This window comes from Hemitrygon akajei, chromosome 27 (assembly GCF_048418815.1).
Source record: "Hemitrygon akajei chromosome 27, sHemAka1.3, whole genome shotgun sequence".
Classification (NCBI taxonomy): domain Eukaryota; kingdom Metazoa; phylum Chordata; class Chondrichthyes; order Myliobatiformes; family Dasyatidae; genus Hemitrygon; species Hemitrygon akajei.
Window position 1 is genome coordinate 30,368,345 of NC_133150.1, and position 576,716 is coordinate 30,945,060.

General features: G+C 41.5%; 6 protein-coding genes across 10 annotated transcripts; 3 read left to right on the forward strand and 3 right to left on the reverse strand.

Annotated features, from left to right (window-relative positions):
* Positions 1–3,505: 3,505 nt before the first annotated feature.
* LOC140716997 (serine protease 27-like) lies at positions 3,506–4,703 on the reverse strand. The gene has a single exon (XM_073030192.1). The coding sequence runs from the start codon at positions 4,701–4,703 to the stop codon at positions 3,561–3,563; it is 1,143 nt and encodes a 380-aa protein (XP_072886293.1). The 3' UTR covers positions 3,506–3,560.
* Positions 4,704–21,176: 16,473 nt separating this feature from the next.
* LOC140717222 (tyrosine-protein phosphatase non-receptor type 22-like) lies at positions 21,177–136,121 on the forward strand. 2 transcript variants are annotated; one of them, XM_073030549.1, is made up of 21 exons: positions 21,177–21,419; positions 35,441–35,549; positions 41,696–41,772; positions 44,130–44,225; positions 51,148–51,186; positions 53,828–53,899; positions 60,995–61,054; positions 62,601–62,743; positions 69,643–69,709; positions 77,011–77,088; positions 80,054–80,146; positions 91,528–91,613; positions 106,532–107,376; positions 113,945–114,016; positions 114,749–114,861; positions 117,459–117,486; positions 118,596–118,634; positions 119,005–119,099; positions 126,459–126,489; positions 128,812–128,892; positions 135,549–136,121. In XM_073030549.1, exons 1-21 carry the CDS (start codon positions 21,330–21,332, stop codon positions 135,608–135,610), a joined length of 2,376 nt encoding a protein of 791 aa, XP_072886650.1. In that variant the 5' UTR covers positions 21,177–21,329; the 3' UTR covers positions 135,611–136,121. The 2 variants fall into 2 exon arrangements, with proteins under 2 accessions (XP_072886650.1, XP_072886651.1); XM_073030550.1 differs by lacking the exons at positions 41,696–41,772; positions 44,130–44,225.
* Positions 136,122–143,603: 7,482 nt separating this feature from the next.
* Positions 143,604–223,533, forward strand: LOC140717223 (lysine-specific demethylase 9-like). Its single transcript, XM_073030551.1, has 7 exons — positions 143,604–144,106; positions 155,816–156,486; positions 199,317–199,454; positions 207,441–207,583; positions 207,672–207,839; positions 214,347–214,455; positions 216,540–223,533. Exons 1-7 carry the CDS (start codon positions 143,662–143,664, stop codon positions 216,900–216,902), a joined length of 2,037 nt encoding a protein of 678 aa, XP_072886652.1. The 5' UTR covers positions 143,604–143,661; the 3' UTR covers positions 216,903–223,533.
* An 8,716-nt stretch (positions 223,534–232,249) lies between these two features.
* Positions 232,250–265,034, forward strand: phtf1 (putative homeodomain transcription factor 1). The gene is made up of 18 exons (XM_073030557.1): positions 232,250–232,362; positions 233,024–233,084; positions 235,342–235,398; positions 237,923–237,992; positions 238,387–238,545; positions 238,646–238,802; positions 242,056–242,128; positions 247,495–247,656; positions 247,856–247,945; positions 250,325–250,531; positions 253,233–253,361; positions 253,772–254,044; positions 255,300–255,431; positions 255,980–256,066; positions 261,648–261,803; positions 263,167–263,262; positions 264,017–264,142; positions 264,301–265,034. The coding sequence occupies exons 2-18, from the start codon at positions 233,040–233,042 to the stop codon at positions 264,316–264,318; spliced, it is 2,037 nt and encodes a 678-aa protein (XP_072886658.1). The 5' UTR covers positions 232,250–232,362; positions 233,024–233,039; the 3' UTR covers positions 264,319–265,034.
* A 472-nt stretch (positions 265,035–265,506) lies between these two features.
* magi3a (membrane associated guanylate kinase, WW and PDZ domain containing 3a) lies at positions 265,507–399,378 on the reverse strand. 4 transcript variants are annotated; one of them, XM_073030554.1, is made up of 23 exons: positions 398,870–399,378; positions 323,829–323,945; positions 322,382–322,501; positions 319,403–319,609; positions 318,786–318,921; positions 317,081–317,160; positions 315,590–315,685; positions 302,720–302,777; positions 299,995–300,107; positions 298,475–298,657; positions 296,834–297,439; positions 290,020–290,051; positions 289,026–289,188; positions 283,985–284,076; positions 283,446–283,638; positions 281,453–281,662; positions 279,493–279,675; positions 278,623–278,731; positions 277,610–277,751; positions 275,991–276,134; positions 272,991–273,129; positions 272,575–272,659; positions 267,735–267,871 (listed from the first exon to the last, which is right to left on the reverse strand). In XM_073030554.1, exons 1-22 carry the CDS (start codon positions 399,138–399,140, stop codon positions 272,610–272,612), a joined length of 3,444 nt encoding a protein of 1,147 aa, XP_072886655.1. In that variant the 5' UTR covers positions 399,141–399,378; the 3' UTR covers positions 267,735–267,871; positions 272,575–272,609. The 4 variants fall into 4 exon arrangements, with proteins under 4 accessions (XP_072886653.1, XP_072886654.1, XP_072886655.1 ...); XM_073030552.1 differs by lacking the exon at positions 272,575–272,659 and having other exon boundaries at positions 265,507–267,871; positions 398,870–399,377; XM_073030555.1 differs by lacking the exon at positions 267,735–267,871 and having other exon boundaries at positions 272,619–272,876.
* A 37,639-nt stretch (positions 399,379–437,017) lies between these two features.
* Positions 437,018–520,724, reverse strand: lrig2 (leucine-rich repeats and immunoglobulin-like domains 2). Its single transcript, XM_073030558.1, has 19 exons — positions 520,524–520,724; positions 484,989–485,060; positions 484,818–484,892; positions 480,214–480,348; positions 474,688–474,831; positions 473,224–473,367; positions 472,510–472,653; positions 467,016–467,159; positions 465,185–465,265; positions 464,305–464,376; positions 463,355–463,423; positions 461,375–461,538; positions 458,919–459,239; positions 457,460–457,741; positions 452,991–453,440; positions 451,864–452,016; positions 447,140–447,298; positions 445,618–445,902; positions 437,018–444,542 (listed from the first exon to the last, which is right to left on the reverse strand). Exons 1-19 carry the CDS (start codon positions 520,712–520,714, stop codon positions 444,301–444,303), a joined length of 3,327 nt encoding a protein of 1,108 aa, XP_072886659.1. The 5' UTR covers positions 520,715–520,724; the 3' UTR covers positions 437,018–444,300.
* Positions 520,725–576,716: the final 55,992 nt, after the last annotated feature.

The following is a 576,716-nucleotide window of genomic DNA, read 5'->3' on the forward strand; positions in this document are numbered from 1 at the left end:
TCAGGTACTCTGGTAGACTGAAAATTATATCCATGTCAATTATTTGAATATCTTTCAGAATAATTTATGTCTGTTTAATAATTTATGTTTTTGATTCATTGAGGATTAAGAAAACACATAGGCCCCATTCAGTTCACAAGATAAACTCCATGTTCAGCCATTCAGTAAGTAGTATTCAGTTTGTTAAGTAAGCTGTTGAAATAAATATTCTGCAATTATAAACAAGAATTAATGTCACAGTTTGGAGGATACAGGTTCATTTGAAATGTCTTTTATATTGACAACAAACAAGATCTCCTGCCATCTTTAGCTACTTTACTGACTGTCCACTTCACTCTCCCATCTCTTGGTTTCTTGTTATCTCTCCAGTCTTCCTAGCCCTTTGTACATAGCTCTGATCTCATATTCCTCAGAGTCAACTTGGTTCTTATCCCTTCTCTGGTGTCTCCATTCTCCTACAAATCCAACTCTCTCATTCTTCTCACACAGGACTCATCTCCAACTCTCTTGCCAAAGATGCCTGGTCACAAATCCTCTCTCCCTTTTGCTATTATCACCTTACTTCTGGCCTTTACTTCATTTTGCAATACCCTCAGACCAGGTGGTGAAGAAGAAGGAACCAAAAGACACAGTAATCACTGAATCATACTTACTACTCTCTAGAGCTGCAGAGTTTGAAGGGCTTTTGGGACTCAGATATATCTGAGTAATTTTCTTTGCATAGAATGAGAAGGGCTTTTTGTGCACACAGGTATTCATATAAATACTGCTTCATATTCACCAAACCTGACAGCATTTCAAAGAGGAAAGAGCTAAGCAATTATTCACTCGTCACAATAGTTTTCTATAGCCCAGCAAATCTTTCTTTTTCAATTACTTACCTAGATCTATTTTGTAGTCTACGAATCATATGGGTTCCATTGGCCTTTCATGGTTACATACTTCATAAAACAAATTCCTCTTCACCTGCTCCCAGGATGCATGGTAATTTTGTTAATGGAGAGATATTGATGGCAATGAATGAGGAACAGCCTTCACCCAACACCCCTCTGACTTTCCCACCAACTCCCATTTCAAAGCCCCTTAAATGATTTTCAAACTTGGGATTCAGTCCTTACTTCAAAATCAAAAATTTTAAATCACCCTAGAATCTAGCATTTCAAACGTTATAAAATCCTGGCAAACTCCTGTTTTAGAAACTGAATCATTATGGAGACCATTTTGCCCAATAAATGCCTGCCAGCATTTGCAAGCACCATCCATTTAGACCCATTTTCCTGGCTTACACCAAGCCCTCACATTACATTATCTTCAAGCACTTAATGGATTTTGAAAGCTACAGTTGAACTTGCTACCTGCACCTTCTCAATGTGATTTTGTTTTCCTGCATGTATCTTTTGGTTCTATTGATTAAAAATCTCAATCTGTGCCCACTGGTTATCAGTCCTTCCACCAGTATGGTTTCTCTTTATTTACTTTGACAAGCTGCTTTGCCAGTTAAAGATTAAAGATTAACATTACTTGATACATCTACATTAAGCATACAGTGAAATGCACCATTTGCATCAAATCAAATCAGCGAGGATTGTGCTGAGCGGCCGACAAGTACCAACTCATTTCTGCTGCCAATATACCAAGCCCACAATTTACTAAGCCTAACCATATATCTTTGGAATGTGGGAGGAAACCAGATTTCCCAGAGGAAAGCTATGTCATCATGCCATTACAGATAGCAGTGGGAATCAAATCCCAAGTTTACAGCTGGAACTGTAAAGCATTGTGGAAACCATTATGCTACTGTGCCATTTCAAATCTCCATTAAATGATTCCTGCCTGAAAGTGAGCAATCCTAGCTTCTCCATTTAACTGAATTCCTTTACCCTAAAACTATTGTGATAAATTGCTATTGAACTCTTTCAAAGGCACAGATTGTAGTGCCCAGAACTGCAGCTATAACCAAACTGTAATTTCTATTCATAGAGCCTAAGATATTTTGTATATTTTCATCCACTCTCTTAACTTGTCCTGCCACCTTCAAATCTTTATGTTCACATAATGCCAGCAGTCTCTGTTCCTGTATTCCATTTTGAACTGTACCTTTTTCATTGGATTGCCTCTCCTCATTCTTCCAAAATCATTCATTTCACAAGTCTGTGCCAAACTCCTCATGTTTGCTAATTCTACCAGCCCATGTCCTTGTGGGATTACAGTCATGCCACCTGCTACTTTATTAAGTGGCAATGCAGGCTTGAGAGGTCGTGACCTTGCCCTGATTCTAATTTATATGTTTGCATGTGAAACTATTGCTATTGTCATCACTGTCTGCTCCTCTTCCAAAGTTCAATGTCATCCGCAAATTTTCAAATTTAGAAATTGTGCCCAGTTACAAGTTGATAATATCTATCAATGACAGTCCACTGCCAGGTCAACCTTGATATTATAGAATGGTGGAGCAGGCTTGATGAGCCAGATGTCCTACCCCTGTTCCTGTTTCTTATGTTTGTAAGAAAAGGAGTGGCCATAGTATCAATCTTAGGGAACATCAATGTATACTATCACTGTGTGTTCAAAACACACACTCCCTGTTCCCTGTGCTAGATCTACACTACATGTCCACTTATGTTCTTCATTGCATAAATCCTGTTTTGCTAACAGACCTATGAAGCCATTATTAATTGTAATCTTTATATGTAATTATTAATTTTAGCCTTTATATAGCAGCATAAGATTAGCAGCTCTGGTTGGATATATCCTTAAAGATTTCATTATGTGTAAAATTAGTCAGCTCCATCTTGGGTACTAGCCTCCGGAATATCCAAGACATCTTCAAGGAGTGGTGCCTCAGAAAGGCAGCATCATTCATTAAGGACCCCCACCACCCAGGACATGCTCTTTTCTCACTGTTACCATCAGGAAGGGGGTACAGAAGCCTGAAGCCACACACTCAGTGATTCAGGAACAGCTTCTTCCCCTCTGCCATCTGATTTCAAAATGGACATTGAACCCATGAACACTACCTCACTTTTTTACTTCAATCCAGTTCAGATATGACATGGTCATAGTGTTTTCGCACTATTTTAACTATTTAATACACATATATACTTACTATAATTCATTTATTTATTTTTTCTATATTTATCATGTGTTGCATTGTACTGTTGCCACTAAGTTAACAAATTGCTGTTGATATTAAACCTGATTCTGATATGTCATTGCATCTCCCACTGGTATGTCCAGTTTCCTGCTAATGCATATTCCTGAAGGAAGCCTCTCAGTCCAACTAACTCTTCATCATTCACTGAGAAAACTTGACTGTCAATCAAATTACTTCATCTTCCTAAATGGATGCTGACTTTAACACTCCCTCAATTCTAGCTCATATTTAGCTTCAAAAAAAGAAAAAAAGAAGTCCAGTACTATGTGCAAATGTTCTTTTCCATTCCGATAAATATTTAATATTCAAATCTAATCAGAAAAAAACGAATTATTATTCATGGATCCATCAGTCAGGTTTGGATATAATCGCAAATCTATCCGGGTTGAACGCCGCCAGGAGCTGTTCAGCGTCTGTGGAGCCCTGACATCGCCAGCACAGTGAGCATGAATGAGCGGATATGGCCAATTGCCATCCCAATTACTGAAGAGCAGCGGACGCTCCCGGACGTTGCCTTGGCAAGGGTGGCTGGGGTCGCTCTATCTGTGCATGTCAAGGATGGAGGACGGCAGGGTCTGTAGACCGTTGTGCGGTTCTCCAGAGGCTGGAATATCACACCCCCTCTGTTTCTGTTTTTCCAACTCATTCTCGACTGCCGGGTAGCATTATTCGCTCTGTACTGCCTGAAGTCAAACATCTTCCCATAACGGGCAGTGACTTCTTCAATCCAGTTCAGGTATGACATGGTCATGGTGAAGACTCCGGGCCAGCGCTGGGAACAGTCATTCGCCCAGCTCACCAGCCCGATCTGGAAAAACTGCTGTCGGTTCCAGGCCTTGCAAACCACCGGACCGCCGGACTCCAGGTGACAGGCAAGCTCTCGGTCCTTCTTGAAGTCCATGCACATCATGGACGGCTGGAGCTTGCCGCTGAAGATAGTGTCGTTGCAGTCTTTGAAGGCGACGAAGGTGACAGGCACTTCCTGGAGAAAGTTTGAGGTCTCCTCCCCGGACTTCATCCACCCCGTAATGTAGCAAGCGGACCAGTTGCTGTTGAGGAAGGTGTCCCTGTCAGGGAAGCAGGCGGGCAGTACGTGTTCGCCGAACTTGATGCCCTCTCCCATCCTGACCAGAGCGATGTCGTTCTCGCCCGTCTGCTCGTTGAACTCTCCGTGCATGATGACGTCGTGCGGGTTGGTGTAGCGCGTCCACTGCTCGGGACTCATCTGGTTGTTCAGCCCGCTCACCACCACGATCTCACGCAGGTTCTGCGGCACGGGCGGGATGAAGCAGTGGGCCGCCGTGATCACCCAGTACTCGCTGATGACGGCCCCGCCGCAGAAGTGCTTGTTCTGGGTCGCCAGCTCCAGGCTGACCTGCCAGGGCCACGAACTCCCTTGAGGGGTCTGGGCCAAACCCGGCGGAGGGGCTCTTCCTCCGCTGTCCACCCGCCTGACTCCGCACTCGGTGGGGTTCTCGGCCGGTAGCCGCGGCGCCAGCAGGAACACCAGGATCACCAGCCACTGGGCAGAGGCTCGTGGCGAGGGCATTGGCCCTCAGCACATGATCCGCTGGTTCGCCTCCAGGGCTGAGGCTGGGGCTTTGGATTGAGTGCGCGGCGGGACGGGGGTGACAGGGGGCAACGCGGGAGGAGACCCCCAGACATGGTGTTTGTGATGTCACGGTTAGGGACACTAGAGAGAGTCGCACCATCTCTCCCCACTCTGTGACGTCGTTATGAGTTACGGCATCACTGGGGAGGGATCCGTGAGGTGGGCTTGCTCTACCACCATCTCACCATGGTCTGCTCTTATCCTCCATGGCTCCATTCAATAGCACCTTCAAGCCCATTGAATAGAGCAAACACTCTCCCTAAGAGGGGTGCTACACTGGCTGGGTTGGTGAGGAAATTATGAGGAAAGGTTGAACAAGCTAGGGGAGTTCTCTTTGGTGCAAAGAAGGATAAGGGGTGACAATAGAGATGTACAAGATAACAAGTGGCATAGATCCAGTAGACAACTGGAAACCTTTTTGCAGGTTGGACATAGATCGTGTGATGGGGCATAATTTTAAGGCATTGAGGAAAGCCTAGGGAGGTAAGGTTTGTTTACACAGAGAGTGGTGGGTATGCAAAACATGCTGCCAGGGGTGGTTGCAGAGGCAGATACATTGGGGATATTTAAGAGACTTTGACATAAGCACATTGGTGATAGAAAGATGGAGGGCTATGTGGGAGGGAAGGGTCAGACTGACCTTTGAGTCGTTAGAAGGTCTACACAAAAACCTGTACTGTGCTGAACTGTTCTAAGTTCAATGTTCTAACTGCGCTCGTCCTATTTGCCTGTGTTTGGCTCACGTCCTTCTAATTGCTTCTATCCAGGTGACTGTACAAATGTCATAATTGTATCTGCCTGCACCACGTCTTCAGGCAGCTCATTCCATATACTCACCACCTTTTGTTTGAAACCTTTGCCCCTCAGGTCCCTTTTAAATCTTCCCACTCTCACCTTAAACCTTTGTCCTCTACAAGGGCAAACCTCAGCCTTCCACATGCCAGAAATTGAAGCCCTAGCCTATCCAGCCTTTTCTTATAACCAAAGCCCTCCAACTTGTAAACTTTTGCCCTCTCCAAACGTAGTTGACTGGAATTGTACACAGTACTCTAAATGTAGATTTACCAATGTCATGTATAGCTGCAACATGATGTCCCAATTTATGTACTCAGCATGAAATCAATGGCATGCCAAATATCTTCTTCGCCACACTGACTACAGAATCATTACTTTCGAGCAACGATGTACCTGCACTCATTGGTCTGGAACAATTGTTGTGTACGTCTTCGTTCACCTTATTTTATTTGAAATGAGCTCCTTCCGCCATTCCTCAGCCCACTGATGCAGTTGATCAAGAACCCGTTGTGTTCTCAGATGACCTTCTTCACTCTCTGGCAAAGAGCCTCAAGCTATTCTGGGATCCCTCGTCCTGCCAGGTCTGTCTAGTCATAATGATTCCTGGAATCTCCCCTAGCATCTGGACAGCTAGTCACTAATTAGTCATACGGTAAATCAGCAGAGAATCAGGCCCGAAGCTCAACCTGTCAATGCCAGACAAGGTGCTCACCTATGCTAGTCCTATTTGCCCACGTTTGGCCCTTACCCCCCTAAACTTTTCCTATCCATGTGCTTGTCTTTTAAATATTGTTGCTTTTACCCTCAGCCACTTCCTCGGGCAGTTCATACTTACCACCCTCTATGTCAAAAAGTTGCCCCTCAGGTATATTAACTATAGCTCCAACTTCAGTACGATAATTCCACACAAACTCATCTCTAAACTCTTTGACCTTGGATTCGGCAACCCCTGACCCCACCTCCTCTGCAAATCCTTGTCTTCCAGACCAACAGACTGCAGTCAGTAAGGATAGGCAGCAACTCCTCTGTCAATATTATTCTCAACACTGATACCCCATAAGGCTGAGTCCTTACTTTACTCCTTATACACGCGCGACTCTGTTGCCAGATTCTGCTGTAAGTCCATTTGGAAGTTTTCACTGCAGTGGGCGAAATTTCAGACTGTGATGGGACAAGTCTAAGGCAGGAGGTAATGATGCTGGAATCATGGTGTCAAGACAACAACATTTCCTTAATGCCAGGAAAACAAAAGAGCTGGTCATTATCTTCTGGAAGTGGGCCAGAATACATGCCCCATCTGTATCAATGGTGCTAAGGTGGAAACATTCCTACATATAAATATCTCTGACTTAACCCGTCCAACCATATAGCCAAGAAAGCACACCAACTCTTCTACATCATCAAAAGTGTAGGAAAATTGCACGCTCCTGATGCCCTTCACTAATTTTTACAAATGCACTGTAGAAAGTATCACACGATGTATCATAGCTTGGTATGTCAACTGCTCTGAACAATGCTGCAAGAAATGGCAGAGAGCTGTGGACAGAGCCCAGTCTATCTCAAAATCTAGCTACCCCTCCTGTCTCCTCTTTTCACTGCCTCGAGAAAACAGCCGTCATAATCAAAGACCACTCTCACCTTGATCATTTTACTCTGCTCTACTAACGGACAAAAGCATGAGGATACATACCCTGAGGCACAAGGACAGATTCTATCCTGCTGTTAAAAGACTATTGAACAGACCTCTTATATGATAAAGAAGAACTCTTGCTGTCTCATGAGGTCTGTGAATTTTATTCATTTGCCTGCACTGCACTTTATCTGTAACTAACACTGTATTCTGCATTCTTTTTGTATCATTTTAGCGTACTTATGATCTGTGGATGGCATGAAAACAGAAGCTTTTCGAAGTATCTTGGTACATATGACAGTGATAAACTAACTACCAAAATGAAATATTTCATACTTATCTGAATTAAACTCCATACACCGTTTCACAGCTCACCCATTTGGTCAAGGTTACACTGTAATTCTTGATAGCCTTCTTCACTGTCTACGAATCTCCCTGTTTCAATGTAATCTGCAAACTTAGTACGTCTTTAACATTCTCATTTATATCATAGATATAAGTGACAAAAAAATAGGCCCAGAACATAATCCTTAGGCACAGCACAGGTCTTCAACCTGGAAAACATCCTTCCACCATCATACTTTCCTTCCTACCATCAAGTAAATTCTGTAGCCAGTTAGGTAGTGCTCTATGAATCCCATTCAATCACGCCCTCCAGAGCAGAATATAATACAGTACCTTATCAAAGTTTTAGCCAAAGTCCATATAGACTACATCTACCACCCAGCCCTCATCTGCCTTCTTTGTTACTTCTTCATAAAACCAAGCAATCAAAAGTGGAAAAAAATCAAACTGTACTTATGCTGCTGGCCAATCCAATATTCAACAGGACTTCCAAAAGCAGTGATTTGTTTAAGGAATAACATTGAACCTAAAAGACCGTTCCTGATTGGTTAGTTATCGGATGACCAGGTAATTTGTGTCAACCTTCAGGGTCTTCCAGAAGCTGTTTACCAAGTTGGCAGCATATGTGCAATGCAGTCCCCATCTTTGATAAGTATATATTTGTTGGAAACATCAACATATAAATATAGAATTTCTAAAATTGAGTAATTTAAAGAAAATATTTTAATAGAACAAAATCAATTACTTTCTGCCTTATGGCCCAGTTTCACTGGTTCTTGGGTGATATGTTTATGCTACTTATAGCAAAAACTTGCATTGTAATATAGATAATATCAATGGTAAGTTGACCACAGTTTCCTGATTGTGCTAAAGTCAGGATGTTACCTCCTACTGTGTCTGTCTATTAATTTCAATTTATCACCCCATTTGCAATATAAGGAATCAGCCCAAATGTTATTCCCAGAAGCATTCTCCAGAGGAAAATCATGTTATATTAAGTGTAAGAAATACAATTTGAGATTTCTGCAGAGGCATAGAACCAGAGTTTATTGTCAGTGCTGAATGAACAGTATCAAGCATTAACCTTTCGTCTGGTCATGGAACTTCTGGGTGCCTTTCACTGGAGATCGTTCACACCACCTCGCCAAAGAGCCCAGTGACCTTTATGAACACATGATACACAAATGAAGCAAGTAACAGCATAATCAGTTTTTTTAAAGCATGGTGGAGTTTCTATTTGAGATATGAATTCAGTCTGCTGAATGGACTATTTGTTACCCAGAAGGTGAAAGTACTAGATATTGTTTCCTGCTGGTCTCCCGTTTGAGCACTGACCAAGTCTGTGTTAGTGTAACTGGATACTCACAGGGAATACGGCCAGGAATGCAACTGCACTGAAGGATCTTCAATGAACAAAGCACGATCTGATCCAGGAAATGGCACATAGTTGATTCACCCCAATCTCAACTCAGGCACCGAAGGCAAAATGAAATGAAGCAAATAAATTTGGTTTGAAAGAGATCAAAGAAAGACAGAAAGTAAGGTATTTTGTAAATTCCAATTTTGTAAATTGGAAGGAATAGGACTTCACGCATATAAATGTAAATTTTCAATGCCAAAAAGGTTGTTTGACACGCGTTGTAGTGCAAACAGTCAAGTTCAGTATGATGTTCTCCCAAGAAGCTATGCCCTTAATGGAGAACACCTATTTAGCGTAGAGAGGTTGATGCACAGGCAGCCATCACGTGGTACTTGACAGATTAGGGCCCGAGTCCAGTGGCATGGAGTGCAAGATGACTTCATTGCCGCAGCCCTCATCTGCCTTCACTACTGTTGTGATGAGTCATCATCTTCCGACAGCTCATGTATGGAGGTCTTGGTTGGATCGCTCTTTTTTTGAAAACTCCACCTTGAACTTCCCGCCAGGAGCTGAGCTCCAGGCAGCATCATTCTCAGGATCTCAGGAACTCACAAGCCTCTCCAGCATGACAAGGTAACGAGCCTTGGAGAAGACACTAAGGCATATAACATTAACCAATAAACTAGAGTTTGTGTCTCTTAGTGTGTTTATATTAGCTAATAGAACAACTTCATGCTGTTACAAGTATTGACAAATCTCTCGGTGAGAAAAACATTACTCAGTTTCTGGGAGAGCAGAGCATATATGAAGAAAACTTGCAAATTTCTTCATTTGACTATGTATGTATGCAGGAACTGAAAGTTGTTCAATTCCCATGTTAGTAACAGTGAACACAGAACTCTGAAAAATTAATATGACTCTTCAGCCAGAAGATGGTGCCATTGATCAACATAACTCAGTTAGATTATTCGGTTCAAAGTTCACAAGTTCAAATTAAGTTTATTATCAAACTTGCATATGACCCTATGCAAGCGTGAGATTCACTTTCTTGCAGGTATTCATAATAAATAGAAAGAAACACAATAGAATCAATGACTGAGTTGGACAACCAGTGTGCAAAAGACAACAAACTGTGCAAAAAGAAAAAGAAAAAAATGCAATTATAAATAAGTAATAATTATCAAGAAAATGAGTGTAGAGTCCTTAAAAGTGAGTCTATTCGGTTGTGGAATCAGTTTGGTGTTGGGCTGAGTGAAGTTATCCACTCTGGTTCAAGAGCCTGATGGTAGAGGGTTATTAACTGTTCCTGGACCTGGTGGTGTGGGATTTGAGGATCCTGTACCGCCTTCCTAATGGCAGCAGTGAGAAGAGAACATGGCCTAGATGGTGGGGGTCCTTGATGATGGATGCTGTTTTCTAACAATAGCACTCCTTGTAGGTGTGTCCCACTTTCACCTCTTGAGTACTGGTAGTAAAAGGTGTGTGTTGGGGAGGGGGATTGAATGGTTGGATAGTTAAGTTAGTAAGTTATCATTTAACTCAAAAATTAAAACATGCTTAGTCAAATTATGAGTAACGCATATAAAATGCTGGGGGAGCTCAGCAGGTTCAGCAACATCAGTGGAATGGAATAAACAGTCATTTCATGCCTTCATTGGGACTGGAAGTGAAGGGAGAGGAATCTAGAATAAGAAGCTTGGGCAAGGGGAAGGTGCGGTGATAGGTGAAACCAGGAGAAAGGTACGTGGGGGGATGTGAGAAGATGCGAGGTGATAGATGGAAAAGGTAAGGGGCTGAAGAAGGGATCTGATAGGACAGGAGAGTGGACTTTGGGAGAAAGGGAAGGAGGACAGGTACCAGATGGTGATGATAAGCTGGTGAGGAGAATAGAAGTAATAAAAGCAGGGCCAGAGTAGGAATGGAAGAAGAAGGAAGGGGGAGGGAGAAATTACCAGAAGGTAGAGAATTCTATGTTTATTTTATACTAGCAACCGGAGGCTGGCCATCTGGTCTGTGCTAATTTTTAGGTTTTAATAGACCTTTCCATCCTTTCATTCTTTTCTCCATAATTTAGCTTCTCTGCAAACACCTGTATGATAATTATCTCAAATACTCTGTGTGGCAGCAAATTCCACAATCTAATCACCTTCTACATAAAGATTCTCACTCATCCCTACTGGAGGTCTTATCATACTGACATTATATTTTTAAAAGTTTTCTTTATCTTTCACATGTACATCAAAACACGGTGAAATGCCTCATTTGTGTCAAATTGAATCAGCTGGAGGCAGCCCACAAGTGTCGCTACATTTCCAACACCAACATTCCATGCCCACAATTTAACAAACCCTAACAATACATCTTTGGAAGGTCGTTATAATTCATTAGCGGAACTGTGTCCTTCATTAGCGGAAAAGAAAGAAGAATGGTGAAAGAGGAGGAAAGAAAACAAATGGCAGATTGTGTTAACTTTCTCAATCTCACCCTTTGTTACTCTGCACCTCTCAATCAGCAATGAGTGTGTGAGAAAAGCACCTAGGCAAAATGACAGTAGAGTTGTGCACAATTTCTGACACATTATCTCACCACTCTTCTTGCTGTTCTGAGACCACAGAAATCATGGTTATATGCTAATACTGAAAACTGTTTCCTTCTGTAATATAATTCAAGGGGTAAAGGAAAGACCAAAATTATATTTCATTGATTTCCCATGAGTGATACAGGTAATTAATGAATAATGAAAATACATTGTCTTTACCACGCTGTGAGTAGCGGCTGTCAGCCATGAGGATGGAGTGGAGGAGTGTTATATCACATACATACTGCACTTAACTAGTGACAGGCTGTTCTAATTTCCAAATTTTCATTTCAAAATCATGATTAAATCCCAATTACTGGACCTGTGAGGTAGCAGCTGTATAAGTGTATCACAGTGCCATCCAATCTTGGAAATAAGTATTAATTGCCCATACCTGTTTGCTATGAAGCCATTAGGGACCATGCAAATAATGCATGGTGGGAGTTAGTTATAGGTTAGGCAGCAGAAGGATAAGACCATAAGACAGAGGAGCAGAATTTGGCCATTTGGCCTATCAAGTCTGCTCTGCCTTTCCATGATGGCTGATTTATTTTCCCTCTCAACCCCATTCTCTTGCCTTCTCCCCATTCACACTCTTACTAATCAAGAATCTATCAACTTCCACTTTAAATATACCCAGTGACATGGCCTGCACATCCATATGTGGATTCCACAGATCCACTGGCTTCTGGCTGTGGATAGAAATATTACCTGTTCTGCAGGACAAAACAATCTAACCATAACCTGCCTAAGCTGTAATTCTAACCCAGGAAATGAGACAAAAGGTCAGGAGTTCAAACCAAATTTACATCCTAGCCCTAATTTATTTAAGTCTGTCAAATGGAAAATGCAAATCTGACCATAAGCATGAGATATAACATTTGTACAAGCCTGCTGACACTGCAAGTTGTTGTGATCTGGAAATCAGAATAAACAACTTAGAAAGAAGAATTGAATGAATATTTGTAAAGTAATATAATTGCCAGAAAATGCACATGAAATGAGGCTAATTAGTTTTGTTGTATCAGCACAGCTTTCTGGACCTCAGAATCTCTCAAAGTAATGTATTTTTTTACCTGAAGTTGCTGGCAATTGGGAAATATGAATTCCAAATTGCACACATTGAGATCTCACAGCTAGGCACATGGGCTGAATGTATTTCTTCTGTGTGATGTGATTCTAAGAGAAAGAAACTACAGTTGGTTTCTGGAGGGACAATCTGCTATTATTCTTTCTTACCAGTAGATGTTGCATTTTACATACATAATCCTTCTCACTCATTGTTGCCAAGTTTTTGCTGTGATTCAATGTTACTCCAATCTTAGTACTTTGAAAAATATGGAGCACAACTATAAAAGCATGATCTGAATAACCATAGGATTTAGGAGCAGAATTAGCCCATTCAACCCATCGAATTTGCTCCACCATTCCATCATGGCTGATTTATTATCCCTCTCAACCCCATTCTCCTGCCTTCTCCTCATAACATTTGACACACTTACTAATCAAGAACCAATCAGCCTCCACTTTAAATATACCCAAGGACTTGGCTTCCATAGTGTCTGTGGCAATTATTTACTGTCCTATGTCTTAAGAAATTCCTCATCATCTCTGTTCTAAAGGGAAGTCCTTCTATTCTGAGGTTGTGCCCTCTAGTCCTAGACAACCCCACTATAGCGAACATCCTCTCCATGTCCACTCTATCTAGTCCTTTCAATATTCAATAGATCTCAATGAGATCCCTCCTCATGACAATGCATAAATAATGAAAATAAAAGGATTTCAGGAACATAGCAATTGTAAGATTGCAAATGGCCCAAACCTTCACAGTTCCCCTTCATCCGCCACGATCATTGAACAAAAGAAAGAAATTGTAATTTACGTAGCACCTTTCCTGAACTCAAGATATCACAACTTCCTCACCTACTGAAGTACCTTTGAACTGTGGTCACTTTTAGAATGCAGCAAGAGGCATCAAACCATTTCCCTTTAGCACATGCTGACAAACAGAAATGAACTAAGGAGCAGAAAATCTGTTTTATATATGTAAAACAAGATTAATTAAAAGATGAAAATTGGGAGAAGTTCCTTGTCCATCCAAACTAGTGTCACAGGTCCTTTTTGTCCATCTGAAAAGATAGATGACACCTCATATGTAAATTCTGAACAATAATCCGTTGTTCTCTCACCTAATAAAGTCAACCTTTCTTCCCAGATTTTCAATATTTCTAACTAGTAAACATTCGTATTAAATACATGTGTATTTTTTCCAGAATTGGTCACAACATTGTCTTGGAAATTAATTTTGCATGCCTAGTGATACCAGAAGAATGTTGAGGTCTTTCAAGCTTAATTATTTCCCAGAACTTTTTACTTATGGGACAGCTTGTTACAATTATACAAGACATTGCTGAGACCGCACTTCAAAGTTCAAAGTAAATTTATTATCGAAGTACATACATGACACCATATACATTTCTGAGATTCGTTTTCTTGCGGGCGTTCACAGTCAATACAAAGAAACACGACAAAATCTATGATAGACCGTAGCCAACAAGACAGACAAACACTATTGTATAAAAGGCAATGAACTGTGCAAATACAAAAAGAGAAAAATAATAATGATAAAGAAATAAGCAATAAATTTTGAGAGCATGAGATGAAGAGACCTTGAAAGTGAGACCATAGGTTCAGTCATGGGGTGAGTGAAGTTGAGTAAACTTAGAACATAGAACATAGAATAGTACAGCACATTACAGGCCCTTTGGCCCACAATGTTGTGCCGACCTTCAAACCCTGCCTCCCATATAACCCCCCCCCCCCACCTTAAATTCCTCCATTTACCTGTCTAGTAGTCCCTTGAACTTCACTAGTGTATCTGCCTCCACCACTGACTCAGGCAGTGCAATCCACGCACCAACCACTCTCTGAGTGAAAAACCTTCCTCTAATATCCCCCTTGAACTTCCCTCCCCTTACCTTAAAGCCATGTCCTCTTGTACTGAGCAGTGGCGCCCTGGGGAAGAGGCACTGGCTGTCCACTCTGTCTATTCCTCTTAATATCTTGTACACCTCTATCATGTCTCCTCTCATCCTCCTTCTCTCCAAAGAGTAAAGCCCTAGCTCCCTTAATCTCTGATCATAATCCATACTCTCTAAACCAGGCAGCATCCTGGTAAATCTTCTCTGTACCCTTTCCAATGCTTCCACATCCTTCCTATAGAGAGGCGACCAGAACTGGACACAGTACTCCAGTGTGGCCTAACTAGAGTTTTATAGAGCTGCATCATTACATCGCGACTCTTAAACTCTATCCCTCGACTTATGAAAGCTAACACCCCATAAGCTTTTATTCCATTTGGTTCAAAAGGTTAATGGCTGAGGGATTACAACTGTTCCTGAATCTGGTAGTATAGGTCTTGAAGCTCCTGTATCTCATTCCTGATAGCAGCAGCGGAAGAGAGCATGGCCTGGGTGGTGAGGGTCCTTGTTAATGGATGCTGCTTTCCTGCAACAGTACTCTATGTAGATGTGCTCAATACTGGGGAGGGCTTTGCCCATAATTGACTGGGCTGTATCCACTACTTTTTTGTAGGCTTTTTCGCTCAAGGGCAATGGTGTTTCTATACCAGGCTTTGATGCAACCAGTCAATATGCTCTCCACCGCACAACTAAAGAAATTCATTAAAGAATTCCAATGTACAATTCCAGTCTCCTGGCTATAGGAAGGACATCATTAAGTTGGAAAGGCTGCAGAGGCCAGAAGGCTTCTGAGACTGGACAACTTGATTTAGGAGAAGAGATTGGTTTAGCAGGGATGATTTTCCACGGAGCATAGGAGGATGACAACTGACCTAATAGAAGGATATAAAATCATGAGAGACACATACAAGGTGAATGGTCACAGTCTTTTTCCCAGTGTATGGGGATCTAAAACCAGAGGGCATACATTTAAGGTAGGAGGCAAAAGACTTAGAGACCACCAGAGGAGCAATTTTTCTCACGCAGTGTGGTGAGTATTTGAAACAACTTGCCATAGGAAGTGATAAAGGGTTGAACAAATGCTGGAGGAGCTCAGCAGATCAGGCAGTGTCTATAGAAGGAAATGAATAGTTGAAGTTTCAGTCCGACATTTTCATCAGGATAGCCTTGATGAAAGGTCTTGGCCCCAAAGGTCAATTATTTATTTCTCGCCAAAGATGCTGCCTGATTTCTTCCAGCATTTTGTGCGCATTGCTCAGAATTTCCAGCATCTTGTGTCTCTCAGTTACAAGGTTGGACAGGGTGCACGAATAGGAAAGATTTAACGGCATATGGGCAAAACACAGACATGTTCAGATTCATCAGACATACATCAAAACATACAGTGAAATATGTTGAGCTACAAACAAGAGAAAATCTGCAGAGTGGGAAATCCAAAGCAACACACACACAAAATGCTGGAGGAACTCAGCAGGCCAGGCAGAATCTGCAAAATCAGCATCGCCAACATAGCATGCCCACCATGCTAGGCAGAACAATACCAAACACAGCAAGTGACAAAACCACAATAGGAAGATAAGGCCCATTTCCCCCTCCCATCCACCCATGTACATACACAGTCCTCCAAACCCCAGGGTAGACCACCTTTGGCCTCCAACCTCCAGTGGACTCAGACTCGCAGACCTTGGGCCTTTGACTCCGAATCTCGCAGATATTCGGAGTCTCAGGGCTTTGGCAATCAGGCCTTGAATTCTGGACTCTCTGATGACACCTAAGCCTTGAACAGTGCTCTCACCAACCCGTGTACTTAGGGTGTCACTGGCCCTCGTGCCTCTGGCCCACAGAGAACTCCAATCCTGGCACCCACTGACCTTGAAGGCATACGGGGCCAGCTCATTTAGTTGAAATTGAGGAATTGGCCTGAAGGATCTGTTTCTATGCTGTATAGTAGAAACTCATGGAGCTCTTCCTTTCTCTGCCTTCTGATCACATTGAGTCACTATTTCCAGTTGTTTGTTTGTTGTGTCCATCTCTGCCGAAGCTGGTGGCATCGTAGTGCTGAAAGTAATGGTCTTTGTCATCAGCTCAAGTGACCTAGGTTCAGTTCTAATCTCCAGCACTGTCGGAGGGTTTGCATGTTTGCTGTGTAACTTCATGGTTTCCCCAGAAGATCCTGTTTCCTCCCACTTCCCAAAAAGATCTTGGTTGTTAAGGTTATGTGCTTAATGTAAATTACCCATAAGACAGGTGGCTGTTGAGGGATTGGGAAAATACAGACATGTGTGAGAGAACAGGTGCAGAGGCATAAGTAGGGAAATATGATTGAGGAGATTGCTCCAAGAGCCAACATAGACTCAGTGGGCTGAAAGTCTTTATGTCATAATGAAATACATAATTTGACCATCTCCATGCTACTTTCTCATATTAACGTGGAAAAGGCAGGAAAAGCAGGAGGAATATCAGGCTGCAGCTGTGGAGAGAGAAGAAAAGTCATTATTTCATGGTGACTTCTTGGAAGAACTTAAGAGCTGAAATGCATTAAAAAGTGACTGAAAATAGGAAGGAACAAACCACATGCCGTCCAATTTCCAAGCTGATGCACGTACTCAAATATGTACACAGAGACAAAGGAAGACGCACGTATACAGTACAAAGCCACAGATACACCTGCATACGTAAAGATACAGAAATATATACAACAGTCCATGTTATAAAGTTAATAAATATAAATGGAATAAGCAAATGCACTGGTAGCATCCCAGTCTGCCAACGTATACATAGCCCATCAAATGCACAAATATGTATAAAATTTACATATACATATGCATTCACAAAGAAAAGGTGTGCACATATAAAGGAATGGATATACATATGCACTACAATACACACAGAGAAAAACACATAAAACACATGCCAATACATTATCCCCATCAGTGAGGAAATATGAGATAATGTTTTAGGTCAATGATTCTAATCAGTACTGAGGAAAATCAGAAATAAAACAAGTTGCAGAGGACAAATAAAGTTGCAAAGGAAGGTCAGGGTGGGGTTCAGAGAGGACCAAAAGGAAGGTCCGTGGTAGAGTGAAGATAGGAGAGGAGGCTGAGAGGCTCGTCAAATGGTGCAAGAACAACAACCTGAGTCTCAACGTGGACAAGACAAAAGAGATGATTGTGGACTTCAAGAAGGTACTCTTCATTGCATGTCAATGGCTCTGCTGTGAAGAGAGTGAAGAGGACAAATTTCCTTGGTGTGATCTAACGGATGATCTAACCTGGAACACAATCCCTCCTCGCTAGTCAAGAAGGCACATCATGCTCTAGACTTTCTGAGACATGCATGGCTCCCCGCCCCCATTCTAACAACTTTCTACAAGAGCACCATCGAGGGTGTCCTGTCTGGCTGCATCATTTTGTGATATGGAGGCTGCAAGGCATCAGACCACAAGAACCTAGAACGAATAGTGAAAACCACTGAGATTACTGGGGTCTCCCTTCCCCTGTTTGTGACATTTCAGAATAAGAATTGGGTTTAATATCACTGACATATACTGTGAAATTTTTTATCTTTGCAGCAGCAACACAATGCAATACATGCTAATTTAGGGAGGGGGTGGAACTGTGAATTACACTGTATATATATACATTTGTATATATACATTCAAATAGTTAAATTAAACAAGTAGTGCAAAAACAGAAATTAAAAAATGTAGTGAGTTGGTGTTCAAGGGTTCAATGTCCATTTAGGAATTGGAGGGCAGAGGGGAAGAAGCTGTTCCTGAATCGCTGAGTGTGGGCCTTCAGGCTTCTGTACCTCCTTCCTGATGGTAACAATGAGAAGAGGGCATGCCCTGAGTGCTGGGGGTCCTTAATGATGGACATCACCTTTCTCAAGCACTGGTCCTTGAAGATGTCTTGGATACTGTGGAGGCTAGTGCCCATGACAGAGCTGACTAACTGTACCACTCTCTGCAGCTCACATTTAGGGCCTAAAGCATTGTTATGGATCCTCACCAACCATCCCACAATCTCTTTGACTCACTACCATCTGGAAGGAGGTACGGGACTAGGACTGCCACACTCCTTCCCGTGGATTGTGAGATTAACGAATACCCTGCCACCACCGAGGTCTTGTCGCTAGGTCAGTGTGCTGTTAACTGTTTACATGCATTTTGAATTATATTTTATTAACTTATTTATGGTAATATTTCGGTTTATGTGCAATGTGTGTAATACGTCTTGTGGGATGAACATGGTTTCATTTGTTTGTATATGTACAGATAACAATAAACTTGAACTTGAATTACACAAGTGAAGATTATGTTGGCTGAGAATGATGAAGGCTTTTTTGGGGGGTGGGGTGCCATGGTGGTATAGTGATTAGCACAATGCAGCTTGGGGCGTCAGAGTTCAGAGTACAATTCCCACACCCTCTGTAAGATTGTACATCCAACTCATGTGTGTGGGTTTCCTCCCACAGTCCAAAGTCATACCACTAAATAGGTTAATTGATCCTGAGAATTAGAATCAGAATTTTTTATTTCTTACATTTATCTCACAACATGAGGGAGTAAAAATCTTTATGTTGCGTCTCCATCGCTACATACAAGCGATAAGGAAGGGAAATATGGGAGGATATTGCCCAAACACTAAGATTGTATTTGTAATAATTTTCTGTACATGTGTGTACAGTCAGATACACAATGTGTATTGATAAATCTGCTGGCCTGGTGAAAGAAGCTTTCCTGGAGCCTGTCGATTCTGGCCTTAATGCTGCGGTACCATTTGCCAGACAGTAACAGCTGAAACAGTTTGTGGTTGGGTTAGCTGGAGCCCCTGATGATCCACTGGGCCGTTTTTATGCACCTGCTGCTGTAAATGTCCTGAATAGTGGGAAGTTCACATCCACAGATGCGCTGGGCTGTCCGCACCACTCTCTGCAGAGCCCTGCGATTGAGGGTAATACAGTTCCCGTACCAAGTGGTGACACAGCCAGTCAGGATGCACTCGATAGTGCCCCTGTAGAAAGTCCTGAGGATTTGGGGACTCATGGCAAACTTCATCAGCCGTCTGAAGTGAAAGAGATGTTCTTGTGCTTTTTTTTGCCACACAGCCAGTATGTACCGCCCAGGTGAGATCGTCAGTGAAAGGAAATTGAAACTACTCACCCTCTCAATAGGGGCTGGCCTGCCCCCATTCCTCCTGTAATCCACAATCAGCTCCTTCGTTCTTTTCGACATTGAGGGAGAGTTTGTTTTCTTGGCACCACTGTGAGTCAGGGTGCTGACTTCCTCTCTGTAGGCTGCCTCGCCATTGTTGGAAATGAGACCGATCAATGTCGTGTCCTCTGCAAATCTGATCAGCAGATTGGAGCTGTGAATGGCAACACAGTTGTGGTTGTATAGGGAGTAGAGGAGGCGACTCAGGACACAGACCTGGGGGGTTCCGGTGTTGAGGGGCAGAGGTGAAGGTGCCCATCCTTACCGCTTGCAAATTGTAAATTGTCCTGTGGTTAGGCTAGTGTTAAATGAATGGGTGGTTGTTCGTTGGGCCAAAAGGACCTGCTCCATGCGTTATCTCTAAGTAAATAAAATAACTGACAGCTCAATATACTGAGATAAACACAAATACACATGAGTCAGTCGTTCAAATTCAAAATGTGCATCCTTATAACTTTCATTTATATAGCTCATTCAATATGGCAAAATAAGCAAAATCATTATTGAACAAATATCGACATAGAACTGGACAAAAAAAATAAATAAAAGGGCAAGTAAAAGGAAATGTTTTGCCCTAAAAGATGAAGAATAATTGAGGAAAACAGATTTAGAAATAATATTCTGGAGATTAAGGTAATCAAGAAAAGCATGTGAACTTGATGACTATTGGAGGAGCACAGATAGTTGATGGGGTTATCATGCTACATAAAGACGTGAAAGTATGGAGGAGTTTGAAAAGCAAGGCATTGCTTAGCCAAGGTCAGCAAGCAGATGGATGAAGGAGACTTGGTGTGGGTTCAGACAAGAGCAACAAAGTTTTAAGTTCAAGTTTAATTGTCATTCAACCATACGCATGAACACAGCTAAACGAAACATCCAGGGTCACGGTGCAAAACACAGTACATACAGTCACACTCAGCACATATAGTGACAGGGAAAAAAAATAACATTATCACAAGTCCCTGAAGTAAAGTTTGATTGTGCGTGGGATGTTGTCCTGGTGGCTGCAGTTTGTAGAAAGTTTTGAATGACCTCCAGTTTGTAGGAAATAATCCAAGGGAGGTTGACCAAGAGTGTGTTGGAAATTTCATCTAGAGTCACGGTTGGACTGCAGCAAGGATGGAGTCGGGCAGACATTAATCATTTAAGCATATATGCGGATCCGTACACAGACAAACACTTGGGTAGAGTCCCATAGGAGGAAATAATACGGTATGTAAATCACTCAAATAGAAAAAAAAACGCGGTGCAACTTTATACTGTTAGTTATCTTAGAAATCGAGTAGTCTACAATATCCTAGTTATGCTTAAATTTTATAAATAGAATATCCTAGTTATGCTTAATTTCTTTAGAATGAAGTAAAACTTCTGGGGAACAGAAAGTTAAATTGAAAAAAAAAGTTTGTAAAATTGTTTGTTAAGCCGGCTGAGCGAGAAGGAACCCCGGGGACGCTAGGACCCGGAGGGCGTGTATCTATTTTCCCCTCTCTGACCAAAGCAACAATGACTGCTGATTTCCCTTAAGACGCTTCATGCCTTCGTTAAAACCGCAGGCATGCAGCGCCGAGTCCTGCCCTTCTGGCCAGTTGAGATCACAACCTTTGTCATGTCCTGCGCCGACCAGCGAGATCTGCCGGCAGTTTCCCAGTTTTCAGCATGGACCAAAAAACTGCCTTGCTGAAATTCCTCAGAGAAGTTCAGTGCAAGAAATCCACCAAGGACGAGAATATTGCTGGGGAATTTCAGGTAAGAGCGTTGTTGAAACTAGTCTGAAACTCGTGTAACAGCCGCCGAGACGCAAGCAACAGTCGTGAAAGTTTCTAGAAGAAAACAACTTTCGAGCACTTAAAGAAAGGGGTCAACAGGTCGGGAGACTTTGAATCTCTCTCTCTGATGATCTGGACTTGGGGCTCCTGTACTTCAAGAGCCTTCATCGTCAGTAATGCGGAGGGGTATTAGGACGTAAAGTTAAATCCTTCCCCCCCCCCCCCCCCCCCATCAATAGGGCAAATGACCAAAAGTTTGGTCGGAAAGCCGGGATTATAGAGCTTTCACAAAGAAGAGAGAAACGCAGGAAGGTAGACCGCGAATTCCAGAGTTTCGGATGCCGACAGCTGAAGGCAAAACCATCAAATAAGCAGGAGTTAAATGCCGGGTTAACTTGGGGGCTCGGGGAAATTGCTCTGGATTTGAAGCCGGCATTTATCCCGCAGTCGGCGCCACTGAAGTAGTTTTTCGGAGATACTTGTATTGCCGCTGGTGTGATCTTGCTGTGTATAAATTGGCTGCATAAACTTTGTATAAACTTTGTTTGCAACTGTGCTGCTTTCCCCCTGACGAGTTATCTTGACAGGATTGGACAGGAAGGAAGTTCTACCTTCTGGACCAAAGAACTCGGGGGTCTACTAGAAATATTTCAGTAATTGAGGTAGCTGTGCCTAATTGTTTTCTGGGACACTGTCGGTAATTGTAGGGAGTCTCAGAGGCATATTGACGTTAGTAAGGAGATGCAGTGCATGTAGTAATTTCCAGCAGGTAAAACAGCAAGTTTATATTTACAGGGATTCACAGGATTTTCAGGGAACCCTGGGAGAATGTCAGTATTTTCATTGGATCTCTAGGAATGGGTATACTTGTATGTGTACTTTAAGCTTCTGAAAAATTCCACCTTTTTAAAAATGGGATAGTTTTCCAGAAAGTCCTGAAAGACCCACAACTGTAGAGAAACTTGGGAAAATGTTCCTTTTCCATTCAGCAAAAAAACCTTGCATTCAGATGAAGACTATTCTAACCCTCTTAAACAGGATATTTCGTAGGTGGTAATTTAGTATTTCCACGTACCCATAAATAAATCACATGACATTCTAAAATGACCATCCTTGGGGGAATAGTGGATATTTTTGAAAGGTACTCGTGTATTTTTGGTAAATATTTGGCACGATGTGATTGCAGGCGGGCTGCTGTCTAACTGGTTCGAACCGGATATCACGATCAATTGTAAAACTAGAGGAATAACATGGTCTGGCCAAGAATGTAGAGAATCCAACTTTGCAAAAATATCCTTCACACCCTCCCTTAAAGTATTTTGTTAAGTGCATGTCTGTCTGTATGTGTGTGTATCTTGTATCACCCATGGTCATACAGTCTTACACAAAGAAGGAGACTGTTCAGGCCATCATGCCTGTGTTGTCTCTTTGATCGAGATGTTCAATTAATTATTTTTTTCCTTTTTTGCTGGGCAGTTATCTTTACAGTTAATTTCTGTAAGAAAAACTCTGCTTGCAGCAAAGCCATTTGGCATTTTTCTGTTCACTCTGAACACGTGTAATGCAGCGCAGGAACAGGCCCTTCGGCCCATCAGGTTTGTGCCGACCAAGATGCCAGTCTAAACTAATTCTACCTGCCTGCACCTGATCCATATCATTGCCTGTCAAGATGCCTCTTAAACACCAGTGAAATTTAAGAGACTACATGACAGGTATATGGAGGAATTTAAGGTGGGGGGGATATATGGGAGGCAGGGTTTAAGGGTCGGCACAACATTGTGGGCCAAAGGGCCTGTACTGTGCTGTACTATTCTATGTTCTAAACGTTGCTAGCATGCACATGCTTCCATGCTTCCAGCACCATTTCTGGTAGTGCGTTTCCAGGCATGCTCCTCTCTCTGTCTTTTTAACATAAAAACTTATCTCACAAATCCTCTTTTACCCACCCCCCATCATTTCCTTCATCACCATATGGGGGGGGGGGGTGGAAACTACCGCATAGAATCAAAATTGGCTGCAGAGACTTGTGGGCTTAGTCAGCTCCATCGTGGCCACAGACTTCCGTAGTGTCCAGGACATCTCCAGTGAGCGATGCCTCAGGTTGGCGGTGTCTATCATTAAGGACCCCCATCTCCCAGGACGTGCCACCTTCTCATTGCTACCATCAGGAAGGAGGTGCAGAAACCTGAAGGCACACACTCAGTGATTCAGGAACGGCTTCTTTCCCTCTGCAATCCGATTTCTGAATGGACATTGAACCCAATGAACACTACCTCACTACTTTTTTAAAAATGTTATCTTTGCACTACTTATTTACATATTTGACATACATATTGTACTTCAGTTTTTTTTCCTCATTATGTGTTGCAAAGTACTGCTGCTACAAAGACAATAAATTTCATGATGTATGCCGGTGATATTAAATCTGATTCTGATTAAACTTTGCCCCTCTCACCTTAGACCTAGCCCCTCTAGTATTTGAATTTTGGGCCTGAGCTTGTGACCATTTCCCCTATCTATGCTCATAATTTTACATACTTCCATCAGGTTACCCCTCAGCTTTCCACACTCTGGACACAACAATCCTGGCCTACAGTATGGCAAGGGGACATGTTCCTGCACCGATTCTTTCTAAATGTTGTTTGATTAATCAGAGTTTCCTCTTCCAATCTAACAAAACCTTCACTCATCATTCCCCATCCCCTTTTCCCTCTCTCACCTCATCTCCTTGCCTGCCCATCGCTTCCTTCTGCTGCTCCTGGCCCCTTTTCTTTCTTCCATGGCCTTCTGTCCTCTCCTATCAGATTTCCCCTTCTCCAGCCTTGTATCTCTTTCACTAATCAACTTCTCAGCTTGTTACTTCATTCCCGTGCCCCCCAACCCCTGGTTTCACCTATTACTTTTTGTTTCTCTGTCCCCTCCCTCCAACTTTTAACTCTACTCATCTTTTTTTCTCCAGTCCTTCCGAAGGGTCTTGGCCCGAAACATCGACTGTACTTTTTTCCTTGTATACTGTTGGGCCTGTTGCGTTCCTCCAGCATTTTGTGTGTGTTGCTTGAATTTCCAGCATCTGCAGATTTTTTTCTTCATTGGCTAAGGACTATCATGTTCAGTTCTGGGCACTGCATCTCAGGAAGAATTTGTTGGCTTTTGAAGAGATTCACCAGAGGTTTTTAGATGTTTTGTTATGTCCTTGGTTTGTATTCATCTGACATACGGGAGATGGAGGTGTTTATTAAAGGATTCAATGCAGTAGATGTAGACCTCGAAACTGGAAGCCTTGAATACAATCAAATGAGCGTTGTACATTTTCAGCATGAGTGGGAGTTGAAATGAAGCCCGAGTTTGGGCCCAGATGAAGCTTCTGGTGTGATTGGGACACAGGGAGAAGAAAACTGGGACTATGACGTGGTCAGGGAAGGGTGAAAGGGGGATCAGGGATGGTGCCTTCGATGTAGGGATGAAGGCCCATAACTGCTGACTGCCTGAGGATTGATGGGCAAGAGCACGAGGTAAATGAAAGTGATAATTTGGTGATTGAAGGCAACACCAAGCGCACCAGGGGAATGTGGGATCAATTGACCAGGAGAGGCAGATGTGCAGGGGTCTGCAAGTTTGGTCAACAATGTCCTAAGAGATTTTGTTCATTGCCTCTTCATATTTTGTAAAAATTTAGTGGCTCCCTGTACTTCTTGGTCCACTTTTAAGCTTCCTTCTCTCAATTCAGTTCTGTTATTTCTGTAATTATTTCTTACAATTTTGACCTGTATCAGAATTGACATTTATGAAAAATAAATTCAATTTACCATTAGTTCTACAAGGTTATGCAACTGAGGTAACTACTTCTTTTCACTGAACCCTGTGACTTTTAGCATTAGTTTGATTTTAATCACCCATTAGTGGTTTAAGCTGCCTAGGCCACAAGCTCTGGAATTCACACCTTCAACTTTCTGCCTGTCTTTTTTAAGGATAAAATCTAAGCTTTTCAACAGTTCTCTACATCTACCCGGTGAAACTCTTTACTAACGTTAAAGATCTCTGTTTTATCCCTTCTCTGGAAAAGAATAATCACACTCTGCCCTGAGAGTTGGTTTTATTTATTTCTTATTAATCTTAACTGCAATTTTTCCAATACTTCAATGTAGTTTGTTTCTTTTTACAGTTTCTGTTATTTTATACAAAATATATGTAACATAGGCCTATTAGCTATAATAAGTTCAATGATACAAACAGTAAAAATGTTTAGTATTTTGATTTGGGATAACTTTATCATTAAGAAAGCATCGCTTTGCATATCTGCGACTCTATTAAATTCAACTAGTATCACCCAGTGATCCCTCACTTGCACTGGGGAGTTACACCAGGAGCACAACTTGGAAGGATGATAATCACATTTTGATACCAGCTGTCCAGGCCTTTGTCCTCACTAAAATTTTGTCCCCTCTGCTTTTGAAATGGGGAAAATTAACCAGTCATTATGGAATAAACTTGGGTTCTTGGATCATCTGCCTCTTATCACCTTCCAAACACCACCTTCCAGGCTCCCTATCAAATTCCCCTCACGCATTTCACCTTTCACCTCTACTTTTAGTATGACCTGTACTTCTAGTCTCACCAAACCACAGTGGAAAAAGCCTGCTTGCATTTACCCTGTCTATACCTCTCATAATTTTGTATACCTCTATCAAATCTCCCCTCACTATTCTCTGTTGCTCCAGGGAATGAAGTCCAGACTTATTCAACATTTCCCAATACTATCACTCAGGTCCTCCAATCCTAGGCACACCCTTGTAAATTTTCAATTTTATTTATTTTGTTCCTGTAGGCAAGTGCCCAAGCTGCACGTAATGCTGTAAATTCAGCCTCGCCAATACCTTATACAACTTCAACATAACGTCCCAACTCCTGTACTCAGTTCTTTGATTTATGAAGGCTAATGTCCCAAAAGCTTACTTTATGACCCCATCTACTTGTGATACCACTTTCAAGGAATTGTGGATCTGTATTCCCAGTTCCCCCCGTCCTAAAACACCCCTCAATGCCATACTGTGTAAGTCCTACCCTGTTTTGTCTTCCCAAAGTGTAACACCTCACATTTGCCTGCATTTAATTCCATCTGCCATTTTTCTGCCCATTTTCCCAGCTAGTCCAGCTCCTGCTGCAAGCTTTGATAGTCTTCCTCGCCATCCTGTATGCCCCCAATCTTGGTGTCATTTGCACCAGTGAGGTAGCAGCTGTGCAGAGCGATAAACTTAATATAACATTACATCAGAACTGCCAAGCAGGGAAGACTGATCTCTGAAAAATACAATAACAAAAATATTAGTTTGCACAATAGGTGGACACGAATGTTCTGTTTCCACATCTGATAAAGTGGTAGAGACCAATTAAACATGTCAACGAGATTATCACTCAAATAATATCACAACATCCTGTGAGAAAGGCCAACAATATAAAACTAGTTCAAAATTCAAAGTAATATTATGATCAAAGTACATACCGGCCACCATATACTAACTTGAGATTCATTTTCTTGCAGGCATTCACAGTAGAACAGAAACATATCAATGAAAAGTTACGAACAACCACATGCAAAAACAAACTGAGCAGAAATAATAAATAATAGAACATGAGTTGTAGAATTCTAGAAAGTGAGTCGATAGGTTGTAGAGTCAGTTTGGAGTTGTGAGTGGTGCAATTTGTGATACACTAGTCAAATGTATTGAAGTTAAGCTTGAACACCAAGCCTACATGGCTGTCAAAAGATAGAAAGAACATTGAAAGCAGAAACTTTAAAGTCACGGGTTGATGCTGGGGAAGGGACATGTTATGAGGATAGTCCTGTTACTGGAATTGATCCCAATGGAACTGAGAAAGCCAAAAAATGATTAACTAGAGTTTTTTAACTATTGAAGTGACTAGGGCAGCATATTTTTTTTAAAAAAATGTGATCTTTCGTTTTGATCAGCCACATTTGTGGGTACGTGTTGTGGGACAGTCTCCCTTCGCCAGCTCCCCAGGGAAGTGGAATTATAGATAAGTAATCAATGCCTGGATTGGTCTGCAGAGAGGGAATTTGCCCTGGCTGCAGGGATAAGGTTTACTTTTGTGCTATTTAATTGGATTATTGATTACTTACAATTTTCCTGGGGAATCGGTTGAAACAGATTTAATTGCTGTTCTGTGGGTAAGAAGACTCCTAGTAGAACACCAGTAGAGGGACATGGGCTAAACACCAGCGAATGGGACTACATAGTTATTTTGGTCAGCATGGATGAGTTGGGCCGAATGGCCTGGTTCCATGCTGTGTTACTTTATGATTCTAGATGTCATGGTAACTCTGGGTAAGCACTGGTTCGGCCTTCATCACTGCCTGCAATGAGAGCTTTAGCAGTGGTTGCACGAGGTCTCAGTTATGACCTGGAGCCAGAGAGCAGCAGCTTGTCAGTGAAGCCTAAAAGAGGAAGGCCAGAAGTTTTATGCCATGGAGAATATGTCCTGCTTTCTTGCAATGCCATAAAAAAGCAGCATCCATCATCAAGAACTCCCATCATCCAGCCATGCTCTTTTCTCACTACTTTCATCAGGAGGGAGGTACAGGAGCCTTGGGTCCCACAACAATAGGTTCAGGAACATCAGGTTCCCAAATCAGTGTGGATAACTTCCCTCGTCTCAATGCTGAACTGATTCCACAACCTATGGTTGTGTTCTCGGTACAATTCGTGTCCTCAGTATCATTTACAATTCGTGTCCTCAGTATCATTTACAATTCGTGTCCTCAGTATCATTTATTTACTTTTGCATTATTTGAATGGTTTGTCTTTTGTACATTGCATGCTTGTCAGTCTTTGTTAGTTATAGTGTTGCATAAATTCTGTTGCATTTCTTTATTTTCCTATAAATGCCTGGAAGAAAATTAATCTCAAGATTGTATATGGTGACATATACGTATGTCGATAATAAATTTACTTTGAAGAGTCCAAGAGTCAATCTCTTAAATAAAATTTTCCAAGGAGTGGTGCAGCTGGAGTCTGAGGCAGCACCTGACCCCGGATGCTGTCTATGTGGAGCTTACAAGTTTGTCTTGTGACCATGCGAGTTTCCCCTGGGTGTGCTCATTTCACCCCCCTCCCCCCCCCCCCAAAACACACATTCCAAAGATATGGTTTAATAAGTTAATTAACTGTGAATCATCCCTAATTTGATAAACTCTTGGGGACCAGGTGAAGGGAACTTGATGGGAAGTTCTGCAGGTCAGGGTGGGTTTAGTGTGGGAAAAAATTCGGTCCCTGATGGTTACCATGGTTATAGTAGGTCTAAAGGCCATGTTTCAGTTCTGTATCTCTCCATGATCTATGACGGTTCCAGGTTACGTGGAAGAATGGGATTCATTTTGTTTGATAACATAGCCTGAAAAGAGATTTGCATGGAGACTGAACACTATTAAGTTGAATAGTCTATTTTTGTGTTGTAAATCTTATGCAATCTGATATTGCATTGCTAAGTCTGTAAATAACTGGAGGTAACATTTCCTCAGTACCACAGTCCCAAAATGGATATCAAACTGAACTAAGAAATGGGAAATATTGAACTTCATTAACAAGCTCACAATAGCAGCATGGAGACAGAAAGGCTACAGATCAACGCTTTCCAGGAAAGCAAAGAGAGGTGCATCGAAGGTTTTGATCACATGAGGGGGACTAAATGAAGATGGGATTAAAATAAGTTGTAATACATAGGGGTAGCAACAGAAAGAAAATCCGGGGCAAATTTGGAGAATTCAGCAAAAAATGCAAAATACTAAGATGTGAAAATGAAAGAAATCTGCCAAGAAACTTCACAGATAACTAAAAGCCTCCTTTTAAAAGAGGGTTGGTTGTTTGGTGGTTAACTCATCAGACTAGTTTTCAGAGGCCTGAACCATTGATCTAGAGATAGGAGTTCAGAAACATTGTAGCTGGGAAATTTTAAGTGTATAATTAATCTGGAATGATAAAGCTAAGAATTAATATTTGACTTCAAGGTTTTCTATTGGGGAGGGTTTAAACGAGATTTTCAGGTGGGCCAGAACTGAAGTGAAGAGGCAGATGATGGGGAGGTTGGAGCACAAGTAGAGACAGCTTGAAGGGAGTTTGTGAGGAAGGATAGGCAGATGTCAGAGCAAAGATGCACTCAGCCTGATGGTTCTAGATGTGCCTATTTTAATGCAAGGAGTATCATAAACAAGGCGGATGAACTTAGAGTGTGGATCAATACGTGGAACTGTGACGTTGTAGCCATTACAGAGACTTGGCTGTCTCAGGAGCAGGAATGGCTGCTGAGTGTGCCAGGCTTTAGATGTTTCAAAAACAACAGAAAGGGAGGCAAAAAAGGTGGGGGTGTGGCATTGCTAAATAGGGATAGTGTCATGGCTGCAGAAAAGGAGGAAGTCATGGAGGGATTGTCTACTGAGTCCGTGTGGATGGCAGTCAGAAACAGGAAAGCGGCAATAACTCTACTGGGTGTTTTTACAGACCCCTCCCTAATAGTAACAGGGATATCGAGGAGCAGATAGGGAGGCAGATTCTGGAACGGTGCAATAATAATAGGGTTGGTGTGATGGGAGATTTTAACTTTCCTAATATTAATGGGCATCTCCTTAATGCAAGGGGTTCAGATGAAGTGGAGTTTGTTAGGTGTGTTCAGGAAGGTTTCCTGATGCAATATGTAGATAAGCCAGCTAGAGAAGAGTCTGTACTTGATCTGCTATTGGGAAATGAACCTGATCAGGTGGCAGATCTCTTGGTGAGGAGCATTTTGGAGGTAGTGACCACAACTCTATCTCCTTCACCAAAGCACTGGAGAGGGATAGGTGCAGACAATTTGGGAAAACATTTAGTTGGGGTAGGGGGAAATATGATGCTATTAGGCAGGAACTTGGGAGCATAAATTGGAAGCAGACGTTCTCAGGGAAATGCACGGCAGAAATGTGGCAAATGTTCAGGGAATATTTGCATGGAGTTCTGCATAGGTATGTTCCATTCCACTTCAGTAAGTATTCTGGAAGGAGAGAGCCTGGATATCTTGCAAGAAGTTTCAAAGGGGTGTCTGTTTTCTCTCCTTATAATAGGAGATGTTGATGGGCTCTTGGACTAAAATGAAAACTTGGCTTAATTCGAGGCTTAATGTCACATGATAAACATAGTCATAAATTTAAGGTTTTCACCAATAACTTTAATGTGTAGGTCAGGTGAAACTGGAAGGTGGTAATAATGTGGAACTTGCCTCAACATGAAGTAGGTGCGGTGAATGACAAGTACGTTTAAAGGGAAGTTAAACTTGTGGGTGAGTAAGGTGGGAGAAGGGTCATGTAGAGATTAACTACCAATCATGTTTAGATGAATAGTCTGGGAGCAAAAAGAAGAATTTGGGTTGATTTAGTGCTTAAAGCAATTAATAAGCAAGGCTGTCATCACAGATAATGACTAATAAATCCAATAAGGCAACAGAGAGACTGCAGATGCTGGAATTTAGAACAACAAACAAATCATTAGTTCCGTTTCTTGGCCTAGCATACTGTTGTTCCTAAATCTGGTAAGAAATTTGAAGGTAATTCCTTGACACAAATGTGCCTTGAACCTGGAACTTGTAACCACAAGGAACAATTGACACAAATGTCACAGGTGGAAGGGAAAGGAAGTGCTTTGAGTAAAGGAAATGTTTAATATTGAAGGCTGTGCTGATCCGATGAGATTAAGCACAATAGGGGAGGATTAGTTAATAGATCTGTGGGGCCATCTTGGTCTATTTCTATCCTATCAAATACAAGTAATTAATTTATTAACTATTGCTTCACGGACAAGATGGGCTGTGGATTGGCAGAGAAAGTCACAATTGCTACAATTATCCTCATTTTAATTGGGTTGTCCTTTCATTACCTGGCATTTAAGAGTGATAAAGCGAAAAGCTGAGGTAATCTTTCACAGATAATAAACATAACTCAAACCTAAGATGAAGTCACTACCATGGATATTACAATTTGTGTTTAAGGAAGAATGACTGTGATAGATGAACATAAACTGGAGTCTATAGGTCAGTTAGAATTATTTTACTTTCTGATGACGGCTGGTATATTAAGTTATCACTTTGGGAAGATTCATTAATTGAAAAGAGGTGACGTAGGTTTACCGAAATGTTATCAGAGACGTCTGATGTCCAAATATGAAGAAAGACTTGAGAAGATGAAGTTTTACTTCCATTAGTAATGAGATGGTCAGGATGAGTTGGTAAATGTCTTTGAGATTACAAAGGCTTGTGCTGGAACAGATAATGACTAACTAGTTTCCACTGGTGACTGAGAAAGGCAATCGTGTAAGGAACTAAAGAACAACTTTAGAATATAGTGGGTAGATAGAATGTAGAAATCATTGTTCAAACGAAGTCTAAACATTTGAAAAATATTTTGGTTAGCTAGTTGATCAGTTTTGTGAGAGATGACAAGTGTGGCATTGTACCAAGTGGGAGAAGTGAATTCCACCGGTGAAGTTAGGCATGAATTAGGATGGACTAAAAATAGTGATTAACTAGGTGAGATATTAATGGATATGTATTGTGAACAGAAATTGAGAGTGCAGCACAAGTAGATAGGGCAATGAAGAAAGTATATGACGGGGTGCCATGGTAGCATAGTGGTGGTACAGTAGTGTACCAGTTAGCATATCACGATCGAGGTCGAATTCCTTATGTCATCTGTAAGGAGTTTGTATGTTCTCCTCAACCATGTGGGTTTCCTCCGAGTGCTCAGTTTCCTCCTACATTTCAAAGGTGTACGGGTTAGGGCTAGTAAGTTTTTTTTTAATTTTATTTACAGATACAGGACAGCACATAACAGGCTATTTCAGACCAATGAGCCACACCGCCCAACAACCCACCTACTTAACCCTAGCCTAATCACAGGGCAACCTACAGTGACCAATTGACCTACTAACCTGTACATCTTTGGAATGTGAGAGGAAACCAAAGCACCCGGAGGACACCCACACATTCACAGAGAGGACGTACAAGCTTTACAGATGGCATTGGAAATGAACTCTGAACTCCGATGCCCCGAGCTGTAGTCACATTGCATTAACCACTACGCTACTGCGGTGCCTGTGGGCATACTATGTTGGCACCAGAAACGTGGCGACACTTGTGGGCTGCCACCAGAATATCCACAGACTGTATTGATCATTGGCACAAATAACCGACTTCACTGTTCGTTTTGGTGCGCTTCTGTCAAATAAAGTGAATCTTTTTTCCTTAAATGCTTGGTGTGCTTTCCTTAATAGGTAGGGCTTTGGAGTTAGGAAGTCATGTCTAACTTTTCAAGGCACTGGTAAGGCTGCAGTTTTGGTTGAAGCACTTTGGGAAGAATGTGCTAACACTAGAGAGGGTGTAAAAGACATTCTTTCCCCTTCCTTTTCAGTTCTGAAGAAGGGTCTTGGCCTAAAACATTGACTGTTTATTCATTTCCATAGGTGCTGCCCAACCTGTTGACTGCCTCCTGCAGAGAGTGTGTGTGTGTGTGTGTGTGTGAGAGGGAGAGACTGACTGACTGACTTTGGATTTTCAGCATCTGCAGACTTTGTCGTGTTTGCGATTCACCAGGATGTTGCCTGGTTGGAGGAATTTGGTTATAGAGAGGGATTGAATAGGCTGGGTACATTTCCCCTGAAGAGAATGAGATTGAAGACTATTCTGATAATGGTATGAAAAATTACAAAAGATGTAGATAAAGTAGTTAGAATCTAAGGTAGATCTGAAGGAGAGGTTATCAAAAACAAAGGTGCATTAGTTTCAGGAGGGAGGAAGGGGTTTTAAAGGGATCTGAAGGGGAAGTTATTTTACACAGAGAATGTTTGACATCTGGAACATTCTGCCAAAGGAAGTAGTGGGGTCAGATACAATCATTATGTTTAAGAGGCATTTGGACGTACACTTAAACAGGTAAGATGCAGAAAGAACGTAGGATTAGTGTAGGTGGGCAAAATGGTTTACATGGACATGGATGGCCCAAGGGTCTACTTCAGTACAGTACAACAAAGTTAGATGCTCAAAGTCAAGTCGTTTATTGTCATTTAATTATATACATGTATATAGTTAAATGAGACTATGTCTCTCCAAACCAGGCTGTAAAGCACAGTAGTGCACATACCACACGATAACTTGGGAAAGTAATGATAAAATCCACAGCTGAATTACGTATAAATAAACAAAGTAAAAGTGCATAATTTAAACACTGTCCGATACAGAACAGATTAACCAGTGGCACTTTGAATACGACGCAGCAAGAAGTTCAGAGCTTAGTGGTCTGGGGCAAGATACTGTTTCTCATCCAGACCGTTCTTGTTTTTGTGCATCGGAGTCTCCTGCCTGATGGTATAGAGGCAAAGAGGATGCTGGATGGATGGATGGGTGGGATCTTTGATAATACTAAGGGCCCTGTGTATGTACCGCTCCTGATAAATGTCCTCAATGGATGGTAAGGAGATCCCAATGACCCTCTCAGCCGTTCTCACGGTCATTTGTCGGGACTTCCAGTCCGATGCTCGGCTGCTCCCATAGCAGATAGATGCAGCCTGTCGGGATGCTCTCAATGTTGCTCCTGTAAAATTCAGTTAAGGTTGGGGTGAGGGTGACAGGAGGAGAGTGGATCAGAATTGCTGATTAATAGAGGGAAAAAAATCACCCAAATAGATATTCTGAATGGCAATTATCTATGCTGTCAAAATCAATATCGGAGTCACATGAATCCACAGGTGCAGAGAAAAGCTTACTTTCAGAAACACCTTAGGCACATAGCGTCAGATAGGCTGCATTCAGAAGAAAATGTAATACTCTTAATTACATACAACTTATGAGAAAGGATAATTGGAACGAAAAGAAATAAAGTTCATTGTAGATCAAAGTGGTCATAGTTTAATTATACTGAGGTAGCGAATGGGGTTGTACGGGCTGACTCAAGAACCTAATGGCTGAAGGGAAGAAGCAGTTCTTGATTCAGGTGGTGTGGGACCTTTAGGCTTCTGTACCTTTGTCGTGATGGTAGCTGTGAGAAGATGGCATTGCTTGCATGGTGGGGGGGGGGGGGTCTTTGATGATGGACGATGCCTTCTTGAGGCAGGTGGTGAGTGATGAGCCAGCAATGTACTGGGCTGAGTCCACTACCCTCTCATTCCTCTGCGGTCAACTTGCACTACCGACCGTTACAAATCCAGTCAGGATACATTCAATAGTATATTCATAGAAGAAGTATATCTGCTGAACCTCCTTAACCTACTAAGAAAGTAAAGGCACTGGCGTGCCTTCCCTGCAATTACATCTACAGTATCTGCTGGACTCAAGGCTGGTCAACCGATGCATTACTGCCCATGTGAAGTCACTGACCCTCTCCAGCACTGATCAACCAATATACATATTCAAATTCTATGATTCTAATTTTAAGTTTCTGCCTGTAAAGATAAATAATTTCTCAGATGCTATGTTGGATGTTCGAATGGGGAAATCCTGCAAGAGGGCAAGTTATTTAGGCTTTTACACAACGAGCGATAGGTACATGGAGCATATTGCCAGCAGTGGTGCTATAGGCAGATAACTTTGGGACATCGTGACTATTAAGGGTGTCAAAGGTTACGGGGAGAAGGCAGGTGAATGGGGTTGAGAGGGATTGTAACGGCCATGATGAAATGGCAGAGAAGACTTAATGGGTTGAATAGCCGAATTCTGCTCCTATGTCTTATGGTCTTGTAGGCACATGGATGAATGAGAAGTGGAGGGCTATGTAGGAGGGAAGCATCAAGTTGATCTTGGAGGAGGCTAAACGATCAAAACAATATTGTAGGCCGAAACACCTGTACTGTTCTATGTTCTAATTAGCAAGATGGCCAGGCTAGAATTTAAGATTAGCATTGCCATCAGGAAGATTTGTTGTTACATATTTATGCTATTAATTTGACTTTGTTTTTCCCATATCTCTCACAGAGACTGAAAAGGCAGTCAGTGAAAAACAAGTATGACAAAATCTTCCCATCGGGTCATGCAGAGAAGCAAGAGAATGTCAAGAAGAATCGCTACAAGGACATTATACCCTGTAAGTCAGGTTTCCACTTTCAAATTTTCCATAGGCCCACCATATCCTTGCAGGATTCCAGAGAACTTCATTCATTCTGCCTTGCCCTGGAATCATTTTCAAGGTACCTGTGTAGAAATAGAGACTACAAATTGATTGGATTGAAAGGCTGTAGCTGGATCTCAAACGGTACTGACTAGAGGAACTAAATTTATGTCTCCTTCAATGATGTGAAGCATTGCTTATATATTTAAAGCTACTCTTTCCTTATGGAGACTCATTCATGATTGAATTTGTTGGAAAAGATTTAATTTAATAACTGAAGGAAAAGAATGAGAGTGCACTAGAGATTTCTTTATTCATTCACAAAATCTAAGCATCACTAATAAGGTTGGCATTCATAGTCCATGTCTAATTATCCTTGACAACAAAATAGTGGGTTGCTGCTTGAACAGTTCCAGTTGGTAAGAGGAAGCTGTTGTCATGACATGTAGAGGTTGTAATACAATTGAGTGGTTTGCTAGAGATTACAAAGGGCAGTTTACAGTCACCAGGCACTTTCTTCATAAGTTTAATTGCTTCCCTTTAAATTGCTTTAAGTGCACAGTGTGCTTTCAGCATCATAATCCATTACATAAGACTATAAGACATAGGAGGCAAATGGCCATTCTGCTAAATGTCTTACAGTCTTGTACCATCATGGCTGATTTATCAACCCCATTCTTCTGCCTTTTCCACATAACCTTTGATGCCCTGACTAATCAAGAGCCTATCAAACTCCACTTTAAATATACTCAGTGACTTGGCCTCCACAGCCATCTGTGGAAACAAATTCCACAGAATCCCCTCCCTCTGGATAAAGAATTCCTCCTTATCTTTGTTCTAAATGAATGTCCCTCTAACCTGAGGCTGTGTCCTCTGGTTCTGCCTAGCCTCACCCACTATCGTCCTCTCCACATCTACTCTATCTAGGCCTTTCAATATTCAATAAGTTTTATTGAGATCCCCCTTCATTCTTCTGAACTGCAATACAGGGCCAGAGCAGTCAAATGCTCCTTTAATTCCCAGAATCATTCTTGTGAACCACCTCTGGACCCTCTCCGATGCTAGCACATCCTTTCTTCGAAAAGGGGCCCAAAACTGCTCACAATTCTTCAAGTGCAGCCGAACCTATAGCTTGTAAAGCCCCAATATTACATCCTTGTCCCTATATTCTGGTCCTCTTGAATGAATGCTTGCCTTATCACTCTCAACCTACAACGTAACCTTCATGGAATCTTGCACAAGGACTCCCAAATCCCTTTGTTCCTCTGATTTTTAAATTTTCTCCCCATTTCGCAAGTAGTCTATACCTTTATTCCCTCTACCAAAGTGCATGACCATACACTTTCCTACTCTATATTCCATCTGCCACTTCTTTGCTTATTCTCCCAATCTGCTTCAGTCCTTCTACAGACTCCCTGCTTCCTCAGTACTACCTGCCCCTCCACCCATCTTCATATCAGCCACAAACCTGGCACAAAACCATCAATTCCATCATCCAAATTGTTGACAAATAATGAGAAAAGATGATGTTCCAATATGGACCCTGTGGAACACCACTAGTCACTGGCAGGCAATCAGAAAAGGCTCCCTTTATTCCCACTCTTTGCCTCCTGCCAGTCAGCCAATCTTCTATCCATGCTAGTATTTTTCCCATAATACCATGGGCTCTTATCTTGTTAAGCAGCCTCACGTGCAGCACTTTATCAAAAGCCTTCTGAAAATCCAAGTAAACAATATCCACTGACTCTCCTGCCTGTTACTTCCTGAAAGAATTCCAACAGATTTGTCAGGCAAGAATCTGACTTTGGCCCTATTTTGGCATGTGCCTCCAAGTATCCCGTAGCCTCATCCTTTATAATGGGCGCTAACATATTTCCAAAAATTGAAGTCAGGCTAACTGGCCTGTAATTTCCTTTTTTCTGCCCCCCCCCCGCCCCTCCCTTTTTAAAGAGAGAAGTGACATTTGCAATTTTCCAGTCCTCTGGAACCATTCTGGAATCTAGTGATTCTTGAAAGATCATTTTGCTAATGCCTCCACAATCTCTTCAGCTACCTCTTTCAGACTAAAGGTAAATCAGTTGATTTGATGATTTTCCAACTGACCCATTAGGAGTCGAGTTCAAACACAGCATATTATTTGTGGATGATTTGCAAATTATAAACCGTTATAGATTTTCAAAAAATTCTAGGATCACTCCCCCATGCTCATGTTCCTGATTGTAAACAGAATATAAGTACAGGTCGTCTCCAGGTTACAGCTGGGTTCTATTCATTTGGACTGTTCAGAACCTGAACAGTTCACAATTCAGAAATGCAGCCATGAACAGCTTTTGCATGTGACAGAAGATGCCTACAGCAGCCAGAAAATCCATCCCACCTGTCTCCCAAATGCTTGTTCACCTACACAATCTATCCATGACAGCCATTCGTAAATGGGCAGGAACCGTGCTGACCAACTTTTGAGGACATCTTGTAGATAAATGTACCATCAGGAACCTCCTTATTAGGAGGCCCCTTTATTAGGTGTACCTCATCAGCCAATCACAAGGCAGCAACTCACTGCTTTAAAGCATGCAGACATGGTCAGGAAGTTCAATTGTTGTTCAGACCAAGCATTAAACTAGGGAAGAGATATGATCTAAGTGACTTTGACCGTGGGATGTTTGTTGATGCCAGATGGTTGGTTTGAGTATCTCCAAAGCTGCTCTCCTGGGATTTTCATGCACAACATCTCTAGAGCCTGGACTCTCAACCTTTTTTATGCCATGGATCCCTACAATTAACCGTGGACCCCAGGTTAAGAACCCCTGCTCAAGTGTTTACAGAAAATGGTGCAAAAAAAAAATCCAATGTGGCAGTTCTGTGGGTGAAAATGCCTTTTTCGTGAGGGAAGCCAGGGGAGAATGGCCAGACTGCATCAAGCTGACAGGAAAGCGACTCAGATAACCGCGTGTCACAACAGTGGCGTGTAGAAGAGCATTCTAAATGCACAGTGCATGAAACCATGGAGTTTGATGCATTGGCTACAGCAGCAGAAGACCAGGAACATACACTCATTGATATCCAAATGAACCCCTAAGTACTACATTACCCACTGCAGGCAGGCCCCTGGAAAAGCCATGCAAAAGTTAGAAAATTTCTGGGAACCTTATTGCCGAAAGATAGTCCAGGAAATGCATAGAATTATATTTTTATATCAGATTGAAATAGCAATGAGTGAATAAATCAATAAAGATGAAAAGCTGGTGTCAGAACATTATAAATTGGTGGCTCTGTGACTCTCCTGGGTCTTTAGCTTCTATCTGCAAAGCTGTGTGGTAACTGAAGCATTTCAGTTTTAGAATGAACTCAGAAGCAGAAACAATTCTTGAAATGTTGTTTGAACTCTACAGAGAAACTGTATTCTTTTCGTTATAATCGTAGATTTGAATATGGATGCGTACAAAAAAAAACATCTGCAGGGGTTTATCAGAGTTTAATCTGAACCTGCTAGGTGTGTTTTTCTTTGTTGCTTCTCTGTCACAATGGTTTTTATTGTTTATTCCTGTGACAACTTTATCTTGATTAAGTTTCCAAGAGAAATTGGCCTCCACCTGAGTTCCATCATATAGCTAAATCACCTGACCTGATAACACCTGCCTGAATGCAGTTCTATATCGTGGCGTTCACATTGTTCACATGTACATTTAAAAAAGTATTGATGAATATGTACTAAGAATGTACAATTCTAGTTGCTGCATTACAGAAAAGATTTTGATGATTACTGAAGAGAGTGACCCCATGAAGGAGAATTGGATTTTGAGAGGAGATTATGTAAATTGTCGACGTTTTCACTAGAAAAATAATATCACTGAAGTTTTAAGGATTGTAAAAGGTTTAGATAAAGTTGAGTGAGAAAGACTTGCAACCAAAAAATAATTGGAAATATTCAGAAGATCAGATAACACCTGTGGAGAGAGAAGCAGTTGTGTTTTAATTTGCATCATAACTTGGAATAGTTAGAACCCAAACAGTTGCATAGAAGGATGGAGAAAACAAGGGGAAAATCTGTAGTACGCTGAACTAGAATGTTGAATGCTAAACTGCATTCAACATGGTCTCCTGTCCCTTGAAGAAACTAAATATAGATCAGATAACTGTTATTGCTGAATAGCTCCATTCAGTCCACAAAATCAGAAGCATAGAATAAGATGTTAATATCCCTCATGCCAAAGGGTCTTGAGCACTTGCTCAAGACTGCTTTGATGTTGGGAGTGGCACAAGGTTGACACACGGGGATTTGCATGTGGGCATCCTCCTTCCTCGATGTATCATTGATTAGCCCACTACATCTCCGGAGGGCTTGACGATGACTTCTGGCCTCCCAGACTCAACCCCCGTTGTGTCCTCCCACTCTCTTGATGCTTTCTTGGAGCCCAGGAGAGGTCTATATGCTTGATGCAAAGCCAGTGACTGCTTCTTTCCACTGCCTCTGATGGTTTGCCTTAGCGTCTGACCATGGATCCGTAGGTCTGCATGGTACAGCCTCTTGCACTCATATGCTTCAGCCGCCGAATCCTCCCATGTGACTGTGACTTCTACGATGTAGGTGATCTGTAATGAATTTGAGCAGAGAACAAAGTCTGCCCCAAGGTTGGTGGTAGCAACTTCTGGTGAAAAGGTGAGTTGTTTATTGACATCCACTGGCATTTTCCAGTCACGGGCCATGTTTATCTGTCCTGTTTCTGGCTTAGGACGAAGGTTAGTTGGTCTTTTCACTCCCTCCCGGACAAATGCTGCCGGTGTTCTAGGAGGCAAGGAGGTGGTTGCTATCCTCTTGGTCTCGATTGCTGCTGCCAGACCTGATGCCACGTGTATCTGCCTTGTGTGAGGCTGGTTTTGCAGCTAGCCAGGATATGCTTGAGGGTTGCTGGAATCGGGCACGGGGAACATGTTGGGTCCTTGTCGAACCACTGTAGCGCCAATGAGAAAGCTAAGTCTGTTTGCTTCCATCTCCCACGTGTCCTTCCAGTTGATTTTCCTCCTCAGTGCTTTGTCACCGCAACCATTGCTCCTGCTTAGCCAGGGAGACATTCTTTGCACTTCTATTTGAATCTTCTTGTCACTGCACTTCCTCAACAACCATTTGCCTTCGCTCTGAAATTGTGTCCACTTGCTGCCAGACCATAGCCACCCCTGCCCTGCTGAACTTGCCCCACAATGTCTCTATGCCTAAAGATAACTGTTTTTGTCTAACAGCTCCATTCAGTCCACAGGATATTACCTTTAGCACACTTGAGAGGAGTGGAGAACTTTGAAGCTCAAGGGTTTCAACCGCTGGTGTCTCCTCACCTTTTATCTGGCTCTGTTGTATATTGATTGATTTGATGCCATTAATCAACAACTCAGTTATGGTATAATGCAAATTCCAGGGAGGCAGAAGGTGAATTTAAAAGCCTTCACTTTTAATGCCTTTTAATTCTTTGTTCTTTGGCTGAAAGTCAGTGATACGAAAAGTCATGGGAGTAGATAGCAATTCTAGAAGGACCTGGTCCTATCCCAATCTACTCACCAGGCTTCAGATACAAAATTGTTGTTGTTATCTATTTGTTGTTGTTTATTTATTTAGAAATACGATGACGTGCCCTTCTGGCCCAGTGAGCCTGCACCCTCCAATTATACCCAGTGATCAATTAGCTACTAGCTTGTATGTTTTTGGGATATGGGAAGAAACCAAAGCACTCAGAGGAAACCCACGTGGCCACAAGGAGAACATACAAACTCCTTACCGACTGCAGCGGGAACTGAAACCCGGTCACTGGCGTGCAAAGCTTTACGCTAAGCTCTATGCTACCATGCAGCCCGTCAACCATCTACTCTGGCATCCAGTTCCTGAGTTTTTTTTTAAAAAGAGTCGCTGTGCTCTTAAATGACCCTTGGTTGTTGACTAATCTATTCTGAGTGACCCGGATCTTATATTCACCGATTTTCATATTAAATTCTGAACTTGTTCATTCAATTGAAACTAAAGTGGCCACTGAGTTGAACAGATCAGTTCCTTTTAGCTAAATGGGCAGAATGAGGAAATGGAAAATGCATGTTGTGTGTGCGTGTGTGTTTTAATATTTGCATCCTGTTTTCAGTTGATCACAGCCGAGTGCAGCTGTCACTGATAATTTCCGACAATGATTCTGATTACATCAATGCAAGTTTCATCAAGGTATGCACTTTCTAAATGGAAACTTTGCCAGAAAAAAAATTGGCCAATTCATTTCACTTGAAATAATTTTGGATCAAGCCACTGCACTTTCACTGTGGGAAGGGAAATGTCTCAATGACCAGTGAAGGTAGCAGAACTCTAGAAAATAGGCAGGGACTCCTTTAATCAGGGAAACCATGGAAGGTGTTCGAGAACTTTGCACAATTTTTAATGGAATAGATCAGGAGGAATTGTTTTCAACCGTAGGAAGATGGGTAATTAGATATCACATTATTAAAGTGATTGCTGGATGAACTATTGGTAATATCTTGTACCTTATGACAATGCAGAAAAGGCCATTCAGCCCTTCATGTTTGCTGCCAGGAGAATTCCATTCCCCTCCCCCTATTTTCATATTTCCTTATTGCCCCTCAGACGTGTCCATTCAGACACACAAAAAGCTGGAGGAACCTGATGACGGGTCTCGGCCCGTTTCTGTAAATGCTGCCTGGCCTGCTGAGTTCCTCCAGCGTTTTGCGTCCGTTGCTTGGATTTCCAGCCTCGGCAGATTTTCTCCTGTTTATGTTCCTCAACACTATTTTTTGAGTCTCTTTTTTTTCTGGGGGATGTGGGAGAAAACCAGAATATTCAGATAAAACCACAGGGAACTGAAGAGAATGAGCAGACGGTGCTCAAAGAGCAAATCCTTTCCCCTGAAGTGTGAGGCAATTTCACAAACTGCTCTGGCAACGTGTTGCCCATTAAACCTCTGTACTATCTGTATGAAGGTGTATATTTTAGACATTATGTTGTGATCTAGAATACTTCACTTGAAATAGTGATGGAAGCACATTGACTCCTTTTTATAAAAAAAGGATCTGAAATAATACAGTATGTGGCCCTTCTGCCCATTATATCAGTACCAAACAAATTAAACTTAAGTCTCTTCTGTTTGCCCATGATTCATATCCCTCCAGGTCCTGAATATCTAAAAGCCCCTTAAGTGCCACTATCATATCTGCTTCCTCCATCAGCCCTGGCAGTCCTTGCAGACACCTACCACTGTCCGTGGTTTTTTTAAAAAAAACTTGCTCTACGCACCTCCTTTAAACTTTTTCTCTCTCAACTTAAATACACACCCTCCAGTAATTGACGTTTCTACCTTCCGGGTGGGGGGGGGGGGGGGGGATCGATTCGGACTGCCTATTCCATTTTTCTTTCATCCATCTTAAGAATTGGATCAATAGTTGAAAGAGAAATAATTATTGGGCCATGGGGTGGGGGGGGGAACAAGAGCCCCCACATAGCCCAATAATTATTTCACTTTCAACCATATGAAGTAACTTGAATAGCTCCATAGTTATGATGGGCTGAAAGGCCTCTTCTTTATACAGTACAATCAGCGAAACAACATACCTTAGAAAAGAAATAATCGGAAGTGAAGAAGTGTTGACAGTGCAGAGCAGATAACTATTGCAAACAATAATGTATCTAGAAATAGTAGTAGAAGAATATGGGGTGGAAGAAAGAATGGACAGAATGCTGGAAGGAGAACCTACATAAGTTGAGATGAAGGATAAAAAGTGATATAAATGAAATAACATTGCCAAATTAGTAGGAAGAGATAACGTTTAAATGCAAGGCAAAATAAAACTGGTAAAAATCACATTATAATTGTGGACTATCTCAACTAAACAAAATAAACTGGCAAAGAGATGTGATAAAGAGGGAACAGACTGACTTTTTTTCCAATTGTATTCAAATGTAAGGAACTTTCTAATACGATAGCATTGTTAAACCTGGTCATAGGAAATTAGTTTTAGAAGTTGTGTGAGGGGAGCAGGGCAAAATATTGAGGAAATAGTGATCTGAATGCAAATATCCTTTAAAATAATGCTGGAATTGGATAGTATCTTAACCAAACTATTAGACTGGGAAAATGTCAACTGAGAGAGAACAAGGATAAAGTTAACGAGGGGAAACTGGACAAAAATGTTGACAGAATAGTCACTGGCAGTGGACAATATTTGAAAATGTATAGCATTGAATGAGCCCCTGTTTTAAAATATCAAAGAAAGTGCAATTGTGTCTAATGACAAAGAACTTGCTCAATGTTACACCGAGAAAGTTCGTTATCATTGAACATAATTGAAAATAGAAACTAAAATTTACAATCACTTGATTCAGAAATAAGACTGTTAACCACTAAACCAAGCCAGCATGCACTTTCAAACTATAACACTTGTTACGAGTTGATCTTTCTCAAAATTCAACTCTTACAAAACATTTCATTTAAAAAAAAAATTGTGATTTGATATTCATATTTTGCAATAGTCAATTTACCAAAGCTGACACTTATAAATGGCTTTCTTTCCAAGGGTGTATATGGACCACAAGCCTACATTGCAACGCAGGGCCCTTTGCCGCACACAGTGATAGACTTCTGGAGAATGCTATGGGAGTACAATGTTGTAGTAAGTTTTTTAATATGTATATTTCTTTATACCAAGTTTTAACGTGTGCACCACTTGGGACTACTTCAGTCAAGTAAAATATCCTTACTGAATAATTCTCAATGGAAGCAAAATATTGCAGATGCAGGAAATCCGCAATAAAACCCAAATGCTGAAAATGGTCAGCAGGTCAGGCAGCATGTGGAGGGAGCTACAGTATTACTATTTCAGATCATTGTCTTTTCATAAGTACTGCCATAAGTAGTGTACCAGATTTTGAATGTGATCCATAATTGTTTTATATATTATTTATTTTTTATTTTTTTACTGTTTTTTTTCCAGTAAGTCCCTTACTTTTAATTCAGTACGATACCACTGACTGGTTGGAAGAGCTATGTTAATGGATGGTAATGAGCTTGGGATGAGAATCAGATGAGAGATGGGATGAGAGGCCAGGTTGGGTCAAAATGGCTGATTTCCTTCCCTAAAGGATATTAAAAGCCGTCTTTGGTTTCATAACAGTTCAACAATGTTATGGTCATTGAAAATTGGCAGATTTTCAGCTCCCAGATTCTTTTTTTAAAGAATTCACATTCCCGAATTGCCGCAATGTAATTTTAAACTCTCATTCCCTGGAGTACTGGTGCACCAGCAACTCAGATGAAGTATTCTGTGGGAAATATGAGGAAAAAGAACAAGAGCAGAATTAATCTCATGGCACTTTCAATGAACTGATGTGATAGACTGAATGACAAATTTCTATTCAGTGTGATTCTGACATTAGCTTCATTGCCTCACGTCACTGCACTTCTGCAGGACAACTTTTGAAAGTTCAGTAGACCTTTTTTAAGATTCCTGGACTGACGATGAACTCGGGACTCTATGCGAAGTGGACGATATCAGATTTTTATCTGCTGTCCACGTGATCGTTTTCAAACTTTTGTTGTTCCCAAAATAGCTCAATGACGAGGAGAGAGAGAAAAAAGTTGAAGCTGGCAGATGTGGAAAGGATGTTTCCCATGGTGGGGGAGGGCATAGCCTCAGGATAGAGGGGCGTCTATTTAAAACAGAGATCCTGGACACATTTTTTTCACCAGAGAGTGGAGAATTTGTGGAATGTATTACCACAGGCAGCTGTGGAAGCCGAGTCGTCGGGTGTATTTAAGGCAGAGCTTGAGAGGTTCTTGACTGGACATAACATCAAAGGTTACAGGGAGAAGGCCAGGAGTGGGGCTGAGGAGAAGGGGAGAAAAAGGATCATGGCCTAATTCTGCTCCTATGTCTTATGGTCTTGTAGTTTAACCCTGAATCATGGACTGCAAAAGTTAGTAAGTTAAGTTGGATCAATATAAATCACTTGTTCACATCCATACGTGTATCATGTCTGCTTCTGGACAGCACATTCGCAAGGATGTAGGAGAGTTCAGTGGCAAGGAGAGACAAGTGAAGAATGGGTTATTTTCCTTCAAACAGAGAGAACTATGAGATATAAAAGGCTGCAAAATCATGAAGGGTCTTGGCCAAATATACAAATATTAACAGCTATTTATTTATTGGGGTACGGTGCAGAGTAGGCCCTGCCCACCCTTCGAGCCTTGCTGTCCAGCTACCCCCAGTGTAACCCTAACCTAATCATGTGACAATTTACAATGACCAATTAATCTATCAACTAATACGTCTTTGGACAGTGGGAGGAAGCCCATGCAGAGACGAGGAGAACGTACAAACTCTTTATAGACAGCAGCGGGAATTGAACCCAGGTTGCTGGTACAGTAAATTGTTGTGCTGACCACTATGCTACCGTGTTCGCATTCGCAGAAGGATCAAACACTACTGGACATAGATTTAAGGTGATTGGTAAAAGAACTCCCAAAAGCATGGGTAGTTAACTTCTGGAATATACTCTCTGAAAGTAGATTCAATTATGACTTTTCAAAAGGAATTGGATAAATACTTGAAAGCAAAATAGTCACAGGGCTACGGATCAAGAGGGTGAGGAATGGGACTGATAGGATTACACATACAAAAGCTGGTGTAAGCTGGAATGCCCTTCCAAATCCTGCTCATATACCCTATATTGTGAACGAGGGCTGTGAATTGGAATGGTAAATTAAGAGTTATCCTGCTTCGTCTTACTTCTGTCCCATGCTTCTGAAACTCTTGGAATACTTGTTTTATCTGGTGGTATCCTCATCAAGATGGTTAAGAAATTATCCTGAGTGTAAATCTGGAAGTCATTGTGCTGATGAAATGGCAACATCAGTTCCAAAAAAAAACAATGTAAGAAATGTGCTGTTGCATGAAATTCAGCAAGCAATTAAAGGTCAGTCTTATCTGGCAGAGTTTCTAGCACAATTTGCTGTTTATTTACATGAGCAGCATTGCCTTTAAGATGATGTCATACATGGTTTATAAATAGTCACATTTGTTTAAAGGACAAAAAAACACAGTAAGTTTGGAGCCTGAGCCCATCAAATGATCTTTACTCATAAATGTCTGTTTATCTTACAATTATCAGGTAGCGGCTAAAACTCACTGGATCTTAAATGCATGCAACTTCCATATTTTAGTTGATATCTGAATAAAGAACTAAATATATCTTAGTATTTAATTGTTTACCAACTCATGATTGTATTGTGATTATGACACCATCATAGTAATCAAAAGAACTGCATAATGATATCAAGATGTTCAAGTCTCGCCTGACCCAATGATAATGAGGGAGCAATGGCACATTTCCAAGTTATAATGGTGAGACTACAGAATCAGTATCAGGTTTATTATCTCCGGCATGTGTCATGAAATTTGTTAACTTAGCAGCAGCAGTTCAATGCAATACATAACTATAGGAAGGATATCAGTAAGATTGAAAGAGTGCAGAGAGGATTCACTAAGATGTTGCCAGGTCTTCAGGAGTTGAGTTACAGGGAAAGAGTGAACAGATTAGGACTTTATTCCTTGAAGCATAGCAGAATGAGGGGATATCTGATAGAGGTTTACAAAATTATGAGGGGTATAGACAGAGTAAATGCGAGTAGGCTCTTTCCACTTAGATTAGGAGAGATAAATACAAGAGGACATGGCTTTAGTGTGAAAGGGGAAAGGTTTAGGGGAGCTTCTTCACTCAGAGTGGTGGGAGTGTGGAATGAGCTGCCATCTGACGTGGTAAATGTGGGCTCACTCTTAAGTTTTAATAATGAATTGGATAGATACATGGATGGGAGAGATCTGGAGGTACAGGTCAATGGGACTAGCGGAATAAAGTTTCAGCACTGACTAGAAGGGCTGAAGGGCCTGTTTTCTGTGCTGTAGTGTTCTATGGTTCTAAAAAATAATAAATAAGTAAATCAATTACAATATATGTATATTGAATAGATTAAAAATCATGAAAAAACAGAAATAATATATATTAAAAAAGTGAAGTAGTGTTCAAGGGTTCAATGTCTATTCAAATATCAGATGGCAGAGGGGAAGAAGCGTTTCCTGAATCACTGAGTGTGCGCCTTCAGGCTTCTGTACCTCCTACCTGATACTAACAGTGAGAAAAAGGCATGCCCTGGGTGCTGGAGGTCCTTAATAATGGACATTGCCTTTCTGAGACACCGCTCCTTGAAGATGTCCTGGGTACTTTGTAGGCTAGTACCCAAGATGGACCCAACTAAATTTACAACCCTTTGCAGTTTTTTCCAGTCCTCTGCAGTAGCCCCTCCATACCAGACAGCGATGCAGCCAGTAAAATGCTCTCCACCTTGTTTAACTTTTTTGTACCTTGAAGCATTGTATGATTTGATACATACAAACAAGCTTTTAGACCTGAAGTCCACAATCAGCTCTTTTGTCTTACTGATGTTGAGTGCAAGGTTGTTGCTGCAACATCACTCCACTTGTTGTCATATCTCACTCCTGTACACCATCTGAGATTCTACCAACAAAGGTTGTATCATCAGCAAGTTTATAGATGGTATTTGAGCTGTTCCTAGCCATGCAGTCGTGGGTATAGAGAAAGTAGAGCAGTGGGCTAAGCACATACCCCTGAGGTGCACCAGAGTTGACTGTCAGCGAGGAGAAGATGTTATCACCAAGCCGCACAGGTAGTGGTTTTCCAGTTAGGAAGTCGAGGATCCAATTGCAGAGGACGGTACAAAGGCCCAGGTTCTGTAACTTCTCAATCAGGATTGTGGGAATGATGGTATTGAATGCTGAGCCATAGTCGATGAACAGCATCTTGTCATGGGTGTTTGTGATGTCCAGGTGGTCTAAAACCGTGTGAAGAACCTTTGAGATTATGTCTACCATTGACCCATTGTGGCGATAGGCAAATTGCAGTGGGTCCAGGTTCTTGCTGGGGCAGGAGTTCAGTCTAGTCATGACCAACCTCTCAAAGCATTTCATCACTGTAGATGTGTGTGCTACTGGGCATAATCCTTAAGGCAGCCCACATTATTCTTCATAGGTTCTGGTATAATTGTTGCCTTTTTGAAGCAAGTGGGAACTTCTGCCCGTTGCAGTGAGAGGTTGAAAATGTCCTTGAATACTCCCGCTAGTTGGTTGGCACAGGTTTTATAGCCTTACCAGGTACTCCATCAGGAGTTTCTGCCTCTTTAAAGACAGCCTAACATTGGCCTCCGAGACAGAGATCACAGGGTCATCAGGTGCAGCAGGGATCTTCCAGCAGAATCTGTATCTGGTGGCATTCCTATCCATCTGCCATTCTTGTTCCTCTTGATGGTAGAAATCACGGGCTTGGAAGGTGCTGACAGAGAGGCCCAGGCAACTAATTGCAGTGGGTTATACAGACTGGAGCCAGGGTATGCCCTTGCCAGAGGGAGTGAATTTTTAGGGCAAAGATAGGTGCCAACAAGAGGATTGGTTTGTCCTGAATGGCTGGGATCTTACTGAGTGTTACTGAAGTTATACACAATCAGACAAGTGGACAGTGTTTCATCATGCTCCAAATCTATATTTTAGATAGTATAAGCACGTGGACAGCATGGTAAGTAGTGATTAATGCAATCAGGGGTCGATTCCCACTGTTGTCTATAGGGAGTTTGTATGTTCTCCTTCTGATTGCATGGATTTCCTTGTATGTGCATCTATTTCCTCCCACATTCAAAACACTGGTGCGTTAGTAGGTTAATCGGTCACATGGGTGTAATGGGGTGGTGCAGGCTCATTGGGCCAGAAGGGCCGGTTTCTAAATAAGACTAAATAAATAAAATTGGGAGTAAAGGGCTGAGGTATATCACTGTGGAATACCCAGTTGCTCCCATCGTATTTATGTGACCTGCCCAATTAAGTTTCTGGCCAGTGCTAACTTGTTTTCCACCAAGAGATTGATGGAGGGGGATTTGATCAGAGAAGATTTGGTCAAGCTCGCTCTTTTAGTGAATCATTGCCTGGGACTTGTGCAGTATGAATGCTATTTGATAATTATCAGTCAGCCCTGAAAATTAATATGATTATGCTGCCTGCAGAAACTGTCTGTTATCTCAGAACTGTGAATTGAATTGGACTTTGGACATCATAATCTAATCATAAACAGACAACAATCCACAAAGGACTTGTGCCCATCACTGAATTCCATATGTGACGCCCATTCTCAGTAATCTTCATCAGATTTCAACTCCCTGACTGTCGATTTCAATAACCCCAAAATCCATTCAAATTAATTCCACCTTTCGCAATCAATTTTCTTCAAACCTTTTATCTTTCTCACAACAATGGCTCCTCTGATTTGATATGCATATACTCTCTCTCTTCACTCTGCTTTAATAAAACAGGGATACTGGGTTTTCAACCACTCATCTGCCAAAGCTCAATGCTCTTAGCAGGAAAGAGAGCCAGCATATCAAAGTTCAAAGCACATTTATTATCAAAGTATGTATATATTATACAGCCCTGAGATTTGTCTCCTTACAGGCAGCTACAAAGCAAAGAAACCCAAAAGAACCCATTAAAGAAAAAAGAAGACCATCAAACGCCCACCCAATGTGCAGAGAGGAAAAAAAACAAATCATTCAAACAATAAAAGTAAGCAAATAGCATTCAGACTGAAAGTGAGTCCACAGACACGAAGCACAGAGCAGCCAGAGCAGGCCACAGCCTCAGGCTCAGTTCAGTGCAGAGCTGATTAAACGTCATGGAACAGCAAGCAGAACTGGCCCAACCGTCACCTCTGGTCCTGACACTCTGCCTTTTCAATCCACCTGGCCTGGTGTTTAAATCAACCAAACTTCAGGCCGTTCTTCAATCTAGGACATGGGCCCTGTCGCTTTGATAAGCTCTGGGCCTGTAGCCCACCTCCACATTTCAGACCGCACCTGAACCTTTCAAATTGGCCTGACGCTTAGATCGATCAAACCTTGGTTTTTTAATCCAGAGACACTCTTCTGATAAAAGGTCTTTGTCCTAAAACGTTAATTATTTTCCTCTTTTCATGGCTGCTGCTTTATCTGGTGTGTGTTTCTAGAATCAGTTCTGTGATTTTCTCTGAATAGGGAGGTTTAGTAACAGCACTTTTCCAAAACCTCATCTCTTATTACATGTGTACCCAGGAGAAGAAGTCTTCTCAAATGTATTGCTTCTCAAAATGTTTCTCCCATTTGTTAGCACCATCACATTGAAACTGGGATGACACTTTATGAAAGAAACATTTTATGAAACTCCTTTGGGTGCTTTAGTGAGATTATTTCTTCATATAATTACAAGTTACATGCAGAGTTGCCTGGGCCTTTCTGACAAAACTTCCCAAGCCATAATCTCTACCATGAAGAAGAACAAGAATGGGAACTGTATAGGAATGCCACTAGCTACAGATTCTCCTTGAAGTCTCACAATAAACAGAAATTCTTTCTTCATATACTTATAAGTTGCTGCATGAATGGTTGAAACTCAGCCTTAGAATCCATCTCCCTAACATGTTTGTGTTCCTTCGTCCTGCCAGGTAGTTGTCATGGCCTGTCGTGAGTTTGAGATGGGACGGGTAAGTATATATAAACTTTGCCCTAAACAATTTTTTTCCATCACTTGAAAGATCAAAAGAGCAGATTCTTTTCACCCAAGGAAATAGAGACAGAATCTAGAAACTGGCAGGTTATTTTGCAACCTTATGAAACACTGGTTGGACCACACTAGAAGTATTGTGTAATTCTGATCACCACACTGTGTGATTGTGCTGGGGAGAGTACAGAGAAGATACATCAAGATGCTGCTGCAGCAGTTAAACTGCTGGATGAAATCAGTGGGCCAATCAACATCTATGGAGGCCAAGGGATGGTTGACACTGCAGGTCAAGATCTTGCATTTTTACAGAGGAAAAGATATCTAAAAGAAGCTGCCAGAGGAGGTGGTGGAACCAGAAGTGTTAACAGGGATTTAGACATTTAATAGGCAAGGCATAGAAGAAAATACAAACCCTATTTCCAGAAAAGTTGGGATATTTTCCAACATGCAATAAAAACAAAAATCTGTGATATGTTAATTCACGTGAACCCTTATTTAACTGACAAAAGTACAAAGAAAAGATTTTCAATAGTTTTACTGACCAGCTTAATTGAATTTTGTAAATATACACAAATTTAGAATTTGATGGCTGCAAAACACTCAACAAAAGTTGGGACAGAGGCATGTTTACTATTGTGTTACATCACCTTTCCTTTTAATAACACTTTTTAATTGTTTTGAAACTGAGGATACTAATTTGCAAGTAGATTTGCAATTGGAAATTTTGTCCATTCTTGCTTGATATAAGACTTCAGCTGCTCAACAGTCCGTGGTCTCCGTTGTCTGATTCTCCTCTTCATGATGCACCATACATTTTCAATAGGAGATAGATCTGGACTGGCAGCAGGCCAGTCAAGCACACTCACTCTGTGTCTACAAAGCCACGCTGTTGTAGCCCGTGCAGAATGTGGTCTGGCATTGTCCTGCTGAAATAAGCACGGACGTCCCGGGAAGAGACGTCACCTTGATGGCAACATATGTCTCTCTAAAATCCTAATAAACGCCTCAGAGTCAATGGTACCTTCACATACATGCAACTCACCCATGCCGTGGGCACTGATGCACCCCCATACCATCACAGATGCTGGCTTTTGCACCTTTTGCTGATAACAATCAGGATGGTCTTTTTCAGCTTTGGCACGGAGAACTCGACGCCCGTTTTTTCCGAAAACTAGCTGAAATGTGGACTCATCTGACTACAGCACACGGTTCCACAGTCTTTCGGTCCATCTGAGATGAGCTCAGGCCCAGAGAACTCGCCGGTGTTTCTGCATAGAGTTGATGTATGGCTTCCTCCTTGCGTAATACAGTTTCAAGTTGCATTTCTGGATGCAGCGATGGACTGTGTTAAGTGACAATGGTTTTCCGAAGTACTCCTGAGCCCAGGTGGCTATAATTGTCACAGTAGCATGACGGTTTCTTAGGCAGTGCTGCCTGAGGGCTCGAAGATCACGCGCTTTCAACAGTAGTTTCTGACCTTGCCCTTTACACACTGAGATGTCTTTGAATTCTCTGAATCTTTTCACAATATTATGTACTGTAGATGTTGAAAGACCTAAATTCTCTGCAATCTTGCGTTGGGAAATGTTCCTTTTGAACTGATTTTCAATTCCCTTTTGAATTTTGACACAAAGGGGTGAGCCATGACCCATCCTTGCTTGCAAAGACTGAGCCTTTGATGGACGCTACTTTTATACCCAGTCATACCTCACCTGCTACCAATTAGCCTGCTTAATGTGGAATCTTCCAAACTGGTGTTACTTGAATATTCGATGCACTTTTCAATCTTATTTTAACTTTGTCCCAACTTCTGTTGAGTGTGTTGCAGCCATCAAATTCTAAATTTGTGTATATTTACAAAATACAATTAAGTTGGTTAGTAAAACTATTGAAAATCTTTTCTTTGTACTTTTGTCAGTTAAATAAGGGTTCACGTGAATTAACGTATCACAGATTTTTGTTTTTATTGCATTTTGGAAAATATCCCAACTTTTCTGGAAATGGGGTTTGTAGACCAAATGCAGGTAAATGGGATTAATGTAGATGGGGAAGGTGGTATGGTAAGTTGAAGGCTCACTTCCGTATTGTTCAAATCCCTGACTCTGTGAAGTTAAACTATACCTTTTATGACTTGCTGCATACTTTAGGAAGAGCATCAAGGTCTTCAAAAGAATTGCAGAGTCTTAGCACTGAGTAAGAGGTTGAGGGATCAGTCATCAGAAGATACTGGAAAATCTATTGAACCTTCCCAAAGGTAAATTTAATAAAAATCTTCAAAATTATGAAGGTATGGATAGAAAATATGGCAAGATCAGTTTCCATTGGTTGGGAAGTCAGTGACCAGAGAACAGAAATTAAGAATAAGATAAAGAGATGGTAGAGATAAGAAGAAGATTGTTATTATTTGGAATATACAGCCCAAAGGAATGGTGGAAGCAGATTCAATGGTAACTTTCCAAGAGGGTTGGATAATAACTTGTAAGTAAAATTTCGTGTTTTGGAGAAATTCCAAGAAGTGCATTTAATTGGCTAGCTTTATCAGAGTCAACAACATCATGATGGGAACAAATGAACTACTCTGGTGCACAATTCTGAGAATTGTGTCTCTTGTTACCTTTCAGAAAAAATGTGAGCGATATTGGGCCAGTAAAGGAGAAGATCCATTCTGTATTGGACCTTTCAGTATTGCTTGTGTGAGTGGACTATCTCCTTATTTGTTGTGGTCTTTGTTGCCTTCTCAATAATCCTGTCAAAATACATTTTCTACTCGTGTTTAGCTTTTAAAAGAATATGCTGTTTTAGATTTTATTGTCTATAGTAACAAAATGAAAATGACCATCACATTCTGATCACCAGCATTTAAAAACAACAAAACACAAAGAAAGCCATTTGATTTTTTTATTTATAAAGGTTAGTAATATTACAAGAGGGAATTAGAATAACTGAGGAAGAAATGGTGTGGTTACTGTGTGGAAGGTAACAGATAAAATTGGACAAAAAACAGGAAGCCCTATGGGTGGATGCCTTCTGTACTATAGGAATATTATAACCCATGAACAACTAGAACCTTTCTTCCAAGATATGGATCAGCTATTGACTGTTAATTACGAGGGATGATTAATAAGTTTGTGGCCTAAGGTAGAAGCAGTCAATTTTAGAAAACCTAGAACATTTATTTTTCAACATAGTCCCCTCCTACATTTATACACTTAGTCCAGCAGTTGTGGAGCATATGGGTCTTGGACCTCCAAAAAGTGTCCACAGCATGGGTGATTGATAAGTTCATGGCCTAAGGTAGAAGGAAATGAGTTATACAGCTCTCGTTTCATGCACATACAGTTCAACTCTGTATGATTATGCAGAAAGTTTGAAGTTAATAACTCATCTCCTTCTACCTTAGGCCACAAACTTATCAATCACCCTGATGTGTTATTAACTGATGAGTTATTAACTTCATACCATTCTTCTAAACTTTGTAGAATATAGGTCTAGTCTTTTGAATCTCTTCTAACACAGCCAACTTGCCATCTCTGGAATAAATCTGATGAATTATTGCTGCACTTCCTTGCTGTTAAATATATCACTTCTTAAGAAAGGAGAACAAAGCTGTACATAACCTGGGTGGAGATCTCATCATGCAATACTTCAATTTCAATAAGACTTGTGTAATTAATCCTCTCATAATAAGGTTAAAATATTTGCTTTTCTAATTGCCTGTTGTCCCATTTGAACATCGTCACTGTTGAAAGCTGAGAACCAGAGCTTCCACCATCTCTTTAGCCACCTCTTTCAAACCTTGGCAAGTATAGTTCATCAGTTCCTTGTGACAGTATTCCATCTCATCAACTTCTCTAGCAATATTTTCTTCAGTCTGTCATCCTCATTGGCCCCTTGAGTCTCTAATTGTCTGGCAGATATTTTGTGTTTTTTCTTCTTGAAGACCAACACCAAGTATTTGTCCAGTTCCTTTGCCAATAACTTAGTTCACTCTACTGTGCTTAACAGGGGCCTACATTCCCTTAATAGTATTTTCTATTTTACAATATCTATAAATTATTCTATTTTATCCTTAATCAAATACTTGGTGGTGCTCTGCTGAGTTCCAAAGTACCCAATTCTCAAATCCCCTGTTATTTCAGGCAATTTTATTTACTGCCAATTTACTGCGGTCCTTAATTCTTCAGATCAGGCAAGGATGAATTACCTTTCCTGTTGGGGAATTTGGACATAAAATAAGATGTTTTTGCAGTTCATTCATTATTTCTATGAAAACAAAACATTTCCTATCCACTGGAAAATCTTTCAATGTGTTCCGCCAACTAACTATATTCATTATTCTCTGTATTCCTTCATAGCTTCTTTACTGAGGTTTGAAGCCCTAGTTTTATCACTCTCAAACTCAATGCAACATTCTGTCACCCTTTCCTAAAGGTCCCTCTACTACAAGATTGTTAATGAACCCTTTCTCACAGGACAATGTGCCTTCTAAAATTGCCTTCTCCTTAGCTGGTTCCTCAACATATTGAGCTAAAAAAAGGCACACTACTTCCCTTTCTTCCATCCTTCCTAAATATCCTTAATCATTCATTTCCCCATTTCAGTCATCCACCAACTATGTTTCTGTAATGTCAATTAGGTCATACTACTTTAGTTCTATCTATGCCTTTTAACTAACCACCCCCACCTAGTTAAGAGTATTATTAAAAGATATCTCCTTTGACATTTTCTATACTTTAACCCCTTTTATTGCGTGCCTTTGTTTCTGCTATTTTTGTTGTTAATAACCTCTACTTTTAATTTGTTTTTAATAACCTCAACTTCCCACTTTGTTTCTCAGCTTCCTAAATTCTTCTAGAAGTTCCCATTCTCCCACTGTGCTTGTGTAAATGCTCCCCGACAGCACCAACAAACACCCCTACAAAGGATACTGGTCTGAGTCCTATGGAGCTGCATCCTGTCTCACCTTCTCCGGAAATAGTCCCTATGCATCACAAATCCAAAGCAGTTCCAACTGCAACATTTCTTCAAGCATCTGTTCTATGCTCGCACGCTCTGCACGTGACACTAGAAGTAATCCTGAGATTACTGCATTTGAATTTTCTTTTGTTTGTTTTGGTCGCTTTCTCAGTTCTGTAGAGTCTGCCTGCAAGTTGTGATCCTTCTTACTGTTTATACCATCAGTACTAGTATGGATCATACTCGTTGGCTTTCCAGCCTCCTGTATCAGCCTCCTGGTTCAGACCTATTCAGTGACACCTTTAACCCTGGGAGTTAGGAAACAACAAACCTGAGAAACACATATATGCCTTTATATAACCACTGAATCCCCTGGTGTTATAAGACTATAGACCTTAAGACATAGGAGCAGAATTAGGCCATTTGGCCCATCAAGTCTGCTTCGCCATTCAACCTATTCTGCCCTCCTTAGCCCCAATCCCTGGCCTTCTCCCTATTAGCTTTGATGCCATGGCCAATCAAGAACCTATCACTCTCTACCTTAAGTACACCCAACGAATTGGCCTCCACAAATGCCTGTGGTAACAAATTCCACAGATTCACCACCCACTGGCTAAAGAAATTTCTCTGCATCACAATTTTAAATGGATGCCCATCTATCCTGAGGTTCCCCCACCATGGGAAACATCCTTTCCACATCAACTCTGTCTAGGCCTTTCAACCTTCAAAAGGTTTCAATGAGATCACCCCCCTCCCCCCACACACTTCATCCTTCTAAATTCCAGAAAGTACAGGCCCAGAGCCATCAAACATTCCTCATATGATAACCCTTTCATTCCCGGAATCATTCTTGTGAACGTCCTCTGAACCGTCTCCAATGCCAGCATATCTTTTCTTAGTAAGGAATCCAAAACTGCTCACAATATTTAAGGTGAGGCCTACCCTGTGGTTTGTAAAGCCTCAGCATCAGATCCCTGCTCTTATACTCTAGACTCCTTGAAATGAATGCTAACATTACATTTAACTTCCTCAACACTGACTAAGCCCACAAGTTAACCTTTAGAGTGTTCTGCACGAGGACTCTCAAGTCCCTTTCCATCTCAGATTTTTGGATTTTCTCCCCGTTTAGAAAATAGTCTGCACATTTATTTCTACTAACAGGTGCATGAACATGCATTTTCCAATTCTGTATTTCATTTGCCGCTCTCTTGCCCATTCTCCTAATCTGTCTAAGTCCTTCTGCAGCCTACCTGTTTCCTCAACGCTACCTGCCCCCTACCAATCTTCATATCAACAGAGCCATCTATTCCATCATCTAAATCATTGATGTACAGCATAAAAAGAAATGGTCCCAATATCAGCCTCTGAAGAATACCACTAGTCACTGGCAGACAACCTGAAAAGGATCCTTTTATTCCCACTCACTGCCTCCTACCAATCAGTCAATGCTCTAACCATGCTAGTAACTTTCCTGTAATGCTTAACTTGGTAAGCAGCCTCATGTGTGACACCTTGACAAAGGCCTTCTGAAAATCCAAATGTACAACATCCATTGCATCCACTTTATCTATCCTACTTGCAATCTCCTCAAAGAATTCCAACAGGTTTGTCCCTTGAGAAAACCATGCTGACTTTCTCCTATTTTGTCCTGTCACCAAGTATTCCATAACCTCATCCTTAACCGTTGATTCCAGCATCTTCCCAACCACTGAAATCAGACTAGCTGGTCTATAATTTCCTTTCTGCTGCCTCCCTCCTTTTGAAAAAGTGGAGTTACATTTGCAAATTTCCAGACCTCCGAAATCACGCTAGAGTCCAATGATTCTTGAAAGATCATTACTAATGCCTCCACAATCTCTACTGCTGCCTCTTTCAGAACCATAGGGTGCAGTTCATCTGGTCCGGGTGACTTGTGTACCTTTACGTCTTTCAGCTTTTTGAGCACCTTCTCCCTTGTAATAGTAACTGTACTCACTTCTCTTCTCACTCCCTTCAACACCTGGCACACTGCTAATGTTTTCCATAGTGACTCTGGATTGGGGATTACCAAACGTTATGTGGTTTTTCTTGTGTGGTCTGTTTTGTGCTTTTTTGTGATATCATTCCGGAGAACATTGTCTCATTTTTTTAACTGCATCGTTTTTGTGGTTTATAAATGACAATAAACTGAATCTGAATCTGAAAATACTCATTTAGTTCATCTGCTATCTCCTTGTCCCCGTTAATATTCCTCCAATTTCATTTTCTAGCCGTCCTAAATCCACTCTAATCTCTCTTTTATTTTTAATATACTTGAAAAAGCTTTTTCTATCCACCTTAATATCGTTTGCTAGCTTGCTTTCATATTCATATTTTCCCTCATAATGATTATTCTAGTTACTTTCTTTAGGTTTTTAAAAGCTTCCCAATCCTTTATCTTCCCACTAATTTTTGCTTTGTTGTATGCCATCTCTTTTGCTTTTACATTAGCTTTGACTTCCCTTGACAGTCACCGTTGTACTATTTTGCCATTTGAGTAATCCCTTGTTTTTGGAATACATCTATCCTGCATCTTCCTCATTTCTCCCAGAAACTCAAGCCATTGCTGCCCTGCTGTCATCCCTGCCAGCATCTCCTTCCAATATACTTTGGCCAACTCCTCTCTCATACCACTGTAATTTTCTTTACTCCACTGAAATACTGCCATGTCAGACATTACTTTCTCCCTATCAAATTTCAAGTTGAGCTCAATCATATTGTGATCACTGTCTCCTAAGGGTTTCTCTATCTTAAGCTCCCTAATCATCTCCAGTTCATTACATAACACCCAATCCAGCATAGCTGATCTCCTCGTAGGCTCAATGACAAACTGCTCTAAAATGCCAAATCATAGGCATTCAACAAATTTGCTCTTTTGAGATCCATTATCAACCTGATTTCCCAATGAGCGTGTATGTTGAAATCTCCCATGACTATCATAACATTGTCCTTTTGACACGCCTTTTCTATTTCCTGTTGTAATCTGTAGTCCACATCCCAGCTACTGTTTGGAGGCCTATATATAAATGCCATTAGTGTCCTTTTACCCTTGCAGTTTCTTAACTCAACCAACAAGAATTCAACATCTTCCAATCCTATGTCACATCTTTCTAATGACTTGATGCCATTTTTACCAGCAGAATCATGCCACCCCCTCTGCCTACCATCCAATCGCTCTGATATAACATGTAACCTTGGACATTCAGCTCCCAACTACAACCATCTTCAGCCACATTCAATGATGGCCACAACATCATAGCCGACAATCTGGAAAAAGTGCAAAAAGATCATCCACCTTATTTCTTATATTCCGTGCATTGAGATATAACACTTTGAGTATTGTGTTTGCTACCCTTTTTGAGCCTGCATCCCTAACGCACTTATACTCACTGCAATTTTACCCTATCATCTGCCTGTCCTTCCAGACAGTCTGACAGCACACTATCTTTGCTTTTTTACTATCCATCCTATCCTGAGTCCCTTCACTCTGGTTCCCATCCCCCTACCAAATTAGTTTAAACCTTTCCCAACAGCTCTAGCAAACCTGCCCACGAAAATATTGGATCCCCTCGGGTTCAGGTGCAACCCGCCCCTTTTGTACAGGTCATACCTCTCCCAATGTTGTCACTCTTCTTCCTCCTCTCCTGCTCCCCTCCATCATGGGATTTGAGATTAAGATGAGATTAGTTTTATTTGCCACATGTACATCGCAGCATGCAAGCATGCAGTGAAACACTTTGTTTGCATCAAATCAAATCAGACAGGATTGTGCTGGGCAGCCCGCACATATCGCCACACTTCTGGTGCCAACATAATACGCCCAAAACTCTCTAACCCTAACTGTATGTCTTTGGAATGTGGGAGAAAACTGGAGTGCCTGGAGGAAACCTACGTGCTCATGGGGAGAAGGTACAAACTCCTTACAGACAGCAGTGGGAATTGAATCCCAATCTGTGATCATGATCGTGGTAAAGCATACGCTAACCGCTGTGCTGCTGTACTGTGCTATTGATGCCGCAATGTCAGATCAGACAGCCCAAAGAAGCACACCCCAAATGGTATTTAAAGGGCATGTAAGTTGGTGGACTTTCCAAAGGCCCTTATTGATTGGTAGAGGAGTTGGGGATTATAGGAGGAATGAATGGGTCAGAGAGTCTGAGGTGGGGGGGGGGGGGGAAGGTCAGGTGATTATGGTTGGGGAGGATTTGAGTGAAATTTTTGTGGAGTTTGTTCGGGCCCAGTGGAATTACACTACCAAAGGGGATGTACATGGGAGAGGTTCCAGACTTTCCCAGGAGAATCCTCCGCTACAAGTCAGCCCCTCTTGGTCTGCCATTCTCTCTCTGCCTCCAGAGTCCTTGGTTGCCGGGGACCAGGAAATACTCTGCCTTGTGATTGATTGTGGCCTAGTGACTCTAGTTTAATTGGGGGCATTTCCTACTGGGTCACTGGAAGTATTCAGAACTTCCCACATAGAGTCACAGATCCTGTGGTCGAGTGATCCATGCTAACTAAGATTTCCATCTAAGTGAGTCACATTTGCCTATATTAGGCCCATATCCCTCCAAGCCTTTTCTATCCAAGTACCTGACTAAGTGCCTTTTAAATGTTGTTAATGAACTTGCCTCAACTACTTCCTCTAGCAACTCATTCTCAAGCAGTGAGTGAGGGTGTCACTTGGTGTTGGACTGTGATATTTATATGGCTTTGTCACCCATTTTATTCTGCTTGAAAGAAAACAGTGACTCTACACATTGGTCAAGTACTCTCCATTTTGTAACACTTCACTTTGCAGTGTGTCTCTCCTCTTCCAGGAACAAGAGGACGTAAAACCAGAATACATTATCAGAACATTGCAAGTTCATTTCCAAGATGTGAGTAAAATAATTTAGAAGACTTGTATCTAATTGTTACCATGAAGGATGTAAATACCAATCATAGTCAAACATAATGTAATTGTCCAGAGCTGTTGGCTCCTTAGGACAACCATTTTTCTTTCACTTTTCTAAGATTTTAAGATTAGACTTATTTGTCACATTTACATGGAAACAGACAGTAAGAAGTGTCATTTTGCTCAATGACCAGTACAGTCCAAGGATTTGATGGGGGCAGCAAACAAGTGTTACCATGCTTCTGATAGCAACATAGCACACCCACAACTTACCAACCCGTACATCTTTGGAATTTGGGAAGAAACCAGAGCACCTGGAGGAAACCCACACGGTCTCAGGGAAAACATATAATCTCCTCGCAGAGAGTGGTGGGAATTGAACTTTGATTGCTGGCACTGTAAAGCATTATGAAAGTCACTATGCTACTGTGCTGCCCTATACACTTAACATTTAGATTCAATAATATAATAAGGAAGATCTTCATATCTAAATTTGTATTTTCAACAACAAAACAAATTGGAAAATATTATTCTGCATAAAACTGCAAACCACTGAATACAAACATATGAAAAGGTAGGGATTAAAGTGAGTGATACCAATTTGGAATAACTGAAGTAACCAGGATTGGATTCCTTGGATAAGACCAGGTTAGGAAATGTTTGATTGGGTATTTAAGGTCTTGAGTAGTTTTGATTAAATAAAGAGAGGGTTTTTTTCCCAAAGGCAGAATAGTTGATAATCAGTGGACACACATTTAAGTTGATTCATAGAAGAAACTGAGAGGCCATGAGATGCACTTTGAGTTATTGTCTAGAATCCGCAGTCTGGTGGTAGAAGCAAATTCCGTTGTGACATTCAAATGGCATAGGTTGTTCAGACTTTACAGGGGGTGGGTACAGAGTGGGGAAGTAGGATCAATCAGGTCGCTCTACCAAAGACTGGCTTCTTTCGATTCACCATGAATTAGCACGTGCTGCACAAAGCTACAAGCCTATTTCAGTCATTCATCTCAGACAGATGCTCAAGGTTCCCATCAGAACCAACCAAGTCCAATGAAGATTAACCTTTGGTAACTTTTATGGATGTTTTCAGTTATCTGGTTATCTTACTATTATTTCATCATAATATAGCCTTTAGCAACCAATCACCTAATGTTATTAGTAATCAACTAAATATTAATTGGGAATCCACCTGCAAATAATTTTATTTCTGATCAGAAGGTTTGAAAAAAATCCGTGATAATCGCTAACTTAGTCAAGGTATCTCTGTACTTGTTTTTATTCAGGATGTGATTGCAAATTTTAATTTTTTTTTTGTTTAGTGGTAAAATAGAGTGTTTTTGATTAAGTGTGTTATATTTCATTAGTTACCAGCTGGTGATATATACTTAAATACTGTACTGTGTAAGAGATGGTTTGACTAATATTGACGTTGGCAGGCAAAGTAGGGATGTTCCATTTCCTCACTTCAAGTCAGTCAGTAAATACTTTTTGATAAATATTGACACATATGATTTTATCTAACACAGATCAATCGGACGATTTATCAACTTCACTATGTCAATTGGCCAGATCATGACATTCCATCTTCAGTAGATCCCATCTTGGAACTGATTGTGGACATGCGCAAGATTCAGCCGCATGACGATGTCCCCATCTGTGTCCACTGCAGGTAAACCAGCAATTGCTAAGAGCTGAAAGATTAGCTGAATAGCCATAAGGATCACATGTTTACAAACACAAGTTCAGCCCTTCCTTGCTTCTTTTGGCTGAGTGCTGATTCCCAATGCCTTCTAGGTTTCAAAGGAGGAAAAACCCTGCAGTGAAAATATTCTTCTGATAGTTTTAATTTTCCATTGTTGCCAATAAACAATTCTGTCAAGCCAGTTATTTCAAGTTTTCCTGTCATACTCAGAACTGTTTTAATAGATATTCAGTACTGATGTAGTTAGAAAGAACTTCAGATTTTATCCTGTGAACTGTATTATCCTAATTTGTTGATGGTGAACCATGACGGCATTCTGCAGCCGATGTCCAATACTTCTAAATACACCTCCTTTGAATCACTTTCATTGCAATCTGTAGCATGTAATTTCCCTTTGAGCAACGTACTTCTACATCAACTTAAAGATCTACAGATTTCACAATCTTATGAGGACTTAACTCTCAAGCAAGCGAGTATAGCACCTATAAATGGATGAAGGTTCATTGCAATGGGCAGAAGTGAGACAAGGGGTAGGGTGGGGTTTTCAAGCCTGGCTGTAATTCATAGAGATAAGGCCTCTTCTATCCAGCATTTTGTTAGCTAATGTTCAGTCGCTGGAGAAGAAAATTGAGGACCTGAGTGCAAGGTTGCTGTATTGGGAGGAAATGCAAGATTGTTGTGTTTTATGTTTGAATGAGACATGGCTTATTTCCAACATGCTAGATACAGTGATCAGGCCCAAAGATGGCTTGATTAATGGAATATACGGTACTGCTGATTTGGAAATAGCAAAAGGTGGAGATGTGTGCTTCATGATAAACTCTTGGTGGTGCTCCGATGTGGCAGTTTTGTCAAACTCATGTTCCCCAAGTCTTGAACACCTAACAGTCAAATGCTGTCCATTCTATTTACCTAGGGAGTTCTCCTCCATAATCCTGACCACAGTTTACATACCATCAGCGGCTGAATATAATCAAATGCTTGAGATACTGCATTATGCTGTCTCCAAACAAGAAACAGCCCATTCTGATGCATTTCAAATCATAGTTGGGAACGTCAACCAGGTGTGTTTTAAGACAACCTTGCCCAATTATCATCAGCATATAACCTGCAGCACCAGAGGTCCCAAAGCACTAGACCACTGTTATACTAATATAAGGAATGCCTACTGTTCCAGGCCCAGACCGCATATTGGTAAATCTGATCATTTCTCCTAGGTGCTTACAGCCATGGGCTAAAGATCAGAGATCCAGAGATTAGGGCAATAAAGAGGCAGTTGCAGGAGGCAGAGAAGTAGCTATGGGATTGCTTCCTGTCCAAGGACTTATCTATGGATTTGAATGAATACACCAAGGTTGTCACAGACTTTATTGAAACAGTTGTAGATGCTTGTGTCCCCACAAAATCATTCAGTCTTCCCCAACCAGAAGCCCTGGATGAATAATGAGATCCACGATCTGCTGTGGGCCAGGTCAAAGGCATTCAAGTCTGGTGACCAAGAAAGTTATAAGAGGTCCAGGTACTATCTCTGGAAAGCTATTTCATGGGTGAAGTGCCAATTGTGGACTAAACTTGAATCAATGATGGATGCTCAACAGTTGCGTCAGGGCATGAACGCTAATACAGGTGGCCCCCGTTTTTCGAACGTTCGCTTTACGACAGCTCGCTGTTACGAAAGACCTACAACAGTACCTGTTTTTGCTAACCAAAGAGGATTTTCGCTTTTACGAAAAAAAAGACGCCCGCTTTATACGTGTGTTTACCCCGAAAAGACTACCATGACCGTGAAGCCTTGTGCGGGCAGTTGTGTGTGTATGCGTGTACGTGCAGATGCGTGTACATGCATAGGTATGTACGTGATGATTTTTTTCGATTTTTTTTGGCTGGCTGTCTTCCTGATTTTGATAAGTGAAACTACACCGTAAATACAATGTTTCTACTTTATATAGGCTGTATATTTATCATATTATTCCTGCTTTTACTATATATTAGTGTTATTTTAGGTTTTATGTGCTATTTGGTATGATTTGGTAGGTTTTTTTGGGTCTGGGAACGCTCAAAAATTTTTCCCATATAAATTAATGGTAATTGCTTCTTCGCTTTATGACATTTTGGCTTACAGACACAGGAACGCTCTACCTTCGAATAGCAGGAGAAATCTGTGCCTCTTATAAAGTTAAATAAAGCGACCTAGGTGACAACTCAGCTTCACTTGCAGTTGAGATCAATGCCTTGTATGCTCGCTTTGACTGTGAAAACATGGAGGAACCATCACAAACTCCCACAGTCTCCTATGATATTGTGACTTCAGTTTGAGGCTGACGTGTGAGCAGTCTTCAGGAGGGTGAACACACAAAAGGTGGTATCCAGCCCAGATGGGGCGCGTGGCCACGTACTAAAGACCTGAAGTGTTCATTGAGATCTTTAACCTTTCGCTTCAGTAGTCTAAGGTAGCCGCCTGCTTCAAACAGGCTTCAGTTATACCAGTGCCAAAGAAGAATGTGGTAACATGCTTCAATGACTATCATCCAGCAGCACTTATGTCCTGAAGTGTTTTGAAAGGTTAGAACCATAGAACATTACAGCACAGAAACAGGCCTTTTGGCCCTTCTTGGCTGTGCCGAACCATCTTTCTGCCTTTTCTGCTGCTGAAACCATCTCCTGCCGGAGAAGCATCTTGGATCCATTCCAATTTACCTACCAGAGCAGCAGGACCACAGCAAATGCTCTTTACTCAGCCCTGGAACATCTGGACAGCAAAGATGCATACATCAGAATGCTCTTTATCAACTATAGCTCCGCATTCAATACAATTATCCCCTCAAAGCTAATCAATAAGCTTCGAGACCTTGGCCTCAGTACTTCCTTGTGTAATTGGATCCTCAATTTTCTCACTTGCAGAACCCAACCAGTTCAGATTGACAACAATATCTCCTCCACAATCTCCATCAGCACAAGGCTGTGTGCTCTACTCACTTTATACTTGTGACTGTGTGGTTAAGCACGGCTCTAATACCATATTCAAGTTTGCTGATTTGTAGGTGGTGACATATCAGCATATAGGAGGGAGATTGAAAATCTGGCTGAGGGGTGCCACAACAACCTCTTACTCAATGTCAGCAAGACTAAGGAGCTGACTATTGACTCCAGGAGGAGGAAACCAGAGGTCCATGAGCCAGTCCTCATCGGAGGAACAGAGGTGGAGAGCTTTAAATTCCTTGGTGTTATTATTTTGAAGGACCTGTCCTGGGCTCGGCACATAAAGTCCATTACAAAAAAAGCACAACAATACCTCTATTTCCTTAGAAGTTTGTGTGGATTTGGCATGACATCTAAAACTCCAACAAATTTCATTAAATGTTTAGTGGAGAGGATACTGACTAGCTGTATCACAGCCTGGCATGGAAACTCCAATGCCCTTGAATGGAAAATGCTACAAAAAGTAGTGGATATGGCCCAGTCCATCATGGGTAAAGCTCTCCCAACAACTGAGCTCATCTACACCAAGTGTTGTTGCAGGAAAGCAGCATCCATCATTAGGGACCTCCAACACCCAAGGCATGCTCTCTTCTCACTACTGCCATCAGGAAGGTGGTACAGAAACCTCAGGACTCCTAAACCAGGCTCAGGAATGGTTACCACCCCTCAACCATCAGGCTCTTGAACTAAAGGAGATAACTTCACTTGCCCCATTAGTGAAATGTTCCCACAATCTATGGGCTCACTTTCAAGGACTCATCATCTCATGTTCTCAATATTTATTGCTTATTTATTTATTACTTTTTTTCTTTTTGTATTTGCACAGTTTGTTGCCTTTTGAACATTGGTTGAATGCCCAAGTTGATATAGTCTTTCATGGATTCTATTATGGTTATTATTCTATTATGGATGTATTGAGTATGCCCACAAGAAAATGAATCTCCGGGATGAATATAATGACATACTGAATATATCTACTTGGATAATAAATTCACTCTGAATGATTCTCCTTTGTCCACCAAATCTTTTATTGCCAATTCTTAGCTCACATCAAGTTACCGTGAACTATCTTGTTGAATGGCTATGGCTCATGGTGTAAAGATTCTGCAGAAGGGAGATCCAGGATTTTGAATGGGTTACGACGAAGGAATTTCATGATCATGTGTGAGGGGGAACCTGGACATTACTGTGCTTACATGTACATACTTTCCTTGTCTGAATGGTGGAAGGAAGCTGAATCAGAGTCGGCCATTATAGTGGCAAAGAGTTTACTACTGCATCTGTGTTGCACTAACTTGTATAGTTTCGGGATGGACAAGTAATGTATCAGATAAACAAAAGTGTTATCATGCGAAGAGCAGCACAAATGAACACCATATGTAACGTGCAGATATATGACGTGCTGAAGTTGGGACTGCAGAGAAAACAAACAGTGAGCAGGATGTGGTGTGGGTGACAGGAGGGAGGAGGTGATAGAGGATGACCACAAGTAAGCCTTTTCATATAAATTATTCTGGCCCTTGAAGGATTCTTTGCACCAGCCTTCACCAATGACTTAATAAATTGTTTCTCCTGAACTTGAATTCCTGGGCCTAGCCCAACTCTGCTGCTCCCACTTTTACAAAGTGTAATGTTGAAATACCACTTCTGTAGAGTTTTTTAAAAAAATCTTTGGCCATTAAATAATAGAAAACCAGAATATCATCCACTAGGTGTTTTTTAAGTGGCGTACACTCAGTGGCCACTTTATCAGGTACGGGAAAGGAACTTTGTGTGGTCTTCTGCTACTGTAGCCCATCCATTTCAAGTTTCAACGTGTTGAGTGTTCAGAGGTACAATTCCACTTACCACCGTTGTAGCGTGCGGGTACTTCTCGTGTGGCAACGCGTGGTTAACTGTCAACTTCCTGTCAGCTTGAACCAGTCTGGCCCTTGTCCTCTGATGTCTCTCATTAACAAGGTGTTTTTGCCCTCAGAACTGCCACTCACAGGATGTTTCCATTTTTCACACCATCCTCTCTTAACTCTAGAGGCTGTTGTGTGTGAAAATCCCAGGAGATCAGCTTCTGAGATACTCAAACCACCCCATCTGGTACCAACAATCATTCTGTGGTCAAAGTCACTTAGATCGTATTTCTTGCCTATTCTGAACAACAACTGAACCTATTGGCCATGCCTACATGCTTTTATGCATTGTGTTGCTGCCACATGATTGGCTGATTAGATATTTGCATTAACGAGCAGGTTTGCAGGTGTACCTCATAAAATGGCCACTAAATGTTTAGCTTGGATTTACAGCCTCCTATTGATGAGAGGTAGGAAATATTGAGCAGGTAACACCAGGTCCTAGGAAAGAATGGGTTAGAAAATTCCATTTCCTTATGAATAAGGCAGCTTGGATGCAAAGTGTTTGAGGATTCTCCACAATTAGCCATTGAGAGATAGAAGCCATTGCAATAGGGTTTTCATCCCACCGGGTCAATGCTGACTATCACATACCCACCTATAATAATCCACTTTTCCAACCCATTGCATTTAAATGTTCATCTGAATACTTACATGTAATGAGAGTACCTGCCTCCAACACGTCCTTGGGCAATGCACTCTATACTTTAACAAACCTCCAAATGAAAATTCTTTGCAAAATCTTCTCTTGGTTTCTGAGATATATTAAGTCTTAGAATGAAAAGGAAGGCATTCAACCAAGTGGACCCCTCTCTCTGTTCTTTTCTCATGCTGCTTCAATGTTTTGACTCTAGAATTTTTGGCTTTGCAGTTCAATTCTCTTTGATAGTTATTATTTCAGATAGAGTACATTCGTTCTATGTGAGGATACAGAGAGAAGGAAGGGGAATGTACAATTCAAAGGGAATAAGAGAAATGCTTTAGAGGTGTAGTATTGTAGTAACACCACATTACAGGCAAGGCACTTGGGGCAGAGAGGGAAGGGGGTGGGAGTCAGCAAAACTGGAAGCTGAAAGAGCTTTGTACCTGACTTATGTTGGCTTCTGACCAATAAGATTATTATCCTCGTGTTCAAATTCACCTATGGTCTCGCACATTGCCTGTCTCCACAATATCTTCTAGCCCTGCTATCTACATGTCTCCAAAGTTGGCTTTTTTCAGAAATATTTTGTCTCATAACACTGGAGTGCAGTGCTTGGCAGAGTTTTAATACACAAAACATGCTTCAAAATGCAAATTGGTGTTGCTGAGAATGAAATTGAAAGATTAGACGAGTTGTTTTGACTACATTTCTATTTTATCCACCCAGGTATGCCAGCATCTGCTCTTAGCTGGAACACTGAGCTTGGCAATGGGTTGAAATCAGACAGCGTAGCGTAAAAACTCCCGATCAAAGTTCCAGGCTCAGAACCAAACAGCCTTGAATAATTGTTTATCGCAATGAGATTAAGCTGTTTGAGGTTTTTAAATTTCAGAGAGAATATCATGTTCTCACCGAAGAGATGAACTCTCCTGCTATCTGGATAAAAAAATGTTTCATTTTCCGTTACATTCTCCTAAACCCTGCCCCCCAACTCTCAGACACACTCTTGTCCTGCACTGATTGATTTTCATGTCTTGTTGCAGTCACTTCACATATTTATATGACAGCTTGTTTTATTATAATAGTGCCAATAACTTTATAAAATCTTACACAAACATCCGCCTTGCACTTTATGTCAACCTGTCAATCCTCTGGCCATGCCACTCTGAGACGTGCACTAATATTGTCTTGTGATTGTGTGTGCGCTCTGTGTGACTATATGCATGGTCACCTTTGCACCTTGGCCCCTGAGGAACGATGTTTCATTTAGCTGTATACATGTGTATGGTTGAATGACTATTGAACTTGAACTAATGTCCAACTCTTATCTCTCCTTGCAGTGCCGGCTGTGGAAGGACAGGTGTGATATGTGCCATTGATTATACATGGAAGCTGCTGAAGGACGAGGTAATTTTCATTCTACTTGCAATCACAAAGCCCCACTTAAACCACGTTTTTGATTCACAACAGGGAACTGAGAAGTCTAAAAATGTCTTCAGCTAAAATATCTTGCTGCTATTCTAGTGGCAATAAAAATATCTGAAGTAAACAGAATAATTAAAATAGCAACTAATTATATTTCATATTTATTTCCATTATCATCCAGCCAGTCATATACTTTCTCTTGTTGTTTATTACTAATGCCGTGGGGACAGTACAACAAACAGAGTCATGGTAGCAAGTTATGGGCGCTTGATCACACCTGATTCTTAAACGCAATTCCAGTGGATTATTAGGATACTCACAGAATCACTGGTTTTGTTTCCTTCCCTTCCCTTAAAGCAGTAGGAATATTTAACCACAAACCAGAGAACATTTGCAGACGCTGGAAATCCAAGCAACACACACAAATTGCTGAAGGATCTCGGCATGCCAGGCAGCATCTATGGAAAAGAGAACAGTCGATGTTTCAGGCTGAGACCCTTTGGCAGGAATATTTAACACCTTCTAGTATTTTGGATCAATTTTGAAACAACATTTCACCTAAAGCAAGCAGTAATACATATTTCAAAGATATGAGGGGTGAGGAGGTGCAGATTGTTTTGCTAAGGTAAATACATAAAGATCTGAGCAGAGTTTTCAGACTCTGATGCACAATGCCATAATTTGCATTTAGAAACATAGAAAACCTACAGCATAATACAGACCCTTCAGCCCATGAAGTCCCTGCCTCAGAAATTACTAGGCTTACCTATAGCCCTCTATTTTCCTAAGATCCATGTACCTATCTAAAAGTCTCTTAAAAGACCCTATCGTATCCGCCTCCACCACCGTTGCTGGCAGCCCATTCCAATCACTCACCCGAGTAAAAAAACTCACTCCTGACATCTCCTCTGTACCTGCTCCCCAGCACCTTAAACCTGTGTCCTCTTGTGGCAACCATTTCAGCCCTGGGAAAAACCCTCTGACTATCCACACGATCAATGCCTCTCATCATCTTATACACCTCTATCAGGTCACCTCTCATTCTCCTTCACTCCAAGGAGAAAAGGCCGAGTTCACTCAACCTATTCTCATAAGGCATGCTGCCCAATCCAGGCAACATCCTTATAAATCTCCTCTGCACCCTTTCTATGGCTTCCACATCCTTCCTGTAGTGAGGCGACCAGAACTGAGCACAGTACTCCAAGTGGGGTCTGACCAGGGTCCTATATAGCTGCAACATTGCCTCTCAGCTCCTAAATTCAATTCCACGATTGATGAAGGCCAATACACCGTACGCCGCCTTAACCATAGAGTCAGCCTGCGTAGCTGCTTTTAGCGTCCTGTGGACTCAGACCCCAAGATCCCTCTGATCGTCTGCACTGCCAAGAGTCTTACCATTAGTTCTATACTCTGCCATCATATTTGACCTACCAAAATGTACTTCACACTTATCTGGGTTGAACTCCATCTGCCACTTCTCAGCCCAGTTTTTCATCCTATTAATGTCTCGCTGTAATCTCTGACAGCCCTCCACACTATCCACAACACCTCCAACCTTTGTGTCATCAGCAAACTTACTAACCCATTCCTCCACATCCTCATCCAAGGACCTGCCCTTGACAAAGCCATGCTGACTACTCCTAATCATATTATATCTCTCCAAATGTTCATAAATCCTGCCTCTCAGTATCTTCTCCATCAACTTACCAACCACTGAAGTAAGACTCACTGGCCTGTAATTTCCTGGGCTATCTCTACTCCCTTTCTTGAATAAAGGAACAACATCCGCAACCCTCCAATCCTCTGGAACCTCTCCCGTCCCCATTGATGATGCAAAGATCATGGCTCAGCAATCTCCTCCCTTGCCTCCCACAGTAGCCTGGGGTACATTTCGTCCATTGCCAGTGACTTATCCAACTTCACAAACACGAAGAAATCTGCAGATGCTGGAAATTCAAGCAACACACACAAAATGCTGGTGGAACGCAGCAGGCCAGGCAGCATCTATAGGAGATAGATGCTGCCTGGCCTGCTGCGTTCCACCAGAATTTGTGTGTGTTACTTATCCAACTTAATGCTTTCCAAAAGCTCCAGCACATCCTCTTTCTTAATATCTACATGTTCAAGCTTTTCAGTCTGCTGAAAGTCCTCACTACAATCACCAAGATCCTTTTCCATAGCGAATACTGAAGTAAAGTATTCATTAAGTACCTCTGCTATTTCCTCTGGTTCCATACTTACTTTCCCATCGTCACACTTGATATAGGTCCTATTGTTTCATGTCTTATCCTCTTGCTCTTCACATACTTGTAGGATGCCTTGGGGTTTTCCTTAATCCTGCCCACCAAGGCCTTCTCATGGCCCCTTCTGGCTCTCCTAATTTCCTTCTTAAGCTCCTTCCTATTAGCCTTATAATCTTCTACATCTCTAACATTACCTCGGTCTCCGAACCTTCTGTAAGCTTTTTTTTCTTCTTGACAGAACTCCACACAAATATCCCCTGAATATTTGACACATTTCTTCTGTACTTTTCCCTGAGAACATCTGTTTTCAATTTAAGCCTCCAATTTCCTGCCTGATAGCCTCATAATTCCCCTTACGCCAATTAAACGTTTTTCTCACTTGTCTGTTTCTATCTCTCTCCAATGCTATTGTAAAGGAGATAGAATTATGATCACTTTTATCACATTTGATAAAAGTTTGTTGGTGTGTTGTATGTAATATTGTTTAGGAACACTATAGGGCTTTTAGACGAGGTCTGGTCCCTGGAAGTGCAAGTGCATGCTGAACTCCTTAAGTAAACAATACATACCATAATGTCATAAGTGCATCACTATGCAATGGACTTCATTAGAGCATGAGAACACACATTATGTGGGCAAAGATGGAATTTCATTTTTGAGGATATCCAGGCCAATCATCAATTATCCACCGAGACCAGGGGTTCCCAACTTGGTTAATGGTATTGGTCCATGGCATTAAAAAAAGGTTGGGAACCCTTGACCTATACCAATTCTGGAACCAGAGTATGCTTTTCCCATAAAGGCAACCCCAAGGAATCTAAAGTGGTTTGGCTTACGGAGTCAAACTCTGTGTACTCACAGAGCATTCAAAGAAAATACCACTGTGGGTTCCTTGTCAAGGCTGGAAAGCAAATGAATCTGCAGGTGCTCGTATCCGACAGAAAAACAACAGAAATACTGGAGGAACTCAGCCAGTCAAGCAGTATCTGTAGAACGAGCAACTCGTTAACAATTCATGATGAACTGTCATCAGAACTCCTGTCAAGACTACCTGAAGAGGAAAGTCCAATAAACACAAAAAGATGGCATTTTGGTGGGGGTGGCAATGGAGGCAGATGCATTAGGGACATTTAGATTGGCACAAGGATGACAGAAAAATGGGGAATTATGTAGGAGGAAAGGATTTGATTGATCTTAGAGTAGGTTCCAAGGCCAGTACACCATTTACTTTGAACACGGTGGGTGGAAGGACCTGCCCTGTACTGTAATGTTCTATGTTTTGCACTCTATGTGCAGTATAAAATTATTTCACAGACAAAGTATTTCAACCTTCAAGTTTAACTTTATTGCTATAGGTATACCCAAGGTATACGTAAATGCCATGAAAGCTAGCGTTTTGCAGAAGCAGAACAGTACATTACAAACATGACAAATGCAAGTTAACATAGACTTAAATTAATATTATTAAGAATTATGTAAAGACACTAACTTCAGTGACAAGTAAATGAGTACACATGCGGTAATTGGCCTAAACTGGACACTGGTCAGATTGAAGACATGAAGCCACTTCATCAGATGCTACAGATTGTTGCAATAATAATTGCATAAAATGGAAACATGAAGAAGTGATTTCATAGCATGTGAAGACATTACATGCAAAGCACATGAGGGCTAAATGAACATAAAGGCAGTGTCTATGGGATTTGGCAGTTGGCCTGGCACAGATAAAGGCATAAAAGATCTAGCCAGTAGATATGCAGTTAGTGTCTCTCGGAGTTCAAAGTAAATTTATTGTCAAAGTACATGTATGTTACTGTCTACAGCCGTGAGATTCTTTTTTTTCGGGCATTCACAGTAACTACAAAGAAACAACTAAAAAAAACAAAAAAACAAGCAAAATAATAATAATGAATAAATGACAAATATCGAGAACATGAGATGAAGAGTCCTTGAAAGTGAGTCCATAGATTGTGGGAACAGTACAGTGGAATTGAGGGAAGTGAAGTTATCCCCTCTGGTTCAAGGCCTTTAATGTCTTTATCAAGGTTTAGGAATTCAGAAAAACCTGTTGAAGCACCAGCACAGCAGTGGAAGGGTATCTGCAGCATTCCTGCCGATCCATATCGATTATTGTCACAATACCCTCACAAAGGACTGGACCCAGGTACAGGGGAGTGGCAGGTTCCCCAGGAAGAGACGGGGAAACAGGAGATTAAAGATTGGAATCAGAACTTTGGAGGAGCGAATGAGTGATACCATGAGAATTAATCCTCTCTGACACAATGACCCCATTAAGGCACAAACTGCAAGTTCTGTTTAAATAATCATAGACTGCCAGCCACGATTAACTTGACCAGATTAAACTGAAAACACAAGGGCTTAACAACGCTAGTTAAGATGACGATTAGTAAATACCGGTATTCAAAAAGCCGAGAAGCTCAATGCTCTCTAGCAATCCGCAGGGATCTTGACAATTATTAAAAGGAAAAGGACAATCTTTCAATTTTAATGGGCAGCCATTTGAAGTGATGAGAAATGGAACAGGTCAGGTCAAGCACAACCACAGAATGCACGAGAAAGAAATTGAGATCCATGATTTCCCAGATATGGTTTCCCATACCAATTGTGTCAGGCAGTGGGCCACAGAGTAGATAATTTAGATTTGAACATAAAGGAATGGAGCACCAGTTCATATTTCCTTACTGACTAGCTTCAAACAGGGAAAGGGGAAAGATCAGCTCACAAAGGAGTAATCGAAGGAAAAGGCTGTGGAAGATTAAGCAGGTATCATGATGAAATGTCAACAGTGCATTTCTTCTACGCTGTAGAGCAACACCACGCTCTACGACAGAATACACCCCTGTGGAAATACTGATGCACAGGAGGCTCCAGGTCTGACTGAGCCTCATTCAGCTTAATTGGGTATCAAAGGGCAAAACAAGACTCTGAATTAGAAGTTTACTCAGCACGATAGAATTCATGTGATGAGAACTCTTCCCACCAACCCCTTGGCACGTGAGTCATAAAAAGATGGGTAGTTAGGGAAACAGAACCACCTTCTTCAACCATCCTGTAAAGATTGGTGAGAATTTCCCCAAAATCAGTACATTGCACTTGATGGTCATCATCAAATGGTTAATGTACAAGTCCACAAAAGTAACACCAAAACCACTGCACAGATCATAAAGTGAGGAAATCTGTAACTTGTATGTGCAAATATGTTAAAGTTAATTATTTTGAAATGAATGAAACATGATATTGCTGCTTTAAAACTGCCAAGTACTTTCCAGAACGAGGGGTCACAGTTTAAGGATAAACTTTTAGGTCCTTTTAGGACCGAGATGAGGAAAAACTTCTTCACACAGGAAGTGGTGAATCTGTGGAATTCGCTGCCACAGGAATCAGTTGAGACCAGTTCATTGCTATATTTAAGAGGAAGTTAGATATGGCCCTTGTGGCTAAAGGGATCGGGGGTATGGAGAGAAAGCAGGTACAGGGTTCTGAGTTGGATGATCAGCCATGATCATACTGAATGGCAGTGCAGGCTCGAAGCACTGAATGGCCTACTCCTGCACCTATTTTCTATGTTTCTATGTGACTAACTGTCCTCTGGACTGCCACAATGTTATTATTGAGGGAATCCTATCTCACCCAAGACATTCTGTCTGGTCTTGATTCACCAGATTTGTCTCAATTTGACTTGCATCAGTAACGTTATGTGTTAGTTCTTGTGGCAAAGTCATGAGATTCATTTCAGGAATGTCTCCAATCTCATTTAGACTTCACAAATCTCTCAGTGACTGTGTGCTAGGCCTGGTGTTCTATACAGATTTAACATCCACTGACCACACATACCTTATATTGTAATCTGCTCTGTTCCTCTCACCACAGATTTTACGTAACCTGGCAACAAATACAAAATGCTGGAGGATCTCAACAGCCTGGACAACATCTATGGGGAAAAAGTACAGTCAACATTTCAGACTAAGACCCCTTCATCAGGACAGTAAAAAAGATGAGAAGGCAGATTAAGAAGGCAGGGAGGAGGGCAGGAAGAAGAACAAGATGGGAGGTGATAAGTGAAACTGGGAGAGTGGGAGGGGTCAAGTAAAGAGCTGGGAAGTGGATTGGTGGAAGAGCTAAAGGGATGGAGAAGGGGAAATCTGCTAGAGGACAGAAGGCAATGGAAGAAAGGGAAAGGGGAGAAGCACCAGAGGGAGGAGATGGGCAGGTAAGGAGATGAGGTGAGAGAGGGAATGGAGGAGGGGGAGGGTGATTACCAGAAGTTTGAGAAATCAATGTTCATGCCATCATGTTGGAGGCGTTGCTCCTCAACTTGAGTGTGGCCTCCCTCATCACGGAAATAGAGGAGGACGTGGACTGACATGTCAGAATGGGAGTGGGAAGTAGAATTGAAAAGGGTGGCAACTGTGAGATCCCACTTTTCCTGCCGGATGGAGCACAGGTGCTCGCTGAAGCAGGCTCCCAATCTATGTCGGGTCTCACCAATATACAGGAGGCCTCCAACTGATGGCATGAACATCAATTTCTTGAACTTCCAGTAACTGACCCACCCCCTCTCCTTCACCATTCCCGTTTTCCCCCCTCACCTTATCCCCTTACCTGCATATCACCTCTCTTTGGTGCTCCTCCCCTTTCCCTTCCATCCATGGTCTTCTAACCTCTCTTATCAGATTTCCCCCTCCTCCAGTCCTTTATCTCTTCACCAATCAACCTCCTAGCTCCTTACTTCACCCCTTCCCCTTTCCTGGTTTCACCTATCACCTACCACCTTATACTTCTTCCTCCACTTCTTACTCAACTTCCCATCTTCTTTCCAGTCCTGATGAAGGGTCTCTGCCCAAAATGTCGACTGTTTACTGTTTTCCATAGATGCTGCTTGACTTCCACCATTTTGTGTGTACTGCTTGGATTTCCAGCATCTGCTCATTTCCTCCTGTTTGTGAGTTGACTTAACCTGGGCTTGGATTTTCCTTTTTTTTTTAATGTCATACTAAACACTTGTATTTACATTTTCAGATAATTCCAGAAAATTTCAGTATTTTTGCCTTGATTCAAGAAATGAGAACTCAGAGACCATCAGTTGTACAAACCAAGGTACGGGTAGTGCTATAAAGATTGACTAGAGGTGTAGAGAACATGTAATGTTAGCATTTTCCAAAAGAACAATAGAGGTAAAATATCCTTTGTCTTTTAATCAATAAGGCTTAAAGAAAAGAGAAAGTTGAATTAGTGTACTGTGTTTCATAGACTCTGGACTCCCTCCCATTTTAAATATTGGCGACCTCATGGGAAACTCCTAATACATATTTAGAAATCCTTAGAAGCTGCTAACAGGATCCTGGAATGCCTGTAAATACTGTAGCACTTTTTGTATTTTCTTACATCAATACTTTAGGAAGAGAACATCCGTCCCATCAAATCTATGCCTGTTCAGAATCCCATTCTCCTACAGAGTTTCCTCATGACTTATTCTGTCTCAGAGACCTCCACTGAGTACTCAAATTGCCTGAAATACCAAGTATGCCTTCCAATATTCCATGAGACAAGAGCTCTAAACAACTAATTCTTCATCAAAAAAGAAAGCTAATGATGTTAAAGTAGAGACAGAAATAAAACTCTCATGAGATGTTTGCAGAATGCATTGGAGATTGCTTCTTGGAGCAGTACAAAGCCTACCCAGGATTGGATTTTTTGTTTAATTTGGTCTTATGTAAGACACTGCCCAGAAGAAGGCAATGGCAGACCACTTCTCTCGAAATTTGCCAAGAATAGTCATGGTCATGGAAGGACCATAATCGCCCATGTCATGTTGACGTGGCGCATAATGATGATGTCATACGATAAGGCACATAACGGGCGTCACGGTAGCTTAATGGTTACCACAGCACTTTATAGTATCAATAACCTGGGTTCATTTCCCACTACTGTCTGTAAGGAGTCTGTACATTCTCTCCATGGGTGTTCTCCAGGTGCTCCAGTTTCCTCCCTCATTCCAAAAACATACCAGACAGTATGTTAATTGCTCATTGTAAATTATTCTGTGATTAAGCTCGGGTTAAATGGGTGAGTTACTAGACGGCACAGCGCAAAGGGCTGAATGGGCCTATTTTGCCCTGTAGGTCAATAAAAAAAAAATAACCAACAAACAGAACTGATGTAAAGAAGAAGGATCTTATGATTAAAGACATCCTAGGTGGGTTGTGACCACAAGATGATACAATTTCAAATACAACTTGAGAGTGAACACCACAGGTCCATAACCAGTGTCCTCAATTTAAGTAATGCAATTATAATGGTATGAGGTTTGAGTTATCCAAGGTAAGAGACGAGTTAGTGTGTGTAGGCCTCCGTTAGTCTCGATAGACCATGAATTTGCACCTTGGAAAGTTTCCAGGGCGCAAACCTGGGCAGGGATTTTTTTATGGAAGAATGGCAGTTGCCAAAGCTGCAAGTCTCCCCTCTCCACGCCACCAATGTTGTCCAAGGGAAGGGCATTAGGACCCGTACAGATTGGCACTGGTGTCGTCGCAGAGCAATGTGTGGTTAAGTGCCTTGCTCAAGGACACACACACTGCCTCAGCCAAGGCTTGAACTAGCGACCTTCAGATAACTAGACAAATGCCTTAACCACTTGGCCACGTGCCAACAAGACAAGCTAGTAAAGGAACAGTGGCAGACATTCAAAAAGCTGGTCTATAATACCCAGCATGAGTTTACTCTAATCATAAAGCAGGATCCCATGAGAAAGAGGCACCGTCAGTGGTTAATGGAAAGATAAAAGATCATGTTCAATTGAAAACCAGTGTGCACAAAGTGGCAGGGGTTAGTGGTAGACGAGAGAATGAGAATCTCTGCTCCGACAGGTGGTGGAAACTAGGCTGTTGGAAATATTTAAAGTGGTAGTAGATCAAAATTCACTAGATCAAGTAAGAAGGGTGTGTAGAAATAGCATAACAGAGATGTTGGGGCCAATTTTTTCATGTTTTATCTTCTCTCTCTCTCTCTCCCCCCCCCCCCCCCCCCCGTGTCTGTGTCTCTGTGTGTGTGTCTCTCTCTCTCTCTGTCTCTGTCTAACCCTCACTCTTGCCTCCGCACTTAATTACTTTGAGGTTGATCTTATGACTAGTGGAAAGCATTCTGTTCAATTGTATGTTGGAGGTTTATACGTGTGGTGAGAATGAAGCCTCCTGTTGACGTCTATGTTAACATTTCCCTTTTCAGCCCATAGGTGGGACGTTTATATGTTATCACAAGAGGAAAATGCACAGGCATCAATACTAGTGCTACATATTTTAATAGATCAAAATACTGTTTTAAAAAGCCTTCACACATGAAACAAAATTTCAGTTTCTTAAGTTTTAGATCATTAAACTGTTTAACTAGTGTACTTCCTGCCCTTATCTACAAATAGATCTAGTAAAACAGTGCCACCATTACAGTCAGATGACTTCAGCAGAGGAAGCTTGTCTCAGCTTGAAACAGTACAGCACTTATAGACCAGAACGATCCCCTTATCGGCCCATCCCCTTGATGAAATTTCAAGAACTTTTATTGACATTCACTGCCCGTTGAGTTGTATTGGAGGTGACCACAGGAATCTTTGGCAGAGGGAGAAGTAAGTCATACCGCTCCCTGAACCTGCACTTCCATTTGATAACATAATGACTGATGTGATATTTGATCTTCATCTAAAAATGTGTCTTTCTTGTGATGAATCAGTGTTCACATACGTGGTAGGGAATTACAAAGATTGGCAGCCCTCTGAGTGAAAGTACATCATTTCTCCTATCACCCTTAACTCTGTGTGTGTGTGTGTGTGTGTGTGTGTGTGTGTGTGTGTGTGTGTGTGTGTGTGTGTGTGTGTGTGTGTGTGTGTGTGTGTGTGTGTGTGTGTGTGTGTGTGTGTGTGTGTGTGTGTGTGTGTGTGTGTGTGTGTGTGTGTGTCCAATATTAATCAAATACTTACAACCTTAATGATGTCCCTACAGGTTTCTGTCAAACTGATGACTTGAGCCAGAGCATCTAGTGACTGACAGTCTGTTGTGTTTCCCAATTTTAGGAGCAGTATGGGTTGGTCTACAGAGCAATCAGTGATCTATTTGAGAAGCAGCTAGAACTCTTAAACACCAATCCAAGTTTCAGTATTGATGAGGTAATCTATTTTATTCTGCGCTTTCTTATGGCTGAATAGTTTTGCAAACTCTTCTCAAAATGAAACAACCCAGTTCTTGGTGGATTGAAGACATCCTTGCCCTTAATTAAATTTCTTTACATATTTGGTCTCTGAACCTTTCCTGATGTGAATATATCAATATGTATATGTGAATATATTATGATGTATGTCATTGATTCGGACTACGGTATAAATGGATTTGTAGCTAAATTTGCCAATGATACAAAGATAGGTGGAGGAGTGGGTAGAGTTGAGGAAACAGAGAGCCTGCAGACTTAGATAGTTTAGGGGACTGGAAAGAAGTGGCAAATGAAATACAATGTTGGAAAGTGTATGGTCATGCACTTTGGTGGAAGAAATAAGTGGGCAGATTATTACTTAGATGGGGAGAGAATTCAAAATGCAGAGATGCAAAGGGACTTGGGAGTCCTCGTGCAGGATACCCTGAAGGTTAACCTCCAGGTTGAGTCGGTGGTGAAGAAAGCGAATGCAATGTTGGCATTCATTTCTAGAGGTATAGAATATAAGAGCAGGGACGTGATGTTGAGGCTCTATAAGGCAATCATAAGACCACACTTGGAGTATTGTGTGCAGTTTTTGGCTCCTTGTTTTAGAAAGGATATACTGACATTGGAGAGGGTTCAGAGAAGATTCCCGAGAATGATTGCAGGAATGAAAATGAGGAATGTTTAGCAGCTCTTGGGCTATATTCCCTGGAGTTCAGGAGAATGAGGGGGATCTCATAGAAACATTCCCAATGTTAAAAGGCCTGAACAGATTAGATATGGCAAAGGTATTTCCCATGGTAGGGGATTCTAGGACAAGAGGGTATGACTTCAGGATTGAAGGATGTCCATTTAGAGCAGAGACACGGAGAAATTACTTTAGTCAGCGGGTGGTAAATCTGTGGGATTTATTGCCACAAGCGACTGTGGAGGCCAAGTCATTAGGTGTATTTAAGGCAGAGATAGATAGGCTCTTGATTAGCCAGGGCATCAAAGGGTATGGGGTGAAGGCAGGGGAGTGGGGATGACTGCAAGAATTGGATCAATCAATGATTGAATCGTGGAGCAGACTCAATGGGCCAAGTGGCCTAATTCTGCTCCTATATCTTATGGTTTTATGGTCTTGTATCTTTAAGGCATCTTTCCTTTACGTTGCCTTCAATCTTCAAAATGAAAAATGCCCCAGCACAGGAATAAAGAATCGTTCCAAATAAGATATTAATGTATAAAATTGATAGTGGTTTTCAGTGTTCAGAAACTGATGATTAACAGTTTACATTATCAATTATAAAGTTGTTATTTGTAGCATCTCAGCCACTGGTCAGTTCTCCGTCAATAAGGAACACTGAATACACAAATAAATGTAATTAAATGATGTAACAACAATCTCTATATGTGTAGCACTTTTAATGTAGAAAAAAGTCACCTAACAAGACCATAATGAAAGAAAATGTGGCTTTACTCCGTATGAGAGGATATTAAAATCAGTAGGAAATGTGGGTTTTAAGGAGGAGAAGTGAGGAGATAGGGAAATTCTAGATCTTTGGGCTTTACCGCCAAAAAGAGAACCCAAAATAGGGAAGCACTGGAGGCCACAGTTAGAGGAGTGCAAATGTGTCTTAGACACGTAGGATTGGGCTCCAGGCATGGAGGGGTTCTGAAAAAAAGGATTATGTCTTAAAGTTAAGAAGGTGCAGCACCAAGAGACAGATGGTCAGGGATATGGATGCCACAGTAGTGTGGAGGTTAGTGTGACGCTATTACAGCTCAGGGCATCCAAATTCAGAGTTCAATTCCAACATAATCTGTAATGAGTCTACGCCTTCCCCTTGGGATGCATAATCTTTCCCCAAGGGCTCTGCTTTTCTTCCACAATCCAAAGGCGTACTGATCCATAGGTTAATTGGTCATTGTAAATTGTCCCGTGATTAGGCTAGGGTTAAATTAGGGGTGCCTGAGCAGCACAGCTTGAAGGGCCTATTCCGCACTGTATCTCAATCAATCAGTAAATAAATAAGATGTTTAAACTGGAACTGGTGCCAATTAAAATATGGACAGCAAAGCTTTGGATAGCTTCTAGTTTATGGAGAGAGAAATAAGTGTGACCACCCAGTGAGACTTCAGAATAGTTCCCCTTCAATGTTTTCTGGTCTATTGTACTCTTAAGCTTTTCAAGTTCTCTCCACACTTCTTGCCTTAAATAAATGTGAGGATCTGACAGAATAACCTTCCTAGAAATTCCAGTGTCCCATTGCAATGTGCTGAATTTGCACAACAGACAACCATTTTATCCCAAGTGATCTAGCTGAAAACTTTACTTGTGACTGAGCTAAGCATGTTCTAATGACTGAAGATCTGCTACCTGATGCTTCTTTCACAATGGCACAAAGGAATAAAACCTCTAATGAGAGGTATATTTCCCAAGCATCTATAAGGATCATAGTTTTATAAATGTGATTATGAAAAATGGAAAATCAGCGTTCATAAGACTATGCTCCATATGGGCGCTTGGAGATGTATCCATCATCAAAGGTCCCTACCATAAAGACCATCAGGCTGAAGATCACACCCCACCAGGTTCAGGAATGGTTATTACCCTACAACATTCAGGCTCCACAACTGGTGTGGATAATTTCATTCACCACTACTCTGAATTGATTCTATGACCTACAGACTCATTTGCAAGGACTCTTCACATCTCTTCTTTTCCAGTATTATGTTTATTTGCACAGTTTGTCTTCTTTTGCCATTGGTATATGTCAGTCTTTGAGTTTTCATAAACTTCTTTTCTTCCTGTAAATGCCTACAAAAATGACTTTCAAGGCAGTATATAGTCATGTATATGTAGTTTGATAATAAAATTACTTTGAAATTTCCTTTGAACTTTGAAGTCAGTGGAGATGGAAACAAAAGACCACCTACACAAGAAGGAACGTTCTTATTATAAATTAGTGAGCCGTTTTATGCCAACTATTATGAAAAATGGAAAGATTGCATTCATAAAACTATGCTCCTTGTATATGTGTGGGAATATAGCTTACTGTGCAAGAATCTTGGGCACATACTGTATATACGTATAGGTAGGGTGCCTAAGACTTTTGAGCAGTAATTTTATTATTGCACTGAACTGCTGCCGCAAAAAAAAAACAAATTTCATGTCATATAAGTGATGATAAACCCGATTCTGATATGGGTCTCTGTTGTGGACTGAGAGTGGGGGAGGGGGCAGGGAGAGGGGAATCATGGTTAGGGAAGAGGGATGGGAGAGGAGAGGGAGTGGGTAGCACCAGAGAGGCATTCTGTAATGATCAATAAACCAATTGTTTGGAATCAAATGACCTTGCCTGGTGTCTCGGGCAGGGTATGTCTGCACCCATGCTACCCCCCCCCCCCCCACCCCCAATCCCTGGCCCTCATTCTCTGCACCCCTCCCACAGTGCTCCATCCTCGTCATCCTCAACATCTTTTGCACCCGCCAGATTTACAAACTTGCTCTCTGCTCCGTATTTCCAAATACAGCACTGTGCAAAAGTCATAGGCACCCCTAGCAATATATACCGCATGCTCCTAAGACTTTTGCACAGTACTGTATCTCTCATTCCTAGAATTCTTCCTTTGTGTCCTTGGGGCAGGAGCATCAGGCAGCAAATCTTCAGCCATTAAAATATGCTTAAATTGATCAATTTTAAGTATGATCACAAGTACAGTTTTCAGCAAGATAAAATGGTATAAAACGGTTGTCTGCTATGACAATTCAGTGCATCTCAAATGGGGACACTAGAATTTTCAGGAAGATAATTCTTGTCGGAAGTGGTCAATTCCCTTCTTACAATGTTCTCAGTGTGAATTTCTTGTGTATTAGTCAACTACTTAGAATCATTGAATATATGCCAGAAATAGAAGTTGTTTCTTTTCAGCAAATTATCTGTAGCTCCCCCCACAACCCAACATTTTTCTCCTAAACTCAACAATATTTTCATTTTCAAGTCCTTATACAACTCCCTTTTGAAGGCTGCAATTGGATCTGTAAAATATCCCACATGATTACAACATGCTACATAAAGAAATTTCATCTTAGATTTTTTTTTTGTTCTGCTGATTAATTCAAATTTTTTTCATTCCCTAACTGCAGTGGAAGTGGTTCCTCCCTAACTACTTAGTCCAGAACATTCATAATTATTCATAATCATAATCATTTCCTCTTAACGTCTTCTGTTCTGTGGCAAACTAATCCCATCAATTGAGTTAGAAAGCAGTGTACGTGGTAATAGCTGTCAAAGTGAATTTCAAGGCAAAAGATTGCGGGGAAATAATTGTGCTAATTAATTGGGGAAAAAATTGGAGAGCTCTTGATAGAAGATGGAGAGGACAAGGTCTACCGCTTTTCCAAGTTAGGCTCAGGTCTGCAAGCATATGACCGTCTGTCTGGACTACAGATAAAAGACTTGCACTCCATTGGTTTGTCCATTAGTGGCCAGTCAGCAGCTCTGAGAATGGGCACCATTGACACTAGGACAGTGGTTATTTATGGAATGTTTTGTACATGTTAATTTCCTTCTCTTCTGAGCTTCTGTGGAACAAGACAGAAGGGCTGTGGTTTCTGCACAGTATGAGTGTGCGATGATTGAAAGTCCCACACGCTTTTACCAGAAGTAGTAAAACAGATGACGAGCAAAAAGCCAGTTCTGCTGGAGAAGTAACTTTAAACCCAAAGTTTTAGCAAAAGGGAAAAGATGACTTTCCCATAGGGAAAATAAAACAATAATTTTCAGTTTTCTCCTACTGCTCTCCAAGATCCAGTATGTTACAAACTAGACTACTGATGAGATTGAATGGGAAGCTGACTCATTACAGTGAGACTTAGAGTAATTATTGGATGCAAATAAGGATGAGCTTTCCAGGAATTTCTAGGTGCTTAAGAATAAATTCTATGATAATGCAGACCCCACAGAAAAACCACACAGGCATTCAAACAGCTTTCTAATTTCTTGCTTCTTTGAATGGTAGAACAGGTCAATAGGGTCATTTTAAAAAAAGCTTTTGGCACAGTGGCTTTCATAAATCAAAGTATTGATTATAGGAGATGGCATCGTATGTTCAAGCTGTATGAGATGTTGATGAGACCTAATTTGGAGTAATGTGTGCAGTTTTGGTCACCTACTTACAGGAAAGATAAGGTTGAAAGCGCATGGAGAAAGTTTACAAGGATGTTAATGGGTCTGGAGGACCTGAGTCAGAAGGAAAGAAAAAGGAAAGGACTTTATTGCTTTGAATGTAGAAAATTGCGAGATTTAATAGAGCTATATAAAATTATGAAGGTATAGATATGGTAAATGCAAGTAGGCTTTTTCCACTGACTTTAAGTGGGATTACAACCAGAAGTCACAGTTTAAAGGTGAAAGGAGAAAAGTTTAAGGGGAACATGAGAGGAAACTTCTTCACTCAGAGGAGGAAACTTCTTCACTCAGAGGCTCATGGGAGTATGGAATGAGCTGCTAGCATAAGTGGTGCATGCGAACTCAATTTCAACATTTAAGAGAAATTTGAATAGCTACATGGATGGGAGGGGCATGAAGGGCTGAAGGGCTTTGGTCCTGGTGCCGGTCAATGGGAGTAGTTAGTTTAAATGGTTTTGGCCTCAACCATATAGGCCAAAGTGCTTGTTTCTGTGCTGTACTGTTCTATTACTCTATGGCTCCAGTGATTTTGGAGAAATATTGGAAATAGAGAACAAGGGAAATGTAATTGATTGAAGAATTAACCCAATCAAGCAATGAGTCTTTTTCCTTCCATCAAAACGTACGATGCAGCTGACCAATGTTTGTGGGGAGGCTGGAGGACCATATGGTTAACAATAGATCTTCCAGTGGATTTTCTGGGAATGTCTTCAAAGAAATTTGGCAGTCTGATGCAAATATTTGCTCCAAGCCAAGACACAGCTTGTGACTGAATGTATATTATGATCATCATCCTCCTGACCCAGACCCTCTGAAACTCCACCCCTACATTCCTCCTATTTCATGCCTAGATCCTTTAATATGCAACAATTTGTTTTTAAATATCTGTGAACGAGGTACCATGGGACAGCAAGGAAGTGTGCAAAAGATATAGGGTTTGAGAGACAAGAGAAGTTAAAACAGGAAATGCTGTGCAGCAGTGTAAGTAAAGAGAGAACTCGGACCATGACCTCAACAGTTTCAGGACACTAACAAAGAGTGAAGAAGTAGTTTCTATAGTTTGATGTTACAATAGACTGCCTAGACTTGCATACAGCTTCAATCTATCAGTCCCTCAGCAGAGGAATCTACAGCAGATAAAATCATGTATAATTCAAACTGCAGCAGGTTTCCTCATTTCTCACTGCACACAACAATACCATTTACATTGGTTCCTTCCGAAGTTATTACTAGTGTGTTTGACCAGCTCAGTTTCGCAATAGCCTGTTAGCAGAGTTTAGAATACCAAAGTACCGAGTGCCTGTGGTCTATCTCAGGAAGTCCTGCGTGTTCATTTTCAACCCTGTGCTAGTAACAACCTTATTTACAGAAATAGAGTGTGAAGCTACTGGCCCAGTGCAGCTCACAAGAGGATGTGTACAAACGATGTTCATTCTGTGAGCTTGTGTAAACACAGAGAGAGGTTTGCAAATCAATTTGTGCAGTTAACTGTGTATGTGGAATGCAGCTGACATTATGGCCTCAAAATTGAGTGCTGTGGTGTGCATTGTTTTGGGCGGAATGGAAGATACATTGTGAGTGCCACACCAGGCCTCGCCTAGCACCTTCTAGTTTGTACTCTTTCCCTTCCCTCCACCTTATTCTGGCTTCTTCCCCCTTCATTTCCAGTCCTGGTGAAGGGTCTTGGCCCAAAACGTTGGCTGCTTATCTCTTTCCATAGATACTGCCTGACATGTTGAGTTCCTCCAGCATCTGCAGGATCTCTTGTGTTTAAGATGAAAGCACCATATTGCTTCCACCTTGTGTTCAAATCACATGTGGAGATTTGTGGGCAATTGTGCTTGCTGCCATATTGGTGTAGTCATGAGGGCTATTTTCCATAATGTACACTATGTATGCAGGGGTAGTTGCAACATTATTGATCTCTACTGCCTGTTGCTATAATTTGCCAGTGTTTAGCAGTTCCAGACTGATTTCAAGTTGCCCAAGTCAGAATGCAGTGAGGTAGCAAGGATTAAAAGACATTTTATTGATGTCATGCCTCTTGTACGAAGCAGTTGTTCTCAGACACATTAAACAAAAGATGGATGGAGTTGCTATGAGAGGAAAGAAGAGGAGGGAGAAGAAGGCTGTCAGTATTGAGAGAACAAACTAGCTATCAGGATTGATTAGGATATGCTTTGCAATATACTGTAGATATTAGGCTTGCAATACAGTTCAGTGTGTGATGATGAGGTGCACTTATGAATCCTGATTGATAAGAATTGTGAGGTGAATGGTGGGGGTGCAGAGAAGTGTGTGATACCGATGATGGGTTTAGTGGGACATGGCATTTGAAGGTGTCTTCATTGACCTTGACCACCGCAGCACCCATGCCCTCAGGTTTTGCCTTCTGGCACTGAGCTTGACAGCCATCTGCTCTGACTGCCTTCCTGGCTTGTTCTGGAGAGCATCCAAATGCCCTGCAGATGCAGTACATCCCTCCTCCTGTCCATCTCCTCCAACGTTGCTCCACGAGCAACTCAATGACTTTGGAGCCCTCCTCTGTCCAAGAGTCAAACAATTTTCAATGTCTGCTGGGTCAAGATAAGCTCGAGAAAGACTCACATCGCCTACTGCAGATAAAAATCCACTTCCCGTGTAAGTAGTGTAGTCTAGTTTTAAGTAGTCCTTGTCCATCACTATACCAGCCTCTGTTAATGTGTGTACTCACTTATAAATGTAGTTATTGTTGGATCATGCTGAAATTAGCAGGCAGTATTGGCACATCACCGACATTTTGACTTCTCCCAATCCCCATAGAACCCAGCCGGTTATGGATTAGATTGGATGAGAGAGAAATAAAACCACAAGTAGTTGGACTTAAAGCAGCAACAGTAAGGTCATGCTACAGACGGAACCCACATCTATACATTACATTTGTTAATTCTTCATTCCAATCTCTACATGAGTTTGTGTGTCTGCATGTATTCCCTTAAAACTACAGATACTGAGGCTCAGAAATTCTGAGTGTATTAATACACTTCCTATACATATTTTTCCCTAATGAGTATGTTTTGTGCATTAAGCCCCTAATCACTAGCAGTACTGTTACACCTGAGTGTTAAAGTTGATATAAGATTATTATTGCCACATGTACCAAGATCCTGCATACTGTTCATACAGATCTAATCAGTGCATTGAGCTAGAATACAGTAAAACAACTGCAAAGTAAAATGTAAAAGCTATGAAAAAGAGTGCAGTGCAGATCATGCTCAAAGTTCAAAATAAAAATTATTTTCAGAGTACAGTACATACATATCATCACATACAACCCTGAGGTTCTTTTTCCCACGGGTGTGCTTAGCAAATCTATAGAACAGGAACTGTAAACAGGATCAATGGACTGTGCAAATGCAAATGTAATGAGAGCATGAAATAACAAGATAAAGAGTCCTTAAAGTGATGCCAGCAGAAATTGAATGAGCGTAGTTATCCCCTTTTGTTCAAGAGCCTGATGGTTGAGGGATAGTAACTGTTCGTGAACCTGGCGGTCTGAGTCCTGAGGCACCTGTACCTTCTACCTGATGGCAGCAGCAGCAAGAAAAGAGCACGGCCTGGGTGGTGAGGATCTTTGCTGATGGATGTTGCCTTTCTACAGCAACTTTTCACGTAGATGAGCTCAATGGCTGGGAGGGCTTTACCCGTGATGTACTAGGCCAAATCCACTACCTTTTGCAGGATTTTCCACTCAAAGGCATTGGTGTTCTCATACCAGGCCATAATGCAGCCAGCCAGTTTGCCTTCCACCACATATCGATATAAGTTTGTCAAGGCGGCTTTACTGAGGCAGCGAGAAGTGTCGATAGAGTCCATAGGAGGGGAGGCTGGTTCCCGTGATTTGCTGAGCTGTGTCCACAACTGTCTGTAGATTCTCAGCCACGTGCAGAGTAATTGCCATACTAAGTTATTTTACCTCCCAATTCCCTAAAGTCGCGGGCTGATAGGTTAATTGGTCACAGAACGTTGTCTGTTAGGTTTAGCTGAATGATAGAAGTTACAGGGAGGTTGTTAGTTGTTGATGGGAACATGATAGAATAAAATGGGATTAGTGCAGAATTAGTGTAAATTGATAAATCGTGGTCAATGTGGACTCAATCAGCCAAAAGGGCCTGTTTCCATGTTTCATGGCTCTCTGTAATATCAGCTGCATGGCGTTTAAAACCCTAATCCATTCTGAGAGCTTTATGCAATTTTCAAAGATGTTTCACTGGCTACACCATTTCTGGCAAATCCTTTCCATATAATCTGAAGCACTTTATTCCATCAGGCCTGGGCTGGTGTTTTCAAAGAGTTATCCAGATCATCAACAGGCCTGCTCTTTCCCCATAATCCTATCAAATTACCATTTCAAGTATCTGTTTTATTCTCTTTTACATGTTTTTAATATTGAATCTCTTTCAGACACAATAAACTCATTACTTTCAACAAAAACTTTCTCAATTCCTCCAGTGGAAGTTTGCAAATTTTCTTAAATTCATGTTCTCTGAATATCAACATTCCTGCCGGTGGAAATAATTTCTCCTGATCTACTGTTTCAAAACTAAGGTTTTGAACATCCCCCTTTCAGAATCTCCCTTAAATTTCATTAATGAAAACAAACCCAGTTCCCCCATTCTCTCCATGTAACCGAAGTCCCTTGTTCCTCGACATCAGGTTCTCTAATTCTGCTCCAAATCTTCCTTTAATTCTGGCTTTCATTCTGGAATGTTGCATAATTTGTTACGTCCAAAGAAGAGTCAGTAACAGTGTCTTTGAAATCTGGGCTCAGGCTCCGTGATGGGAACATATTTAAATCCATAAACCTTGTCGTTATATGTATTTCTCTTCCTTGCTGACCAACCCCTGTAGCAGGTTATTACTTCTAAGCACACTACTACCATTCAGTATACATTACTTATGACAGCGCCAAAATCATTATACTATTGTGTATTTAACTATATATTGTAGTATTTGTACTTTAAGTCAACTCGTATATCCACAAAATACTTTATCTATTAACATTATTATGCTAATAATATTTTATGTGCTGTTTGTGATTTATGTACTGTGTCCCTGAGGAACATTGTTTCAACTACCTGTATATATGTCTGCATGGCAATGTACTTGAACTTGGTATCACTGGGCATTTTCCTATTTGCAGCTTCAGCTGTCTGTTTTCTTTCCTATCTTCTGCAAAAGCTTTTCATGCTTCCTCAGTAATTCAATAAAGTTCAGAATCATGATTATATTATTACTGACATCGGTCTTCAGATTTGTTGTTCTGCGGCAGGAGTACGATCCTCATTGTCATTACATGCCATGTCATCTGATGTGGGCGATCATGGCCAATGAACGTGATTGTTCTTGGCAATTTTTTCTTCTGGGCAGTGTCTTTACAAGATGAGTGACTCCAGCCATTATCAATAATCTTCAGAGGTTGTCTGCCTGGTGCTAGTGGTCACACAACCAGGAGTTGTGATATGCACTGGCTGCTCATACGACCATCCACCACCTGCTCCCATGGCTTCACATGACCCTGACTGGTGGGCTAAGTAGGTGCCACACATTGCCCACATTGTACAGGCTAGCGGAGGGAAGCAGTGCCATACGCCTCCTTTGGTGGAGACATATCTCCACACAAACCACCCAAAGTACAGTACAATATATAGAAATTACTCTTAGTAATAACAATAACTAATTTAACTTGCCTTTACTTTTCATTGCATTATATGGGTTGCCCTGACAACAGCCCCTTGTATTGATACCCCTCTTGGTGATGATGTTGCCCAGGTTTAGCTCTGTCTTTAGGGAGTTACGCAGGTTGCCCTGACAACAGTCCCTTGTGTTGATACCCCTCTTGGTGATGTTGCCCAGGTTTAGCTCTGTCTTTAGGGAGTTACGCAGGTTGCCCTGACAACAGTCCCTTGTGTTGATACCCCTCTTGGTGATGTTGCTCAGGTTTTGCTTCTGTCTTTAGGGAGTTTTCATTGTTAAGTTTCAAATAGCCAATTCTTCCCATCAATAGCCAATCAAAGTTTAATCATCATGTTTTTACTTTCAGATGTCTTCAAAACTCTGTGATGTTAATAGGTCTTCCTGTTCAGTGATCAATACCTTGGGAGTCATGTTAATTAACAGTATTCTTTTGATGCCTCAGCAGGTTGATGAGCTGCCTGTGATGTTAGAGAGACCAGAGAGGCCACCAAGATCCATCAAAATGTTGACAGACTCACCTTGTCACAGGTACCATGTGCGGAAAATATCAACTTAGATTCCTAAGCCAGTAACTACTTTTGTATACAAGTCACGCTCTCCACAAGATCCTTCATTTTATTATTATGTTCCTGCTTTAGCTCCACCAATATTAGCCATGCTTCCAATTTTCCAGACCTTGAGTCTGGACTTCCTTCCTAATACTTCTCCGTCTCTTTCTTCTCCATTAAAACCTGGTTTAAAGCTTGAACTATCAAGTGAAAACCTTTCTTCACAAACACAAGAGGTTCTGCAGATGCTGGAAATCCAGAATGACGCACACAAGGTGCGGGAGGAACTCGGCAGGTCACGCAGCATTTTTCAGGCAATAAACTGACGAAGGGTCTTGGCCCAAAAAGTCGAATCTTTGTTCCTCTCCATAGATGTTGCTTGACCTGCAGAGTTTGTGTGTCTTCTTTCTCCTCTTTGACCTAGCTTATGTTCAATTCTTCTAATATCTTATCGGAATCTATGTTGAATATTGGTTAATAAACCTGCTAATGAAGAGTCTTATCCCATTTCTCGTTTAAGTAACAGATTTACAAAATGTTAAAAATATTATATAATTGCAAATTCTCGTAATTATTAACAGATGCCTTGGTATAGAAATAGCAAGGCACAGTAATAACAGTAAAAAGTAATGTAACAAATCGTATAGGAGCAAGTCCACTACTTGTTATGGAAGTTGATCAGAAACTGATGGTGCTTGACTGATTAAAGTTAGTCTTACACAATTCTTGCAATACAGGCTGCATGTGACAGCACAGAAACTTGCAATCCCTCCCTGCTGGTCCACTGGATGTATCAAGGACTCTGTGCACCTCCTGAATGAGGTGTAAGTTTCTGCAGCAAGAAAGTTCGAGTTTTACGTGGGAGCCTTGGTTTTCAACGTTCATTGCAAGTGGCCACTTTATTAGCTACACCTGGACACTTGCTCAATAATGCAAATATCTAATCAGCCAATCACGTGGCAGCAACTCAATGCATAGAACATGCAGAGATGGTCAAGATATTCAGCTGTTCACCCCAAACATCAGAATGGGGTAGAAATTTCATCAAAGAGACCTTGGCCATGGAATGCTTGTTGGTGCCAGACAGGGTGGTTTGAGTATCTCAGGACCTGCTGATCTCCCGGAATTTTTGCACACTCAGTTCTCTGAAGCATTTATAAAGAATTGTGCAAAAAATAAAATAAAAACATCCACTGAACAGCAGTTCTGTGAGTGAAAATGTCACGTTAATGAAAGAGGTCAGAGAATGACCAGACTGGTTCAAGCTGGCAGGAAGACAACAATAACTCAAATCCCCATGTGTTAGAAGAGTGGTGTGGAGAAGAGCATCCTTGAACGCACAACATGTCGAACCTTGAAGTGGATGGGCTACATCAGCAGGAGACCAGGAACATGCAGAAATACACTCGGCATCCATTTTATTAGACATCTCTTGTACCTAATAAAGTTGCCGCTGTGTGGAGATCAGGCACTTGACTGAACTTGCCCCTTTAATATTGCGGAGCATTCCAAGGCTGAAGTGTTTTGAGCTGCAGCAAGTGCTGGCAGGTATCTTGGAGCTTCTGCTGGCCTGGCAGACGATCAATCATGATGCAATACAGAAGAAAGAGGCTTGGCAAAGCTGCGCTGGAGATCTTGGCACAACATACTCGGGAGATTTTGACATGATGTGGTAACCTTGGCACATGGTAATATTTCTGCAGGAAATCCGTTCATCCCAAAATGCCGTCTGAAGGCACTGATTGTCCGTAGCATTTCTGTGCCAGAAGTCAAGCCCCAAGGATGTGTGTGTGTGCAATGCTGCAGAAATCCAGTGATGTTACGGATGTTGCCAAGAGTAGTAAACGACTCTCATCTTCAAACACTTTGCCTGCCTTTCTCTGACGATGCTCGCTTACCAACAATGTCTACTGATCAGAACCCAGGCCGAATACTTATTTTCTCCAGTACATATTTCACTCCCTCTTGTTACTGCTTTTAATGTTGACATCCACGTCCAGCAGCTCGGACGACCCCAAAACATAGTGCAATGTTCAGTATCACCATTTCCTCCCTCAAACAGGGTTCAAATGGTTCAATTTAATATCAGAGAATGGATACAGTATACAACCTGAAATTCTTACTCTTCAGAGACACCCACAAAACAGAAAAACACCCAAAGAATGAATGACAGGAACATCAGAAACCCAAAGCCCCCCTTCCCCCTCCTACGCACAAGCCGGAGAAGAAGTATTGAGCCTCCCTCCACTTGTGCCGGCAGAAGCTCTGACCCACCCACCCACCATCCACTATGCAAGCAATAGCAAAAGCCCCCAAAGAAACTTTGATCTAGAGTCCATCGAGAACTACAGTCCATAACCCAACGCATCGGTATCTCAGACAGGCTGTCTCTCGCTAGTGAGGGAGAGAGAGATTGCTCCTCCAGCAAAGAGAGCAGGAGACCAGCTACTTGCTGTTTCGATGTTACAATCTTCCACATTGCTTTTGAGTCCCAAACTCGAGGATCAACAGACTGTGTGTGTGTGTGTGAGAGAGAGATGCTCAAGTTGCTTGAGTACTGGGATCTTCTTCCGACAGCAGCACACACTGCCTGCTCTCTCGACGTTTCAGTCTCCCACAATGCTTCAGTTGGTGAGGATCTGGGTCGTCCATAGGCAAACACCTTCCAGGCCGCTGCTGGAGATAGCGAAACGCCAGGCCGAGTGGCAAGTCCGAGAACCCACCACTCGTAGAGAACTGCAGTCCAAGCTGCAGCTATAGATCATGGTCAAACTGGGACCTAAACACAGCCATCAGCAACTAACGTGAGCATCAGGAAGGAAGTATTGCTTACCACTATTGGTGTAACATTGCTAAACTTGTTGACAAGTGACAGACATGAAACCAGAGAAATTAACAATGGCTTCATGGTCCATTTCCTTACAACCATGAACCTTCTTTATCCCACAGTTGCCTCCAATTTGTAAGCTTCAGGGTTTTTACTTTTCTCCTTCCAACTTATCACAGTCACCCCCATGCACATTTCTCCTTTTTTTGCTACTAAGACTACCAAATAAGATTGAAAGAGTGCGGAGAAAATTTACGACAAAGTTGCCAGGACTTGAGGACCTGAGTTGTAGAGAAAGGTTAGGACTTTATTCCCTGGAGCGTAGGAGAATGAGAAATTTGAAAGGGATATATCAAATTATGAAGGGTATAGGTAAGGTAAGTTCAAGCAGGCTTTTTCCACTGAGGTTGGGTGGGACTAGAACTAGAGGTCTAGTTAAGAGTGAAAGGTGAAATGTTTAAAAAGAACCTCTTCACTCAGTGGGTTCTGAGAATGTGGAACAAGCAGGCAGCAGAAGTGGTGAATGTGGGTTTGATATCAACAATTTGAGAGAAATTTGGATAGGTATACATAGTTGGGAGGGGTATGGAGGGCTTATGGTTCAGGTGCAGGTCGATGGGAACAGGCAGAATAATAGTTTGGCTTGGACTAGGTGGGCCCAAGGGCCTGTTTCTGTGACTCAATTACTTGGAATCACTCTGACTTTGATTCATGTCACACATAGGTACCTTTTGCACAAATGGAAAATAACTTTCTCCAGTGTGTGGCTGTAGTCATTAGGAGTAGGCCTTAAATCGAACTCATTGCCCAAACCACAGCCGTGAAAGAGGGATCATGGTGATGCCACATCTGACGCAAGTAATCTGCTTTAAGCATACACATGCAAAATATTGCTTTTTGCTCTATAGCTTCACCAGCCATGTGAAGTCAGATTTCAAAGATGAAACAAGATTGAAAAAGCAAAGGAAGCAGAGGTGCCTCCTGCCCACAGGCGGGGTTACAAAGCTTCTCTTGTTAATCGGTGTGCAGTATTAGCAAAGCTGTCAGAGGCAATTTTCCAATTTGAAGGAGCTTGAACAGAATCAGGATCAAGTTTATTATGACTGACATAGACTCAGTGGCCATTTTATTAGGTACAGGATTGGAACCTGAAGTGGTCTTCTGCTGCTGTTGTTATTTGAGTTACTGCCACCTTCCCGACACCCTGATCCAGTCTGACCATTCTTCTCTGACCTCTCATTATCGCCCACAGAACTCCTGCTCACTGGATGTTTTTTTTTGTTTTCAACACCGTTCTCTGTAAACTCTAGAGATTGTTGTGTGTGAAAATCTCAGGAGATCAGTAGTTTCTGAGATACTCAAACCATCCTGGTCTGGCACCACCAATCATTCAAAGGTCAGAACAACTGAACCTCTTGACCATGTCGGCATGCTTTTATGCACTAAGTTGCTGCCATATGATTGGCTGATTAGATATCTGCATTATTAAGCAGGTGTACCTAATAAAGTGGCCACTGAGTGCATGATATTAAACATGTTGTTCTGTGATAACAGTACAGTGCAATACATAAAAATTACTGTAACAGTAAGAAGTATATTTAAAAATAAATAAATAGTGCAAAAAGAGATCAAAACAGTGAAGTAGTCTTCATGGGTTCATGTCCCACTCAGAAATCTGATGGCAGAAGGGAAGAAGCCATTTTTAAGACATTGAGTGTGTATCTTCTGGCTCCTGTACCCCCTCCTGATGGTGGTAATGTGAAGAAGGCATATCCTGCCACCTTCTTGAGTCTTGCATCAACCTTCTGCAGAGGGCACTTCGGAAGAGTTTGCAGATCCCATCATAGAAAAGATGGACATTTCCACTCAGGGTCAATGCAACACTCAGTGGCTGCTACCTCAGCTTTCATTATAGCTTAAAATGAAACGTCCGCATGTCTAGCTTATCATAAACACAAGAGATTCTCCAGATGCTGGAAATCCAGAGCAACACACACAAAATGCTGGAGGAACTGAGCCGGTCAGGAAGCATCTGTGGAGAGGAAGAAATAGTCAAGATTTCAGGCTGAGACCCTTCGTCAGCACTGGAAAGGAAAGGGGAATAAGCTTATTTCTTCCTCTTTTGTCTAGCTCCTGCAGTGTAGGCTCAGCTTGCTGCCGTGGAACTCAGATCCGTGTCACTGTGGCTCTGGATCTCCTTCATCATTGTTATGTGCCAGGTTGAGTGATGTAAGTGACCATGGTCTTGTGGCTATGATTGTTCTTGGCAATTTTTTCTACAGAAGTGCTTTGCCATTGCCTTCTTCTGGGCAGTGTCTTTCCAGGATGGGTGACAACGCACTTCAGAGATTGTCTGTCTGGCATCAGTGGTCGTATAACCAGGACTTGTGATACGATCATCCACCACCTGCTCCCATGGCTCACGTGACCTTGATCCGGCGGGGGTAGGGGGGGTGGTTGGTGGATAATCAGGTGCTACACCTTGCCCAAGAGTGATCTGCAGACTAGCAGAGGGACGGAGCACCTTGCACCTCCTTTGGTAGATATATAGCTCCACACCGCCACCCAGTGGCAGGGTGGAGATACTACTTTTAAAAGGCAGGTAGAGTGGCAGCACCACAGTAATCTCTTCTCCAATAAATTCAGTCCAGACTCCATGCCAGCAAATTGGCAGTAGCTGCAGAGAGCTCTAGGCAGCTGTCTCTTCACTGGAAAACAGCACTGCCATTCTGTCACAGTCTGTCACTCTGCCAACTGTCCAGATGGTGTCTGTTCATACCAGTAGGCTAAATCCAAAAGAAAATATTCTGCAGATGCTGGAAGCTTGAATAATAACAGGAATTGCTGGATATCCACAGCAAGGCAAAGAGCTCTGTAGAGACAGAAATAGTTAGCATTTCTCACTAAACTGAAATGACCCCTTGGTTCCTCCCTCTGCAGATGTCGCTTGTCCTGCTCAGCATTTCAAGTGGAATCTAAAGCTGTATCTTATGGTTCAAGATCACAAGACACTCTGTGATCTTCTAAGTCCTGATGAAATAGCTCAGCTTGAAACGTTGACTGTTTATTTCTCTCCATAGATGCTGCCCGACTTCCTGAATTCCTCCAGCACTTTATGTATTTTAATTCTGGTTCAAGTTGTTTCTCCAAGGCAAATGCTCTCCTCCACTTCAGGTCGCAGTCTTCCACCATGGCAACACTGCACAAAAACACCTTAGTTCTTAGCGGATACACAAAAGTAACAGGCACTTTCGTGTGACCTTCCTCACCTGCCTTTCCTCTGTCCAGACACTGCAGGGCTTGCACAGAAACAGAAGGTACTGAAAATACTCAGCAGGTCAGATAGCTTCTGTGGGGAGAGAATGAGCAGAGAATCATACATCGTGGAAACAGGCTCTGAAGTCCTTCAAGTCTCTGCCAACCACTGAGCACCAAACGACACTAAACCCACAGTACCGCCCCCACATTCCCTTAAACTGCTCCCAGATTCTGCCACTGACCTGCACCTCCAGTGCAGTTCACAATGGCCCTTTATGCTACTAATCCCTGGAATGTGGGAGGAAGCCTGACATCCTAAAGGAAACCAGCGTGGTCATAAAGAGAACGTGGAAACTCCACACAGGCAGCAGTCAGAATTGAACCTGGATCGCTAGTGTCTTGAGGCAATGGTTCTACAAACTGTACCATTCGATCACCATTTAGTTAGATAGTGAGACATACAGTGAGAAGTAGGTCATTCCAGCCTTTCCAGCACTACCCAACAAACACGATTTAACCCTAGCCTAATCACGGGTCAATTTACAATGACCAATTAACCTACTACGGTGCATCTTTGGACCGTGGGCGGAAACCGGAGGGCCCAGAGAAAAGCCACGTATTCCACGGTGAAGACGTACAGACCCCTTACAGATGGTGTCAGAATTGAACTTCAAACTCCGACGCCCGAGCAGTAATAGCATCGCGCTAACTGCTACGCTGCTGTGGCGTAGTCAGAAATGGAAATGAAAAATAGAAAATGTGCTTGCAGATTTTTGCTGATGATTATTTTCTAATAGTGGTGAGCACAGACCCATAAGGATGGTGATCACAAGTAGCATAGGGACAATCAATAGAGATCTTCAGACCTGCTCTGAGTCCGGTATTGCTCTTCCTGAGCAGAGCAAGTAATAGAATTATGTTTTCCAGGTCATCTCATACCACTGCGTGCCTCTCACTGCTAATCTACCTATGTGTGGGTTTTCAAACTGATCGTCAGTAAACAGTCCTTCTCGGTCTTTAGTCTTTGCAGTTATTTTACCCTTATTGCGCCTTTAGGGGGCAAATAATTGCAAATTGTTGTAGAATGGAGGCATTTTGAAAACTGCTGCAAACTATTCACTAACCTGTAGAATGTACTGTGTATGGTCACAGACCCACTGGGTATTTGGAGAGGGGATTCTCTCTCAGTTGTATATCTGCAAGTTAGCATGTACTATCCTCAAAAAATGCTTGACTTTCAGTGATGTCCCGTGTGTTCTATGTATGTGCTTCAGTAATATGTTATCTGTCACCCCCACTCTTGTGGCATAGCTTGCATTGTCAGTGACCATTAGGGGAAACCTTCAATACCACTTGCTCCATTGCTGCGTGAACATTGCCCATCAGAGGCAAAAGAAAATCTCTTGAGATATTACAAAACGAGAGATTCTGCAGATGCTGGAAATCCAGAGTAATACACGCAAGATGCCGATGAAGGGTTTTGGGCTGAAATGTCGACTGTTTAATCCCTTTCTGTAGATGCTGCCTGATCTGCTGGGTTTTTCTCCAGCATTCTGAATGTGTTACTTTGAGATATCACAAATATCTCCAGTCCATTCTGTGAGGATTTCAACCATTCAATGCAGTCACTGGCAATGCAGTCTTTGCCACAGAGTGAGGTAGCATTTGTAACTGGATCAGGGGACATATTACTGAAGTACATTCATCTAACCTGTAGTTCCTAATGTAAGTTTAAGAATGAAAATTCCCTGGAATGATACGCTGAACTCTCAACTTCTCCTATGTTCCAGTTCAATATTGCCACTAATTTGCTGTTTTTTCCCCCTCTTTTAAGTATTCCCAAAGCTGGAGCTTCCACAGTTCTCCAGGGCAGAGAATTCAAGAGATTTGCCACACTTTCAAGAAGTTCCTATGTATCTTCATTTTTACATGACAGTCCCCTAATCTTTATAGCCATTTCTGCTTGTTCAAGATTCTCCCACTAGCAGAAACTCCCACTGTTTGCTGGGTAATAAGGAACATGGGGGGAGTGGGTTACCTGAAATTGCACCTGAAGGGATCAATTTAATATTTTGTCAGAACAGTAGTAACTTTCTAGTCCTTGTTGATGTACAACATAATACACAGGAGCAGAATTGGGCCATTCAGCCCATTAAGTCTACTCCACCATTCCATCATGGCTGTTTTATCATCCCTCTCAACCCCACCCTTCTGCCTTCTCCCCGTAATCTTCAACACTCTTAATAATCAAGAACTTATCAACCTCCACTTTAAGCATAACTAATGACTTGGCCTCCACCACCGTCTGTAATAATGAATTCCACCGGTTCAGCACACTCTGGCTAAAGAAATTCTTCCTCAACTCTGTTCAAAAGGGATGTCCTTGAATTCCTCGACAGTGCCCTCTGGCCCTAGACTTCCCCACTATTGGAAACATCCTCTCCATGTCCACTCTATCTAGGCTTTTATTATTTGAGTTGAAGAGGGAATTATGTGATTGTGTCTGACAGAAAAACATATAAAAAAAAAAGAGATTGAGATGGGTTTTTGTAATAAATCCAAACAGCTGGTATCAAACAACACACACAAAATGCTGGTGGAACACAGCAGGCCAGGCAGCATCTATAAGGAGAAGCACTGTCAACGTTTCGGGCCGAGACCCTTCGTCAGGACTAACTGAAAGGAAAGATACTAAGAGATTTGAAAGTAGTGGGGGGAAGGGGAAATGCGAAATGATAGAAGACCGGAGGGGGTGGGATGAAGCTAAGAGCTAGAAAAGTGATACAGAGCTGGAGAAGGGAAAGGGTCATGGGACCAGCGGCCTCGGGAGAAAGAAAGTGGGGGGAAGCACCAGAGGGAGATGGAGAACAGGCAGAGTGATGGGCAGAGAGAGAGAGAGGAAAAAAATGAACAACTAAATATGTCAGGGATGGGGTAAGAAGGGGAGGAGGGGCATTAAAGGAAGTTAGAGAAGTCAATGTTCATGCCATCAGGTTGGAGGCTACACAGCCAGTATATAAGGTGTTGTTCCTCCAACCTGAGTGTGGCTTCATTTTGACAGTAGAGGAGGCCATGGATAGACATATCAGAATGGGAATGGGACGTGGAATTAAAATGTGTGGCCACTGAGAGATCCTGCTTTCTCTGGCAGACCGAGCGTAGGTGTTCAGAAAAACGGTCTCCCAGTCTGCGTCGGGTCTCACCAATATATAAAAGGCCACACCGGGAGCACCGGATGCAGTATACCACACCAGCCGACTCACAGGTGAAGTGTCGCCTCACCTGGAAGGACTGTCTGGGGCCCTGAATGGTGGTGAGGGAGGAAGTGTAAGGGCAGGTGTAGCACTTGTTCCGCTTACAAGGATCAGTGCCAGGAGGGAGATCGGTGGGAAGGGATGGGGGGGGGGGGGGGGGGAAACGAGTGGACAAGGGAGTCACGTAGGGAGCGATCCCTGCGGAAAGCAGAAAGAGGGGGGAGAGAAAGATGTGCTTGGTAGTGGGATCCCGTTGGAGGTGGCGGAAGTTACGGAGAATTATACATTGGACCTGGAGGCTGGTGGGGTGGTAGGTGAGGACAAGGGGAACCCTATCCTGAGAGGGGTGGCGGGCGGATGGGGTGAGGGCAGATGTGCGGGAAATGGGAGAGTTGCGTTTGAGAGCAGAGTTGATGGTGGAAGAAGGGAAGCCCCTTTGTTTAAAAAAAGGAAGACATCTCCTTCGTCCTGGAATGAAAAGCCTCATCCTGAGAGCAGATGCAGCAGAGACGGAGGAATTGTGAGAAGGGGATAGCATTTTTGCAAGAGACAGGGTGGGAAGAGGAATAGTCCAGGTAGCTGTGACAGTCTGTAAAAACACAAAATGCTGGCAGAACTCAGCAGGCCAGACAGCATCTATGGGAGGAGGTAGTGACGACGTTTCAGCCCGAAACGTTCCACCCTTGGTTTGGAGGAAGTGGGAGGAACCAAAGGAGAAATTACTGAGAGTAAGAACTAATTCCGCTAAACGGAGGAGAGTGATGGTTATTAGTTAGGTCTGGAATCCAAAAAGAAGCGAAGAGCTTTGAGACCATCTCGGTGGGGGATGGAGGTATATAGGGACTGGACGTCCATGGTGAAAATAAGGCGGTGGGGGCCAGGGAACTTAAAATCATTGAAAAAATTCAAAGCGTGAGAAGTGTCACGAACATAGGTGGGAAGAGATTGAACAAGGGGGGATAAAACAGTGTCAAGGTATGCAGAAATGAGTTCGGTGGGGTAGGAGCAAGCTGAGACAATAGGTCTACCTGGACAGGCAGATTTGTGGATCTTGGGTAGGAGGTAGAAATGGGAAGTGCGGGGTGTGGGAACTATGAGGTTGGTGGCAGTGGATGGGAGATCGCCAGAGCTGATAAGGTTGTTGATGGTATCAAACAGTGGACAAACAGCTAACAGATATTTGGTTTAGTGATTCATGAGATGTATTGGTAACAAGTATTCATTACTTTCTCCAATACCATCATATACCCACCAATGTAATGGAAAGTTTCGTTCACATTTTGAAGGAACTTTCCATGATAGTTCCGCTTTGACAATGATTCATTGATTATCTAACCTGTTTAAAAGTCTTTTAACACTATAATTTACTCTATGATTCACTCAACCAGATTAGCTAATCCATTTTAGACTTTGAACAACTTGAACTTGGTACAACCTAATTTGGAAGAGAGTGTGGAGAGGTACATTTCAAAGAAAATCATTAATCATTTGGAAGAGACAGAGAAAAACAATTCAGACAAAATGAGAACATGAGAATTGAGACCGATGATTCAGTGTGATGCTCAGAACACAGATATTGGGAGATTGGACAAATCTGCAGTCCGAAGTGTTGTTCAGTAAAAGATGGAGGGAAGGTCAGAAATCTTCTGCTCCAGTCAGAGATATTCTTGCTCCAATCATTTGGTGAACCAGAAAGGCTCACAAAGTGATTGGAGCACGAAACAAGAAAAGTGGAATCTTGGTTTATTTTTCCCAGCAGTGGATTGGGGTCAGCAAGTGATAAGGAGACGGAAGTCAATGAGTTGAATCAAGAGATCTCACACTCTTCAAATCCAGTATTAACTATTCTGCCCGAAATCCAAACAAAGTTGAAGCTTCAACATGTTAGAAACCTACTTTAACAGACTGAAAATGTATGTGTTTTATATTTGTGGAAAAAGAGGTATTTCAAAGAAAAACTATTGTGTTTAAGTCATATAGCACCCATAGTAATTTTTATTGTCTTGCACTGTACTGCTGCTGCAAACCAATAAATTTTATAACATATATCAGTGACTTAATTCTGATAATACACAAGCACGTTAGTCGCTGGCGCTACAATAAAGTACAGATGCTTGTTTTGAAGTTCCTGTAGACCAGTACAATTAGAATTTACTGCATCTACTTGACAGATAGACCTCAGTATGTGCGGTTGGGAGACTGTAGGTCTGACACGGTGGTCAGCAGCACAGGGGCGCCGCAGGGAACCGTACTCTCTCCGGTCCTGTTCACCCTGTACACATCAGACTTCCAATATAACTCGGAGTCCTGCCATGTGCAGAAGTTCGCTGATGACATGGCCATAGTGGGGTGTGTCAGGAATGGACAGGAGGAGGAGTATAGGAAACTGATACAGGACTTTGTGATATGGTGCAACTCAAACTACCTGCGTCTCAATATCACCAAGACCAAGGAGATGGTGGTGGACTTTAGGAGATCTAGGCCTCATATGGAGCCAGTGATCATTAATGGAGAACATGTGGAGCAGGTTAAGACCTACAAGTATCTGGGAGTACAGTTAGACGAGAAGCTTGACTGGACTGCCAACACAGATGCCTTGTGCAGGAAGGCACAGAGTCGAATGTACTTCCTAAGAAGGTTGGCGTCATTCAATGTCTGTAGTGAGATGCTGAAGATGTTCTATAGGTCAGTTGTGGAGAGCGCCCTCTTCTTTGTGGTGGCGTGTTGGGGAGGAAACATTAAGAAGAGGGACGCCTCACGTCTTAATAAGCTGGTAAGGAAGGCGGGCTCTGTCGTGGGCAAAGTACTGGAGAGTTTAACATCGGTAGCTGAGCGAAGGGCGCTGAGTAGGCTACGGTCAATTATGGATAACTCTGAACATCCTCTACATAGCACCATCCAGAGACAGAGAAGCAGTTTCAGTGACAGGTTACTATCGATGCAATGCTCCTCAGACAGGATGAAGAGGTCAATACTCCCCAATGCCATTAGGCTTTACAATTCTACCGCCAGGACTTAAGAACTTTTTTTAAAAGCTATTATTAATGCTTTTTGAGATAGTGATTTAGATGCATATCATATTTTTTACTGAGTTAAGTATTGTATGTAATTAGTTTTGCTACAACAAGTGTATGGGACATTGGAAAAAAAAGTTGAATTTCCCCATGGGGATGAATAAAGTATCTATCTATCTATCTATCTATCTATCTATCTATCTATCTATCTACAAAACTACATACAGCACACTTCACATTCAGCTCTGGTAAGCATAGATTGATGGGAGCTTCCTAGTGGGGATGAATCCAGACACTGAGCTGAATTCAGTTCAATTCAGGTGGTGTTGAACAGGATCTCTTACGATCTTTCCTTTCAGTTAGTCCTGACAAAGGGTCTCAGCCTGAAACGTCGACAGTGCTTCTCCTTATAGATGCTGCCTGGCCTGCTGTGTTCCACCAGCATTTTGTGTGTGTTGTTGTTTGAATTTCCAGCATCTGCAGATTTCCTCGTGTTTGCAGGATAAAAGCCTGTCGCCACCTCGAGGCATTTGTAAACTGAGTAGACACCAGTCCATAATCAGTCATTTTCAAGAACTATTAATAAACACTAGATTCTGAATGAGACAGTGTAAATTATACTGGATGAGTGCAATGTCAGATCAGATACTGAAAGGGAAGTAAGGAGCGGGAAAGGAAGATTGGAGAGAAAAGAGATTGCAAGTGCTGGTTTCTGGAGCAACACAACAGGAGCTGGAGGAACTCAGTGAGTCGGGCAGCATCTCTGGAGAGTGAATATTTTGGGTCAAGACCCTTAGTCTGGACTAAAAAGAAAGGGGAAGATGGTCAGTATTTAAAGGTGGAGGTAAGGGCTGGAACAATCTTGAGGGGTGGACATAGCCTCAAGATTTGGGGGAGTAGATTTAGGATGGAGATGAGGAGGAACTGCTTTTTCCAGAGGGTGATGAATCTAGAATTTTCTGCCCCATGAAGCAGTGGAGGCTACCTCAGTAAATATATTTAAGTTAAGGTTGGATAGATTTTTGCATAATAGAGTAATTAAGGGTTATGGGGAAAAGGCAGGTAGGTGGAGATGAGTCCATGGCCAGATCAGCCTTGATCTTATTGAATGGTGGAGCAGGCTTGATAAGCCAGATGGCCGACTCCTGCTCCTATTTCTTATGTTCTTATGTAAGAACTCACAGGTGATAGTTGGAACCAGGTTGGGGGGAGGTGATAGTTAGATGAGGGTATGGATTTTCTCCAGTTTTCCTTTTGTTTTTTCTTTTGATCTCTTTTCTCCTGATCCAAACATCCTCTATTTCCCTGCCATTCCACTCCCTCACCCTCTCTCTGTCTCTCTTCATCAGCCCATTGCCCACACACAGCTCCCATCAGCTCATCCCCCCCACCTCCCTCCCTTTATTCCACACTCCACTGTCCTCTCCTATTATATTTCATCACCATCACCACACCTTTGCTCCTACCTATTATCTCCCATCTTCTGACATCTTTCCCATCCTATCACCCCCTACCCCCTCACCTGGTTCTACTTATCACCTTGCTCCACCCCCTCCATCCACATCTTTGTATTGGACATCTACCCTTTCCTTTCCAGTTCAAATGAAGGGTTTTGGCCCAAAATGGCGACCCTCCATTTCCTTCCTTTAATGCTGTTTTGCCCACCGAGTTCTCTTGTGCCTTTTGCATTGGAATGAACAGAGTCAGAGAGACACAGTATCTAGAACAATCTTCAATAATTAAAAGCTGAAGGATAATTGACAATAAATATTCATTAACTTTATTTTCAATGAAGTTAGCGAATAACATGTCATCTTTGAAAAAGAATATTCAGGCTTGAAAAGATGGACTTTCTGCAGTGAGTTTAGTTTATATCTTCAGTGTTTTCAGAGCAACTTAAATCACTTAACCCTTTGCTAGACAAAGATATTCAATTGTCTTGAGAATAATTTCAGTGAGGTACAACTAAATAATTTGCTGGTGGGTTGGAGATGTGTCTCTACCAAAGGAGGTGTAAGGTACTCCTTCCCTCCAGCTGCCTGCAGGTCACCCTTGAGCAAGGTGTAGCACCTGCTTAGCCCCCGATCAGGGTCACGTGAAGCCATGGGAGGAGGTGATGGATGGTCATATGAGTAGTTGGTGCATGTCACAAGTTCTGGTCATGTGACCACTGACGCCAGGCAGACAATCTCTGAAGAGTATTGATAATGGCTGGGGTCACCCGTAAAGACACTGCCCCAGAAGAGGGCAATGGCAAACCACTTCTGTAGAAAAATTTGCCAGGAACGATCATGGTCAACGACACAGCACATGATGATGATGACAACTCAAGTCACTTCTGAGTTTGCAGTTTAACCATGCTTTTGAATTTATTATGCTTTTGAATTTTTTCAATTGACAGGAAAAAAAACATTAGATTTACTACAAATTTTCACAATAGTTCAGTGAAAGGATAAAAGCTCGATAAAGTAATTTAGAAGCTGCTTTGTTACAGTTGACTAAATACCCAGGATATTTACTTAACTGCATACGCTTATCTTTGCAGGTCATCAAAAGAGGAAATTTCACAATTCACGGCACTGGACTTGCTATCAGAGGATCAATCAGGATTCTTCCCTATTAGACATAGCCAATCTCATGGATTAATATCAGACTTGAACAGTAGCTCCAGTAAATGTGAAGATATTTTTCAACACATTCAGGACCCTCCTTCGTGTGTTGTAGGATGCCCTCTTGAGAGAGGGCCAGAGAGTCAGATGAGCCTGGGTTTTGACTGGACCACTGAAAGGACATCATGGGGTATATTATCCCAGAACTTGGAACAACTGCCTCATCACACAACGGAGTCTGCAAGCAAGTCATACTTAACCAGGGCCAAATCAAATCCATTTAGCATCACCAGTCAGGATCCCAATGAACCAAATGCATCACTGGAAACCAAAGAACAAAACCACTTGGGTTCTTTAGAATTGCTGAGTATCCTTTCTAATGATTCTCCCTCAACCAAATGCAATAGCTTACTGCCAGTTGGAAAAAAGAGGAGTCCCTGTCATTGGGAAGCTGCTCAAGAAGACAATACCAATGTTCTTAAAAACACCAGGAGCCAATCCTTCATGCACCTTAGTTCCCAGGACATTTTCCCTAGTACCTATTCCACCGAAGATCCTTATTTTTCACCACCTGGCTTGGCAGCGGAGGACAGCACGTTCTCCTGTCCAGATTTAATCTGCCAACACTTGGACAGTTTGGTGTCGAACAAGTACAGGTCTGAGAACGAGTATAGTGAGTTGCCATCCTGCGCAAGTTACTTTGAACCCTTTGGTGCCCAGCTCATGGAGGAAGGGTGGAATCGTCGTAGCCTTGCTGAATCACAAGTTGTGAAAGAAAATGGTAAGTACGCAAGGCAATTGCAGTATTGTAAAGTCTGATGTTGAGAATGTGACCATGAAGCCTATCAGAAATACTGTAGGAAAGGAGTCCGGAATCAGAATCAGATTTATTATTACTGACGTACAATATGTCGTGAAATTTGTTGTTCTGAGGCAGCAGTACATAAAACTATTACAGTAAGTTACAATAATAGATTGATAGATAAATTAATCAATAGTACAAAAGAGGAATAGTGAGGTAGTGTTGTCACCTAAGATGAGCAAATTTCTACAGATGCACAGTGGAGAGTATTCTGACTCTTTGCATCATTGCCTGGTATGGAGGCTCCGATGCACAGGATTGAAAAAGAAGCTGCAGAGGGTGTTAGACTCAGACAGCTCCATCATGGGCACAAACCTCCCTGCCATCGAGGACATCCTCAAAAGGTGGTGCCTCAAGAAGGCAACACCCATCATTAAAGACCCTCATGAGCCAGGACATACCCTCTTGTCATTACCACCATTGGTGAGGCAGTACAGAAGCCTGAAGACATACACTTGATGTTTTAGGGACAGCTTTTTCTCTGCCATCAGATTCCTGAATGGTCCATGAAACTGGCTCAGTGTGGTTGAGTCGTAACTTCATTCTGAAGTTACATGACAAACTAATTATTTGTACCAACTCAATGTGATAAAGTTGGAGGAACAGGGTTCTGAAATGTAGCTGAATGGAAGGAACATATCTGGTAAGGAGGGTGCTCTCCATTTTTGTGGTAATGTGGTTAATGGAATGGATGGATGGGGAATTACATCAAACTTTTTGTGTGCTGGCTTGTATAAATTAGTCTTACCCTCTCTATCCTGATAGTGCAGCAGTCAATTCTTTGTGAAGGTCCCTGTAGGTTGTATCTGCTATTTTATCATCGCTAATTTCCTCTGTGAAATTGGTGACAGAGTAGAAAATAAGTTTAGATACCTGCATTGTACTCTTTACATATTCAATCCCATCTGTTAGTCTCAAACCCACCAACCTGAACCCACTTGGACAACAAAGCAAGTTGTTCCAAGAAGATACTGTAAATGCCCAATAAGAAGTGAACTGATGATTGTCTGGAATTAAGTTTTACTACACGCTCCCCACAGAAACTACAAACATAGGATTTCATTCAATGCCTTAGCCCTATTTCAGCCTTCAGTTGGACCTCGGATTGAAGAGCGGCTAATCAGCAATCAGGATTGATTGGAAAGAACAAATAGTAAGTGGAGTGGCCATGATTGGACTGGACAGTGTTAGAGTGGTTATTTGAGACTTAAGCTCCTCAAGACTTCAGCGAGGAGTGGCTTGAGTGAGAAGATGACTTCACCTGCAAGAAGTGCATCCAGCTGGAACTTCTAACACTCCACATTAAGGAGTTGGAGATGGAATTAGATCTACACTGGATTGGTTGGGAGGCTGAGAGGGTGATAGGTGGGACATATAGAGAGGTAGTTACACCCAAGGTGTAGGACACAGGAAACTGGGTGACAGTCAGGAAGGGAAAAAGGGTTAACGTGCAGAGTACACCTGTGACCATCCCCTCAACGACAGGTATACCACTTTGGATACTGTTAGGGAGGATGACGTAGCAAAGGAAAGTCACAACGATCAAGTCTCTGGCACTGTCTAGCTCTGTGGCTCAGAAGGGAAAGGGAGAGAAGAGACGAGCTGTGGTGATAGGGGACTTGTTAGGGGAACAAAAATGAGGTATGTGGATGAGAACAACATTCCCAGATAGCATGTTGCTTCACTGGTGCCAGGGTCCAGAACATCTTGGATCAAGTCCTCAGCATTCTTCAGTGGAAGGGTGAGCAGCTAGAGATTGTGGTCCATGTAGGTACCAATGATATGGATGGGAAGAGTGATGAGGTTCTGCAAAGAGAGTTCAGGGAGTTGAGTGCTAAGTTAAAGAAAATGACTTCCAGGCTTGTGATCTTGGGATTGCTACCCATGTCACATGCTAGAGAGGCCAGAAATAGGAACATCATACAATTTAACAGATGGTGAAGGAACTGGTATCAGATTTTTGGATCGTTTGTCTCTCTTTTGGGAAGGTGGGACCTGTACAGAAGAGATGGTTTGCACTGAACTAGAGGGTGACTAATATCCTAGTGGGAAGTGAATGACAGGGTTTAAACTAGAGTCGCAGGTAGATGGGAACGAGAGTGCCAGAACAGATAGTGGAGAGGTCATGGAGACAGATGTCATTAAGCCCTCAGACAAAGTCAGGAATCAAAAAGTTCAGGATGGTCCAACTAATGTTCTGAGCTATATTCCAATGCAATAAGTATTGTAGGAAAGGCAAATGAACTCAGGGCATGGATCAACACATGGAATTATATTATAGCCATTAATGGAATGGTTTCAGGAGGGGTAGGAAAGGCAGCACAATATTCTGGGGTTGTGTTGTTTTAGACACAACAGAGTGGGAAGGATTAAAGGGGGAGGTGTGGCGTTATTAGTCAGGGAAAATTTCACAGTAGTGCTCAGTCAAGAAAGACTGGAGAACTCATCTAGTGAGACTTAATGGGTGAAACTGAGGAATAAGAAAGGTAGAACCACCTTAATGGCACTAAATTATAGACCACCCAACAGTCTGTGGGATTTAGAGGAACAAATTTGTACAGAGATCGCAAACTATTGCAAGAGATAGAAGGTTGTTATAGTAGGTGATTTTGACTTTCCACACATTGACTGGGACTCCCATACTGTAAAAGGACTAGATGGAATAGAGTTAGTCAGATTTGTTCAGGAAAGTTTCCATAATCAGTCCCAACAAGAGAGTGTGCGATACTTGATCTCCAATCAGGGAATGAGATAAAGCAGGTGACAGAAGTTTGTGTAGGGGAACCCTTTGCATTTAGTGACCATAATGCCATTAATTTCAGAGTAAATTTGGAAAAACATAGGTCTGGTCATCAGGTTGAGATTCAAAATTGGAGCAAGGCCAATATTGATGGTATTAGAAAAGATATGGAAAGTGTGGATTAGTTCAGGCTGTTTTCTGGCAAAGGTGCGCTTGGTAAGTGTGAGGCCTTCAAAAGTGAAATTTTGAGAATACAAAGCTTGTATGTGCCTGCCAGAATAAATGGTAAAGATAACAGGTTTGGGGAATCTTGGTTTTCAGGAGATTTGAGGCCCTGGTTAAGAAAAACAAAGGAAGTGCATCACAAGTATAGGCAAGTAGGAACAAATGAGGTACTTATGGAGTATAAGAAATGCAAGAGAACACTTAAAGAAATCAGGAGGACTGAAAGAAGGCATGAGGTTGCCCTGGCAGACAAGCTGAAGAAGAATCCTGAGAGTCTACAGTTATGTTAAGGGCAAAATGATAGCCAGGGATAAAATTGGACCTCTGGAAGATCAGAGTGGTCATCTATGCATGCAGCCAAAAGAGATGGGGGAGATCGTAAAATGTTATTTTTGCATCTGCATTTACTCGAGAGATAGACATAGAGTCTAGAGAAGTGAGATAAAACAGCAGTGAGGTCACAGACCCTATACAGATCACAAGAGGAGGAGTTTGCTGTTTTGGTGAAATATAGGGTGGATAAATCCCCAGGGACTGACAAGTGTTCCATTGGACCCTGTGGGAGGCAAGTGCAGAAATCGTAGGGACCCTAGCAAAGATGTTTAAAACATCCCTAGCAACAGGTCAGGTACTGGTGGATTGGAGGATAGGCAACGTTATTCCAGTTCAAGAACGGCTCTAAAAATAAACTAGGAAATTATAGGCCTGTGAGCCTGACATCAGTGCGTGTGGCCTCCGTCAGTCGTGGTCAATCATGGGTACTGTGCCTCTGGTAGTCACTGGGAGTGGCTTCTCCAGGATGCAAGCCAGGGCAGAGTTGATATGGAGATCCGTCGTCACCCATGTAGTGGGTTGCACTTTGGTTGACCAACCAAGGTAGCTCTTACACAGTGAACATAAGGCACTGAGGAGTGCAGTAGAACAAAGGGATCTGGGAATACTGGTCCATAATTCATTGAAAGTGGTATCACAGGTAGATAGGGTTGTAAAGAAAGCTTCTGGCACATTGGCCTCCATAAATCAAAGTACCGAGTACAGGAGATGGAATGTTATTTTGAAGTTGTATAAGACATTGGTGAGGTCTAAGTTGGAAAGATGTAAATAGGGTTGAAGGAGTACAGAGAAAATTTACAAGGATGTTGTTGGGACTGGAGGATCTGAATTGTAAGAAAATATTGAAATAGGACTTTGTTCCTTGAAATGTCGAAGATGAGGGATGATTTGATAGAGATCTACAAAATTATGAGGTGTATAGATGGGGTAAATGCAGGCAGGCTCTTTCCACTGAACTTGGGTGCGACTACAACTGGAGGTCATGAATTAAGTGTGAAAGGTGAAAAATTTAAGTGGAACATGAGAGGGTCGTGAGACTGTGGAATGAGCTGCCAGAGTAAGTGGTGCATGCAAGCTCAAGTTCAACGTTAAAGGGGAGTTTGGATAGGTACATGGATTGGAGGGTTATGGAGGACTATCGTCTGGCTGCAGGTCAATGGGACTAGGCAATTTAAATCATTCAGCACAGATCAGACCAAAGGACCTGTTTCTATGCTATACTTTCCTTTGACTCAGTTGAGTTAATGGACAGCTATACTATCAGAGGAGCTGGTTTATGATCTCTTCTGCCCTCTGCTAGGTTTAAATCAAAACATAACATTATTCGGTGTAAATATTGTCTAGTCAGTATTTATTCCGCAACCACGAACACAAGAAAATCAGCTGTCATGGAATGGTGGAACAGATTCAATGGGCCAAATGGTCTAATTCTGCTCCAATATCTTATGGTCGTGTGGTCTAAAATACAAGCAGAAGTAGGTCTCCTCACCCCTCTAAACTGTCATGTGTTTCCATCCAGCTTGGCTGATCTACCCCAGGCCTCAATTTGATTTTCCATATGTACACCAAAACATCAATAAGTACAGTGAAATGTGTCATTATTTGTCAACGATCAGGTCCGAGGATGGTGTTGGGGCAACCGCCAGGTGTCACCACACTACCAGCACTAATAAAGCATGCCCAAAACTCATTAACCTTAACCCAAACTGTACGGCTTGGGAATATGGGAGAAAACCGGAGCAACAGGAAGAAAACTGTGCAGGCACCGGGCAAATGGACAGCAGCAGGAATCAAACTCTGGTGACTGCTGGTACTGTACAACAATTGTGCTAACTGCTGCGCTACCATGCCCCCCTCCCCCAATCTTTCAGAAACCTCTCTACCTCTTTAAATACCTCCAGTGCTCCATATGCTGTACTCAGGGGTAGAGATTTCTGAAGATTCACCATCTCAAGCCAGAAGAGCTTTCTATGCAACTTGGCATTGTGTCACTGGTCCCTTAGCTTGTAATTATTTACCATTGTTTGGGACTCTCCCACTGGTAGAAATAACAAGTTAAAGAGATGATCCAATCATAATCACGTTACTTTATGTGGGAGTTTATTATACCCAAATTGGCTGCTACGTTGTATTACCACAGTGAGTTCACCCCACAATACTTAATTGAAATCCTTTTTCTTACAATCTCTGTATCACTGCTTCATGCACACAGCAGAATATATATTCTGTCTAAACTTACCACAGTGCCCAACTGCAGTGACAGTGACAATGTATTCGTGGGTGTGATGGGACTTGTTTGAACCGTGTTTCAAGATTCTTCTTTATTGTCACCAAGCAATTGATACTAGAGCGTACAATCATCACAGCGATATTTGATTCTGTGCTTCGCACTCCCTGAAGTACAAATCGAAGTAAATATAATAAAAATTTAAACTATAAATCATAATTAGAAAATAGAAAAGGGAAAGTACGGTAGTGCAAGTCAGGTCCAGATATTTGGAAGGTACGGCCCAGGTCCGGGTCAGGATCCGTTCAGCAGTCTTATCACAGTTGGAAAGAAGCTGTTCCCAAACCTAGCCGTACGAATCTTCAAGCTCCTGAACCTTCTCCTGGAGGGAAGAGGGACAAAAAGTGTTTTGGCTGGGTGGGTCGGTCCTTGATTATCCTGGCAGCACTGCACCGAGAGCGTGCGGTGTAAAGTGAGTCCAAGGATGGAAGACTGCTTAGTGTGATGTGCTGGGCTATGTTCACGATCTTCTGCAGCTTCTTCTGGTCTTGGACAGGATAACTTCCGTACCAGGTTGTGATGCACCCTAGAAGAATGCTTTCTACAGTGCATCTATAAAAATTAGTGAGGGTTTTAGGGGACAGGCCAAACTTCTTCAGCTTTCTCAGGAAGTAAAGGCGCTGGTGGGCCTTCTTGGCAGTGGACTCTGCTTGGTTAGACCAAGTCAGGTCATTTGTGATATTCACTATATTGCCTCTCCAAAGTAGGAAAGTTCAATACTATAACTCTTCTAAGGAGCAGGGTTACCTATCCTGGTGCTCAGCTTGCAACAGTCAACAACCTTCCTTAGTAAGATGTTAGTACAGACTTATTTGATCTGTGCAGTTTATAGACTTCAAGTTATTTTTTGAGGATGTGCTTGGGTAACAAAATAAATTCGCTGCTTTGTTTCTATTTCATAGATTCTGATGAAGAAACTCCCCCTCCTCTGCCAGAGAGAACTCCGGAATCCTACATTTTGCCAGAAACTCCTGGTAAGTGCATAGAACAATGTACATAGAAAAGTACAGCACAGTACAGGCTCTTCAGTCCATGATGTTGTGCCAAACTTTTAACCTACTCCAAGATCAATCTAAAATTTCCCTTCCACATAGCCCTCCATTTTTTCTTCTCTCCTATCTGAGTTTCGTAAATCTCCCAATGTATCTGCTTCTACCACCACTTCTGGCAGTGCTAACACTCTGTATAAATAAAACTATCTCTGACGTCCACCCTATAATTTCCTCCAGTCACCTTAAAATTATGTCCTCTCGTACTAGCCATTTCCACCCTTCGTCAATTGTCTTTTCTAATGGTGATTGTAAGGGGATCCCAAGGGTCATGTTAAGTAGATCTGTCCTGTTCCTCTCAACTAGAGTATTACTGGCCTGTATGGAGAATTCTGCTAATAGGACTTGTGATCTCTCCTGACAATCCAGGTCACAACTCTGAATGGGAAGAACTGTTTAGAATTTCTGAGCCTTACAAAACCAAATTGTGAACCAGTTAAGTTCAGAAATAATTGGACTTCTCATCTAACTGAGAAAGTACCCAGAACTTGCCCTATCCAGGAACAATAACTTCAGAAAATGTTGTCTTCTCCCACCACATCAGAAACCTACAATAAACACACACCGCCATCCAGCGATCCTCATCAATCCAATGTTGGTGTTCTACACGCAGGATACAAATTGAATCAGTTCACATTTTATTCTCCTCTGATGTAGAGCCAGCGCCCGTTCCTCCGGCCTCTTTGAAAGTTGGGACATCTTTAGAGTGGAGTGGCCACACCCAGGCAGACCACTTCACGGAATCCACTAATGTGAAGACGCGGAGTAAGGTATCAGACTAGTGGATTTATGAGGGCAAATCTGGGCCTTTTTTCATTGTTATATTGGAATTGCTGTGTCTTATACCTGTTTTTTTTTTTTGCAAGTGCAAGGGAGAATCTGACTAATTTAGTAGTGGATATCTGATAACCTGATTGAGCAATTCATTCAATTTGAAATTCATCCCATATTTCAGAAGTCTTCTGTGGTCACTTAAAACAGAAGTTGTATCACTTTTATATGTACATAAGGGGGCTGAATTTTTTTTTCTGGAATTCACTGAGAAGTGTGCTTCCAATGAACAGAGCAAGAACCAAACCTATTTGTTACTTGGATAATGTCATCACTGTCCAGCTCAAATCTTACAGTCAGATGATCGGCTGACCTGTGAGAGATCGTTTGCTGTAAGGGAGAACAGAGCTATGTTTGATGGGACAGTGAAGACAGTTTTTCTGTGCCTATTTCTAGATCTACCAATATGGGAACAGAAGCTATGATGGGAAATAAAGGCTTTGCTATATATCTAGCATGGGTTTGAAAGGGCTTTGTAAAGAAAATCTTGTTTTATTTAAACATTTGGTTTGTACTTCCACTGGGATTGATCCATATTCAACTTCCCATTCTGAAGAGCAAATTGAGTTGAGGGGAAAAATCTTATTTTATCACTACCTCTACCTCCAGCTGTTTTTAATCACCTTGTTTGACTCTGTTGTCTGTTAAGTACTCAAGCCTCAATATGGAAACTGCATAGCTTCCACCACACTTCCCTCCCACTGAAATCTAACCATGGCTTTCATTCCAGAATGTGGCCTCTCCTCTCCTGTCCACCCTAATTTCTTTCCAATTACATAACTCCCAGCAAAACACTATCCTAACTTGTTGCAGCATGCCCACGTATGGAAAACCAATGCCCAGGAATGGAAAAGTCTACAGAAAGTGATGGATACAGCCCAATAACTCCATCACAGGCAAAGCCCTCTCACCATGGGGCACATTTACAAGGAGTGCTAACTTCTCACTAGAATCATCAGGCAGGAAGTACTGGAGCTTAAGACCAATATGACCAGGTTCAGGACCAGCTATTAGCCTACAACCATCAGGCTCCTGAACCAGTGTGGATAACTTCACTCACCACAATTCTGAACTGATTCTATAATCTACAGACTTATTTTCAGGGACTCTGCAACTCATATTCTCGGTATTTTTTTTATTTGCACAGTTTGTCATAGAACATATTGTTTGTTTTTCAGTTTGTGTTTATATGTAAATAAGACATGGGAGCAGAATTATGCCATTTGGCCCATCAGGGCTGATTTATTAGCCCTCTTAATTCCATTCTCCTGCCTTCTCATTACCTTTGATACCCTAATAAAGAACTTCTTTAAATATACCCAATGACTTGGCCTCCTGAGTCACAGATTTACTGCCCTCTGGCTAAAGAAATTTCTCCTCATCTTTGTTCCAAATGGATGTCTCTCTATTCTGAGGCTGTGCCCTCTGGTCCTGGATCTCCCGACTATAAGAAACATCCTCTCGACATCCACTTGATCGAGGCCTTTCAACATTTGATAGGTTTCAATGAGATTTCCCCCCTCCCCCATTCCTCTCAACTCCAGCGAATACAGGCCCAGAGCCATCAAAAGCTCCTCGTGGGTTAACCCTTTCATTCCCAGAATCATTCTTGTGAACAACTTCTGGTCCCTCTCCAGTGGCAGCACATCTTAGATAAAGGGCCCAAGAATCGCTTTCAATACTCCGTGTGGTCTGGCCAGTGCATTATAAAGCCTCAGCATTACATCCTTGCTTTCATATTCTTGTCCTCTTGAAATGAATGCTAACGTTGAATTTGCCGCCTTCACCACCAACTCAACCTAGTTTATATATAGTTTTTCGTAAATTCTGTTATATTTCTTTATTTTTCCTGTAAATGTCTACAAGAAAATGAATCTCAAGGTAGTATATGGTAACATATACATACTTTGATAATAAATTTTACTTTAACTTTGACTGAAGCCATTTCTCTTTCATCATCAATTTCCTTGAAATTTCCAAATCTGCATGCCCTCTGAATCTCTGCATTGAAGGTCACTGGATTTTTTTTTGACTTCCTTCATTATTTCAGACCTTTGCATCCCTGAAACCCCCTGCCCCTCTATCTGCCTTTTCATCAGTCTGCCAGGCAAGATCCTTGAGCTCCAAAGAGAACAACTGTGTGTGGGAATCTGGTGTTGGGCACACAAATGATGAGGTATGGCCAAAGAGTAACCGGTGCAATTTGGAATGTCTGGCCTGGGAGATGGTTCACTGATGCTGCTACTGAATTTGGAAGACTTTTGTGGAAACAGTATCCTTCCAGAAGCTATTAGTAGTTCAGGTCTTAGAAGCATATAAATGGACAGGGATTGCTGCTTTGTGCCAGGTCTGAGGTCCACATCAATAAGTTTCCTTCTCCTTGACTGACTGAAGACTGTGCTAATATATTGAAAATTATTCTTTTCTCATCGCTGTCTGGTTCTGTCTGTGAGAAGCTAACTCTGCTCTTTCTGTCAGAACTTAATTAACTACAAACTGTGTAAGCAAAAACTGATCTACTGTTTTATTGTTACAGAGTTTGAAATTGAGAGGCTTTAGGAAGGGTGAGTTGACATGGACCTTATATTTCTACATTATTTTTGAGTGAAAGATAATTAATTTATTCGGCACTCTCCGCTGCTGTCTGAGAGGAGTTTGTGTTCTCCCTATTACTGCATCAGTTTCCTCCAGATGCTCTGGTTTCCTTCCGCATTTCAAAGACGTATATGTTTGTAGAGTAATTGGGCACTATGGGCTTGTGGCCAAAAGAGCCTGCTAAAGCGCTGTATCTCTAAACAAATACAATAATTAGAAAACTTCATCCTCCTCATCTTGTTCGCACGCTCTATGAAAAGGGTTCATGTGACCGTATTAAAGTTATTTATCATTCTTCTAACTTTATTATGTATGTACCTCAAGTGATTAATTTTATTTGTAACTGTTAGCCTGGACAGCAAAATTTTATAATATTACCCATGGCTAGAACAGCTATTAACTGCACTAGTAAATGTAGTAACTAATAACTATGCCTATAATTCTAGTAACTATTTGGCTATGTCTGTACTTCTAATATACTGTATATTAAATCTGCAGATTAATTCCAAAAAGAAATCAACCATGCCTCTATTTCTGATATTAACAACGTTGATTGCTCCTATTGACTTTGCATGCAACTTGAGTGAATTTTAATTGAGTTGGGAGTTTATGAATCTTTTAATATCAATGGTCAATACAGGCCATTAGTTTTAACATTTGTGTAGATTGAGGAAGGAAAGTGCGATGGCATCTAATGGAAGATCAATGAATAAGATTCAGAAAAAGAGATTAGCTTTATCTGTCACGTGGAAGTACAGTGAAACATGTCAACAACCAACACAGTCCCGCAAGTGTTACCGTGTCTCCAGTGCGACGTAGCCCACCCATGATTTACTAACGTTTACCAATCCATACATGTTTGTAATGTGGGAGGAACCTGATGTACCTGGAGGAAACCCTTGTGTTCACTGGGAGAACGTACAGGCAGTGGCTGGAAATGAACCCCAATCACTGATGCTGTAAAGCATTATGCTAACTGCTGCACTACTGTACCACCTAATAATGCGAAGGCATTGCATTACTTATTTATGTTGGTTTCTATTTACCTATTTACTCATAGACCTGTCCTCTCTTACAGATAGGAAGGCTGAATCGTTAGTACTTCCAAGTTCATTGAGTGAGTATGATTAATTCTTGCAATGTCTGTTTTAACCCACCGCCATACTTGTACGTGCGTGTCGGCATTAAACTAAAGGTCCAATAAGTATGCTTCAGGCTCACTGCTAGTGAATCACCCAATGTGTATCCCTGTGCCTCTCCCTCTCCCACATCCTTCTGCTTTCTGGGAATTCCATCTGTAATCCTTGTAACTTTTTGCAACATTTTCTGTGGTAAATCCCTCTGAGCCTTGCGATGAGTCTTCCCACTGATTACTGTATATGATACCAATCTACCTCTGACCCCTGGTGAAGCCTTTGCTATCTCCAGGGATTTTTAACTGTGCCCTTCTGCACCTTATTTCTTAAATGTGTCTTATCTGTGCACAGATTTGTCACAGTGTGCCTCCAACTCAGCTCCATCTCCTGAGATGTCCAGTCCCAGATCATCACCTGATGCGAATAAGCTCTTCACGAGGAGCAAGGTAAAGAAGAGTTCCTTGATTATCCTCACTGAACACAAGGCATTCCTCAATGTTCCCTGTATTTGAACTGGTTATATCTTATGTCAAATTAAACTTTTTACTTTGTATTTTTACTGTGGCTTTGCATGAAGGAAAAATAGTTGATGCCCATTTAGCGAAGTGTTCTGGGGAATTGTTTTTAAGTAGCACAGTGAGAAAGCAGAAATAACTATCACACTGAATTTGGCTTAACTGGTCAATGCTCATTTGTGACTCTAAACGGACAATGTCCTTTGACCCCATTCCTGTCAGCAGCTCCCAATGCCACATTTTTCTGTTCTTTGACTCATGTTCTGACCTAACTTCCCTTTAATCACATCCATAACTCATTTATCTCATCTGCTCAATGTGGTAGACAGTTTCAGTTTTGATGACCCAGACTGGAACATCATCAGGGCAGTTCACAATTCTAAATTAAAATTATTTGTTGAAACATCAGTGGAATGAATTGTTAACGAATTGTTGCAATCACTGAGAAATTCCTTCACTTCCCCTTTATCAGTGTGGCATCTACAGCACCAACACGATCTGTACACGGTATATCTATGATGCTTTGTCCACAATGGCCGCACCACCAAGGTTCAGTCAGGAAGTGTAGAAATGCTTGTAGAGCTGTAATCAAGAAAATGAATTTGAATCACACTACAAACACAAGATTCTGCAGATGCTGGAAATCCAGAGCAACACACCCAAAATGCTGGAAGGACTCAGCAAGTCAGACAGCACCTAAGGAGGGGAACAAGCTGTCAGCCTTTCATGCTGAGACCCTTCGTTATCTCTGATGAAGAACTGATTGATTGATTTATTTATTTATTGACACGCAGCACGAAGTAGGCCTTCCAGCTGCTCTACCCAGCATCCCCCAATTTAATCCTAACCTAATCATGAGACAATTTACAGTAACCAATTAACCTACCAACCAGTACATCTTTTGGAATGTGGGAGGCAACCGGAGCACCCTAGGAAACCCAAGCGATCACGGGGAAGACATACCAACTCCTTACAGGCAGTGGCGGGAATTGAACCCAGGTCGCTGGTACTGTAAAGCATTGTGCTACCCTGCCACCCAGAAGTAGTCTCGGCCCAAAACATCGACTTTTTGTTCCCTTCAGCAGATGTGGCCTTACTTGCTGAGTTCCTCTAGCGTTTTGTGTGTGTTTAGTCCCACTTTACAGGTTTAAAATACCCAAAAATCAAATGGCCACTAAATCTGCCTTTAGAGAAAGTAATGTCCTGCTCTTGCCCAAACTGGTCTTTGATCTGACTCCAGTTTCATATCTACATTGATAATTCTTAACAATTAATTAGTTTCAGTATATTCTCTGGTACTTACCATCAAATTTAGTCTGACTCATAAACAGAGTGATGGAGATGTCACTGTTAGTGTTGTTAACCACTAATCATGTTCATCAACCATCTCCTTGCTACAGCCCCAATTTGAGTTTTGCCAAGTCCATTGGTTCCAGACCTCAGCACAGCCTTGGCATAAACAGTTCCAGAGGAAAGGTGACATTGTCCATTTTGGCATCAAGCCAGCATTTGGCTGAGAATGACAATGAAAGGCCCTGCTAACTCTGAAGTTAATGGGCTTCAAGGAGCAACCATGCCAATGCATGGAGCCACACACCACATAAAGAAACATGGTTGTAGATACGGAAGGTCAACCTTTCAAACCTCAGGATATCAACACCAGAGTATCTGCCTCATCAATAATCTCTCTTCCAATACAAGGGGATTTTTAAGGATGATTTATCTATGCTTAGTTTTATTTGCAGCTCCTTAGAGAATGAGACAACTAAAAATCCATGCAGAAAGCCTTTGCATGTATGGGCAGATCAATGGAAGGTAATAATAAATGAGAAAATCTCCAGATGCTAAAGCAACACACACAAAATGCTGGAGGAACTCAACAGGTCAGGCAACATCTATGAAAAAGAGAAAACAGTCGACTTTTTGGGCCGAGACCCTTCTTCAGGACAGAGGAAAGGGTGGAGATGCCCGAATTTTGTTCTCTGGAAGGAGGAGTTGATATTCATACCATCGGTTCGAGGGTACCTAGACACAAGGTGTGGCTCCACCACCCTGAGGGTAGCCTCCTCTTGGCCTCATGCAGAAGGTAACAGTTGTCAAAGTAGAAGTCAAGTTTATCATCAAATGCACAAGCACATGTGCACTGGTGCTATGAAAAACTTAATAGGTACATAACATTACTGACACAACATTCACAAAGAAAAAATATAAATTAATCATAAATTATACAAGAAGGAACAAAATTAGAAAAATAAAAAATGTCCAGAGTAGTGCAAAGTGGTCACAGTGCTATACTGAGGTGGTAATAAGGGTTGTGTACGTTGGTTCCAGAACCAAATGGTTGAAGGGAAGTAGCTCTTCTTGTGGTCACTGGGACCTCCTGCCAATTGTATTCACGAGAAGATGGCGTAGCCTGGATGGTGGACATCTTGATGGTAGATGTTGCTTTCCCGAGGCAGTATCTCGTGTGTGGAGAGATTTGCCCATGATGTATTGGGCTAAGTCCACTCCTCTCTGTGGTTTCTTCCATTCCTGCACACTACACAAGCACAAAGTATAGCTCCATGCTCTATATGCCCAAATACAAATTTGATTAGACACGTAAATAATGTGCCTAAAAGAGCAGGTTACAGGTTTCCTATCTAGCAGTGAATGGCTCTGTCTTGTTGTCCCAAAGTCTTTCTGCCATTTACAAGGCATGAGTCAGGACTCTCTGCTTGTGTGGATTGGTTGAACACTTAACAAGCTACTCGGCCCCGATACATTAGAGTTTTTGTATTCCGTAGTGTTGAGAAGAATGAGAGGATCTAACTGAAATTCTCACAGGGTTAAACAGATTGGATGCAAAGAGGTTATTTCACCTGACTGTGATGTCCAGAACGAGAGTGTCACAGTCACAGATTTCGGAATGTGATGAGGAGACATTTCTTCACTGGGGTGGGGTGGGGTGGTGGCTGTGGAATTTGCTACCACAGAGGGCAGAGATATAAATACATCTCAAAATCTCAGAAAACGGTATGAGGATAGAATGGGTGTTTGGCATGGAAACCGATGATCCAATCCTGTTTATATTGAATGGCAGAGGAGTCTTGAAAGGATAATAGGCTTTGTGTTGTTCACTTGATTTAATCACTATCTCTGATATTTGTACAACTAAACATGAACATGTTCAGAGAGAATGAAAAACATTATGATTTTTCTCCCTAGGCTTTTGCTCCAACTGCATCTTGGAGATAAATCAATTCATGGAGTCTCCAAGTCAGTCTTGGAAAGTCAGCTGAGGAATTGGTAGCAACCTTTCAATTAAGCAGTTGAAAAAAAAACACAAGCGAGTGGCATAACACAGAACTGAGTCACAGAAAAGAAGGACACAATTATAAACTAGATTCTTTGAAATAAGCAGGATCTATCAAACCACATTGAAACTGGTTGTCAGGGTTTGAAACAATGGCGACTGCCAACATTTGGTTATGAAAGAAGCTGCACACTGCACTCCATTCTGAAGTCACTTCTGTTTGCTTCAGTGTATGAGCTAATTTGAAAAACAAATGAAATAGACTTATTGCAGAAAGTAGCATTATATGACACAGTGAATCAGAATCAAAATCATGTACATTATCACTGACATTTGTCCTGAAACTTGTGGTTTTGTGGCAGCAGTACAGAGTAAGATATAAAAGATACACTATAAATTGCAATAAGGAATATATATAATTAAATTAAGTAAATAGTGGTAAAAGAGAGCAAAAATAGTGAGGTGATGTTCATGGATTCATGAACCATTCAGAAATCTGATGATGGAGTGGAAGAAACTGTTTTTGAGTGTGTGCCTTCAGGTTCCTCAACCTCCCCTATGATATTAATGGCAGTGCAAGATGAATTTCACGTGCAGAGAGTGTAACATGTTTGGGGAGGAAGAGGAGTATCTTTAGACCTAAGATACTTAGAGATTTCCATCGCTGGGATTTTCCACATCTCGTGTCTAGGTTTGTTGTCCTCAAACTGATAGAAATTGATTCCAGTGATTAACTGCATCCAGCTAGCAGAATGCCAGAAATGAATCCAAATGTGTTTTGACATTTTCACCGGTAGTGGTTGCTGACAGATCAATTGGGTGACCTTTTTAACCACTCATTCTACCAGACCTATTGAAGGTACATAGAATAATGAAGTGTGGCAAGGTGACATGTTCCTGCACTGATTCTTTCTAAAGCTCTTTCGATTAGTCTCAGTCTCCTCTTTCAATCCTACAAACCTTCTCCACTTAGTGAAAGATACTGCTGGGATTGCTCCTATTATCAAAAAAGGCACCGAGCAGCAGTGTGATGGGTGGAACATAATGTGGAAAAGTGTAGAGTTATCCACATAGGTTGAGAAAAAAAAAATTAAAAGATGAGGTATTTTTTAAAGGGGGTGAAGCATTGAAAGGTGCTGGTGAAAAGAGATCCGGGTGTTTTTGTACACACCCAACAAAGTTAACATGCAGGAAGACAAGTGGTCCATTGGTTGTGTGCAGTCCTGGTCACTAATTACAGGAAGGATGATGTGGAAGCTTTGGAAAAGATACAGGTTTACCAGGATGTTGCCTGGATTAGATGGTATGAGCTGCACAAACTCGGGTTGATTTCTGAGGAGCATCAGAGGCTGAGGAGAGACCTGATGGAGGTTTATAAAATTATGCGCAACATACACAGGGTAGACAGTCAGAATCTTTTCTGCCCAGGGCAGAAATATAGAGGATATGTCTCAAGGTAAGAAGGGGAAAATTTAAAAGGGGATGTGCAGGGCGAATATTGAGAGTGGTGCATGCCTGAGGTAGTGGTGGAAGTAGATATGAAAGTGTGTTTAGGAGGCTTTTAGATCAACACATGAGCATGCAAGGATGAAGGGATGTGGGTCATGTGCAGGTGGAAGAGGCTGAGTTTGATTTGGCACAGCATTCACCACAGATCTTGTTGGCCGAAGGACCTGTTTCTGTGGTGCATTATTCCATGTGCCTCTAATAGAACAAGATCAGAGCGCACATGTAGAGAACTCTTGCTCTAGCTGGAATATTATATGCCTGGTCTCTTTAGGTAAGGATATTTGTGAAGATGAATACAGTGGGGGTTCACCAGATTTATTTCTGGTGTAGTGTGTTTGAGAGTTGAAGCAGACTGAGCCTATATTCTGAGTGGAGAAAAATGAGAAATGATTTAATGATATGTACAAAATTCTTGTGAAGCCAGACAAAGTTGATGCAGAGTCAATAATTCTCCTAGCAATGTTTCTCCTGGGGTATCAATAATCATACTCTGAAAATATGGGAAGACCCATAGAGGAGGAGTTTCTTTACCTTGAGGACAGTAAGTCTTTGAATTCTCTAGTCAAGAGAATTGTGGAGACTAAACATATTCAAGACAGATCAATAAGATTTTAGATATTAATAGGATCAAGGAATGTGCAGTTATTACAGGAAAGTAGCACTGGGATAAAAGATCAGAGAGAATCTTATTTGAAGGTGGAGCAGGCACAAGAGGCTAAACTGCCTATTTCTATTTCTAAACACAGGCTTTTTAGGTAGCTATTTCTAATATTATCGTTACCCACAGTGAAAGTGCATAAATAGATATTTTTCTAAATTCTCTTCCTTTCCTCCTTGCTTGTTCAACAACACATCTACCTGCACTAATTGTTGGCCCTTGGCAGCAGATAAGTTATATGCATCAATAATATTTTACTTTTCATTATATGATCAACAGTATACTCAGTAGCCACTTTATTAGATACAAGAGATACCTAATAAAGTAGCCATTGAGCACATGCTCATGATCTGCTGCTGCTGTAGCCCATCCACTTTAAGGTTTGACATGTTGTGCATTCTGCACACCACTGTTGTAACGTGTGGTTATTTGAGTTACTGTCACCTTCCTCTCAGCTTGAACCAGTCTGGCCCTTCTCTACTGATTTCCCTCATTAACAAGGGAATTTTGCCCACATAACTGTTGGTCACTGGATTTATTTTTTGTTTGCCACACCATCCTCTACAAAATCTGGAGACAGTTGTGCATGGAAATCCCAGGAGATCAGCAGTTTCTGAGATACTCAAACCACTGGCACCAACTATCATTCCATGGTCTAAGTTGCTTAGATCACATTTCTTCCCCATTCCGATGTATGTTCTGAACAACAACTGAACCTCTTGACCCCGTCTGCATGCTTTTGTGCATTTAGTTGCTGCCACATGATTGGTTGATTTGATATTTGTATTAACAAGCAGGTTAATACAGTATATTTTACTTATTGTATGAACTGCAGAACCTTATAATTACAGCAGGTGGCGCTAAGACACAAGGGCTAAGTTTCATTTCCGGGAGCTGTGAGAACAGTAGGTGATTCAGCCTTTGGACACTGTTCTGCTGCAACTACCCTTTCTCCACCTGCCTTGCTGTCTTTACACAGCAAACACCTATCAGCCTCCTTCTTGAATTTTGCAGTTGATTAGTTGGAGGGTGTTCCAGGTTTCTATCCTGCGTGAAATGTAGATTCCGCTTGACCTGCTGAGTTCCTCCTGCATTGTGTGCATGTTGCTTTGGATTTCCAGCGTTTGCAGAATCTCTTGTCTTTGTGAAATTCTTCTTCCTGATTGATTTCACTCCTGAATAGCTGTAGGTTTGTTCTGGATCATTTTCCCACAGCACAGCCGGAGGGGAAAGCTTCTGTTTTTCTTTTTATTTGTACACATTTCACAATTTAACAACCTTGATAAGATCAGTCCTGTGAAACTGGAGGTCAGCCAGGTTGTTTGGCACTCTGTTGTACCCAGCCCACTGTGAAACCATATATATACTCTGTGTTATCCTCGATATTGCATCACTATTATAGCTTGGGGTGTCAGAGTTCAGAGTTCAATTCCAATGCTGTCTCTAAGGAGTTTGTACATCTCTCCCAGTAAATGCATGGGTTTTCCAAGATGCTCCAGTTTCCTCCTACATTCCAAAGATGTACCAGTTTGTAGGTAATTGGCCGTTGTAAATTATTCTGTGATTGGGCAGTGCAGCTCATTGGGCCAGAATGGCCTGTTCCACACTTTATCTCAAAATAATGTATTTCAAGCACGAGCCAGCTATTGGTTCTCGCTTCAGTGAAAGAATCCCCCAGCTATCATTGTTCCTTCAGTTCGCCGGGTTTGTTTCTAAATCTACTGCTGGCAGGGACAGAAATCAAAATGGTAAAAGAGTTGTAATAACTCAAAGCATTGCACTGGTCCTAGTTGTAATTCATTTTCTCTCTCTGTGTATTTACCTGCAGAGTATGAAAATTCTACGGAGTATGAAGAAAAGTGAGTAGATTTGTTTCTGCAGTAACATTAACATTTATAGATGTTATTACATGCAAATAATAAGGTCACATTGAATCAGGAAGGAAGAGCCCCATCAGCCTTTCTCCATCTAGTAGGTATGTCACCTTTTTCAAGGCAGTAATCATTTTGTCCCACTCCCTGCTGTTTACTGTTTTTCCCTCTTTTCAAATCCTTACTAAAGAGTTGAAAGAAGATTGCAAGGACTGATGGGACTGTAGAAGTGTAGTACATTTGTGAAGAGGTTCTCTCTTCCAATTCATTACATGGAAGTTCAGCAACAGCACGGTCTATTCATGACCAACATCAGTCTTCCCACGGAAATGCCCATTTAGCATTTCCAGCACTTTGTGCTTTTATTTTAAACGTTCTCTAAAGAGGCGATCATTTGTAGTCCCATATTCATCAACAGTTGTGGTTCAGACTTCTTTCTCAAGACATTCCATTCAGTTTCAAAAGGCATGGGTTCAAACTCTGCTGTATGACTTGTATTTAAGCTAGGCTGACACTCCAAACATATTAGCTAGTAATGAATTATCATCAAGTTTGTTATGCAGCACAGGAACAGGCTTTTCAGCCCAACTTATCCATGCCAAACCATGTCAAACTAATCCCTGTATTTGATCCATATCCCTCTAAACTTTTCCCATCCAAGTACCCGTCTATAAACTTCCTCTGAAAGCTCAGTTCTATATATCCACCATCATCTGATTGGAAAAGGTTGCCCCTCAGATCCCCTTTGTTATTCTCCCCTCACCTTAAACCATGTCCTCAGACTCCCCTACCCTGGGAAAGTGGGTGACAGGATGGAGGTACATCTCTACCTACCAAAGACCGTGTAAGGCATTCCTTCCCTCCTCTAGCCTGCAGGTCACCCTTGGGCAAGGTGTAGCACCTGCATAGCCCCCCTCCACCCCCGACCATGGTCACATGAAGACATAGCAGGTGATGGATGCTCCTTTGAGCAGCTCGTGCACATCAAGGTTCACTGACGCCAGGCGGGCTGTCTCTGAAGAGTACTGATAATGGCTGGGGTCACCCATCTTGTAAAGACACTGCCCAGAAGGCAGCAATGGCAATCCACTTCTGTAGAAAATTTGCCAACAATCACGGAAAGACGACGATCACCTATGTCGTACGACACGGCACATAATGAACAAACCCTGGAATAAAGGCAATGTTCTACCATAAGTGCTGCCTTGCACATGAAGTATTAAATTGAAATCCTGCCTTCTTGTTGTAATAAGCAAAGATACCAGGATGCTGGTTGTAACACAGAACTGTCACCTGTACCCTGATCAATATTCCTTCCTCATCCTTTAATATAATAAACATGAACTGAACAGTATCTTAAATAGAAAATGCTTTCTGTTCCTAGTTTCAGTCTTTGAATTGATGGCAGTCTCATTCCTGAGTCAGAAAGTCATGGGATTAGAGCACTACACTCAAACTTAAGTTTGGTGGAGCTAGTGGAGTCATTCCTGAGATGAGTTGTCATACTCAGAGATCGCCCCCGCCTCAATTAACAGTAAAAGAGCAGGGGATTTCTTCTGGTATCCTGGCTAATTGACATTGATGAAACAGAGCAGGGCTGGCACAATGACCCACAGCTCCGGCAACCCAGGATCCACCCGAACCTCCAGTGTAGTCACATGTTCTTTCTGTAAACACAAGGGTTTCCTCTGGGTGTCTTCTTGTCCTCTCGCATCCCACACAGATTTGGAGTGGTAAGCTAACTGACCACTGAAAATTTCCCATAGTGTATGAAATGAGTGTTAGAATCCGAAAATGTGGCAAGCGTAAACCAGGATCAGTGTAAAAATGTCAGTGCAGACTCGAAGGGCCAAGGTGCCTGTTTCTGTGCTGTATCTCTCTGTGACTACACAAGTTATCAGATTGGCATTTGACTTTCTTTCTTGCTTTCCTTGCTCTGAGACTGCCTGGAAGCAAACAAAACTTAAGGTTGTATAATTTATACCTTCTCTGATCACAAATGCACTTTGAATCTTTGTATCAACTTCCTCTGCATTGAAATGTTGCTGTATTTCAATTACACTGGTGAATACAATGAAAAGTAAAATTACTATAAAATATTGCTGCCGATCACATATTGTGAAAAGCACTTTCCAAGTTGAAGCCTTCAAAATAAGAATCACTATTTATTGAGTGAAGACTATTGCTTACCTGAGCATAAATGATAGTTTCTGTATTTTAAACATAAGTTGCCAGCATTGAAGACCAGTGACTGTATGTAGGTGGCTATAGTTAATGCATCATTGCATATGTCTCTCCATGTGCCTACAGCGATAAGCAGCGTTCCTGCACTGTCTAGGACTCCTGTGGCTGAACCAAGCACAGAACACAGCCGCTCCTTTCTAAACTTTGGTGAGTTTCCTGTTGTATGCAGAACCTGATACATCACGTCCATAAAATTGGGACATCTGTTTATTAAAGCAATTGCTTCTAACAACTCTGACACACGCGGTCGAAGCTGAACAGTCCTAGAAGTTAAGAGATTAGCTTTATTTGTTGTGTGTACGTTGGAACATACAGTGAGATGTATCATTTGCGACAATGGCCAGCACAGACTGAGGGTGTGCCTACAAGTGTCGCCATGCTTCCAGCGCCAACGTAGTATGCCCACAACTCACTAACCCGTACATGGGGAAGGAAATCGGACCACCCTGGACAAAACCCACGCAGCCATGGGGAGAAGGTAGCAGCAGGAAATGAATCTCAATTGCTGGCGCTGTAAGGCATTACGCTAACTGTGATGTCCTAAGCTTAAACAAAAAGACATAGTTTTAAAATGTTTGCCATGATTACTTTTTAAACTATTTTAACTTGTACCACATTACAAGGTGCAGGGTCTGCTCATTTGTTCCCAGCTCTTCGCCCTTCGAGAAGTTGGTGGGAAGCAGTCTGTATAGTGAAGATTCTCTCCTGTTGCTGTTGGTCAGACAGTTTCAGTGTTTGACTATGTGGTAATGAGATAACATTGATACACTTCCAGCCTGGGCTAGGAAGTTGGAAGCAAAGTTCAGGATTATATGCACCTGCTGGCTGTGCAGACCTTTGATCTGCTGCCAAAGAAACTTTGATCGCTCGGTGCAGTGTGTCCTGTAGACTGGGCATGATGCAGTTATGCGGTGCAGTGGAGGAAGGTAATCGATACTGAGTCCAAGGCAAGAGTAGTGCTGGGCCCTCAATCTGCACTGAAAATAATCACAGGAAACTAAACGTGCATAAATACAGCTGGCATTCTCGCAAACCTTCAACTTGTCTTTTAACCAATAGGGTTCTTCTTCCATACACAGTCCACAGAGGCCTGGAATAATTAATTGTTCTTTCAAAAGCTGAACTTTCTCACCGAAAGCATCTATGTTATCCAGTATCAATGACAGCTGGCTTAGAGAAGTATTTTAAATTGTGAGTGGCAAAGATAAGGTGGATAATAACAGTATTTTCACCAGGGGCAGGGAGTCCAAAACTCAGGGGCATAGGTTTAGGATGAGAGCGGAAAAATTAAAAGAGACCTAAGGAGCAATTTTTTTTATGCAGAGTTTATGGAATGAGTTGCCAGAGGAGGTGGCTGAGGCAGGTACAATAGTTTCATTTAAGAAGCACTTGGATTGGTACATGAAAGGGTGGGACTTACAGGGATAATGGCTGAATGCTGGAAATTGGGACTAACTGGGTGGGCATCGTGGTTGGCATGGTCCATTGGACTGAAGCTCCTGTATCCTTGCTGTGTTGCTCATTGATTCCATCCCATTCTTGAGAACTAATTTTAAAAATATGAATGTATTCCAATCTTCTTTCTGTGCAGGAAGTTCAGTTGCCTTGGAACAAAATATGTGCTTTGTTAGAGTTTGCTAGAAAGAAGTTACCCAATACAAAGTTATTCATTGTCCTGGTTCTGATGATTGATAGAGCTTTTTCTGAAATGCAGAGGGTTGTGGGTATTTAAGCAATCATGTTAATTAATTTGGTTATCAGGCAACCACTGACAGGGGCATGGAAGTATACCTAAAGCCATTTCCAAAGACTTGCATCTTCCACCTTCACAACCAAGCTACATTGTTGTTCTTGCTTTACTCACCTTCAAGCTCCCCTCCAACATCAACCTTTAAGCCTGGCTCATGCCTCATCGTAGACGCCAGCAAACCTTCGAAAAGTGTGACTAATATTAGTCACCTGCTTGTGTGAAGCACAGTGATTCTACATGCTCTAGATAACTTGATCAACAGACAAGATGATGGCCATCAAAACAAACTGTCCCACACTCTCTGCCGCTCCTTTCCCTTTTGGAGATGTCATTTAAATTACATTCCCAACAATGTAATTCCCAACATTCCCAAGAACAATCCCAAATTGTTCTTTCTGATTAATGAACTTCACCTCTCATGCAGAAATTGTTAGGTAGTAATTGATGCTGATTGCTTTTAGAACAACCTCCCTGCAGCAAGTGCTTAAAATAAGACAGTATACCTGGCCTACCTGTATTAAAGACCTGCGCTGATTATCTGTCTGGAGTGTTTACTGATATCTTTAACCTCTTGCTTGAAGGTATCAGTACCCACCTGTTTCAAGCAGACTTTAATCATACTGGTGCCCAAGAAGAACGTGTCTATCGTCCAGTAGCACTTGCATCCATGGTGATGAAGCGCTTTGAGAGGCTCGTCATGAAACATCAACTCCTGCCTGAGGAGCGCTGTTGCCTCTGAGCTGCACAGCTGCAGAGTAACTGAAATGCGCCCATGCACAGGGCCTTGTTGCTGCACGGCTGGAATTTTCTTTTAATAGTATTTTATAAAGTGCCGTGCAGTCTTCAGGCCCTGTCAACAGCAGATGCCATTTTATTGGCTCTCCACTCAGCCCTGGAACATCTGGACAGTGAAGATACCTACATCAGGCTGTTCTGCTTTCAACACTATCATCCCCTCAAAGCTAATCAATAACTTCCAAAACTTCAGCCTCAATACCTCCTTGTGCAACGCTCACTTGCAGAACTCAGTCAGTTTGGATTGGCAACAACATCTCTCCCACTATCACCATCAGCACAAGTGCACAAGGCTATGTGCTTAGCTCCCAGTTCTACTCACTTTACACTTATGACTGTGGGGCTAGGTACAGCTCCAATGCCATATTTAAGTTTGCTGATGACACCAGTATTGTTGGCTGAATCAAAGGTGGTGATGCATATAGGAGGAAGATTGAAAATCTGGCTGAATAGTGGCACAACAACACTCACTCAACATCAGCCAAACCAAAGGGCTGAATATTGACAGCAGGAGGAGGAAACCAAAGGTCCACGAGTCAGTCTTCATCAGGGATTCAGAGATGGGAAAGGTCAATAACCTTAAATTCCTCAGCATTATCACTTTCAAGTATCTAACTTGGGTCCAGCATATAAGTGCCAATACAAAGAAGGTGTGGGAGTGCCTCTACTTTCTTCAAAGTTTGTGAAGAGTAGACATGGCATCTAAAATTTTGACAGACTTCCCTAGATGCACAGTGGAGAGTATATTGACTGGTTGCATCATGCCTGGTATGGAAACACCAATGCTCTTGAATGGAAAAGCCTACAAAAAGTAGTGGATATAGCCCAGTCCATCACAGGTAAAGCCCTCCCCACCATTGTGTACATCTATAAGGAGCACTGTCATAGGAAAGCTGCACCTATCATAAAGGGACCCCCACCTTCCAGGTCAATGCTCACTTCTCATACTGTTATCAGGAAGGAGGTACAGGAGCCTTGGGTCTCACACCACCAGGTTCAGGAAGAGTTAGTATCCCCTGAAACGTAGGCTCCTGAACAAGAGTGGATAACTTCACTGAATTGATTCCACAACCTACGGAATCACTTTCAAGGACTCTACAACTCATATTCTCAATCTTATTTATTACTTAATCATTTATTATTATTTTTATTTTTGTATTTGCACAGTTTGTTACCTTTTGCACACTGGTTGTTTGTCCATCTTTATGTGTATTTTTTTCCCCATTGATTCTATTGCATTTCTTTGTATTTAATGTGAATGCCCACAAGAAAATGAATCTCAGGGTAGTATATGGTAGCATATGTACTTTGATAATATATTTACTTTGAACTTTGAGACACGGTATCTAATTCCAATTTTATGCTGACAACAACCTCGATTCTACCATTGTTTCCTTTGATCTCCACCCTGCCCATTTGTTGTTAGACTGCCTGTCTGAATGGGTCATAATTAAACATTGGGAAGACTGGAACTATTGTCTTTGCCCTGACAACACAAAAAACATACATTCAAAAGCGAAGTCAACAAAATGTTGAACGTATTCAATAGGCTGTAACTGTGGAGAAAGAAATGGAGCCAACATGGCAGGTCAGTGACCTTTCATGAGAACGATCCTAATAAAGGATTATCGACCTGAAATGTCGACTGTTTGTCTCTCCACTCATGCTGCCTGAGCTACAAAACACTATCCCCTAGCAACCAAGTCCTTTCCCTGATCACTGTCTCAAACTGAATCTTGCTATTCACAACCTCAATATCCCATTTTACCCTAGACTAACCTTTCAGCTACATTTTCAGTTCAACACAAAGGCATGAGAAGTAAAATTCTCCCCCTGCGTTACTCATCAGCTGCTGAAACATCCATTCCTATTTTTGTTGCTTCTGGACTCAGCTATTCCAAAGTTGTCCTGACTGATATCCCATCTTCCACCATCCATAAGACAGAGTTCAAAAAAGATTAAAAGTTTAGCCTTGTTTGCCATGTGTACATCGAAACATTGAAATATAAATAAAATGCGTCTTTTCTGACAACAACCAAGATAGTCTGGGGGCAGCCTGCATGTGTCGCTATGCTTCCGGTGCCAACATTGCATGCCCACTGTTAAGGCGTATTCTGGAGTTGGGACATGTTTGCAAATATTGATTTCACCAGCAACCAATCTTCAGATATGAATGTGAATTGTAGATTGAATTTGAAATGCAGCCCTGAACAATAGTTTTCCTGGAGTTGTAGACAGGAGTTAATTGCAAACTAGACAATGTTGATTAATATTCATTTTGGGTATCTGGAGAGTGGGTGTGAAGAAGGAGTGTGAAAACTATACGTACTTCAAAGGAAGCAATGTAGATACATTTCAGCTATAGAATTGTCCTGCTGTTACCATTGATCTTCAGCATATAAGAATGGTAAGTCATAAAAATGTTGGGTCAGGATGGCCTCTTCCTCCAAGAGTGTCTCAATATGATCCTACTGTACATTTTTGTTGAATAAAACACTTCTATATCCACTAGCTTCAATGCATCTCCAGTGATTTTGTTCATGTTACAACACTAAAAGCTATGCCATTTGTATCCTTATACACAATTAATCTCTCACCCATCAATTCTCTGCTCACTGACTGACACAGCAGTACAAATGCTTGAATTTTGCAATGCTCACCCTTCTGCTTAAGTCCTTATCTGGCTTCTCCCTTACTTTCTCTGCCTTGTAACAAATTGAGAACTTTGCATTCCCCAAATTCTTCATCATTTATTCATCCACCTCTTCTTTGACCCATCATTAAGGAGTAATACAGTAAGGAAACAGCACCTTTGATCCACTACGTTGGTGCCAGTCATCATGTACTTAAAAATAAGAATACCATCTTCCAGCACGAGGCCCATAGTGGTCTATGCCATGGTGTTTCATGTGCTCTTCTATATAGAACATAAAAATAATACAAACATACTGTACTTCAGTATTGTGACAGTACTGCCTTCACCATCAGTTCAGGTAACATGTTCCAGGGTACAATCACCCTCTGGGTAGAAAAAAAAGTCTTAGAACATAGAACAGTACAGCACAGTACAGGCCCTTCAGCCCACAATGTTGTGCCAACCTTTAAACCCTGCCTCCCATATAACCCCCCCCCCCACCTTAAATTCCTCCATATACCTGTCTAGTAGTCTCTTAAATTTCACTAGTTTTTTTTTACCTCCACCACTGACTCAGGCAGTGCATTCCGTGTACCAGCCACTCTGAGTTTAAAAAAAACCTTCCTCTAATATCCCCCTTGAACTTCCCACCCCTTACCTTAAAGCCACATCCTCTTTGTCTTCCTCAAGTATTCTCTAAAGCTCATGCACCTTGCCTTAAACCCATACTCTCTGGTCACTATCTACCCTCTTCATTCCCATATACTTCAATCAGGCCACCCTTCAGCTTTCTCCACCTACCCATTCTCTCATCATAACTGAAATGTACTTTCCTAGGCAAGATGCTGGTCAATGTTCTCTGCTGCAGCCTTCACAATGCAATCACATTCTGGCCTTAGTGTGGTTACCAGAATTATACACTACTTCAGCAGTGGACTAACCGATTTCTTATATAGTAGCACTGCAGATAACTAACACTGAGTTGAACTGAATATGGCCTCTTTTTTGTGTTTTATAATTTGTTTTTCACTCATTCTTTTTTGTTTCCATTGGCATGATTTATTTTTTGTGTGTGGGAGAGGGTTATGTTTTTCTTTGCTCAGGTTCCATGGTTTTCTTTGTTTCATGACTGTGGGGAAAATCTCAGGGTTGTATACTGTATACAGTTTGATAAATGTACTTTGAATCCCTCCTTTGAACTATAATCTCCCTGCTTTTATGCACTGACTACTGAAGGCAAGTATCATGTACAGTATGTTGCCTTCAGAACCTTTTCTGCCTACACTGATGTCTTCAGTTCTTAAACTTCTACACCAAGGTCCCTCTCTACCATCCCACTTCTTAGTGTCCTACCAATCCTAGGTCCTAGCATAATTAGTCCTTCTAAATATTACACTATTCAGGATTAATTTCTAACTGCCGGTTTTATTCCCATTTTACTAACTCATTGATATTATTAATCGAATAATATAGTTGTATTTAAGATGAAATGAGGTGCAGCACAAGAGGAGCTAAAAGATAGCAGGAGATTCTGTAGGGTTTGAGTGTGGACTGCAGGTCCAATGGAGCATAAACATCAGTCGATTTCTCTGTAGTAAGACTCTATGTTTTTATTTATTGTAGGGTTCAAGAATCGCTTTGCGAAACCAAAAGGAGCAAGAAATCCTTCCCCAGACTGGGTCTGACACTACCCTCAGTGAATTCTTCGCACAGCCAGAAGCTGAAAGCAATGATGCACAAGGCTGGGGTTGTCTTCTGAATTTGCTCCTCCAGACCCCCATTTCCCATGGGACGAGAAGTTCTGTCTTGCAAGTGAAAAGCAGAATTCCTGTTCTTCCTCACAACAACAAAGCACAGCTGAAAGCAAATTCTCCGAAATCATTTACTTCATAAACAGGCCACTGAACAGAAAGAATGAATCCATGACACTTTGCTAAAAGGTTCTGACTCCGGTCTACTTGATGAAGCATAGATTCATATTTCAAGAACCACAGGGTTACAATCAATTATGAACATAATGAACTGCACACTGACACTGGCGTATCTGAGGTAGAACACAGAGTGAGAGATTTGGAGTCTTCTTCCTTTTCATCTGGCTTTGATTATTTTCCCAACACAGACATTTTTCAGTGGTTGGGAATGAATCTGCTGTGAACATGTTGTAAACTCCATCACATCAGTAAAGAATGGCTAGGATTTGTATTTTCACTGGGATTGGTCTTTTTATTTCACTTCCCACGAGAAGCAATGGGATGGTTTGAGGGGTATTGGCAGAATGAGTTCAATGTCATTGGTGAATTGTAGGGATCCAATAAGTACCATGGAATTACAACTTATGACTATGGTAATATGGTGCATGGTATTAGCTGAGGGTTCCTTGTGAGATGTGACAGAACATATCCAGTGCAGGACTCAGTGGGGGGAGGGCCCAAAGAAGATCTCTTGCAGTTTGGACAAAAGATAAGGTGTTAACAGCAGTTCGAGAATTGCGCTGAGCATCGAGATGCTGAGAAATAAATCTAATTCTTCTAATGTAAACGTACAGTGGCTAAGATTGTCTTTCAGAAAGGAAGCTATCTCTGATAACGGGAACCTTAAAGAAATCACTGGATGCAAGATGAACAAATTAATTCAAATTAATGCACCAGATTTGCGTGATTCCTGTTGGGCTTCATGATCTATTTATTGCTTGCTGTGTGCTAGGTGATCACTAGATGGAGCCAAAATGTGCTCAAGAAGAAAATAAGAACGCACATAGTTAAGTGATCCCTGCGTTGTTGAGGACAAGCTTTGAGCTCACAGGCTATTGATCTTTGTTTTCAATCTCATAATATGATCTTACTTCTTTGTACTAAATACCAGAGAAACCGCTGCCCAATGAATAATTTGTTTAAAATGAAACGTCTTTGGGGAATTTATAAGCACCCTGGTCCCATCCCTTTGAACCAGCTGCATGTTATAAAAGCACATAAATTTATTATAGGGACAGTCTGAGAATTCCACTGTAGTCGTAGAAAATAGGTAGAAGCTAGTGCCACAATAACTAATGCTAATTCTTCGTTTTTGTGCTATTCTCTAGGAATTAGACAGCTGAACAATTAAAAATAAATCATTGCAATTAATTCCAGATTTTTAATGTTAATGGAGATTTAATTATAGCTTTAATCACACTATTGCCAACAATAATAAAATACTCATATTTTTAAATAGTCTCACGGAAAATATTCTGCCTTTATAACCTCCAATGATGTAATTTATAAAATGTCTTCATGCTCAAATCCTTCCAGGAACGTAGCCTCCCAATCTCTGTAAACCACATCCCCACCAGACCAGCAACCTTCTGGTCCTGACAGTTCCCTGTTATTTATGGAAAATGAGAGGGGGGGGGAGGGGGAGAGAGAGAGAGAGAGAGAGTCCTTCCTTCCTTCCTTTCCTTCCCTCCCTAGCAACACACTTAGTCAACACTAGCCTAATCACAGGACAATTTACAATGACCAATTAATCCACTAACCAGTATGTCTTTGGGATACGGGAGGAAATTGGAGCACCTGGAGGGAACACGTGCAGTTCGTGAACAGAACATACAAACTCCTTGCAGACAGCATTGGAAGTGAACTCTGAACTCCAGAGCACCCTGAACTGGAACAGTATCATGCTACCGTGGTGCCCGGATTTCCTGTCCCCCACCAGCGGTGGCCACTCAGCTCTGTATCAAAACTTTATCAAGCTAACGTATGGAAAATTGTTCTGCTTTGGGCAAGACTCTCAAAGCAGACTGAAATCTGAGCAATAGCTTGCCACAGGGATGAGGAAAAACACTACGATTTGACGTGTAAATTGGGCTAAGCCATGTTGCCAGAAGCTTTACTGTAATTGTATGAGTGAACTTTAAAGTAGCAGTGACAGAGCAGAAAGATTGAAAACTTAACTGTGTAGTACTAAAGGTTAACTTAAGACACAGGCGCAGAGAGAGCTAAAGGGTTGGATGGTGAGTGTATGGTGGGGAAATTAAGTTATGGCATTGAGAGGGAGACTGAGTATCTCTATGAAAGCAAAGTGATAAAACGACAAAATTCACAACATACAGGACGTCCGTGATAATAAACCCAATTCTGATTCTCACAGTGAACAAGCCAAATTCAATAAGGGATGAAGAATTAGATTCCCTTTGAGACAAAGGAGTCTGTGAGCCCAAGCCATGGATGTTATCTGCTGCTTTGATCGCCTCGGTTCACGTTCTCCAACAGTCTTATACAAGGCAATCACGAGCTGCTTGTGTGTCCCGCAACTACTCGACTCAGTACTCCTATCTCACCAGGATGTAGTGGAGGATGGAAACAATATAGCTACCCAGCAAACTTACGTATTGCTTTATTCCAGGTTCATTGATCAACACTGCACAAGTCTTTATAACCTACTGCACAGTATCACGACAGGTATTCACCATGTGTGAGCACTTTAGCAGCTCTGACTGTTCCCAATATATTCGTTTTTAGAAACCCAACATTGAAGGCAGCTTGTGGAAAGTTTGCTTTTATAGATATTCTTTAAAGCTTGGGTATTAAAAAAAAATGTTAATTTGCATTTTAATTGTACATTGTTGGCAATTACTCATTAGCTGTTGAATGAATATTTAATTACTGGAACTGTTGTATTGCACTGTTTTAATACTTAGTCACCAGAACTATTGTAAGCAACTGATAGTAGTCAATCACAGAAATAGTTTTTAGAAGTTTTTTGTTACTGGCTTTGAAAGTTTTGCTATATTGAGGTACCAGAAAGCATGCCAATAAGGCAGGGGTTCCCAACCAGGGGTCTACAGACTCCCCCCCACCCCCAGTTAACAATGAGGCTCTGTGGCATAGAAGAGGTTGGGAACTCCTGCAATAAAGTAAGGAAGTGACTTTTTTTTTTACCACCTAGTTGGCTCTGCGAGGACAGTCACATACAAGAATGGATATGTTGAATGATTGACATTTGGAAAAAGATAATTGATAGTAAGATATCCTGGACTGATCCCTCTAGGAATATTTCTCGTATGAGAAAGGGATCTTCACTGGGCATCGATGAGGTACCAGCTGACTAGAGAACAGCAAATGTAGTTTCATTTTTCAAGAAAGAAAGCAGGGAAATAATTGGTAACTTTAGATCTCTTAGCCTAACACCACTGATTTTTAAAAAAGTTAACAGGAAAAAAATCTGAGGGATATAATTAATGATCAGTTGGAAAGTAAGGGACTAATCAGATGCAGCCAACATGACTTTGTTATTGGCAGATCCTCTCCGACTCATTTGATTGAATTATTTGAAGAGGTAACACCGTGCGTTGATGAGTGCAGGGCAAAAGAGTTGTTTTACGAAGACAAGGTTCTGCATGGGAGACTAGTTCAGCAAGTTAGGGGCTCATGGGATCCAAGTTGGTGAACTGGACACAAAACTGGCTTGGCAATAGGAGGCAAAGGTGATGGTAGGGAATTGTTTTTGCAGTTGGATGACTGTGATTAGTATGACCTCAAAAGGATATGTACCGGGACTCTGGCTCCTTGTAATATGTTTGAATGACTTGCATGTGGATGTGGGAGGCAAGACAGGTAAGAACAAGAATAACACAAAGATTGCAGAGTTATTGATGGTGTGGAAGGTGGTCACAGCCTTGATGGGTAGGTGAAATGGACTAGAAAATGTCAGAAGCAGTTTAAATGTGAGCTGATGCATTTTTGATGAAGCAAGGACATACACCACAAATGGTAGGGTTTTAGCAAATATTGAGGAACAGAAGGATCCTGATAAACAAGCTCATAGATCCTTGAAGGTTGCAACACAGGCAGATAATATAGTTAGGTGTTGGGATGTGCCTGTGCTGGAGAGGATGCAGAAGAGATTCACTTGGAAGCTACCTGGAATGGAATAGTTCAGTTATGAGCAGAGACTGGAGAATAAATCTGTTCTCTTTGGAGCAGAGGATGTTAAGAGTCATTAGTGAGGAATATAAAATCGCAAGGGGTAGGGATAGGATTCAGGTAAACTTTCTTCACATCAGAGGCAATAAAACTCGAGGACACAGGTTTAGGGCAGGGGTTCCCCCCGGGGTCCATGGATCCCTTAGTTAATGGTAGGGATCCATGGCATATAAAAGCTTGGTTTAGGGATAGGGAGACGAGATTTAAAGGGGATATGGGAGGATCTTCTTCATCCAGAGAGTGGTAAGTACCTGAAATGCAGTGCCAGAGAGTGTGCTTGAAGCTGAATTATTGACGGCATTTAAGAAGAGTCTAAGTGAGCACTTGAATTGCTTAGGCATAGAGGGCCAGAGAAGTGCTGGGTGCTGAAATTCATATAGAAAGGTGCCCACTAGTCAACATCAACAAATTGGGCTGAATGGCCTATGTCCATGCTGTGCAATACCATGAGAATGTCGTCCCACCCACTGACGCTATGTCTGATCTCTAACAATCCCATGAATCGCATTCCCACTCTCATTTCCCTGTGCTCTCATCTTTCACAGTGCCCATTAACACCCCCTGATTCTCCCACCATTCACTTCCACTCGGGAGTAATTTACCACGGCCAATGAACCAACTGCCAGCACGTTTTGGGATGTGGCAAAAAGAAAAACTGGCTCACCCAGTGAAACCTTTGTTGTCATGGGGAAGAATAAAAACCCTCCACAATGGTCAGACTCAAACCACGTTACCCACATGACCAACCATCGTTAGTAGTCCTATTTCTCTTGTGACAGATACTGACTTATGGAGTATTTTAAGCACTTTCAAAGATTCAAAGTGAATGTATTATCAAAGTATGTATGCAGTATACAATCCGGAAATTTGTCTTCCCCACAGAGAGTCACAAAACAGCAACAAGTTGCATGGCTTTCTTTTTTTATTTTGGAGTTCACGGTCCCCAAATCCAGCAAACTACTATGTAGAGAAGGCATTACATTTGCTGAGAGTCATAGAAAAGACCCTTCTACCCTTCATATCCTTACTCTTAAATCTATGCCCTCTTGGTTTTGATACCCCTAGACATGGAAAAGATACTAACTATATCGTTTCCATGCCCATGTAATGTAACGCATCTACTCTGCACTGTTTCCAGTGCAATCACATCCTTTTTAGTGTGGGAACAGAACTGCACACAATAGTGTAGCCTAAGTGGTGTTTTGTAAAGTTGCAACATTATGTCCCAACTGTTGGTCAGAATGAGAATTAGGTTTAATATCACTGACATACTGCATGACTATGGTAAACATCCCATATAATTCTTCATCACCTTGTCATCCTTTGTTACTCTCAGGAAACTATGGACTTGGACTCCTAGATTCTCCGTTCAACAACATTCTCTAGTTCCCGACCACTTATTGTATATGTCCTACCCCTATTAGACCCTTCAAACTGTATTACCTCGTACTTTTCAGGATTGAAGTCTATCTGCCAATGCTCTGCCCAGCTTTTGAACTGATCTAGATTCTGCCTTATGGACCCTCTTCACTATCCAACACATCTCCAATTCTCATGCAGTCTACAAATACTCTAAACATACCTCCTACATCCACATCCAGTTTGCTTATATCACAAATAACAAAGGTCCCAGCACAGATTCATGTGGGACACCACTGACCCACAGTTAGAAAAGCATTCTTCAACCACGAACCTTTGCCTCCTCTCACTTAGCCAATTTTGGACCCAATTAGCAACCTTGCCTTGGATCAGCTGAATGTGCTGGGTGGGTCATGGTAAAAGACTTTAGTAAATCCATGTAGGCATCTTCTACTACCCTGCAAGCATCAAACCTCTTAATTACCTCCTCAAGAAATTCAAAATGTTCATAAATTCTATCCCTTAGAACAGGGTTTTCTATCCTGGGGTCCATAGCATTAAAAAGGTTGGGAAACCTTGCCTCAGAATTTTCTTTAATAATTTCCCTATGACTGGGGTAAAACACATGGTCCAATAGTTAACTTGCTTATCCCAGCTGTGCTAGTTAGAAGGATATTGCTGACAAAGCCAGCATTTATTGTCCATTCCAAATGGCCCTTGAGAAGATGGTGAGCCACTTTTATGAATGCTTCTAGACTTCGTGGTGAAGGCACTCAGCAGTCTTGTCAGATATGGAATTCCAGAAATTACAGCAAACTGATGACGGTACACCATTATAGAGAACAGCTCTGATAATCCACCATCAGATTGATTAATAATCCACAATCATTAAAGCACGTCAATGTGAAAACGTACTTTCAGCGTTTAATTAAGATCTTCAGGAACCTTTCCCTCAGACAGCTCACAGGATCCTGTTCCCTGCCCATTCACCCCCTCCTTCACTTCCACTCAGGGCTCTAAACAGTCCTTCCAGGTGCGACAACACTTCACCCGCAAATCCGCTGGGGTCGTCTTTTGTGTCTGGTGGTCCCGGTGCGGCCTCCTCTACATTGGTGAGACCCGTCATAAATCAGGGGACTGCTTTGTCAAGCACCTCTGCTCCAGTCGCCAAAAGCAGAACTTCCTGGTGGTCAAACATTTTAATTCCAATTCCCATTCCTGTTCTGACATGCCAGTCCCTGGCCTCCTCTTGTGCCACGATGAAGCCACCCTCAGGGTGGAGGAGCAACACCTTATATTCCGTCTGGGTAGCCTCCACCCTGATGGCATGAGTATCAATTTCTCCTTCAGGTAAAAAAACATTCCTCCCCCCTCCCCTCTTCTCAGCTGCCTATCACCTCCCCCTGGTGCCCCTCTTTCTTCCCTTTCTCCTGTGGTCCACTTTCCTCTCCAGACCTTTACCTCTCATGCCAACCTACCTTCACCTATCACCTCCTTCCCCTCCCTCCAAGTTCTTTATTCTAGCATCTTCCCCCTTCTTCAACACTCCTGATTAAGTGTTTCGGCTTAAAATGTCAACTGTTTCTTTATTTCCAAAGAAGCTACTTGGCCTGCTGGTTCCTCCAGCATTTTTGTGTGTTCTCCTTTGGATCTCCAGAATCTGCAGATTTTCTCGAGTTTTTGTCCTGTACCCCATTAAACGCTCCTCAGCCCCGTCGTCTTTAAACCCTGTATCCTACTCTGATCGTTTTAAATTTACCTTGTTCATTGGAAATATATACTAAAAGACTACCCAGCATCGAAAAAGAAGTGTGCTGGAGTAACCTCGGAGAGAGGGGGAAAAAAAACTCGGGTCAATCCACGCGCAAAACCTGGGGTGCCGGATTATCGGAGTCTCTTTTCTTAAACGTTCCTGGATGGGGACATGTGTGACATGGGGATCGAAGTTTCCCGTTAACTGTGGATCTGATTAAAACAACCCCCCATCCCTCCAATTTAGGGAGAACAACATGTTGTAGATTTGAACTTGGAGCAACGTCTCTGGACCGAAGAAATATCTCGACCTAACTCACCCCTTCCCTCCACAGCCGCTGCTTGACCTGCTGAATTCCTCCAGCACTTTGCAAGTTACTCTCGATGGAGAATACACTGCAACACGATTTCATTCTTGGTACGAACTATTTTGAAACTATATAGTTTCAAACCAACTATTTTGGTGTAAGTTTAATTGAACTAAGTAAATACCCACAGGAAGGACCTCGACTGGCTGTATCTCATCGACGCTGCGGGGAAGGCCGGCCGGTCCTATGACGCCACCACCACTGACTTGCCCCGCTTCCGGGAGCCGTGCTGCGGTGCACGCGCCACTCTTTCCGTCGGGCCCTTCCGGCAGCTCGAGACGTCACTGCCGGTTTGCGATGGCGCAGCTCGGCCTGATCCGCCTGAAGGCGCCGAACAAGGAGTCGCGGGATCGGGAGTCCGCCGGGCTCAGACCCGACCCGGGTCCGGGCTCCGGCCCACACCCTGCCGCCAAGCGCCGTAAAACTCACCATCACGGCCTTATGCGTGGACCCGCGACCTCGGCCCCTGCGCTCCGTTACCCGCCCCCCGCTCATGTCAGCGGTGGTATACCTGCCGCCGTGTACTCGGTGTGTCCGCCGCCGCCGCCGGGATCTGGCCCTGGCCTCGGCTCTATCCCTGCCGCCGGGCCTACCCCCTGCCCGCGCCCAGCCCCCGCCCTCGCGGCCGGCGGCACCTCCCTCCCCAAGACGAGGAACCCGAAGGATAAGCACCTACACCGGGACAAGGAGAAGAAGCACCGGCCGCGTAAAGAGAATAGCGACGGCGGGCCTCCGCACAAAGGTACGAGGGTCTTCATATGTTAGGTGGAGCTGCTGAAGACACGCGGAAAATTTAAAGCCCTCGGTGGGGTCTGTGCAAACATTCGGGTGTCTCACTTTCTAAACGTAAAAGACGGGACCTCCCCGTAGTGCAGTATCCTTCATCGGTTACATGTTTCAGTAGTGGGTCTTGAGCTCACAACCATCTGAAAACTCAGCCGCTGCTGATGAGTAAGACTGGGGATTTTGTGTGTTTTTTCTCAGACCGAATCTTAAGATTGGGGATAAAGTTTTCTAAGCTAAGCTACGACACTCAGAGCTAAAATTTGATCATTTGCTTGTGTTGGTTGTGTCATCTCGGTAAGTTAAATTGACTGTCATGTTCGCTTTCATATCTACACGGGGAGATAAATTCATCAGCGACAATGCGCTTTGAGAAGTTCAAAGCACAACATAAAACGAAGTTGTTTCCTTAGTTGCATTTGGAGACTGTCCTGTATTTAACTCAGTTTGTTAGCGTTGGTCATCCAGTTTTGGGGCATGACTTTTAGTGACAAATATGGTTGAGACTATTATTTTTTTGTAAAATTGTGTCGTTTATGATAAATTATTTTGCTCCAACTACAAAATGAAATTTTGATCTTTGCTAAATTGGATCGTGGAAATACATTTAAAGTTTACTAATTTTTCAAAACAGGATTAGGCTGTGCATCTTGGAGTTGGTTGTAACTGGATTAGCTTTTAAATTTGTAAGGTTGAAGCTGTAATTTGCTGTGAGATTTTGGTGCCTCGGGAATAAACTTTTCACTGTGAAGTGTGACAGATCTGTTTTAAAAAAAAATGAGCATTGGCTGTAGAGGCAATGGCCTCTTTGGGTTGTGGTTTTATTGACTGAAGATCAGTCATGGAGAAAAAAGAAATCTTATTCAATTGTTGTTTTTCGCAGTTGCACATCCAAAAGTGTAGAATCATAAAAGTAAAGTATCTGTAATTGGGAAAATAAAGCGGTCCCACAGGAATGATTTGATATCACCAGTTATGTATTTAGGTGTTTGATTAGGGTTATCTGTTAGTCCAGTATACTGGGAAAACTCCCTTGCTCTTCAAAATGGTGATGGTGTTTTTTTCATTTTTAGTCAGGAATAGTGAAGGTTTTGGATTAACATCCAAACTGAATGATAGGGATAGTTGGTGTGAAATGGGGCATGTTGCTAAGAGTGAACATGGGTGTTTCTAATAGTAATGATATTTTGCTGATAGACAATTCCATCTGTCCTAACTCAGTACACAACAATGTCCTCTGTTGCTCGTATCTGGAGCTCCATTAGATTTGGTTTATTTACTGGATTTGAAGAGGCATAATAGTGCATCATGTGCTTGGGATGTTCAGTAACTTTTGATATGTAGTTACTGTTTATTTTGGTAAAGGGGATAAAGAGGGTTGGACTGGAAGTATGGTCTTGGTACTTTCATTAATTATCAGATGTACTGTTAATTATTTTTACTGTTAAAGGGCTGGGAAGTAGGCTAGCAAGAGAGTACAAGGTGAAAAATGCTGGATTAAGTATACCTTGTACGTAATTTATGGGCTTATAACTCAAGTGGCAATAGAAGTTTCCAGAAAGCTATAAAAATCTAAATACTTCTTAGATTTACTTAAAATAAAGCTGCTATTCAATTCAGCTTGCAATGATCCTTAAACTGGAAAAGCAGTTACTGTCTGTTACCAGTGATTGGCTTTAAAATGTCTTCCTGGGGCATTTCAGACTAGCCAATTAACATCCCCCATAGTAGAATATCCCATATACTAAGACACTTATAGAACGAACGTCGAGTCAATTTTAGGAAAGGATATCAACCTGATGGATGAACTCTTTCTCCTGGAGAGGAGAGTTTGACCTGTCAAGTATTTCCAGTGTTTACCCATTTGGGGAGTGGGGTGTGGGGGGAACGAAGCTGTAAAGGTTCTATTTGGAGCCCAGGTGATTTCTTTGCAACTTGTATGTTTGCTTCCAGCATGATTACCAGGGAAAACAGCCCTGTTCTGCAATTTACATTTTGGAATCTTTAATACTCACTTGTGAAGCCAAATAGAACCTTCATTTGAAGTCCAACTGAATCTGCTGCGTGAGCAAGACAGCCAAGTTGCATATCCATTAAATCACTCAGCTTTGAATTTAACTGTCTCATACCCTCACCCACGTCTTGAGGCTTGACGTGAATTTTACTGGCCATATCTAGCATCAAGCTCTGTTAACTAACACTATGATGTTTGCTATCCTATTGGCAGAAGTTTGTAGGCTCCTCGTTTTTTTAAAAAGTTGAAAGTTCAAGTTCAAAGTAAATTTCTTATCGAAACACAAATGTCACAATATGCTTTCGTAAGATTTATTTTCTTGCAGGCATTTACAGTCAAACAAGTTTTAGTAATCGTTGAAAGCTGCACTCAAACACAGACTGACAAACAATCAATATGCAAAAGAAGCCAAACTGCGCAAATACAGAAAAACTGATCATAATTAATAAAATTGAGAACATGAGTTGCAGAGTCCTTGAAAGTAAGTATATAGTTCTGGAATCAGTTAGGTGTTGAGTGTTATAACGTCCTGTTTCCTGTTTTCTTGCCTTTCCTTTCTATATCAGTGACATCCAATTCTACTATTCTCCAGGGTCTCTCAGCTTACCAATACTGGCCTCTTGTGCATTAAAAACTTCCATTTTTTCCAATATTAATGGTTGGTCTTTCAGCTGTACAGGTAAGTTTTGCATTTCCATATAACTGCTTCATTCTCCAAGGCTGCTCTTTGGTGATATCTCCTTTGATTACAGTTTTTTTTTGCTAATGCACCTGTGAGCTGTTGTTGGACATTCTTTGAGGTAGACCTGCTGTGTAAGTGCACGTCATTGTCTCGCCTGAAAGCTGACACCTTTGGCGTTGCAACAATCCCTTACTGCAGCTGCATAGTGCAAATTAGCCTAGATTTTGTGCTCCAGTTTCAGAAGTCAGACAAATCAAGATTGCTAAAAATTCTTCAACTATGGTTTTATATTTGGCATTTAGGCTTTCAGAATTATAATAAATTTATTTTTAAAAGGATGTAATAGAGATGGAGCAGGTGCAGAAGAGATTCACAAGGATATTTCCTGGATTGGAGGGCTTGTGTTATCAGGAGAGATTTGTTGAGCTGGGTCTTTCTTTTATAGAGTGACAGAGGCTGAGGATTGACATGATATAGCTGAATAAAAGAGAGAGGCACAACTACAGGAGCACAAGAGGGTAGGCTGTCCAACATCAAAGCCCAAATGCAATCATCACCATTTTAAAGAGCAAGGGGATTTTCTTAGTGCTGGACGAACAGATACCCTTCACCAAACACCTATCTATATAATTGGACATTATCAAAACATTCTTTGTGGGACATCATGTTATTTTCCAAGTTACACATTCCAACAGCCATGTTTATCCCAAGAAAAATTTGTTTCTTAATCTGATTGAATTGTTGTGTTTGTAGGACAATTTCAAAAGCTGAATTCATTTCACACTTAGGTACCTAAAATATAGCGGTGAGTTCCTACCTGTAGTACTGAAGGCCTTGACAAGATTTCATGGACTAGCTGTGGAGTCATTGGTAAAGGACTGCAGAAATTCATTGCCACAACTGAATGAAGAACACTTTTGCATCCAAGTCATGAACTTTAAACCCTATTTCAAATCCTCTGTGGGTGGAGAGGGGGGTGTGTTGTAGCTAATTGCAATACGAATGGAAGATGACTGTGTCAGATGCTTTTCTAAAGAGATGGTAGACCAAATCCTTATTTATCTCTGTGTATAAGCATCCAGTCCATTATTTCAAGAGCAGAATTCTTCATTGTGTCCAAGTCAAGACTGCACCTAAAAAAAATGATTTAGTTGCTCTGCTTAAATTGCCTGTCTACAATATTAAGTGTATTTAAAAATACTCCATTAGTTGCAAGGTGCTTTGAAGGTTATAAATTTATCACCTTGAATTGTATGTCTTTCTGATGCATTTTCATTCTGTAAATAGGTATCAGATGGATACCTGTCATGGGCTTGCTTAGATAATATACCTAATTCATTTATTGTTGCTCAGATATATTCTGCCCAAGTCCATTGATAGGGTAGATAGATAGAAACTTCTTTCTGCTGATGGAGTATGTAAGACAAGGAACATAAAGTTAAGATAGAAGTTAATACTTCATGCAAGAATGATATAAACATGGAATTGTTTATAAAACACAGTGAATACTACTAAATTTGCTATATTAGGGATATGGAGTGAAACTGTGTGGATGGGATTAGTAACAATTCAGTTATCACTTGGTGGAGTAAACACAAGAGGATGAATAGCCTGTTCCTGTTTGGTTTCCTGTTTCTCGTGACTCATTGAAGATTCCTAGCCTTGTATTTAATGTGGCCTTGCGCATTCCTGTATAAGACTACAAATCTCTAAGATATCTCTATAATTCCTATGACATCATCAAAGACCATGCCTCCATCTTATTTCCTCTTCCTGGAATTTTCTTCCATGAGTTAATGTGCTACTTCAATCTTCTCTCTTTACCCTTCTGCTCACCCACCGTAAAAATCCTTCAACTTGTTGCTTGCTTTTGTCTTATTATCACTGTGAAGCATAGGGTCATATAAAAGTACAGCACAGAAGCAGGCCCTTCTGCCCATCTAGTCCACGCTGAGCCATTAAACTGTTTACACCCATCAACCTATACTGGGACCACAACCCTCCAAATCCATACCATCCATGTACCTATCCAAACTTTTGAATGTTGAAATCAACCTCACATGCATTACTTGTACTGGTAGCTCATACCACACTCTCATGATTCTCTGAGTGAAGAAGTTTTCCTTCATGTAACTTTTAAACTTTTCACCTTTCACCCTTAGCCCTTGACTGCTGGTTGTAATCCCACCCCAACTTTAGTGGAAAAGCCTGCTTCCATTTACCCTTTCTGTACCCCTCGTAATTTTGTATACCTTTATCAAATCTCCCCTCAATCTTCTACATTCCAAGGAATAAAGTCCTAACTTATTGAATCTTTTCTTATAACTCAGGTCCTCCAGACTTGGCAACATCATTGTAAATGTTCTTTGTACTCTTTCAACCTTATTTGCATCTGTTTTAATGATGTCCTGTATATTCTGGTGGTTTTAGTTTGATTGCAGATGGGGGGGCTGGGGGTGGGGGATCTATATTTTTAAACCCTGCTTGTGTTACTGAGTGGAAGCAATTGTGAGAAAAGTAAAACGTGGAGCAATTTACCATGCCAAGCTTTCTTACATAGTCTAATATCAAATATGTCCTTGAACGAGAGGGGGTTGAGCAGTCTTGGAATAACCATGTGATTTTTATTTTATGGATTGTTGCGTGCACCTTGTCTGCATGCAAGTGCTGGAGTTGGGATGAGTTATACGTTAATGGTCCTTTTACTGCTTAGTAAAGAGGTAATGGCAAAATCTGCAATGCTGACACTATTTTACATGCTGCTGGTCTCAAAAATATCATTGTAATCAGATTTGTATGTTACCTGTCTAGTAATGTGTAAAGATCCAAAGCAAATTGAAAATGACTTAAAATAGCAAAAACTAAGTCAACGTTGAATGTTCTCTAGTTCTCATAACAAAATGAAGTGTTTTTTTATATATTAAAGCTATTTTGTAGTCAGGTGTTGATGAGGAAAAGAGTTGATTGATGTGCACTAAGGGCGAACTCATCCTGTGCTGACAACTCCAGGCATTCTCCACCACTGGGGCTGGCTAGTTTATTAAAAGCTTTCAGTTGTTCTGTAGTGCTGTTAGTGGATTATCACTGAATCTGTACCAAATATACTTTTTTTAAAATCACACGTTCTTGCTATTACTGCTGCTGCGCGAATCTCACTAGAATTGTTTTGCTTTTTCAAGTCAAAACTTGCCCTTCCCATATTTCCATCAAGCTGTGTTTTAATTGGACTTCAAAGTGTAACGTACTGTTTAAAGTTGGTGCCAGTTACTTCCTGGTAATGATCTCAGTAACAGTGCAGCATTCTTGTCTATGCTGGTTATCTGGTCAAAGTCTACCGCACTTGGTACCTTGGTAACGGAACGAAAAATAAACCCAAACAGTGTTGTACATTCAACTCAACTTGCTATAGCCAAAGTAGTTTCTTGACTCATAGAATGAGTTCTACTTTGATGAACTTGAGGGCTACAGTGTCAGTAGTGTACGTTGATCTTTTATGACCCAAAGATGTGCAAAAAAATTTTAGTCAATGAAATAATTCAACAATATAGTTCTGTATTGTGAGAAATGCATCAAGCCCTGCAATATGATGGTTATTTATGGTGTGTTTCTTTTTATGAAGTTGGATGAGTGGTAAGTATTGTTATGATACTGGGGAAACTTTGAACACCACACGCAATCCTGAAATAATGTGCGGGTTCTTCTGTTCATACAAGATTAGACTGTGGCTTGAACATTACTTAGATCTTTGCAGATTTCACTTTTGTGGCAATATAAGCTCTTTTTTAAGTTGCATTTTTAGGCTAGAGTGCCAATTGCAACCTGTCTTATACCTTGATGTGGAGTTCAACCAAGTGAAACATATTAGAATCTTTTGAAATTGGTAGTTAAATCTCTGGTCAGAGAAGTAGCTTTGTATGACTATCAAAATCAGGTTTAAGGTGAATGGTAGGGGAGTCCAAAATTATTGGCCTCAGGTTTCGAGTCAGAGGGCAAGATTTAAAATGGACCTGAGAGGCAACCTTTCCACCCCGACTGTATTGAGTATATAGCGTGAACTGTCACAGAATGTGATTGAGGTAGCTGTAATAATATCAATGAAGAAACACTTGGATAGGTACAGGAGGGGATGGGCTTATCAGAAACACTGGCATCATGAAATTAGTTTTGTGGTAGCGGTATGGTACAAGATATTTTAAAAATATATAAGGTACAATCTTCAGGCTCCTATACCTTCTCAATGGTGGTAAACAGGAGAGCATGTGTCCCAGATGGTGAGCGTCTTTAATGAGGGTGTTGTCTTCTTGAGGCACTACCTGTTGAAGATTTCCTTGATGGGGTTATGCCCGTGATGGAGCTGGCTGAGTGTGCAACCCTCTGCCACCTCTTTTGGTTCGGTGTTTGGAATATGTGCTGGGCACAGGAAATTAGGACAAGGTAGGTGGCCATTGTACCCAGCCTGGACTCGTCCTTCAGGATCTGTATCGTGCTGCATTGTTCTGTGATTTGATGATTACTCTCAGGTGGGGAAAAGTGGAAATGTTTAAGAAAAGAATTCTAAATCTTAAGGGCTGCATATTTGAAAAAAATGGTCACTATGTAGAATGATGAGAGTTGGATGTATTTGAGGCTGGAAATGAAGTCCAGAGATCAAGGTTTGAAGAACTTCTGTTTAGGATGATATTGGTTAGTATCTTCAATGCATGTGGGGAACCAACATTTCATTAGGTTCAAATTGTGATTGTTGCCAAGGTTCTAATGTCACAGTCCCATGGAATAGCTAGCCAAAATTAAAAGCCCCAGAAACATTCACTACCACATGTAGCAGGAAATAAGTGTGCCGATTATTTGCCTTGTGTTTAGAATTTCCAAATTAAGGATTCTTGTAGAGCTTGATGAGGGAGCCCACTTTTCCAGATTTGAATGGCAAATATTTGGCTTTGATCTCTGTTGAACATTGCAGCCAACTGGTTTCAAAATCAAGACAAATTTGGAATAAGCTTCCCTGCAACTCACTAGACCTACAGTGCTTTAGTTAAGTTTTAAGTTTATATGACTCATTTTGGAATTAACAAAAAATTGGTTATTAATTGATCAAAGGTGGGATGTCTGGGAGTTTTTCTTTGTTAGCTGAAATATGGTTGTGAATGCTTTCATCAGCTATCCCATATCAGAGAAATTTCCCACAATCTGCATTTTAATGAGGCAATTTTTAAAATTATACTTTTTTTGTTTGGTCAGGGTGGGAATTTAAATACCTCCATGATTGATGATAAGCCTTGCTGAATAACAAGGTGGAACTAAAATTGAAAGAGGTCAGTTGATCCTGTTCACCAGATCATAATATCATTGTCATTGTACACTTGATCCAGCCAAATCTAGCAATATCCATGTATCGGGTTTGTTGCTGCATGTAGCCATGCATGACAATATAACTATGTCAATCATCCACCCTTCAGTTTAGCTCCTAAAGCAGCAGCATAGTACTTTTCATTTCCTAACATCTGTGCACCACGCAGCACCAAGTGTGACAAGATCAGTTTTCAGCTTTGAGGCCAGTATAAATTGGAGCCAGTTTTGAGGACAGAGACTTGGTATGTCAGACTGGTTTCTCGTGTGTATCTCCACCTATAAAAAGATTCCTGAGCCAGCGTGGATAACTTCAGTTACCACTATTCTGAATTGATTCTGAAGAGGTAATTGACATAGCTGCATTATCACAGCAAAATGTGGGAACAAAAATGTTACAGGGTTATAGTGGAATTTGGCAAGGCAGTGAATCATGAAAACTATATTCAGATCTAGTTAAAACTGACTTCCTTTCAACTTTAGTACTGCTTTGTTATTACATTGCTAAGAAATATATTGGATGTACAAGAACATTTGTTGCAAATTTTTTCTCCATTTACCACTGGGATCTTAGCACATGCCTCTTCCCTCCCACCTTGTTGTCTGAGGAAGTTAGCTAAGTCCTGCTACCCTACACCATATCATTCTGCTGGTCAATTTGCCAGTCTTTCAGTAATAAACACTTGTTTTTGTTTAACCTTTTGAGTAGCCAGAATTGGTATTTATTGTCATATCAGTTTGTGCTTAATTATACCCTGCACAAGGCTGCCATTTAGTAATACCACTCTTCCAGACAGAGACCTTCTAAAGAATGAGGCATTAATAATATTCAGCTAATTCAGGACTGGGGATGCTGAATATAAAAGGTTAGTTGGGATATTTTAAGATGGTTGCTATTTCAAACTATTTTCCTTTACTTAAAAGATTTTTTAGTGTCTATATCATTTCAGTAGCAAATAAAGCATGTTTCTTCCTACTATTTTAGAAAGTGAGTTTCTGTCCCAAAATCACTATGAATGTAAGCAATGCAGTTGTGCTGGTGATGACTGTCCATTGGACAATCCATATAAGGCCTTGAAATGTATCCACATCTCACTGTCTCTACTCTTTTCAGAAGCAGAATACTTTGGGAAGAATGGGATGCACTCCAAGACTTGATCTCTAAGTGCCAATATCTTTTGAGGCCATTATCTTTTGGTAAATGTAATCTGGAAAGAATGTCCCACATTTTTTCAAAGAAAAAAACATGCTTGTCATTTTGCTGCGAAAACCATCGAGAGCATCGGCTTAGTAAAGACCTATTAATGGCTTTCTGCAGGATTCTGTGATCACGGTGGCTTTGCAGTATATTAGTATTCCTGCAGCCTTTGTGATTGTGGTGCACTCTATGCTCACATTGTCAGTATATCACAATATTATAACCTGAAAACCTGAGACAACATATTCGTCTTCATTTATAACTATCTTGTATTTTCTTTTTACTGGTGTCATATAATGAAACCCTTTTTCTGAAATTTTTCTTGTACCTCATTTGAGCATTGTAGCCAAATCATGTCCAGTTAAGAGAATTTTATTCTCTTTCAGGTGATCTTTTGAAGTGCCAAGCCTTTAAATAAAACTGTTAAGAATATTAGAGTAGGCCCGTCAAATAAAAACATAGGTGTGTGCATGAAGAAGAAAATATGTTTGAAATCTCTTTACTGTGTTTGCTGAGAAACTACTTAAAACCATAAGACAAGAGTAGAATTAGACCATTCAGCCCTTCACATCCATTCTATCATTACTGAGGTATTATCACTCTTAACACCATTCTCTTACCTTCTCCCTGTAACCTTTGAAGTCCTTACTAATCAAGAACCTATTAACCTCTACTTTAAATACACCCAATGACCTGGCTTCTATAGTCATCTGTGGCAATGAATACCACAGATTCACTACCCTCTGGCTAAACAAATTCCTCCTCATTTATGTTCTAAAGGGTTGTTGTAGTTTGAGGTTGTGCTCTCTGGTCCTCCACTATAGGAAATGTCTTCTCATCCACTTTTTCTAGGTCTCTCAGTATTCAGTGGGTTTCAATCAGATCCACCCTTTATTCTTCTAAGCTCCAGCAAATACAGACCCAGAGTGATCAAGTGCTTCTCATGTGTTAACTCTTTCGTTCCCAGAATAATTTTTGTAAACCAGTACATCCTTTCTTAGATAAGGGACCCAAAACTGCTCACAATACTTAACAACACACACAAAATACTGGAGGAACTCGGCAGGCCAGGCAGCATCTATGGAAAAAAAGTACAGTAGACATTTCAAGCCAAATCCCTTTGGCAGGACTGGAGGGAAAAAAAGCTGAGGAGTAGAATTGAAAGGTGGGGGGAGGGGAGAGAGCAAGAGGGGGAGGTTTTGCCTGTCACCTTGTGGTTCTCTTCCCCACCTTTTGAAACTACTACTCAGCTTTTCTTTTCTCCAATCCTGCTGAAGGGTTTCAGCCCGAAATGTTGACTGTACTTTTTTCAATAGATGCTGCCTGGCCTGCTGAGTTTCTCCAGTATTTCGTGTGTGTTGCTTGAGTTTTCAGCATCTGCAGATTTTCTTTTTGTGATTTGATCACAATACTTAAAAGTGCGGTCTCACCAATGCCTTATATAGCCTCAGTATTACATCCTTGCTTTTATATTGTCATTTTGAAATGAATGCTTTTCTTATACCAACTCAGCCTGCAAGTTAACCTTTAAGGAATCCTGTATGAGGACTTCCAAGTCCCTTTGCACCTCTGATTTCTGAATTTGCTCACCATTTAGAAAATAGTCTATGCCTTTATTCCTTCACTATAGTACATAACCATAAATCTCCCTACACTGTATTTCATCGGTCACTTTTTTGCTCATATTCCTAATCTCTCTCAATCTTTCTGCAGATTTCCTGCTTCCTCGCTGCTACCTGCCCCTTCATCTATTTTTGTATTGTCCGCAAACTTGGCCATAAACTATTAATTCCGTCATCCAAATCATTGACATATAACATGATGATAAGTAATCCTGAGGAACACCTCGAGACACTGGTAACCAAGCAGAAATGATCCTCTTTATTCCCATACTTTTCCACTTGCCAGTCGACCAGTCTTTTATCCTGTCACATCGTACAGCAAAGTTTAAAATAAGGTAAATCTAAGTAATAAGCATTAGCTAACATTAAAAAAACTCAGCTTGGACTAGGAAAATTAGTCTGAGGAATATTTAAACTAAAGTTTTGCAATATTGAATCGTCAAATGGAGAAGGGGAGGCAGTCAACTATTTTAATGACAATTCAAAGTTTATAGCAATAAAGAGCTTGGATTTATATAATTAGTTTGATCTCAAAACATTCCAAAGTGCTTAACATTTTTCACAGAAATTTCTGGCATGGGAGGAGCCCATTTAGACCTTTGTGTCCATGTACAGTTGTTGTGATACCAGAAAGTATTTCCCTCAATTCATTTAGTAAGGCCACCTATATGAAAGAGAAGGGTATTAATGTCCTGTGTGATAGAATGACAGGATAAATTTTCTTATCGTGTTTTAATGGGTTAGAATATTTTCAGTTATTGAGTTATATGTATTTGATGCACTATTAACATTTATTTCCCTCACAGGTGGCTCTGATGAAAATGGGAAAAGTCGGAGACCAGATGAATACTTGGGCAAAAAGACAAAGAAAAAGAAGAAAAAGAAACATAGAGAAGGTGAACGACCAAGGCAGTTAAAAATGTACAATAAAGAGGTGCAGACAACCTGCGCAGGGCTCACTCGTGTTGCCCTTGATACTTTGGGGCAAGGTTCTTCTGATGAATCGAGTATAATCAACCAAGCTTCGATTAAGCATGAGGAGGAGCTCAATAGGTTGGACCTGAAAATGAGCCATTGTCCCATCCCTTCGTGTGCACAGTTGCCATACTTATCACATAAAGACTACTGTGTCCGGAAAGGATTCTTGCGGACAGGTTCCTCTAAGTATGCCCACTTAATTCATGTGGAGCATCAGCCAAATGGTGGTGCGCCAGTGCTCCATGCCTACATGGACGAACTCTCTTTCTTGTCTCCTATGGAGATGGAGAGGTTTGCTGAAGAGTTCCTTGCATTGACTTTCAGTGAAAATGAGAAGAGCGCAGCGCACTACGTAATGGCCATCATACATGGAGCAGCAGCCTACCTGCCAGACTTTCTGGATTACTTTGCTTTCAACTTCCCCAACACTCCAGTAAAAATGGAAATTCTTGGGAAGAAGGATATAGAAACTACAACCATTTCAAACTTTCGGTCTCAGGTAAGGTTTAATGCTTTATGGTCTTTCTGCTTTTAATCAAATTTTGAAAAGTAAAATGAAATATAAAATGACTGTGTAGAACTAATGCCCAGCAAAGGGTCCTGTTAAAACAATTGTAAAGAAAATCCTTATCCATTTAAAAATAATTTGTTGTGTCTGCTTTAAATTTTACACCACCCTTTCAAAGCACCTCCATATTTAATTGACTTGTCTCTAGATGGTATATGTCTGTAGGGATACAAGTTGTACTGTTTTGGATGTTGTTTCTTGTACAGATGGAAACTTCCACCACTTATGTAGCATTGACTGTCAGTCAAAATGGTAATGGTGATGCCTTAGGTTCGAAGACAGTTATTACCCCATAACCATCAGGCTTCTGAACCAGAGTGCATAACTTCATATGCCTCAACTCTGAACTGATTCCACAACCTATAGAGTCTTTGAAAGTGAGTCCATAACTCATGTTCTTAATATTATTATTTTTTCTTTTTGTATTTACACAACTTGTCTTTTGTACGTTGTTTGTCCATATTTGTCTGTTGTGCTTCATTGTATATACTATGAATGCCCTCAAGAAATTGAATCTTAAGGTGGTATATGTACTTGGATAAATTTAATTTGAGCTTTGAAATATCTGTCACCTCAAGCTAAACACCTGCCAGGCATAAACTGGCAGACTGACAAATTTCCACTCAATAGCGAAGGGTGTTACCAACTACCTTATAATGGATTACTCTCACCAATTATTAAACTACTTCTCAAAAGCGCCCTTCTAAAAATAAGAAAAAATTGGAATTATGGAAGCCCAGCTGGAAACCAAGATTTGCTCCTGTTCTTGATGCAAGTTTCTCTTAGTTTTGCTAAAATCATATGACATGACTATATTTTATTACTTACAAAGGCATCTTGAGAGGAATAGCATCTTAACCAGTCTAAACTTCATATAGCGCATTCTTGCTGAATTTGATACTTCTTGCTTAAGGCAATCAGAACCATATCTTCTATGGTTTCAAAGTGTGTATACATCATTGGATGTTTTATCCTCTTACATCAAGTTAGAACACAATGTATGAAATAACTAGTACAAATAGGCTCTGAGCCCTTCATGTTGCACCATCGTTCAACAAAGTAACAGCTGAATCTTTTAACTCAGTGCCACCTTCCTGCAGTAACTGCTTGTCCTTAGATTCCCTTTAAATCTACATGCTCACAGCAAAGATAAAGGACAGTAAGGTCTGTTAATGTTATAATCTCTAAATTCTGGTCTTATCCTTGCAGCCTTTGAGTAGTAAAGTGTTAACTGGATACTAAATGCAGAATTCATCCCATGCATTTCATACTCCACTCCAGATACTTCCTGCCTTCCTCTTCGATCCCTTATCTGCAATCCCATCCATTCTTCCTCTGTATGCTTTTAACAGATTTGTTGTGCTCAGTTACTCGTGATAGCAAATTCCACATCTTTACCATTCTCTGGGCAAACAGGTTTTTAAATTCTTTACCTCCACTTGATTTCTTAATGATTATCATTCATGGGCAGTCTTTTCTCCTGCTTACTGTGCACAGGAGCATTCACCATGTCCACATTATCAACATTTTATGACATCAATTACAGGACTCCTCAATCCTATCCTTGCTTGCCAGAAAACCTAGCCTGTTCATCTTGACATGTATAACCTTGAGGTTCTGATAACATATGTTTCAAATCTTGTTTGACCAACCTTTCCAGTATCTCTATATCCTTTTCATGATCTGGCAACAGAACTGCGCAGAATACTTCAAGCTTCTGCAGCACTTTTTAAAATTTCAGATAAGATGCTGGTGCACTCCCTGACTTTAAGAACTTTGGTTACTGCAGGTCTACCTCATTAGCAAACTGCCTGTTGGCAGAAGAGCTGGACTTGATGTGGACCATGTTGCTGCCTTCTACAGGAAGGCATTGAAGGCATTTGAGTTAGTGCACGAAGGCAGTGTGCAGTATAACAGTGGGTGGTTGTCTTGGATATTTCTCTTGCAATCAAAAGACTGTTGGATATTGATAAAGTAAGATGCTGCAGTCTTGTTTCCCTTGTTTGTTAGTGCTGCAAATAGCAGGGGAGCTGTGCGGCCTCACTTGTAGCGAGGACTAGGCCTCAGGCTGTGGGCTTGCCTGCTGCTGTAGTCTAGGAGAGGAGATGCCAAAAGCAGTGTGGCGTGGTGTCCATGCTCAGCTGGAAGTTGGGTTCCAGGATTTGATCAGTGGAAGTGCAAGCTGGATTGCATGCATGTGTTCATCTGCAGAATGCTGGAACTGCACCATCAATTTGCAAGACATGTCACTCAGGAGCTTGAGCTATTTTTTTTGCGTGACTGTAGGTTTGCTATCTTAAATCTGCTGTGTGTGCCTTGTGCTGTGTCTGTTTTGCATCTTGGCCCTGGGGGAACGCTGTTTCGTTCTGCTGTATTCGTGTATGGTTGAATGATAATTAAACTTGAACTGAACTGGAATTTTATTACTCCAGAGGGAATCCAAAGGCTATAGCTTGCCTTCATTTAAATCTTAATGGAGTGTGTTGCAACTTTTTGATAATTTGTCTCTTTGTACTTCTGGCTTTCTCTGCTTCTTCACACTTAGCAATCTTTGGAAGCTGGAAGTACAGCAATGCTAAATAGGCTGACAATCACAATTGCGAGCACTGGGCAACAACAAACCAAGAGGAAGACTTGGAAGAGAAAGTATATTTCAAATTCATTCTGGAAATTGGTGATTGTGTGGGACACTATGCCCTTCAAGAAAATGTAGCAGACTGTGTGAGCAACTAGCAAGACAACTTATTGATTTTTAAAAAGTTGAATTTAATTTTCAGTACACAATACTAATGGAGTTCAATAGTTACAGAAAACTTCAAACACCTGAAAAACTGAAGGGAGGAGGTGGATAGTTGGAAACTGTTGGTTTATCTTGTGTACTAGACATGTTGGCTTTCTACCCTTTACAAGAGATTGCCTAAAACCCTGCCTGCATCTCTTATGCTAATCTATGTTCAGGGTGTCTGTTAAGAGTGTATATCCATCAGTTCTCTAAAAAGGAGCCAAGGTGTTCTACTTAAGTACAAAGCAGATCCCCATATAAAGTTTTGCAATCAACATCATACAAGATACTTTATTGATTCCAAAGGAAATTACAGTATCACAGTAGCATTACAGTTGCACAGATATACAAATATTAGAAGAGAGATAAGAAAAAATAAAAAAAATTAAGTTACCTGAAACAGTCTAACAGGAAGGCGGTCATCACTTCCCTGGTTGTAGGTTGACTCACTAAGAGCACAATGCCGAGGATAAGAATGACCTCGTATAGCGTTCTTTGGAACAGAGCAATTATATCTATTACTAAAAGTGCTCCTCTGTTCAGCCAAGGTGGCATGTAGACTAGAGTGAGAAATGTCCAGAATTGCCAGGATTCTCCACGTTCTACCACAGCCTCTAGTGTGTCCATTTGACTCCTATAACAGAGCCAGCCTTTCTAATTAGTTTATTGAGCCTGTTGGCATCACCCATGTTGATGCCATTGCCCCAGCACATCACCACATGGAAGATTGTACTGGTGACAACAGACTGGTAGAACATGTGAAGGAGAGGCCTGCATACTCCAAAGGACCTCGGTCTCCTCAAGAAGTAGAGGGGATCTGGCCCTTCTTGCACACAGCCTCTGTGTTGGTGCTCCACTCAAGTCTGTCATTGAGGTACACCTTGTAGGTCCTCACCACATCCACGTCCTCACCATCAATAGTAATGGAGCAGTGCAGGCTTAGTCTTCCTAAAGTCCATCACCATCTCCTTTGCCTTACTGATGTTGAGCTGCAAATGATTCAGCTTGCACCATTTGACGAAGTCCTCCAACAGGGCCCTGTATTCATCCTTCCATCCTCCCTTTATACACCCAACTGTTGCTGAGTCATTGGAGAATTTCTGCAGATGACATGACTCAGTGTTGTATCTAATCTAACGTAGCTTGGTCAGTAATACACAAATGTGGCTCATGGAAGAACAGAAGCTGACCTCAGTGCAGTATCTTAACTGCTGAACAATTTCTGATGGATGTCCAGTTGGCAATGGATTGGATAAACGAGTCTGGTTAGTAGCCTCCAAGATCATGCACGTAACTGCATTCCAATGTCAATTTTGGGTCAACTTCGTTTCATTCTGCAACTGGCTGGGTTAACAGATAAAAATCTTTAGCTTACACAGATTGATAGATTTTTGGATATTGGAAGAGTCAAGAGATTAGGATATTTAGATCGACCTAGAAGATCAGCGGCAGTCTTGGCGGAACACACTTGAGGATCCAAACAGCTGAATTCTTGCTATTTTTGCAATGTTGAGTATTGTTCAGTCTGCATTTTGCTTCTTAGCTCATCAAAAATTAGATATAATGAAGTTGGCAAAAACTATGCATTCTTTAACTTACGCTGGAAAAGCTTAGCTCTTGATCACCAATAGCCAAAGCTGGAAGTGGGGGTGGGAGGGTTAATCTTGTGCTTTCAGAATATTTCACTAATGAAAGCTGCAGAAGCATCAAAAAATTATCAGAAATCAAACAAATACCACCCCAAAAGTGCCAATGGAATAATTCCTGTTGTGACTTTTTTCCTTATCCAAGAGGTGATGTAATGTTTATATGAAAGGGAAGTATAGGCCATTCATCTTCTTATGCTTGCACTATCATTCAACAAGGTCATGGCTAATCTCTTTCTCAGCACCACTTTCCTATAACCCTTGATTGTTAAAACTTTATTAATCCAAACATGATAAATTCTTAAAGTGAGTGTGTACCAATTTAGTGACTTTTGTTTTTGCTGACCCAATTTTAAATTACAGCAAAAGGTGGTGACTATTTCACATATTGCTAAAATCATGAAATCCACTTTCTAGTTCTCTGGAGTCCAAATCATTAACATGAATGAAGAACAATTGGATTATCAATGACTTGCCAAAGAGAAACCTTAGAATGCTTATTGCCTTATAAATGCCCTTAAACATTCATGCACTACAGTGTTTGAGGTATTTTACTGAATAGGGGAATGTATCATCAACTTCCATTCAATTCTTTGAATGTCTAGCTGGCAAGTTGGTTGTGAATAATAATTTTGTAAGTTAATTTTGTAGCTCACAATTTTTGCAGCTTAAATAGTCAGTGAAAACAATTACTGAAACATATTGTAACTTGCAGGTAGTTTAACCGGATTTTTAAGAGAAAACAGCACAACAGTGAAATGAAAGCTGGAGGGGTGTGTAATGGCAGTCACAAAGAATACAAACCTTTGCACACAGGACCCTTTTTTTAAAAAAAGAAATGCACTAATGGCCTTGCCTAGTACAGTAGTGGCTTTTCAGAAGATTCAATAAAGCGTGTGTTCATTTTAAAATATAATCTAACCTAATGGGTTCCTTTGTAGGAGCTGCTCCCAGATTAGTGCTTGCTCTGAATAAATGAGGAAGCTGGAAGAATGCCAGAGAGACTGAGTAAGCGAGTGGTTATAAATATTTGCTGAAAGTCTCACTTAGAGACTGTAACTTAGCTGTCTGACTGTGTCCTCGGGTGACGCTGTTTCTGATTAAAGACAAGGTCTTGGCAGTATGTTTGTTGTAAAAGGAGAGCAGCTTGCATTTGCCATATAATCTACCCTTTTAAACCAGTTTGTTCCACTGTGAAACAGTAGTATGATTTGCTTTTATTACTGGCAAAACATTGTTAAACAAATTAATTAATCTTAGTGAATCTGTTGTATCTAAGTGTGTGTGGTTGATTGTTTAGAATAAATATAATAGTGGCATTATACAAAGCAAAAAAGAAAACGCTATTTCTTAAGACATACTGCACAGAAACAGGCCTATTCTACCATGGCCGCCTATCTATACGAATCCCATTTATCAGCACTTGGCTTCTGAGCCTCAGATAGTCAAGTGCTTGTCTGGACATTCTCAGATGTTGACAGTGCCTTCACTGCCACCTCAGACAATGTATACCAATCTCTGGATGAAAAATAGTCATCTCATACGTTCTCTAAACCTCTTAATCCTCATGGTATCGGCATCCCTGTTATGAGAAGTTTACTGCTGCCTACCCTATTTGTGCCCCTCATAGTATCTTTCCAACTGCCATTCCCCCACACATCCCACCCCACTATTTGAAAACATGAGGCAAATGTTATCTTTTCTTTCAGTCAAAAATAGCATGGAAAAGGGACTTTGGGTAGACAAGTCCACACTGACTATTAGCTACCTATTTGCATTAATCGTAGATGAATCCATCTTTTAAATTCTCCTGACATTCTCATCAACTCTCCCCAGATTGTGTCATGCACTGATGTACAAGAGGTAATTTACAGTACACAGTTAATCTGCCGGTTCACATTTCTTTGAGATGTCTGGGGAAACCAGAGCACCCAGAGGAAATCCCCATGGTTACAGAATGTACCAGTAACACTGGAGGGCAGGATCAAACCTAGTCGCTGAAGCTACGCGGCTTCATTTCTGTTAGCTACACCACCGTCCTGTCTTAATTGAAATTTATTTGACTCGCAGAATTTTTCATTTGACCTTTGTTTGCCTGTATCTTAGCAACTATACTCAGCTACCTTGCCCTCAAAGTAAAGTTCAAAGTAAATTTATTATCAAAGTACATCAATGTCACAATATACAGCCATGATTAATTTTCTTGCTGGCATAGTCAATAAATCCATAATAGAATAATAATCATAATATAGTCAATGGAAGACTGCAGTATGTAAAAGACACAAACTGTGTAAATACAAAAAGAAAGAAATTGAGGTTTTCATATTGTATATTGCCCACCTCCCCAATCTGTCTCATATGTAATGCATATTATAGAACTCCTAGAGTTATTTGCAGACATAGTCCTTTAGGCTGAATTGAATTGCCCTAGGGTTTATGATCTTAAGTACCAGAATGTTTTCCAAGTATGTGGCAACACTGAGCTGCCTCCTACCACCAACTCATTTGCATCATTTTAGTCTTGAAAAACACCTATAGGTAAAGCAAACAAAAGATGCTCGGAAGCTCCGCTGATCGGGCAGTGCCTGTGGAGGTAAATGGATATTCGATGTTCCAGATAAAGAGTTTCAACCTGAGACATCGAGTGTCCATTGCTCTCCATACCTGCTGCCTGAACCGCTGAGTTCCTCCAGCATCTTGCTTTTTGCTCCAAATTTCAGCATTTGCAGTCTCTTGCATTTCTACCCATAACTTTGTCTCTCATTGTATTACGTTGTCTACTGTTGAACTTCTGCATCTCATGTGACTATGTTCTTCTAGGGTATAGTTCTAGTTTATTGTAGGCAGTTTACTCAATAGCTTAAATTAAGCCTATTGTTTAACAGTAAAATAAAATCTACTGAGGGTTTCTTGCACCTTATCAGGTTTTACTGTGTCATTAGTCTATTCCAGAAGTTTATGTATTTGCACATTATTTTATTACTCTTAATTTTTTAAAAATTGTGTAAATCTGCAAAGTTTATATCCTATTTAGATTGGCAATATATTTTAGGCTTCCAAATCTGACTATGGTTGTATGTAGACTGCCTAAATCTGATTTTATTTGTATTGAGCCTATACTACATAAAATTAGCACACAGTTGCTGTCTTTGCTCAACGCTTAACTAATGCATATCACTAAACCAATATATGACCTCAATATAATATATTAAAATCCTGTGCAAGTTCACCCCTTTAATTTTGCACATACTGCAAATTAAGTTCTTTAATAGAACAATATTCTGCACATAAGAAGGGAACTCAAGATGACACTTGATTAGTGCAGCTCTTCATAGGTTGATAAGTAATCACACTTGGCAGATGATCCTCAGACCCCCAATTCTAAAGCAATTTTGATCTTTAGATGTTGATAAGTTTATTTTGTCTTCTGAATGTTTTGCTTTGTATTATGGGTCCTGGAATAATGAGCAATTCCATCCAGTTAAATCCATATCTCTATGCTTTCTGCAGAAGCAATATTTTGGAGAATTATTGATAGTTAAATAAAAGTGTCTGTTTCAACAGCTTGAAACCATGTTTTATTTAAATGGTCATGGTTTTTGTCACAAGTGAATATTTTAGAAGTTTATACAAATAAATATCTGTTCATTCTTTTAAATATTATTGACAATGTTATATTGGCAATGAACGTATCTTAATGTGTGACAAGCTGCATTGTTAGAGAATCTACCAAAAGCAAGTGTTAACCTCTGTATACAGTGCTGGATAGAATGAGGAATCAGAAGATGGCCTTGAAATCCTAGATTTTGCAAATGTCAATAAGATTCTCTATCTGTTTAGACCCTATTTTTTTTTCGGTAAAGGATTTTTGTTTCCCATATACAGTATATCAAAAATCTGCCAGTATTACTTTTGAAAATTTCAATCGTTCGCAGCCATTTGAAGGAGAGTGTTTCAGAATTGCACTTTTCTATTTTGCCGAATTCATTCCTGAATGGCACATAGTCATACGGCACTGAACGAGTCATTTAGCCCTTCTGGTCCATACTGATCAAGATGCACAACCAAGTTAATCCCATTGGGCTGATACCCTTTAAAACCATAACTTCAGTATTAGAATGTGCTTGTTCCAGAAATAACTAGGAAAATATTTCTCTGTTAACTATTTATTTCTTGCATCTATTAAAAGACTTTGATTATGCCATCCCACATTCTTTTAAACTCTCTGGAACAAAACAAAGATTGTGGACTCTATCCTCAGTTTAGCTTTCTAAATCCTACTTCACTAGAGTCTACGTAGCATTGTCCTGCAGAGTATTAATTCATTAGAGTGTCTTTGGTCCTTCAGTCTAAACATTTGCCCTTGTACTTCTAATTAGACATCTGGTCACGCAATGTGCAGCAGTGCTGTGAACATGGTGTGAGCCCCTGCAGTCCTTGTTGCTATATCCTGCTGCGCGGTGGCATTGGCCTCTACTGGCACTCTCCCAGCAATGAATATCCCCATAGTTTGCCATGGAGTGGTTGCATGAGAGAGCAAGACTGGGCAGGCTGTACCGTAGAAACTATGGTGAGTGTGGGCCGGAAATGGACATGAGCAGAGGCTGCTTGGGTCCTACAGTCTTTCTCTTTCGACTGCAGTTAAATCTGTCATCTACCCCTCTGTGTGCCACTGCACAACCCCTCTCCGGTCCAGAGATTTCTCTCTGTTGAAATCTTGCTGGGCAGAGTACACAAGCAAAGAGAAGGAGAATGGTAGCTTCTGTCATGTCTAACAGGAATTGATGGGCAGCCACAGGACTTGAGCTGATGGAAATAAATAGAACAGGTGTTGCCATAGCCCACGCTCAGTGAGCCTGCCAAAGTGCTAAGTGACCACATTGCTCATGCTGGCCCACCGAACACCAGCCCTTTAAGGCATCAAGCTGTGGGATGGATCATCCTGGATTGACACCAGGTTTCCAGCAGGGCGGCACTGTTAGTAATGCATCTCTCTATAAATAATAACACCTACTTTATTGCTTATTCCTCTTTCCTCAGAACACATCCTGCGTACCAACTGAGATACAAGGATATTATTCTCACTGTATCTTCTCCAAGGGCAATATTTCCTGCTGTCTAGAACTGGACAGTACTCCAGATGTGTGCAGCCAGAGGCTCTGTACTGAACTCAATTAGATCATCATTCATTCTTCAGAGCAGACATCAGACAGTCAGGTTTTTATCTTGTCATTGTGACAGACCATTTCTTGGAGTGTTTTTTTTCTTTAATTTCCTGTGCTGGTTGTTTGAAGGGTAGCTGCAATTTTTTTTTCCAATCCTTTCTTCCAAAGTCAGTATCCATATGCTTTGGCTGACTCCTTTCAGCTGACGTGGGGCTATACATGCTGTGATTTCCATCAGTCGTCATCAATCTTAGTTCTACAGGCCCTGAAGTTATGACTTACTGCTGGCGGACTCTGTTTGTGCTGAGTTGCAGTCAGTAATACTGTTTTGCAGATGGGACATTAATAGGCTCCTCTGCAATTTTTTGGATGGATAGGAAAACCCTTTAATGCTATCTTCTTTCAGTGGAGCAGCTCATTTATCCCTGCTACTCTGGCCAGTATTTTTTCTCAGCAAGGGTCACTAAACCAGCAAGATAGCATAAAGCTCAGGGGCTGGCTATTTGGCCTTTCATGTTTGTGTCAGCTTCTCAGAAATCAATTGGCCCTATTCCTTTCTACTTTCTTCATGGCCTATTTGGTTCCCTCTTTGAACATTCTGGCTGAATCTGCTTCCGCCACCTTTTGTAGGAAGTTTATTGCAGGTCATAGCAATTTGCAGAACAAATATAAATTATTTGTATTGTCTCTTGCTCTTATGTTCCAAAAATGTCCTCAGCCACTGGGGGGGGAAAAAGGTTTCCTTTTAGTGTATCAAAAGCTTTCATGATCTTGTATGTGTCTCCTTCCTGCTAAAAGGTCAACTGCAACTTTTCAATGACTAATATTCCTTCTCTCTAGTCCATTTTGGTAAATCTCTTCCATGGCCACTCAAGGGAGTTGAAATGTGACCATAGGCAAATCATTACATGGTGCATTGAGATAGAACGAGGTAAAACTATAACATGAAGTGTAACAACTAAAGAGAGCGCAGTGCAAGTGGACAGTAAGGTGCAAGGTCATAGTGAGGTCGATTACGAACGCAAGAGGCCATTTTATTGAACTATTCAGTAGTCTTGTAACAACACAGGAGAAGCTGTCCTTGACTCTGGTGGAAAGTGCTTTCAGGTTTTTATATCTTCTATCTGATGGGAGCAGGGAGTAGGGTTTTTTTTGAGGATGCGGGATGTTTTATTAATGGGGTCCATGGAGGGGAGGCTGGTTTCCACAATGTTCCACATGCATGAAACAACACACCATAATGCCTTCACCATTGTTTTGGGGGGATTTTAACCAGGTCAGTCTGAAAAAATCACTAAGCAGTTACTATCAACAGATCACTTGCAATCCCAGAGGAGACAACACACTGGACCACTGAATGCCTGCCATGCTATGCTGAGCCCTCACTTCAGGAAGTCTGATCACCTGGCTGTACTTCTACTCCCTGAGTTTAGACAGGGACTGGTGACTGCAGCACCAGTAGTGAGGACCAAAAAGGTATGGACAAGGGAAGCACATGAGCGCTAACAGGATTGCTTTGAATCGGCAGACTGAACTGTACTCGGGGATTCATCTTCAAATCTGGATGAGTATGTTGCATTTGTTACCGACTTCATTAAAACCTGTGCGGATGAGTGTGTGCCTACAAGGATTTACTGTACATTCCCAAATCAAACGCCGTGGATGAACCAGGAGGTATGTTATCTGCTGAAGGCTAGATCTGTGACATTCAAGTCTGGCGACCCAAGTCTGTATGGAGGGCTATTTTAAGGGCGAAGAGACAATTTTGAACGAGATTGGAGGCAACATCTGGCAGGGTTTGCAAGACATTGCTTCCTACAAAGAGAAGCCCAATACCATGAATGCAAGCGATGCTTCACTACCAGATTAACGCCTTCTATGCCTGCTTTGAAAGGGAGAATATAACTACAGCTGTGGAGATCCCTGCTGTACCCAGTGACCCTGTGATCTCTGTCTCTGAGGCTGATTTTAGGCTGTCTTTAAAGAGGGTGAACCCTCGCAAGGCAGAAGGTCCAGATGGAGTTCCTGGTAAGGCTCAGAAAACCTGTGCCAACCAACTGGCAGGAGTGTCAAGGACACTGGCTTCAAAAAGGAAACAATTATACCAGTGCCTATGAAGAATAATGTGAGCTGCCTTAATGACTATCACCCGGTAGCACTCATATCTACAGTGATGAAATGCTTTGAGAGGTTGGTCATGACTAGACTGAACTCCTGCCTCAGCAAGGACCTGGACCCATTGCAATTTGCCTTCAATGGCTCTTCATACTGCCTTGGACCACCTGCACAATACAAACACCTCTGTCAGAATGCTGTTCATCGACCATAGCTCAGCATTTAATACTGTCATTCCCATAATCCTGATTGAGAAGTTACAGAACCTGGGCCTCTACCTCCCTCTGCAATTAGATCCTCAACTTCCTAACTGGAAGACCATAATCTGTGTGGATTGGTGATAGCATCTCCTCACAGACAGTTAACACTTGTGCACCTCAGGGGTGTGTACTTAGCCCACTGCTCTCCTCTCTCTAGACCCATGACTGTGTGGCTATGCATAGTTCAAATACCTTCTATAAATTTGCTGATGATACAACCATTGTTGGTAGAATCGCAGATGGTGACAAGAGGGTGTACAGGAGTGAGATATGCCAACTAGTGGAGTGGTGTTGCAGCAACAACCTTGCACTCAACATCAGTAAGGCAAAAGAGCTGATTGTGGACTTTAGGAAGTATAAGACGAAGGAACACATACCAATCCTCATACAAGGATCAGAGCTGGAGAGAGTGAGCAGTTTCAAGTTCCTGGGTGTCAAAAAAAAGATTTGCTGTGTTAACAAATACACTCAAAAACTCCTATGGATGTGCCTTGGCAAGCATTCTTCAAAGAGCAGTGTCTCAGAAAGGCAATGTCCATTATTAAGGACCTCCAGCACCCAGGGCATGCCCTTTTCTCACAATTACCATCAGGTAGGAGGTACAGAAGCCTGAAGGCACACACTCAGCAATTCAGGAACAGCTTCTTCCCCTCTGCCATCGTACTCCTAAATGGACATTGAACGTGTGAACACTACCTCACTTTTTTAATATGTTATTTCTGTTTTAGCATGATACTTAATCTATTCAATATATGTATATTGTAATTGATTTACTTATTATTATTGTTTTTTCTTTTATAGCTGCTGCTAAGTTAACAAATATCACAACACATGCCAGTGATAATAAACCTGATTCTGATGTGTTGAACTGTAGTTTCTTGTGGTCAGTTACCATACCAAGCTGTGGTGCATCAATAGGATCCTTTCTATGGTGTGCTGATGAAAATTGATTAGAGTCAATGGGGGCATGTCAAATTTCTTTAGCCTCCTAAGGGACTAGAGGCATTGGCATCTATGTGGTTGGACCAGGACAGGCAACCTCAGCACTGTTTAACACATTTCGTCATGTATTATGCCCAGAAATTAATGCAGCCTAGGTAGTGTTTAGGAGAGTACTTTCTGCTATGCTTCTCTAAAACATTGTTTGTTAACCATGTTTATATAGATGTGTCTGTATATGTACATTATATATCATAAAAATATAAACAATCCACAGATCTTTTAACTTGCTACTCTTTGTGAGGCTTAGCTGCAACACTTCCAATGTCACAAAAGTGATAGGACTCTAGTACTCAAATGTTTGTTATGGGATTTGGGAGTTCCAGGACTTGTACAATCATGGCAAAAGCGCTTTCCCTGCTGAGGATCATTAATCAGGTGAGTGAAAATCCTTGTTCACCTTGTCAGATGCAAGAAAACTAATAACAACCTGTGCTAGCCAGAACAAGGTGAGATGCTCTTCAGAAAAATAAAACTATGCAGGAAATTCACAACAGATACTGTCTGTGAGGGTGCAGAGTGAGGAAGAGAGAGTTTGCCTGACATTTCTCACCTGTAGTTGTATGACCTGTTGGAGAAAATCGTTTGAAGCTCACGGCTCCATAGCTTCTAAGATGGTGACCTCAGCTGATAAGTGTGTGGAGTTTGCACACTGCCTGTTTTCTCCACATCACAGACACCTGCAGACTGCCTCTAGTTTCACTGAGTGTCAGGAGAATTATGGAGGAGATGACAGGCATAAGAAAGGTTTACAAAGAAATAAGTAGAAAAATTAGATTAGGGACCCACCTAAATTTGAGCCCAAAATATAGCATGAAAAATATGAATTTCTACAATACACAATCATTTTTAACATTACACTTCCTCTAATTGGGAACCTTTAGATAATGATGCAGATAACAGGGTGGACCTGAGAACAATAAACAACCTGCATATCATAGAATTTAATATAAGCTAAAGCATGCGCATAGTGATAGTTCCTAAAAACTTTGAGAACATTTGAAACCAAGTCAAAGAGCATATATTGACAAAAATAATTATTTCATGGTATACCTTCCAGAGCCTGAAGAATTCATGAAATGAATACAGCATCTGGGGACAAGGCACCATCTGCAGTTTAAATGTTGGAAATCAAGGATTTAGCAGAGGCTGGAAGTGCAAAAAGCTTGATAAAGGGGATGAGAATGTTAAATTAGAATCAATGCTTGCCTGGTAGTTATTGTGGTCAGCAGCACTGAGTTAAAGGTATAACAAAACAAAATGCTGGAGGAATTTGCTGGGTCAGGCAGAGTCTTTGGAGGGAGATAAACAGTCAATAGTTCAGGCTAAGACCCTGCATCATTATTCCATTCCATGAATGCTGCCTGACTTGCTGAGTTACTCCAGCCATTTTGTATGTTGCTCTTGATTTCCAGCATCTGCTGAATCTTTTGTGTTGACAAATAAAAGAATGTACAGAGAGATGAAGAATTGGTTTTGGATATTTGCCACCGACAATTAACAGTGGGACTTGCCGAAGTCAGGATGGACTAAATGTGAACTGCACAAACAGTTGACAGTGCAAATTCATATGATGGCATCTGAGTGCTATAAATGTGCATTGATTTGGTTCACGTTGAAAACCTCTATGATTAAATGGAAGTGAGTAGCAAATATACTGCAGCAATTTAACTAGTGTTCTGTAAATAACTTAGGTTATTTGCTGTTTTTGTCCTTGAGTTAGGTTTTCTTGTTAATTCCCTTCCATCCTGAGTGCCTTAACCACCACCTGAGGTTCAAGAAAGCTCGATTCAAAACATTAAGTATATATTTTAATTCTTTGTTTTTAAAAGGTATAACACGAGATTTTTCCTTGCCAAGACCTACATGCTGTTACTTTTTTCTTCTGTCCTGCAGTTGAAGGTTGTTCATGGGAATTTATTTCTAAGGAAATCTAGCCCTTCTGTCTCTAGCTTGGCTGTTAGAAAATCCTGAGTTGTATTGTCTTTGTCTTAGTTCAGTAAGTAAAGCAATTAATATCTGCAGTGAGGGTGGCAAATGTGATGACCATAACGAAAAAGGTGATTTCCATTTTGTTGAATTATATTTCTTAAAATGTGAATCATGCAGAATGTATAAAAATGTAGTGCCCTTTAAACAAGTTTTATCTCAAAATGAGGGCATTCAACCCATCTCTATTGAGAAGTGATACAGCACCGAAACTGCCTCTTGTCTATCAAATTTGTGCCGACCATTAAGTTGCATTTTTATACTATTCATAAATCATTTATTTCTTTCCACATTCCCATTAACTTGACCAGCCTCCATGCAATCCCAGATTCTACCATGTATCTACATAAGGGATGATTTACAGTGGTAAGTTAAATTAACAACCTGTATGTTTTTGGGACACAGAAGGAAATAACAATGCCCAGGGGAAACCTGTATGATCACGAATGTGTGAACTCCACACAGCAACCAAGGTCAAGGTTGAACCTGGGTTGATGTGCAGTGAGCTAGCTCCTTTACTCAATGTGTTCCTGTGTTGCCCTTTAAGCTCCACTTTTTTTTTTAAAATGGCCAGCTCCTGAACAATTCGGTCCCATTTTATTCCCTTTTCTCTTACCTCTCCTAAATCTACCTGCCAATTTTTAAACTAAAGGATATCTAGATAAATTTGGTCTGCCGTCCTGTCACAAATTTTATTTGCTGCTCCACACATCACCCTTCTTTGATTTGTTTTCTCTCTTTTTCAGCTCTTATGAAGGGTTATTGATCAGAAATATTCTGTTTCTCTCTCGACAGTTGCTGTCTGCCTGACCGAGTACACCCAACATCTGCAGGCTTTTTTCCCTGCACCTCCCTCCTTATTTTAAAGACCTACAACATTTGCTTCTCTTATTCATCATTTAAAAATTAGTATTTAATTGTCTGCCACCATGTGCTGAGACATCCAAATTTCTATGAATAGCCTTTTAATCTGGAGTTTGTTGTCTAGGCAAATGGGTCAGCAGGTTTGTTCATCAGGCTCCTACAGATAATAAAATAATGCTGAAGTAAATCCATGCGCTAGTTAAGGAATGAATGCTAGCAAGTACCCCCAAGAAAATTTCTGGCCTCATCAAATAATGGCCTACCAGAACAGTTGACAGGGCCTCTATTTATATCTCATAGGAAAAATGATAGTGCACTCTTAGTACTGTAGTAAAGCATGAGTTGAGATTATCCCCTTGATAATATTGATTGGGACTTGAATTTATGGCCTCTTGACTCTGGTTGAAGTTGTACCTATAAAAATATAGCCCATGTTATGAGCAAAGGATTTTTATTCTGCTGAACACATTTCAGGATTTTGCTTTGTATCAGACTATAATGATAGTGTTAAGCTATTGACTTGACAACTCTCCAGAGAATAAGCTGTACTAAAATTTTTATTATGGGAAGCTCCCATTAAAAAAAAGCTAGAAAATAGGTCATTGCAGTTTTAATCAAAATCCTTTTAAGTCCTTTTGTGTGCATTGTCAAGTTAGTCCTTTATTTTTGTAAATAAGATCAACTTCACAGACATTTCCCTGCTTTTCACTCAAAGGTTGGAGGAAAGAGAAAAATAGCTGGCCGAATTCTGTACGCATACCATTTCCTGACTTGCTAATCAACTGCAAAGTATTCCAGTGACCTACTTAGGAGCACTGTATGTGACTGTACCTGTGCGATCGCACACCAGCCCTGTGCACTTTATGTAGCTAAAAATAGTGATCAACTGCTGTAAATAGTTGACACAAAAGTATAGTTCTGCAAGATATTTATTTATTTTCACTATGCTATGAACAGCTGATTAGCATAATGACATTTAGTTTCTGGGTCAAGACTGCAGCATTCTTGCCAATATGTTATGTATAGTTTAGTTTTACCTATGGCCTGAGTAATAGATGCAATTAGTGCAAAATGAAGTGTCTATAAACTTCATGACTTACCATGATAAGCACTAAGCAATATTGTTAGCAATAACTAGAACTGAAGTAAAATGTATTTGGAGCGCTTTGAAGTCCTTGCAAAAACAAAACGGTTCCTCTTTGCAGTACACTGTTGTGTGCATTCCTGGCATTTCAGGGTTTTTTTTTAAATTTCTAATTTCATTTTAATAGTATGTATTTATCTTGTCTTATGTCAGTACAACATTGGTTCATGTACCATTCCTGAGACCTAACCACATAATCCAGTCTTATATTTCATTACAGTACTGAAGGGATACCACACTGAGGAACTGCTGATTCAAAAGAAGCCAAAAAAAAAAGTCATGGGTTGTTTTGAGGGAAGTAAGAGTATATGGTTCCCTTGACACAGATTCTGCAGACGCTAAAAATTTTGAGCAACCCACCAGAAAATCCTATGGAGGTGTTGTGATGGAAATAACTGGTTCTTTGAGTCTCAACAGTAGAGGCCTGGACACACACAGTTTTAATAATAAGGAATTTATTTACAAGGGGAAGTCGGGTCAACACAAGCAACTACGATACACAGGAAACAGTGTGGGGACAGGGTACGGTTACACAAACAAAGAACAAGGGAAAAGCACTACAACAACTATCCCCCTTGACCTTGGATAGCTGCGGCTCCCTTACCAGGACAAACGATAGACCTTCCCAAGCATAAATCAATGCACTTACCTCCAATGTGGTTGTCTGTAAGAGAGGGCTAGCCAAGCCCAAGTCTCACCTTTTAAAGCATGGGGCTGGGTGAGATAATCCAATTAAGGTGACCAATAATTTAGGTGTGCATTGATTAGTTGGGAGGGACCAAATGTTGATTGGCATGTGTTGTGTCCTCCGACCAGCCAGGTGGCAGTGCATCTGTCACGTGGCCGGTATCTCTGGATACAGGAGGGAAATGAACAACTGGCATTTTGGAACAAGACCCTTCATCGGGACTCTTGATTTTGATTAATGTGCCAATGTCTTAGCAAGTGGGTTGGAAATTGCCAAGGGCATGAGTTGTTGTGAATGGAATTTTGAATTGGGAGTGATTGCAATGATGTTTGAAAGGGGAAGTAGTCAGGGACAACAGATTTAAACAAACCATTTATAGCAAAGCAGGAAGTTAAGTTTACGTACACAACGCTGGAAGAACTCAGCAGGTCAGGCAGCATCCGTGAGAAAAGAGTAGCCAATGTTTTGGGCGGAGACCTTTCATCAGGAATGGGGGGGAAGAGAGGGCCGAAGCCCAGTAATAGAGATAGGGGAGGGGGAAGGGCTAGAGGCGCCAGGTGGAAAACCAATCAGAGGAAAGATAAAGGGGGGGAGAGGATAAGCATGAAAGAACTGTAGAGATAAAGGAGCAGAAAGTTGAAAGGGGAGAGAGGCAGAGAGGGACCTGGGATAGGGGGAGGGGGAGGGAATTACCAGAAATTGGAGAATTCAATGTTCATACCACCAGGCTGGAGGCTACCCAAACGGTAAATGAGGTGTTGCTCCTCCAACCTGAGTTTGGCCTCATCATGGCAGTAGAGGAGGCCATGTATGGACATATCTAGATGGGAATGAGAGGCAGAGTTGAAGTGGGTGGCAACCGGGAGTTTTTGTGTTTTGAGGAAGTTAAGTTTGCTATTTAATAGAAATTGGTCGAGGGTGCAGGAACAAGGTCTGATGGATGAGAAGTCGAGAGCTATGTCTGAAAAGAGTAGAGAGAGCTGGTGGGCATGTAACAAAAGGCCAAGGGGTTTGTTTATTGACTGTATATTCTACTAAGAATATATTGATAGTTGGAGTACTGATGAAGCAATCCGGAATCGGATGTCATGTTAAAACTCCTGTTGCAGATCTGAGAATGAAAATGCAGCCATTAGTGGGAAACCTATGCTTGTGCACCTTTTACATTATAAGAATATGAGCATGCGTGAACTCAGTGCCTTTAGATTTGGAGGAAGAATACTAGGTATAATTAACTATCTTGTCTATTGAAGAGAGCTGCATAACTGGAGAATGTTTTTTGTATAACTGCCTAAAAATAAGGAATTACACCCACCTGTGGCTGTCTAGGTTAGAGCATGATTGTTGTATGATTGTCTTGCATCCGTCCATCTACTCTTACCTGTGTTTGCCTCTTTCCTTCCTGGCGCCATTCATTTTCAAATGTAAAATATATCATTATTACATCAGTAGATTCATCATCCTTATGTTAAATTCTTCTCTTACCAGCACCACCTTATTCCTCTCTCCAATATTTTTACTTCTCATAAATTGCTGCCTTTTTACATCTGTCCTCTTTTGCTTTGTTCCACCTTCCCTCAAAGTATTGTGCTAGAATGGCTAATGCAATATGTCACACACTTGTGCTTATTCCACTCAACCCTCTGGTAGTCTGTTTACTTGACAGTGAAGGTGACTTTCAGTAAAAGGATGCATGAATGATTACACCCTAGAAGTTATTTTAAAATTGTCTTCAGTTTTCATTGTGTCTATTGAATTTGCCTCCCCTGGCTACATTTCCTCTGGTTTATAATGATTGATCTCGTATTAATTTGAAAATGTGTTTCCTTTGTTGCATCACTATATCTTCCTCTGTCCATTAAAAATATTTCATAGTGAAACCTTTTTTCAGGTTGTGCTGATTAAGGTTACAGTATAAAAGACTCAAAGGGACTTTCCTATGCCTTGTTGAGATACTGTAGGTAATAAATCATGAATTTTTTTCTGCTCTAGTAAATGCTTTTCATGGAAGGGAAAAGCAAATTAATTCAAAGTGCTTGCAGTTAAGTCTTAATCTAATAAGACTATAAGACATTGGAGCAGTGTTAGGCCATTTGGCCCATCGAGTCTGCTCTGCCATTTCATCATGGCTGGTTTATTATTCTTTTCAACACCATTCTCCATCACCTTTGATGCCCTTACTGATTAACAACCTATCAACCCTGTACTTTAAATTTGCCCAATGTCACCATTCTCTGGCTTATAAGACATCCCTCTATTTTCTGAGGCAGTGCCCTCTGGTCCTGGACTCCCCCACTATAGGAAACAAACTCCCTAGGCCTTTCAATATTTGACAGGTTTCAGTGAGATCGCCCTCATTCTTCTAAACTCCAGCAAGTACAAGCCCAGAGCCATCAAACACTCCTATAATGGCAGCGTATTGCTGTTTGTGTTATCTTGCCGTGGATAGCTTATCCAAATATAACGATAGTAACTGCCTTTTAAAGCTGAGCCATTGATTACTAGGTATTTTGGGATATCCCAAGGACATTGTAAGACACTATAAATGTTTTCTTAGGATGGATCTTAATAAAATAGGAAACACAATCTGATGAAGTATTTATTTATTTACCTCAGCAGCCCTTTGTGCCATTCAGGGTAATTGATGAGTGGTGAGCAGGATCTCTTGGTTCTAAAAATTGCCACCACTTGTAACTTTTTTCTTGGCAATTATGTTTAACAAGTGTTGATTTCACTGAGGAAAGCAAATTTAATATGTACTTTTACTGTTTTTAAGGTCTGTGTCTGGGAAGTAAGATTTCGTGTTTTTCAAAGATGACTGTTAATATAGAAGAGTTAAAATTGTGTGAAAGGTAGCGAATGAAACCTGGTACATTCGCAACTCAATGTGTCTGGTGGTGCTTGCTTACTATAAGCAGTTGATCCCTTTTCTAAGTTAGTCATGCACCAATAAGGTAAAAGCCCAAGAGAATTTCTCGGCATTGGGGGTAAGCAACCCCCTTTAAATTCCACTTCAGATGTTCTTTCAGATCACCCTGTTTAACATATCTGCAAGAGTATTGCAGATTCCCATTATTCTTGATTCCCATCAGTGATGCATTTTTTTAAAAAAACAAGCATGCATATTTAGTTCAAATGTTATTTAAAGTAACTCACTTTCCATCTGGGAGTATTTAAAATGTAAATTTGATTTGTATGAAGTTTAAAATAAGACATTTCAAACCCACATACTTTATCTTAATTCAGAGCGTGCCACTCATGACTCTGAAGTAGTTCTTACAAGGTATTTTGCTAGTTATTGACAGCGACTGATAATGTGGGAGTGTAGTGACATGCACAGCCTTACCATATTTACGCTACGGCCTGTTATAGTGATAAAGAAGCTTGTTTTTGTAGAGTAAACACGAAAAGCTCTCTTTTGGATACTGTTCTCCAGTGATTTGTTTATAATAGTGAGAATTAGATTTGGCCTTGGCTTGGCAGCAGTATTCTCTCGTTTGGATCAGGTATTAATGTGCAATGGTATTTAATTTAGGGAATTTATTACTGGTACTCTTGGCTTTATCTGAGAGGCTTCAAATTCCACTAGTCTCTTAAAAAATCTCAAAACTCAACTGACATTTTAGTGCAGTACTTGGGGTGCTGCCTTATTAAAGATATCATGATTCCAACCAATGTTAAACTAAGGTCAGGTCTGCCCTCTCATAAGCACAAAGCAGTTCCATGGCACAAGTGGAAGAAAAGCAGGCAAGTTCATCTAGTGACAGCCAACACAGCCAGCCAGCCAAGCAATTAGTTCTAACCTGCCCACCTCCCCCCTTTACTTTGTGCAATTCATTTACTTCATTATATTATGATCAATTTGAAGTTCTTTGCAAGACTGGGGAACATCAAATTTACTGTAGATATGCATATAAGACTTTCAAGTATGCTTCATAGTATACCACATAGTAGATGTTAAGAAAATTAAAGCCCATGGGAACAAACAGATTGTGGTAGCATAAATGTGTATTTGGCTATGAACCAGAAAGCAGAGATAAATGTTGGTTTTTCCAAACTGGAGGAAAATATTAAAGTCATGTTTATTTTTAGGGATTGCACTCAGAACCATGACCCTTTATGATGCATCCTAATATCTTGAACTCTCAAGTATAACGCAATTTCAAAGTTTTTAAGTGACAAAGTACTCCAAAGTGCACAATCATGAAGCTAGTAATGTACTTCCCGCAGGGTTAGCCTCATAGAATGATAGCTAAATGCTTGGTAAGAGAATGATTAAAAACATTCCAAACTAAGTGACACAGTCAGAATCAGGTTTAATCACTTACATACTATATGTTAAATTTGTTTTGTGGCAGCAGTACCGTGCAATACATAATAAAATAAACTAGAGTACTATTATTTTTATTTGTGTGTGTGCGTGCGCGGGCATATACACACACACACCCTATAAAAAGTATTCACGCCCTAGAAAGTTTTCATGTTTATTGTTTTACAACATTGAATCACAGTGGATTTGGTTTGACTTTTTATATTGATAAACAGAAAAGGACTCTTTCATGTCAAAGTGAAAACAGTACTCTACAAAGTGATCTAAATTAGTTATAAATATAAGCCACAAAATAATTGATTGCTTACGTATTCACCTCCTTCAAGTTGGTAGTTAGTAGATGTCCAATTACAGCCTTGACTCTTGTGGAAAGGTCCCTATCAGCTTTGTACATCTGGACACTGCAATTTTTCTCCATTCTTCTTTATAAAACTGCTCCAGCTCTGTCAGATTACATGGGGATCATGAGTGAACAGCCCTTTTCAAGTCCAGCAACAAATTCTCAATTGGATTGAGGTCTGGACTCTGAATTAGCCTCTCCAGGACGTTAATTTTGTTATTAACCCATTCCTGTGTAGCTTTGAGTTTATGCTTGGGGTCATTGTCTTGCTGGAAAACAGATCTTCTCCAAAGTCACAGTTCTCTTGCAAACTGCACCAGATTTTCCTCTGGGATTTCCCTGTATTTTGCTGCATTCATTTTACCCTTTACCTTCACAAGCCTTCCAGGGCCTGCTGAAGTGAAGCATCCCCACAGCATGATGAAGACACCACCATGCTTCATGGTAAGGATGGTGTGCTTTTGATGACTTGCACCAAACATAGCGTTTAATCTGATGGCCAAAACACTCAATTTTGGTTTCATCAGACCATGTAACCTTCTTCCAACCGACTTCAGAGTCTCTCACATTACTTCTGGTAACTCTAGCTTTCATGTGAGTCTTCAACATTGGCTTTCTCTTTGCCACTGAAGCTTGTAACTCCTCAAGAGTTGTCCTAGGTCTCTTGGTGGCCTTCCTCTCTCGTCCCCTTCTTGCACAGTTACTCAGTTTTTGAAGATGGTCTGCACTAGGCAAATTTCCAACTGTGCCATATTTTTCTGTTTCTTGATGATTGACTTAACCGTACTCCAATAGATATTAAGTGACTTGGAAATTTTCTTGTATCCATCTCCTGGCTTGTGCTTTTCAAAAACTTTTCATGGTTTTGCTTGGAGTGTTCTTTTGTCTTGGTGCAGTTTTTGCCAGAGTACTGACTCACCAGCAGTTTGACCTTTCAGATACAGGTGTATTTTTACTGTAATCAGTTGAAACACCTTGACTGCACACAGGTCTCCAAAAACATATCTCCATTTAACTAATTATGTGACTTCTAAAACTAATTGGCTGCACCAGTGATGATCTGGTGTGTCATATTAAAAGGGGTGAATACTTTTCATAGGCACTGTATGTGTGTATTTATTTTACTTGCATGGGGAGACTGAAAAAGCCTTGATGGGTCTCCCTACCTAAAGAGAAGATTTTTGATTGAGGAGTTCAAAATCATGATTTGCTTGCTTTGGCAGAGAACATAAAAGCAGACCCATCTCAGTGTGACTGAGCGGTAGCAAGAGGTTACAAATTTAAAGTAACTGAGGAAGTGCCAGAGATGGCATTCTTTTATTAACACGTGACAATCAGAAACATAGAAACTGTTTTCCTCTATTTTGAAATTCACTAGCTGTAGGACTAATGGAAACAAATTTAGTAGTAACTTTCAAAACTGAATTAAATAAATACTTCTATGGGAAGCAAAATCAGGACTGTGGTTTAAGGGCAGGGAGTGGACTAGTTGAATTCTTTCACAAATTGAATATTAGTCAACAGTTGGAATGGTTCCCTTCATGCTAAATCAAAAATGTGTACTTTTTTTAATATACTTCGCTGGTTCTTATTATCAGAATATACTTGTGTTGTGCTAGCCTGTCACTTCCTACATTGGGAGAAAGAAAAGAATGCTACTGCCTATTGTCCTTTCTTCCTTGCAGATATAGGCTCTTTGAAAAGAATTTGGAAAGACATTCTGCCTTTGTTTACAAGTCTAAGAGGCACTGTGTCACTTGCATTTAAAATCTAGCTTTCAGTGTAACTGATGTCCCACATTCCCAGTTCGATTTTAAAAGAGGCATGCTTTGGAATAAGTTTAATAAACCTGTACAAACATGGGAAGTACACCTCAACCTTGAACATCTACCGTAGATTCCGGACTACAGAGCGCACCTGATTAAAAGCCGCTGGCTCTAATTTTAGAAATAAAATCATTGTTTTAATTATACAGGCCGCATCGGATTTTAGGCCGCACCGAATTTTCGGCGGAACGGATTTTCGGCGCACTGGATTTCCGGCGGACCGGATTTTCGGCCGCTTGTAATATGAGATATTTACACAGAAAGATATTACACGTGTTGGGCTTCAAATTCTGCCCTGTGTTCGTTTTGGAAGAGAGACAACCAACACCGGATTACAGTGCAGCGTGGCTTTATTGCAGAACGCGTTTTGCCTTCCCCTTACATTCTGCTCTTATTTATACTCCTTTTTCCCCCAAACCAAACCCTCGCTACACATATTTGGTAAGGCTAAACTTTGTTATACCTACCAGTATTTGGTAACATCGGACACTTGTGTCCTTATTGGCCCGATACCATTCACACACGAGTTTTACTGTTTTTTTGTTTACTGAATCGCTAGCAGTTTCGGTGCAGCAGAATCCTCAGTTTCGCTCCCTCCCTCCCTTGTACTGCTGTCTAATATCACGTGAGCCATTCCTGACCTGAAGCGGCAGTCCCAAATTAAATCTCCACCGTCTCACCATCGATTCATGTATGCCAAGATTACGCGCAGCAGCTCGATTTCCTTGTTCAACCGCCAGATTATAAGCCGCTATGTTCAATGCTGTTCAAAGCATGGGAAAAAAGTAGCGGCTTATAATCCGACATCTACGGTAGTTAGATTTTTATTAAACTCAAATGGCCTGTTGTCTTCATTTTATCTGTTTAAATATTTGTGATTTGCTAAAGTGATGATTTATCTATTCTGCAGATAATATTCCAGATGCATTAAGTATATGAATAAAAGAAACATTGCTGATCACATCATAAGTAACTGCATTATGCTACAGTTCATTTTTATGTGGTTTAGTGGTAATGATTTTTGCCTAGAGCCAACATGTCTGCACCCAAGTCTGAAGGTTTCAGCATTACCCCAACACTAACACATCTCATCTAAAACTTAACACAAAAGTACCATGTTTTGTTAAAACAAGGCAATGTCTGTCTTTTCAGGTGATTAAAAAAGATAGCACTTGCTATTTAAAGAGCAAAGATGTTCCAACATTATTGATGTTTTTGAGAGTTGGATGTATGCAGTTGACTATCTCGTTTCTAATGCAACAGTAGTGACTAAACATTAAAACCTTATTTTGAGGAGAAGCTACCTGATACACCAAGATAATGACAGTCATCATTTATGTAAATGTTTTTCATTGAAGGCGATGTCTGCAATGTTATCCTTCCTCTTTTTAGTTCAGTTACTCAATTGAGCGTGACCTATTTTTCTTTCTCTGCATCAAAAGACCTCTTATTCCTCCTTCCATACGTGCATATATGCACACTCTTCCTTTTTCCTCCTGCAGCAGTGATTTTTCTTGAAGCTGTAATTGTCCACAGTCCTTTTTTTTTGCTATATCTAGTGCTTTAACGAAACATATATTTTCAGTTGTTAATGAGTGCAATTTGTCTTGTGAAGATAGGTTGAGCAAACTGGAGCTTTTCTCTCTGGAGCAAAAGAGGATGAAAGGGACTAGATCGAGTGGATAGCCAGGATAGAAAAGGCTAAGGGAGATGGCATAACTTCAAGCAAGGGAAAATCTGCGCCAGTGCTGGAAATCCAAGCAACATGCACAAAATGCTGGAGGAACTCAGCAGGCCAGGCCTCATCCATGGAAAAATAGGACTGGAGGAAAAAAAGCATAATTTTAAGCTGATTGGAAAAAAAGTATAGGCGGGATGTCAGGGTGTTTTTTTTTACACAGAGTGATGAGTCTGTGGGAACACCCTTCCTGAGGCAGTGGCAGAATCAGATGCATTAGGAGCATTTAAGAAACTCTGAGTTAGGCACATGGGTGATTCAATAATGGAGGGCTATGTAGAAGGGAAGGTTTAGTTTGATCTTATAGTTGGTTAAAAGGTCGGTGTGCTGTACTGTTTTATGTTCTAAGTTGAGTTCAAATGATTTAATGGATATTTTGTATCTTGCTTTGCTTTCACTGTCCAACCTTCTGCTCTTTGATCCCAAATGAAAGCCCTCAGCTTCAGCCCTGCCTCCTTATTGCTCTCTCCATTAATGTTGTGCCCAACAAAATGTTGAGCTCTTCTGCTGCACTTGTGTTTCTTGCTCTGTTTTCACACCGACCAGTGGACCATCTCCCCTGCCTTCAAAATTTCTGTACCTGGATCTCTCCTTCTAATCGCTTTTTTTTTCCTGGTGGCCCAGTCAAATTGAGAGAGTAGGCTACACATAGGTTGGGGTGAGGGATTTTAAAAGGAGCATTTGCAAGCTTTCAGCTTTTTCTGGCAACCCGATGGAATCGCAGTTCATTAGCAAGGGACAGTAAATACAAGGTAGGAACAAGCAGGATTGCCATTGTTAGAGTAGGGAGGCTTTGGCTCAACAGGCTTAAGTAAGGTAAGTTTCTGGTAGGATTCTTCATTTTTCATCTGTTAGTGCAGTGAAAGTGGCTCCAGGGGCTGTGCTGTACTCTTTGAGTGAGATGTGAGAATTCTTGGAGACCTCAAGCCTTCTGGATAATCACATCTGCACCAGGCACACCGAGCAACGGCTCCTCAGAGAACATGTTAAGGAACTAGAGTTTTGGCTCATACGGGGAAACTGAGGAGCTACAGAGAGGTAGTCACTCTTAAGTTTCAGAAGGGTACCTGGGTGACTGTCAAGAGGGGAAAGGAATTGGGCAGCCATTGCATAATGCCCTTGTGACAGTTCCCCTCAATAATAAGTATACCTCTTTGGATACTGTTGCAGAGGAAATGACTTATCGGGTGGAGCCTCAGTTACTGGATCTCTGGCACTAGCTCAGAAAGGGAAGAGGGAAAAGAGGACTGCAGTAGTGATAGGGGAAACCATAGAGGAGTAGACATGGGATTCTGTAGACATGATAGAGACACCTGGATGGTATGTTGTCTCACAGGTGCCAGGATCAAGGACATCTTGGATCGGATCCACAGCATTCTAAAGAGGGATGGTAAACAACCAGAGGCCTCAGTACATATTGGCACCAATGACATAAATAGGAAAAGGGAGGACATCCTGAAGGGAGAATTTAGGGAGTTAGGTGGAAAACTGAAAGGCGGGACTTCCAGGGTAGTAATTTCTAGATTGCTGCCTGTGCCATGAATCAGGGTTATGAGTAGGATGATTTGGCAGATGAATACATGGATGAGGAACCAGTGCAGAGGACAGGGCTTCAGATTTCTGGATCATTGGGGAAGGTATAACCTGCACAAAAGAGATGGGTTACACTTGAATCTGAGGGGGACCAATATCTTGGCAGGCAAGTTCGCTAGAGCTGTTGGGGGAAGTTTAATCTAATTTGGCAGGGGAATGGGAACAAGAATGATACGGCTAAGGATTGGACTATCGCTCGGTAGCACTCACATCTACAGTGATAGAATGCTTTGAGAGGTTGGTCATGATTAGACTGAACTCCTGCCTCAGCAAGGACCTAGACCCATTGCAATTTGTCCATTGCCACAGTAGGTCAACGGTGGATGCAGTCTCAATGGCTCTCCATGCACTTTAGACCACCTGGACAATACAATCACCTATGTTTGGATGCTGTTCATCGACTGTAGCTCAGCATTTAATACTATCATTTCCACTGCAATTGGATCCTTGACTTCCTAACCAGAAGACCACAATCTGTGTGGATTGGTGATAACATATCCTCCTTGCTGACGATCAACACTAGCGCACCTTGGGTGTGTGCTTAGCCCACTGCTCTACTCTCTATACACACATGACTGTGTGGCTAGGCATAATTCAAATACCATCTATACATTTGCTGATGATACAAACATTGTTGATAGACTCTCAGGTGGTGATGAGAGGGCATATAGGAGTGAGATATGCCAACTAGTGGAGTGGTGCTGCAGTAACAACCTGGCACTCAATGTCAGTAAGACAAAAGAGCTGATTGTGGACTTCCAGAAGGGTAAGACAAAGGAACAAATACCAATCCTCACAGAGGGATCGGAAGTGGAGCGTGTGAGCAGTTTCAAGTTCCTGGGTGTCAAGATCTCTGAGGATCTAAACTGGTCCCAACATATCAATGTAGTTATAAATAAGGCAAGACAGTGGCTGTACTTCATTAGGAGTTTGAAGAGATTTGGCATGTCAACAAATACACTCAAAAACCTCTTTAGATGCAGCATGGAGAGCATTCTGGCAGGCTGCATCACTGTCTGGTATTGGGGGGGGGGGGGGGGGGGGGAGTCTACTGCACAGGATTGAATGAAGCTGCAGAGGGTTGTAAACCTAGTCAGCTCCATCTTGAGAACTAGCCTACAAAGTACCCAGGACATCTTCAAGGAGCGGTGTCTCAAAAAGGCAGTGTCCATTATTAAGGACCTCCAGCACCCAGGGCATGCCTTTTCTCACTGTTACCAAACACACACACACACACACACACACACACTCAGCGATTCAGGAACAGTTTTTTCCCCTCTGCCATCTGATTCCTAAATGGACATTGAACCTGTGAACACTACCTCACTTTTTATAATATACAGCATTTCTGTTTTTTGCATGTTTTTAATCTTCAATATATGTATACTGTAATTGATTTACTTATTTATTTTTCTCTTCTATATTACATATTGCATTAAACTGCTGCTGCTGAGTTAACAAATTTCATGTCACATGCCGGTGATAAGAAATCTGATACTAAGTTGGTATACAACTCATACATGTAGTGTGCCGTGAGATTCTCAGGAAGGGCAGGCAGATGATAGAGCAAATTGCAGACAGTGGGATGAATTGCAGTGCAACATGGGGACAAAATCAAAAAGGGTGACGAATAGAGGGCTGAAGGTGTTATATTTGAATGCACACAGTATACAGAATAAGGTGGTCTTGGAGCACAGTTAATGATTGGTAGGTATGACATTGTGGGCATCACAATGAGTTGTGGCTGAAAGAAGATCATAGTTGGAGCTTAACATTCTAGGATACACATTGTATCAAAAGGAGAGGCAGGTACACAGAGAGGGCGGGGTAGCTCTGTTGATTTTAAAAAAATGAAATGAAATCCTTTGAAAGAGGTGACATAGGATCAGAAGATCTAGAATCCTTGTGGGTAGAGTTAAGAAACTGCGAGGGTGAAAAAGCACTGATGGGAGTTATATACAGACCTCCAAACAGTAGCCAGGATGTGGGCTGCAAGTTACAATGAGAGATAGAAAAAGCATGTCAAAACAGCAACATTACTATAGTAATGAGGTATTTCAATATGGAGATAGATTGGGAAAATCAGATTGGTGCTGGATTCCAAGAGAGAATTTGTAGAATGCCTATGAGATGGATTTTTGGAGCAGCTTGTGGTTGAACCCTTTAGGGGAATGGCTATTTTGGATTGGATGTTGTGTAATGAATTGGGATTGATTAGGGAGCTTAAGGTAAAGGTATCCTTATTGAGGCAGTGATCATAATATGATGGACTCACTTTGCAATTTGAGAGTGAGAAGCTAAAGTCACATGTATCATCATTACAGTGCAGTAAAGGGAATTACAGAGGCATGAGAGAGGAGCTGGCCGAAGTTGATTGGAAGGGGTCACGTGCAGGGATGATGGCAGAACAGCAATGGCTGGAGTTTCTGGGAGAAATTTGGAAGGCACCAGGTAGATACTGTACATCCCAAAGAAGTAATATTCTAAAGGCAAGATAACGCAACTGCGACCGACAAGGTGAAGTCAAAAACAAAAGAGAGGGCATATGATGGAGCAAGAATTAGTAATAAGTTAGAGGATCAGGAAGCTTGTAAAAACCAACAGAAGGCAACTAAAAAAGCCAAAGGAGGGGAAAGTTGAAATATGAAGGTAGGATAGCCAGCAATATTAAGGGGGATACCAAAAGTTTCTTCAGGTACATAAAAAAGAGAAGTGAGTGTAGATATCGGACGCTAGAGAGGTAGTACTGAGGGATGAGGAAATGGCAGATGATCTGAATAAGTATTTTGCATCCATCTTTACTGTGAAAATGACTAGCAGTATGTCGGAAGTTCAAGAGTGTCAGGGAGCAGAAATGAGTGCAATTGCTAGTAATAGCGAGAAGGTGCTTATGAACCTATAGTGGGGGAATTTAGGACTGGGGGCACAGTCTCAGAATAGAGCATACCATTAACTAAGGGGTCCACAGACCCATGCTGGGAGTTCCTGGAAAAGAGGGATGGCCGTTTAGAAAGGAGACGAGGAAATTTTTAGCCAGAGTGTGGTGAATCTGTGGAATTTGTTGCTGTGGAGGTTAGGCCTTTGGTGTATTTAAGGCAGAGGTTGGCGGCTTCTTGATTAATCAGTGTGTGAAAGCATACAGGGAGAAGGCAGGAGAAAGTGGATCAGTCATGATGAAATGGTAGAGTAGACTCAATGGGCTGAACAACCTAGTTATGCTCCTGTCGCTTATGGTCGTATCTTTTCTATCAACTATTCCTCACAAATTAATTCTTGGCACAACATTGATTGTGTCTATTTTTTATATGTCACCTCACCCAAACAATACAGGACCCTAAAATGTAGGAGCAGAATTAGGCCATTTGGCCCATCAATTCTGCTTTGCAATGTGCTCATGACTTGTGCACTGGCATATGAGTTTAGCAAAGGAAATGAGGTTTAGTGTTCTTATAGTCCTTAATTTCCATCCACCCACTAATGGATCATCCTTTGCAATCTCTGTTGTTTTCAATGTGATTCCATTACCAGACACATCTCCTACTCCCCTCCTTGGCTCCAAAAGTCTGTACCAAGAACTTTATTTCTGACTGTATTTCCCTATGCGGTTGCAGGCTAGCCAGTGCCCATTTTTTTTAACCTCTTACCTCAGTTTTTTGCAAATAAAGAATCAGCAAATCAATTGAGCTTGCAAATTTGTATTCTGCGTTAGGTGAGCATGATGCGGACTTCTGTACATTGGGGCATCAAACAAAACAGTAGGGTGATCGCTTAGCTAAGCACTGGCTTTTAGTTCTGTAGAGTGACTGAGCTTCTTGTCACTGTAATTCACCTTTCTCTTCTGCCCTGCGCTCATATAATAAGGCCCCACATACTCTTCTGTCTCAGGTTGTATTCTTCCTGGATCTATTTCTAATCCAGCAGTTTTGGGTAACTATTTATATCTGAATTGGCCAGTTTTGCTCTAAATCATCTATCTACATTAATGACTCATGGTAGCGTAGTGGTTAGCGCAACACAGCACCAGTAATCACCAATTGGGGTTTAATTCCCACTGCTATCTACAAGGAGTTTCTACATTCTCCCCATGAGTGTGTAGGCTTCCTCCAGGTCCCCCCATTTCCTCCCACAGTCCAAAGAGATATGGTTAGGGTTAGTACGAGAAAATCTGCAGATGCTGGAAATTCAAACAACAACACACACAAAATGCTGGTAGAACACAGCAGGCTAGGCAGCATCTATAGGGAGAAGCGATGTCGACGTTTCGGGCCGAGATCCTGACAAAGGGTCTCGGCCCAAAACGTCGACATCGCTTCTCCCTATAGATGCTGCCTAGCCTGCTGTGTTCTACCAGCATTTTGTGTGTGTTGTTGGTTAGGGTTAGGTAGTTGTGGATGTTCTATGTTGGCACTAGAAGCGTGGCAACAAATGCAGATTGCCTCATCACTATCCTCACTAGATTTTACGCAAATGATGCATTTCACTGTATATTTTGCTGTACATGTGAGAAATAAAGCTAATCTCTGTATTTCTTTCTGCTGGCAGAGCCTAACAGACTGAATGTTTCTGACTGCTCTGCATTTTCCATCTTATCACCATGACAACCCTGGCCTCACCCTATCAGAGATATTCCCTTTGTTGAATTCACCCTTGACTCACACACTTCTGCAGTTTAAAACTAACTTGTCTTTACATTTTACTGACAGGGTCTTTGACCTGAAGCAACATCTCTGTCTGTTTCCACTAAAGCTGCCTGACCTGTTGAAGTTTCCAGTGTATTTGGTTTTTGTTGGGGAAATAAGGTTGCTGAGTAACAGTCACTCAACAAAATTGGGAGTGACTGTAGGTTTTTGCCTATGTTACATGCCTAGATCTATCTTCACATCTGCAAAATTCTCTCCCTTGACTTGCTTTGTAAAGCTTTGAGCACTTGAGGAATGCAATTTCCCTGCCCTTCCAAACCTGTTTCCTGTTTTTCACCAAAGCTAAAAACATTCCTTAGATTGAAGGCTCAATTCCAAAGTCTCCAGTCAAAGGTCCAGCTCAGTCACTCTGTCCAAATTCGAATAGCATTCCAAAAATATGCTTGGAGGTGTCAGGATTTTGAATGAGCTATGTTTATCTTTTTTTTTAATGAGGCAGCCGGAATTTGTGGTGAAAATTGCATTCTGCAATTCAGTTTGTTTTCTAAGGATGGTGTAAGTTAACAGTGCTGGAAATTGAACATTTGAGAGAATATTTTACTGAGTAACATCCCACAATCTTGTGTCATGTGTGCCTTTGTAAGATTGGTTTGACTTTCTTCTGACCTGCTGCATTTAGATTAATAACATAGTTGGATCAAAAGTAAGTAACAATACCCAATACAAATTTTCTATTTGGTTCCAATTCATGAATCCCTTCAGTCCTCACCAAAATTAAAATAAGATGCCACTACTCTCCATGAGGATCTGTATGTTGATTTAGTAGGAAGTAATACCTTTTTCTGTTTCCAGGATATTGAGTCTTTGCTGATAAATTATATGTACAGCACATAACAACCAGTTTTGCATGTTGTAAAGTCCCAAAAGGACCAGTGAGATAAATAACCAGGCAGTCTGGTTATATTAATTGAGGAATGATAGTGACTAGGGACACAGAAACCATTTTCAAGTCATGAAATGAAGCCTTATTGGATCCATCTTGAGGGGAGATGGGGTTTTGTCTCATCAATGAGATGCCATGCCTGGTATCTAAGGTTCAGCACGTCTCACTCTTGCTAATCTATTAGACTAGATTTTCTGCTCAGTCTGTAGAACGAGACTTGAACTGATATGACATTCAGATTCCAAAGTGAAGTACTGTCCATCGCCTAACATCATTGTGCTACAAGTGAGAAAGCAGCAGACTGCATTTTTATGACATATTTTGCATTCTCACGATACCCAAAAGTATATTGCAGCCATGGAATATTACTTTATTACCATGGAATTTTACTTCACTGTGTTAGGTAAAAAGAATTTGTGTATAGCAGCAAGTCACTACAAAATGTATTGAGATCCAAAACTATAGCTGAAGTTCCCTGCCTCTATCTGAATCTTCCCAAGCCAAGGGAATTTTTATTTCTGATGTGGAGTTTAACGCCTTATCCGAATGTTAAGCTTCTTGCAATACAGCATCCTTAGATTAAACTGAAAAGGAATAGCAACAGAAAAGAGCTCACTGAACAAAAAAAACCTTCCTTAAGCACTCCTTCAGTGCTCCCATAAAAATTTCAGAGCTACTTGAGCCTAGTAGATATTTGATGAATCCAACCTAAATGGGACCATGAATTATAAAGGAAGTACTGTGTGTGATATATAGTGGTGAAAGCTAAACCAGGAAAAATAAGAGCAGGGAGCAAGCACTTTGGCTTTTCAAACCTGCTGTGCCATTCAGTCCATTGATAGCTGATCCTCTATCTCAATGCCATAGCTCAGCTTTCTCCCCAACACCCTAGGTGTGTTTGGTGCAATAGTATATGTAACTGAACAGTGAGATTATGGCTAATCTGTATTTCATTCATCTTGGCTCTTTTGTCAATTATATCAATTTCTCTGACGCACTGCCATCAGGCAGGATGTACTGTAGCATTAAGACGAGGACTGTTAGGGTGGGAAGCAGCTTCTTCCCCCAGGCTGTGAGACTACTGAACTTCCTGCCACCACCCAAGTCTCCTCACATATGAAATGCCAGAAGCATTATACTGTTTGCTTTTTACCTTGTGACGTAAATGCACCTTATATTTGTTAATTTATTACTTTACCTGTTTCGTGAGAGTTCTATGTGGTGCATTGTGCACCTTGGTCTGGAGGAACATTGCTTTGTTTGGCACTATACGTGCATACAGTTAAAATGCCAATGAACTTGAATTAAAATTAATTGCATATTTTGTAGGGTTTCACTGTGTTTATGTGGGCTCCTATTCTCTCTTAAATTAAACTAGGTTTAAGTTTATGACCTAGTGTTATAGACTCCTCCATCCATAGCAATTCTTCCTTTTATCAACTTGTCAGCTTCTTTAAAAATTATCATTTTGATCTTGGGAATATAAATTTTGTAATATCATTTTATAACCCTTGGAATTACAGTTACCTCTTGTTTTAACTGAATAAGTTAGCTATTACAAAATGAATCTGCAGTAAACAACTACACCTGGGCCAGCTGGCTGGTAGAGTTCAATTGTACCATGACTAGTTTTATAGTTGGCAGCTTCCCAAATATTCTAAGCCTCCCAACAGAGCTATGAGATTTGTACTGACTTGCAGGGACTGACTGCCTGTGGCTATAATTTATCTGATTCTCTGCAGTATTTGAACAGCAATATACAAATACTGTGAAATGAATTGCATTTCAGATGTTAATTTCTGGGTGTGGCTGCACATCAGTTTTCTGACGGCAGTTTGTTGAACACAGCTTGAAGCAGAACAATAACCTGTCCCGTATTCTTCCATGGCCTACTGAGTGAAAATTTTTTTCAGATGGCACTCTTTGCAGGTTACAACATCAAACGTGGCCTACTGCACGTACTGGTGGGAAAGGCAACTGTATTGCTGTCTGGCCGCAGCTTCCTGCAGGTTAAGGGTTTATTGATTATTGTTTACTGTGTGAGGTCTGTTTGTGTGTTTGCAATCAATCACCAGTTTGCAGCTTGGTTGAGCAGAGTAGATTGTTGCCAGTTCATGAACTGCTATATCTGAGATTTACACAGTGCTAGTTACTGGATACAGAAGAAAGCTTTAGTTTTTAACAAGGCTGAATCTTACTGCTAAAGTTTACAAATATGAGTGATGTCAGAGAGAGTTCCCACATGTTGTCTGAACTCTAGCAGCTACAGCTTTAGTACATTGACATACCTTGGCTGTGCTTTACTGAAAACCAGTTGTAAGATTGACACTTCTCTGAAGGTCTCCTCTCCTGAAAGATGGCTTCTTGGGATCATCTATACATGCTAAACATTCCTAGATATTCCCTATGAATACTCCCAACACTTAAGGGGAGACTTGTCTCTGTTTCAATCTAGGCACATATAAATACTAATATACTTCACAGGATTTGCAATCAATACTGGTAAGTTCTTATAGGACTGTAAATTCTAGCACTCTCCCAAACAATTTCAGAAAGGTAGGGCCAGCCATCCTAATTTAAATTATTTAACTTCTGAAACTAAACATATACCACCAAACATTCAAGCAAAATAGGTTAAAAGTAGGGCTTTGCTCTTCAGACAGTTCCTTAGGACACAAGAACCCATTACTTGGATGAGTGTAATGTAATCTTTCCTAATTAATTCATACCCTTGTAGAACATAGAACAATATAGGCCCTTCAGCCCATTTTGTTGTATCCTCCTCTAAAATCAATCTAACCCATCTCTCCCATACAGCCCTCTATCTACCTTTCTTTCATTCATGCATCATCTAAAGGTCTCTTCAATATTTCTAATGTATCTGCCTCTACCACCACCCCTGGCAGGATGCTCCATGCACCAACCACACTCTGTGTATATATTTTTTTAAAAAACAACTTCTGACATCCCCCTATACCACCTTCCAATCACCTTAAAATTATGCTGCCTTGTACTAGCCATTTCCACCCTGAGCAAAAATCACTGGTTGCCATTCCATGTCTCTTATTTTATATCTCTTTGAAGTTGCCTCTCATTCTCCTTCACTCCAAAGGTAAAAGCTCTAACTTACTCAACCTTTCCTCATTAGATATACAGTACTCTTTAATCCAGGCAGCACCTGGGTAAATCTCTTCTGCACTCTCTAAAGCTTCCTATAATGTGGTGACCAGAATTGAACACATTATATTGGAGTTTTATCTTGATGATTTGTTTTATTTCAAATAATGCAGTGGAAATGGAGCGTGGAGTTCAGACAGAAGTATAGATTATTCTTGAGTTTCAGTTGTGAGAGCAGAGCAAGCAGCAAAATGGAAGCCATTTTATCCATTGTGCTCTCCCTGATCTCCCAAGACAGTCCCATGTACCAGCATTCCCCCTCCCTGCTCTTTAATAATACACACCCTATTCTATTTTAGTTCCCTTCCTAGCTTAGGTTTATGCTATTCAGTTGCTATTTTTCAGTGGGTTTAACATGGTGTAAAAGCATCCCATGATGCCTTGCTGGAGTATTATCAAACAAATTAGTGTGTCAAAATATGGGTCAGGCAGTGAAGATCTGTGATGGGGGCTACTGGTTTACAGTGATGCAGTCAGAAATGTTAATGTTCTTTGAGGACATTTAAACTGGTGTTTCAGGATTAAATTAGAGATTCTGTTCAACTTTTTTGTTAAAACTAGTAGATTCTGTTCACAAATAATCTGCATGTGGCTACAGCACCACCTCGTGGAGAAAATGGAACACAACAGAACTGATTACTTCCTCTGGCCTATTTATCCTCCTGCTGAGGCTGAACTTGAACATGCCATCAGCCCCCTCAAGCTACCCTGCCATTCAGTATGATTATGACTGATCAATGGCCTCAACTCCTCCTCTGTGCCAGTTCCCCATAAATTCAATTCCTTAATTTTTCACATTAGGGTAGTCAATTCCAGAGGTCAATCCCTCTGAAGGAAGAAAAGAATCCAGGCACCACAGTTTTAAATGATAGACTCCTTATTTTGTGGTAGTATCCCCTTGTTCGTCACTCTCCCACTAGTGAAAGCACATTAACAACTGCCTTTAGAATTGTTATGAGAGAGGTAGATAATAGCAAATTGGAAATGCTGAAGTAGATTGCTAACATATAATTTGATAGTGGGAAGAGAGGTTTTTTATTTGTAACATTCTATGGAGGGTCAGTGGAGATTTTTTTCCCTTCATATCCTGATTTGCCAGATGATGAAAGCACCTTTCTCTATTTTTGTATGTAAAAAAAAAGTTTAAAAAATTACTTGTGAGCTGAGGCTTTCGGTAATTATGTTGATGAATAACACAGGCTGGTAATCTCTGGCAGTTCTAAAGGAACTTTATGGCTGAACAACATGAGAGGATTGAAATGCTTGTGGGTATAGTGCAGCTGTTTCTGTGATCACATCATAAGAATTAGTAACAGTGGTAGGAAACCACAGGATTGTCATTAAAAACTCATTATTTTCACTGATATCCTTTTGGGAAGGAATTATGCATTTCTTAACCAGTCTGGCCTGAACATGACTCTAGACCCACAAAATGTGATCTACCACCTCAGTTGAAGGACCATTAGGGACAAATAATGCTGACATGCCCAGCAATGTCTCCATCCAGTGTATGAATAAAAGAAAAAGCCCCACCACCCACATGTATTTGTTGTCCTCAACCTCAACTCCACTTTCCCACATGAACCTTGCACTCTGTAACCTTGAAGAAAACTGACTTCTTAAGATTCACTGGAACACAGGAAAATGAGAAGGATATCTTGCAGAGGTCTACAAAACTGAGGGGTTAAGATGAGCTGAATGCATGCAAGCTTTTTTCCCCTCAGGTTGGGTGAGACTAAAACAAGAGGTCATTGGTTTACAGACAGACATACTTTATTGATCCCGAGGGAAATTGAGTTTCATTACAGTCGCACCAACCAAGAATAGTGTAGAAATATAGCAATATAAAACCATAAATAATTAAATAATAATAAGTAAATTATGCCAAGTGGAAATAAGTCCAGGACCAGCCTATTGGCTCAGGGTATCTGACGCTCTGAAGGAGGAGTTGTAAAGTTTGATGGCCATAGGCAGGAATTACTTCCCATCATGCTCAGTGTTGCATCTCGGTGGAATGAGTCTCTGGCCGAATGAACTCCTGTGCCTAACCAGTACATTATGGAGTGGGTGGGTGACATTGTCCAAGATGGTATGCAACTTGGACAGCATCCTCTTTTCAGACACCACCATCAGAGAGTCCAGTTCCACCCCCACAACATCACTGGCCTTACGAATGAGTTTGTTGATTCTGTTGGTGTCTGCTACCCTCAGCCTGCTGCCCCAGCACACAACAGCAAACATGATAGCACTGGCCACCACGGACTCGTAGAACATCCTCAGCATCGTCCGGCAGATGTTAAAGGACCTCAGTCTCCTCAGGAAGTAGAGACGGCTCTGACCCTTCTTGTAGACAGCCTTAGTGTTCTTTGACCAGTCCAGTTTATTGTCAAATCGTATCCCCAGGTATTTGTAATCCTCCACCATGTCCACACTGACCCCTTGAATGGAAACAGGGGTCACTGGTGCCTTAGTCCTCCTCAGGTCCACCACCAGCTCCTTAATCTTTTTCACATTAAGCTGCAGATGATTCTGCTCACACCATGTGACAAAGTTTCCCATCGTAGCCCTGTATTCCGCCTCATCTCCCTTGCTGATGCATCCAACTATGGCAGAGTCATCAGAAAACTTCTGAAGATGGCAAGACTCTGTGCAGTAGTTGAAGTCCGAGGTTTAGATGGTGAAGAGAAAGGGAGACAGGACAGTCTCCTGTGGAGCCCCAGTGCTGCTGACCACTGTCTGACACAGTGTTGCAAGCACACGTACTGTGGTCTGCCAGTCAGGTAATCAATAATCGATGACACCAGGGAAGCATCCACCTGCATCACTGTCAGCTTCTCACCCAGCTGAGCAGGGCGGATGGTGTTGAACGCACTGGAGAAGTCAAAAAACATGACCCTCACAGTGATCGCCGGCTTGTCCAGGTGGGCATAGACACAGTTCAGCAGGTAGACGATGGCATCCTCAACTCCTAGTTGGGGCTGGTAGGCGAACTGGAGGGGGGTCTAAGTGTGGTCTAACCATAGGCCAGAGCTGCTCTAGAACAAGTCTCTCCAGGGTCTTCATGATGTGGGAGGTCAATGCCACTGGTCTGTAGTCATTGGAGCCATTGGGGCGCGGCGTCTTCGGTACAGGGACGAGGCAGGACATCTTCCACAGCACAGGAACCCTCTGGAGACTCGGCCTCAGGTTGAAGACATGGTGAAATACTCCATGAGCTGGGGGACACAAGCTTTGAGCACCCTGGGGCTGACACCATCCGGGCCTGCAGCCTTGCTTGGGTGGAGACGTTACAGCTGTCTTCTCACCTGTTCAGCTGTGAAGCCCACCGTGGTGGTTAGGTGGAGGAGGAGTATAGGAAACTGATACAGGACTTTGTGATATGGTGCAACTCAAACTACCTGCGTCTCAATGTCACCAAGACCAAGGAGATGGTGGTGGACTTTAGGAGATCTAGGCCTCATATGGAGCCAGTGATCATTAATGGAGAATGTGTGGAGCAGGTTAAGACCTACAAGTATCTGGGAGTACAGTTGGACGAGAAGCTAGACTGGACTGCCAACACAGATGCCTTGTGCAGGAAGGCACAGAGTCGACTGTACTTCCTTAGAAGGTTGGCGTCATTCAATGTCTGCAGTGAGATGCTGAAGATGTTCTATAGGTCAGTTGTTGAGAGCGCCCTCTTCTTTGTGGTGGCGTGTTGGGGAGGAAGCATTAAGAAGAAGGACGCCTCACGTCTTAATAAGCTGATAAGGAAGGCGGGCTCTGTCGTGGGCAAAGTACTGGAGAGTTTAACATCGGTAGCTGAGCGAAGGGCGCTGAGTAGGCTACGGTCAATTATGGAAAACCCTGAACATCCTCTACATAGCACCATCCAGAGACAGAGAAGCAGTTTCAGCGACAGGTTACTGTCGATGCAATGCTCCTCAGACAGGATGAAGAGGTCAATACTCCCCAATGCCATTAGGCTTTACAATTCAACTGCCAGGACTTAAGAACTTTTTTTAAAGCTATTATTAATGCTTTTTGAGTTAGTGATTTAGATGCATATCATATTATTACTGAGTTAAGTATTGTATGTAATGAGTTTTTGCTACAACAAGTGTATGGGACATTGGAAAAAATGTTGAATTTCCCCATGGGGATGAATAAAGTATCTATCTATCTATCTATCTATCTATCTATCATGAGAGCAGGGTGGAGGGCTGTGAGGAGGGGTAGGAGGGGAGAGTTTAGGGTGAAAGGCCAAATATTTAAGGAGAATCAAAAGGGAAATTACATTCAAAGGGTGACACGAGAGTGGAATGAGCTGCCAGAGCAACAGGTAAATGCGGGTTTAATTGTGACTTTTAAGAGAAGCTTGGTTAGGTACATGGATGGGAGGTGTTTGGAGGGAAATGGTCTGAGTGCAAGTAGATGGGACTAGGCAGAATATCAGGCTGGTGTGGACTAGATAGGACAAAGAGCCTTTTGTTGTTTTTCTGTGTGTGCGTTGAGAGAAGTTATTCATTAGACCCAAAGTGGAGAGTCAGATTGGTCCAAATTATACTCTGTAGGAAACATAGCTAGAAGAAATTGCATTAACTACCTAATTGAGGACCTTGTAGGGGATATTAACTATATTTAATATTAATCTCTGGCCTTGCAGCCTCAGATAGTTGCTCTTGTGGTTGCAGCTGCAGAGTTCAGACAGTCCTTTAAACTCTCCTGCCTTGTACTGTGTACTATAAACCATTACTGGTCAGCAGTTCTTGCTATAGAATTGATGTTCTTCAAAATAGTACTAGACCATTAGGGTGACCTTTGGTTTCCCTAATTTCAAAATGATGAAATTAAATGCGTGGCATTCCAAACAAGGTTAGGGACATGGTCAAGCCAATTTTATGGGTGGGAGTTGCTGCTGCCTCATCTGGGAGTCACTACGAGGAAATTACTTTTGCAGATCTGGAGGATAATCCCTGCATTATTCAAGCACGGGATTGGGATCTGATTTTTAAGTCAAAATTGTGGCAGCAAAATAGGCATAGATCATAATTCTATTTTCCGTAGTCACCAGCTGTTATGGTTAACAACCTGCGGTGCTGCGGTATAGTTATATAGAAGCTTGGACTTTGGTGTCCAGGAATTACCGGTAGTTCAAACTTCACAACCACAATTTAAATTCAGTTAATTAAATAATTCTGAAATAACAATTTAATTAATGATGATTATGTAATGACCCAATGGATCATTAAAAATCAATTGGGTTCACTAACAGTCTTCCATGAAGAACATTGTCCTTTGCTAGTGTTCCCAAGTCAGATCTGAAATGTGGTTGAATCTAAATTGTCCTTTAGAATGACCGATCAAGTCAGTATGCAATTAAAAATGGACCATAAATACAGTACTGGTCTCACCATTGATGCCTGGATCCTCCAAGTGAATTGAGTAAAGTGCATCTAAATTCTGTTTTTGGTGAGCAGCCAGTCATTTAAGTGGGATTGATCTGTTTCAGTTTAATTTCATTTCAAGTTTAAGGTAACTGATAAAAGAAACAGGGTGTATAAGATTGTGTGTTTCCCTGATTTATTATCAAGCTAGGCTGAAGCAAAAAATGTTAAGTTGATGAAAAATTAAATTTTATTTTACAAAACCAATGCTGTTGCGGGTATTTTAGTAAGGTGTAAAACTGCAGGATTAGTTTGTTACTTTTGCATTGTACAGATTATAATCCAACACTACACTGAAGAAAGCTTTTTGAGTTGGCAAACACAATCCCCTATCAGGACAGAAACAACTTGAGGGGATGAATTTAATGTCTCTTTAGCAATCATCACTTTGGCTTCCATTGTTTTTGTACTTTTATGCATTATTTAATGCTCCTGGTTACAAAGATTAGCTTTATTTGTCACATGTACATCGAAACCTACAGAGAAATGCTTCATTTGCGACGACGACCAACCCAATCCGAGTAGGTTCTGGGTATAGCCTGCAAGTGTCACTGCACTTATTAACCCATACCTCTTTAGAATGTGGGAGGAAACAGGAAAAGACTCACAGATCACAGAGAGAATGTACAGATGCCTTATAGACAGTGACAGGAATTGAACCCCAATTGCTAATTGTTGGCACTGTGATAGCATTATTTTAACCACGATGTTACCATGCCACCCAAAACAAGCATTACAGACCATGGGTCTTTTTAATACTGTACAGAGAAATTTGCCTAAGAGAGTGATGGAAACAGGTTTTAAAAAAATAACTTTCAGAGTTATTGGTCATATACTTAAAAAGGAAAAATCTGCAAAGCTATGGGAAAAAGGAGAGTGTGGAACTAATGGGGAAGACTTTAGAAAGCTGACATAGGCACAATGGACGAGGTAATCATTTGTACAAAATGACTGAATTAAATGTGTGAAGGGAGAAATTCCTATCGGAATTGAATGTTGGATAAATTGAATATTTTATTGAGTAGCTTTCATCTGTGGGTAATTGCACTTTATTCCAATGAACTGCTAACTGAACATCTTTCTCTCTACCAAACAGGTTTCACGGACTTACTGTTGTGGCACATACAGAGCGGGCCCAATGAGACAGATCAGCTTGGTTGGAGCAGTGGATGAAGAGGTTGGAGATTACTTCCCAGAGTTTCTTGATATGTTGGAAGAATCTCCATTTTTGAAAGTAAGTTCACAGACTAGGGATTAATTGGAAATAATGGATATATATATAGTGGTCTTATTATGCTTTAGAATTGTATACACTTCTGACATAATGCTTAACTCTGTGTCAGAAAATTGTCAATTCATGTCCCTTTTTGGAAACATGAGGCCATTGTCTAATGAGTTGCTGACTTTCAGAGGAAATCTGCTTTTTAATTGTGGCCATGATAGATCCCACTGCCTCCGTTGTAACAGAGTTGTCTTCAGCAATCCTGATAAAGGTCATTGAAACAGATATCTGGACTTTATCATGTTGTTTTAACAACTACAAAATGCTGGAGAAACTCAGCAGTTCAGGCAGGATCTATGGAAAGGAGTAAACAGTCAATGTTTCAGGCCGAGACCTATCTTCACGACAGAAAGGGAAAGGAGAAGAAGCCAGAATAAGAAGGTGGGGGCGGGAGTATTGGGAAGGAGTACAAGTTGGAAGAGTGGGGGAGCAGTGACCGAGGGTCTCACTGACCTTGTGTCAAAGGCAAGATTTAAACCTCTTCAAGGTTTGCATTCTTCAAGGGGACTTCACAGTGGAACAGCAATTCATAAATTAGAGATTCTGCAGATACTGGAAATCCACACAGACAAAATGCTGGAGGAACTCCCACCATCAGTTAGGTCTTTAACAGTGACCATATTCTCAAAGCATAGTTTAATTTCAGATCAAATCAAATCAAGTTTAATTGTCATTCAAACCATATACAGGTTTCCCCCGCTATCCGAAGGTAGAGCGTTCCCATGAAACGGTTTGTAAGCCGAAATGTCATAAAGTGAAGAAGCAATTACCATTTATTTATATAGGAAAAATTTGTGAGCGTTCGCAGATCCAAAATATAAACTACCAAATCATACCAAATAACACATAAAACCAAAAGTAACAGTAACATATAGTAAAAGCAGGAATGATATGATAAATACACAGCCTATATAAAGTAGAAATACTGTTCTGCAATCATTGCAGCACTGTCTAGCGTAGCGAAAATCTCACGCAAGTATTCTCGGCAGAAGCACTCTCTCCAGTAACCTATAAGCTATGAAGCTGCCAAATCATACCAAATAACACAAAAATACACAGCCTATATAAAGTAGAAATAATATATGTACAGTGTAGTTCCACTTACCAGAATCAGGAACACAGTGAGCACACTGATGTTGGTGTGTTAGGCTGAGTTGTAGGAGGTTGGGGTTGTGGGAGGTAGAGGAGACTGGGGTGTCATCTCATCGTCATCTGTTTCCATCAGGGCAGGCAGGTCACCTTCTTCTATGTCTGCCTGCCTCGATGTCGAAGGTCGAGGTTCGTCGTCTGCTGAGGCTGATGTGGAAGGCTTGAAAAATGACGGTATGCTTGACTGCTTAGCCTCGTGCATTTTCTATCATACAGTTCTTTGTAAGCACTCAAACCATCCTGCAAATACTTTACTTTATTGTCACCAAACAATTGATACTAGAGCGTACAATCATCACAGCAATATTTCCCTGAAGTACAAATCGAAGTAAATATAATAAAAATTTAAATTATAAATCATAATTAGAAAATAGAAAAAGGAAAGTAAGGTAGTGCAAGTCAGGTCCAGATATTTGAAAGGTACGGCCCAGATCCGAGTCAGGATCCATTCAGCAGTCTTATCACAGTTGGAAAGAAGTTGTTCCCAAATCTGGCCGTACGAATCTTCAAGCTCCTGATCCTTCTCCCGGAGGGAAGAGGGACAAAAAGTGTATTGGCTGGGTGGGTCTTGTCCTTGATTATCCTGGCAGCACTGCTCCGACAGCGTGCGGTGTAAAGTGAGTCCAAGGATGGGAGATTGGTTTGTGTGATGTGCTGGGCTATGTTCATGATCTTCTGCAGCTTCTTCCAGTCTTGGACAGGACAACTTCTGTACCAGGTTGTGATGCATCCTAGAAGAATGCTTTTTACAGTGCATCTATAAAAATATGCCCTAAACCTATGTACCCTTTCAAAATTAAAGTCATACGTTTCTGCAATCATTACAGCGTTGTCAGTCGCAGCGAAAATCTCATGCAATTGCTTCACGTTCAGTTCCTAGACAACTTCACTTTCGGGCCGTTTGCTACTGCGTTTGGTTTCGATTGTTATCCTTCCCTTTTGCAATTGTATCAGCTCTTCATTTGTCAGTTCTTAGTCATGGGATGCCAAAACCTCTTCAATATCATCTTTGTCAACTTCCACAAACCCAGCCTCCTTAGCCAAACTCACTATGCCCTTCCTTCGTTCACCACGATCGAAAGGCTTAATTATGTCTAGTTTTACACTGAGTGTAACACCCTTACGAGCTCTTTTAGGCTTTTCTGATACATTAGAACTCATCAAAATAAATCGACATAAAGCACAGATGCTCACAGACACGTGTTTAAGCAATGACGGCTAGAATGCAGTTCCGGGGGAGGAGCTTGGCTGCTCGAGGCACGCGCTGCCTTTTTTTGTAACAGTGAAAACACCTTCTGTTGCGAAAACAGGTAACTAATGTAGGTCTTTCATAACAGCGAACACTTTTCATAAAAGTGAACGTTCGAAAAATGTAGGCCACCTGAATACGAGGCGTGATTCATAAGCTCATGGCCTAAGGTAGAAGGAGTCAATTTTAGAAAACCTAGCACATTTATTTTTCAACATAGTCCCCTCCTACATTTACACACTTAGTCCAGCAGTCGTGGAGCATACAGATCTTGGACCTCTAGAAAGTGTCCACAGCAGGGGTGATTGATAAGTTAGTGGCCTAAGGTAGAAGGAGATGAGTTATACAGCTCTCGTTACACGCACATGCAATTCAACTCTGAGTGATTATGCAGAAAGTTTGAAGTTAGCTCATCAGGGGTGATTGATAAGTTCGTGGCTTAAGGTAGAAGGAGATGAGTTATTAACTTCAAACTTTCTGCAAAATCACTCAAAAGAGTTGACCTGCATGTGCATGTAACAAGAGCTGTATAGCTCATCTCCTTCTACCTTAGGCCATGAACTTATCAATCACCTCTCGTAGACACAGCTGAATGAGAGCCTTCCTCTGTGGCCAAGTTGCAAAACATTCAAAATAGCAAGTAACATAAATCAAAATATAGAACAAAGAAGCATATTCACTCAGAAAAAACATATATAGTCCTAGACCCTCAGCAACAATATCCAGCAATTGATGATAGTCTCCCGGCAGTGTACAGATGCACGCAATCCAGCCTGTCATTCCCCCTCTCGAATAAAGGAGGGCAGCAGCGACGGGCAAGGCCAGACCCCAGCTGAGCTCAACCACGCTGTAGCATTAACGTGGCTCTCACCTGGTCTGCAGCAGCAGGCAAGCCCGAGGCTTGAGGCATAGTTCTTGCTACAACTAAGGCAACACAACTCCCATGCTGACTGTCCCTTCACCCGGCAAGGGTAACAGGCCTGTGCCAACTTACATTATCACTGTCCAACAAAGTCTTGCGATCACAAGTAAAATGTCAGAGACAATTGCCCACGGTTATACTGCACCAACTCTGATGCTTTTGAGTAGTAGACATCAACATGGTCTGCAGCCAGGTCAGCTCCTCCGAACCTCTTCTGACATCCCGGCTGACTCTGCCACTGTCACCAGTCTAGCTACTCTGATCAATGAGCACCTCACTGATGGAATAGCCCTGTAGTACCCAATGTTCTTGGAGTAGAATTGTCTTTGGATCATAAAAAGCAGATCTTACAAAGAAAAAAGCACCTTTGGTTGGCCCCTGTGAGGCCGCTGCATTCACATGAGCCGTCATCTTACCAGAGATCCTGAGGCTATGAGCATAGACCTGCTGTCTCATGTTGGCAGTAAAGTTTGCCTCAGTTTGCAGGAGGGAATATAATGGCCTGAGAATATGACATGAAAACATCTGTCCCAGGACTCTGCCAACTTGGTATTTGCTATTTTAATGACCATTAATAATGTTTTGGCCATCATGTATTATTCAGCCTGACTGAAAGGCCATGTATATTTAGTGATAATCTGTTGAGTGTTAGAGTTCAAGGACCACTTCATCCAGCATTGATTAAAAGGGACTATCCATTTAACTGAAAGCAGAAGTTTAATTTGCAGAGATACCTCCATTCTGTGATCCACTGAGAAAGACTTTGTATTTATATGGAGGCTTTCGCTGTATTATAACAGTGAAAGGTACATTATAACAAAAGAAATGTGTTTTTCAGTGTCTTACTGTGATAATGTGTAAAACAAGGCAGTCACAAAGTGCATTAGATTCAAGATGTTGTACTGTTATTCTTCAGAACACGAGTATAAAGAAGCGAAATGATTTACTTCAGATCCAATACAGCATAAAAACACAATAGTCATAAGAACACAATCAAAAAACAAAATAAATGTAAAAGTAATAAAGTATAAAGCACAATGTACAAGGAACTGTTATAGACATAGTCTGATTTTATATACAGTTGCACCAAAAAATTTGTGAACCCTTTGCAATTACCTGGTTTTCTGCATTAATTACTCATAAAATGTGGTCTGATCTTCATCAAAGTCACAATAATAGACAAACACAATCTGGCTAAACTAATAACACTCAAACAATTATACCTTTCATATCTTTATTGAACTCATTGAACTCACAGTCCAGGCTGGTAAAAGTACATGAACCTTTGTATTTAGTAACTAGTAGAACATTTAGCAGCAATAACCTCCAAACGTTTCCTATAGCTGCTGATCAGATTTGCACAACGGCGGGAGGAATTTTAGACCATTCCTCCGTACAAAAGTGTTTCAGTTCATCCATATTTCAGGGATATCTTGCATGAACAGCCCTCTTCAGGTCATGGCACAGCATCTCGATTGGGTTAATGTCTGGAGTCTGACTTGGCCATTCCAAAAGACAAATTTTCTCCTTTTTAATCCATCTGTTGTTGATTTACTCTCTGTGGTTCAGTTCATTGTCTTGTTGCATCGTCCAATTTTTATTAAGCTTCAGGTGGTGGACCACTACCCTGACATTCTCCTTTAAAATGTCTTGATACAATTTTGAATTCGTTGTTCCTCTAATTGCAGGCTGTCCAGGTTCTGAGGCAGCAAAGCAGCCCAAACCCATGATGTTCCTTCCACCATGCTTCACAGTTGAGATGAGGTTTTGGTGTTGCTGTGCAGTGTCCTTTCCTCTCCAAGTATAGCAGTGGGCATTTCTGCGAAGAAGTTCAACTTAAGTCTTTTTTTCAGAATATTGTCCCAGAATGATTGTGGAACATCCAGGTGGTCTTTTGCAAACTTGAGATGTGTAGCAATGTTTTATTTTAGAGAGCAGTGGTTTCCTCTGTGGTGTCCTTCCACGAATGCCATTCTTGTTCAGTGTTTTTTTTTACTAGTGGCTCATGAACAGAGACTTCAGCAAGTTCTAGAAATTTCTGCAGGTATTGCAGGTTTTTATGTTGATGTGATCTTTGCAGGATCCCCATTCCAAGGGAGAGTAGCAACAGTACAGAATTTCCTCCATTTCTAGACAATTTCTCTTGCTGTGGACTGTTGAACACTTGGGTCTTTAGAAATGCTTTTGTAGACTTTTCCAGCTTCATGCATCTCTACAATTCTTCTAAGATCCTCTGAAAGTTGTTTTGATCGAGGCATGATGCATGTAAATAGATCTTTCTTGAGAAGAGCATGCTCTGTCAGTAACCTGACTTTATGTGTCTTTTTTATAGGGCAGAGCACTTCTACAACCCACACCTCCAATCTCATCTCACTGATTGGAACACATGACTCCAAATAGCTTTTGTGGAAGGCATTATCCCAGAGGTTCACATACTTTTTTCAACCTAAACTGCAATTATTTAAATGATATACTTGGTATTGATGAGGAGAAGTACAATTGTGTGTTATTAGTTTAGGCAGATTGTGTTTGTCTACTATTGTGATGCAGATGAAGATCAGGCCACATTTCATGAGTAATTAATGCAGAAAAACAGGTAATTGCAAAGGGTTCACAAGCTTTTTCTTGCAACTGTACATAAAGTGATGCTCGGTGATATGATTGTCAAGGTGGTGTGAGTTATTAGGTGAAGGAGTTTACCAAGGGTAACACATTTCTCAACTACATTTAGCTTTCCATGGGGACACAGCCAGTCATCACCATAGCAGAAATGAGATACACATTAGTGCTGCTTGGGGGGGGTGAATGAGATTTGAATATCATCAGAAAGTCTTCTCAGAGTTCTTTCACCAGTTTCTTTGCCACAGTCCTTGTGTGAAAAATGTAGGTTGCCATGGTAGCACAGAGATTAGCACGACGCTTTTACAGCTTGGCATGCTGGAGTTCAAAGTTTAATCGCAGTACCATCTGTAAGAAATTTGTACGTCCCTCCCGTGAGTGTGCGTTTCCTCAGTGTTCTGGTTTCCTCCCATAGTCCAATGACGTACCAGTCAGTACATTAATTGGGCATTGTAAATTGTCCTGTGCTTGAGCTAAGGTTAAATATGTGGGTTACTGGGTGGTGCAGCTTGTTGGTCCAGAAGGGCCTGTTCTGTGCTGTCTCTCTAAATAAATGAATAAATAATCAAATATCCACTACAGGGATGCATTTCCAGTAAAAACTCTACTGGGATATATTTCTCACTAGTAGGAACCTTTTGAGTCTCTGTCAGAGGTTAGAGCTAAATTTTATACACCACAGGCAGTGTCCAGGTAACAAATGGGTTCCATTTTTAAGGATTTTGTACATAAGATTCATATTATAGTAATAAATGGCATCAAAAACAAGCAAGACTGAAAAGAGAACAATCACTGAAAGTGGAGAGAGAAACAATTTATGTGCATAGGAAACAACATATGTACATACATCAGACTTCTAAATTTATTAACAGGTGCTTGTTTGGCATGTCAATCCGTAGCCACCTCTTTTGCCACAGTGAGGCCATTCTCGTGGTGGAGGAACAACTCTTCATATTCCATCTAGGTAGCCTCCAACCTGATGGCATGAAAGTGATTTCTCCTTCTGATAATTTGTTTTCCTCTCCCTCTTTGCTGTTCATCTCTTTCCCACTCTGGCCTCATGCCTATCACCTCCCCCAGTGCCCCTCCTCCTTCCCTTACTGCTTTGGTCCACTCTCCTCCCATTCTTTTCCAGATCTTTATCTTTCCCACCAACCTGGCTTCACAATCACCTTCTAGCTAGTCTTCCTTCCTTCTCCTCTGCCCCTCCCCATTTTTTTTATTCTGGCATCTTCCCCCTTCCTTTCCAATCCTGATAAAGGGTCTTGGATGTCTGTCCATTTCCATTGAAATGCCTTACCTTCTGAGTTTCTCCAGCACTTTTGTGTGTTGCTCTGGATTTCTGGCATCTGCAAAATCTCTTGTGTATATGTAGGGGATGTCCTGCCAGACAAACTTAACATTTGCAAAATAAACAATTATTTTTCCTTTCCTGAGTCAAAGTTTAAAGTTTCATCCAACTATTGTAGGAGAACATTTTTTGATATGGATTGCTTGTCAGGAAGACAGTTCACAGCAATCTTCTGGTAATGATCAAAAACACATTGCTTTGATTTTAACACTTATAGCCTGAGAAGGTTATTAAATATGAGCTTTGTAAAAACTTAGAACAGAACTCTCTTGCTGAAAGGTAGCTAGTAGTTGAACAGAAGTTTATTTTAGAGTTAGTTGTTATGCACTGCCTAATAAATGGTGGCTCAGATTTGGTAGTAACGTTCAAAAGGCTCAAAAATAGTATAAAGTAGCATTTACAAGTTAACTTGTGCTTTCAGTTCAACGGATTCATGCAACTGTTTATGGATCTTTATGTAACAATTTTGCATTACTAAGCGGAAAGTTTAAAGTATGGCAGTGAAACTAATAGGGTTAGTTTGAGAAAGCTAGCCAAAACACAATGGGTTGAATGGGTTTCTGTTCTCTAATTGGAAGGAATCTGACTGTTTGTACATGTGGGATTAAATTGTTCTCAGTCATTTTTTAATGGGTATATCTCAAATAGATGACTCTGCCATGGGGGACACTGTCCAACCTTCAGCTGCACTGCCGGTCACAGAGTGACGATGGGCCCATAATGTGGGTGAGACCCGGCGAGCAGATGATTCCAACTGCTGATATGCCAAAGTCACCCTTCAAGAGACGACGGTAGGAATACCTTGGGATGTAACACTTCAGGCAGTCTTTTACAAAACCCAGGGCAAGCTTGGTTTTGACTATTATAATTATTTTGCAGATCAATGAATGAAATCAAGAATCTCCAGTATCTACCTCGGGCCAGCGAACCTCGCGAAATCCTCTTTGAGGACAGAACGCGAGCCCACGCGGATCACGTGGGGCAAGGCTTTGATTGGAAGAGCACGGCAGCTGTAGGTGTACTGAAGGCAGTCCAGTATGGAGAGTGGTAAGAAGGTCGTAATTTGCATTTGTCTGGCCTTTCATTACAGATTTATGCAGAATGGGGTCAATATACCTACTCCAAAAATCCCCATCATCCCCTCATTGGTGCCATTTCATGTGATTTCTTGGATAAGTTCATTTCAAAGAGAGCCATCCTTTTGTTACATGGAATAATGCCATGAACATCAGGATACTAATATTGAACCTCTGCAACTAAAGACACTGGCATTTGTCCCTGACAACCCCTGTATCCAGGGTTTAAATTTTCCAATCTGCAGCTGACCACTACACAATAGGAAGAGAGGTTTCACCAGTACGTTGTCTGACATGGAGCATTTCATTTACAGAGTGATTATTGTTTTCCTTGAAGCAGAAAGGCTTAGGGAGGGCCCTGATGGAAATGTAAAAAAAAATTCAGGACACGACTAGATGATAGGAGATAAGAGGATTATCTAAAACCAATGGAAAGAGATTAAAAGGTAAGAGTAAGAAATTTCTACAGGATTTGAGGAAGCAGTTGGTTGAAACCCAACTGAGTGGATGGCAAAGGTATCAGTGCTGGGACTGCTGTCGGTGATCGATATCAATAATTTGATTGAAAATGTAGATAGGTAAAACCAAGATTGAAGGAGTTGTGGACAGTGTTAAGGACTATCAAAGAATATAGCAAGATCCTCTAGAATTAATAAAATCCACCTCCAAAAATCTAAAAAAGAGGGTGGCATGGCTTTACCTAACTTTCGCTTATATTACTGGGCAGCTAATATACATTGTGCTGCCTTCTGGTCTTTCTTCCACGGTCAAGCCGAGTGCCCTAACTGGGTGGCAATGGAGTTGAGCTCCACTAAAGAACTATCTATATCTGCACTTCTTGGCTCTGCACTCCCTAGCAGTCTGCCCAGATCAATAGCTAATCCTCTTGTTAGACACACTTTGCGTATATGGGCTCAGTTCAGGAAATGCTATGGTTTCCAGGGGTTTTCCGTTTCTAGCCCTGTCGCACATAATCACCTTTTTTTACGTACTACGTACGATTCAGCATTCCATGTTTGGTACAGGAAGGGCATTAGACATTTTGAAGATCTCTTCATTGATAATCGCTTCGCTTCTTTTCAGCAGCTCTCTGTTAAGTTCAACCTGCCTAACGCTCACTTTTTCAGATATCTCCAAATCCGACACTTTACTGCTCCTTTAATTCCTAACTTTCCTGAAATGCCTGCGAAAAATGCTATGGACCTATTTCTTTCCATTAATCCACTAGGTAAAGGTTTAATATCAATTATCCAAGATAAACTAGCAGCCTTACGACGGGCCCCTGTGGATAAAATTAAAATGGCTTGGGAGCAGGATTTAAATATCTGCAGTGAGATGCTGAAGATGTTCTATAGGTCAGTTGTTGAGAGCGCCCTCTTCTTTGTGGTGGCGTGTTGGGGAGGAAGCATTAAGAAGAAGGACGCCTCACGTCTTAATAAGCTGATAAGGAAGGCGGGCTCTGTCGTGGGCAAAGTACTGGAGAGTTTAACATCAGTAGCTGAGCGAAGGGCGCTGAGTAGGCTACGGTCAATTATGGAAAACCCTGAACATCCTCTACATAGCACCATCCAGAGACAGAGAAGCAGTTTCAGCGACAGGTTACTGTCGATGCAATGCTCCTCAGACAGGATGAAGAGGTCAATACTCCCCAATGCCATTAGGCTTTACAATTCAACTGCCAGGACTTAAGAACTTTTTTTAAAGCTATTATTAATGCTTTTTGAGTTAGTGATTTAGATGCATATCATATTATTACTGAGTTAAGTATTGTATGTAATGAGTTTTTGCTACAACAAGTGTATGGGACATTGGAAAAAATGTTGAATTTCCCCATGGGGATGAATAAAGTATCTATCTATCTATCTATCTATCTATCTATCTATCTTATCCGAGGAGAGCTGGGACTCAGTTCTCAAATCGGTTAACTCAACCTCCCTTTGTGCTCGCCATTGCCTTCTACAGTTTAAGATTGTTCATAGAGCCCATATGTCTAAATCTAAACTATCTCGATTCTACCCTGGCATTAGTCCGCTCTGTGATAAATGCAAGAGGGGCTTGGCCTCTCTCATCCATATGTACTGGTTCTGTCCTAGCTTGGAGAAATTCTGGAAAGATGCCTTCACTACATTATCAGGTATTCTGAATCAGCACCTAGAACCTAACCCCTTAATTGCTCTGTTCGGTTTTTGGGGCGAGACAGATTTATGTCTGGGTCCGACCAAATGCCGAATACTATCCTTTGCCTCTCTCCTGGCGAGACGCTTGATCCTCCTTAGATGGAGAGATGTTGCCCCGCCCACTCATGCGCAATGGCTTAACGACATTATGGCCTGCTTGGACCTCGAAAAAATTCATTATTCAGTTCTTAATTTGGATCTAAAGTTCCATAAGGTCTCGGGACCTTTTATCGAGTACTTTCATAACCTTCCTCTTGACTAGGGTTTTTTTTCTTTTTTTTCTTCTTTTCAGTCCCTTGCTTTCAGCTCCCTTTTTTTTCTGGTAGTAGGCATTATTATCCTCTGTTGCTAAGTGTATTCACAGTCTGGGAGTTTGACTGTCCTGACTTATACTCTCTATATTGTGTGGTGGTTGGTCTGGAGTTGTTGTTTTTTTCTTGTGTTGTGGGGCTTGGGGAGGACACTAAGCTCACTTGTCTTTAATTTAGGTGCTTTTTTGTTAAATTCTCTTCCTATGTAGCATATTGTTATTGTATGCTTAATTTTGCACTGTATTAATGCTCCTCATTGGGATTTGGGGTTTTTAATTTTGTAAAATGTTTCGAAAAACTAATTAAAAAAAATTAAAAAAAAAAGAATATAGCAAGATCTAATCAGTTACAGATATGGACAGAGAAGTGGCAGATAGAATTTAACCCAGGCAAGTGGGAGATGTCACACTTCGGTAGGCCTAGTGAATGGAAAAGGTTAATGTTATGGAAATACAGAAGGATCTGTGGACTCAAGGTCCATTGTTTACTGAAAGTGGGCTACACAAGTGGATAAGATAGTAAGAAGGTATATGGCATGCTTTCTTTCATTGGTAGGGGTGCTGAGGGAAAGATGAAGGAAGTCATGTCGCAGCTATATGAAACTTTATTTAGACACTTGAGCATTGAGTGCATTTCTGGTCACGTTATTATAGAAAGGATGTAGAGACTAGGGAAGGTTTACCAGGATGCTGCCTGAATTAGAAGGTATGAGCTATAGGGAAAGATTGAGCAAACTTGGGTTGTTCTTCCTAGAGCAAGGGTTCCCAACTGGAGTTAATGAACCCTTTGCTTAATGGTATTGGTCCATGCATAAAAAAGGTTAAGAACCCTTCCCTTAGAGTGTCAAAGACTGGGGAGGCCTGAATATGGCACACAGCCGGAATTTTTTCCCCAGGGTAGAACACCAAAACGCATACTTTCAAGAATTGTGGGGGGGGTTGGGGAGGAGGTTGAAAGCAAAGCATGAGCGGCAGGCAGAGAATGATAGATGGCAGGAATGGGTTACTAGAGGTGCTGGTGGAATCAGGCAGTTTGAGGCTTTTAAATAGACACATGAAAGTGGAAGGATATGGATGATGCTTAGGACATTTAGTATAAATTGGCATCAGAATTGCCACAACTCGTGAGCTGAATGGCATATCCAGTGTTGTTCTTTTTTTTAAATCTGAAATAAAAACAGAAAATGCTGAAAAAATACAATGTTAGTCAGCATCTCTACAAAAAGAAACATTGAATAGAAGGTTCCATAATCTAGTAGTTCCGTGTCTGCTTTACATGCAGAAGGTCCTGTGTTCAAGCCCCAGCGGAATTATGCATTCTTTGGGTCCCACAGTAGAGTAGTGGTTAACGGTATTATGGCTCGAGGTCTTTGGAATTCAATTCTGGCGCCGCTCTGTAAGTAGCCTCTGTATGTCCTCCCCATTGGATGTGCAGCTTTTCCCCGGGTGCTCCGGTTTCCTCATACCAGATAGGTAAAATGGTTGTTGTAAATTGTCCGGTGATTAGGTTAGGGCTAATCAGGGTTGTGGGTTTGCTGGAGTGGTGTAGCTCAAAGGGCCAGAAAGACCTACTCCACACTGTATCACTAAATAAATAAATGTTAACTGATTTTTTTCCCCACTGTTGTTGCCTGACCCACGTACTTGCAGTATTTTATTTTACTAAGACTTAGAGTAGGTAAACAAGTAGCATGTGAGAGAAGTGTGAAGTGATACCTTTTGCTAAAAAGAATGAATAGAATCAAAATAAACTATTTAAAGCAGTTTTAAATATGGTGCTGGGACAGTCTTGGTCGCTCATTTATAAGTGGCAGGATATGTTGAGAGTGCAGTTAGTAAGATGAGATATTGATCTTGAATAGAGGCGCATAGTTCAGAAATATGAGCGTTATGCTGGAATCCTACTCACCCATCTTTAAAAAGAGTGTGGAGCTCCTAGAGACGATACAAAAACAGTTTGCTAGAATTATTTCAGCTAGAAACCTAAACCAAGAATTGCAGTTATAAACTTAGACTAGCTAGTTTTCCTTTTTGGAGCCATGCAGGTTGAGAGATTTGATAGAAGTGTGCAAGATTGTGAGTGGTTAAAATGCGGCAAATAAAAGGAAGTTGTTTGTTGTTATAACTGGATGATTCATGCACCTGGAACCATAAATTTACATTCTTGGGCAAAGGATACAAGGGGACATGGTTAACCTCTTTATGCGAGAAAAAAACAGCAATCAGTAAATGGTAATCTTGACTGCTGCCTGCAAAACCAGTTTTTTTTTAAAAATCCCTCCTCTCCTATTTCCCACTCTGGGCTTTTATCTCTTCCCAGCTGCCTATAACCTCCCCCCTGCATCTCTTCCTCCTTCCCTTTCTCCTCTGGTCCACTCTCCTCTCCTACTAGATTCCTTCCTCTCCAGCCCTTTACCTTTCCCACCCACCTAGTTTCACCTGTCACCTTCTAGCTAACATCCTTCCCTTTCCCCTCCACCTTATTCTGGCACATTACACCTTTTCCAGTCCCAAAGAAAGGTCTTGGCCCGAAACGTCAACTGTTTTTTCACTTCCATTGATGCTGCCTGACTTGAGTTTCTCCAGCATTTTGGGCGTTTTGCTTTGGATTTCCAGATTCTGCAGAATTTCTCATTTTAGGAATCTGGAAGTATCTGCATTTAGTGTTTCCAGAGAGGAATAGACAAAATGAGAGCATGATTTGTATGCGGAGAAAAGTACCGTATGGGATTGCTGTACTTCAAGCTAAAGACAGTGGCCCTGATAGCTGTCACCTATGTCGTAACAATTTTGAGTCTTTTTATCAGCACTCCTTTAACCTTCCAAACACACTTCTGCATTGCCTAGGTAAAGACCTTTGTAGCAGCAAAACCAAAACTAAACAATTGCTGCTAGCCTGCAGTCACAGTGGAGTTATTATACTTGCATGACACACACCCAGCTCCAAGAATTGTTCCAAAAGTCGAATCCTTTATTCAATCCTTTATTAGCAATTAGCAAACATACTACCTTGTAGCAATCAACTTAAGTGTACTCAAGTATTATTCTGTGTTATCTCGGCGGCCAGCAATAGATACGACATCTGCCATTCCCAAGCTACAAACTTCCCCGAAATAAGCAAGGATATGTAACTTATTCTCTTCACTTTCACCACACCCCTGCTCATATGACTAGTTATCATAATAAATGCACAACGCAGAATAGAAAGCAGATAGAGAATGGATACGTGGTTCCTACAAACTTTTCAGCTCTGACACTCCTGCAGTTTTGTACTGGGACTGTCAGTATGAAATGAGACCTAAACTTGTTCTTTGCACTGAGTATAGCATTACTGTTGAGCCACGCCTAACATCTACAGTTAATGTAGCTAAGATGCCTAAGACTTTTGTATTAGCTCAGTAATATTAAGTGCAATTTGGTAAATGGAGAATAATAATCTACAGTATTGTGCAAAAATCTTGAGCACCCGAACTCTATATATGTGCCTTAGACTTTTGCACAATACTGTACTTGGATTCAAAGGCAGTTTCAGGGGTAGCAATGTGCTTTAGGTGCAATTCTATGTAGTTAAAAGCTTTGTATCTTGTGCAATCCTAACATTGGATTAAATTTGACTCCATGGTGAGTCAACTTAGAAGTGAGTTTACATATGTTCTTCGTGAGTCCTTTATTTTTTTTTTGTATTCATCGAACAACCCTGGTGCTCTGTTTAACAGATGCTCATCTGTTCGACGATTGAAGTTTTACTTGTCAAATATTAAACATCTCTCAGTGTATTTGAATTCTCGGTTGATAGATTTTTTTATTACTTGTCCTTTCCTGTATTCTTTCCAAAAATTTCTCCAGTATTAATAGCGTTTGATAAAATGTTGTAAATTCATTCTTTGTATTTCAAACTTTAAATTGCTTCAGTCATTCTAATCTGATTATTACAAAATCTGAAATTATTTTCAAATCCTACTTAATAAAACTTTTGTTCCCTTCTTGGTAGGAGTGACAAGATTCGAATAACCAAAGACGTGATATGTTTTCATGCAGAGGACTTCACAGATGTTGTACAACGATTACAGCTGGATCTGCATGAGCCACCTGTGTCACAGGTATTCCGTTCAAATCCTCCTCGAGAGTTCAGTGTGAGTTTATGTGTAGAGTTGCACATCTGCCTAGTTATCTGCTTTAACTCATTGTATCATGCTGAGGTGTGATATATAGGAAGTGGAATTTGATGGGAGGATTCTGCTTGCTATCAATTTTGTGCAGTTGGATTAGCTTCAGGATGTTTGTGTTAGTTTCAAGTAATGTAGCTGGTAATTGGAACCATTCTTGCAATATTTTGTCACCATTGCAGCCAAACCTTATTTCCTAAGCCATTAGAACTTGTGCAGAGGTTTTAGAGATGTAGTTTAAGGTGTTCCATGCAGTACTGTCCCAAAGGTATTTGACCTATGGTCTGGTCTTGAAGAAAGTGCTTCATTTTGAGATTTTGGAAATGCAATCATAGAACACTACAGCACAGAAAGGGGCCCTTTGGCCCATATAGTCTGTGCTGAACTATTAATCTCCCTAGTCCCATCGACCTGCACCTGGACCATGCCATCCATACCCCCTCCATCTGTGTATCTATCCAACTTTCTCTTTATGCATACACCTCTTCTGCTGACAGCTCATTCCACACTCTCACCACCCTCGAGTAAAGAGGTTTTCCCTCGTGTTTCCCATAAACATTTCACTTTTAATCCATGACCTCCAGTTCTAGTCTCACCCAACTTCGGTGGAAAAAGCCTACTTGCACATACCCTATCTATGACCCTTATACTTTTGTATAATCCTTATCAAATCTCCCCTCATTCTTCTATGCTCTAGGGTAGTGGTCGCCAACCCGTCGATCTAGATCAACTGGTCGATCTTTGAGACTTTCCCAGTAGATCCCGAAAAAAAAAAAAAAAATACACAAATACTGTTGAGAGATTATTTCCGGGTTGCGGGGTTTTAGTTCCGTTCTTTCTGCCCAGTACGCCTGCATGTAGCCCCCCCACACTACACAGTGTACTTCAGTGGTCCCCAACCACTGGGCCGCGAGGAAACAATATGAGCCAGTTGCACCTTTCCTCGTTCCCTGTCAGCCCACTGTTGAACTTGAACCCATGCGAGGTCATCAGTCACCTAAACACATGGCCGGCAGGAAGACCCGATGCTACTGGCCCAGAGCACGGCTGGTGGGAAGGGCCGACGCTACGGCCCGGAGCGCGGCCGGCGGGAAGGGCCGACGCTACGGCCCGGAGCGCGGACAGATGGGTGCCGCCTCTGAACCTGTTTACCACACCAAATGTTCGTGGGGAATCTGGTGCTAAAATATTCACAGATGAACTAATTCGGACTCAAGATTTTGTAAGTATCAGAGCAGCTACCTCGCTGCGATCTGCTGAAACAAACTTTTGTCAGTCGATAGATCCTACAAAATCCTACGGGTGTGGGCCTCTCGCTCTCCTCGCTCAGTTGGTCGCTCTGTCCGGACTGCAACTGCCGCCGCCCTGGCACGGGGACCTCCGGCCCTGACCTTGTCCTCTCACCCCACCCATGACTAGCCGCACCTGGCCAGGGTGTCTGGCAGCGGGTGGCCAGAGGATGGAGTTCGGGCCTGGAGGCTGTCTAATGCGGCGATGAAGCTTTCAAAACTGCTTTGGTACCTTGAGTCCAAGCACCCTGCACTTATTGCAGCTCAGGGGGTCAGAGTTCAGAGTTCAATCCTGTGCCATATTTAAATAGTTTGTATGTTCTCCCCACGACCATGTGAGTTACCACCAGTGCTCCAGTTTCCTTCCACAGGCAAAAGACATACCGGTTAGTAGGTTAATTGGTCATTATAAATTGTCCGTTGATTAGGCTAAGGATAAAAAGGTGGGTTGCTTAGCAGTGCAGTTCATTGGGCCTGTTCTGTGCTGTATCTCTAAATGAATAAAAAGATGAATACTGTGCATGCATTTCTAAATGCAAGTAAATCCTATCTATAAGGATCTTCCTGCCACTGACATGTTTACTAGGTAAAGTATAATGGTGGTTTGTTGAGGAATAGCATCGAACTATTGGAATAGGTTGTGAACTATCTTTGCTTCAGTGATTTCTGCGTCAGTGTCATTTACTGCAAGGACGGTATACCATTCTAGTTTCCCTTTTCTTTTCACAGTGCGTGCAATGGGTGGATGAAGCAAAACTCAATCAATTACGGAGGGAGGGCATCCGCTACTCCAGAATCCAGCTCTCGGACAACGACATATACTTTATTCCTCGAAATGTCATTCACCAGTTCAAAACTGTGTCTGCTGTTTGTAGCTTAGCATGGCACATACGCCTGAAGAAATACCACCAGGAGGAGACAGAAACAAAACCAAACACAGACTCTGACATCGCCACTAAAGAAATTAAGACAGAAACTGATGTAAGCTGTTCAGATGATATGGCAGTGGAACCTGAAGTCCAGGCTAAGCTGCCTGTAATACAGGAAGATCACAGTAATCAATCCCAAGATCAGCAAAGTTTTCCACAATAACGTGTGTATATACTCAACTTTTTAAATAAATATTTTTTCTTTCTTTTTAAACAGGGATGTGAAGTTTTAGTTTTATAAGTTGGCTGGGATTCAAATTTTAGTGAAGAAATCGTGCCGTTCTTAAAGTGTGTTCCTTGAATTGCGGTGACGTTAAAATGCACTCAGCAAGTGAAGGCCAGCCCTGTTTACACAGATGTTCAGGCCACTCGTGGTCAGAATTTTGACCTCTTTAATCTGATTCTGGCTAATGTCCTGAAAAGGCCTTGTCGAACCTGCACTTCATTTCCAAGTGCATAATGTAGCAGGAGTGCCACCAGCACTATAAACCAAACAAAATTAAAGTGTTCTACTCTGTATCTTCACAATAGACTGTTTTTAATGAAGACTTGCCACTATTTTGCTGTTTCATATTTTACTTGCATGATTGTAAATTTACCTATTGACAAAACACATTATGAGGATGTGCAGGAATAGATCTTTAGAATATCTGAACAATGCTCACTGTGGTCCAGTTTCTTCAGTGCTCACTTATTTCCTTGAGGATACAGTATCTTTGCCCACTCTGAGTCTCTACATTATTTCTGTTTTACAGCAGAATGATTAACCCTTTTCTGCCTCTTGAACTGACCTAGCTGGCCAGTGAGCTTATCCAGTTAAGATACGATGTTTGGTTATGACATTAGATGTCAGGCTTGTCAGAATCTCCCCACATTGAGAAAATGAATAAAATTCATTCCCCATTGGGTAGGAACAGTGCCACAAAAATGAACAGTCATCTCAACTACTGTACTTTAGACCAGTATTTAAACTCCATGTAAGACTAACCCAACCTTAATTACTTATTTTGATTCAGCTTCCATATACTAGACTCCTTTTGCATGTATTTATCAAAGTGCATGTCTACCGTCTGCCTCTAATTTTCTATTGGAGTTCATCTCTGCAAGTTTAAAGACATCCCCATGATCTTGGAATATTTTAAGGAGTTTTAAGTAATGTTTGAGGACAGCACGTACATGCTGAGGTTTCCTCCAGCCTTGAATACTGAAGTTGTTGCAATTTAACCTTGTCCCTCATCCCTATTGAAAATCATTGCTGATGTTCATGAGTGGCTTTTTCATGATTACTGAGATGCCTGTTTCACTAATGGCTTAAGTCTGGGTCAGTGTCACCCCTGGGCTGTGAAGCTGGCTGCTTCTGAGCTTCCTATTGTTAAACTGCTTATGCAGAGTTCCTTTCATCTCTGGACTGTGGAGTGGAGATTATTGCCACAACCTTTCAGCTGAAGGCATTCACTTCTGAATTACTTTGTGAAATAAACATGACAAAATATCAATAAGATTGCTTGGGAAAGAAGAAAAATGGATTTTTATTGCCCGTTTCTCTTGAACTATTACTCATTTGTCATGGTTAGGATTGCAGTAGGTCTTGATTAGACTTTTGAAAATTTGCCTCTTCCCTAAAAGTGTTCAGGAACGTATTCCATCCCTGGAAATTTCTTGTTGAAAGATTAAATGGGGAAAGAATTAAATCTGTGGTGAGGAGACCTTAAGTCATTTGGGTTAGATAACTTTAGAATGGGGTGGAAGTCCTTTCTCATTCATAAAATTATGAACTTGTACTTCATGGCAACTATCAATATATTAAGATTTCTGATACTGAAGAACTTAAGGGCATAATGTTAATGCAACCTACATCTGTCCAAGTATGTAGCCATATCTCTCATTCTGCCATTCCTGGGCAAGGTAGTTGCTCTCATTCATTAGACAACCTCAATTAATTTTATGTGTCTTTTATAATTTTGTTTTTATCAATGCTGTGATTAGAACTTCCTTAAACTTCCATCCTCTGCTCCTTTCCACATTTGTTTCCCATTGTTGCAGACCCAATGTACTTTGGAACAAGGCCATTGAAGCCTTGTAGCAGAATGTGCTTCAAACAGAGAGGAGCAACCCCAAACTCCCAAGAAAGCTGTAAAGGCTCGGAGATGTTTCTTGAATATTTTTGGTTGATAGATTTCCATGCCTAGCAAAGGTTTATGGAACCTAGGCAGATCTTAAAAAAACAATCTAAATCAATTGTAATCATATCGAACAGCAGAAAAGGCTTTAAAGATCAAATAGTCCAAATCCTTTTATTTCCTTCTCGAGCTTGCTCTTTTCCAGGCCTCGGAACAGAGGGATCATGAAATCATGACTAGTTCACATTTTACTCTGTTGCAAGTTGTGTGATGCATTGCTGAAGAAGTTGCTGGCTAATTACAGCAATAATTATTAATCTGCAGCAAGCTGCATTAAGATGCAAGAAAAGACCCTCTCATTGGTGGAAAACTTATGGAACCATATCACATTGAAATTTTAATACTGCTTACTCGATCTCAACTCAATTTTAAATTACCAGTCTGTTAGCTATTTTTACATTACAATTAGCTTACCTTTAATTCAATACCCATAACCTGGAAGATAATGACTTCCTTGAAATCAAAAATTCATTCTTGTTGCACTTTATATAGTTTCATTTTTCTTTTGAAGTAATTTGACAGCTAAATGGACTGAGTTTTACAGTGTGTTGAAACTGTCCTAAGATGCAATGACCATTTTTACGCACAGGTCAACAGTAACGTTAGGCATATGAGCACACACTGGATGTGTAAGGAAAAAGTCCTTACAGCATTTCATTCTCTGCACAGACTGCCCATCTCTTATAAGTGCAAATCTGTTCTGCAGCGAAGTTTCATTTTGGTTAATTAATAGAATTTTTTCAGGGATCTAGTTTAATATCCACTCAAAATTGGAAGAAAATCTGCAGGAAAAGTTATTTCCTGAGGTTGTTGATGGAAGCACCCAACAACAAATTGCATAAAGTTAATTTTTAATACAAAACATTGTGATTGGTATGCACTGCCAGCTGGTGATCCAGTTCAGCCATTCCTACTAATCACCCACACTTGCTTTCAAAATTAAATTGGACAATTACTTGGAAGGGAATAAAATTCCCAGACTTGTTCTTCCTGTATGCCAGGAAAGATGTAAATGGGCTAATGGTGGCCAACTATGCTATTAGGATTCTAATACAAGCTTGTCTTTTCAACCTTGTCTTAGTTTCTTCTGTTGATCTGCATGTTGTTATGTACTTTCTAGGCTCCAGGAGCAATTAGACTGGAATCGAGAAGGCAGTCAAATGCAGAATAGATTACTTGGTACAGTGAGCTTAGAAAATGCTTTGATTTCAGAAAGGTATTGCCTAAATTGAGTTTTGTTGTATCCCAAGTATAGTCTCAATATGATGGAAATTTGAGTAGTTCTGTATTTTAAAATGACCTGACAATGCCAATTTGCAGTGGCACCTTGTAGCATTTGGACTGAATTGAGGACTAGCTTGCATAATCTTCCATTTAGATGACTGAGGGATAATCTAATCAGGCTGCTTAACATTATGAATAGATTCAAAATGTCAAAGGAACTTTAAACAAATCAACAGAGCATCGACAAATCTTCCCACACCTAGCTGATGCTGCTTAACATATTGAGTTCCTCCAAAGATTGCTTTTTTTGTAGCAAAGAAGCTTTCAATTGGTTTGGAATTCAGTGCAAGGGATGTGATTTTAGAACACTTCTCCTCATAACAGGCGATAAACGTTTGCAATTTCTCTTTGCAAGCGCAGAACACACTATAGGTGTGGATGCTAAGAGGTCCAGTTAAATTCTTGGATTGAGATGGTTCACTATAAAGGAGATGATTCGGAGATCAGCTTGATATTGCAGTTATGATGGACTGAGTGACCATTGACTCGGGTATGAAAATAATTTAATATTTTCGAAAGTCCCGTTGTTCTGAAACCCATTAGCTTTTGAGAAAAATGGGAAAGATTTTGCATGTCTCATTTAACACTCTTGATGTGAATTTCTTTCAACCAATTCAAACCAATCTGCTTTCTCTTGAGACAATGCCAGTTTTTGTGCACAGCTTGAAACTGGCTACATGCCCTCTGCACTGGAAACTCAGTGGAACCACTTTGATATATGCAATGCATACCATCATATAACTCCACATGCTCTGCCTTGGTTTGCCCTTCCTGACAATCCATTGCATGATTTCTCTCTTGAAATTATAGGTACAAAATCAGGACATTCAGACTCTTGTATCTTTACCAGCCTGCAGGCTAAGGACTACCCAACTGAAGTACCTTGCACATTTTGTCCCATCTCTACATGATGGACATGTTGAATGCCAGTGAAACCGCTGCCTGGATTGTTGTCTTTCACCTATAGATTTGTCCAGTTCCTTAACTCCAAGTTGTCAATCTAAATTGGAAGCAATAAATAGCTATCTCTCCTGGATTCCCCATTCCGTTTCCATTCCAACATCAATTTTCTAAATAGCAAACATCTAGCTTTCTTCTGCCAATTCTACATCTCTTCCTGTTCCAGTAATATGACAATATGCTTAATATTGAGATATCTACAAAATCAGAATATATGTTAAAATCTGATTTTAAAAAAACTATAATGTAATGTGCAATCAAATGATGTAATCTGTGTAAACAGGGTTCTTGAGCAACAAGCACTTGCTAACATGGTGGACAACCTTTATATTAAAAATAATTTTATCCTCCAAACACTTAGATTGAAGGGGAGGGGGGTGGGGTAAGAATTCCAGAAACTCATTCTCTGCTTTTTAATGAGAGGAGCTGTATTTGTTGTCTTGTCCTGAGATTTTTAGAGCTTAAAATTTGGTTGTTCAGAGTAAAACTTGCTTCCCAGGCACTTGTATTTTTTATTCACTTTAGTGTATTTGTAATTTTTTATCCATTTATAAATGTAAGCTGTTTTCAAAAGAAATATGACTCCTTTAAGATATTGTAATATTGTACCTAGCAGGATAATTCCTTCAGGTTTATCTTACTTTACCAATAGTCAGCATTATTGAAATGCCTCAGTGTATCTAGCGGTAATTTATGAAGACATTTACTTTATTTTTGAACATTTCTATCAGTGTAGCAGAGTTAATGCCCAGAAGGGTATTGTATTTTTGTATTTCTGTTAAGTATATTTACATTAATGTAAACTTTTCAGCTGATCTGCATGCATTATTGATATCATTGGCTTACAAATCTTCAGAATACTGTAATATGGTGCCACACTGCAAGTGGGCATGTCTGTTCTTGAGATCATTACACAATCAAGCTGCAAGTATCTCCATCCATTCTTAGAGTGCATAAGATCATTTTTGAAGTTGACCCATTGACGAGCTTTGTGCCTGCCCATTCTGGGAGGTCATTGGACTGTCAGATTGAGTACATCTCTCATTTTAGACATCTGCTTCAGAGGGAGGGTGGTGTAAAATAGATCATAGTGAATTGATTGCTGGCTACACAGATCGTCATTGACTTCAAATCTGTCACCTACCATATCTTCCCACTCACCAAGTAAAATATTTTGCTTTGTGTCCTTTCTTCTGCACTACAAGAATACCGACTGCCATCCAGGGTCAGAGGTGTTAACAGAGCTGAAGGGTTGCTGTTAATCAGGCTTTGTTTGAAAATTTTCAAGACTGCAAAAATGTTGGTGTCACCCAACATTGGATATGAGATTGCAAGTCAACTGATGGGATCTTTCCATTAGTGCTGTTCCTTCAGTAGTTATGTGGCAGGGCATTCCACATTCTCACCATTTTTGTAGTTGAGGGATTTGTCCTGAATTTCATTTGGAGTTATAGTGAATAACCTGTTTGAGCCCTGTTTTTGTTTTTAAACATTCTACCCCTACCTGGAAACATCTTCAATATATCTGCATTTCTTAATCAAGGAATATTACAGCTCTGGAGTTGTACAGCTGGTCAGTGATAGTAGTCTGAATAGAGGGATGGTGACAAGAAGAGGCATCAAAAAGCTTTCTGGGGTTTTGGTGTCAAGTGCGAGTTACTGGAAAATGTGCTCTCCACAAGTCAACCTACAGTCATGAAGACATAATGGCTTTTTGGTCTAATCTTCTGGAAAGTGGAAGAGAACCAAAAGAACATTTGTGATCTCTTGGAATAAATAGAATAGAAAAGGCTTTTCTTTTGATGCAACAGTAGACTTGCATCCTCAGGAGTGCACCACTCTTAACGGATTTCCTTTCCACATGCCCGGTACAATTCAAAACTAAAGGGATAAGTGCAGTATGTGTTAGTTTGTTGATGGACACTTGACTATTTTGGACAGACAGCCAATTCCACTGTCAATGCAAAGTACTGTTCCACAGCCGTGTGTGAATCTGTAAAACCAGTGGTCCACGGAGGAAATTGTTCATGAGAACCTCACTTGCAAATAAAATTTCAGAATGGCATTTGCTTGGGAAGTAAGCTTTGCTTTGCTTGGCCTTAGTTCCATCACAACCCCTATAAATTCTTGTCTCACCAGAGGGTGTAATAACTTTTTAATGAAGCGGAGTGTGAGCAGATGGTACATTTTAAGATAAATAAATCTCTACGTGATATTAACCTTTTGCTCAGTGAATTTCTTTAGTTCACTATATGAAGCATGTTTTAACCTTTTAAAATGTTGCTTTGTAAGATTTTAAATTTGAGCGTGCAGATGGAATACATAGAAAATTTCTTTGAAGTATTTTTTTAAATAAACTGGAAAAAGTTCTGAAGTTGTCTTTTTTTATTGGTGTTATTTTAATGAAGGAAAGTGTAATTTTCTGTAACCTAAAAAATACTGCACACAAACAGGACATTTAATCCAACTAGTCTGTAAATGTTCTTAAGAGTTGAGCCAACTATACTGCTTAATTTTATCAGAATATCGTAGCATTCCTTTTTCCCTCATGCAATTATTAGCTTATTTGTAAATACAGTTGGCCCTCCTTATCCGCAAATTCCGTATGCGCAAATTCAACCAACCGCGAATTGCAAAAACCCGGAAGTGCTCTTCCAGCACTTGTTGTTCGAGCATGTACAGACTTTTTTTTCTTGTCATTATTCCTTAAACAATGCAGTATAACAACTATTTTACATAGCATTTACATTGTATTAGGTATTATAAGTAATCTAGAGATGATTTAAAGTATACGGGAGATGTGATGGATCGGGATCAGGAAAAAATCGGAAGTTCTCTTATTCAGTAAGTCGGAACAGGTACATCCAGTATTATTTAGCGTCAGTTAGTCAAATGTTTGTCTTAGTATATAGTATATATTTTACCTTTCTATGCATATAAAACACTTAAGAACGTATGTTTCAGCGCCGGGCTCGGGAACTTCTTCCCGAGTTCGATCCAGTAACAGACTGCTATCAAGTGCGCTCTCCACCATGCCGGGTTGATGTGAGGATCAAAAACCCAAAACCCAATAATTAAATCACTGTGTTGCTTAGTAATGTAACTTTCATCAGGGCACAGCCTTTCTCACCTTATCCATTAAAGTTGTTCCGATCATTGACCGACTAGCCTAACGCATTTCTAATGATCGATGGCGTTTCACCTCTTTCCAATCGCTTTATTATTTCCACTTTATTTTCAATCGCAATCGTGATTATTTTCGTGAACAGAAACACTGCGGATTCAGATCTCTGCCGCTGGGTCCTAATGTCCAACGCACTGAGACAGGTTGAATAAGGGACTTGAGCATCCGCGAATTTTGGTATCCGCGAGGGGTCCCAGAACCAATCCCTCGCAGATAAGGAGGGCCGACTGTACATCAAGTAGTGGTTCTGTGCAACAACTGCCAGAGGAGATGGTAGAGATGGATGCAATTACAATGTTTAAAGACAGTGGGACAGATATGTAGGAAAGGTTTAGAGGGATGTTGCTCGGATGCCAGCAAATAGATGGGCATCATGGTTGGCATGAAGAACCTGTTATTCTCACATCCCTCCTAATTACCCTGAGATGATGGGTTGCACATTTTCATTCTTTTAATATGACTCCTCCACCAGTGACTCAGACTACATTCCAGATCATAGAATATTGTACACAGGCTACTTACTTACTTCATCAAACCTGTTATTTCTTTAATCCAGTTAGTCCTGCTTCACACTTTTTCCAGGTAAACCCAAAAAGGGTTTCTTTAAGAATTTAACCAAGTCTCTCTTTAAGGCTCTCACTGATTTCTCTGTCCGCTACCCCTTATACCATACCTTTGAAAAGGTATTCAATCAGAACCACATTTATTATCACTGTTTTATGATGTGTTTCATGGCAGCAGTACAGACACACAATTTCTATAAACTACAAAATAAATGTATTCTGTTTTAAAGTTTTCACTTACATTGTCTGTTACTTTTGCCCATGTCCAATTTCCATGCCTTCTGGTGTCAACCTTCAGTCACTGGAAACTGAACCCACTGGGATTTGAAGTAGATGACGCAATCAATGAGCCACTTTCACATTCCGTCCAAAGCTTCTGCAATATTCCTAATATCAAGTACAGGACACCAGTTCAGTTGAACAAACTTTTTAAATATAGATTTAGCAAAGCATTATGTTCCTAATTATGAAGCCCGGGAACTGGTTTATTTAAGTTGTCTTGTGCAAAATAATAGAAACCTAGTTTCTGTTCTTGAACCCTATTTAAAATTGTATCATCTAGCATATGCTGACTTTTCTCAATGTGCCAGAAGTTATCAGGTCACACTTAATCTGCATTGAATTTCATCTGCTTTGTAATTGTCTATTTCAACAGTCTATCTATGTCTATGCTCATGTCTTTTAGTCTTGTGATATCAGCACTGTTTACTGCACTTGGGATGTTCTGTGTAAAATGTAAATTTCAAAATAGTGCCCTGCAAAATATTATCATTGCTGGATTTATACATGCTGTGCAACTGGGAGTTGGAAAAATTGTTATATAGTCTTCTTGTAGTGTGCCGTAGATGTAGTAATCCGGTAAAGTCCGTAAGTGTAGTTATTCAGTATATTGCAACTGGATATGCTGGGGAAATAAAGGGTGATAGATTTGATTTTAGATAGTGCTATCTGGCATCTCCAGTGTTTTGATGCTGTTGGCGTAAAACAAGTAACTATGGAATGGAGTGTCAAACAAGAGAAAATCTGCAGATGCTGGAAATCTGAGCAACACACACAAATGCTGGAGGAACTCAGCATCTAGGAAAAGACATTTTGAGCCAAAACCCTTTGGCAGGATGGAAGAACATGAAGTGGAATGACATTTTTGTAAGCAATTAGGGTTAGTTTCCTGGTAGACAATCTAAGCGAAAAGATAATTAATACATTTCAAAGGCATAAGGTATTAATACAGGCAAATAGCATTAGGGTAGGGCATAAAAGCTGGCATGGACTTGATAGGCCAACATCCCAATTCTGTACTATAAGACTGTTTCTGTGACAGGTTGCTGGTTTCCTGCCTTTATCTGTATGTATCCCTTCCCCTCCCACTCTCAACTTGCACTCCATTCTTTCTGCTCTTCCTTGCTATATCCCTCATCCATACACTACAGACCTCTCTGCATCTACACTCCCACTCTTCGTGTATTTTCAACTACTTCTTCCCACCCCATTTCAAACAACTTTGCTGTACTAGTAGGTGCTTAGAATCCTTCGCATCTACAGAAACCCTTAGAATCATCAAAGATCATTTACAGTTACATAACTTGCATTTAACAAAGAACAACGTGCCTTTCATATTCTTTTAGGATACATCAAATGACTTTATAGCCAAGGGAGCACTTTTGAAATGTAGTTACTCTTATAAAGTACTGAAATATACCCTATCTTAACCATTGACTATTGTCCCATACACCCTGGTGATTACCCCAGCTGCAATTTTCATAATGATGCTTAATACTAATTACCTAATTAACTTAATTTTTAAGCACCAAATTCAAGATGCAGAATTTAATTTTAATGACCTGATTTAAATTCTTACCTGTGTGTGTCTGCTTAAATTCAGTCAATGGAACCTTCTGAGTTTAGTATTATCTGCTCAGCCTATCTCATATGCCTGAGGCTTCATTGAGAACTGAACAGAGAGAAAATGAGCAATTAACTAATTGACATCAAGATGAATATAAAGCGAGATGTGACTATGTCTTCTGACTGCGATGTAATTGGATTTATGGACAATTGGTGACCATAAATCTAGATTACATTCCCAGTGTGTGCAATAGTTCAGCAGTTGATATTGAAATAAGGACACAAGTAAATGGATTGCCTGATGCAAGCACTGGAAAGCAGCAGGCATCTGCAATTGTGCACAAAACATTTCCCAAGAATTAATGATTGAAGCTGATCTCAGCACCCTGCTTCATATTGGCATCAAAATTATATTAAATGTGTATCAAATGGTTGGACCACAGTTGGAACACTCGGCACTGTTCTGTTTGCAGTTTCATTTTTTTAAAAATACAGAGACACTTGAGGATGCAAAAATTATCCTACCAGTACTGCAAGGTTACACTTAACAGGAAAGGACAAATGGCTGTGTGTCTCTCTTGCAAAACAAATGCAGAGAAGTGACTTGATGATGAGTTTTTGCATTAATCTGGAGGGGATAAAATTTCCACTTATGAGGAAGGGCATATTCAAGATGGATGCCAAGGAATTAAACATGGAATCCAAAAGAAAAATGTCCATCTCAGAACGAGAATGTGGTAGTTGTGTGCCTTGTAGGGCCCAACTGGGTGCACCAAAGAGAAAACTGGAAATCTGTAATAAAAACAGGAGCTGCTGGAAATGTTTAGCAGCATCTGTGGGAAGAGAAAGAGTTAACATATCAGGATGAAGAACCTTAATCAGATCTCAGGGATTGCTAGACTGGCATGCAAGAGGAAGATTGTCCCAATACATAAGTGATGAAGGATGAGAGGCACAAATAGAGAATAATTAATGGCTTGGGCTGGTTGGGCAGTACAATATATTCTGATTTAATTTTTCTCATTACCTAATGCGTCTTTTGGATTGCATGTAGAGTCCAAAGACATCTTGCGGCTGTTTAATAATAACCACCTATGGAAATCACACTTCACCAGAACCCCTCTTTGTCTGCCTGGAAGAGAGATTAGATCAAGCTGCTCACTGTTGTATCCTGAAATCTGAGCTGAGAGAAGCTATATAACATGGAAAAATGCCAAATGTGTCTCAATAGCTGGCATTCTCTGAGAGAGAAGGTTGTGAATACAAGTTCCATACTAGAAACTTAATCATTTAAGTTGATGCATTTTCTGTGATACTGAAGGAATGGTGTGCTGTTAGAGGTAGATCTTTCTAAAGAGAGCTTAAACCAGGGTCTCATCTTCCTTCAGGTAGACATGAAATTCTGTGGCAATAGTTCAAAGAATCAATTAGTTTTATCCAGTCTTGTGTAGACAGCACTGTCGATAGCTATGGTGTGATATTGATCAACTGGAAAGCAATGACAGATGGAATTTAATCCCGGCAAGCAAAAAGTAATGCACTTTGGAAGGTTGTGAGGGTAGGATATAAACAAGTAGTAGGGCCCCAGAGATTGTTGATGAACACAAGACCTTGGAATAAAAGCCGACAGATCCCTGAAAGCACATATTGAGAGGGTGATGAATAAGGCTTACAGTATGTTTGCTTTCATCAGTGATGCAAAGAATATCATGTTACAATTTTATTAAACATTGACTGGGTCTCACAGGGGTGTGACTATACTGGAAAAGGTGCAAGGGCAAGGATGTAGCCTGGATTGGAGCATTTCAGTTATAAGGAGAAATTGGAAAGGCCATGTCTGTAAACCCTGGAGTGGGCAAAGCTGAGGAGTGATCTGATGGAAGTGTACAAATTATGAGGCTGCTAAGGGTAGATAAGTGAGATCTGTTTCCTATGGTGGAGGCATTTAGAACCAGTGTTTGTGAGAAGTAAAACGTTTAGAAAGACGTCCTAATGGCCATTGCAGAGAGTGGCTGTGCCCTGTTCTATCTACAGAATGAACTGCAGTAATTCTCTATCAGTGCTTCCCAAACCTGTGATAGCTATCGCTTGGAAGGATAGTGTTGGTAGGTACATGTCATCATCTTTCAAGCTTCTGTTGGTTGCCAGTCCCTCATCTGTGCTGGTCAAAATCCTGGAAATCTTCCCAATGACTTTGTACAGTACCTTCGCTCTGTGGATGCAGTCAGTCCAAAAGTAACGCGCCACCGCTGCCTCAGGGCAAGGGGATGCATAATGAATGGCAACCTTACCAGAAATCCTTGGGCATGAGTAAATAAAAAAAAGAATAAATAAAAGGCTAAGTTAATCAAGGCAGATAGACTAAAATCCCCTTCTACATTATTTCATTCCTGTTTCTCGCTGTATGAACATTTGCTAATTGACAATTTCAAACAGAGGGTTAGTTTCTTTATCTAACTTCATCTCCAATTATTTTCCAAAACAACACCATCCTATTTACTCTAGCTGAACAGTGCATCACTGACTAATTGATGAGTCCACTCATTCATGTTTCATTCCTAGTATCAGTAGCATAGCTCAATTGTTATTCAGTGGTTAGTGAATGTGTTTGGTGAGTTAATACTTGGATTTTGATCTCTATCTTCCAGATAACCTTCAGATCCTGTAACATTTCTTACAGAAATGTAAGGTAAAGCCTTTCTCTGTCCTCTGTTCAGGTACCATTGTGTTGCGAAGTTTGATTCAAGCATATACACAGTGCAGAGGAGAAAATTGTACATATATAAAATCTGCTTAAGAGGAGACAATGAATATCTTGCATATGGCCATACTCTGAGAATTATGAAAACTTATGGAAACTTGGAGGGTAAAGAGAACAATTACATATCTCTAGCAGAAAATAAAAGCGAATTGGAAAAGATTCTACATGTACACTCAGTGGCCGCTTTATTAGATACCTCCTGTACCTAATAAAAGGGGCCATTGAGAGTGTGTGTTTGTGGTCTTCTGCTGCTGTAGCCCATCCACTTCAAGGTTCAATGCATTGTGCCTTCGTTGCTCTTCTGCACACCACTGTTCTGATGCACGGTTATTTGAGTTACTGGCACCTTCCTGTTGGCTTGAACCAGCCTAGCCATTCTACTCTGAGCTCCCTCATTAACAAGGCTTCTTCGTACACAGAACTGCCATTCACTGGATGTGTTTGTTTTTCACACCAATCTCTGTAAACTCAAGAGATTGTGTTGTGTGAAAATCCCAGAAAATCATCGTTTTTTTGAGATACCCAAACCACCCCATCTGGCATCAACCATCATTCCACGGTTAAAGTCACTTAGATCACATTTCTTCCCCATTTTTATATTTGATTTGAACAACAGCTGAACCACTTGACAAAGTCTGCATGCTTTTATGCATTGAGTTGCTGCCACATGATTGGCTGGCTAGATATTCACATTTAAAAACAAGAATACAGGTGTACCCAATAAAGTGGCAACTGAGTGTATCTCTGGTAGATAAAATAAAAGAATCATAAAAAGATCCTATATATTTAAAATAATAGGTCAATAGAGTAGGCTCCCCTTAAAGATCAGTGTTTTAATCTACCTTGATCAATGGGGAATGAGCAAGGTCTCAAATGTATTCTTATCTTATTTACTATAGCTTGGTAGCTTATGAATTCCGGGGAGGGAACACTGATATCCTGGAGCATATCAACATTATGAAGGAGGACTTGTGGGAGGTCCTACAAAAGAAAAGGTGGACAGATGTATCTTAGCATGTTATGGAAAGCAAGGGAAAAGAGTGTTGAGATATTGGAAGAGATTTTTCTACTAAAGGCCTGTGAGCCTTGTATCAGTGGTGGGAAGGTCATTGCAAGGATTCTGAGAGACAGGGTTTCTTTGCATATGGAAAGGACTGGTTAAGGAGGGTCAGTATGGCTTTCAGCTTGGAAAATCAAGTATCATGAATCTGAGTTATTTGAAAAGGTGATCGAGGAGATTGACATGGGTAGAGTAGAAGACATTGTCTATGTGATCTTTAACAATTTTTCACCTCATGGTTGGAGCACAGGGGATCCAGTTGGATACACAATTAGCTAGGAGGTAGGAGGCAACATATGCTCCTTGAGGGTTATTTTTCATTTTGGAGGTATATGAGCAGTGGTATGCTATAGAGAACGATGCTGGGCCCTCTACTGATTTGAATGAGAATGTACAGTAGATGGCATGATAAGTAAATTTCGGATGACACAAAACTGGCAGGTATAATGAGCAATGAAGAAAGTTTTCTAAGGTTGCAACAGAATCTGGGTCAACTGGTTAATTAGTTAAGATAATGGCAGATGGAATTTAACTTAGACAAATGTTAAGTGATACGTTTTGGGAAGTTAAACCAGGACAGGAGGTGGACAGATCATGGCTGGGCCCTGGAGTGTGTTACTGATTAGATGTAAGTATCATTAGGATACAAGTACATGGTTCCCCAAAAGATACAACATAAGTAGACATGGCTGGATGAAGACGTGCTTGCCTCTCAAGTCAAGTCACTTTTTATTGTCATTTCGACCATAACTGCTGGTACAGTACATAGTAAAAACGAGACAGCGTTTTTCAGGACCATGGTGTTACATGACACAGTACAAAAACTAGACTGAACAACGTAAAAAAACAACACAGAAAAAAACTACACTAGACTACAGACCTACCCAGGACTGCATAAAGTGCACAAGACAGTGTTGGCCACTGTTTTGGCCAAAGCATTGAGTGCTAGGATGTCATTGTCCAAAACATTGGTTGAGCCACAAATGGAGCTTAAAATGTGGTTCTAGTTGCCACACTACAGGAATGATGTGATTAAGTTACAGTGGGTACAGCAAAGATTCACATGAATTGGAAATTTTGAGTTATAAGGAGAGCTTGGATAAGTCGGGTCAACTTCCCCTGGAGCAAATAAGGCTGAAAGATGAAACAATAGTGGTATATAAAATCATGAGAGAAAAAGAAAATAGATAGCCAGTGTATTTTTCCAATGCTAGGGTGCCCAGAACTAGAGGCTATGGGTATCAGGTGACAGTTAAGGAGGTTTTTTCTCTCACAAATAATAGCTGTTATCTGGAGCAAACAGACGAGGTGGTGGAGGCAGGAAGAGTAATAATGATTGAGGCAATTGCACCGACATTTGAATAATCAGGGATATGGATTTAATGCAGACGTCTAGGATTATTATACATGGATATGGTCATCGTAGAGGCGCGGGGCTGAAGGACCTGTTTCTTTGCTACACAGCTCTATGACTATAAAATCAGTGGTTTTAGTTGCACGGCCAACTTTGCTTCATAAAGTTGATAAATCTAACGTCACGTTATGAGATTGAAATGATTAAAACAAAACTGGGACCTCAGAGGGCAAATTAATGATTTTCTGCTCCCTCGTGCAGCGAAAGGGGGCGGATGTTTTTAAATATTCGTTCATTACTATTCATGACGCTGCATAAACACTCATCAATATTCATGCCAGGCGGCTGCTTCTTCCTCTCGTGCAGCGGGCTGCATGCACATCGCAGACGTTGGCCGCGGCCCACTGCTTGGTCGTGGGCAGACGGGAGCAGGTGAGACCGGGGTCGGAGCAGGAACGGGAACAGTCTGGGCCGCGGCTCCAGTCGCTACCGGGGTGGGTGGAGGAAGCGAGGGGGAGATGGGGCGGCCCGGCCGGGCTGAAGAGGGGAGGAGGAGGAGATGGTAGAGGGATCCTAGTGAGGAGCGGGGAGGGGATGTTGGAGGGACGCGGGGGGGGGGGGGGGTGTGTGGAGGAGTGTAGGGAAGAGGAGAAGGTAGGGAAGAAGGGAGCGTCTAGAAGTGACGAGAAGGAGGAGGGAGGATCCTGGTCTGTTGGTGGGGCGGGTAGGGGAGGGAATATGGAGGGAGTGTTCAGGCAGGAGGTGGAACAAAGGGGGCTCTGGTTACTGGAATGAAGGTTCTGGTGTTGGGGGGAGGGGAGAAGGGCTCAGAGGGTCAAGCTAAGGAGGAGGGGGAGACAAGGGAGGGAAATCTCTGCTCTGGTAGGGAGATGGAGGAGTAGAATAGGATTCTGTTGAGGGGAGGGTCAGAGGTAAAGGAATGCTGTGGTGCGGAGGAGGAGCTGTTTGTTTTGCTCTTAAATCACGTATGGTTTGTAAGTTTGAGATTATGTTTGATAATTTCATGAATCCCATCAGTAACATGCTGAGACCCAAAACTGAATTCTAGTTTACTTTGTATGTTTCTGATTAGGTAAGATGAACAACAGATGGCCTGGAAAACAACAGACACCATAACTTGGTACCAGAAAAAGGTATGCACACAGTGTGTAAGGACAATGCAAGCCACAAATAGGTTACATAGAAAACCTACAGTATAATACAGGACCTTCGGCCCACAAAGTTGTGCCAAACATGTCCCTACCTTAGAAATTACTAGGCCAACCTAAAGCCCTCTATCTTACTAAGCTCCATGTACCTATTTAAAAACCTCTTAAAAGACCCTATCATATCCGCCACCACCACCACCGTTGCCAGCAGCCCATTCCACACACTCACCACTCTCTGAGTAAAAAACTTACCCCTGACATCTGTGTACCTACTCTCCAGCACCTTAAACCTGTGTCCTCTTGTGGCAACCATTTCAGCCCTGGGGAAAAAGCCTCTGACTATCCACACAATCAATGCCTCTCATCATCTTGTATACCTCTATCAGGTTACCTCTCATCCTTCGCTCCAAGGAGAAAAGGCCGAGTTCACTCATCCTATTCTCATAAGGCATGCTCCCCAATCCAGGCAACATCCTTGTAAATTTCCTCTGCACCCTTTCTATGGCTTCCACATCGTTGCTGTACTGAGGCAACCAGAACTGAGCACAGTACTCCGTGGGATCTGACCAGGGTTCTATATAGCTGCAACATTACCTCTCGGCTCCTAAATTCAATTCCATGATTGATGAAGGCCAATACACCATACGCCTTCTTAACCACAGAGTCAACCTGCTCAGCTGCTTTGAGCATCCTATGGACTCGGACCCCAAGATCCCTCTGATCATCCACACTGCCAAGAGTCTTACCATTAATACTATATTTTGCCATCATATTTGACCTACCAAACTAAACCACTTCACACTTATCTGGGTTGAACTCCATCTGCCACTTCTCAGCCCAGTTTTACATCCTATCAATGTCCTGCTGTAACCTCTGACGGTCCTCCACACTATCCACAGCACCTGCAACCTTTGTGTCATCAGCAAACTTACTAACCCATCCCTTCACTTCCTCATCCAGCTCATTTATAAAGAGCATGAAGAGTAGGGGTCTCAGAACAGATCCCTGAGGCACAGCACTAGTCACCAACCTCCATGCAGAATATGACCCCTCTAGAACCACTCTTTGCCTTCTGTGAGCAAGCCAGTTATGGATCCCTTGCCTCCTTACTTTCTCAATAAGCTTTGCATGGGGTACTTTATTAAATGCCTTGCTGAAATCCATAAACACTACATCTACTGCTCTTTCTTCATCAATGTGTTTAGTCACATCCTCAAAAAAATTCAATCAGGCTCATAAGGCACGACCTGCCCTTTACAAAGCCTTTCTGACTACTCCTAATCATATTATACCTCTCCAAATGTTCATAAATCCTACCTCTCAGGATTCTCCATCAACTTATCAACCACTGAGTTAAGACTCACTGGTCTATAATTTCCTGGGCAATCTCTACTCCCTTTCTTGAATAAACAAACAACATCTGCAACCCTCCAATCCTCGGGAACCTCTCCTGTCCCCACTGATGATGCAAAGATCATCGCCAGAGGCTGAGCAGTCTCCTCCCTTGCCTCCCACAGTAGCCTGGGGTACATTTCTGATAGAATTTACAGTGTGGTATCAACACTTTGCCCCAGCTGGACTAATCCACTCATTATGCTCCTCTTGAGCCTCCTTCATGTTATGTTTATCTTGATTAACCAATTTTTTTGTATTTCTTTGTCTCTCATGTTCTCTGCAGATTTAACTTAAATACATTTATTCTGTCAGCCACTCCATGGTAAAAGGAGCTGGATTAATTCATAACTGTTTTACATTTATTCTCGGTTTCTCCCACAATTTCTACTATTTTGAAGACCTCCATCGAGGGCTGTTTTGGTTTTCTCTATTTTTAGATAAAAGAGTTCCAATCTGCTAACCATTTCCTGATGGTAAGACCCCCTCTGACCAATTCAGTGCAAGATAAGTATAGTCAGAAATGTCTCAGACTGGTTTGTTTTGCAATAATTAATTTCATCGGGTGATGATGGCTGTGTAGCAAGCCCAAAGTGGTTGGTGGTGGTCTTCTGTTTGAATAGTTGAGCAGTATTTCACTTCAGACATAATTCTATCAATGTCACATTTTTTTATCTGAACTTTCTCACAGACTAACAAGCAGACTTGCTTACTCACGTGGACACTTGCTCTCATCTCTATATTTTGAGCTTTTCCTTTGTGAATTGTTTTAGGTGCATAGATGAATATAATGTGGCAGTGAATTGTGGGAGGTTTCCACTAATCCTTCAAGTAATTTGCTGTGTTTCAGATTGGAGCATACGATCAGCAAATCTGGGAAAAGTCCATTGAGCAAACAGAGATTAAGGTGAGAATAACATGTTCTCTTCTTCCTAATCTCTCAAAGCCCTGATGAATTGTAAGTTCAGAATAGATGGCATTCCTGATTGTGACAATGTGGTTTGGGTATTCTTCAAAATCTTTCAACAGAGTGAAGGCAGACAAGGCCAACCTTGTCTATCCATTGGGCAGTAGGAGCTAGTGCCCATTGATGGAGACAGAGGAGACTGCAGATGCTAGAATCTGGAGGGAATCTGGGTCATGCAGCATCATTGGAGGGAAATGGACAGTCAACATTTTGGGTACCCGTAGATCATATATGTCAAACTCAAGGCCCACGGGCCAAATCCAGCCCGCGGTGGAATTATCTTTGGCCCGCGAGATAATATCTAATTACTATTAAAGCTGGCCTCAGTAATCGAAGCGCCTATGGCGTATGATATGGCTAATGCTGAGTTTATTCAGGTACCAGGTTTTCAGGGTTTTTAGTGTTTATTTGGCAGTCTTGCTCGGCAGTCTTCTTCATAAGAAACGGAATTTGTAAAGTGAAACACTTTGTAGTTATAGCAGAGACTGAGACACATGAGAGCAGGCTGAAAAAACGGAGGCAACGAAAGCTGCGTTCGCACGCGTCCGACTGCTCCAGCCCGCATGAAGCTGCATTTTGCTCAATCCGGCCCGTGACCTAAAATGAGTTTGACACCCCTGCCGTAGATCCTGTCAGATCTGCTGAATTCCTCCAGTGCATTGTGTAGTTCCTAATGGTGATTGCAGTGTTCAAAGCAGAGTCAGGTTGGATAATGTTAAGAATTTAGTTGAAGCTGAATGATAATTTGTTCATGGTTGCAGAAACTGTGTCCATAGATTTAAAATAAAAGTTTGAAATAAAATGAGTTACATCAACAATTAGACTTTGATTTGCCAATGGTCATCTACTTGCACTAATTGCGACCTCTCTGGTAAGTGCACACTTGTAGTTTTGCAGATCAGCTGTTCTGATTCTGAATGCAAAGCCTTGCACAAGACTTGCTCAAGGTCTAGGACTTAAGCACTTGCATGCAAATCACAAAATTGATAGCAACTGTGTGGAGAAGTGTCAGCAGTTCTCTGCAGTATCTGGCGAGAATCCTCCTGCTTTCAGCGTATGAGTAACAGATAGCTAATGGGCTGAGAACAAATCAGTTAAGTGTATGCCGTGGACATGGTGTGTATGGTTAAAGTAAGTGTTGTCAACACAGGTTCAAGTATGACCTAATTAAAATACAACATCCTGTTTACATTTGGCCACCTCAGCCTGACCCAGATGATCAGTAAAACCTGTTAGCTTTGAGTTTGCACGTAGTCAACCTGTGTGCCTTGCTGGTTAGTGGTCCAAGATGTTTAGATGGTGGGTCATGATACACAAGTTATCATCTTCTAACCATTGATGTGTCCAGTACATGTGTGGCAGATGGAGGGAATGTCGCTGCACAAGTATAATAGCTTGAGACAAATCTCATTCTCCTTTTACCCCTGTGTACATTGATCTATGTGATGCCAAGTTTGGCAACACAATTTTAACATTCCTCATTTTCTTTTTTTATCTCCTTTAATCACTTGCAGTGCTACGGCCCTCTAAGAGAGAGGTTCCCAACCCTTTGTATGTCTTGACCAATACCATTAAACAAGAGATCAGCAGACTCCAGGTTGGGAACACTTGCTCTAGGATCTATATTGTTCACCCTGATTCCAGATAATGAACAATCCTGATTCTAGTCACTCCACCAATGGTTACTACATCTTTAGGTGTTGAGGCCATGAATTCCCTCATTGTCTCAAAATCTCTCTCCACATTGTTCCTTTAAAGTGGCATCATTGATAACATTATTTTGTCACTCCAAACTTCTCATGTTCCTTGGGTGTACTGCTTTGCATGAAATTCTGCAGCAAGCACTACAAAGAGTGTTCTCCAGTCTGAATTCCATTTGGAGCATAGTGTTTGAAAAGCAAAAGATTGCAGTTGCTGTTACTCTGAAATAAAAACAATCAGCAGGCCAGGGAGGATCTGTAGAGAGACAGCATTGAATTTAACATTTTGGGAGTCAATAACTTTGCACCTCGTGTTATTTCATTGAAGTAAAGATTTATTTGAATTGCAGTTAGTAAACTTAGTTAATCTTTAGCGGGGACTCTTTTGTACATCTGATATTTTTGTGTAATTGTCATTTCGGTTGAAATATACAAAACATATATTTACTGTAATTCTGATTTTTTTCTATTATCATTGCATTGTACTGCTGCTGCAAAATTAACAAATTTCAGGACATATGCCAGTGATAGTAAAAACTGTAAGAATTTATGTTATGGACTGACAGGTATGAGTGAATACTGCAAACAAACTTTAACTGTTGTTTCCTGATTGATTCAGTCTGAGTAGCTGGCAGTCTCCATGTTGGCACGCCAAGGGCTCAGTGTAGTTGCAACATGCAAAGCACAGCCTCCTGCAGTCCTATCGTTATCATAAAAGCAGTTAACCATCTGAAGTTGAATAGAATTGTTTGCTTAATTGCCAGGGCCTGCGAAGTAAACCTAAGAAGACTGGCCGAATAAAGTCTGATCTGATTGATGTTGACCTTGTAAGAGGTGAGACTGGCAAGAATATTTACTATTTTTAAGTCTCTGTCATGAACTAGATAGGCAAATTCAAGTACAACCATGCAGTTGGTGAATTTAAATTTAGCTAATAATATAAGACAGTGGCAATACTGTAAAACAATTGTATTTTCCAAAAAAGTTGACTCAATAATGTTGTTTAATAAAGGAATCTTATCCTCTTCATTTTCCAAACCCATAATTTAATTCTTAACTCTTAGCTGCCCTCTGAAATGGCCCAGTTGTATGCAATGATTTGTAATCCAGCATTTTGAAAGTACCTTTGAAATCAGATTGCCCTTTTGAGGTGTTCTGTTTTTCCATCTGTTGGAATGTTTTCTATTGATCTCTGTAAGAGTTGATACATTCTCTGTTCATTATTTAGGATCAACTTTTGTCAAAGCTAAGCCCGAAAGTCCATGGACTGCTTTAACACGGAAAGGCATAGTACGAGTGTTGTTCTTTCCATTTTTCTGTCATTGGTGGATCCAGGTAACCTCACTGGGCATCTTTGCATGGCTTCTGCTTCTCTACATCTTAGAAGGTAGGTTCTCTGAACATTTTTCAACACATACCCTGTGCAATTTTGTTTACATCTTTGTATAAAGCAGATCATCCATTGTCTATATTTTTTTTATTTCAAGTGCTAGCAATCGGCTTATATTTGCTGGTTCCAGTGTTGTATGTCAGTGAAATTGTCAGCCCAATGGTTCTGATGCTGCTTCTGGGGACGGTTCACTGCCAGATAGTCTCAACCCAGAGGCAGACTCCGTCACCCACAAATGGAGGGAAGCGCAAGAGGTGAGAATTTTGATGACAGTAAACAAATTTGTTTGTCATCAAACTTAATGCATTGGAAAACGAACATACACAGACTGTCCTGTAATGCTCAAATTTAATATATTTAAAACTATTAATATTTACATATTTTTGTCAGTTTCAAGTATAAACGTCAGTATAAGAATTTGGAACTACAATTCTGCATTCCACAGTGCCCAAGGAGCTGTTGGATTGTGTAGCCAGAGAGAGGGTGTTTAAAAGAAGCAAGCAGGATAGTCGGGACATTCTGTTTGCCACAGTTCCCGAGAGAGACATTGGATTGTGCATAATTAGGCATTTGACAAGGGCCAATATAAAGAAGTTAAGTTTAAGCAGAACAGCCATTGTGGGTGTGGGCCAGTATTAGAGTGACCTGTTCAGGCCTTTTCTCATAGAGGCTCTAGCAAGGAGACTTTTGCTACTAAGTAGACTTTTTACTTGTAAGTAGACTTCTCCATTTAATTTTTCTTCCTTTCGTATAGCAGAGTTAGAGCAATAAGGATGCCAGGCAGCATAGTGGAATGCTCCTCTTGCAGGATGTGGGAAGGCAGGGAGAACTCCAGTATCCTTGAGAAGTGCATCCAGCTGCAGCTTCTTTCAGACCATGTTAAGGAATTGGAGTTGGAACTGAGTAAACTCCAGGTGATTTGGGAGTCTGAGGAATTGTTTGACAGGACCTATATTCAGTATATAGAGGCCCAACTAGAGAGAGTGTGATACTAGATCTATTAGGGAATGAGATAGGGCAGATGATGGAAGTTTGTGTAGGGGAACACTTTGCATCTAGTGATCATAATGCCACTAGTTTCAAGCTAACTGTGGAGAAGGCATATCAATGGTTCGGCACAGCCAAGAAGGGCCAAAAGGCCTGTTTCTGTGCTGTAATGTTCTATGGTTCTAAGGATAGGTCTGGTCCTTGGGTTGAGATTCTAAATTGGAGAATGGCTAATTTGGATAGTATCGGAAAGGATCTGACAAGCGTGGATTGGGACGGGTTGTTTTCTGGCAATGGCAAGAAAGGCTCTAAGAATAAGCAAGGAAATTATAGGCCATTGAGCCTGACATCAGTAGTGGGTAATTTGGGAAGTATTCTAAGGGACCGGATATTTAAGTATTTGGATAGACAGTTCTAATCAGGGGTAGTCGACATGGCTTTGTGCCTGGTAGGTCATGTCTGACCAGTCTTGTAGAGTTTTTCAAAAAGATCCCAGGAAAGTTGATGAAGGCAAGGCAGTGCAGGTCTTCTACATGGACATTAGCAAGGCCTTTGACAAGGTCCTGCAAGGGAGTTTGGTCAAGAAGGTTCAGTTGGTTTGCATTCGAGGTGAGTTAGTGAATTAGATTGGATATTGGCTTTGCGGGGGAAGCTAGAGAGTAATAGAAGACGGTTGCTTCTCTGACTGGAGGCTTGTCACTAGTGGTGTGCCTCAGGGATCAATGCTGGATCCGTTGTTGTTTGTCATCTATATCAACAATCTGGATGATAATGTGTTAAACTGGATCAGCAAATATGTGGAAGACATCAAGATTGGGGGTGTAGTGGACAGTAAGGGAGATTATCAAAGCTTGCAGGGGAATCTGGACCAGCTGAAAAAATGGCTGATAGAATTCAATGCAGTCAAGTGTGAGGTGTTGCACTTTGGGAAGGCAAACAAGGGTCGGACTTAATATTGTAAATGGTAGGTCACTGAGCAGTGCAGTAGAACAGAGGAATTTGGGAATACAGATCCATAATTCCTTGAAAATTGTGTTACTGAGTAGATAAGATTGTAAAGAGAGATTTGGCATATTGGCTTTAATAAATCAAATGTATTGAGTACAGTAGATCAGATGTTATATTGAAGTTGTATAAGATATGGCAAGACCTAATTTAGAGTATTGCTTGTAGGTTTGGTTACCTACTTACAGGAAAAATGTCAATAAGATTGAAAGAATGCAGAGAAAATCTACAAGGATATTGCCAGGACCTGAGTTATAGGGAAAGGTTGAATAGAATAGGACTTTATTCGGTAGAGTGTAGAAGAATGAGGGGTATAGATAGGGTAAATGCAAACATTCTTTTCCACTAGGTTGGGTGACACTAAAACTAGAAGTCATAGGTTAAGGGTGAAATGTTTAAGGGGAACCTGAGAGAAACAGTCACTGAGAGGGTGGTGTGAATGTGGAACAAGGTGTCAACAGAAGTCGTGAATGTGGTTTCAGTTTAAACATTTAAGAAAAAATTAGGTAGGTACATAGGTGGGAAGGGTATGGAGGACTGTGGTCCCGATGTAGGTTGACGGTACCAGCCAGATTAATAGTTTGGCATCAACTAGAAGGGCTGAAGGAAAAAGTAGAAGGGATAGCTTTACGATGGAGTCAGAATTGTGATGAGTTCAGTGATCCACACTGTCTAACTTAGACTCTTGCAAAAGCATCGGGATCCTTGGTTTTACAAAACGTATAAGCTGCAAAAGGAAGGAAGTAGTACGAAAACCTTTCTAAATTGATTGCTAGGGCTCAGTGGAAGATTTGTTCAAATCTGAGTGCTAAACTTTAGGAAGCTTTAAAGAAATACCAGGTTGAGGAACTAATAATGTACAGGCCAAAATGTTATCCTTGAAACCAAATAAGTGAAGGAATATTTAATTGAGATGCTCAGATCTTTGATAGAGAAACGGGAGAAACTGTTTCCAGTGGCAGGAGATTGGAAACCAGAAGACTCAATACAGATAATTGGCAAAAGGAGGCTTTTTTTTAAATGGAGTTAAGTTTTAAATTAGTGCATGCTGTATAGAAAATGGATAGAATTTGGCAATGGGAACTTGACCAAATTGGGCTTTTCTTCTTTGCAAATTATAGGGTTGAACAGGGTGTGGGGCTAATTGGATAAGTTGAGAGCTGTAAGAGAAATGGAAGTCCAACAATCCCATTTATCAAAGTTAATGTGGAATAAATTTGACAAGAACGTTTTTCAGGACTAGGTCCAGTACTTGTGATGCATTCTGATCAAGACATCATTCACTTTGAACTCTTTTCTAATCCATTCAGTAATGCATTTCAGTATTCACTTTGCCCTTTTCTTTAAAGAGCTGATAGTTTAGTATGCCGTCTTAAAATAATTAAGACTAGATGTTCATCGTGAGCATTCCTTATCTTAGATCCTAACTATTATGTCCTTTTCCATGGACCTCTGGTACTATTTTATTCCCAAGAATTTGTGAGTTTACTGAAATGTGTTTACTTTTGTCCTCAGAACTACGCAATCAAGGCACTTATCTAGAAAGGTTGGGCGCTGCTCTACGATTCCTGTGTCCAACAATGGGAGAGTAAGTCTATGGTCCATGCCTACCAAGGTTGATCCATAAATTATGAAGACCAACAGGAGCAAGAGGATATTCAGTTAGAAACATAGAAAACCTACAGCACAATACAGGCCCCTCGGCCCACAAAGTTGTGCTGAACATGACCCTACCTTAGAAATTACTAGGCTTACCTATAGCCCTCTATTTTACTAAGCTCCATGTATCCATCTAAACGTCTCTTAAAACACCCTTTCGTATCCGCCTCCACCACCGTTACCGGCAGTCCATTCCACGCACTCACCACTCTCTGAGTAAAAAACTTATCCCTGACGTCTCCTCGGTACCTACTCCCAGAACCTGTGTCCTTTTGTGGCAACCATTTCAGCCCTGGGGAAAAAGCCTCTGACTATCCACACAATCAATGCCTCTCATCATCTTATACACCTCTATCAGGTCACCTCTCATCCTGGGTTGCTCCAAGGAGAAAAGGCCGAGTTCACTCAACCTATTCTCGTAAGGCATGCTCCCCAATCCAGACAACATCCTTGTAAATCTCCTCTGCACCCTTTCTATGACTTCCACATTGTTCCTGTAGTGATGTGACCAGAGCTGAGCACAGTACTCCAAGTGGGGTCTGACCAGGGTCCTATATAGCTGCAACATTACTTCTTGGCTCTTAAATTCAATTCCACAATTGATGAAGGCCAATACACCATATGCCTTTTACAGAGTCAACCTGCATAGCTGCTTTGAGTATCCTATGGACTCGGACCCCAAGATCTCTCTGATCCTCCACGCTGCCAAGAGCCTTACCATTAATACTATATTCTGCAATCATATTTGACCTACCAAAATTAACCACCTCATACTTATCTGGGTTGAACTCCATCTGCCACTTCTCAGCCCAGTTTTGCATCCTATCAATGTCCCGCTGTAACCTCTGACAGCCCTTCACACTATCCACAACACCTCCAACCTTTGTGTTATCAGCAAACTTACTAACCCATCCTTCCACTTCCTCATCTAGGTCATTTATAAAATTCACTAAGAGTAAGGGTTCCAGAACAGATCCCTGAGGTACCCCACTGGTGACCGACCTCCATGCAGTATATGACCCGTCTACAACCACACTTTGCCTTCTGTGGGCAAGCCAGTTCTGGATCCACAAAGCAATGTCCCCTTGGATCCCATGCCTCTTTTTCAATAAGCCTTGCATGGGGTACCTTATCAAATGCCTTGCTGAAATCCATATACACTACATCTACTGCTCTTTCTTCATCAATGTGTTTAGTCACATCCTCAAAAAAATTCGATCAGGCTCAAAAGGCACGGCCTGCCCTTGACAAAGCCACGCTGACTACTCCTAATCATATTATACCTCTTCAAATGTTCATAAAGCCTGCCTCTCAGGATCTTCTCCATCATTTTACCAACCACTGAAATAAGACTCACTGGTCTATAATTTCTTGGGCTATCTCTATTCCCTTTCTTGAATAAAGGAACAACATTCGCAACCCTCCAATCCTCCGGAACCTCTCTTGTCCCCTTTGATGATGCAAAGATCATCGCCAGAGGCTCAGCAATCTCCTCCCTCGCCTCCCACAGTAGCCTGAGGTACATTTTGTCCGGTCCCGGCACCTTATCCAACTTGATGCTTTCCAAAATCTCCAGCACATCCTCTTTCTTAATATTTACATGCTCAAGCTTTTCAGTCTGCTGAAAGTTCTCACTACAATCACCAAGATCCTTTTCCATAATGAATACTGAAGTAAAGTATTCATTAAGTACCTCTGCTATTTCCTCCAGTTCCATACTCAGTTTCCCACCGTCATGCTTGTTAGGTCCAATTCTTTCATGTCTTATCCTCTTGCTCTTCACATACTTGTAGAATGTCTTGGGGTTTTCCTTAATCCTGCCCGCCAAGGCCTTCTCATGGCCCCTTCTGGCTCTCCTAATTTCCTTCTTAAGCTCCTTCCTATTAGCCTTATAATCTTCTAGATCTCTAACATTACCTAGCTCTCTGAACCTTTTGTAAGCTTTTCTTCTTAACTAGGTTTATTACAGCCTTTGAAAACCACAGTTCCTGTACCCTACCATAACTTCCCTGTCTCATTGGAACATCCCTATACAGAACTCCACACAAATATCCCCTGAATATTTGCCGCATTTCTTCCGTACTTTTCCCTGAGAACATGTTTCCAATTTAAGCCTCCAATTTCCTGCCTGATAGCCTCAATATTACCCTTCCTCCAATTAAACGCTTTTCTAACTTGTCTGTTCCTGTATCTCCAGTGCTATTGTAAAGGAGACAATTATGATCACCATCTCCAAAATGCTCTCCCACAGAGATCTGACACCTGACCAGGATCATTTCCCAATACCAAATCAAGTACAGCCTCTCCTCTTGTAGGCTTATCTACATATTGTGTCAAGAAACCTTCCCTTGCTCTAGGGAGATGCCAATCAATATTTGGGAAATTAAAATCTCCCATTGCGACAACTCTTATTATTATACCTTTCCAAGATCTGTTCCCCTATCTGCTCCTTGATATCTCTGTTACTGTTGGGTGGCCTATAAAAAACACCCAGTAACGTTATTGACCGCTTCCTGTTCCTAACCTCCACCCACAGAAACTCTGTAGACGATCCCTCCGTGGCATCCGCCTTTTCTGCAGCCGTGACGCAATCTCTGATCAACAGTACCACGCCCCCACTTCTTTTGCCTCCTTCCCTGTCTTTTCTGAAACATCTAAAACCTGGCACTTGAAGTAACCATTCCTGTCCCTGAGCCATCCAAGTCTCTGTAATGGTGACCGCATAATATCTCCAAGTACTGATCCACGCTCTAAGCTCATCCGCTTTGTTCACAACACTCCTTGCATTAAAATAGGCACATCTCAAACCTTTGGTCTGAGCATGTCCCTTCTCTATCACCTGCCTATCCTCCCTCTCACACTGTCTACAAGCTTTCCCTATTTGTGAGCCAACCTCCTCTTCCCCAGTCTCTTCAGTTCAGTTCCCACCCCACAACAATTCTAGTTTAAACTCTCCTCGGTAGCCTTAGCAAACCTCCCCGCCACGATGTTTGTCCCTCTGGGATTCAAGTGCAACCTGTCCTTTTTGTACAGGTCACACCTGCCCCAAAAGAGGTCCCAATAATCCAGAAATCTGAATCCCTGTCCCCTGCTCCAATCCCTCAGCCACGCATTTATCCTCCACCTCATCCTATTCCTATTCTCACTAACGCGTGGCACAGGCAGTAATCCCGAGATTACTACCTTTGCAGTCCTGCTTCTCAACTTCCTTCCTAACGCCCTGTAGTAACGCCCAACCACCAATGTCAAGCTAACAGGTCTATAATTTCCTTTTTGCTTCCTTGTCCCCTTCTTAAATAGCAGAGTGACATTTGCAATCTTCTAGTCCTCCGGAACATTGCCAGAACCTATAGACTTTTGAAAGATCATTGCTAATGCCTCTGCAATCTCCACAGCTACTTCCTTCAGAACATGAAGGTGCATTCCATCTGGTCTGGGAGATTTATCAACCCTTAGACTATTCAGCTTCCTGAGTAATGGCTGCTCGCCCTCTTCCTTCAGAATATTCTGGATGCTATCTGAAACATCCTGAACCCTGGCACCTGGGAGGCAAACTACCATCCAAGTTTCTTTCCTGCGTCCACAGAATCGCCTGTCTGACCCCCTAACTATAGAGTCCCCTATCACTACTGCCTTCCTCTTCCTTTCCCTACCCTTCTGATCCACAGAGCCAGACTCTGTGCCAGAGGCACAGCCACTGCCACTTCCCCCAGGTAGGCTGTTCCCCCCGCCCCCAACAGTACTCAGACAGGAGTACTTATTGTCAAGGGGTACAGCCACAGGAGTACTCTCTAGTTCCTGACTCTTCCCTTCCCCCTCCTGACTATGACCCACTTGTCTGTCTCCCATGGCCCCAGTGTGACCACCTGCCTGCACTCCTCTCTATCACCTCCTCGCTCTCCCTGACCAGGTGAAGGTCATCAAGCTGTATCTCCAGTTCCCTAGCTCGGTCCCTCAGGAGCTGCAGCTCGACACACCTGGTGCAGATAATGGCCGTCCGGGAGACTGGAAGATTCCAGGACCCCCCACATCTGACACCAAGCACAGAAAACTGGCCTCATACACAAACTTCCTCCTTTCCGCAAATAATACAGTTAAACCTACCTCACCTTGTCCTGTTACCTCCTAAGCCCATTGAGCCAAAGCCTTATCACTCTGCTACACACTCGGACGTTGCCCGCTGGATATGGCAGTCTTTTTAAACCTTTTGCGCTCTACTGGCTGACGTCAAGCGCCTGCGCAGTCTCGCCTCTCTTTTACCCTGAGTAGTAAAAAACTCCCTTCGCTCTGAAAAATCAGCTGTTCACTCGCAGCCTTCTTGCTCCGAATCAAAAAAGTTATTTGAGCGTGTGCCTTGGCTTAGTCATGACTGACTTGTACTTCAACCCAGTTTTTACAATTTTATTCCAGCTACATTTGTTTGCAGATGAATTAATCTGTGGTTAAGACCTTAGATTTTAACTATTGTTTAATTGATGATTTAGAAACTTAGAAATCTACAGCACATTACAGGCCCTTCAGCCCACAATGGTGTGCCAACCATGTAGCCTACTCTAGCAACTGCCTAGAATTTCCCTACTGCGTAGCCCTCTATTTTTCTAAGCTCCATGTACCTATCTAAGAGTCTCTTAAAAGACCCTCTTGTATCCGCCTCTACCGCCTTCGCTGGCCGTGCATTCCATGCACCCACCACGCTCTGTATGGAAAAACTACTTCTGACTTACCCCTTGTACCTATTTCTGATCACCATAAAACTATGCCCCCTTGTGGGTTAGCCATTTCAACCCTGGGAAAAAGCCTCTGGCTAACCGCACCATCAATGCCTCTCATCACCATATACATCTCTATCAGGTCACATCTCATCCTCTGCTCCAAGGAGAAAAGGCCAAGTTCACTGAACCTATCCTCATAAGGTATGCCATCCAATCCAGGCAACATCATCGTACATCTCCTCCACATTCTCTCTATAGTATCCACATCCTTCCTGTAATGAGGTGACCAGAACTGAACACAGTACTCCAAGTGGGGTCTAACTATGGTCTTGTATAGCTGTGTATAATCCTGATAGGATTGTGAGAATGAGGCAAGTGTGCATGTGTGTAGTTAACATTTTGAAAGTAATCTGTAGATTGATAATAAGCTACCTTCTCTCATAATTACAGATAAGGATTATAAAATAAATTTCAGCTCCTGGTAGAGCTTAGCTCCTAATCTGACTTATTTACCTGGCACTGTACTCTCTAAAGTCGACACAGGGGATGTAGCTGTTTTTGAAATTCTGTGTCTGGTTCTCAGGATGCTCAACACCGAGCTGCAAATCGAGGTTCAGAGGATAACTCCAGTGAGGAAACGGAGAGCCAAGCACGGCATTTGCTAAGCCAGCAGAAAGTGAAGGGGACATTAACAATGCTACGATTCCGAAGAAGTGCACAGGTCAAAGCAGCTGCAGTTTCAGAGGTAGTTTGCAGTGTGTTCTCTCCTCTCCCCCTCCTTTTCACGTGACAGAAAATCCACATCTCCCCAAATATTTCTGTTTAATTCACACCACCCACACCCAATTTAATTACAAACTGCAAGTGCCATTAGACGAGTATTTGGAGCAACTTGCAGCAAGTTCCACCTTTGTTACTGCAATCACTTTCTGTTCTATCTACAGGGCAGAGAGAGAATCCCGAGGTGGGAGGTTCCAAAGCGAGACTCTGACAGCTTGCAGGACTCCGAGTTTGAATCGGCAGCCCCAAATCCGGTATGACACTGCATCAATGATAATCAGAATCGGGTTTATTATCACTGACACATGATGTGAAATTTGCTGCTCTGTGGTGGCAGAGTGCAAAGATTTAAAATCTATACGTTACAAAAATGAAAAAGTGCAAAAGTATAATAAAGGGAAGAAGCTGTTCCTAAGTCAGAGTATGGGTCTTCAGGATTGTGTAGGTTCTTAGTGATGGTTGCCACGTTTTTGAAGATGCCCTAGATAGTAGAAGGGTTGTGCCCAGGAAGGACTGACTGAACGTATATCCCCTGAAGTCTGTTGTGATCGCGGTGCATTGGAGGCTCCATACTAGGCTGTGATGCAACCAGTCACAATGCTGTCCATTGAACATCTATAGAGTTTTACTAAATCTCAAACTCTTAATGAAATAGAACTGCTGGCATGCCTTTTTCATGATTGCACTGATATGCTGGGTCCATAGAATATTACAGCACAGTACAGGTCCCCCTGGCCACAGTGTTGTGCCGACCTTTTAACCTACTCTAAAATCAATCTAATCCTACCCTCCTTCATAGCCCTCCATTTTTCCTAACATTTATGTGCCTAAGAGTTTCATAAATGCCAGTAATGTATCTGCCTCTACCACCACTCCTGGCATCATTCCTCCTCATACCTACAGCTCTGTGGGTTTTTTTTCAAAAGAAACGACCTCTGACATGCTCTCAATCCCCCCCCCCCCCCCCCCATACTTTCCTCTGTTCACTTTAAAATACGTCCACTCGTATGAGCCATTTCCCCTGGGGGATAAAGCCTCCAGGCTATCCACTCGATCCATGCCTCTCATCATCTTGTGCACCTCTATCTCGTCCTCCTTCAAATGAAAACGAAGAGCCCTATCTCACTCAACCTGTGCTCATAAGATAACGCCCTTTAGTTTGGGCAGCATTCTGGTAAATCTCCTCTGCACCTTCTAAAGTTTACACATTATCTAATCAGAACAAAACGGGATACTTCCAAGTGTGGTCTAACCACAGTTTTATATAGCTGCAACATTCCTTCACGGGCCTATCCAAGTGTCTGCTATTAGACCAAGACTGGGCTAGCTGACACTGTTTGAGTTTGTCTTTCTCAGTGTATACATTGAAAGAGGGTGGGAGTGAGCATTCTGGAAATTACTCCATGATGGTCTCCCAAAGTCTGGGTAAAACCAAGTGGATGGAGTTGGGTGGAGGTGTGGCTTCTGAACAAAAATTTTGATCAGAAAGGATGTGTAAGAATGATAAGTAGGTTGGAACTCTTTTGTGAGATGGTCATAATAGAGACTTGTAACATTTGATGAGATAAAATTAGTATTGGTTCCTTTACAAAGATCTGTCAAGAATACGTTGATTACTTGCTTATGTTGATAGGTGTATAAGATGATGAGAGGCATTGATCGTGTGGATAGTCAGAGGCTTTTTTCCCCAGGCTGAAATGGCTAACATGAGAGGGCACAGTTTTAAGGTGCTTGGTAGTAGGTATAGAGGAGATATCAGGGGTAAGTTTTTTTTACGCAGAGAGTGGTGAGTGCATGGAATGGGCTGCTGGCAACAGTGGTAGAGGCAGGTACGATAGGGTCTTTTAAGAGACTTTTGGATAGGTACGTGGAGCTTAGAAAAATAGAGGGCTATGGGTAACTCTACGTAATATCTAAAGTAAGTATATGTTCAGCACAACATTGTGGGCCGAAGGGCCTGTATTGTGCTGTAGGTTTTCTTTGTTTCTGCTTGCAATTCACTGAGGAATATGGAAACACAGAATAGAATATGATTGGAAATTCCCCAGGTTGTGGTTGGAATTTGAAACTCTGAGGCAAATGGCTTTATTTCACAAGGGGTAGCCTGATAATAGCCAAGTTTGATAGATGAAATTACTCTCATGTGAAGTAGAAGTATCAGAGTTGGCCATGCATATTTGATTAAATTTTAAATTTTTTTGAACTATTAGATTCCAGGCTAAGATCTTTCTCAATATTCCTTCATTTAGATGACTCTTTCAGGGAGCTATACAAAACAGAACCATTTACTTAAACCAAGTCTGCCTTGACCCACCCCAGTACTTCTCAGCATTAGTTTCCTGCTCTTCTCATGCAGAATAGAAAAGGCAGGTTCTCTTTGGCTTCTACTTATCATTAAATCAGTACTATGAAAGGCATGTTTTAATGTTGTTATTTTTAATCAAGGCAGGATTTTTTTGGACAAATTGATCATGATATTGATTCATATTCAAGAGAAAAGATCCAACAACTTGTTTAGGATTAAGTTACGGGTAACTGAAGGAGTATCTAGTTCTACTTCTGGTTATTGTGCTGAACTGACAATAAATGTGAGCAGTGTACATGTTACATTTTTCTTCTGTCTTTATTTACAGGATAATTCCTACATGAGCTTCAGCTCCTTGAGCTGCAGTAATTCCCGTCAGGACTCTGAGAGCAGTCGGCATGGGTCAGAGACTGAGGATATGCTATGGGATGATCTCCTAAATGGGCCTCGATGCCATTCCTCCTACAGTAGTGAGAGTGAGTGTGATAGTGTGCAGAGAGTGTCTCTGCAGAAGAAAGAGTCCAAAGATGAACAGGTGGGTGTGGCTGTTTTTAACGTTGTTCAAGAGCAACTATAATTTTCATTTCTGTAATTAAAATCAGAAACGTTGGGGACACTGAGAAAATCAGACAACATTTGTGGAAAGTGAAGAATTTGGGTTGAAAATTCTTCAGCAGAACTAGTAAAGTGAGAAAATAACTTGGTTTTTAAGTTGCAGAGGGTGAAGGACGGATGGATGGGACAGAGGGGATATTTGATGGGGTGAGACCAGGATTACCAGGCTGATCCAATGTTTATGAATCTGTTTGGTTAATAGATTAATGATGAAACAAAAAGAGACATGTTAAAGGAGTAAAATGTTAGAAATGCTCAGGTCAAGGTGCATCTGTGGACAGGATAAACTGAGTTGTAGTCCAAGACAGCGGAGGACAAACCATAGCACAATTAGAAAGCCAGCAATAACCAATCGAGGTTCGATTTCCACCACTGTCTGTAAGAAATGTGTACCTTCTTCCTGTGACTGCATGGATTTTATCTGGGTGCTCCAGTTTCCTCCCACATTTCAAATGTACAGTTAGGGTTAGTGAGTTGTGACTTGATGCAATCAAAGCATTTCACTGTGTTTCAGTGCACATGCGATAAATAAAGCTAAGCTTTATCTTTAGAAACCTAACATTTGATTAAAAGAACTGCCCAGATCTGATACAAACAGGAAAAAGTACCAAGATTGGTGGAGTTGTGGATAGTGTAGAAGATTGGCAAAGAATATATTTACCTGGGTTAAATTCCATCTGCCGTTTCTCAGCCCATATCTGCAAGTGATCTAAGGGGTTGCGCCTCAGTAGGGCAATTACAAGGAGACAGTACACTGTAAGGGCAAGGTCCTTAACAGTGTTGCTGAGCGAAGAGATCTTGGGAACCAAGTTCATAGCTCCTTGAAAGTGGCTACACAGGTCGATTAAGGTTGTTAAGAAGGCTTATAGAATACTTGCTTTTATTAGTCGAAGCATTGATTTCAAAAGTTAGGGCATTATATTTTAACTTTATAAAACTGTGGTTAGGCCACATCGGGAGTATTGCATACAGTTCTGGTTGCTCCGCTATAGGAAGGATGTTGAGGCTTTAGAGAGGGTGCCTGGTTTAGAGGGCACGTGCAATGATGAGAGGCTGGATAAACTTGGGTTGTTTGCTCTGGAGTGTTGGAGCTGAGGGGAGATCTGATAGAGGTTTACAAGATTATGAGAAGCATATTTGGAGTGGACAGAGTATCTGTTTCCCAGGATTTAAATGTCTAATGCCAGAGGGCATGCATTGAAGGTTAGAGGGGGTAGGTTCAAGGGGGATGTGAGGGGTAAGTTTTTGGATGCCTTGAATGTGCTCCCTGGTATTGTGGTAGAGGCAAATACATTAGAGGCTTTTAAAAGAAGTTTGGATAGACACATGGCTGTAAGGAAGATGGAGGGTTACGGACATGATGTAGGTAGGAGGGATTAATGTTTGGGTGTTTTTGATTTCCTTTTTTCCTGGTTCAGCACAATATTGTGGGCTGAATGGCCTGTTCCTGTGCTGTACTCTTCTATGTTTTTTTAAAATCTAAAATTGTTGAATTTGGCATCGAGTCGTGAAGGGTCCAATGTGCCCAGATGGTAGGTGAGCTGCTGGTCTTCCAGATTAAATTGGACCTCAGTATAACAATGCAGGAGGCTACAGACATGTTAAGAGTGGGAAGGAGGATTAAAGTGAAGGCTTGGGGTTCCCTTTGTGGACTGACTGAGGGAGCTCTACAAAGTGGTCACCCAATATATGTTTGATTTCTCCAAGGTAAAGAAAATTGTACCGCGCATACTAAATGCTATCTGCTAGATCAGGAGAAATGCAAGTGGATTACTTGAAGGACTGATTGGGTCTTTGATGGTGGGAATCAAAGTTTTAAAAAAAAAAAGATTAAGTATCTTAAAAAAAAATTCAGAAAGTACTGTGAGTAATAGAGTCATTATTGAAAATTGAAAAGCAGACCAGGAGTCATGGTGGGAATGTTCCCTTTGAAATGCTGAAAGGGGAGGAAATGTGCCTGATGGTGGAATCTTATTAAAGGTGGTGGAAGTTGTGAAGGATGATCCATTGAATGAGAAGGTTTATGGAATAGAATGTAAAGAACTCTCATCCTACAACGATATGTTCATGGGTAATCCAATCTCTTCAAAAATACTTAAAAGTAATCTCCACTAATGTGTATGAGAAAGGGATTGAGAGCTTAAACTGGAATACATAGAAACCACTGCTTTGTTCAATACTCTGGGGATGTTCAACTTAAATGCACTGTCTAGAAGACACTGGCAGAGAATTCTGAACGAGCATCCTTGTCATACGCTAGTTACCGTTAGGTGTGTGCATGAATGAGTGACCACCCAACTTTTTCACCTAAGTGTATATTCTCAGAATTGTTATGTCATCCCTGCTGAGTAATGAGTTCCTTCCAGAAAGGGAAAAAAAGCACTTCTGCTTGTAGTATCAATGGGTCTGACTCATAATAACTTCTAGTGCGGCTGCAGCATTAAATCCTCACTCTAATTTTTAAGCCTTTCCCTACCCTACCCTTTCCCCCTCCTCTCAAACATCTGCAATCCTATAGACCTGAGCTTTTGGCTTTCCTCATTTAAGGGATGATTTTGCTAGATTTCAGTCACTGTTGGTTTATAATTTGAAATTAAACTTTATTTGCTTTGTAATTTCAGAACCACCTGCACTGGTTGTACAGCAGCAGCCAGAGTTCAGACAGAGTCAGCGCCATTATATGGGAAGGAAACGAATGCAAAAAATTTGATATGTCTGTACTGGAGATCAGTGGAATGATCATGAAGCGGGTATGTTTCTGGAGAGAATATGTGGAATGTTGATTATGACTTGGGAGTCTAATTTCTCTCTGGGACTGACTCGAGACAGTGGATCATAGGGTAGTTGTGGATGGGAGATTCCCGAACAAGGTGTCTCTGTTTTAGAGTGGCATGCCAAAAATGCTGTGGAAAGTTTGGGATTAATGTGGGATTGCTGTGGTGCAAAGGGCTGTGGATAGGGTGCTGATAAAGATGGGATAGCTTAGATTAATTGGGAGTTGAGATACTTTGGCTAAACTATAGACTTTTGAGGGACCTTCACATATTATATTTACTGAATGCTATCCTTTCTCACTGTGTTGCGCACCACATTTATTATTTCTGGCTGGAGTCCAGTGATTTTTAGTATTCTATTTATATTTTATACATTCTACCAACAGGCGAATACATTTGAGCAGCATAATGGTTACCGGATCCTGGGATACGTGGTGACATCTGTCCTCACCTTGCTACCATTTGCATTTCGCCTTTTCCAGCAGAAGAACCTGGACCAGTTAGCTTCCTCCTCCCTCTCTGAGTTACTGACCATCAGTTGCGGTGGGAAGCCTGATGGGCCTCTCGTTGTCTTAGTGCTGATTAACATTTTGGAGCGGTTCTGTCTGATGTGGATGTTTTTCTTCATTCTTTGTGTGGCAGAGAGAACATACAAGCAGGTGAGCAACAGTGCGGTTTCTCTTACCTGTTGGCCAGAGCATCATACAACTCTCCCCTTACTCTAGTCATCCACTAGAATTCTCACCCATCCTGTTAATCCAGACTGCTGATTGTTCAGGCTAAACGAGTATTTTCCTGGCTGGCTTCCTGTTTTCTAATGTCTGAGAACGTTGCCCATATTTCATTCGTGTCATTCTCTCTTCCATGGTTTCACTGACCTACAGTGCTTCTCTTTAGTATTTTAATCCCCATTTTCTAATCCTTCTACCTCTGTAACCTGATTCAGACGATCATTTTGGGCAAGTTGATACCCTGTAATTTTAAGTGCTCCACCATTGTCCATTGACTGTTATCTCTGAAAGTGCCGAATAGAAGTTGTACATTTGTGATCATTTCCTCATAACCGATCTCCTTTTGTAGAGGCATGTTATTAGGTCTTCTTTGATAATACTCTAGAAAATTGTGTCCCTAAATGAATGCATGTTGTAACATCAGTATCTGTTCCTTGGTCCAAATGTCTGTTGTGTAAAATCCTTTCTAATAGATCATAACAAGATGTGTGTATATTATCAAGCATCACACTGAATGTAATTATGTTTGTCTCTTTAAAATTTGAGATTCTGGTATTTCTTACTTCACTGCCTTTCTGCCTCTCCCTCTATTGCTCCACCCAGCTTTCCAACATCTTTGTGGTTGCTATTACTACAAACAATGTTTCAATTTTTCATCAAGTAGATTTACCATTAGAATTCTAATCATTGAAATGTCTAGTTTACTGGGTTCCAGAGAATATATTCAGTGTAGGCTGGCCATTCAGCGGTAGTGGTTCTTTCTAGTAAGTGCACTCTACATGCTTCTTAGTCCATTTTGTTTCCTGTACATTTTCTTTTGAAAGTGTCTGCACTTTGTTAATAAATGCTGCCATCTGAAGAAATGTTTCCTTACTTCTGTTGTATTTATTGGTAACTTCTGTAATTACAGCCCCTTGTTTTTGGCAGAGACATCGTGGGCTTGAAGGGTCTGTCCCTGTGCTGATTTGCCCTGATATTTTCCTATCTAAATTATATCACATAGAGTAAGACAGCATCCATTCTAAGTCTTGGTTAAGTAGAATACAGCTGTATTTCCAGTATAACAGGGGTCTACTAATAACCTTTTACTTCATTGGAAAGCAAAGGTTTTGTCAAGTTAAACTCCCATTTGACAATGTACATTCTATGCAAACTGGGTAAACCTTTGTTTATTTCTGCACAGCGCTTGCTGTTCGCCAAGCTGTTCAGTCACCTGACATCAGCTAGGAAGGCTCGCAAGTCTGAGATTCCTCATTTCAGGCTGAAAAAGGTGCAGAATATTAAGATGTGGTTGTCACTTCGCTCATACCTAAAGGTAAGTGCAATGACCATGGAATAATGTAGCACAGGAAGTGAATTTAAGGAGCTGTGATCAAAGTGACTGCTTATAATGGAGGTTGGTTTATGTACTTAATGGTACATAATGGTTAATGGTCTTCTTTAAACTGCTAGCATATGAATATGGTTAGAGAACAATTTTAGCAGGCTTCCTCCAGCAAAGATCATTAAAATTCACCAAACAAGTGAAAATTCATGGTGTACAATTTATACATTCTTTTGAATCTTTGAACTTGAGAAATTATGCAATATGTATCATTATTATTCAGTTTTGCTCACTGGTCAAGGAGCAAAACTGTTTTTGTCTGAGTGAAAAGATTGAATCATCAGCACAGGGTTTAAAATTTGGTACTCATTTAGAACCCAATTCTGAAAATTATCATTTTGTAATTCATTGCCTTTCAAGTCATAAAATACTGATCCGTTCTATCTCTGTATTTTATTCACTATACAGCCTACTCTGTCTAGTGATAACTTTCTCTCGGCTCTTTTTCACTTCCTATTGTTTTTGTTTCTCATTCACAGAGGCGGGGCCCTCAGCGATCAGTTGATGTGATTGTTTCGTCAGCATTTTTACTTACTTTGTCCATTGCTTTTGTCTGCTGTGCTCAGGTAAGACTTGGAAAATGCCTTAAATGAGCTTGCGGTTGGGAGAAAGGGCACTGAATTTCTAATATGACTCATCAGTATCAGTTCTTATGTAACTTGAACCTCTCTGTCATGTATCAACAAGACAGAAAATGTTGGAGGAACTCAGCAGACCAGGCAGCATCTATGGAAAAAAGTACAGTCGACATTTCAGGCCAGAACCCATTGACAGGACTGGAGAAAAAATGCTGAGGAGTAGATTTGAAAGCTGGGGAGAGGGGGGAGAGAAACACCAGGTGATAGCTGAAACTTGGGGAGGGATGAAGCAAGGAGCTAGGAAGCTGATTGGTGAAAGAGACAGGCCATGGAAGAAAGTGCAGGGGTGGGGAGAGGAGCACTGGAGGGAGGCAATGGGCGTGCATGGAGAAAACATGAGAGAGGGACAAGAGGCTGGGGGAGGGGAGGCATTACTGGAAACTTGAGAAATCTATGTTCATGCACATTGCCTCCAACTTCCACCCTGCCATCAAATTCAGCTGGTCCATTTCCGACACTTCTTTTCCCTTTCTCAATTTCACTGTCTCTGTGCTGGAGACAGCTTATCCACCAATGTCTATTGGATTATACCTCGTCCAACCCTGCTATAGAAACACCATGGCCTTCTCTTAATTTCTCTGTCTCCACTGCATCTGCTTTCAGGATGAGGCTTTTCATTCTAGAATGAAGGTGATGACCTTTTTTAAAGGGGCTTCCCTTCCTCCACCTTCATCTCTGCCCTCAACCACATCTCTCTACTTCCACACACATCTGCTCTTACCACAATACCAGGGATAGGGTTCCTCTTGTCCTCCCCTAGCAGCCTCCACATAATTCTCCGAACCTTCTGCTACCTCCAACTGGATCCCAGCACCAAACACATCTTTCCCTCCCACCCCTCCCCCCCCCACCTTCTGCTTTCCACAGGGATCGCTCCCTAACGACTGCCCTTGTCCATTCTCCCTCCTTGCAAATGGAACTGCTGCTATACCTGCCCCTACACCTTATCCACCTCTACCATTCAGAGTCCCAGACCGTCCTTCCAAGTGAGGCGATATTTCACCTGTGAATCTGTTGGGGTTATATACAACCAACCTGTATGGTGCTCCTGGTATGGCCTCTTGTATAATCGGTGAGATTCGATGTAGATTGGGAGGCCGCTTTGTCTGCCAAAACAAGTGGGATCTCCCGGTGGCCACCCATTTTAATTCTGCTTCCCATTCCAATATATCCATCCAGTCCTTTGCAAGGGGGGACATAGGGTCAGGAGAAGTAGGGTCTGTGTGGATAGAACTGAGGAACAGTTTGTCTGCCAAACTGTCGCTTTGTCTGCCAAAACAAGTGGGATCTCCCGGTGGCCACCCATTTTAATTCTGCTTCCCATTCCAATATATCCATCCAGTCCTTTGCAAGGGGGGACATAGGGTCAGGAGAAGTAGGGTCTGTGTGGATAGAACTGAGGAACAGTAAGGGCAAAAGGACCCAAATGGGTGTTGTCTACAGGCCACCAAACAGTAGCATGGATATTGGGTGCAAGTTGAATAGGGAGTTAACATTGGCATGTGGCAAAGGTAATGTCGCAGTAGTTATGGGGGATTTCAACATGCAGGTGAACTGGGAGAATCAGGTTGGTGCTGGACCACAGTATAGGGAGTTTGTAGAGTGCCTACGGGATGCATTCTTGGAACAGCTTGTACGAGAGCCGACCAGGGACAAGACTATTCTGGATTTAGTGTTATGTTATGAACAGGATTTGATAAGCGATCTCGCAGTAAAGGAGCCATTAGGAGGTAGTGATCACAATATGATAAGCTTTTATCTGCAATTTGAGAAGGATAAGGGCAGCTCGGAGGTGTCAGTGTTGCAGATGAACAGAGGAAACTATGGAGCCATGAGGGAGGAGCTGGCCAAAGTTGACTGGACGGATAGCCTAGCAGAAAAGACAGTGGAACAGCAATGGCAGGTATTCTTGGGAATAATGCACAAGGTGCAAAATCAGACTTTAACGCCAAGTACCTATGCGCATACAAGGAATTTACTTCCGACAGATGTTGTCTCTCTGCTCATAACAATAATAATGATAAATATAAATGAAAATATAGATTATACATACAGGTAGTGCAATCCAAGTAATAGTTAGCCGACAGTTAACCGGCAGTTAACTGTTCAGCAAAGTGACCGCAGTAAGGAAAAAACTTCTCCAATGCCTATTAGTCTTAGTCTGGAGGGATCTGAAGCGCCTACCAGACGGAAGCAGATCAAACAGTCCGTGCGCAGGATGCGAGGAGTCCTTTATGATGTTCCCCGCCCTCTTCTTCAACCTGGAAGAGTACAGGTCCACAATAGAGGGCAGGGAGGCTCCAATGATGCGCTCGGCAGTCCTCACTGTGCGCTGTAGTCTGGTTCTATCCTGCTTGGTGGCGGCTCCAAACCACACAATGATGGAGGTGCACAGGACAGACTCAGTGACTGCAGTGTAGAACTGCAGCAGCAATTCCTGAGGCAGACCGTATTTCCTCAAGAGCCGCAGGAAATACATCCGCTGCTGGGCCTTCTTCAGGATGGAGCTGATGTTCTGCTCCCACATCAGATCCTGAGAGATGGTGGTTCCCAGGAACCTGAAGTTCTCCACGGTGGACACAGGGCTGCTGAGGACTGTGAGGGGAGACATAGCGGGGTGATGTCTCCTGAAATCCACTATCATCTATCAGTTCATCCCCCAGAGAAGGAAGGATTCAAAGAGGGGAAAGGGGCCTCAGTGGTTGACAAAGGAAGTCAGAAACTGCATAGCATTTAAAAAAAAAAGGAAATATGACAGAGCTAAGGTGAGTGGGAGGACAGATGATTGGGAAGTTTTTAAGAAACAACAGAACTTAACTAAAGACAATACGGGGAGAAAAAATGAGGTACGAACACAAGCTAGCCAGGAATATAAAGGAAGATAGCAAAAGCTTTTTTAGGTATGTGAAGAGAAAGAAGATAGTTAAGAACAATGTTGGGCCCTTGAAGAATGAATTGGGTGAAATTGTTATGGGAAACAGAGAAATGGCAGAAGAATTTAATGAGTACTTTAGATCTGTATTCACTAAGGAAGACACGAGCAATCTCCCAGATGATGTATGGATGGGCCAAGGACATAGGGTAACAGAGGAAATGAAACAGATTGACATTCAGAAGGAAACGGTGATGAGAAGACTGAAGGCTGACAAATCCCCAGGTCCAGATGGTCTGCATCTGGAAATTGCGGATGCATTGGTAATCATTTTCCAATGTTCCTTAGATTCAGGATCCGTTCCTGAGGATTGGAGAATGGCTAATGTTATCCCACTTTTTAAGAAAGGCGGGAGGGAGAAAACAGAGAACTATCGACCTGTCAGCCTGACATCGGTGGTGGGAAAGATGCTAGAGTCCATTATTAAGGATGAAATAGTGGCATATCTAGATATCAGTGATGGGATTGGGCCGAGCCAGCATGGATTTACCAAGGGTAAATCATGCTTGACTAATCTGTTGGAGTTTTTCGAGGATGTAACCAAGAAGTTAGACGGGGGAGATCCAGTGGATACCTCGATTTTCAGAAGGCATTTGATAAGGTCCCACATAGGAGATTGGTGGGTAAAATCAAAGCTCAGGGCATCGGGGGGAAGGCATTGACATGGATAGAAAACTGGTTGGCAGACAGAAAGCAAGGGGTAGCGGTGAATGGATGTTTCTCGGAATGGCACGTGGTGACCAGTGGGGTGCCACAGGGCTCGGTATTGGGACCACAGCTGTTTACCATTTACGTTAACGATTTGGATGAAGGCATAGAAAATAACATCAGCAAATTTGCTGATGATACTAAGCTGGGTGGCAGTGTGACATGTGATGAGGATGTTAGGAGAATTCAGGGTGAGTGGGCAGATACTTGGCAGATGACGTTTAATGTGACTAAGTGTGAGGTTATCCACTTTGGGAGTAAGAACAGGAAGGCAGATTATTATCTGAACGGTGTAGAGTTGGGTAAGGGAGAAATACAAAGAGATCTCGGAGTCCTTGTTCATCAGTCACTGAAGGTGAATGAGCAAGTGCAGCAGGCAGTGAAGAAGGCTAATGGAATGTTGGCCTTTATTACAAAGGGAATTGAGTACAAGAGCAAGGAAATCCTCTTGCATTTGTACAGAGCCCTGGTGAGACCACACCTGGAGTATTGTGTACAGTTTTGGTCTCCAGGGTTAAGGAAGGACATCCTGGCTGTAGAGGAAGTGCAGCGTAGATTCACGAGGTTAATTCCTGGGATGTCTGGACTGTCTTACGCAGAGAGGTTAGAGAGACTGGGCTTGTACACGCTGGAATTAAGGAGATTGAGAGGGGATCTGATTGAAAGATATAAGATTATTAAGGGATTGGACAAGATAGAGGCAGGAAATATGTTCCAGATGCTGGGAGAGTCCAGTACCAGAGGGCATGGTTTGAGAATAAGGGGTAGGTCATTTAGGACAGAGTTAAGGAAAAACTTCTCCCAGAGAGTTGTGGGGGTCTGGAATGCACTGCCTCGGAAGGTAGTGGAGGCCAATTCTCTGGATGCTTTCAAGAAGGAGCTAGATAGGTATCTTATGGATAGGGGAATCAAGGGATATGGGGACAAGGCAGGAACCGGGTATTGATAAGGAATTGATCAGCCATGATCTCAAAATGGCGGTGCAGGCTCGAAGGGCCGAATGGTCTACTTCTGTCTATTGTCTCTTTCTCTCTCCCCACCCCTGCTTTTTTTTCTTTCTTCCATGGCTTTCCGTCTCTTTCACCAATCAACTGCCTAGCTCTTTGCTTCATCCATCCCCTCCAAGTTTCACCTATCACCTGGCATTTCTCTCTCTTCCCCCTCCCCCACCATTCAAATCTACTCCTCAGCTTTTTGTCTCTAGTCCTTCTGAAGGGTTTCAGCCTGAAACATCGGCTGTACTTTTTATCCATAGATGCTGCCTGGCCTGCTGAGTTCCTCCAGCATTTTGTGTCTGTTGCTCAGATTTTCTCTTGTTTATCAGTAAGACACGACAGCTTTCTCTTTGCTTTTGCTTAGTGATTAAAATAATAGTGAATAGAAAGTCAAAGCTTAACATTTATAATGTTATTAGGTCTTGGTTGAAGTTCTAATCCTGCCCTGCAGCCCACAATCCAAACCAATACCATGATGTCAGTATTCCACTGGAACTAAAGTGAAATATTAAATCCTAAGCATTCTCTGCTTTAATTTCATGTGGGTATTCCCAAAATAGTATTTCAAAGAACAGGGAATTCTCTAGGAATCCAGAGGCTTGTATTTGCCCTTCAAGCAGTATCACTAAAAGTAGATTCTGGTTGTATCACATTTGTTAATTTTTAATTTCATTTCTAACATGTCTTTACTGTTTTGAGGATTTGTGTGGCTATGAAGGTTACAAATATAGAACAAATTTTTAGTAGAGGGAAAAGAGGATTTGCTATGATTATGTTGAAAGAAACTGGCTTTGTTGTGTCACTGGTTATGTGAGGATAATCCTTTCACATCGGTTCCTTTTCTCTCCCCCCCCCCCCCCCCCCAAACGCTCAGATCCTTCATGGACACAGCAGCTTCTTGGATTCTTTGTATAACTGGGAGCTCCTCATCTGGGAGGCATCACTGGCTGTTTTCCTGCTGAGGCTAGTTACGTTGGGGTCAGAAGTCAGTAGAAAATACAACAATATTTCCATCTTGCTCACAGAACAGGTGCGTGCCTACCTTTACATTACCAAAACCAATACCAAAAGTTATTGGGATGTCAGTTTCCCTGGACACTCACTTCAGAGTCAAAGAATTAGAGCACAGAAATAGGCCCGCAGCCCATCTAGTCCTTACAAAACCATTTAAACTACCTAGACCCATCGACCTGCACCCAGACCATACCCCTCTTAGCCACGTAGCTGTCCAAACTTCTCAAACATTGAAATCACACCCACCACTTGCGCTGGCAGTCCTTCCACACTCACCACCTTTTGGGTGAAGTTCCCCTTCCTGTTTCCCTTTCACGCTTAATCCGTGACCTCTAATTGTCATCCTTAATGGGGGGGGGGGAACCTGTTTACATTCACCCTATCTGTACCCTCAATTTTATATTATTCTATTAAATCTCCTCTCAATCTTCTATTCTAGGGAATAAAATTTTAACCTATTAGATATTTCCTTATAACTCAAGTCCTCCAGTCGCAGCAACATCCTTGTGAATTTTCTCTACTCTTTCCTATAGGCATGTGACAAAAACTGCACACAGTACTCCAAATTATGGAGTACATTGCCATGTGGGACCTTGGCAACCTTGCTAAAGTCTATGTAAACAACATCCACTGCCTGGCCTTCAACTTTCCTGGCAACTTCCTTGGAAAAACTGCCATCCACAAAGCCATACTGAAAATCCCTAATTGGTCCGTGGCTATCCAAATACTCATACATCTGGTCCCTTAGAATATCTACCAATAATTGTCCACTACTGATATCAGGCTCACTGGCTTATAATTTCCTGGTTTGTTTTTAGAGCTTTTTTTAAAAAAAAACAGCAGAACATTAGCTCTCTCCAATTCTCATACCTCAATCTGTCACTAAGGATGATTTAAATATCTCAGCTCGGGTCCGTGCAAGTTCTGCACTTGCCTCCTGCAGGGCCTGAGGAAACGCCTCGTCATGCCCTTGAGACTTATCTACCCTAATTTCCCTCAAGGCAGGAAACAGCTCCTCAGCCTCACTTCTATAAACCATGTCCAACTCCCGAGTAAATACAGATGCAAAAAATATATTTAAGATCTCCCCCCTCTCATTTGGCTCCTTGCATATATTACCATTCTGATCTCCCTTGCAATCCTTTTACTCTTAACATGTCTATAGAAGCCCTTAGGAGACAGTGATTGACAGGGATAATTAATCAGCCGTGCTGGAATGGCAGAGCAGACCGGATATGTAAGAAGGGCCCAATTCTGCTCCAACGTCTTATGTTCTAAGATCAATTTTACAAATTTGTTTTAATTCTTGTGCGAAATGAAAGCAGCCGATTATTAGGGCTTGTGGATTGTGACATTATTATCTGCTTTTATTTCAATAGATCAATCTATACCTTAAAATGGAAACCAAACCCAATAAAAAGGAACAGCTTACCCTTGTCAACAATGTGTTGAAACTTGCCACAAAATTACTGAAGGTGAGCAGCTTAAATATTGTCAGTCATATGTAATCTGTTCTGCTGAGCAATCTTATTACTTATGAGCCTTATTACTTATTGACACAAAGGACTTCCCTCTTTGTGCTGATTGATTTGTCAGAAACTATTTTCCCAGGATATAATTATAAAATATAATAGTCCTTCTGGTGGATTTCTAATAGACTTGCCATGCATGCATTGTGCAAAATGCTGCAGCAATTGTCAATTTTAGAGAAATCTGTTCTCTTACCCCACTGTCTTAGGTTAAAAGGGGAACAGAAGCCAGCATGATATAGGCAGCAAAAAAAAGGCATATCTTTTAACTTAAAGGCAAGTGCTTGAGAGTAGAGTCCGGTCATTTGACAACTGCAATGGACTATTGAACAATCGTAGTTCCTGTTAAGCCTAATAAATATCCTGTAAGTAATTCAGAAAAGTCACTAAAAATAAGGCATATACAGTCTTATATAATATATAAAATCTCTTACTATCTCTTTCAGTTAGTCCTGACGAAGGGTCTCAGCCCGAAACGTCGACTGTACTTCTTCCTATAGGTGCTGCCTGGCCTGCTGCGTTCCACCAGCATTTTGCGTGTGGTTGCTTAAATTTCCAGCATCTGCAGATTTCCTCGTGTTTGCATATATAGTCTTGAAGTTATGAAAAAGTAGCAGCAATACCAAAGCTTTACATAATTAAGAGTGGGGCTTGGTAACTCTACACTATAGCTAACACACCATCATGCTTTACCCTATAGGAGCTGGACTCCCCTTTCAGACTCTATGGACTGACCACAAATCCACTGCTGTATAACATTACCCGGGTTGTCATTCTGTCTGCTGTCTCTGGAGTGATCAGTGATTTGCTGGGTTTTAATCTAAGGGTGAGTAACAATGGATATGCAAATCACAAATTTTCTTTCTCACCTGATCTTTCATTATAACAGGTCAAAGTTCCACCTTTAACATTGATGAATTTAAGTGTAAGGTACTTGGAAAAAAAAATCAGACGTGTCAGTTAATATAAGCTTTTCTCTCATAGCTGTGGAAGATCAAGTAACCTGCAGGAGGTGAGGTGAAGAAAGAAGATACCCAAACTGTCCAAGATGAAGAATGTTCTGTCTACTCAACTAACCTGATTTAGTAATATGAACATCTCCCTCAAGTTACCAGATCACAGAGCAGGTTGGAGAATGTTTGTCATTTTCCTCCCTGTCAGACTTAAAGCTTACACTAGCAAATGTGGAGAATCTGGGGTGAAAGTAACTTAAAAGTTATTTGATGGTACAAGTAAATGTAGCACATTGTAATCATTTGTATTTTCATACCAGGACAAAAATGGATGTGGAGGAAGAAAGTGTATTTTACCCCTAGTCCAGGGGTCCCCAACCTGAGGTCCATAGACCCCTCAGTTAATGGTAGGGGTCCATTACCAAAAAAAGGGAACCCCTGCTGTAGGATTTCTTCTTCCACATTTATCCAGGCCCTTTGGTTTAAGCACTGGCTGAATTTCACATGACTGTTACCCCCCAAAACAAAATCCATGTGTGGTAAAATATTTAATTTAAGTTCCTGCAGAGCAGGCTAAAACTATATAGCCCAAGGCTGGTACTATAACTATTGTGTCCATGGACAGAAGGTGCCGCTAAAATCATGTTGTTTAAGTAATGGCCTAGTGGCCAATTGTCACAGTTGGTCTGTAATGTTAGAAGTGAAATCTGCCAGTTCTAATTATTGCCAGCCTAGCTTTCAAAATAAAAGAAAGCTTCTACTTCAGTTATCTTTCATTTGATCTGTTTAAGGGAATGGGCTAACACTACACAATGCAGTGGAACAGTGTGAAAGTTCAGACACAGATCAGTGCAAGATTACATTCCCAACTGAACTTTTTGCCATCTTAGCGCATCTGAACTTTTCATTTTCTGATGGTGAGAGGTTTAAGCAAAGCAATATGGATATTTTGCTGGATGCCATTGTCTTGGCTGGAAATGTCTCTAGATCATTGTCTGATCCTAGAGAGACAGCATAACACTTGAAATTGTATACTAAGACTGAATATGTAAAGGAGGATATAAATAAGATTTGCTGAAAACTATAGACAGAGAAAATAGGTAGAGGTTACTAAACCTACAAGTTAGGAAGCTCATGTACTTTGATCCTGCAATTCTCAGCAAATCAGTTACTTCAAAGGCAGCACAATTTTAAACAGCATCTAGTCAGTAAAATTTGATTTTGACCATTTGAGACATAGACTGAAAGTTAAGATTTATTTTACAGTTCAACACCATGACCAAGGATTGCATTTTTCATGTCATACATAAAAAAATAATGAGGGTTTACACATCTCTCCCTAATGACAGTATTTATAGAGACTGTACAGTATAAAAATTTACAACCAACGACTCAAGGCTTGTTCAGCTTTACTCAAAGGCCACACCCATGCCTTGAGTACTGTACAGTCTGCAAGATGTTTTGTTACTGATGGGGTGAAACAATGAGTATAGCTAGACTACCAACAAGGAAATTCAGACAACACTGTGGAGTGAAAGCTCGAGCTGATCAATGAATGAGCTGAGGAATATCAAAACATTTCTGCATGATTTCCTAAATTCAACTTTTACACATTATCGCATATGAAATATAACAGTAAAGTGGTCACAAGACACTGCCTGCACCACAGTCACAGTCCAGGGTCTTTATTTCCTACTGTTTCTTAGCTGGAAGGGTAAAAAAGGACATACAGTGCTATGGAGGGTAACAGAAATACTTCTTGGCAACACATCTCCCTGCAGGGCAATGCAAGTTATGTAGCAGAGATATCAACAGGACTAAGTCAGAGAATGCACCTTAGTGTTTGTCTAGAGGATGGAGGGGAACAGAAGAGAGAAAGAGTGTGGGCACTGGAGAGGCCATTCCATAGAAAGGCTACCCTATCACCACCATGACTAGCAGAATAACTGTTACAGATTGAAAGCAATTGCTTGCTACAGCACCGATCTCCATGGACACAGAACGTGGGTAAAACGGAGAAGCAGATGTGCACACCCATCCTCTAACATTGGGGCAGAATGAAACATTGGGAGATGCTGGTTACTCTGCATCTTCTTTAGACGGAAGTACTGAAGATGCTAATAAACTAGTGGGATTACACCACGAACAAAATAATCTCTAATCTACATGGAATGTGTTCCATGCAGATTCTCGTTGCATGGTTTTGAGCAGTCTAGGGGAGCACATAATTTCCCAGATCCTTTTCAATGACAGATTGAGAGGAGCCCACAGATACTGAAACCAGCAGCTGAGAGATCGCTGTTCAATGGTGGTCAGAATACTGCAAGTTATTTTAGCTCAAGGTGATGAAAAGAATTTCACAGTGTATTAAAGCAAACAAGGATTAAAGCACTGCACAGTTGATCCAGAATGATACAAAACAAATAACTATACTGGTTAACGTTTAAGGTCTTTGTTATTAAGCTACTGATTTCAGATCTGCAAAGCAGTGGTGAGATTCTACTCACGATGTTACAGGTGGAAACCATGTGAGTCTCACCCACTGCCACCTGAAATTGCTTACCGACAAAGCAACAGTCACATCCCAAAGTCAGAACTATCTGTGACAGGTAAATCTTAGGATGTTCTACCACTGTAGTCGGATGGGGCAACTGCTAACTTGTGGGGATACGGAAAGTAAATCACAAGTCCACACCTCAGAGTCAACTTGTAAAACAGGGAAAAATCCCAATCGATTTTACTTCGCAGCCAGTCAAGTGTCCAACAGCTGAGTACCGGAGTCATTCCTTCACTTGGGAAAAGTTTGGTTTTCCGCAGTTCCTACAGAACTTTTAAATAAGATGCAACAGGTGTTTAACAGAAATCAAAGTTTATAAAAAAATAATTTAACATATATAATTTGTTTGCTTTCTGTTACAAGGGCCTCTGAGCATCTGGCTTTTTCCAGGGCCCGGGGGTTATCAGCGTCTTTCTTGTGGTTGGTGCTGTTTTTGTCCCTGGGCTGGGGTGCAATGTTGAGCCGCTGTTCCTGGGTTGGCTCTGCCCCACTCCCTGCCCACTGCCTTTTGCTGACAGTCTCTGCTCAGTCCCCACTTCCGCCTTCCGCCGGCTGCTCTCCGGGCTGCCAGTTTGCCCCTCCGCCGCCCTGCCCTGGCGTCCATCTCGTGGCTCCTCTCCCATTCTTCCCCGTGGGCTGCGCGATCGCCCTCTCCTTCCCACCACCAGCCGCTGCTTTCCTTCGTCCTTCTCAGCCTTCCTGGGGCTGTCCGGCAGATGCTCCCTGGAGCCCAGGACTTTGCGTGGGCCTGTGGCTTCATTCTCTCTGCCACCGGTCAGCTGTGCTCTCTTCGGGCTGCTTGTAGTCTCCCTGGGCTCCACCTTTTCCTTTGCAAACTCGGCATGACCTTCCTCCCCCTCCTCCCATATGCCCACAACTTTGGTTCCAGTCTCTTGTTCTCCCTGTAGCTTCTCTTTTGATACGGTCTTTTCAGGATCAGTAAGGTTTGGGGCAGAATTTGGAAAGGATGGTGATGGCGGGTCTTCAGGAGCTGTGGGTAGTTCCTGGAGGCTGGAATATGGAGTGTCCTGGGTATCCAGATCGTCTACAAAATGCAATGCGTTTAATGAAGATCAGATAGGCAGCAAATAGCATATTTCATTTGATGAAAACCTCTCCTAGATACAAAGTCCCAAATTTTCCCTTTACCAGTGCATTCTCATACTACACCCCTCCCAGCCATGCACAATGCAGATAAAAGAGGTCAGAGGAGAATGAAGAGGGGACCAGAGACGAGAGACAGCATTCGGTAAGAGGGAAGCGGAAATAGTGGTGTCATGGTGCGCTTCTGAGTGAAAATGAATTTGTTGACTGGACTTTGTGTGACAATCAAAATTGACACCTCGTTGCAGCTTTTCACAAGAGGTTTACTACCCATACAAAGTGGAGGTTGATAGGTTCTTGATTAGTAAGAGCGTCAAAGATTATGTGGAGAAGGTAAGAGAGTGAGGTTGAGAGGGATAATAAATCAGCCATGATGGAATGGCAGAGCAGACTCAATGAGTCAAATGGCATTTTTTTTTTCCTGGTCCTATGTCTTGTATCTGATCTGGGCTCCAATCCCAGAAGCTGTCCTCCAAAAAATAAATACATGAATGGTGGTGAAGTTTGGTAGTTGGTGAACTGATATTAACATCAGCTAATTCAACCATCTTTATAATAGCAACATATCCCAAAGTGCTTCACAAGAGCTGAAGTTTAAAGGGTGGGAGGTAAGGAGAGCACAAGATTAGTCTAGGACATAAAAGCAAACAAGAGGAACAGGTGAGCTGTGGTGAGGTAGACTTACCTGGACTCTGAGGGAATGTGAGTTAATGCCGTGTCTCTTTAATGGAATAATACAGAAGTGGACCTGTAATCCAATAGTCTACACTAATGTTTATGCGCCACAAGAACTGTCAGGTAATGGTGTAAATGCCCATTACATTCTCCTCCCAACTTCTCAACAAAATATTTATGCTTTTGGGCCCTAACACTCAAATCTTGATGTAATGTCATCTATCCAAAATGTTAATTCTTTCTCTTCGACAGGTGCTACCCAATCCATGGCATTCCTTGTGGCAATAAGGTTTATGCTGACCCTCAGGGACAGGTTGAATAGGTTAGGACTTTATTCCCTGGAGTGCAGAAGAATGAGGGGAGATCTTATAGAGATGTACAAAATTGAGGGAGATAGATCAGGGGAAAGCATACAAGCTTTTTCCCCCTCAGATTGGGTGAGATTAGAACTAGAGGTCATAGATAAAGAGTTAAAGGCAAAATATTTAAAGGGGATCTTCTTTACTCAGTTTGATGCAAGTGTGGAATGAGCTGTGGTGGATGTGGGTTCAGTTGTAACATTTAAGTTTGGATAGGTACATGGATGAGGAAGGTATAAAGAGCAATGGTCTGGGTGCAGGGACCCAGGTAGAAGATTCAGAAGCAGACTACATTGGTCTGTTTCTGTGCTGTAGTGCTCTATGGATTCAGTTTAATTATTGGCTTCTGGATCTGGCTTTTTCCCCAGAGGTGGAATAATTTGTCTGTGTGCTGGAACTAGTATTGGCTCATTAACCTTAGTCACATGTTGTGCATTCAGGTCACTGACCTGAACAGAATCCTGGCCACCATTCCCACACCAATACGAAGGAAAACTGCTGTTAAAGATACCATCTTTAAGATGGGTCATTAATTATCACTCTTAAGCAAGTGCAAGAGGTTTGGTGACATTCTGAAGAAATAGTTCCAGCCATGTCCCTGGTGTCCTTGCCTAGTTTTAACCAGCATTAAAAACTAATTAAGATTTTATCACAATTTATTTGAAATGTGCTTATCCTGACCATCTAATTTCCTACAAAAACAACTACAAAAGTACTTCAATGGCTGTTAAGTGCTCTGGGACAATCTGAGCTCAGGAAAGGTGCTGTATAAACATGCTCTCAAGCAAAGTTGAAACATTAAGACCATAAAACATAGGACCACAATTAGGCTATTTGGCCCATTGAGTCTGCTCTGCCATTTCATCAGGGCTGATTTATTATCCCTCTCAACCCCATTCTCCTGCCTTCTTCCCGTAACCTTTGACACCCTGATGAATCAAGAACCTATCAATTTCCACCTTAAATATACTCAGTGACTTGGCCTGCTCAGCCATTTGTGGCAATAAATTCCACAGATTCACCACCCTATGGCTAAAGAAAATTTTCCTCTTTTCTGTTCCAAATTCAGTCTGTGCCCTCCAGTCCCACACTCCCCCTCTATAGGAAGCATCCTCTCCACATTCACACTATCTAGACCTTTCAATATTGATACATTTCAATGAGATCCCTTCTCTAACCTCCAGTGAGTACAGGTCAAGAGCCATCAAACACACCCTTTCATTACCAGGATAAGTCTCATGAACCTCCTCTGGATCCTCTCAATGCCAGCAGATCTTTTCTTAGATAAGGGGCGCAAAACTGCTTACAATACTCAAAGTGTGGTCTAACCAATGCCTTGCATCCTTGCTTTTGAACTTTAGTTCTCATGAAATCAATGCTAACATTGCACTCACCTTCCTTACTGACTCAACCTGCAAGTTAACCTTTAGGGAATCCTGCGCAAGGACTCCCAGGTGCATTTGCACCTCTGGTTTTTGAATTTTCTCCCCCTTTACAAAATAGTCAAATTACATGACCATGTGCTTCCCTACACTATATTCATTCAGCCACCTCTTTGCCCATTTCCCCGATCTGTCCAAGTCCATCTGCAGGCTCCCTGCTCCTTCAACACCATCTGCCCCTCCACCCATGTTCATATTGTCTGCTAACTTGGCCACAAAACCATCAATTCCTTTATCCAAATTATTGATACAACATGAAAAGTAGTCCCAACACTGACCCCTGCAGCAACACCACTAGTCATCAGCAGCCAGTTAGAAAAGGCCCCCTTTATTCCCACTCTTTGCTTCCTGCCAGTCAATCTTCTATTCATGCTAGCATCTTTCCTATAATACCACGGGCTCTTGTTAAGCAGCCTCATGTGCAGCACCTTGTCAAAGACTTTCTGAAAATCCACATAAACTACTGAATCTCCTTTGTCTGTCCTGCTGGTTACTTCCTCAAAGAATTCCAACAGATTTGTCAGACAAGATTTACCCTTTAGAAAACCATGCAGACTTTGACCTATTTTATCATGTGCCTCCCAGTACTCGAAATCCTCCTCCTTAATAATAGACTCCAACATCTTTCCAACCACTGAAGTCAGGCTAATTGGCCTATAATTTCCTTTTTCTGCCTCCCTCCATTCTTAAACAGTGGAGTGATATTTGCAATTTTCCAGTTCTCAAGAACCATTCTGGAATCTAATGATCCTGAAAAGATCATTATTACTTCCTCCACGATTTCATCAGCTACCTCTTTCAGAACCCTGGGGCTAGTCCTTCTGGTCCAGGTGACTCATCTATCATCAGACTTTTCAGCTTCCCAAGCACTTTCTCTTTCATAATAGGAATGACACCCACTTCTGCCCCCGACAATTTACATTTCTGGCATTCTGCTAGTGAAGACATAAAATACTTAATCAGCTCATCAGCCATTTCTTTGTCCCCATTACCATCTTTCCAGTGGTCCCATATCCACTCTATTCTCTCTTACTCTTTATATCTCTGGGGAAAAAAAAACTTTTGGTATCCTCTTTTATATTATTGGCTAGTTTTCCATAATCCTTTCTCTCCTAAAGGTTTTTTTAAAATCGCCTTCTGTTGGTTTTTAAAAGCTTTCCAATTGTCTACCTTGCCACTAATTTTTGTTATATCGTATGCGTCTTTAGCTTTTATGCTGTCTTTTGACTTCCCCGTCAGCCGTGGTTCCCCTTGTCCTCCCTTAGAATTCTTCTTCATCTTTGGGTTGTTTCTTTCCTGCGCCTTCCCCAGAAACACCCACCATTGCTGTTCTGCCATCATCCCCGCTGGTGTCCTCTTCCAATCAACCTTGGCCAACTCCCCTCTTGTGCCTCTAATTCCTATTACTCTACTGTAATAATGATATTGTAGATTTTACCTTCTGCTCAAACTACAGTGAATTCTATAATATTGTGATCACTGCCTCCTTTACCCTAATCAAATCTGGGTCATTACATAACACCCAGTCCAGAACTGCCATTCCTTTTGTGGGCTCACCCACAAAAAGCTGCTCTAACGCAGGCATTCTACAAATTTCCTCTCTTGGAATCCAGCACCAGCCTGAATTTCACAGAATCAGTTCAGATTTAAACTGACTGCAGGATTGTGTGTGTGTGGTGGTGGTGGCATCCCTCGGTCTCGAGAGACCATGGATCTGCGCCTGGAGTTTCCAGGGCACAGGCCTGGGCAGGGTTGTAAGGGAGACCGGCAGTTGCCCAAGCTGCAGGCCTTCCCCTCTCCACGCCACCAATGTTGTCCAAGGGAAGGGCACTAGGACCCATGCGGCTTGGCACCGGTGTCGTCGCAGAGCAATGTGTTGTTAAGTGCCTTGCTCAAGGACACAAACACGCTGCCTCAGCTGAGGCTCGAACCAGTGACCTTCAGGTTACTAGTCTGATGCCTTGCCCACTAGGCCACGCGCCAACACAAGGGGAGGTGAGCAAGTAGGCAGAGTGAAGATTGCCATGAGGATGCCATGAGCTTAGTGAGGAGATACAAAGGAAGACTGCAGAGGGTAAGAGTAAAAGAAAAATGCACACACCGAATCAAAATTGCAAAAAAAAAATTTGAGAGTATGAATAAAAAAAGTAAAAGACGTGCTGATTTACCAGGTCCCAGGAGAGATGAGGGGAGACGTGAAGCCTCAGCGCTGCTCATGAGTCGTACATGTCGAGAGGCTGCAAGGTGCCATTCCTAGAGAAGGGGAGGGAGAAGCCTAGGACTAAATGCAACTATGAGAATAAAAATAAAAGTTCCACAGAAGATCACATTTCTGCAAAGCCAGTGGTCAAGAGCAGGTCGAAGAAACAGATACACACAGACCAAGGGGCAAGACGGAAGGGGTCTTCAAAAGAATCTTCTAGCCATTACTGCCTCATGATGGAAGCACCATTCAGTTCTACATCATTTGCTGGATTGGGTGGTGGTGGAAGCAAAAATCACTGCTTTAATATTACTGACCACCTCCACCCTAATCATTTATTACATTACATTCTGTAAAATTAAGACTGAAAGGGAAACCCACCAAAGTCAGGCACCTGACCTATGCCTGGCTTCAAGACAAGATGCGCTTTCCTGCCTCCAGCCTGAATCAGCTCGATGGCTCTCTTGTGTGTAATCCCTTGTGTGGACTCGCCATTAATTTCAACAATCTGGTCACCAACCTGCAAGAATGGAAAGAGGGGAAGAATAAACCATGTCTGAACATAAAACAGCACAGTACAGACCCTTTGGCCCATGATTTTGTGCTGATGTTTTAACCTACTCCAAAGATCAATATAACCCCCACATAGCCCATTTTTATTTTGTCCATATGTCTTATCTAAAAGCATCTTAAATGCCCCTAATGTATCTACCACCACCCCTGGCAGTGCATTCAATGCACTTACTGCTGTGCAACAATCTACCCCTGACAAACCCCCATCACCGTAACAATATGTCCTCACGTATTAGCCATTGCTATCCTCAGAATATCTTATTCACCTCAATCAAGTCATCTCTCATCTTCCTTTAAGCAAATTAGGGCTTTTCTCTTTGGAACGATCTTTTCTCATAAGATTTCATCTTTGATCCAGGTAGCATCCTGGTAAATCTCTGCAAATTCTAAAGCTTCCCCATCCTCCCTATGAAGAGGCGACCAGAATGGAACATAATACTCTGACCTAGTCACAGTTTTATTGAGTTGCAACATTATCCCATGACTAATGAAGACCAATACACCACACTCCTTTTAAACATCCCGTCAAATTGTGTTGCAACTTTAAGGGATCTCTGGACTTGGACCCCAAGATCCCTCTGATACACTTTGGAAGATCAACTGGAAGACAGGTACAAGGTTAATAACAGTATAGAGGAACACAGTCATAGACAACTACAGCACAGAAACAGGTCCTCCATTCTATCTAGTCTGTGTCAAACCATTCAAACTGCTTAGCCCCTTGACCTTCACCTAGACCACTGCCCTCATACCCACACCCCATCCACGTACTTACTCAAACTTCTCTTAAATGTGGAAATCAAATTCACATCAACCACTGGCACTGGCAGCTCGTTCCACATTCTCACCACTCTGAACAAATTTTCCCTCATGTTCCCCTTAAACATTTCACCTTTCACACTTAATCCTGACCTTTAGTTGTAGTCTCACCCAACTTCAGTCGATAAAGCCTGTTTGCATTTACCCTCTCTATACCCCTTACAATTTGTATTCCTCTATAAAGCTCCCCTCAAGCTTCTACGTTTTAGGGAATAAAATTGTAATCTGTTGAATCTTTCCTTATAACTCAGGCCCTCCAGTCCCAACAATATCCTCGTAATTTTTCTCTGTGCTCTTTCAATCTTACTAACATCATTCCTGTAGGTAGGTAACCAAAACTGCACACAATGCCCCAAAGTAAGCTGTGTCAATGTCTTATACGACTTCAACATAATATCTCAACTCCTGGACTCAATACTTTGAATTATGAAAGCCAATGTGCCAAGATCTTTTTTTACGACCCTATCTACCCGTGACACCACTTTCAATGAATTATGGGCCTGTATTCCCAGATGCCTTTGTTATACCACACTCCTTGGTGCCCTGCCACTTACTATAAGACCTACCCAGGTTGGTCCTCCCAAAGTGCAACAGTTAAATTCCAATCCACAATTTTGGACTGAACTTCATCTACCACCTTTCAGCCCAGCTCTGCATCCTATCATTGTCTTACTATAGCCTACAGCAATCTTCCACATAATACCAACTTTGTATCAAATGCAAACTCACTTACACTTCCATTTCTTCATCTAAGTCATTTATAAAAATCACGAGGAGCAAGGGTCCCAGAACAGATTCCTGCAGAACGCCACTTGTCACAAACCTCCAAGCAGAATATGCTCCATCTACTGCTACCCTTCGCTTTCTGTGCACAAGCCAATTCCAAATCCACACAGCCAAGTTTCTCTGGACCTCATGCCTCCCAACATTCTTAATGAACCTTCCACAGGGCACCTGGTTGAATGCCTTACTGTAGATGAGTCACTGGAGGCAACTGCCTCTATATTCCTTCTTTTCTCACTATTTATTTGTAAGTTTCTCTTTGCACAGTACTGCTGCAACAAAACAACAAATTCCAGATCATACAAAACAGTGATAAACCTAATTCCAATTTAGCAAGGAGTCGTGCAACTTGGAGACATCAGTTTTAGAATGGGCATAGAGCCAGTACAGGGAAGGAAACTGCTGGAGGGCAGATCTGAATTAATAACCCAGTACACAGCTACTCCACTGGATTCTTTCAGGCTAATCAGAATATAGCATGTTCAGCACTGAAGAAATCATTTGTTCCATTATAGCTACACTCTCAGTTAAGTCCCATTCCTTACAGTAATATGTAAAGAATGCCCTGCCACACAGCCAATTTACTGCTGCAGAATTTTAAAAGGGAACAGGTATTTCTCATAGCTGTCTTAAATGCCTACTCTCACTTTGAGAGTCTCTTTGTTCCCAAACAGAAAGGGACAGGTAGTGACACCGTCTCCACTCTTCAGCTCACGCATCCAGTTCCCAGCCACCACCGACAGATGAAGTTTCCACAGTAAAGGTACACCGACTGGTGGTGGTTCGTCTCAGAGCCACTGTTCTCAATAGCGGACATCAGTACACAAAGGTGAGCGATTGGGAGATGCACAAAAGAGCATTTGGGACATTGCTGGGATGAATTTGATGGTTGCTGCAGGACCACAAGCTGGGTGGGAACGGGCATTTCCACACGCCTTCTCCCTCCACCTATCTGGCTGGGTCAAGCAAAGCAGAGCTTGGACAGCTCAGCAGACTTCCTTGCTGACTCGTCAAGTCAGTGAGGCCTTGGCCAATCACTTCACCCTTCACAGCTGTTTCCATGATCTTTCCCCATACATCGTTTATATTCATTTTTAACTTGAGTAAAATTTGTGCTACAAGGTTTGTGCGGAACAGAACTCTGAGCGGCTGCCTGTAATGACAGTACCATAAACCCACTGGCATGGATCTGCTTTAAGAACTTACTTGGATCCTGCCATCCAGCAATGCTGCACCTCCTTCAGCCAGCCGCAGAATGAAGAGCCCCATGTTGTACTCCTTGCCGCCACGAACGCTGAATCCAAACCCTCGGGGCCCCCTCTCCAATTCAACAGCAAAGCAATCAGAGTTCTGTTTGTAAAGACAGAAGCTAGGAGTGAGAAGGAAGACAACGTGCAGCCACAAGCACAGTAAACTTAAGTTTTAAGTACTAAACATTTTGTCGTGCTTTTTATTCATGCTGGTGACACTGAGAAAGCCAGTGACATTCAGATCTATCCTATATACCCTGCTTAAAATGTCCAGGTGCATTAGGGGAGACCATGTCAACCAGCCTGCTGAGCACCTGCAGTCACAAAAGCAGCAACATTTCCTCCCCATTAGAAAAACAATTGGATATAACGTCAGAATATTGTGTATATTTTGCCCTATCCAGCTAATCAGATTTTTTAAAAATGCTTCCCACGGTATGCTTTGAACGTAGTCTTAGGATTAACAGTCACCAGTCACATACACCTAGAAATATTTCTCCATGTTTATACAACTCCCTTTTAAAAGTAATTACAGCCACCTCAAGAAGCAACACACACAAAAAGCTGGAGGAACTCAGCAGGTCAGGCAGGATACATGGAAGTTAATAGACAGTCAACATTTGGGGCCGAGACCCTTCAGGACTGAGGAGGGGGGAGGAAGGTGCCAAAATAAAAAGGTAAGGGGAGGCGAAGGAGGCTAGCTGGAAGGTGATAGGTGAAGCCAGGTGTGTAGGAAAGGTCAAGGGCTAGAGAAGAAGGAATACGATAGGAGAAGAGAGTGGACCTCAGGAGAAAGGGAAGGGGTGGGGGAGAAGGAGACTTTGGGGAGAAATAATAGGCAGGTGAGAAGAGGTAAAAGATCAGAGTAGGAAATAGAGGAAGGTGGGGGGGGGGGGGTGCAGAGTAGAATTTGTTTACCAGAAGGAGAAATCTATATTCACGCCATCAGGTTGGAGGCTAGCCAGATAAGGTGTTGCTCCTCCACCCAGAGGGTGGCTCACCGTGGACCAACATAGCAGAAAGGGAATGGGATTCAGTATGGTAATGAAGCACATTCTTTGTGACCACACTGTGCAAAAAAGTGTTTATTTTTACCAAAAGGTCTGTATTCTATATGCTGATCATGCAGGCAGTTTCTCTGAATTTAACTGAATGGATTCAGTTGTGCACATCCGTTTAACCCAACTTAAGTTCTAAAGGGAAGACAACCCAGCTTCTCACTGGTATTACTGCAAATACCATTTTGGTGAATCATGACTCCCCATTCCCAAGAACTGAGAATCCTAGAATAAGGTGTTCAGAGCAGGACACAATATTCTCAGGTCAAACCAGTGATTTAATGTTCAGTCCAAGCTCCTTGCTTTTAGATCTTTTACAACTAAATTATATTCACCCAGGATTTTCAGGCTGGACAATACAAGCGAAAATTGAAATTCCTTTACATCTGAAAATTTGGAAGACAGGATTTATTTTGTCAGTTGTGAATGGGAAGTTGGGAGAATTAAGATCTTGGCATCAAATCTCTGGACCTTTTTGCAAAAAGTATCACAATAAAAGAGCTGGTATAGACCATACCTGAGGTCTGCTGCCTGCAGTCCGTGTCTCTCTGTCAGCAGCCGATTGGAGGTATTGATCAGGTGCTGGCTGCCTGTAGTTGGAAGGTGGTTTCACTAAGTCACACGACTGCCCATTGCCCCTTTCATCTGCATCTGTCTTGCTGTTGAACAGAAAACTTGTTTGAGTCCAATCATCTCACACTTCAGATCCCTCATTCCTTCCTTACCAACCCAAACCCAGTGACCGCACTGCCATGACACTGCTCCCATTGCAACTCTCCCACCAAGCACAGTGAGGAACTCACCACTTGGGAAAATCAGAGCTACAAGAGGTTACCAAACCAGTGACGGCCAAGCCTGGCCTGGCCTGCTCCACTACAACAGTCTACAGGCTCAGTGCATGTTCATAAGCACACACTCACTCTCAAGCCACAGCATGGCCAGACTGAGGCTTTATAAGACTGTGGTCAGACTACAGACACCAGTGAATATTCTGAGCAGGTTTGGGCCCCTTATCTAAGGATGGATGTGCAGGGCATTGCAGAGTCAGAAGGTTCACAACAGTGATCCCAGGAATTAAAGAATTAACAGATGGGGAGCTTTTAGTGGATCTGGGCCTGTACTCACTGGAGTTCAGAAGGAAGGGATATCTCAATGAAATCTATCGAAGATTGGAAGGTCTAGATAGGATGGGTGGAGAAGATGTTTCGTATAGTGGGGAAGTCTAGGACCAGAAGGCACAGCCTCAGAACGCAAGGACATCCCTTTAGAACAGAGATGAGGTGGAATTCCTTTAGCCAGAGGGAGGCGAATCTGTGGAATTCAATGATACAGATGGCTGTGGAGAGACCAAATCATCGAGTATGTTTAAAATGGAGATGGATAGGTCCTTCCTCAGTATGGGCATCACAACTTACATGGAAAAGGAAGGTGAATAGGGTTGAGAGGGTTAATAAATCAGCATGATGGAATGGTGGAGCATATTTGATGGGCCAAATGGCCTGATTCTGCTCCTATGGCTTATGATCTTACCTGCTGTCCTGTGCTGGGACGTGCAATGTTGGAGTTTGTCCCATGGGTTTATGTTGCAAGGCTGGACTCTGTCTGGCTGAGCTGCCTCCTGAAGGAGGGCCAGTAACATCTTGAAGGAAGGCAGAGTGAAAGTGCATTAATAGATTTACCGTTAATTTTTTCACAAAACAAATGTTCAGCAAGAATCTGCTGGCAGGTCAATGCTCTACAAGCTCAGGTACCGTCACTGTACAGCCAGATTTCTGTACACCAGCTACTGTACTTTGAAGACCAACTGAAAGGAACAATCCTGGCAGGAAACAATCCTTCCCCATTACTCAAAGGATTTGAACAACAGATATTGTTTGAGGCAGGGGGAAAGATTTCTCTCAACAGAACTGCTCCAATTCTCAGCAGTTTCACTATACCGGTTTATGAGAGGGATGCTGAATGCACAGTGGAATAAAGATGGCCAGTCTGCCAGCTTTGAGATCCAATTTAAATCTGGCCCAGACCTCTGTCTCTCCTGCCACAAAATTCCCCAGGTGAAATCTGATGCTGAAGTTCTATACAATACCTGGTGGGCACAAGTCTGCAGCATAAACAATCTCCAAAAGGACACATGGCAATGTTTCTCTCAAATCAGTCATCCACTTGATGGATGTGGTCCTTTTCTATTATCTGGGACCAAGAGGCTTGGGAGAAGGAACTACCCCTGACAAAGCTGCCTCCTTGATGGCCAAGTCCCAGGATGTGTTGGTATCTGCGGGTTACTCAGGGCCTAGGTCCTGCAGGTTTGACTTTCAAAGTTACTGGAGGTACAAGAACCATAGGAAATACACGTTCAGCCCCTATGGACCTGAATGCTGGTTGATGCTTTTGGCCACCTACCTTCTTCAGGAATGACAGTAAGAGTGACCGTCTGGCCTGCATCCTTGATTAGTTGGACGATGTCGTGATGGGGCATCTGTACGATAGACTGGCCATTGACTGCTGAGATACGGTCTGTCACTTTCAACTTCCCACAGCGATCAGCTGGGCTTCCCTCGATAATGCGACCAATTTTGTGTGGCACTGTTATGGAAAAAGCAACAGCGGGAGAGGATTAATCCTATTCGAATCAGTAAAGCGTTAAGGTTTAAATAAAGAAAATAGATTAAGTTATGGGTTGTACAATAGATTACATTCCCTAATAAATAAAAGATTGAAGGATTGATTTTATTGTGTTGTTTAAGATTATTAAAGAAATACCAAGGTTAGCAAGTGAAAGTTATTTCTTTTGGGAACTGGAAAAGGGCCATAGCCTAAGAATTAGAACTCAGACATTGAAGAGTAGCATCAAAAAAAGCCTCATTATAGAGCTTGTATGGAAGAATTAAATTTTTCAAAACTGAGATTAAAGAGTTATTATCAAGGTTATTATAGTAAATAAACTCAGACTGGAGTTAAGAAGCAATTCACAGTGATCTAATCATTTTGTGGATTAAACAGAATGGCATGAAGACCTTTTACAATTGGTTAAGAGTGTGAAAATTATCTGATTGTATTCTATCTCAACTAACCCATCTCACCCTCAAAGTTGTTTTGTCTCAATTCATACCTCCCTTCACAAATTCCATAATAGGAAAGAAGGTGGTGGTACCGCTGAGGGAGGAGAGAATGATGGCAGAAAAAATTATTTGTTGCCGCTCCCTGGAGAGGACCATGAAGTAGTGACTGAATCAGGCCATTAGGTGGCATATTACACTGAAAACTCATAGGACTTGAAAAATGTGAAACACAAAATTGATTTTTCTCATTATATTAAAGGAATATTTTATTGTAGAATGAATGCTTACATACTGAATACTTGAAATTTGCAATCAGAATGTTCCACAGAATCTAAAACTGATGCAATGTCCAACCCATATCAAATATCAGTTCATAACCTGCAAATCCAAGCATTAACAGTGATCATCCAGGTAATTCTTAAAAGTGAGAAGGGTTTCTATCTCCAGCAATCTTTCAAGCAGTGACCCCATCATTGTATGAATAAAAGAATTTTCAAACATTCTATATGTCCCCGGGAAGTTAAATAGCCCTTTCCACACGTTCAATTTAGTGGATACATCTTAGCTAAATCTTCACTAAGTCACCTGTTCAAACTAAATTGCATAACAAACTTGCCCTAGCCTGGGCAATACATGGGTAAAATAAAATTTTAAGAAACTGCAGTGGTGGAAAATCACAGCAGGTTAGGCAGCACCTGTGGAAAAATAAATAGTCAATGTTTTGGGTCTGCAATCCTTCGTCCAAACTATCTTGTAGATTTCCCATTTACAGAAGTGCTGTAATATTTTCTGTACTACTAAAAATTAAGCAAAATAGATTGAAGTTCAGGATAGTTGGTGCATTAACCCAGGACATACTGCAGCCAAAATAATTGATTTGGTAACAGAAAACAAGTCAAATCAAGTGTGTGCAAAAAGGTGCATGTGGCAAGTATTTCATGGCTTCCTATCATTTATCTGTTCTGCAGTCAGGTTAACCCCAGCCCACTTAATCTGAATTTTCTCAAAGGAGGCAAAAAGATAACATGTTGCACCAATGTTCCAACAATCCATTGGTTCCTGCTCAACCTCTTGGATATTGGAAAGGGATGTGGATTGTCTTGGCTGTGACAATTAGAGATACCAGATCAGAGGCTCAGAAGTGGTACTTGACTCAATGGCATGCATATCCAATCGACAGCAAAGGTTTCACACAAGTGATGAGATTTGTTCTGATCTGATCTGCTGATTCGTCCTAATGCATACAGAATCCATATTTCCTTCCTAGCAACACATCATGAAGAGCACCATGTTGTACTTACCAATAACAGAGGATCTGTTCTTTGAGGTGATAATGACAAAGCCAAACCCTTCAGTCTCTTTACGCTGCAGGACAATATCATAGGACTGTGCAGACTCAGCTGTGCTGGGGCCCTGGGGAGTTCTGTGGGTATGGTCTGCGTGATTCATCCGTGGAGAGCCATTCTCTGCAGGGTCCAAACTTGCATCTCGACCATCATCATGTTGATCTTCTGTTGTAAGAAAGTTATTCAGAGGGTGGATGAGTCACTCGAAGGAGGTGTAGCTAAACAGTTTTGTTTTTAGAATAGATACCACAACCAAGACTGATGGTTCACAGAACCAGAACACGGGCAATCTGGCACATCTTGCCTATGTGGGCTTGAGTTGCTCAATTCATCTGCCTCCCTTCCCTTTCCCAATTGAACATATAGAACACCTTCAACATAGGAACAGGCCTTATTTAAGCTAGTATTTATATAAGCTAACTTCTTCAGCCTACACAATGACTCCATTATCTGCACATTCATGTGCTTAAGAGCCTCTTGAACACCTTTATTGTATTTGCTTTCACCATCACTCCTGGCAGCACATTCTAGGCCCCCGTGTTTAATAAGAACTTGACACAAACATCTTTGAACTTACCCCTCCCACCTTAAGCTCATCATCTCGTATTAGACACCTCAACCCTGGGGAGAAAGATATTTGCTGTCTACTGTCCAGGCCTCTCAATCTTATAGACCTCTATCAGATCTCTCCTCAGCCTTCGTTCCTCCAGAGAAAACAATCCAGATTTATCCAAACTCTCCTGACGGCACATGCTCGCTAATCCAGGCAGTGTCCTGATAAACCTCTTCTGGCTTAAAGTGCCTTGCAAACTTAACCCTTCAAGTATAAATGTAATTTTAAAAATTGTCAAATCTGCTCCCAAACATCCTTTATTGGCCTCCCCAAGTTGTTCCTGAAATAGTGGTAATGATCTAAGTAGACAAAATGTTGAAAGATTTAAAAAAACAAGATTTTTACTTTGTGACAATGAAATTGCCAGCGTTTCAGATTGAAACTTTGCACCAGGGCCTCCTAATACAGGAAACTCCAGCATACAGCTACATATGACATTTTCTGCATATGTTGTCTTGAGTTTGTTGGTCTTTTATTATGTATTTTTGGCAACTTTTTTGTGTTAACCTCCTGATCCCATATTGCTACAAGGATCCCATCTCCTTCTGGGAAGAGGTCTCCAAGCCTACAGGCCCCATATCTCAGAAAGAAAGTTGTCATTGGAGAGAGTCTGGAGGAGGTTCACCAGGATAATTAAGGAAATGAATGGGTTAACATGAGGAGCATTTGGCAGCGTTGGGCTTGTACTCACTAGAATTTAAAAGAATGCGAAGCAATCTCATTGAAACTTACCAAGTGTTTACAGGATTGGACAGGGTGGATGTGGAGAGGACGTTTCCTCTGCTGGGAATATCCAGAACTAGAGGACGCAGCCTCAAAATTGAAGGGTGTTCTTTTAGAACAGAGGTAAGGAGGAAATCTTTTAGCCAGAGTACTGAATCTGTGGAATGCTTGGCCACAGACCGTGGTGGAGGCCAAGTCCGTGGGTTTACTCAAGGTGCAAGTTGATAACTTCCCGATCAGTCAGGACAACAAAGGATATGGCGAGAAGGCAGGTGTATGGGGTTGAAAGGGATCTGGGATCAGTCATGATGGAATGGCAGAGCAGACTCAATGGGCTGAATGGCCTAATTCTGCTATGTTTAATGGTCTAACCACTACCCACATGAATTATAAATTAAAGGACAATCAGGAATCAAACATCTGAGCCACTGGGTGTTTTATACATGTCAATTAAAGTTCTGGTCAATGTGGACTCTCCAGATATTTATAATTTTAAGCCTACTGCTGAACATGATCATGATTATTAATACTGAACAGGGTGGGCCATTGAATAAACTCAAACCTACACTTGCTAGGAATGGCATGGGTTGGAAGAGTTCCAGTCATACTCACCAGTAGGCAGGATGTTCCTCCTGACTGTCAGCAACACCTGGCCATTCCGTGTAGCATTCTGCATCAGTTCTAACACAAAGCGATGAGACTTCCCTTTGACTGAGACTCCATCAACGCACAGCAGCTCATCAGCCACACGAAGACGCCCATCTCGCTCAGCTGATCCCAGTGGGATTACGGCCCCAATCAGAACCTGATAATGGGGATGGGGTAGAGAGATCAAAATATGGGTTGAGCCCCAGATCTACTTTACATTTTAAGTATCACACCAGCCTTGGAGCAGGTTCACCACAAACTGGCCGTGAAATGGACAGATTGCGCTGGTAGATTCTGCAGCTCAGCTACACAGAAAACTTATTACCACTGCATCAGTCAACTCAGCACTTGGCCCTCTGCCTTTGAATCTGTTACTTCTCACCAGTATCATAGTCTTTAACATTTTCACACAGTGCTAACAGTTCTAGTCAACTAATTATGAGAAAGAGTCACCAAACGAGTAGCAGAGTGAACAGAGAGATTTAAAATGAGAAAATACTTACAGGGGTGTCTGGTCCATCACCACCAAGTACTCTGAATCCAAACCCACTCTCCATCTTACGCAGAAAGATGTCGATGTCTTTAGTATTTGGAGCTGAATAACAAGGAAACCCAAAAGGTGTCAAAAGTGGTGTGGAAACTATCAAAAAGATGCAGTAGCCATGGAAACAGGCAAAGGGAATACCATAGTTATGAAAGCTATCAACACTGATAGTAAGCATTACAACTGTCTGTTCCAGGCCCCTGTGTGTGCATTCAAACCAGCTCTATTTTTTAGACCCAGCATGTCAAAATCTCTCTGCCTTGTACCCAATTTGCCAAGACACCAGATGGGATGGGAGTCACTCCTACACTTAGCCTGGATTTGGACTCACTGTGAAACTACTATAATCACCAGTGTGGCCAACAATGGAGTTCAAGGTCACGCCTATCTCTAGTGGACAGGAACTTAGTACCCATCGTGATACCTGCCCATGCAGTCTAAGTGCTGGTTTTCTTCCCTGTGTTAATTTTTCCCCCAGATTTTTGGCACTGTAAGTATGGATTCCAGCTGGCAAGTGACAACTGGAGTGAGGAGCAAGAACTCCCTTCCCCACTCCAGAAGCACTTGGATAAAGTGCTTCAAGCCGCCGATGATCAACTGTGTACAATCAGATACAATCACATAAGGGACAAAATGGCAGCTCTTCCTGAGATTGCACAGCATGGAAACTGGCTCAGTTATCTCAGGCACGGGGAAAACATAACTGTGGTAATGAGAAAATTCCTCATTCTCAAAGTAAATCAACTAACACCTATTATCAATTAGCAGCCAGTATACAATGCTATATATTTAGGTTTAAATAGGATACTCAAGTTGTTACCAAGATATTTATGTCTGGAACTGGGTCAGTAACTATGAAAGCCAGCAAGTTCAAATCCCAACACTTGCCCAATGTATTTAGTATAAACATTTAAACAATATCCTACAACTAAAACTGATATTTACATTATATATATTTTTAATGCATAATGTTCAGAGAAATAATTCCTTTTTAAATCTTGTAAGTTTTTGATTTGATCGATTTTTCCACACAAGGAATTCCATCCATAGACACCCCTCCATTCGAGACCAGTTGCCTGATCTGAGCTAAAGTGGGCCAGACTTTGCTTCAATTCAGTTCAACCCACATGTATATTATGACCATTAGACACAGGAGCAGAGTTAGTCCATTTGGCCCATTGAGTCCGCTCCACCATTCAATCATGGCTGATTCCTTCCCCCCCCCCCCCCCTTCCTCAACCCCATTCCCCTGCCTTCTCCCCGTAAACTTTGATACCATGTCTAATCAAGAACCCATCAATCTGCCTTATGACCTGGCCTCCACAGCTGCCTGTGGTAACAAATTTGTCACCCTCTGGCTAAAGAAATTTCTCTGCATCTCTGTTTTAAATGGATGTCTCTCCATCCTGAAGCTGTGCCCTCTTGTCCTAGACTCCTTCACCATAGGAAACATCTTTTCCACATCCATTCTGTCTAGGCCTTTCAACATTCAAAAGGTTTCAATGAGATCTCCCCCCACCCCCCACCCTCCTAAATTTCAGGAAGTACAATAGACAATAGGTGCAGAAGTAGACCATTCAGCACTTCGAGCCTGCACCACCATTTTGAGATCATGGCTGATCAATTACTATCAATACCCGGTTCCTGCCTTGTCCCCATATCCCTTGATTCCCCTATCCATAAGATACCTATCTAGCTCCTTCTTGAAAGCATCCAGAGAATTGGCCTCCACTACCTTCCGAGGAAGTGCATTCCAGACCCCCACAACTCTCTGGGAGAAGAAGTTTTTCCTTAACTCTGTCCTAAATGACCTACCCCTTATTCTCAAACCATGCCCTCTGGTACTGGACTCTCCCAGCATCTGGAACATATTTCCTGCCTCTATCTTGTCCAATCCCTTAATAATCTTATATCTTTCAATCAGATCCCCTCTCAATCTCCTTAATTCCAGCGTGTACAAGCCCAGTCTCTCTAACCTCTCTGCGTAAGACAGTCCAGACATCCCAGGAATTAACCTCGTGAATCTACGCTGCACTTCCTCTACAGCCAGGATGTCCTTCCTTAACCCTGGAGACCAAAACTGTACACAATACTCCAGGTGTGGTCTCACCAGGGCTCTGTACAAATGCAAGAGGATTTCCTTGCTCTTGTACTCAATTCCCTTTGTAATAAAGGCCAACATTCCATTAGCCTTCTTCACTGCCTGCTGCACTTGCTCATTCACCTTCAGTGACTGATGAACAAGGACTCCGAGATCTCTTTGTATTTCTCCCTTACCCAACTCTACACCGTTCAGATAATAATCTGCCTTCCTGTTCTTACTCCCAAAGTGGATAACCTCACACTTATTCACATTAAACGCCATCTGCCAAGTATCTGCCCACTCACCCAGCCTATCCAAGTCACCTTGAATTCTCCTAACATCCTCATCACATGTCACACTGCCACCCAGCTTAGTATCATCAGCAAATTTGCTGATGTTATTTTCTATGCCTTCATCCAAATCATTAACGTAAATGGTAAACAGCTGTGGTCCCAATACCGAGCCCTGTGGCACCCCACTGGTCACCACCTGCCATTCCGAGAAACACCCATTCACCGCTACCCTTTGCTTTCTATCTGCCAACCAGTTTTCTATCTATGTCAATGCCTTCCCCCCGATGCCCTGACCTTTGATTTTACCCACCAATCTCCTATGTGGGACCTTATCAAATGCCTTCTGAAAATCGAGGTACACTACATCCACTGGATCTCCCCCGTCTAACTTCCTGGTTACATCCTCGAAAAACTCCAACAGATTAGTCAAGCATGATTTACCCTTGGTAAATCCATGCTGGCTCGGCCCAATCCCATCACTGATATCTAGATATGCCACTATTTCATCCTTAATAATGGACTCTAGCATCTTTCCCACCACCGATGTCAGGCTGACAGGTCGATAGTTCTCTGTTTTCTCCCTCCCTCCTTTCTTAAAAAGTGGGATAACATTAGCCATTCTCCAATCCTCAGGAACTGATCCTGAATCTAAGGAACATTGGAAAATGATTACCAATGCATCCGCAATTTCCAGGGCCACCTCCTTTAGTACCCTAGGGTGCAGACCATCTGGACCTGGGGATTTGTCAGCCTTCAGTCCCATCAGTCTTCTCATCACCGTTTCCTTCCGAATGTCAATCTGTTTCATTTTCTCTGTTACCCTATGTCCTTGGCCCATCCATACATCTGGGAAATTGCTTGTGTCTTCCTTAGTGAAAACAGGTCTAAAGTACTCATTAAATTCTTCTGCCATTTCTCTGTTTCCCATAACAATTTCACCCAATTCATTCTTCAAGGGCCCAACATTGTTCTTAACTATCTTCTTTCTCTTCACATACCTAAAAAAGCTTTTGTTATCTTCCTTTATATTCCTGGCTAGCTTGTGTTCGTACCTCATTTTTTCTCCCCGTATTGTCTTTTTAGTTAAGTTCTGTTGTTCCTTAAAAACTTCCCAATCATCTGTCCTCCCACTCACCTTAGCTCTGTCATATTTCCTTTTTTTACAGACCCAGAGCCACCAAAAGTTCCTCAGATGATAACCCTTTCATTCTCAAAATCATCTTTGTGAACCATGTCTGGACCGTCTCTAATGCCAGCACATCTTTTCTTACATGAGAAGCCCAAACTTCCCTGAAGGAAACCATGTTGACTTTGCCCTATCTTGTCCTGTGTCACCAAGTACTCCAACATCTTCCCAACCACGGAGGCCAGGCTAACTGCAGTATAATTTCCTTTCAGTTGCCTTGCGCCTTTCTTAAAGGGTGAAGTGCCATTTACAATTCTCCAGTCTCTGGCACCATTATTTTTGAAAGATCATTGCTAGTGCCTCCACAATGTCTATCAGAACCCTAGGGTGCAGTTCATCTGGTCCAGGTGACTTATGTACCCTTAGGTCTTTCAGCTTTTTGAGGACCTTCTCCCTTGTAATAGTAACTGTACTCACTTCTCTTCCTTCACACACTACAACATCTGACACACTGCTAGTGTCTTCCACGGTGAAGACTGATGCAAAATACTCTTAGTTCATCTGCCATTTCCTTGTTCACGTTATTTCTCCAGCCTCATTTTCTAGCAGTCCTATATCCACTCACCTCTAATATACTTGAAAAAGCTTTTACTATCCACTTTGATATTGTTTGCTAGCTTGCTTTCATACTTAATCTTTTCCTTTCAAATGATTATTTTGGCTGCTCTCTATAGGTTTTTTTTTAAATAAGCTTCCGAATCCTCTACCTTCCCGCTAATTTTTGGTTTGCTGTATACCTTTTTTTATTTTATACATTAGCTTTGACTTCCCTTGTCAGCCGTGGCCGTACTATTTTGCCATTTGAATATTTTTTCATATTTAGAATACATCTGTCCTGCACCTTCCTCATTTTTCCCAGAAAGTCATGCCATTGCTATTCTGCTGTCATCCCTGCCAGCATCTCCTTCCAATTTACTTTGGCCAACTCCTCTCTCATACCACAGTAATTTCCTTTACTCCACTGAAATACTGCGATGTCAATATTATGAAAAAGTTTAGGTCAGTTAGGGTCTTGACAACCTGGCCCTATACTTCATCCAGCAAAAGGTGACATGCTTGGAATTACCTCAATGTCTCCCTTGTTTTTGAATATTTAGCATTCCACCCACAATAGCAAGTGTCAATTTGTTATATTTATTGTGTTGATCAGGACAGGAGAAAAATTACAATTTTCCAGACTCAGGCAAGTGCATTCTAGTCTTGGTTGGGTCAAATTCAGATCAGGAATTTACTTTTATATTTAAGTTGATCTCAACCCCTAGTATTTCCTTCAAATAACATTCATTTATTAACTGCATGATCTCATTCCCCCGATGTCAAGTAGAGCTAGAACCCCAAAACACCGATGAGTGTGGATCCTAACACCGATTCTAGATAACATACAGATCACGGTATCCTGAAACGACTGACGGAGCACCACTTCACAAACGTCACTTACGCCTGTTGTCGAACATCGACTTTGATTGTATGTACACCTCAGTGGGATCACGTTTGGGAGAGGAGGGCCTCACAGCATTGGGAGGGAAAGGCATGGGCTGGGGTATAGGGAGGCCTGGGGAGGCATTTTGGGAAGTTGCTTGATTTTCTTCATGCTCTGATGTCTAGGAAAGAAAAGTCAGGAGATGTAATACAAGTTACACAGTAATACAAGGCATTCATTCTCATTCTGCATTGCTGGGGTGTCTTCACATTTCAAGGCCTCTTCCCTCAGGCTCCCTTCCTGCTGTGATCACTTACTCCTCTTCAACATCAGTGCTTAAATTCCATTTTTTTCTTTCCATAGTTTGTGTTTTAATCACCTTTTTCTTCCCACAAACCAAGGCTCATCCAACACTTCAAAGTACTAACGTGGTTTGTCCCACAACACAAGCCATTTGAACTACTGGGTTTCTTGTATTTTCATTTGATTTATCATCTGCATTACCAGAGCATTGTGGTTTTCTTCAGGCAGCTGCAGGTTTCTCGTTCATTACTGTTATAGCAGTCAGAGCTATAAATCACAGAAGCAGGCCATTCAGGCCTGCTTGTCCTACCTGAGCTAGTCCCATTTGACTGCGTTTGGGCATATCCCTCTAAATTTTTTCTAACCATGTACCTGTACAAATGTCATTTAAATCGTGTAATTGTACCCACCTCTACTACTACCACCTCTGGCAGCTCATTCCATATACCGACCAAGTCCTGTGGGGGAAAAAGTGCCCCTCGGATCCCTTTTAAATCTTTCCCCGATTGCATCCTCCAGAAACTTGGCTTGAAATCTAAACTAATATGGGAATAAATCCTCTACAAGATAGACACAGGAGATACGGATGGGCTGCAATTAGCTTGCAAGGATCTGCTCCAGCTCCTGATCACTATTCCAGAAGATACACAAGAAATATGAAGCTCCCCAAGTCCCGCCCCCATCATCATGAGAAAGTTGTCAAACTTACAGTGTTAGGGATTTTAGTTGGTGATGGAGGCCCTGTAAAAACAAATATAAAGTATTAATGCGAAGATTTGGCATGACATTTAAAACTTTGACAAACTTCTATGGATGTGTGGTGACTAACTGCCTGGTATGAAAACACCAATGCTCTTGAATGGAATGGCCGACAAAAAGTAGTGAATACAGCCCAGTCCTTCATGGGTAAAGCCCTCCCCGTCACTGAGCGCATCGACATGGAGCATTGCCACAGGAAAGCGGCATCCATCATCAGGGACCCTCATCACCCAGGTCATGCACTCTTCTCACTGCTGCCATCAGGAAAGTGGTACAGGAACCTCAGGACTCATACTGCTAGGTTCAGGAACCCCTTAATTATCATGCTCCTAAATCAGAGGGGACAACTTTACTCGCCCCCTCACTGAACTGTTCCCACAACCCATGGACTCACTTTCAAGGACTCATCTCATGTTCTCAATATTTATTGCTCATTTATTTCTCTTTTTTATTTTTTTTTTGTATTTGCACACTGATGCAGTCTTTCATTGATTCTATTATGGTTATTAGATTTAATGAGTCTGCCTTCAAGAAAATGAGTATCAGGGTTGTCTATGGTGACATACATGTACTTTGATAATAAATTTACTTTAAACTTTAATATATTGTAAGAGCAGAGAGAGAAATCAAGGTGGTGGAAGAAAAGGTGTGAGTGCAGGGCAGAAACAGGGAGGGTGAAAAGCAGAAGCAAGGTGGTAGGAGGGATGGAAGAAAGGAGAGAGAAGGTGAAGGGAGTCAATATGGTCAGAAAAGCAAGAGAACGAGAAACCAAGGTTGGAAGATTGGAGTGAAAATGCAAGACGGTGGGGAGGTGGGAAGAGTGCAAGCCAAGGCAGGATACATTTGCCTTGGAGCTTGGGAAGGAAATGAGCAAGTTAAGAGAAAAATGTTGGAGTGGAACCAAATTTGAAGGTGGACAAGGCAGGCAACTGATTGCAGCAGGATGAAATATTAAAAAAATCAGCTGATGCACAATTGGCATCATAATGTGTTGGACTTTAAATAGTACATCTTTCATCAATGAGTACATGGCAGCATTTTCCCAAGTGGGATTTGTATAGCAGTTCACAGCTGGAAGGGTTGACAACAGATCCATTAATACTATATTGTGCTTTAATTCAGTACTCCACCTCCTCAAGACATCAATGTTACTTAAACAAAATAATTTCACCAGGTTCAGGCCTTGCAACTTTTTGGATACCTCAATTGGGGAGATGAATGGAGAAAGGACAAAGCAAGGCTGAGAAACAAGCAAAGTGGAAAAACAATGTTAACTGTAAGGATCAGTCAGAATGAAGCAACAGGACTTGGGGCTTGCAATCCAGCCTATGCAATTGTACAGGTCTCCTCACAAGCCAGTATTTATTCCCAATATCCAACAGCCCTCAAGATGAAACCCTTGTCCTTTCTGATGGTCAAGGTTGGGGGCTTGGTATGTGCTCTTGGAGTAGCTTAGTCAAGCAACTCCAATTACAAGATACATCTTCGCAAAAGGAACAAAGGCTTCAGGCACATGGGAGCCCTCCAAGTCATACGCCATCTTGATTGAGAAATATATTGCCATTCTATCAATGGATCCAAATAAACAGTTCAGCACACTATTCACCCTTCGGCCTACTACGTTGTGCTGACCTTTCAACCTACTCCAAGATCAATCTAACCCTTCCTTCTTACACAGCCTTTCCCTTACGCCCATCTGTCTAACTAAGAGTCTCTTAAATGCCCTAATGTATCAGCCTCTACCACCATCACCAGTAGTGTGTCTTAGGTGCTTACCACTCTTGAGAAGAAACCTACCTCTGATATCTCCCCTAAACTTTTCCCACTCACCTTAAAATATTAACCACTGTTGCCCTGGGAAAAAGGTGCTGGTTATTCACTTTGCCGATACCTCTCTTAATATTATACAGCTCTATCAAGTCGCCTCTCATCCTCCTGTGCTCCAAAGAGAAAAACCGTAGCTCACTCAACCTTTCTCTAGAAGACACGTTCTCTAACCCAAATAGCATTCTAGTAAATTTCCTCCACATCCTCCCTAAAGCTTCCACATCCTTCCTATATTGAGGTGACCAGTATTTGATCACCAGAACAGTGTGGTCTAACCAAGTTTTATAGAGCTGCAACACTACCTCACAGCTCTTGAACTCAATCCCGTGACAAATAAAAGTCAACACAATACACCTTCTTAACCACCTTATCAACTTATGTGACAACTTTGAAGAATCTGTGGATTTGGACCCCAAGATCCTTCTGTTCCTCCACTCTAAGAATCATGCCATTAACACGTCCTGACGAAGGGCCTCGGTCTCGGATGCTGCCCAACCTGCTGAGTTCATCCAGCTTTTGTACGTGTTGATGCCATTAACATTGTACTCTGCCTTTAAGTTCGGCCTTCAAAATTGATCACTTCATACTTTTCCAGATTGTATCTGCCATTTCTCAGCCTAGCTATTAATGTCCCAGTTGTAACCCAAGACAATACCATCCACAACACCACCAACCTTAAGTGTCATCTGCAAACTTGCAAACCTTCCATTTCTTTATCCAAGTCACTTATATAATAAAAAAAAATCTCAGAGCAGGAGTCCCAGAACAGATCCTTGTAGAACACCACTAGTCACCGACCTCCAAATAGAATATGCTCCATCTACTACCATCCTCTGCCTCTTGTGGGCTAGCCAATTCTGGATCCACACAGCCAAATTTTCAAAGATCTCATGCCTTCTGACTTTCTAAATGGCCCTTCTATAGGGAACCTTGTTAAACATCGTACTAAAATTCATATACATCACATCTATTGCTTTGCCTTCTACTTCTGTAGCTACTCCTTCAAAATTGTTAACCAGACTCACGAGGCACGGCCTGCCTTTCACAAAGTCGTGATGATTATCCCTATTAAGGCTATGCCTCTCCAAATGCTCATAAATCCTGCCTCTAAGAAAACTCTCCATTAGTTTGCCCACCAATGATGTACGACTCAAGAAGCTATAATCCCCAGGATGATCATTATTACTCTCCTTGCCACCCTCCAGTCCTCTGGTACTATTCCTTCGGGCAGTGAAGACAGATCATCGATGCCCCAGCAATTGAAATCCTGGAATCCTATACCACAGCACTTCTTCAGAAGACTGGTATAAGTAACCATGTCCTCAAGGATTGTGGAGTAAAGTCCTATCTTCTTATTGAAGATTGTCTCCACAATTGTGTCAATGGACTTGCTTCATTTCAGGTCTGGTGGTTCACTAGGTATGTCGACCAATGTACCCCACAGCATGTAATCCCATGGGTCGGGCAAATGAAATCAGAGATTGTGCCTAACCATGAGATTACATATTGTGGTGGTGTTCTTTGCAGCTGCTGATAGGCCACAGTGCTTCACTGTGAGCTGCCAGATTCAATTTTCTTCTATTAAATCAAGCCAGGGATGAATACTAGCTTAATGAGTCGAGAAAACCATTGAAAGGTCAAGGACTTGAAAGACTAATTGTCTCTCCACACAACTACTGCCTAACCCACCAAGTATTTCCAGCATTTCTGCTTTTGAAATGCAGAAGTACCAAGTGAAGCTAAACAAAGGTGTTAACACGGAAAGGTCATATCATGGAATTACACACACTCTAAACACAAACCAGTATGAACCTGCAACTAATAGCACAGGGACCGTCCCTTCAGCTGTCAGACCAACTAAATTAGTGATCAACAATTAAATTAGTGTTCAATTATTAATTGTTTAGTAATTTGGTTGAAAATAAGGTTGAGAGAGAAAATAAATCAGCCATGATTGAATAGCGGAGCAGATTTGATAAGTCAAATGGACAAATTCTGTTCCTATGTCTTGTGATATTGGACAATTAAACAGCTGACAGAAAGACAGCTCCAAGAATATCCTCAGCCTCCATGATGACAGGGCCCAGCATGAGTGATGAAAGCTAGAACAGCTGCAGCCACCTCCAGCCAAAAGTGCTGAGTAATGCCCCATGATAACTTCCTCCCCGAGATTCTCCATGAATCCGCCAGTGCCAGTGTTTAATTCACTTCGTAGAACAGTACAGCACAGAATCAGACCCTTCAGCCCACAACGTTGTGCTGAACCAATTAAATTAGCAATCAGTGCATGAGATATAAAAGTCTCCAATTGCAACAGACATAACAGAAGCTATAAACCAGTTGACACCAATGCAGCTGTTCTGAGAAACCAGCTGCATCTCTAGCCCGGCTACAAAACCAACATCTAGTCCACAATGTGGAAATTCATTTATTTAAAGCCTTGTTTACATAAAGGACAAGTTAATCTGATTACCACCCAGTTTATTCTTCATTAAAGAGTGCCACACAAGGTGGTATTTGCACTCCAATAAACTGCACATCAAAGCCTAGTTTCACAAGAATTTGAGGCACACCCACGTTCCAAGCACAGACCACAGATGTAGTTTTTCCAGAGGCAGGTTAACATTCTCTGCCTTGCACATTAAGGAAAAATTTGAGAGTATGGCATCAAACAGTAAAACACTCCAGTGGTCAGTGAGAACTTGTGCAAAGTAGGAAGCTAATCACCTTGCCCCAGGATATCTCTGCACGAGCTCCTCAGGGGTTGTGAAATGGCATTAACCATCTTCAGCTGCTTTAATGACCTAACTTCTATCATGAAGATCAAAAGTGAGGATGCTAACCAATGATTGAATTTTTGCCCCAGTCTTATGCACAACTCCTTGGAAAATGAACCAGTGCAGAAAACTGGCAGAAAATGTTCAACGGGAGAAACTGCAATCAACTGCTTTTGATGTTCAAGGTCAATGACAAATACTCCTAAAGGGGGAGAGGACAGGCAGAGTTGGTGGGAACCAAACTGGACCAACTGTATAAATACTACTGTTACTAAATCAGGCTGGGGGGCTAGATATTCTGAAGGAAGTGAGTCAACACTTGTGACCTCAAGGCACAAGTCAGGAATGTTATGGGATACCCAAGTGCAGCTATCACAATACTTGAGGCTTAAAACCATCCATGACTAAGCATCACTTAATTGGTACCCCATCCACCACCCTAAATATTCATTCCCTCAACCAAGTGGCATCGACAAAATGCACTTCAGTTATTAGCCAAGGCTCTTCTAGGAATATCTTACAAACCCATGACTATCACTATCCAGAAAGAGATAGGGCAGATGCAAGGAACATCAGTGCTTGCAGCTTCCTTTCAAGGTCATACACCAACCTGAATTAGCATTACACTATTACGGCTCAGGGCGTTCCAGATTTTGGAGATCAATTCTGGCGCCATCCATAAAGACTTTGTACATTCCCCATGTGAGCATGTGGGTTTCCTCCGGGTGCTCTGGTTCCCTCCCATGGTATAAGATTTACTGATTAGTAGGTTAATTGGTCATTGTAAATCGTCCTGTGATTAGGTTAGTATTAAATAAGTGGGTTGCTGAGTGGTGCAGCTCATTGGGCCGTAAAGGCTTGTTCCATGTTGTATCTCTAAATAAAATTAGTATGATTGATAAATCTTCAGATTCTAAATCCTGGAATTCTGTACCAGAGAGTATTGAGAAAGGACCCTCACCAGAAGCACTGAATCCTTTCAAGATGTTTGCTCACCACCATCACCAAATGAAGGACAATTTAGGCCAAAATTATATGCACTCTAGACAAGGACATTGTTTCTAAATTTATCTCTTAGTTCATTCCAATGTTTAGCCCACTCTTCAACTACAGTTCCTGCCTGCACGTTAAAACAAAAGGAAATATGGAGACCAGAGAAAGAGTAGGAAGACACGCTGGGTTAAACCAGAATTCAGAGCTGAATATTTCATCTGAAATTTACTTGGTCTGACATTTTTTCTCTGGAAATTTCCTGTACATCAACACTATCCAATCATTGTGATTGCAGTTTACTTCATATCCTCTGTTCCAGTGAAGAGAATACTTAAACTTGTGCAATAAGTTTAAATTCACAACTCTGGTTTAACCCAGTAAGTCATACTACTCGTTCCCGTGGACCCACATTTCCTTTTATTTTTTAAATTGTAGGGAGGAACATCAAACTTTTGGCCCTTGCTGTTGTGCTGACATTTTAACCTACTCTAAGATCAAACTAATCCTTCCCTCCAGCATAACCTTCCATCTATGTGCCTATCTTAAATGCCCCTAATGTATCTATCTTTACCAATACCACTGGCAGGGCATTCCACAGACCCATCACTCTTGATGCACCATCAATAACTCTCAGAGACGGGAGGCAAACGATAGGCTTTTATTAGCTGCAAGAGACTACCACACAACATCCTGGAGACTGAGGGAGGAGCAGTGCCTCCAACCGCCTTTATACAGGGGTCTGTGGGAGGAGCCACAGGAGCAGTCAGCAGAGGGGCGTGTCCAGAGAGGTATATGTAGTTCACCACAACTCTCCATTCAAAAAAAATCCCCCATACTTTTCTCCAGTCACTTTAAAAATCATACCCCTCAATTTAGTCATTTGCACCATGGGGGGGAGAAGAGTCTCTAGCCATCTACTACATCTATGCCACTTAGCATCTTGTACACCTCTATCAAGTCTCCATCAAGTCCTTAGCTCCAAAAAGAACAGCTCTATCTCTCTTAACCCATCTTCATAAGACATGCTCTCTAGTCTTGGCAGCATCTTGGCATCTCCTCTGCACCACATCCATCCAATAGTAGTTAAAGACATCGTGGGCTAAGCAGGACAATTCATTGGGATGATTCAGAAGCTACTGATGCAGTGTTAATAATGCAATAACAAACCTCCTCGTTGGACCAGCAGTGATATTTCACTCCCCACAGGCCAGTCCTTCAGGATCTCCACCACCTGGGCATGGCTCAGCTGCTGCATGCTCTGATGGTTAACCTCCTTGATGACATCACCTTTCTGTAGACCTTTGCACCACTGGCTGTCCAGGATCATCTTCACTTTCTGCCCGGCTGGGCTGTCCGCTATGGCAAAACCAAAACCTTTTGGCCCCTTGAGCAGTGGGATGGTGAGAGTCTCAGGCTGCGAACCTGCCGATGAGGTCATGGACGATCGGTCTTCAGTCAGGCCCAGGTAAGGTCCGTTTAAGCGCTCGACACCACCTGCTGGGGCCTCCCTTCCACTGTGGTCCGGAAGCCCGGCTGAGGTCTGATGGCTCTGGGGGGCACTTCCCTGTTTTGCAGCTAGAGGCAGCCCATCAAGGGCGGGAGTGGCACTCACTACGTCGATGGTTGGCACCTGCGTGTCCACGGGAAGAGGGTAGCCGCGACACAGAATCAGCTTCACTGTCTGGTTGATGGGAACAGACTGGAAAAGCTGCACAACATCGGCGTGAGTCTGCCCAAGGACACAAGTACTGTTTATATACACTATTACGTCACCTGCAGATAAAAGCCCAAATGAAACAATCAGATTAACGTACACATTGGGGACTTGTTAAAGCATGTCCCATGAGGCAATGCCATAGCTTTATCGATTCTAAAATAAACACTGAAGTAAATCAATAACCAGGTGATAAAGCAGCAATGAGAAATACCGACCAGCTGCTCCGGTCTCCTGCTCCAATTCACACCGACCAGTCTGCCTCTTAAAAAGAACCTCACGAAAGGAAGCATAGCCTCCAGACAAAGATTCTACACCCCACTGCCACCACACTGGATCCCTCTCTTCCTGTGCTCCACTCATCTCCGTTCCTTCCTGCGGTCACACTCCTGATCTCTCTCCCCTCACACATTTCCACATGTTTCATTCTCCCTAGGTTCTTGTGATTTCCCATTTCCTTTTTTCAATTTCCCTTGCCTAGACTATTTCCCCCCTGGACTCATTCCTCCCACTTCCACCCCGATCCACATTTACTCTCCAACAGTTTTTGGTCCATTTGATTCCAGTCCTTTGTCTTCCACCTTCTTGCACACTGAATGCAGCGCGATAGCGCAGGGCTCAATACAGTGGTGTCGCAGTTAGTGGAACACTTCACAGCACCAGCAATCACCGCTCGGAGTCCAATTCCCGCTACTGTCTGTCAGGAATCTCTATGTTCTCCACATTACCTTATGGGTTTCCTCCAGATGTTCTTCGCACATTCCAAAAACGTACGGTTAGGGTTATTGAGTTGTGGGCATGCAATGCCAGCACAGAAGTGTGGCGACACCTGTGGGCTGCCTCTGGCACATTCCTTGGACTGTGTTGGTCACTGATGCAAGCCAACACATTCTCACTGTATGTACTAGACCTTAAATCTTTCTTTCTCTACTCCCCTTAACCTCTTATCTCCTTTCTAATCAAAGTTCTACCCCATTCCCCTCACTTATTATTTCCCAGCCTAGCACTCCACAGCACTCACCCCCTTGCCTTTTAACGTACTATTGTGGGAAAGCCCTGTTAAATTCCCAAAAGTTCCAAAACTGGGCACTTGCCTGCCATCATGTTGCCATCCTGAGCAGCTGGTCCATCTTGAATCACATTTTTCACCTGCAAGAATTCATCTGGGCTGTCTCCACCAATGATTGTGAAACCAAATCCCATAGCACTCTTCTGAAGAGTCGTCCTAATGAGCATTCCCTGAAGGTGCGAGGGATCCCGCGTAAACATTGGTCTCTCTAATGCAAGGTGGTTGTTGGAAAGAGAAGCAAACAAAGTATATTTTAAGTGGTGAGTGACTGGGAAAGGAGGGGAGCAGGGGAGAGGGGAAGAGAGCAAGCAAGAATGCAAAAGTGGAAGGGCAACCAAAAAAAAGAGGCAGTGTGGAGGTTGGCATCAATAATTAAGTAATCAATTTTCTGGCTTAGAGTCTCCTGGTTAACTTAAAGCAATGACTTGTCAGCTCTTTCTTTATAAATCTACCTTTGACCCGATACTTCATTTCTCATGTTTCATTGCTGTTTGTAGAGCTGGATGTTTCAGTGTACAGGGAGAGTTTACCTCTCCGTACATTCCAGCTGCTATTGCTTCCATATCCACGTGTTAAAGAGGGGTGCAAAACCACTGTGCTCATTTGGAAAGTGTCCGAAGCAGAAAGCTCAAGATTTCTTCAAATTATTTCCTTTCTTAATTTTGGAGCAAAGTTTACAGAAACAAGAGAGCGATTAAATGAAAGGGCGTGTGTAGCCATTTATTTCACCTGAGTCATAAAAACCTGTTCTCGTTTGGCATGTGCTATCTGATAACAAATTCCACTTTTACTGCGCAAGATATTTGAGCGGGCAGAAGAGGGAAGGACTGTGTGCAGGGCAGTGAGATATACCATGGGGCGCCATGATAGCATAGGGGTTAGCGCAATGCCATTACAGCTTGGGATGTCGGAGTTAGGGGCTCAATTCTAGCATCCTCTAAGGCGTTTGGACATCCTCCCTGTGGAATGCATGGATTTTCTCTGGGTGCTCTGGTTTCTTCCCACAGGTTATTTGGTCATTGAAAATTGTCCCATGATTGGGACAGGGAGGTAGATTGCTGGATGTGCAGCCTGAAGGGCCAGAAGAGCCTAGCCCTAATGCACTGTATCTCTAAATAAATAAAAATAAAATAAAGCAGCACGAGGCAAAGGTGGCAAGAGTAGAAAAGTGGATAAAACTAGGGAGAGGGAGAGAACAAGAAAATCTGATGCTGGAATCCCCATCATGAAATTTTATATTTAATCAATAAGAAATTAAGGAAAATAAATGTAAATTTGCCAGACATCAGATTTTAACAAATAGTTAACCGTGCATACTGTATATTAGTGAACCAAAACGTGCACTTTTTACCCTTCAACCAATACCCATGCCCTCTGACAAATCACCTCTGTGCTTATGGTGAGAGCTTGTTTTTGGAAATTCAGCTGCTTTTATTGGAATCAAGCAACCTTTTACTGATTTAAAATGATCTGGGATGTCAGGAGGTGATGGAAGGTCAGATATGGACGAAAGATTTTTTTCTTCCTAAATGCAGACTGCAGTACCTGGCCGCTGATCCCCATGCATCGCTCGCTGACTGTCCCGATGATGCATCAGCTGCTTTTTCCGCTTTGCTTCAATGACTGGATTCTCAAACTGGGTTCTCTGGTTTACATGGCTAAGAGGTTCAGATGGGGTGACGAGAAAACAAAAGCAAAGAGAACAGTCTGAGCAACAAGTTGCATCACTATCAACAAAGAGTTTCCAAGCAGATTCTGTAATACACTCATCAGTAACACAGACTGCCAACAAAGTCCTACACCATGGCTCCTGTTAATGCCCACCTTTTCTCAAAATGTAAAGAAAGCACAAGACACTTGGTCAGCTCAGTAAGTTATCAGAAGGATCACAGCATTAGAATTATCCACAGGGTGCCAAGTTGTTTCAGAACAGAATCAGGTTTATGATGTCATGAAATTTGTTTTGTGGCAGCACTACAGTGCAATAATTAAAATACTATAAATTATAGTAAGAAACATGTACAAAAGATAAATTAGTGCAAGAGAGCAAAAATAATGAATTCATTGCCTGTTCAGAAATGTGATGGTAGCAATGAGAAGGAAGCATGTACTGGGCGGTGGGGATCCTTAATGGCCTTACGAGAGCAAAAAGCTCTAGAGTAATACTGACACTGCCTCCAACTTCCACCCTGTCCTCAAATTTACCTGGCCCATTTCCGACACCTCCCTTCCCTTTCTCGATATCAGTCTCCATCTCTGGAGAGAGTTTATCTAGAGTATGCCCTTTCCATCAACCCTTGACAAACCCACTGATTCTCACAGCTAACTGGATTATTCCTCTTCCCACCCTGTCACTAGTAAAAATGCCATTCACTTCTCTGTTCTTCCAACTTTGCCTCATCTGCTCTCAGGATAAGGTTTTTCATTCCAGAACTAATGAGGTGCATTCCTTCTTCAAAGAAAGGGGCTTTCCTTCCTCTAGCGTCAACATTGCCCTCACCCCATCCTCCCACACACTCCAGCAGGGATAGGGCTCCTCTTGTCTTCACCTACCACTCCAGTAGCCCTGCATCCAGCACAATACTCTGTGACTTCTGCCATCTCCAACAGGATCCCACCAAGCATATCTGTCCCTCCCCACCACTTCCCACAAGGATCACTTCCTTGTCCATTCATCCCTCCTCACCAATCTCCCTCCTAGTAGTTATACCTGCAAGCAGAACAAGTGCCCTACACCTTCTCCTTCAGTGCCATTCAGGGCTCCAAACAGTCCTTCCAAGTGAGGCGACACTTCACCTGTGAATCTGTTGGGGTCATTTACTGTATCCAGAGCTCCCAGTGTGGCCTCCTGTTTATTGGTGAGACACGATGTAGATTGGGAGACTACCTTGCCGAGCAGTATGCTCCATCTGCCACAAAAAGCAGGACTTCCCAGTAGCCACCGATTTCAATTCTATTTCCCATTCCAACATGACAGTCAATGGCCACCACTACTGCTGCAATGAGGCCACATTCAGGTTGGAAGAGCAACACTTCATGTTCCATCAGGGTAGCTCTCAATCTGATGGCATGAACATCAATTTCTCGAACTTCTGGTAATTGTCCCCCCCCCCTCCCACCATTCTCATTTTCCTCTCTCACCTGATCTCCTTTCCTACCCATCAACCTCCTTTCTGGTGCTCCTCCCCTGTCCTTTCTTCCATGGTCTCCCACCAGATTCCCCCTTCTCCAGCCCTTTATCTCTTTCACCTATCAGCTTCCCAGCTCTTTACTTCACCCTTCCTCCTCTCCCTGTTTCACCCATCATCTACCACCCTGTACTTCCTCCTCCCCTCCCCTAACTTCTTGCTCTAACTTCTCATCTTTTTTTTCCAGTCTCAATGAAGGGTCTCAGCCCAAAACATCGACTACACTCTTTTCCATCGATGCTGACTGGCCTGCTGAATTGCACCACCATTTTATGTGTTGCAGTGGTACTGTCAAGGGTTGATGGAAAGGGCATGCTGAACTGAGACAGCACGGTTGTGGAAGGGCTGTGCTGGTGAGTAGACATAATAGGGACCCTGGTGGATGGACAAAGAAAGAATGGGTATTTTTGATTAATGACTTTCAGTACTAAAAGATGTTGAGTTACTTCATTTTTGACTACAGGACCTTGAAGAATGCACTACATGGCAATAACAAAAGGCAAGCTATTACAGAGTGAAAGGTAGGAGCAATCATTGATCAAAAGCAATGATGATATAAAGCAAAGCTTCCACAAGACCCCACAACTCAAAGTGTACATAATACAAGTTGATATTCAAGTTGATATTGATATTCAAATATAAATGAACCTCAATTAAATGACAGCCGTACAATCGTTATAGGATGTTATCAGCAAGATACTAAATTAGACAGGGAAGCTTGGCTGCATATCTAATTTGTGCACAACAGGTGTATGAACAACAAGGTCGGTAGTGAAAAGAAAATCTCCTTGAAACGGAAGGGCTTGAGTGTACAGATGATGTAACAGGCACTTGGAACTTAAAAATGGCAACAAGGCTCAACATTAATACCTTAGCAGGTAGGAATCAGCAGCCATTTACTACCTGACTAGGCTAGGTGACACTCAACACTTGATATTTGTACCACAACTGCTACTACATGCAGCTTCAACAGCAGGGAAAAACCATGTGCAAAAAGCTTTCGTACAGGCTTGTATCAAAACAGTTGGGCAAGACCAGTTCCAAACAGATAGAGTTATACTTTATATTTTGGGACAACTTACTCAATGTAGTAGAAGCCGTAAACTGGATCACTGATCTTTTCCCAGCCGTATGGAAGCTCTGCAATTTTGAAATTAAAGAACAGTTTGATCAATTCCACAAATAAAAGTCAACTCCAACTCAGTACTGATTAACAGCCACAAACCACAACATATAGCAACCAGCACCTCAGATTTCATGCCATGAGTGGGACTATTTACATTCCATTATTTACTCTTTCCATTTCCAGCCCTGGTTTATTAAATTGTGGTGCAAGCAGGTATCAAATAATTGGAATATCGGCTTTGATATTTGTGAATTATAAATCATAGGTGACTATTCTAGTAGAATTAAAGATGGCTACCAGCATAGTGGATAGAACAAGTTTCTACTGATGTTGGCAATGTGGATTCCAGACAAGAACATCAGAAAAAGCATTAAGACTGGAGGCACACTTGTCACATGATTATAGTCAGGAGGTACAAGACAACATTACAATAAAGGATGGTGTTCTGACAGATGAATGGGTCAAGTAGTATTGCTTTAGGGTATAAATAAGGCCTCAGATTTACACAAGATAGAAATAGAATGCTGCACTTGCAAGTTTGCAAATTATGCGTATAAATGGGAGCAAGATAAATTGAGTATGCAGAACTAGTAGTTGTCATCTACTTTGGATCTTTCAGCAGCAAAGGGAGCTCAGTGTTGACAGACACTAATCACTAAAAGATAGCCCACAGGTACAAAACATGATTGAATTCTGACTTTTAGCTCAAGAGGGTTGGAAAATACTGAGAGCACCAATGTACTTTTATAACATTAACCAGACAACTTGGAGCACAGAGTTTAGTATTTTGCACTAAATTTCAGTTCTATGGGGTGGGGGAGGGAAGTGGTTGGAATGTATGAACCTTGGACAAGATGGAGCAAAGATTCAACAGAAAGCAGAGAGGATTTCAAATGTTACATTGTAAACTGGCTGGATAAATGTCAATTAAGGCTGCCCGACGAACATATCAAGATTTTCAGAGGTATTAACTTCTCTACCCATTATATCTCCTTAACTGGAATAAGCTAAAACAAAGCATAATCTTTTAAGAATCAGGCAAAGGTATCTCACTTCCAAAAGCTACCTATTCCACCACTCTAGACCTGTAGCAAAGTACATAATTGTATTTTATACAAATATTGCATACAAATACAATAGTTCTGGCATAAATGGCTTAGCAGGTCATTTCCAGACAGGAAGTTTGAGGAAAATTATTAAAATATGTTCCAAAATGCAAGTGCAAACCTCGCAGATGCCCATATTTCAATATTTAGTTTTTTTAAAAAGCCATGAGATTCATCTCTGGTAATCTTGGAGTTGAGCTGACATGTTATGAAACTATGTACAATAATCTGATCTCTTACAAGCCACCAGCCCTGGTTGTCGACCACCTGAGCTCAAAGACAAATCACCGAAGGTATTCAAGGAGACTGATAGCTAGTTTTCTTGGTACAAAGGTTCCCAAGTGATACAGGAACAGGAAAATGAAACTGAGATAGGGGATCAGCGATATGACAGAGTAGGATCAAAGGGCCTAATTGCCTATTCCTGAAAATGTCAGTTCACTAATATCCTTAAAGCTGGGGAAGGAAAGGCTGATCATTGTTCATCCCCCTCTCCAATCATAGCTGTGATGTGCTCTTTGTGACGGATGTTGGAAACTAAGAGACCCAGGGAACTACATCTGCGTGAAGTGCATCCGGCTGCAGCTCCTTGAAGACCATGTTAGGGATTTGGAGCAGCAACTGGATGACCTTCGGCTTGTACAGGAGAGCGAGGATATAATTGATCAAAGTTGCAGGGAAATAGTCACCCTGAAGTTGCAGGAGGCGAGTAGCTGGGTGACCGTCAGGGGAAATGGAAATAGGCAGTTAGAGCAGAGCACCCCTGTGGCCATTCCCCTCAAAAACAAGTATACTGCTTTGGATACTTTTGTGGTGGGGGGGGGGGGGGGGAGATGACCTCCAGGGAGAATGCCACGGCGATAGGGTGACAGGCACTGAGCATGGGTCCGTAGTGCAGAAGGGATAGAGAGAGGAGAAGGGTGTGGTAGTGATGGGGGACTTGATAGTGAGGGGAACAGATACAGGATTCTGTGGACATGAACAGGACACCCAGATAGTATGTTGCCTCCCAGGTGCCAGGGATGTCTCAGATTGCATCCACAACATTTTGGAGAGGGAGGGGGAGTAGAAAGTTGTGACATAGGATCAGAAGATGTTGAATCCTTGTGGGTTGAGTTAAGAAACTGCAAGGGTAAAAGGACATTGATGGCAATTATATATAGGCCTCCCAAAAAGTGGCTGGGAGGTGGACCACAGGTTACATCAGGAAATAGAAAAAGCGAGTCAAAAAGGCAATATTATGGTAGTCACGGGAGATTTTAACATGCAGGTCGACTGGGAAAATCAGGATGGTAATGGATCTCAAGAGAGTGAGTTTGTTGAATGCCCAAGAGATAGTTTTTAGAGCAGTTTGTCGAGAGCCTACTAGATGGTCAGCTATGCTGGATTGGGTGTTATGTAATGAACCAGAGGCAATTAGAGAGCGTAAGGTAAAAGAACCCTTAGAAATCAGTGATCACAGTATGATTGTGTTCAACTTGAAATTTGATAGGGAGAAAGTCAAGTCTGAATGAATGAATGATCTTTATTGTCATTATACATAGATACAATGAAACTCTGTTTGGCTTCCTCTCAGGCAATTAAATAAAGTGGTAGATGAAAACAAGACAGTAATAGAAAAACAGTATTAAATAGATAGGTATCAGAAAATAAGTTGCAGCAGCACCAGAATATCACAGTAATGCACAAAGTGCCATTAGTGCAAGTATTTAAGTCCTTGTGTGTTGGAGGCCACAGTTCTGGGGTAGAAGCTGTTCCTCAGTCTATTTGTTCTGGCTTTTAGTGTCCTGAACCTTTTGCTGGACGGCAGCGGGTCAAACAGGGAGTGGCCGGGGTGTGTGGTGTCTCTGGTTATGCTGATTGCTTTCCTCCTGAGTCTGCTGGTATAGATGGTGTCCAGTCCGGGGAGCTCCATCCTGACAATTCGCTGGGCCGCCTTCACCACGCGATGCAGGTCTTGTCGCTCAGCAGCTGTGCAACTGGCATACCACACTGTGGCGTTGTTCGTCAGGATGGTTTCAGTTGTGCTTCTGTAGAAGTTAAGCAACAGTTTTCTGTTTCAGCTTTCTGAGGAAGAAGAGTCTTTGTTGTGCCTTTTTTTACAAGCAGCGAGGTGTTGGTGGTCCATGCCAGCTGTTTTGATGAAGCAGTACAGTATTTCAATGGAGTAAGGGAAATTGTAGTGGGATGAGACAGGAATTGGCCAAAATAAATTGGAAGGAGCTACTGGCAGGGATGTCAGCTGAGCAGCAATGGCATGCATTCCTGGGAAAAATGAGGACATGTGTATTCAAAAATGAAGAAATACTCAAATGGTAAAATAGTACAACCGTGGCTGACAAGGGAAGTCAAAACTATTGTAAAAACAAAAGAAAGGGCATACAACAAAGCAAGAATTAGTGGAAAGCGGGGGGGCAGGGGTGGGACATGGGGAAGCGGGTGGGGGGGAGACACGGGGAAGCCGGGTGGGGGAGGGGGGAGGGACAACACAAGGAAGCCGGATTTTGGGGGGGGGAGGGAGGGGGGACGACACAGCAAAGCTGGGTGGGGGGAGGGAAGGAGGAGAGGGACGACACAGGGAAGCCAGGTTGGGGGATGGGGAGGTACAACTCAGGAAGGCAAGGGGATAGCAAAAGTTTTTTCAAGTATGTTAAAAATAAAACCGAAATGGGAGTGGATATAGGACCACTAGAAAGCGAGGCAAGAGAAATAATAATGAACTAAATGAGTATTTTGCACCCATCTTCACTGTGGAATACACTAACAGTATGCCTGATGTAGTGTGTGAAGGAAGAAAAGTAGGTGCGGTTCCAGAACCGGCTACAAAGGTAAGATGGTAATGCACTTAGGATGGACAACAGCTTGCTGGCATTACTGTGCTGACAGCAAATATAAACAGTTTGCTCCACTACCAGTTTCTGATCTACTTGAAGTACAGAAAATATAACCATGCCTTTACAAACCGAATCTCACACAGCCAACAGATTGCATTGTACCTATATTGCAATCTATGCAGACAGGAAGGAATCCTGTAAACCAGAGGATAACCCCAATGGCAAACCCACCGGTACAACAGACAAATATACATTGAGGAAATCCCCACATCTCAAATATTTACTTTCCAGCTGCTGACCTAATGGCCCATAATCCAAGAATCAAGCAACGACTCTCAGTACTACATATTTCTTGGCCTTACAGATACTACCCAAAAATGTTCATTCAATTAATTACTTTTCCTCCAACCATCAGCTGCTCTTTAAGATCTGTGAATGAAAATTCCAAATGAATCTTGTCGCAAGTGGCAGATAGTGTCACATCTCACTTGGCTTCAAGCAACACAGTAGAGGCAGAAATGCCAACACAGCATTAAAGGAGAGCTGGGTCATTAGAAGTGGCAATCTTGAGGGAAGTTGTTAAGTGGGCAGTCTGCTTGCTGGATGAATATAAAAGATGCTATGGCATCCAGAAGAAATTTCAGTGGCACAAAGAAAGCTTGCTGAGCAACCACTAAAAATAGAGCTCACCATTTTTCTCATCTCTGGAATCATTGTACTCAAAATAAGTGCATAAATGACATCTGAAGTCACCAACTGAAGCATTGTTATGATAGAAAGACGTCATAAACACAAGGGCTTTAATTTACTTTGTGGTGGATAGCCTCAATGGAATGTAGTATTTTCCTTGTGCACACCCACAGCTGGTATATGAATACTTAGTTAAGTAGTTAACTAATTATATTCTGCATGAATAGTTTTCATTTCTTTAAATTTCAATGATGCCAGGTAAATGAACCTACAACTACTTGAGGGAGGTTTGCACCCACTTATATACCCAAAATCAACCAGATGAGATTCCACCCTCTCTGTACTGGATATTAACTTGTTTTCCCTCCATCCCAGATCTGATGAAATCTTCAGTCCAGAATGCTGACTCCATTTCTTTCTGCTCAGCCTCGCCTGTAGAGTGCTCCAAGTATTTCCTTGAACTTGTACTTGAAAGTGCACTTTCAAGTTCAAAGAAGTGACCTCGATGTGATGGCACCTGCTTGATGTGATGTGATACACACAGGGAATGGGATTAGTACACTACTTGCTGGATCACAAACACAAGTTGAAAACTGTCTCAAAATGCTGGAGGAACTCAGCAGGCCAGGCAGCATCTCCTCTTTGCCACAGATGCTGCCTGGCCTGCTGAGTTCCTCCAACATTTTGAGTGTGTTGCTTGGATTTCTAGCATCCTCAGATTTTCTCTTATTTGTGATTCAAAAACTGCCTTGACTGACATCTTGAAATTCAAAGTTTAAAGTAAATTTATTATCAGAGTACATACATGTCACCACATACTACCCTGAGATTTTCTTGTAGGGATTCACAAAGAAATACAATAGAATCATTGAAAAGCCACAAAGACTGACAAACAGCCAATGTGCAAAAGACAAACTGAGCAAATAGAAATAATTTTAAAAATGTGTCTGTCTGTGCACATGTCTGTCTGTGTCTTGGAAGTTTCCATGTTTTATTGTATTACAACATTGAATTTCGGTAGATTTAATTTGGCTTTTCTGACACTGATCAGCAAAAAAAGACTTTAATGTCAAAGTGAAGACATCTGTACAAACTGATCTAAATTAATTACAAATATAAAACACAAATTAATTGACTGCATTATTATTCACCACCCTTTAAAATGACGCACGAAATCATCACTAGTGCAGCCAATTAGTTTTGCATGTCACAATGAGTTAAATGGAAATTGTTTTTGGAGACCCATGTGCAGTCAAGGTGCTTCAATTTATTGTAGTAAAAATACCCTTGTATCTGAAAGGCCCAGCAGCTACAGCGAGTCAGTATCCTGGCAAGATCTACACCATAAAGACAAAAGAACACTCCACGCAACTCCACAAAAAAAGTTATTGAAAAACACAAGCCAGGAGATGGATACAAAAAAATTTGCAAGTCACTTGGAGTAGTTTTATATTTGTAATTAATTTAGGTTACTTTATAGAGATCTGTTTTCACTTTGACACAAGAGTCTTTTTCTCTTGATCAGTGTCAAAAAATAGCTTAATTAAATCCACTGAGATTCAATGTTGTAAAACATGAAAACTTCCAATGGGGTAAGTACTTTTTATAGGCCACACACACACACACACACACACACACACACACAGTAGTCCTCGAAAGTGAGTTTATAGGTTGTGGAATCAGTTCAGTGTTGAGGCGAATTAAGTCACCAACTCTGGTTCAGGGGCCCAGTGGTTGAAGGCTCCTAAACTGGTCCTAAACCTGGTGGGTGTGGGACCCAAGACAACTGTACTTCGTTTCCAATGACAGCAGCAGGAAGATCACATGGTCTGGATGGTAGAGGTTCTTGATGATGGATGCTGTGGCAGCATTCCTTGTAGATGTGCTCAATGGTGAGAAGGGCTTTTTGGCTGTATCCACCACTTTTTCCAAACATGAGAAAATCTGAATATGTTGAAAATCCAAAGCAACGCACACAAAATGCTGGAGGAACACAGCAAGTCAAGCAGCATTATTGGAAAAGAGTAATGAGCCAACAGGACAGGAAGTCCTGAACAAGGGTCTCAGTCTAAAATGTCAACCGTTTACTCGAGTTGTTCCTCCACAACCTGCTGAGTTCCTCCAGCATTCTGTGTGGGTTACTTTAGTCCACCACTTTTTGTAAGCCTTCCTTTTCTTAGGCATTGGTATTTCAATACCCGGCTGTTATGCAACCAGTCAGGATACTCTCTACTGTACATCTATAGAAGGTTGTCAAAATTTAGTAGTTTTAGGTTGTTTCTTACAAAGGCACTGACTGCCTCTGCCCTTGACAAGCTCTCCTGCCTTCGTGGTCCACAGTCTTGATGAACTCAGAAAATCAGCGTCAATCCAGGGAGATAGCAAAAAATTCTCAAATTCGGTTGCCTTTATAAATTCATGGAACATACACAGTGACGTGCAAACAACGATCATAAGTTCTCCGCAGATCAAGGATGAGTCATTGTTGCACTATTGCATTTCACCAAAAAACTTCCAGCTGGAGTGGAGATGCAACCATTAAAGTTTTCTGTCAGCCTATAAATTAACTTCACTCCATCTAGAAAGTTGTTAGAAGTGAAGTGCAGTACTGCAGTGAGGATGCCTTAAAAGGGTGTGGAGCAATGTCACAGCTTGAGTAGAGGCTAGCATTATGCTTTGCAGTGCAAGCAAGTCAGGGTTCAATTCCTACTACTGTCTGTAAAGAGATCGAATACTCTCTCCATGATCATATAGGTATCCTCCGGGTGCTCTGGTTTTCTCCCACAATCCAAAGACGTATGGGCTAGCAAGTTAAGGGTATGCTATATTGACGTGGTGACACTTGCAGACTGCCCTCAGCACATCCTTGGATTGTGTTAGTCATTGACGCAAATGATGTCTGCAATGTTTCAATGTACATGTATGTGGCAAATAAAACTAATCTTTCAAATCAAGTCATTGAACTACACTTAGCAGATGAAACTTGTGTACTCCAAGACTAAGCTCTAGGCCATCATATTCAAGTAAAGTTCAATGAATGATATGCACCAGAAGTCCAGGAAAGGCAGTTTTTTTCCTTCCCTGTCCCACCACACATTTTTCCACAGATAATCAAGATACATAATCAAGCCCTGGAAAATACAGATTAGCTTCCATATCTTGGGAGCCAACCCTCAAAAGGCAGATGTCAAAATTACCAGTACTGTATTGAAAAGACTATTCAAAAGACTAAGACTCCAAACCTTGCACTGTTCACTGTCTATGAAGGGATCGACAATGGACATTTCAAAAGCAGTGAAGAAATATCAGTAATGCAGTCTCTGCAAAATCCTCCAAAATCACAAAATAAGAGAACCAAGCACTGACGGATGGACTCATCATGTACACATGACCATCAAATTCCAAAACATGCAAGTTACTGAGCTCTGAATAGCCTCAGAATACAAGAATGTTCCTTAAACAGAGCAGAGCTGGTGGAGCAGATTCGATGAGTCAAGTGATCTATTTCTGCTCCTCAGTCTTATGATCTGTCACTGGAACCAATTCCACAAGAACAGGAAATGCTTTCATACTTTCAAAGCCCCTTTGAAAAACAAGGGCAACATCCTCACAAATCATCCAAATTCTGAAGCCATGACAGCTCAGAACAAAGGAAGATGACAGCATTAAGCACCTTGAATCTTTGGAGGAGCACACTAATACCATTTGCAAACAGTGGAAGGAGTACACAACATTCCAAACCACATAGTCCAGCATCACCTACCCCATCTCCAACCTTTGGCAGAATCTAGGATTGCTGTACAACTCTTGAGCCACCTCACAGATGTAGCAGAATCCAGATGTCCTCTGTTAGAATAGACTGCCCAAAAGAGATAATCTGAATTCCTATTAGAGATGCCCAATCAAAACCCTGTTTGGAGGTGCAAGCAGTTATCAATGACACTGGTATTGTTCAAAGAATATACGTGACCCTGGTATATGTTATATTTTTGTCAGTGTGACTGAAAGCAGAGCAAATACATATTCATTTCACTAATCGTTTTTATCTGTGGTATACCTGAATTTATATTGCAGAAGTAATTATTTCAAGCACTCTAATACCTTTCAACAAATGATTTTTGTCACTATTTCATTCTTGCTCAACTTCCTGTAGCCCTTCATAATGAATACAGTCCTGCTTGGGTGGATGATTGCAATTCGTTTAACAACTTATTATAGGATTACATGCTGTCTACATCCCCAAATTGTCTCAGACAATGCGTGCTCATCTCTTGAACCAACTCCAATAAATTATCTTAAATTATCTTAACTGTCAAAGCTTGCACTGCATTCCCAAGATGTACAATGGGGCAATCTTTGCATGAAATACAAACCAAAATCAGTCTGGGGTGATTAAAATATCAATCAAATTTATCTCTTCATGAGAAATCCCCCTGTACCCTGAACCTTGAATATCCTCAACAAAAAGTGGCTGAATTATTACATAATAAAATTAGTGTAAATTAGTTGCTATGTCCACTTAAGTTAGGAAAATTCAAATCAAAAGCAGAAAAACTGAATAACTACGCAGGTCAGGTAGCATCTGTTGAAGTTTGGATGCAGCCAGAAAAAAATTAATGGCCCTTCCCTCTTCATAGATGTTGCCAATTTACTGAATTCCTCCAGCTTGCTTTTTGCTCCGGATTCCAACACATGCCATCACTTGAATGGAAAGTCAAGGCCATTCTTCCCAGAGGCTATTGCAAATTTTTATTTGAATATCAAACAATCTGCCTGAGGAACCAGCAATCAAGCAGCACTAGCACTGTGGTGGTTGGGATGGGCATATCTATGTTCCAGATCAAAACCCTGAATGAGGGCCTACTTCCTCCAGCAGAGTGTTTGCTGCTACAGATTCCAGCATCTTAAAAAGAGATACAACCCTACGACTAGAAGACATAGCGGCAGAATTAGGCCATTCATCCCATCGAGTCTGTTCCGCCAGGTTATCATGGCTGATCCATTTTCTCATTCTCCTGCTTTCTCCCCATAACCTTTCACACCCCAATTAACCATGAACCTATCAACCTCCACCTTAAATACACCCAATGACATGGCTTCACAGCCACCTGTGGCAATGAATTCCACAGATTCAGAATCGTCTGGCTAAAGAAATTCCTCATCTTCATTCTAAATGGATGCCTCTCTATTCTGAGGTTGTGCCCTCTTTTCTTAGTCTCTTCCACCATAGGACGCATCTTCTCCACATCCACTATCTAGGTCTTTCAACATTCAATAGATTTCAATAAGATCCCCCACATTCTTCTAAATTCCAGCAAATAAAGGTTCAGAGCCATTAATCACTCCTCATACAATAAGCCTTTCATGACCAGAATCATTTACATGAAACTGCTCTGAACCTTCTCCAATGTCAGCTCTTAAATAAAGGACAAAAATCGTTCACAATACTCCATGAGGCCTCACCAGTGCCTTATAAAGCCTCAGTACTATAACCACGCTCTTATATTCTAGTCCTCTCAAAATGAATGCTAACATTGCATTTGCCTTCCTCACCACCAACTCAACCTGCAAATTAACTTTTGGGGAATCCTGTATGACAATTCCCAAGTCCCTTTGCACCTCGTTTTATTGAATTTTCTCCCCATTTAGAAAACAGTCTATCCTTTTATTCCTTCTACCAAAGTGCATGATCATAAACTTCCTGAAACTGTATTCCATCTGCCACTTGTTTGCCCATTCTCTGAATCTGTCTAGGTCCTTCTACAGCTTCCCTGCTTCCTCAACACTACCAGCCCCTCCACACATCTTCAAATTAGCCACAAACTTGGCCACAAAGCCATCAATTCCTTCATCCAAATCATTGACATATAATCTGAAAAGAAGCTGTATTAATAGCGAACCCTGTGGCAAACCACTAGTCATCAGCAGCCAATCAGAAAAGGTCCCCTTATTTCCACTCTTTGCTTCCTGCCAATCAGCCAGTGCTCTATCCATGCCAGTATGTTTCTTGTAATACCTTGGGCTTTTGTTAAGCAATCTCATGTGTGTCACCTAGTCAAAGGCCTTCTGAAAAATTCAAGTACCCAACATACATCGATTTTCCTTTGTCTATCCTGCTTGTTACTTCCTCAAAGAATTCCAACAGATTTGTCAGGCAAGATTTTCCCTTAAGGAAACAATGCTGACTTTGGCCTACTTCACTAGCTTCCAAATACCCTGAAACCACATCCTTAACAATAAACTCCAACATGCTCCCAATTATTGAAGTCAGGTTAACTGGCCTATAATTTCCTTTCTTCTGCCCCTCTGCCTTCTTTCAGAGTAAAATGACATTTGCAATTTGGTCCTCCAGAACCTTTCCAGAATCTAGTGATTCTTGAAAGACTATTACTAATGCCTTCACAATCTCTTCTGCTACCTCTTTCAGAACCTTGGATGCAGTCTGTCTGGTCCAGGTGACTTATTCACATTCAGGTCTTTTAGTTTCTCAAGCATGTTCTCCCTAGTAATAGTAACTGCACTCACTTCTGCCCTCTGATGCTCTTCAACTTCCAGCAAACTACTAGTGTCTTCCACAATAAGACTGATGCAAAACACTGATTCAGATCATCCATTATTTCATTGTTCCCCATTACTACCTCTCTCATGTCATTTTCCAGTGGTCGAATATCTATTCTCGCATCTCTTTTACTCTTTGTATATCTGAAATAACTTTTGGCATCTTCCTTGATATTGCTGGCTACCTTACCTTCCTATTTCATCCTTTTGCCCCTTATGGGTTTTTAGTTGCCTTTTGTTGCTTTCTAAGTTTTCCAATCCTCTAACTTCCTACTAACTTTTGCTCTATTACATGCCCTTTGTTGCTTTTATGTTGGCTTTGATCTTCATTGACAGCCACAGTTCCATCATCCTACCTTTAGAATACTTCTTTAGGATGTATCTATCCTCCACCTTCCAACTGCTCCTGAAAACTCCAACTATTACTGCTCTGCCATCATTCCTGCTTGTATTCCCTTCCAATCACCTTTGGCCAGCTCCTCCCTCATGCCTCAAATTCCCTTTACTCCACTATAATACTGATACGTCTGACTTTGGCTTCTCCCTCTCAAATTGCAGGGTGAATTCTATCATAGTGAATTCTATCATAATACGATTACTGTCTCCTAGGAGTTCCTTTACCTCAAGCTCCCTAATCTAATTTGGTTCATTACATAACACCCAATCCAGAATAGGTGATCCCCTAGTGGGCTCAACCACAAGTTACTCAAGAAGTCATCCTGTAGGCATTATGCAAATCTCTCTTTCTCTCTCGGGATCTCTCATGGAGATAATCTCCGTTTTGCACCTGATCTCCTCTAAATCTGATCATTTATCTTAAGGCTTCAAAAAAAAAAGGGGATTTACACTGGTGGATTAGCCAGCAAAAAGTCTAACTCCACCATGGCCAGTCCCAAACCCAGCTGCAAAAGGAGAAAGGAGGATTGGGCATGGGGCTAGAACCCCATCTCATTAAAAAAACCTAGAGCTACAGAAATGCAAACGGAAGCTCCAAAGACCTTGTCCCTGCAAGAGGAAGGATCTTCGATAATCCAGAAGACTGGTTCTGAAGGACTCTGCATGCTGCTGCCAGCAGGGGGTAATGGGCTAACTAAGATACACAATAAACACAAAAGATTCTGCAGATACCAGAAATGCAGAGTAAAACATGCAAAATGCTAGAGGAACTCAGGAGGTCAGGCAACATTTATGGAGAGGAATAAAGTCAACATTTTGGTTCTGTTAAAGGGTTTCTGTTTATTCCTCTCCATACTGAGATACAGGATTCAAATTTTTGTCATGACTCTCAGCCCAAAAATATACTTTGCTCCATAAACAGTGACCAACTTGGAAAAAAGGCTTGCCAACTCAATGAAGTTTTTTGAGAGGTCCCACGGGTTGTTTAAAAGGGTTACCGATATACATCTACAGAAGTAAAGCGATGTACATGAACAATTCTGATGCCAAATGACCAAATACTGAACAGGAAATTTCTAGGGCCAGTCCCATTCCATTTGTCAGGTGTCAGAGTTCAACCCGTCCATGATCCAAGGACTGGTAAGAGTGCAGTCAAGCACCAATGTGTGGGCAGCAGGGCAAGACAGAATTAAGAGACTCAGAAGTGAAGCCTCTACTGTTGAATAGGCTGCCAACACTCACCGTATAGGCCCACAGATGTAGAATGGCCACTTGGGCGAGATACTGGAGGGCAACTGGTGGTGCCCATGGAACCATGCCCCAGCAAGGAGTCAGTGCCTTCAGGAGAGGAAGAGAGAAAATTGGTGGAAAAGAGGAAGAAGAGATACAAGGAAGCAACTTCAGGCTGTAATGTAATCTCAGGGTTCAGCTGTAGGTCATTTGCTGCTCACACTTTACACTTGGCACAGGGGTGGAAGCTAAATTGCCTCTGTGAAAGGTTACACTCCAAACAATTAACAATTTTCTTGACACAAGTCACTTGCGCCAATGCACACTGTCCATGAGACCAATAATGAACGGCTTGTATGGTACTGTGTGAACCACAATTCTGTAGGCTAGTTTTTTAATATATATTTTGTAACAATATAGGAGAAACAGGTATCCCAGGATGACCAAAATCCTTAAGAATATGCTCTTATTTGGGATGCCACTGGAACCCCTCAATCAAATGACAGCCACTGATGCTTTTGTCCATGTAACAGAGGTTTTGTTCATGATTACAGTTCTTCCCCCAAAAGGGACTTGCACTCAGACAGTTGTAGGAAACTTCACAATTAGATAACTTCAGGAAGGACATAAACTGAATCAACAAATCCAGAGGCCTCCAGTCACTACTTAAAAGTCAAGTTGCCCTGCAAACTTTGTCTAATACTTAGATGGATTTGCAAATGGTTGGGTACAAAATCTATAGAAATTACTAACCCATCTTCATCCAGTTCAGCACAGAATGGTCCTCTCGCTCCAGAAATACATGCTCCTCACCCTCAGATCAATCTGTCCCAAAAACAGCAAACTAATCCCAGCTACATTCCATAATAGGTATTCTAAACTTTTTACCTCAGACTATGGGCATTAACTTTTTCCAATCAAAGCTACAACATCTCAGACAACATGTTTCTTCCCTTTCTCATATCAGTAACAGTGTGGAAACAAACACTTCAATCCATTTACTCATTTAACCTGCTTCCACTTTACCCACATCATCTTATTGGCATAAAGATATTGAATATCCTGTCATTCAAATTCTCTTAAAGCATCTATCCTCTGCCAGAAATATAACTCATTTTCTTTCACTTCAAACACTGCATGAACCATGTAAATACCCTACAATTAGATTTAGAAAATTCACTTAATTTTGTTTCCTGTTACATGGAGCACTTCCCGATTCAAACATCCCTGTGTGCATTATAGAATATGTTACCAAAACAGACTACATACATAGCTTATTGTCTAGGTTATAACTTCCAGCCCAAGTTAGTCTAAATCAATCCTCCCATAAAAGAGCACACATCCTATTCAAGAATATAAATGGGTTACACCAACCCAGGTTGGTGTTTAAAAAAAAAATCAATACTTTTAATCCCAAAAGACAGCCTATGTCAATAAAAATACAGAGATCCACACATTTTCACTTAAAAATACTAAGAGTAAATTTTCAAAGCTGCTACTTACCCCCTTCATTGCACTCCTCTGGGGGTTTTGCTTTCTTAGCAAGCCGAGGATCCAGCCATGTGGTAGTCTTAGTGTTGTGACTATGAAAGAAAGGAGGAATTCAGCCAGTCACTGAGCACAAAAGAGTTGGGAAGTAACAGGCAGCATTGGGGAGTAGAAGGGTCCAAGGTAACAGAAGGTGGAAGATGACCTTGTCTAATGGCCACCAAACCTCATACCTCTGTGCATTAAAGATTAAGATTGGAGACCATTCCTTTGGCCAAGGCTACTTAGGTTTTCACCTCACTTCTGAGCATAGAAAGTGTGGATGAGATAGAGACTTGGTTGCATGCAGATTTATTACAAGTATTCAGAAGTATTACATTGCCTTTAAATCATTCAGGATATTATGAAGTTAGACATAGATGCTTTGGTGAAATAGTGTGAAAAATTACTAACTTAAATTAGACAAACATCACTTGATACATTCTGGGAGTAATATTGAGACTGGGGTGTACACTTTGAATAGTACAGTATTAGGAAGCACTGAGAAATAAAGGTTCCTTTGAAGATGGCCACACAAGTGGTGTGAAAAATGGACAGGATACTGGGCTTCATCATGAATAGAGAAAGTAGAGACATTATACTCCAACTTTACAAAACTTTGGTCAGACCTCAGCTGGAATACAGTGTGCAATTCTTCACAAGAGAAAATCTACAGATGCTGGAAATCAGAGTAACACATAAAAGACTGGAGGAACTCAGGTCAGGCAGCATCTATGGAAAAGCGCAAACAGTTGATGTTTCGGGCAGAGACCCTTCATCAGGACAGGTCTCGGCCTGAAAAGTAGACTGTTTACCCTTTTCCATAGATGCTACCTGGCCTGCCAAGTTTCTCCAGCATTTTGTTTGTGCAATTCTTGTTACCAAGGTATAAAAAATGGAGTACCGCAATATTCACCAGAAGACTGAGAAGCTCAGTCTTTTCTCCCTGGAGTGGAGGAGGTTAAGAGGGGCAACATGACTAACATATACAAAATAGTACGTATAGAAAGGTTAGACAGCAGAAAACTTTACCACAAAGGAGACATAGATAAAACTAGAGCAAGTACGTTTTGAGTAAGGGGTAGAGATCCAAGGGGATATGAGGACCTTCTTTATTCAGACTGTACCCGAATACATTGCCTGAGAATGTCATAGAAGCAAGGTCATTAATAGCATTGCCTAGATGAACACTTGAATCACCTAGGCTTGGAGGACCATGGATCAATGCTCGGCAATTGTTTAAAGCGCAAGGATACACACTTGTTGGCATGGCCATTAAGCAAATGGATTGCCTCCATGTTGTACAATTCTATGATTTAAAAGCAAACAAATGCAAGGTCTCCCATTCATTCCAAGATCTGCTTGAATGTTAGACAAAAATTGAAGCAAAAAAAAAAACCCCATGAGAAGCAGGTGTAGTCATTGAAAATATCAGTGACCATTACTGGCTTACTGAATTCCACTCCCTAGATGTCTTTGTCTCCTCCTCATTGCACCTTAAAATTTAGTTCACCAATTACATTTGAACAATTTTCCCAATATTTCAAGAGGCTTGGCAAATTTGCCTAATTGTGCTCCAGCTGGAATGTTTTACAATGACATCACTATACAACTTCTCGTAAATAAATAACAAGAAAATCTGCCAACTTTTACCAGACACTGCCCAATGCATAATACTCACTCGATGAAGTAGATCATTCCGCTGTCAGTGTAGGCCATCTCCCAATTGCTCGGCAGTGGCTCCATCAACTCCTCCCTGGCAACAGGATCCAAGTACCTGAATTCTGCGACCCCATCAGTGTGGCTGGGCCCTGTCCCTGAGGAATGAATAACCCCCTCTATTACGGTGTTTAGGTTGAAATGTGAAAGCCAGGAAGGTTTGCACAAAATCTAAATATTTCTATGACTGGGACAGATACTGTGCTGAGATTAAAATCTCAAATAGATAGAAAACTCAAGATCGTTGCCTGTATACCATTTGTAAGTGTACACAACAAAATTGACAGGATGACTAGCTGGGCCTACATTAAAGATTTTACATTAGATTGCTGTTAGAGTCCATATGGTCTATGTCTGTCATTATCACTGGAGTATTTTAATTGCTCCCTCAGTTATTTTCCTATTGCAAACCTTGATAGGAAGGTGATCAGTACATTAACTATGGCAATGGATTACTGTAAAACTGACCATGCAGAAGTGGTGGGTGCCCCATGTGAGTGAATGAACAAAGCAAGAATAAGCACAATAACCAGGGTTCATCTGCCAAATTAGTCAGAGCAATATTCTGCTCTCCCTCACCTGGATAACCAGTCCCATTAGCAGTGGGTCGCTCGTCTTCTTCATCTTCATCTGGGACCAGGGTGTCAGCTCGTTGCATCATGCTTACAGATGTAGTTCGTTTTCTTTGTGCCTCATCCGAAGAGTCATCCAGAACAACCTGGTCCACTACATCTTGCTGAAAGGGACCAGGCTCTGCAGGAGGCTTTGGCGTCCCATAAAAATTACCTATCGAGTAGTGGTGTGGAAGAGGGAATAGGTACAAAGTGCAGATGAGCTTCTCAATTACATGTTTAACAGCTGAAGGCAAGAGGTTCAAGTGGAATAAGAAATTTGAAATGCACTTATCAATATACAAAGCCAAAGGTGAAAGTGCATTCTACTAATTACTACATATTTTGATTCTATAAGAGGTTATTCAGCCTGTCATTTTTATGTCCCTAATTATTTATCTATATTTCACTACACCCTTCCAAGTTATTCTTTTGCACATGACTAACAATTCCTTCAATTCTTTTTGCCATTAACCTACAAAGTAATTAACAGCAGCCAAGTACCCCATTTAAGGATGAAAATCTAGGGGCCATAAAGATGAAAAATTCAAAAAAATTCATTGCCCAATAAATAACTAGAATGTAGAAATGTCAGCCACCAAGAAACAGAAGTGCAGAATTAAAGAGGCATTAGATGACTATGCAGACTGCTATAATGAATAAACTCTTCTTGGGCTTCCAGCCGAGTACAGGTATCAATTTTAACCAACGTTTTGCTGACAAATTGCCAACTTCATCCGGGATCATACCTGGGGATGCCTAGTCCTGTGGTATATATAGCCCCGTCGTCTGCCCTCCTGATTGATTAACCCTCAACCGATCAGGTTTCCGCTGTCCCACCTTGTTTACAATTGAATTCCAGTTCTTAGAGCGAGACCTTCATCTTTATTAAAATTCTTTTCTAGTTTTATTTCAATAGCTTCCTTCACTAGGCAATCACAAAGGCCATTGGCACAGCATAGTTTTGTTCCGAAATCACGGGACAATTGTTGTGTATTTATTTGGGTTACCTGGAGGAATCAGAACATTGCATTCACAACGGCCATAGGATCGACTTCAACAGCACAAGGCTACTTGTTTCAATATAAACAAAATGGGACAGCAGAAACCTAAATGGATGAGGAATAACCAATAAGGATAGATGGACAATGGGGGTATAAATACCAACAGACTAGACATGCCCGGGCATCATCCCTGATCAAAATGGCAGAGTTTGTCAACAAAATGTTGGTTAAAATTGATTAATTGTACCCAGCTGAAAGCCCAAGAAGAATTTATTTGTCATATATACCGGGAAAGCATTGAATCCTCTTTCAGACTACTATAAAATGTTAACTGTAGCTCTCTCCCCAGATGCTGCCCGATCTGCATGGTATTTTCCAGAATTTGATTTTTACTTCAGATTTATATCATTTGCAGCTTTACTTTTCAAACAGCTGTAAAGTAAATTGAGTTATCAGTAAGATCTGAATAAAACTGTTAGCAGCTGCAGTATTTTAGTTATCAAACACTACTGGGATTCTAATGTTAGCCCATCTGGTGATACTGAAATAGAAGTCTGGCAATGAAACGGGGCTGCAGTCCAAGGGATAATTCATTTCTTTATTCCTACTCATAATAGAAAATTGGCTGTGCAAGATGCAATTCCAATATACATCCATGCAGTGAAAAGAAAAGTGCTTAACGTGGGAACAAAAAAGAATTCAAGACAGACTTGCTTACAATGAAAGGCAATGTAAAGCAAGTTTAAATGGAAGATCCCGATGGACAAACTGAAGCTATCGTTGTAATGTTCAAAAGGCATAAAGTGAGCCAGATTTGGATTATGATTAAAAAGGTCAATAAAGACCAAAAGTAGTCAAGTAATCTTGGTATATTATATACACAAGTGCAACAGCACTTTGTATAGTCTGGTCATTCCAGTGGGGGGAATAAATGCAGTTATTAATACAGGCGAAGCAACTAGAATGGTCAAGGGGAATGTGTAATTAGATTTCGAGAAGCAATTACGTTAAGTGGGGATTGGTTTACGCTTTGAATTTTAAAAGGTATTAGACAATGCTGATCATGACAAGTTATTTCCCCTTGACCAGAACTGTAGAACTGGCTTGGTAGGTTAAATTAAAAATTAATCTACAGAAAGTCTTTCACCAAGTGGTCAAATCAAGGAGCCAGAGGGAGCAGCTTGAGCGTGCCAATTTCTTACTAGAATTTACAGAACTCAGAATTTGATTAATTTGAGATCCAAAATACAGCTAAGTACAATGTATTTGAAAGGAATTGCTGTCAATCAGCTCTACATATCTTCTATATATACACACCACAGGAAAATACTCAATTTTAAGATACAAACATCTTTAAGAAAATATATGAAACCAATTCTATTATTTTACCAAAATATTACTAGTCATTAATTTAGTTTAGTCCTGTAACATTTTTCCAAATCCCCTAAGATTCCAGCACTCCAATTCTTGCCTGATTTCAACTACTATATCACTGCCAACTATCCTTTCAATTGTTCAACCTCAAACCTTTGAAGAAGTTCCCTGAAGTATTCACGTTGAAACACTCTAGCTTTGCTTTAATGACTCTACAGGATATCCCCAAGTTACAGCAGCATTTGGTTCCTGTGAACTATTTGTAACCCAAAGAGTTCACATGCAGAAATGCAGCCAAGAACCAAGTTTCCACACACCAGAAGATACATGCAGTCCCACAAAAGAATCAATCTATTGATCTCCCAAATGCATATACATTGGGTATCCGTAAGCTGGGGAGAAATTGATGTTTCTGAAAATCTGAGGCACTTCAAAAATATTTACAAAAGGACTAAATAAAAGCAAGAAGTGATCTTTGCCATTTGTGCTTATTATAAACTCTCATCTACACCTTGCACAACTGAGCTCATTAGCCCAAAACTGAAAGAGAGGAGGATTTGGTAATTCACCATCAAATGTTCCACTCTCCAAAAGAGCTCCGCTGTCTTCTAGTGCTTTAAACTCTTCCAGAGAAATGAAGTTATAATCAACTCCTGGGACTTCACCGTCCCGGGGTGGTCTTGTAGTGCCTGAAACAGGAAAGAAAACAAAGAGAGGGAATGCAGTGAAATAAGAATAGAAGTTGTTGACCCCCCCCCCATTCTACCATTCAATAAAGTTATTTCAGATGCATGACTGAATTGCCAGTCACTTTGCTCTGTATTTTTCAAACTTCTGCTCAACAAAAATAGACTATAAGCGAATAATTGATCTAGGATCAACTCCCAGTTGAAGAGCTTCTCTTTTGGGGGAAAAGGCATTTCCTGATTTTCTAATTTTTGAGACAGATATTTGGTTGTGGAATCCCAATTCTGGATTCCACAATAGCATCATAGCCTATATCTACCCTTCCGTCTAGTGATTAGCGCAATGCTTGCAGTGCCAGCTATCAGATTGAATTCCTGCCATTGTCTGCAAGTACATTTATCCACAACCCTATAGAATTCCTCAGGTGCTCTGGTTTTCATCCCATATTCCACAGACATACAGGTTAGGGTTGGTAAGTCATGGCCATGCTACGTTGGTGCTGGTAGCATAGCAACATTTGTGGACTGCCGCCAGCACATCCTCGTGTATTGGTCGTTGATGCAAATGACACATTTCACTGTATGTCTCCGTGTCTGTGACAAACAAAGTGAATCTAATCTTTTAAAATTCAGGAATCAGATTTGGTTTCTTTTGTAAAGAAAAGCAAGGTCCTTCTTTCTTCAGAATAATAAAATAGCACTGATTAGACAATGCAGATTCAGTGTGACCATAATTTGAAAAATCTTTCCATAGAAGGTTGAAAATTGCACTAGATTATAGTTCATTTACAATATAATAGATCAGTTTTTGAAATATGTTAATTTATGTGGCACCTTTTGTGGCTTCATAGTCAATGAAGTGCTTATGAATTGTAGTCACTGAAGTAACTAAGGAAACACGGCTGACAATTTGCACAAACTCCAAACACTTAATTCACAAAGCAATCCCAATGCCATCTCCCCAGTGATAGTCGGGAGAAAAAAAATGGCCCATTCATTCCTACTGCTTTCAGTTCATTTACCAAAACTCAATCCACACTAGTATGCTATATATAACCAATGCTGTGTGCTCCAATTCTCTCTAATCACTCATGTTACATCTTACTGAAGGCCTTCTGTAAGTCCAGATACACCACATCCATTGCTGGTCTTCTTATAGATTACAGGGAGAGCAGGAGAACAGTTGAGGAGGATAATAAATCAGCAATGATTTAATGGTGAGCAAACTGGATGCGCTGAATGGTCTAATTCTGATCCAATGCCTAATGGTCTATGCTGCTCAAAATCAAAAGGAATTCTAACATACCCTCTTCCCCTCGCACACACTTACATGGGATGGTTCTCAGGTACAAATTATCCCGGATGACCTGCTGAAGTTGGTGGTCCACTGACCCTTTCTGGAACTGGAGGCTGAGGTAGTGGCGAAGCTCCTTGTTTATTATCCTGCCTGTTTAAAACAAAATATAACTGCTTTAACCTTCCATGACAATATCATCCATCAGCAGAGCAGATAAAAGCCTATAGCAGACAAAGACGCCAATTATTTCCTTCAGTGCAAAATTAAACACTGCGGTTAATAGATTTCTCACCAAAAAAAAAATTATTCTGTTTAAATTAACAAGCAGATTTTTTTTAAAACTTAATATTTCCGTGAAAGTATTACAATTTAAGTTAGATTTGATTCGATCAGAGGTTGAAGCAACAATAAAATTCCTGTTATGTATTCAATCACGCAGACAGCAGACCAGTCATTCGCTAGAGCAGCTGTACACACCGACACTGAACAGTCCTTTCACAAATAAAAATGATTAACTGTGGTTGGTGGTTGGGGGGTGGGGGCGGAATTAAGAAGCCGCTTTAATATGGCACCATTACACTCCAGCCCTGAGCACGGTTTCTACTAGGAATAGGTCCACACCCAGCTGGGGTCATTGCTTAGTCACATCGCTGCACAGCATAAGAGAGCAGTACCGTTAGAACCGTGTACAACCCAGTTAAATGCAGTAGTAATACAGTCAGAAGAGTATCAGAGGAGAAAGGCAAATGACATTCCTACTTGCTTTGGCCGTACATTAAGCAGATGAACAGCCCATTCTGCATATTTTCTCTTAGTCTGCATCTTCTATGCTCCGTCAATCCCATAGAAGACTCACTCACCTCCCCGGCATAGGTCGGACGTTGACTCAAGATTAAATTTAACCTGGGTCTCTCGGACTCAATCTCAATTGAAATTAACTTCACAGCTTCCCTGAACTGTCCCGCATCCAGTCACTCACATTCCTTCAAAGCTCGGGATGTTAAACCGGGTTTGGACTTAGACATTAGCCAGCGTGCATCTTTTACAAACGCAAATACAATGGACAGCGAGAAGATAAAGTGCTCACTCAGAACCGACCATCATCCAGATAGCAAGCTCTACGAACGGAGTTCCAGGATAGAATGAAACCAGTTCCTTACTTTTCAAGAACCCTGGTTTGCACTACCCCCCTCGAAGTATCCCGGGATCTGGGATTACACAGCAGGATGCGGACGTCAAGAATGTCAGAGAAGAATTGAAATCCGTTTGGTGACAGATCTGTCTGTTGATACCAGTGAAGCGTCTGAGCATGCGCTGTCAAAAGCGTTATTAAATCTTCTTTGATACGTCTCTCATTCGATGTACCACAGATTCCACCATGCCACCCGAAATCTGGCACAAAGGATCGAGAATTTATTTTTCACCTTTGTGGTACTGAATAAGTTTTATGCTCGCCAGCACCCCCACCGAATTAAAATGATGTGCTTAAGATGCTTCACACGTACGCTGCGAACACAGGGTGATAGACAGTTAGAACGTGGTTACATCACAGCCTTTGTAACGAACAGCAATGGGGGAACCCCCCTGCGTCATGTGAAAATGTCACGTGGTGCTAAATACGTCCCCTTGATGGACTAAAGGAATGCGATAATTCTTTTCAACTGTAATAAACCAGATTGGATTTGTCCTGCTTTTGGCTAAAATTTGCAGTGGACCCTTCAAAGAGTGAGATCCCCAAGGTACAGCACTTTGGTTTGCCTGATAGGGCGTTTTCTATTGTATTCAAAAGCATATTTATTAGCAAAGAGTGTATAAATTGAGATGTGTTTGCTTACAGGTAGCCAGAAGAAAGAAACCGGAAAGAACCCAACTAAAGAAAAAATAAAAATAAAAAGACCAACACAAGAGAGAGAAAACAAAAGCATACAAATCATGAAATTAAGCAAGCAGTATTTTATCGCTGATTCCAAATGATTAGACACTGGGGCAAGATGAATGTATATGTACTATCAAGTTCCACAAAGAAGCACGACTGATTTGAAATATTTAGTCACATTTAAACGCTAATATTTTTGCAGTATTAGCCAAATCAAGTAAATTCTACTCGTTTTACAAAATTAAAGATCTGGTGCTCATAATTTCAAAACATACAAATTATTGAAACAAATTAAAATCAAACAAGTGTAATTCACTGACTGCATCCCACTGCAGAAAATCATATTTCAAGGAGACTAGGCTCAATCCACAGGGACCTGCAGGCTTATTACATGCTGCCTAATGCTAGCAATGAAGTGCTTAACTGCTCACATTAGAGGCTGGCACCATCTCAATATACATAGATTGTGTGTCAACCATACCACCGATTGGTATTGTTCTCCATTTTTCTCATATTACCAACCCCTACCCACCATTCCACACCACCCCAAACACATTCTCCATCTGGGAAGGGTTGGCAGCCAATTCTTATTGATCCAGATGTAGTCAGCACTACAACTGGGAGCAAATTAACACAAGTTGCATAGGAGGGCCAGCTGGGATGCTGTAATTCATACCAGCTTCAACCCCAGCCAGGATACAAATTGCTCAAAGATTTGCTTCTCCCATATTACCCATAGGAAGCATTTATGAGACTAATCATCTATTTACACAACTTCTACTCCAGGCTACTGGATGGGAAAACCATTTTGGCCTAGTGTAAAATGTAAGTGCTGAGGGCCATGCCTAACTTGGAAGACATCATAGAATTAGTATTGATGATGTGTGTTTTCTTCCATTGCCCTTTGAGCAAAGAGTCAGTTTAGGAGATGCTGTTGAAGTGACCTTATAGTCTTATGACCTTGCTAAGCTGCTACAGTGTGTTTTGCAAATATTGTGGTACCACAATGTAGTACTGACTGCATTCTGGGTCAACGAAAAGTTGGCTAAATACCCTATCAAATGGGAATAAGCTCTGCACCTTCAGATGAGGGGCTGTGCTCATTCTAGCCAGCCAAGGAATATTACAGTAAACTCCTGGCATGTGCCTTTCAACAATGTAAAGTTTACATTGGTCAACAGCAAACCTCTGAGTGTCCACAGGATATTTAATGGCAAGTCTTTTATTTAGAGATGCAGCATGGAACTGGTCCTTTCAGCCCAACAAACAGTGGCCTAATCACAGGACAATTTACAATGACCTATTAACCTACTAACCAGTACGTCCTTGGACTGTGTGAGGAAACTACAAGATCCGGAGGAAACCCGTATGGTTCAGGGAAGAACATACAAACTCCATCCAGACAGGACTGGAATTGAACTCTTAATGCCAAAATGCACCAAGCTGTTATAAAATGTGTAACGGTAACCACACCCTACCATGGCATCAGTTAGACAGCTTGCAGAATGCTGAGGTGAGGAACTGGAACCCCAAGAAAAACAACATGCTACGATGTTTTAGCTTTAACAGCAAATAGCAAATGCTTCTAAAGTGTCAGGATTTCATCCAAATACGGTCTTGAAACAAACTGATTTAAACTCTGGTCTAACAGCGAAGTACTCTGCCTGTGCCACAATGGAACATCAGCCTAGCCTTCTGCACTTGGGTCACTGACTAAGACTTGAGCCCTCAATATTCCGGTTCAGAAAAACTGAACCACAGCTGACATTGAATCCAGAATCATTCATCCCTTCACAACAGGGATAAACTGTGAATCATTCTCAAAGTCAGTCTGTGAAAAGCAGAGCATCTGTTCAAATTAAGCACACCAACTCATCGTGGTTCACATGCTACTACTGTGGCTTTGTGATGCTATACAAATAACTTGGTAATACACACACTTCCCTTTCAGAGTGTCATTGAGATTCACCCAAGGACTCAAACAGGAAGAATGCTCTTGATGTCACATTAAATGATTGGTAACTATGAAAATGTAGTAGTAATGCATATTGCTGGATTTATGCCAGCCATCTGAAATGTGTTAACTGCCTCAGGCAGAATTCAGGGGCATTCACCCAGTAACTATGTGCATGGGCAGAGGTGCACTTACGCCTGGGGAGGAGCTATTGAATGATCACAAGATCAGATTGTTTTAGTGAGTACTAGGCAATTTTCTGGAAATGTTTGTAAGGATTTGTTTTTGAAAACAGAAATCACATGATATGACACTCCCTCCAAATGGAACAATGCCAGAATGCAATTCATCCAGTCATATAACCAGTCCGTCTGGTAAAAAGCTACCAAATACTTGCATGTTACACAATAAATGAGCTAACAATGTGCAATATTCTTTAATCTTCAGTTTAGCACTCTCACAAGTAAACGAGTCCCCTGTCTGTGGAATGCCATTAAATAAATGCCGTAATAATCCCAGAAACCATTAGGAGCATTTTTATTTCAATTTTGCAAGGCGAAACACTCCAAGAACCATGCAAATGAGAAAAAAAACAGCACAATTCAATTTACTTATTTTAACTTCCTAAAAATGATTTGTAGCTTTCAGCTTTCAAGTCAAATGTGTATAAACGTATTACAGTAGAGGTTTCCATGACTGAATATTTCCAATTAGAACTTTCACTGGAGTAAACTAAACATTAAGCTCTCTTCAGCCCAATAGCATTTCTGGTGGAGATTTCAAATTCAAATCACAGATTCAATGTTTGTATTCTTAATACCATTACTTGTAAAACAAGATTGCAAGTGCTGGAAATCTGGGGGAAACTGAAAAGGCTAGAAATAACGTCTACCAGAATCTTGTAGAGACAAAAAACGTTAACATTCAGGCCCATCAAAATCTTCCTAACAGCTGTGGTGAACTCCCCTCTGGCCCCATTTCCATTGCTGAAAATGAAAATATGCACTGAATCTGTAGTAGATCTGATAACCTCCACTTGCTTCAGAAGACGACAGGCACCCAGAAGCATTGAGTTAATTGTTTGGGTGTTTTCTAATGCTTGGGTTTATTAAAAGCAATTTGTTAGCTATACTGAACAAGTATGAAAATATATGTGAAACGATGAATGAAAAGGTTAATGCATAAGGAACGTTTGATGGTTCTGTGCCTGTACTTGGAGTTTAGAAGAATGAGGGGGATCTCATCAAAACCTAATGAACACTGAAAGGCCTAGATAGAGTGGGGGAGTCCAGGACGATAGGGCACAGCCTCAGAAAAGGAGGATATCCCTTTAGATCAGGGATGAGGAGGAATTTCTTCAGCCAGAGGGTGCTGAATCTGTGGAATTCATTACCACAGCAGGCTTTGCAAGCCAAGTTATTATGCATATTTAAAGTGGAGGTTGATGGATTCTTGATTAGGAAGAGCATCAAAGGTTATGGGAAGAAGGCAGGAGAATGGGATTGACAGGGATTATAAATTAGCCACGACAGAATAACAAAGCAGAGTCGATGGGCCAAATGGTCTAATTCTGCTCCTTTGTCTTATGGTCTTATTACAAATTCTCTGAATGTCTGAGACATGCACAGATATTCAAATTCTTTTGCTAGTCAGAAAGTACTTTCCGTGATTCATTTACCACATGCAAATGTTCGAGGCAAAGCTTAAGCAGGTAGCTCGTTGCATGCTGAGGCAAAACAGATGGAAACATCCCACGGGGCAGGTGTTGTACACACTTGGCAATATTTAAGGGAAACTGAACGATAATTTTTATAAACTTCTGTGCACTGATGTCAGTATGTTGACTCTCAAATTAAACAGCATATGAATTGAAATCTTGCAGTTGTCTGTAATAATGTAGTTACAAGCTCCAGACAGTAAGCGGCACCATAGAGTAAATCTCCCACTCTATAGTTTCATACACACATACAGAAGATATATACACGCCGGCACATTTTGGCCCAATTAAGTGGCTGCCCTCAATGAGCCAAAGTTTTATGGAAATAGTTAAAAAGGTATTTTAAAAAAGACAAATGGAGGGATTCATGCATTGTACGGTGCTATGTATAGAATGTCCAGGGTGGTGGGGGAGGGGGGGAGGGGGTAGCTGCTCTGATGAAGAGACTTGTCATGTCCACTCTGGGGCAGCTCACTCACCTTTGGTGCCCACTGGACACTCAGCTCTCACCTGCGGCTCCAAGTAGCTGTTTGCACAGGACAGCAGCCACACCTCAGTCCCCAGAGCAGGGAGGCTATGCTACAACTGTACAGTATGCTGGTGAGGCTGCACCTAGAGTACTGTGTGCAGTTCTGGTCTCCTTACTTGAGGTAGGATATACTGGCTTTGGAGGCGGTGCAGATTGGTTCCAGAGATAAGGGGGTTAGGCTATGAGGAGAGATTGAGTCGCCTGGAACTGTACTCACTGGAATTCAGAAGAATGAGAGGAGATCTCACAGAAAAATAAAATTATGAGCGGCATAGATAAGATCAAGGCAGGAAAGTTGTTTCCACTGGTAGGTGAGACTAGAACTATGAGACATAGCCTCAATATTCAGGGGAGTGCATTTGGGATGTAGATGAGGAGGAACTGCTTTACCCAGAGAGTGGTGAATCTGTGGAATTCTCTGCCCAATGAAGCAACGGAGGCTAGCTCAGTAAATATACTTAAGACGAGGTTGGATAGATTTTTGCATAGTAGGAGAATTAAGGGTTGTGGGGGGAAAAGGCAGGTGGTGGAGATGAGTCGATGGCCAGATCAGCCATGATCTTATTAAATAGTGGAGCAGGCTCAATGAGCCAGAAGGCCTACTGCTTTTTGTATTTCTTATGTTACACCACTTTAACACGCGGGTTAAACCAAGTAAGACTAGCCAACAGGCCTCGTATCCCAGAGAAATAGGGACACCTGTCCTGGCATGTGAAGTCAGCTCCAGCAGTCTGGTCAGATGAGATCAACTGTGAATTCCAATGGCCATGACAGCAGTTCTGCAACACATCGTGGAGAGCGAAGGGCTGATGAGGCACTGAAGTTGTCATGGTTATCCACTGCAGCCAAGGAAGACCTCAGTTTGTGCTCGTACCACTGGAACCAGACTTACAACATCAAGAGAGTGAAGCTGTCTCACTGTAACGGCTTTCCACTTTAAATCCTCTCCCACACCAATTTCACTATCATCAGATACAACGGACAATCAACATGCTACTGTGTTCTTTTGATTGACTGTAAATGAACAAATTCTAAGAGGGCTAGACTAAGAGTGGTCCACTGGTTTGATGGGGGGAGGAGTGGGTAGTAGGGGCAGCTCGGGGTCATCTACTTTGACTGGTAAAACCAAATTGTTGTAACGGAAACAGCAATGAAGAATACTTCTACATCTGAGTGTGATGATATTCTTGAGTTTACCCAGGACTCACATGCCTGACAGTAGTGAAAACCAAAAGGAAGCTAATAGGATAACGAAGGAAGTCCTGAACACTGCCAGAGATGGAGGACCTTCATTGCTGCCCTAATTGCCAGAATAACAAGCAACAAAAAAGGAACAAAATCAGCGCAGACAATGGACTGCCTTCATACAATGTTTTCAACTCTAAATCTTCATTTTCATTGTAACATTCAAGATTGCATACCTCCCAACTTGAATTAGTGAAATAGTTTCATTTCACTCACAGCCACTATCGGCATCTCCAAGTATAGATGGTTGAAAGTACGGTGACCAAAACAGTTTTACTTATATTACTGCTCATTTCTTGCCAACTATCAGTGACAAAATCATGTATTTTTTTGAACAGAAATACATACAAAGGCAGCTATTTAAAAACGGTTCACTCTTAGCACAGTGTAGTGTTTAATGGCTACGCAAGCTCACAAGACAGACTCTAGTTAGAAGCTGGCCGGAACCTGTCCCAATTACGTGGCATAGGAAATCTCCGCTACTTTCTTGAATAGTTTTTGTTCTTTAAGAATTGACCCAATAAGCAGCACCCCTAATGAACCAATTAACCAGAATCTATATATACTGCGTTCTGGTTAATTGGGGCATCTGTTAACCAGGAGAGTCACTTGTTTGGGGCAACTCTTTGTGCAGTTTTGGGCCTCTTATCTAAGAAAGAATGTGCTGACATTAGAGAGGGTTCAGAGGAGATTAATAAGAACGATTCCAGAAATGAAAGGGTTATCATATGAACAGTGATTGAAGGCTCTGGGCCTGTACTTGCTGGATTGAGAAGAATGCGGGGGAGGTCTCACCGAAACCTATCGAATATTGAACGGCCTAGATTAAGTGGATTTGAAAAGGAGATTTCCTTTGGTGGGGAAGTCTATGACCAGAAGGCACAGTCTCAAAATAGAGGGACATCCATGTAAAAGGGATGAGGAGGAATTTCTTTAAATCCCTTTTAATTTAAAAGGGATGAGGTGGTGAATCTGATGAACTCATTGCCACAGGTGGCTATAGAGGCCAGTTCATTGGGTGCATTTAAGGCAGAAGTTGAAAGGTTCTTGATTACTGGGGCATGAAACGTTATGGGGAGAAGGCAGAAGAATTGGGCTGAGAGGGAAATGAATCAGTTATGATGAAATGGTGGAGCAGACTTAAAGGGCCAAATGGCCTAATTCTGCTCCTCATGGTCATTCGGGCTTGGAGATGCCAGAAATGACTGGAAGTGAAAATGAAATGAAAATGAAGATTTGGAGGATCCAATCGTCAAAAGCATCATACGAAGGCAATCCATAACCTGCACTAGGTAGGTGTCTGCGCTGATTTTGCTCATTTACAGTCAAAAGAACATGGATAAATTTATCCACAAGTATTAGGAGCTAATAGTTTTATAGTACTGTAGTAGTATTAGGTATCTAATTTGTTCTGTTTTCATTTAAATAATCTGTTCCTCTGTTAAACAGTACTTTTTTAAAACTACTTCCATGAAACTTTGCCTAATTTGAGCAGCCATTTAATTGGGTCAAACTATCCTGACCCCAATGGGTCCCAAATAACATGAATCTCCTAAATTACTTAATTCCATCAATAAGAGATGGATTGGTAACTTTAAAAAGTAAGAGACAATGCATTGGCTCAACTCCATCCTTTCAACAGCAATAAGCACTCGAAAGTAGGTATCGGGTTTAAACGGGAGGGGTGTCAGTGTGCTCCCATCAATTCAGGCTCGAGTTAACCCAATATTCACAGTCTGAAACTAATCACCACTTGCCAGGGAGATTTGCAGTGAAGAACAAATCCATTACCTTCTGACTCAGAATTACTGCTGAGCGAAAGATCAGCAGCCTTTGCAATGGGCATGATTCCAAGTGGAGAGAATGGTGCAAGGCACAGCCAATAGGGCTGCACATCCAGCTATGATATTGGTTGAGGGAAAGTATTTAAATGTCAAAAAATGTAGATGACAGCAGGCAGAGAAAATGAGAATATGTATCCATTTAAGAGTTAATAGGATGGGCGAAGATCAAATCCACTCTTCCATGTTTGGCAATACCATAGGGTTTAATAAAGCAGGGGTGGGTTTCACAAAGAACTGGAGCCGTGCCAGAAGAACTGATTCATGCGTAAAGTTCAAGAACAATACAGCCTAGTCTTCAGAAACACTTGGTAATAGAATTAAAAATACATAAAATTACAGGTTTCTGCATTCACCACTGCAAACCTTTCATTTCCATGCATCACTCATGCAGCTGTTTACAAACCAGAATTTGTTCCTTTTAAGGACTGAAAAAAATGTTTACCTTTTGGGTTTTAAACAGTTACCGATTCCAGGACTGTAACATCTAAAGACAGTCATACAGCACAGAAACAAACAGACCCTTCAGCCCAATGGGCCATGCTGATCAAGATGCTGCAAATTAGTGGATGCCACATGCTAATAAACAGCACAAGATCCATCGATACAAGTAGAAATGACAATTTAATTGACTAGTGAACAGAACCTTTGAACCATAGTGAAGGTTACAAGATAATACAGAGGAAATGGGAAAGTGAGCAAGAGAATGGCAGAAGTGAATTTAACTTAAAAGTCAAAGTCATATTTATTATAAAAGTATGTATACCTTGAGAATCAGTTTCTTGCAGGCAATCACAGGAAAATAAAGGAATACAATAGAACTTACTATACATGAACAAAGATTGTCAACCAATATGCAAAAGACAAATTGTGTGTATATATAATACTGGGAATATAAATTGTAAAGTCTTTGAAAGTGAGCCTAGGTTGAAGAGTCAGTTCAGAGTTGTGGTGAGTGAAGTTATCCATGTTAGTTCAGGAGCCTGAAGGCTGCAGGATAGTAAATGTTCCTGAACCTAAAGCTTCTGTTCCTCCTGCCCAATAGTAGTAATGAGAAGAGAGCATGGCCTGGATGGAGGGGGCTTTTGATGATGGATGCTGCTTTCTTGTGGCAGCACTCTGTGTAAATGTGCTCAGTGGTGGTGGGGAGGGCTTTGCTGTATTCACTTTCCATAAAGTCTTCTGTTCCTGGGCACTGGAGTTTCCATAGCAGGCTATGAAGTAACCAGTTAGGATACTCTCTGCTGTGCACCAACAGAAGTTTGTTGAAGAATCTGGTGACATGCCAGAGCTATGAAAACTTTAAGTAAAGGTGATGTTGTGCCTTCTTTGTGATGGCAATTATATGGCGCAAGTTCAAAGCGATGCATTTTGGAAAGTTAAACCAGGGAAGGTCAGTAAATGAAAGTGCTCTAGGGAGTATTGCGAATAGGCAACACTGCTGGGGTACAAATACATAGCTGTACTTCCCTGAACCACAGACAGAGTGGTAAAGGTGGCGTATGGCAAGTTTGCTTCATTGGCCGAGGCACTGAACACAAGAGTGGAGAAGTCATACAACCACTTCACAAAACATTTGTTAGGCCACAGTTGGAGTATTGTATGCAATTCTAGTCAGCAGATTATAGGAAAGACACATTAAGCTAGAGAGGGTGCAGAAAAGATTCACAAGGATGTTATTTGGATTGGAGCTCGAGGTTTCAGAGAGATTGGATAAATCAGTTCTGTTTTTGCTGAAGGAGGGCATGAGGTGACAGGAAAGATGTATGTAAAACCACTAGAGGCATAGATGGGGTAGACAGCAATGTGTTTCCTACAGTAGATGTGCCTAAAGTTGAGGGCAAAGTTTGAGATACAAAGGTGATCAAAAACTAAATCTTTCCAGGTGAGAAGGAGCTGGCGCTCATCAAGCTTCAATTTCTGCTGATTTCTGCAAGGAATCTGCACGTTCTTCCTATGACTATGTGGGTTTCGTCTGGGTCCTTCAGTTTCTTCCCACATTCCAAAGTACAGGTTAGTAAGTTGTGGGCATAGATAGATAGATAGATAGATACTTTATTCATCCCCATGGGGAAATTCAACTTTTTTTCCAATGTCCCATACACTTGTTGTAGCAAAACTAATTACATACAATACTTAACTCAGTAAAAAATATGATATGCATCTAAATCACTATCTCAAAAAGCATTAATAGCTTTTAAAAAAAGTTCTTAAGTCCTGGCAGTAGAATTGTAAAGCCTAATGGCATTGGGGAGTATTGACCTCTTCATCCTGTCTGAGGAGCATTGCATCGATAGTAACCTGTCGCTGAAACTGCTTCTCTGTCTCTGGATGGTGCTATGTAGAGGATGTTCAGAGTTATCCATAATTGACCGTAGCCTACTCAGCGCCCTTCGCTCAGCTACCAATGTTAAACTCTCCAGTACTTTGACCACGACAGAGCCCGCCTTCCTTACCAGCTTATTAAGACGTGAGGCGTCCCTCTTCTTAATGCTTCCTCCCCAACACGCCACCACAAAGAAGAGGGCGCTCTCCACAACTGACCTATAGAACATGTTCAGCATCTCACTACAGACATTGAATGACGCCACATTGACACTGAAAGCACGGTGATGTTCATGGGCTGCCCTGCACATCCTCAGACTATGTTGGCCATTGACACAAACCTGACAAATAACGCTAATCTTATTTTAATAGCAAACCTGCAAAGGTATCTTGATAAGTAATTGAATGACCAGAGCATAATGGCATATGGAATTAATGCAGGCAATTGGAATGGTATAGATAGGAATGGATGGGCCACACTGATGTGGTGGGCCAAAGGTACAACTACAGTTGGGGGAAGGGGGGCTGGAGGAATTCTTGATGTTTTGGAATGAAAACCTGCATCAGGACATCAATAAAAGCATCGAGTCACTTGGACAAATGGAGCCCCTTTTCCCCCAATGTAAAACACACTTGTTAACCCACTTTTCCAGTTCTGCTGCAGGGTCATTTGAAATGTCAATTGTTTTTTTCCCCTCCACAAATCCTGCCTGACCAGCCATTTCTAGCAACATTTACATTTCAGATTCCAGCAGTAGTAGGATTTTTGTGTACTTTTAGTATTGTATAATGTGAGTGTAATCAAAATTACAGTGGTTATATTGTCCAGCTCAAATCTGGTGTAATATGCACAGTATTTATTTTATTATGTAATGTACTGGAACCAGTTCAGAGAAGCTTTGCTGGATTGATAAAATAAATAATACACTATCTGACTATTTAGAAACCTTTTTGCCTCAGCACTTGCCTTACCACGTTTGATGCCTTCGTTTTCCACTCACTCTGCTTCCCATGACTAGAAACTAATACTGTGCAAGATTTAAATAAAATTAAAACTATAAGTGCTCATTATTAATAAAAATGACAATGTTTTGAAAATTCCGCCAGCCTGACACCATAGTCACATGCATGCCAGATTTTACTGTATCTAGAAAGGTCAGGTTGAATTAAAGTGTGGATAGAAAGGCTATACATAAGCTGGAGATCAGTGGGAGGTGACTTGATTGAAACACAGAACACCGAGGAGCTTTGAAAGAGAAGGTGCTGAGGATGTTTCCTCTTTTGGGAAAATCTGGAACTAAGAGTTACATTTTTAAAAGTAAGTGTCCATTTAAGATTGACAAGATAGACTTTAACTATGCCTGTCTTGGGAACTCTTCAGGAAGCAGTGGATACTGTTGGATTATTTTTGAAGGGAGAATTGCTTAGATCTTTGATAAACACTGGGTTGAAAGGTTACTAGGATCAGGCAGGAATGCAGAGTTGAGGTTAAGGTCAGATCAGCCCTCATCTTTATTGGATGGTGAAAATGGTTTGAAACACTGAGTGGCATGTTCCTGTTCTGAATTCCTACCTTCACAGTCAAACTAATTGCAGCATTTCCTTTGATTATACCTCAAAAACCTTAATGGTTGTAAAATGCTTTGGATGTCCCAAGATCATAAAGGACGTACTTACATGCAAGTATTTTTTAAATGTCCTAAACTACATCATCACCACCTGAGGCAGACTGCAAAAGGCATTGGTTAATCTGCCAGTCTCCAAATAGCTCACACATTTCAGTCCGAAAATGAAGTGCAAGCTTGCTGGCCCCAATGCAGCATCAGCAGACTCGTGGGGTGGCAGAGTAAGCTCTGTTAGCGCGACAGTTTTACAGCGCCTGCAATCACCGAACAGGGTTCGATTCCCACTGCTGTCTGCAACGAGTTTGCACGTTCTCCCCAAGGCCTCATGGATTTCTTCTGATCGCTGCGGTTTCATCCCTCATTCCAAAGATGCACTGGTTAGTGAGCAAGTTGCAGGCACAGTACGTTGGCACCAGAAGCACGGTAATACATGTAAGCTATCCCCAGCACAATCCTCGCTGATTTAACGCAAATGACACATTTCACTGTAAGTGCTGAAGTACACGTAAAAAATAATGTTTATCTTCTCCTCCTTTTGTGCTGAATGGGATTTTATAGAAGCATTGAAACCAGGCAGAGATATTCCCTTGTACCCAGCCTCTGTTTGGTTGGTTATGGATTCAAACACTTCCAGAAAAACCTGACTTACTTTTGGAAACTGCATCGCAAGTACCCAACCTTCTTGAAGCATTATTTTCTTGTGTTACACTACCTTCTTAATGCGCAAACCAGATATAGTGATGGACTGGATGCTGCAAAGAGACTTCAACTATATTTGCTGCTTGGTAAAACTGGTCCTATACACCACAAATCACAGTAGGAAGTAACAGTCCTAAAAGACATTTCATTTCTAACTTCAAATGTTTTTGTATGAACACAGTTTACCCTCTATCTTGAGCAGTCAAAAATCTCCTTGGAGATCTTATCCGGAAAAGGTACGCTACAGGAAACTTTAGTATTGGCAATATTCTGTACTGTACTCACATTAAGAGATGTGCAGGTTTGATGCACCATTACCCAGGGAACCCTGAAGCCAGCCAAATGGCTCGGGACCTCAAATGTGCAACACTCTTGTTGCCATGGTAATGGTGGTGTTTAAATTAACAGCTGCAGTAACCATCTGCCAATCTTCAAATCCAACTAAACCCCAAAGCTGGTCAGAGAAGCACAGGTCAGGAAACAAGAAGCTTTGGCAGTCAGTAAATAAGAATATTTCCCAATCAAACACAAGGGCAGCTTTCAAGACAAACAGAAAACCCTGAAAATTTTTTTTTTTTTTTTTTAAAAATGCAATTGTGGTTCAACAGCCAAATTGTACATAGCAGACTCTCACAAACAACAATGCACTGATGTGATTTGACCAGGTCACAAATGCAAACCCTTTTTTTTTAAACAGTCAAACAAGAGGACCTCAGGTTGATGCTGTATCTATAGTCACTACCTCTTGGGAATTGATATTACATGAAGATTATAGGATCATTATATGGAGGCACACCAGAAGCAGATACAAAATTCACCAACACTCACCAAAGATTTCCACAGAAATCCCCTCCCAACCACTAAGCACATCTAAGCACTGTCATAAGTAAGAGACCCCACCACCCAGGCCATCCTGTCTTTTCGCAGCTGCCATCAGGGAAGAAGGTAAGAGACCTTCAGGACTCACATCACCAGGTTCAAGAATAAATACTACCCCTCAACCACTGGCTCTTGAATTAAAGGGAATAACTAGACTCAACTTCACTTGTCCCTTCATTGAAATGGTCCCACACCCAATAATCTCACTTTCAAGAACTCCATCTCCCTTTCTTGTTATTTATTGCTATTTATTTATGTTTGCATAGTTTGTTGTCTTCTGCACTCTGGTTGATCTTTCATTGATCCTGTTATAATTACAATTCTATAGATTTGCCAAGTATGCCCACAAGAAAATGAATCACAGTTGTACATGGTGACATACATGAACTTGGATAATAAAAAAATACTTTGAACTTTGAAATTCCCTGGTGCCCCTCCCCCTACATTTTCTCCCATGGTCCACTCTTAAGATTCCTTCTTCAGCCCTCCGCTTATCTCAGTTTCTCACTTCATTCCCCCTCCTCCACTATTAACCTTCCCCTTCACATGGATTTCCCCTATAAACATTATTGTACTCCCTCCCCTCCCCCCCCCACACCTTCTTATTCTCTGCTGTCTTTCCAGGATTTGGCCTGATCTGCCGAGTTGCTCCAGCATTTTGTATGCATTACTCTGGAATTCCAGCATCAGCAGAATGTGTTTATACTGCTAAAATATCTGAAGCTAGCTATCTATTGCAATGATCATGGAACTCTCACCCCATATTTGACACAGAAGCCAGGTTGAAGAACACGGTCAATCCAACTGTAATAGCACCTGCCCTTTCTAAAGCTGAAGAACATGCTACATTTTACCTTGAGTAAAACTTCCTCATTCACAAGGGTGAGGAATCCAGCTCCACCTTCCCATGGGCCAGTCAGTAACTCCAAAAAAAACATTTCACAGATACAAAGCTGGCCAATATAACTGTTTACAGCAGCTGGGAGCTACATATGGGATGCCATACATGCTGGAACAGAGTAGGAGAGAGAAAACAAGATTTTTTAAATGTTATGCATACACAATTTCAGAGAGGAAAAACAATTACGAAAAGATTGAACACAGCACAAAAAGCCACCTATACATCAGTTTACAACATAATATAAGCAATTTCATACCCTTAATCACATTCTATCCTGTTTTTCTTTCTCCCTCATATACTTGGCTAATTCTCCCATAAAAGCAATTAGCTCAAATATTCTTTGTTATTTGCATGCCCACATTCAAAAACTACCTGGACTCTTCTTGAACTCCTTACAGATTTATCTTATTAAAGGCCCTAATCGTGAGAGACCCTGCAAAATGGAAACATCCATCACCATTTTGTTATTTGAAATGTAGTTGCTCTACAATTTCCACAAAACAGAACAGCACAGCACAGGAATAGGCCCTACAGTCCATGTTCATGCTAACCATGCCAATTTAAATCCCATAGGACATCCACTACAGTATAGCACAGGAACACGCCCTTCAGCCTATAATGTTTTGCCAAACTAATTAGTATTGAAATGCCCAAATAATTCCTTCTGCCTACACAATATCCACACTTCTGTTTCCTGCATATTCCTATGCCTATCTAAGAGCCTCCTGAATGCCTTTATTTCTAGAGGAATAGCGTATAGGAGCAGGGATGTGATGTTGAGGCTCTATAAGGCACTGGTAAGACCTCACTTGGAATACTGTGTGCAGTTTTGGGCTTCTTATTTAAGAAAGGATGTGCTGACGTTGGAGAGGGTTCAGAGAAGATTTACTAGAATGATTCCGGGAATGAGAGGGTTAACATATGAGGAACGTTTGACCACTCTTGGACTGTACTCCTTGGAGTTTAGAAGAATGAGGGGGGACCTCAGAAACATTTTGAATGTTGAAAGGCATGGACAGAGTGGATGTGGCAAAGTTGTTTCCGTGGTGGGGGAGTCTAGTACGAGAGGACATGATTTGAGGATTGCAGGGCACCCATTCAGAACAGAGATGCGGAAAAAAAATTTTAGCCAGAGGGTGGTAAATCTATGGAATTTGTTGCCATGGGTGGCAGTGGAGGCCAAGTCATTGGGTGTATTTAAGGCAGAGATTGATAGGTATCTGAGTAGTCAGGGCATCAAAGGTTATGGTGAGAAGGCGGAGGAATGGGACTAAAGGGGAGATTGGATCAACTCATGATGAAATGGCGGAGCAGACTCAATGGGCCAAATGGCCAACTTCTGCTTCTTTGTCTTATGGTCTTTATTGAATCTGCCTCCACCTCTACACTAGACAGCACATTCCAGGCTGCCATTACTATAAAACAGGAGTTCCCAGCCTGTGGTCCATAGACTCCTGGTTAATCTTAGGAGTCCATGGTATAAAAATGGTTAGGGACCCTTGCTGCAAATTAAATTTGCTCTGCACACATCCTTCAAATTTATTCCTACTTTAAGTCATCTGGTATTAGACATTATAACCGTAGGTACAAGGTACTACACTCTACTCTATCCATGCCTCTCATAATCTTGCCAAGGACTTTTCATGGCCTCTCCTGAACTTCTAATTCCCTCAAGCCCTTTTCTGACTTCCTTATAATCTTCAAGGGCTCCAACTGATACTAGCTTCCTAAACCATTTTCAAAACCCTAATGTGTTTCTTTCCTTCTTTACTAAATTCAACGCCACTCTTGACATTTTTTTTAAACAAACTCTCCTTGTAGTTAATAAACTTTAATTCCAGGCAACATCCTGATGAAGCTCTTCTGCACCTTCTCCAAAATCCACATCCGTCTTGTAATGTGGCGACTTGAATTGCACACAATACTCCAAATATGGCCACTGCAACATTTTATGCAGCTGCACGTCTTCATGACTTTTAAGCTCAACACCCTGACCTATGAATGCAAGATGACCATTCTACGGCAGTGCCACAGTGAAGAGAGAAGGATATTGCGTTTCTCATGATGTGAAATACTTGTTTCTGCTCATGTCTACATGTCATAGCTTAGCTTCATAGGTAAAATCAGTTGCTGCTGAAGTGGAACAGGCCAAGTCAGTAAGCAAGATATGCCCACAGCTAGATTTGCAAGCAGCAACTGGGAAACTCAATTTAATCCACTATAGTGGAATCCAGTGAAATCTATACTCATAAGGGTCTTGTAATTTGATTATTTAGTGCATTAAACATCTACCCACTACAGCATACATCTGATAAGCAACTATACAGGTAAAAAGACACTGCCATTGTCACCAGTTTGTAGACTGCAGCTTTCCCCTCAACTTTTCACTGGCTTCTGTATTGTGCACTCAAATCAACGCTGCTGAACCTGAAGAGAACTTATTTAAATGCTGTCAATAATATCTTAACCTGTATGATTTGACTTTAATTGGTGTGCCTTAAAACAAATTGCTTATCACAACGGAAAACATTGGTTAGTATGCAACACAAAGTGCAGAATGCTGGTGAGACAACTGCCTCATCTTGTTACACTCAAAAATAGAAAACTGCCAAGGGAAGCAGAGTATCTCATGGGTTACTATATATCTGGGAGCATCAATCACCCTACTGATACAATCACCACTGGTCACCCAGAATGTATCCCATATGCCATCTGAAATGCAAGCAGACCTATTATCCAAATCAAACTCCTCTCAAGAGACTTTCAAAGCCCTTCTATTTTAATGATGATTTTACTTTGTCAATTTACCCACAGAATTGTGTTCACAGCATTTTAGTACAATGACAATCATATCTGCCCTCACAAGAAATGAGTAATAGACCATGTTGCTTCACAAACCACTTCTACTGCTTAATGTGATCATTGTTGAACTTCCATAAACTACAAACCCTACACTTTCCATAATCCACAATTCTACTGGTCTTTATATGCATTCATCAAGTCAGGATCCTCATTGTTTTTGGAATAGCAAACTCCCAACAAAGCTCCAAGAGGAAAAAGTCTTTTTTTAAATGATCAATCTCTCAACTCGAGTCAGACCCTTTGTTATGAATAAAAGGCAGCTTTATAAGACAGTTGCCAAGAATGTTAAATTAAGATCACTCACTCTTCCAAGCTCAAAGACCGTAGAAGACAGGATACAAACCTCTGATTTCATGATCTTGCCATCTTTTTATTTTCTTTCCAGAGATGCAAAAAGTCAAATTAAAACATTAATTGTTGCACTTGAATAGGATGTTAAAGGTGGTATACACTTGCCTTACTGATTGGAGCACTGAGTATAAAAGTTGGGAAGTTATGTTGCACTGTATAAAATTTGGTTAGGTCACATCAGCACTGAGGAGCAATCTGATAGAAGTATACAAAATTGAGGTGCATGGAAGGGGTTATAGTCTTTTTCTCTCAGGGTGGATATGTCAAATTCTTAAGGGCAAAGCAAAACTCTACTTGCCTTATTTCCAAATGTACACATTGAGCCTGCATCCACACTCCTTTAGGAATAGAAAATTGCAACACTCACAACAGAAAAATGATATCTTCTATAAAAGAAGAATCACTTGGAGTCTGAGTCTTAATTAGGGCTAAGTTTAAATAAGATTTAAAAGCCAAGCTGCTTTATTTAATAATGGTGATAGGTGCTTGGATTGAGCTACCACAGGAACTGTGGATGTAGATACATTAGTAACATTTAACAGGCATTTAGACAGGCACATGAACAGGCATAGGGATGTGTAGGCAGATGGGGCAAGTTTAAAAATTAGCATTATGGTTAGCACAAATATCGTGGGCCAAAGAACCTGCTCCTGTTTTGCGGTACAGATAACAAATTCAGAAACTTCCCACAGCACTCAGAGGATTAAGCTCAATGGGTGAGTGATATAATGGACTGTTTTGTAATGGGTGGTATAATTCTACTGAAGTAAAAATTTATAATCCATTAGGAATTTGAACTATTCTCATTAGTAAAAACCACCATGCTTGATTGCAGTCATAAATGAGTCAGTACTCTTAGTGAGAACTAACCTGAATACTATGTGCCACAATACATAGAAATGGTCCCACAGGCACACAGCACGACTCCAGGATTAACACAAGTTGCTACATACCGCTACAGTGTGACCAGTTATGAAAATTTTTCAATAGGCCACAAAGACTAGTAATAATCACCTGGATAGAGCCTCAAAAGGAAACAAGATATACTTAAATGTAATGACAAAATGGCAGAAATATTAATTACTACCTCAGTATTAACCAGACAAGATTAGCATGGTAAAAAAAAGACAAAGTAGAAAAAAGGAGATAATGAATAAATTAATCAGAAAGAAAAACAGAAGGAACTGCATTTCACCACACTAAAAGTAAATGAGGCACTATCTAGAAGAGGGATTAAAACAGGGAATAGTAGCAGAAAATTAAATAACTAATGTTGTTCCTATAAAAGGGAAACAGCACCAAAATCAAGGAACTACAAATCGATCACCTTAATGTCAGTGGTTGGAAAGATAAAGGAATCATTATTCAAAGGTACAACAAAAAGCAACTAGAAGCTTAAAATATCATGCAGAATAGTCATTAAAAAATCTCTATTCTAAAGAGAGCATCACTGGGTTGAAACCCCCAGCCTGCTGATTCAGAGGGAAGCGCATTACCACCAAGCAATTATTTCAATGTTTTTGCTTCTTTCAGTATTACAAATAACTGGTGTGCCTTTAAACAAGAATGCAGATCATCAGGGGAAAGATGGTGAATGCAGAATGGCAATGGAACGAATGCTTAATAAATTGTAATATTAAAAGCAGAAGCATCAAATGAAAAGTATAAGAAAATGCTGGAATCAGCACGGGCGAGTCAGGCAACAACTATGTAAATGAAACAGTTAGCACTTCACATCAAAAACAGTTAATCAGAACTAAGAAAAGTGAGAAGGCTGGAGTATGGGGGAGGGTTGAATAAGACAAAGGTATACAACGGTTATGGAAAGGACAGGGTTTACCAGGCCTCCTGGTACATGGCATACAAAGGTAGCAAAACCAAACCTGCTAAAGCTGGAAAATATGCTGCTTAACTTGAAATCAAAGGAAAACAATGATACATTGATGACTGCTTTGATGATGCTTCCTACACTCAAGCCTGGTTTCATCACTTTCTGTCAATTGCCAGTGTGCTTCCACTGTCACACAGTCTAACTGACATTTTTGTTTGCTTCTCATTTGCTCTTTCTTCATCACAGGGAGCAGGTTAGTGACAGTATCAGTTACAAGCCCACACACAACTTGACTACACTTCCTCTACTACCCTTCTTCCAGGCAGAACTTAATTCCATTCACCTAGTTCCTTGGTCTCCACTGTACTTGCTTTGATGACAAAACTTCTCACGTGGTTGCCTCCTTTTCTCTCCTCAACTGTCTTTTGTCTTTCCAGGTATCTCCTGACACAAGTGCATTTTCAGCAATTGGAGAATCTTTTGTTTTCATGCAAGAAAAACAAACTGAAGAGAGTTGTGCCGCTGTATCAAAATATTTACCTCCAACATAAGGATCAGATATGTCCTGGTGCACTCCAGGTGGTTTCTGCTACACATGCACAGAGCGCTAGAACAACAATAGAGTTTTTACTAAGTCACGTTAGCAACGTTGCATGCTTACAGCGTAAGAGCACTTATGCATTTGCCTTATTCTTGCAATCGATCTGGTACAGTTCAGTTTCATCATTCTACCTTCACCCAATCCACAACACTACCTCCTACCCCAGCCATTCATGACACCTATTCTGACATTGCATTACTTTCCAGTCAATTTTCGATTATAGAATCAAAAATTCTTGCCCTTCATTCAAAAAGCTTTTTCCTTTTGCAGGTTGCTTGCAGAAGTGTTGGCACAATTAACTTCAAATAGATATCAATGTGCATGTAGCTATAAAGGCAAGACAGCAACGATATTTCATTAGGAGTTTGAGGAGATTTGGTATGTCACTTAAAACACTAGCAAATTTCTACAGATGCGCATTGGAGAGCATTCTAACCGGCTGCATCACCGTCTGGTATGGTGGGGGGGGGGGGGGGGGGGAGGTTGGGCTACTGCACAGGATCAAAGCAAGCTGCTGAGTTGTAAAATTAGCTCCATCATGGGTATCCAAGACATCTTCAAGTGGTGCCTCAGAAAAGCAGTGTCCATTATTAAGGACCCCCTATTACCCAGGACATGGCCTTTTTTCATAGTTACCGTCAGGAAGGAGGGGAGACAGAGGGGAGAGTGTCTGCACCCGTGCCACCATCCACGATCCATTTGTCCCACATCCCACCCATGATGCTCCACCCTCACCATTCCTAACATCCTTTGCTCTCCCTATATTTACAAATTTGCTCTCTGTTCTATGTTGACAAACACTAGACTGTGTAAATGTCTTAGGCACCCTAGCTACCTATATATCATGTCAAAGACTTTTGCACAGTACTGCATATTCCCTACCATCTGACAGTGCAGGAAAAGGTAGATGATTATTTTGTGTACCAGATGATACATTAAATCAAAGGCTACAGTAGTTTGCACAAACTACTAATTTGGACATGTTAGATAATGTAATCTACTTGGTGCTTTACTGGGCTATTAATTAAGGCAGTGATTATTACAAAATTTTACAACCCATGAGGAATCTGAAATATTCCAAATACCACAATAAACCAGCAAGAACAAATGATAAAATGATAAGTGAAGCATTACAGTCAAGAGCAGGTATGGTACTTTTCCTTTAAAATCAGGCTTGGTGGCTAACTTATAAGTGAAAGTTAGTTTTATGCAACACTTGACAGTACTGTGAGCTTCAATATGATGGTCCTAATTTCCCCACAGAATATGGACACGCTAGTGTGAGAGAGATGGGTGGCAAATGAGAAGGTGGCACAGTAGTGTAGTGGTTAGCACAACACTTTACAGTACCAGCAACCCAGGTTCAATTCCTGCCACTGCCTTTAAGGAGTTTGTACATTCTTCCCATGACTGCATGGGTTTCTTCCCACAATCCAAAGATGTACGAGTTGGTAGGTTAATTGGTTATTATAAATTGTCCTGTGATTAGGCTGGTGTTAAATCAGGGGATCACTGGGTGACGTGGCTCGAAGGGCCGATTCTGCGCTGTATCTCAATAAATAAAATAAACAAGCTTAATGCAGAAAATTGAAAGATCCTTGAACAGAATTTTAAAAAAACACTATTGTAATAAGGAACAGAGGGACATTGGGGAAGGTTGCACAAATCACTGATAATGAAGGCAGGTTGAGAAAGTCATTGAGGTATGAACAACTCTGGAGTGTCCCAAAGAAGGGTCACAGTGAACTTTTATACATTACCATAGAACCATAGAACATTAGAGCACAGAAACAGGCCTCTTAGCCCTTCTTGGCTGTGCCGAACCATTTTTCTGCCACTGACCTGCACCCGGCTCATACCCCTCCATACACCTCTCATCCAGCCTCAAATGGAGAATTTGTTCCATTCACAACAGATTATTACAGGTAGGATGTACAAGCACGAGAAGATCCAGAAAGAGTTCAAGAATGGTCCCTGGGATGAGGTCTCAGTCACAAGTATGGAGGATGGAAGTGTTTCTTTAAAGGGTGAAAGTACACAAATTGAGGGTTCTAGACAGAATGGACACTGAGACACTTCCTGTTAAAGAATTCCAAGTGGCAAGGTATAATGGAAAATGAATTAAGACCATAAGGTATAGGAGCAGAAGTAGGCCAGTCAGCCCATCGAATTAAGTGTGATGAGGAGAAAAACAAGTCGTTCTTATTCATCTTGTGACTGGAATCTGGAATGCACTGCCTGCAGATGTGGGAGAGGTAAATTCCACTGTGGTGCAGGCAAGTTCCATCGTGGCTTATAAAAGGGTGTTGGAAAAAATTTGCAAGGCCTTGGAGAAATGGCTGTGCGGTGGAATTAGTGAATTGCTTTGGCAGACAGTTGAAGAAACAATATGACAATTAAACTTCTATACTATCACTATTCTATGACTTTATTTAACTATTCTATCAACATTGAGAAATTAACTTGTTTTTATGAGGCAAATACATTCTATTTTTCCCATTTTTCTGTCTTCTGTTTCTTTGCAGCAAGTTATTTGCCCTATCAACTGACTGATTGAATATAAAATAAAATATAAAAGTACATATATTCTTAAATTACAAAGATGTCAATGAACCTTGGAATAATGCCATTATACCATTATATGTCACTTTAAAACCCCCTGCATTCACTGACAGTAAAAATGGAGTATGATAAAATACCTTGGGGAATACAGTGCCCTGCTGAACATACAACCCAGAATGTGCTGCTCAATCCAGAAACAAACCTGTCTTAAATACCACACTGGAGAAAAAAAAACTGAGAATAAAAGGGAAATAAGCATGTCGGAATAGAACAGAGCCAAGAAGAGAGAAAAAAATTAACATTTCCAGACAATGTCTCAGATGTTCACAAATGCAGACTCCAAGCAGGGGAGGAGTGGGTATAAGTGGGTCTTTGAAAGATGAAAGGGAAAGCTGTGTCTCGAAAGGAAGGTCCAATGGATTTGGGAAGAATGGTTTTTATCCAACAAAGGCAGGCTTGTTTGATCTGTTCTAGAACAATGCCCATCAGATGGTGAGATATCTACTTTGCACTACTCTGTGCTTGCCAGTTTTAGTTGTAACATATCCGAAGAGGCATTTGGACCCACAATCTTTCAAACTGACGGGTGACCAGATTAATGAAGAAACTCTGCTGTTAACTTTAGTGAGAGCTAGCAGTCAAGGAGTTGGTTCAAAAGCTGAGGACAATGGTATAGGAGATATTCTGAATTATTCTGTAAAGGATTAGGATAAACCTTGTTTGCCATTAAGCAAGATACAAAAGAAGAGGGTGGAAATGGTGCAGAATTAATAGAGGCAACAGTAGTGACTTAGACACGAGAGTGGTAGCCACTGGAAATATAAGATAGGAGAGGCAGAGTGATTTACTAGAATTAAGTGACGATAAAGGCTTTCAAGTTTGTAGAAAAATAAGCAAGGCTTGGACTTTATAGAGTAGTAAAAGGAACCCCTAACACGACAAGGTGGGAGCTTGAAAGGAAACCCGCAGGTGATGTTCTGATGCACTGGACTCACCGCAGCAGTAGAGGACTGACATGCCCTCCTCTACTGCCACGATGAAACCACATTCAGGTTGGAGAAGCAGCAACTTGTATTCTGTCTGGGTGGCCTCCAACCTGATGGCATGAACATCAATTTATTGAACTTCCAGTAATGCCCCCCCTTTACCATTCCCATTTCCCTCTTGCACCTCATCTCCTTACCTGCCCACCACCTCCCACTGATGCTCCTTCCCTTTCTTTCTTCCATGGCCTTCTTTAATCTCAGATACCCCCCTACTCCAGCCCTTTATTTCTTTCACCGATCAACTTCCCAGCTCTTTACTTCACCCCTCCTCCATCTTCACTTACCACATACGACCTTGCATTCCCTCTTCCCTTCCCCCAACTTCTTACTGACTTCACATCTTTTTCCTCCAGTCCTGGTGAATGCTCTTGGCCTGAAATGCCATAGATGCTGCTTGGCTTGCTGAATTCCTCCACCATTTTGGGTGTTGCTTCTGCTCCCTTGTGACTCAAAGGAGGAAAGCAGGCATTTTGGCACTTCAACCCTTTGACATTCAGTGAGATTACTGCAGGTCCATACAACCACAAGACAAAGGAGAAGAATTAGTCCATTCTGCCCATCGAGTCTGCTCTGCCATTCATTCATGGCTGATCCCTATCCCCATTCAGCCTGCCTTCTCACCATATCCTTTGATGCCCTGACCGATCTGAAATGATCAACTTCTGCCTTAAATATACCTATGGCCTTGGCCTCCACCGCAATCTGTGGCAGGGGATTCCACAGATTCACTCATCTCTAGTGTAAAAACAACCCGTCATTATCTTTGCTCTAAAAGGTTTCTCCTCAATTCTGAGGCTGTGCCCTCTAGTTTTTGAGACCCTCAACCGTGGAAACATCGTCTCTACATCCACCCTATCTCGCCCTGAGATCTCTCTGTATTCTTCTCAATTCTAGTGAGTATAGGTCCAAAGCTGCCAACCGTTCCTCCATGTTAACCTCTTCATTTCTAGGAATCATCCTCGTCAACCTCCTCTGGACTCTCTCCAATGAGAACATATCTTTTGAGATATGGGACACAAAACTATTGACAATACTCCAGGTGCAGCCTGATTAATGTCTTATAAAGCCTCAGCATCATTACCTTGCTTTTATACTCTATTCCCCTTAAAATAAATGCCAACATTGCATTTGCCTTCTTTACCATAGACTCAACCAGTAAATTAATCTTTGGGAGTCTTGGATGAGGACTCCCAAGTCCCTTTGCACCTCTAATGTTTGAACCTTTCCCCATTTAGATAATAGAACACAGCCCAAGATCTTAAGGCACAAACTAACGGAGATGGGAGTAGACTCTCACATGGTGGATTGGATAGTGGACTACATGACAGATAGACCTCAGTATGTGCGGTTGGGAGACTGTAGGTCTGACACGGTGGTCAGCAGCACAGGAGCGCCGCAGGGAACCGTACTCTCTCCGGTCCTGTTCACCCTGTACACATCAGACTTCCAATATAACTCGGAGTCCTGCCATGTGCAGAAGTTCGCTGATGACACGGCCATAGTGGGGTGTGTCAGGAATGGACAGGAGGAGGAGTATAGGAAACTGATACAGGACTTTGTGATATGGTGCAACTCAAACTACCTGCGTCTCAATATCACCAAGACCAAGGAGATGGTGGTGGACTTTAGGAGATCTAGGCCTCATATGGAGCCAGTGATCATTAATGGAGAATGTGTGCAGCAGGTTAAGACCTACAAGTACCTGGGAGTACAGTTAGACGAGAAGCTAGACTGGACTGCCAACACAGATGCCTTGTGCAGGAAGGCACAGAGTCGACTGTACTTCCTAAGAAGGTTGGCGTCATTCAATGTCTGTAGTGAGATGCTGAAGATGTTCTATAGGTCAGTTGTGGAGAGCGCCCTCTTCTTTGTGGTGGCGTGTTGGGGAGGAAGCATTAAGAAGAGGGACGCCTCACGTCTTAATAAGCTGGTAAGGAAGGCGGGCTCTGTCGTGGGCAGAGTACTGGAGAGTTTAACATTGGTAGCTGAGCGAAGGGCGCTGAGTAGGCTACGGTCAATTATGGATAACTCTGAACATCCTCTACATAGCACCATCCAGAGACAGAGAAGCAGTTTCAGCGACAGGTTACTATCGATACAATGCTCCTCAGACAGGATGAAGAGGTCAATACTCCCCTATGCTATTAGGCTTTACAATTCTACCGCCAGGACTTAAGAACTTTTTAAAAGCTATTATTAATGCTTTATGAGATAGTGATTTAGATGCATATCATATTTTTTACTGAGTTAAGTATTGAGTGTAATTAGTTTTGCTACAACAAGTGTATGGGACATTGGAAAAAAGTTGAATTTCCCCATGGGGATGAATAAAGTATCTATCTATCTATCTATCTATCAACTACTGCTCCTTTTACCAAAATGCATTGTCATACATTTCCCAACACTATTCCATCTGCTTCTTATTTTTCACCCATTCTTCCAATTTGTCCAAGCCCTGCTGCAATCACGTTGCTTCCTCAGCACCACCTACCCTCCGCCTATCTTCACATTATCTGTAAGCTTTGTCACAAAGCCAGCAATTCCATTATCCAAATCACTGACAAACAATGTGAAAAGCAGCGGTTCCAATACTGACCCCCTGAGGGACACTGCTAGTCACTGGCAGCCAACCAGAAAAGGCCCCCTTTATTCCCACTCGCTGTCTTTTGCCTGTCAGCCATTCCTCTATCTATGCCAGTTTCTTTCCTGTAATGCTATAGGATTTTATTTTGTTACATCACCATCTAGTCCAGTGACTTATCCACCTTAAGACCTTTGAGCTTGCCTAGCACTTTTTTCTTTGTAAAAGCAATAGCACTCACTCCTGCTCCCTGACCCTCACTGACCTTTGGCACACTGCTAATGTCTTCCACAGTGAAAACTGATGTAAACTATACTTAATAAGTTCATCCACTATTTCTTTGTCCCCCCCATAACTACCTCACCAGCATCATTTTCCACTGGTCCAATATCAACTCTTTTTTATTCTTCATATAACTGGAGAAAAAGTTTAGTTATCTGTAAATTTACCCTCATATTTCATTTTTTCCCCATTTTATAGCTTTTTTTTGGTTGTCTTTTGTTGGATTTTAAAAGCTTCCTAATCATCATATCATTTGTGATATGGTGCAACTCAAACTACCTGCGTCTCAATATCACCAAGACCAAGGAGATGGTGGTGGACTTTAGGAGATCTAGGCCTCATATGGAGCCAGTGATCATTAATGGAGAATGTGTGGAGCAGGTTAAGACCTACAAGTATCTGGGAGTACAGTTAGACGAGAAGCTAGACTGGACTGCCAACACAGATGCCTTGTGCAGGAAGGCACAGAGTCGACTGTACTTCCTTAGAAGGTTGGCGTCATTCAATGTCTGTAGTGAGATGCTGAAGATGTTCTATAGGTCAGTTGTGGAGAGCGCCCTCTTCTTTGTGGTGGCGTGTTGGGGAGGAAGCATTAAGAAGAGGGACGCCTCACGTCTTAATAAGCTGGTAAGGAAGGCGGGCTCTGTCGTGGGCAAAGTACTGGAGAGTTTAACATCGGTAGCTGAGCGAAGGGCGCTGAGTAGGCTACGGTCAATTATGGATAACTCTGAACATCCTCTACATAGCACCATCCAGAGACAGAGAAGCAGTTTCAGCGACAGATTACTATCGATGCAATGCTCCTCAGACAGGATGAAGAGGTCAATACTCCCCAATGCCATTAGGCTTTACAATTCTACCGCCAGGACTTAAGAACTTTTTAAAAGCTATTATTAATGCTTTTTGAGATAGTGATTTAGATGCATATCATATTTTTTACTGAGTTAAGTATTGTATGTAATTAGTTTTGCTACAACAAGTGTATGGGACATTGGAAAAAAGTTGAATTTCCCCATGGGGATGAATAAAGTATCTATCTATCTATCTATCTATCATCCAACTTCCCACTCACTCTTGCTACCTTATATACCCTTTCTTTGTCTTTTATGCAGCCCTTAACTTCCCTCGTCAGCCACGGCTGCCTAGCTCTGCCATTTGAGAACAACTTCTTCTCTGGAACATATCTTCCTGCACCTTATGAACTATTCCCAGAAACTTCAGCCATCTCTGCTCTGCTGTGATCCCCACCAGTATCCCCCTCCTATCCACCTGGGTAAGCTCCTCTCTCATGCCTCTTCAATTCCCTTTATTCAGTATCATTGCAATACTGAAACATCTGACTTATGCTTCTCCCTCTCAAACTGCAGTATGAATTCAATCATGATCACTGCCTCCTAGGGGCTCCTTTACATTAACCTCCCTAATAAGATCTAGGTCAATACACAACACCCAATCTAAAACAGCTACCCCCTCCCCCCACCCCCCAGAGTAGGCTCAAGCACAAAGCTGCTCTTAAAAGCTATCTTGTAGACATTCAACAAAGTCCCTTCTCACAATCTGACACTAGCCTGATTTTCCCAATCCCCTTGCATAATGAAGTCCCCCATTACAATTGTGTCATTACCCTCATTACGTGCCTTTTCCAACTCCCTTTGTAATCTCAACCCCACATTTTGGCTACTATTCGGAGACCAATGTAAGATTCACATTATTTTTTTTAAAACCCTTCCAGTTTTTTGTTACTCCACCCACAAAAATTCAACATTTTCTGACCCTATGTCACCTTTCTAAAGATGTAATTCCCTACCACCCCCTACGCCTTCCTGCCTGTCCTTTTCACAGAAAGTACATCCTTTGATGTTAAGCACCCAACTATGGCCCTCTTTCAGCCGCAACTCAGTGATGCCCACAACGTCATACCAACTAATCTCTAACTGCACCACGAGTTCATCCACCTTATTCCGAATGCTATGCACATTTAAATATAGCACCTTCAGTCCTGTATTCTTTGCCCCTTTACATTTTGCCTCTGTGGTACAATTTAACTCTTTCCTCTGTCTGCATTTGTACCCAATCATTGGCTTGTCTCTCCTTACATCCATGTTACTTGCAAACCTGCTGGTTCATCCTCAGCTCCATCATACTGGTTCCCATCTCCTTGCCATATTAGTTTAAACCACTTCCAACAGCTCTAGCAAACCTGCCCGCAAGAATATTGCTCCCCCTCGGATTCAAGTGCAACCCATCCCTTTTGTACAGGTCACACCTGCCCCAGAAGAGGTCCCAGTTATCCAGAAATCCGAATCCTTGCCCCTGCTGCAATTCTTCAGCCATGCATTTATCTGCCACCTCATTCTAATTCTATCCTCACTGTTGCATGGCATAGGTAGCAATCCCGAGATTATTACCCTTCAGGTCCAGCTTCTCAGCTTCCTTCCCAACTCCATATTCTTTTTTCAGGACCTCTGCCTTTTTTCTATTTATGTCATTAGTACCAATATGTACCACAACTTCTGGCTACTCACCCTCCCTTTTCAGGATATCGTGAATGTGTTCAGAAATGTTACAAGCCCTGGCACCTGAAACTACCATCTGTATTTCCTTTTCGCCTCTAAAGAATCGCCCATCTGCCCCTCTAACTATAGAGTCCCCTATTACTGCTGCCATCCACTTCAGTTCCCTACCCTTCAGAGCCACAGGGCCAGACTCAGTGCCAGAGGCACAGTCACTGTTGCTTCCCCCAGGTAGGTCATTGACCCTCCCACCAACAGTACTTAAAATGGGGTACATATTTTTGAGGGGGACAGCCACAGAGTGCTCTCCACTATCTGACATTCCCCCTTTCCTCTCCGGACAGTCACCCATTTAGGTCTCCTGTAGCCTTGGGGGTGACTACTTGCCTGTAGCTCCTGTATCACTGCTTAACTTTCCCTAACAAGCCGAAGGTCATCAAGCTGCAGCTCCATTTTCCTAACACGGTCTCTAAGGAGTTGGATTTCGACACACCTGTTGCAGACCTGGCCGTCGGGGAGGCTGGTAGTCTTTAGGATATCCCACATCTTGGGTCCTCTCCAAGTTACAAAACATCCAACTTGTGGACATCCTACACATAGGATGGGTTTCAGACATCGGATGGATGGACATGGATGTGCTGGCTGCTGCAGCTGAAAGGATTTTCTGCATGCCTTCAGGCCCAGCCACCCCCCCCCACCTCCCGCCTCCCACAGAGATGCAATTGGGATCCAAGTCTAGTTGGGGCTGATGAACAGCCTCACTTATTCCCTTAATAAGACCCACATATGGCCACTCCTTCCATGCCTGCTGTATCTCCTGTCGCAGCTGTTTCTGTGCTCCTCTCACACACGCTGACTTTCAAACAATTCATGCTATAAACAATTCTCAGCATTGAATTTCTATCTTAAATCTACCCCTCTCGATCCCCAGATTCTCATCTTGCCCAAAACTCAATGGATTTTTATTGCACACAATGAACATCCACTGGCATCTATCTGTGTTAAGAATTTCATACTGAATGAAGTTCTCAGTTCTAAACAAGCAGATCCTGTTTAAAGGACCACAATACCTAGGTCTACATACAAAGAAGAATTTCCATTTCGGGGATAAAGACCATCAACCCTGTCTTTGCCCGTTTAATCATGTTGCACCCGAGTTCCAAAAAAAAATCCAAATTGCTTACCTTCTCCGTAAAACTAATTCTCTCTAATCCTATCAACATCTTGGTGAAATGTTGCATAGCAGTTCGCAGGGCGCTATTACAGTTCGGAGTGTTCTGGAGTTCAGAATTCAATTCCGTTGTCATTCTGTACAGTCTCTGTATGTCCTCCCATGTAATGCATGGGTTTTCCCCCAGCTTTCCTCTCAACATCTGAAGAGGTACCAGGTAGGTTAATTGGTCATTGCAAACCACACCATGATTCGGTTAGGGTTAATCGGGGTTGTGGAGTTGCTGGGGTGGTGTGGTTCAAAGGGCCGGAAGAGTGCCTTCTCTGCACTGAATCGTAAAAATAAATAGCTAATTCTCTACAATCCAGGCCACATCCTGGCACTCTACAATATGGTAGGAACAAAGCTTTTACATTTAAGTCATCGTCATTAATCAATTACCACAGGCACTCATCGCATTTCATGTCAGCAATATAAATTTCATGTACCTAACCCCAAAATACATTTCAATGACCACTTTGTGAAACAGTCAGATTTATTTTCCTGAGGAAAGCCAGTTACTAAAGGTACAAACCGAAGAGTTACAGGTCCATGTGCACCAGCTGGTCCTTAGCAGTGCAATGAGTTTAAATAATTTTCATCCACCAAAAGATCAGCAGCCTTGCCACTGCACATTTTGAACATGAACCCCAAAGGAGTTGCCTGACATCTGAGCCTGGGATGTTGCAATGTGAGAGACAGACTGACTTTTAAAAACCTGGGCTATTGCCAAATGCCAGAGTCAACTAATGTTTGTACAATCACAGAAACCAATTTGCATACGAACCCACAAGCAGCACAGTGACTGACTGGATCACTTGCACACAAGGAAAATAATCCCCCAACTACACAATCCTTTGTATTTGTTCTTAGGAGTACATGGGGATTTTAGTTTAAAGAGTCATCAATGAGTTGTAGGAGTTTAGCATTCCCTCAGTGACTTGGATAATGTGTTCAAATCCCTTGTGTGGCTGACTGTGTGGTCAGAATATTAAGCTGTCAGAGACTGCCACCCACTGCACAGCCCTATAGATTAACCCTTCTGGATATGTTCATTACCAATTAGACTGTGGGTAATTGGTATTTGAGGAGATCTAGAAGCAGATAGCAACTCATTTGTAACTTATTCTACAATTTTTTGGGTCCTCCCTCATTTCACACCCACTCTTAATGCAGCAACCAGATAACTGGTTCAAATAATCCGTACAAGCCAGTCTCAGGAACTCAACCCTCTATAAACAAGGGGCATATTATTCCTCAGGGCTCTGGAATTGCTCCAGGTTTTGAATCCCACACTGCTCCTGTGATTTATGACGAAATCTGAACCCTTTGATTGGATTCCAGCCTGTAACTCACTCCCAAGCATTCTTCACTGAATGTACTGGTATGTACTATGTTCACAGCAAACAACACTGCAATAAAGTTCAAAAGGGAACATTTAACAGATTTCAGAAGTTTGCTCCTCCTCAAAATCCAGCCACTCAAGACCCTAGGCCATCTCCGTTTGACAGCAATATTGCTGTAATGGTCTCGGCCTCATTACAATGCTTGTCAAAAGCTTAAATGAAATCTGGAAGCATTCAGATGGATGCCTGTTATCATACTTGTCCTTCCTTACAGGACTCTGCTGTGGGAAATTTAAGAGCTGCTGTGGAGCATTATCAAGACAAGAACTCCCATGTTACCATATAAATGAGGCAGTGCACCCCAGAAATACACAAACGGAAGATTAATATCGGCAACTTGTGCCATCATCTGGGGTATAACATGTCACTATTATAGTATTGCTATTGCTGTAGCAAAATAACAGATCCCACTTGGCACATAACAGCCTTGTGATTGTACTTTGTTCTGTAATTCAACAGCTGGGAATACAAGTAGAAATGTGGCATTGACTGAGACAGTTTCCTCTTTGCTGCACAATGATGAAAAATAAATTTCAAGCAATTAGAATTACTTTGCTCATTTATTTACTTCAGAGATTCTTCTATGAATACCATTCTGATCCACAGACAGGAGTCCAGACATATTACATTTGCTGGAAATTTGAAAACAGAAAAAGGTCAGAAACACTCAATGACCCAGACAGGGTGTGTACTTCTGGTGGCCAAAGCATATAAAGGTTGAGGTTATATTGGAGGAGAGGAGATTCACTGTGCAGTTACCTGGATTGAAGCACTTCAGTAATGAGAAGAGAATGGATAGGCTGGGTCTGCTTTCCCCTAGAGTGGCGGAGGCCGAGAATCAACCTCAAAGGCAAAAATTCTGGGGTATAGATATGGTAGATAGTAAATCTTTTTCCTCATGAGGATATGAAGCGCATAGGTTTATGGCAAGAAGTGCAGTTCTACTGAAGATTTTTTTTCCACCACACAGAAATATCTGGAATAGCTTCCCGAAAAGGGAATAGAAACAAATTTACTCAGGACTGATGAGAAGCGTCTGGATTAGAAGTTGAGTTGCAAGGACCCAATGTGGGTCAATGGGAATGGAGCTGGCAGGAACAAAAGGGCAGGCAAGATGCACATGGTGGGTCAAAGGACCTGTTTTTGTGCTGTGATTGAATGACCACGACTTCAAGAAAGAAACTGTTAGCATTTCAGGTTGATGACCCTTTAGGTTTTATACAGTTAGGAACAGGAAATTAGAGGGTATACAATCCCCATAACATTCAGCCATGTCTTGATTAGATTTTCCTGTTCCCCAGTACAGAATTCCATTTGTTAATCACATTGTATTAATAGAATGGCTTCCACTTTGACCCTGAATTGCTTTGAATTCAGCATGCTTGAGTGACATCCAGTTCAACCTTTCAATTTTTATTATTCTGTGTGATAGCTAGGCATTCTTTAAATTCAGACTGCCCAGGATCTTTTAGGCACATATCAGGATGAGATAAGGATAGAATCAAGCGAGCAGAACACTGAACTGTAGAAATGCATATCAAGAAAGAAAACTTAATTCAAATCCTGCAGTACCTATTAGACCTGCAGGCTTGCACCAGTTTTTGGAAAGGCTGAATATTAGTTCAGTTCATCAACCAAACTAGCCAGAGTGTTTCTCACATTTTGCTCACATCTTTTTAAAGACTGGTTCAAGCAGAATTCATTTTACCTCTTAAATACAATTGTGCAAGTGACCACCACTAGTTTAAGAGTTTGCACCTTCTAAATTCAGTTATCTGTTACTAATTCACTGTATGCAGATAACTTTCTCCAATGCTTATTTGATACTTTTAAATCAGTGACACCTAGTAAAGACAACTACTGAGAGCATTGCCACAAGAAAGCATTAAGGACTCCCACCATACAGGCCATACTCTCTTCTCGCCACTGCAATCATGCAAGAGGTATAGGAGCTTTAGGTCCCACACTACCAATTTTAAGTTCAAGAACTTCAACCATCAGGTTCCTGAAGCAGTATGGATAACTTTCCTCACCTTTACTCTGAACTGGTTCCACAACTATGGACTCACTTTCAACAATTCTACAACTCATGCTCTCAGTATTATTTATTCACTTATTATTTCTACTTTTTTTCCACTTGCGGAGTTTGCCTTCTTTTCCACGTTGATTGTCAGTCTGTGTGCAGTTGTTCATTGATCTGCAGTTATCTCTTAGTTCTACTGTAAATGTCTGCAAGAAAAGGAATCTCAGGATAGTCTATGGTGACATTTACATACATTTATAATAAGTCTACTTTGAAGTTAGTCATTTGTTAAGAACTTACTGGATACAGATTACCTCTGCTGTAATGCTTATTCGATATATTTAACCGGTGACATCTTAATACGATCACATGAAAGAAATCTTAGAGTTGAAGGTCCTCAAATTATTCCCCTCACTCCTCAGTTTGTTTTCTCCCTCCCCCACCTAAACCCCCAGTTCCAACATATGGTCGTGGAACTGAAACTTGACAAATTTTCTTTCCACAGATGCTGCCCAACCTTTGAGCACGTTCTGGTTTTACAGAGAACAGTACAGCATAGAAGCAGACCTTGCAGCCACAGTGTCATGTTGAATCAGTTACCAATCAAAGGGCTAGCAAAAATAATCTCTTCTGCCTACACAACATCCATATCCTTCCATTTTCCCTCACATTTACGTGCCTTTATAAACGCCTCTCTCCAATGATTCTGCCTCTTCCACCACGCCAGGCAGTGCACATCAAGCACCCAAAAAATCTGTTTTAAAAAAACTTGCCTCTCACATTTCCTTTGAAATTACCCCCTTTCACCTTAAATGCATGCCCTCTGGTATTAGGCATTTCAACCCTGGGAAAGTGATACTGTCTATCTATACCTCTCAATCTTATAAACTTCTGTCAGATCTCCCCTCAGCCTCTGCTGCTCCAGAAAAAAACAACCGAGTTTGTTCAACCTCTTATTATAGCACATGCCCTCTAGTCCAGGCAGCATCCTGCTCTTCTACACCCTCTCTAAGCCTCCAACATCCTACTTACAGTGGCATGCAAAAGTTTGGGCACCCCCGGTCAAAATTTCTGTTACTGTGAATAGTTAAGTGGGTAGAAGATGAACTGCTCTCCAAAAGTCATAAAGTTAAAGATTAAACATTCTTTTCAACATTTTAAGCAAGATTAGTGTATTATTTTTGTTTTGTACAATTTTAGAATAAAAAAAGGAAAGGAGCACCATGCAAATGTTTGGGCACCCCAAGAGATTTGAGCTCTCAGATAACTTTTACCAAGCTCTCAGACCTTAATTAGTATGTTAGGGCTATGGCTTGTTCACAGTCATTGTTAGGAAAGGCCAGGTGATGCAAATTTCGAAGCTTTATAAATACCCTGACTCCTCAAACCTTGTCAGCAGCCATGGGCTCCTCTAAGCAGCTGCCTACCACTCCGAAAATTAAAATAAATGATGCCCACAAAGCAGGAGAAGGCTATAAGAAAATAGCAAAGCACTTTCAGGTAGCCGTTTCCTCAGTTCGTAATGTAATTTGGCAGTTAACAGGAAAGGTGAAGGTCAAGTTGAGACCTGGAAGACCAAGAAAACTTTCTGAGAGAACTGCTCATAGGATTGCTAGAAAGGCAAATCAAAACCCCTGTTCGACTGCAAAACACCTTCAGGAAGATTTAGCAGACTCTGGAGTGGTGGTGCACAATTCTACTGTGCAGTGTCACCTGCACAAATATGACCTTCCTGGAAGAGTCGTCAGAAGAAAACTTTTCCTGCATCCTCACCACAAAATTCAGTGTCAGAAGTTTGCAGAGGAACATTTAAGCAAGTCTGATGCATTTTGGAAACAAGTCCTGTGGACTGATGAAGTTATAATAGAACTTTTTGGATGCAATGAGCAAAGGTTGGAGAAAAAAAAGGTGCTGAATTTCATGAAAAGAACACCTCTCCAACTTTTAAGCGGGGGGGTGGATCGATCATGCTTTGGGCTTGTGTTGCAGCCAGTGGCATGGGGAACGTTTCACTGTTAGAGGGAAGAATGAATTCAATTAAATACCAGCAAATTCTGGAAGCAAACATCACACCACCTGTAAGAAAGCTGAAGGTGAAAAGAGAATGGCTTCTACAACAGGATAATGATCCTAAACGCACCTCAAAATCCACAATGGACTACCTCAAGAGGCGCAAGCTGAAGGTTTTGCCATGGCCCTCACAGTCCCCTGACCTAAACGTCATTGAAAATCTGTGGAAGAACTCAAGAGCAGTGCATGCAAGACGGCCCAAGAATCTCACAGAACTAGAAGCCTTTTGCAAGGAAGAATGGGCGAAAATTCCCCAAACAAGAATTGAAAGACTCTTAGCTGGCTACAGAAAGCGTTTACAGGCTGTGATACTTGCCAAAGGGGGTGTTACTAAGTACTGACCATGCAGGGTGCCCAAACTTTTGCTTTGGGCCCTTTTCCTTTCTAGTTACTTTGAAACTGTAAAATATGGAAATAAAAAAGTAATCTTGCTTAAAATATTAAACAAATGTGTCATCTTTAGCTTTATGCCTTTTGGAAATCAGGTCATCTTTTACTCGCTTAGCTATTCACAGTAACAGAAATTTTGACCGGGGTGCCCAAACATTTGCATGCCACTGTATAACAGTGCAAACAGAAATGTATGCAATCCCCCACATGTGGCCTAACTACAGTTTTAAAGCTGCAACACAACTTCTTGACTTTTGGAAGTCAATACCTTGTCTAATAAAGGCACATATACCAAAAGCCTGCTTAACCACCCCATCAACCCATGCAGTTACTTACAGGGAGCTATGAACTTGGACCCCAAGATTCCCTTGACAAAATTCCTTCTTCCTTTGAACAGTGCCATAGAATCTTTCAGTCCAAAAGGCATTTGAGACCAGCATCTCATCCCAAAGGTTAACATAGTTCTCCCTCAGAGCTATGCTACTAGTATCACACTAGATTTTCTGCTGTAGTCTCTGCAGTAAGACAAACTCATGATCAGGTGCTGAGGCAAACCTTTTACTAATTTCAGCCTTGCAGTCACTTTTTGACCTGCTAAACTTGGCAATGCTTGTCACTTTCTAAAGAAATCATAATCCAGGAATTAAGTCAGAATTAGAAATTTAGAGCCAGTGCACAGAGGGTTAAATACAACAGCCCTGCCAAATGGGAACAATAGGAACAAAGCTCTGCAGCAGAATCTCATCTGGTCTCAGCTTAAGATGATTTGACCTCCACTCAGTGAAGCGCACAGGACAAACCATGCCTGCACCTAATGCATCAATGTGTGCGCTGACAGGACAGGGGCTCCTGAAGGATAAAGCACACAGTTACAGCCCACATACCCAAAGCATTTGAAAAATGACAGGAACATTTAACTGAAATTCAACCTTGCCTGGCACAAAATAAATGACCTATTTGCCTAAAAAAAACACTATACGTTAAAAAGGTACATTGCCCAATGCTGTGTGCTTTTGGGTGGTGGCGGTGGGGAGAGGGGGGTGGTGCTAATACACAGACTGGGTAACTCAGTGAGAAATAACAATTCAAGAGCAAAACAAGACAATGGAGCTCTGCCTTGGCAAAGGGAGGGACAAGCCAGGTACAGCTGTGGATTTTCAGATAGCACCTGTGCAAGATAGCTTTGGTCACAACAACAGTTATTACAACCAAGTCTAGTGGTTAAGGAGTAACTTCCAAATGACTGGATCATAGTCGAGTATTACAACTCAAAAATTTGAAAGCCAACCCTATCAATAATAAACGGCATCCATAAGATGCCCAGATTTTTAAAAATAAAAGCCAACTGACATTGACATACTTCAGGAAAGGAAATCAGCCATCTTTATCCAATCCAGCACTCACCCATGAGACCTTATAGTATCCAGTTCTAAGGCAATAACTGCTTGCCTCTCCAGCAAACATCTCATTATAACAGGAGGGAAGTTCTTCCTTACGCAGGACACAAAAGGGTCATTGTGAGCCATCTTATAACAGTAGTATAGGGCTTGGTGAAACTGTTTCATCTCCTTGTAAAAAATGTGTATCTGGAGTCATTACAATGAAAAGTCATTAGATCTTTTGAGATGTCATGATAAAGAGCTCAAGTAGAATGGGGTACCAGGATTAGGAGCATTAATTGAAATGAGATTGCTCTGGTGGAGAAAAGTGATAGATTGCAGGGAAATCTATAGTCACCAAAATTAAGGACTCCTAGCTCCTATATCTCAGCTCTAATTTGGAAAACATTTGCAGGAAAGCAAATTAGTGAGCTGAAATTTATCATTGAAGATTATAGAACATGCATGATTTATTCTTTGCTTTCCCTAAGCTAAGCAATTGTAGATTCCACAAATTGCAAAAGGGAAATAGATAAGCACCGGAAAAATAAAACCTTAGATTGAGAAATGTGTGAACTGAGACTAATTAGATTAATACTTTCAAAGAGCTGTAATAAGTGGACAAATAGCCATCCCTAGAGATTCAACCCACATTTCACTCTCAAGAGATGTGTAAAACAGAAGTGCAGATTGAGAAGGCAACATGCAGAAGGAAGCTGACAGAATAATACAAGTTTATGCAAGACAAACAGTAAAATGAGAATGTGGGATAAAACCCAGCCTAGTTACAAGGTTTTGATAAACCTAATGTTGCCCTACAGAGTGGTGTACAATGGAATACGATAGGGTTGGGTCAATATGGGTAAATGGCAATTGTTTTTTTTTAGAAAAGCATTCAATTAAGTTGTATTTCATTTCACAAAAAATGGAGTTCTGTGAAGCACTTATGATGTTTGTGTAAAGTTACATCTGTTGTGGCTAAGGACATCTCCACATCAGAAGATTATTGGTTCAAAACACTTTCCAAGGCCAACGTTAGAAACTCTAGCCTGTCACCCCATGTGCTAGTGCTGAGCTGGTATTAAACCAATGCTCAATCCCCCCCATCAGGCGTAGTTTAAAGAAAATACACCATAAAACATTACCAGACATTCAGTACTAGTTATTAGACTGTGCTGTGGAATGCATTTTCAAAGTTATTCATTAAAATTATAAAACACTGGAGCATACTAAAAGTCATGAAAAGCTCAAATGAAAATCAGCCTGCCTTTGGCATAACGCATATTCTTTTTTTTATATACAAGGCTAAGAAAAATTTTATGATAAATGGGGAGAAAACAAAACAGAACTCTAATTGAGCTTCAGAGGTCCTAATCACCTGGTTAGAATTGCTCTAGATGATGGAAGTATGTGTTATTTTCTAATGTGATGGCAATAGGAATATTGCAGAATAGGCTTAAATTTTGTAAAACTCTTAATAGAATGCAATCAGGACTTGTAGACAGGACAATTTCAGAATTCACTGGTAAATTTCTTACTTAACCTTCAGATACTGGATTAAAAGTTGTGGTACCAAAAATATATTTAAACAAGCAAGCCCAGTTCCATAGCTTGACTCCAAAGGAAAAATCCTGCATTTCAGTTGAGTTTCACAGATGCAGGACACCCCAAAATGCTTCATAAATAGATTGAAATTCACAGCTGTGCTGGGGGGGGGGGGGGGGGAAGGAAGCTATCGTTGATTTGCTCACATCAATATGACAAACTGATAATATTTCAGTTTGGAGATGATGGCTAGGTAAATTTCAAATTAACAGATGTACTAAAGGGTCTCAGCTCAAAATGTCAATAGTTTATTCTTCTCCATAGATGTTGCCTGACCTGCTGAGTTCCTCCAGTATTTTGTGTGTATTACTCTAGATTTCCAACATTTGCAGAATCACTTGTGTCAAGAAGAATAGCTGGGGAATGCTTAGGAGCAAAATATCAAGAGGAACGCAAGATAAACACTCAAAGGAGGAAGAAATGTGTTATACTTTAGAAATAGGGGAAAGTCTGGGGACAAAGGTCCTTTGAAGCATAAACACCAATGCGGACCACTTGGATCAACTGGCTTTTATATTATGTACATCATCTCTACCCCCTTAATGAAATCATCCAACTTTCTGAATTAAAGAAAGCACCAGTTATATACATATAGAACAATATTTAATGTGGACATATTGTTGTTTGGTATAATTCTGCAGATGCTATTTTGTTATTCATTGAATTAGAACTCCTGTCCCATAGACTGATGCATAATTTGAAATAAACTCTGGACCATTATAAGCACTTCTCATGCAGAGATTCAACAACTGGCTGAGGGTAGTTCTAATCTGTAGCAACTCATCCAATAATCTGCACCCTCAGAATACTGAGAAACAAGGTCACAAGAAATAGGTGCTCTGCCATTCAATGAGATCAGAGCCAACCTGATCTTGGCCTCAGTGTCACTTTGCTGTCAGACAGCCATGACTCTTGATCTCCCTTGCAGCCATGCGATGAAGTGCTGAAAAGTCAGGTGCCAATTTTTGTACAAAAAGATGCCAAAGACTTCCACATTCAGTTTCAAGAATTGGGAGTCCAACACAACCAAGTATTTTTCAAACACCAAACTGAGTCATAGAAAAGTACACTACAGAAACAGGACCTTCAGCCCATCTAGTCTATGCTTGTACTCTTTCAACCTTATTTACATCTTTCCAGTAGGTAGGTGACCAAAACTGCACAAAACATCCCAAATTAAGCCTCACAAACGCCTTATACAATTTCAACATAACATCTCATCTCCTGTACTCAATATTTTGATTTATGAAGGGCAATGTGCCAAAAGCTTTCTTTACAACTCCATCTACCAGTGATGCCACTTTCAATGAATTATGGACCTGTATTTTCAGATTTTGTTCTACAGCACTCTTCAGTGCTCTACCATTCACGGTGTAAGACTACCTTGTTTGGTCCTCCCAAAGTGCAACACTATCTTGCACTTGTCTGCATTAAATTCCATCGACCAATCTTCAGCCCATTTTTCCAGCTGGTTCAGATCCTACTTCAAGCTCTTGAAAGTGTTTCTTGCTGCCCACAACACCCCCACCCCCACCCCCCAAAATCTTGGTATCACCAAAAATTTGCTGATCCACTTAACCACGCTATCAAGATCACTGATATTGATGACAAACAATAACGGACCCAACACCAATCCCTGCAGCACTCCACTAGTCACAGACCTCCAGTCAGAGAGGCAACCATCTACTACCACTTTGGCTTCTCCAAAAGAACTCCATGTCTAATTTAATTTACTACCTCATCCATCTTGAACGCCAACTAAACCTTCTTGACCAACCTCCCATGTGGGCCCTTGTAAAATTCCATGTAGACAGCATCCACTGCCTTGCCTTCATCAACTTTCCTGTCCCTTAGAATACCTTCCAATAACTTTTCCACTACTGATGTCAGACTTGCTGGCCTATAATATCCTGGTTCATTTTTTACAATCTTTCTTAAACAGCTGAACAACATTGGCCATTCTCCAATTCTCTGTTACCTTAAGCTGTTGCCAACAATGATTTAAATATTACTGCGAGGGTCCCTGCAATTTCTGCACTTGCCTCCCACAGGATCCAAGGGAGCACCTTGACAGGCCTTGGAAATTTATCCACCTTAATATGCCTCATGACAGCATATACCTACCCATCTGTAATCTGTATAGGGTACATGAAGTTGAGGCTGCTTTGCCTCAGTTTTATAGACTGTCTGTCTCCTGAGTAAATACTGATACAAAAAAAAAGCTAATTAAGATTCTCCCCCATCTCTTGATTCCAAGCATTCCATTCTGACCTTCCAGAGTACCATTTTGTCCCTTGCAATCCTTTTGCTCTAACATATCTGTGGAATCCGTTAGAATTTCCCATCACCTTGCCTGCTTGGGCAACCTCATGCCTTGTTTTAGCCTTCCTGATTTCATTATTAAGTGTCTCTTGCATTTCTTATATTCCATTTCTTGTACTCTCTGAATTCAAAATACTAGTAGAATGACAGGAGGAAATAAAGTTGTAGATTATATCCTAGTTATAGCTATTTATGATCACAAAGTTAGCAGATTGCTTTTAGACAAAGGGGTATAATCAACTAATGTAATTCAAAGGGATTTTGTTCAGATGAGGACTTAGATTCATTTAAGAAACAAGTAGAATGACAGGAGGAAGAGAGCTGAGATGATGAAATAATGAGTACAAATTTTTTAAAAAGCACTTAAGCCTTCATAGCTGAGTTATCACTCTTTCAACAAAAGATTGAAAATAATGGGAGTGAACTCAAAACATGTTGACCATCAATACCAACTAGAATATGTCTTTTGTGCAATATATTAACAAGCTAAATAACCAAAAGATTGACCAGTCTATTACTCTGTCTAAATTCAATGCCTCTATTCTATTCTCCAAAAATAAATCTCAATCTTTCATTGCCAAGGCAGACAAAACATCATCTGCTCTAAGCGACTATTCTGCTCTATACCCACCCCAAACAAACGTTGTACATTCTCCATACTAAATAAGGCAAAACACATTACTCAATTAAAACCACCCAGGATCAATGTATAATGAAATATTGATCTCAATCTCCAGTATAATTGACAAAAAATCAATTGCAATAACAGACAGAAGATCTATCCCTCACATCTATTAATTTTCAATTATGGTTTCCACCAACACATTGAATATATCAGTCTAGAGTATTTGTATCTTTTTGTATTCCCACTGTGAGATCAAGCCAGAAAAGTACTGAGTACTGATGGTAATGCCTATAGTATTGGCAGCATTTAATCAAAGAATGACACCCCAGGTAACAACTGAGCTGTTCACAGGTGTGAAATACTTATTATTGGCTGGTCAAGTAGCACCAATGTAAATATTTAACAGATCCTGGAATCAAGTTACATTGATGAATAGCAGTGAAATTTAAGCATATGTTGCCCAGTCCAACAATTCTTCTACCATTCAAATTCAATTGCAGTAATGATACAAAAGCTGTAGCTGCATTGGGTTGCAGTTGGTATCAGATATCAAGCCAGAGCAGGAACGGCGTATATTCAGGTATAAAAATTCCAGGGTTGACAAAATACTGTAACAAGATGAATTTTTCTACCTCTTAACTGTTACGTAGTTAATATTGTGGGGTGGGGGTGGGGTTTGATGTTCTCACAGTTCACTCGATTTGTTTTTCTGCATTGGGTGGGGGTTCTATGTGCTTGTTACAGATGCACGATTAATTGGAGCAATTTGTAAGTTATGCACAGGGGGGGTTGATGTTTTTCTTTGAACAACCTTTGTTTTGTGGCTATCTGAAGATGAATAATCTCATTGTACACTGCATACTTTCTTTGATAATAAATGAACCTTTGAACCTGTGAGTACTATTGTAAATATGTTTGTTTAAGCATTACAGGTTACTTATGTAAAAATATGTAAATAGCATACATCATTATGCCACCACATCATACATGCACACCTCACTTAAAGTATAAAAGCAACATACATGAGTTATCAGCTGGTTCTTGTTTTCCTTTTAATTAGTTTTTATATTTTGGAGCTACAGAACATGTTATCTTGTTAAGCTCTTTAACCTTGCATACCTGCAGGAAATCACTGCTCATCCAGTTCAGAGCAGATGAACACATTTGCTTTTACTTTTAAAAGCCCAAGATGCTGGGCTCACTAATTCCCTTCCTGAAACTCTCCAACGTCCTTCACAATAGCTCCTTAAATAAGCTTTTGGACATTGCTCAATATGTCCTTACATAACATTATCAAATCAATTCTGCAGAATGCCGTAGAACCTTTTACTTCTGAGAAAACAATCTGATTGCTCTATTTGTAAAAATACCCGATGGAACTACCCCTCCGACTGAAACAGGATGTAAATATTTTCCAGTACCCCACATTCTGCTACTGCGTCCATTACTCCTACAAATGAAACAGCCTTTTCTTTTTGAGGGGAGGGGTTTGCAAGGAAAGGTGTGAGAGTGTGTGTTAGTGGCAAGCAAGGAATTTATTGCACTCGTGCATATGATAATAAACTAATCTGAATCAGACTTCAAATAAAATGGAGAATGAAGGTTTATTTGCACCAGCAGTCTCTCAGGTCACCCACAGCTTAATTAACTCTGAGCTGAGCATCAGAGATGCTTCAGTACCATGACCACTGAATCAGCACTCCCTGGATGAGTAATCAATGACAGAGCTCGACCCTCGAGTTTTATCTATACCACAATCATGCAGCAAGGTTTTTTAAAGAAGTGGGAGGAGATCTGGAATCCTGAGATGGAGAAACTGTTAAAGAAAAGCCAGCATACAACAAATACAATGAAAGAAAGGAGAAACGCCCATATTGCATCCAGTGATAATCTGAATGGTTACAGACCAATTATGTTTAAAGAAAATTTATTAATACTTGTTTTTTTATCTTCATCGATAAATATGTACCAACTGTAGGACATTTAGCTGATGAACCAAACAGACGATCCCACTGCAGTATTAAAGCCATGCCTTTTGGGTGCAACAGTATCCAGATGATTTTGATCTTCATCTGTCCTGATGACGGGACTTGGCCTGAAATGTTGACTGTTTATTCCTTTCCATTAATGCTGATTTGGATTTCCAGCACCTGCAGATTTTCTCATGTATTATTTTGATCTGATAGATATTGAATAGCTTCACTGAATTCTCTGGAGTCTTGGCTTAATACTTAGCCAAATAATCTTTAAGGATACATCATAATGTCTGAGTTTGGCCTTAGTAAATTGGCTATTGCAATGTCAATCTTTGGGATAGTGACTGCCCTTCAAAAGTACTGCACTGGCTGTGAAGCACATGTACACACACAATAAAGCAAGGATGTATTTGCACCCCTGTGGTGAAGAGGTGAGACAAGACCAAAGGGGAAATTAAAACTGAAGAGCAATCACTAAGCCAACTTACTTTGGCCATGGAAGTGGTTTCTTTGAAATACAAATTTATGAACAAATTCTGAAAGAATTCTTACTCTCCATTTTAAGCACAGAACTAGCAACTCACAGGCCATATAAAGTATTAGTTTATTTACTCATGCCCACACCTGGGAGTACTTGACAGTAATGTCATCCATATGCCTTTGGGCAATCTGATGAAAAGGCTATTTAAAAACCCATCTTGTAAAGCAGGTTTTTCAGTAAGTGATTCCACAAGAAATGTAGGATCTTAAAGTTACAACTTCCTGTTGCACCAAAGCTGGATCAATGCCGAAGACATTGTTTGCTTTGGCCTAGTATAGCAATGGAGTTAAAACAGCCAACCAAGGATCCATTAGTGCTATACACAGCTGCACACATTTGTCTCATTCCAGTTATTTAAACAGCAAAGGGAAAGAGTCAAACCAATCCGGGGGGGGGGGAGATCACAACCTAAACTCCTAGCTCTCAACATTCAATTGTACAGAATAAACCAAGCCACCAGGATACAAGTACTTAAGAAAAAACAGACTAGAATTTCAGAAGAAATGGCAATTCTGTGCTGCAAATACTACTTTGCACAAGGGAAGAATTCTTGATTGGTTTGTGAATAACAAAGTATTGAGGAAGATAAAAGTTGAACTTGCATTGCTGTGGCAACCAATCCAAGGTATCCAAGTATTTCACAGCCAATTGTGTATATTAAGCATGGGTGCTTCTGTATTGTAGAAAAGACAATACAGTAAGTTCCCACAAATATGAAAGCGACCAGATGATTATGATTTTAACACAGCTAAAGCATTTCTGCAACATAGAGCTTCTAAGCATTTCTTTGAAACAACTTTTTGTAACCATAGGACAAAGTCTTGGGTCATCTGAATGATAGCACTTTCAACAATACAAGCCTACATCAGTGTTACACTGGAAATGTCAGCCAAGATTCTATGTATAAATCTCCAAAATGGGACATGAATTCAGTGTTAAGGCTTGAGAGATAATTGTGCTGCTTTTAAAACCCACTGGAACCACACTTTTTTTAAGCATGCCTGTAACTTCCATCACAAAATTCAAAATCAAGTTTATTGTTACACGTCATGTAATTTGTTTTGTGGCAGCAGAATAGTGCAATACAAAAATTACAATAAATTACCAAAATAGTGTAAAAGACAAATAATAAGAAAGAGTTCATGGACCAGAAATTTGATGGTGGAGGGGAAAAAGCTGCTCTTAAAATGTTCAGTGTGGCTCCTGATCTATGATCTTGGCTCAAAACATCAAGCACTGAAGGTATTGTACTTACTCCACACAAAAAAAATCCTCTCATACTCTCCATCATTCTGTCCGAGCACCTCAATTTCTTCCCCTCTTGCCGTTCTGCAATTTGCATTCCAAGTTTTAAGACAATGAACCATCTCAAGTTTATTAAGACACTTCACACACTCTGGATCTTTTCAATTACTTCAAGTTCCCTCATCCCAACCGTCTCTTTTCCACACCTGTGATTTCTGCTGCCCTTGATTTTTTGAACAAGTTCATTTATCTAGTTTTTTCTTATTTCATTGCCGTTTGTGTCACATTTTCACCTTGCATTTTACCCATTGTGTCCAAAGAGCTCACAATATCTCAAATGTACAGGAATGGCATATTGTTTTAGTCTAATTCATGAGAAGCATTACTCTGTTAACATCAGTCTTTGCTCATCTATAGCAAAATTACAGATGGCGCCTGTCAGGATTTAAATAAGACACATTTACCAGTAGGTTTCCTTGAGCAATTATATACGTTGTGAATCTTCTGTGTTCCAAGCACTAAGTTGTCCATGACTCTTAGTTGCTGATACAAGAAATTACTCTGCAAAGTTCCAACTAGCTGCTGTAAAAATCTCTAGCAGTGGAACATTGGAGTGGATGCAGAGCAGATTGTCAGTGGTTCTAAGGACTGGGAGCTTAAATAATGTGGAGCAGAGAAGAGATGGGACTGTCACAAGAACAGAGTTGGGAGAAAAGCTGGGATGCTAGAAACCTGAAATAAACTCTTTAAAAATGCTAAAAACACTCAGATCAAGAAGAATCTATGGAAGGAGAAACAGACAGATGAGGGGTCAGAGCCTGTTTGACTGAAGGAAAGGTTTAATAGCATCATTTAAAATTAATTGCATTGCCTGATTTATTAAACTAGCAATATAAACCATGCGGAAGATGAGATTTTCTTTTTAAATAAAGTAAAACATCCATTTGGAATGCACTGCAGAAGAGAATGGTGGATGTAAAATCAACAGCAACTTCCAAGAGGGAACAGTTGCAAAGGAAAATGTAGTGAACTAGAGGGAAATGTACAGGAATGGAACTAACTGGAAGTTAATGCATCTGGTGCCCAAATGCCCCACCTTGACTGAATACAACTGTGTCTGACTGGAAACAACATGGTCAGTCTGGAAGCCCAAAGGAATCACATCAGGTTGGTGATTACCTGAACAGCTGAACATTGCCAAAATTCCCCGTTCAGCTGACTGACTGGAAAAATAAGTATAAATTGATATTGTTCATCCTACTTGAGGGGCAGGGTGGGAAATAAAGGGCATACGTATTGACATCAAATTACTCACTGAATCCAATTTAAGAAACCGCAGACTAAAATGAAAACTGTTTTTCTAAAGAGTCACTGTCTAGGTGAGAAAGTGATGGTAATCAAGCAATTTAGGAGACCATGGAATTAACTAACTGTGCAGTGATGCTGGGAGAGAGCAATTGATCGTATACAAAAGCCCATTCAAAACTATTGCTCAACCCATTTTATTAATCCTGTGCGGTGAATGGTTCACAAGTGTTTTATATTCCAACATGAAAAATAGATAACTCACATAGGCTTACTTTCAGCAGTTCACAATTAGAATCAGGTTTAATATCACTGGCATATGTAGTGAATTTGTTGACTTTGCAGTAGCAGTACAAAGCAATACATAATAGAAAAAACAATAAGTACAGTAAGTATATACATATTAAATAGTTAAATTAGTGCAAAAACAGAAATAGAAAGTAGTGAGGTAGTGTTTATGGGTTCAATGTCCATTCAGGAGGGCAGCAGGGAAGAAGCTGTTCCTTATTCGTTGAGTGTGCACCTTCAGGTTTCTGTAACTCATTCCTGATGGTTGAGAACAAGGCATGTCCTGGGTGATGGGAAGTTCTGAATGGATGCCACCCTTTTGAGGTACTACGGAGGCTAGTGCCTATGATGGAACTGACCAAGTTTACAATGCTCTGCAGCTTACTTCTATCCTGTACAGTAGCCCACCCCCACCACAAACCAACCGGATGGTGAGGCAGTCAGTTAGAATGCTCTCCACAGTACGACTGTAGAAATTTACGAATGAAATAGCCACTGTCATGCCCTCTGTCTTTGCATCAACATGTTGGGTCCAGGTTAGATCTACAGAGATACTGACATCCAGGAACTTGAAATTGCTCACTCTTTCCACTTCTGATCCCTCTGAGTACCCTCATCTTAACAGATTGAAATACAAATCACCAAAAGCCAGTGTGGTGGTTAATAGACCAAAATGACCATTCTGCAAACCCAGTTTCTACATCTAGTATTCTAGACATTAAACTTAAGTATGGCAGATTTGGGTCAGTGCTAAACTACATGCAAGGTTTCAAAGGAGTATGGAGAAGACATGTTATACAACTCAACGGGGAAAAAAACACATTAAGACTGCAGAGACTGAGAGACCAGCCCTAATAACAATGTTCAATATGATTTCCAAGATTTGGGTCTATATTAACAAAATGCTCTAACACAGGTTTCCTTCTGCCTTCTAAGGGTAACAAGCTCTCTGATGAAACAGCATGCTTTTATTTCCACCCCCCCACCCCCCGCCATTTGTCAGTATCAACTAGGGTGCAAGGAACATGGAGTCAGAAACTCTCGATTCAAAACAGCCTCTTTTGGCCAGACACTTAATTCTTCTTAGGTGGAGAGATGTCACCCCACCCACCCATGCTCAATGGCTTAATGATATATGTCCTGTTTAAACCTTGAAAAAATTCACTACTCACTTCTCAACTTGGGCGTAAAGTTTCACTAAGTGTGAGGATCTTTTCTTGAATATTTTCATAACTCTTTAGATTAAGTCTATTTTTTAATCCCTTACTTTCAGCTTTTTTTTCTTTCTTTCAGCTTTTTTTTCTTTCTTTGGTAGTAGGCATTATTATTCTTTGTTTTTATTTACATTTACAGTTTTGGGGGTTTGAATGCTCTGATTAATATTTTTTACATATTGTAATGATTGGCCTGGAGTTTTTCCCCCCGTGTGTGGGGGGGGGGGGAGAGAAAGGATACTAACTTCATATGATTTCATTTTGGGTGCTCTTTCATCACTGTTTTGAACTATATGATTGTGTTTATTTTGCAATGTATTAATCTTCATTTCGCTGTTGGGTTTTTGCTGTCGGAATTGTAGAAATGCATTTAAAAAATCAATTAAAAAAACAGCCTCAATGTCCAAAAAGGTGGTTTCAGAGTTTTCATGGCATCATTTAAAACCCAGGGAACGATCCCGTGTGCAGTACTCAATGTCAATTGAAACAGATTACTGGACTATTGTTCAAGGGAGCAACAATTGACACTGTGAGCTCTGCTCCAAAGACCAACATCACAGCATCCTTCAAGGTGGTAAACCCTTACAAGGCATGAGGCCCCAACAGTGCACTGAAAGTTTGTGCCAACCAACTGGTTGCACTGTTTACAGAAATCTTCAAACTCTTCAGACAGGGATCCCTACCTGCATCTATCATACTGGTATCCAAGAGCAGGGTGTGCTGCCTCTATGACTATCAAATGTGACCACTCATATCCACTGTGATGAAGTGCTTTGAGAGGTTTCATACGTCAATGACACCTCTGTTGACAGAATCACAGATGACGACAAGATGACAGACAGGAATAGAACAGCAGGTTGAGTGGGGTCACAAAAACAACCTTGTACTCAATGTCAGCAAGACCAACAAAATGATTGTGGATTTCAGGAAGGGGAATATTGGGAGAACACACACCAGCCTTCACTGAGGGATTAATGGTGGAAAGGGTGAGAAGCTTCAAATTCATGGATGTCACCATCTCAGAGGGTCAATCCTGGGCCTAACACATTGATGCAATCACAAGGTACAGTAGGCACTCTACTTTAAGAGTTTGAGGAGATTTGTATGTTAAGGATCTTGAAAATTTCTACAGATGTATGGTGGAAGGCATTGATTGTTTACATGGCTGTAGATTCAATCAGTTCCATCACAGGAGCAATCCTTTCCAGAGGATATGTCCAACACACAGGGTCTCAAAAAGACAGCATCCATCACTGAGAACCATCACTATCAGGATATGCCCTCTTTACATTACTACCATCAGGGAAGAGGTACAAAAACCTGATGATGCACAGTGCTTTCAACACAGCTTCTTTCTCTCTGCCATCAGATTTCTGAACAGTGCATGAACACTACCTCATTATTCCTCTTTTGCATTATTTATTTGTAACTTGTAGTAATTTATTCCTTGCACTGTACAACCACTGCAAAACAAATTTGACGACATGTTAGTGATAATAAACCCGATTTCTGCATCCAAATGGGTTGCACAGTTCATACATCTCAAAAAATAACCATTAAAAAGGCACCAACTGTGAAATACTTCAAGACACTCCAAAATAATAAAAATGCTACAGAATTGCAAGACCTTTTCTCTCTCCAATTCCATAGATAAAATACCAGAAACACTAAACAGGGACGAAGCACTGCATGCAAGAACAAAACTGACAAATTCTCCATACCAAGTCCGCTTACCTTTCCAGGAAAAATGGCTTTTTTTTTTGCAACCTACCACCTACAGACAAAATCAAAGCCATGAAGTGCAAGGTAAATGCACTTATTTCTGTAACATGTCCCTTACAATTACAATTACAGCTGATATCTGAATAGAAAGAGGTGCCATATAGAGCATAAATTTTCTGTGACTGAAATAGGCATCTTCAGTGCAATACGAGGTCACACAAGTTAGTTTCAATCCCCCAAGTTTTTAAAGACCTATTCCAATTCAGTTTTACAAAGTCAATCAAACATTACATATACATTGATTGCATAGCAAATACATCCCTCAGCCAAAAACACAAGACCTTGCTCTGCTGAACAGTAGGGCACATCTTTAAAAACTGTTACTCAAGGAAATTGGAACAACTTCATTCAGTGCACACCCAGCCCCAATACAATAGTGTTTTCACAATTTTTCCTTTTCTGACGTTGACAACCAATCACTGGAGCACAGCAGGTTCAAGCATCACCTGCCAAAATGCACCTGACTTTGCATGGTTCTAACTCATCAGGAATGAGAGAGCAGATTTAGAAGTGTGGACAGGGGAGCTCACAGATGCATGAACTTTATTAACATGACCATTAAGATCTTACATGCACTATAGTCCATGATCTGCCCCAGCACTTCAGCAAATTTTCTAAACAAATTAAATAAACTTGATTTCCAAAAGGATATCCAAAGCCTCAATGTCAAAGTAATGCTGGACAGTGGCAAATTGGCCGACCCCAGAGGGTAAAAGGCAGACAAAGTAACAGAAGGTTTGATTACCTCAGAATGCTGTGCTACAGTTTCTGGACAGGCCAAAATTTAGCATAACAACTCACCCAACATTGCCCAGTTATGATCATATCATAATCTTGACAATTGTGTTCCCTTAAAGCCACTACTGCCAATGTTATTTTCAAGGAATCTCCCCATTAGAGTGGCAATGTGCTAAGTTGTTTTAAAAAAGTCTTCAAGCTAGCTATGAATCAAACCAAATAAATATACTCCATCTGCTATGAGACTACTCAAGGATATGGAAAATCTACAGTATAATTATCCTCACTTCATCAACACAGCTCCTGTGCCAGTGGTATTTCACCTCTGATAGAGAATTTGCTGCCTTCTGTATTAGGCTGAGCTTCCTCATCATGCAGCAGCAGGATGTAAAATTCAGGTGCTGGAGCTCTGTGATGTTAGATTTAGCAACAAGCCTACCTTCAGTGTAGATTAATCGAAACAAGGATTGGCTGACAGCTAATCCTAGTGTTCCAGCAATAAGATTAAAATTCCTTCAGCATAATCTTGGGAAATGCATCACCAACCATCTCACAATAAAAATCACCCATGAACCAATTTCTTACCTGAAAAATACTTCAGCAAGACAATGCTACTCCAAATGGAATACTGTGTAGGAGAACCAATGCCAGCAAATTTTCAACTCAAAAAAGGAGTGCTTTGTTTCTACAATGGCTCTATTAGATTGAATTATAGCAAGCTTTTGAACAGTTTTGTTTTATTACATTTATATAGAGTTGTAACATACCTGCCCCAGGCAAATTTACAGAAGCAACATTTGAAATCAAGCCATTGGAAGAGATTTGGGTGATGCCCTTTGCATCAGATCAAGATAAAGACAGCCATGGACAAATTGCCTTTAAATCTCTGGGAAAAGGTGTGGAGAGAGTCAATTCTAATAGACCAGTACTCATTACAAATTGTCCTTTCATGAAGATTGCAGCAAGACCTCAGAAGAGATAAAAAGAGATAAGTTAACCATAAGACTTTAAGACATAGAAGCAGAATTAGAACAATGAGGCCTACTGAGTCTGCTCTGCCATTCCCTCTCAACCCCATTCTCCTGCCTTCTTCACATAAACATTTGACACTCTTTTAATCAAGAACCTGTCAACATCCACTTTAAATATACACAATGATCTGGCCTCCACAGCCATCTGTAGCAATGAATTCCAGAAATTTACCACACTCTGGCTAAAGTAGTTCCTCATCTCTGTTCTAAAGGGACATCCTTCTATTCTGAGGTTGTGCCCTCTGGTACTAGACTCCCCCGCTATAGGAAACATCCTTTCCATGTCCACTCTATTTCAGCCTTTCAATGTTCGATAGATTCCAATGAGATCCCCCCCCCCCACCCTCCTCTCAAATCATTCTCAGAGTATGGGTATGCAAATAGAACTGCAAAGTATGATTCTAAAGCTTAACACTTTACAAATTGTGAAAGTACAGCTCACAAGATAATTATTTGGCAGTCGCCATTTTTGTTGTGGACCAATGCCTAGATTGTTATGGTGGGTGCTTCAATTATGAAGGAAGAATGTTGTATAACAAAATGAAAAACAAGTTTGTAAAATAGCACCCTAGTAGCCAGTTAACTCATAACAAAATTAACTGAAAGTACAAAACTTAATTTGATTCTCAAGATTTAGATGAAATCCATTTCCCATTGATTTTGAATGCAAACTTGCAACTTAATATTGTATTTGCCTCTGCTTATTCCATAATCTGTACTTCTATTATTGTCAGTCATTGAAAAGTAAAAAAACAGGCCCTTCAGCCCATCTAATGCATGCCAAACCATTTAACCTCCCTACTCCTATTCACCTGCACAGCACCCCATACCCCTAACTTTCATGAACCTATCCAAATTCCTCTTAAACACTGAAATCAAGTTCACATGCACCACTTGTGCTGACAGTTCATCAAACACTCATGACCTTCTCAGTCAAGTTTCCACTCATGTTCCCCTTAAAATTTACCTTTCAACCTGATCTCTGGTTGCAGTATCACATAAACTCAGTGGAAAAAGCCTGCTTGCATTTACCCTATCTACTGTATACCCTTCACAATTTTGTATATCTCTACCAAATCTCCTAATCTTCTAGCTCCAAGGAATAAAGTCCTAACCTACTCAATCTTTCCTTATACCTAAGGTCCTTCAGACGCAGCAACATAATTGTAAATTTTCTCTGTATTCACATCTTTCCAGTAGGTAGGTGACCAAAACCGCATACAATACGCCAAATTAGGCCACAATCTCTTATACAAATTTAACATAACATCCCATCACCTATACTGTACTCAATATTTTGATTTATGAAGGTCAATGTACCAAAAGCTTTCTTTACAACCCTACATTCAATAAATTATGAACCTGTATCCCCAGATCCCTTTGTTCTACCATACTCCTCCGTACTCTACTGTTCACTGTGTAAGACCTACACTGGTTGGTCCTACCAAAGTGCAACACCTTGCACTTATCTACATAATATTCCACCTGCCATTCTGAGCCCATTTTTCCAGTCAGTCCAGACGCTACCGCAAGCCATGATAGCCTTCCTCACTGTCCATTACGTCCCCAATTTTGGTGTGATCCCCAAATTTCCTGATCCAGTTAATCACATCATACTGATCGTTGATATAAATAATAAGCAACAGACCTAGCACCAATCCCTGTGGCATTCTACTAATCACAAGCCTCCAGTCAGAGAGGCAACCATCTACCATCTCTGGCTTCTCCCAAAAAGCCAATGTCTAATCCAATTTACTACCTCATCTTGAATGCCAAGCAAGTTATACAATTCTTCACTCTGTATAACTGCTGAATGTTATTTTTATTGCAGTGTAGCACCAACACCCACAGCAAATTCCCAATGCATGTAAATGCATATGGCAAATAAAGTTGATCCTTAATCAAGCAGAATATACCTTTCTCTTGTGTGACCATAGCTGACAGGACGCAGTTGTGAACGATGAGAACCTAACCTGGTGATAAGGGTTTGAAGAAAGGAAGAAATAAGAGGAGAGCTCCATACTCAAGAATTGTTTTTACTAAAGAAAAATTTCCCAAACACATTCTTCAGTTATAGGATTGCCTGGAATGAATTAGTTTACAATCAATTTCTTCCAGGCTTTGAAATTCTAAGATGTCTCAAACACAAGATTATCCAACCAATAATCAGCAAATTATGAAAATTTAAAACCATTATCTTTGCAACAAAATTCCACATTCTATAGAGCATTAAAATATCTAATGTATAAACCACATACAACTGACAGCTTTCTAGCTAATAAGGAAAAATGTAAGAGATATGGGTATAGTACAGAAAAATGGCATCAAGGCACGTTTTTAACCATAACTTTTTCTAAACATTGTATCCGCTACTTTTCAATTAAACTTTGATTAACAATACTTTGCAGGATAGGAGCAGCTTCCAGGTATGAACTGATTGCTCGGCATCTCTGTTAAACCAGCTAGTTGCTTTTTATAGGTCTGATCACTATAGTTTCTGCAACTAATTACTATCCAAGGTTGCTTAACAAGCTGACAGAATCTCTTAACATACAATGTAGATGCCCAAAAACGATGTACTACCAAACAGCTCCTGATAAGGAAACAAATTACTTCGTCCTCCTGGAATTTTCTTCAGCAGTTTAACGGGGATTTTCTTCGGCAGTTTAACGGGGACATGACTGCGCAAGTGCGTGTAAGTCGGACCGTGAGGTAGCGGGAGTATTTAAAGAGAACAGTAGACGGAGCAGGCGACAGAGTAGAGGGTGACAGAGTAGGAAGGCTTTGTCTCAAGAGGCTGAGGACGAGCTTCACTCCAAGTGAGGTAAGGCCGGGTAAGTTCCTTTCAAAGGAGAAAGTTTCAAAAGTTGAGGCAAGTATTGGGTAGGTCATGGCAGCTGAGATTGGCCCCATGGTTTGTTCATCCTGCAGCATGTGGGAAATCAGGGATACTTCCAGTGTCCCTGACGACTATGTGTGCAGGAAGTGCGTCTAGCTGCAGCTTCTGGCAGACCGCATTGAGCGTCTGGAGCGGCGATTGGATTCATACTGGAGCATCCGCGATGCTGAGAAAGTCGTGAATAGCACGTTTAGTGAGTTGGCCACACCGCAGGTAAAGGCTACACAGGCAGAAAGGGAAGGGGTGGCCACTAGACAGCGTAGCAGTAGGCAGGTAGTGCAGGAGTCCCCAGGGGTCATCTCCCTCCTAAACAGATATACTGTTTTGGATACTGTTGGGGGAGATGTCTCATCAGGGGAAGGCAGCAGCAGCCGAGTTCATTGCACCATGGGTGGCTCTGCGGCACAGGAGGGAAGAAAAAGGAGTGGGAGAGCTATAGTGATAGGGGATTCGATTGTAAGGGGAATAGGTAGGCATTTCTGTGGCCGCAAATGAGACTCCAGGATGGTATGTTGCCTCCCTGGTGCAAGGGTCAAGGATGTCTCTGAGCGGCTGCAGGACATTCTGGAATGGGAGGGTGAACAGTCAGTGGTCGTGGTGCACATAGGTACCAACGATATAGGTAAAAAACGGGATGAGGTCCTACAAGGTGAATTTAGGGAGTTAGGAGATAAACTAAAAAGTAGGACCACAAAGGTAATAATCTCTGGATTATTACCAGTGCCATGTGCTAGTCAGAATAGAAATAGGAAGATATTTCAGTTTAATATGTGGCTTGAAAAATGGTGCAAGGGGGGAGGAATTCATATTTCTGGGGCATTGGAACCAGTTCTGGGGGAGGTGGGACCGGTATAAACAGGATGGTCTGCACCTGGGCTGGACTGGAACCAATGTCCTGGGGGAGCGTTTGCTACTGCTGTTTAGGAGGATTTAAACTAATGTGGCAGGGGGATGGGAACAAGTGCAGAGAGACAGAGGGGTGTAAAATAAGGGTAGAAGCAAAAGTAGCAAGGTGAAAAGTAAAAGTGCCAGGCAGGCAAATCCAGGGCAAAAAGCAAAAGGGCCACTTTTCAACATAATTGTATAAGGGCCAAGAGTGTTGTAAAAACTAGCCTGAAGGCTTTGTGTGTCAATGCGAGGAGCATTCGTAACAAGGTGGATGAATTGAATGTGCAAATAGTTATGAATGAATATGATATAGTTGGGATCACAGAGACTTGGCTCCAGGGTGACCAAGGATGGGAGCTCAACATCCAGGGATATTCAATATTCAGGAGGGATAGACAGGAAAAAAAAGGAGGTGGGGTAGTATTGCTGGTTAGAGAGGAGATTAACGCAATAGAAAGGAAGGACATTAGCCTGGAGGATGTGGAATTGATATGGGTAGAGCTGCATAACACTAAGGGGCAGAAAATGCTGGTGGGAGTTGTGTACAGGCCACCTAACAGTAGTAGTGAGGTTGGGGATGGCATTAAACAGGAAATTAGAAATGCGTGCAATAAAGGAACACTAGTTATAATGGGTGATTTCAATCTACATATAGATTGGGTGAACCAAATTGGTATGGGTGCTGAGGAAGAGGATTTCTTGGAATGTATGCGACATGTCGAGGAACCAACTAGAGAGCAGGCCATTCTCGATTGGGTATTGAGCAATGAGGAAGGGTTAGTTAGCAATCTTGTCGTGCGAGGCCCCGTGGGTAAGAGAGACCATTATATGGTGGAATTCTTCATTAAGATGGAGAGTGACATAGTTAATTCAGAAACAAAGGTTCTGAACTTAAAGAAGGGTAACTTTGAAGGTAGGAGACGTGAATTAGCTAAGATAGACTGGCAAATGATACTTCAAGGGTTGACGGTGGATATGCAATGGCAAGCATTTAAAGATTGCATGGATGAACTACAATTGTTCATCCCAATTTGGCAAAAGAATAAACCAGAGAAGGTGGTGCACCCGTGGCTGACAAGGGAAATTAGGGATAGTATCAAGTCCAAAGAAGAAACATATAAATTAGCAAAAAAAAGCAGCACACCTGAGGACTAGGAGAAATTCAGAGACCAGCAGAGGAGGACAAAGGGCTTAAGTAGGAAAGGGAAAAAAGATTGAGAGAAAGCTGGCAGGGAACATAAAAACTGACTGTAAAAGCTTTTATAGATATGTGAAAAGAAAAAGATTGGTCAAGACAAATGTAGGTCCCTTACAGTCAGAAACAGGTGAATTGATCATAGGGAACAAAGACATGGCAGACCAATTGAATAACTACTTTGGTTCTGGCTTCACTAAGGAGGACATAAATAATCTTCCGGAAATAGTAAGGGACCGAGGGTCTAGTGAGATGGAGGAACTGAGGGAAATACATGTTAGTAGGGAAGTGGTGTTAGATAAATTGAAGGGATTAAAGGCAGATAAATCCCCAGGGCCAGATGGTCTGCATCCCAGAGTGCTTAAGGAAGTAGCCCAAGAAGTAGTGGATGCATTAGTGATAATTTTTCAAAACTCCTTAGATTCTGGATTAGTTCCTGAGGATTAGAGGGTGGCTAATGTAACCCCACTTTTTAAAAAAGGAGGGAGAGAGAAACCGGGGAATTATAGACCGGTGAGTCTGACATCGGTGGTGGGGGAAATGCTAGAGTCGGTTATCAAAGATGTGATAACAGCACATTTGGAAAGAGGTGAAATCATCGGACAAAGTCAGCATGGATTTGTGAAAGGAAAATCATGTCTGACAAATCTTACAGAATTTTTTGAAGATGTAACTAGTAGAGTGGATAGGGGAGAGCCAGTGGATGTGGTATATTTAGATTTTCAAAAGGCTTTTGACAAGGTCCCACACAGGAGATTAGTGTGCAAACTTAAAGCACATGGCATTGGGGGTATGGTATTGATGTGGATAGAGAATTGGTTGGCAGACAGGAAGCAAAGAATGGGAGTAAACAGGACCTTTTCAGAATGGCAGGCAGTGACTAGTGGGGTACCGCAAGGCTCAGTGCTGGGACACCAGTTGTTTACAATATATATTAATGATTTAGACAAGGGAATTAAATGCAGCATCTCCAAGTTTGGGGATGACATGAAGCTGGGCAGCGGAGTTAACTGTGAGGAGGATGCTAAGAGGATGCAGGGTGACTTGGATAGGTTAGGTGAGTGGGCAAAATCATGGCAGATGCAATTTAATATGGATAAATGTGAGGTTATCCACTTTGGTTGCAAGAACAGGAAAACAGATTATTATCTGAATGGTGGCCGATTAGGAAAAGGGGAGGTGCAACGAGACCTGGGTGTCATTGTACACCAGTCATTGAAGGTGGGTATGCAGGTACAGCAGGCGGTGAAAAAGGCAAATGGTATGTTGGCATTCATAGCAAAAGGAATTGAGTACAGGAGCAGGGAAGTTCTACTGCAGTTGTACAAGGCCTTGGTGAGACCGCACCTAGAGTATTGTGTGCAGTTTTGGTCCCCTAATCTGAGGAAAGACATTCTTGCCATAGAGGGAGTACAAAGAAGGTTCACCAGATTGATTCCTGGGATGGCAGGACTTTCATATGAAGAAAGACTGGATCGACTAGGCTTATACTCACTAGAATTTAGAAGATTGAGGGGGGATCTTATTGAAACGTATAAAACTCTAAAGGGATTGGACAAGCTAGATGCAGGAAGATTGTTTCCGATGTTGGGGAAGTCCAGAACGAGGGGTCACAGTTTAAGGATAAAGGGGAAGCCTTTTAGGACCGAGATGAGGAAAAACTTCTTCACAGAGTGTGGTGAATCTGTGGAATTCTCTGCCACAGGAAACAGTTGAGGCCAGTTCATTGGCTATATTTAAGAGGAAGTTAGATATGGCCTTTGTGGCTAAAGGGATCAGGGGGTATGGAGAGAAAGCAGGTACAGGGTTCTGAGTTGGATGATCAGCCATGATCATACTGAATGGCGGTGCAGGCTCAAAGGGCCGAATGGCCTACTCCTGCACCTATTTTCTATGTTTCTATGGAATAAATATTCTTTTAAAGAGGAATATTAGAATAGTGGTCACCAACCTTTTTAAGCCCAAGATCCCCTACCTTGGCCTTAGTGAAAGGCAAGATCAACCTACTAAATCAATTAGTCACACGCACGTGCACCAGGCAGAAAAGACCAGAAGTAAAACTCCGCAACCCGGAAGTAGAAATATTGACAATATTCTTGCGGACCGGCCGACGGGGGTGGGGGGAGAGGTGTTAAACACAACCGGAATACAGCAATACTCGAAACAGGTTCCTTATGTCCAGTCTATTCCGCAATTTAGTTTACGTGACTCTCAGCACTTAGCTTCTGTCCCGCTTGCTCACGTTTTTTCCGCTGAAAAAACTCAGTAGGTTTCTCTTTGAGTGGACTCAGGGTACCGAAGCAGTTTTGAGGGCTTCATTGTCCCATTAGACAGCCTCCGGGCCAGAACTCCAGCCTCCGCCTGTCCACCGCTAGACGCCTTGGCCAGGTGCAGCTGGTCATGGGTGGGGTGAGAGGACGAGGTAAGGGCCGGAGGTCCCCGTGCCGCGGCAGTCGCAGTCTGGAGAGAACAAACGACCAAGCGAGGAGTGCGACAGGGCGTGCGCCCGCCCCCCCCCCCCCCCCCGTAGGATCTATCGGCCGACAAAAGTTTTGCTCAAGGGATGACTTTCAGTAGATCACAGCGAAGTAGTTGCTCTGCTACTTACGAAACCCTGAAACCGAATTAGGTCGTCTGTGAATATTTTTGCACCAGGTTCCCCACGAACATTCAGTTTAGAGGCGATGCCCATCTGTCCACACTCCAGGCGACAGGTTCCTTGTCCATGTATGCTCTTTGACTGGGGTTGTGTAATAGATTATAGGAGAGTACTAATGACTAAACAGCAGTAATAAAATCAACTGATTCAATCAATTGCATTTATATAACTTTCACTTTTGAGATGATTCAAAGCAGCAGTCAACGAATGCATTTTCTGACATGCTGCCAAAGCCTTAATTGAGGAAAAAGCCTCAGCTAATTTGAATACATACCCCACAGATATTGACGAACACTACGTGCAAATCTGTTTTGCTGACTGAAGCACAGAACAAAATACTACAAATCCTGGTCATATCAACAGCTTCCAGTTAACATAGAACAGTACAGCACAGTACAGGCCCTTTGGCCCACAATGTTGTGTCGACCCTTAAACCCTGCCTCCCATATAACTCCCCACCTTAAATTCCTCCATATACCTGTCTAGTAGTCTCTTAAATTTTGCTAGTGTATCTACCTCCACCACTGACTCAGGCAGTGCATTCCATGCACCAACCACTCTGAGTAAAAAACCTTCCTCTAATATCCCCCTTGAACTTAGCACCCCTTACCTTAAAGCCATGTCCTCTTGTATTGAGCAGTGGTGCCCTGGGGAAGAGGCGCTGGCTGTCCACTCTTATCTATTCCTCTTAATATCTTGTGTACCTCTATCATGTCTCCTCTCATCCTCCTCCTCTCCAAAACATAAAGCCCTAGCTCCCTTAATCTCTGATCATAATGTATACTCTCTAAACCAGGCAGCATCCTGGTAAATCTCCTCTGTACCCTTTCCAATGCTTCCACATCCTTCCTATAGTGAGGCGACCAGTACTGGACACAGCACTCCAAGTGTGGCCTAACCAGAGTTTTATAGAGCTGCATCATTACCTCGTGACTCTTAAATTCTATCCCTCAACTTATGAAAGCTAATACCCCATAAGCTTTCTTAACTACGGTACCCTATCTACCTGTGAGCAACTTTCAGGGATCTGTGGACATGTACCCCCAGATCCCTCTGCTTCTCCACACTACCAATTATCCTGTCACTTACTTTGTACTCTGCCTTGAAGTTTGTCCTTCCAAAGTGTACCATCTCACACTTCTCCGGGTTGAAATCCATCTGCCACTTCTCAGCCCACTTCTACATCCTATCAATGTCTCTCTGCAACCTTCGACAATCATCTGCACTACCCACAATACCACCAACCTTTGTGTCGTCTGCAAACTTGCCAACCCACTCTTCTACCCCCACATCCAGGTCAATTAAAAAAAAGCACAAAAAGTAGAGGTCCCAGAACAGATCCTTGCGGGACACCACTAGTCACAACCCTCCAATCTGAATGTACTCCCTCCACCACGACCCTCTGCTTTCTGCAGGCAAGCCAATTCTGAATCGACCTGGCCCAACTTCCCTGGATCCCATGCCTTCTGACTTTCTGAATAAGCCTACCGTGTGGAATCTTGTCAAATGCCTTACTAAAATCACATCCATGGCACTACCCTCATCTATATGCCTAGTCACCTCCTCAAAGAACTCTATCAGGCTTGTTAGACACGATCTGCCCTTCACAAAGCCATGCTGACTGTCCCTGATCAGACCATGATTCTCTAAATGCCCATAGATCCTATCTCTAAGAATCTTTTCCAACAGCTTTCCCTCCACAGACGTAAGGCTCACTGGTCTATAATTACCTGGACTATCCCTACTACCTTATTTGAACAAAGGAACAACATTCGCCTCCCTCCAATCCTCCAGTACTATTCCCATGGACGAGGACATAAAGATCCCAGCCAGAGGCTCAGCAATCTCTTCCCTCGCCTCGTGGAGCAGCCTGGGGAATATTCTATGAGGCCCCGGGGACTTACCCATCCTAATGTATTTTAAGAACTCCAATACCTCCTCTCCCTTAATATCAACATGCTCCAGAACATTAACCTCACTCATATTGTCCTCACCATCATCAAGTTCCCTCTCATTGGTGAATACCGAAGAGAAGTTTTGATTGAGGACCTCATTCACTTCCACAGCCTTCAGGCACATCTTCCACCTTTATCTCTAATTGGTCCTACCTTCACTTCTGTCATCCTTTTGTTCTTCATATAATTGAAGAATGCCTTGGAGTCTTCCTTTACCCTACTCGCCAGGGCCTTCTCATGCACCCTTCTTGCTCTCCTCAGCCCCTTCTTAAGCTCCTTTCTTGCTACACTATATTCCTCAATAGACCCATCTGAACCTTGCTTCCTAAACCTCATGAATGCTGCCTTCTTCCACCTGATTAGATTTTAAACCTCACTTGTCACCCATGGTTCCTTCATCCTACCATTCTTTATCTTCCTCACCAGGACAAATTTCTCCCTAACATCGTGCAAGAGATCCCTAAACATCGACCACACGTCCATAGTACATTTCCCTGCAAAAACAACATCCGAATTCACACACACAAGTTCTAGCCTTATAGCCTCGTAATTTGCCCTTCCCCAATTAAAAAATGTCCTGTTCTCTCTGATTCTATCCTTTTCCATGATCATGCTAAAGGCCGCTCTGGTGGTCACTGTCCCCCAGATGCTCACCCACTGAGTGATCTGTGACCTGACCCAGTTCGTTACCTAATACTGGATCTAGTATGGCATTCCCCCAGTTGGCCTGTCAACATACTGTGACAGGAATCCATCCTGGACACACTTAACAAACTCTGCCCCATCTAAACCATTGGAACTAATCCGGTGCCAATCAATATTAGGGAAGTTAAAGTCACCCATGATAACAACCCTTTTATTTTTGCACCTTTCCAAAATCTGCCTCCCAATCTGCTCCTCAGTATCTCTGCTGCTACCAGGGATACTCCCAATAGAGTAACTACTCCCTTCCTGTTCCTGACTTCCAACCATCCTGACTCAAAAAAGGATCCTGCTATATTACCCACCCTTTCTGTAGTTGTAGTAGTATCCCTGACTAGTAATGCCACCCGTCCTCCCCTCCCCCCCCCATCCCTTTTAAAGCCCTGAAATCCAGGAATATTGAGAATCCATTCCTGCCCTGGTGCCAGCCAAGTCTCTGTAATGGCCACTACATCATAATTCCATGTATGTATCCAAGCTCTCAGTTCATCATCTTTGTTCCTGATGCTTCTTACATTGAAGTACACACACTTTAACCCTTCTACCTGACTACCTTTTACACCCTTTATTCTGCTTCTCTTTCCTCAAAGCCTCTCTGTATGTTAGATCTGGCTTTACTCCATGCACTTCTTCCACTGCTCTATCACTCCGGGTTCCATCCCCCTTGCAAATTAGCTTAAACCTTCCCGAACCATGCTAGCAAACCTACCTGCAAGGATATTGCTCCCCCTCGAGTTCAAGTGCAACCCATCCAATCTGTACAGGTCCCACCGTCCCCAGAAGAGATCCCAATGGTCCAAAAATCTAAAACCCTGGCCCCTGCAGCAACTCTTCAGCCACACATTCAACTGCCATCTCCTCCAATTCTTACCATCACTATCACGTAGCACTGGCAGCAATCCTGAGAACGCCACCCTTGAGGTCCTATTCTTCAGCCTTCTGCCTAGTTCCCAAAACTCACACTTCAGCACCTCACCCTCTTCTTGCCTATGTCTTTGCTACCAACATGTATCACGACTTCTGGTTGCTTTCCTTCTCGTACCAGGATGTATTGCACCCAGTCAGAGACATCCCGGACCCCAGCACCCGGGAGGCAACAAACCATGCGGGTGTCCTTCTCACGTCCACAAAATCTCCTGTTTGCTCCCCTGACTATACAGTCCCCAATGATGACAGCTCTCCTGTTCTCCGTCCCACCCTTCTGCACCACAGGGTCAGACTCAGTGCTGGAGGCCCTGCCACCATGGCTCACCCCTGGTCAGTTGTCCCCGCTAACAGTATCCAGGATAGTTCCTGGAAGTGATCATCAATAGCCTGCTCTGGTTTAAGCACATTATGCCACAGCCAAGAAAACTCAGCAGCGCCTCTACTCCCTCAGGAGGCTAAAGAAATTTAGCATGTCCCCTTTGAGCTTCCCCAATTTTGAAACTGATGCACAAAAGAAAACATCCTATCCAGATGAATCACAGCTTGGTATGGCAACTGCTCTGCCCATAGTAAGAAACAGCAGTTATAGACAGCTCAGCTTAAAAGAGAAGGCAGCCTCTCCTCCATGGATGCATTCTGCACTTCTCACTGCCTCGGCTAAACAGCTAACACAATCAAAGACCCAAACCATCCTTGACATTCTTCTCTCCACCCCCTTCCCCTTTGGGCAAAAGACACATAAGCCTAAAAGCACATACCACTAGGCTCAAGGACAGCTTCTGTTACAGACTATTGAACAGTCCCCAGTACATTAAGATGGAAAACATGCCTCATTATGGCCTTACACCTTGTCTACCTGCAGTTTGTCTATAACAAACATCTTATTCTGCATTCTGTTATTATTTCCCCTATACAAACTCAAGCACTGTAATGCAATAAACTATACAGATGGCATGCAAGACAAGGACACTGTCCTTGGACAGTGGACAAACCAATTTTTCAATTTATATTGTGTGACACAAAAACAGTTAAAATCATGAGAAGCAGGAAGCAGCAGCTGTAAATTGTACTCCATTAAGGATATCTTACCAGTCAGTTGGAGCACAAAGAATGCTCTCAAGTGGTCATTGAATTCTACTTAGTGATGTTACACTTGGTCTCATTCTCCCCTGCTTCTTCCTGGGCTCCTGCACAGCATGCACAGGTCTTAACACAATCTATGGACAAAGCATCCCACTTGATCAGTCATGCCCAAGCTGTTTTAGAAAGGGATGCTCTTCCTGTTACAGCTCCAACACTCAGTGACCAATTTCATGCCTCTCATTTCAGATCAAATCAAGCCTAAACCAGTCTTTAATATTCCACCAGCACCAATAAGGTTACATCAGCCGAACACAGTGATTACTTGAGAGTTCCTATGTTGCTGTCACAGCATTTTTGTGACAGAAATTGGAACTTTATTAGTGACTGAGAGGCACAGGAAGACAAGTGGGAAAGTATCTAATTCAACACTTTATGCTCACAATTATGATTCCACAGATTGGATCCATGGAACAAAATTTTGTCAGCAAATAGCTAATGTTTTACAAATTGCAAGGAATACTTGATACAAGTTTTCCAAAAATATAAAGAATACCATGCAATAGTGGACAATGGGATACTGGACCTCTTCCTAAACAGGAAGCCTCTAATGCAGAATACAGCCAAGTTGATATTTAAAGGTGCAAGAGAAGTTAATATGCTCATCACATGGTCTCAAACGTGAACGACTGCTTCCATAATCATTATTAAATAGTACAGAAGCTACCGCTGGTTAATAGCAAGTATAATAGCTGAAGACATTTGCTTTTAAGACAACATTACACATTTAAAACGAGGCTAAACTCTACACTAATATGGCAAGTGTTAATCACCAGTTGCCAGGCTACCATCTAGAATGACTCTGTTCTTGTTTCGTTTTGGGAGAAGAAAAGAAATCCTCAGCACTCAGCAAAAGTGTCTCCATCTCACAAAATAAAAGATTAATTCAGCATGATACTACTCCCCAAGGGTTGAAGCTAAACCCTAACATCTGGCAATCTCCAAACTCCTTCTCCAAGGTCAGGGAATGTTTGGGAAGAACCACAGGGAGAAGAAAATATATATACGTAGTTCAAACTAGACCATTCCAGGGTCTAAACCCATATCTGTCAGTGATGCATTTTCTCCAAATATGCATTCTACTTTAAGGAACAGAAGTAATGAGGAACACCAACTAGAAACTAAAAAAAGGGTCATTCAACCCAACTGGACTGCGTCAATGCTTTAATCACCTTCCATGATTTGCTCTCTCATTGAATGTAAAAGTCTCTCATTAATGGAGTTGTGTTGTTCACTTCAGCCACTCCTTGTGGGAGCAGTTTCATGTTTCGCACATTCTGGCTCAAGAGGTTTCTCTTAGAAGCATTGCGTTTGAAGAGGAGCAGAGAGCGGCTGGAGGAAGCATAGGCCTGAGTTCCATTTGGATTATTCTGTAGAAGTAATGAGGCACAGCTAGAATGAATCACATAATAAATCCTGCAGCCTATACCCCAGCAGACCCTTGGCTCAATTGTCTGCCAAAACTAACATTTGCCCTTTCCTTCCAAAGGTCACTATCTCCAGTTCTTTTTTAATTGTGCCGTAATTTAATTATTTTGGATTTATGAAAAGTCTAGCAATGAAAGTATAGAGCTGACAGCTGCTAATTTATGAAATTTTACTTTCATCTTTCTACTCTGTGAAAATGTCATTTCCACATCTCTCAATGGCAACCCATCCAAATGCCAATTTCAAGATACACATGACAATAAACAATCAGTCTTATTCTAATTTCCATCTGACCATAACCTGAGGCCAACTAATGAGAGACCAGACACTTCTTTATGCCCACAAAACTGTTTACAGACTCAACCCCAGCAAGACCAAAAAATTCTTTGTGGATTTCAGGAAAGGGAAGTCAAAAGAACACATACCTCATTGAGGAATCCTTGGTGGAAATGGTATGCAGCTTCTAGACCCTGGGTGTCAGCATCTCAGCGGGTCCATCCCAGGCCCAACACATTGATGCAGACATGAAGGTATACCAGCGGCTCTAATTCATTAGGAGTTCAAGGAGATTTACTATGCCGCCAAAGACTCCAGCAAATTTCTACAGGTGTATGTTGCAGAGCATTCTGACTGGCATTATAACAAACAGGAGAAAAGTCTGCAGATGCTAGAAATCCAAAGAAACACATACAAACTGCTGGAGGAATGTATAGAAAAGAATAAGCAGTCAACGTTTCAAGCCAATACCCTTCATTGGGACTGGCCTGCTGAGTTCCTCCAACATTTTGTGTGTGTTGGCTATATCACAGCCTGGTCTGCAAAGCACAGGATCACAAGAGGCTGCAAAGCGGTGTAGACTCAGCCAGCATTGTCACAGGCACAACCCTTCCCACCGTAGAGGACGTTTTCAAGAGCTTTGCATATCTACCTTTGGAAGATGGTACAGCAGCCTAAAGACCCACACTCAATATTTTAAATAAACAACTTTTTCCCCTTCACCAGACTTCTGACCAGTCCATAAACACATATATCTTCTGCATTATTTAGTAACTTTTAGCAATTTTTATGCCTTGCACTCTGCTGCAAAAAAAAAAACAAATTTCACAACACAAGTCAGTGATAATAAACCTTTCTAACAGACTATCAATAACATATCATTTAGCAAATATTTTAGCCAATAACTTTGACTCATCAAGAAACAATGAAAGGAGACAGTGCGAGAGGGAGGATAGGCAGGTGATAGAGAAAGGACGCACTCAGACTGATGGTTTGACACGTTGTCTTGTTTTAACACAAGGAGGTTTATGAACAAAGCAGATGAGCTTAGAGTGTGGATCAGTAATTGGAGTTATGCTGTTGTGGCCATTATAGAGACTTGGATGGTTCAGGGACAGGAATGGTTACTTTGAGCACCAGGCTTTAGATGTTTCAGAAAGGACAGGGAGGGAGGCAAAAAAGGTGCAGTCATGGCACTGTTGATCAGAGATGGTGCCACAGCCATGGAAAAGGAGGAAGACACAGAGGGATTGTCTACGGAGTCTCTGTGGGTGCAAGTTAGGAACAGGAAGGGATCAATAACTCTACTGGGTGATTTTTTTATATATAGACCACCTAATAGTAACAGAGACATCGAGGAGCTGACAGGGAGACAGATTGGAGATCTTAATTTCCCAAGTACCGACTGGCATCTCCCTAGAGCAAGGGGTTTAAATGGGGTGGAATTTGTTAGGTGCGTTCAGGAAGGTTTCTTGACACAATATGTAGATAAGCCTACAAGAGGAGAGGCTGTACTTGAACTGTATTGGGAAGTGAACCTGGTCAGGTGTCAGATCTCTCAGTGGGAGAGCATTTTAGAAATAGTGATCACAACTCTATCTCCTTTACCATAGCATTGGAGAGGGAGAGCAACAGATAAGTTAGGAAAGTGTTTAATTGAAGTAAGGGGAAATGTGTGGCTATCAGTCAGGAACTTGGATGCATAAATTGGAAACAGATGCTCTCAGAGAAATGTACAGAATGAAATGAGGCAAATGTTCAGGGGATAGTTGCATGGAGTTCTGCATAGGTACATACCAATGACACAGGGAAAGGATGGTAGGATACAGGAACTGAAGTGTACAAAGGCTGTTGTAAATCTAGTCAAGAAGAAAAGAGGAGCTTACGAAAGGTTCAAAAACCTAGGTAATGATAGAGAGCTAGCAGGAAGGAGCTCAAGAAAGAAATTAGGAGAGCCAGAAGGGGTCATGAGAAGGCCTTGGTAAACAGGATTAAGGAAACCCCAAGGCATTCTACAAGTATGCTAAGAGCAGAGGATAAGTTGGGAGAGAATAGGACAAATCAAGTGTGACAGTGAAAAAGTGTGTATGGAACCGGAGGAGATAGCAGAGGTATTAATGAGTACTTTCACTACGGAAAAGGAAAGTAGGATCAAGAGTAGGATCACTCAAAAGGATCAAGGCAATTATAGGGATGACTTACAGCAGACAGAAAAGCTTGAGCATGTAGATATTAAAAAAGAGAATGTGCTGGAGCTTTTGGAAAGCATCAAGTTGGTTAAGTCACCAGGACTGGACAACATGTACCCCAGGCTACTGTGGGAGGTGAGGGAGGTGATTGCTTTGCATCATCAATGGGGACGGGAGAGATTCTGGAGGATTGCGGATGTTGTTCCATTATTCAAGAAAGGGAGTGGAGATAGCCCAGGAAATTATAGGCCAATGAGTCTTACTTCAATGGTTGGTAAGCTGATGGAGAAGATCCCGAGAGGCAGGATTTACGAACATTTGGAGAGGCATAATATGATTAGGAATAGTCAGCATGGCTTTGTGAAAGGCAAGTCATGCCTTACGAGCCTGACTGAATTTTTTGAGGATGTGACTAAACACATTGATGATGGTAGAGCAGTAGATGTAGTGTACATGGATTTCAGCAAGGCATTTGACAAGGTACCCCGTGCCATTGAGAAAGTAAGGAGACATGAGATCCAATGGGAAATTGCTTTGTAGATCCAGAACCAGCTTGCCCACAGAAGGCAAAGAGTAGTTGCAGACAGGTCATATTCTGCATGGAGGTCGGTCAGCTGTGGTGTGCCTCAGGGATCTGTTCTGGGACCCCGCGTCGTGATTTTTATAAATGACCTGGATGAGGAAGTGGAGGGATAGGTTAGTAAATTTGCTGATAACACAAAGTTTGGAGATGTTGTGGATAGTGTGGAGGGTTGTCAGAGATTACAACAGGACATTGGTAGGATGCAAAAACAGGCTGAGAAGTGGCAGATGGATTTCAACCCACATAAGTGTGAGGTCAAATATGATAACAGAATAAAGAATTAATGGTAAGACTCTCAACAATGTGGACAATCACAGGGATCTTGGGGGTCTGAGTCCATAGGACACTCAGAGTTGCTGTGCAGGTTGACTTTGTGGTTAAGAAAGCATACGGTGCATCGGCCTTCATTAATCGTGGAATTGAGTTTAGGAGCCGAAAGGTAATGTTGCAGCTATATAGGACCCTGGTCAGACGCCACTTGGAGTACTGTGCTCAGTTCTGGTCGCCTCACTATAGGAAGGATGTGGAAACCATTGAAAGGGTGTAGAGGAGATTTACAAGGATGTTGCCTGGATTGGGGAGCATGCCTTATGAGAATAGGTCAAGTGAACTTGGCTTTTTTCCCCTGGAGCGACGAAAGACGAGAGGTTACCTGACAGAGGTGTATAAGATGATGAGAGGCATTGTATGGATAGTCAGAGGCTTTTCCCCAGGGTTGAAATGGCTAGCATGAGAGGGCACAGTTTTAAGGTGCTTGGAAGTAGGTACAGAGGAGATATCAAGGGCAAGTTTTTTTCTTTTACGCAGAGAGTGGTGAGTGCATGGAATGGGCTGCCGACGACGGTGGTAGAGATGGAAATGATAGGGTCTTTTAAGAGATTCCTGGACAGGTATATGGAGCTCAAAAAAATAGAGGGCTATGGATAACCACAGATAATTTCTCAGGTAAGGACATGTTCAGCATAGATTTTTGGGCCGAAGGGCCTGTATTGTGCTGTAGGTTTTCTATGTTTCTATGAAAGGATTCTGACTAAATGATCATCAAGCTGTTGTCAATACTCAGCTGCAAGAACATTGATAAGCCATCAAGAAAATTTGAAGTTATGCAAATGTACCACAAAAATATTGATAAAGCACAGGGTACTTTTGGTCTATCAAGCTGTTGTCAATCATGTCATGAAGTTACCCAATCCAGAATTTTCCCATGACTTTGTACAGTTTTTGCCTTTCAGCATACAGTATTCCCACAACTCTGTTCTTGCTGGCAGTTCATGCCAGATTATTATAATCCACTAACAGCTTTATCTTCTTTCTCTTGGCACATTTAGTTCCTTTGCTAAATACCTTAAAGCTACATCTTATTATTTAATAACTCTAACCACCACAGGTTTATTTTAAGCCATTCACGACCACTGCTGCTAAATGTCCTCTTAAAAAGTAGACCAGTTTCTCTAATACCTTCTTTATATTTGTGAAGGAAAACTTGCATTAAAATGTGCTATGCCTGATATACTGGATATTCTATGCTACACCTCCTGGCAATGAACTTTTTGTTGCCTGCTTGTAGATAATTACATTATCCGAATTAAAATGCAGATCTCAGGAGTCCCATTCACCAGTGCCTTAAGTACATCTCAGTCTTCACACACCATGGAATAAGTAATTACCTTTCTTTTATTAACTGTGAGAGCTGAGGGTGGACACACTCAGGACGGTGATTAACACTGTGCCATCTAGCATCTGCAGAGCAAAAGAAATTGTGCTCCATTGTGAAGTTACAGGCATGTCATTTTAACTCCAGTATCCAGCACCCCAGAAGGGAAACCTCCTGCTCCTGTCCTCAAGCCACAATTACACCACTGTTGCTTTATTCACACTATTCCCATCAGAATATTTATAAAATGCTTTGCACTCTGTGAACCACACTTTTGAATACAGCAAGTGCAATTTACGCACAGCGGGCTTCCACCATCAGCAACATGGCAATAAGCAGTACATTTGAGCAATGGCTGTTTTGAGAAATGATTACTGGCCAGCAAGCATGGACAGGCGGGCCCCAGTTTAGCATCTCATCTGGAAGTCAGCAGCTCAGATGATGCCCTCCAGATACCACCTAGAATTGTCAACCTAAATAGAATATTTGAGACTTCAGCCCACATCCTAAGGGAGAGATCATATTCCAAAAGAATAACTGCCATCAGCCAATTCACCTCAACTTCACCACAGATAATGTAGCACATACTTTTTAAAAAGTTCTGAAGAACTGCTTAATTAGTACATTATGAATATTTAACATTAAACAAGTCTTAGTATGATACATCCTGATAGACTAATTAGAAATCTCAGTGCTGATACTTTTAATAAGTCCCAAGAGACAGTTAATAAAAGAAAGAGGAGATATCAAAATCTCAAGAGATACACAGGAAAAATATACATCAACTCTCCAGTTCAGCCTGCTACTGGTAGGCACATAATAAAGTGGTAACTAACAACAATCGACTTTTATCAATTAGGCTAAAGACCCAGAGGAAACCCCAGGAGAGATCTGAGCAACATGCACACTAGTCAAATTCCTCCCAGAGGAAACCCCAGGAGAGATCTGAGCAACATGCACACTAGTCAAATTCCTCCCAAAGCTACTACAGTCATGGTTAATCCAAAAAGTGATTTCCTAAACCAATCCCTCAATTTGCATTTGAATGAATTATCTCTAGTGAATCTGATCTCTAGTCTGACCACTACCTCGAAACGCCTTTTCCAAAGGCAAATTTTGAAACAAAAGAGCTAATAAACTGCTGGAGGAACTTTGTATGTAAAGCAGCATGGGGCGGTGGGGGGAGTAGATTTGTCAACATTTCAGAATCAGAATCAGAACCAGAATCAGACTTTAATCGCCAAGTACCTATGCACATACAAGGAATTTACTTCCAGCAGATGTTGTCTCTCTGCTCATAACAATAATAATGATAAATATAAATGAAAATATAGATTATACATACAGGTAGTGCAATCCAAGTAATAAATAGTTAGCCGACAGTTAACCGGCAGTTAACTGTTCAGCAAAGTGACCACAGTAGGGAAAAAACTTCTCCAGTGCCTATTAGTCTTAGTCTGGAGGGATCTGAAGCGCCTACCAGACGGAAGCAGATCAAACAGTCCGTCCGCAGGATGGGAGGAGTCCTTTATGATGTTCCCCGCCCTCTTCTTCAACCTGGAAGAGTACAGGTCCACAATAGAGGGCAGGGAGGCTCCAATGATGCGCTCCAGTCAAGACTCTGAGACCCTGCCTGGATCAGGACTAGTACTCCAGATTCTAGTATCTATATCTTTTGTGTGTCTTAGTTCTACAAATACACTCCTTCAGCCACAGGCCGTTGTCTCTGGTTTCACTGCTTTGGACAAAAAGACACAACGTACCTTAATCAATATAATGTGACTCCTTCAGCATCCTTAAAATTCATTTCATGGGAATCAAAGCATAATGATAGAAGAGAGCTGCATGGCCTGCTGAAACCTTATTGACTCTATGCGAGAGAAATCCACATTTTAGCCCTTCCCAAAAGACTGCAAATTCTTTCCTTTCAGAAATACAACTGAACCTGCCCGCAGTATTGTTGGCAGTGTACTCCAGACCCTAACTATTCACTGTGCCAACACATTTCTCCTCTCATTTTTGGTTCTTTTGCCACTCATTTTCTTCTATGCCCACCAGTCATTCATCCTCCAATAATTCCATGTCTTTCCCTACCATCAGATTCCTAAATGGACATTGAAGCTTTGGACACTGCCTCACTTTTTAAAAAAATACAGTATTTCTGTTTTTGTACATTTTTTAAAATCTATTCAATATATGTAATTGATTATTTTTCTCTCTCTGCTAGATTATGTATGGCATTGAACTGCTGCTGCTAAGTTAACAAATTTCACATCACATGCCAGTGACAAAAAACCTGATTCTGAATAATCTCTATTTAATGCCCATCTCTTTCATAACTCTAAATACACCATTAGATCTCATTGTAACCTTGCATCTCTAAGGACAGCCACATGATCAAGAAAGTGCTCCATATGCAGGTCCCAGTCCTTCAAAGCAGCTCAGCATTTTGGCCTATGTACTGCTCTGGAAATCAGCATCCACTGTCCTATGAATCTTCAATCAGAATCAGTCTGTTCACCTCTACCCATTAGCTGCTCAGTACCACAATATCAACTGTCAAATCAAGCACATCGCTCAGAGAGCAGATGCAAGCGTGCACACAGCTACCACATTCACGGTGCCTTTCAAGCGAACCCAGAGACAAATCAAAGCTTAGCACAAATCAGTGCTTTAAAAAAAAGAACACTGCAGAAACGGGCAAGACAACACGGAGAGAAGTTAGATGACCCGGAGGGGCTTGGGGGAAGAAGATAAAGAATTTGACAGTCCTTATATACAAAACACAGGTTTTCACCCTTGGAATTACCGATTAAAAAAAAACATTCTTTAATCGTGTTGGATGGTGGAAAGCAACTTCTCGACAAATATTCTAAAGGCGTCAAACATTACACTGGGATGCATGTCAATTCCACAACAAATCTAGTTAACTTGAGAGAGATTTAACTCCACAACTCCAAACGAAACCGTCTCCGAAGGCTTAAACTACAGCACTCCTACAATGTAGATTACTGATTGGTCCCGTTCCCAATTCTTCACTCGCTAAACCACCCCAGAGCACTGCCCCATTTCTACCTAGCTCCCTCTTTCCCCCCCCCCCCCACCCCCAGTGACATGCCATGGACCCAACCGCCCGCCCCATTGCACCTCCACCCCACCTAACCCCCAGGGTCCTGCACCGTCGCTCCTCCTCCTGAGCTCATTCTTACCTGGCCGCACGGTGCGGACCCGGACGGGCTGCGGGAAGTGCCTGATGACGGCCCGTACATCGCGGCGGGTGAGCCCGCTGACCGGGGTGCCGTTCACCTCCAGCAGGATGTCGCCGGTACTCGGGCCGAGCTCGAGGCCGCTGGGAGCGGAGGCCAACACCGGGAATTGTCCAAACTCCGCCCCGCCGCCCAGCTGCAGCGCCTCCCCGGGCACGGCCACCTCCTGAGCCCGGCTCAGCCAGTGCCGCCTCCGGCGCAACGACTTGGACATGGCGGGGCTTCGGGCCGGGTCACCGGGAGCGCATCACAGCGAGCCCCGGGCTCCCGGTCCGCGGGCTTACACTGAGCTCCCGGACTCCCCCCACCCCACCCCCTTGCTCCCAGGCTCCGCTTGCGCTGCCGCGACGGTTCAATCTCGCTCCTTCCACGGACTCAAAGCTCGGGGCTCCCAGTGGCCGGCTGCCGCTCCCGGTTCCCCTGTCAGCTTCTCCGGGCTCCGTCGGTCCTCCGTGCTTGATGATGTCATCGCGTTATCAGGCGTGAGGCGACGTTCAGTTCTGGGCGGGGTCCACTCAGCCAATCAGCAGCGCCAACATAGGGTCGGAGTCCCGCCCACTTACGAGACCCCGCCCCTGCCCTCGGGGTGCCGTGAGGCGGTGGTGAGGATCGGTTACCTTCTGGGAGTCCTACCTAGTCCTACAAATATTTATTCTTCTCGTCGAATCCCTCTACGGCTTAAACCCAGCTCACGGCCCGAAGCGTCGACTGTTTATTACTCCCCATGGCTCTGCTGATTTCCTTCAACACTTTGTGTCGGTTCCTCGGCAAATTAAAGCAAGAATAGTCCTCCTGAGAGAACCTTCTGAAATCATAGTCCTCCCGTTCTGAGCAATTATCAGCGTTCAGCCATTGTTGGTCATGATTTTACATCTTGCAACATTTTCCCCTGTTACTTGATTATATAAATACTGTTGTTACTCCAATTCTGGCTTTACATTACATATTATGAGTCTTCACAGTTTGAATAATATCCTTTGATATTTCCTAGCATAAGACCGATACGCCGTAAGATCAGAGGGACAGATACCCAAGACTATTGAGGCAGGTGTATGGAACAACAAACAATCTGCCGGAGGACCACAGCAAGTCCTGATGCCGGGTTTTCACCCGAAACATCGACAATTCCCTTCCGCCCACAAGTGCTGCTTGACCCGCTGAGTTTTTCCAAGAGGGTCGGGACCATCTGAAGTTCTTTTTTTCCATGTTGTACGATAGAACACATTTGCCAGAAGTTTTAATTTAAATCCCAGTAGCCACACAGCTACAACGCAGAAAACTACCCCGGTTTATATATTTTTTCTTCAATATAGGTCACTATCTGATTCCTCTTCAGGAGACCAGCTTTAGCGTGTGGTGGATAGCAAAAACCGATTAGCTTCCTCTTGTGGTCATTGATGCTACTGCAGCCTCTGGGTGTCGCAGATGATTCTGGGGGTACCCAATCAAAAGGATCTTGCTGTCTTTCAAATTTCAATTAAATGTAAAAGTTGTATTTTCAATGCAATAGGCCCTTCTTTCTTGAAGTCCCTCCTTAAACCTCTACCTTCTCTCCTTCCTCTCTCTTCTTTAAAGATAGTCCTTGAAATCTAACACATTCTAGGCTAATAAAACCCCTGTGTGCATAAAAATTGAGTTAGGTTTGGATACATGAAAATAAAACCTGAAAAATGAGTGACTGACCGCGTGGAAGAAGACAGACTACTTAAGGGAATAGGAACAAATGTGGTCAGGTTCAGGAGAAACTGGCACCTCAATTACTGGTATGCTTTTCATCTTGTATTCTAGTGTACAGCAAATTACATCAGTATTGCTTTGATTGTGCAGTAGCTCACAGTTATTTGTCTATGGAGTCTGTAACAATGAGACTAGAAGCAAGAACTGACGAGATGATGGTTGCAAACAGACATTGCGTTCAGAGAGAAGAATATATGCAAATTCTAGTAGGATACAGAGAAAACATTTTATTCTCAGTTTAAAGATGGGTGTTCATTTTAGATAGGTTTTCTTCAGGTTTTTAATTACAGTCATCAAACAGTACCGCACAGAAACAGGCCGTTCGGCCCATCTACTCAGCGCCAAACTATTTAGACTGCTGACCCCCATGAACCTCCACCCAAACCATAGCCCTCTGTATCTTTGCCATCCATGTACCTACCCAAACTTCTCTCACTTGCACTGGCAGTTCATTCCACACTTTCACGACCCTCTGAGTGAAGAAGTTTCCCCTCATGTTCCCCTTACAATTTTCACCTTTCAACCTTAACTCAAGACCTCTAATAGTAGTCCCACCCAACCGCAGTGGAAAAGGCCTGCTTGCATTTACCCTATCTATGCCCCTCACAATTTTGTATACCTCCATCAAATCACTCCTCAGTCTTCTATGTTCCAAATAAAGTCCTAACCTATTCAATCTTTCCTTGTAACTAAGATCCTTAAGATCCAACAACATTCTTGTAAATTTTCTCTGTACATCCCATCTCCTATAACCAATACCTTGATTTATGAAGGCCAATTCACAAAAAGCTTTCTGTACCTGTGCTGCCACTTGCAATGAATTATGGGCCAGCATTCCCATATCCCTTTGTTCTACAACACTCTTCAGTGCCCAACTGTGTAAGACCTACCCTGATTGGTCCTACCCAAGTGCAACACCTCGCGCTTGTCACAATTAAGTTCCAGCTGCCATTTCTCATCCCATTTTTCCAGCTGGTCCACATCCCACAGTTTGTCTTCCTTGCTGTCCACTACACCTCCAATGTTGCAGTGATCTGCAAGGTTGCTGATTCTGTTATCCACATTATTATCCAGATCATTGATACAGATGACAAACAACAGTGAATCCTGCGGTACTCCACTAGTCACAGTCCTCCGATCAGACAGGCAACCATCTACTGTCACGGCCATCTTCTCCAATTTACTACCTCATATTAAATGCCAAGTGACTGAACCCTCCTGACTAACTTCCCATTAGGGACCTTATTAAATGTCTTACTAAAGTCCATGTGGACAATATCTACTTTCTTGCTGCTATCAACTTTCCAGGTAACTTCCTCAAAAAAACTATGTAAGAATGGTTAGACACAACTTACCACCCACAAAGCCATGCTGACTATCCCTAATCAGGTTCTGTCTATCCAAGTACTCATATATATTCCCTGAGAATACCTTCCAATGCCAATTGGCTACATTGGCCTATAATTTCCTGGTTTATTTTTAGAGACTTTCTTAAACAGCAGAACAACATCCAATCCTCTGGTACCACACCTGGTGCTAAGGATAATTTAAATATCTCTACTAGGACACCTTCATATATTCCTGTATATATACTGGAATTGGTATACCATATCAAGTTAAATAACAGCCCAGGTTAGGAATGCAAGAAAATTCTTCAGAAGGTGCAAATCCAGAGCAACACATAAAATGCTGGAGGAACTCAGCAGGTCAGGCAGCATCAATGAAGGTAAATAAACAGTTGATGATTTGGGCTGAGACCCTTCATCAGGACTGGAAAGGAAGGGGAAGAAGCCAGAATAAGAAGGCGTGGTTGGAGTGGAATGAGAAGCTAACCGATGATTAGTGAAATCAGTTGGTGGGGGGGAGGAGATGGGTGGGGCAAGGGGTTTGAAGTAAAAAGCCTGGAGGTGATAAGTAGAAGACCTCGAAGAGGACCACAACCTTGTCATGGGTTGGCGTCTCAGTGACCTTAAGAGATATGTTGGCTGGAGTCAGGGCTTTATGCTTTGGCTCTTGGTAGGGTCACCCATGCCAAACAGGTCAAAGGGTAGAGGCCAGATCCAGAGTGGTCCACCGGTCCGCTATGTTTAGGGGTTCTGTTCAAGGCTAACAGCCCTGACTGGTAAAACAAAATGATTAGGGAAGCAGCAGTGAAGAGTCCTTCCACACCTGAGTCTCCACACCTGGGACTTGCATGACTGACAGTAGCGAAAACCGACAAAAGTTGAAGCTACTGACACAATGAAGGAAGCTCTGGACACCGCCAGAGATGGGGGTCCTTCAGTTCTGCCGTGAACGCCAGTGGCGTAATGGGCCATAAGCAAGTAAGATTGGTAGATGAGGTAAAGGGAGAAAGGAAAGGTGGCAGGGCACCAGAGAGAGCTGATGGGCAAGTGAGGAGAAGAAAAGGAATAAGAGGCAAGCCAGCACGTACATTATTGCTTGTACTGAAATAATATTTTACATCTATACAGTGTGCCTAATTGTGTCTTTAAAAGTAACAGGATGCAAATTAATGAAGCACGTTCAATAATATACTAATAAACTGCATCACTTAAGTGAACAAAATGATTCAATTAATAACTGTGACTAGCACCGCTATGTTAAATTAAAAAGCCGCCGGACAGGAGGGGCCGCTGGAAAATTATTTTCTGCCCCTAATTACCTCTTCTCACTAACCGGCACCAGTTTCACATCCTGGCAATTTAAGTTCCCTGTGCCATTGTTGTGTGTCTGTGTATTCTTAATTATTCAATACTCTCTCCAGCAAATGAGATTGCATCCATCATAGACAAGGGTATTGATTCTCAGGAACCCCAATCGCTTTTAAATTCATTAGAATCTAGGTAGGCTTAAAGGATTGAAACTGTAGACTCTCATGAACTATACACTCAGGACAAATTTTATTTAGTTTTACAGAATAACAAAGAGAATAAATGTTGTGCAAGGTGGAAATTAACTTAATTAAATAGACTGGGCTGAAAAAAAATCATATATGAATTGGGCAATGGTATGATATATTATATATCAGCTGGCTTTCTTTTCATTATGAAAAATTCATGGGACATATTGTCCACTTTACAGTGAGTGCTGATTTGCTATTTTCCTTCCAGGCTGAACTGTTCCACTCACGAACTAGGAAGGAGATCACCTCATACAATAGGTAACTACTAAATAACATATACCATGGCTGATGTGGTCTCCTGATCATGTTTCAAAGTACCAGGTAGGGGGCTCCAGACATTGTGCACAAAATACGAGGGGTGATTGATAAGTTCATGGCCCAAGGTAGAAGGAGTCAATTTTAGAAAACCTAGCACATTTATTCTTCAACATAGTCCCCTCCTACATTTACACACTGAGTCCAGTGGTCGTGGAGCATACGGATCTTGGACCTCCAGAAAGTGTCCACAGCAGGGGTGATTGATAAGCTTGTGGCCTAAGGTAGAAGGAGATGAGTTATACAGCTCTCGTTACATGCACATGCAAAGTGATTATGCAGAAAGTTTGAGGTTAATAATTCATCTCCTTCTACCAGGCCAAGAACTTACCAATCACCCCTCGTTTAATGGAAAGAAGGAAGGAAAAGAAAGATATGCTGATTGGGCACATAGAAAGCAAATGGGGAAGGTTAATGTTGCATGTCAATTAGTTAGCCTAAGTGGTTAATTTCAGTGCTGTAAGCTTGATGATAATAACGATGTTAGGGGTCTGATTGTTATATTCTGTATCAATCCTGGAAAGCAACAAGGCATCACTGAAATCTGATATTTACATATCAGTTAATCATTGTAAAATCTCCCAAAGTGCTTCACTGTCATGATAGCAAATAAAATCTGACAGATTAAGGATTGTCTTAAAGGAGGAAGGAGAAAAGCTTATGGAGGGAATTTCTGAGTTTGCCTTGGCCATCAACAGTGGAATGATTAAAACTGGTGGTGCTCAATAAAACAGAAATGAGAGAGAACAAATTTAGTGGAGGGTTCTATGGCTTTGGAAAATGACAGTGATAGTGAAAGGCAAGGCCGTGTTTCCAGCGATTGTCTCGAGTATTAAAATATGAATGGACAGGTTGAATCAATTGGTTTTTATTACACATTTTTATTTTAATTAAACTTATTACGAAAGAGAATGATTTCCCTTTATTTGGAACTTGCAACACATAAAGTAGGAAGGAAAGCTTGCAATATTATGGAGCCTATCATAATTATAGGATGTCCTAAAAAATTTTACAGACAAAACCAACATAGTTTTTACAGTAATATTGAAAATGCTGCAGTATTTTCACCCACTGGTATCCCAGAAACAGCAAGATGATCATAATCTTAGTATTGTTGTTTGAAGATAAATATTAAATGGGAGAATTCCCAATTCTTCTTGAAAAGTTCTGAATGCTTTGGCGAGAACAAACAGGATTTAAATTTATCATTTCCTACTAGCAATTCTTTCAGTCTTTCAGCCTAAACCATGTGCTCATTTTGCTGCAGTGGGATTAAAATACATCATCTTCTGTCTTAGTGGCAAAAGCATATCAACACCAAAGCTAAAGTTTAACATAAGGCATAATCATCATCATTATGTGCTGTGTCGTAAGACATGAGTGATCATGGTCTTTGACCATATTCGTTCTTGGCAAATTTTTCTACAGAAGTGGTTTGCCATTGCCTTCTTCTGGGCAGGGTCTTTTCAAGATGGGTGACCCCAGCCATTATCAATACTCTTCAGAGATTGTCTGCCTGGTGGCGATGGTCACATAAGCAGGACTTGTGATATGCACCAGCTGCTTATACGACCATCCACCACCTGCCCCAATGGCTTCACATGACCCTGACAGGTTGGGGGGGGGGGGGGGTGCAAAGCAGGTCTATACCTTGCCCAAGGGTGACCTGCAGCCTAGCGGAGGGAAGGAGTGCCTTACACCTCTTTTGGTACAGTCGTATCCCCAGCCTGCCATCCAAAAGGCATAATACAAATGTAAAATGTTGGAGCAACCCACTAGCTTATTTGTGATCAAATTGCAATAAAACAGTTTTTCTATATAGCATTACACTAGCTAGGAATATTAGTTGAAAACTGCAGAATAAGTTTAACTTAGCAATTGCTAAGCTGCCAACAACTAATTGATGATATTCATGATTTATGTTCTGGATCAAGGTCTAAGAAAATTCATTATCTGATTTTTAGAGAATTCAGTTGGTCAATAAATTGCTATTGAAATGTAAGTATTGGATATGTCAATGAGATTAGGAGCCATTTCAGATTTTGCAAGGAGAAAATAAACAGGAGTGGAGACAAATGACGCAAATGAAATGATCAGAGGTTTATATATTAAAATTCAATGCACAGAGAACACACTTCTATATGTGTCGCATTCACTGTAATGTAACAATTCATTGTCACACTTCCTGCATCACACTTTTTCCTAACACCCTTATCCCTCACACTGTGGAAGATCTGTGAGTGATGAATGAATTGTATTCTTTATGAGTACGATATGGGGATTAATGTAATATTGGAGATGGATAAAGCATGCAGAGGCATATTTAAATGTATAATGCAGGGATACATGAATAATACAGAGATTAAAATTAAGACTGATATATAAAGCAGAGATGTATGAAATATACAGAAATGTGTTAACATTGTTTCTGTTGCTTCATAGAATGATTTGGCCAACATTTAAAGCTCATCCAAAGTTGCCTCTTGCTGAGAGGGCAATAGACCCCAAAGGCTTCTATGGATATATTAAGAGCAAAAGAATAGCAAGGCACAAAATTGGTCCTCTTGAAGATTAGTGTGGTCATTTATTCATGAAGCTGCAAGAGATGGGGGAATATCTTGTTGAGGAAAAGGCAGTGGCTGTTGCCTACGTGGACTTCAGCAAGACCTTTGACAAAGTCTCGCATGGGTGGTTCAGAAATTTAAGTCGCCTGATAATCAGGATGAAGAGGCCAATTGGATTCAACATTGGCTTAGCGGGAGAGGCCAGGGAGTGGTATTAGATAGTTGTTTCTCCTGCTGGGGACCTGTGACTAGTGGAGTGCCATGGGGATCATCGCTGGGTCTGTAGCTGTTCATCATCTATATTGATGATTTGGATGATAACGTGGTAAGTTGGATCAGAACATTTGCCACTGAAACCAAGAATGGGGCTTAATGGATAGTGGGGAATGCATGGTAGTGTAGCGGTTAGCGCAACACTATTACAGCTCTGGGCGTTCCAGAGTTCGGAGTTCATTTCTGGCGCAGTCTGTAAGGGGTTTGTACATTCTCCCCATGACCACATATGTTTCCTCCCACAGTCCAAAGATGTACCAGTTAGTAGGTTATTTGGTCATGGTAAATTGGTCTGGGTTTAAATAGGTAGGTTAATGGCCTGTGTGGCTGATTGGGTTGGAAGGGCCTGTTCTACACTGTATCTCTAAATAAATAAATAAGGAAATACGGTAAGTAAGTCTGATGCAGGACCAATAAAGAAATAATAATGCATCCCCATGTTAAGATGCTGTGTGACTTGGAGAGGAACCTGTTTCTCCCTTGTCATTCCTGTTGACTGAGGTTGTGGATTTTCAATGTGCTGTCTGCAGAGCTTGATAAATTGCTGCAGTTCCCTTGTGCATGATGCGCACTGCAGCCTTAGCGGGCAGGGAATGGAGGGACTGATTGCTTAAGGAGTTAGATTAGTTGCCAGTGAAGTGGGCTGTTTTTGTTCTGGATGGTGTCGAGTGTAGATGGCGCTGCATTCATCATGCTAAATGGACAGTATTGTGCCACGTTTCCAACAATGTGTTACGAATGCTAGAATGCTTGAACTGAATTGAATACTGCAGTCTCGAAGCCACAGTCCAATGGCGAAAGACTGGAGACCAGTCTTGAAGCTGGAGTCCGAGACAATTCTTCAGTCCTGAAGAAGAGGCTCGACCCGGAACATTGACTGTTCACTCTTTTCCATAGATGGTGCCTGATCTGCTGAGGTCCTCCAGCATTTGTGTGTGTTGCTTTGGAGTTGGACGACTGTCTGCATTAGTTGGTGGACAGGAGGGAGGAAAGGGAATTGTTTTGCTGGGGATGGTTGCTTTGTTGCTTGTTGTGTTCTGTGTTGTTCTGCAAACATCTTGGCCATTCTATGTTGTTGCCGGAATGGGTGTCATCTCCAGAACATCCCTAGGTGTGTTGGTTATTAATGGAAATGTCACATTTCTCTGGATGTTTCATTGTACATGTAATAAATACTTCGAATCTGAATCTGCTGTGCAAGTCACTCACTGAAAGCCATCTATACTGATCTGCTCCTGGAAATACAGCATTCGTGTGTCTACTCCAGTTCACTGGAACCTAGGGTGTGAATGCTGGGAGATTTGGCCACAATTACACATTGCTAGGAGATTGTTACACTTTCGTTGTGCCATTTCTTGGCACTTTAATGGCATGAGTTTACTCAGTCAGACCAAACTTAGAATATTGTGTTCAGTTCTGGTCACTATATTATAGGAAGAGTGTGGAAGCTCTAGAGAGGGTGCAGAGATTTACCAGGATGCTCCCTGGATTAGACAGCCTGTTTTATGAGGACAGGTTGGGTGAGCTATGGCTTCTCTCATTGGAGCGAAGGAGAATGAGAGGTAATGGTATGAGGCATAGATCAAGCGGATAGCTGGGACCTTTTCCTAGGGAAAACACTAGCTAATATGAGGAGTCATAATTTCAAGGTGTTTGGAGGCAAGTATAGTGGAGAATGGCAGAGTTAAGTTTTTTACACGGAGAGTGGTGGATGCATGCTAGGCCTTGCCAGAGGTAGTGGCAGAGGCAGATACATTAAGGACACTTAAGAAACTCTTAGAATGGCACATGGATGATAGAAAAATGGAGGGCTCTGTGGGAGTGAAGGCTTAGATTGATCTTGGTGTAGTTTAAAATCAGTGCAACATCCTAGGCCGAATGACCTGTACTGTGTTATAGTGCTCTATGTTCTCAGTTGCATGCCTAATGTTGAGGTTTTGTTGCCTATTAGAAGGAATTATCTGAGGAGAAGGAAATGGAAGTAAACAAGTGGAATCATTAGAGAACGTTCCCATTTCTGACCTTACGTTGATCAGTGCTATAGTGACCCTCCAGTCTGAAAGAAACAGGTTTGGTAGTGTTGGATTAGCGTCCCGATGATTGTTTAATCATGTTTCTCCTGGTAGTTTTAGCTCTCCGTACAATTGCTTACATGTTTGTCTAATCATCTGTTAGTCTGTAAACTTGTTGTATATTTGCTTCTGCACCACTGTAATTTATTTCTCTGCAAAGCTGAAGTGTGACTCAGTACCTGTTCACAGGTCTCCTTATCTAACTGGTTCAGTATAAAGAGTTCACATGGTCAAGTTGTTTGTGGCTTCTCTTCATTTGCCTGGTTTGCTGGTAGAGGCTGACCCTGGTCTGACCTGTACAATGATGGACATCTTATAAAATGGCTGTGACCGCAAGTTCTGCACTCAGTTTTGATTTCCTAGGATCCTTCTGAGCAACATTGTCTCCAGATCTAATATCAGTGAAGGCAGAGAATGTGCTGCAGACGGGGAACTTCAATGTCCATCACAATGAATGGCTTAGCAGCACCTGCACTGAATGAGCTGGTTGGGACCCGAAGTATAAAATTGTTGGATTCTGTCCACAGCAACTGATGAGAGAAGCAAAGCTGGGGATAAACCCACCTGATCTGCATTCTTGCTAATATATCTGTTGGCGATTCGGCATTCCATCAAAAACCTTGAAAAAATTCTGTTGATGTGTCATGGAAAGTGAATTGACTGGCTGCATTCCAGCCTGGTATGGAAACACCAACGCCCTTGAATGGTAAACCCTGCAAAAGGTAGTGGATTCGGCCCAGTCCAGCACGGGTAAAGCCCTCCCAACCATTGAGCACGTCTACATGAAACACCGTCTTAGGAAAGCAGCATCTGTCATCAAAGATCCTCACCACTGAGGCCATGCTCTTTTCTCGCTGCTACCATTAGGCAGAAAGTTCAAGTGCCTCAGGACTCTCACCACGAGTTTCAAGAGCAGTTACTACCCCTCGACCACCAGGCTCCTGAGCAAAAGAGGATAATTACACTCGTCCATTGAGATGTTCCCACAACCAATGATCTCACTCAAAAGACCCTATCTGTTATTTCATGCTCTCGTTATTTATTGCTATTTATTTATTTCAACAGTTTGTTGTCTTCTGGGCTCTTGCTCTTTCATTAATCCTGGTTATAGTTATTTTTCCACAGATTTGCTGAGTATGCCCACAGGAAAAAGAATCTCTGGGTTGTATGTGGTGACATCTACGTACTCTGATGATAAATTTTACTTTGAATTTTTGAACTTTGAATGACAATGCGACCATCTCGAAACCTTTCTGGAGATGTTCTACGTTCACCCTAAGATAGTCTCATATTTCGGCATTTATCTTTCACGGGAGTTAGTTGGATTCTGCAATTGTTGACACTGTTCAAAATTGCGAAACAATTAATTTTGCATGTTCTTGATCACACACAAACAGCTTGTAAACAATGCTTAATAACATCGCTGTCAGTTCACAGTCAATTCTGGTTTTGAATGAATACCATGAGCACCAGACCATGCGTCAATGGTTCATGCACCAGACCTTTGGGGGTAGAGTGACAAAAAGGCCATGGTTTTGGCACCACACGTTGTAACAAATACAACCCCCAATACAGAGAACAGGGCAGCTCCTAAAGAGCCAAATGAAGGCTGTGTTCCTGAGTGGGTCCTGTGGTCGATGCCGCAGATTGAGGCCTGAGGGTCAAATCAGAAGTTGAGAAATCAGGTCTGGTCGGAGCCCCGGGGCTGCGTATCTCTGCAAGTCCACTGGTGTAGCTGAAATGCCTATGTGTCCACATCCAAACCTGATCCAAATCCAAATCCTCTGGAGGTTGGAAGATAGGGACTGTCTTGGGGTTAGAGGACTAATTGTGTGTGTGTGTGTGTGTGTGTGTGTGTGTGTGTGTGTGTGTGTGTGTGTGTGTGTGTGTGTGTGTGTGTGTGTGTGTGTGTGTGTGTGTGTGTGTGTGTGTGGGTTGGGGGGGAGGAATGGAGCATTTTTTTGGCCGTTGTTTTGTTGCTTGTTGTGTCCTGTGTTGTTCTGCTGAGCATTGTGGGTATGTTGTTTTGGCCTCCGGAATGTGTAGCGACATTTGGGGCTGCCCCCACCACTCCCTTGGGTGTGTTGGTTCTTAACGAAAACAATACATGCCACTATATGTTTCGATGTATACATGATAAATAAACTTGAATCTTGCAATTTTGACCCTTGTGAGGCAATGTATAAGATAGTGAATATACACTCAGTAGCAACGTTATGTGGTGTCTCTTGTAGCTAATAAAATGGCTGCTGAGTGTATGTTCATGGTTTTCAGCTGCTGAAGCCCACCCACTTCCAGGTTCAACATGTCGTGCGTTCAGAGATGCTCTTCTGCACACCACGGCTGTAACAAGTGGTTTTCTGAGTTACTGTCTCTTTCCTGTCAGCTAGAACATCCTTGGCTATTCTTCTCTGACCTCTCTCTCACTAACAAGGCGCTTTCACCCACAAAACTGCTGCACACTGGATTTTTTGTTTTTGTTTTTCACTCCATTCTCTGTAGACTCGAGAGGCTGGTGTGCATGATAACCCCAGAAGATCAGCCGTCTCTGAGATCCCCACCTGGCACCAACAGTCATTCCACCATCAAATTCACTTTCGATCACGTTTGGGGTCATCGAGTCGTAGGACATTACAGCACAGAAACAGGCCCTTCAGCCCATCCAGTCTGTGCTGAACAATTAACCTGCCTATTCCCAGACCATAGCCCTCCTTACTCCTCCCATCCATCTACCTAACCAAATTTCTCTTGACATTGAAATCTTACCCGCATCAAGCACTTCTGCTGACAGCTCATTCCACGCCCTCACCATCCTCTGAGTGAAGAAATTCTCCCTCATGCTCCCCTTAAGCATTCCATCCCCCATTCTGATGCTTGGCCCGAACAACAACTGAACCTCTTGACCATGTCCACATGCTTGAGTTGCTGCAACACGATTGGCTGATTAGATACTTGCATTAACAAGCAGGTGTACCACTGAGTGGAGAGTCGACTACCATAGAAACGTAGAAAACCTACAGCACAATACAGGCCCTTCGGCCCACAAAGCTGTGCTGAACATGTCCCACCCTAGGGAGCAGCCACTGTGTTAGCAATATGCAGAACACTCGCCTGCAAGAGCTCGTTAATGCAACTCCTTGAATTTTCTGTCCAGGAAATCATACACCAATTTAACTGCCAGCGAGAGTTAGATTCTTTCCCTTTTTTTTGCCCTGAGCACCACGCCAAGTTTAATAACTTATAAATAACAGGTCACTCGCTATTGCATTCAAGACTTTATACACTATGTTCCGATTTTCAAGTTAGAAACAAGCTTAAGTAACAATCGCAAACTTAAAGATGAATAGCAAAGCGCCTGCCAGTTACAATGATTGTGTACTGAGTTGACGGGTGACACATTCAATGATCTGTTTCAGTCAGGTGAGGCAGGTGACCCCTGCATTGATTCCACTGTAAATATTTCACAGGTGTTCGTACATTGTGCAATCTAGGTCAACCATTACATACTAAATAACAATGAAGCCAGTGAATGCAGTGTCACTCAACAGTGCGTTAGTGAGGTGTGACATTACAATAAGTAGATGCGCTAAGTGTGAAGTATGACAATGTATTACAATAACCCTCTATATTATTGAAATCAAACAGTGCTCCATGTCAATTAGTGGTTTACGGCATTAGTGGAATACAGAGCATTAACCCAGTGACAAATTACAATACTATGACAGCACAGCATGTATCTAGTGTGACAGGACAATATGGCAATGCTGATTGTCTGTGTAGGATGGCAGTGTGGTGTATAATAAGATGGATTAATGTAGTTTGATACTGCAGTGTGTAGTGGAGTCTGTTAGAACAGCTTGTCATTATGATATGTTGGTGTAGTGTTCAACGTTTAAAGTACATTTTATTATCAAAGTGTGCACACTTTATACAGCCCTGAGATTTGTCTCCTTGCAGGCAGCCACAAAACAAAGAACCCCAATAGAACCCATTAAAAACAGAACACCATCAGGCAGTGTGTGTGTGTGTGTGTGTGTGTGTGTGTGTGTGTGTGTGTGTGTGTGTGTGTGTGTGTGTGTGTGTGTGTGTGTGTGTGTGTGTGTGTGTGTGTGTGTGTGTGTGTGTGTGTGTGTGTGTGTGTGTGTGTGTGTGTGTGTGTGTGTGTGTGAGAGAGAGAGAGAGAGAGAGATGTGTTGGTGTGATGAATCAGTGAAGTGCTTTAATATGATGTGCAGTGATGTACAACAGTGCCGTATGTTAGTTGACTGTGACAAACCACTGTGAGGGTATAGTGTGCACCACACCACTAGTTTAAAGGGCAGGCAAGCTATTCCCAGTCTCCTGACCAATGTTTATCTTTTAATCAACATCAGACTTAAAACAGATCATTAGATTAATACATCATTGCTGATTTTGGGAGGCTGCTGTGTGCAAATTGGCTGAACCTTTCCTACAATGCTACAATAATTGCCAAAATACATATTTTTTCATAAAATTTGGTTCTTTTGGGAAAGGTATTGATGTTCTTTCTTGGATGTAGAAAGAATGTAGAGGAAAAACAACTGGATAGAGGCTCTAATTCTTCAGCAATTCTTGACTCGTCTCTTTGATTTATTACTTGACTTTGGCACTTGGCCACCTCCTTCGCAGATTATTGCTGTTATTCCGAGGATCCAGGCAAGGTTGACATTTTATTCTCCAGTTGATATAAAGAGGGTCTTAAACTGCTGCAGTCTGAATGATGAAGGTGCCTTCCCCCATCCCCCCTCCCCGTGCTATCAAATAGGAATTTGACTCAGCCACGTGAAACAACAGCTCATCCACATCTATGGCAGACGGTATGCGGTGCAGAGAGAAACCTAGAGATGATGCTGTTACCTGCAACTGCTGTCCTTGCCCTCAATGGATAAGAATGCAAGGTTGGAACTTGTAGGTGAACAGGTCCTCGGTGAGTTGTTGTGCACCCGGTGATGAAGGAAGCCCAAGTTTAAGCTGACGGACGGGGTACCAATTAAGCTGACTACTTCATCCTTGTGACACATTGAACCTCCACGCATCCAGGTAAGTGGACAACATTTCATGAAACTCTGGGCAACACGGCAGCGGAGAGATTAGTGCATTGCTTTCCATCACCAGCGATGATCAGTTGGGGTCCAATTCCAACAGCTGCCTGCAAAGAGTTTGCACGTTCTCCCTATGACCATATGGCTTTCCTCCGGGTGCTCTAGTTTCCTCCCACGTTCCACAGATGTACGGCTTATGGTTAGTGAGCCATGGGCATGTGACCTTGGCGCTGGAAGCTTGGAGACACTTTCAGGCTGCCCCAGCCCAATCATAGCTAATTTGATTTGATGCAAGATGATGCATTTCACGGTGTGTTTCAATGCACATAGGACAAACAAAGGAAATCTTTCTTCAGAGACTCCTGGCACCCCTTGCAGCTGGTTGGAAGGCTTTTTTGGTATTTAGGGACTTGTCATTTTCAGTCTTCAATCTAGGTTAATGGCTTCTGCTGGGTGCATTCTGTTGGGAAAGGGTCAGCTATGTACAAATATCAGATACCATCACTGGTCTTCCAGTCCTCTCGGAACAAACAAACTCAGAGCTTGGATTTAGGATTAACGAAGACCGTATCTTACTCAGCAGGAGCACATGCCAGCCATTGGGACATAAACCAGTCTAGCTTCGATTCCTGAACTGAGATTTGCAGGGTTTCCCTTGACAAAACAAAGCTTGGGCGTAATGTGTTCATCTACAAGGAAACGTTGTACAACATCATCACTCCAGTTTCAAAACACGGCCAGGCGGGCACACCTCTACTTTTACATCACCTTATCACATCTGCTAACAATATCAGTGAATTATTTTTAAATTGAAGGGTCTTCTGGAGTGGAAGGAAAGGTTGTGCCAAAGTACATACAGAAAGTTTGTCAAAGCAGAAATAACTGGCCTTTGGAGTTCCCTTATGTAGCTCCATGAGTTGCTCTCTTAATCCAAGTCAGAGATTGTGGGATCAAATCCCTTTCCAGAGACTTGAGCATTTATTTATTGACTGACTGACTGACGGATTGATTGATTGAGATACAGCCCAGAAAAGGCTCTTCTGGCCCTTTGAGTCACGCTGCCCAGAAATCCCCTGATTTAATCTGAGCCTAATCATGGGACAATTTACACTGACCAGTTAATCTACCAACCAGTATGCCTTTAGCTTGTTGGAGGAAACCAGAGCACCTGGAGGAAACACACGTGGTCACGGGGAGAATGTACAAACCCCTTACAGGCAGCGGGGGGTATTGAACCCAGGTCACCTATACTGTAAAGCATTATGCTAACCACTACACTACATGCACTTAAACTAGGCTGAATTCCTAGTGCAATACTAAGTGAGTGCCTAACTACTTGAGATGCTGGCTGTTGGTTACCGTCCATTCTCTCAGTGAGTGCGGAAGATCTCTTAGCCTAATATTCAAGAATAGTAATGACTTTCACCTTGATGCCCCGAGGCCATGAAACACTGCAACAGAAAAACAAATGTTACTCTGTTACCTTGGTGTTCTTTGTTGGAGCTTGCCATGCCCAATTTGTCTATTACATTTCCTTTATTCAACCGTGACTAGACTTCAAAAAGAAGTCGATTGGTTGTAAAATAACCTAGGAAATGCTGAGGTCACGAAAGGTCCCCATTCTCTGGGAGGGGCAGTTGGAGAGATCTTGATAATGTGAGCCTTAGTGACCAGCCCCACCCCCACCTCATTTCTCACAAGTAGCTGTGGGAATTTCTTGACAGGTTAAATGAGTGTGTCTCTTTATCTGAAAGACGGGAGCTCTGTTAAAAGGGGTCCTCCTCTCTTGGAGTAACACATGCAAATATTGGAGGAGCTCGCAGGTCAAGCAGCGACTATGGAGGAGAACAAACATCTGCCGTTTCAGGTCGAGACTCTTCATCGGGACTTGACGTCCCTCTCCTGGCACAACTCTAGCGCTATGTGCACATCAGGTGGTCCAAGGTAGGAGATTTTGGACCACCAACACAAGAGCCTGCATGACTGCCAGTGTAAGTATTCACTTAACCCTGGTGTTGTGTGGATTTAGTAGCTATCATCCACAAATTGCAATGCACTGACTTGGTTTTCTTTCTCTGATAGCCCCTCTGCCAACAGAAGGACTAAACAGCAGGTGCCTGGGAACACCATAAGAGTCATCGAATATCAAAGCAGAGAAACAAACCATTCGATCTAGGTGGCCTGTGCTGAACCGTAATCCTGCCTAGTCCCATTGACGCCCTCCATATCCTTCCCATCCACGTAATTACCTAAACTTTTCTGCAATGTTGCGATTGGTCCTGCATCCACCGCTTGCACCACTGATTGCACAACCCCCTCCAAGATACAGACCATCTGTACTTGGCCTCATATCGCTACTCCTTCACTGACTGCAACTCCTACCCCAAGAACAATGGCAGAGTACCTTCACCACCGTGACAAAGCAGTTGACGAAGGAAGCTCACCTTTACTTTCTCAAGGATGATAGGGGATGTACAATAAATATGGGCTTTGCCAGATCCTTGAATCTGAGTTTCTAAATTCAAAGTAGATCTAGGTCACCATATACAACCCTGAGATTCATTTTCTTGTGGACATACTCCGTAAATTCATAGAATAATAACCATAGCAGAATCAATGCAAGACTCGGGTGTTCGTCCAGTGTGCAAAAGACAACAAACTATGCAAATACAGAAAGAAATAATTATAATAAATAAGTAAACAATAAATATTGAGAAGATGAGATGAAGAGCCCTTGAAAGTGAGTCCACAGGTTTGGGGAACGTTTCAATAATGGGGCAAGTTATCCCCTCTGGTTCAAGAGCCTGATGGTTGAGGGGTAATAACTGTTCCGGAACCTGGTGGTGTGAGTGCTGAGGTTTCAGTGCCTTCTTTCTGATGGCAGCAGCGAGAAGAGAGCATGTCCTGGGTGGTGGGGGTCCCTGAAGATGGGTGCTCTTTTCCTGCAACAGTGTTTTGTGAAGACGCGCTGTATCTTTTTTAAAACAATGCGACAGAGATTTGAGTCCTGGTCTTCAGAGCTTTGTTATTGGCATGCCCAGAGCTCAAGGACTGGACTTCAGGTCTTCATTAGCAAGTCCTGGGTCAATACTGAAGATCAAATCCTGAAGGTCAATCAGAAGTCCAGATAGAAAGCTGAAAATTAATCGGAAGTCCAGGAGTCGAGGCCTGACAGCCAGAGTCCTGGGTCCGCAAATTTCTCCAAGCCCACTGCGAAAGCTGAAGGCTCATTGCCTGTGAATCCACGAGTCTGCTGGAGGCTGGTGAAGACGGTCTGTTAGAGGACTGTGTATGTGTGTGCGTGGGTAGGAGGGTTGCTGTCAGTGCTTTGCCATTTGGTATATTCCGTTTTGCTGTGTTTTCTGTTGTTGTGCTGGGCATTGTGGGCATGCTATGTTGGCGCCAGAATGTGTGGTGACATTTGCCCAGCACATCCTTGGGTGTGTTGGATGTTAAAATGAACGACACATTTCACTGAATGTTTTGATTAATGTGGAATAAGTGAACTGAATCTGTATTCGACTTGGGTTAGATTTGTGAGCGGTTATGAGATCTGTTTCTAGGGTGCCAGTTCACCATATGACAGGTAGTCAACTTGTCAAAAAGGCTTTGTTCTGGCCATCTATCTTCAGCCCTTTAAACCCAATCCATCTATCCATTTGCTGCCTCGGAGATTCCAGCCTTATCCCTTAAGCATGTTTGGATGAACTCCTGACCTCGTCCCACTCCTCCCATCAGCTGCCTTTCCCCTTTTCAGTCCTACATCTGCTTGGCACTGTATCATTTGCTTCCCAATTCCACACGTTTCCCTCCCCACCCCTTCCGCCTACACCAGCCTTCCTAACAGCACTAGCTGCTGAGTGCCAGGATCTGACTCACACAGTTCCTTTGGAGACGGTGACCAAGGCTGCTGGATCAGGGCTCCGTGACCTTCGAGGGAGCCCGAGGAGTGTGCGGAAGGCGCAGAAGTGATGCGATTCAATCAGCGTTGAATTATACAAATGCATCCAGAGGTGAAAGCATTTATTATTAATGCACAGTTTTGAGAGCTCTTTGATATCAGAACACGGTTCTGCCAATCCTTGGATTCTGCATTGAACTTCACACTAAAATAGTGTCTCTTGTGGCTTCCCAAAGCACTTTATATCCAGTGGAGCCTGTGACTCTGACACAATGGAAAAAGTGATAGGAAATACAGATACCATATTTTGCCCATCTGCCGTCTGTTCAGAGACACTGTCTGAGCCACGTTGAGCTGACTGATTTGGATTTAGGTTGACACTTCCAATACAGTACTGGCAGACATAGGGCACCTCTGAAAATGATATCACTCAGGTAAAATCATGAACCGAGGCTCTGTCTGACAGCACAGGGTAAGAGATCCCATGGCACTATATTTAAGAACAGGCAGGGGAGGTATGCTTGGTGCTCTGTACAAATGTTATTTCCTAACTAAGGAATTTTTAAAAAACTCACACACACACACACAAAGGTTCTGGAGCCTGCAGTCTACAAAATAGCTGGAGTTATTACAACAGAATTGTACAACTGTTCCAAGTAGTTAATTGGCTGTAAAGCATTTTGGAAAAGAACTAAAGCTATGAAAGTTAATGCATAAATCTAAATCCCTACGACTAGCCCAATGTTACTCCTTCTCTTTCTCTCTCTTGCTCTCTTTCCATCCTTCTCTCCTCTCTCCTCTCCTCTCTCTTCCCCCTTCCTCCCTATCCGCATCCTTTTTCTGTCTCCCTCCCTCCCTCTACCCCCCTCCGCCTCCCTCTCCTACTCTCCCCTTTCGTCTCCCTCTCGCTTTGACCCTCTCTCCCCCCTCCCTCTTCCCCCTCTGTCTACGGGTTTCTGTGATTCAGACGACTGCCTTCTCATCTACGTTGTGCACCACCAATGACCCCAGTCCTGGGAGACACCTGAGTGCCAAGATACTGGATGACAATGTGGTTGTGAGCTTCACCCACGACACTGCTGAACACAATCCCTGCCACAACGCCTTACCTTGCTACTCATTCTCCCCACCTGCATGACAGGCATCCTCATCACTGTTACACATGACGACCTTCTCAACAGTACACAACCACCCACTGCGGCATACTGCCCTTTCCAGTGTCCTTGTCAATGGTCATTGCTCAAATAAGACTTTTTAGAATAGCCCACTAGGGGAAAGGCAATTCCGGTTTGCGTGTTGTGTAATGAACAAGATTTGATTAGGGAGCTTAAGGTAAAGGAACCCTTGGGAGCCGGTGATCATAATATGATAGAATTCACCCTGCAGTTCGATACGATGAGGATAAAAGTCAGATGTATCGGTATTACACTGGAGTAAAGGGAATTACAGAGGCTTGATAGAGGAGCTGGCCAAAATTGATTGGAAGGAGACACTAGCAGGGGTGATGACAGAATAGCAGTGGCTGAAGTCTCGGGGGCAATTCAGAAGTCACAGGAAAGAAGTATCCCAAAGATGAAGAAGTATTCTAAAGGGTGGATGAGGCAATCGTGGCTGACATGGGAGGTCAAAGGCAGCATAACAGCAAAGGAGATGGCATATAATATAGCTGTCAAGAACGCGGCCGGATGGACCCGGAGTCCGGAGCCCTCGGACCGGATCGAGACCCGGAACACGGATTCCGGACCGGACCGGACCCTGACAATAGCACAAATTAGTGGGGAAATAGAGGACTAGGAAGGTTTTAAAAACCAACAGATGGCAACTAAATATCCATAAGGAGGGAAAAGTAAGCTAGCTAAAAATATCGAAGAGGATACCAAAAGTTTTTTTCAGATATATAAAGAGTAGAAGAGAGGTGAGAGTAGATATTGCTGCTGGAAGCTGACGTTGGAGAGATAGCAATGGGGAGACAAAGAAACGGCGGACGAAGTATTTAACGTCAGTCTTCACTGCAGAAGACACTATCAGTACGCCAGAAATTCAAGAGTGTCAGGGAAGCAAAGTCTGTGTAGTTATTATTAAGGAGAAGATGCTTGGGAAGCTGAAAGACCTGATGGTAGATAAGTCACCTGGACCAGATGGACTACACCCCAGGGGTTTCTGAATGAGGTAGCTGAAGGGATTATGGAGGCATTAGTATTGCTCTTTCAAAAATCACTAGATTCTGGAATAGTTCCAGAGGACTGGAAAATTGCAAATGTCACTCTATTCTTTAAGAAGGGAGGGAGGCAGAAGGAAGAAAATTAAGCTGACTGCAGTGATTGGGAAGATATTGGAGTCCATTATTAAAGATAAGGTTTCAGGGTACTTGGAGATGCATGAAAGGCCAAAATCAGCATGGTTTCCTCAAGGGGAAATCTTGCCTGACATATCTGTCGGAACTCTTTGAGGAAATAACAGACAGGATGGACAAAGGCACGTCAGTAGATGTTGTTTACTTGAATTTTCAGAAAGCCTTTGACAAGACACCACTCAATCGTCTGTTTAACAAGAGCCCATGGTTTTATTGGAAAGATACTAGCATGGATAGAATAAACACAAGGAAATCTGCAGATGCTGGAAATTCAAATAACAACACACACAAAATGCTGGTAGAACACAGCAGGCCAGGCAGCATCTGTAGGGAGAAGCCCTAATGCGACAGCGCTTCTCCCTATAGATGCTGCCTGGCCTGCTGTGTTCTACCAGCATTTTGTGTGTGTTGTAGCATGGATAGAAGATTGGCTGATTGGCAGGAGACGAAAGAGTGGGAATAAAGGGAGTCTTTTCTGATTGGCTGTTGGTGACTAGTTGTGTTCCACAGGGGTCACTGTCGAGACTGCTTCTTCTTACGTCGTGTGCCAATGATTTGGATGACAGAACTGATGGCTTTGTGGCCAAGTTTGCAGGCGATACAAAGATAGGTGGATGGGGAGGTTGTGTTGAGGGAGCAGGGAGCCTGCAGAAGGACTTGGACTGATTGGACAAGGAAGTGGCAGATGGAATATTGTGCAGGGAACTGTCTGGTCATCAATGTTGGTAGAAGGAATAAAAGTGTAGACGATTTTCTTAATGAGGAGAAAATTAAAAAATCAGAGTTAGGAGTCCTTGTACAGGATTCCTTAAAGGTTAACTTGCAGGTTGAGTCAGTGGTAAGGGAGGCAAATGAAACGTGAGCATTCGCTTCAAGAGGACTAGAATATAAGAGTAAGGATCTGATGCTGAGGCTTTATAAGGCATTGGTCTGACCACACTTGCAGTATTGTGAACAGTTTTGGGGTCCCTTATCTAAGAAAAGGTGTGCTGGCATTGGAGAGGGTCTAGAAGAGGTTCACAAGGATGATTCTGGGAATTGAAAGATTAACATATGAGAAGCTGGAAGCTTAGAAGAATGAGAGGGGTTCTCACTGAAACCTATTGAATATTGAAAGGTCTAGACAGAGTGGATATGGAGAGCATGCTTCATATAGTGGGGGACTCTAGGACCAGAGGGCACAGCCTCAGAATAGAAGGACATCCATTTAGAACAGAGATTAGAAGGAATATCTTTCACCAGAGAGTGGTGGATCTGTGGAATTCATTGCCACAGATGGCTGTGGAGACCAAGCCATTGAGTATATTTAAAGCAGAGGTTGATAGGTTCTTGGTTAGTCAAAGGGGAGAAGGCAGGAGAATGTGAGTGAAAGGGTTAATCGATCCTTCATGAAGGAATGACAGAGCAGACTCAATGGGCCGAGTGGCCTAACTCTGCTGCTATGTCTTGTGGTTTTATGGCATCAGGTTGGAGGCTATCCAGAAAGAATATGAGATGTTGCTCCTTCAAACCGAGAGTGGCCTGACCGTGGCAATAGAGGCAATTGTTTAGGCTTGACAGCAATTCAAACTTTCCATAAAATTTATTCATATAATCACAAAGATAAAAGCCTTCATTAGGTAGCGTTATATAACTTAATTGCTTCTATTTTTAACTGCACCATTTAAAAAACAATCTTTGTTGAGTGGGAATGTGAGGAGTGATGAGGATGAAAAGACTCTTCAAAGGGTTCTGGGACAAGAAGAGTGAATGGACACAACTTACCAGAATGAATTAATTGTGGAGAAATGTGACCCACTTTGGGTAGAAAAACAGGTGAAAGACTGGAAAATGTTGGAAGTTCAAAGCATGCCCTTGTACACAAGCTGCTAAAAGCTTATATGGATGTGCAGTCGGCAATTAGGAAAGCAAATGATATGCTGGCACTTCTGCTAGAGGATTTCAGTAGAAGAACAAAGAGGTCTTACTAAGAGGTCTAACAAAGACAGTGGCAGGGTAGTTTAGTAGCTAGTATAATGCTTTACAGCACCAGCAGTTGTTGTTCAATTCCAATTGAGTTCTCCCAGTGACTGTGTCTGTTTTCTCTGGGTTGTCCATTTCCCTCCAACGTGTCGAAGATGTAGGAGTTAAGTAAGTGAGCTGGAGACATGCGATGTTGGTACAGAAGCAAGTAGGCAGGTTGCAGGCCATCCCCAGAACATCCCTGGGGGAAGCCAGTAAGTGTCTATGTTGGTCGCTGATGCAAAATTGTATTTTGATGTTCTCTGATCTTGGCAATCCATTTGCAAATGCTTTATCACCACACGAGGAGGCATCATTTTCTGAGTTACTTACAAAATCCTTGCATGAGTCCTGATGAAGGGTTTCGGCCTGAAACATTGACTGCTTATTCCTCTCCAGAGATATTTCCTGGCTTGCTGAGTTCCACCAACGTTTTGCCCTTTAGTGATAAAACTTGTACTACATTGACGTAGGATCTTGATGACACCACACTGAGAGTGTTGTGCTAAATTTTGATCTCCATACCTAAAAAAAGATTATTTAGAGAATGCGGTAAGAATTCACCCGAATGATTCTTGAGGTGGCAGGTTAGTCATGAGTAGAGACCGAGTAAACCAGATCTTTGTTCTCCAGAGTTACAAATGATAAAGTAGGTAATTAAATGTTTGTGACATACAGTCAGAGGCCAGATTATTAAGCGTACTTGTACATGTGCTCATTAATGCAAATAGCTAATCAGCCAATCATGTGACAGCGGCTCAGTGCATAAAAGCATGCAGACATGTTCAAGAGGTTTGGTTGCTGTTCAGACCAAACATCAGAATGGGGAAGAAATGTGTTTTAAGTGACTTTGACCATGGTATGATTGTTGGTGTCAGCTGGAGTGGTTCGAGTATCTCAGAAACAGCTGATCTCCTGGTATTTTCAAGCACAACAGCCTCTAGAGTTTACAGAGAATGGTTCGAGAAACAAAAAAACATCCTGTGAGTGTCAGCTCTGTGGTCAAAAATGAGAGCGGTCAGAGGAGAATGGCCAGACTAGTTCAAGCTGACAGGAAGGCAACAGGATAACTATGTGTTACAACATAGTGTGCAGAAGAGCATCTCTGATTACAGAACATGTCAGACCTTGAAGTGGATGGGCTACATCACCATACAGAACACTCTGGGCCCACTTTACAGGAGATACCTAATAAAGTGGCCAGTGGGTATCTGTCAGTGATATTGAACCTGATTCTGACCCTTAGGGGTTTTTAATAGGGTCGATGTTTGCCTTGGGTGAGGGATCACAATCTGAAAGAAAAGGGGAGATAAATTAAGTCTGAAAAGAAGGGAGATTTCTTCATACTGAGGAACTTTGGAATTCTTTACCTGTTTGGGGTCAGTTATGGGCTGTGTTCAAAACAGAGAACGATAACCTTCTGCTTCTCCCATGGGGAAATAACACATGAAACTGGTGCTTGAGGTAGAAGATCAAAATTTGTTAAATGGCTGCTGCTTCAATATCTTATGTTCTTATGCTGTTAAGCAGTATGTTTTTATTAATAATGCATTGATAATGAATATTAATATATGTGGCCACTTTCTGCCTGTGAGCAACTTGCCTTATAATCAATAAAAATGACTTTAAAAGCCATATGGTGCTACTTAATAGCTTCACTGATTTACAATGGCCAGTTTTGTATTAAATTATATGCCTTCTGATACTGAAAAACCTTATAAAGTGTGCCTGGTAATAACTGTTCACCCAAGAATTAAGTGAAATCTGAAGGCAGAAGGGGAGTACTTTTAGAACAGAAATGAGGAGGAATTTCTTTAGCCAGAGAGTGGTGAATCTGTGGAATTCTTTGCCACAGGCCGCTGTGGAAGCCAAGTCTTTCTATATATTCAAGGCCGAGATTAATAGATTCTCGATTGGTCAGGGCATGAAGAGATACGGACAGAAGGCAGGAGATTGGGACTGAGAGGAAAAATGGATCAGCCATGATGAAATGGTGGAGCGGACTGGATGGGCCAAATGGCCTAATTCTGCTCCTATATCTTATGGCTTTATGGTCTTAAGAATAAGGTCGAGAGGCAAAATAAAAGGGGTTGAGAGGGAAAACAGATCAGCCATATTCGAATGGCACAGCAGACTCGATGGGCTGAGTGGCCTAATCCTGCTCCTATGTCTTATGGTCTTTCCCAGATTATCAGACCCTCACAATGTCACTCTAGAGGAAGGGGCAGTTGTATAAGATAATAAACTTGTGTATAAGGTGGGGAAATCTCAGAAGTGGTTTGGAGGGAGGTGGGAGGGGACCTTGACAAACATGCAGTCCTGTGCAAAAGTCTTAGGCAGTCTAGCTATATATATGTGCCTAAGTCTTTTGCACAGTAGTGTAGTAGCTTTATGTATTGTATTGTACTGCTGCCGCGAATAAAAAGTCATGACATATGTGCTGCCTGACCTGCTAATTCCTATTGTGGACTGAGAATGGGAAGGGGATAGGGAGAGTGGAATCATGGTTGGGAAAAGGGAAGGGTAAAGGGGAAGTGAAAGGGGGAATGGGAGAGGGGAGGGAGTGGGAAGCACCAGAGAGACATTCTTCAATAATCAATAAACTAATTGTTTGGAATCAAATGACCTTGCCTGAAGTCTCAGGGCTGGGTGTGTCTACACCCACACCACCCTACCCCTCTCCACCCCTGGAAATCCTTCTCTGCCACCTGTCCCCCACCCATCCCACGGAGCTCCACTCTCAGCATTCCCAACATCCTTTGCTCACGCCAGATTTACAAACTCCCTCTCCACTCTATGTTAATAAATACAGTACTATGCAAAAGTTTTAGGCACCCTTGCTAATCACAGGACAATTTACAATAACCAATTAACCTCTATTCGTGCCTCAGATTTTTGCACAGTACTGTATGTATAACTTCCCTGATTTTCTGGGACTACGTTGTTGCATTGTTCAATTTCATTCCAATTGTGCTGATGCAACCTGAAATGATACTGGCCTAGGTGTTTCTTTTCCATCTTCCTTGAACATTTTTGCTAATGAATTCTTAACTACCAAAGGCAGATTGACAGTCAAGAACATCTATTCCATTAATGATCCATTCACAAACAAGAGAAAGCCTGCAGATGCTGGAAATCTGAGCAACACACACAAAATGCTGGAGGAACTCGGCAGGCCAGGCAGCATCTGTGGAAAAGAGGACAGTCGACGTTTCAGGCCGAGACCTCCTGAAGGTTACGGGGAGAAGGCAGGAGAATGCAGATGAGAGATATAATAAATCAGCCATGATCAAATGGCAGAGCAGACTTGATGGGGTGAATGGCCTCATTCTGCTCCTTTGTCTTACGGTCTTAACATTTAGACAATTCTAAATTGGTGGTGTCTGACCTTCTGCTGGATTTGATTGAGATAGGAAAGAAAGGTGGAAAGATTTCAGTAAACTGTGAGGATGTGCTTTTTGGGCCACGGAGAAAGACAGAATGGGACCAGTGACTTGCAGAGTGTTTACAGAGATTCCCAATGGAAAATGATAGTGGTACAGATTTATAATTAGCTCAGCCCAAGGCTGGGATCAGGAATAAGCAAGACAAATTGGAGGGTTGTCCAAGGTCAGCACACAATTTTCATAGGAGCTACAAGTAGTCCGATAACACAGCACACCACACTCTGTCTCTACATGCGGCTAATACTGTAATTAACTGTAATAGAGTTCTAAACACATTTGAAATAAAATCAGGTCTTTCAACTCTGCGTTATTGTTTAATTTGATTGTCAGAGGACTCGATTGGGCCACTCTCCCAGCCGAAGTTGCTTCACGGGAGATGGGGCATCTTGGACATCAGCAGTGTGACCATTGAACTGGCAAGGCTGGGGTGAGCAATACTGAGGGCCACGTGGAGCCGTGGTGAGGATTAGTGACTCCAGACCTCAAGCAGATTGAACATGGGCAAGGAAACCTCAATTTCGAGTTCAAGTTTAATTGTCATTCAATCATGCCATACACATGTATACAGCTAAACCAAAACATCATTCCTCTGGGGCCAAGGTGCAAAACACAGTACATACACACCATACGACACAGATCGTTACGATAGCACACACAACCACAAATTAAATAATATTAGTTCAAGAACCCGAGCGGCATGGCCGAAAGGTTGATGGTGCGTGGATGTTTGCCCTAGAGCCACGTTTCTCCGGGAACAAGCATGCCGTAGCTCCTCATCTCGCGCTGGGCCAGCCGCAGGCAACGAGCGAACACTGGAGAGCAGCACCAACGGGAGGAGGCAGCGCCCAACCCAGCATGGATGATACTACCCGCTGTGTCTCTTCTCTCCCACACTGCCTCCTCCCAGGGGTGTTTGTAACAGACAGCACCTCACCCCAGTCACCACCACCCTCTTCCAGCGGCTGATGAATCCTTTGACTCTATGTTGAAAAGCACTTGAGAGAAGTACTGGTAATAATAACCACACTGAAAAGCCTCTGGCTGGGGTCTTTAATGTCCATCACCTCCACTGACCGACCCGGCCGAATCATTCAGGATGTGGTCGCAGTCTTGATCCAGTAGACAATAGGGGCAGGAGTAGGCCATTCGGCCCTTCGAGCTAGCACCACCATTCACTGTGATCATGGCTGATCATCCACAATTAATACCCCGTTCCTGCCTTCTCCCCATTTCCCTTGACTCCGCTGTCTTTAAGAGCTCTACCTAACTCTTTCTTGAAAGCATCCCGAGAATTGGCCTCCACTGCCTTCTGAGGCAGAGCATTCCATCCTTGGCACCTGCTGAATGAAGCAACACAAGGGATAAACCTAATCCATTCAAATCTACTCTTACAAATGAAACGTACATGATAACACTGGTAGAAGTAACAATTACAGAGTTCTTCTGAAACTAAACGCCCACTCTCGCACTGAGGAAACACCTTATCATGTTGTGTGGCTCTGCAGGTCGTGCGTAAAACACAAGAGATCTGGCAGCTCAGAAGTGGGCATCCATCGGGTCCCGGTTGGCGCCGGTAGAAGAAATGGGTATGACCACCACTGCTGAACTCATCTCCCTCACTCAATCATGGAATCAAGCTAGAGTGTTCCTTGTGTAACAACCAACTCAGCCCAAGGATGTGCTGGGGGCAGCCCACAAGAGTCACCACACATGCCAACGCCAACATAGCATGCCCACAATGCTCGGCAGAACAACACAGGACACAACAAGCAACAAAACACCAACAGCAAAATAAGCCCCTTTCCTCCCTCCCTCCCCTATCCTCCAAACCCAGGACAGGCCTCCAGTCTCCAGTCTTCACCCCTCAGGCTTTGACTTCCTGACCTCTAATCAACTCTCCAGCATGGACTAGATGGGCCAAACTGCCTGTTTCTGTGCTGTAGTGCTCTGTAACTATAGTTTGGGAAGGATTTAGAAACAGAAAACCATGTAAGCTGCTTTCACTCGCAATTATGCTCTTGCATGAGCACAGCATGTACGTGTGGTTGTGAGCGAGCTGTGGGTCTGGGTGACATTCACGTCACAGCTTTAAGAAGGATATCAATGTCTCAGAACTTCACAACTCCAGTGACCCAGGTTTCATCCCCAGCTCAGCAAAGCTTACATTTACCATCAATTGAAACCCAGGATAAAGGAGACTTGGGCAAGTTGTCACACAAAAGTGCTGGAGGAACTCAGCAAGACAGGCAGCGTCTATGGAAGGGAAAAACAAGAGAGGATTGGGGCTGAGTTCCTTCATCAGGAGCGAAGGGTCTCAGCCTGAAACATGGACTGTTTATTCCTCACCATAGATGCTGCCCGGCTTGCTGAGTTCCTTTGCATTTTGTGTGTGTTCCAGAGTCTGCGGTGACTCTCTAGCGCCACCTGTTGTTTAATAAGGTCATTGACAGAAAACACACTGCCTGAGGTGATGTTTGTCTGCGTGCAGGATCACACTATTCTTTCACTGTGACCCCAGGTATAGTCTTCTGGTGGGATTCTGCGTCCTCATATTTATGTTTCAGGCTAAGACCCTTCCTCAGGACTTTGTCAAACCTGATGAAATTTCTCGGCCTGAAACGTTGACTGCTTTTTCTTCTCCATATATGATGCCTGATTTGTTGAGCTGTTCCAGCACTTTGTGGGAGAACTTTCCCTAGTCTCCTTCATCCTGAGTTTTAATTGGTGGTAAAGATAAGCATCACTGAGGTTAGGATGAAACCTGGGTCACTGGAGTTGTGAAGTTCTGAGACATAGACACCCTTTTTTAAGCTGTGACGCAAATGTCACCCAGTTCTGGCTCATCCTGATCCAGAGCTCATTCACATCCACATGTACACGTCTGTGCTCATGCAAGAGTGAAAATAGTTTACTTGGTTTCCTGCCTCCAAATCGTTCGCTGAGTCCCTGGGCAGTGCAGGGTCTATTCTAACGTGACTGGCCGATTTCTCTGATAGGACCTTTGACAACTGTGAAGCCATGCCCCTGGCCAACAAACCTCCCCTTTAATGTGGGGTGCACGAAAGCAGTTGATGAGGAATATTTGCTAACTTTAAATCTACTGTGACTGTTCAGAATCCAGAGAACTTGGCAAGAGTGCCACTAACAGATCCACTATCTCTGTAAGCACCTCTTTTAAAACACAGTGAATAGGTCATCTATCCAGAGATGATGTAGCCTTTTAGTTCTCTTAACTTTGCCTCTAATAGTATTGATCATTTTCACCATCATTCCATTTTCAATTTCCAGAATGTGCTTTCCTGCGAGAAGATATGTGAAAACAAATTCATTTCATATCTTGGTCATTTTCCTCTTCTTTATATTTTTTCTGTCCTTTCCCTTTAAGGTATGCTTCTCTATTTTTAGTCTTCTCTTTCTACAAATGAGAAGCTCTAAATATGTGTAAATTATGTATAACTATTACTTATTTGTCAGTTCACTCATATTACTGCTTTGTCCCAGCCATTACTGCTTTGTTCCCTGCTGGAACAAGTGGAGGAGAAGAGATTTGATGCTTTGCTGCTCCTTCTGAGGGGGCTGTGGGGTTCGAACATTTTTCTGTCAATCATTCCTTGTGGTTTTTCTTCTGTTTTGTGGACGTCTGCGAAGAGTAAGAATTTCAAGTTGTAGACACTCTCTATCATTAAATGGAACCATTGATAAAGCAACCTTGCCCTAACTGTCTGGGATGTCCTGTATTGTTTCAATGATGCCCCATGTTAGTTTGAGCAACTGCATCTTATCTACTGAGTGGCACCTTGCAGCTTTTGGAACTCAATACTGAATTCAACAATTTAACTAGCACAAGATATTCCCTTTGTCCTTCAACCTCCCAACTCTTTAAAATAACATGTTGTCTCACTTTTTCGGTTCTGATGAGGTGTCTTCCACCTGAAACTTCAAACCTATTTCCCTTTCCATAGATGCTGCCCGACCTGCCAAGTGTTCAGAAATATCTATTTTATCAGCTGTTTTTGACATTTCAGAAAACGTGTCACTTTGTTGTAATTCTTTTTCCTGAAGAAATCATATGAGATTGCTAATTAATACCTTTCCATTACACCAGATGCTGGAATCTGGAGCCACACACAATCTGCTAGAAGGACCAGCAAATTGTTTCTCATTGGTTCCATTATGTATTGTTTCAGGAAATCAAGCTTAATGTATTCTATAAATTTGTCTTCAATTAATTGTAGATAGCCTGCATGGAATTTCCTTTTGTATGAGTTTTGCTATGGGCTTTATTTTAGAATTAATATTGTCTCCAGCTATGTAGTTACTGTGAAGTAGCCTATAACCGAGTTCTGCTGGCTGCTTATCTCATCTCCTATCTGCACCCATGCCATCTATTCTTAGACCATGGAACATTACAGTACAGCATAGGCCCTTCAGCCCATCATATTAGTGCTGACTATGGTACCAATTTAAGCTGTACATCTGATTCATTTGGTGCACAGGCCTCAATTCTCTGAGCCAGGAAAATTCTTCACAACTAAGTTATCATAAATCACCCTTTACTGCCATTCTCTTCCTTCCATCTGAACTGTGGAGCATTTCTAGTATTTTTATATCTTCATTGGATTTTGAACATTAAACCCTAATAATCTCATTCACCGAGTCTCAACTGGCCTCTCTGAAGTGGCCTTAGAGCTCGTACTGCTGCACACAACTGCAGGTTAAACCCACACCCACGTTTTAAATTAAAGACCTTTAATCAGGACTGGCAAGATGAGAAAACAAGTTAGGAAGAGACTCTCTAACAACTGATACCACCCGACCTGCTGAACGTTTCCAGCATTATCGGTTTACTCTTCAGATTTCCAGCATCTGCAGGTTTTTGGTTTCCGGGTGAAGTACATGTTGAAAGGTGGTGGGAATTGCTGGAATTCATGCAAATTTAAACTGAATGGCCAAGGCCAGCCGCTGATTTAACAGCATGCATTTTAACTTAGAGCCTCAACTTTGTTTCTCATTCCGCAGATGTAGCCTGACTTGTTAAATAATTTCGCAAAATGCTGCATTCCACCAGCATTTTGTGTGTGCTGCTTGAATTTCCAGCATCTGCAGATTTCCTCGTGTTTGCGTTGTTAAATAATTTCGTCATTTTCTGCTTTCTTTCAACAAACTATCAATTTGGACAATAAACAATTTAACAAAAAGAGGCAGTGAATTTAGCAGTTAAATAGCCTCAATGATCAAATTGGAAACAAGCAAAGTAGCAAAGTTAAATGGCAAAGGTGGTTTGACTGATGATATAAAACATGTGTAACAATATAGACCAATAATAGCATTAATGGAAATAAATTGGTATCTAATGCAGGGCTTGAAGAGCTGGATGGGCAATTCTCTGCCCTGTTCTTTGCTGAAAATCTCATGGCTTCACATCTACTTTTAAGCAAGTTTGCTTCTCAAAATACAAAGAAAGAGCTTAAACTTCTTTATCCTCAAACTACCCCCCAATACTTCGCAATTAATGTACTCTTTAAACATATTCACTCTTGCTAATTCAGTAATGCAATTGCAAAGCAAACCCATAACAATAATGAATGCAAGGAGAGGGTCAGGCTGATTCTCCTCTCTCTGTGGCACCGAGGCTGTGAAACTGCTTTGGCTTTGTGTCTGCGAGCTTCATGGCGATTTGCCCTGCTGAGCAATGAACTGAGACTGAGGCTTTGGGTTTCGTGTCCATGGACCCAATTTCATTCTGAATGTTGTTGCTTGCTTCATCATTTCTACATTGTGTGTGTTTCACTCTCTCTCTGTGCATTGGATGTTGGTCTTTTTTTAAAATTTAAGTTTCTTGTTTTGTAGCTGCCTGTAAGCAGATGAATCTGAAGGTTGTATAACTCATATATGCTTTGATAATAAATGTACTTGGAACTTTGAAATCTTGAAATAAATATCTAGATCATTGAAAATGATCGAGGAATTAATATTGGTCATCGTGCTGGGAGGCGTGTGCTACTTTTCCAATGCTGCATTTATTTAATGACTTTTATGATCTGATCTCAATAAGACAAACAGTCAATGAAATAGTCATGTAAGCAAAAAAAGCAGTCCCACAAACAATAAGGTGATAATGAAGCTGAGTGATGTTGGGAATGCACAGGGATAACTTCCCTTCTTCAAAGTGCTCCCATTGGAATCTTTTACATCCAGTGATTTGGGAAACCAGTTGAGATTTAACAACATACCCTCAGAATCAGGGTGGAATGCAAGCCTAGAACTTGTACTCAGGTCTCTGGAGTTGGAGTTGACCCATTCTTCAAATACATAGCACAACTGCCGCAAGAGGAACCAGTATTTAATGCCTCAAGATCTGTGCTTCACCAAGCACCATTGCCCCAAGGATCTGAGAAACTACCTCCTCTTTTGTGTTGTCACTGGACTCACACTCCTCACAAAGAAGATCCGCTGTTGTGCCTTTACGATTGCATCAGTGTGCTGGGTCCTTGTAGATATTGACTCTCAGGAGCTTAAAGCTGCTCACCATTTCCACTACTGACCATCCTACTTCCCCTTCCTGAAGCCCACAATCAGTTCCTTGGTCAGCTGACTTTGTTGCCCCACCACTTATCTAGCTAATCTGTCCCTTCATACACACCTCCTCATTGTCATTTGACGTTTTGCCAACAACAGTAGTGTCATGTGTGAATTTGTAAAGGGCACTTGGCCTGTGCTTTGCCCCACAATCACGTGCAGAGATAGCAGAGCAGTGAGTTAAGCACACATCCTGGAGATGCACCTGTGTTGATTGTCAGCAAGGAGATGTTATCACCCACCTGTACTCACTATGGTGTGCCACTGAGAAAGTCGAGGATCCACGGCGGAGGGAGGTATAGAGGCTCAGCTTTTGAAACTAGTTGATTGGTACTGATGGGATGATGGTATCAAATGCCGAGCTGTAACTGTTAAACAGCAGTCTGGCATATGTTTATCTGTTGTCTAAGTGCTTCAAAGCAGTAGAGAACCAGTGATATTGCACCTGCTGTATACAGTACTTACCAGCACTATAGTTCACACATCCACTAAAATTAAATGGGTGTATAGTTTATGTAAGAGGGAAATAAAGTCTTCGGCCTTGATAACACAGAGGGCCCTTTGGAAAATTCTGGACAATGTTTCTCATCCTCTGCATGCCACCTTGTTGAACAGAAAAGCACTTTCAGTAATAGACTAAGAAAACTGCACTGCTCCGAAGAGCGCTATACGAAGTCATTCTTACCCTTGGCCATTAGGCTCTGTAATTAGTCAACTAATAGCCAGGGAAGTGATGACTCCCTTCTGTTAGACTGTTATTAACTTCTGTTTACCACACCCTGTGCAATACTATCGTCACTTCTCATCTGGATGGTGTGAATGTGCACCCATCACTGGATAATCACAGTAATTCTTGCACCACCAGCTTATCAGAGTGAACTTGGAAATCTTGTAAATACAGTAATCTTTGATTTGTAAATTACATACATCTTATTTTTAAGGTGACTTATATTTTATCCTTTCTTACATCTTGTCTCATATTTGTATTACTTTGCACTTGTAAAGCTACTGAGACACTAATTTCTTCTGGGATTAATAAAGTCTCTTTCAGTGATGTGCAGTTTCATGAAAAGAACTGAAGGTGGCACTACTGCTCCATCAGTCCTACCAGCTCTGGCATGCTAAACTCAGATTCTGCAGATGCTGGACTCCAAGAAGCAAGCCGCGACGGAGGAGAATGAGCAGTCGATGTTTTGAGCAGAGAATTCCATCAGAACTGGAAAAATAGGAAGCAGAACCCAGAATAAGGAGGGTGGGGGTTGTGGGGGAAGGAAGAGAAGGGAAGGAATACAAAGTGGTAGGTGATATGCAAGACCAGGTGAGGGAGGAGAATGAAGTCAAGAACTGTAAAGGGATAGGTGGAAAAGCTAAGGCCAAAGGAGGAGAAATCTGACAGGAGAGGACCGTGGACTTTGGGCAATGGACTACGAAAGGCAGGATTTCCTGATAGCTACCCATTCCCATTCTGATATGTTGGGCCATGGACTCTTGTTCTGCCCAGGACGAGCCCAACACCACCTGATATTTAGGCTGAGTAGCCTCCAGTGCGATGGCATGAACATTGATTTCTCAATTTCCGGCTCCTTCCTCTTTTTTCCCCATTTTGGTTACCTTCTTCTCACCTGTCCATCTCCTCCCTCTGATTCCCCTCCTCCTTTCTTCCATGGTGAAAGACTCATCTTAATGGAGAGTCTCAGCCTGACACGTGGATGCTGGTCGACTTCCTGAGCTCCTCCAGCATTTTGTGTGTGTTTCTCCCAGAATGTTGTTCTAACTCCATCACAGACAGACATTATTGGCACACAGAGGATTCAAGGATGTGCTCCAAGCACACTTGAAGATGTAGCAAAGATCCCCACTTGTTCCTGGTCACTTTGTGTCCAGGAATGCACAAAACAGAAGAAATATTTAGGATGGTGTAGCAAAGCTGAAGGCCATGTGTAAATAACATGAAGGCCCTGCTTAAGCAAATGGATATGAGCACTGTGCCAACATCCACTTGTCCCATCTTTCATATACTGTGGTTCCTATACTGGCCTATGAACATCTTCAGAAATGGAGTGGAAATGAGCCCTTATGAAAGTGAAACGTTAGCAGCAATATTATAATGACACAGTACCTTTAACTTCAATGCATCAAAGCATGCCATTGGAATTCTATGAAATAAAACGTGGCTCCCTGTATGAGGGCTGGTGTGTGAATACAATCGATTATTAAAAGGTACCTCAATGGCGTTCAAGAGTTGGAGGATTTTGGAGAGGAATTCCAAAACATAGCAAAAATGTAAATATGCTGGAAATTGAATTCAAAAGCAGGAAGTTCTGTACATGCTCATTCGGTCAGTTTCAGTGGGAGAGATGCTGTGGAGAGAAAGAATACAACATCTCCTTCCTTTGTAATTCCCCCAGATTGATTCTATATCTTCCAACAAATCATTTCTCTCCACAGATGCTGCATGACCTGCTGAGTATTTCTAGCTAATTTGGTTTCATTCCAAAGTTTAGATCCCTGGTAGGTGGAGGCGGAATCAATATTTCTCTGTAGGATAGCAGTTACAGCCCCACACATTAAACATAGAAAATAGGTGCAGGAGTAGGCCATTCGGCCCTTTGAGCCTGCACCGCCATTCAGTATGATCATTCAACTCAGAACTGTGTACCTGCTTTCTCTCCATACCCCCTGATCCCATTAGCCAAAAGGGCCATATCTAACTTCCTCATAAATATAGCCAATGAACTGGCCTCAACTGTTTCCTGTGGCATTAGTAACATCTATATGCGTTTCTTCAAGAATAAGGGCAGTTAATGCTAGAAACACTCAGCTGAGGTATATGACCTAAGAACTAATGTTTAAGCTTGATGAACTAATTAATGTGTGTTAATGATTCAGGTTGAAATTTTAACTTCGTTCTGATGAATATCAACCTGAAAACATCAATTCTTTCTTCCTCCACAGATATTTGCCTGATTAAATTTTCCTGTTTATAATACAAATATTCCTTGATTTGATCTTGGTCCTACAGTACTGCTAATCTTACAGAATGGATAGACTCATTTATCAATTTTTTTTTACTCTTCAATCTGATTCTATATCCTGATCTTTCAAGTCAAGATCACAGCTTGGTACAGTACCGACTTCAACCTTTGTTAAAGGAGATACCACAGCTTTCTGCCTCTCTCCACCCCGAATATTAAGAGCCATCAGATAATCAGCTCACAGTCTTGGATTTTATAGCAGAAACTTCTTCTGGTTTAGAAATCCAGAAAATGTGTTACAACTTGTTTTTGAGCTAAGCTGTTCAGGACTATTTATCCCTGAAGTACAAGTTAATTATTTCCAATGTAAAACTATATTTGCATTTTACAAAACAGCATGTAATGAAATTGCACCTTTTATACACCAAAACATCTAAGGCTTATCTTTTCTACCAAACTATGAGCTCACAGCTGATAAGTATCTTGACCTATCTGCTTGCCTTGGCTCCAGAAGCCTTTAAGGCCTTGAATAGCCAAAACATCTCAGGTTTAAACTAAATTGAACTGATGTCTATGCCTTTATGCACGTTCCCTATCTCTGTCATCTACAACCACCAGAGTTTAACATAGTTCCTAAATGGGATGATTTTTAATCATAAGGTTACATCCCTTTGTCCTAGACTACACCAGCAGTGGAAAACATCTTTTATTTGAAACTGCAGAGTACTATCAGCATTTACTTTATTATCTCCACCCAGACAGATTCTTTATCTAGATATTCTCAGCCAAATTCATTTCTTGCCATGATACTAGACTCACCATGTACAAAAGGAGATACCACAGCTTCCTGTCTTCCTCCCCACCCCCTATCCAAAACTGGCATTGCCAACAAGAGATAGAGACTGTTAATGGTAAGATCTTTAACGGTGTTGATGTTTGGAGGGACCTTGGGTCCTGGTGTAAAGCTCTTTGAAAGTGGTTGCAGAGTTTGATAGGATGGTAAATGTGGCATATGGCATACTTACTTTTATCTGTCTAGGCATGGAGTTCAAGTCAGGATGTGATGCTGCAGCTTTATGTTGGGCCACATCTAGAATATGGCATTCAATTCTGATTGCCCAATCACAGGAAGAACATGGAGGTTATGAAAACGATGCAGCCTAGATTAGAGGGTGTGCGCTGAGATTGAACAAACTTGAGTCATTTCTCGAGAGGCAGAGGCTGAGGGAACACCTGATAGAAGTTTAAAATCATGATAGTCAGTGTCTTCTCCTAGGATCAAAATGTCTAATACTAGACACTTAAGGTGAAGGGGCAAATTTCCCACAGACACACACAGTGGTATGTGCCTGGAATAAACTGCCGGGGTGGTAGTGGAGGCAAATAAGCTAAAGGCCCAAGAGGATCGGAGACATGGAAGTGCAGAGAATAAAAGGATATGGACATTGTATCGACAGAAGGAATTAGTTGAATTAGGTGTTTAATTTGTACAGCACAAAACGGACTGAAGAGCCTGTTTCTGTGCTGTACTGTTCTACACGTGAAACCAGATGCCGTGGTGAGATGTCATCAAAAGCATTTATGGATGAGAAACCTACTTTTTGGAATATGGAGGAAACTACAAGAACAGAGATCACCAGTGGAGACCAAAATCACAGCAAGTTTGAGGAACCACATGGCTTACTCATGGTCTTATTCTCAACAGGTTTATCCCTTGTTGAACTGTTTAAAATGGCTAAACCACCTTGAATCGCCAAACAAAATAAAAACTTCCTTTGTGCTTTCTACAAAACATTTGGTACACAAGAAAACAATGTGGAAGTAAATAAGCAAGAGTATTGTTCCAACTATTCCATAAACTTGTCCATCTGCTACACAAGATCAATCAAATACTCCAAGCACAGAAGTTTTCCTATTTCTTTATTGTGTGCAGAAATACAATATTTTACATTAACAGGTTTATTGTACACATGCTTTACAGAATGTACAGAAGTGAAGCATCAAATATACAGAAGGATAGATTCTGGTCAACACAAGTTGCACACAGCATCTGCATTAGATTCACAGCACAGTATTTATACACTGCAGGTTTAAGCATAGTACCTGAATGGAGAAGGCTCACAGCACAGTACCTGAACAGTGGATTCATAGCAGAGTAACTGGGGCAGCAATTTAGTCATAGCACAGTACTTACACTGACAGGATTCATTGAATAGCATCTGCAAGCTGCTCACAGTAGAGAGGGCTTGCAGAACGGTATTTTAAATAAAATTAAAGCAAAAAGAAACAACTATCTTTGAATGTTGCTCAGATCAGGCACTGAGTGCATCACAAAATAACCAAGGCTGTTCTGCTCCAGAGAACTGGCAGAGGGATGAGAGGCTGAAAGGCCTCATTTCTGCATGCAGAATTTTGATGCGCGTTTATTCATTGTCATCCACCTGTTCCAAGAAAACCAATACATCACTTTCACTGAGCTTATTTCAAATCCCGTACTGGCTCCAAAAGTTCAAACCATCATTTCTACAGATCCCATTTATCTTACTTTTGATTCCCAGCATGCTTCTGTATCTTTCCACAACCTGCTTCTTCTTCCTCCCACCACCACCTCCCCACCAATGGCTCCTTTAATTTGACAATGAGATTGATATGACAGCCATAATTGTGAATCCCTGCCTCCTAGCATTGTGCCTAAAAGGTGGTGTGGCCCAATGTAGAAGGTACAAACCAGCAATTCACCAAATGTTTGGCGTAACATTTTTTTGGCAGTGAGGACAGAAAAGAAAGACAGCATCAAATGAATGATAACCATGGAATCAGAGCCATATATCTGTTCAAAGATGATCAATGCCCCAACTGGGCTATTCCCCATACATCAGACACAAAGATGTAACTAAATCATACTAACATACACAAAGTGCTGGAGAAACACAGCAAGTCAGGCAGCATCAACAGAGAGGAAGGAAGAGTCAATGTTTTGGACTAAACCATGAAGTGTATACATAGAGTATAGGTTGTTTGAATTTATTTACTTAGAGATACAGCATGGAACAAACCCTTCCAACCCACCAAGCTGTGCTGCCCCGCAACCCACCAATTTAGCTCTAGCCTAATCACAGGACAATTTATAATGCCCAATTAACCGGTATATCTTTGGACTGTGGGAGGAAACCAGAGCACCCAGAGGAAACCCGCATGCACATGGGAAAAACATACAAGTTATTACAAAGTATTTTTAAACCTTGGAACATAGGAGAATGAGGAACAACTTTATAGAGATGTTTTTAAGTTATGAGAGACACATGGTGGATAGTAGCAGTCTTTTCTCCAGGGTAGAGGAGTCCAAAACTAGGGTACATAGATTTAGGAGATGATTTAAAAAGGGATTTGAGGGGCACCTTTTTCCACGCAGAAGGTGGTGAGTATATGGAACTGGCAACCAGATAAAATGGTTGAGTCATGTACAATAATATCATTTAAGAAGCACACTGACAGTTATATGGAGGGGAGAGGCTTAGAAGAATATGGCCTAACAAAGGAAATTAGAATTAGCTGGGTGGGCACTGTGTTTAGCATGGATGTGTTGGGTCAAATGGAATCAGAGCAATATTGTCTTCTACTGAGGATAGTGACTGTTGCATGAAAGCTCTGGCAGAGGTTCCTGATTTGTAATTGCTTACGATTCTATTGTGGTTTTAGATTCCTACCGGGACTGAATCATAACCCGGTAGATATTTTTTGATATAATCTTAGTAGAAAGTTCCCAAGAAATCACTTCAAAGACTTCTATCCTATTGACCTAATCTGACTAGTTTAGTGGGGCCAGCGTGGATATATTGCCCATCATGAAAAAGTCACTGTATATCCGGACTAAATAAGCTGACCAGAGTATTTGATCACCTAACCAACAACAATACCAGCAGGAGGGATACATCTTTGCATTGGGGAAGACAGTGGTTAGGAAGAATATTCACAGAGTCATTTCTTTGGGAATGGGAACCACACATTTATTGTGTACATGCTGATCCTGGCTCAACTGTACAGCCACAACTTCACATGTATACTGTCTTATGTCTAACCCAGAACTCCACAGACCAGACAAGATCCACTGGATGTCAAATTAAGACTAGTCTGAAATGACTTGAAAGCTCAACAGAACTAGAAATTGGAGAAATCAAATAAGGTCAGAGTGATATAAATATTTGAAGTGGGTTCCTGGAAGTTTTGTCCAAATATCTACTCATTAAGACTGAATTCTCGTGGCGGGGAGATTGAAAGTGGTGATGCAAACACACAAGTCTCAGAAACAAAAGAGATTCTGGAAATCTGAAACAAAAAACAAAAAATGCTGGAAACACTCATCAGGTTAGGTATCATCGTCAGAGACAAGAAAAGCTAATGTTTGAGGTCAGATGCTGCCTAACTAGCTTGAGTAATTTCAACGTTTCCTGTTTTCATTACCCAAGACACAGATGTTGGCTAAGGTAAAGATTTGCAAAAATATGGGATTATTGTAGCTTTCAAAGCTATGTCCATTCTTATTGGTTATTTACTACAAGTGGTGGACTGATAAAGCAGGACAATTGGCAACATGTAATCTGGCATGTATGACAACCATCTTCTTACAATGACCTCTTCACCTCGGAAAGTATCATTGCAAGATTTCTAGCAAGATGCTCAGAGCCTGCAATGCTTGCTTCAAGAAAAGCTGAAATATCTCAATTACAACCTTCAAGAATGCACATTGTTATACAACCACTTGCCTCGGATGAGCCACATACAAAAGGTAGAACATCTTCCAAGAGGGTGAACCCTCACAAGGCATCAGGCCCTGATAGTATACCTGATAGGGCTCCGAAAACATTTGCTAACCAGTTGGTGGGAGTGGTCAAGGACACCTTCAATCTCTCACAGCCGCAGTAAGAGGTTCCCGCCTGCTTCAAAAGGGCAAATCATACCAGTGGGCAAAAAGAACATGGTGAGCTGCCTCAATGGGTGTTGTCCAGTAGCACTCACATCTATTGTGATTAAGTGCTTTGAAAGGTTGGTCACAGCTAGAAACAGCTCCTGCATAAACAAGAACGTGGAACCACTGCAATAGGTCCACAGTGAATGCAACCTCACTGGCTCTCTATTCAGCTCACCTGGACAGTAGCAATATCTATGTCAAGCTGCTGTTTAATCGACTACAGCTCAGCACTCAATACCATTATACCCTCAGTTTTAATTAACAAGCTTCAAAATCTGGGCCTCTATACCTCCCTCTGCAACTGACCTCACTGGGAGACCACAGTCAGTGTGGATTGGAAATAATATCTGCTCCTTGCTGACAATCAACACTGGTGTACCTCAAGGTTGTGTGCTTAGCCCACTGCTCTACTCTCTCTACATCCACAATTGTGTGACCAGGCACTGCCCCTACGTCATCTGCAAATTTGACAATGACACAACTATTGTTGACAGAATTAGTTGGTTGAATGGTGTTGCAGCAACGGCCTTGCACACAATATCAGTAAGAACAAGACACTGATTGTGGCCTTCAGCAAGGGGTAATTGAGGGAACACACACCATTCCTCATTGAGGTATCATAAAGGGAAATGGTGAGCAGTTTCAAATTCCTAGGTGTCAGCATCTCTGAGGATGTATCCTGAGCCTTATATATTGATGCAATTACATAGAAGGCATAACAACAGCTAAAGTTCATTGGAGTTTAGGAGAATTGCTATGTCACCAACATACTTGCAAATATCTACAGATGTACTGCGTAGAGCATTCTAACTGGTTGCATCACTGTCTGGTACAGAGGGGCCACTGCACAGGATTGGAAAAAGGTGCAGATAGTTGTACACTCAGCTCCAATATGGGCACTAGCATCCTCAGCATTCAAGACACCTTGAAAAGGTGATGCCTCAAAAAGGTGGCATAGGACATGCAATCTTCTCATTGCTACCATAAAGGTGGAGGTACAGGAGCCTGAAGAGAGACCCTCAACGCTTCAGATGCAGCTTCTTCCCTTCTACCATCTGATTACTGAACCTTAAATGAATTAATGACCACTTCTTCACTATTCGTTGACTCTTTCTGCACTACTTAATTATATACATATTTCTTCTTGTAATTTATAGATTTTTAAAATTATTATGCATTGCACTATACTGCTGCCACAAAACAACAAATTTCATGACATACGTCAGTGCTATGTAACCCAATTCTGATTCTGCTAAGTGAGCTGAAGTTGGGCAGGAGAAGATTCGTCAAAAAAAACCGTACAGACCTGTTGTGGCTCAGTGGCCTATTTAATGTGTACTAAAATTCTCTTACATACCAAGAAGCAGAAACCCTGTTCCCAACTCCAATTCACCACACCAGTTCTTCACTGGCCATAACATGCTTTGGAATGGAATGTTTAAGTAATAATTCATTACAGCCAATCAACCATTGGGTATGGAGATGATTAATCACTCCAATGCTACAAATCAGAATATACTATCATTGCTTAAAGTACAAGGACAAATAAATGTGTAGTTAAGCATAACCATTAATTATTGGTTGAACACCAGTGCAAATTTGTAAACAGTCATCAACAAAGTACCATTCTTTGTTTCATTGCCAGTCATAACTCAGCTTAGGTATGCTGAAATAAATGTGGTTGCATATTAGATGCCAATTTAATTTAAACAGATGACTGGACGCCTACTGGATTACACATATGCACACACACTGAACACAGATGGTGGATAGAGGCACCACAAGTAATCTAGAGCTTCAATCACTGCTCTTGTGATAACAGCCCATATTAGCAATCCAGAGTACAAGTACAAATCCCAATATGATCATTCAAAATTGAAGTGTCTTAGCCTGATATCAGTAAAGAGTTCCCATGGACACATTTTTAAAGCTAGATTGCAGCTAAAATACACAATCATTTGACTGAAGCTCTAGGATCAACCAACAAAACTGTATTTATAATAACGAAATGTTGAGTACACTAGAGATGCCTCCAACTATAAGTGGCTCCAATACTTCATCCTAACTCAAGTGACATCTCCAGCCAAAAGATCAAAGGGATTTCCAAATTTAAAGCATTGTAAATTTACTTTAACAGTAAAGTGAAAGAATTTTCCATAGCAATCTACAACTGAAAAAGAGCTTTATAGAATGGATTTAACAAATGTGAAACATAAATGAACAAAACTGACAAATGTAGTAGATGCACTTAAATGTTGTATTATATAGATTAAATGTCAGCACTTAAAGTTGTATGCCACTTGAATAGCTGGAATAGTTTGTACTGTACAAGTGCAGTCTGATAATGTTTTCAACAGTGAGTCCAATGCAGGTATGGACAGTTAAGGAACAGGCACTTAACTGAAGGCAGAATTCCTAAGTTCTAAATCTGTCCATCAGGATATCTGCATCAGTATTTGGTTACCCCAAATGATGTACTGCACCAATACTTCTATGTGTGACTGAGCACGAGATTCTTAAATTCTGGGGAAATTATGAAGCCTAGAGGTCAGAGACCTCTGAACCCAGGAAACAGGTTCCTAATGACACAGTATTCTACTGATCTGTAATGAACTGGTCACATAAGATCATGGATTTCACTTGATTTCAAATATCAGGAAATATTATGTAAACGGCAGATGGTGGAATTGAAGATGCTGGCCCATATGGTCATCACCTGTACCAATTCTCAGAGAAAGCACTCAAACCCATAATAAAAATGAACTGTATACAAGGCTTTATATTCAAGATTACTTGAATACGTAACATATTATTGATATAAGTTATAAATGCAAGAGTCAATCTATAACAAAGATCCCAAAGTAAGAAATTAAAATTGTGACTGGGGGGCTGTTTCAAGACTGTTTCAGAGCTATATATCCTTCCCCTTCCCTGGGAAGTTTGTCCCACTGGCTACTTAATAAGGGAAAACCAAAATGAAGTGTGAACCAATGACTATGCAACAACAAGTGTAGTAGCACTTGAACATTTCATGTTTGCCACTCACTTCTGGGAAGTCAATGCTGTTGTTCCAAATCTGATCTTGAACAAACACAAATAACTTGGGTCTTGAATCCATAAACCTGCTTGATCAGTGTTTGCACTTTCAAAATAACAACAATTCATCATTTTATGCTCCACAGCTGTTCAAAGTTAAACCAAAATTTGCCCCATCTTCCATGCAAGATGCAACACACCAATACATGCCATGTGACGGTTCATTACAAATGGAGCATGGCTATTTTGAGAGACTCAAGTGATTGAGATCATCAAGGTCTGCCACAGAATTAATCTGACAGTACCAAGGCAAAATGCACAGTTCAAGCATAATGTTTTACACCATAACGCAGTCCAGATGTTGCAATGGCTAGACCTCAAGAGCAAAAAGAAACTGTTTTTTGGCTTCTTTTCTAACGCTGTTATTATACTGGCAAAAATGTTCAAAAATCTAATTTGAAAGTTGACAGAGCCACAACCCAAACAACTGTTGGTGCAAATTTAATTCAGATAGTAAAATATCATTCGCTATCATAGAGGTCAGTTAGAACCTCTACATTTTGCAGTGATTTTAACAACACTGTAGTGTAAAGTATTCACCTGAACTGCAAAACATGCAATATCTATACAATACCAGATCCTGTTTGGAAACCACCAAGCTGAACAGCATCAATATCTTGAAAATACAGGCTATTAACGTCAGTGAAAAATTTGACAGATGAGTTAAAATGTCACAAGAGAGACTACTACACAAAAAAAAAATGTGGCTTAAGGGTCATGTTTCCTGCAGCTGATATTTTTTCCAAGCCACATTCTATTATCCTTATACAATTTAAGAGCGTTTACCAACATTTTAGGGATCATTCTTTTACTTCCAGTTGCTTTCTTTACCTAGAAATTGGTGATAGAGTTTTAGAACAGAAATTTCATACTACTATTTGTAATCGGGACTGACAAAAAAAAATGCACTTAGGGAAAAAAAAATTATTCCTCTGCCATTGCTTTCAAGGATGCTTTCCTTAACAAAACTTAAGTCTGAAAAGTGCAGAATAATGAAGATATGTTGAGCCTCAAAGACATACACAACTGGTGTGTTTGGCCTCAGTGTCAGCATTTTGAGGTAGTGGGTGAAGGTTGCGTTGCTCAGAGTACTGATAATATGTTTGCATTTGGTGCATTAATGACCTACGTAGTGGCACCATAAGCCTGAACAGCTGGAGTCCTCTCATTGTCAGTGCTCTGCTCAGGGCTTCTTTGGGTTGGTCTGCTATTAGCTGTACAGGGTTCAGGTCCGTCCTCTGCTTCATCTTCGCCTTCCATGAGAGCCCGTGGATTCTCATGAACATTCACAGGTTGATGCAAATAGTGTGGATATGTGTGCAGTCCCGAATCTGCATTCAAACCCCGTGAAAGCCGTGGGCAGGATTCTATTAAAAACATAAATTGGTAAAGTAGAAATCAGTAAAGAAATTAAAAACAAGCAGCATCAGCCTTAGTACTTTTAGCAAACAGAAAGCCAATCAGCCCTGTTAGTTGTCCTGCTTTTCAGTTAATAGCTGATGTGGATTTCATCAGATCTTGGCTTTGTAACCCTACTAACCTCTATATCCAACCACTGGGGGGAAAAGAGAGCAGTTCTAGTCTGCAGCTGTAGGTCTATCCTCATTCTCTGAAATCTTTTGGGGAACAGTGAACATTAGACACCACTAATATATATCAACCCTAAAAATACAGCTCTAATTTTACAGTTCTGTTTCCTATTCGAAAAACTCTAACACCTGATGAAATAATTTATCTTCCCTTCTGTTTTATTCTTAAACAACAACATAATCAAAAGTACATAAGCAAAGCCAATGTAAGCAACATCAGAACCAAAATTGTGCAAAAGAAAATAAAGCAGTCAGGATTTACAGCACTAAATCTTCAAACTGACATCAATGCTGGCACTTATGCTACTAAATATCATTGTGTATACAAGAGAAAATGAAAAGAATCTGAATGATTGATGAAAACTAAAGTTTATTTTTCAGTGTGAAATAATTTTGATCTAAACTTGGCTGCAAGTGATCTTGGCCTTAAAATATCCGCACAGGATCAATAATATTTCAGAATTGTAGCATCACAAAATGGTAGACTTAACTGGGTTAAGAAATCTCTTTTTACACAGTGGGATATACAGATCTTAAACCATCAGAAACGTGTTGCACAGAATGAATCTCTGAAGCACAGTTGTAGAGGCCACATTGGACTCTCATTGCTTTTGCCAAAGAAAGCTAATGCAGCTCTTCTTTATCAGATGATGACAGATTTACTGGAAGTTTCCAACATTTTTGTGATTTTTAGTAATTTTGCTTTGAAACCTTTTAAGGTTGCAGCTTTCACTCAACTACGTTTACTGCAAGACGAGTGCTCTAAAAATCAAATGGCTATAGCTTTGATCTCTTGATATTCTAGTAACCGCATGCATTTACGTAGAACATACATGCAAAGTATATTACTTACCCATGCGATGTTGCTGAGTCATACTTGGATTGCATATCCTATCATGGTTTGTCAAATAAACGGACACGTCAGCTTCTGCAGTCAGACCGTCTGTGGCCGTGCCTTCATGCTGATTGTGAACTGAAAAGCTGTCCTTTGGAAATTGTCCCTTAAAGTTGGCTAGAGCATGATCAAGAGAATCTTCCTCTCCAAGGAATGTATAGGGACAGTACTCTCTGTTCTTTGCATACATGTTGGTGCTGTCAAAACAATCTGAGCAAATCACCAGTGATCCCGAAGTACCACCTGAAATCACATTTTGCAATTTTTTAAAACTGTGCAATACTTCAAAGATCAAGCTTTTTTTGCTTTATTACTTATGGACTAGAAAGATCTATATTTAGCCCATAAGCTTACAATTTTGAGAGGCAATTGATACAAAACAAATTATTTTTAAGCATATTTAAAACCTCTACACTAACCACTGCAGCAGCTGTCTGAATAAAGTTCTGACCTTCAAGTCAGAAAGCTTCACTGGTGTCAGGCTAGATTTTGTGTGTGATGAATGGACCTCTTTCTTTAAGAGGGATTGACTACCCCCCACCCCTAAGAACAATATATTGATTGTTGTCTACGCATGTGGATTGTTTTCTCTCTCTTTCTCCCACTGCAATATTAAAGCAAAAATAAAAAGCTGCACGGCTGACCACGGTGCACCATTTACGGAGGTTAGTTTGTATATTTGCTGCCATTTTTCTACAACAGCAATGACATTCCCCCCTAAAAAAGTACACTGTTGGTTATAAAGCATTCTAGGTTATACAAAAAGTACAAAATATATTCTAGGCATATAAATCTTAATATTCAAAAGCAAATTTCTTTCAATTATGAATTATTGGGCACCACAGTAGAGTAGCGGTTACCATGATGCTTTTACAGCTTAGAGCAGAGTTCAAAGTTCAATTCTGGTGCCATCTGTTTCTCCCGTGAGTGCATAGGTTTCCTCCCACAGTCCAATGATGTACTGGTTAATAGGTTAATTGATCATTGTCAATTGTCCTGTGATTAAGATAGGGTTAAATCAGCACGCCTCAAATGGCCAGAAATGCCTGTTTCGCACTGTATCTCTGAATAAAATAAAAAATATTCTGCTTTGCCATAGCTGTTTAAAAATGCTGGTGAACTTCCTGAAGTTTCAACTGTACCGCAGATATTTTATACATCCTCCAAAGCTTGATTTCATAGCTCATCCAATAAAGACGGCTTCCAATTGCAGCTCTTCCCCTGTGCTGGCTTCAGAGACAGCATAAATTATACACTTATCCTCGAGCAAGTCCGAACCTACTGATTGCCAAAAAGAGTGAGACTGCTGGCAAAAGAATCTAGCTGACATAGAGGAAGCATCAAGAGAGGAACAAGAATAATCTTGTACAGACCTGAAATGGTTGCATTCTCTGGGCCCAGTGGTGTTTTCCTGTACTACATTGTATATTGAAGTCTATACACAAGCTGATTAGCATCCATCCTAATGATTGCTACATACCTGCATTGGCCTGCTGCGCAAGGCTTTCATGGGGCTCACTTGGATGAAAACTGCTTCTTCCTGCATACAAGGAACCCATTCTCCCATGCAGATTGGTTGCAAGCGGTGTGGTCAGAATGTCTGCATCAGTTTCACTCCCATTATCTACATAGCAAATACCTATTGAAACAAAAATCTGATTAATTCAGAATTAAATCAGCATGTCATAGAAAACACAAACTTTCATCTACTTTCACATGACAACAAATAAGGCTAAAATGATGCGCCCACTTACAGAGGAAGTTAGCCACATGACAATCAAGCAAAACTCCAAGAAACCAATCTGACCCAGAATACAATACGAGACATGTCTGACTAGTCTTTACGCATATTAACTAGCCTATAGTTTCCTTTCTTCTGCCTCTCTCCATTCTTGAAGAGTGGAGTGACATTTGGAATTTTTCGGTTTCTGGAACCATTCTAAAATCTAGTGATTTTTGAAAGATCATTACTAATGCCTCCATGATTTCTTCAGCCACCTCTTTCAGAAGACTGAAAGAGTCTGGACCATCTGGTCCAGGTGACTGATCTAGCTTCAGACATTTCAGTTTCCCCAAGAACCTCCTCTCCAGTTATGATAACTCCACACACTTCATGACACTTGACACCTGGAACTTCCACCATGCTGCTATTATACACGAAAATTGATGCAAAATACTTAGTCAGTTCATCCGCCATTTTGTTGTCCTCCATTATTACCTCTCAAGCATTGTTTTCCAGCCGAGTGATATCCATCCTTGCCTCTCTTTTATACAATGTACCTGAAGAAACTTCTGGTATCCTCTAAATATTACTGGCTAGCTTACTTTCATATTCCACCTTTTCCTTCTTAATGAACTTTTTTTTAGTTGCCTTGAGTTGCTTTATAAAAGCTTCCCAATCATCTAACTTCCCACTAATTTTTGCTCTATTATAAGCCCTCTCTTTGGCTTTTATGTTGGCTTTGACTTCTTTTGTAAGCCACGGTTGTGTCATCTTTCCTTTAGAATACTTCGTCCTCTTTGAGATGTATACATCCTGTGCCTTCTGAACTGCTTCCAGAAATTCCAGCCATTGCTGCTCTGCTGTCATCCCTGCCAGTGTTCTTTTCCAATCAATTCCGGCCAGCTCCACTCTCATGCCTCTAATTTCTTTTACTCCATTGTAATACTAATACATTTGACTTTAGTTTCTCCTTCTCAAATTTCAGGGTGAATTAGATCATATTATGATCACTTACCCCTCAAGGCTTTTCCCTTTAACTCTCCAATTAACTCTGGTTTATCACACAACACCCAATCCAGAATAGATGATCCTTTAGTGGGCTCAAGCACAAACTGCTCTAAAAAGCCATCGTGGAGGCATTCCAGAAATTTCCCCTTCTGTAATCCAGCACAATCCGATATTCCCAACCTATATGCATACTGAAGCCCCCACGACTAATGTAACATTGCCCATTTGGCATGCATTTTCTATCTCCTGTTGTAATTTGTAGGCCACATTCTTACCACTGTTTGGGAGATCTGTATACAACTCCCAACAGAGTCTTTTTTTACTCATGTAGTTCCTTAGCTCTATCCACAATGATGCAACACCTTCTGACCTTATGTCACCTCTTTCTAATGATATGGCTTCGTTTTCTTTTTAAACCAACAGAGCAATGCTGCCCTTTCTGCTTTCCAGCCCATCCCTTTGATACAATATGTATCCTTGGACATTAAGCTTCCAGCTATAATCTTCTTTCAGCCATGATTCAGTGATGCCTACAACATCATTATTCTGTAACCTTGCGTAAACACCCTCAGTCCTGTATTCACACTTTGATTTTGTTCCTCTTTTACATTGCAACACAGCCTGTTGACTGCAGTTTTGCCCCATCAACAGCCTCTCCTCATTACACATTGTCTGCTTGTAAACCAGCTACCTCATCTTCAGCACTATCATCTGCCTTTCCTATGATATTTCTTGCATTGAAATATATGCAGCTCAGAACGCTGGTCACACATGTTCAACATTTTGATAACTAACTTTGTCTGAGGTCTTGTCAATATCTGCCTCCACAATCTCTCCACCAATTGTTCTGGCACTCCGGATCCCACCCCCCTGCAACTCTAGTTTAAATCCCACCATGCAGCATTAATAAACCTTCCTGCTAGGACAACACACACAAAATGCTGGTGGAACACAGCAGGCCAGGCAGCATCTATAAGGAGAAGCACAGTCGACGTTTTGGGCCGAGACCCTTCGTCAGGGTCTGTGTCCTGACGAAGGGTCTCGGCCCAAAACGTCGACAGTGCTTCTCCTTATAGATGCTGCCTGGCCTGCTGTGTTCCACCAGCATTTTGTGTGTGTTGTTTGAACTTCCAGCATCTGCAGATTTCCTCATGTTTGCTCTTCTTGCTAGGATATCAGTCTGTCTCCAGTTCAGGAGTAAGCTGTCCCTTCTGTATAGGTTCCACCTTCCCTGGAAGAGAGCCCAATGATCCAAAAATCTTATGCCCTCCCTCTACACCAACTCCTTAACCCCATATTAAACTGTATAATCTTCCTAGTTCTGGCTTCTCTAGCACATGGCATGGGTAACAATCCTGGAATCACAACCTTAGAGGTCCTGCCCTTTAACTTAGCATCCAACCCCCTATGCAGAACCTCAAAACTCATCCTACCCATGTCATTGGTACCTCCATGGATGACTCCTGGCTGTTCACCATCCCATTTAAGAGTGCTGAGGATTCAAACCAAGATATCCAAGTGCCCGGCACCCAGGAGGCAACATATCATCCGGGAATCTCATTTCCGACCACAGAACTTCCTGTCTGCTCCTCTAATGAATCCCCTATCATCATAGGGTGCCTCTTTTTCCCACCTCTCATCCCTTCTGAGTCAGAGACAGACTCAGTGTCGAGAGACTCTCCCACTGCGACTTTCCTCTGTTAGGCTACTCCCCCAACAGTATCCAAAGTGATGCATTTGTTGCTCAGGGAGAAGGCCACAGGGGTACTCTGCCCTGGCTCTTAACCCTTTTCTCCTTCCTGACAGCTACCCAGTTTCTTGTGTCTTGCACCTTAGGTGCAACGACCTCTCTATACGTCGTATCTATCACCCCTCAGCCACCCGAAGGAACCGGAGATCATTCAGTTCCTGCTCCAACTTGTTAACATGGTTTGTTAGAAGCTGCAGCTGGATACACTCCTCACAGTTGTAGTTGTCAGGGACTCTGAATGCTCTTGTAGGATGTCAGAAGGCAGGGAGACCTCCAACCATCCTACCTGGCATGTCTGCAGTCCTAGCTGAGCAGATATAAAAAAAACTTGAGCTTTTCTTTCCTTCGCTTTCTCTGAGTGGAACCTCTCTTCACTGAAGCTTCAAAGAGCTAAAGCCTCAAGATCACCACTCAGACTATGTCCACTCAAAATGATGACCACTGCACTTGCCCCTGCCTTCCTTTAATTTGTTCTTGCTAATCAATCCCAAACGCGGACTGGTTGCTAATCAAAGCTGTTTTTCTCTGTACCCTCCCACTACTGGCTTTTATCCTCAGGCAGTGGACCTGGTTGAAATTCCTTCCTTTCAAAACTTCCAATGTCTGGATTGGCCGCTGATCTAAGCTCTATAGTGGGGGAGTGTAGGACCAGAGGGCTCAGAAAAGAAGGCCATCCTTTTAGAACAGAGATGAAGAGTAATTTATTTGTACAGAGGGAGGTGAGTCTGTGGGATTTATTGCTACAGTTGGCTGTAGAGGCCCAGTCATTGGGTATACTTTGAGTCATAGAACACTACAGCAAGGAAACAGATCCTTTGGCCCATCGAGTCCATGCTGAACCATTAATCTGCCTTGTCTCATCAACCTATACCTGAACTGTAGCCCTCCACACCCCTACCATCCATGTACCTATCCAAGTTTCCTTTAAATGTTGGAATTGAACCTGCAACCACCACTTCAACCCTCTGAGTGAATTCTCCCTCTTATTTCCCTTAAACATTTCATCTTTTACCCTTAACCAATGATCTCTAGTCATAGTCTCACCAAACCTCAGTGAAAAAAGCCTGCTTGCATTTACCCTATCTTTGCACCTTAATTTCATATACCTCTCAAATCTTCCGATTCTTCAATATTCTTGGGAATAGTGACCTCATCTATTCAACTTTTCCCTATAACTCAGGTCCTTCAGTCCTAAGACATCCTCAAATTTTCTCAACACCCTTATTAACAACTTTACTGTAGGTAGGTGTCAAAACTACACACAATACTCCAAATTAGGCCTCACCTATGTCTTATAACAACTTCAACATAAAATCCCAATTCCAGTATTCAAACTTTAAAAAGGAGGCTGATACTTTCTTGATTAGTCAGGGCTTTGAAGGTTATAAGAAGGCAAAAAGAGGGTTGTAAAGGGAACTAAATCAGCTATGATCAAATGGCAGAACAGACCTGAACGACTGAATGGTCTAATTCTACTCTTATGGAATCCTAACTATTACATGTTCAGTTTCATTGTTCCTTTCTATTATCTGTACCAATTATACTTTGTATATTAAAGTTACACTATTCCCCAACTTCACCTGATATTTGCAACCATGTTCCCCTTTCTACTCCTCTCTCTTCTTCCCCCACCACTTACCCACCAAAATTCTGCTTCACCTCAAGCTAAACACAATACCGTAAAACAAAAGACAATATAAAAAGGAGGCACATCTTTGCTGACCATCTGTTCCTTTGTGTATATAGCCATGGGCAGTAGATGCCATGAGCTGCTGGTGACTGCCAGCCTCAGAGTTGCTATAGCCTTCCTGAGGCTCCGACAGTGTTCCTTGGGAAGACAGGTAACTTGGAATGTCAGCAGGCAAGTTCATCTCATCTGGGGAAACAAAAAGTGGAATCACTGGAGACGGGGGTACAAGAACTATATATCTTGTTACATCTTAAAGCAACAGATATCAAATTACATATAATGCCTTTAAACCATCCCAAATTTATTACTTCACAACCTATACGGGTTCTACCACTCACCCCCAAATAAATCCCTTTGAAGTCCATTACATTGAATTATCCTATACAAGCTGGTATAGATTTATAATATAATTTGCACATCTGCAAATATGAGCACCATGCATTTTAATTAGTGCTTTAATTCTTTCACCAGGGAAATTAAAACAATGGATGGTTCTAGAAACAATTACATGTGGATCTACTTAACGCCTTATTAAATGCAAACCACCTTTTTATTTTAAACAGTAAATTATCTCGATGCACAAAGACTCAGCAGGCAGACTAAGTCAGACGGAGACATCTAAATAAAAAGTTGAATATCCTTTCAAAAGAACAATTGCACTTGATTAAAGTACTAGGGTCAAGCGTGCAACCTTACTTTGTATGACACAGTCACGCTTCATTGCATATGGAGAATTAAAGCCCAATTCTGGACTTCATCTTAATCAGTTAGGCAAAGATAATTAGACCAGGGTTTGAAACCAAATGCAGAGGATATGGTGCAATCTTCAGCAACTGAAGAGACAAATGGCAACTATATAGGGCCTTTTTCCTGGCAAGCTATTCAGTCTGAAGTTTGATCTGTATTAATGACTTTGAAGTCCTTACCTGAAAAAAAATCTGCATACACTCTCTACTATCTTAGAACTTTGAAAGTTTACATTTGTAATAATATGCACACTAGTAATTACACTATGTATCTATGGAAGTGATGTGATGATGCACCCGTTACAGGAAAGTTGGCAAATTTACCCAGTAATTCTGGGCAACAATCTTATGCTGGAAGTACAAATTTCATAAACTGTATAGCTTAATAAACACACAATTTGAAGTCTGCCCTACCTGTGTGTGTAATACTGTAATCCTCACTCTTCCGTCTCATGTGGTATATAACAATTACCCACACCAGTGAAGTGCCAACCACACAAACCACTACAACAATAATAACAATTCCAATTGTTGTCCAGCCATCCTCCTCGAAGACTGAGCTTTTCTGCATGGAGTCACAGCTCGAAGTTGGAATCACGTTTAAGTAAATGTGACCACGCTCTGTCCCAAGCGTGTTAGACATGACACACGTGTACTTCCCAATATCCTCTGGTCCTGCATCCACAATGATCAGAAGCTGGTTGGCAGCAGCAAAGAAATGTCTCTCTGTTACAACCAAAGGACCATCATCTTTTGTCCAGTTCAGGCGTGGTGTGGGGCTACCTCCAGCTATACACTGCAGAACAGCTGTTTCTCCTCTGGCAACAGTTCGATCTTCCAGAGGTCGCATAAATGAAGGAGTTTCTGTGAAAGGTGGTGGGGTGCAGGTGGGGTTGAAAAAGGAATGGTGATGGGAAGGAAGGTAGGAAAATTAGTTTAGAGACTTGGACCAAACAAGTGGCTAAAAGTTTCAAACATCAATGAAAGAAATACTACTGCTTTAAAATTCTGCGAGAGCACCTGGCAGCCATAATACTTTTGTCACAAAGATCCTGCTCTTTTCAGAAACACAAGCGATTCTGTAGATGCTGAAAATTCAGAGTAACATGCACAAAATTCCGGAGGAACTCAGGACCAAAACATTGACTGTTTATTCCCCTCCATAAATGCTGCCTAATCTGCTGAGTTCCTCCAGCATTTTGTATGCACACTTGCAAGAAAGAGTTTGTGAACTCTTTGCAATTATCTGGTTTTCTGATTATTTACTCAAATAATGTGGTCTGATCTTCATCTAGGTCACCATAACAGATAAACAGAATCTGCCCAAACGAATGACACACAAATAATTGTACTTTCCATGTCTTTATTGAATATAATCCTCTAACATTCACAGTTCAGGCTGGAGGAAGTATGTGAGCCTGTGTATTTAATAACTGGTAGAACCTCCTTTAGCAACAATAACCTCCACCAAACATTTCCTGTAGCTTTTGATCAGACTTGCACAATGGCGAGGAGGAATTTTAGACCATTCCTCCATACAAAACTGTTTCAGCTCATCAATATTTTGGGATACCTTGCATGAACAGCCCTCTTCAGGCCATGCCTCATCATCACAATTGGGTTAAGGTATGGACTCTGACTTGTTCCTTCCAAAAGACAGATTTTCTTCTTTTTAAACCATTCTGTGGTTCATTTATTCCTGTGTCTTAAATGGTGTGCTGGGTATTGATGAGAAGTACAATTGTTCGTTTTATTAATTTTGGCAGATTGTGTTTGTCTATTATTGTAAGTTAGGTGAAGATCAGACCACGTTTTGAGTAGTTAACGCAGAAAACCAGGTAATTGCAAAGGGTTCATGAACTTTTTTTTGCAACTGTAGTTCTGTTCAGAAGTTAGATTGGCAATGCGGTTGACAAATTAGAGACTGCAAACCAATGCCAAAAACTTGTACAGAGCCTCCCAAAGCTACAATCATCCAACTTGTATATATCAATACCTATGACTAAACTCTCATAAATATTAGTTAACTCAAATGCGAAGCAGTCCCAAAATGAACCAGCTTACATGTAACATCCCTGCAATAATCAGGCACCATCATCTCCAAGAAACACGGTCTGCCTATTACACTTAAGATACTTGCTTTGGAAACTGACCAGGCAATTGATACTTGATATTTGCAACAATATTCTATTAAACAAGGCAAGATTGACTGATACTTCACAGCCACGGAAACAAGCCAATCAGCATGGGTTATCCTTATTTTGTACCATTGTAATAGGATGGGAAAAGACAATAAATAAATGTTCACATTAATTGGCCCTCATTGAACCCCCTCTCCCCCACCATGTTAATGTCAGGGAAGGCATTAAGGAGGCAACTTTTATTAACATATCATTAAGGACACACATTTGCCACTGGCTTCTTCGTCCTTCCTTTCCTGATGATGGGTGTCAGTTGAAAAGGTTGACTGCTTATTCCCCTCCATAGATGCTGCCTGACCTTGAGTTCCTCTAGCATTTTGTACGTTGCTCTGCCATTCAATACACACGTTAGGACATGTCCATTTTGCTCATTAATACTATGGCTTAGAATCTCTTCAGAGCATCCAGCAGTATTTGAATCTTCAAAGAGATTCTGTCATTTGGGATGTGTTCCAATTGTAAAAAAATATGTAAACTTGTAATTCTGCAAAGTTAACTGTCACTCAAAGTGTTAAGTAGGTAGTTTAAACAATTGAAAGTGCATCTGATAACTTGAATAGTACTGTGCAAAAAAGTCTTAGGCACACGTAAAAAAATCTGTAAAGTTAAGATGCTTTCAAAATAATGAAATGAAGTTTCTAAATATCAAAAAGGTCAGCAAAAGGCCAGTAAACGGTATAAACCCTAAATCAAATCAGTATTTGGTGTGACCAGCCTTTGCCTTGATGATGTTGAGATTAAAGTTTTGTGAAGGCTATACCATCTGTTGCAGAACTCTTTTCTTTTTGCTAAAGATAGTTCTTTATGACTTTGGCTGTGTGTTTGGGTCATTGTTCTGCTGCAGAATGAAGTTGGGACCTTTCAGACACCTTCCTAAACGTACTGTGTGATGCACGAGTCCCAAAGGGTCTCAGCCTGAAACGCTGACTGTTTATTCATTTCCACAGACTCTGCCTGACCTGCCGAGCTCCTCCAGCATTTTGTACATTGATGGATGAGAATCTACTTGTACTTCTCAGCATTGAGGATTTCATTAATTCTGACCAGATCACCAACTCTATTTGCAGAAATGCAGCTATAAACCTGCAGGGAACCTCCGCTGTGCTTTGTCTGTAGAACAACTTAAGAGCACTACATGGACCCATGTCTGCAGCCAACAGCAAAGTGCCTTCTGCGTGAGCCAAAATCTTCAAATTTTGATTTGTCAATCCAGAGAACTTGCTGCCATTGTTTAGCACCCCGGTCCATGTGTTTTTATGTGTAAGCAAGTCCACTGGCTTTGTTTCCACACTGGAGGAATGGCTTTTTGGCAGCAACTCTTCCATGAAGGCCACTTCTGACAAAATTTCTCCAGACTAGAGGGTTGGACTTGAGTTCCAGTGGTTTCTGTGTGTTCAGAACTAATAGCAGTGCTGGACTTATTCCGATTTAGAAGGGACGCCAGTTTGATGTATCTCTTATCTGCTGCATTCAGTTTCTGTAGCCAAGCACAGCATTTCTGGTCCTCAACCTTGCCAGTTTCTTTCTGCTTCTTCAGAAGAGCTTGGAAAGCACATCCTGAAACTCCTATCTGCTGTGAAATTTCTGCATGGGAAAGACCTTGCTGATGCAGGATGACCGCCTTGTGTCTTTTGCTACGCTCACTCTTGCAATGATGTAAGAATTGATGATTTGGAGGTTAAACTGTCACATTCACCACACTGTCAACCTTTTAGTCTGGTTGTCCTTCATCCAGTTTGATTCATTCTACTCCCTTTTCAGTTTCAGTTGTTTCATTCAACTTATTATGTCATTGATCATTAGCACCTGTTTGTTATCTTTATTTAATCATGCATTGGGATATATACCGACGAAGTAATCAAGTTTTTATTTGAAAAGTGGTCTATTACTTGATATGTTACTTTCTTTAAAAAAAAACTAACTTCTCTGTGACATTTAATTCTCTGGAAAATGAATGAAAATCTAAAATTTTCTCTTTTCTGCAGGCGCACTAATGCAGAAGACAAAAAAGCATCTAAAACAAAATTTATATTAAATATCTAGGGTGCCTCACACTTAAGCACAGTACTGTATAAATCTCACCATATTACAGATTGTCAGGGAAGGAAAACACACAAGAGAACAGGAAATACAGATTCTCTAGAATACATGCATGTGCTGAATAACAACCTTTTACATTTAACAGCTTCAATCTCCAGTAGCTATTTACAACTACATCAGCAGTCAATATAATACTATGGGGGTATGGTTATTGTACTAAGTAACTTTGTGTATTTTCTGACTGATGGATGGAGCCAGTTTGCGACCCGAGGATGGCTTGTACTGCAATATTAATTATCATATGTTGAAGTGGAAAGACTCCATACTGTTTTGAAATAAAAACAAGTCATGGGAACTTAGTTGGATTAATCAACAAAACCCTATCTTTTATTTGTCCAATTATAATAAACCTAACATTCAAAGAGGGGAAAAAATGTCTTCACTCAATAGCCACCAATGTCCACTAAGACTGAATCTAATCCAATCTATAGGATGGTCCAACATAACAAATCACATTCTAAAGCTTTACACAAAACCCATTTCATATTCTTGATCCAAAGTTATTTATCTTAGGATCATTATCCTCCTTTCATTCAGTCGATAAAATACCAGTAACAGTTTTCACAAAAGCCGACTTCTTACCCAGGACAGTGAGGGTGGCATTTGCTGATATGCCTCCTGCTGCATTTTGTGCCATACAGCTGTACATGCCCATATCTTCAACTTTCACATTTGCAATGAAGAAGACATCATCCTCTGGCATGACATGCATACGCCTCTCCCTTGCTGCAGGGAAGTCCGTGCCACCATCTTTCTGCCAAGCAATCTGAGGTATTGGGTGACCCCCTGCGGCGCACTCCAGCCGAGCCATTGCACCGGTTCGAATTGTTAAGTCCATGGGGGTTTTCATAAATGAGGGAAGTTCTATTGGAAGCAAAACAATTCGTCCTAATTTGCATTTTTAGAAATCTTTCAAATAATAAATAACCAAGAACACTTTCCAGGAGTTCAATGGAAAAAAAATTCCCCAAATGATGAGCAAAAGAAATACTGAGACAAGGCTCAAGACATGGTTACATGGGCAGATTTGAAGTGAAGTATTACTAGAAAGATAAGCACTCATGGGGATTTCTCCAGTTTAGGCCCACAAGCATCCAGAGCCCGGTGTATATGCACAGGATACAACACAATGAACGCAAAATTGTGAAGATGTTATAGAGACAATAAATTTAGTTTGTTCACTACTGTATCTCTGTAAAAGTACCACATGTATTGGTAAAATTTCATGTGATTCCTACTATATATTTTGTTTCTTCCTCCCAGTTAAAAGGAACAATTTTAAAACTTGTTTGCTGTACAGTCATTCAAACTGAAAATGAACTGAACGTTTCACATGTTGGATTTTTGGTTGCAATACACTGGGAACAAGTAACCTAAAGTGAAAGGCAACAATTGAAATCTAGGGTTATAAATTTGTCCTCTATAGGTTTTCAAACAGAACTGGGATTTTGAGATGGAGCACTCCATTTCATTATACATATTTCACTTGAATTCCAAATAAATAGAGGGTCGGTCTAAACTAAAATCATTCAAAGGCTTTATACTGAAGCAGAATATTGAATTTTGGCACAAACCTTTGGTCTTTGTGTCAGACAGCAAATGCCAAGTGAGAGTTTTAACCCTCTGCTTTAAAAATTATATTCTGCTTTCAGTTTTATATTTCCATTAAAAATTATACCATCATTTTCCTTACTAACAGTTTGTGAAGTAATTTTGCCAAATTACAAATGTATCCTCTGGTCATTGATTGTGGTACAATGTCATCACCAAGCAGCAAGAAATGCAATTACTAATGCTGAATTGTATGGGCAAGTACTGTTATAATGTGGTATAGAAACCGGCAATGGAAAAAAATGAACTTATAATGGAAAAGCTGCCCAGGAATTAATTGTAGGTGACTCAATAACTTCCGTGATTTTAGCACAACTTATGTTCAACTTCCATTGCACCAGAGAAGCAGTCAAGAAGCAATTACATTATGCTCCAATTTTCCAGTTAAGTTATAACCACACACCCCTCCATTGCAAGAAAATTCACATACCATTCACTGTAAGTATTGCCTTGTTGGAATAGTTTGAGCCAAAGTAATTTGTGACAACACACTGGTACCGCCCTTCATCTGTAAAATTGATGTTCCGCAGCTGCAGTACAGTGGTGTATTCAATAAACTCTCCTTCCTTCTCCCGCAAGCTGGAGAAGTTCTGGATCTCTGCATCATACAGCAACTCGCTGTCCTTTCTCCATGCAGCAGCCATGGGAGAGTCACTGCTGCTACCAGCTGTGCAGGTGAAGCTGACATTCATCCCCCTTAGTGCCACAGTGGTTTCAGGATGGGTGGTGATCACAGGTTTTGGGAAATCATCTATGGAATGAAAAATATCAAGGAATAGGCCAAGATACAAAAACTATACCAAGGGTTTTGTTTGATGAAACTGAACTGTTGTACTCAGAATTCTATTATCCCCTGCTTTACTCTCGGCTCCTGAAAATAGCTTAAGAATTTATTGCTAAAAGTCATATTTAGATTATATTAATTAAATAATAGCAAATAAATAGCTGCCAAGTAATTCACCCCAAAAATCAAACCTTTATCCCCATTTATTATACAAATTCTCTATTTCCTGATCCATTCATTGTTCTTTATCTTAATAATCTTTGATTTGTTGCATCATTACAGTCTAAGTTTGCTACTAACCTAAAATGCTATAAAATCTAATGGATGTTTCTTCAGCACAAGAGATTCCACAGATGCTGGAAATAATGAGCATTTTGTGATTGTTCCTTCAAGTCAAGATACAAGTTTACAAAGGCAACTTCCATGAGCAAGCATATGGAGACAATAAGCTGACAGAATGCATGAGGTCATGCAAGATATAATTTAGTTAAACATTCACTGAATTATTAATTAACAGCAGATGTTAGCTCATAAAACATTGCTTTACTCTCATTCTTTCTCTTTGCTTTCTCTGGATACAGGCATGCAAAATCCATTCTAACAAATCTGAGAGTGTACAGTGAATAACATAGCCAATGCAAATCCTGCATTAGGACGATGCATGTAAACTGCTGAAGGGCTGAAGCCTTAAGAACCAGATTCAAGACACGTTTGAAACACTGCTTGGTTTACTAATGGGGTCCCGCACTTGACCAGATCCAAATGAAAAGCATCAGGTCTTTTTGAAGCAAGAAATACTGGAATACTGGTCAAATTTACCAGACGTGATTCCACCAATACCATTTGCTTGCTCCATGGAAGTTACGTTTTTTAAATTTAGAGAAATAGTGTGGAACAGGCCCTTCTGGCCCAAGTTGCACTACCCAGCAAATCCATCTGTTAAACACTAGCCTAATCACAGGACAATTTATAATGACTAATTAACCTACTAACTGGTACGTCTTTGGACTGTAGGAGGAAAGTAAAGCACAGGCAGGAAACCCACGTGGTTCACTATGAGAACGTACAAACTCCTCACAGATGGCACTGGAATTGAGCTCCGAATTCCCGAGCAACCTCAGCAGTAAGTGTTGCACTAACCGCTGCGCTACTGTGTAATTAGACCCTTGAGTGTTTAGTTATTGGAGGCAGCAAGGATCCTTAACTAATGGTAGGAATTGCATAGCAACTTCAACTTCTAAATGGAAATCTAAGGCCAGCGATGGAACCAGTTTTAATTTAGTGCATAACACTATAACACCTTTCCTTATTAATTACCAAAAACAGAATTTCAATAAAAGAGTAGATGAAAATTGCTGAAAATCCCCCCAAAAATTGATATCTGTAACTTGATTCTATTTTTTAAACAGATTATGGAACACAAAATAATTTGGCATATGCCTGTTGGAAACCAATGTTTTTTAAAAAAAAAAGATTTGCACTTTTTTAAAAAAACCGAACTAATGTATTTTTTTACACTCACCGGCAGAAAGTGGCATAGAAGCTAAACTAAGTTTATCACCTTTCTCATTGGCTAAGTAATAGCACATTACCCATGGGATGTAATTGTTTTAATTATGTAGTCCATTGACCAATTCATTCCTATCTAAGGAATTTTCATTTTCATCTCTTTAGTTCTTCTGTCTTACTATCCATTCTACCTCTTAGCATTGTTTCTCAGTCCTTTATTTAATTTGTTTTTTGTCTGTTTGTACTTTAAAATGAACTGAAATCCTGGAATTAAGACTGCTTGCTCATCATTCCTGACCTCCAGAAGAATCCCAAGGATCAGAAATTAAACAGAGATCCAACCACCCAAAAAGATTTAACAAGCCCTCCATTTGATTTCTACTTCTTTTACTCCAGAAATACAATGCTTGTTTCAAGGTATAAATAAAGAAACTTAATGTTCGCAATTACTAAAGCATTCATTTAAGCTGTATTATACACTGAATCAGTGGCAAGAAAAAAAAACCAACTTACCATAAAATGAGACAAGTTACTTAAGTATCTAACAAGCCTAATTCCCACAAATTAAGTCAGAATAAACATATTATACAAACCACATATGTAGTCCTTGGCATCAACATTAAAGATGCTTTTTCCTGCCAGCCACACAGGATGAGCACACTTGGCAGCAACCATGTGCTGAAACTGTTTTTCCATTAGAAACTGAGGCAACCACTTCAACTGGCAATCGCACAAAAGACTGGATGTGTTTAGAACTCTGTGGAGAGTAAATTAAAACCATCCTTTTCAATATCTTTGAAAAGCCTAACTTTAAATTACTACTTTCAGTGAACTGCAGCAAGCATTTCTCGGTAAAGAGCTCTAAGGAATCGAGTACAGACAATGCTATGACAGCCAAAACCACAGTTTTTTTTTCAGCAATTGTATCCCATTCATCTTAGATGGGGGCTGTTGTACAAGGGAAATATTGAATGCTATACAAGTAGCATTCCAAAGCTCAGACAAACTCAAAACAAATGTTATACAAAAGGCTAAATGGCAGCATATAAACATAGAAAATCAGTTATCAGCAGTGAATATATCGAACATCCACTATTAAGAGTAAAAACATTCACCCAAAAAGGTCAATGGAATGACCACTTTTAGTTAATACCACATTCAGATGGGAGGTGGGCTAACAGCAATCAGGTTAGCATTTATGTACCAATTTAGTTGCAGTAACACTGTGCATGTGAACCATGTATCACCTACATACAAACCAATCATTTCCCAAACATGTAGCATAAATAACAAGATAGGTTTTATGTGATGTTTTTCAAAAGGTTGTGACTTAAGCCTTTTAACTGACAGAAATCCCCGAAATCAAGATGGGGCCCATATCCCATCCATTTCAAAAGATTGGAACTAATGATTTGTATTTTTATTGGGCAAGAACATTAAGGGATATAACAGCAAGGCAGGTAAACAAAGATAAGATACAGATCAGCCATGTCTTAAAAGGCAGCATTATAGGCTTAGGGAGCTGAATGACTTCCTTTTATTCTGTGCATGGAACTGATTAAAACTCAAAATAGTTATACAGTTATGTTTATCCAACAAATCCTGTTGGCAAAGTAACCAAAGCCTTGAAATAGTGCATTTGCACAGCTGTCACTTTATCTCAGATTTGCTAATTGTACAGTTGATTTTAAATAAAATACCACCTCAGAAACATCATCCTTCTCCAATCTCATAGGCACCTTTATTACTAAACATTAGCCATTCAATTATCCTATCTAAATCCCAGGATTTTAAAAGAAATTACTTTTAGAGATACAGCATGGAACAGGGCCTCCCGGCAAACAAGCCACACCGCCCAGCAACACACCCATTTAACCTTGGCCCAACCATATGACAATTTACAATGACCAACTGAATTGCTAACTGGTACGACTTTGAAAGGTGGGAGGAAACCCACGCACTCACAGGAAAGATGTACAAATTTCTTACAAACAGCATCGGAATTGAACACCAAACTCCAATGCCCTGAACAGCAATAGCGTCACGGTAACTGCTATGATTAGCTGGCAAGTGTCGTAGTGGCATTTGCACTGGACTTTGAGGAATATGGTCCAGTGTTTGAATCTAGTTGGCTTCTTGCACGCTTTCCATCCACGCTGGGTTGAGCGTTGAGCTAGCAACTTCACCTTGCAAAAACATACACTAAGGAAATGGCAAGATTGCCACCTGATACGCCTCAAGGCACAAAGAGGAACAAAAAAAACCTGTGATAAACAAAAGGTAGATTTTCTTTTGCTTACCTGAATATTACTTCACATTACATCACTCATGCACTCCTTCAAAGTATCCTGGGTTACTGAAATGACCCGCAATTTTTAATATGGATAAAGAATGCCCATCATCCTTTCCCTACACAACCCACCTCCAACCCAATGCCACCATCCTGCATTCATTGGCAGCTATCAAACAGAGGTCTATGTGAACGCTTTGCACATGACTGAGACAAAGTTTATTCAGAAAGAGGCTTTTTAAATGAACAGTATTAACTGGCTGGAATATTTTTAAATACTCACAGCTCTTTAAGTTTCATTTGGGAAAAAGCATTTCCTTGAATTGACATAATGGCATTATTGCTCAGATCTCTGAAAGGAAGATAATAAAATTGTGTAAGTAGAAAGTAAAAGGAATAGAAACAATTGCACAGCATATTAACATATCAAAGCATCTCAGATTCCAAAAACAAAAAAGAATGAGGGTAAGTAGTTTAGCTAGGACAGCGAACACATCTTTTTGAAATAGATGGTACCTGCCCATGTGAACAAATGCACATTTTACCCAAATGACCAATGAATAGTTTATAAAGTAGAGATTTTGACAAAATACAGTCAATGAGTTTTACAGCATGGAAACAAGGCTTTTACCCACCAAGTTTTCCTGAATATCCAGCACCCAATCACACTAACTCCATGTGATTTTCTATATATATTCTCATAAACTCACCCACACATTAGGGACAATTTATAGTGGCCAAATGAGCTACTAACTAGCGCATTTTGCTACGTGGAAGGAAGCCAGAACATCCAGCAGAAAGCCATGCCATGTCAAGAATATGCAGACTTTCACAGAAAAGTCACTTTCTCAAGAGATCAGGACTAAACCTTTGTCACTGGAGTTGAGCCAATGGCTCTGATCACTGTGCAACCCCCGTCTAATCTCTGGTGTTTAAAACCATACACACACTATATACAGTTGAAATAGGGAAGCTTCATGTGACCAAGTCTCTCCCCAAGTATGCACTGTTGTCATTTCCAACAAAGACTATTATTTTGGGGCCCTATATCATAGAGCGCAGACTCCGATAAAGAGGACATTAAAAACCAACGCGCAATCCTGACTTGTAGAATATTTGGTAAATGGAAATAGAATATGCTAAATACAACACGTATTTATAATCTCATTCTAATTTGTGCTGCAATTTGAGATAATTCAAGGAATTGAAGTGTATTTAGATATTTATACTTACAGGTATTCAAGGGCTGCTAGTCCAGAAAATGCTGTATTTGTGATGGAAGTTATTTTGCTTCCTTGCAGGATCCTATAAAGAAGCAAAGAGACATGTGACAGTCAACAGTGTGCACCACAAAAGCCATCTACATGTTGTCTGCATCCATTATAAAAAGCTCCATAATAGGCTCTAACAAAAACTAGATCTTGAGATTGGAGAAAGCTATCTATTCCCTAATCTAATAGACAGAAAGATATCAGCAATAAACAGACTATTTGTTACTTGCCAAAATCTATGCCCTGGTCAGAGCATCAAGATTGGTTGCCATAACTGATTTGTGCTTGAGAATCTGATGATGATCTCTAACAAATGAATGTTGCTGTAATATGCATGTGTACATACTAAGCATAGGCAGCCTCAAAACTTCTGAGGGCACTTTAATTCACAGCAAAATATCTGCTACACAAGGGATTAGATCATAACTTTGGGTCTTAAACTGTAGTAGAAAATGTCTTCAATTTCTCTTCTCAGCATAGCACTGAAGCCATTGTTAAACCTCAGGTATGTCTGTTGACAAGGACCTTTAGCCTGCAGGAACTAGCCAAATTAGATACTTGTAACCTAGCCTAGAAATTATATACTGCACCTCTTAAAATCAGACTAAACAGTTCAGTAAAATGTTAAGTAGCACATTAGTCTGCTTAATATGAGCAATATCATGAGTAAATTGCAGCAGGTAAGGGTGTGGAGGAAAAGTTAAAATATGGATCAACTTTAGAATCACTGCAATCTTAGGTTTGTGACAGAATTCATGTTGGAATGGGAGAAAGTGAAAAGGGCAGGCACAAAAATGCGCAATGGAAAAGCAACACACAAACTTCAGTCACAATATACATACAATTTTTGCAGCTTCTCTAATCCAGTGAAAGCACCATTCGAATCCTCAATTGCCCATGAGATTTCGTTATTCCTCAGATCACTACAAAAAGAAACCTGCTTTTAATGAATTTTACAAACAGTATAGGGAAAAAGAAATTTCAGTTTACCATCCATTTAAGAACTCTGCTTTGATACCTTAAAGCACCATTACAGCCCATACAAAAGTAAAATGTGTATCAGATAGTGATCTGAATAGAGCACACCTTATTTTGGTTGACTACCTGTAACAAAGGAGGAAGCACCACAATGGAGATTAGGCAAAATAAAAGCTTAACATTTTAGGTCGCAAACTTTCAGCAGAAGAGTGCTGACTATTTTCCCCACATGCATCAGCAGTACTTTTGCACAGTTTTTAACTGCGCTCAATATTGACTTCAAGGTATGAAAGAAAACTTTGAAGTAAGATGATCTTCTTGCCAGATGTAATTAGCAAAAATCCAAGAACCTTAAGACTTTTTATAAAACTCACAGTTGGGCAGATACTTGTTATTTTTTTCCACTAGATATCCTTATAGTCTGAACTTACATAAAGTGATGACTTCCAGATGGAAACATTGAATGTTTCCCCTCCAGCTTTAAATCTGCTCAAATTCTGTAAACATTATGCATTATTCAGTTAGCAAATGTGTAATGCGGTCTTCAACATTTGTTAATGGCAGTCTGCAACAGGATTCTGGTGTGAATGTTAATTTGCACTAGCTCACACAGTTCAAGAATACAAGAATAGAACCACAATGTTCAGAGGACAAAGTACTGATATGCTCCACCACTTGCATTGCATGAACTTGCTAGTTAATGACAATGACTGTGCCTTTAAGGAGACCATTTGAAACAAGTTTCTAAATTCTATCTGAGGAAACATTGGAGGCAAACTGCAAAATTCATTCAGAAGCTTAAACAATAAACAATTCCACTAAGCATTATTTCCAACTTCATTTTGACAAAAGATGTTTCCACCCTTTTGCCTTTGCCCTGATCAATTATGCTTTCTCCACACAGCTCCACTCAGGCATCAAAAGCTGGAGCCTTGTTAATCAGTAATGCCTTGGAATGTGAATATGGTTGGCGACCCCGAACTGAAGAAACCAGCCATTTCTTTTTACATCCCTCGCCCAGAGGACAAAACAATTTAATATGGATCCTTTCTGCTTTATGCTACTTTGAACCAGTCTAGATGAACTGCAATCCCTTATCTACAAAAGGTTAAACTAAGGGCCAAAAAAATCCACATTACGTAAACCCATTCCATTTAATTTGGAACTCCTTTGCAATTTCATTTAGTTCATTGCAGTAATTCAGCAAGTCTAACTTACAACCTCCTTAGCTGAACTTTGAACCAATTTCTTCTCCATAAGTATTCAAAGAACTAAATGGATAGTGACAGTCAAATCTATAAGCACTTTCCATCTTCTATAGTTTTCACCATAATAGAAATACAAAGAAAATGCACATTGGATAGAAAACTTGAAATCTTTGCATTTCAGTGCAATGTAATACTTCAAAAAAAAAACTAATTTACAGAAATGTTCATCAATGGCTCACATGTGTAACAAAATCTCCAGTAAGCACAGCTGTACAGTCCATTGTAGTCATGGATAATGTCTTTGAGATAGAGGACATGACTCATTCCACGTCTGCTGCAGATTTAGATCTGCATCATGCTCACCGACAAGACTTACAGATAAGTTTCAATTAGTAGTCTAAAGGATGTGAAGTAAATTACACATTTTTATTCCTTTAATCTGCTTTTGTTACTTTACCAAACAACCTCATTTATTCTCCATACTTACAGTGTGAGCAGGTTAGACAGGCCACTAAAAACTTCATCAGCGATGTAACTCACTCTGTTGTCTCCCATGTACAAATTCTCAAGCAATTTCAAGCCTGTAAATGTAGACTCATCTAAACGAGTCAGCTGATTGTAGGTCATGTCCCTGAAGTAAAAGGAACAAAGTCATTTAAGAGGTATGAAATAAACTATGGAATTGCATTAATATAACTTGCCCACCCCATGTACAATAATGACCATTCATAATCCGATACAACAACAATGCAGAGTATTACAAGGTATACATTCATCTATGATTTACAAGGATGTTGTCCGGATTGAAGAGCGTGCCTTATGAGAATACATTGTGTGAACTTGGCCTTTTCTCCTAGGAGCAGCGGAGGAGAAGTGACCAGAGAGGTGCACAAGATGATGACAGGCATCGATTGTGTAGATAGCCAGAGGCTTTTTCCCAGGGCTGAAATGGCTAATCCGAGGGGGCATAGTTTTAAGGTGCTTGGAAGTGGGTAGAGGGGACATTAGTGATAAGTTTTTCCCAGAGAGGTGGGTGCGTGGAATGCACTGCCAGTGACAGTGGTGGAGGCCGATACAATAGGTTTTTTTTTTAAAAAAAAAGACTCAGTTAGGTACATGGAGCTTAGAAAAATAGAGGGCTATGTGGTGGGGTAAATCTAGGCAGCTTCTATAGAATAGGTTACATGGTTGGGACAACATCATGGGCCAAAGGGCCTGTAATGTGCTGTAGATTTCTAGGTTATACAGTAACATAATAATTTGCTTTATAATATGTAAATTTACATAAGAACTTAAAAAATAGGAGCAGGATCTCGTCTCGAGATTTGATACCAAATTGGAGGGCCAGTGAATTGGGCTTGTAAGTCCAAACTTGGATCTGGTTGCGCGGGTAGCCAGACGGGAAACCAGCAAAGATGGACGTGGATGAATTTATAGAAAACCCGACTCTGGAGGCTCTAGAGGAGGCCACAAAGTCGGACTTGATAAATATTGCGAAAGGACTAAACCTCGCAGAGGTGAGATTGTCAATGAAAAAGCGGGAGGTGCGGAGTATTATATTGTGAAGAATGTGTTTTCAGCTGAGGTATTGGAAAATATCCCTGAAAAGGTACCAGCTAGTGGGACGGCTCAGTTAGAGTTGGAGAAATTGAAGCTGGATGCGGAACAGAGGAAGAGGGAGCATGAGCTCCAGCTAAAGGAGTTAGAGGTGAAAAGGGAGCAGGACAGAGCTGAGAAACAAAGGGAGCATGAGCTCCAGCTAAAGGAGTTAGAGCAGGAAAGAGCTGAGAAACAAAGGGAGCATGAAATTCAGTTAAAACAGCTGGAAGCAGCTGAAAAAGAGAGGGAGAGAGCTGAGAAAGAAAAGGAAAGAGCCGAGAAGGAGAGGGAGGCGGAGAAACAGAGGCAACATGACTTGGATATGGAGAAGTTAAGGCAAGAGCGAAGAGTTCAAGGGTCAGACCGAGAGGAGCGGTTTAATGTTAGTCGGGAGTTTAGGTTAGCACCTCCGTTCGAGGAGACAGATGTTGATAGTTATTTCTTGCATTTTGAAAAGGTGACAGTGAATCAGAAGTGGCCCAAAGAGCAGTGGGTGGCGTTGTTACAAAGTGTGTTAAAAGGGAAGGCACAACGGGCATATGCGACGTTGTCCATGGAGGAGGAAGAGTCTGAGAATTATGAAAAATTAAAGGAGGCCATTCTTCGGACCTATGAATTGGTACCTGAAGCCTATAGACAAAAGTTCAGAAATTTAAAGAAAGGGTGGAATCAGACGTATACCGAGTTTGCCTATGAGAAGGGTGTGCTCTTGGATCGCTGGTGTGCAGCAGAAATAGTGGAAGAAGATTTTTGGCGTCTCAGGGAGTTAATTCTGATTGAGGAATTTAAAGGTTGTGTTTCGGATGATATCCGGATGTATTTGAATGAGAAGCCGAATAAGTCCATCTCCGAATTTGCTAGGTTCGCAAATGAATATGCCCTAACCCACAAGACAAAGTTTTCCTTGAATAACAGTTACCAGAAAGACCGTGGGAATGGTAGAGAAAGCCCGCCGGCTGAGGCAGAGGTCCCGCCGGGAGCTAGTGGTAAGATTGAGGAGGAGAGGCAAGACGGCAGGAGAGGTCCTGGCTTGACCGGTTTTAATTGTGGAAAGGGGGGGGGGACATACTGCATCTAGGTGCCTTGCTCCGAGGAAGGAGACAGGAAAATGGAAAGCAGCAGTCCCTATAGGATGTGCTGTGGTAATCAGTAAATCGACGAGAGAGCCCCAGGTAGACAGAGTACGAGAAGGGTCTGAGAAATGTATTTCAAAAGGAACCGTGTCTGTGAGAGAGGGAGACACACCAGTTCCAGTGCAGATCTGGAGAGACACGGGAGCTGAACTGTCATTGATTAGCAGTAAGGTACTGGATTTTGGTCGCAAGACGGGAATGGTAGCTTTGAAAGGAATAGGAAAAGGGACAGAAACAGTGCCCTTGCATAGGATCATTATAAATTGTGATCTGGTATCTGGACCAGTTGAAATAGGGGTGCGATCAGAATTCCTGAGAGCTGACGTGGACGTCCTTCTGGGTAATGATTTAGCCGGTGGTAAGGTTTGGTCAGCAATGAAGCTGACGAGCCAGCCTGTGAGTGTTGAGGTCCCGCCCCTAGATTCCCAGATCTATCCCGCATGCGCGATCACTCGCAGCATGTGGAGAAAGGCAGCTGAGAACGAAACCAGTTTAAATCAGGCCAGTATCGATTTGGCCGAGATGTTTTTACCGACCCTGTACCACGAGGGTTTAGAGGGTGGAAAAATGGAGAATAGGAAAGTGAAAGAGAGTAAGGGAGAGGAGGTAGACCTGCCCTTAGCCAGGAGAAAATTTATAGAGGCACGAAGTAAAGATGAGAAACAGATAAGGCTGTTAAAAGGTCCAGGGTTGGACATGGATGATCTGTCTGGTTTGGCAGAACTGTTTGAAGAAGTTGAAAATTCTAAAGGTGTTCCCGATAATGAAATGAGGGCAGTCCTAGATGAAAAGGATGCCATTACCTTGAAGAAGTCTGCTGGGTTGGCAGATGAGGTTGTTTCAGCCCGCGGGGTTGAGTTTACTCCGGAAGGGAGTTGCCCAGAGAGTAGCTGGGAGGATCAGGGGAATTTAGAATTTGAAAAGGGCACGGGTATTGAAAGCCTGGAAGAGGCAAATGTCCCATTTGAGTGTGTCCAAGATGTGGATGCTGAACCTAGTAATGGAGCTCAGAAAAAGTCTGAGGTATTTGATTCAGTTGAAAAGGAATGCAGTCCTTGTGGGTCAGATGGACTTGGTTCAGTGAAGAAAGGGTTAACCTTGGTAATAGTGGGAAGTGAGAATTCCCAGTTGTTTGTGTTCGAAGGTGTGTTAAAAGTTAGTGAGGACATAAAAGGTGGTGATGTGAATCTTATTATTGAAGGAAAAGGGAAAAGTGTAGTTCCTAAGTTGAATGAAGAAATTTTAAAGTCTGGATTGATGTCAGAAGCAGCAACCAAGCTACAGAGACAATGGCTTGGTAACGCGGTGCCTGCGAATCAATTACAGGTTGAGTTGGAATGTAAAGGTGCCCCACACGCTATTGTTATTCAAGAGTGTGGTGTGAAAAAGCAGAATTCGAAATGCTGTTTGAACAAAGAGGAATCGCTTGCAGATCTTAAATTGAGAACTAATAGCATGAAGGGTCCTAAAGAGAAAACTAGCAACTTGCTTAAACTTAAAAGAATTGTGTGGAAATTCAGAAAATGGCTTAAGTTTGGAACACATTGTTGATAAAATAACTCCTATGAAAGAAGCTCACCACGTGGGAGTTAACTGGAAAAGGGGCGAGGGTTGATGGGATGCCATTTTAACTAACAGGATATGGTCTGAAGGGATTTCGACAAAGCATGTGCATAATAAAGACAACCCCCATGGAAGATTGACTGTTAAGTTTGAAAGCAACAATAAAGATTAGTATTTGCATGAACTTTTGTAGTATACACGTATACACGTAAGCTAAGATCACAACTCTTTAGTTTTTGTTTGCGGAAGGAATAAATAAAAATAGGTGGTTATTAAATTGAAGTCTGATGCTACAAGATTTTAGTAAGGTACAAGATGTTAAGATATTAAAGGAAGTGACAATGTAATCGTTAACTGTTTAGATGCTGAATTGAATGTATAACTGTATTACTCTGTAGTGAAAAAAAAACTTTTGTATTGTGTTAGATTCTAAAATCCTGTAAGACTCTGTATTACTTCGTTTTTACCGATGGTAAAAATGCTTTGAAGGGGGTGTTACGAATGTACCACAACTCAGAGGGGCCGAAGGGTAAAAAGTAGCCCCCTCCTTTTTGAGAATTGCAGGATCGCTATTAATTCGGGTCTGGGACCCAGGAAATGAGAGAGAGACGTCCAGAATACACAGGTTTGGAATGTGTCCTGGCCTCAGCAAGGCAGAACCATTGATAACGGCTATTGTCTCTTGGAGATGGAATTGTGTATTGAGTACTGTACTATTCATTGAAGCCCTCAGGGGGTGACCAGAGTGGGCTGGTTGAGGGATTGCATCATCCCAACCTGATTGACATCTGAGACTCCGTGAGTAAGGATAAAAGAGGGTCTGGGGAACAACCCCTTTAGACACACCAGGAGAAACGTATGAGACCGGTGGAGGCTTGTGTGTGTGCAGATCCTTGCCCAGATGACAAGTCCTCCACGGAACAGCCTCGCTAAAAGACGAATATGGATCAAGAGCGGATAAAGGAAAGCTGGCAAGTTTCTATTCTCAAAATCTCTCTCTCTCTCCAACAATTGAAAACCCAGCGGTCCCCAAAGGCTGAAGCCTGTATGAACTGAATGAACTGAGTGACTTTTATATTTCCATCGGACAATACATTACCCCCTAGACAACGATAGAGCTTATTTCTTATTGATTATTATTATACCCGCACTTTTAGAGTTAGTATTGACAACGTATATTATCTGTATGTTTGCATTGATATTATTTTTGTGTATTTTTACCAATAAATACTGTTAAAGATAGTACCATCAGACTTCAACGGACCTCGCTATCTTTGCTGGTAAGTGACCCAGTTACGGGGTTTGTAACAATACACATTATTTTCAGTATTAAGGAAACTGCTAAAAGAAAATTTATCCGGTGGGGAAAAGAGTGCATTGTCAACACCTTCTTAAAGCAACCACCAAATCCTTTTTCAAAAATGAATACCCTTTCCTTATCTGGAGTATATGCACAATTATGCTTTCATATTAACAATTTGAAGGCAGGCTTGTACCAGAAGGCCTCTTGCAGCAACTTTTAAAACTTCACAACACATTAGGATAGGCGATCAAACACATTGTCAGAAGGCTACGTTTTAATACATTCTTAAAGCGATGGATGAAATTGTGGCCCACAGTGATTAAAATCATGATTTACTTCAAGCCAGTAATAAAAGACTGAAGGAAAGAATTAAAGAAACTCACAGCTCTGTCAGTTTCTGGCAGAACTCCCAAGCATCAGTACTTATCCTGGCAATGGCATTCTGGTTCAGGTGTAGCCGCTGCAGAAGTTTAAGGCCATATAGCCAACCCTTGGTAACTTCAGTCAGGTTATTGTGTTCCAAGTCCCTAAAACAGAAAAATAATCATCTATTTTTCCCTACCCTGAAATGATCTTATTTCTTAACACTAGTCACATAATAATTAAGGGAAAAATTTAAAAAAAGACCGGATTTCCCAGAGTCAAAAAAAAATCAGCTCTAATGCCAAATCAATTTCTATTCCCCCCCCAAAAATTCTTCAAAATATTCCTAAAGCACCCAAACTTTTGCTTACTAATGATTAGATATGCATGCAACATCAAGTAATATGCAGCATTAAGGTTCCACTCCTTAGGCAGGCAGGTCCCTACATGCACAACTTGCAATCAAAAACTAGGATAATTCTAGCAAAGTAAATTATATCAACAAAGACTGCAACATTCAGAAGAGGAGACATTAAATTGCCTTGGACTACATAACATAGAAAAAGAAAACTGTTGACTTATCCAAGAAAGACAAGTTAATACACAATTACTTCAACAACTATATTCACATAACTTTGATTTAATCGCATTAAACCCTTCAAAACTCCAGTACACCAATATTTTCTTAAGTGGTTTGACATGATCCAGAATACATATTAAATGACAGGACTTACAACTGCTCAATTTCATTGAGCCCCCAGAAAGCTCCATCCTTAAGTTCACTTATTCCATTACGCTGTAGCTTCAATGATTTCAATGAGTCAAGGCCATGAAATGCAAGACTCTCAATAATCCGGATTCTATTGCGCTTTAGTTCCCTGATCAAAAATCAAAACACAAATTTAACTTGTATGGTGGATAAGGTTTATCCCCCACCCCCCAAACAAGTGACAAGGATTTTGAAAAACCTTCCAGGTGGTTGAATGCGCACCATAATGACAACTTTTACAATAAATTTCTAAACATTACGAATTGACAAAGGATGCTTGTACATATCTATTTTAGATTCAGTAGTTTAACAAATAATTGCCACAAATATGACTATTTTCCTTAGTTTGGCCATTGACAATCTTATTCAGTAAATTCAGCTGTTTTATGGTTCACTTGCAAGTTCTGAACATGACAGACCAAGAGCAAAATTGTCATTTGTGGCAAGGTCAGTACTCTTGTGGGCATGTCCTATTTACAATATTAACCTCAGGAGCAGGCCAGGGGGCTTCTAAGCCCATTTCCTTAACATCTTCTCTGTAGATAAAAAAAAATCTAGCTTGGCTTTGAATGTATTCAAGAATTCAACCTCCGCTGGTATCTTGGGTGGTAAATTCCAAAAGATTAATGACCGAGAAGAAATTGCTCTACCTCCATTTTAAACAGGCAAATCTTTATGTAGAAATTAAGTTCCCAGTTCTAGATTTCCCCACTAAGGGTTGCTATGGTCTAAACAATAAAGCTTTTCAAGTAAATAGATTAAACTTTCTCAGTAATATAGCAGAGTATTGTGCATTCTGTAGCTATTACACAACTTGAAACTTCTTGATAGTCTGATTACTTTCTACATCAAGTAGACAGTTCATCCAGTATTAGACCCTTCAACAATTCTCTTTTGATTGGATCCACGTGTAACACTCTCTTTTCCTTAAAAATGCAATGAGGTAATCTGTTTTACACAGTCAATATCATCAGACCCAAGAAATATTGGAGAGTCCTTAGTGTAAATTTTACACTTGCTGCTGTACGAGAGAGCATTCTGCAATGAAATCTCAGTTGAGTCCTGCACATTTCACTGAATTTAAACTGAACTTTTAGGTTCCCCACTGTGCCCCAGGAATGCATGCTGGTGCAATAGCTCAAAAGAAACTCAGAGATCATGCTCCCAAAAGTAAGTACGAGACCTAGAGGCTACAGTATCTCAAGGTTGTAGCACTTTATTGTCTAAGTCTCTCTACACGGACATTGGATGATCAGTGGTTCTAGAACATCCCATCTTTAACAAATCGGCTTGGTTCTACTACTATCCTAATCAATTTGTATTCAAATAAGTAATAATCTCATCTATGAAAGCTGTAGTAGCACTTCTACATTTTTTTGAGAAAGCACATTTCTGTACTTTGAAAAGTAAAATGAACAAAATCACTTACAGAGACTGAAGATGAGGCATCCGGAAGCTCTTTGGTTGAATGACAGAAATTTTATTTCTGTTCAGTTTGAGGACAAGCAATGTGCTGGAAAGGTTATCAAAACAACCCGGCTCAAGGATCATTATTCGGTTGTTGTTCAAATATCTGAAAATTAGAGATTTTATGTTACAAAACAAATAAATTTTGCACAAACTATCTTTTTTAAAAAAGAGAGGCCCTTAATACTGGAATTAAAGTAAAAGACAAAATGCTAGAGTAATTCAACAGCTCAGGCAGCATCTATGGAGAGGTATAAAGAGCCAGTTTTAGACCAAGACTTTTCATCGGATGGTCAATTAACCACTTATAGATAAACGCCCTTCAGCTCAACCAGCCCATGCTGATCACTGTGTCCACCGAGCTAGTCCAGATTTCATGTACTTGACCCAGATCTTTGTACTTGAACAAGTGCTGCTTAAATGACACTATTGTAGCTGACTCAACCACTTTGTCTGGTAGCTCATTCATTATACGCACCACATTCTGCTTTTAGAAGTTGCCCCTCACGTGCTTTTTAAATCTTCTCCATCTCACCCTAAAATCTACAGAGCCTATAAAAGGTATTCACCCCCCCCCAGAAGTTTTCATGTTTTATTGTTTTACAAGATTAAATCTCAGTGGATTTAATCTGTTTTTTAACACTGATCAACAGAAAGACATTTTCGTATCAAAGTGAAAACAGATATTTACAAAGTGATCTAAATGAATTACAAATATAAAACACAAATTAATTGATTGCATAAGTATTCACCCTCTTTAATATAACACAACAAATCATCACTGGTGCAACCAATTGGTTTTGGAAGTCACCTAATTAATTAAATGGAGATCACCATGTGCAGTTAAGGTGCTTCAACTGATAGTAAATATACTACACCTGTATCTGGAAGGTCCAACTGCTGGGGAGTTAGTATTCTGGCAAAAACTACATCACGAAGACAAAAAAATACCCCAAGCAACTCCCAAGTTTATTGAAAAACACGGGTCAGGAGATGGATACAAGAACATTTTGAAGTCAATGAATATCCCTTGGAGTAGAGTGAAGTCAATCATCAAGAAATGGAATGACTATGGCATAGCTGTAAATTTGCCGAAAGCAGACCATCCTCAAAAAACTGAGTGACCGTGCAAGAAGGGGACTAGTGAGGGAGGACACCAAGAGACCTATGACAACTCTGGAGGTACAAGCTTCAGTGGCTGAAATGGGAAAGATTGCGCATACAACTGTTGCCTGGGTGCTTCACCAGTTGCAGCTTTATGTGAGAGTGGCAAAGGGAAAGTCACTGTTGAAAAATAAAACACAAATGAAATCTCGGCTAGAGTTTGCCAGAGGGCATGTGGGAGACTCTGAAGTCAGCTGGAGGAAGGTTCAATGGTCTGATAAAATAAAAATTGAGCTTTTTGGCATAAGCAAAACACTGCACTTTATCAAAAATACACCATCCTTATCGTGAAGCATGATGGTAGCTGCATCATGATGCAGGCCTTGGAAGGCATAAGGTAGAGGGTTAAATTAATGCAGCAAAATACAGGGAAATCCTGGAGGAAAATCTGATGCAGTCTGCAAGAGAACTGTGACTTGAGAGAAGATTTATTTTCCAGTAAGACAGTGACCCCAAGCACAAAAGCCAAAGCGACACAGGAATGGCTTAAAAACAAAGTTAATGACCAGAGTGGCCAAGTCAGAGTCCAGACCTCAATCCAACCGAGAATTTGTGGCTGGACTTGAGAAGGGCTGTTCACTGATAATACCCTTGCAATCTGATAGAGCTTGAGCAGTTTTGTAAAGAAGAATGGGGGAAAAAATTGCAGTGTCCAAATGTGCAAAGCTGATAGAGACCTATCCACACAGACTCAAAGCTGTAATTGCTGCCAAGGGTGCATCTACTAAATATTGACTTGAAGGGAGTGAATATTTATGCAATTAATTATTTTGTGTTTTATATTTGAAATAATTTAGATCACTATTTTCACTTTGATATGAAACAGTCTTTCTATTGATCAGTGTCAAAACAGCCAAATTAAATCCACTGTGATTCAATATTGTAAAACAATAAAACATGAAAACATCCAAGGGGTTGAATACTTATTAATAGACACTGTATTCCCCATAGTATAGACTCTCCTATCTTGGGGTGAAAAGACTTGCCATCCACCTGATTTATACCTCTCAGAACTTCAAATGTTTCTATACGGTTGCCTCTCAGTCTCCTACATTCTAAGAAACAAAAGTCCTATCTAGGCCAACCTCTACCCATAACTCAGGCTTTAGTCCTGGCAACATCCTCTTATTTCCTCTGCACTCTTTCCAGTTTAACCAGATCTTTTCCATAATAAGGGAACAAAAACCATGCTCAGTACTTCAGGTGCAGCCTCACCAATCACTTAGTGAGGCTGCACTTGGAATAACGTGTACAATTTTGTCCTAGAATGTTAAAATGGAAAGGGTTACATGTCACTATGAACAGTTTATCAAATCTAGAGAGCTGGAGTAACAACCAGATCCTAGTTTAAGTCCCACCACAGTACCTATGGGATTTAAAATTGAGTTAATAATTTGGAATATTGAACAGTGGATAACCTCAAAACTACCAGATTGTAGTAAAAGTCAAGCTGGTTCACTGGTGTCATTCACAGGAGAAAATCTGTCACTCTTATATGGCCTGTCCTCTGTGAAACTCTCGACCTGCCAAATGTGGTTGACCATAAAATAGAATTGCAACCCTTTCAGTTCAAGGGTAATTAGGCAGGGACAATAAATGCTGACTTGCCAACACTACCCAGATGCTGAAAATGAATAAATAAAAAAAACATTTTCTGGAAATGTGTAGAGCTGAATGAATATTGTGTAGTATGGTAAAATACTTGTGAACATGCCCATCCACAAACTAGCAGAAATTTTGTAGAGCAGAGGTGATATCTAACATTTAAGCCACCCTAAACATCTGAAAATAACACTGGATAAGAAATGTTTCAGCCCTTAACAACAGTCCTACATCCCTCAGGAACTCTTGACACAATTGGTGCCCAGTGACTGGAAAAACAATAGTGTAGCAGACTCCATGGAGCCCATCACAATGGGCTAGAACCATATGGAAATCCATAGGACATAGATCAAAGAGTTTTGTGCCTTTTAATTAGAAACTGAAGCACTTGCATGGAATTCAACAATTAATCTACTGTTCTAAATCAGGATCTCACCTCCCCTAAAAGAATGAAAACAAAAAGTGACCACCTAAGCAAATTGAGATAGACTCAACAAGATCCTTTCATGATGTTAAATATGGTAGTTAGTCACTTTAATAAATAATTAGTCGCAGTACTGAACATGCTGAAGACAACTTAAACGGTTAATTTTGAAACATTTTTAGGTTAAATGACTATAATGTGGTAAGCAAGGATCAAACTAGTATAGTAAAAAGTGGAAAGGCAGGGCAAGTTGCCTGATACCACTATTATAGGACCTTAACACATAAGAGCTGAAGAAGGCCACTCAGCCCATCCAGTCTGCTCCACCATTCCATCATGGCTGATTGATTATCCCTCTTTCCCATTCTCCTTCCTTCTCCCAAAACATTTGACACCCTTACTATTCAAGAACCAATCAACCTCACGTTAAATAGATCTTATGCCTTCACCTCTAACAAGAGGTAGCAATGAATTCCACAGATAAAGCACTCTCTGGTTAAATAAATTCCTCATCTCTATTAGAAGGGTGTCCTTCTATTCTGAGGCTGTGCTCTCTGGTCCTAGAATCCCCCATATAAGAAACATCCTCTCCACACCCACTCTATCCAGGCACTTCAACATTTGATAGGTTTCAATGAGATCTCCCCTCATTCTTATAAACTACAGACAGTACAGGCCCAGAGCCATTAATTGCTCCTCATACATTAACCCTTTCATTCCTGGAATCATTTTAAACCTCCTCTGGACCCTCTCCAATACCAGCACAACTTTTCTTAGATTGAGCCCCAAAACTGTTCACAATACTCTATTTACAGTCTGATGCCCTACAAAGTTGCAACACCACACCTTGGCTCTTATATTTTAGTCATCTTGAAATGAATGGTAACATTGCATTTGTCTTCCTTACCACTGACTCAACCTGCAAGTTAACCTTCAGGGAATCCTGCACAAGGACTCCCAAATCCCCTTGCACCTTTGATTTTTGAATTCTTCTCCCCCCCATTTAGAGAATAGTCTACTTCTTTATTCCTTATATCAAAGTGCATGACCATACACTTCCCTACCCTATATTCCATCTGACACTGCTTTGCTCATTCTCCCAATCTGTCCAAGTCCTTCTGCAGATACCCTGCTTCCTCAAAGCTAACATGCCCCCCACCAATCTCTATATCGTCTGCAAACTTGGCTACAAAACCAGCAATTGTCATCCAAATCATTAAGATATACCGTGAAAAGATCAGCACCAGCCCCTGTGGAATACCACTGGACATTGGCAGCCAACCAAAATAGGCCCCCTTCATTCCCACTCTCTGCCTCCTACCAGTCAGCCAATATTTAATCATATTCAAATAGTTGTTTTTAATTCAACTTAGTGGACTTGAGTACAACCTAAGTACTGGCAGAGCGGTCGGACTAAATAGATTAGACCTTTAAATTACATTTTAAACTTCACTATAACAGTGAAGTTCAACTGGTCAACATCTGAAAAGATTATTGGCAAGTCTGGAACTACCCCAAGACAGGTGGAAAGAAAGGAAAGTATATAAAAATCAACTGGCTAGGAGGAATGAAACAAAGATGCTCATTCTTATCCAGATGAAAATTATTAAGATATTGATGGCCGATCTTCTCTTCAAAATGTGATGCTATCCACTGCCTCCAGCATGGTATTCAAACATCAAATTATCTAACCACACTATATCATATGTAATGTATCAAATACTATGACAGACAGAAAGGTTGAGGGTGGAGTGCTGCAGAAAGCGTGTGGGAGTAGTAGCAGAGGAGAACCAGGGTCGGGGATGGTGTGGGTGCAGACAAACCGAGCCCTGAGACACTCGGCAAGGTCATTTGATTTCAAACAATTGGTTAATCGATCATTACAGAATGTCTCTTTGGTGCTTCCTGCTCCCTCCCCTCTCCCTTCCCTCTTTCCAAACCATGGTTACTTCCTCCCTGCTCCTTTCACACTCTCAGACCCTTATCAGAATCAGGTTTATCATTCACATGTCATATTTGTTTTATTTGCAGCAACAGTACAGTGCAATAAAATTATTACAGTACTGTGCAAAAATCATATGTGCACAAGAAATAACACGTCTTTACCACAGATAGCAAAGTGATCCCACATAGATTTCTCAATACAACAAATTAATACCTGCTTGGTCCATCAGTTTAAAATTTCATGGTTCTATTTTCTACTTCCACATAGTACCAAACAACATCGTTCAAGTACATCGCTGTAATACACCTATGCTGTCAAACAATAAAAGATAATTTAAGAATTCCATTACGCACAAATTTTTCAGCTGCATTGTTGGAAATGAAGTAGTTTTGATTTCTGAAATCATGTTTGAACTCAGATCTAAAGTGTCCAAAGAGGTGTATGGCTGAAGGTCCAATGCAATTATCTTCGCAATCTGATTATGCGTTCTGAAAAATTAAGCAGTAAACAATGTTGCAGTTAAGCTTTCTCAATGAATATTCTCGCGCAGCACAGTGATTCTGCAGTCTTCCAAAAACTATATTAAAATATTCAAGTGGAACTTGAAATTCCTTAGTTAATACCTGAAAGTATGAACCAGTACTGAAAGATGTTTGAGGAATTGGGATGGAAGAGCAGCTATGCAATTCTGTAATTAGATTGATTTCAATTGCCATAGACACACAGCCCCAGAAAAAAAACAGGCAACGTATAGAAACAAATTTCAGGGGGGAAAAAGTTCCCTTACATTAAGGCAAAAAAATCCATTTTTTAAACTGCATGTTAATTAGCTTTACATACACCAATAATTTATATTTGCTTTTTTTAAATTAGTTTTTTAAATACATTTTCTACATAGCTACAGATAAAAAAAACCCGGATCAAAATGAAGAACATTGATACAGTGCAAAAATAAACATACAATAATAATATGATACAAAGAAAGATAATTGAGAAAGCACCCAAATTGAAGACATATAAAATTAGTATCCTCCCCAAGCCCCGCAACAAAAAAAAAGCTCCAGACCAACCACAACACAATATAGAGAACATAAATCAGGACAATCAAACCCCCAAAACTGTAAATACACTTAGCAACAGAAGATATTAATGCCTACTACAAAAAAAAAGGAGCTGAAAGCAAGGGACCGAAAAAAAACCTTAGTTAAGAGGAAGGTTATGAAAGTACTCAATAAAGGGTCCCCAGACCTTATGGAACTTTAAATCCGAATTAAGGACTGAATAATGAATTTTTTCAAGGTCTAAGCAGGCCATAATATCATTAAGCCATTGAGCATGTGTGGGCAGGGCAACATCTCTCCATCTAAGGAGGATTAAACGTCTAGCCAGGAGAGAGGCAAAAGATAATATTCAACACTTAGTTGAACTCAGACGTAAATCTGTCTCACCCCATGAAACCGAACAAAGCAATTAAAGGGTTAGGTTCTAGGTGGTGATTCAGAATATACGATAACGTTATGAAGACATCTTTCCAAAATTTCTCCAAGCTAGGACAAAGCCAGTACATATGAATGAGAGAGGCCACGCCCCTTTTGCATTTATCACAAAGCGGACTGATGTTAGGGCAAAACCGAGATAATTTGGATTTAGACATATGGGCTCTAAGAACAATCTTAAACTGTAAAAGGCAATGGCGAGCACAAAGAGAGGTTGAGTTAACCGATTTGAGAATCGAGTCCCAAGTCTCATCAAGTAAGGAGGTATTTAAATCATGCTCCCATGCCATTTTAATTTTATACACAGGGGCACGTTGTAGGGCTGCTAATTTATCACGAACAAATGATATTAAACCTTTATCTAGTGGATTAATAGAAAGAAATAAGTCCATAACATTTTTCTCAAGCATTTCAGGGAAGTTAGGGATTAATAAAGTGTCTAATTTGGAGATATCTAAAAAAATGAGCATTAGGCAGATTGAACTTAGCAGAGAGCTGTTGAAAAGAGGCGAAGCGATTATCAATAAAAAGATCTTCAAAATGTCCAATGCCCTTCCTATACCAATCATAGAAGGCCGAGTCATACGTAGTAGGTAAAAAAAAGGCAATTATGTAAGATAGGGCTAGAAAAGGAAAAACCATGGAACCCATAAAATTTCCTAAACTGAGCCCATATACGCAAAGTGTGTCTGACAAGAGGATTAACTATTAATCTGGACAAACTACTAGGGAGTACAGAGCCGAGAAGTGCAGAGATAGATAATTCTTTAGTGGAGCTCAACTCCATTGCCACCCAGTTAGGGCACTCGGGTTGGCCATGGAAAAAAGACCAAAAGGTAGCACAACGTATATTGGCTGCCCAATAATATAAACGAAAGTTAGGTAAAGCCATGCCACCCTCTTTTTTAGATTTTTGGAGATAAACTTTGTTAATTCTAGAGCGCTTATTCTTCCACAGATATGACAAAATAATAGAGTCTAAGGAATCAAAAAAAGATTTAGGAATAAAAATTGGGATTGATTGAAATAGATATAAAAGTTTAGGGAGAACATACATTTTAACAACATTAATACGACCTACCAAAGACATAGATAGAGGTGACCATTGTAACAGACTGTGTTTAATAGTATATGAAAGATTGGCAAAATTTTCACGAAAGAGATCTTTAAACTTCCTTGTGACTATAATCCCAAGATAAGTAAATTGATTGTGGACTACTTTAAAAGGGAGATCACGAAATGTTAATTCTTGTGCTTCTTTATTAATTGGGAAAAGTTCACTCTTATGTAAATTAAGTTTATATCCAGAGAACTGGCTAAACTGGTCAAGAAGTGAAAACATTGGAGGTAAGGATGTAGACGGATTTGAAAGAAAAAGTAATAAGTCATCAGCATAAAGAGAAACTTTATGCTCAACACCCCCTCTCCAAATCCCGGTCAGTTCAGGACAATTTCGAAAAGCTATTGCCAAAGGTTCTATAGCCAAATCAAAGAGAAAGGGACTTAAAGGGCATCCCTGACGGGTGCCACGTTTGAGGTTAAATAACTGGGATTTCTGAGAATTAGTTAAAACAGAGGCAGTAGGACACAAATACAGCAATTTGATCCAAGAGATAAAACTTTGACCGAAGTCAAATTTTTCTAAAACTGCAAAAAGGTAGTTCCACTCTATACGATCAAATGCTTTCTCCGCATCAAGGGAAATAACACATTCAGGAATCCTAGTCGGAGGTGAATATAAAATGTTAAATAAACGCCGAATGTTAAAAAAAGGAAGACGGTTTTTAATAAAACCAGTTTGATCATCAGAAATAATAGAGGGGATAACAGTTTCTAATCTATAAGCCAAAACTTTGGCCAAGATTTTAACATCAACATTAAGCAATGAAATCGGCCTATACGAGGAACACTCTGTTGGGTCTTTATCCTTTTTTAAAAGAAGAATAATAGAAGCCTCATTGAAAGAGGGTGGCAATTTGCCATAGTTAAACAAGTCAGATAATACTGAAAGTAACTGAGGGGAGAAGTGAAGAGAATGATTTATAAAATTCTACGGGGAACCCATCAGGTCCAGGAGATTTCCCTGAGGACAATGCAGAAATTGCAGAAGATATTTCTTCTGATGATATAGGCGCATTAAGTTTGGCCTTAAAATCAGATGAAAGCGAAGGAATATTCAGATTATTTAAAAAATGATCGATAGAGATATTGTCATTCAAAGATTCAGAGGAATAAAGTCGAGAATAGAAATTTTTAAATGTGTCATTGATTTCTAAGTGATCCGATGTAAGGTCTCCATTCTCCTTCCGGATCTTTGTAATATGTTGTTTGGCTTTGGAACGCCTCAGTATTTGCTTTTTTTTAAAAAACAATCACAAAATAGCTTACTCCTTTCTGTGGGAGTTAAAGAACTGGCATTATGAGAGTGGATCAGCTTGTACCACTGAAAATATATGGTACTGCAGAAATGAAAAAAAAGAATGGACATCCATCGAAAAAGATGATACAAGAACGTTTTCTAAAAACATTCTCAAAAAAGCTTTAAGGGTATATGGATGGAGAGATAGAAAAGCCGAGGGTTAGTAAGAGTTCCAGGGAATGGGACAAAATTAAAATATACTAAAGCTTCATTTATTGGGAAAATCCATATTAACCTTTACTGCAGTGTATCAACAGAACAAAACTATGCTGGGCAGGAAGTTGACACTGGTTAGTCCTAGACAAACCATACTCATAATTGACTTGGACTTGTAGCCCTGATCAGTTATGAATTTGAATAGAAACCGATAAAAGATTCAGTAGGTTTAAAAAAAACTCAACTGTTCTCTCAAATCACTGCTTTCTCTCACTTCAGCAGTAGTGATGCCTTATTATAACCAATGCCACATATGCAAGGACTGGATATTCTTAAAACAGTGCTAAAACACACAACATAAAACACAAAAGTAAAAAGGAATGGTGTACTTTTACTTGGTGTAAAAAGGGATGTTTTAAATAATCCATCACTTGCACAGCTCACTTTAATATCAAGATGGAGGCCAAATGGGAGATACACAACTTGGTTTATAGTGAATGTGAATTCATCCTTAGCTTTGCTTTCCTTTGGTTGAATGTATCACAGAATGATCGACAAGGGAAGGAAAAGACTGAAGGAAAGAAACCATGGACCCAGTAGCTGCAGGGACACAATTTTGGACCAGCACAGAATTAACTCTAATTTAATTGCACAATATCAGAACTAAGCATAAAAATAGAATGATTGCTCATTTTTCAAGAACATTACACAATAAAGTAAATGGATAGTGGAGCTGGGGGCTAAAAAAATAATAATTCAGTGAGCAGGTATTTTTGCAAAGTGAGTGATTGGAAAGTATCCTGGCTCTTCCTTAGGAGAAAATGTACCAGAATTTAAAGTACAATAAACAATGTACATTTCAGGTTACAGATAATATTGTACTTACAGAGACAGGGTGGTAATGTTAGCTGTTACAGCGCCTAATGATGGGATTGAAGTGAGTAGATTGTAGTTGATTTTCCTTGAGAAAGAAAGAGATCAATTAGCAAAAATTCTGATATTTGATAAGTAATTCTTTGAAGTACTCAACAAATTTGAATTTTGGCAGAATACTCACACTTCCAGTAGTCCACAAAGACCATCAAATGCAGCATCATTAATGGAAGCTAATCTGTTATTACTCAGATCTCTGCAATGGAACAAATCAAAAATCAATTCATCCTCCAATATATGTTTTCTCATTTGAAAATTTGAAGATAGATAGCACCATCCAGAGACAGAGAAGCAGTTTCAGCGACAGGTTACTGTCGATGCAATGCTCCTCAGACAGGATGAAGAGGTCAATACTCCCCAATGCCATTAGGCTTTACAATTCAACTGCCAGGACTTAAGAACTTTTTTTTAAAGCTATTATTAATGCTTTTCGAGTTAGTGATTTAGATGCATATCATATTATTACTGAGTTAAGTATTGTATGTAATGAGTTTTTGCTACAACAAGTGTATGGGACATTGGAAAAAATGTTGAATTTCCCCATGGGGATGAATAAAGTATCTATCTATCTATCTATCTAATGCAGTCATAGTAGTTCATATGCTAGCCACACAAAATCCTCCTCATTAATCACCCAGTCCTTGCTGACCTATAAAGACTATTCTTTTAGATTTAGATTCATAATTTTGAAACATTTTCACAGCTTTCCTAATCTCCTTTAACTATGTTTTTAAAAAATTATTTATTGAGATAGAGCATGGAAGCGGCTCTTCCAGCCCTATGAGTCATGCCACCCAGCAACTCCTGATTTAACCCTGGCTTAATCATAACAATTTACAACGACCAATCAACCTACCAACCAGTACGCAGTTGTAACTGTGGGAGGAAACCCACTCTGTCACGGGGGGAACATACAAACTCCTTACAGACAGCGGTAGGAATTGAACTTGAGTCGCAGGTACTGTGAAGCATTGTGCCAACCACAATGCTACCATGCTTTTGTCGACTACAAGGGAAACTAATTATAGCATTCGTGTTTACCATGACCATTTTTGCTTTTTGGAGATGTGCAATAAATGCGTTTGTAGTACGTATTGCAACTTTAGATTTAAAAACAAACAAACTAAATTTAACAGACAACAACATCACAGCTCCCTTCTTTTTCAGCCCAAGTTGTTATTAGCTTGCATAAAACAATGTACAGATGCATTTGTTCTGTAGGGTCAATATATTAAGTTACACATCTTCAGCTTCACATTCTGTACAGAGCAAAGATCCCCTTGTTAAGTTGTTAAAATGAGTGATCCATCAACAACTGCTAAATGCTCTACTCAGTGAAAAGTTGAATGTTTTAGAAACTCCAGAAGCATGCATTCTTTTGCCTGGAGAGAGGACAGCCGTCTCCTGGTGCTGACAGCCCAAATGTGGATATCTGACTTCAACTCTACCATAATCTTGCACAACAAGAAAGATAACGGAGCCACTTTGGTACAAGTTTAATCACAGTCTGCTGCTCAGTCACAATCTGCACATACCTGCTGACAGACTGAACGTGTGTGAACAATGTCTCTATTAATGTGCATTCTGGAATTTATCCAGTTTGTTCACATTTTGCTTGAGAAATGTCATCTGTAAACTATTAAGTGATAGCAATGTTGTAATGAATACAAAAGCCACCAATTCTAGATATTTTTGTTATTACTGATGCATTCATTGCTGTATGAAATAGAGCCTGCCTTGAAAATAAATGGGATTAATGTAGGATTGTTGAAGATGGGTCGCTGGCGATCAACGTGGGCTCACTGGGCTGAAGGCCCATTTTCATGCTGTCCTTCCCTCCCTCCATGCACGACTTGTACATGTTTTGTGTAATTTATCGGATTTTCTATCAGTTTCTGAAGCTTTTATGCAAATTAATCTCACAAAAGACAAAGGAACAGATTTTGATGAGAAAATGATAAAGTTTGTCTATGTTCTGCGAGACATTGCCCAGAAAGATCTTTTGTCTGAGATATAGCCTTATTGCACAAAAACTAGATGGATATTCAGTGCATCATTAGGAGCACCTTTCAGCTGATACCAGAATATATACCCCCCCACTCCCCCAAGTACACTCACCATTATTATTCCATACAAGAAATAAATAAGGTTCTTACTGAATTTCCCTACATGTGCAATAATCTCAGGGCTAAGTAGCCTTTTAATTTTAATCAAATTTTTTTGAAAGATTAACAATTTAGTAATCAACTCCTATGAAAAGAAAATTAACATTATTAGCAGCTCTGTCTCTAGGATGGATAGCAGCTATTATTTTTATTAAAAAAATATGCTTGTGCCTCTAAAATGAATCTTGAAGCCAGAACCTTTAAAGTCAACTACCGGTTAATCTCTGGCGAACAAAACCTATAGATTATACTGGATATTTGTTCCAATCTCCAGCTGGAAGTGCTCTGTTGCTTCATCATCCAAATTTCAAGCTGTAGAGGCAGTAGACTCACATCCATCTTCAGTATTCAAGATAACCAAAAGGAACAAATGAAATTTTAAAAATTGCCAATGAGCCTTGACAGTATTATTCAGTATAATCAAAACTTGTTATTTACACATATGTATTTTTAACATGATTGCAAAGTTTAAGTTTATATATCACTCAAACTAAAAAAAATTGTTTGCACTGCATGCCTAGGTGCAAGATCTCCAACAACTAGTCACAACAGCCCTTGACAAATAATGGTAAACAGAAAATTAATCAATTCCACAGATGGCATCAGACAGTTAGTGGAGAAGAAAATACTTAAGCTATTTTAGTTAAAGTAGCACACCAAATCTGAAGAACAATATTTTAAGAAACTGATGAAAACTTATGGATAATATTAGCTGTCTCTCTTTCCACATATTCTGCCTGAACTTTTAGTATTGCGTTTTTATTATTGCAACAGTTTTCTTTTGGAACATATTAAATGATCAATTACTTCTGCACATTTGTACCTCATTTACAATTTAAAATACATTCTCAGGGACAAGAGCACTAGTGGAATTAGTACTGAGGGTTCTTTAGAGGGTTAAAGAAAGATGGAGAACTGAGAACAATACTGCACTGGGAACTGAGATCATGGTCCTCCAGCAGCAGACTTGCACAAGTGCATTAAAGTGATCTCATCAGCACGTGACTCAGGTGTTCAGTGAGCCGCAGAGATAAGCACGTTGGGTACAGCCATTCTGCACTGAGATGCGGAGCTCAAGAATGTGTCCTGACCAACACGGCAATTGTCTCATAGACTTTGTTACCAATCTCCTAATTCAGGAGAGCTGTGCCAAAGCAAACAGCATGGAAGATAACAGCTTCCATCCCATCTAACAGAAGGCAATGAATGTAATCACAGGATATGCATAGTCTGTCAATACATGGAGCAGCCCACACAAAATGCTGGAGGAACTTGGCTGGTGAGGTAGCATCTCTGGAAGGAAATGAATAGTCAAGAATGAAGAGTCTCAGTCTGAAACAGCGACTCTTTATTCCACTACATAGATGCCACCTGATCTGCTGAGTTCCTCCAGCATTGTGTCTACATCTGTGTTGCTCCAGATTTCCAGCATCTGCAGTATCTTGTCTCTACATGGAGCAACCACTGCAGTAATGGCACATACACACGACACCAGCCAAGATGCAATGTCCAGTTCTGATCACACTGCTTGCCCCAACCCAGCCAATCCCATTTTTTATAGGAAAAAATTATGCATTAAGTAGATATTAAGATACTAGAGCATGTAATTATTAAGAAAAAGGACATGCAGGAGCTTTTGGAAAACATCAAGTTGGATAAGTCACTGGGACTGGATGAGATGTACCCCAGGCTACTGTGCGAGGTGAAGGAGAAGACTGCTGAGCCTCTGCCGATGATTGTTGCATTATCAATGCAACGGGATGGGATAGGATGTTTATAGGATTTATAAACATCTGGGGAGGCATAATATGATTAGGAATAGTCAAGCAAGGCTTTGTGAAAGGCAGGTCATGCCTTACGAGCCTGATGAATTCTTTGAGGATGTGACTAAACACATTGATGATGATAGAGCAGTAGACATAGTGTACATGGATTTCAGCAAGGTATTTGACAAAGTACCCCATGCAAGGCTTATTGAGAAAGTAAGGAGGCATGGGATCCAAGGGGAAATTGCTTTGTGGATCCAGAATTGGCTTGCTCACAGAAGGCAAAGAGTGGTTGTACATGGGTCATTTTCTGCATGGGGGTCGGTCACCAGTGGTGTGCCTCAGGATTCTGTTCTGGAACCTCCTACTCTTTGTGATTTTTATAAATGACCTGGATGAAGAAGTGGAGGGATGGGTTAGTAAATTTGCTGATGACACAAAGGTTGGAGGGGCTGTGGATAGTGTGGGGGGCTGTCAGAGGTTAAAGCAGGACATTGATAGGATGCAAAAGTGGGATGAGAAGTGACAGATGGAGTTCAACCCAGGTAAGTGTGAGGTGGTTCATTTTGGTAGGTCAAATACAATAGCAGAATATAGTATTAATGGTAAGACTCTTGGCAGTGTGGACAATCAGAGGGATCTTGGGGTCTGAGTCCATAGGACACTCAAAGCTGCTGTGCAGGTTGACTTTGTGGTTAAGAACGCATACGGTGCATCGGCCTTTATTAATCGTGGGATTGAGTTTAGGAGCCGAGAGGGAATATAGGACGCTGGTCAAACCCCACTTGGAGTACTGTGCTCAGTTCTGGTCGCCTCACTATAGGAAGGATGTGGAAACCATAAAAAGGTTGCAGAAGATATTTACAAGGATGTTGCCTGGGTTGGGGAGCATGCCTTATGAGAATAGGTTGAGTGAACTCAGCCTTTTTTCCTTGGAGCGACGGTGGACGAGAGGTGACCTGATAGAGGTGTACAAGTTGATGAGAGGCACTGATCGTGTGGTTAGTCAGAGGCTTTTTCCAGGGTGAAATGGCTAGCATGAGAGGGCACAGTTTTAAGGTGCTTGGAAGTAGGTACAGAGGAGATATCAGGGGTATGTTTTTAAAAAAAAAAAATAACGCGGAGAGTGGTGGGTGTGTGGAATGGGCTGCCAGCAACGGTGGTGGAGACGGATATAATAGGGTATTTTAAGAGACTCGTGGACAGGTATATGGAGCTCAAAAAATAGAGGGTTATGGGTAACCCTAGGTAATTTCTCTGGTAAGGACATGTTCGGTACAGCTTGGTGGGCCGAAGGGCCTGTATTGTAGGTTTTCTATGTTTCTATATTACCTAGACAGTGAAGACTGCTGTGATGAAATTACTGTTCCATTGGTACAGGTGAAGGCAGCAGCAAATAGCACAAGCAGATATTTAGAGCCCAGGACCAAAAGTACAACGAATCAGCCCCTTTGGGGTTATCAATTTAATTTCTATATGAACAGCCAACCAGTGGCCCAAAAATCAGAAGAACATTTCTGAAAAGGATCTTCAGCAAATTCAAAGTGTGTTTTATGTTAAACAGTATTCTTGTGCAACCATACCAACTGTGAAGGGGATAAATATTAATCTTCCCATTTAGGTTCCAGTGCATCGGTAAAACCTGTAATAAACTGTCTGGACTTGCCCCAAATATCCTGAAAGCCACATGGTACTGTCTGGACATGATCCAAGGAGTTCTGACAGAGAGAATATTCTTTTGGGAGAACCTAGATCAAAATGTCACTGTTTAAATAAAGGGTAATACCCATGAAGCATTTTTGTTTTCATTCGAAGATAAATAAAACTATTTATTTAGAGATACAGTTCAGAATACGTCCCTCCAGCTTTTCTAACTGCACTGTCCCAGCAATCTCCAGTTCAACCCTAGCCTAATCACGAGACAATTTACAATGACAAAATTAACCAGTAAGTCTTTGAACTGTGGGAGGAAACTGGAGTATGCAGCGAAACCCCATGCATTCCACGGGGAGGATATACAGACTTCTTACAGAAACGCTGGGAATGAACTCCAAACTCCAATGCCCCAAGACGCAATAGCATTGAACTAACCGCAATGTTACCGTGGCTCCCAGTGAGCTCTTGGAACTTCATTTCTCAAAAAGGGGATGGAAACAAAGTATTTGAATATTTTAACACAGAGGTAGAACAACTCCTGGTAAGTTTGTAACATCTGTACAACGGGCTGAAATAATTGCAGATCTGGTTACTACTGCATACTGCCAATCAATAAAATACACCAACTGCAGCTTCATCTGCTATGAAATGCAGTGTTTGTAGAAATTACATCAATTAAAATTGCAATTACTATGAATGGATTCTAACTGCTGTCCTTAAAAGCAAATCATAACCGAAAATGTTGATGGAGCTATGCTCTCCAGTTGATTAGTTTCCAACCTGATTGCACATCATTAAACTTGAAAACTCTTAATGTTGTTTCAAGCATTAAAACGTGCAGACATTTATATTTAGTAATTCACTTCAGTTTAAGATGATCAAACCTTCTGTAATGCTTTAATCCAAAAATAATTCTATTAGGAGAAAAATAATTTCTAATTACCATCTTCTTGAAAAAGATTAAATTTCTTTTTGAGCAGTTATCCTTAAATACAGTAGTCAGCCCTCCTTATCCGTGAGGGATTGGTTCTGGGACCCCTCGCGGATACCAAAAAACGCAAATGCTCAAGTCCCTTATTCAACCTGTCTCAATGCGGTGGACCTGAGGACCCAGCGGAACCCCAGACCTTATTTAACGTCTCAGTGCGGTGGACATTAGGACCCAGTGGCGGAGCTTTGAATCCACAGTGTTTCTGTTCATGAAAATAATCATGATCACAATTGAAAATAAAGTGGAAATAATAAAACAATCGGAAAGGGGTGAAACACCATCGGTCAGTGTAAAAGCGTTAGGCTACGTCAGTCAATGATCGGAACAATTTTAAGGATAAAGTGAAAAAGACCCTGCCCCGATGAAGGCTGCAATTATTACTAAGCAACGCAGTGGTTTAATTATTGGGTTTTGGGGTTTTGAGTTCTTCATCCTCCACATCAACCTGGCATGAATGGAGAGCGCACTCGATAGCAGTCTGCCACTGGATCGAACTCGGGAACTTCCATTCCCGAGCCCGGCACTGAAACATGCGTTCTTTAGTGTTTTATGTGCATAGAAAGGTAAAATATATACTATATACCAAGACAAATGTTTGACTAACTGACGCTAAATAATATCGGATGTACCTATTCCGACTTACTTAGAGAACTTCCGATCTTTTTTGATCCCGATCCACAATAACCCACACACATCCTCCCGTATACTTTAAATCATCTCCAGATTACATATAATACCCAATACTTTGTAAATGCTATGTAGAATAGTTGTTATACTGCATTGTTTAGGGAATAATGACAAGAAAAATAAAGTCTGTACATGTTCAAACAACAAGTCCTGGAAGAGCACTTCCGGGGTTTTCTCACTTCGCGCTTGGTTGAATTTGCAGATGCAGAACTTGTGGATAAGGAGGGCTGACTCTATTTACATTCTCAACAGATTCAAAATAAATGTGCATTCTCAATAGGTATAGAAAACAATGCACCTACATGGAAAACTAGTAAAAAATGCTCTATGAACAGGGAAGAATAACAAGATGAGTGCATTTGAAATGAAGGATCTCCTTCAATATCCATGCACAGGCCACAGAATTGCAACTGCACCTAATGCACAAAAAAAAATCAAAGACCATTGCATCACAGAGGGGCTGCATTTTACAATTTCCCAAAATATCAACCCCACCCATCTCACTTTTCCCCAGTGAATCTCATGTTAAAAGTGGAGATATGTTCCTATGTGGTGTTTTCTCTCATATTAAGCCATTTTATCAGTGATGAAAAAAAAATGACCCAGTGACATTACATAACGCACCTGGGACAAACATTAGACTCAGGAAATGGACAAGGCTCACCAATTAGGAAAGGGTTTAGGAAGTGAGGATATCAGGAGGGAAAAAATGAGATTAGAGGATTGGTGTTCATGGGGAAAAGATCGTGTAGTAATTCTGGGGGTAATGGTTTAAAGCATGATGACTAGATCAAGTACAAGTAAAGCCCGAGAGATCAATTTAAGGGACATGTGCAAGGCATGCCATGACTAATGAAGCATCTAAGAAAATACCTTGCAGAAGAACAACATGTCAGAGCTGTGCTGAGACATTTGTTCAGTTGTCCTCTAACTGGAAAGAGCACAAAAGGAAACTTGGCTGTGACTGCCAACCCAGATGAAGTGGTGACATCATTCCCAAATCTTCAGCACCCTTCCCCAACAAACCCTGTTAAGAACAAATTTTATTCAACATCATAAAATGTTGAAAATGCAAGTTTGTTACCCAAACTGAAAGCTGGGGAGGGTGAATCAAATTACTACTGCACAAAGCATTCTGCAGGAGTAATCCTGTATCAAATTTCAGCTGAAGGCATTTCTGATCAGTTATAACTCCTGATTCTGATTGATAACCAAAGAAACAGCAGTACTGCAACCAACAGTGCTACAGAATACTGGCCTCAGTCAAACTACTTGCAGCTGCTTCAGAAATCTTCGTTCACAAACTGAGATGATCAGTGAAGTCTGCAATGCTTCATAAAATGGCACTGCAGAGATTTCCACCCTCACATTCCAGGATGTTAGTATGCGGAAAAAAGTTATACAACAACCAAGAAATACCAGGTTTACAAGAGCAGGTCCAAAGTTACACACTCTGAGTCCACAAAACATTCCCACTACTTCTAAGACACATCAGGAATGACATGAAGTTCTACCCACTCACCAGATGAATGAGTCCACAAACACCCAAACAATTCAATACCATCTTGGAGAAAGCACATTGCTAAACTTCCACACGCATTTGCTAAAACATCCAACACAAAGCAGCAGCACTGTGGACCTTCATGTACAAATCGTTTATATAACAAGCACTATAAATACTCACCAAAACTTATTTGTAAATTGTTTACAAACCCAAAATCTACACTACCACTGAAAACGAGTAAACAGATGTAAGCCACAATCTGCAGATTCTCCTTCAAGTCACACAATATTCTGACTTGGGAGAAATACCACCATACATCACAGGGACCCAGTCCCGGAATTCTCATTTGAACTGCACAGTGGTACAGCTTCAGCAAGGACTGCATTGGCTCAAGATGGCAGCACACCAGGACTTTCACAAATTCATTTTGCCTGTGAAATCCATTATCCGCACCCACGAATTAATAGGAGCTCCTACTAATACACGGCAGATTTGCCTTTTTCATTTTAAATTTCATGAAGACGGTCATCATACAACTATTAGAAGGGGGCTAGTGTTCTACAAAGCAAGAGACCTACTTAACACTGGCACTGGTAATATTTTCATACCATGCCAGCAATAAACTGCCTACTCTGGATGTACTAAATGATGAAGTTAAAGTAGGGTGGGATGAGTTTTGGCATGAGAGCTTAGGAGACCCAGGAAATAATTCTGAGAATTCACTGGAGTGGAGGCACAAGAGGTACTATTTTAACAACAAAGAACAACTAAATCAAAAAAATCTCACAAGATTTGCAAATTTATGAGATTATGAAATTTCAAAAAATATTCCCGCTGTTGTCTGTAAGGAGTTTGTGTGTTCTCCCTGTGACTGTGTGGGTTTCCTCCCATAGTGCAAAGATGTATCAGGTAGTAGGTCAATTGTCTTCCATATGATGCAGTGATGCAGCATGTTAGGACGCTCTCTACTACACGTCTGTCAGATATGAGCACAGATGCGCACAGTCCAGTTCAATTCAGCTTGGTCAGAAGGTAGAGGTATTGGTGAGCTTCATTAGTTGTAGAATGTGTTCTGGAACCTAGAAAGGTTGTGCGAGATGTGCACTCGCAGGAGTTTGAAACTGCTGTTTCCACTGCCGTGCTGTCGCTACGAAGAGTGTCAGAGATGTCACTTCTGAAGTCTATAACCATGTCCTTTGCCTTGTTGACATTAAGGGGCACCAGGCCTTAAGCTCTACCACCTCCCCTCTATAGGCCAACTCATCATAGTCGGTGATAACCCCACTACCGTCATCTCATTGGTGAACTTAACAATTACTTGTGTTTAGCCATGCAGTCATATGTGAGCAGAGTGTATGGGCAATGGGCTCAGCACACAGCAACATGGAGGGGCATCCATACTGAGGATGATGGGGAGGAAGGAGTGGTTTTGCATCCTATCTAAGGTAGGTCAGTTAGGAAGTCCAACTCCTACTCTTACTAAGGGGTAGGAGTTTGCTCAAGAGTCTGTGGGACAGTAGTGCTAAATGCTGAAATGAAATTCAGAAACAGCATTCTGACACAAGTGTCCTTGCTGTCTAGGTGTGTTAGGGCTAGATGCATGACAGATGCTATCTGTCATATAGCATATATGCTATATGGCTGGCATCTGTCACATTGGTGAGTATCCAGTGTAGCAGGAAAGGAGTTTTTGATGTGTGCCATTCAAAGCACTTCATGTTTATTGTCATCAGTGCCATTAGGTTGTAGTGGTTTCATTCTGAAAATGTAGAGTTCTTTCAATGGTGGCTGATTAAAGCACATGGGGATAGCAGTCTGGATTTGTGAAGTGCTGTAGATGTCCGTGAAGATTTCTCCTTGCTGCCCTAACAGCTGTTCTGTCTCCAGACTTAAAGGCAGCACCCCGGGCTTTTTGTAAGGAGTGCACATCAGCATTCAGACAGGGCACCTGTTTGGGCTGAGAGATAGTCGCTCTTGTGGTACAAGATGTGCAACCATGACATCAACAGCTTTGGACCCAAGTCAGTGGGAAAACAAGAAGAAAATAGGAGCAGGACTATGCCACTATATCCATCAAGTCCACCCTGTCATTCAACATGATTCTAGTTATTCTGCATCAGGCAAAACGCTGCAGAGTAGTTTTAACAATCCAATACTGTTTTTGCTTTTGCCTCACCTTTTCCCCTTGTATTCGGCATTCTCCATGAAGCACACACCCAGCGAATACAGGTATCCCCTGCTTTATGAATGTTCGCTTTACGCCACTTCGCTTTTACGAAAGACCTACATTAGTAACCTGTTTTCACATTACAAAGAGGATTTGCGCTTTTACAAAAAATTTTCCCATATAAATTAATGGTTCTTCACTTTACGCCATTTCGGCTTAAGAAAGGTTTCATAGGAACGCTCTACCTTTGTAAGTGGGGGGGGGGGCACCTGTATAACAATGTAACAAAAAATCTGTTTAATGTAGTCTGCTCAGGTTAACTTGCTTATTTCAAGAGGAAATACAAGCTGGAGGCATATTTCAATAACAATGTTTTAAACAAAACAGCTTAAAAGTTGTCATGTTTGTCCAACAATGATTTTTTTTATTTGGCTTGAATTCTGAATCAATAAATGACGACAGAATCAATAGTTCAATGCACATAACAGCAGAGGAAGATAAATTATTCACACCACAGACATTATGCAGGGAACAGGTGCTGAGAATATAGCCTTTGAGTGCTATCACTGAATTATTCACATAGTGGGAAGAGCTTAACATGTCTAGGAAATGCAAGCCTACAGATTTCAAGAGGCCTTCGTTTTTTCCAGCGTTCCAACATAAAGTTACAAATGTGTTGTTCCACTGATGCAGCTATACAGACGGCAAACCAGCGACTATATTTCATCAGGAGTTTGAGATGATTTAGTTCGTCACCCAAAAAACTTAAAAACTTCCGTAGATGTAATGTGCAGAGCATTTGACTGCTGCGTCACTTCTGGTATTTGGGGGGGGGGAGGGGTCTACTGCACAGCACCGAAAGTTGTAAAATTAGTCAGCTCCATCTTGGGTACTAGCCTCCATCGTATCCAAGATGCCTTCAAGGAGCGGTGCCTCAGAAAGGCAGTGTCCATTAAGGACCCCCATCACCCAGGCTATGCCCTCTCCTGGAAGACACACACTCAGTGATTCAGGAACAGCTTCTTCCCCTCTGCCATCCGATTTCTAAATAGGCATTGAATCCATAAACACTACCTTGTGGCGACCCACTTCCCAGCGGACTCGAACCGGCTCACAAAGTGGCGCGCCCCGGCATTGAGGCCGGTCCCAAAGAGGGCGCCAAGCCTGCTTCACCAGCAAGGGGAAAAGCCCGCGCGCGGGACGGCACTGTGAATACGCACCCCCTACAGCATTCCCGCCCGGGGAGGGCGGATCAGGAAGGCTTTAAAGTGAGGCTGCGAAGTTTGAATAAACCTCTTTTGCAACTGCAGCTCACCGACTGCCTGTCGTTATTTCAGCGCTGCGTGTAGCACACCGCTACAATTGGTGACCCCGACGGCCCAAACGATTTTGGACCGGAGATGAACGACGCCGCATCTGTTCATGTGGTTTCGTTAAAACTGCCAAGCTTCTGGACGCTGCAACCTCACCTATGGTTCCAGCAAGCAGAAGCCCAATTCCACATTCGGCACATAACCTTGGATGCCACACGTTACTACTACGTGGTGAGCTCCCTCGACCAGGAGGCAGCCGCCCAGGTTGAGGAGTTCATACAGTCACCCCCGGAGGACGGCAAATACACAGAATTCAAAGCCTTGTTCATAAGGACTTTCGGACTCTCACGGTGCGAGCGAGCTGCCCGCTTACTGCACATGGATGGTTTGGGGGACAGGCCACCGTCGGCTTTGATGAACGAGATGCTGTCCCTGGCCGGAGGTCACAAGCCCTGCCTCATGTTTGAGCAGGTGTTCCTGGAGCAGCTGCCTGAGGACACACACCTGCTGCTGTCCGACGCGGATTTCAGCGACCCCCGGAAGGTGATGGCCCGGGCAGACGTGCTGTGGAAAGCCAAGGAGGAGAGTGGGACGTCCGTCGCACAGGTCACCAGGCCACGCTCCTAGCAGCAAACCAGACCAGGCCCAGCCGCAGAGCCCACTAACCCCAGAGGCAAGGGTGAGGAGACCAACGAACAATGGTGCTTCTACCACCAGCGGTGGGGCGCAGAAGCCCGCAGCTGTAGCCCGCCCTGCAAGTTCCCGGGAAACGCCAGGGCCAGCCGCCGTTGATGGCAATGGCGGCTGGCCATCGGGATAGCCTCCTGTATGTCTGGGACAAGCAGTCAGGATGCCGCTTTTTGGTCGACACTGGAGCCGAGATCAGCGTCTTACCTCCGACGAGTTACGACACCCGCAACAGAGAACCGGGCCCCACCCTGAGGGCCGCCGAACGGCAGCACAGTAAGGACCTACGGCACCCGTACAGTGCGGCTACAGTTTGGCTCCACCCGGTTTACGTGGAACTTCACACTGGCTGCCGTAGCCCAACCGCTTCTGGGAGTGGATTTTTTGCAAGCTCACAGCCTACTGGTCGACCTGCCCAGGAAGAGACTGGTTCACACCGAGACCTTTCAAACGTTCTCCCTGGGTGAAGCCCAGTTGCCAGCCCCACACCTAGACTCCATAACGCTGTCCGACAACGACTTCACCAGAGTCCTGGCGGATTTCCCATCGGTTCTGGCACCGCAGTTCACGGCAGCCATTCCCAGACACAGCGTACAGCACCACATCCCGACACAAGGACCACCTCTCCACGCCCGTGCTCAAAGGTTTCCTCCGGACAAGCTCCAACTGGCAAAGGAGGAGTTCAAGAGGATGGAGGAATTAGGGATCATACGGCGGTCCGACAGCCCATGGGCCTCCCCCCGCATATGGTGCCCAAAGTGACAGGGGGCTGGAGACCATGCTGCGACTACCGCAGGCTGAACGAGGCTACAACACTGGACCGTTACCCTGTAACGGACTTTGCATTCAGGACTTTGCAGCAAACCTGCACGGTGCACGGATCTTCTCCAAGGTAGACCTCGTCCGGGGATACCATCAAATCCCGATGCATCCGGACGACGTCCCTAAAACGGCACTCATCACCCCGTTCGGCCTTTTCGAGTTCCTCCGCATGCCATTCGGCCTAAAGAATGCCACACAGACATTTCAGCGGTTAATGGATGTGGTGGGACGCGACCTGGACTTTGCTTTCATCTATTTGGACGACATCCTCATAGCCAGCAGCAGTCATCAGGAGCATCTGTCCCACCTCTGTCAACTCTACGCCCGACTGAGCGAATACAGCCTGACAATCAACCCGGCCAAATGCCAGTTCGGGCTCGACACCATCGACTTCCTGGGCCACAAGATTACTAAAGACGGGGCAACCCCTCTGCCCACCAAGGTAGATGCGGTCCGTCATTCCCCCTGACCCAACACAATCAAAGGCCTTCAGGAATTCGTGGGTATGGTGAATTTCTACCACCGCTTCCTCCCTTCAGTTGCCTGATTCATGCGCCCCCTGTTCGCCCTGATGTCGGGTAAGGGCAAGTACATTACCTGGGACGAGGAGCCCGCCACCGCTTTCATTAAAACCAAAGAAGCCTTGGTAAAGGCCGCGATGCTAGTGCACCCCAGAACGGATGTCCCTACCGTCCTCACAGTGGACGCATCTAACACAGCAGTCGGTGGAGTGCTGGAACAACTCATCGAGGGTCACTGGCAACCCCTGGCGTTTTTCAGCAAACACCTACGACCACCCGAGCTCAAATACAGTGCTTTCGACTGGGAACTGTAGGCGCTATACCTGGCAATCCGGCATTTCAGGTAATTCTTAAAAGGTAGGCCCTTCACCGCGTTCATGGACCACAAACCTCTTACCTTTGCGTTCACGAAAGCATCCGACCCCTGGTCGTCCCGCCAGCAGCGACATTTGTCCTACATCTCCAAATACACGACGGATGTCCGGCATGTCTCAGGAAAGGACAATGTCATGGCGGACGCCCTCTCCTGCCCTAACATCCAAGCCCTGTCCCAGAGGGTAGAATATGAAGCGCTGGCGGAGGCGCAGCAGGCAGACGAGGAGATCCCTAGTTACAGGACTGCAGTCTCCGGTTTGCAGCTCCAGGACCTCCCCATAGGCCCAGGTGAGAGGACCCTACTCTGTGACGTCACCACCGGCCAACCCCACCCCGTCGTCCCAGCAGCCTGGCAGCTGCGCATTTTCAATTCCATTCACAACTTAGCGCACCCCTCCATCAGGTCAACCGTCCGGATGGTAGCCAACAGGTTCGTTGGGCACGGACTCCGCAAGCAGGTCAGTGAATGGGCCAAAATGTGCACGCACTGCCAAACAGCCAAGGTGCAGCAGCACACCAAAGCCCCACCGCAGCAGTTCCACCCCACCCGCCGGCGTTTCGACCACATTCATGTGGATATCGTGGGCCACCTGCCAGTGTCGCGAGGAGCGTGGCACCTCCTGACTATCGTGGACCGGTTCACAAGATGGCCAGAGGCGGTCTCACTCACCGACACCACCTCCGAATCTTGTGCCTGAGCACTGATTGCAACCTGGGTATCTCACTTTGGTGTACCGGCCCACATTACCTCTGACAGAGGCACCCAGTTCACCTCCAGCCTATGGTCAGCTATGGCCAGCCTTTTGGGGACACAGCTGCACCACACAACTGCCTACCACCCACAGTCGAATGGACAAGTGGAGCGTTTCCACCGTCACCTGAAGTCGGCTCTCATGGCCCACCTCAAAGGGCCTAACTGGGTGGACGAGCTTCCCTGGGTCCTGCTCAGAATCCGCACGGCGCCCAAAGAGGAGCTGCACACCTCGTTGGCCGAGTTGGTGTACGGCGCACCCCTGGTCGTCCCAGTAGAGTTCATACCAGCCCCAAAGGGGCAAGAGGAAGAATCCGCAGCAGTCCTGGGCAGACTATGCGAGAGGCTCGGTAACCTGGCCCCCATACCCACTTCACAGCATGGGCAGAACCTGACCTGCGTACCCAAAGACCTGCAAAACTGTAAGTTTGTTTTTGTACGACGGGGGCGGATATTGGGCACTGCTACAGCGGCCCTACGAGGGGCCGTTTATGGTGATCAGAAACAACGGTTCCACATTCGTGCTGGACACTGGGGGGAAAGAGGAGGTTTTCACAGTGGACCAACTCAAACCGGCCCATGTGGACTTGGCGCAGCTGGTCGAGATTCAGGCACCACGGCGCAGAGGCAGACCTCCCAAACAGAGTCCGACCCAGACTGAGGACATTGGGGGGTGTATCGCCGGTTCTGGGGGGGGGAGGGGAGAGAGAGTTATGTGGTGACCCACTTCCCAGAGCACTCGAACCGGCTCACAGAGTGGCGCGCATTGAGGCCAGTCCCAAACAGGGCGCCAAGCCTGCTTCACCAGCAAGGGGAAAAGCCCGCGCGCAGGACGGGATTGTGAATACGCGCCCCCTACAGCATTCCCGCCCGGGGAGGACGAATCAGGAAGGCTTTAAAGCAAGGCCGCGAAGTTTGAATAAACCTCTTTTGCAACTGCAGCTCACTGACTGCGTGTCGTTATTTCAGCGCTGCGTGTAGCACACCACTACCTCACTTTTTAAAAATATTACTTGTTTTGCACTTTTTAAATCTATTTAACATACTTAGATACTTACTGTAATTGCTTTACATTTTTTCTTTCTATATTATGTATTGCACTGTGCTGCTGCTAAGTTAATAAAATTCACAATACATGCCAGTGCTAATAAACCTGATTCTGATTCTAACTTCCTTTTCAGAGTTGAGCTTTTGAAACACCTACACAACCTGGCATTTTTGCAGTGTGAACTAAAGTCTCAAAGGCACAATTCTGTTGCAGCATAGTGGCCAAAATGGATTCTGGGCCAGAGAATGGGGAATGAACCAATGCATGGCCATTGCTGAAGTGGACTTGGAGGCGATTTGATGCAGCAGAACTGAAGCAAGGAGAGGCAGAGCCTAGCCCAGGCCTGAGAGTAAAGAAAAACCTGAGGCTTAATCGATTTAAGAATTGGAAATGTCAAGTAGGGGCCCAATCAAGGTGGCAGGGACCAGGCCCAAGAGCACATCAGAGCAGCAGGACCCAAGTGTGAGAGTGAGGATCGACCTGATTTTTGGATGATTAAGTGCCGGGCCAGATTGAGAAAGTCACGGCGTCAAGGCCGGAGGCAAGGGATGGGCTGGTTCAACTCACTGCTCCACGATGATTACTCAGCTCTGCACTGAACTGAAGCTGTGGCCTGCTCTTGAATCAGCAATAGGTTTATGTCTGTAGACAGATTCCCTTTAGTAAACTGCAGTCCTGAATGCTATTTTCTTACTTATATTGTTTGTATGATTTTTTTCCCTCTCTGCACATTGGATGTTTGATGGTCTTTTTTTTTCAAAAAAAAAGGTTCTATTTGGTGTCTTTGTTTTGTGGCTGCGTGCAAGGAGACAAGTCACAAGGTTGTACAAAATATACATACTTTGATAATAAATGTACTTTGAATTTTGATATATTAAGATGTAATAGCTGTTATGAAATAAAGATTTACATTTCTATGGTTTAATATTCATAGTACAGCAAAATCCTTTATACTCCATTTTCCCTACCATTGAAAACATATAATCAATGTCATAACAAGTTTAATTACATATGAAAACAGGACTGGAATTGTTTTTTTTAAAAAAGTTCATCAGTTTTATAAACACAAGAGGCTCTGCAGATGCTGAAACACAAAATGGAGTAATTCAGTAAGTCAGGCAGCTTCGATGGAGGATTATAAACAGTCGGCGTTTGGCGTCAAGAACCTTAATCAGGACTGGAAAGGAAGGGGGAAAAGGTCAGAATAGGGAGGGGAAGAAGGAAAGGAGTACAAGACGGGCTAGAGCTCATACTCTTCAGTTTTACCATTAAAACAGAAATCATTTTCTAATTCTTCTGCACAGCAAGCTATTTACCTATGTGACAGTGAAGTCACTTGGAATCAGCTAGTTCTGGTGTTTTGGAGACTGTCACATCACAGTTGCAGGTTAGACATAAGATTGGAGAATGTACCATGATGAGGCTCAAATTGTGATGTGAGAGGCATTTTGACTGGGTCTTGAGTCACCAGAAAACTGTTGCAAATAGAATAACTTCAATCCAATAAAATGAACAGAGTGCAACGGTATTGTAATCACTGTATATTTAGTTTTGAAAGAGCCACACTTTCTTGTGAATAAAAACTATAACCAATGTTTTAACTTGCTAAGAATTTAAGACGCTTTCCAAAGAAAATCAGGGCCTTATCTTTACTGTCATCCAAATATTACTCAAAGGTGTTTACTAAGGAGATCTCACTAAGCATCTACCATTAAATCCAACACTTAAACTAGCACAGTGAAAACTAAAATGATTGGTGAAACAATATTCCACCCCAACAGAGATGCCAAATTACCTTTCACCAGAGTATATGACACCCAAAAATAGTACTTTGCAACAACCTTTTATGACAGAATGAATAGGATCTAGTCCACTAATCAAACAAAAGACTGAAATCCAACCCTACACTAACTGGGTAGAACCAGACAGTTAATAATCAATTTGAGTACTACCACTTGGCCAGTAATGGCAGTTTAACCATTCTGGCTGCCCTCTTACGTGGGTTTGAAGATTCCTAAAGCCAGGCTGAGGAGAATAGCTAGTTAATTTTATACTCAGTCACTTAAACAGGTCACTTGTCTCACTCAGTTTCTGGAACATTGCTGTCAAGACATTGGCTGCCTCATTTCCTACATAATGACACGGATCACAATTCCAAGGTAATTTATAAACTTCTTGTAAAACAAGTTGTGATATCTTGATATCTGAATGGCACTAAATGCATAAAAATTAAGCAGATGGATGGCTTTGTGATGAACAAAATAATCTAAGTGACCCAAACAAATATTACAGATCCTCCAGCTTTACTTCAAAATATATGCAATCCATTTTGTAGCTTGCAAACAGCAATGGACTGATAAAAGAATTCACTGTCAGAAAGCATTTACATACATCTGCATTATCCAAGATTTACCTTCAAGAGTACCATGACCTTGTTGTGGTTTGGAGGCTTGCGTGCCTCAATGACTGCTGGAGCCAGAGTTTTGTGCTTTGCTCTTGGTAGGGTCACCTATGCCAAATTGGTCAAAGAGTAGAGGACAGCATGGTCCACCAGTCCTTCAGATTTGGAGGTTCAGCTCAGGACAAACAACCCTGACTAGTAAAACAAAATTGTTACGGAAAAAGCAATGAAGAATCCTTCTACATCTGAGTGTGATGATACTCCTAAGTATCCACCCGAGACTTCATGATTGATAGTAGTGAAAGCCAAGAGGAAGGAAGCCCTGAACACTGTCAGAGATAGAGGATCTTCACTGCTGCTCTAAACACCCACAACATAAAAGACAGCAAGTTTCAAGATTCAAGATTATTTAATGTCATTTCCAGTGCACAAGTGTAAAGGGGAACCAAATATTTGTTTCTCCAGACCTGATGTAGTACAAAAGGAAAGATAAAATAAATTAAAAACACAATAAATATAAATATTGTAGATTTCGCACTACAGTGCGCACCTGATTAAAAGCCGCTGGCTCTAATTTTAGAAAGAAAATCAATTTTGTACTTGTACAAGCCGCACCGGATTTTAGGCCGCAGGTGTCCCACGTTGTAATATGAGATATTTACACAGAAAGATATTACACGTGAGGATTTTTTAACTTTTAATTAAATCCATATGGTAACATAAACAAATACATATTGCAAATGCTTTTTTTCAAACCGTGCCTGTAACACGGCTACTTTTAAATATACATACGTATCGGTAACACACAAATTACGTTGCGTATACATTCCAATATCTCCTAACGACTGGTAAAAAAATATATACTGCAGCCTACCAGGAAAAGTTATTGATCGCCTTTAACTTAAAAGCAGCGTTTCGCGCTCGTCTAATGCCCCCACCTTCCCGTTTATCGCAAACCGGTATTTCCCACAAGATGCGGCGAAACCGGATGTGACGTCATAGTATCCCGGGATGTAGTACTTTTAACTTTAACTAGAAAATACTAACAAATGAATTACTAAGCGAAAATATTATAAACTAAATAACTGCCATAAAGGCAGCACAATGCTTTTCTTCGAGTGTTTTCCATGTTGATGAGGGCGAGTACAAATGACTGATTTACAATAATTTAATTGTGAAAGTGCGCTTGATTTATCGTACAATTTCATTGGACCTCTGTGAACTACTCATCAATTTTATTGGTCTACTGTTACGAGGCAAAATGTTTTTGGCGGCATGAAAAAAAACCATGCATTAGCCGCACCGTAGTAAAGGCCGCAGTGTTCAAAGCTGTTCAAAATGTGGGAAAAAAGTAGCGGCTTATAATCCGACATCTACGGTACATAGATTGACTGTATGTCCATAAAGTGACACTAGGAACAGGAGTGTCTGTACACAATGTGATTGACAGGAAGTTATACAATAGTGCTGGTGGGGGTTATGGAGGAGTGGATCACTAAATGCAAGTGTATTTTCTTCAATTTACAGGCCACAATAATTCTAGAAAAGTTTTTCTCTTCAAGGGATACTAGTTACTGCTTTTGCTGTAGATCACAGCAACAGATCAATGTCTCATAGTTCACACCTACAATATATGCAAAACATCACAAAAGTTGGAAGAGAACAAATGCAACTCACTCCCCATATGTTCAAAACAGTATCATTGATGCTAAGTGAACAGGCACAGAGAGAAGAGAAAATGCTTCCTTTGTCTGCTTTCATCAATTTTATGCATTGCATCGCATCACAATTGCACCTAATGTGCAGCTTACTTGCAAACCCCAAATAAAATCACCATTCAATCAGCTGGATGATAGAAGGCATCCACAGCACTATCAATTAGTTTTAAAATCATAAAAATATACAGACTAGAAAAGGGCTCTTACATCCTACTTCAATGCCAACGGTGATGCCTATCAGTACAGAACCATTTGTCCAAGTCCCATATCCCTCCACTCCTTCCCTAGCCAAACGTAACATTACCTGCCTGAAATTTGGCATTGTTTCAAACATTCACCACTGTGATAAACCTATCCTCATATTTTCTTTAAATTTCTCCCCTTTGACCTCATACTTGTGCCCTCAAGTTTTTCTGAAGATCATTGACTTGAAAGAGCAACTTTGTTTTCTTTCTACATACGGATAGATAATGGGTATTTCTTCAGCTAGTTTAAAATAATGTTCCATTTTGTTGGTTGATACCATAGTTAAATTTAACTCACTGCAGAGTGCATGGTGAACATTAGGAGTCTGTCAGGGTCATCTACTGTATCGGATACTCCCAGTGCAGCCTCCTCTATATTGGTAAATTTGTTATAGATTGTAGGATCACTTTGACAAGCAATTTTGCTCCGTCTGCAACAAGCAGGATGTTCCACTGGCGAAGCATTTCAATGCCAATCCCCATTCCAACAGGTCATTCCATGGCCTCCTCTAATGGCACGATTTGCAGAAGTTTGGAGAAGCAACACATCATGTTATGATTGGATACCCTCTAACCTAACAGCATGAACATCTCCAAGTCTGCCTTCTGATCTTTTCCATTCCCCTTTCTGGCTCCCCAAATACCCTTTCTATTCTCACCTGCCTATCAGCTGTCTCAGGTGCCCCTTCCCATTATCAATTCTCTTCTCCAATGTTTTCTCCTTCTTCAGCTTTTTACCTTTACCACCCATCACCTCCCAGCTTTTCATTTCATTTTCCCCCACCCCACCATCCACTACCCACCTCCTCACCTTTAAGCTTGTACAGTACTCCTTCCCCTCCTCTATTTCCCTATTCTGGGTTCTTCCCCCTTCCTTTCCAGTCCTAATCAAGAGTCTGGGCTAAAATGTCAACTCTACTCCTTTCCAGAGATGCTGCCTGACTGCTGAGTTCCTCCAGCATTGGGTGTGTGTTATTCTAGCTTCCTGGCATCTGCAAAATCTTGCGTTTGAGATAATCTACCACTAGCAATAAAACCATCGGAATATAAAATAATTAAAAATTAAAAAGTAATTCTGGTAATTAGAAAGCAGACTCAGAAGTTTGCAATGTATAAGAAACCACTTACAATAGCGTTTCCGTAAAACATTAATGTTGACACAACAATATTGTTATGCAATATATTCAAGACCAGTCAACAAGCAGAACTTTCCCGGAAGAGCGATTATGTAATTAATTCAGAAACACAGGAATACAAGTGGCAGTCTATTTTGCTTTAAATTCTCAATCTGCTTTTACACAAGTCTTGGTTGTTTGTGACTGAATCATGTATACCTTTGCCTTATACTATATGCTGTAGCATCATTTAACAAAAATCAAAATTCTTATGATTTAATAACCAACATAGCAACAATTGCTAGTTAAAAGAGGGTTCCAGTTATTTACTGTATTGTTTTTGGTGGCTTTATTCCTTAACATTTTAGTGCTAATAGTTTTTAAAACCACTCTCTCTAGTCAAGAAGTTTCCAACTAACCAGCAGATTTTATTTCTATTCCCTCTATTGTTTTCCATACCTTGAAAACTTTAGTATCACCTCATAACCTTAAAACTTCCGTTAGTTTTTTAAAAACACATGAAGTTTCACAATCATATGGTGTTATGCTAGATCATATCCACATATGGAGATACTAAAAGAAAACATAAAAGCTTGATCAAAGACAATTCAAGCAAAATTTCAGAAGGAAAGAGCTGCAGAGAAATTTTAGGATGGAACTGTGAAATCTAGGGCCTGGACAAAGGGTAAAATGATTACATTCATGATGGCCAAAAGGACAGAAATAGAGAATAGCAAATAATTTTAATAAACTTGGTCTACAGGAAATTAAAGAAATAGGGATTATCTAAACCAGTGGTTCCGAACATTTTGGGTCACCACCTCCTTGACTCCCAGATCACACACCCAGCACACCACCCCCCTCTTTCTGGCCATTAAAAATTTTGATTTACAATGCAGTGAAAGAAAACAGAAACTGCAAATCCAAAGCAGTGACAAATAATTGTCAAAATTATTCAAATCTATTTAAAACTACAAATACCTTAATTCCAGCAAAAATTTTCATCAACAATTTTAGGGCATACATTAAGTCCAACTATTCACGACTTCACTGCTTTTTCACCTTTCAGTGGGATAGGTGTGCTTCGTGCAGTGTTATCAGATAAACGTCACTCAGGAGTTTCTGAATTTCCAGAGTTTCATTGCTTTGAAAGAAGTTGGGCAATTGCACTGAAACTGTGCTCCACAAAGTATGATGTTGGGAAGGCAATAAAGAATGCCTTGATCTTTTTTTAAACAGTGCAGGATAGCATTCAGAGATCTCTTTCTGCAACTATACGATTTTTTTAAACCCTCGACTTCAGCTCAAAGTCATTTTGTAGTGAGATCAGTTATTCCTCCACCCTTCCTGTTAATTCCTCATGACAAAAAAATCATTCCTAATCTGGAATTTGGATCCAGAGAAGATTCTGGAATTTAACTTGTCTTATGCAGCTCACCCAGGTGGGCACAGTATATCTGAAAATCACCATCTGGCATTTTTTCGCTATCTTCCACTCAGAGGGGCTACGAAATTAGAAAAGGTCTTGACTGCACTTAATTAGGGTTAATTTGGACAGAAACATGGAGATGACGGATTTGCTTTTGATTAAAAGTCACATAACTTCTTTGCAATTGGATTGATTTTATTAAACTTTGTGAATAATTTTAACAAATAAGAATGTCTTGCCTAATATTCTCGAGTTGATTACTGAAGGAAGCATTTGAATTTTCAAAGAATTTTATCAGAGTTTCAAAAATCACATAAAAGCATCTCAGGAAGTTTCCTTTAAGAGCCACCTGACTTTGTCAGCAAGTGTTCAAATTGTTCATCATTCTCAATACAAAGCTCTCGAAACAGTCAAGAATTCAAAGCATGGGACTTGATTTTATTTACCACTGAGGTAACAGTATTTAATAACTTGTGCAGCTGATCACTTGGTTTTTTTAAAAAAAAACAACAAGATGTTGTCCGTGAAGTACAGTGATGGTAAAGTTACAGCTTTTATCAAGAAAGTGGTAAACCCTCGGTAGCATCCTGTCATTGATGGTGCTCCATCTGTTGCACAAGCAAAAATATTGGTGAGTGGAATGCTTCTCTCTTTGAAAAATTGCTGAACAACCTGAGATATTGACTCCCCTTTCACACGTTTCCAGCCCCCTTGCAAATAACAGCTATTGAACTATGCTTTCATCTTTTATGAAGCAAATGTAACCAAGCAAAGACTTGTTGCCTGACAAAGTTCATCCATCCAATTGTAGAGCAAATTTCTGTTGTTCTAAGAATGATGCACATTGTGTCTTCCATGTTTCAGACATTACATCTATTCCTCTTTGAACAAAGATGACACTGAATGGAGTTGCTTTAATTATTTGGTCTGCTGACTTATGCAAAACTGTACCCAGAACCTCCATTATTGGGGCTCCAATTGTATGGGGCTTTCCGGATACAATAATGTAATATTTAATGAAGCACAGAAACCATTGCTGCTTTGATGTGAAGTGTTGGCAAACATGTTTTGAAGTGTTCCATTTCTGAAAGTTTTCACGAACTGACTGAAAATAAGCGACGTTCTTGTTTGCTCCATCAGAGTGCATTATCTTCAAATATTCAAAAAGCCTTCAACAAATGTGGTCAAGATCATCCAAAAGAACAGAATCTGAATTTTACTCCACTGAACACCATACCCTTATTAATAGGAATTGCGGCACTGCACAATTAAGAGTATGGAAATTATACTAGCTAACACTGTACTACAGTAGTGAATTGCAATAATGTGTGGGCTGGGTGATTTTTTCACGCAGATTTCTTATGATATGCCAAATATATAAGTGTCGCACCCCCTCCAGTCTTCTATCATTTTGCATTTCCCCCTCCCCCCACTACTTTCAAACCTCTTACTATCTTTCCTTTCAGTTAGTCCTGACGAAGGGTCTCAGCCCGAAACATTGACAGTGCTTCTCCTTACAGATGCTGCCTGACCTGCTGTGTTGCATCAGCATTTTGTGTGTGTTGTTTGAATTTCCAGCATCTGTAGATTTCCTCGTGTTTGCACAGAAGTGTCGCATTGCTTTTCAACTACTATAATGTGCTTTGAACAAAGTCTAAGAGAACAGTGGGTTAGCAAGTGATGAGGTGATTACCTGATCATTTGACCCTCAGTGCCTCAAACATGTTTATAAGTAATTAATTTCTTAAATCAAGACTGCAATCTTTCATCAGCCCCCCTTGCTACTAAACATCGACCACTGCCATCTTTATCACTCCTGCCCCCCCCCCCCGCCCCGCATATTGCCTACTTTAGGGACCACTGATCTAAACTACCAAGGAACTGAGCAAGGACAAGAACCTTCAAATCAGAATATGCCTTAATCATGAGTCTATGTAGGTCAGAAAGCATAGAAAAGATATTAAAATTGGTTTACAAGTAGTACATGGGCAGAGAATTTGATAACCTCAAACTTACAAAGATAGAACAGAAAGGTTAACCAAACATGCCTTGAAATAAAAGTAACAAAACATTGGCATTTTCAGCAGTTTGCCAAACGAAGGGAACATGGTGAGGTCAGAGGTGGTCGTGCAGCAGAATTGCTGCTGCCACCATAATTGGAAAGCCAATGCTATAAAGTAGCTCCCCCTTTCCTCAAAAGAAAACTCACTTTAATCAGGAATCAGTTATTTGCATACATTACCAACTTTGGTGACAGAAATGCTACATTTAACTACTTTTTTGCTGACTTACCCCCCCCCCCCATAAAAATGTTTTAGACTGCATACAATATTAAACTTCTATTTTTAAAATGCATTCTAAAAAGCTACTATAAAGGAAATTTACAACTACTGGAACACAAACTAATCTGTGGATTTTTATATACAAGATAAGAAAACAATGCACAGTCAGCTATTGTTGATACATCAGATAGCTGTCATAATTTCAGGGAATTCAAACTGCTATGTGATCCAAGAAACATTTGCATCAAATGCAGATTATCAGATGCAAAGTACCAACATTTACATTACACATCATGATACAGTTTGTTAATACTAAACATTGCTCAGACATTTCTGGAACCATCAAATCAAAGAGTTTGTGGTATTATAAATTCATTTTTTCTTTCAGAAACTTCATGTTTGATAAATTACTCACTTAATGAATGACAGTACTTGTTGCTTTCAGTTATTAGACAAGTACTGTCCAAGGGGATCTTAGGACCATATATATCATTAAGCATATGATATACTTTTTAAAAAAAAAGTAACCATTACTGTTTCAATGCAAAAAGTAAAACACAGTCCTCTCAGAATCTGTTCAGTCACCCCCAATAAATTTATGTCAGGAGCATTAGCATATCACTTTCCGACGCCAGTGACTGGGGTTAATTTTCCGCCACATATTCTCCCTGTAACCAGGTGCGTTTCCTCTGGGTACTCCAGTTTCTTCTCACATTCTAAAGACATATAGGTTGGTAGGTTAATTGTTCACATGAATGACACAGGCTTGTTAGGCAGGAAGGGCCCGTTACCATGCTGTATCTAAATAGATATGGAAGTTGCAATTCTTTGTGATTGTTTTGAAATGCATAAATGCAAGTAAAATTCAGTCACAAGCCTTATGTTTATCACTCACAGATTGCTGCAAAAGATTCCCAATAAGAATAAGCAGTAAAGATCCGACAAAGTTAGTGCAGAACTTATCTGAGCACGTTAATGTGGCTTCCTACTCTAAAGGTCAACGTATATCCAACTGAGATTTTATAAAAATCTGACACTTGTGGCTATAGCTCTACATTTTAAAAACTAATTTCAAATTCTCGCTCAGTTTTGCTGTAAACCAATATTACTCTTACCAGAACTGGCACCCAGCATTTAGTAATGTAACTAATTACATATTTAGATGATCTTTGGTTATACTAAACCTTGTGCACAATACTATGTTAGTAAGTTTGACTATTTTGCTCTTTTGAGCATTTTCCATGAAAAGTTAGATATGATTGATCAAAAACCCAATTTCAGTAATTCTTGGCACTTCTGCTTATCATAAACATGATCCCAACAAATGACTACATAATTCCATATTTCCTTACAAAACAAAAGGTGGCTATTCCCCCCCCCCCCCCAGTCTATGCTGGTCTCTGAGCAATTGCATTTCCCCAATGATTTCCCTGCAACCAAACATCACTTTATATTTGCACAAGAGAGCTCCACACTTCCAATGCACTTTTCAAATGTAGAAATACTTCCTAATACTTCAAGACTTACAAATAACTGAATTGTTAGCACTGTATAATTTTAGTTCCATTTAATACTTTGACTCAGATCATCATTTAATTAACCAAATTCCAGTAACACAATATCAGCTTATGCAACCTTTTCTCATAAAAAAATTAAGCTTGTGCAGATTAACTTAGGGAAAAAGCAAACAACAGTTAATGTTTGTTAAACGTTGAAAACCATGTGCTTCCCAATGGTCAGCTGAAACCAAACTGATTCTGAAGAAAAATGATATTGAATTGCTGAATAGGGCAATCTTAGGATAGCTAGCAAGGCTGGTTCTTTATAATACAGACATTTTATATACAAAGATGAATGATAACGTACCTTGTCTGAGAAGAATATTGCTAAATGAAACATTTTGTACTTGCACAATGCCTTTTATTGTTCAAAAACTGACACTTTACAGAAACATGACTAGAAAATTTTGATAGTCACATAAGATAAAAGGAATCACTGAGTTTGCTTAGTGTGGTTGGCCTTAAAATGCCTTAAGGTGGAGATGACATATCTATGGGTGGAATCCCAGAGACAAGGGAATAGGCATTTGAAAACATGGCCATTTGTAATGAAGTGCAGGAAGTAGGAGATGTATGAATGAGTGAAACTAAAGGAATGAAATATTCTAACTTGCTGTATGGTGAAAACACATTCTAAGGAAGGGCGGGCAAGTCTAATGAATTTAAAAAATATCAAAATTTTCATTTTTCATTCTGCTACTTTGGTAACTCAAGTAGCAATACAGTCCAAAAAAAATAAGGTTGATGGGTACACATTAAAGGATTTGCATTATGCCTTTAGGTGTCACTGTACTGGACATAAGTGCATTTGAATGGGCACTATGCACATCTAAGCTTTGGTTCTGATGAAATAATGTACTCCAAACTGATTGTTGAGCAATTTTTTCCAAAAAGAGCATTCCGCTCACCAATATTCTTGCTTGTACAACAGATGGAGCACCATCAATGACAGGATGCCACCAAGGGTGATCACTTTCTTGATAAAAGCTGAACCTAACATATTTATCATCACTGTACTTCACGAACAACATCTTGTTGCAAAAAAAACCCAAGCAATCAGCTGATTAGAAATAAATTGCAAACGGTCATCAGTAAATTCACTGCTTGCATGCTGAAATTGAGTTGACAGAAGGACAATTACACAGATGCAAGGGACTTGCTGCTATATAAAAGCACTACACAAACTCCCAATTGTTGCATACACTAGCAGCATATAAAATGATACCAAATTTCTTGGACTGATTTTACTGAATTAATAAAAACACCATATTCTCAAGTGTTACTCTCTGACGGTGGTGTCTGAAAAGAGGATGCTGTCAAAGTTGCATGCCATCTTGGACAATGACTCCCGTCCACTCCATAATGTACTGGTTAGGCACAGGAGTACATTCAGCCAGAGACTCATTCCACCGAGAAGTAACACTGAGTGTCATAGGAAGTCATTCCTACCTGTGGCCATCAAACTTTACAACTCCTCCCTCGGAGTGTCAGACACCCTGTGCCAATAGGCTGGTCCTGGACTTACTTCCACTTGGCATGATTAACTTATTATTTAATTATTTACGGTTTTATATTGCTGTATTTCTTCACTATTCTTGGTTGGTGCGGCTGTAATGAAACCCAATTTCCCTCGGGATCAATAAAGTATGTCTGCCTGGCTGTTACCTGCATATCAAACTAATTAACTATTCTTCCCTTGGAATTAGCCAGATCTATTTTAAACAAATCATATTTTTACTGAATCAAGGCATTCTGCGCAAAAATATCATCAAATGCTACTTAATAATCCCTTTATAAAACAGAATGCCATTTTTGAATTCTCAACTAAGAGACTAAATAGTGCAAAAGGCTGATAACTCCCTTTTAGCTTTATGAACTAAAAAAGAATTCTGTCTTGCTAACTATAAAGGCTTGATGAACATGATGGACGCAGCTCCCATTTACAAGCAATGCTGCTTCTAAATATTTGTACTGAATAGGCCAAAGTAATCTATAGTGTATAAAATATCACCAATGACAGCAAGTACCAGATAGGAAAAAGCAGCACTTCTGTGAAATAAATTGCATTAGAACAATTAAGGCAATGAAGACGCTTTAATGCTACAGTCAGATTATACTTCCAGTTCTGTCATCGAGTAATATTTTGACTAAGAAATAAAGGTCACATTTGAGTATTAGTGATAAGCTGACCACTGGCTTCAGGAATACGAAGACAGGCCAGTCAAACTTGGGTATTTCAACTTAAAAATCAGGTCAAAGAAGATGCATACTGTATACAAAGAAACCCAATAGAACCCATTTAAAAAAGACCAAACACCCAGTGTGCAGAGACAAAAAAAAAACAAAATTGTGCAAACAATAAAAGTAAGCAATTAGCATTTAGAACTGAAGTTCAAGAAAACGAGTCACAGATACAAAGCCAGGCATCACTGTAGCAAATTCAGGAGCCCATTTATTGCAGGCCACAGCCTCAGTTCAGCACAGAAAAGAGTAAACCTCGTTGAACAGCGAGCTGAACTGGTCCAAACCTTGATCTTTTTAATCTGAACTATCGCTTAAATCGTCCAAGGCCAAAATCAATACTTGCTTCTGACCGGGCCCAGCCACTGCGATACGCTCTCGGGTTGATTCGGCCCATACCCAACCTTTCCAATTCAGCCCGACGCTCGAATTGATCAAAATTTGGGTTTTTCCTCGCCCTTGGATTCAGGATCTGCTTTGCCAGCAACAGCCATACATCGGCTCATTCCCCACGCTCCAGCCCAGACCCACTGCCTCCACTCGGCCCATACACCCCACACCCCAACCATCCTGCACCTTCGAGACTTCAGTTCACGATGCAAAAATGACAGGTTATACAGGCGGTTCAAAATCTCAACTCTGACACGGAAGTTACAGGCTACCGTTTGCAGTGATCGTTTACCAGAAAAAGTGTGATTGATAAGTATTCAGCTGTTTTCCTTGCTGCCACCAGTGCCTTCTTTAACAGGATGACCAAGTTCAAACTTAGGACAGAATTAAAATAATAGGGCATTATGCTAACTTTTATAACACTGTGGTTAGATTACACTTAAGGTTGTATGTGTCTGTCATATTACCTACTAGCACAGTACAACTATTAAGAGTCTAGGGCTCCTTTTTCCAAGGGTCACAATCCAGGTAAATACAGGGAATATATTTACAATCATGCGGTTGGCCAACGCTACGGTTTTTAAAGATAGCAACATAATAACTTGTATAGAAAGTGGAATTTGTAATTCAGCTGAATATGCTCTGATGCATTAAATAAGCTAGATCAGGGGTTCCCAATCTTTTTTAAGCCATGAACAACTACCATTAATTGATGGGTCCATGGATCCCAGAGCTAGATATAAATGTAAACAAGAAAATAAAAAGAACACTGATGGTGTGCGTTGAATCAGGTAGTGGAAGCACTAGTGAAGAGCACAAAACTACTGGGCTAAGTACTGTTTCTCGATTTTAAATTCTATTTAAACAGTATAAAATGACAAGAGCAGAATATTGCATCATATTTGCATCACAATTAATCTTTGAAATTAATTGTGTTGGCTTAATGTCTGTTGGACCCTGCTCAAGATTCCATCAGGGCTGATCCTCTAGATTATTTACTTTCTCTGCAACCCTTGGCCATAGCCCCCCCATAAAGTTAAAATAAACCTGGAAATGAATCAAAAGGGACCAAATATGGAACGTTTATGAAGTTTTAGGAATGCTCAGTTCTTTTTCCCTCATGGTGCTCCAGATAATTAATACATTTTAACTTGCATTACAAAAGGAATTATTTGGTCAATGTAATGCAGTTAGTGGGAGTGCAATGTGTGATCCTGAAAGGGACAGGAAGGCAAAATGTGAATATTAAGACATTTTTGGAATGATGGAGGTGAAAATTAGTGAAAAGGTTTAACCAAGATATGGTTTGAAAACATCAGGATGTTATAAAGAGGATGTGAGAAAGCTACACCATGCATATGGTCAGCACACACAAAATGCTGGAGGGACTCAGCAGGCCAGGCAGCATCTATGGAAAAATGTACAGTTAATGTTTCGGGCCGAAACCCTTTGGCAGGACTGGAGGAAAAAAAAGCTGAGAAGCAGATTTGAAAGGTGGGGGAGGGGAGAGAGAAACGCCAGGCAATAGGTGAAACTTGGAGGGGGAGGGATAAAGAGCAAGGGGAAGAGACAGAAGGCCATGGAAGAAAGGAAAAAAAAGGAGGGGGAGAAAGGAGCACCAGAAAGAGGCGATGGCTGGGCAAGGAGATAACACAAGAGGAACAAAGGGATGGGAAATAGTGAAGGGGGGAGGCATTACTGTAAGCTTGAGAAATCGATGTTCATGCCATCAGGTTGGAGGCTACACAAATGAAATACAAGGTGTTGTTCCTTAATTTCCTTAATCTAAGTGTGGCATATGGTCATCCTTTTCAGCAATTGTCTTCTAATCTTAATAATATCAATGAAATATGACATTACTTAGCACACACACGTTGCTCGACATTACTTAACTTTGTTTCGACCTCAAAAAGAAATTCAATAGAGGTGCCACTACATTCCTTACTATCCCCCACTATAAATGAGATAATGACTTTATAAATGCAATACAAGATGCCTATACATCAAAGAAATTCTTAACTCTTTACTTACAAACAAAATTCAGATTGTACATGAAAAATTAAGTTGCAGGACACTTCTGTGACAATCAAAAATCAAACAATTTTAGATATTAAACAAAATCAACATTATACAAATATCAACTTTTCACCAGATTTTTAGATGTGGATTTTAAAAATCATTTGTTGTTGATGTTTTCTCCCAGCTGATTTTGTGTTGCAAGGTCGAGCCACACACAAGACTTGTTTAAACCATCCTGCCTTTAGAAATCAGGAACAGTGTTCTACTTTCTAAACTTTCCTAAGGAGACTTAAAAACCTTGCTTATTGTCAGAGGCATCTGTAGCATCAGCACAAGCATCTCCCTCTTGTATAGTTACCTCTTCCAGAATTATTTCCTTCAACTGAATGCAATTCCTCGTTCTTAAATTTAGCTGCTTGAAAACAATATTCCATCATTGTTTTCTGTGATGGTCTTAACAATTTAGGCCCCATAAGTACTACAGTAAACTTCAATGTTTCTGCCTAAAGCTCAATTCTATTAATGATCATTAGCTCAATACTATCAATGATCCATCAACCAGGTCACCTCACTCACATGCCAACCTCAAACACCCTTAAACAGACACTAATTTAGGTTCATACATAGTGGAGATTGCCAGGTATTCAGAGAAAAAGATTCAGGGTTTGCTCAAAACTTCCTTTAAATAGTGCAACATCTCCATCAACTCCCAGGAACCTGTGACTGAAAGTGAAGTGGTATTTGGGATAGTATTGAGAAACAAGATTATTTGTTAGGATCACAAAAGCTCTATATAAATGGCAGAGGAGAATCACCTCTCAAACTACTCATCTTTCTGTTGCAGCAGTTATTCCTGCCCATCTGTCAGCAGACTCATTCCACCCCAATCTCAATCCCATGGGATTGCCTGCTGAGGCGATGGTAATATGATAGATTGTGGTGTATATATGGCCCGATATGATTTACTACCTTACAACAGGGACTATACCTTCAAAAGTATTTCATTGGGTTATGAAACAATTGATTGAAAGCATTTTTTTAAAAAAGCCTGAGTAACTCCATTGACAATCTGTGGCATATAGATTAAAGTCATCCCATCTTTACACCACATCAAGTTAACCAATCATAAACCAGAGGTTTTACAAACGGCCTTAGCAATTTCTGGTTAGTGAAAAAGAGCAAGTTTTTTTTTTAAAAAAAACACCCACCCACAAATTTTGCAGCTTCACCTCCAATTAAAAAAAGATCCTTTATCAAGTCAAATACTCAACACACAAGACATTCAACATACTCCTCCAAAAATATAAATTTCTTCCACAGATTTAATTGAATGAAAACTGGTCAGCCTGCAAGTACTTCTGCCTGCTGAACATCCTTCAGAGAATCAGCAAGCATCATTCGACATTATTAGCACAATCAAGAAACTAATAGTATTCACACCCACTTCAACCAGAAATACCAAAACTAACTGCCATGCTTCAGCTAACTCACGAGAAATCTGAACCAAGAAACTCAGGCTATTATGACTCAGCAGCATCAGCAATAAAGTGGTTAATAAACAGAACGAGCATATTGAACTAGTCAACGTTCTAATGTACAGTTTTCTTACAGTTTATGCTCAGTGCCTAAACTTTTAATTTCTCGATCAGAAATGATCCCCTTGCTTAACTTGTTGCTGGAAATAATACACTGAAATCAGAAGGCCATCAACACACCATGAAACCAACAGAGAATTCTGAATTTTATCCAAAGGAAAGTGAAATGTGCAACTTGCTACCAACAGTAGTTAAATTGTTTAAAAGGAGACTAGATGAGTATATAGGAGAGAAGGGAACAAGTGGGTTACAGATAAACAGTTTGTATACCTGTTTGCACTGAATAGCCAGCTTTTGTTCTACAACTGCTACACAATGGAATCATACACAAGCTATTGATAACTCCAGGACAACACTACTAACTTAAAGCCTTTCATCTTCTTCCCTTAATATGCAAATTGGTTGCAACAATTGTTTACACAGGATCTTTAAACTTTAATCATACAATATGAAATACTTCATATGATATGACCAACTATATAGGGACAAAATGATTTCATACAGAATGAGAGGTAAATACAGAAAATGAAATTTCAAACCACTTCAATTAGAAAACTGCTATTAGGTATGAAACGAAGTATCCAGAAATAATCAAGTCAGCCATTTTCACACAATTTCCAGGTACAGAAAGGCAATTTGACACCTACTGCTAAAGCTTACAGATCAAAAAGAACAAATCTGTTCATCATACAAGACAGAAAGGACAGCCATTTGGCATTGTTTAAACAAGGATTCCCTTCTTGATCTTATTCCATAGCTCTACAGCTTTCATTTTTGTCAAGACACCTTTTGCCCACTGAAAGTTACCGAGACTCCTTCAACTATTATCACAGTCAACGCGTTTCAAATCTTCACAATCAGAAACAACTTGTCATCATCTTGTGCACAGGAAAGTCACTGTCAAGATGGAGAGAGGGTAGAAGAGATTTCCAAGGATGCTACCTGGACTCGAGGGTCTGCGTTAGGGGGAGATGTTAGCAACACTGGATCTTTATTCCTTGGAATGCAGAGAATGAGGGGTGACCTCAGAAGCGTGTAAAATCATGAGATGGTATGGATAAGCCTTTTCCCTTGGGTTTGGGGGAGTGGTCCAAAACCAGAGGGCACAAATACAGGATAAGAGGGAAAGATATTCAAGAATCACCTGAGAGGTAACTTTCTTACACAGACAGCAGTGAGTACCTGAAATAAGCTGCCAAAGAGAGTGGATGAGATAGATACAATTGCAACTTTTAAAAGGTATTTGAATAGATGCATGGAAGGCAGGGGTTCGAAAGGTTATGGGCTGATTGCTGACAACTGGGACTGCAGGGAGGACTTACAAGTTGGGCTGAAGGACTTGATTCCATGGTGTATTAGTCTAAGATTTTAACAGTAAAAATATCATGATGTGTTCAGAGACCCACTACTGATGAGTTGATCGTAAACTTGGAAGTACTGAAATGCAGCGTAACCATTGCCAGCTGGGGAATAATGTAATACAAAAACAGAAAATGCTAGAAATACTAATTAGGCCAGGCTAATGATGGGAAGAGAAACAGAAGGGTCTGAAATTTTAACTAATTTCTCTCCCGTTGATGCTGCTGTGAATTTTCTGATTTACTCTCCCAACATCTGCTTTTTCTCTTTGCTTTTCAGGATAAATTATTTATTGTAGAATCTACAGCTAGACAATAAAGAAAGAATTTTCAGACAATTGTGCCAACAGCAGCATATTAAACAGATTTCGTAAGAATGCACTTTCTTCTTACAGGATTTAAGGCTTCAGTGTTTAATAACTTTGCGAGTCCCATTCCTTGGTGTTTCTCCACAAACTACCGAAAAAGTGGTTTGCTAAGTAGATTGCGTCAAGTGTAATACAAATGGAACGAACTATTCGAAGTGTAGATGTACAATCATTTTGGGATGCCACTTGCTTTTTTTTAATACAAATGGAACGAACTATTCGAAGTGTAGATGTACAATCATTTTGGGATGCCACTTGTTTGAAGCGCTTGCAAAATACAAATATAATCTCAGGACTCGCTAGATCCCTAGTGCGCGGGTTTGTACTTTGAGGCAATACAAAATGTTGGATATAACGAGCCCTTCTGTCGCACTACTTTACTTCTTTGAGCAAAAACAAAACGGACGCCAGTTAATATCACCACATTTCCCCCAGTACCCCCGAGAAAACAAACAAGCAAGCTCTCACACCCATGCCCGTACTCACAGTTGCGTGACCCACGCTGGAAGGTGCTGAGGAATCTCAGTCGCCCGCCGCCTGCTGCAGTCCACCAGGCCATCGGCGCAAGAGCATTGCGGGGGGCACGCTGAAGTCCGCACCAGGAGCAGAGAGGCGCAGAGCAGCCGTAAGGCGATCCGGAGGCCAGGCCAAGGCCCAGGCGCCATCTTAAATCCCATGGTCGAAGGCGACAAAACAATTCCCCCCACCCCTCCCCCTCAACCCCACACAATACAACAGACAGAAGCTGGAGACCACCGGGACGCAGCGTTACGCTGACAAGCGGCTCTGCCAGTCGGTGCCCTCGAATCTCGATCAGCGCAGCTGGGACACTCGCAACCGCACGGCTCCCCACCTACACAAAGCGCCCATTCTCAGCACCCGCCACTGGCCTGACCCCCTCCCACTTCCAACTGCGGTCCCGCCTCCAGCCCGCCGCCATTCGACAGTCCCGGGAAGCATCCAGGATCATTACTGGTCTCCTTCAACGTCAATCAAATGCTACCTCCAGACTGTGCTGGAGAACCTTCCACTTAATACCCCGTCCCTGAAACTTCCTTATTTTCGATTGGCGAACGATTATGTCAATCACATATGGGCCACATTCTCTTAAAGGTGAAGGACGCGCTTGAATATCAGAATCGGGTTTAATATCATCGGCATATGTCGTGAAATTTCGTTAACTTAGCAGCAGTACAATACAGTACTTGATAATATAGAGAAAATAACTAAATAAGTCAATTACAGTAAGTATATATATATATGTATATTAAATAGTTAAATTAAAAATAGTTGCAAAAACTGAAATAATATATTAAAAAGTGAGGTGTTGTTTATGGGTTTAATGTCCATTTAGGACTCTAATGACAGAGGGGAAGAAGATGTTCCTGAATTGCTGAGTGTTGCCTTCGGGCTTCTGTAAATTCTCCCTGACGGTAACAATGAGAAGGAGGCATGTCCTGGGTGGTGGGGGTCCTTAATAATGGACGCCACCTTTCTGAGGCACCGCTCCTTGAAGATGGCTTGGATATTATGGAGACTAGTACCCATGATGGAATTGACTAATTTTACAACTTTCCGTAGCTTCTTTCGATCCTGTGCAGTAGCAACCCCCCCCCCCATAACAAACAGTGATATAGCCTGTCAGAATACTCTCCACAGTGTATCAATAGAAGTTTTCTAGTGTTTTCGGTGACAAACCAAATCTCCTCAAACTCCTAAAAAATATAGCCTCTGTCTTGCCTTCTTTATCGATATGTTGGGACCAGGTTAGATCATCAGAGATCTTGACACCCAGGAATTTGAAATTGCTCACTCTCTCCACTTCTGATCCCTCTGTTAGGGTTGGTTCATGTTCCCTCGTCTTCCCTTCCTGAAGTCCACAATCAGCTCTTTGGTTTCACTGACGTTGAATGCAAAGTTTTTGCTGTGACACCACTCTACTAGCTGGTTTATCTCACTTCTCTATGCCCTCTCATCACCATCTGAGATTCTGCCAACAGTGTTGGTATCATCAACAAATTCATAGATGGCATTTGAGCTAAATCTAGCCACACAGTCATGGGTATGGAAAAAGGAGAGCGGTGGGCTAAGCACACATCCCTGAGCTTTGACTTATCCATAACACTGGGCATTGACTGCAAATGGATTATTTCCCACTTACCCCGAGTAAAGATGTTTGATTTTAAAAATTGTAATTAAAATTCCTTTATAAACAGATTATTGTCACAGGTAACAAGATACAGTGAAAAGATTTTGTTTTGCGTGCCAACCAGACACATCATGCCATGCAATGAGCTGGTAAAGTGCCTTAAAAAGTATATTATCTCAATATTTACAAACTCACTTCCTTTCTCAATTTTCTACCTTTTTCACAAGTTTACATGCTAAAGAGCAACAACATGGAGATGAGTTTCCATGTACAGCTAAATGTAAGAAGGATGTTCTACAGTCTTTCACAACTGATGGAGTCAAAAGCATTGATGAGATTGATTATCATGGCTCGTGCTGTTCCTAGCACTTCTCTTGTCACCTGGTGAGCAAGACCAACTTCAGCAAAGGTCAAATTGCCCCAACACTTTCCTCAATCTTCCATGCCAAAATGTTCCACCTCACTTCCATCAAACTTCCTGTGGGAGTGGATCTAATTTTTACAACTAATGAGCAACTAACTATTCAATCTATGCCAATTACACAGTAGTTAAACAGGATGCAGACAATACTTTCATTTGTACACACCTGGCAGCCAAGCTCCAAGGAATTATCAATTTGTTTACTGAAGAATATAGGAAGGTCTCACACTCAGCATCTGCAGATTAATGTCTTCCACCAACCTGGTCCTGTTGCAACATATTGGCCTTCGTGACAGCATGACCCTAGAAAATGTGGACCATCTCCCATACCTTGAGAGCTGCTGTAAAGTGTAGATATCAATGATGGAATTTGTCATTGTCTTTAATATGTCATCACAATGTTTGATTGTCTGAAGAAAACAGTACTTGAGAATTAAGACTTCGGACTTGCCACCAAAATCACGACCTACTGTGCCCTGCCCACTGCATGTTTTTGAGACCTGGACTACCTATTGAAAGCATCCCAAACCACTGAAAAAAAAACATTACCATCATTATCTGCAGAAAATGTTCCCACTTGACTAGCAGTGTAAGTGAGCCAGCATCAGTGTCCTCTATCAAGCTAACAACCACATTATCGAGGCCCCAGTTACTCTCAGTCAGTTACGTAAGGCAGGTCAAGTTGTTTGACACCACTCCTGAAACAGATAGTCTATTCTGAGCTCTTTCGTGGATAGTGAACATTTTGACTTCTCTACATCAGAATGCCGATGACCCTGCTTTGAATGAACACAATGACAGATTCCTCAGCATTTTGGCAAAAAGAATTCCAAACATACACTACCTTCTGAATCAAAACATTTCTCCTCATGTCTGTCTTAAATATCCCGTCTTAAATGGTATCCCCCTCCCCCGCACCACAGATCCTACATTCCTTTTGCCAAAGGAAGTATTTTCCCAGCATCTACGGTAATCTGCAAGGTCTTTAAGTTTCAAGAAGATCTGATTCTACTAAACTAAAGAAAGCAGTCCATATTTGATCAGTAGCTCCTCCTAGGCACTCTACCATCCATGGAACCTGTCTAGAGAATAAATGTTGCACTTTCTCTTTTTTTTTGTAATTTTTTTTATTGAAGTTCATCATCAAACAAACATTTCCATAAGATGTGTTTCAGACATTGTACATATATATCATATAATTATATAGATCACAAATCTCCACAAAGTATTTATCTGAGGTACACACTTATAGAAAAGAGTGGAGAGAAAAAACAAGCAAAAGTGAAGAACTATGTACAAGTAGGGAGTGATCTTTTGTTTTTACAACAGATTCATTGATTTGTGAGAATAAAGTCACGCCTATGAGGCACTATTTAGTTAAAACATTTTTCCCAGTATGAATCAAATTGTTCCAAATTGGATAAAATTCTCTTATGTTTGATTGGATTTAATAGCCCATTGACATTAAAAGAAATGGATTTTACCTTGTCCTTAGCCATCTGTATTTATCTGTCAATGTCCCATTGAAATTAGAATAAAACTTAATCGGTCTACTCCCTGAACAAATACGAACCAAGAAACGCAGATAATAACAAAAATGGCAATGTACATGTGATTCCAAGGCTGAGGTCACTAGTAGATGACCTGCGTTGAGCTAGAGGAAATGTCTAGCTGTGGGGGATAACCCCTTCCTACTCGTGAGTTGAGGGCCCCCAATGCAGTATTCATAAAAGTCAGTGAATAAATCCATTACACAGAAAAGATTTCCCTGTGTACTCCTCCTATATATATATAGATACATACACACACACACACACACACACACACACACACACACACACACACACACATACACACTCATTACATACGTATATATATATATATATTCTCATTTTGGTGGGGGGAAAAGGAGTGAGCGAATAAAGAATAACAACTAAGTAATATAAAATCCACATTATAATAAAGATTTCTCGAGATAGGTATATCACCGTGTACTTTTGCTTTCATTTAGCTTCTCAACACTTTCTCAATGGCATCAACTTATTTTCTTAGGTAACAAGAACCAAAGGTGTACACAATATTCTGGATATGATCTCACTCAGGCCTTATATCATTAAAATAGGACTTCTTTTATTAAACCTTGTGGAAATGCAAGCTAATATACCATATGACCTCTTAATCATTTGTTACATCTACATGTGGTTCACCACAAAATCATAGGTGATCTTCTGTTTTAAACACCATCTTACTGCCTTATCGCAACATCTCTTGATGCTAGCATCCAAAAATCTACCGACCCAGATTTTTAATGGCTTTATCAACCAAGCTTCAACAGGCCTTCCAGGGTAGAGAATTCCAAAAGTTCAACAACCTTTGGGCAAAGACATTTCTCTTAATTTCAGTCCTAACTACTGCCTGTCTCTCGTTTGCATATAAAAAAAACTACCATGTTTTTTTGAACATATTGGAACATATTGGAATAAAAACAAAAAAAAATTAGAAATACTCAACATGTCTTATGAAAAGAGAAATGAAGTTGATATTTGAGATTGATGGAATATGGCTGCAATTTTATAGACCAATTGTATTGTTCTTTGTCGAGATTACTTCTGAAGAGCTTAACACAGTTTTGTTCTCCCTAACTAAATGCCTTGAAGAGATGTAATAAAGGCTTTCCAGGATGATTCTTGGGTTATCCTCTGATGAGAAATTGAAAAGATTCTTACAATATTCCCTATACAGTTCTGATAATTGCTCAAAATCAATCATTCCTAAGATAGTTTATTAAGTTAAATTCTGTTTCACCTGGTTAGGTAGTCCAGAAATAAGGATATCTATTTTGGACTGAGATGAGGAGAAATTTCTTCACTCGATGTACTCTGTATCTTTGGTGTTCTCCATCCTGGTGTAGTGAATGTTGAGTCACTGAGCAGAATTAAAAATTGCGTTTAATTGATTTTTACATGCTAAGGGAATTAAGGGATATAAAAACATGGGAAGGAGCGGATTTGAAAAAGAAAGGCAGTCATAATTTTGGCCTCATTTAGGCACTTGTTAGAATATTTAAAACGGATGCAAAATTCTGTAAATAGAAATGTAACTATGACTCTAATTCCAATAATGAAAGAAACATACTGTACATATGTAACCTTCTGCATTACTATTTTCTTCACAAATGCAAGGAAGGTTACAATTTATATGGTCACCACCATTGTTCCCTTGAAGCTGGGCAAGTGCATTAGCTGTGCAGTCACTGAAATGTTCCCAAGCACAGCTGAAACTTTCTTTCATACAATATTAATATAATTTTGAAATTACGCAAATATAATTTTGAAATCTATGTTAATATAATTGTGAAATACCCTGTAATTAATTATGTGTTATGAATATAATCCCTAAATTTCTAAATAATAGATGTACCACAGCCTTTATTTTGAAACATTTTAGAACTTCAATGTACTGTATTTACATTGTCAGTATTTCAAGTTACAACACTGTTACAAATTGTAACGATAAAAACAGAAGGAAGTCCATAAGACTCTAAGACATAGGAGCAGATATAGGCCATTTGGCCCATCGAGGCTGCTCCACCATTCGATCATGGCTGATTTTTCTTTCCCCTCTTCAGACCCACTCTCCAGCCTTCTCCCCGTAACTTTTAATGCTAGCTCATTGTTAATAAACCTCTGGCTTGATTAACTCTGACACCGTCGAAGATTAAAAGCTTATGAAACATGAAAAATTTTCTTTCTTGCACTCTATTTCATTATATCTTTCAATTAATAAATAAATTCAAAGTTACCTAATTTTTCAATTTTCAGGGTATGCATATAACAAAAAAATTAAAGTTTGAGCAGCTTTCAGGCTGTGTAAGAATTTCCTGCTAAGAGCAATGGTTGGTCTGCATAACTGTAAAAAAAAAGGGTACATTGTCCACCAACCACTGTTATTATTGTGATCACCTGCCCGAACATGGTGATTATTACATATTACTAATCATGGTGCTGGTGGCCAAGCTAATGGACAGTATTGTTTGAGGAAAGCAGTTTTATACCTCTTGAGAGGACAGTTGGCATTGGAAGGAAAATCAACAAGGCACAGATCAATGAACTCATTAGAACAACTGAAAGGCTATTTTTTGCATGAAATAATTTGCAATAAATACAAAATTATGGGTATAGTATTAAAGGGTGATTTAAAATTAAGTTTGTAAAAACAACAAAATTACCTGTGAGAAATGTAACATTCTTAATGAACGGAGGGATAAAATATAATTATAATATAGTTTATTATGTGGGTCTATTGCTTTGCTCATTGGAAACATTCTTATTTCTTGTGTGGTCAGAATTAACACTTATGATAATATTGTTACTCACCGTCAAGCCACAGTGGTTATACTCTTCCACATTAGAGGTGTTATTGCTTGGAAAAGTGTCACGCTTATGTCTCGCCGTATCTATGAAACAGAAACAGGACTAAGTTTTTTCACCCCTTGAGGCAGATTTGTCATTCAGAAAGATCATAGGTGATCTGCATTGACTCCAGCCCCACCTGTATGCTTCACATAACCCTTAAAAGTTGAAAGTTGCAAGTCAAGACTATTGTCATTTGCACAGGAGAAAGGAAAAGATCTAATGCAGTAGCATCACAGGCACGTAACATCAGATATGCAACATCCACAAGTAAAACTTAAATTATATATATAATACAGTTTTGTACGAAAGAATATAATTAAACAAACAAAATATAAAGTCCATTGTAATGCAAAGTGGTCAAAGCGCTGTATAATCAAATGTGGGTATCCCTGAGTATTTTGAATATTTTCATTGACTCTGCCTCCACTACTCTGAGGGGTAAAGAATTCCAAATGTCCACAATCCTTTGAGGGAAACATTCTTCCGGACGTCCATCATATGTGGATAACCCCATATTGCAAACCTTTGCCCCTGTATTCTAGGTCCACGACAATGGGAAGCAATCTCTCTGCATCTGTTCTATCAATCCCATGCAACAATCATTGTGGACCCCTTCTTTCTTCTGAGCAATGTTGAAATCACATACTGAATATTTCCTCATTGCTCGACCTCTTCATCCCAGAAGTGCATCGAATGAACTGTTTTCAAGCTGCATTTGCCTCACATTTGCCCCTGTACCAAGACTCTATTATGCTGGTAATTGACCAATTCAAACAGGGATAGGGAGTCACCATATGTACAGTAACCATCTAAAGAAGAGCTAGAAATCCTCTGATATTTGACTAATATTAATTCCTCCAACAAAATAAGTAAAATATCAAAAGGAACAGTCTGCCAAGCATTTGAGGAGGGATATAGTCAATGTTTGCTTTGAGTCCATTCATCAGAAGCTGCCCCATCCTCTGAGATCCTCCAGCTGTTTGCTTTTTGCTTGTTCTCCAGATTCCAGCATCTGCAGTCTCATGTCGTCATGGAAATATTCTCTTGACTTGCTCTTTGGCAAGTCTTGCTGCATACATTGAAATCAACCATTCCCACTTAATAACAGTGTGAAGCACTAAAGTGATTGGTTGAAATTCATTTTGGGATGTCCTAAGGTTATAAAAGATACTGTATTGACATTGCATTAACTATGCTTAATCATATATCTCCAAGATTAATGGAGAAAATTTTAAACACTAATTACAACCAACTCTATAATTCCAGGCTTTTGATTTTTTTGATTTTTGAAGAAAGACTTTAGGATTAAGCTCAACCTCCTTCTGTCAAAACTTTGGAAGCCTGTGTTGCTTAATATCCTTTTCTTAAAAGAAGCACAAAAATCAGAGAGGGATCATTTGTATTTGCATGTCTTCTACAACCCCAGGAGCTCTGAAGTCACATCACACCTTTTAACAAACTTCTGACATGTAATCATGATTGCAATACAGGTGAAAAGAGAAACCAATTTGTGCACAACGAGGCCAACAAAAATTAAATTATTGGTCCGGTGATGATTTTGTAATGTTGGTTCAGTGAAAATACGTTGGCCAGGATGCCAGGACAATTAACAGAATGTTGAAACTACCTCAGCCTTAGTGATGACTGTCTTTAATTGAAAGTTGAGCAATAGATTGGTAGATTTGTTTATTATCGTCATATGTACCGAGATACACTGAAAACTTTTTGTTTGCATGTGATCCAGACAGATCATTCCATGCATTGACACATCTAGGTGGAAAAAAGAGAAAAATGTGCAGAATGAAATTACAGACAAAGTGCAGTGCAGGTAGACATATACAGAGCCATGTTGAGGTAGATTCAGAGAACAGGAGATCAAGGGTTCATTTTTATATGTGTGAGAGGTCAGTTCAAAACTCTGATAACAGTAGTTTAGAAGTTATCCTTGAGTCTGGTGGTACAGGTGATTAAGTTTTTGTATCTTCTTCCCAATTGGTGGTGGGGGGGGGGGGTGGGAGAAGAGAGAGTCTTCAGTGGGGCAATTCATGCTAAGTTGTGATGTATCCAGATAGAATAAATTCTATGGTACACCAGTAACAAATGGTAAGGGTTATTGAGGTCATATTGTATCTCCTTAGCCTTCTTAAGTGAAGGCTTTGGTGTGCTTTCTTGGCCATGCCATCTACACGATACTAGCTCTATTAGTGAGTATGTCCCATTCCTATTGGTGAACAGTATCTCAGTTGTTATAAAAAACTAGTGTAATGAATTACAAATTAAATTAAATTCAATGAAGCTTGTCTCATTTCTAAAGTCAAACAGTGCCTCACCTCTTATTGTAGGCAATGTCCTGCCTTGAATGACAGGCTGTATCCCTGTTCCTACAGCAAGCAATATTCCACAAATAATCCCAAGCAATGCCCCAACTCTAAAGATGAGTTGTGCCACAATAGTAGCAGTGCCATCAATCACGTCAAGTATGATGGTCTCCTAAGTGGTTGGCTATTGGTGGGTCTTCCAGGATCCAGGAACCCATGTTGCTGGGATCTTAATGGAGAATGCCTGTGCATGATTTTGTTTAACATGGGGAGGCTGAAGCAGCCACTGTTCATGTTACAAAGTCTTTCAATTTCCTCTTTTAATTCAGCATATTTCTGGTGTTTTTCACATTGATTTCTGTATGTTTTGTGCATTTGAAATGGCTATATCTATTAAATTAGTCGTTCCTGTTTGTTCATCCTGTAAAATTATATTTAGATGGTAATCATAGATTGTCTTATCTGTATTAATAAATCAGACATAAAATAACTTGTGGTACTCTATAAAACTGGATCAGGCTTATATTTATAGTAAGGTATGGTGTCTTTTATGAGTTTGTATTTAAAGCAAGGTTTTGGTTCATTGGATTGAGTTAAACTGCTGCAGAATTGTGCAAAGTGCTAGATTGATTCTTGTTTCTCTTGGCATTTTCTGCATTTATTGTCTTGAATTTGTTGGCCTTTAGTTACGTGTTTTTGATCTTTTTTTTTGTGTTAACCATCTGGTCCTGTATCACAAGAAACCCCTCTGTATCTGCAAAGAGGTTTCCAGCTCTGAGCCAGGCGTTTGACACTTCCTTGACAGCATCTTGAATGCTCAAATCATGATGCTGTCATCCATGGAGGGTCATGCTCTTCCGCTGGTTAACTTTCTCTTCAATAGTGATAACTTCTTCAATTTTCTGGGTTATGCTTTCATTTAAGTTTAGTGATGGTATTTCTTATCAGAATTGTATTTACTCACATAAAAGGCTGAATCCTGTTTTCTTTGATGCAAGTATATCCTTAGAAGTTTAATCAGACTGTTGTGTAAATTTTTTATGACTGTTATTCCTCTTCCTCCTTCTGTCCTAGGTAGTGTTAGTCTATTATTATTAAATTAAATTATACACAAGTTTTAAAAGAAGAATAATATTAGATAATAAAAAAATCTGTTGTAGTGCAAAGTGGTCAAAATATTGGCATACTGAGGTGGTGAATAGGGGTATGCAGGTTGGTTCAGGAACCAAATAGTTTAAGGGAAGTAGCTGATCTTGAACCTGGTGATGTGGGTCTTAAGTCTTTTGTACCTCCTGCCTGATGGTTGGAGACAGAAATCTTAGTGTGTGGACTGCCATGTCCTCTCCCCTTTATGGTAGTGACCTTCTCAGGAAGGGTTAGAATAATAAGAGAATAATTCTACTTACAAACTTAATATGACACACAGTTCAGAATAATGAGTGAAGACAAACTCTTAAAACACCAAAGCCAGCATTACTTCCTATCAGTCTCCATTGCTTTCTTTCTCTCGTGCACAGTGCAGAATTCAGAATAAGATTCTGGTGTATTTATGATATGTACTCTACATTGAAACATTCAGGGAAATGCCTCATTGCATTAGCAACCAGGACACCCAAGGATGTGCTGGTGGCTGACTGCAAGCATCGTAACACATTCCCGCAGCAACATAGTATGCCCACAATATTCAGCAGAAAAACACAAGCAACAATAACAACAAAATCAGACAATAGCAGCAAAGTAATGCCCCTTTCCATCCCTCCCATCAAAGCAGTCCTCTTTCCCATTCCCTCTTCCAGAACATCAAAGCAATCCCCTTTCCATTCCTCCCATCTACAACAGCAAAGCAATCCCCTTTCCCATTCCTCCCATCTACACCAGCAAAGCAATTCCCTTTCCATTCCTCCCATCTACAACAGCAAAGCAATCCCCTTTCCATTCCTCCCATCTACAACAGCAAAGCAATTCCCTTTCCCATTCCTCCCATCTACAACAGCAAAGCAATCCCCTTTCCCATTCCTCCCATCTACAACAGCAAAGCAATCCCCTTTCCCATTCCTCCCATCTACAACAGCAAAGCAATCCCCTTTCCCATTCCTCCCATCTACAACAGCAAAGCAATTCCCTTTCCATTCCTCCCATCTACAACAGCAAAGCAATCCCCTTTCCATTCCTCCCATCTACAACAGCAAAGCAATTCCCTTTCCCATTTCTCCCATCTACAACAGCAAAGCAATCCCCTTTCCCATTCCTCCCATCTACAACAGCAAAGCAATCCCCTTTCCCATTCTTCCCATCTACAACAGCAAAGCAGTCCCCTTTCCCATTCCTCCCATCTACAACAGCAAAGCAATCCCCTTTCCCATTCCTCCCATCTACAACAGCAAAGCAATCCCCTTTCCCATTCCTCCCATCTACAACAGCAAAGCAATCCCCTTTCCCATTCCTCCCATCTACAACAGCAAAGCAATCCCCTTTCCCATTCCTCCCATCTACAACAGCAAAGCAGTCCTCTTGCCCATCCTTCCCAACCATAACATCAGAGCAATCCCCTTTCCTATCTGTCCCATCCATCCATTCACTCAGATTTTAGAATTACTTATCCCACATACATCAAAACATACAGTGAAATATGTTGTTGCATTAACAACCTACACACACACACACACGCAGGTGGGTTTCCAATCCCAGAGCGGGTCTGCCTCCAGGCCTCCACTCCTTGCTGTCAGAATCTCAGAGTTGCAGACATTGGTCCTCCAACTTTGAATTTCACCAGTCATGTTTGAGTATGTGGAGAACTGCTGAAGTAAAGATATAAACAAGTTATTTATTTGTTTTTAGTTGTTCAGAGTAAATGGGAATGATAATGTATTTTATGTTACTTTCTTGGGTTTGCACTGATTCTTAAACCAAATAAAGGGTTAAAAATTTTGCTTAACACGTAAGATGATGTGCCACCAACATTCCTTTGAAGAGCTGACCATTGACACCGCAGATTACTTGTGTAAATCTCACCCCTCAGATGACTAATGGAACCTGTCAGTTCTTCTCAAGTAAAATCCCTGTTTAATGCTCAGGGTCCAACAGAGAGTGTGAGAATTAGGGCAGAGAAGCTGTGATTAGAGTAACAGATGGTTTCTTTCTGGTTCTAACTAGCTACACGAGGAGACCAAGGCGCATTGCCAGAGCTCTCTCACTTGATGAGAAAGCATGTCGTTGAAGTTATGGGGTCGAGATGGAATAAGTTTGAGGGATAGGGTGCAAAGATGAATAGGTGTAACTCAGAGATATGGGGAGAAGATATTTAAAATGGCACAGCTGGACAGTGGCAGCCTCCCACCTCCAGCTACCTGGGTTTGAATCTGACCTCTGGTGCTGTTTGTGTGGAGTTTGCACTATCATCATGTGAGCATGTGGGTTTCTTTGGGTGCCTTGGCTTCATCCCACATGCCAAAGATCTAAAGGATGGTAGGCTATTTGATGACAGTAACTTGCCCCTGGTGTAAGTGGGATGTGACTGTATAGCACATATCAGACCATAGAATGTAGAACGTGACAGCACAGCAATGTTGTGCCCACCATTTAACCTACTCCAAGATCAATCCAACCGTTCCCTCCCAAATAGCCCTCCAATTTCCTGTCATCCACATGCCTATCAAAATGTCTCTTAAATGTCCCTAATGCATTTGCCTCAACCACCACTACTAACAGCACAATCCGTGCACCCACCACTCACTGTGCTAAAAACCTACCTCTGACATCGCCCCTTACAGTGTTCCAATAAATTTATAGCCCCTCATATTAGTTATTTCTGCCCTAAGAAAAAGTCTCTGACTGGTCATTTGATGTATGCCTCTTTTCATCTTGTACGCCTCTGTCAATTAAAAGGGCGATGGCTCTGTGAACTGGCAATAAGCAGAATTGCCTCTTTTCTATTTTGTAAGGAAGTATGGAATTAACATTCAGAGGGAACAATGGGGTCAGTGAAGTTGAGTTATTGGGTAAAAGCCTTCACAGACTGCTGAGGGCTAGATCTATGGCTAGATCCAGAACTCTACAAGATGTCCAAGGTATAGAAGGTTCTATCAAGAGCGAAAAAGCAATTCTGAGTGAAGTTGGAGATGGAACTAGATGCACATCAGCTATGATAGGGCTTGCAGGCCTTTATTTCCTCGAAGGCAAACCTAACACTATAAGTGTTTGTGGTGCTTCTCTCCCGATAAGCTGAATGCTTTCTATGCACCTATCCGAATTCCTCTACCATCAGGCGACCCTGTGATATCTGTCTCAGTGACTGATATCAGAACATCTTTCATGAGGTGAACCTTCACATTAGGCCCCTATGGTGTATCTAGTAGGGCATTCAAAACTTCTACCAACCAACTGGCTGGAGTGTCTATCTCTTACTGCTGAAGTTGGTCATCGATCATATCAGTGTCCAAGAAAAACAGGGCGAACTGTCTCAGTGAGTATTACCCAGTACACTTACTGTCATGAAGTGCTTTTTGAGAGGTTGGTCAGCGCTAGGATTAACTCCTTCTTGAGCAAGAGTCTGGACCACTGCAATCTGCCTACTGGTCTACAACAGATGCATTCTCAGTGTCTCTTCACTCAGCCTTGGTTCGCCTGGACAACAGCAATTACTACATCAGTCTGCTGTTTATGGATTACAGCTCAGCATTCAACACCATCATCCCCTCAGTAACAATCAGCAGGCGTCAAAATCTGGGGCTCTGTACTTCCCTCTGTAACCAGATTTTTGATCTCCCCATTGGGAGACCACAGTCAGTGTAGATCAGAAATAACATCTCTTTGCTTACAATCATCACAGGCACACCTCTAGGATGGCTGTTTAGCCCCCCTCTCTTTACTCTCATGACTGTGTTGCTAGGCACAGCTCAAACGCCATTGTTGGCAGAATCTCAGAGTCATACGGGAGTGGCATAGATTGGCTACATAAGTGGTCGCAACAACAGCTTTGGACTCAGTGTCTGTAAGACCAAGGAATTGATAGTGCACTTCAGGAAGGGGAATTCAGGAGAAAACACAACAGTTCTCATCAAGGGTCAGCGGTCAAAAGGGTGAGCAGCTTCAAGTACCAACGTCTCTGGAGATCTATCCTGGGACCATCATGTTGATGCAATCGTTAAGAAAGTATGCCAGCGTCTAAATTTCATCCGGAGTGTGAGGAGATTTGGTATGTCACTAGGACTCTAACAAAATTTCTACAGATGTACGGTGGAGACCATTTTGACTGGCTGCATCACTGTCTGGAATGGAGGCTTCAATGCACAGGATCAGAAAAAGCTGCGGAGGGCTGTAAACTCAGCCAGCTCCATCATGGGCCCTAGCCTCCCCAGCATCTAAGGTATCTTCAAAAGGCGATGCCTCAAGAAGGCGGCAGCTATCATGAAGAATCTTCGCCACCCAGGACATGTCCACTTCTCATTGCTACCATTAGGGAGGAAGTACTGGAGCCTGAAGACACACACTCAATATTTTAGGAACAGCCTCTTCCCCTCCACTATCTGATTTCATTGTAGTCCATAATCCCATGAACACTGCCTCACTATTTTGCTCTCTTTTTGCACAATTTAGCTTTTTTGTTTATATATTCTTATTGCAATTTATAATATATTTTATGTACTGCACTGTACCGCTGCCAGAAAAACAAGAAAACTTCATGACATGTGTCAGTGATAATAAATCTGATTCTGTAGGTGGGTAGGCAAGGTTGAGGAAAACAGTGAGGTAGTTGTTAGGAATAAATATTAACACATGGATGGCCTTGGGCCAATGGTTGATTGCTTGTCCTAAAGATCTTGCAAAGCAATTTAAAGGGCTTATTATTAATTAATCTATTCCTATTCCATTCCCATTAATCTTTGCCAAAGTGAAGCGAGGTTGGTTACTCAGCCAAGGCTTGTCTCCTTGTAACCATAGCTCATTCATCAGCCTGCTTTGCTGGATGAAATGGAAACACTTAAAGCCAGCAGAAGTCAGCTCTTTCAGTAACTATGAACTGCATTGCTACTTCTCTACAAGTTGAGGAACATTTTTCAAAAAATCTCTTTGAGTAGTGCATAGTTACACCAGCATGAATTTATGAGGTAATATCCCACTTCAAAGAATCTTACATGTATAAACTTACAATCCAACACATTATGAATTTTGAATGCAACTTTAAAGAATCTCACCTCCATGAAGGTTAAGATCTAACAAGTGTCTCACTAGTATGAATTTACAGTGCATCTTGCTTTAAATAGTTTTATTCTCTGTATATATGATCTAATGAAGCACCTTAAAGACTTTTATCAATAGGAACATATGACAAGATAGTTGAAGTTTCAAGTTCATGTTTAAGTTTATTGACATAAGCATATATACCCAGGGTATAAATGTCATGAAAGTTAGCCTGTTGCAGCAGCATCACAACAGTATGATACAAACATGATAAATATAAAATAATATTGACTTAAGTTATAAGTATTTAAGCATAACTTTCCTGAGAAAAATAAACATGAGGATATTAGTGAAAGATGAGAGAGAAAAATGCTCCAAGGTAGTGTTAAGATTTTTCATGTTGTTTCAAGAACATGATGGTAGTGGGGAAGAAGCAGTTGTTGAAACTCGAGGAGTGGGTATATAGACTCCTGCCTCCTTCCATAATCAAGAAGAGGGCATGGTTTGGATGATACCCAGATTCCTGATCGGTTAGGGCATGAATAGATACGGGGGTGGGGGGGGGGTGGGTGAGGAACGATATTGGGGCAGAGAAGAAAAATGTATCAGCCATGATGAAAAGGCAGAGTGGACTTGATGGGCCAAATGGCCTAATTCTGTTCCTGTGTGTTATGGTCTCATTATGGATGTAACCTTCCTGAGACGCTGCCTCTTGTAGATGTTCTCGGTGGTGGGGAGAGATGTACCTGTGATGGAATCGGCAGAGTCCACCGCTCTCTGTAGCCTCTTTTCTTTGTGTGCTTTGGAGTTTCCACACTAGGCCACGATACAGCAAGTGCCTTCCTTTGACCATCGGTACTCTCACCAGTAGAAAATTATGACCTTCAATTTCATTTTAACGGTTTGATCAGTATAAACCTCTCTTCACTTATGTCACTTTATGAACCTCACTTGCCTGTATCTACAATGTTGTATTGCCTAATAAAATATAATAGAATGCCACATTTGCCAACATTGGAGACACAAGAGATTCCACAGTTGCTGGAAATCTTGAGAAGTACACAAAATGCTGGAGGAACTCATTGGGTCAGGTAACGTCTGCGGAGGAGAATAACAGTTGATGTTTTGGGCTGAAGCCATTCATGCGAGTCCCGATGAAAGGTCTTGGCACAAAATGCTTATCTCCCTCCACAGATGCTGCCTGACCTGCTGAGTTCCTCCAGTATGTTGTGCGTGTTGCTAACATTGGGCTAACATTCCCTCATGTTTCAGTGTCAGCCAATCATTTGGATTCCATGCCAAAAATTAATGCAGTCTGCACACCTTTGATAAAAGTCATACTTAATTGAATCATTTTAAGCTGACTAAAATGGGAGTGATTTCTTTACCTCCACACTTATTTCCTAATTGATTTTTTTGGAAAAATGATTCCTGTCAGTTAACAAACTGGAAAGCAGCAGGTGAAGTTGTAACCAGCAAAGGAGAGACTGAACAGGGTGAAGTTCTAGTTAATTAACTCCCGAGGAACATCTGCAATAAATCAGGTGGGACCTTTATTGTAAAATAGGAGATGGTAACTCCATTCTGCACAATCTTACTAGGGGAATTAACCAAAATAAAGACGCACAACATAATTGTATCTTGTATTTATTTAAAATTGTGGATTTGTCCTGATTTGCTGACTTGGAAGTCAATCAGCTGGATGAATTTTGCTGTCAGACTTGTTTTACGTTCATAGACCCACTTCTGAAATTCGAAGACATTGTCCTAGTCAACCCAACAGTAATAGAATGGTGTTGTGCAGAGAGAGTTGATGTATTTTACCCAAGGCATTAAGCAATGCTCTCCTAAGTTGCTACAACTGAGCAATCACTTCTTCAAGAATAAGGGAGAGCTCTACCTGGTGTTGTGACCATCTAACTAACAATCACAAGGTTACCTGCCCATTATCACATGGCAGTTGTGAGATCCTCCACTGTGCAAATTGGCATACACCACCAACACTTATCTGACTGGAGAAATGCTCTTTAGGAAAGTTGATTTGTAAAGAATAATGCAGGATAAAGAGCTGGACATTTAAAACTGGGAAGCTTGGAAATTTCATGTTGCAGAGGGCGGTGACTTGCTGGAATCCTCTGTTCTGGAGGATTCTGGATGCCAAATCATTAGATTCACTTAAAGATGGGATAGATAGATGAATGGAAGACGGAGGACTTGAGGACAATGGGAAACTGGCACAGAAAGAAATTGAGGTTTGCGGGCAGATAAACCATGTTCATAGTTAACGACAGGGCGGACGTGAGAGGTCAGGTGGCCTTCTCCTGCCCCTACTTTATGATCATGTCTGTTTCTGTGAACGATGTTATATGAATGCAAATTCTTTCTTTTCTGAAGTTGCTCATCCTCTGGGGCTGAACTTGACCTGAACTTCCTTATTTCTAAAAAGCATTCTAAAAAATCCATTATAATCAACCATTGATTCTGAGCTCTCTTTCTATGATTGAGCATCTGCTACATCATTATTGACTTTGTTTCTCTTCGCAAAGCGGTCTATTGATTCAACGTGGGTGAAGGCTGTTGGTGCTTGATTGGTGTCTGTCCTAAGGAGCTGGTGAGAGCAAAGATTTGACTTCTCTATTGCTTGTCGGGCCTGGTACTCAAGTGAGCAACTATCAATTGTGTTGTAAAATGCAATGTAATTATTTTCACTATTTAAAACTGGATGTATTTTTGTAAGGCAACCTGAAAAAGTGTTATTAAAATAGTTAAGAGCAGGGGCTGAGGAAGACTTGTGTCTAAATAGTCATGAAGCACTTTGAGAATACATGTGTGACTATGTCTGTGCATTAAATGTACTCCCCCAAAAAATGACAGAATTAAATTCCTTTGTGTGCTTCTATTTATTGCTGAAAATCAGCAGTAAGTACTTTGAATAAGTGTGTTCACTCCTCAAGATGAAATTATAAATTGTTTTTAAATCACTGAATACAGATAAAATAAAAACTGGACTTCAATCATTTAATCGGCCTGTTGATTAGTAAACGAATGAGATTTTGATATGAGGAAACATATTCCCAATAAAGTGACAGCCTACAATAGGCCTAGTAACGAACATGGGTAGAAAGAAGTCCTGGACACAAAAGATTCTGCACATGCTGGATGTCTTGGGCAACACGCATATGATGCTGGAGAAATTCAGCAATTCGGGCTGCACTTGCGGAGGGAAATAAGCAATTCACGTCCCGATGAAGGGTCTGGCCCAAAATGTCAGCTGTTTATTTCCCTCCATAGATACTGCCCGACTTGCTGAGTTCCTCTAGCATTTTGAATGTGTTTGCACAGGATAGATTTCTGTTATATGTGTTAAAGGCGTGATACAGTAGCATCTGCATTTTGAACTCTAGCCTTGAGTTTCAATTCCCTTACTGTGTCATTTGTCAAACGCATGCCACAATGGGATTAATTTCCACCTCATGGTTTGAGTCATGGTCTTTCTAATACTATAGCGCCCCTTAGTGGTGGCTGCATCAGTCACTATCAAAAACATCAGAAATTCTGCAGATGCTGGAAATCTGAAGTAATACATAGAAAATGTTGGAGGAACTCAGCAGGTCTGGCAGCATCCCTGGAGGTGAACAAACAGTTGATATTTCAGGCTGCGACCCTTTTACAGGACTGGAAAGAAAGGGGGAAGATGCTAGAATAAAAAGGTGATGGGAGGGGAAGAAGGCTAGCTAGAAGATCGTAGCTGAAGCCAGGTGGGTAGGAAAGGTAAAGGGGTGGTGAGGAAGGTCTGGCGTCTTCCCCATTCCTTCCCAGTTCTGAAGAAAGGTCTCTTCCTGAACCGTCGACGGTTTGTTCATTTCCTGATCTGCCCTGCTCCTCCAGCATTTTGTGTGTGTTGCTTCAGTTGCAATCAGTGAACCTTGAAGTGGCCCAAAATCAAAGATGACAGGTGCTTCCATATTTCTCCCAATCACAAGATCTCCTGAAGTAATTTACAGTCAAGTATGTTCATGGCGGAAGTGTATTGCTTTATGTAGGGAAATTGATTCCCAGTTTTGTCTACGGCAAGGGCTCATGAATGAAAATATGACCAATAATCAGAGCAACACATGAATAAGTTGGGGAGGAAATATGTGTGTTGAGCAGCAGCTGTGCAAGGAAAGGAATTGCAAACATTTCGGGTTGAAACCCTGCTGAACTGCCTCATGAATGAGCACTTCCCACAGAGATCCATGGTCAGTGTGGGACAGAGTAAACACCTGTTACCAACCAAGGAACTGTGACTGCCTCTTTGTTTCAGTACATTAACTTCAACTCTTCCACCTCAGAAATTAAGGTATTAAGTATCTGTCTTACCTCCAAATCCTAAGTGGCCTTTGATAAACTGAAGGAAGTATGAGAATTACACAGAAAGAGGTGGGAGAGGGTTGCATTTGTACAATTTCTGCTCCTAATATGTCTTCATATAGAATCAGGCCTTGGCCCAATTCATCCATATTGTCCAAGTCGTCTGTCTGAATTAGTCCCATCTGAGCGACTATTGTATCCCATGGGGGGGGGGGGGGGGGGAACACAGTATGGGATCGAAAGTTGTAAACTCTGCCAGCTCCATCATGAGCACGAGCCTCCCTGTCACCCAGCACATCTTCAAGTAGCGATATCTCAAAAAGGTGGCATCCATCATTAAGGGCCCCCATCATCCATGACGTGCCCTCTTCTCATTGCTACCATCAGGGAGAAGGTACAGGAGCCTGAAGGCACACATTCAAGGATTCAGGAACAGCTTCTTCCACTCTGCCATCCGATTTCTGAATGGACAATGAATCCATGAACACTCCCTCACTACTTTTTTTCCTCTCTTTGCACTACTTCTTTAATTTAAATTTGATGGCATCCGTTAAACTCGCGAGATCATGGATCTGTGCCTGGAAAGTCTTGTTCTCTCCAGGGCACAGGCCTGGGCAGGTATGGAAGACCGGCAGTTGCCCAAGCAGCAAGTCTCCCCTCTCCACGCCACCGATGTTATCCAAGGGAAGGGCAAGGGCTGATACAGCTTGGCACCAGTGTTGTCGCAGGAGTTGCCAGAGCGAGGTTGAAGGCAACGTCAGACTGCCTTAGGGACTCCAGCTCCGGATTTGTCCTCAGGGTTTACTCCCGAAGCCTTTCCCATGAGTGGCAGCGGAGGTTTGAAATTTTCCCTCTCTTAGGCGGACTACCTTCCCAGGCTGACGAGCTCCATCTACCCGAAGCACTGGTTTTAAAGTGCCAGGACCCGCCTTCGCCCCTTCCCCTGTCAGTAGAAACAGTTCCGCCGGGTTTAGAGGCTAAGCCACATGAGAAGGCCAGGAGTTGGACTTGGTTGTCAGAGGCTATTTGAGGTGCATGCCGCGAGGAGCACTTTTAGGTAGAGGGAGGTTTATATATGTATTTATTAACCATAATTTATGATTTGTATTATGATTTGTATTATTATGTATTACAATGTACTGCTGCTGCATAACAATTGATTTCAGAACATATGCTAGTGATATTAAACCTAATTCTGGTTTGCCTGCATTTGGCATATATCTCTCCAGGCTTTACTTATCTATCTGACTGTCCAAATGTCTTTTAAACTATGCAATTAAACCCAAATCTAGAAGCCACCTCTACCCAGCTTGCTCCACATATCTACCACCCTTTGTGTGACAGATTGACCCTCAGATCACATAAATTTTTCCCCCTCGCCTTAACTCTGTGCCCTTTAGCTTTAGACTCCACTACCCTTGGGAGAAAAAAAGATGGTGACCATTCAGCTTATTTACTCCCCTCGTGATTTTATATACTTCTAATGGGTCAACTCTAAATCCCCTCCACCCTAGGGAAAATAGTCCCAGTCTACTGACCCTCACTTGCACTCATTTGTCCTTGCATTGAGATGTTCCCACAACCAATGAACTCACTATATGGACTCTTTATCTTGATATCTCAAGCTCTGGTTATTTATTACTATTTATTTATATTTGCATTTGCACAGTTTATTGTCTTCTGCACCCTTCTTGATCTTTCATTGATCCTGTTATAGTTACCATTCTATAGATTTGCGGAGTATTCGGGTTGTATATAGTTACATATATGTACTTTGATCATAAAATTTACTCAAACCCTCCTGTCTCAGCCCTGTTGTGTTTGATAAGGGAATATTTCCTCAACCACCAGCTGGGGGCGCCGCTGGTCAGCGAAAGGGGAGAAAATCTGATCCAGGTTTATTTTAATTACCGAGATGAATCAAGTCCCACGCACACCCACCTCCGTAATCCTCCAATTCCCACAACAATTATGACCTGTGACCCTTGAGATACTTAAAGTGATGTAATCAGACAACTCCCAAGTTAGAATGTTCCCTTTGAATCAAGTTGAGAAAAAGATGAAAAAGTAAAAAGTTTCATCCACCGCAAAGTTAAACTGTCCATCGGTTAGTAGAAGAGTTGATCCTGTTACAAGCAAGTCAGTGGTCTCTACGTCTATTATTGCCTTGCAAAAACCCTGAGATTGGGCTCATGAGAAGGGTGCATGAAGCACAGGATAATTGCATCTTGACCTATAGTCTGACCTTTGAAGCAGAGCACCACTGTACTTTGTGAGGGTGGTGGAGCGAGGTGGGCAGGATGCTGCTTTAATCCGTTTAGCCAACCTACTGAAATTACTGATATCACACATTCAGTGGTTCATTCCTCAGTTTTATCCCTCAGATTAATCTGTCTTCAAGAGGGTGTCGAACTTCTGATTGAACCTCTGAAGAGATGATAGTTGGTTGTTAGAACCATCAGAGTGTGTGCTTATGCAAGCAGTAACTCAGGGAGAGTGATATCTGTGAGATTCAACCATGGAAGCATCAACACTATATCTACCCTGCCAATCCCCATAAAATTTCAGACAAGTCCCCTCTCATTCTTCTAAATTCAAGAGATTACCATTCCAGTCTGCTGAATTTCTCTTCATCTGGCAAACCTCATGTAAAACCAACTGGTCAATATTCACTACACTCTGTCCATTGTGAGAATACCCTTTCATAAACAGAGTGAACACATCTGTACACAATATTCATGATTGTAATTTCATGAATAAATGGAGCAAGATGCCTCTAATCATGAGCTCAGTTCCTCCAACATATTCAGATTCAGATTCAGTTTATTTGTCATTTAGAAACCGCAAATGCAATGCAGTTAAAAAATGAGACAACGTTCCTCCAGAATGATATCACAAAAGCACATAACAAAACAGACTACACCAGAAAATCCACATAACATTTGGCAATCCCCAATCCAGAGTCCGGAGAGGCTGCTGCGTATTAATATCACGCTACTGTCTTAGCGCGTTCCCTGGAAAGGAGCTCCAGTTCCACCAGACAAAACAAAAACTAAAGCTACAAGACCTGCACAAAACCACATAGTTACAACATATAGCTACAACAGTGCAAATAATAGCATAATTGATTAAAAAAAAACAGACCATGAGCACAATAAAAATAGTCCAAAGATGTTAAAGGACTATAAGTTCAAAAGAAATCACCACACAGTTTCCACAAGTCCCCAGGGTCCCGACAGACTCGCCATCCCACGCCGGCGGCAGAAGGGAATACCCCCGCTATGGACTTCCACGGCGCCGCCCAACTCAGCTGCGCAGACGCAGCACACAATGAAAGCTCCGTCAAAGCCAGCCTCGCAGTCACAGCACACAGTGAAAGCGCTCCGACCGCAGCGGACTCCGAGTCCGTCGAACCTCCGAGCCTTCGACCATCCCCTCCGGCACAGCTTCTCTGAGCACCATCCTCTGCCGAGCGTATTAAGACGCCCCTGCCAATGGCCATCGGCAACGCAACCCTGAGGACTGGGGGCCTGTTCTTCCCAGCAGGGACCTGGACCTCACAGCAGTAGCAGCAACAAAGACGGTCTTCCTGGAGATTTCCAGATGTTCCTCCGAGCTCCCACGTCTGTTTTCAATCCATTATGATTGCTCACGGCACCCCGCTTCACAAATAACAGATAATCAGCTCCGGAGTGGCCGCTGCAAGCTGCGTCGCGCCACCATCTTGGATCATTTATTATTATTATTAGATTATTAGATGTTCAAAGATATCAGGTCCCTCTGTACATTAACATGATTCAGTCTCTCAGAGAAGTATTGGAGGACGAGAGGAGATTTGATAGAGGTATACAAAATTATGAGGGATATAGATTGGGTAAGTGCAAGCAGGCTTTTTCCAATGAGGTTGGGTGAGGTCAAGAGTGAAAGGTGAAATGCCTCAGGGAAACTTCTTCGCTCAGGTATGGTCTGAGTGTGGACCGAGCTGCCTGCAGAGGTGGTGGACGAGGATTTGATTGCAATACTTAAGAGAAGTTTGGATAAGTACACAGATGGGAGAGATAGGGTGAGTTATGGTCCAGGTGCAGGATGACGAGACTAGGCAGAAGAACAGTTTGGCACAGGCAAGACAAGTGCTACAGATGTTTCTGTGCTGTAGAGCTCTATGACTCTATGATGCTCGCCATTTAAAAACTACTCTGCATTTCTGTATTTTTCTGCCAAAGGTGATGACGTCCCACTTTTCCACAGCATGTTTCATGTAAAGGCTCTATGCAACTTCACAGCCCAAAATGTCACCTAACTTTGTAACATACGCTAACTTCAATACAGTATCTTTGCTCCCCTCTTCCATATCAGTGATGCAGATTGAGAAAGAATGGGGACCCAGCACCAAATCCTGTGATATGCTACTGTCTGAAGCCTCCAGTCTATTTACTTCTACTCGAGAAAATCAGCAGATGCTGGAAACCCAAAGCCAAAACACAGAGATTGCTGGAGGAACACAGCAGGCCAGGCAGTATCTATGGAAATGGATAAAGAGTAGACATTTTGGGCTGAGACCCTTCCTCAGGATGTGAAGAAGGGTCTTAGCCCTTTCCACAGATGCTGCCTGACCTGCTATGTTCCTCCAGCATTTTGTGTATGCTATTTTATTTCTACTTCCTGGTTTCTATCTACCATTATCCAATACCGTACACTCCAATTTTGTTTAACCAGGCAGGTTCAAATTCAAGTTCCAGTTTACATACCCTGGGTAAAAGTGCTATGAACATTAGTTTTTTTTCAAGTAGCAGTATAGTATATTACAAATATAACAAATAAAAGTTAACATGACTTACATGACAGAATGTACAGAACAACATTAGTTGAAAGAGAAACTAACAAGGATAAGCTATCTCATTTTTATTCAGATATATCTCCCTATTGTGATAGATGTAACAATGGCGAAGCTTCACTAATTCATATGTTTTGGACATGTCCAAGTCTTGAAAAATACTGGAAGGAAGTATTCCAAACTTTCTCTGTACTTTTCAAAGTAAATTTTAAGCCTAACCCTTTGACTGCCTTATTTGGTATTGTTGGAGGAAAATATATTATTTTGGAGACATCTGATTTGCACATTTTGGCTTATATTTCTCTTATAGCTAGGAGGGCGCTCTTGCTTAAGTGGAAGGATGTCATTCTGCCTACTCATGCTCAATGGTTACGTGATGTTCTGTCATGCTTAAATTTAGAGAAGATCCATTGTTCAATTTCTGAATCTAGTCAAGACTTTCAAACATTGTGGGGACCATTTTTGAACTATTTTCAAAACCTTTGATTTGCTCTTAAAGTACAAATGTTGGCTAATAACATATTTCACTGTATGATAAGGATTGTTTTTCCTTTTTTCTTTCTTTACCAAACAGTTTCGATCTTGGTAGTGGGCTTAGATTCTTTTTTTTGTATAATAAAATTATCACATTACAATTTAATTTAATTTACATGAGTATAGGGTAATGAGATTGATTCAAATATAATGTATTTGGTATTATTTTATCTTTTTTTCTGACTTATAATATACATCTTCTTGTACTCTGTATTCTTCTATGTAGAAATTAATACAAATATTGAAAGAGAAAGAGAAACAAAAACTGGATGGTGGTAAGTGCCCCTCAGCATCAAGTTGAAAGATATTCCGTGGTGTACATTTAAGCATCAGTACCAGAAGACCGTCCAGTAACAAGGAAGGCTCCTTACTGTAGAATCAGAATTAGAATCAGAATCAGGTTTATTATCACTGAAATACTGTATATTTATCAGCATTGTCACACAGCAAGGAAGCAGTCCATGTGACCAAAATGTCTATCCAAGCTAGCCTCATTTGCTTGCTTTTGGCCCATACTCCTCTGAATGTTTTCTATTCATGTGTCCAAATGCCTTCTAAACATTCTAATCATACCCGGTTCTGCAACTTCCTCTGGCAGCTTGTTCTATCTGCACCAACAGTTTCTATTCCACTTTCAGGTTCACTTTAAATCTTTCCTTCTCATCTTAATTCCTTGCCCTCTCGTTTTAGGCTCCCAGGCCACTTGGAAGAAGACTGAGGCCACCCACCTTATCTATGCCCCACATGACTTTATGTATCGCTGCAAGGTCCCCTCTCATGTTCCTGCGCTCCAGGGAAAGAAGAGTTCTGCCTCTCTTGATACAGTCCCGGTAACATGCTTGTGAATATTTTCTTCATCTTTTCTAGCTTAGTTATCTCCTCCCTAGAGCTGGGCAACCAGAACTGCACACAATACCTCAAGTGTGTTCCCATTCAAACCCGTTCCCATTCACTTGCACCAAATGGGCTGCCCATGCATTATATTTAATGCACTTTGCATGTTTTGCATTCCACCAAGAATTTAGTGGGCTTATTACGTTTATGAAAATCCATGACTCCACCACTCTGGCATTTGCTGGGTTGGGAATACTGTTGTCAACATCTAATACGAGTTTCTTCACTTTGTTCCCGTCGCAGTCAACCTCTGCTGTCCATTTCTAAGAATCAGTCAACTTCCATCGACCACATCCAGCAACCAGATTTATCCCATGGGTGACAAATACAGAGGCAAGCAGGGAGTAGGGGTCAGGGTGAGGCATGATATAGTGTTTTCAAACAAAGCAAGGCTCTCATAATGATGCCAGAAGAATTGGCAGTTCATATAAATGGATAATGTACATAGTATGTATGATGTAAGATAGGATTGACTGCAATTTCTAATTAAAAATCAGTAAATCCAAAGGCCTTATGTGATAGAGATTGTGCTTTTTACACAAGGTTCTTCTTACCTCTGTTGTGAATGTCGATGATAAATGTTGGCACAGCATCAAGCAATGACCTGGAAGTCTTAAGAGGGTGGAAAGGTTTCATTTCGAAACTGAATCTCAATCCAGCCACAGCACACAAAACCGGCCTTTATTTTCCTGCTTATGGTTTTGTCTCGTCTGCTTCAATGACTTTGGAGAGGGATTTTGAACTTGCCTTTCGATGTTGGGTTGGACGAAATACGTGGTTTGTGCTTGGCAATACTTACAGGGAAATCTATGCTCCAGTGTGTGTGTTCAAGTGCTTAGTGCAATTCAACATTTCACTTTTGATGAGATAGGCTTTTTATTTTTAACTGAGTTCAAATTCTCAGTTGGCCGTAGAGCGATGCTGAATTTGCATACTTGCTCTGACCCAGTCCAGCATCACGATCACAAGGGTGCTGTTCCCTCCAAGAAAATGTGAAAGGAATGAAAAATGACATCAAAATGAAGGGACTATTGTGCCTGCTCTATAAAGTCATGGCTGATCTTTAACTTCAGTGGCACTTTTCCGCATATCCCTTGATTAATATTGAATAACCCCAGCCTTCTTGGGTAGAAACTTCCAAAGATTCACTGCGCTCTGGTCAAGACATTTCACCTGTGTCACAAATGGCTGATATTTACTTCTGAGAGAATAATCCTGGTTGTAGATGCTGTAACCAAAGGAAGTATCATGCCAGCATTTACAAATTCATAACCCTGGTACGTTTCAAAAAAGGATCTGTTTGCAACAGGCAGTGGGAGCCTTGGCATGGGGTCGCTAAAGGAAGACAGCTGGATAAACCTCCAGTGAAAGGCTGTCCTGTGGTGGATTCATAAAAATATTGCAACCCAATGGCAAGCCAGGTTTGCCTCTGGTCCCACTGCAATATGTCCACCCAGCCACCAAGCTCCCCAAGACCAGCTTTATCATTTCATACAAGTCCTCAAGACCAGCGGCATTCCCTGCTTGCATTCTCATCTTGTTGACAATATGCTGGCCTCCAGACCCGCTCTCGGGGTCTCACAACTGGCTGCTATTCGATATACCAAGGACGCAGGCCTAGAAGACTAGTGCGCCTTTGGGGTTACAGGATTTCGTGGCTCTGGAGGCCGGCGGACTCGAGGTCGGTGCCTTGGCAGGTTACTGGTGTGCCGTGGGAGTACATGGAAGATCGAAAGCAGTGAGCTGGCTGCTGGCTGTGTGCCCAGAGACCCGGGTTCTTTGGGCACAGAGCTCGGAAGAAGAGACACAGCAGACTTTTAACACCATAAATCAGTGAGTTGTTTTGTTATGTCTCCCCTCTCACTATGAAATGGGGACATCTCTGTTTCCCTTAGAGAGAGCCTGCGGTATGTCGAATTACCGCCTGAGCAAGTAATCTTTGGGGTACTGCAAGTCTGTGTCTTTATTGATGGTCTGCTGCACGTCTGAGTGCTCGGTGGAGGGTGCCAATGCTTCTTTTGCTGGTGGGGGGTGGGATTGTTGCTTTGCTGCTGCTTACATGTGAGGGAGAGCTGGGGGGAGGCTTTGGGGTTCTAACATTTAACTGCCATTCATCCTCTGGGGCACTCCTCTGCTTTTGTGGACGTTTGCAAAGAAAAAGAATTTCAGGATGTATATTTCTCTGACATCAAATGTGCCTTTGAAACTTTGAAGAGAAGATCTGCAGAGGCTGGAAATCCAAGCACCACACACCACATGCTGGAGGAACGCAGCAGGCCAGGCTGCATCTATGGAAAAGAGTAAACAGTCAACGTTTTGGGCTGAGACACCTGTCCTGATGAAGGGTCTCAGACTGAGACGTCGACTACGCTTTTTTCCATAGATGCCAGACGGCCTGCTGCGTTCCTCCAGCATCTTGTGTGTGTAGGTTGGCTAGTTAGTTGCGGGCATGCTATGTTGGCGCCGGAAATGTGGTGACACTTGCGGGCTGCTCCCAGCACGATCCTCACTTCACTCAAGTGACGCATTCCACCCTACGTTTCGAAGTGACAAATGAGGGTAATCTTCATCTTTGGGATTTTTCGCCAACATCAGGTCATGGTGGTTGAAGACTTAAACGCGGAAAATCTCTGGAGTCGTTGACGAGGCTGGGGATGGGGTGAACTGCGACCAGTGACCTGTAAAGAAGGCTGAAGTAATTGATGTAAATAGCTGCCCTCAAATTGAAATGTCATCTGCGGTTAGTTCTGCTGCTTCTGCTGCAGAGCTGGGAAATGTAGTGGACTATGAGGAGGAACGACAGGCAGGTGGAATGGGCAGACATGTGGTAAATGAAATTTAATGATGATAAATGTGCAGTGTCACATTTTAGTTGGAAAAATGAGAAGAGTAATATAAACTCTGGGCCAACAGTATTAAAGGCCACAAAAACACACAATGGTGCAGCAGTTAGTGCTGTCGTCTCACTGAATTTGATCCTGACCTCGGTGCTGTCTGTGTAGAATTTGCCCATTCTCTCCATGACTGCTTGGGTTTCTTCCAGGTGCTCTGCTTCCTCACCACATCCCAAAGATTTGGTGGGGCATTCGATGGCTACTGAAAATGACTTCTTCTTATTGGTTAATGGCAAAGGATGGTTGGTTGGCGTGGGTGAAGTGGCAGGGACACAGGGAAATAAAGAGAAGGGGAATGGGACTAGTGGGATTACTTGGGCCATCTGGCCTAACAAGCCAAATGTTAAACACAAGAGATTCTTAATGTGCTGAAAACCCGGAGCAACACTCACAAAATGCTTGAAGGAACACAGCAGGTCAGGCAGCATCTACGGAAATGAAGAAACAGCTGACGAGACCCTTCCTCAGGAGTGCATGTTTAATTTTCAACGTTGTCAGTGTTACGGCACGCCAACAACCGCACCAGCTTCCAGGGTTTAGGCTCTAACTCTCCAGAGTAGGGATAGCTGGCTCGGTCCCTTTAAAGACTCAGAACCATCCTGTTAATTGGCAAGCATGTTTCAGGCGCCAAGAATTGAGTATTTAAGGAGCACCTGACCAGAACCTCAGTGCTCAATCGTAAGCCCTACTAGTGATATCGTCTAGCGTTTGTCTTGATACCCTGACTCAATTCTTGCTTTGGATTCACCTACAGTTGGGTCCAAACCATCCTTGTGTAGGACTCTTGTCACAGTTATATACCTGCACCTACCTCCATAGTTAGTGGAAGGTAGAATGGCAAGTTGAGCAACTGATTGCAAAGCCATGCGTGATGCTCAGTATTGTAATTAGACAGAATGAAGTAACGATGAGTCATTATGTAACAATTTTCTAACCAAACTGGAGTTTTACTTCTGGTTGTGGTCTCCACAATTTAGGAATAATGCCCTAGCCTAAGAAATTCATTAAAATTATTCCAGGTATTAATTCCCTGAATAGGCTGCAGAAGGCGTGACCATTCTCCTCAGGAGAGAAGAGGTATGATGGAGTTTTATTAAAATCATGATGCATGTAAAGGGAGGAGACAGACAGGAACTGTTTTCATTGTCAGAGGGATCAAGAACTGGGGATATAGTAACACGAGAGTGATTGGCACAAAAACCAGAAGTGACCTGAGAAAAAATTATTTTTAAGCAATGTGGGTTTAGAAATCAGTCAGGAGTAATAGTGAGTGTATGTATAAGGCACAGGCTTCTAGGGGAAGAACTTGTAGGGCTACAAGGAGAAGGTGGAAGGGTCAGATTTACTTCGCTGAGAGCAATCACAGACTCGATGGGCTGAATACCTTCATTGCATTCCCTAATTCTATGGTTCTGAGCCAACGCATTGTGGGAAACTCACTCTGGAGATTTCAGTATAAAATCCAGGTCGACACTTTAGTACAACCTGATCAGAGATGTCATCTTTCAGATGAGATGTTACTGTAAGCAGTTTGTCCTCTCAGGTGCAATTTAAAAATTCCCATGATAATACTTAGGAACATGGCAGAGTATTCTACTTTGTACTTATCCCTCAATCAACTTCACTAATAAGGCCATGATTAAGCCATTGTTTGTAAGAGTTTACTGTTGAAAAGTAATTGTCACACTCCTCCATTTAACAGAACTAACTTTTAGAATATGCTTTAAGCTATCTTGAGAATACGTAAGATTTTCTTTGCTTTCTTTGTGTGTCTATAGATTGAGATTCAAACACTAACAATTACAATATCTTTAATTATGACATAAAGCTGGGTGGCAGTGTGAAATATGAGGAGGATGTTAGGAGAATGCAGGGTGACTTGGACAGGTTGGGTGAGTGGGCAGATGCAGTTTAATGTGGATAAATGTGAGGTTATCCACTTTGGTGGGAAGAACAGGAAGGCAGATTACTGTCTGAATGGTGTCAAGTTAGGAAAAGGGGAAGTACAACGAGATCTAGGTGTCCTTGTTCATCAGATACTGAAAGTAAGCTTGCAGGTACAGCAGGCAGTGAAGAAAGCTAATGTCATGTTGGCCTTAATAACAAGGCGAGTTGAGTATAGGAGCAAAGACGTCCTTCTGCAGTTGTACAGGGCCCTAGTGAGACCACACCTGGAGTATTGTGTTCAGTTTTGGTCTCCAAATCTGAGGAAGGACATTCTTGCTATTGAGGGAGTGCAGCGTAGGTTCACGAGTTTGATTCACAGGATGACGGGACTGTCATATGTTGAAAGATTGGAGCGACTGGGCTTGTATACACCGGAATTTAGAAGGATGAGAGGGGATCTGATTGAAACATATAAGATTATTAAGGGATTGGACAAGCTAGAGGCAGGAAACATGTTCCTGATGTTGGGGGAGTCCAGAACCAGAGGCCACAGTTTAAGAATAAGGGGTAGGCCATTTAGAATGGAGTTCAGGAAAAACTTTTTCACCCGGAGAGTTGGGGATCTATGGAATGCTCTGCCTCAGAAGGCAGTGGAGGCCAATTCTCTGGATGCTTTCAAGAAAGAGTTAGATAGAGCTCTTAAAGATAGCGGAGTCAAGGGATATGGGGAGAAGGCAGGAACGGAGTACTGATTGTGGATGATCAGCCATGATCGCATTGAATGGCAGTGCTGGCTCAAAGGGCCAAATAGCCTACTCCTGCACCTATTGTCTATTGTCTATTATAATATCTGGCTAAATTGCACTTTCTTTGTAATTGTAAAACTTAATACTACACTGTTATTGCTTTTCCCTTGTACTACCTCAATGTACTGATGTGATGAAATGATCTGCATTGATGACATGCACTCTACTTCGGCACATGTGGCAACAATAAACCAAGTTACTAACTGACCAATTTAATGGCAAGCCTTCTTAAGATACTAATTATTCAGAATTCTATTTCCTGTGAGTATATCAAAAGTATAATGATGGTAGAATTCAGAAATTCACTGGAACATGAGATGTGATTAATTAAATTTTTTTATTGCCCATAATTAAAACCAGCACATTTAGTGGGAGTTTGGAAATGCTGAGAACAGATGAATCATGCAACTTCTACAGGCAGAAATTTACCCCAAGCATCTCTCCATTCTTTCATACTGTGGTGAACTACATATACCTGTCTGGACACGCCCCCCCCTGCTGACTGCTCCTGTGGCCCCTCCCACTGACCATGGCTCCTCCCACAGACCCCGGTTTAAAGGCGATTGAGGCCTGAGGCCTGAGCCCTGCCCTCAGTCTCCGGGATGTAGTATGGTGGTCAACTACTGCTTATTCTTTCTTCCAGTCAATAAAAGCCGATATCTCGCCTCACGTCTCAGAGAGTTATTGATGGTGCATCACATACATAACTCATATACTACTGTAAAAGATGGGGGTGTTTAAAGTATGCAAGAGGATTCACTCCAACCGAGCACGGAACCTGGGACTGTACGGGGCAGTTGAAGTGATGGGTGCAGATGCATTTAAGGGGAAGCTGGTATGAGAAAGTATTTGCAAGATACAGTAAGCTTGGGATGGGAGAATGCCCATATCCAGTAGAAAAGGTCAGGCTCGGTCTATTTCATTGATTGGGCTGTTACTGCATTGTAAATGTTATGTAATTCTATGTGGGAGCAAGAGACCAATATATAGTAAGCTGCGCTTGATCCAATCCTTAGGCATCTAAGCTAGTCATAGGAAATACCTATGAGAAATGAATGGGAGAAGGTGCATTCCTTATGTATGAGAGTTGGCGAGGTACAGTTTGTGTATGAAAGGTAGGGAAATTGGACAGGGTGTAGTATACCTGTGTGGGGAAGGAAGTGGGGCAAGTTTGATGAGCATAGAGCATACAAGAGGGTGAAAAGATGTAAATCTACAGTGCATGTGTGTGGTTGAAAATGTGGCGGTATGGATGGGGCATAGTGTGTGTGATGGGAGGGGAGATGGATAGAGTGCAGAACGTAAGAAATAGGAGTGACAGGAGGCTCCTTAAACAGGATGTAAGATCATTCTTGCATCTAGTCTGTCAGTCACTTTAAGACTCTGGCTCCTCTTTCGGTGCGGGTGCTCTCTGGTAAATGAAAGGGTGGAGAGATGAATTGAGAACTATGTGTGTGAGGGAGAGGGCAGAGGACGGATGGGTGAGCTGTGTCTGAGGTGGTGGGTGGATGAATATAGTGGAGAGGTGGATATGTACACTGTGTGTGAGAGGAAGTGAGGAAATAGAGTACAGGGTAAGTGAGAGAATGGGTACAAATTGGGTGAAAGGGTATTCATGAGAGGGTGGGAGGATGAAAGGGCACTGTGTGTATGAGAGAGTAGGGAGCTGGATGGGATCCACTGGTGGTGAATAGTATGACTCTTCTGTTTTATGTAAAATTTCCTGTCTTGGTTTGATGAAATATTAATCTAATTATATTAACAGGAATGCACTCTAATGTTATAAAACTTCCCAAAATATTCAGTAGAATTATGATGTGACAATATTTCACCCTGAGTTAGGTGAAAAGATGCTACGTTGAAGATTTTAGGGTTTGAAGTTCAGCTTAATGGGTGAAAAGGGGAGCTGGGGGAAGTGAAAATAAGAGTGAGTGAGGAAGAGAGTGACAAAGAAAGTGTGTGAGAGAGAAAATGAGGTGAGCAAGAGAGAGTGAGAGTGAATGTGTGAGTGAGAGAGAGAGGGGGAAGAGAGTTAGAGAGAAAATGGGAGATAGAGAGAAAGGAAGAGAGAGGGAGGAAGGGGGAAGAGAGTAAGAGAGAGACAGATTGAGGAAGAAAGAGAGAGGAAAGAAAGTTAGAGAGACAATAGGAGAGAGAGGGGAAGAGAGAGAGAGGGAGGGAGGGTGAGCGAGGGAGGAAGAGAGAGGGAGGGAAGGTGGGGTGAGAGAGAGAGAGTGAGACATAGAAGATGAGAGAGAGGGAGGAAGAGAGGGGAGAGAGGGAGAGAGAGGGAAGGGGAAGAGAGAGAGCAAGAGTGAGAGCAAGAGAGGGAATGAGAGAGAATGTGAGAGGGAGGGATGGAGTAGAGATAGAGAGAGACAGAGGGAGGAAGACAGAGAGAGATTGAGAGAGAGAGGAAGAGAGTGAGAGAGAGAGAGAGAGAGGAAGAGAGAGGAAGACAGGGGGAGAGCGAGAGGGAGGAAGAGAGAGAGCGAGAAAGAAACAGCGAGAAAATGAGAGAGAGAGGGAGGGTGAGAGAGAGTAGGAGGGTGAGAGAGGGAGTGAGTGAGGGGGAGAGAGAGTGAGAGCTAGTAAGGGGGGGGGGAGAAGAATACCACAGCTTAAGTCCTTGACAGCTGAAGGAAAGATTGCCAATGTTGAAGTGATTAAAATTGACTTTGGGCATGGAACCAGAATTGGCTGTGTGCAGAGATCCTGCAGATGGGGGTGGGGAACAGTTGGAAGAGGGTTTGATTGAGTTACAGAGTTAGAGGCAACATAAACACACATGGACTTTAATGCTCTTTTTGTACCCAGTGCATAGAATGGCACCCAATAATCCTTCTGGGGATCAGTTGGTGTTCCATCTAACCAAGTTGCTTAGGTATAAGTACAACATTCTAACTCAGCGCCCTGTCACTGATCTTAGCTTTGGAATCTTACTTCCTTATTTAGCTTTGTTATTTAGTGTCTGCATTTTAACAAACAGTCGAGTACCAAAGGAGCAGAACTGTACAGTTGAAACATGAGACAGATGTTACTCTGTTGTCAGGGTTGCAAAGAAATGCAAACTGTATAAGCCAGGTAGGAGTTCAACAATCTGCTTAGCAGGTGTGTAACTTCAGTTCCCCTTGCCAAATCACCAAGTTCCCCTTGGTGATTTGTTCCTATGAATTCCCAGGACAGCAATCTGTTAACATAAACTCTATGAAAATAGAATTATTAAGAAAGATTTGCATTGATATAATTCCTTTTATAGCCAAAGGATTTCATGGATGCTTAATAGTTTTTTTGAAGTTCTGTTTTTATTATCATAGGGGAATCATAGAAACTAATTTTCATGCGATAAGGCACTCCCAAATATTCCAAGTTCAAAGTAACATTTATTATCAGAGTACAGTACATACATGTCACTACATAAAAGCCTGGGATTCTTTTTCCTGTGGGCATACTCAGCAGATCTATAGAATAGTAGCTAAATAGGATCAATGAAAGAGCAAAAGCATAGAAGGCAATGAACTGTTGAAATGCAACTATAAATAAATAGCAATAAATAATGAGAGCATGAAATAATAAGATAAAGGGTCCTTGAAGTGAGATCATTTGTTGTGAGAACATCTCAATAGAAGAGTGTAGTTGTCCTCTTTGGTTCAACAGCCTGATGGTTGAGGGGTAGTAACTCTTCTTGAACCTGGTGGTGTGAGTGAGGCTCTTGTACCTTCTACCTGATGGCAACAGCAAGAAAAGAGCATGGTCTCGGTGGTGAGAATCTTTGATGATGGATGATGCTTTCCGATGACAGTGTTTCATATAGATGTGCTCAATGGTCAGGAGGACCTTACCCATGATGTACTGGGCAGAATCCAGAATTCCCAGGACAGCAAGCAGTTAACATGAACTCCATGGAAGCAGAATCATTAAGAAAGATTTGCGTTGATATAATTCCTTTTATAGCCACAGGACATCACAAATACTTTATAGTTCTTTTGAAATTCTGTTTTTCTTGTCACAAAGGAAGCATAGAAGCCAATTTTTATGCAACAAGGCCTTCCCAAATAATGAAAGACAGACAAAGGAACTGCAGATGCTGGAATTATGAAATAAGTCATTACTCTAGCAAGTAGTGTGATACTTGCAAATATGTCCGGATGCAGGGTTTTGACTTTCCATAGAAGCTGCTTAACTCATTGAGTTGACATCATGTGGAGGTTTGCGTGCTTCAAGGACTCCATCAGGCGACGCCGACTCAGGGTCACCCATCTGGAACGGCGATGGACAAGATGCCAGATGAATATTGATCCAACCCGGCTCCTGAACGGGCAGACACATGTCTGTCCCGACCGGGCCACAATTCATCATGAATCAAGCCGAGTTTTCAATTTGCCACAGTCCATTGATGCAGCCATGAACTGGAGGGGTAACTTGACAAAAAAAAAATTAGAAGTTTGAAGAGAAAAATACCTGCCATACAAAACAACAAACTCGCTGAGTTCTTCCAGATTCCAGCTCTGGCAGTCTCAAAGCCAAAGTCAAGTTTATTGCCATTCAGAGAAGTACTCGTATATTGAAAAATTTACTCGCAACAGCATCCACACACATAGCGTCATAGAAGCAGCATTCAGAAGAAAAACACCAATTAAAAATAAATTATATACAATTTTTACAAGAAAAATTACACAATTAGAACACAGGAAAGTCCCTTTTAGTACAAAGCAACCATAATGGTCCAGAGTGTTGCTAGACTGTAGTGGTGATTAGGATTATGCTGGTTAGTCCAAGAACTGAATGGTTGAAGGCAAGTAACTGTTTGAATCTGGTGGTGTGCTCTAGTAATTGACCTGCTGTCTTAGTGGCTCATTGGAACTGGTTTTAAACTGAATGCAGCAACTCGTAAAGGTGAATTTTATAACATTGTTATGCTAAACTAAGCATAAAATGCTCTGGAAACATATTTGATTGTTGTAACAACGGAATGCATTTATTTATTTCGTGATACAAGGCGGTAACAGGCTTTTCCAGACCAATGGGTCCACATTGCCTAATTATACCCTCATAACCAATTAACCCGTACCTCTTTGGAATGTGGAAGGAAGCTGGAGCTCCTAGAGGATGCTTGTTTATTATTCCAAGTGAAGCTTGCATCCCCTTTTTGATCAGTTCTCCTGCAACATCAATAAAACCATCCTAGAGCCTCATACGTAATACCATCAGGTCAATTAGATACAGACAATAAATCTTGTGTTCCTTCCAAGATTACTGCACCCAAGTTGTTCACAGTGAGAACCCACAGTTATCAGGTAAATGAAAGTCCCGAAAAAGTATCTGCAGGTGCTAGAAATCTGAAATTTAAAAAAAACCCAGTGGTGTAGTGGCATCAGCACCGGACTTCAAGGAGAATGGTCGCGGCTTCGAATCCGGCCGGGTCCCTGCTCGGTTGAGCATAGAGCTAGCAACTTGTCCTCGTAAAAATAACAGACAAAGTGCTGAGGATATGACAAAAAATGTCACCCGATGCGCCGTGAGGCACATGTAAAAATTAAGATTTTGAATATTAATTGAATAGCCTGAAGTATGCCATATCTCAATCCATTAGAGTGTTGATCAGGTTAGATGGGCTCAGGTTTGGACTAACATCTCACCACACTGTCAGTTGCTGCTGTTTCTTGAAACCGCTGAAGGAAGCGACACAAAGGGTTCAAGCTCTTCTTTCAAAGATGTTGATAATTGTTCGAAGATCCATTTCCCAGGCACAACTTGCTCTGCCTCTGCAACTAGTTACCGAGTGATCGGCTGGAAGCTCAGTGAGTCACAGAACTTGTCGTCCACCAAGGCTGGGTGCACTGGACAAGGTTTCTTACAGCTGAGGAGTTGGGTTCACGGGCAGCACGTTAGTGCACCACGTTGCAGCTCTTTGTAGCCGCCGGAAGGAGACACCGTCTGCAAGGAGTCTGCACGTTCTCTCTGTGAGCATGAACGCTTTTGCCGGGTGCTCCGGTTTCCTCCTACATTCCAAAGACACACGAGTTGGGGTTAGTAAGTTGAGGACGTGCTACGTTAACGCTGGAAGCATAGCAACACCTGCGGACTGTCTGCAGCACATCCTCAGACCGGGTTGATGCAAAAGATGCACTTCAGTGTATGTTTTGATTTACATGTGACAAATCAAGCTCGTCTTTAATCTCTTTCAAAAGTGATCAGACGTGGGATTTATGGCAGCATTGCCGAGCAGTGATGAGCTGACATTTATGGGAACTTAAAAGATAATCACTAGGTAGTAGTATCATTAATGTGCATTACAGAATTTGATTGCTGGAAAAGATAAGAAGGGAATTTGTTCCACCTCAAAAAGTTATTGCATGCAATCTGTGCTTATCCTTAAATGCTTGTAGAGTTTATTCTTATTTGAAAATTTTCTTGTTAAATCCCAGTGTCCTAACTGTTTGATTTCAAGGTTAACTACTTTTACATTTGTTTGTATTCTGTAAGAATTCCAAGCTGCTATCTAATCGTTCAATATGCTTAATATAGCCCAAGTGGCAATAACGCTAAAACTTTTATCTTTATATATCAGAGGTCGTTCTGGTTTGTTCTTTTAGAGACAAAGGGTGTAAAAGGGTTGGATCGGAAAGAGTTTGTCAAATTTTTCCAGGAAAATCCCAGCTAGAGATAGTGCAATACTAGATCTCCTATTAGGGAATGAGACAGGGCAGGTGACAGAAGTTTGTGTAGGGGAACACTTTGCATCTAGTGATCATAATCCCATCAGGAGGGGTAAAAGAAGAAATGAGAGTTCTCTAGCAGACATGCTGAAGGAGAATCCTAAGGACTTCCACAGATATATCAGGAGCAAACGGATTGCAAGGGACAAAATTAGTCCTCTGGAAGATCCAACAGGTAATCTATGTGTGGAGCTGAAAGGGATGGGAGAGATCTGAAATGACTTTTTTTGCGACTGTATTTACTGGGGAGACAGCCACACGGTCTGTTAAAGTGAGACAAAGCAACAGAGAAGTCATGGACCATATACCAATTACAGAGGAAAAAGTGTTTGCTGTTTTGAGGCAAATTATGGTGCATAAATCCCCAGGGCCTAATAAGATTTTGAGTACAGGAGTTGGGATGTTATGTTGCAATTGTATAAGATGTTAGTGAGGCCTAATTTGGAGTATTGTGTGCTGTTTTGGTCACCTCTGAATGATTGCAGAGAAAATTAACAAGGATGTTGCTGGCACTTAAGGACCTGAGCTATAGGGTAGGTTTCTACATGTTAGGACTTTATTTCCTAGAATGTAAAAGACCAAGGGGAGATTTGATAGAGATATACAAAATTATGTGGGGTATAGGTGGGTAAATGCAGGCAGGCTTTTTCCACTGAGGTTGGGCGAGACTACAACTAGAGGACATGAGTTAAGTGAGAAAGATGAAATGTTTAAGGGGAACATGAGGGGAAACTTCTTTACTCAGAGAGTGGTGAGAGGGTGGAACAAGCTGCCAACACTGAAGTGTTCAACTTCAACACTTAAGCGAAGTTTGGATAGGTACGTGGATGGGAGGGGTATGGAGGGCTATGGCCCAGGTGCAGATCGATGGGCCTAGGCAGATCAATGGTTTGCCACAGACTAGATGGGATGATGGGCCTGGTTCTGTGTTATAATGTTCTGTGACTATGACTCTATGTGCTTTGAGGAGAGGTTGGACAAACTTGGATTGTTGTCTCTGGAGAGGTGGAGGCTGACAGGAGAACTGATAGATATCTATAAGATATGGATCATAGTAGATAGCCAGAATCATTTTCCCAGGGTCAAAATGTCCAGTACTAGAGGGAATGCAATTTAGGTGAGACAGGGAATATTCAGAGGAGATGTGGGACAAGTTTTTTACCCAGAGACTGGTGAGTGCTTGGGATGTGCTGCCAGAGGTGGTGGGGGAGCCAAATGCAATAGATGATGGAGGGGTTAAAGAGGCTCTTTAATGGGAGAATGGAGGTATATGGACTATGTGCAGGCAGGTGGTATTGCTGTAATCAGTTTAATTAGTTCAACACATAACGTGCTAAAGGGCCTCTTCCTGCGCTGAACTCTTCTGTGTCCTGCTTCCTATGCTGCAATACAGCTGTACGTGAGACTTCGCCATGCTGACTGAACCCCCAGGTGTCTTGCAAGCTGCCAGAAAAACCTGTGTGTTCAGTGAAAAGGAAGCTGGTAAACCTCGGTTCAACATTTCGTCTGAAAAGCTCCTCTGTTGGAATACTCCCTTGGCAGGCTTTGGTTTTTGTGTTCATTGAGAGCCTGAGGCAGCGTGGTCGTGACTCAGTAAGTAAGTCATGCTGATAACAAGCAGACAGATGATCCCTTTTGGCATAGACCTGGTCAGCTGCTGAATTCTGGGAAAGCTGCCATCTCAAGATCTGCCTGTGGTTGAAGGCCATTCCTGAACACTATTAGTGGAACCCCCAGTGAGTCCTGCACAGTGGGACAGCAAATTTGGTGACGTCTGTACATTTTTGTATTGATCTCCTGACCTCATGTTTCCACTGGGGGAAGGTAACACCTCTGTTTATAGTTAAAGAGGCTCTCTGTTTAATCTCCATCTTGGTCATCAATCCCAGCAGGTCTCTGTCTGGGACTGGTCTGTTCAGGAACATGACTAAGGTACTCAGGGATTGAGGACTTCAGTCTGTGCTGATCTTGGATTCAATCTGTACTGGTCATGAGTCATTCACCAAGGCAGACTTTCACTCTCTGGAAACCAGGTACAGTGTTTGTTGGACAATCCACAACTCCCGGCTAGTCAATTATATACACTGTTGACTCATTACTCACTCATAGCTTGTCATTTACCCAATCCTATTGGTCAGTTATGCAATTCCTGGTGGCCAATTACAGCCTTTGTTAGTCAGTTATTCAATCATCACTGGTCAGCTGCAGCCTCTAATGGTCAGTTATTTATTTGCCACTTGTTCATTATTAATTTCCTACTTAAAAATTGCTTGGACAGGTAAAGATTAAGAGGAGGATAGGCCAAACATGGGTGAATGAGGCTAGAGTGGATGGACAACTTGGTCCAAAGGGCCTGTAACTCTATGACCATGGTCAGCTCCGGTCTTTAATGGCCAGCTAGATGTTATCTACTGATCAGCCACCCTGGTTGCTAGTCAGATCTTTATTCCTTGTTGGACATTTGCTTCTCCTCTGCTAGTTAGTAATTCATTTCTTGTGAGCCCTAATAGTCCATTACTCACTACCTGCAACTGAATTCAGGCATAGAGATCAATAATTGGCTGTTCTCCTTTCCAGATCTTACCAGTCGCCGACTTGGAACACTGGTTCAGATTCTGATTATTTATATGGTCTGAAACAATTTAGATTTTGTGGTGAACTACATATACCTGTCTGGACACGCCTCCCCTGCTGACTGCTCCTGTGGCTCCTCCCACTGACCGTGGCTCCTCCCACAGACCCCGGTATAAAGGCGATTGAGGCCTGAGCCCGGCCCTCAGTCTCCAGGATGTAGCATGGTGGTCAATTGCTGCTTGTTCTTTCTTCCAGTCAATAAAAGCCGATATCTCGCCTCACGTCTCAGAGAGTCATTGATGGTGCATCAGATTTGTATAATCAATAGCTCAAAGATCAACAGGGTTGGCCATGGTGAATTTAAAATATGGAAGAAAATGTCAAACTTGAATGGGTCAATACAGCGGAAGCAGACAGATCAATTGTCTTTGTTCTTGCCATGTGCTTGGGGATGGAGGCTGCCATTTTGTGGAACTGTTTTATGTCCTCCATTTTGTGATTAAGTTGCTTTGCTTTCTGTGTTTTAAAGAAGACACAATGAGGCTTTAGGTAATCTTCTGAACTAGAGATAATTTCCAAAGAAATTATTTGTGATGTGATCTTTGATATAATATAACATGCAGTTTTCTGAATGTTGGGGCTGGTGTCTGCCTGGAGTAATGCAAGCTGGTTACTGAAGAGAACAAAGAGCCATAAATTACCAATTGTCACTTGCTGGGTGTGGTGAACTACATATACCTGTCTGGACACGCCCCCTGATGACTGCTCCTGTGGCTCCTCCCACAGACCTCTGTATAAAGGTGATTGAGGTCTGAGCCCGGCCTCTCAGTCTCCAGGATGTAGTATGGTGGTCACTCACTGCTCGTTCCTTCTTCCAGTCAATAAAAGCCGATACCTCGCTTTTACGTCTCAGAGTGAGTTATTGATGGTGCATCACTGGGAAGGGGGCAATAAATGGATGCTGGCCCGGAAAAGAGCCAATAAAAAGGCGTTAAATGCCAATCAGATTAGCTATAGCCATTGACACAGGAATGCAGTATTTAAATTGGTAAGGAATGAGTATAAAAATGGAGAATTTGAGCATGATATCAGCAATAGCTCTCTCAAGAGACCTACCATCGCGAGGAAGAACACCCATGCCAGGGACTGGGTGAAGAACGGATCATTCATCTAGCCAACAGAGATCCCCTATTCCAGTAGGTAAGTTGGGCAAGTTGGCTGAGTGAGCATGGGTACAGAGGGAACAGTAGAATTCATGTTCTAAGTTGTTGGCCTGGGGTCAACAGGATTATGTTGTAGTATGTGCAAAGACAATACAGTAATTAATTATGAGTTGTGTAGTGGATTTCCTAACCTACTTCTGTTGACAAATGGCCAACAACATGATCCCCAAATTTGGTGCTAATACACAAAATACTGGAGGAACTCAGCAGGTGTGGTAACATCTATGGAAAAGAATAAACAGTCGACGTTAGGCAGGTCAGCTTTTTTGAACTATGCTCATAAACTGTGAAATTCAACATCTAAAACTATAAGCACGCAGACTCAAGTTGACCCACTTCAAAAACTATTCATTTAACCTTACTTTTAACAGATATCTTTTTGTCCTCTATTCTCATGTTTGTTTTTATTTTTTATTTTATTTCATGTTTGCATTTTATCCCATTGTAAAGGATTGAACTACATTGTTTTTAAAAGTGTTCTATAAATAAGTTATTAGTATTACGTAAATGCCAGTGGGAGGTCTCAGGAAATATGAGGTTCGAGTGATCCAGGAGAAAATGAGGAGCTGAATGCTCGTAAGGGAGACGAAAGCGGAAAGATTGCAGAAAAATAATAACTATTTCAGGTTAATTATTTTCCCGTGGACGATCACTGACCTAAAACATTAAATTTGTTTTTCTCTCTCTGTTGCTGCCTGGTTTGCCAAGTGTCACTAGAATTTTCTGATTTTATTACACTCCTAAAGAATTGATGAGACATCTGTACTAACTTGGTAAACGCATGCAAAGTGCTGGAGGAGCTCAGCAGACCAGGCACCGTCTCTGGAACAAGATACAGTTGATGTTTCGGGCCAAAACCCTTCGGCAGGACTGGAGAGATAAAGCTGAGGAGTAGATTTAAAAGGTGGGGTGGGGGGGGGGGGGGGGGAGAGAGAAATGCCAGGTGAGAAGTGAAACCTGGAGGGGGAGTGTTGAAATAAAGAGCTGGGAAGTTGATCGGTGAAACGAGGTGAGAGAGGGAAAAGGGGATGAGTAATGGGGGGGGGCGTTGCTGGGGAGTATTACTGGAAGTTTGAGAAATTGATGTTCATGCCATCAGGTTAGAGGCTACCCAAACTGAATATAAGGTGTTGTTCCTCCAACCTAAGTGTGGCCTCATCATGACAGTGGAGGAAGCCATGGATGGACATGTCGGAATGATAATGGGAAGTTGAATTAAAATGGGTGGCCACTGGGAGATCCTGTTTGTTCTGGCAGACAAAGTAGATGCTCAGCAAAGTGGTCTCCCAATAGGTTTTACCGATGTATAGGAGGCCACACTGGGAGCACCGAACACAGTATATGACCCCAACAGACTCACAGGTGAAATGTTGCCTCACCTGGAAGGACTGTTTAGGGTCCTGGATGGTAGTGGGAAAGGAGGTGTAGGGGCAGGTGTAGCATTTGTTCCGCTTGCAAGGATAAGTGCCAGGTGGGAAATCTGTGGGGGGGGGGAATGAATGGACAAGGGAGTCGTGTAGGGAGTGATTCCTGCAGAAAGCTGAATGTGAGGGGAGGGAAAGGTGTGCTTTGTGGTGGGATCCTATTGGAATTGGTGGAAGTTTTGGGGAATTATGCGCTGGACGCGGAGGTTGGTGGGGTGGTAGGTGAGGACAAGAGGGACCCTGTCTCTGGTAGGGTGGCAGGAGGATGGGGTAAGAGCAGAGATGTGTGAAATGGAAGAGAAATGGTTGAAAACTTTGAGGCCTTCCTGGTGGGGGATGGAGGTGTATGGACATTCATAGTAAAAATGAAATGATGGGGGCTGGGGAACTTGAAATCTATGAAAAGATCAAGAGCATGTGAGGTGTCACGGATGTAGGTAGGAAGGGACTGAACTAGGGGTGGTAAAAACAGAGTCAGGGTAAGCTGATATGAGTCCAGAGGAGCAGCAACAAGCTGAAACAATGGGTCTACCTGGACAATTGGATTTGTGGACCTTGGATAGGAGGTAGAAATGGGAGGTGTGGGGTGCGGGAACCACGAGGTTGGTAGCGGTAGATGGGAGATCCCCAGGATCAATAAGATGGTGCTGGGGACAATAGCCTGGTGCTCCTTAGTGGGGTCCTGTTAGAGGGGTAAGAGGAGGTATCTGAGAGTTGGTGCTGGACCCTAGCGAGGTAGAGGTCAGTACGCAAGACTACTAAAGTACCGTTTATTTCATGCCCACTGGGTTTCACCTATCAGCTGGTGGTTCTCTCTCCCCTCCCCCACCCTTTAAATCTACTTCTCAGTATTTTTTCTCCGGTCCTGTCAAATGGTCTTGGCCGGAAACATCGACTGTACTTTTTTCCATAGATGCTGCCTGGCCTGCTGAGTTCCTCCAGCATTTTGTGTGTGTTGCTCAGATTTCCAGCATCTGCAGATCTTCTCTTGTTTGTACTAACTTGTTCGCAATTTTGCTGAATATATATACTTGTACTTTAGTTACTGGTGTACTGGGTAAAACTCTGAAAAATGAGCGATTGCTAAGTGCAAGACAATGTTAGCTGCAGAGTGTGGGCACTGCGTGCGAGATAAGATTCAATAAGATAAAGATTGGCTTCATTTGTCACGTGCACATTGAAAGATCAAAACGTGCAGTGAAATGCTCCATTTGCATCAAATCAGTGAGGATTGTGCTAGGAGGCCTGCAAGCATCACCACACTTCCAGCGCCAACATAGTTTGCCACGACTTTCTAATCTGTACTTCTTTGGAATGTGGGAGGAAACTGGGTCACCGGATGAAAACCCATGTGGTCACAGGGGGAGGTGTCCTGCCAAAGGGTTTCGGCCCGACTGTACACTCTTTCCTGTAGATGCTGCCTGGCCTGCTGAGTTCCGCCAGCATTTTGTGTGTGTTGCTCGGACTCCCAGCATCTGCAGATTTTCTCCTCTTTGTGATTGGTTACAGGGGGAAACGCACAAGCTCCGAAAAGGCAGTGAAGGGGTTTGAGTCCAGGCTGGTGATCGCTGGTTCTGTAAAGCTATTGCGCTAACGTCTACTCTGCTGGGTAGTCCAAGTGCCTGGACAAAGGGAAAAATAAAATCCCTATTGCTACTCTGATCAAGAAATACATGGTCTTCACTGTGTGACAAACCAGAAGACATAGGAGCAGAATTAGGCCATTTAGCCCATCAAGTTTGCTTGAGAAATTCAAGAAGATTCAAGAAAAACACAGGACACCATCAGCCATTGTATATGGGCTTTCTAAAGTTCCACCAACTGGGGAGAACATCGACGATTCTTCTGTTAACTAACTGTCCTCTTAAACTTGTCACCAGCAGTTGCCCATTCCTTGATGAACATGGAAACCATGATCTTCATGTCAGGTGCAACACAGACTCAATTTCATGCCCAGTGGCCTCAAGCAAGTTGGTGGCATCAATCTACTCAATCTTACTTGCTGCAAATCTCACCTCACCTCCAATGGGCACTGCATTGAGCTACATGGAATGAGGGAAAGAGTTCATCTCCTGATGGCTCCCCCATGCCAGAATCAGCCTCATCAAGTTTACGGGTGATGCTTACATATATGTATGCTCAGAGACCACATCTCAAGACTTCATTCACTTATTCCCTGCTGTGTATATAAGTGAAGGCTACCTTTAGAAAACAAATTTATCAAGCGGTATAACCTTGAACCAATATATCAGACATTGTTATTTTAGCTGAGGGTTACTGCCTTCAGCAAAGGATCTACAGTTGATAAATCTACCCCTGTTTATTTCTGTCAGCCAGCAACAATGCTAAAGAGCTGATAGACACTGCACAGGCAATGAGCGTGACCTGTTTCTGCTTGAGTGAGTACCAGGACAGTGATCTAATGTAAAGAAAACAGAGAACAGAAAATGCACACTGATGAATTTCAGTTGGTAGCGGAGTAGTTGCTCTTTCCGACTATGGACCACTGCTGGGTCGTTGTTGAATGAGCCACGTAGCTTCACAGAGAGTATCGGAGAAGTTCTGGAGTCAGTTTGCATAGTGAAGGAAAAATTGAAACTACAGCTTCAGGACAGAAGGTCCATGCATTCTATGAGTCTTTGGCTTGTATTGTTTCAGCTGAAGTAAGCCACTGGTTTTGTGTCTGAACTAAAACTGAGCCACGTGTAACTGGGAAATATAAAGAAGGCAAGACAGCGGCTATATTTCATTAGGAGTGTGAGGATATTTGGTTGTCATCTAAAGCACTCAAGCTTCTGCTGATGTTCTGTGGAGAGCACTCTGACGGCTGCATCACTGTCGTGTGCGTGGGTGTGGGTGTGGATGTTTGCTGCTGCACAGGATCAAAGTAAGCTGCAGAGAGTTGTAAAATTAGTCAGGTCGAATGTAGGCACTAGCCTCCATAGTATCCAAGACATCCTCAAGGAGCGGAGCCTCAGAAAGGCAGCGTCCATCATTAAGGACCCCACCACTCAGGACATGCCCTCTTCTCATTGCTACCATCAGGATGGAGGTACAGAAGCCCGAAGCCACACACTCAGTGATTCAGAAACAGCTTCTTCCCTTCTGCCATCTGATTTCTAAATGGACATTGAACCATGAACATTACCTCACTACTTTTTTTAAATTTCTGTTTTTTGCACTATTTATTTTAGCTTAACTATTTAACGTAAACATATATACTTACTGTAATTCAGCTTTTTTGTTTATTTTTATCATGCATTGCATTATGCAGCCGCCACAAAGATAACAAATTTCACAACATATGCTGATGATATTAAACCTGATTCTGATTCTGATTATCTATTCACACAGCGACCTCCAGGAGAGAGTGCGAGTCCAGGAATTTCAAAGAGACTCTCACTCTCCTGACATGATGTATTAAACTTCAACACAAAGATAACAATAAAAGATTTACTACAGTTTCAATTGCTATGATTAACTACTTTAACGCTTGGAATACAGTAATGTAAATTTACACAATTGCATATTCACAATGGTAGCACATCCCAACTAGCAGAGTCCCTTTGAATGTGGTGCCCGTCCCAAAAGTCGTGGTACAATTGCCAAACACCCAAAATCTATCCCTTTTGTTACAGTGTTGAGGATTGGCGCCATGAATATGCAAATAACCAGACAGCTAAGGCTACATTCCACACTAGACCGGATAATTTTGAAAACGTCGGTTTCGCGTAAAAACGATAGGTGTCCGCACTATGCGTTTTTGAAAATATCTCTATCCACATTGAAACAGAGATTTTGGTGAATCTCCTCCTACTGGGCATGCGCAGGACACATCTACTGAAAACAGGCAACATGTTTGGTGTCGAATCTCGCCGTAAAAGTGTGCGTTTGTGTAGTTACAGACTAGAAAAACTTAAAACGACAGACAGCTGTTGGCTCTTGTGCAGGAGAACTTAAAATTAAAAAAAAACAAATACTGGAGCTTACGGAGGCAACCGTCAGGGAGTTCACGGACAGACTGACCCGGCTGACGACGAACATTGAGAAAAACTGACTAACTCTGTTGCATTAATAAAGCACCTTGTTAAATGTATGAATGTTTTAATGTCTGCATCAGTGTTATCTTGTATTTCCATACAATGCTACATTAGGCTGTTACACATCTATTGTCAGAGAAGTTCTTGCATAAATAGGTAAACCACCTTCATATGAGCAAGGATAGAAAACAGGGCAAAGTGAGTATACTTATTTATTCAGTAAGTTATGGGTCAAAGTATTTGGTGAGTACATTTCTAACTCTTCTGGCTTCAGTCTCATTATCATCTGTTCTGAAATTGTTAGGTTGCATTCAAGAAAACAATGAAATAGCGCACTGCCGTCTGATAGCATTTTCAGATATCTCTGGTTACCCCATCCACACTGATCTGCCCGAGCAGAGTTTTCAAAAATACCCACCCTGGAAAGCAATTCTGAAAAGCTCTGGTTTCGGGGGATGAAAACGCCGTTTTAGTGTGGACGGAGGGTAAAAATGAAGAGAAAAGGCTTCAGTTACGGATTTATCCCGTGTAGTGTGGACATAGCCTCAGTTATGGAACAGATCTGTCCTGAACAGTGCCTGAAGTGGCAAGGATACACATTTAACAATGCGTGAATAGCAAAAACCTTCCCTGTGTAGTTTCAATGGGACAGAGGATATCTCATACCCAGTGAACGGTTTCATCAGCCACAAATTATCAATTGGAAGTTAATCAAAAACACAAGAGATTCTGCCGATGCTGAAAGTTCAGAGCAACACACACAAAATGCTGGAGGAACTCAGCAGGTCAGGCAGCATCTATGGAAAGGAATAAATAGTCAATGTTTCGGGCCGAGACCATTATCACGACTGGGCTGTAGTTGGAAGATAAATTATGTACAGGTTTTACGGTACTTCCTGAAGAACGATTCTCTTTTTAGTTAATGCATAATTATGCTATTTATAATGTTGCAATTTCAAAGTGGTTGCGAACAGACGAGTGCATAGCTACGGACATTACTGAACTCGTTGAACCTAATAGCAGGACAGACAGAGCCAGAAGTGATTGCACAAGGCACGCGCTTGGGAGATGCTGTGAGAATGCTGCGGCCACGAGGTTATGGATGGTTGCCATGAGAGATTATAAAAGTACAGGGAGCCTGGCACCGCATGCTGAAGGAGTCAGTGGGTTCATATGAATCAATTTCTATATGTGTCTGATACCTAGGAAGATTCCTCTTGAAGAGGTCCAGGCGATACTGAAGATACTAATTGGGTGGTGAGGTCCATGAACCAACATAAATTGCAGTTACAGCATTTTTTTTATTATGAAACTGTCTTCATTGAGCAGAACATGGCTAGAGAGGAATAGATAACAGATAACTATCTATTAGACGATACTGAAGATTGCAGCCTGAAGTCCAGAAGTTGAGGCCTCATGACCTGACCGGATTGCTGAGTCTGCACGTCCACTGCGGACGTCCAAACCCAAAGGCTGTAAATCCACGAGTCCACTGGAGGCTGAAATCCAGGGATGACCTGTCCTGGGTCCTGGGAGTGAGCGTGTGCGTGCGTGTGTGCGTACACACACGTAGTGCTTGGTTTGCTGTTTCATTATGTTCTGTGCTGCTCTGCTCAGCATTGTGGGCAAGTTGGCACTGGAATGTGTGGTGGCTGCCCACAGCACATCCTTAGGCTGTGTTGGTTATGAACACAAACAACGACCTTCACTGTATGTTTCAAAGTACACTATGTGAATAAAATGAATCTGAAAATTGAGGGCAGCTGGACTGGATATGTCAATGCATATTTAAAATAAATTCTGGCACTTTCTCCTTCCTTTTCAGTCCCGAAGAAGGGTGTCGGCCCGAAATGTCAACTGTTTATTCATTTACATAGATGCTGCCTGACCTGCTGAGCTCCCCCAGCATTTTGTGTGTGTGTGTGTGTGCGTGTGTGTGTGTGTGTGTGTGCGTGTGTGTGTGTGTGTGCGTGTGTGTGTGCGTGTGTGTGTGTGTGTGTGTGTGTGTGTGCGCGTGCGTGCGTGCATGTGTGTGTGTGTTGCTTTGAAATTAAGGATATTTTAAAAGTTTAATACACAATTTATTACTAATTGATATTATAGCCAGTTTTATTTGTAAATGTTTAAGGGTTTATTATTTAATGTGCATAAATAATTGATGGTTTTTATGGGTTTACTGACATTTCTCAAGAGGAAGCAGTGCAGTTTCTGTGGGAATAGGCCTGCTCTCATTACTTAGGTGCTTGTTTGCTGTGTCAGGCTGGCAATGGAGACAGCAATTCCTCTCCCAGCCTGTAGAAAGTGAGACCATCCTCACAAAGCAGCAGTTGTCCCTGGATCTGAGCTCTAGTACTGCTCACATTTGTGTGGATCTGGAAAATGTGATTCTGGAGAGCACTGGAGGCATTGTACTAAACCCGAGAACAGCTTGTGACAAATTTGAAGGCCTGTAGCTGTATAAGGGAAGTTGAGGATTTGCATGATATGATTTGCTCGTTTCACTTTGCTTAGTCATGGTATGCTTTGCTTGTTTCACTGGGTGGGATGATGCATGCGTCAGAAACGGAATATGAGACTAAATTTCCCATATTTACCAAGGCCAGCCTTATGTGACTCTCATCTCACACTAATATAGCTAATTTTCAGCCCTTCTAAACAGTGCTAGAAAAACAGTCAGGTTGAAAAGAAATTTCTGCAGTTGCTGGAGATTCGGAGCAACACACACAAAATGTTGGAAGAATGCAGCGGGTTAGACGGGAATAAACAGTTGACATTTCGGGCTGTGACCCTTCATCAGGTTTGGATAAAAGAAATCTTGGAGAGATACATGGGTAGGAAAAGTTTAGAGGGGAGTGGTTAATCATGGGATGAGGTGTTTTATTCAACATGGATGAGTTTGGTGAAAGGGCCTATTTCCATACGGGATTGCTCAAAGTGTTAGCAGTTTCTTAGAAAATACTGAAGCAAAATCTCAGATGAATGACGAGTATAAATGGGCAGGTCTGATACAGACTGGAAGAAAAAGAAAGATGACTAAAGCTGGAGAATTCGATGTTGAGTGCAATGTGTGCCCTTTGGAGGATTAGGTATTGTTCATTTGGTGTTGGACTTGAGTAAGGCATTTAACATGATTAGTTGATCAGGAAGATTAAGGTGCATGGAATTCATCTGATGATTACTTGAATTTGGAATTGGCTGTCCCATAGAAGGCAAAGGATAGTGATTAAAGGGTATGATTCTGACTGGAGGTCAATGACCAGTTGTTTTCTGCAGAGTTCAATGCTGGGAGCCATATTGTTTATCATTACATAAACTACCTGAATGAAAATGTAAATAGATTGGTTATTCTGTTAACAGATGACACAGAAATGTCACTCCCAGCCTGCTCAGATGCAGCGGCTTCTATAGCTTCACCCAAAGGTGCTATTGTCTTCTTTAAAAATATATTTGTGTGATTGCAAGACCTTGTTGGACATTAAGAGCTGAAAGTACTACAGGTCTACCTCCATCAGTGAGCTGGACTTGGTGCAGACCCTGATGACTGCCTGAGACCCAATGCCTTACCTCCTTGAAAGTGACAACAAGAGTGGGGGAGTGGTGAAGAGAGCACATTGCACGCTTGCCTTCATGGCTAGGGACATCAAGTACGAGAGTCAGAAGTTGTGATGCAATTGCCTAAAGCTTTGATTAGGCAGCATTTGGAGTATAGTGTGCAGTTCTGTCCTCCCCATTAAAGGAAGAATGTAGAGGCTTTGGGGAGAAGAGGTCTACAGGGATTCTGTCTGGATTAGATGGCATGCAATATAAGGACAAACTTGGTTTGTTGTCTCTCAACTGGCAGAGGCTGAGGGGAGAACTGATAGAAGTTTGTTAAATTATGAGGGGCATAGATAGGATAGGCTGTCAGGAACTTTCTCCCCAGGGTAAAAAAAATGTTGATCACCTGAGACCATAGATTTAAGGCAGAGGGGAAATGTTTAAGGGGCAAACAAGAGAAAATCTGCAGATGCTGAAAATCCAGAGCAACACACACAAAATACTGGAGGAACCCAGCAGGCCAGGCAGCATTTTGAGTACAACACGCTGGAGGAACTCAGCAGGTCGGGCAGCATCTGTGGAAACGAGCAGTCAACGTTTCGGGCCGAGACCCTTCGTCAGGACTGAAGAGGGAGGAGGCAGGGGCCCTATAAAGAAGGTGGGGGGGGGGGGAGGGTGGGAAGGAGAAGGCTGGTAGATGCCAGGTGAAAAACCAGTAAGGAGAAAGATCAAGGGGTGGAGGAGAGGATAGGCAGGAAAGGTGAAGTAGGAATGTAAGGGGAAAGCACTATGGGTAGGAGAAGAAGGCAGAATCATGAGGGAGGTGATAGGCAGCTGGAGGAGGAGGCAGAGTGAAACTGGGATGGGGGAAGGGAGAGGGAGGGAATTACTGGAAGATGGAGAATTCGATGTTCATGCCAAGGGGCTGGAGACTACCCAGACGGTATATGAGGTATTGCTCCTCCAACCTGAGTTTGGTCTCATCATGGCGGTAGAGGAGGCCATGTATGGACATATCTGAATGGGAATGTGAAGCAGAAGTGCCCAACCTGCTGAGTTCCTCCAGCGTGTTGTATGTGTTGCTTCGACCCCAGCATCTGGCGTGTACTTTGTGTTTAGCATTTTGTGTGTGTTGCTCGAAATGTTTAAGGGGATTTGTGGGGCAAATTTTTCATATTTAGAATTGTTGACGCCTGTAACGTGCTGCCTAGGATGCAGATTTGATAGCGGTGTTCAAGAGGCTTTCAGAAAGGCACGTGAATATCCAGGAAGTGGATTGTGTGCAGACAGCAGGGATTAGTTTAATTTGCCAACACGTTCAGCACAGACAGCCCGAAGCACCTGTTCCTTTGTTCTGCTATTCTATGTTCATCAGACTTACCTTGGGCCTCATCATAACAGTGCAAGAGATCACCAGCAGGGCAGTGAGATGGGAGTGGGAGAGGGGATTAATCTGGTAGTGAACTGAGCATAAAGCTGTTACAAGAATCACCCCTTGGAATAATGATCAGTAAGGCACAGAGAATCTCTATTTACCAACAAGTAACTTTCATTGTTTCAAATAAAAAGCATGTGGGTTCACACTCTTATCTACCTGTGTGCTCCCTACTAGAACCCCTGAGACTCCATGAACAGACAATGAAGAGAAAGGGTATTACCCCGTTAAAGGAGTCTATGCTCCTCGTGCTCCTGATCTTCACGTGTCCGTGGGGTCCTCCTTATCCGTGATGGTTGGTCTTTAGCTCCTGGAGAGTTATCGCCTCTGCACATTTGGAGCTCCTGAGTCTTATACAATGGGATATCTCCATCCCATTGGCTCAAGGTCACCTGACCTACCTGGGTCACCCTCTTACTGGTCATTGTACAGGGCGACAACCAGGACGGGTGAATTAGAGTGATTTTTGGGTTTTACACATATAGCAAATAACTCCGGCCACCAATCTTCAAATCTGAATCTGGATTGTGGATTTAATTTAAAATGCAGCTCTGAACAATAGGTTCCTAAAAGACTTGAATCACACACCAGGCAATGCTGATTAAAATTAGTTTTGGCGTCTGTGGTGTGGGTGCAAATTGGGAGGTGTGAAGTTTGTGTGTAGTTTCAAAGAAAGCAATATGGATGCATTGTAAGTTGTCCTTTGATGTTTAGCACATAAAATGTCGGGTAGCATTGGGTCAGCAGAACTTTCCACCAAAGGTCTCAATATGAGTCCTGTTTCATATCTACCAGTACTACTCTATGGTGACTGCATTCATGCAACAACAAGGTGGATATTTTAAAAATATTGGCAATGCTCCTGTTTGGGTGGGAGCCTTCAGTTAATGCAGTTTGGGTAGAATCCAGATGAGCTCAGTGCTTTCCATGTTTGCATTGACTATCAAAATATGGAGGAACCACCAGGTGCTGTGTCTCTCCATGGCTGATGTGAGGAGAACCCTGTGCAGGGTCAACCCGCGGAAGGCTGCTGGACCAGACAATATTCCTGGCAGAGTGCTTAGAGGATGTGCAAAATAGCTAGCAGATGTTCTCACTGACAACTTCAACATCTCCCTGAGCAGTGCCATCGTTCCAATGTGCTTCAAGGCTGCCACCATCGTCCCTGTGCCAAAGAAAACTTCAGTGTCCTGCCTAAATGACTACCACTCACATCCATCATCATGAAGTGTTTTGAGAGGCTCATCATGAGGCTTATCAAGACCCTGCTGCCCCCCTCACTGGACCCCCTGCAGTTCGTGTACCGTCCTAACCATTCAACAGACGATGCCATTGCTATCACCCTCCACCTGGCCCTAACCCACCTGGCAAAAAAGACACGTACATTCAAATGCTGTTCATAGACTTCAGTTCAGCATTCAACACAATCATCCCTCAGCATCTGATTGGAAAGCTGAGCCTACTGGGCCTGAACACCTCCCTCTGCAACTGGATACTAGACTTCCTGATTAGGAGACCTCAGTCTGTCCGGATCGGAGGCAGCATCTCCAACACCATCACACTGAGCACGGGGGCCCCCCAGGGCTGTGTGCTCAGTCCACTGCTGTTCACTCTGCTGACCCATGACTGTGCTGCAACACACAGCTCGAACCACATCATCAAGTTCGCCGATGACACGACCGTGGTGGGTCTCATCAGCAAGAACAACGAGTCAGCTTACAGAGAGGAGGTGCAGCAGCTAACGGACTGGTGCAGAGCCAACAACCTGTCTCTTAATGTGAACAAAACAAAAGAGATGGTTGTTGACTTCAGAAGGGCACGGAGTGACAACTCCCCGCAGAACATCGATGGCTCCTTGGTAGAGATTGTTAAGAACACCACATTTCTTGGTGTTCACCTGGTGGAGAATCTCACCTGGTCCCTCAACACCAGCTCCTTAGCAAAGAAAGCCCAGCAGCTTCTCTACTTTCTGCGAAGGCTGAGGAAAGTACAACTCACACCCCCCATCCTCATCACATTCTACAGGGGTTGTATTGAGAGCATCCTGAGCAGCTGCACCACTAAATGGTCTGGAAATTGCATAATCTCGAATCACAAGACCCTGCAGCGGATAGTGAGGTCAGCTGAGAAAATCATCGGGGTCTCTCTTCCCGCCATTACAGACATTACACTACACGCTGCATCTGCAAAGCAAACAGCATTATGAAGGACCCCATGCACCCCTCATACAAACTCTTCTCCCTCCTGCCATCTGGGAAAAGGCACCGAAGCATTCGGGCTCTCACAACCAGACGATGTAACAGTTTCTTCCCCCAAGCCATCAGACTCCTCAATACCCAGAGCCTGGACTGACACCAACTTACTGCCCTCTACTGTGTCTATTGTCTTGTTTATTATTTATTGTAATGCCTGCACTGTTTTGTGCACTTTATGCAGTCCTGGGTAGGTCTGTAGTCTAGTGTAGTTTTTTTTCTGTGTTGTTTTTACGTAGTTCAGTGTAGTTTTTGTACTGTTTCATGTAGCACCATGGTCCTGAAAAACATTGTCTTGTACTGTACCAGCAGTTATAGTTGAATCAACAATAAAAAGTGACTTGACTTGATGAACTTCCACATCCCCCGATGATCCGATGATTTCAGTCTCTGATGCTGACGTGTGAACTTCCTTCAGGAGGGAGAATCTACGAAAAGCGTCTGTCCCAGATGAAGTACCTGGCTATGTACTGAAGACCTGTGCTGATCATCTGGCTGGTGTGTTCACTGAGATCTTTAACCTCTTGCTTTGGCAGTGCGTGGTACCCAACTACTTCAAGCAGGCTTCAATTATACCAGTGCCCAAGAAGGGTGTGGTGAACTGCCTCAATACCTATCGTCCAGCAGCACTTACATCCACAGTGATGAAGTATTTTGAGAGGTTGGTGATGAAACATATTAACTCATGTCTGAGGAATGATTTGTATCCACTCCAATTTGCCTACAGGAGCAATAGGTTCACAGCAGGTGCCATTTCATTGGCTCTTCAATCAACTCTGAAATATCCGGACAGCAACGATGAATAGATTACGATTTTCTTTATCAACTTCAGCTCAGCATTCAGTGCCATCATCCCCTCAAAACTAGTCAATAATATCCCAGACCTTGGCTTCAATACCTCCGTGTGCAATTGGATCCTCTATTTCCTCACTTGCAGACCTCAGTGGGTTGAGATTGGCAACAACATCTCCTCTATGATTGTCAACAGCACAGGTGCTTAGCTCCCAGCTCTACTCACTTTACACTTATAACTGTATAGCAAAGCACATCTCCAATGTCATATTCAAGTTTGCTGATAACTGCACTGTCGTAGGCTGAATCAAAGGTGGTGATGAGTCAGGGAGATTGAACCTCTCACTCAATATCAGCAGGACCAAGGAACTAATGATAGACTTCAGGAGAAGGAAACCAGAGGACCATGAGCCTGTCCTCATTGGAAGATTAGAAGTGAAAAGGGTTGGTAAATTTAAATACATAGGCATTATTATTTCAGGGGACCCGCTCTGGGTCTTGCATGTAAGCGTAGTTGTCAGGAAGGCACGACAGTGCCTCTCCTTCCTTGGGGGTTTGCAGAGAGTCGGCATGACGTCTACAACTTTGGCAGGCTTCTGTAGGTATGTGATGGAGGTTGTATTGACAGGCTGCATCACGGCCTAGTGTGGACGTGCCGATGGAAAATTCTACAAAGGGTGGTGGATGAGGCCCATTCTGTCATGGGTGGAGCCCTCCCAACCACTGAGCACATCTACATGAAGCACTGTCATGGGAGGGCAGTGTCCTTCACCGGGGGCCCCCACCACCCAGGACATCCTCTCTTCTTCCTGCTGCCATCAGGAGGAGAGTGCTGGGGCCTTAGGACCTGCACCTCCAGGTTTAGGAATGGTTGCTACCCCTCAACCATCAGGCTCTTCAAAAAGGGGAGAACTTCACTTGGTCATCATTGAAACATTCTCATGGACGCCACACTCACTTTCAAGGACTCTTCATCTCACGTTCTCAATATTAATTGC

Excerpts from the sequence above, each read along its gene's own strand:
- lrig2 (XM_073030558.1), bottom strand. The coding sequence starts at position 520,714 with ATGGGATTTAAGATGGCGCCTGGGCCTTGGCCTGGCCTCCGGATCGCC. Across the intron at positions 480,349-484,817 it reads AACATTACCACCCTGTCTCT|AACGCATAATCAGATTGCGA; the intron begins GTAAGTACAATA and ends TTAATTTTTCAG. Across the intron at positions 474,832-480,213 it reads ACAATGCAGCTGAAAAATTT|ATATTTGAACAACAACCGAA; the intron begins GTGCGTAATGGA and ends TCTAATTTTCAG.
- LOC140716997 (XM_073030192.1), bottom strand. The coding sequence starts at position 4,703 with ATGCCCTCGCCACGAGCCTCTGCCCAGTGGCTGGTGATCCTGGTGTTC.
- magi3a (XM_073030552.1), bottom strand. The coding sequence starts at position 399,140 with ATGTCCAAGTCGTTGCGCCGGAGGCGGCACTGGCTGAGCCGGGCTCAG. Across the intron at positions 323,946-398,869 it reads GGTCCGCACCGTGCGGCCAG|GCAGGATAATAAACAAGGAG; the intron begins GTAAGAATGAGC and ends TGTTTTAAACAG. Across the intron at positions 289,189-290,019 it reads CAACTAAAATCCCTAACACT|ACATCAGAGCATGAAGAAAA; the intron begins GTAAGTTTGACA and ends TTTCTTTCCTAG.
- LOC140717223 (XM_073030551.1), top strand. The coding sequence starts at position 143,662 with ATGGCGCAGCTCGGCCTGATCCGCCTGAAGGCGCCGAACAAGGAGTCG. Across the intron at positions 144,107-155,815 it reads CGGCGGGCCTCCGCACAAAG|GTGGCTCTGATGAAAATGGG; the intron begins GTACGAGGGTCT and ends TTTCCCTCACAG. Across the intron at positions 207,840-214,346 it reads GCAGTCCAGTATGGAGAGTG|GAGTGACAAGATTCGAATAA; the intron begins GTAAGAAGGTCG and ends CCTTCTTGGTAG.
- LOC140717222 (XM_073030549.1), top strand. The coding sequence starts at position 21,330 with ATGGACCAAAAAACTGCCTTGCTGAAATTCCTCAGAGAAGTTCAGTGC. Across the intron at positions 107,377-113,944 it reads ACAAGTTGTGAAAGAAAATG|ATTCTGATGAAGAAACTCCC; the intron begins GTAAGTACGCAA and ends TCTATTTCATAG. Across the intron at positions 118,635-119,004 it reads AGTACTTCCAAGTTCATTGA|ATTTGTCACAGTGTGCCTCC; the intron begins GTGAGTATGATT and ends ATCTGTGCACAG.
- phtf1 (XM_073030557.1), top strand. The coding sequence starts at position 233,040 with ATGGCCTGGAAAACAACAGACACCATAACTTGGTACCAGAAAAAG. Across the intron at positions 250,532-253,232 it reads AAGAGTCCAAAGATGAACAG|AACCACCTGCACTGGTTGTA; the intron begins GTGGGTGTGGCT and ends TTGTAATTTCAG. Across the intron at positions 255,432-255,979 it reads CACTTCGCTCATACCTAAAG|AGGCGGGGCCCTCAGCGATC; the intron begins GTAAGTGCAATG and ends TCTCATTCACAG.